The 531141-nt window shown below is 40.3% G+C and overlaps 27 protein-coding genes, 3 long non-coding RNA genes and 4 other non-coding genes across 60 annotated transcripts; 16 read left to right on the top strand and 18 right to left on the bottom strand.

Moving 5' to 3' along the window:
• Positions 1 to 94333: 94333 nt before the first annotated feature.
• On the bottom strand, positions 94334 to 98463 carry foxg1a (forkhead box G1a). The gene has a single exon (XM_028035174.1). It carries the CDS (start codon positions 98373 to 98375, stop codon positions 96804 to 96806), a length of 1572 nt encoding a protein of 523 aa, XP_027890975.1. The 5' UTR covers positions 98376 to 98463; the 3' UTR covers positions 94334 to 96803.
• A 9398-nt stretch (positions 98464 to 107861) lies between these two features.
• Positions 107862 to 112648, top strand: jmjd7 (jumonji domain containing 7). Its single transcript, XM_028036483.1, has 9 exons — positions 107862 to 108036; positions 108662 to 108815; positions 109003 to 109141; positions 109234 to 109348; positions 110303 to 110359; positions 110583 to 110678; positions 111093 to 111169; positions 111301 to 111460; positions 112262 to 112648. The coding sequence occupies exons 1-9, from the start codon at positions 107988 to 107990 to the stop codon at positions 112351 to 112353; spliced, it is 939 nt and encodes a 312-aa protein (XP_027892284.1). The 5' UTR covers positions 107862 to 107987; the 3' UTR covers positions 112354 to 112648.
• Positions 112649 to 113279: 631 nt separating this feature from the next.
• fbxo34 (F-box protein 34) lies at positions 113280 to 122958 on the bottom strand. Of its 3 annotated transcripts, XM_028036482.1 has the most exons (4): positions 122691 to 122958; positions 119811 to 119949; positions 116780 to 116897; positions 113280 to 116278 (listed from the first exon to the last, which is right to left on the bottom strand). In XM_028036482.1, exon 4 carries the CDS (start codon positions 116269 to 116271, stop codon positions 114400 to 114402), a length of 1872 nt encoding a protein of 623 aa, XP_027892283.1. In that variant the 5' UTR covers positions 116272 to 116278; positions 116780 to 116897; positions 119811 to 119949; positions 122691 to 122958; the 3' UTR covers positions 113280 to 114399. The 3 variants fall into 3 exon arrangements, with proteins under 3 accessions (XP_027892283.1, XP_027892281.1, XP_027892282.1); XM_028036480.1 differs by lacking the exon at positions 119811 to 119949 and having other exon boundaries at positions 116780 to 116932; XM_028036481.1 differs by lacking the exon at positions 119811 to 119949.
• An 810-nt stretch (positions 122959 to 123768) lies between these two features.
• On the bottom strand, positions 123769 to 128193 carry lgals3b (lectin, galactoside binding soluble 3b). The gene is made up of 7 exons (XM_028036737.1): positions 128117 to 128193; positions 127049 to 127081; positions 126642 to 126723; positions 125153 to 125394; positions 124981 to 125069; positions 124686 to 124854; positions 123769 to 124587 (listed from the first exon to the last, which is right to left on the bottom strand). The coding sequence occupies exons 2-7, from the start codon at positions 127052 to 127054 to the stop codon at positions 124429 to 124431; spliced, it is 747 nt and encodes a 248-aa protein (XP_027892538.1). The 5' UTR covers positions 127055 to 127081; positions 128117 to 128193; the 3' UTR covers positions 123769 to 124428.
• Positions 128194 to 131862: 3669 nt separating this feature from the next.
• hikeshi (heat shock protein nuclear import factor hikeshi) lies at positions 131863 to 133033 on the bottom strand. Its single transcript, XM_028035176.1, has one exon. The coding sequence runs from the start codon at positions 132729 to 132731 to the stop codon at positions 132138 to 132140; it is 594 nt and encodes a 197-aa protein (XP_027890977.1). The 5' UTR covers positions 132732 to 133033; the 3' UTR covers positions 131863 to 132137.
• Positions 133034 to 137404: 4371 nt separating this feature from the next.
• hectd1 (HECT domain containing 1) lies at positions 137405 to 168078 on the top strand. 4 transcript variants are annotated; one of them, XM_028035744.1, is made up of 44 exons: positions 137406 to 137651; positions 140308 to 140466; positions 140747 to 140896; positions 140992 to 141226; positions 142303 to 142530; positions 142614 to 142895; positions 142982 to 143252; positions 144167 to 144243; positions 144330 to 144428; positions 144520 to 144634; positions 145319 to 145493; positions 145745 to 145883; positions 146815 to 146985; positions 147439 to 147661; positions 147740 to 148003; positions 148402 to 148613; positions 148700 to 148846; positions 149518 to 149612; positions 150027 to 150132; positions 150207 to 150341; positions 150436 to 150575; positions 153054 to 153266; positions 153419 to 153529; positions 153618 to 153784; positions 154655 to 154831; positions 157332 to 158126; positions 159256 to 159477; positions 160747 to 160880; positions 160981 to 161137; positions 161478 to 161548; positions 162036 to 162187; positions 162275 to 162329; positions 162422 to 162650; positions 162888 to 162970; positions 163203 to 163330; positions 163515 to 163716; positions 163807 to 163944; positions 164142 to 164620; positions 164715 to 164873; positions 165684 to 165762; positions 165877 to 165970; positions 166792 to 166942; positions 167045 to 167189; positions 167276 to 168078. In XM_028035744.1, the coding sequence occupies exons 3-44, from the start codon at positions 140757 to 140759 to the stop codon at positions 167411 to 167413; spliced, it is 7533 nt and encodes a 2510-aa protein (XP_027891545.1). In that variant the 5' UTR covers positions 137406 to 137651; positions 140308 to 140466; positions 140747 to 140756; the 3' UTR covers positions 167414 to 168078. The 4 variants fall into 4 exon arrangements, with proteins under 4 accessions (XP_027891546.1, XP_027891545.1, XP_027891543.1 ...); XM_028035742.1 differs by having other exon boundaries at positions 157179 to 158126; XM_028035743.1 differs by lacking the exon at positions 137406 to 137651 and adding an exon at positions 137694 to 137712 and having other exon boundaries at positions 157179 to 158126.
• An 866-nt stretch (positions 168079 to 168944) lies between these two features.
• ap4s1 (adaptor related protein complex 4 subunit sigma 1) lies at positions 168945 to 172083 on the bottom strand. Its single transcript, XM_028035752.1, has 5 exons — positions 171868 to 172083; positions 170251 to 170337; positions 170104 to 170172; positions 170018 to 170029; positions 168945 to 169595 (listed from the first exon to the last, which is right to left on the bottom strand). Exons 1-5 carry the CDS (start codon positions 172003 to 172005, stop codon positions 169467 to 169469), a joined length of 435 nt encoding a protein of 144 aa, XP_027891553.1. The 5' UTR covers positions 172006 to 172083; the 3' UTR covers positions 168945 to 169466.
• Positions 172084 to 173230: 1147 nt separating this feature from the next.
• strn3 (striatin, calmodulin binding protein 3) lies at positions 173231 to 198897 on the top strand. 2 transcript variants are annotated; one of them, XM_028035750.1, is made up of 16 exons: positions 173231 to 173781; positions 184975 to 185078; positions 185694 to 185767; positions 185845 to 185923; positions 186205 to 186366; positions 186479 to 186617; positions 187730 to 187865; positions 189028 to 189167; positions 189267 to 189445; positions 189809 to 189856; positions 191427 to 191548; positions 192433 to 192600; positions 193229 to 193369; positions 193446 to 193553; positions 194456 to 194542; positions 197910 to 198897. In XM_028035750.1, the coding sequence occupies exons 1-16, from the start codon at positions 173524 to 173526 to the stop codon at positions 197981 to 197983; spliced, it is 2019 nt and encodes a 672-aa protein (XP_027891551.1). In that variant the 5' UTR covers positions 173231 to 173523; the 3' UTR covers positions 197984 to 198897. The 2 variants fall into 2 exon arrangements, with proteins under 2 accessions (XP_027891551.1, XP_027891550.1); XM_028035749.1 differs by having other exon boundaries at positions 173232 to 173781; positions 194948 to 198897.
• A 918-nt stretch (positions 198898 to 199815) lies between these two features.
• Positions 199816 to 216458, bottom strand: scfd1 (sec1 family domain containing 1). The gene is made up of 25 exons (XM_028035751.1): positions 216335 to 216458; positions 214321 to 214391; positions 213223 to 213311; positions 212145 to 212235; positions 211680 to 211802; positions 210387 to 210474; positions 209173 to 209262; positions 208332 to 208387; positions 207787 to 207872; positions 206804 to 206903; positions 206443 to 206582; positions 205780 to 205870; positions 205595 to 205668; positions 204854 to 204935; positions 204235 to 204331; positions 204040 to 204110; positions 203427 to 203506; positions 202806 to 202868; positions 202255 to 202330; positions 201738 to 201791; positions 201469 to 201521; positions 201342 to 201375; positions 200903 to 200968; positions 200077 to 200145; positions 199816 to 199983 (listed from the first exon to the last, which is right to left on the bottom strand). The coding sequence occupies exons 1-25, from the start codon at positions 216363 to 216365 to the stop codon at positions 199960 to 199962; spliced, it is 1899 nt and encodes a 632-aa protein (XP_027891552.1). The 5' UTR covers positions 216366 to 216458; the 3' UTR covers positions 199816 to 199959.
• A 1028-nt stretch (positions 216459 to 217486) lies between these two features.
• g2e3 (G2/M-phase specific E3 ubiquitin protein ligase) lies at positions 217487 to 229925 on the bottom strand. 2 transcript variants are annotated; one of them, XM_028035748.1, is made up of 17 exons: positions 229688 to 229925; positions 227847 to 227917; positions 226852 to 226949; positions 225482 to 225583; positions 225198 to 225322; positions 223714 to 223882; positions 222837 to 222943; positions 222156 to 222269; positions 221288 to 221412; positions 221079 to 221172; positions 220815 to 220910; positions 220588 to 220742; positions 220246 to 220430; positions 219984 to 220156; positions 219539 to 219578; positions 219240 to 219411; positions 217487 to 219074 (listed from the first exon to the last, which is right to left on the bottom strand). In XM_028035748.1, the coding sequence occupies exons 2-17, from the start codon at positions 227902 to 227904 to the stop codon at positions 218785 to 218787; spliced, it is 2103 nt and encodes a 700-aa protein (XP_027891549.1). In that variant the 5' UTR covers positions 227905 to 227917; positions 229688 to 229925; the 3' UTR covers positions 217487 to 218784. The 2 variants fall into 2 exon arrangements, with proteins under 2 accessions (XP_027891549.1, XP_027891548.1); XM_028035747.1 differs by having other exon boundaries at positions 220815 to 220985; positions 229688 to 229924.
• Positions 229926 to 231139: 1214 nt separating this feature from the next.
• On the top strand, positions 231140 to 256320 carry ehd4 (EH-domain containing 4). Its single transcript, XM_028035731.1, has 8 exons — positions 231140 to 231642; positions 240254 to 240430; positions 242493 to 242590; positions 251593 to 251759; positions 251846 to 251979; positions 252128 to 252239; positions 253572 to 253736; positions 255397 to 256320. Exons 1-8 carry the CDS (start codon positions 231413 to 231415, stop codon positions 255952 to 255954), a joined length of 1641 nt encoding a protein of 546 aa, XP_027891532.1. The 5' UTR covers positions 231140 to 231412; the 3' UTR covers positions 255955 to 256320.
• Positions 256321 to 258092: 1772 nt separating this feature from the next.
• Positions 258093 to 268679, top strand: slc3a2b (solute carrier family 3 member 2b). The gene is made up of 8 exons (XM_028035730.1): positions 258093 to 258610; positions 259726 to 259916; positions 260553 to 260726; positions 261692 to 261789; positions 265688 to 265839; positions 266379 to 266685; positions 266856 to 266915; positions 267561 to 268679. The coding sequence occupies exons 1-8, from the start codon at positions 258276 to 258278 to the stop codon at positions 267909 to 267911; spliced, it is 1668 nt and encodes a 555-aa protein (XP_027891531.1). The 5' UTR covers positions 258093 to 258275; the 3' UTR covers positions 267912 to 268679.
• Positions 268680 to 269546: 867 nt separating this feature from the next.
• On the top strand, positions 269547 to 277373 carry LOC114155706 (uncharacterized). 2 transcript variants are annotated; one of them, XM_028035733.1, is made up of 8 exons: positions 269549 to 269819; positions 270989 to 271110; positions 272011 to 272149; positions 273228 to 273349; positions 274287 to 274397; positions 274498 to 274604; positions 274694 to 274784; positions 276609 to 277373. In XM_028035733.1, the coding sequence occupies exons 1-8, from the start codon at positions 269723 to 269725 to the stop codon at positions 276720 to 276722; spliced, it is 903 nt and encodes a 300-aa protein (XP_027891534.1). In that variant the 5' UTR covers positions 269549 to 269722; the 3' UTR covers positions 276723 to 277373. The 2 variants fall into 2 exon arrangements, with proteins under 2 accessions (XP_027891535.1, XP_027891534.1); XM_028035734.1 differs by lacking the exon at positions 274498 to 274604 and having other exon boundaries at positions 269547 to 269819.
• A 4242-nt stretch (positions 277374 to 281615) lies between these two features.
• Positions 281616 to 311796, top strand: baz1a (bromodomain adjacent to zinc finger domain, 1A). 2 transcript variants are annotated; one of them, XM_028035348.1, is made up of 30 exons: positions 281616 to 281723; positions 282059 to 282191; positions 283921 to 284199; positions 285082 to 285243; positions 287470 to 287568; positions 288307 to 288394; positions 288479 to 288589; positions 290349 to 290585; positions 290667 to 290762; positions 291517 to 291655; positions 291947 to 292078; positions 292922 to 293242; positions 293628 to 293793; positions 293988 to 294080; positions 294440 to 294519; positions 294713 to 294825; positions 298742 to 298977; positions 299060 to 299289; positions 299822 to 299934; positions 300017 to 300171; positions 300271 to 300416; positions 301228 to 301299; positions 301928 to 302013; positions 302110 to 302274; positions 302366 to 302586; positions 302660 to 302821; positions 302903 to 303081; positions 304653 to 304840; positions 306156 to 306243; positions 309417 to 311796. In XM_028035348.1, exons 2-30 carry the CDS (start codon positions 282079 to 282081, stop codon positions 309590 to 309592), a joined length of 4446 nt encoding a protein of 1481 aa, XP_027891149.1. In that variant the 5' UTR covers positions 281616 to 281723; positions 282059 to 282078; the 3' UTR covers positions 309593 to 311796. The 2 variants fall into 2 exon arrangements, with proteins under 2 accessions (XP_027891149.1, XP_027891150.1); XM_028035349.1 differs by lacking the exon at positions 281616 to 281723 and having other exon boundaries at positions 281730 to 282191.
• A 1398-nt stretch (positions 311797 to 313194) lies between these two features.
• cfl2 (cofilin 2 (muscle)) lies at positions 313195 to 322673 on the top strand. Its single transcript, XM_028035368.1, has 4 exons — positions 313195 to 313359; positions 317016 to 317323; positions 320000 to 320076; positions 321563 to 322673. Exons 1-4 carry the CDS (start codon positions 313357 to 313359, stop codon positions 321673 to 321675), a joined length of 501 nt encoding a protein of 166 aa, XP_027891169.1. The 5' UTR covers positions 313195 to 313356; the 3' UTR covers positions 321676 to 322673.
• Positions 322674 to 327575: 4902 nt separating this feature from the next.
• snx6 (sorting nexin 6) lies at positions 327576 to 337441 on the top strand. Of its 2 annotated transcripts, none has more exons than XM_028035365.1 (14): positions 327576 to 327692; positions 327838 to 327888; positions 330366 to 330470; positions 330568 to 330678; positions 330800 to 330921; positions 331568 to 331691; positions 331853 to 331948; positions 332045 to 332150; positions 332668 to 332743; positions 333626 to 333665; positions 334603 to 334689; positions 334774 to 334933; positions 335480 to 335565; positions 335802 to 337441. In XM_028035365.1, the coding sequence occupies exons 1-14, from the start codon at positions 327687 to 327689 to the stop codon at positions 335853 to 335855; spliced, it is 1224 nt and encodes a 407-aa protein (XP_027891166.1). In that variant the 5' UTR covers positions 327576 to 327686; the 3' UTR covers positions 335856 to 337441. The 2 variants fall into 2 exon arrangements, with proteins under 2 accessions (XP_027891166.1, XP_027891167.1); XM_028035366.1 differs by having other exon boundaries at positions 327641 to 327692; positions 327841 to 327888.
• A 957-nt stretch (positions 337442 to 338398) lies between these two features.
• On the top strand, positions 338399 to 343858 carry psma3 (proteasome 20S subunit alpha 3). The gene is made up of 11 exons (XM_028035367.1): positions 338399 to 338517; positions 339576 to 339658; positions 339775 to 339898; positions 340330 to 340431; positions 340507 to 340580; positions 342069 to 342141; positions 342252 to 342317; positions 342680 to 342726; positions 342857 to 342924; positions 343454 to 343518; positions 343672 to 343858. The coding sequence occupies exons 1-11, from the start codon at positions 338497 to 338499 to the stop codon at positions 343714 to 343716; spliced, it is 768 nt and encodes a 255-aa protein (XP_027891168.1). The 5' UTR covers positions 338399 to 338496; the 3' UTR covers positions 343717 to 343858.
• A 1067-nt stretch (positions 343859 to 344925) lies between these two features.
• Positions 344926 to 370906, bottom strand: arid4a (AT-rich interactive domain 4A). 3 transcript variants are annotated; one of them, XM_028035359.1, is made up of 25 exons: positions 370888 to 370906; positions 369230 to 369280; positions 366042 to 366152; positions 363387 to 363452; positions 360805 to 360895; positions 358874 to 358953; positions 358694 to 358791; positions 357244 to 357376; positions 355969 to 356048; positions 355710 to 355786; positions 355450 to 355631; positions 354341 to 354413; positions 353923 to 354017; positions 353632 to 353729; positions 352862 to 353081; positions 352565 to 352773; positions 351539 to 351700; positions 351324 to 351405; positions 350211 to 350433; positions 350074 to 350136; positions 348613 to 349995; positions 348431 to 348535; positions 347780 to 347935; positions 347449 to 347595; positions 344926 to 346202 (listed from the first exon to the last, which is right to left on the bottom strand). In XM_028035359.1, the coding sequence occupies exons 2-25, from the start codon at positions 369233 to 369235 to the stop codon at positions 346099 to 346101; spliced, it is 4044 nt and encodes a 1347-aa protein (XP_027891160.1). In that variant the 5' UTR covers positions 369236 to 369280; positions 370888 to 370906; the 3' UTR covers positions 344926 to 346098. The 3 variants fall into 3 exon arrangements, with proteins under 3 accessions (XP_027891160.1, XP_027891159.1, XP_027891161.1); XM_028035358.1 differs by lacking the exon at positions 370888 to 370906 and adding an exon at positions 370199 to 370327; XM_028035360.1 differs by lacking the exon at positions 370888 to 370906 and adding an exon at positions 369377 to 369395.
• Positions 356876 to 356962, bottom strand: LOC114156685 (small nucleolar RNA SNORD53/SNORD92). The gene has a single exon (XR_003597996.1). It is a non-coding gene; the product is annotated as a small nucleolar RNA SNORD53/SNORD92 (small nucleolar RNA).
• On the bottom strand, positions 358101 to 358187 carry LOC114156687 (small nucleolar RNA SNORD53/SNORD92). Its single transcript, XR_003597998.1, has one exon. It is a non-coding gene; the product is annotated as a small nucleolar RNA SNORD53/SNORD92 (small nucleolar RNA).
• LOC114156686 (small nucleolar RNA SNORD53/SNORD92) lies at positions 364673 to 364758 on the bottom strand. The gene has a single exon (XR_003597997.1). It is a non-coding gene; the product is annotated as a small nucleolar RNA SNORD53/SNORD92 (small nucleolar RNA).
• A 1087-nt stretch (positions 370907 to 371993) lies between the features above and the next one.
• timm9 (translocase of inner mitochondrial membrane 9 homolog) lies at positions 371994 to 377144 on the bottom strand. Of its 3 annotated transcripts, none has more exons than XM_028035371.1 (4): positions 376899 to 377144; positions 375401 to 375452; positions 374402 to 374497; positions 371994 to 372469 (listed from the first exon to the last, which is right to left on the bottom strand). In XM_028035371.1, exons 2-4 carry the CDS (start codon positions 375437 to 375439, stop codon positions 372335 to 372337), a joined length of 270 nt encoding a protein of 89 aa, XP_027891172.1. In that variant the 5' UTR covers positions 375440 to 375452; positions 376899 to 377144; the 3' UTR covers positions 371994 to 372334. The 3 variants fall into 3 exon arrangements, with proteins under 3 accessions (XP_027891172.1, XP_027891171.1, XP_027891170.1); XM_028035370.1 differs by having other exon boundaries at positions 376909 to 377144; XM_028035369.1 differs by having other exon boundaries at positions 375401 to 375449; positions 376894 to 377142.
• A 144-nt stretch (positions 377145 to 377288) lies between these two features.
• Positions 377289 to 415132, top strand: kiaa0586 (KIAA0586 ortholog). Of its 6 annotated transcripts, none has more exons than XM_028035353.1 (26): positions 377289 to 378301; positions 379045 to 379141; positions 379314 to 379557; positions 380062 to 380132; positions 381057 to 381141; positions 381228 to 381294; positions 381969 to 382095; positions 396233 to 396389; positions 396933 to 397498; positions 398160 to 398232; positions 399040 to 399231; positions 399325 to 399532; positions 399618 to 399779; positions 400969 to 401069; positions 402188 to 402331; positions 403303 to 403446; positions 404156 to 404340; positions 404413 to 404537; positions 405272 to 405459; positions 405537 to 405690; positions 406437 to 406587; positions 406694 to 406941; positions 408449 to 408501; positions 409872 to 409982; positions 410296 to 410440; positions 414835 to 415132. In XM_028035353.1, exons 1-26 carry the CDS (start codon positions 378019 to 378021, stop codon positions 414981 to 414983), a joined length of 4230 nt encoding a protein of 1409 aa, XP_027891154.1. In that variant the 5' UTR covers positions 377289 to 378018; the 3' UTR covers positions 414984 to 415132. The 6 variants fall into 6 exon arrangements, with proteins under 6 accessions (XP_027891154.1, XP_027891155.1, XP_027891153.1 ...); XM_028035354.1 differs by having other exon boundaries at positions 396930 to 397498; positions 408452 to 408501; XM_028035352.1 differs by having other exon boundaries at positions 396930 to 397498.
• Positions 385373 to 390617, top strand: irf2bpl (interferon regulatory factor 2 binding protein-like). Its single transcript, XM_028035364.1, has one exon. It carries the CDS (start codon positions 385734 to 385736, stop codon positions 387753 to 387755), a length of 2022 nt encoding a protein of 673 aa, XP_027891165.1. The 5' UTR covers positions 385373 to 385733; the 3' UTR covers positions 387756 to 390617.
• A 1578-nt stretch (positions 415133 to 416710) lies between the features above and the next one.
• Positions 416711 to 431830, top strand: dact1 (dishevelled-binding antagonist of beta-catenin 1). 2 transcript variants are annotated; one of them, XM_028035363.1, is made up of 5 exons: positions 416712 to 416917; positions 417009 to 417256; positions 422935 to 423061; positions 424496 to 424609; positions 427087 to 431830. In XM_028035363.1, the coding sequence occupies exons 2-5, from the start codon at positions 417101 to 417103 to the stop codon at positions 429138 to 429140; spliced, it is 2451 nt and encodes an 816-aa protein (XP_027891164.1). In that variant the 5' UTR covers positions 416712 to 416917; positions 417009 to 417100; the 3' UTR covers positions 429141 to 431830. The 2 variants fall into 2 exon arrangements, with proteins under 2 accessions (XP_027891163.1, XP_027891164.1); XM_028035362.1 differs by having other exon boundaries at positions 416711 to 417256.
• A 4617-nt stretch (positions 431831 to 436447) lies between these two features.
• dkc1 (dyskeratosis congenita 1, dyskerin) lies at positions 436448 to 443483 on the top strand. Its single transcript, XM_028036031.1, has 15 exons — positions 436448 to 436560; positions 437580 to 437632; positions 437719 to 437805; positions 438161 to 438252; positions 438333 to 438517; positions 438996 to 439060; positions 439187 to 439313; positions 439457 to 439587; positions 439776 to 439919; positions 440470 to 440590; positions 440771 to 440889; positions 441842 to 441945; positions 442173 to 442212; positions 442841 to 442993; positions 443068 to 443483. Exons 1-15 carry the CDS (start codon positions 436545 to 436547, stop codon positions 443125 to 443127), a joined length of 1497 nt encoding a protein of 498 aa, XP_027891832.1. The 5' UTR covers positions 436448 to 436544; the 3' UTR covers positions 443128 to 443483.
• On the top strand, positions 440627 to 440703 carry LOC114156695 (small nucleolar RNA SNORD83). Its single transcript, XR_003598006.1, has one exon. It is a non-coding gene; the product is annotated as a small nucleolar RNA SNORD83 (small nucleolar RNA).
• A 665-nt stretch (positions 443484 to 444148) lies between the features above and the next one.
• LOC114155894 (uncharacterized) lies at positions 444149 to 456243 on the bottom strand. Of its 2 annotated transcripts, XR_003597862.1 has the most exons (5): positions 455551 to 456243; positions 450170 to 450364; positions 448584 to 448794; positions 447698 to 447998; positions 444149 to 445356 (listed from the first exon to the last, which is right to left on the bottom strand). XR_003597862.1 is itself a non-coding variant. In XM_028036032.1 (4 exons), the coding sequence occupies exons 1-4, from the start codon at positions 456203 to 456205 to the stop codon at positions 447764 to 447766; spliced, it is 1296 nt and encodes a 431-aa protein (XP_027891833.1). In that variant the 5' UTR covers positions 456206 to 456243; the 3' UTR covers positions 444150 to 447763. The 2 variants fall into 2 exon arrangements, 1 of the variants encoding a protein (XP_027891833.1); XM_028036032.1 differs by having other exon boundaries at positions 444150 to 447998.
• A 160-nt stretch (positions 456244 to 456403) lies between these two features.
• On the top strand, positions 456404 to 461548 carry cinp (cyclin dependent kinase 2 interacting protein). Of its 2 annotated transcripts, XM_028036034.1 has the most exons (6): positions 456404 to 456495; positions 458289 to 458419; positions 459559 to 459730; positions 460064 to 460208; positions 460406 to 460535; positions 461235 to 461548. In XM_028036034.1, the coding sequence occupies exons 3-6, from the start codon at positions 459579 to 459581 to the stop codon at positions 461435 to 461437; spliced, it is 630 nt and encodes a 209-aa protein (XP_027891835.1). In that variant the 5' UTR covers positions 456404 to 456495; positions 458289 to 458419; positions 459559 to 459578; the 3' UTR covers positions 461438 to 461548. The 2 variants fall into 2 exon arrangements, with proteins under 2 accessions (XP_027891835.1, XP_027891834.1); XM_028036033.1 differs by lacking the exon at positions 458289 to 458419 and having other exon boundaries at positions 456417 to 456495.
• A 3028-nt stretch (positions 461549 to 464576) lies between these two features.
• On the bottom strand, positions 464577 to 477339 carry LOC114155358 (uncharacterized). Of its 3 annotated transcripts, XR_003597723.1 has the most exons (5): positions 477281 to 477339; positions 477024 to 477182; positions 465960 to 466288; positions 465703 to 465861; positions 464577 to 465428 (listed from the first exon to the last, which is right to left on the bottom strand). It is a non-coding gene; the product is annotated as an uncharacterized LOC114155358 (long non-coding RNA). The 3 variants fall into 3 exon arrangements; XR_003597724.1 differs by lacking the exons at positions 477024 to 477182; positions 477281 to 477339 and adding an exon at positions 466754 to 467896; XR_003597725.1 differs by lacking the exons at positions 464577 to 465428; positions 465703 to 465861; positions 465960 to 466288 and adding an exon at positions 475898 to 476749.
• Positions 477340 to 479572: 2233 nt separating this feature from the next.
• Positions 479573 to 483932, bottom strand: LOC114156610 (protein IWS1 homolog). Its single transcript, XM_028037143.1, has 2 exons — positions 483669 to 483932; positions 479573 to 481057 (listed from the first exon to the last, which is right to left on the bottom strand). The coding sequence occupies exons 1-2, from the start codon at positions 483712 to 483714 to the stop codon at positions 479715 to 479717; spliced, it is 1389 nt and encodes a 462-aa protein (XP_027892944.1). The 5' UTR covers positions 483715 to 483932; the 3' UTR covers positions 479573 to 479714.
• A 3645-nt stretch (positions 483933 to 487577) lies between these two features.
• LOC114156613 (uncharacterized) lies at positions 487578 to 502485 on the bottom strand. Of its 2 annotated transcripts, XR_003597975.1 has the most exons (6): positions 501343 to 502485; positions 500549 to 500877; positions 500292 to 500450; positions 488961 to 489289; positions 488704 to 488862; positions 487578 to 488429 (listed from the first exon to the last, which is right to left on the bottom strand). It is a non-coding gene; the product is annotated as an uncharacterized LOC114156613 (long non-coding RNA). The 2 variants fall into 2 exon arrangements; XR_003597976.1 differs by lacking the exons at positions 500292 to 500450; positions 500549 to 500877; positions 501343 to 502485 and adding an exon at positions 489755 to 490918.
• On the bottom strand, positions 491162 to 495499 carry LOC114156612 (protein IWS1 homolog). Its single transcript, XM_028037144.1, has 2 exons — positions 495257 to 495499; positions 491162 to 492646 (listed from the first exon to the last, which is right to left on the bottom strand). Exons 1-2 carry the CDS (start codon positions 495300 to 495302, stop codon positions 491304 to 491306), a joined length of 1389 nt encoding a protein of 462 aa, XP_027892945.1. The 5' UTR covers positions 495303 to 495499; the 3' UTR covers positions 491162 to 491303.
• An 8340-nt stretch (positions 502486 to 510825) lies between the features above and the next one.
• Positions 510826 to 524902, bottom strand: LOC114156614 (uncharacterized). 2 transcript variants are annotated; one of them, XR_003597977.1, is made up of 6 exons: positions 524839 to 524902; positions 524045 to 524373; positions 523788 to 523946; positions 512205 to 512533; positions 511948 to 512106; positions 510826 to 511673 (listed from the first exon to the last, which is right to left on the bottom strand). It is a non-coding gene; the product is annotated as an uncharacterized LOC114156614 (long non-coding RNA). The 2 variants fall into 2 exon arrangements; XR_003597978.1 differs by lacking the exons at positions 510826 to 511673; positions 511948 to 512106; positions 512205 to 512533 and adding an exon at positions 522662 to 523513 and having other exon boundaries at positions 524839 to 524898.
• Between the last annotated feature and the right edge of the window lie 6239 nt (positions 524903 to 531141).

The following is a 531141-nucleotide window of genomic DNA, read 5'->3' as shown; positions in this document are numbered from 1 at the left end:
GAGCCGTCACAGGTTCGAGTCCTGGCTCGATGACCTGCTCACTCAAAACGTTTTCCTGTCAACTCACTGTCAAATAAAGACCCCTAGTGACAACAAAACCAGCCTGAACATGGAAGGTGTTTTGCAGTTTCTTAAGAGGTTTTTCTGATTAGACTATTCATGTATCCACATGGGCTCTTTATAGTCCACACAGCTGGTCATGCCTGCCTGGAGTGTTGACCCTTTGCAACTACGTCACTTAATCACATGAGGCGATAGTGAGGGACAGGAGTATTGAGCAGAGCGACTGAAATTATTTCCCAAGTTGTTTTTGCCAGTTTATTCATGGCTCCTTCTTGTTCAAGTCAAGCTAATTTGTCTGTGGATGTAGCTCACCTGGATGGGCTGCTTAGAGATGGCGTTATTTATAAAAGTTGGAATTAGCTAGCTCAGAAACTAAATCATACCACCTTCCTCCTGATGTATCAATCAAATTGCAGGCTTTGCCTGAATCCACGCCACATTTTTACCCCGATGTCATAAACAATGTTTCCTCTCACTCCAGAGCAGATGTAAAAGCGTACAAAAAACTAAATGCTAACCAGTTTTTCCAGGACAGAAGATGGTGGGGCATTTTCTCCATGGTTACTAATGGCTACATGCACATTCTCTATGATGCAATATTTCATTGCATCTTACTAATCATACTTACTTATAAAGTAATTATGATGCAAGTATGTTAATCTTCTCACCTTGTAAAAAATATTCACTGCAAAGCCAAGTAAACGGAGGGCCCCCTGTCCTTATGCCTGACAGCTGCTGTCAATAAAGACTATTTGTCATGAGTCTGAGGTGTTGTGGGTTTTGATTTGAGGTTTTTTATGGGTTATTTATAGTTATAGTTTTTGCATTATTAGTTCTTTCTGGTAGTTCTGTTTTTATAAGTTATTCCGGTGTTCCTCTTCATGAATTGTTTCTGTAGTGTTTAGTTTATTCTAGTTTAAGTCTTTTCATTATTTTTTCAGTTATTTTACACCTTACCCATCAGGTTCTGTGATATCAATTCATGTCTAGTTTCATAGTCTATTTTTTAGCCCCTAATTATTGTATTTTGTTTGTTTAGTTGTTTTTTTTATTATTATTCCTGCCATATTCTTGTATCATTGTTTTGATTTTCATGTATACAAATATATTTGTATTTATTTTCTTAGCTCATTGTCAGGCCTGTTTCTCTTTTTGGTTCCAGTCCCTCAGTTCAGCTATTATGTCCCAGCAATCAATCCAGTTGGACCCACCTGTGTTTCTCCATCTTAGTTAGACCACTCAGCTGTTTCACCAGCAGTTTAACTTCCTGGCTTTTCTTTCCTCACTGCTAGATTCTCTGTACTGTTTTGCTCAGTTCAGCTCAGTTTCTTGCTCATGTCAAGCCTGGTTAAGTTGCTCCTTTGTTGATCAAATAAATCAACTTTATGTCACACTTCAGCCATTGTCTGTGGTTTGGCTCTTGAAGACCCAATGTTTCCATTTACTTTATATTATGGATTAGAGCGATTTGAAATCATCACACTGTATAATTTAACAGATAAGTCATGCAAATTTATTCCACCAGCAATTGACCATATTCAGTAAATAATCTGATTTGAACTAGTTTCTTTTTCTATTAAGTAATCTACTATTGCATGATGTAAACATCCAGGAATAGGTTTAATTTTTGGGACGATTACTTTTTCTACCAGAGCTCAAAACACATCATCCTGAGAGGAAACTCACCTGAACCCTAAAGCAAATTTCCCTAAATCAGAGTTCAGATTTATTATTATTAATACACATTTACAGGTACTTGCTTGTGAGAAATGCAACAACAAGAAACACAAATCAAATCAACAAAAAAACAAACAACATGATCTATTTCTACCACGTCTATCAAGTCAAATCATATGAATTGAATTGTAAGAGCTTGAAAACCTTTTGTGATCTCGATCTAACTGTCAAAGATTGGGAAAGAAGTAGAAGGAAAAGGAGTATATAGTTTATCCAGTAACCTTGAATCTCATGATGGTCAGTAATCTCACTACATCAATACTGATCCCTCAAAGTGTTTACACAAAACTCAACTGTCCCTTGACCAGGGAACAGAGACTTAGCAGCTTGCTCCAAAGGTAACCCTCCATGCATCGGCACCATGTTGTTTTCTAGCTTGTGAGCTAAAACGTCTTCAGGAAATCTATTTCTGTAAATAATTATTTTATTAAATAAAACAAAACATTTTACATCACATTCCAAATAAGTCATAAGAAAACGTTAACATCTTATAATCTTATCAAGCTGCAAAGGTAAATTAATTTGCCTTTGTCAGAATGGGTTACAAAACAATCCATTATCACTCACATGTTAACTCACTTTCAATAGCCTCCACTTCTTTGTGTAAGAAAACCAATGTGAGCAGAATGAAGGCCACTCACTGTTGGGATGATGGCATTCCCAGCAAGCAAAAAAATCATCTGGATTGCTTGTAGCTAAAACAGCTAATAGCTCCTGCTATGTTTTGCCAAACGGGGAAATCTGTCCTGAATGCCCACCCACCACCCAACGGCTCTCAATGGTGGACATTTTTCTAAAATGTTGCCTTTCCAAGGGGTTGCAGAAAATCTACTCAGCTGCCTTTGACTATGATTCTCTCCTGGCAAGTGACTTCTGGGCATTTGGTTTGATGATTTCATCTGAAAGTACAGACTACATAATCCTTTGCTCAAGCAGCCGCTGAAGAATGACCAGGGTAAAATTCAGTCAAACAAGACAATCAGTCTGCAGTTTGTTGGATTATACAGTATGCTCAGTTGTTTCTGCCATTTCTTCAGGGCTCTAGCAGCAACTGATTGATGTTGAAAGTGGTTGACAACTCTCTGTGATGTATTTACAAGTTTCACCACATCAGACATGATGAATCCAAATGTCTTTGCCATCTGCAGAGTGTCCCACAGGAGAACCCAGATAGTTTGGAAACATTTTACACAGCTCCATGGCTAAGTTACTGTTGCTAGCATTATCATGAATTACATAAAAATATTTATTTCTCATTCACGGCTCTACGGAAGAAAGAATTTATGCTATCTCAACAGCAGTATGCGTAAACAGCCTCCTGGTTCTTTACCTCCCATGAGTTGGTGATGTAGTGAGTGGTTTCTGTAGCATGCAGGTCTGTGGAAGAGGATCTGGAACAGATCTTTTGTTAGTGACATACTCTCAACACAGACCTTACCAGTGATGGCATAGTTACTTTGAAAAAGTAACTTTAATAGGATTACTGATTGCTCCTTGAAAAAGTAACTTAGTTAGATTACTAATTACTTGATTTGGAAAGTAAGTTATGTTAAAAGTAACTTTTCTAGTTACTTTCAGCAGCTGCTAACAACAACACTCCGCCACCTGTGAAAATTATATTGAGCTTTGCCAATACTTAATTGCAAGTTATTTTATAATGGTAACATCAACAATGTGTCTCCACTTATGAGGTTGTACTGAAGGGGAGATTGTTTAATGGTTACGACAGTACCAAAAAAACTTTAGTAATTTGTGCATGTTCTTGTGTGTTCCAGTGTTGTCTGGAAAACTATAAATAAGATTTTAAAGCGTCCAGGTTTTGCGTTACGGCCCTGCGTTTGCTGTCACAGCACACAGCGCTCCTCCTGCAGCTCCACAACTCAGATGGCTGCTGCACAGATTTGTGACACTTATCTTAATATTAATAATTATAATGGCGTTTAGTTGCACAACTTTACGGACACGTTCATTCGTGGCTATTTTCAAGTTTATTGCGCTGTTCATCTCGATGTTTGCAGTTTTTTTGGAGCGCAACGAGAAGTTCGACGTCATTCACAGGTAATATATTAACTTGACATTAACAAAGACCCAGTTGGACGGATCATCCGGGAAATGATGGACAGGGAGAGCCTGATTAAAACTAACTGGAGGTCAGACACATTCTGGGGTTCATGTCTGCTTTTCCCAAGCCCAAAAACCTCAGCCCATGACTCATTAAATCTGCAAGCTACTTTAGAAAGAAAAACAAAAAAAACAGCCGAAAGTTGCTTAGAATAATCGGACTTGGCGAGCGAAACTCAAAATAGTTAGCTACTGGATTTGAAATGGTAACACGTTAGATTACTCGTTACTAAAAAAAGTGGTCCAACGTCAAATCCTCCGACATCACTGGACCCTACAGAGAAATAGGATGGGATAATTTAGCCAAGTTTTATAAATGCAAGTCTCTGACACCTTCTCCACTGGCAGCCGCTAACAGAGACACTGAAATAATAAATACACCAGTAAACTGGTGATGTGTGACTGTTGTTTCTCTGACGCATTTGATGAAGGAGCGAACTGAATGCTAACCAGAGGATTTGAGTTGTTCTGCAGGTACCACTAGCAGATGCCTTTAGAAATGTGCAAAGTGTCATACTATTCTTGTTTAGTTTTTGTAGAACAGAGGATTTTTCATGTGACAGTTTTGATGTCAGAAGATTCATCTTGTCGTAAAATAATTTCACACTGTTGATATATTTCTAGCTGTTCACCAAGCCCCATCCTGCTCCTTGTCTTCCACTCTTTTGAGAGAGGCCATTTGATCGCATGCAATAAGTGACCATTATTAGTCAACATGAAACATAAAAGTCATAGCAGAGTCCTAGAATTGACTCTTTTAGTTGAGTACTTGGTAGGCAGCACAAATAGTGTCACAGGGAGACATGGTGTCCTACAGAAACGTATGGCACTAGAGACAAGGAACAGACCTTCACAACCTGAACTGATCACAACAACCTGCCATCAGCAGGAAGACTGAATCTCTGACAATCTGGGGGTTTTTTGTTTTGGTTGAATTCCTAAAGAAATTCTTTCTGTTCACATCCCTTAAGGAAGGCATACCTATTTAAATGACATTTATGTCTAATTGGGAGGAAAAATAATAATCTCAGCATCATTTCTTCCCTTCTGTTTCTCTCACTAATATTTTTAACTAACACTGACTTTTGCGTTTTATATAAACTCCTTCTTTTCTCACCTTCATCCCACCTTTTTTCCATATTTCTTGAGAGCTTCACTGAAAGCCGTTTTTCATTATAAGGGGCGGGGCTACAAACAGCAACAGAGCACAGCACATGAGAGGTGGAGAGAGAGAGAGACGACGCCCACAGCCATCCCCCTCTACAAGAACTCTTTGAAAAACTTTGAATAATATAAGATAGAACATTTAATTTTTCTTTTGGACAATTTATGAATTGATCCATTCATCCATTATCATATATATATCCTACGATGGACTGGTGATCTGTCCAGGGTGACCCTGCCTAAAGGCATGACCCCCCAGGGATAAGAGTGTGAAGATACATTAATGGATGGATTTATGAATTGAATTGAATTTAAATTTAGCCTCAGTAATGAAAAGAGTCTTTTGCTTAGGCTGCAGGTTTTATTTTGAATCACGTTCACTTAAATTAAGTCCCCTGTCCTGAGCATGAGAAGCACAGGGAACATGTTACTTTAATAGGAGGAAACTTCCAGTGAGAGCCGCTTCAGAACATTTGGGTTTTTGTCATGACCAGCTGGGAAGATGCATGGAAACCCCACTGAAGAGGACACAAACCCAAAGTGACACCATCATTTTCCAGATTTTTTTTTCTTTTATAACGTATTGAATAATGACAGCTTGAAAAATGTCAACATCAGTTTTTAGGGAATTGTTTAGTTTGTTTTATTGCAGTCTCCCAAAACACTGATCTCTAACACTGTTCCTGCCATTGAATAAATATAATATTGCAGCTGCCTTCACACACACACACATGCATACACACACACACCCCTGCACACGCCCACGCACGCAGACTTACACATTTGAATGTGGGCGAGGCATTAATGTGGTTTCAGCCTGGTTAGTATTGATTTCCTGCCCCTTGCTTTAATAAATGTCTTCCTGAATCATTAAAGGAAAAGAATGCATCAGCTGTATTGATCGTGTACAGTTCATCACACAGTGTTCACTATTTAGTCCAGACTTAGGTTTGAGGGTCTATTACAGTGACTGAATCACATAAAGAGAGACGATCAATCACATATGGCAACCTCAAACTGTAAATGTGTTTCTTGACTGTGAGCTATAGATCTATATTTGAATCCCAGTGTGATACCTCTGTGATTCAGCAGTGTTTTAAAGTATTTATACATGCACTTTAGGTAAATATATAAAGCTCTTATAAAAGGTTTGATCAGATGCCTTGCAGGAAGAAGGTAGCTGGGGCCACTCTGTGCACATTTTGCAAAATAACCTGTCCAAGCATAGTTTTTATTATTATTATTATTATTATTATTATTATTATTATTATTATTATTATTATTAATCTACATTTTGTTAAGTTTCACTTGGCTGTTTTGCTCAGCTTGCCTCTGTGTTCACTGCAGTCTTGCCTTGGGTGTTAAAAGAGAGTTGCTCCTCTCTCCTGTCAAAACAAGCTTTCTCAGTGGGGGGATTGCTGCGCAGACACAACCCCATGCTATGGAATATCTCTGATCAGTTGGTATCATAATCTAAATTGGACTGTCTTGTCTTACATTTTGAATCTAAATGAGTGTCATTAAATCCAATCCATCAGTATGATTAATTTGTTTAAATGTAGTGTGTATTTCTCTAAAATTAGAAAACAATGTCATCTCTTTGTCTTGTAAAGGGTCTAATTATGCTGACACTGCCATACTGTACAGCACTGTACTATGCACAATTTTCTGTGCCAGCCACCTGGATAACAGCATCCAACTTTGGTTGAAGCGGACCAGAACACATTGTTCCACCTGTTTGCTGTGTCCGCCACAACAAACGACAGTAATTACAGTGATGGTGAATGGAAGAGTGCCTTGTTAAATATTTAAAACTAATTAGTATTGTTCTCTAAACTTTTGAGGCCTGCACAAAGCAGCTGAAGCTATACTAATGAAAAGAGAGATGTACCATATGCATAGTCGGCTTTTTAAATCTTCACCTGTAGCATTTTATTTATGTTTAAAACCATGGCAGATTTCTCCAAGGAGGTCAAAAAGTTTTCATGAGACAATATCTTTGCTAAATTGTACTTCCGATTCTGGTCACACACTTCTGGTTATATGATTTTTGCTAGAAAACAAAGGTCCAAATGCAAGAGGCAGTATGGAAATGCAATCAGATGCCATCCATGTTGAATTATCAGGCATGTAATAAGTTCAGCCTGGTAAAAGCCCATAGAGTCGGCGGCATAATTCGGCACCGCAGAGTAGGACATCAAACCCGGATTAGGATGAAATCGTGCCGGCCACAGGCTTCGCCGACCCCTGCAGGGATAATGCAGGTCGACGACATCAAAGGCTGGCATCTCAGTTCCAAGAGCCGGATCCCTCCAAACGGATCCACACTGAGAATTCATTCAGTTAAACTGTTATATCACTAATATTTTAATTTGACAAGAACGGGCTTTAAGGTCAAGTTAGAAATTTATGAAGGAAATGTCTTGAGGATAGCGTGATTGTTTTAATGTTCATTTTTGCCTTTTGTTATATTCTTTTTTTGTGACTTACCTATTTTTATTCTTTGTGTTTATCAGGTCTTCAGCTGCGAGTTTATCAGTTCGGCACATCAACGTTTAAAGAAACAATGAAGATGCCTCTACAAGCACTTGGTCACCTTTGACAACAGAGCAAGGTGAGTTGATTATTACGTGAACACACACACAAGCACTTTCAGTCACCCACGCTCTCTGTCACGGATAGTTATTTCTTCAATAATTGTTGCTTAGCAACACATTTACACTCTGTTATTATATTTGCTTGAAATGTTTGCGGTAAACAAAGAGGAAGAGGAGTTCAGAGAAGAGGAAAGACTAAAGGGTTGATGAAGAGGAAAAGTGAGGTGATTGAGTGTAATAACGAGTGAGTGGATGTTAAAAGGTGAGCCTGGGACAAAGTGACCTGCAGCCCAAATCTATCATTATCCATAACAAAGTGCTCACTCGCTGGCCAGCCACACCCTTTCTTGACTTTCAGGACTTGTTCTCCCATAATTCATCCAACCTCCTGACCTGGAAATAGGATTTGCAAACCAGTTTGTGATAATTACTGCTTTGAAATGCCAGCACACCAAAGGGTGACTAAGTGTCGCACTAGGGCAGCGTAGAAGCAAATGAAATGGCTAAACAACATGATAAGCCCTTAGTGTGAAGCAGAAGGTGCTGTTTGTAATCACTGGTTAGCTGTTGACTGGTGAGCTTGTGGTGGTGGCTTAGTGTGTGTCAGGAAACATTGCATTTACCCAATAGCTCTAAAAGGACTGTGTGCAAGGACAGAGCCGGTAATTACTAGTTTGGAATTAGCATTTCACCTGTAAAAGGCTGCTAAAGGTCACACTCTGAAATCAGCAAAGAGACTGCCAGATTATGAGACAATGATGTCCAGAGGCTTTGTTGCTTCTTTCTAGTTGTTGTGTCTCTTAATCTCCAAAAGGAAAGCTCAGCCACAGAGTTTCTGCTGCCTTGTTGTTGCTCCCAATGGTAAGCTAAACACAGACACAGATGACTCTATGATATAGCAGTTAATGATGATAAATGTCATTGAAAGAAACTTTCTTGAACTTGGAACAGAATGCAGCTTGATATTAGATTTTCCTTTGGTTCCACTAGAAGTCTGATTGATTTGACTGATTCAGTATTGTTTTCTGGGCAGGTTGTGTGATTTGTAGTAATGCAGTAATATATTCAGCTAAACTCAAAACTGCTGCCTCAGAGGAAAGGGGATCAATCGAACAAAGACAGTATGATTTGGAAAATTGTATACCGTAATTTATCCAATAGATGATTTGTATGACAGTAATGACATGCTGAAGAAATTGTCCCTTGGCTGGTTCGGATTGCCTCTGCCCCCCTGAAACTATTTGGATGAGGTTGGCAGTAGGGAGGGAGGACTAGACGTTCTGCTCACACTGTGGCCTCTTTGACCACGACTTATATGAGTGGTGTAAAATGGAAAGATGGAACAAACTCACATACATGCACACAATCCATTTAGAAAAAGGTTGATAAGAGTTAATATATCTAAAAAACAACGTCGGCATGCTATGTGTGTTTACTTGTAATACATGTTATTACAAAATATACTTACATCTATACATAGATGCCTGAGGGTACCCCACGTTTGAACAAAAATATCTGACTATTATAATTTTTTTGGTTATTCTCATGACATTTTTTTAACTTGCAAATTACAAAATATTTTTTAACAATTACTGCGTTTTAGAAACTTCCCCACCTCTGTGTTCCTGTGATCTGACTGACCCCGTGCACCACAGAGATTTGGAAATAAACTTGCTTCAGATAGTCATGAGCTTTTTAGTGAAGTCGCTTTTTTATGATTGCAGAGTGTGGCACCTGCTGAAGGGGGCGCTGCAGCAACAAAAAGGGCTTTTCCACCTGAAACAGCAAGAGCTCATTTTTATACGATTTTACCTGTTGAATAGTTGCTGGACAGAAGTAAAAAAAAAAAAAAAAAAAGCTTTTAGAACTGATTCATGAATATACTTTTATCCCATATCAGACATCCTCTTGTTGCCCAGAAAGCCAAAAGTTTTTAGTACACTTCTGTATTCAATGCAGAAAGTCAAGATTTCCAAAACTTGACTTTCTAAAATAATTAGAATTCATGAGCTCTCCTCTTCCAGCACTACCAGCACTACTGGCGTCCCCCATGGGTGTGTGCTGAGCCCCCTCCTCTTCATCCTGTTAACATATGCTTTTCCAAAAAGAATTTGAGCTGTCGTAAGACAGCCTCTTGTGGATGGCAAAACAGGATGCATTATCAATAATAATTCATCTAAATAAAGAGAGCGGGAGCAACATCTGGAACATTGCTGAGGAGACAAAGGAGATGATGGTGGATTTCTGAAGGAGCAAACAGTGTCCATAGTTTCACCACCTTGCCGCCATCTTGAAGGCTTGACACACTGTTTCTGCCCCTCTTCCTTTGTGAGGTTCTCTTGCCTGCTTTCTACAAGAGTGGTTGATATAGTTCTATCCAATTGATGTGTGCTGATGTATTTTGCACATCACTACTTTGCACATTATGTTTTTGCTGCTGAATACTTCAAATATGCATTATGCTGTGCCTTCAGTGTTTACTTTTATATTTTCCTTTCAATGTCTTATGATTTTTTTAGATCTGAATTAACTGTTAAGAGATTAATTTATCATATGTTATTTTTCTTCACACATTGGCAGTTCATTTTGTTTCCATGCAATGAAGCCTTTCAAATCCTTTGAATTGACAATAAATGATGTGTCTGAGAATGCCCATCTTGTGTAAAATCATTAGGTTTGCAGCAATCCCTCCTTCTTAGCAAGCATGTGGTAACAGTGGAAGAGAACACACAGAAGGCTGCTTCAATGTGTCTTTTTTTCCCTTAAAGAAGAAAAATGTCAAAACAACAACATAACGATTCAGGCATTGGGAAAATCAGAGACAGAACACAGCAATAACAAGTGCTGTTATAGATCATACAGAATATGGTGGAGTAGTTTTCTGTTTAAAAAAACAAGCCTTCCAGTGAATAACATCAAAATTAGATTAAATACCTTACCTGTTTTAACATTTGACACACTGTAGTAATAGTATGTAAGTGAACACTTCCTGTGTGTAGAGCATTCATGAACCCAAAGTGTTCTGAAGAACTCTTTGTAGGTTTTGTAGATTTCTCATGGAATCCAACTTAAAACTGAAGTGCCATCTCTTTATCAAACTACATCATGAGCACCAAATTTAAATTTTAAGAGTTCGGCTAAAATGTTTAAGGAAAAATATTTTCTCTGTGTTACAGTTGACTCCCACAAAGTCACGGCTCAGTCCCCCACACCCCCCTGATTTCTCCTTGGGACATAACTCCAATTATTCACAGAAAATTAATCTTCCAAGTTGTATGTGTCTAAAGTTTTGGAAGAAAATGCAGCTTGCGAAGCTGAGATAGATACTGTAAATGTAATGTTACTTTATGCCATTTGCTGCCGTTTGCAAAAGCAGCCAATCCAGGAGCACCACTCATTTTCCTTGCTGCTGATTGGCTATATGTATCCCTGTGAGTGGCAATTAGGACCGTTTAGATGTGTCCTTCTGCCGTTGTTCTGAATGCATGTTGTCAGTGTGTATTTGAGGTTAAAACTATTTAAGCAGACAGCTTTAATTTTTGCTGGCAGTTTTGATCCTTAACACCTGCAAAGACCAGGGAGCCACTGAACAGGCAAAGAGTAAAGTATTAAAATGAACAAATTTAAGATTTAGCTGCATTTGCACAAGTTTGAAAATAAAATATAATTTGTATTTAGAACATGGAACACAATGTTCAAGCTCATCTTAGCCAATTTAGTGATTTTCTCCATGATCACTTTGGAATGACATCTGTTTAATTCCTGCTGTAGTTACATTAAACACCTGGAGGTTTTAAATCTCACAGCATAATGTACTGTAGTGCAGTACATGTGGTACAACAATACACTGCAAAATTTATTTAATTGTCTGAAGACCTTCACATGTAACATTGACATTAATGTGACATCAAGAACAAACACACTTGTGTGTACTGTGAGTGACAGTGTTTCTTCTCCATATTTATTTAATGCAGCTTCATATTTATCTGTGTTCAAGTGTAAATGTTTGTTTTTCATTTTTTTTATGTCTTTCACAGCATGTGAAAGTGAGTCATTTGAGTTGGGGTGCGTGTGCGTGTGTGTGTGCCGGTGGGCGTGGGCGTGTGTGTGTGTATAAAGTGTGAACTCAACAGAGCTTTGACCAGATGGGCTCTGTAGATCAGGTTACCTGTTTCTAGAGCAGCATCTGTCCGCCCTGTCAATCAAACAGCCTGAGCCGGGCCTGGTGGGAGGCAAAGCCAGAGAAAATGGTGACAAATATGAGTCAGACATGAAGGTCAAATGATGGGTTAAAACTTTTTAACAGTAATGCTGTTTGAGCAGAAAAGAGAGGTCAGTGGTAACACTAGCATCCGTTTTCAGTGATAGGCTAAAATGCTGGTGTTTAGGATGAGTGAAACCCCATTTGCTACATGCATGCAGATATTTTAAAATTACATGCAATAATTCCCAAGTAATTCAAATCATCTTCTATAAAACAATGACAACAAAGACCCCTTTACAAATGGTCCTAACATTGATTTCATTTCAGCACACCTTTGTAGGAGTCATAACAAGCTGCCTCAATTTGGTAGAAGGGCCACAAAAATTGTTAACTCTTTTGAATAATATTTCAAAAACATCATATTATTTTACAAAAACCAGTCTACTGAAACTTAAAATATGTATGTTGTTCAACCTCCAATAACTGTGGATGGAAGGAAGTGTAGACCGCTATCAACATGCTGTCCTCTTCAACACGTAGAAAATATGTCACTCGAAAAATAATCCAGTCTGATTTGGTCACTTACTATTGGTGCAAAAACCCATAGAAGGCTGTTATGGTCATCTGACCCTTCTTGTGACTAATGTTCTAGAGGTTGCTGGAGTTGTGGTTTGTGACATGAGGCTTAGGAGCAACTTTGGTGTCCATTGAGTCAAAACAAAACCTTATCCAGTTTGGTTATGAACATGATATCCTATGAAAGGCAGATTGCAGCATTTGTTTTCATCTTCAAGCGGCAGTGAAATATTATTTTAGTTTGGCCAGTCTGTCTGTGAGGCAGAGAGAGAGAGATACAAGGTAAAGCAATAAGAAGTCAATATCCAAAGGCTTCCATTGAATGCCTTAATGTTTCCATTCATCAAAGCCAACAAACAAGTCATTAAAGAAATGTATTGACTGGTCGTTATGTGAGTCAATGCATGCAACTTTCTCAGGTGAGGAACCATTTGTTTGCACCTTTCCTTGTCAGTTAGCTATCTGCAACATAATGAAACAAAAAGGATTAGCCATTGCTTTTTGTAGCATACACTGTGAAAGGTGGAAAGTCAACTGAGAAATTCTTTGTAGAGTCTTGCATCTGAAGCTCCACATGCGTTGCTCCTTGATATTACAGTCTACTGATAAACTCCCCAGATTTTATGATTTGTGTCTCTGGTTCAACTAACAAGATCTGCTCTCCAGACTGTAGTTTTCAACATGTCATTTCTCCTGCTTTGCTTTTTTACCCAACAACAAGCTACTCTGCCTATTGGTTTGCTTAAGCTTTTGAGAAATGCTTTTCGTCTTTGCGCTCCTTTTAATTCTCACATGAAGTTCTCCATGTGGATGTCACTCATCAGCAAGAGATGCAACCTCTCAAGAAAGCCCAAGAATCTGGACACATCCCTTTATTATGCCTGGTTGTGCTTGGCAACTTACAGAAGTCTCCTTACATGCTTCTGAATTTATTTTTCAGTGTTATTGTCCCAATTCAGCACAAATGGGAGGTGGAAGGCTGTATGATTTATCTACCCATTCATTTTCTGCTGCTTGCCTGAGACCATTATGGTCACCACATAAAAGTATGCATTCTCTAATCCCCTGTAAGCCTCTGCCTATAGGGAGACAATTAGCTAAGTTCATTCAGAAAGCATATCTTCACATTAAACCCTTTCAATATGGCTGACCTCCTTATCTAATGCATCTTAACCTGCAGAGAAATCTAACCAACCATTGGGACTAACCTGTTTTCATGTAATCATAATCCAAAATACTTGGTGACTCCATACAATATGCAATATTGATAGGTGATTTTCTGCTACAGGTTGGATAAGTGACTCTGCTGTCCCGATTTGTCTATAAATCTCTTGTTTAGATTTGTCACCCCAATCTGACTCATGTTTAGGACACCAAAATAAACCCCTCTAGCATTCAAGAATGTTTTTCATATCTCTCATGCTTCCCACTTGCAACCCAGAAAAATGTCTCCAATGACTCCCAAGGCAGCTGATCAAACTAAGAAAATCAGGCAGAGCTTTTAGAACACATGTGGAGGATGACACTATCTATCAAAAACTTTCCCTGGTAGCAAGGGTTGCATTAGTGCAATATTTTCCACCTGACAGGTTTTTTTTTTTAAATGTATTTAAAGGCCATCCATATTTTTGACGAATTATAATTCCACTTGTTGCAGACGTTTTTAGCAATACCCTCAGCGATACCCTCAGAGATAACGAAATCAACGAATCAAACAAGTCCCATCTGAATATTATCTCTAACTTGAACACTGAACTACATAAATCTCACTATACCAGAGCTGACAGTCCATTGACTAGTTATGGACAGGATGCTTTGGAGCGCGTCTGGTACACGAGAACATGCTGTGAGATTTCCTCTTTGCCCCTTGTTCAGAGAGTCTTGTCACATTCTGATCACTGCAACTGGAGAAAAGTTCCCTGATTTCAAAACTTCAGCTCAAGTGCCAGTTGTAATTCCAGTCTAAAGTGCAGCAACGGAGCACAGACAGATTCAGTCTCCAGCTCAAGATCAAAACTTGAGACACTTGATTAAGCTCAAAAGGGTGATTGTTTCATTTCATTGCTTATATTTAGTTACTGGTTCTTGCCACTGCTGAAAACACGTGACATGCATTCATCTGCTTGATGTGTGATGGCATGATGTGGATTCACTGTCATTATTATCCTTTTTTTAAAAAAACAACAGGTAGAAATCAAGTTTCAAAACCTTTGACACATAATTGTGACTACATACATATATACGTCCTCTGAATTTGGACACACCCACAGATCTTTGTGCTGTTTTAATAATGGATTCAGGTCAAGCTCTTCTCTGGACCATCTATATTTAAATATATCATATATTTTGCCATCAAATGTCACCAAAGGCTTATTTAGTCATTCCTAAACAGCAACTTTAACAATTTTCAGAAAAATTTTCTGTTGTCCGTTCCTGTGTGAAATCTCCAGGCAACTGCTACACCAGCCACTTTTAAAATGCTGCAATGTAAATAATATCAAACTGCAGTCAGAAAACATCCCAGTGTTATTCTAAATCTTTGTAGAAGCAAAATATAAAACCAAAGATGATACTTTGCAGAAGGTAAGCAACTATTACTGTCATTAGCACAGTTTATTTTTATTTTGTTTTGTTTCTAAGTAGGCGTTTCTTCTCAAGTGTTTTCTGAGTTGTCACTGACCAGAGCAGGGAATTTAATGAAGAGTCACTGAATATGCTGGAAAGTCAAAGGAATGTTCTGATTGACTTCCTATGTTGACCAAAATATATTGTCTGAGTAAAATCGGGTTTCAAAAATGTTGACTTTGCTCTTTCTTCACCACTGTTGTGCCTCCAGCCATGAAGGTCTGGAACTGCAAGAGGCTGATATAACTATTGTCTTACAATGTTCTGCATACCTGTCAAGTCTCCTGTTTTGGGGGGTGCTGTTGTGGTGCACAACCCACATAATGAGGCCTGAGTCCTCAAGGCGACTGTTGCAGGTTGGATTCCCGGCCTGCTGACCTTTGCCGCATGTATTCCCTCTCTCTCTTTACCTACTTTCCTCTCTTATCACTTTCAAATAAAGGCCACTAGAGCCAAAAAAAAACTTTTAAAAAAAAGTCTCCGGTATACTACCATACAGTCCTGGCCTGCTCCTGTATTAGTATTTTCCCATAAATTTCCTCGTATTAGAGTTATTCTGGTCTCTCTCAGCTCATATGGCTAGTCATAGTCAGTGGTCCTCCTCTTCCTCACCCCTTTCAAAATTACTAAAATAGGGTGTGAATAATGTATTATTGTAAATTATTTACTGATTTTAGCTAATTGTGGGCGACTGTGATCTCGCGTTCCAGGGCTCCACTGTACACATTTATGGGAACACGACTAAAGAGTTGCTTAATTGAACTCAGATTGAACTGGATGCCTACATTCTCTTATTTTTTCCTTAAGAAGTCAAACGTTTATTCTACTGCCAGGCCAATTGATTTTATTTTTTACAGGATTTGCAAAGTATTTTTATTTATGGTATTCATAAGCATTTAAGAATGAATACATTTTTTTTTACAATTTATTCAAATTTACTTAAGCAACCTTGGTACCCCTAATACATTGGTAATGTATTGCTAATACTTTGTTTGTAGTAACTGCCTCTGTCACCATTACCAAGGCTTTTATGTTGTTTGAATGACAAGTTTTAAAAAAGTTTTGTAAAGCCTAGCCAGAACATTTTACTCTTTCCATCCCATGAGCTCAATGAAAGGTTCATCTTTAAAAGCCCATCTCATAGTTTTATGAGCTGAGTGCTGCCCCTTACCTCCTTGTGACTCCTATGATTAGAAGCTCACTCATTAAATAGTGTCAGTGAACCCCCACCCTTCCCTGGTACCCCATCTAACCTCAGAACACAGCAACGGTAACCGGGGTGCTTCCACCGATAGTCTCATCAAGGTGTTTCTTTTCTCCAAATATCTGTGTTTCTCCACTATCAACGCAAATATCATTCCCATTTTCAGTCCATTTCAGTCTCCTGCCACCTCTCCCCTTCACATCTCCCCTTCTGCTCTCTCTCCCTCTGCTTCTCTCCGTCTCTCACCCAGCAGCCATCATTATGCAGCTGATTGCTGCATTTAGCCTGGTAATTGAAATAATGAGAGAAGATTACCTTGCTGCTTTTAGTCACCTCGTCTAATCCACCAATCAGCTGTCAGCAGCAGGTGGAGATGGAGTTGTGTTTGTGTGTATATGTGTGCAATGTATAATTTGTGGATATGAATGTTGCCTATAGAAGAACGAGTGTGTGTGTGTGAGTGTTGCAACTGCTGTCAACCACAGGAAATCAGGAAAATCAATACAGCTATTTTCTCTCAACATGACCGACACAAACAACGAGCGGGCCGTGAATGTGTGTGTTGTTTTCTGTCTGATGTCCATGTTTCTCTTGTTGTCATTTGATTTTGCACGCTTATTTGCTGATTCTCACACTTCACTAATCTTTGGTTCATCTTCAACATCAATATGAGCTCAGGTAGCGACCAGGTCTGAAGTCAAGATATTTTGTTTTGTTTTGTTGCTCCAGCGCCGTTAAAACCACTAAAAAACTCATAAAAGTTTTACTGACTTCTCCGATGTGTCAAATTCATTTCAAAAACTTTGTACCTCACTTATTTCCTGTTCTGTTTCACACAATATACTATATTCAATATGTACCAGAATTTTCTTGGTTTAAATAGTTTGTTATTTTTGTACAAAATACTTTTTCTTTATAAATTGTTATGTAATCAGATAATATATAACCTTCTCATCTTTAAGAATGCGTGTCATGCAAGAGGTCAAATGTTTGGAGTGCTTTTACATTAATTCATATGTTTCTTTTTTCCCCCTTTTAATTCATATGCTTTAATCAGGTTTACCCTCCTCTAGTTATATTTTGTGCATCTACAACAAAACATATTTTTTGGGTTGTTCTTTTTCACACGTAAGAAAGCTTGACCATTTTTGCAGAGCACTACAGTTGACCTCTATGGTGAGAATTAATCATTAAAGATCTACTGGAATCAATCTGAGTTGTTATAAAAACCACATGTCGATTCTCAGCGGACCAAGGCAGATGGTCGCTCACTGAGCCTCGTCCTGCTGAAGAAGGAGTCGCTCATTTCTCAGTGGAAAAGTCTAAAAGATGGAATGAAAGTTCATCAGAATCTACATCAGAATCTGTTGTGGCATTTTCACCAGAGAATACTAATCCTAACTTATCTCCATACAAGAATCTGCCTATTGTCGATTCTTGCTGCCTCAAGAGATCTAATTGATCTGATCAGTTAGATCTGTGAGTGTTCCAACCAAAAACTTGGTTTTACAGTACATTTCATTTTTCTGTTAAGTGCTGCAGTGTCTCCACATTTAACAGGGCCTCTGGTATTATGTGAATAACATTCTAACACACTGTGTTATGTTATTCACTCATCAAAAGCATATCTGAAGTGTTGCCTTGATTCTTTCAGGCATGTTTGAGAAATCCTTGAATCTCCCATGGCAACCATACCTGGGTGAACTTAGCGCCGCCTTTGAGGCAGAGCTACTTCTTGGAGCTCCGGTTTCCATGTTTCTGCCTCACGGAGCTGCCCTCGCCCATGACTTCACCACTCAGCTCCTTCAGACTAGCCAGCAGCAATTAGCAAACACCTGGTGGAACTGCGCACCTGCTGGGGTCGTTATACGAGCTACTTCTCAGTGCAACGCTGGTAAAACTGTTGTTAAAGGATTAATAGAGGAGCAAAACCCTGATGAGTTTCAGAAAGAGCAGGATGTTTTTAAAGAGACAGAGACCTAATTTTAAGGTATCAAATTACACAGTAATATTTCTTTTTGTCATATTACATACATATAAAAAAATTTTAACAACTGAGGTAAACATTTTCTATCTCAACTGATTGAGCTATAAAATTGCACTATGTGCCTGAAAACACATAATACTTCCCCTTTAATGACATCATTTCCAAGAGAGTAGAGGCTAAAAGGCTAAAAGGAAAACTCCTGCTTGGCCTGAAAGCTGTCACTTGTGTCTGGATTCTAAACTTCCTGACTGAGAGACCATGCTGAGGACTGGGTCTCCATGAGGCTATGTGTTCAGTCTGCAATCAGGGAAACCTGATTGTTAAATGTTCACATGATACGATGGTAGTGGAACACATCACTAGGAATGCTGAATCAGCGTACAGAGAGAAGTTCAACACTTAATGAACAAAGTATAGATTGTGACATTGTTGAAAGTTATGTGTTGTGAAGAATATTGTTCTTCACAACAATAAATGTACATAGTTGTACATTTATTGTTGTGAAATAAATGTACATTGTGAAGCAATCGTTCTTTGCATTGAAATGGAAATATTTCAGAGAGATACAGTGGATAACAAGGCTTTGCACTGCACTGCACTGCACACTTATATTCTTGTATATAAATATATGTAAATATATTCTTATATTTAAGAATATGATTACATAATTTTGATAATAATAGGTTTTTATCTAAATTGGGCCAGTCTGAAGAATGTAACTCCAGGGCTGGAAATGAATCAAACTCCAGCGCTGGTTAGAAGAATCACTCTGAGGTTTAAGAAAATTCTGTTGTTCAAGGCCATATAAATTTAACAGCTGGAAAAAAATTAATAAGTATTATTGACGGACTGTAATTCCAACAACATAAGGTTTCATGGTCAAATGAAGTTGAACTCTAAAAACAATGATGTTCAGTTTTGAGCTTTATGACAATGAAATACCAAAAACAGATGGGAATCACTGGTCAGTTCATTATTAGCTGCACAGTCTTCACTGTTAGGATCTTTTCTTTAACTTTTGATCTAACAACTATGCGGCATCTTCTGGAATCTGGCTTATACTATGCAACTCTGAGAGAATAAGTAGCTCTGATGGTTTTACAGCAATGAAAGCAATTAATTATCCACTAGATCAACTGTAAAACTTGTCTGACAAAAATACAGTAACCAAGAGAACTTTACAAAAAACTGTTAGCGCTTGCAAGAAGTTTTATATTACAATAAAATATAAGGGCACTTTAAGCTCTCTACTTTCAACAACTAAGGACTAACATATAATAACACTAACTGACCAGACACTTAAAGTTATTATATTCTTTATGTTCAACTCTGTGAACTGTTCCCTCAGCCCAATAGTTACATTTCTTCCATTTTTACCAATACGTTGATTATTATTTGATCCCTTTAAATCAAAGGGATTTGATTTAAAGGGATTAAATCCCTTTAAATCAAATCACACATGTAATTTGTAATTACACATGTAATTTCCAAATCCTACCACGTGTGTGTGCTTACACACACGTGGTAGGATTACACAATGATATTGTGTAATCCTACCATTCTCTCACTGCCTGATGGTCTCAAACAATTTCTATATTTGGTGAGACCATTCCATATTTCCATGTAAAATATAATTGTAGGTTATATAATTAAGCCAGAAAAGTATTAGATTATGGTATAAATTTAAAAAATAAAATTGCAATTTGGAATCAGTTTGTAATAAAGCAAAATATGAAAAAGTGAAGCACTTTCCAGATGCACTATATCTCAACCAGTTTTGTTGATAAGAGACTCAGATTTTGCCGTTATCATTGTTTGCAAAACAGCTGAAGCTCAGTCACATTGGATCAACAACCTATGTGAACATCAGCTCTGAAATCTTTCCACAGATTCTCATTTGAATTCAGGTCTGGATTTTGACTTTGTCCTTCTACAAGTAGTTGTCAGTGTTTACACACTCTATGAAACGTAGCTCCCTCATGCTGTCAGCAGCATTCCTGCCCCTGTTGAAGAAAAGCACACAAAGTCAACATGGATCTAGCCTGGCTATTGCCTCCTGTTGTCGATTAGCATCTCCCTTCACAGACAGTCGGGACTTTCTCCCATCAACAAGGATTGCCTGCCACTGGAAGAATTTTAGTCTGACCAATCAGTGTACACAAAGAGAAGTTGTGAGTTATGACAGTGATTTTCTTTGGTGTTTTAGTTATGTAGTGTGTCTGTAGTTTTCACATTGAAGTGAACGAAGCCATTCTATCCCTGTTGGCCAAACTTCCAAATATTGAATCAACAGTAACAGCCTATCCTCCTCATCTTCGTTACTCCTTGTGATTTCTACATTCTCATCAATTTCAGTGTGCTCTGATTTAAATTGAAAAGGCTTACTGTTACTCATTACTGTTTTGGCTGGACAGAGGTAGATGGACCTAGCATATGTTATTTACCCAGAATGCATTGCGGTGTACGCAACATGTGAAGCAACATTTTATTTAAACTTATAAAAACCGAACAGCCTACAGTATTTTTATTGTACTGTTTTCATATTTAAAATAAGTATTTCTCAAATAAAGTTTTGTTATAATGGATCTCTTTACAGTACAGTCTTCAGTGCTTCATTTTTTTTTACTGTCTGAAGATTTATTCAAAAATATTTGGAAATTAACATTTCCAAATATGGTTCATTCTTTTATTAACTTGAATGAGTAACTTAAATAAAGATGTTTCACAGCCAACTTCACTTATTTTTTACATAAATTATTATTTTTTTATTTGAACATTTTTCATTTCATTTTGTAAACTAAAACTGTGCAGTCAGGAGGACTTTGAGTTGTTTCCTTTCAACCATTGTCTCTGAATTGATTTTTCACTAGGATACATTTGCAGACGATAAAGCACACACTGCTCAACTCCTGTTGTATGTTCTTTTCTTACAAAGCACCTCCTAGTTCTCCATCAAGCAGCCTGAAGGTTTCTTCTTTGTTCAAGCCCTGGCTTGGCCTGCTCCCTCTCCTCCAGCTCCACTCCTCTCCCCTGCCGGGATAAGCTTTTAGCTGCATCCTAGCTGTGGCGGCTAACTGCCACATAGCAGCTGTCTGCAGCTCCTCACTGCTACAGCAAAAAGCCACCACACAACACCATATAATTAAGAGCTCCGGATGAGAGCAGGCAAATGTAAAGCAATTTGCAATGAGGCGAGAGGCAGAGGGTGGGATGGGGTGGTGAGCCAACAGCACCTTCAATCTAATTGGGCCATATCAATTTATTTCGCATTTCAGAAATGTCACGTCTTGACGTGGAGCAAAGTGGATTTGCATATGTGCAGCAGAATGTTTTTACTTCGGGAGCGGTGTGGCGGAAATAAATAAACAGGAATAAATAAGAGGAGAAGAAAGGTTGTTGGAAATGCCAGGGCCTTTTCCATCCTTTCAGGTTGTGGAAAACTCTCCAAAACAACTAGACAACGCAATATCTCTGGCTTTTCCTCAGAAAATGGAAAGAGCATTTTAAAACAGGTGTTGAGATGGAAGATGGGGGGAAAAAAACATTGCAATAGTCATAGCAACAAGGGAAATACAAAACTCATTAGCAATCACTCGGACTAAAAGATAACCAGTCAAATCAATCTGCTCTAACAGCCATTAACGCTAAAACACCTGGATTCACACAGCCAATTGCAACCTAGTTTATAACATGGTTGGCTTGTATGTTTTAATTTTTATCCAGGTAATGGTTTATGAATTCTGCCTAAAACCACATGAATAAATCTTTTTGTGGAGCTGTTTAGAATAGTCATTTAGTGATTAGACATTTTATTTGTTTTTATGGTGTTTTTCAATTTAATTCAGAACTACTATCCATCCATTTTCTTACACCCTTGTCCCTGGTGGGCAACACAGAGATAGACAGGACAAACAACCATGCAACCTGACAGTCATGTTTTTGGACATGACCGTCCAAAAACAGTCATGTCCACAGTCCAAACATGGACTGTCGGAGGAAGTCAGAGTACCCAGAGAGAACTAAAGCATGCACAGAGAGAACATGCAAACTCCATGCAGAAAAGTAAGCCTGCAGCCCCCAGGGGCTGCACATATTTCTGATGTATTATCAGAATATATCAGAAATACTTAATTTAAAATAGAACTTTTAGATAAGGGATGCTGGACTGTATTCAAGATTCTTCAAAGAGTTGCTGTAAATGCTGAAAAGGATCTACTGTAGCTGTTAGCATTACAGAGGCTATGAAGAAGCCTCTGACTGAAGACTCTCTGTTGTTGTATGACAGTTTCATGAAGAGGATGATGATTGCAGAGCAAAAGCAGAATACATTTCATCACCATTGTCACTGAAGTGACTAAAGCTCTAGTCATGAACATGTTCTGAAGCTGCTATAATGGGAGACATAGTACATGAATTTTCATCCCCTGTCAAATTAAGCCAAAAGTATAATGCAGAAATGTTACACACACACGCATGTGCGCACACGCATGCATGCACACACAAGCAAACAAGGTTATAAATGTGCTGGCTTGTGTGAGCAGTCCTCCTCCATGCTGCAGACTCACAGTTACACCAGCTGTTTGCTAAGTCCTGCTGCTGCTAGTCTGGTGGAGTTGAGTTGGGGGGCAGGGTGCAGGGAACTGACTTATGTCATCCTCTGGTGTTGCTCCACTGTGTTTGTTCATGTCAAAACTCTGAGTGGCCATTTACCCAGAAAAGAAACAAATCAAATGATTTGTGTTGTATATTTGCAAAGTCCTAAAGATTCCATCCATTTCTCCATTATTTTTACCTGCTTCACTATGGAGGGTCACAATGGAGCTGGTGCCTATCTCCAGCAATCATGGGGCGAGAGGCAAGACACATCCTAGATAGGGTAACTCAGAGACACACAGGATAGACAACCTAAGGGCAATTTAAACAGACCTTTTAATCCAATAGTAATGCTTTTGGAGGAAGTTGGAGTTCTCTGTGCACCCATGAATGCACAGAGAAAACATGCTGTGGGAATTGTCAACCTAGAGAAAAAGAAATGTCTTTGGCTGAAGAAAGAGTGATTAAGATGAATGAGAAATATGTGGTCAACCTTCTCAAAATTGAACTGGCATTTCAATTTGAAGATCCAGGCTCTGTCCCTGACAGCAAGAGAGCAGTAGTGCTCTCTTGCTGTTTTCCATTCTGAGGTTTTTCCATTCCTCAGAATGGAAAAACAGCTGGCAAAGGATCCAGAGTGGAGATCAGCCTATTCTTCACTAGTGGTTGATTGAAGCTGCAGTGAAACTTTTCAAAGAAGTTCTACAAAATTGGACTGAGATGGTTCATGCATTCAGAAATGTTATGCAGTGTGCAGGACCTTCTTGTTGCAAAGCAACAGTGTTACCATTTAGAGTCCACTGTGATTTGGACTTGACTGTGTTCCGCATGCTAGACTTAAAAAATACCCAATAATAAGTATTATTATAGTCTGTTAGTTGAAACCATCTGAATAAACCTATGTTCAATAAACCCTAAAAACTTTTTTTTTCTTCCACTTTGTACAGATCCAGTGCGAATACGTTGCTAATCAAGGCCCAACTCATTTTGTCATCATGCTATGTCTTTGAAGTGGAGGTAGAAAGCTGAGCCTGGCATTAGCCGTCTTGCTCACCCCGGGGCCTGACACTAATATGTGAATGCTGCTGAAATGAACAATACAGCCTTTACATTCATTACACAGAGCCATCAGTCACTGGTTAAAGTGAATGAGTGAATGTGTCTATATGTGGGAGGAAGGGTTGACATAATGATCACACAAACACACTCATGGACAACTTGATACTTGTGGATACATGCATACATATGTACTTATTGTTCTTGACATCTATGTATGATACAGACACATTCTTTAGCCTAACAGTGTTGTTCTGTATTCAGTATTCATTATGCTGACATGTGATATGTGATAAGGTGTGATTTGTACTTTATCTTATTCATTGATTAATGATCGTATAGAATTATTGTTCCAATAAATTACTTTATAGAAAAATGGAGTGGGATAGAAAATAGTCCATGTCCTCATGGGAGTAATTCAAAATATCCTATAGTTAAGAAATGAATATATTTAAAATGATTGTTTCTGATTAATGAACCAGGCAGTGGTAGGACTGTCGCCCTGTCTGTCTGCACGGAGCTTCAGTGTTGTCCTCTGTGCATGCGGCGTGGGTTACTCCAGCTGCCTCCCACACTCCCTAAAACATGACTATGAGGTCAAATGATTACTCTCAATTTCCATTAGGTGCAAGTGTGCGTGCGTGTGCGGGGTGGGCGTGTGTATGTGTGCATGGATGCTTGTCCTGTGTGTCTCTGTGTTGTCCTGTTGTGGAGAGTACCCCTGTCCATGGTGTATCCCCACTCCTATTTGGACCATGAAAAAGCAGGTTGAGTCCCAGTAACCTGCAGGCGCCTGTGACTGACAAGGAACCACTCTAAGATCATCTTTATGTATAAAACCTCTGCACTGCAGTCATTCAGCTACATGACTTCTAATTAGAGACAGGCAGAGTCACTGAGGTTGTACCTGAAGATTGGTGGCAGGATTTTGCACCCATTATGATCTCCAGGGTAATGAATATGTTGAACTTGCAGAAAAAACAAAAAAGAGAATTTGCAGAAGAGAGAAGCAAATAGGTCTCTTACAATAGGCATCATAGAGTGACACCATTTGTCCCACTGCAACCAGAAGATTCAGATTTTCAATACACTGGAATTAAGTAACTGGTTTCAACTATTAGTTTCAACTAATATTAACTTCAGCTAGATATTATATTGAAACCTTGGCTATGTCAATAAAAACCATAAAATTTAACATAGTCTAAGATCATCTCTGTTTCATTTTCCTTTGCTTGTTTCTTGTTTCTTTGTTGATATTATTTAGATATAAAACATGACAGCTTCCTGACAGTCACCCTGAAATGAATTCTGATTTACACAGCAGGATTTGTTCACTTATTTTATACTGCTGAGGTTTGTTTTACACTAAATTGGATTTCAGTTTTAAAAAATTTTTCTTAATTCCTCAATGTAATGTATGTTCAATGAAACGCTTGAACTTTGTGTGATAACTTTCTGAGAAAAAAAAAGAAAGCATATGAGCAAAGGAACTCACCTGAACATGACACTTGTGCCCATCAACAAGCACATGCTCATCTTTGAAAATTCCAACTCGTGAATGCACCCCCACACACGCACACACATGCAGACACCTGTTTGGATGGATCAGGTTCGGGTCTTCAGAAAGTCGACATGCCGACTCATTCTTTCTCCTCCCTAAAATTTATCCTTCACCTCCTTTGTTGTCTAACTTTTCTCCCCTGTGAAAAGACTTTAGTCCACACAAACATGACAGCGTACACACACCCATACGCGCACCCCTACACACACTCTTTCTGCCTTTTTAGTTGGTGTAAGATGTCACCTGAGTCGCTGTAATTACACAGAAGGTGCTGATAGCATTTCTCTCACCTCTTTTCACAAAAAGGTCTGTGCGTGTTGTGAGGGGGAGAGGCAGGTAGATAATGGGGTTAGTGTTGTTTGGCTGTGAGCTACTCCTTTTGTTGCTCGTCAGTTGACTGAACTTTTTATGCAGGACCACGGGCAGGCAGGGCGGGCGGGGTGGTGGAACTGATGACGGGTCTACATAAGGTAAAACCTTTCAGTAGGTGGAAATATTGTCATACACCAAGAACTTTAAGCTAAACATGAAAACTGTTTTATACAATAAAGTAGGCAAAATAAAACATTCTTGATATTGATATCGATATTTTGTGTTTTTTAATCAACATTATTGGCATGTGTCAGTATGTTTGTCCAGTATGTCAAGTATGTTTAACTTGACCTGAAACTTGTGTGGGTAGAACTGCAACTTTAAAACAGAGGAAGCAAGCTAAACAATTTTTACATTGTTTATTCATTTTCTCTATACATATGGGACTTTTGTACAAACACACACAAATTAAAGTGGATTACAAAAAACTGAAAAATTCACAAAACTCAATATGTACAAAAAAAATTTTGACATACAATAATAATAAGATAAAAAGTTTTAAAAATTAAATCTTCAAACACAGCATAGTGGGACAAAAACTGCATTGTAAACTAAATTATGAGCTAGTGTTGTTTTTAACACTAGCTCTATATTGGACTGTTTATCAGTTTTATTTTCCCTTTGCTGTGGTGCACTGCAGCCGCTGTCATTTTTAAAACCAATAAACATCAAAGACTAGACTATTTGTAAAATCTGTTGATATTCTTAACACTCATCAAATTGTATAAAATATCTCATTAAGTACAGGAGCGGTTTGTTAAATTTTTACAAACTAATTTCAACATCTGCATTTATATAAAATTAAATTATTGACCAGTATAAAAGAAAGACTTGCTTAGTCCTCTCTTGCATCTTGGATGAACTGACACAAATCAAGCAGTTCATAGATTTATATCCAGGGAGAAGAATGAGTATTGTACATATTAAAACATCACCAATTCTCTCAGCCAAATTTTATTGAAATCGGGGTAAGAAACATGGTTGCAATGAACATTTTTATGACAGATTAATGCTCATCTCACATTGGATGAGCAGGAATGGAGCCTGCAGAAGCGTCACTAGCTGCAGCGGCTCATAGGTGATATCCAACCAGTAATGTTTGGAAAAATCCCTTCCATTGATATTACATTTTGAGGTCTTCTTCAGAGGTTTTGTGCCGATTCTTTCAGTGGTTCTTGGTGCAGTGCCACCACAGGCGGGCAGGGGAACAGTTTTGTCAATCAGTTTGGTTCATTTGACTCAGTTGAATGTGAATACGAACCGCACTAGCTGAAAATGTAATAAATGTTGCAGTTCTGGTCCCCAATCGAACCGAGTCCACCAGACTATCAGGTGTGGAATCACCCTGAAATTCATCAGTAAAGTGTCACCCTTCTTTCGGGGGAGCATCCTAAAACGTATATGTCCTCCTGAGTTTCTTTATCAGCCATTTCTCTAACCTGGCTTAATTCAGCCAGGATATCCAGAAAAACAGGAAAGACGCTATAAAGCCTGGATTTGTGAAACAGACCTCTGCTCTATAAAAACCAAATGTATCGTGGAATCGGGCAGAGGAAAGGGAACAACAGGTCATAGACCATCTCTTCTTACAATGTGGAAATATTAAAAAGAGGCTGAGAGCTTGTCACATATTCTCTGCCCAAAACAAAACTGGGTTTATATTCAGATTCACGGGATTCAGCGAACAATTCGACTTCATCTGAGTGGTTGACTGAAATGTATCAGTAAACTGCAATAGCACTCTTCATGCAGATCCCGAAGCTGAGGGTCAAATATATCAATAAAATCTGTATATCTGAAAAACCAACTTTGGTACACTCTTAATACATTTTCTGTGGTCTAAAAGGATTTTTTGAAAATCTTGCATTTGTCAATTTTGAGGGATACAGCTGTGAATAAAAAAAAAATTTCATTTTCTTTTTCTTTTTAGAAATCAGTTTCTTGAGTTAATGAGGAGTTATTACATAGATATGATTAAAACTTGCAGTAAATGAATTACACTGATGTTTAGCAAGTTGAAAAGCTCTAAAAATGCTACGACTAATGATGTATAAGTAAGACTTAGAAGTCTTGTGATTTTCAAAGGATGAGTTATTATTTTATTTATTTATGATTTCACGACAGGTTAAATGAAAAGGTTTTAAAAGGATCGGTCCAGTATCCCTGACAGGGCCCACTTCTTCAGCACAGGTTTTTTATTATGATTGCTTGGAAACTTGCATGGAATCATTACTACAAATCTATACTCATCATTTCATTTTATCATAGCAGGGTGAACAGGTCTGTGGGAAGACGTTCTCATTCCTTCCTCACGTCTCCTTTCCTGTCCTCCCTCATCCTTTTCATCATCTCTTCTTCACTTGTTTTTCATTTCTCAGTCTTTTGCCTCTCCACCTGTGTCAGCTGACCTTTCACCTCTGTCTTCTCGCCCTAAGTGTGTGTGAGTTTTGCTGGCTGACTCTGGCATATTGGTTTCACAGCAGTAATTTTTTTTCACTCCTTCGATGCTGTGATGCACGGTCAGTAGATCTGGGAAAATAACTATTGTTCTTTGACTAAGAAACGCAGCAAATGTTGTGTTTGTGTTTTCACACTTTATCAGCTTTCTCTGTTTGTTTTGGTTGGTGCTGTGTTTTCCTTCCCTTTCAGAACAACAAACAAATGCAGCAAGCATGTTCCACTTTTTTTGTCTATTTTAATAATGTGTTGCCCTCAGTGCAAAGCTTTCTCCCTAGTAAACAAGTGAAAATCAAGTAGGGCCAGTATTATCAGATGTTATTGTTGCCTCATACATAAACTAAACAAACCTGTAAATCATGCTCTAAGAAACATGAACAAGCTGTTGTTCTTTATCTGACTGTCTTCTTTTTCTGCTCTATCTCACGAAGTCTTGTAGGTTAAAGGTTGCAGTGATTTTAGTTATTTTATGGAAACATAATAATTACAACTACTCAACAATAAAATAAGGTAATACAAGACATAACTCAAGTTACACAAAACAAACTCAGAACTAACCTCTGAAATTACAATGACATGTGAAACATACATGAATTTTAATTTGATAATTTAGTTTAACCTTTTCTAACCAGAGAAAATTAGTTGTTGTTTTATTTTTGTCTGTTTTTTGGTTTTTTTTCATTTTTATTGTACCTATTAAATAGAAAGAATAACAATTCTTATGCGTCACATTGAGTATAAGACCAACATTTTTAGACTAAAGAAGGAAAAACCTGTCAGTCAACAGGTGAGGTCGTCAGGATTGGGCTTAGAAACTCAGTGATTCTTAAGTTTAATGTTTCAAAGGTCAAAGACAGATTTCTTGATTAGGTCCATAAAACATCTAGAAGAGAGAAAATCCTGAAAATTACAATTGCTTACATCTTACAAGCAGAAACAGTGTCACCTTCTACAACTGGTAGTTTATGACTCTCAGCTACTCTCACTCCTCTGACTGCAGAATGCGATGAGTGCTTTAACTTTATAAGAAACACAAAATTAAACCTGGCCAACAAAATTACTTTTCATGTCTCAACAAATTAAAGCCACATTATACACAAGAATAAGATAAATGACTACACTTAACCGAACTTTAAGTGCAGCTTAAAGAGTCTGTAACACGAGGAACTATTCAATGCTAAAATGATGTATTAAGACTGAATGTGGAAAAAATAATCCAAGTTTTAATAGCATATCATTGTTTTAATAGGTTAATATTAAGTATTACCTTAAAGACATAGGCTTAACAATATAATGTTTAGATTTATATATTTATTTACATGCATGTATATATGTGTAAATTAGGGCTATTAATGTGTTAATACATTCGAATAATCAGAAAATTTTAATGCGTTAGCATTACTTAATGCAGATTAATTGAACCTATTTTGAGCTAAAAGCCTCTAGTCCATTAGTTCACAGGAGCGCGTTACAGACTCAACATATGGGAAGCAGCAAAAGATGACAGGTTTCCGTGACAACAGCAACAAAAGTTGAACATTTCTTCTGTTGCATCACTAGACTGCGTGTGCACATCTACATGCACAACTTAAAACTTTCATATCTACCAGTTACCATTTGTCAGTTGTTCAGCGGCATGAGGAGAAGCGACTGGCACCTCAGTGCACAAGTTCCATAGGAAATGAATTCAGAGGGACATCTTTGAATTAACATTTAAAACAAAATTACTTCCCATAAATCTTCCGGAGTATAAAAAGTATTTTGTGTGATGGATGAGCACAAAAACAGTTCAATCATATCAGAGCACGCCTATCAAATTCAACTCTGTAGTTCAATTGAACCAAAACGAGACGTTGGTTTGTTGGTGGATCAAAGTTTGACATTTTTGGTTCAAGTCAGAGTTTGATTGATTCACACCTCCTCAAACGAACTGGACTTTCTAAGCAAACGAAATAAAGTTTGATTGAAGCTTCATAGTGGCAACTTCTTGTTGATAGTGGCAACTTCTTGTTGCCACTATGAAGGGCAAAACCAATGCTGGTTTTAAAAACAGCTTGGTTAAGATGGCTTTTCTTGTAATCATTGATGTCATTATTTCAATTCTGTAATATTTAAGGTAGTTAATCATTTCTTTCTTTACTATCCTTGTGTCTGCTGGTCAGTAGACACAACACAGTTTATTAACAGATGATCTTATGCTTTCTGTTGAAGTAATGAAGACATTCCAGCAAAGCTCCATGGCGACCTGCCCACACTCTGTTTCTACAAACTTGGCTGAAACTCAACCCCAGCTTGGTTGTTTACATATTTAATGCCTAAGTATGTGTGTGTTGTTCTTTAGCAGCTACAACAAACCAAGTGCTCCCTTCTTCTCTCTGTCTGTTAACACACTTCCTACCTCTAAATTACCTGGGCCTGGTTGTAAACCTTTCTCTGTCTTCACAACACAAACCCAGAGCTCCCTCCCATGCTTGACACCCTGGACCAGCTTGTTTACATACTTTGTGGCTCTAAGTACATGTGTATGTTTTCACAGCGCTTCCTTTCTTTGACTACAACAAAACAAGCGCTCTTCTCTTGAACATGACAGCTCACTCAAACGTTGGTGGTGCCCTCTGAGGCCGGGGAGGGAGGAAGAGATGATTCATAACGACCTGTCATTCTGTCAACACGCGCACACACACACGCATACACCACAACACACACGCCCGCACGCCCGCACACACACGCAAAGAGAGTCTCAGCCTGAGGGGACAATAATGCTCCTGCTCTTAAGAGTCCAACCTCGATCATCTTACATTCTCTTGCTCTCCCTCTTTTTTGTTTCTCTCCAAGTCATTTGTACTCTCCCTTCTTCCTCCCCTCTCTGCTTCTCCACCATTAACAGCTAAAGTTACTCTTCCTCACTCCACACCTCAGCTCCCACGCCTGGTCCAGGAGGTCCTCCTCCCTCAAAGCAAAAATGTTCTGTTTTCAGAGCGCATTCATAGGTGTTTGTAACTTTGAAAATCTTTGAGGACAACCAAAAAAATGTTTGAATTTCAGAACTGGGTGTGGGGGAGGGTACGACACCTTAAACTGGCATAGATGAAATCAAAATTTCAAAGCAGCAGTGTTTTATGTAATGTCTCTGTGTCAGGTTATTGCAATATTAATATGAAACTGCTTTGACAAAATGAGAAAACATGTTGGTCATCAACGTCCTGTCAACAATAAAATGATGTGGGAACTTTTTACATTGTGCTGTAGGGAGTTCCTACATTTGCATCTTCATGGAAGGTGCAACCAACAAAGATTTGAACCCTTTCAAAACTTGAAATCTTTGCTTTTAAATATCTACACTGACACGCACATGCACACACACGTTTGTATTTCTGTCCATAATAGTACTGTATTGACTTTAATTCCCCTTAGTAACTGCTTTTATACCTAACCCAGACATTTTCTCTCAAAGTGTTAATGGAGTACAGCAGAAATTTATAGAGGTACTCCGTAAACTACCATCAACACTTTAGTCCTCCTTAACAAAGGGAGAGTAAACATGTTACCTCAGGACTTGGAGTTTTTGCTATCTGTTATGTATCAGGCCATCAACACATTCCAAGACATTTCTGACCTTGAAATCTATAAGTTTGTCTACAAGTTCAGCCAACAGAGAAGGGACATACTGGACTTGGAATGCATTACAGACATGGGAAACAACCAGCAGTATTCCCTTCATGTTGGATGCACTTTCACTCCTTTCAACCCCAACACCACACTTTTTTGGTCTGGGGCTGGCATGCAAGACACGGTGGATGTCAGAGCAAAGCTCCAAATATGCATGTCGATGCACGAGTGTGTCAATATGCAGAACAGCCTTTGACACCATGGAACTTGACCCTTAGTCCCCTCCTTAGAGAACTTACCATCATTTCTGAGAAGTTTGTTAAATTGTACTTCAGCAGCCCCCGTGTCTACTGCCTATCCACTTTCAGGCGTCATGTGACTGGCCTTGTCATCACCTGTGGACTGGCCCACAACAGTGCAAAAAACAAATGGGCAATAGAGTACTACTTGCAGATGGATGACATGGCCATGGAGTCCTTGTGCAAGACCTGTTTGTCTTGTTGTATCAACCTGACAGACCATCAGGACTTCTGGCTCTGGTTCTGCTCTGCATCCCCAGAACCAGAACCAAACTGTGTCCAGCTCTGCACTTCTCTTGTCACAGTGGAGGATGGTTATTTAGAGCACAGGCGATTTCCACTAAGCTTCATAGAGTCAAACTTCAGCATTACATATGTCACAGCCAAATGTTAACATTTCAACAGAATCTACAACTCCAGCATTCAATCATTTCTCAATAGCTGAGGGTTCAGACCCTCTGTATGAACCAAAGCTTAGAAAAATGGGATGGTTTCTATCATGCTAGGGTTTGTGTTCATTTCATGTGTTAAAACTTTGTGGTGTCTCGGTGTCTCCATATGTCCTGGTAGGGGAATGTCATCTGTCAACAGCCTGGGAGCACAGAACTGGGTCAAGGGTTAAGATGTTGTGATGATGTTATGTCTTTAGAAACTTCTTATAAGTTAACTGACACATTTGAGTTAATTAGTCACACCTGGAACACGATGATTTCTTGTTTGACACAGTGAAAAAATCAAAACAGGGGACAAAATTGTGGAGCTGCACAAGTCCTGTGTTCAACCTTGGAAACAATTTCCAAAAGATTTATGGTGCCAAATTAATTCTTTCCAACAACTGCATGCCACTATAGATGTAACAGGAATGTCCAACCATTACACCGATCAGGAAAGAGACCAGTTCGTTGGCCCAGAGAACCTGGACATGGACTATGATTCTCAGCAGCCTAAGTGGTTACAAAGTGGCTTAAGGACAACAAAGTCAATGTTTTTCAGTCTTATGGAGAAGTTGTGGGCAGATATGAACACAATTGGAACGATCAGTATGACTAGAACGGTGCTAAATAAATTCAATTCATTTACCATGAGCAAAGTATTAGCTCAAGGGTGCGGGGATGTGTGCAGAGTTATTGCAGTTGTTTTACAATTTACTTTTAACAGATGGGTTTGCCTGTTGTGCTCAAACTGTGTAACACATCATCTGTGGGGAAACACTTTGAAAATGATTTATTATCATCTGTTTACATCACAAAGCCCTGGCATTTTAACAAGGTAGTCTAGATTTATATAATTATTTCTTGTTTTATGTTTGTTTTTTATGTGATGTGATCCTTAACCAAAAAAAATGACACAAGAACGTCTTTATTAAGAATTACAGGTACTGTAAAATGAAATGTCAGCAAAGTTTGAGTAACATGTTTGTCTATATTTACAGAGAGAATAAGAGAAGTTCTTCAGTCTTCAATTCTAAGGAATTTGAATTAGAATACGATGTTTATGAACACATTTTTTAAGAAATTGAGATTTCCTGGTTTCTGCAGAGTCATACCGCTGAAGAATTCACTTCCTCTCTCCTTGATTAGGTTTTGTTCCTATCTTTTTTTCTCCTCCTCACAACAGAACAAAGCAGACAAAACTCACACACACTCACAGAGAAGGCTGAAGCAGCAGGAAAGAAGATATTTACAGAGTGGGGGAAAAAGGGAACGGGGGGGGGCTTTTTGCCTGGAGGTTAAAGGTCAGGGGCCCTTAAACCAACACTTGGCCCTCCAAAGCTCAAAGCAATTACCTCTCATGGGGAGAATGGGCTCAGTTCACCAACAGCTCCAATTAATGGTGCTGGACATGGCTGAAAGAGAGAGGCCACAGACACAATCACAGACACTTATTGAGGGGCCCCGGACCCTTCACTCACTTTCTCACCTAAATAGAGAGAGAAAGAGACAGAAAGAGAGAATACGAAGGAAGAAGAATTAAAAGTGCAAATTAACTCTTTTTTTACGTTTTTTCTCTGTGTTGGGGCAAGTCGTTCTTTCAGTCGGATAATGAGGCTGTCTTTACTTGGCAGATCAACCACATAATACACACATTCATGCCACATGACACACTTGTCTCACCTTTGCTGCACTGGCCACCAGTAATTGGCTGTTGCACATGCAAACGGATGTTGATGGCTGCTTGTTTTAACACAGGATTCTGCTGCTGCTCTGGATGCTTTACTTTGAGGCAGAAAGATAAATATTTACAGAATTATCAGCCATATCTCAACTGCACTGATTTTTGATGCTGCTATATGCAGTTATTGCTGTTCGTTTAAAAAAAAACACCCTCATTAATCTGTTGTCGAACCTCCAGAGAGGTCTTTCCAGAGACCTCTCTGGAGGTCTCTGGAAAGACCTCTGGATTCAGAATGAATCTAAAAAACAGATTCATTCTGATACTTAGTGACTGTAATCAACTGGTCTGGAAAGTAAATGAGCAACCTGGACTTCAGCAGTAATAGTTGTTCTTCTCTCGGTGAGGAATTGAAGGAAAACACCTGTCTCTGGATCGGGTCTCAGTTTGCACTCACCAGCTCTCAGCTCCTCTTGTTGAAATCCTTCTTCTTGAACGTAACCCTCAGTTCCTCAGGCCCACAAGATGTCAACAATGAGGTTCAGTGCAGGATACTCAGTAGGAGGACTACATCTGCATCCTACCTCTGGTCTTTCATCACTTCAGTGTATGAATGCATATGAGACTGTCACAAACACCGTAGAGACATCTGCATGTAAATAAAGGAATACATCTTCAAAACAATGAGGCTTAGGGTCTTTCCATCGTTGTCTGTTAGCCGTCTGGGTTTGGAGCCCTGGAGGAGGAGTCTGCTGCTTGGTCAGAGTCTGGGCTGGCAGTTTGCCTCGCTGCACCCCAGAGTGAAGGAACCCTGTAATGGCTCCAGGAGCTGTTGCCCTTTTGGGATGTTGGCACCGGGGAAAATAGAGGATGTGTGGGGAGTGCGAGCAGGTGTATTGCACCCATTTTAGTGTGTCCTTATATTGTGTGTGTGCATGCGTCATGTGATGGCATGATTGTGTGTGTGTGTGCCTGTTTATCTCTCAGATTATGTCTTAAGCTTCTCCCTCAAGCAGAAGGGGCACCACTCTCTGCCAGTAGTTGGTGCTGCTACACACAGGTGTATTGGTTCTTCTCAGGGCTCACTCCCATTGGTTGCTTGGCACGGCTTGGGCCCATGACTCTGTCTGATCTCTGTTGGGGTTGGTATGCCCTTTGGGTTTTGGGTGTGTGGCTAGATCTGCCAGCGGGACCTGTGGGCTTCCTGCTTGGTGGTGGGTGGCTCTCCTCTGGCTCTCATTCTTGTGAAGTCGTGGCTGTCCACTTTACACATCAGGGTACAATGTTCCCTTCCATTCAATGCAAAAAATGAGTGGACTGTCCCTCCTATAGGACAGCCAGAAGGCTCCTGTGTGCTATATACATAAATTTGACATTGACTTTGGCATTGGCAGAGCCCAATCGCCAGTTCTTACAAACACACACTCACACGTGCATTCATACACTGATTGTGAGTGTATGACTGCGTTAGACAACTTAGGGTTTAGTCTCTAGTCTAGGAGCAAATCAACATGGTACAGGAGAAATCTGAAATTAAACTTTCCCAAGATGACCGTCTACCGCGGTGCCACCATCACCACAACTGATTTTTGGAGGCTTGTCTGTGAGGTAAAACAAGCCAAAAAGACTAAATTCAAAGTCTTTGGCTGGTTTAGTCAAAATCGTTGCTTAAATGTGACTGATGTTCTGTGGTGTAACTTTAATCAGGTCATCCATAAATTCACATAGATCCTCCAGCTTGATGATCTCAAAAATTAGATATGAAAAAATGCTAAATCAAAATCATTCTTAAGGGAGTAAATAGTTTTTCAGAGCAATGGACAGTGGATTTTTTTTAAAACTAATCTTTTTAATTTGCTGTTTATTTTGTGTTTGTAATTAACATGTTAACATTGATTTTGACACTTCACAAAGTGTACAGGCCATTATGATAGAAATAAAAGTCATTGGAAAACATTCCCATTCAGTTTTTTCCCCCAATTTTATTTATGAGTTTTGACATGTAGCTTAACACATCAGACTTAACAGGTTCAAGTTGTATTTACCAAAAATACAAAACAGCCCAATTCAAGTCATCAGTGTGAAACATCAGCTTACAACCAATCTCTGTCCCAAATAGAAATAAGACAAAAAACAAACAAACTAGTTTTAAGGCAGACTTCAGCCAGAGTGTTGCCGCTTGAGGCTGAGCTGCTTTCCAAGTCAATAAAATTCTACGTCATGCCAACAATCAGGTAAAGGTCATTCTCATTCATTTTGATTAAATAAAGTCCACATCCATCACATTCAGTAATTTCCACTATTACAAATATTTCAGAAGTAAACACAGTTAAATTCAACTACTCACTATGCAACTCCACACTGTAAAAGTGTCTTGTTAGCACATTATGTAGTTCTCTAATATTTTACAGTTATTTCTAAATAAGATACAGAAACTTTCAGAAGTTAGGACTTTACATATCAGTGTGTTTTTCCAAGAGGCTTGCAAACCTTTTTTTCACACTTCTCTTTAGATTTTACAACAGCATTTCAGTCATGTTTAGATCTGGACTTTGAGCTGTTTAATAAGTTTACCTCTTTCTTCTTCAGACATTCTCTTTTTATTGTTGCTACAGTTTGAATTCTTGTCTTGTTCCAGCACCTAAATTTTGCCAAATCTTTGCTGCACGTAGCTCCAAAACTATTACAGGTTGCCGATTTCACCATGAGGTTTAAATGGTTAAAAAAGGAAAGAAAAATGTTCACTGAACAAATAAAAACATGAACAAATAAAAATATAAATAGATTTGTATAAAGTGTATACAAATCTATTTAAGATTTGTATACACTTTAGGTTAGATTTTAATGATTGTAAGTGTTATGTAAAACCTTAGAGTAAAGGAGGACATGCCATCATTTTACAGTAACTTTTTATCTGCCTTTCTGGTTAGAATTCTGAATCAGAAACAAAAATTTAATTCTTAATAAAAACAATGTAATTAATTGCCAAATCCAGATTTCTTTATTCTAAAGCTTACTTCATCAGTTAATTCACATCACATTGTCCGGTCTATAGCATATTATGAAATTAAGATGGGTGCAGTGTTGGTCAAATATCTGTGAAACATATCATCTGAAATATTCCAAGGAATCATGATAAATGTCTCCTGTATACCTACAGGATACCTAACATGGAAAGGCCTGTTTGCCAGCAAAATGGTCCTTACACAAAAAATTGAAAATAATTTACATATATTTTCCCTTTACAGTGCATAACAATATAAAAGCTGTTAAAGGTTTTAAGGAAATTTTAGTACAAATAGGAAGAGTGAAGGTCTGACGCTGGTTTAACACGAGCAGTGAGGTGTTTGTGCTCCATATGCCCTGCAGAAGTGCTGCATCACAGCTTCATCTGCATATTCACACTCCTGATATTTTGTTGCAGTGGGGCTGCAGCACACCTGCTGCCTGCATATAGAAAGTTATTTAAAGGTAGATAAACTATCTGTGGTATATGAGGGTTTTAGATATATATTATGTACAGATTTTAGAGCTTGCCTCCATTTCCCTTTCTAGCTGTAGTTTAAATATCAGAAAGATGATGTCAGATCCAGTTTCACCACCTCTTCTGGGGCTGAGTGATGTTTGTTTACAGCCTTCTGTCTGTGAGAGTCCAGGTTTACGTTCTGTCCATTCCCTCCAACAGAAACCCATAGAATCACATCAGGTTTAGTTGAAGACACAAAAATGTTTGGATTTATGGTCAGTAACTCCTTGTTTTGGAGTTCCAGAAAACTTTCACTGGCTCTGGATTTGGTTCATGTGGAGCGAGACTCATGGCATTCACCGTCAGTGATAATCATGCCACAGAACAGTTAACACTGAGATTAGGAAGAGGGGAATGTGATTAACAATCATCCCAGAACCACAATGACATTTCATGATTTAATTAGATTTAATTTGATGCTTGGCTGGAGACACAAAGCCTTCAGTGATACAGAGTAAGTGCAACTAAAGTCTGATGTTCCCAGTGTTTAAAGTATACAAACAGACACACACACACACACACACACACACACACACACACCCCTACACCACTATGTGTTTTTAACCATATCAGGACATTGTATTGACTTCTGTTTATTTTAAACTCCATCTGTGCCTAAACATAAAAAAACTCACATAAATGTTCTAATTCCATCCTTTAAGCTTTAATAACAGTCTTAAACACACTCATCTCACCAGTTTAATAAATGTGAAATATCAGTTTTCTGTTATTTAGATACATTGACTCATATATTCAGAACATGTGAGGGAACACAGTACACTGAAGAAAGAGAACAGGTGATCCAATTTAAATATGTTGCATTAACTGGTCAGCAGTAATCAAATTAGGCTTATCCAAGTAAATTTATTACATTTGCCAACGTCTTTCAGATTTTCATATTCTTTCAAATCAGTTGATAATACTGAATCCTGGGAGGTCATGATAGTTTTGATTGATAATTCAGAATCCGAACTTTGTAAAACAACCAAACGGTACCAGTTTAAATTCCTGAAAAAGGCTCCTAACAATATTATTCTGTATGATGGGTTTAAATATTGTGTTTACAAACCAAAGCATCTATTGGTTCTGTTGTATAATTTTACAGTTACTGTAATATATGACCTGTACACAAAAGTTCATCCAAACGACCTTCCTTATCCAGACAATTCTTTTGGGTAAATTTCAGCCTTGGTAGTCTGGTCAACTATCTTGGTCCTTTTTCCTGCAGTTTAAATCATAAGGAGTTAAACCCAGAATATTGTTGTACTTTAATATTCTGTAATGTAAGAATCAGTGCAAGACCTACAAAAAAAATCACAATAATAAAACATTGTAGCTGGTTGGAAAGGTGAACCAAGATGCACTCCTGTAAGGAGGGAAGCCTAGTGAGCATCTATTTGTTAGGCTTCAGACTCCCACTCAGCCAGTAGTAGCTGTCTCTACATGGGACCACCACCTTATGAGCAGAAAATGTTTCATCAAAGACCACAGATGCTGCTCCTGTCTGTCCTGCAGGGCTGCTGTCTGTCTGCAGTTGCAGGAAGACAGTTTGGGTATCTTGGAAACAGCAGGACTTGCTCTGTCACATGGCTCAGACATGCAACCATGGTAACCTCATTTAGCTTTGATTTAATCTATCACAAAATGTGTCTAATTAGACTCATAACAAAACCAACTGCAGGTATGGAGTTAATATTTTTAGACTCCCTTTAATGTGACAAAACATGTCTGCAACCTGTCACACATGGAGCATTAATGGACTCAACTGAAAATCATGTTTGTTTGTCTTCAGCATGAAAACTTTAACAAATGAAAAAATTCTTTCATGAAACCTGCATAGAAGTTAATTAAATACACTGACCTAAAGTTAGTGACAGCTTCAGTCCTTCACATATTTTTTTAACCATGCTGAGTTTCATGTGTATTTGACACTTTCATTTTTAACGCTGCAGTTTTGTTCTGTTCTTTCTTCTGTATTTGTTATCCAGCCAGATAGATAAAAGAACTATGGAAAATCGGCAGATGGCAAAGTTGTATTTTGTACAACAGTAACCAACCTACTCATTAATGTGTTTACTAGTTTTCTTTCTTTCTAAGTCATTATTCTAATGTGATTTCAGCAGTGTACCAGGTCAAAGTTCCAGCTGAGGCTTTCCGTGCTGCTTGACGCTTTTGTGCTTCACAGTATGTGTGTCAGTTAATCGATCAATCAGTCAGTCTATTGATTGAGTTTATTTGTACAGCACATTTCAGCAACAAGGAACTTCAAAGTACTTTACATGACAAAAACATAAAAACATCATAAACACATTACAGTTAACAATTGTGAAACCAGGAACAGACATTACATTTGTCAAGTATAATCGTTCAATACAGAACAAATATATACATATACTGTATATATCTTTTTGTTGTTGTATTTTATTGAACGTGTCAAGTTACAATTAAAATGACAGCAATGGAAGCAAAGGAGTGGATAGAAGTGTAAACTTATTAAAACCCATCCTCTCACCAGCAACATCACAACATGACCTCGTCCTATTTGTTAGTATTGTATCAGAATACCTTCATTCTACTTTCAAATTCTTGCTTAATACAATACATTCAAGCATATACTAATAATAACTCTAATAATATTAACAACTTAGTAATCATAATAATGTTGACACTAACAATGTTGTGTAACAACAGCAACATAATACATCAAGACAGTTTCTCATATTTAGTGTAAACCATTTTCCTTATACAAACATTTGAATTGTTTAATGTTTGGACTTTGTTTTAATTCCAGTTAAACTGTACCATAGTTTCACTCCACTGACTGAAAAGCAAAAACTCCTTCTTGTGGTTCTGATCTTACAAACTTTGAATTTGTCTTTCCCTCGGAAATGATAAAATCCTTCTTCTTTTGAGAACAATTTTGCAATATTTTCTAGTAACTGCTGACTAACTAAGCTGATCATAATGCAAGGAGAGAATTCATCTGAGATGGAATTGAGAAGTCTGTGGCAACAAATAGTTGCAGAAGGTCACAGTTCAGTTGGAAGTTTCCAACTGTCTTTAGTTGACAAATCTGGCCGTAGTGGCAAAGTGACAATGTGAAAGCCATTATTGAGGGAAAGCTGAAGCTAACAAGTTTCATCTGAAATTTACCACAAGCCATGTAGACGTCACAGCAAGCATGCTAAAGAAGATCCTCTGGTCAGGTGAGAGCAGAAGGATCCTGGAAGAAATACCTGAGGCTATGAGATTCACCTTGCAACTGAACGATGACCATACAAAACACCACCAGAGCTACCATGGAATGTTCTAGATCAGGGGTCTGTAACCCCCCTCTGGACTGCCACTGTCCAAAAACGTTTGGACAGTGGCAGCACTACTCCAACATGCCCAAATCAGACAGTTTTATCATCTCCTTGGCATGTCAGCAGGTTTTGGAAAGGCCTGGTTATTTACAAATGATGTGATTCAGATTTACTGGAGACCCAAGCAGATCCCTGTTTTAGATCAAATCACTTACAGTATATAAGGTAGAATGGCCTAATCAAAATGAAGACTTAAAACCAAATATGAATCTGAGGCGTGATTTGAAACCTGAAGTTCACAAATGGTTTCCATCTAATCTGACAGAGCTGAAGTTAATCTGCAAAAAAGAAAAGGACTAACGAAAGGGACTAAAACTCCTTTAAACTCACCATCCACCAACTTATTGGTGGAAAGAAAGTAAATACTTCAGTCTTTAACGTATTGGCTCAATAGTTCAAAGACTGAAGTACTGAGCCAAGGTGGCTGAGGACAAACACACAACACAGTTTTGAGAGTTTTGCTGTCCTTTCCCAGTCATTTGATTTTTAACAGAGTAACCATGGAAGGGGTAAAGTGAGTGAAAACCTTGGCGGGGCGCTGCAGTGAAAAGCAGTGTCTGTGATTGTGCTTCACTAAAGTTTTATCATGGAGTTCTTCTCACAGTTGCAAGTGCCCCACCTCCCTTCCAGGAAACAGATTGTTCTGAATATTTGGTGATAGACTCTAATCACCAAACATAAATGAGACCCAGTTGTCTGTCTGTAATCACTCCTTTTTAAATATGGTTCTAATTGTTGGTGGTGTATAGTTTGGAGAGCAGTTGACCTGCTGTTGATCCCAGTGAGCCTCGAGTGTTTAGAGTCAAACTTCAGCTCTGTTTGATCTATCAGCCCAAGTGTTTAGTACCAAACCTTCACCAATTTGCCCAGCACACACAACGGATCACACACCAGGGACACAGTGTCTCTGTGTGTTTTGACCATACTCCTTTTCTCCGTTAGCAGCCAATCTGTCAGCTCATTAGAGGAACATACATTAACTTCAGTCTGACCCTCCTCTCTCACTTTTTCCTTCTTGAGAGGTGCTGCTCTGAGTCATGGCTCATGGTTCAAACTCCTTATTTTAGACCAAATAATGTCTCAACCCATTGTCAAACATGGGCAAATAATAAAAATCAAAATCCTCTGAGGAGAGGTAGAAGAGTTGATCAATCTGAATGTGTGTTTAATGTTACATAGGTGGTACACATCTTTGTAACTTTAAATAAAAAATTCCAGATCTTTAATTATCTTGTGTGTATATACAGATAATATACAGCCATGCAAAATTATAGGGCATCCCAATATTTTTTGTTGTGAAGTCATCACACTGTAATGTACATTTTTACATATCGATGTATGATCTTTTCAATAACAATAAGATAAACAATACAATTGATGAAATTTATCATATTTATTAGATTAAAAAAAGACAAGGAACTGAACTCGAGAGGAACTTCAGTGACTGGGACAATAGTGAGGCGAGAGCAAACAGGAGCAACACAAAAAGGACGACTGAAGACAGCATGGAAGGAATTGTGTAGGAGGCCTGAGGTGAGACTGATCAGGAGATTGCAAAGCAGCTTGGAGAGACCAGAGCAGTAGAGCAAAGAGAAAATGACTAAAAGCAACATGCAGGATGTTATCGGAGGGTACACACAAAACCATCACTCCATCTGACCCACATGAGCACAACCTCGTCCCCAACACACAGCATGTGTATGGAGCAAAAAAAAACAGCACACACCTAACACACTCTAATATGCCACACCAACGGGATGCGCATGGCCCACAAAAACAGTGGATCTGATCCACACAAGGTCCAACGCACACAATAGGACACACACACAGTGCTTGCATAGACTAATTTTTAATTACAAGTTACACAAAACAATAAAGACAGGAAGGTAAAGCCTTCCCGTGTGGTCTACAGGAGGAGGAGAACGGAGATCCCCAGGTTCAGGTAGATGCTTCTGATCAGTCTGAGACACGTTGCTTCATTTCTACTCTTTTTGACAAACATTTTTACTTTAACTTAACAATCAGGATGATTTATCTGCCTGGTGTACCTGGGACCTCTGTGTTTGGGGTTATGGTTATTGAAGCATCAGCTTTTGACAGTAAGACTACACACAGCACACTCTAGCCAAGCCGGATTCAATTAAACTTTGAACACTAAATCATCTGTGCTAATATATATCTAGAAATATGGAAATTACCCTCCTGAATAAAATTCTTGATGAGTTTCAGTTTCTTCTTCTCTTTTTTATTGCTTTCATTAAATATTAATCTAACTAAGTACCCCTCTGACTTGAACACTGGTCACTTAAAAATATATATGATGCAATAACAAAGTCAAATTGTTATAAGAAAACTTTACCACAGTGCTGATTAAAAGCTAAGCACCACTCTGAGACTTTTCTACTGTAGCATTTTTACATTTTCAGTTAATAACAATGTGAAACTGATTGGCCAATGCCTACAGTGTACAGCAGCCACCCAGGTGATGTTCAAATTAAATTGGACGGCTGCTGATTTTCACCATGAGCAGAAAGTCTCAAAATGTCATGTGTGCTTTGGCACAGTTAGTCTTTGTCATCAGCTGAATAAAATGTAACTTCTGGTCAGGGCCAGCTCTGATGAGACAAAAAAGCAAAGAATACATAAGGAAAAACATAAAAGGAAACTAATGTCATGGCAGTAATAGTTGCTTTTATATTTTGAATCCATAAAGGTTTAGGGGATAACCAGGTTCACATTTTCTGCTAACACTTAGCATCTAGTGTACAACTGAATTTGGACCAACTCAATTCTTAGTCCAAATTGATCATTTAATTGTGTGACAAAATATAACCTAGATAAATATAGAAAGAAAAACTAATGGGTTTTTATTCCTTGTAAACAAAAAAATTCAACAATACTTGCATTTTACACATTCAAATAAATAGCATTGAGATGCTAACTGTTGCAATGCTCTGATTCTTGTAATTGGATCAAAACCAACAGAAATGACATTTTGTGACGCAATGAAACTGAACAAAGACGTAAACCAACATGGCTAAGTTCATTGAAATGGATGATGCTTTATGCAAATTCAGCAAAGATTTGGATGATTTATTGATAGCTTTTGAGGATGAAGCCAGGCTGAGTGATGAAGAAGAGAAAGTTGATTTGACTGAAGACTGCAGCCCCGTTTATTTGAACTGCATCGTTCAGGACGAGGCTCATAGCTGTCTGAGGTGGAAGAGTCCGACAGTGAAGGGTGAGAGATGAGCACCACTCCCTCCACATAGGTGTGTATTTATTCACAACCTACAAGAATAACATATTTTTTAGGTGTACCTGTAACTACCGCCAGGCTATGACACAGGTTATTGAATGAGAATGTTGTGGTGAAACGCAAAGCAGTGCAACAGAAAAATACTGAGAAAAGCCAAAGATGTGAGAAGTGTTACAGAGCTTGCAGGTCTGTTTGTGTAGACCTGCTCTCAACTCTCCACACTCTGAGCCACAGCTGAGTGGCACTCAGCAGAAGGAAACATGTCGTCTCACTGCTCATATACTGCATATTGCCTATATTGGTCACTACAGGAGCCATAATGAACAGCACACACACAGTAAAGCAAAGCAAGGAGACATGAAGATTGGCTCAACGTGCAAAGCATCTCTTCAATCATCAAATATATTCTTTTGTTTTCTTTTAGAAACTATTGGTACATGTTGATGCTTCACATGAATGTGCTGGGGAAACCTGAGACGAGGGCTGCACCATTACCACACTGTAAAACATCTCAGCTACATTTGGTTGTGTCTACTATTTTCTACTCTTTAAGTCAAATACATTTTGCAAGTTTTAGTTTTTGAACTTAAATGTGTGAGTTTGTGGAAGATAAACTTAGTAAGTTTTGTTAACTTTTTGTTAAATTTGTCAAACCTCCAAGACTTAAATAAAGTAGAGTTTTTAGGTTAGCACTTAAACTGAAAGAAGAAAAAGACAGGAGTGGAAACTATTTCCCAGAGTGCACCGTGCTCAGTGTGTTGCACCGTGAGTGAGATGGAAGTGTGTTACATTGGTCAGACTCTTGTGGCTATTAAAGTAAATGTTTATTTTAGTGCAACTGATAGTTTGTAAAGCTTGAGGATAATGTTTAGTTTGCACTAAATGTTTTTCAGGAGAATTCATTATGATACTCTATAAAATTCCTTCAGAAACTCACATTGGAAATTTGGTTATGCAATTAGAAATAAGAATTGAAATGTTATAGTGAAACTGGCAGTTATTTTAACTTGAAATTGTGAGTAAAAATATTGGAGAAATATGTTTTTTAACTATTTAAGGTGAGGCCAGTTTTTTCTTGCATATTGTGAAATAATTATTTAGTTTAAATTTCAGCATTGAGTTAAAACTCACATTTCAAGATTAATGAACTTATTAACAATGTTTACACAACCTGTCTCTTTTTTGTTAAATTAACTTCATGAACTATAATTTCAGAGTTAAAACCAATTTAAAACCAAAAACAATTTTCTTGTTGACTAAAATTGCATTTTCAAGGCAGCAGGTGTACTTTCAGTTTCAAAATCCTTCAAATGTTTTACAGTGCAGCACCCAATCCACCATCTGGACCAAGTGACATGAAGCCTAGGCGCAAATTCAAACTGGAAGTCTCTCTAGCCTGACCTGCATCATCCAATCGGCACGTCCCGCTCATCACCGCCGACCTATCAACGCTGGACCAAGCCACGTCACAGCCAATCACCGACCAAGGCCCAGTTGATAAGGACCTCCATCCATGGCATCTTCCGCTTTCCAGCTGCGCTCAATCCTCCTCCACCCTTTCTCCACCTCCACTCTCCCCGCTTTCCAGGATGTGTGTCCACCACCAGTGTCGGGCCCCGGGGGATGACATTCCTAACCTACATCGGGAATGCTCATCCAAGATTATTGCAATTCACAGCTCGATGTCCTCAGCCAGGGCCCGAGCGCCAAAGAACTTTTATGTCAATAAACCCTTTTAATCGCTGTCTTTCTCCGTCTCCGTCTCTGTCTTTCTCCGGAGTCTCTCCAGATATATATATATATATATATATATATATATATATATATATGTGCAAAGAGAGAAAGATAGAAAGATAAAGAAAAGTGTTTTTAGATAGCTGTACTTTGATTCCCTAAGCCTTCCAGTCTCATCTGAAAACAGGCTAACTTCACAAACTGAATCTTGCTTTAGTGAAAGTGAATCAAACAGGCTTAGCAAGGGAAAAAAATCCTTCTGTAATCCCTCAGGATTAAACCAGGGATAAACAACCCCCAGGTTATCACAACCATCATTTGTTTTTTGTTTATTCAGTGACATGATATGATAAAAACCCTGCAAAGCCCCAAATGCTCACTTTGACATAGGGCTGTGTAAATGCAAAGTAATGTGGATGTGGTCTTACACAACTCTGTTTTTGAACTAAAGAACCATGTATTAATATGCAAATCAAACCGATATTCTTCTTTCTCTGCCACTGAATGCAAACATAGATCTGAACACACACAAACACTCACACACAAACACTCACACACACACCCCCACACGCACACACACACCTCAAAAATATATGCACTTAACTCACCCTGGAGGTAATTTCAGCAAACCGAGTTAACAGCCTTCAGAACTTAGCGGAGCTGAAGGAGTGACAACTCTTTGACAAAAGCCACACAGGAGACATTTCTCTGCTGCTAATATGTGCTGTCAGCTTGGATTCATCTAAAATGCAACTAATGCATCACCCCTCTGCTACCGTAACCACACACACACACACACACACACACACACACACACACACACACACACACACACACACCCCTAACACCACCTCCTCACTCCAGCCGACTCACAGAAAAAGGAAAATGATATGAATACTTTGACAATAACAATGCTGAAGAAAAAGTGAAAAAAAAAGCCTGCTCTCAGATGATGCTGGCAAATAGCAAAACATATTCAGGCTGACAAAAGGAGCTTCTGTGTGATGGGATGTTCAATCTTCTCAGGTGTCAGTGCCTTCACAGAGAAGGGGAAATTGGTGCCAGACAGAGAGGCATATCCAAACCACAGAAGTGCATTCTAAATAAGAGTCATGTTGTTGAGAGCCCAATGAGAGTGATAGCTGCATGATGATGGTGGTGATGATGATTACAGTACAGCTATTTGGTCATGATGGGGCATCATTTTTGGCCCCATAAAAACAGTTTGGGTGCCAGCTCCACTCTGTGGCGGCGTCACAGAGAGGAGAGCGAAGAAAACAAAAGTAAAGCTTTACCATGGCAGGTTGGAAAGACAACAAGCAAAGTACCTGAGCTTAGCTATTTATTGTTGTCATCTTTGATTGGATTTTGTGTTATTGTGTAGATTGTCCAGAACATTAATATGAAGCTGCTGCTTGATGTCCGTCTGAAAGACCTAAATGCCCCAAAAATAAAAAAGTTAAAAAAAATTTAAAAGGTGGGCTTGATAAAATAATAACACAGAGTACAGTATTGTTAAAGATGATTTCTAACTACAGGAATACTTCTCTGTGTACAAAATTTAAGTTTTTAATAGAATCTGAGAAAACCAGAAAAGAAATTGCTGAATCATGGTAGAGTTGGACAATTTGTGACGTGAAACACTTATAATTAACCAGATATACCTCAGACTTTCATTCTAGATCAGTCCAGTCCACAACGTAGCACTCATAGCAGGAAACACACTAAGTTCTTAATACGACCCAAAGACCAGAGATGTGTGGGGTAGTTAGGTTGGAGTCGCGGTACTGAGGATTTTTTCGCAGCAGAAAGTAAGTGGGTATGAAATCATATTGTCAGACTTTGGCACACTGATTTATTATTGTTTTAATAAAGTTTGCAACATCCATATGTTTATCAGTTTCAACTATGTGATAGGAGGCACAGCGGTAAAGCATGTGACCCGTCAGTCCTCCACACCACAGGTTTGAGTCCCGGCTATTTGACAAACCCCTTTTTTTCAGACCACTCTCAAATAAAAACCATTGGAGCCAAAAAAAACTTTAAAAAACACTCTGTGATTTTGTTTACCACATTTAAAAGTAAGACCCTTCCAGGGTCATGCTTAGCTGTTGTATTGCTATTGAAATTGCTAGAATTACAACTCATATATTAAATTTTATGATATAGATATTACCAAATGCAATATACAATTCTGGAAAAAATAAAGAGTCCACTGCACTGAACCCCATTAAAAAACTTCATGGTTATTCCACGAAACATTTATTTCTGAACTCTTCCTGAGTTAAGACATTAGTGATGTTGTTTCTGACTGAATATGAACTTGTTTTCTTTGCATTATCTGAGGTCTGAAAGCGCTGCATCTTTTTCCTTATTTTGTCTATTTCTCATTTTCTGCAAATAAATGCAAACGTTTTGCTTGGAACTTTAGATACATGTTGTCAGTAGTTTATAGAATAAAAGAACATGTTAGGTTGGGGTTCTTTTTCCTGTTTTATCAAACTGCCATGCTCCTCATAAAACATGTTTTTAAGTTACATGGCATTCCCCAGGAGATCCTTTCCGATCGGGGTCCTCAGTTTATCTCCCAAGTTTGGCGACAATTTTGTTCCGCCCTAAGGGCGAAGGTGTCATTAACCTCTGGTTACCATCCCCAGACTAACGGCCAGACGGAGAGGTTGAATCAGGAGCTGGAGGCCATGCTGCGTTGCCTGACTACATCAAACCCTGGAGACTGGGCTCAATATCTACCTTGGGTGGAATATGCACACAACAGTCACATTTCAGCAGCCACAGGGTTTTCCCCGTTCGAGGTGTCACTTGGCTACCAGCCCCCTCTTATGCCATACGACGAGAAGGACATATCCGTCACGTCAGTACAACATCACATTCGCCGGTGTAAAAAGATCTGGTCTGAAACCATCTCAGCACTTAATAACACTGCCGCGCAGAACAAGAAACAGGCTGACCGGAGAAGAACCTCTGCGCCCACTTACTTGGTCGGTCAGAAGGTCTGGTTGTCTACCCGGGACATACCCCTCAAGTCCATGTCCAAGAAATTGTCTCCCAGGTTCATTGGCCCGTTTGAAATAGTGTCAATCATCAATCCGGCAGCTGTACGCCTTCGCCTTCCTTCCTCCCTACGTGTTCATCCTACTTTCCATGTCTCCCAGATTAAACCGGTCCTGTCCAGTGATCTTTGCCCTCCGGCCGAACCCCCTCCTCCCACCCGTCTTATTGATGGTCACCCGGCATACTCCGTCCGCCGGCTTGTGGCTTCCCGTCGGCGTGGCCGGGGTCACCAGTACCTCGTTGACTGGGAGGGTTACGGTCCAGAGGAACGCTCTTGGGTCCCTAGCTCCTTTATCCTGGACCCCTCCCTTATTAGGGATTTCACCGCCTCTCAGCCCTCCTCCTCTTCTCGTCCGCCAGGTGGCGTCCGTTGAGGGGGGTTACTGTTAGGTTGGGGTTCTTTTTCCTGTTTTATTTTGTTTTCTTTTCCTCTTCTGTCCTGGGTTTTTTCTGGGAAGCTGCGTTTCCTTTAACAGCCATCAGATGTCACCAGTGAGCGGAGCCCCTGGAGAAGTGTGGCGGCCAACCTGTAGACGCACCTGTGTCTAATTTTCGAGAGCTGCGGAGGTGCTTCATAAGGACAGCCTAGCTGACACTCCAGTGCCTGAGTGTTTGCCTTCACTGATTTCCTTGTGATCGCCCTGTGACTCCTGGATGTGGACAAGCGCTCCCCCCTGGATTTCCTTGTGTTCCTCACGACGCCATTGGTATTACCAATCGGTTGCCTTCCTCCGTGCACTTATCTCCCTGGTCCCTCCCCGTGGATCCTCTGTGCCTCGCCACCGGCTGAGCCTGCCAGCGTTTCATGTTCCGGGAGCTAACTGTCGAAGCCCCGCTCGGAAGTCAGCTCACTCTGCTCTCCAGCTGCAAGGCTTACCTGCTCGCTCTCCGACGGTAACTCACTTCTCCAGCCGCCACCATTGACAATACTAACCTCCGCATTCAAGTAAGCGTCCTACGAAAGATTCTCAGAATTATTCCATTTGACCCATCCCGTGTCTCACTCCGCTTTTTCTCATATACAGTCTGACGACCAGTTTCCTCCAGTCCCAGGTTCCAGAACTATTTCCCCTGACCCCTCTTCCTTTCACCAAAATAAATATTATTGTTGTTTCATATCGCTTCTCTTGGTGTGTTCGTGCATGTGGGTAACCCGGCTATCACCCACCATGACAGAACAATGTTCATTTTACTCAAACATGTAGCTATAAAAAGTAAAATCCAAAATGATTTTAAGTAGTCTCTTCATTTTTTCCAGAGCTGTATTTTCCTGTCATTTCACCTTTTTATCATTTTGACTATTTGTAGTTTTAGTTGTTTCATTCTTTTTCTTTTTGAGGGAGGGGTGACATGTGGATCACTGTCACATGACACTCCCTACCATCCATGCATCAGTTCATACTCACCAGACGGTTTTATTACTACTTTTGGAACTAATGGTTAGAAGTAGTTTTCTACATCTATTCATTATCTACAGTGAGAAAATGTGTTTTTGAGAGTGCACAACTAATAATCAACAGAATGCTCTTGGGGTGGTTTGCATTGATCAAAGATGTTTTCCATTTCCATGTGGACTGAAGCAGTTGATTCACAGCTGATGGATAGATGGAGGTGGAAATAGATGAACTGCTTTGTTCAACACAACTAACTTCTCTTCAACCACTATTGTGCTTTGAGTTACAATGGATTGTTTTAAACACTCAATGAGGAAATATCTTAAATAATCATGATTCAAATTTATTAATAGAAATAACGGTGCTTATAATTTCTATTATCACACAGCCCTTGTGTGTAAAAAGCTTCATGGGTTGGGTTTCCATGGCAAGCAGCTCTAGTGAAACCTTAAGATGTTCTAGAGCAGTGGACTCTGCTGAGCTTTGTCCCGGGAAAATGCCACGAGGACACGGAAGTGACTTAAATGAAATCTGTTTCTCAATATTATTGAAAAGAACTGTCATTAAAAATAGTTATTTTCAATAAGAGAGCAGTGATTAAGTATCACAGATAATCAGGAAAGTTTTATTTCACTGTCCTGGAATTTGCCATTTCACAAATAAACAAAACTGAGGTTTACTTTGTTTATTAAAATGCATGTAAATGTTCATCATAACCAAGGACAATATTTTTTATTGTCTACATCTAATTTAGACCCATTGAAGGCTATTGGAAATATATGATAATTTTTCCCATAGAAAAATGTATATTAAAAACTAATTGTATAAGTGGTAGAAATTGGTGTATCTCAGTCTAGTACAACAACACAATTCAGTATTGATTTGTAGTCTTTTTGTCACATTGTAGCTACTAAAAATATGTATTATCCATAATATAGTATATATATATTGTATATATTATACATAAAAACTCCAATGCAAAATCTCATATTTTGCATTGGAAATATGAAATATTGTGTTTGTCGTTAGTCTGACATAGTAACACAAGTCAGCATTGACTCCTCTCCCATTTTATATTATTTGCTGTTATTTCAGCTTTTAATTTTATATTATCTCTGTATTTTCTCTTCATAGAGGTTATTATCTGGTCTGGTGTTGTTTAGTTGTGACAAAGTGAATCCAAGACTATTTTTAATAAAGTTATATAGAGTGGAATGCGAAAGCTGTACTCCACTTGTGAAGGTCTGTTGGACTTCTCCTTGGTATTCATTAGTGACCGTTTCTGATATGGGCGACATGGGCATCCTCCCAGGATGGCATCTCGTGGGGGTGGACAGGAGCTATGCCCCCTCTGCCTGGTCCTCCAATTGTTTCTCCTCCCTGCTGTCAACCACAGGATCTGAACGTCATCGCTGCCTAATGCAAAACACCAGCCACCTAACACAAAGTCCCCCAATTACTTTAACCCCCCAAATCTCCGGTTCTGCTGTTTATGGATGGGGGGGGCTGGTAGCGTGGTTTACCCAGGGCGCCAAACAGGCTAGGACCGCCTCTGGCACTCAGACAACAATTGTTACTGTCCAGCAGCTACACTGCAGATGGACTCAATTAACTTTTTTGTAGAGTTGTGAAGTGGTTCCACTGTATATAAATAAACTGAAATGAACTGAATTGAAAATGCATTGTAAGAGTAATCTTGCACGTGCAAGTAGCCATGGTGTTTCAAGCAGACATCTCTCTTTACATCCAAAGGCTTGTTGTTTGCATGTTTGTGTGTGTACTTGTCTGTCGGGGTGTTTGTGTGTGTGTTTACTGTAACCCTGATGATTATTTGTGTGCAAGTAGGTTTCAATAAATGTTTGCTTAGGTTGTTGCATATGATCGTGATTATGTATGCTTGATATTTTCTCATGTAAATCTGACTTTGATATATCTAATCCATTGAGGACTGGAGACCATTACCATGGAAACCATAGACTGTGATGATGGAGAAGAAAGAGTTGATTGGCATCTCCCTGCCTACCTCTCCTGCTGTTTAATAATCTCCATTTACCGCTGAGACAGATTGATCTGCCAGTTGAAAACAGAGCAGCTGTCTTTCCTCTGTTGCTTTTTACCTTTTTAACCCTTTTCATTTCCCACCCTCTCCTCAGTTTTTCCATCTATTAGTCAATTTTGTTCTTAAATTAAAAATCAACTTTTATTGACATTGCTATTAAACATACAGTATGCATACATTAAATGACTACTTAAACCTCTCTGCATTGGGAAATGGTTCAGTATTCATTTCAGGGAACACAACACCTGGAGTCTCATTTTTGTGGCAGTTTCTACGATCAAGTCTACATTCGTGCACGGGTACAACTTACTTTCTCTGAATAAAACATAGTTTTACTAATTTAGCATGCAGTGGTGAAGCATTCACACATCCACACCAACAGAGCTGCAGCTAGAATGGACTTTTCACTCTCTAACTAGCACTCTTAACCTTACTAGGTTAACAGCTAAGACGGTAATACAGTACATCCACAGTACTGTGGATGTACTGTGGCTTACAGACGAACTAGCTTACATCTGTAAGCTAGTTCTGTACAGTACAGTAACAGCTTACAGACGTTGGTTGCACTAATATGTCACAACACATTGGGCCAAATGAAACCGTGTTTATACTGATAGAAAGTTAGAGCAGCTCTTCATTTATGAATTGTTAATTTTCAGTTCATGCAAAATTTACAATCATTACAAGCATTGAATAAACTCTAGAGTATGGAAACAAAGCGGGAGATATTGTAGTTTTATTCAATTGTTATCACACAGCAGTAAAACACATAATTTAAATCAAATAATTAATTAAATACTAAAAACAAAAAAAAAACATGGATTTTTGATTACTTGAAGGAATTTATTTTGTATGACAAGTTAGAAAGACTGAACCTATACAGCATTGCACTGTTTGTCACACCAACTCTTAAAGCTGCTTTTACAGCTTGAAGCTAATTCACTCATTCACACTCACCCCCACACGCATACACTGACACGCAGAGCTGTAGGCAAGATGGAGAACAGGGCCTTGCCTAGTGACACTTGGCAGAAAAGAAGCAGGAAGTGAACCCACAACCTCCCAGATAACTACTCTTCCATCTGAGCCAAATTTACCCCAAAGGGCTTCATATCTAAGAGTCTTTTCATTAAGCTGACTTTTATTTAGAAGGATCAGAATCTGTTTTGCCTGATTGTCCACCTGCTTTATTTGAGCAGGTGTGAAAATTCATCAAAACTCCAATCCCACTGGAATGTTTGGTTTCCTCACTCAGACTCCAGACTCTCAGTGTTTTCTGTTTTTCAATAGAAAACATTTAGCCAGGTCCACAAACAGCTGGTCTTGATTTGAATCCAAGTTTGAATCCAGGTGCTCCAGAGACAGAGAGGTCTTTAGCTGGACCAGCAGAGTTCATTTATCTACTAGCTTTCTGCTCTGTTAGAAAGCTTGTTTTTGTTTCTGCTTTTATAGCTCTATGATGTCACAGGGGATTTCTTTCCCCTCCCAACGGCTTGGGAGTGCCTGCATGTCACTCCCAAGTTTGAAATACTTGGAAAGATGGAGTTTGCAGTTGCCTTACCAGTTCCTTTGTTCTCTGGTCACGCAGTCAGGAATGTGAAGCTGCACACACTCTTTTGTTTGTTCCCTTGTTTGATTCCCAGTGTTGTCATTTTAATCACTGGAGGTGCAAAGTGTACAATTTCTTTTGTTATGTACTTTGAACATTTATTATTTCATCCTCATTTTACCAGAAACAAACACAACCTGAGCCAGGACAATGCATAAAAAATAGATATAAAGGAACAACAAGGTACAAACATGTAAATCTCAAAATCATAACCTCAGAAAGGCAATATCAATGTGAGATCATTGATTTAAAAAAATGTGTGTCCATTTATTGCTTATGCATATGTTTGTATGTGAACGAAGTTGTGTGCTTTGGAATGTATGCAGTGAATAGTTGAGCTCAAGTGTGATCAGCAAGTCAGATATGCCAACTTCTTTTGACACAGATCAGTATGTTATTAATTGTGGTAAATTTAGTTATTGTGTGAGATTATAAGAGCATTTTGCAGCTTTTTAGCAAAGAAGTATGGGGGTTGGGAGGTGCACCATCCATCCATCCATCCATCCATCCATCCATCCATCCATCCATCATGATGGAAGTGAAGTTCCGGTCTTGAGTTGTGCTACCTTGAGCAGCAGATTTATAAGACGCTGATCAACTCTGTGCTTTATGACTAAAATCTAACAGAACTGGGCTGAGAATCATAATCATCCATTGTTTATTATTAAAGTAAAACCGGCATTAAACTAGACATACTGGATAACATTCATAACCACAGTGGCCCTGAGGGTCCTGAGGGCCACTGAAGGAGGGGACTCCAGTCATTAATGTTATGACTTTAGACTTGACTTTATAATATATTTAGAGACTTGTGACTTAATGTGGACATGAATTTGTTTACTTGAAAATATTTTATATTTTATCAAAAATCTAAAAGAGAATTTTAAAAAAATGGGCACCATTAACTAGTTTCACTCATTCTGTTTAAAGAACTGCAGACTGTTTTTCCACACTGTGTGTTTGAGCTCCATTCAAATGAACCAAATACACCTTGGCATGAGTGTGTTCTAGCATAGTGGTTTGTCTGTGTTGCCCAGGGCACAGGTCAAGAGTTTACCCTGCACAATGCCTGCATGTCACTGTGAGCAAATGTAGATTTTACCCACCTGCAGGTTTATAGTCCATATATCGTAGGGATGACCTGCTGCTTTCAAATGTAATTTTAAAAAATGTGTTTTTGACTTGAGGAGCTTTGCCCAGACGTCAAAATTATAGCTATGGGTTGATTTAAAAATAAGTTACATTTGCTTTGTGGCAAAAATACAGCTGAGAGAAAAATTTATAGGTGTCACAGTTGTGCAATTTATGGATATAATGCAAAAGTAAAGCAAAAGAACATGTGTCCAAAAACAGTAGAAGTACTGGACTGAGTGAGCTTGATGCGCATCATCACACTACATGTAGTCCTTATGTTTACAGTCTGTTGGTGTCACAATGCACTTCCTGATTATTGGCAAGACATTCAGAACTGGAAGTGGATTTATCCTGAGATGTATTCCAAATGAAAACCTAATTATTCAGTAAACAACTTAAAAATGAAAAAATCATGCAGAGAAGAATTAAAATGTTTATAAATAATATGTAATTTGTGTGCAACATTGTGAGTACATGCTGGGTCAATTACTGTGGGCATAGAAAGTGTCAGTGTATACATGTACCTGTCCCCTGGTACACCTCTGTGGCAGCCATGTGTGTTAATCATTGTCAGACTACCATGGAACCAGGTGGTGTTGACTTTAAATCCGAGTCCCGACTGTGCCTGTTCCACCTATTAGCCATGTGTGAGGGGGTGCGTGTGTGCGTGTGTGTACGGGGGTGTGGGGGTGGGGGTGTGCATGCAAGTGTGTTTGGATGGTGGGGAAGGGGTCAGTATCTTGGGATGTGGTTTATGATCCAATTCACCAGAGGAAGGGGTGGCAGTGTTTCCATAAGCCCCATCCCCCAAAACCCCATCACACCTCCACACCCTCAATATCCTCAACACTGTATTAAATCTTGTTACTGTTGTAGGAGAGTGCACCCCCGTGGGCGTGTGTGTGTGTGTGTGTGTGCGGGCGTGTGCGTGTGTGAATTTCAGACCTGGTACATCCCCCAATAAGCTTGTCTTTTCTTGCTCTCTTGTTGTCTGCTCTTTACCAGTAACACCTTTTTGTCACATTGTTTTCCCATGATGCCATGGCAGATAATAGCTACATATGTTTAATCACACACCCATGCTGCATGTGTGTTTAAACAACATTATGCAGTTCATATTTATTTATTTGTTTATTCATTTATTACGCAGATTAAGAGAGAATTAATTCAGGTACATGAATCACAAAAATTCTGAGCAGAAGTTGGAGTTAAATTCACTCAACAGCAAAAAACATGAATGATTGCTTGAGATAGCAACAAATAATGCCTCTAAAGAAACTTCAGAACAGATGAGAAACAAGTTATTGACATCTATCAGTCTCACAAAGCACCTCTAAGGTTTTGGGACTCCAGTAACCCACTGTGAAAGCCATTATCCACAAATGGAAGAAAGAAAACATGAAATAGTGTTTAACCTTCCCAGGAGTGATTGGTGTTTCAAAATTACTTCAAAAGAGCTTTGACAAGTCATACAGAAAGTTAGGATAGAGCCCAGAACCCAGACCAACATCTAAAACCCTGCAGGACACATTAGCTTCTGTAAAGGTCCTTTTTTTATTATTACAAAACATCAGTAAGAAAGTTAAACACAAGGTCTGTGTTTGCGTTCTGTTTGCATGATGTGACCTGCTCTTGCACTGTCTTCCAGCCGTATGAATTTGTTTCCTTTATGACTGTTTGCTTAATAGATCTCTATAAATTTTCCCTAGGTGTGTGTTCATGGTTATTTGTCTTGTGTGTCTCTGTGTTGCCCTGTGATGGACTGGCAACTTGTCCAGGCTGTACCATGCCTCTCGCTCAATGACCCAGGAGATGGGCATCAGCCCCGCTTGTGACCCTGGAAGAATAAACGTGTTAGAAGACGGATGGGTGATGGAATGGATCTCCAGGGTCCCAGGAACATCTACAATTATAGAGCAAGACATTCTAAGATTGCAAGCATTCGCATCAAATAAAAAGGATGAAAAGAAAAAACTCTAATCTGTAAATGAAGAAGAAGGAAATTAACAGAGACTGACAGACTGTCGGAGAGTCTCTACATTCCCAAGATAATAAACACACTCACACAGAGACAAGAGGAAGGAAATTACACATAAAACAGTGATCTAATGTTCACTGTGTGTCTCACACAGATACAGAAAAAGAAAACCCCAGAGATGGCTGTAGCTGAGGGAGTTTGTTGCAGTGTTCTTTGTGTCTGTAAACTGAGTGAGGCTGTTGGGAAAACAGAAAGCTCAGAGCTCAAACTGACACACACAAAATGTACACACAAAGATTTTTCTTCAAATTAAGCTGAAATCCACCCCAGTGCCCACCAAAAGCCCCGGCCTCATGAGGCCAACAGAAACAAATCATCAGAAAAACGTTGCAATGAGATTTTTAAAAAAGCTTTCTGAAGTTTAGATGTAAGCAGAATGAGAAACCATGGGCAAAACTAGAGGAGTCCAACACCCACCACAACTCTGACTTCAGTTCAATTAAACTCACTTCAATTATACAGCAGCAATTTTTAAAAAAAAGCCACCTTAAGGCACGGTTGAAGACAAAATATACTTTGTGTAAAATAGTCACTGATTTTGACTATATGATAAATGATGTGGCGGCAATTTAAAGAATTGACTTGTTTTAGGAAAACTCCTGCAAACCTGGTTCAGCATGAGCTCAGTCAGCCATCTACTGGGACTGACTGAGTATTTGAGAGGACAGAACACAGACATGAAAAAGAAGTCTAGATTGACTTCACCATATGTGCTTCAGTCATAGCTAAACAGCGAAACACTGAGCTGGTAGCACTAGCTACAGTATGAATCAATGAAAGTCCAGAAAGTGTTTCATCTACAGGGAGAGAACATGAAGCTGTGGAAACAATGGTTCGTACTGTAGACCCTCAAAGACGGGAAACACTGACAAACAAAATCTTTAGAGCAGATATAGATGTTTCCAGTACAAAAAACAGAACAGAACATAAAAATAGAAAACAATGCATATATGGTAAGTAGTAGGAGAAAGTTGCTAAGTCACTTCTGTGATCTGTTAAAAAAAGTAAAGTTTTAGACCTGACCTAAAAAAGTAGATGGGGCGTCTGCCTTTTGGACGGATAACTGAAAGGTTTGCTTCTTGTTCTACTTTTAGGAACTCTTGGAACTAACAGGAAAGATGTATTCTAATGGTGCTTTATGAACATACAGAACATTCAAATCTCCAACATAACATGGAGCTTATTGACCTTATGTCACTCTGCCTATCTCCACCATCAACAATTTTGTCTAACACCTTTCAGCTAGTTCAACAATTGTTCTCATTTTAAAACAATCGCGTTATGTAGATAGAACAGTGCTTCAGAGCTTCTTTGCATAGGACTTAAAACATGAAATACTCAGCTCATAATGTTTAAGATTCCCCAGCATTGCTGCATTTTCCTTCTCCCTCTTGTTTTTCTTCTGTATCCATCCACAGAACACATTGTGCTGCCTGTGGTTAACATGTCGAAAACTGTGAATCATGTGTTTGACAGATTATGGGTGAGAAAGATCCCTGCTTCATTGAAAATGTGGGACTTTGGATAAAACTGGAAGGACTTGTTCTAATGGAGCGCCTTGATTTAAGCAAACAGTAAGATGAAAATGTTTTTTCATCAATGATATGATTTCACAGTGAGCAATAATTAACTAGTTGCATCAAATAATGCAGTTTATTTGTTCATATCTATATAAACCTTACTTGTTTAAAAGACCAATTCTGTATTTCTAAACAGCTAAAGTTCGGTAACCAAAGTATATCTATAACCTAAATTTGATTTTCAGAGGGCGTATGATGAAACAAGATGAACTAATTAGTAAGATAAAAATGGGAGTGTCATCACAATATTAACATTATGCTAAATTCATAACCTGCAATCAAATCAGATAACTAAACAAACAAAAAACAAAAAATTACTTAGTGTATTTTTCAGTGTTAAGTTTACAAAGCAATTTATATAAGAGATTTAAATACATTTTAACCAAAACTACTTTCAACTACTTATGTGAAGAATTACTAGTTCAAGGAATATTGCTAACACTTAAAAGCAACCATCATGATCCATAAACTTTTTTTATGCATCAAGAAGTGTGTATCTAAATAGATTAGCATCAGGTATTGCAGTAAAATCCAAAAATAAGATGATACACTTATTTTCTGTGATTTACTTAATGATGTGATTTGCACTCACACTTCATACATTTATTTTATGTATTCTTCTACATAAAAACTCGAACCAACTTAGACTGGAATCAGATAATGAGACCTTAAATTTACACACACTTTTAACTTCAGAGAGAATTTAGAATACCCTCTGACATATCCTGTTCTCTTAAGGTCTTCAAACAGTGACAAAAACAGTGTTAACCCGAGTGGAATGGTGTTTAAATATGCGCCAAGATCTGTTCCTACCTTGTTCGTTTTAATTCTGGTGTGTGCCATGTTGTGAGCGACTTCTTTGGGAACATTTAATTCACTACGAATATAATATAGTCCTGATAAAAGTTTTAAGACCAACTGAAAAATGTCAGGAATTCACATTTTGCATTGTGAGCTCTTAAGAAAGTTCCAAGCAGAGGTTCAAAATGCAAAAAAAAAGAAATGGGAATGAGAGCCCCTCAAAAGAAAATCGAGTAAACAATTTATCACAAACAAGCGTTAAATTGAAAGGGGGCTAAGAATAGACTGATCAGCGCAGCACAGAGCCCATGCAGAACGCTGAGGCTTAAGCATGTCAGAGATTAACTGGTAGCCAGTGAAGACAAGCCAAGACAGGAGGAAGGTGAGCTCCCTGCATATCCCTCTGAGGAACTCCACTAACCTCACAGTCATGTTTTGGACTGTAGGAGGAAGCCGGAGTACCCAGAGAGAACTAAAGCATGCACAGAGAGAACATACAAGCTTTATACAGAAACACAGGCTGGGATTCAAACCCACTAGTAACAGGGCTACCAACTGCACCACCTACATCCCATAAAAAATCACTTCTCTCATTCCTAGCACAAAAACCCATCACCTGCAAAACACTGGAGGTTTTTCTATCTATCAGAATTGTACATTTAACTTTTACATTTTGCCTTTATGTATATATATATATAATATAGCATCTAAAAAAGAGGAAAGCACAAAACTTTTAAATTACATAAATACTCTGATCATATAGCTGTCAAGTTGGCAACATCACACTGGGGCCACAAAAATGCTTCTCTGGGAGCTCCTTTTTATAAACAAAGGGTACGACAGTAAAAATAGTTGTACTTATTTCAGGAAAAATGTCAGCACCATGCATGATGCTGATATGGATACTCATCTGTTTGTTTCAGCTCAACAAAGAAGAAATTAGCAGCATCAGCGGCCTGATTGGCATGGAAAACAAAAGCACACAGTGCAGTCATTTTCTTTATTAGGGTGTTGTTGTCTTGTTGTAATGATACCTACACACAAACGAGGGAGGCTTTCTCACACTCTGACAATGACAGACAACCATTCACACATAATTGTGTTTCTTATATTTCAGAAAAATGTGACCATTTTGGGTCTGAAGATAGCCTTAGAATGACTCAGTATGATCGCTTTATTGTGGATTTTTTTTAATTATTTTTAGCTCGGTTGATCCGTTCATTCTGAAACTTTTAGTTTAGTTCCTCAATCCTAAACAATTCAGAACATATTTTCAAAAATAATAGATCAAATTTGCTTTAGAAAGTATTACTTTTATACATTAAAGTAGCCACCAATTCTCCAGGAATTTTTTTTTTTTTTTATTTGCTTTATTTAACCAGGTAAACCCCATTGATCTCATTTTCAAGAGGGACCTGAGACCTGATTCCCAGAACTGGTTTCCATATTTTTTCTCAAGCTGTCTAAATATTTGTAATAAAGTCGATAATTAGGCCTTCTAAACCACAGGAAAAGAATGAACCACCTGTTAATTGACATCTTTAGCTACGTTCACACTGCAGCCTGAAGTTACCCAAATACAATTTTTTTACCTTATTGTGACCTGAGCCTGATCTTTTAATGACAGTCTGAACAACACGGGTCAGATTTTTTTTTTTTTTTTTTGAATGCGACCCAGGCCTCTTGAATATCTGGTTCTAAATCTGTTACGTATTTAATCTTTTCATATGTGACCTGAGTCTGTACAGCAGGTCTCATTCATCCCACCTGGACTCGACAAACATCACTATTCTGTGTCCTGATAGCCAAGGTGATAGTTGGCATCCATGTTTTCTTCCACTGAGCACTTCTTCTTCTTTATGGCAAAACTCTGAGCACGCTCGCTACATATGACCTTACTGCGCCCTCTACTGTGCATGGGGGACGCTGTCAGGTCGTTTGCAGTTCACACTGGAGGTCACACACAAGTCACATTTGGAAATGTGAACGACCACACAAAAATAATCTGATTTCACAAAACAAATAAGAATTGAGTATTTAAACCTGCAGTGTGAATGTAGCCGTAGTCTGATAGAAATGCATAAGTAAAGTCTATAAAACATGTCTGAGTCGTCATTAACAGAATTACCTTTTAGCAGCAGCAACTTGGAGAAATCAACCTCTGCTTGACCTCATCAGACTCGCATCATTTCAAAGGAATTTTGGCTCTGTTCAACAACAACTCTTCTTTAACATCATCAGATGTTCCCCCTCTGACATTGTGTTAACATAAACCTCCATTCACCAGAGCCAAATGTACAGGTTTTACAGGAGTGATCACACTTGCTGGTGATCAGTTAATGAATGATTAGCAGCACCTGGCTGTGAAGTTCCCTCTAATTCCTGAGGATGTGTCCGACTGGGAACAACTCCTGAAAAAACAGCCCATCTGAGTCTGCTTTGGCTGTGAGACTGTGCAAGATTTGGACCTGATCAGGAGGAAATCCTCAATCACTTGTGTCAATTAGTTTTTCTGACACATCTAAGAGTTTCCAGAGCACCAGGGACACTGCTGCATCAGATCCTAGAGAGATCTCTGGCTGGGCCACTCCAAAATATTATTATTTCCAGGCTAAAGACAATTCCTCCTCCTGTTCATCTATCCATCCACTCATGAGGGAAATCAAAGTAATCGTCTGACCTGACATACTCTCTAAATCATTTTGAGGTCCCAAGTCATGTGGTGGGTTACATCCTTCACATATCATGACCTTTCCCACAAAATCCCCTTTAATGATGAGGAGATGAATCCACCACCAATTCCTTGGTATTGTGTATGTTACAGAGCAGGTTAATGCTTTTACACTAGCAGGCTTCTGCAAACTGGGAATTTCTGGTGGAGCATCCAGTAAGGTGGGTGTCAGGATCCTTTAGAGCCATTTCAATTTGAAGAGTTTTTAAGAAACTTGTCCTCTAAGTTCACTCCATCTTCAAGTACATTTCCTAGAAAGTTGTGCCATGTCTCAATCAATCAATCAATCAATCAATCAATCAATCAAATTTTATTTGTATAGCACATTTCAGCAGCAAGGCATTTCAAAGTGCTTTACATCATATCAAACACAGAAACACAATGCAACATAGAATCAACAATCAAAACACGACATTAATTCAGGTTCCATCAATAAATTTGTAATTGATTATGTTTCAAATACAATCCTAAACAGGTGGGTTTTTAGTCGAGTTTGCATCCATAAAGGTTTATCTGTTACACTCCTACTGTGTTATATGGAACAAAATACCTGTTGCTATTTTTATTCCCACTCACGCTCACAATCACACAGTTTAAAACGATGTAAACAGCATTTTAATGGGCTTCTGGCACAAGGCTCCGTACACCTCTTTCACGGAATTTCGAGCAGGGACTCCGCTGTCCCTCACGGATTTTTGTGCAATTCTATGGTACCTGTTAGTGTCTAGAATTTACAGGGTTTGTGTTACGTGCAGCACTCCAGACCCAGACTCCTCTGCTACCTCCTTCCCTTGTGAATATTTGCTGTTCCTTCATTTAAACCAGACCTCCCTCAGTCTGTGACAGAAGTTCCTAATCAGTAAACTCTGTTCCTGGATCTTTGTCTGGGAGAGTTTCAGCATCTGGGTCTTTTTGTTAGCTCCACGTTACGACTGGCTTTGGAGAAAGAGTCAGCATGAGGAAAGTTTGCTCCATTTCTCACTTTCCACTGTTAGATGTTTACTTTTTGTTTGTTTGTTTGTTTGTTTGATTGATTGATTGATTGATTGATTGATTGATTGATTGATTGATTGATTGATTGATTGATTATTTCTACATCCCATGTCAAAAATTCAAAAGCACCTAAATAAGATGAGGATGTGGGCTTTGACTGAGCCAGGTACTTTCCCTTTCTCAATTTTCAGCTGGTTCTTGGTGGATCTACTGCTGTGTTTTGGGTCATTGTAATGTTGGAGGGTTTAGTTCTGCTTAAGCTTTCTTTGCTTTTTTTGTTTTTGTTTTTTACAAATAGTCTCACATTTTCCTCCAGCAACCTCTGATTGATACGCAGCAAATTCATGGTGTGTTCTATGATGGTGATCTGGTCAGGAGCAAAATTTTTCCTTATCATGACACTTTGAGCTCTATGCATCACAGATGGTGTGATGTTCTTTTCCTGAAACAGTTTAGCTTGATTCATACCAAACTTGTCCTCTGTTTCAGCCTGGTAAAAAAAATTATTAAATAATAATTCCTTTTTTAAATCATCTGCCTAAAGACATAGGCAGATGAAAAAGAAAACCATTTTTTGCAGACAAAGCCTTAGTCTTTGTCTATGTTCTCTCTGGCAAACTTTAGTCTGCCTTCATGCTTTTGTCAGAGAAATCCTCAACTGTTAAATGTGTTTGTTTCATATTGTACATCATAGCATATATGAACAGTCAAAGAACTCCACTGTAGGTCACACAGTTTTAAACAGAACAAGCCTCCTCACTACTCAGTAATGATGTTCTAAACAGCTGTGTTTGATGTGATTGCATGTTTGTCATTCTAGCCATTTTAAGTAGGAATAACTATGGAACTGTCTTAATGTATTTCTAGCAATAAGCAACTTACTTTTTAAAGATAGACTAAGCAAAATTAAAACAGTTTTTCTTCAGTTTCCATTGTTTTTTTATATCAAATTAGTTTTTCAAGATTGTTAGAACTGACATTCAACATGTCCAAACATAACTATTAGAGAACGTTAAGTTAGTCAGATTGATAAACATTTGAATTGTTTTATTTAAAAATTGTTTTGCTTGCTGTCATTTAAAATGGTCCAGCAAAAGTCAGACAATGTTTTACCAATACCAATTTACCATATTTAGAGCTGTATTGTGGTTCTCAAAAAAAGTAATTAAATCAAATTTTAAGAATCAAGCAGTGGGGAAGTGACGTACCAGCACATTAAAACGCATTGAGAGGAAACGTGAAGTCCTCTCCCTGTTGGACTGAGGAGAGGATTGTGTAACAAACCCTGTGATGAAACGTCTACAGTGTTCACGGGCTTCAGTCACCCAACAGAGTTAGTTGAAGCTAATCTTGATATGTTGAACAAGCAAAGCAGCAACAGCAGCAACCTCCCTCCTCACCTTTCCCTCACTCACTCCGATAAATAATAAATGTCCTCAAAGTAGCCTTAGCTTATGAGCCAGTGGAAGCGGGACCCAAGAATGGACTAATTAGTTAAATCTCACATTATCTGATATCTGACACTTGGCTCCACAATGCTACGTTTTATGTCTGGGGTCCACACATATCATATATATATATATATATATATATATATATATATACATATATACATAGTAAGTGAGTATAGTGAAGCTTCGAGGTTCCTGCATTCCACACCAGAAACAAAGACTGAGAGGAAGACTTACAAACTTACAAAGTGGAGAATTTCAGACTCTGGTAGTCATGCATCAACAGCAATGGAGGTGGTAGTGGAAAAGGATCCAGACAGGGTGGTGCAAACAGGTGAGGCTTTGTTTGACGGAGTCTCTGAGGTAGATCTATATCAGGAATCCTGTCCCGCTCTGCCCTGCACTCTCTCTGACGGAGATCAGTTTACGGCCTGGAGACTTGCTGTCGCCTCTCTGCCGGTTGACGGACAGACAGCGAGAAGAAGAGAGGTGCAGAGAAGAGGAAATGAAAAAGACAAAAATAGTAGCATCACAGTCATGAAAGTAAGAAAATAACAGCATTTCAGGTTAGACCAGACAAAATGTTAGAATTGCTGTAAAAGGACTGGGACGATCCATTAGGAGGTGATTGTCATTTTTTGTTATCATTTGGTGTTTCTCAAAGGATCTTTTGCAAATCTTTGCAGTTTTGTAATGCTACATACCACATAAAAGCTGAAATTCCCAGTATTTGGTTTTGTACTTAATATTAATTGTTTAACATATGTATCTGTCTGACTAACACATAAAAAATTAGCAGTGTTTAAGTGTAAGCATTTCAACCTTTAAAAGGTCGCACCAGCATACAGCTGTCTCAATTATCAAGTTGATTCAAAGAGGTTCTTCATGGATTTCTTCTCTTCAGCAGCCAAACATGGAGCATCAATAGTAACAGATATCAACCTTCCAGTCAGGAACGACTTCTTCCACTTCAGCACAGAAGAAGCTGTGAAAAGAAAAGAAAACTCAGAGCTGAGATTAGTTTGGCAACATCTTTTGTTATTTACAGTTACACTTAGGCAGCAGCCCAATGCAGCAGGAGGGAGAGACAGGATCGCTTCCAGTTTCCCAACAAGCTGCACCAAGTTGGTTTTTGCAACATTGTTTTTGAAACTATTTCAAGCTCTGCAAAATAATTTTTTTGAATCTCCATGTAAATTAAGAATGTTATTTTTAGCTCATTTAAATTTAAGGAACGCTTATATGCACATAAATATGTACAGTATATACTGTATTAGTTGGTCAGAGTTTACTTCATATGTTGGCTGTTAGTCAATTTAATGTAAAATATAGTATTTACAAAGACAACAAAAAAGGAACATATTATTCTAAAATGTAAGTTTTTAAAAAAAAACTGTTTGTCCATCTAACAGCTGTGAGAACTGAGGCATGACTATACCATAAATACATTGTAACCCAGTTTAACCTGTGGAAACTTTGTCAATCCTAATGTTGGCCAGTTTGGTCAAACAAGTTTCAGCTGTAAAAACAGGAAGTTTGCAAGAGAAATGATTCGAACCACTGGGCTGGCTCTCCTGTACTGAACTCTGCCTTTCCATTGCAACTGTTTTCTGTTGCACTGAAGCTTCTTTCCTTGCAGAAGTTTTTTATGCATCCAGATCAGATACTTAGTCTGATCTAGTTTCCACAGTTGGAGCAGCTACTCCACTCATCGATCCTCTCAGATGTTTGTTCTACACACTCATACTGTCGTGCTTCAACCCCGTAAGACTACAATATGAAATTTTTATAAAATAGTTTTTTTTACATATCTGTTGAGCTCCTCTGCCTTCTCCTTGCACTAACTAAAACAGAAAGGAGGTGGGCCTTAGTGCTGTCAATCACTCTATGTGTGGTGCTGTTGATTTGCCCTTGCTCTCTCTGCAGCTAACAAAGTCTGTTGTGAATGCTACGTTTGTCAGCATAGCTACCGATAACAGCAGATAAACGTGTTTTTTTCTGAAACTGCCATTAGCACATTCAGCAGTGAGTACATGAGCTTGATTGGCAGCACTAAGACCCTCCTCCTTGCTCTGATTGGTTGTTTTTGTTCGGGAGCGTTGCATTTCTCCAGACGGCAATAGTAGCTCAGAGAGGAGGTGGAGATTGATCTGTTCACAGATTATCTGCCTGACTGCAAACTGTCACAACGTGGAAATAATTTTAACAAATATGTTAAAAAAAAAATTTTTTAAACATATTTATAAAGGTTTCAGGGGTAAAGAACAACCCACATGGAGGCCTTAGTTGTCAACACGGATCTCACAGGTTCAGAGGAGGGATGTTGAGAATGGACAGAGGGAAAAAGAATGAGAGGAGGAGTGGCGAAGTTGAAGCAAACAAAAGAAAAGGAAAAGACTATATTTGTTGAAGTTTAAGTTCAGAGTTTATGTCTTTATATAACTATTGTAGAGTACACAGCTGGACTTAGTGAAGCTGTATCATGTTTAAAACAGCCTGGTGAAACTGTTGTGTAGCTACACTAGAGTGAGATGCTGCTGCATCAGTTCAGCTGACCAAAATCATAATACTCCTCTGGCAATGTGGGATAAGTTGAGCTCTGAGTAATTCCTTACAGAGGAAAAAAAACTATTTATGTAATTATTTACTGATCAATGTTTATGCATTTTTTTAAAACTAAAGTAATCCTTTGATTTAAACTTACAGAATCCAAATACATGCGCAGAAATTGATCATTTCTACAATCATTGTTATGATCCGCCTGCTTCCTGTGTTTCCCGCCATGATTTAAACAGCTTCTCTGCTCACAATCCCTCCTTTACCTGCAGTGAAGACCTGACTATTCGAGCCAAAATATTTGCCACCGACCCATCACTCCCTCTGATGAGCCCACTGTTCTCACCTGTGCCTGGCTGCTGATTGCTGACTCACTCTGGGCCCAAGCGGTCACTCATCATCATGTCTCTTTTGCAGAGTCTGACCCAAAAGCTACGCCATGAAGCATCCATATTTCTGATCACACATTTGTACTTTGTTACTTCTAAACAGTAGCTCCAGCACAACTGGTCATTCTACCAAATAATAAAGTAAATATATGAGAGTTTCATAATGTAGAGGACGTAAAAAATAAAATAACATTTTAAAAATTGCATTTCTCTGTCATTTAGGAACTCTAAATAATGTTGGTAGTTCTATCTCACCAGTTTAATCTTGTTTACTGCTACTGAGGGGAAAAAACATATTTTGTTAAATGAAATGTAATTAAATATCTGGTATTGACTGTATAGTTTCAATCAGTTTCTACATGTGAAGCTCGTTGTTACAAACATTACGGTAAATCTGATTTGTGGCCCTTTTTGGTTTCCTGAGTTTCCATCTTTTTTGGGGTTCTTATCAATTTAGAGTTCACTACATTGTTACTGTATTAAATAACCTTACTCATTGTTATAACAATACCATTGTGTGTTGGCAGGAAAAAGGTTCCAATTAACCAAAAAAAATCTGCCATCTAGAGATAAATGTTTGTATTCTGGACTCAACGGAAACTCATCCTGTATTTTTGCTTGTCTTTAGGTTTGAATAATTGATTTTTATGACTGTTTTATATTCAGTAAAACATTGTAGGTGTTTTATTGCTTTAGAATTTATTGACCTGGGCATAAAGAGTGACAAAGTAAATTACCTGTTGAGTTGACTGCCAATTTAAAGCAGCAGAATCTTGTTCCATTTAAATCACTTAGCAGTCATGCAAACATATTGGCTTCATTCAGGTTGTGAAACTCAAATCCACTCTGAATAGGGCTTGTATGAATAAATGAGAGCTGTATGAACACTCTTTTTACTGCACATGGATGATGGTTAAGTCAATTTTGACAGGCAATTAGAAAAAAAGGCCCACAGAAATATGTTTCAGACAAAGGCAGTTGAAAGCTTAATGGTTGGTAAACCCAGGCTTCCTGTAGGCTGCAGCGAGGTGGGTGGTTCACAGTGTTGAAACACAATTGTCTGCAGTCAGCGACAGACCATGAGTTGGAGTCAGAATTGGACATGCCAGCAGTGCAAGATAAAAACCCAGACAACAGGACTACACTCAGGGAGGGTGCTGGATTTATCGCTTAACAGAACTGCTGTCTTTTTATAGAAATGTTAATTATCAGTACTGGTTATGGTCCTGGTAATTGGTAGCATTTTCTTTTAAATCTTTTGCATGAATTAGCGCTTGCAGAGCATAATGATATTATTTTGTGAATTCTATGTAAGATCGATTCCACAGTTCTTGAAGTAAAAGGCCAGAAGTGTTTTCCTCCTCAACGATTATACAAATTTCAGTCAAACAGCAGAACATAAAAGCTGTAACAATTCCAATGCCAGATTTTTCTTAACCAAAATACAAATATTAAAATTGGTGCTATGTATGTAATGTAAGAAATGTTTGGAGAAAGGAGGCAAATATTGTATATTACAAAAACCTGCCTGACAAAGATTGAAAATATTCCAACTCATGTTAAATGTTGTAAATCATTTATAAAATAAAATATCACAATGCCTTTTTCAAATTGGTTTTTTTGTTGTTTTTTTTAGAATTCTTAATTTAAAGCTATAAGTAACTTTTTTTTTTTAATGTGTCAGTGTTTGACTGACACAATCAGCAGATGCCCAGTTCCACCAGGTGTTTGCTAACTGCTGCTGCCACTAGTCTGAAGGAGCAGAGGGGAGGGAGGACGGGGGTAATGGGCAGTGATTGGTGAGAGTAAATGTTTAGACTCAAATCTAAATGAAAGAATCAGAGCAACACTCCAGGCATGTTTTTGATGAGGGAAAAACGTTACAGCATGATATAAAACTCAAAAAATTAATTTTACATAATTACACAATACCCACCATTAACAGACAAAACCAAAGTAACGCAGAAGTTTAAAATATTTTTATTGGTTTTCGGTCTTCAAGTCTGCTTCCAGCTTCTGATGAATGTGATTCTTTTGCTCTGACATGTTTGACAATTGATTCTGATCCAGAACATGTTTGTGTGTTGTTTTTTTATGTCAGTTTGTTTTTATGCCAGGCTGAGAGCTTACAGCAGTGGAAACAACTTATGGAAGAATTATTGCTAAGTTATCGCCAACCCCACTTAATACTGAAACTGGTGTGGTGGGGAACCTCTCTGGATAGACTGAAGGCCTTTTAGTCAGGATTTTATTGTGGGTGTAGTTTTGCTTCCCTACTGCAAATGGATCAAACTGGACTCTGGCAATTGCATTTTAAAAAGGGATTATTGTAAAATATGTTGACTGAATAGAGCTGGTTCTGAATTCAATCTGTTTATCATGTAAAAATATTTATTTTGTCCTTTGGTGCTCTGTAAATAATCTGATTAAGATAGAAGGGTGGACAATAGTTTATAGTTTTGTTAGGCTCATTATAGACTTATTTTGAAAAACTTTAAATCGTTCAATTTACACACGCTGCAGCTTTTTTCTCATCACTGAGTAAAGAAATGTGAAGCAGTAGGTTATTGGGAGGGTAAAAGTTGTCTTGTGTATCTGCCAACATTTAGCTGATGCCAACAGATCAATAATTGTTCCTGTCTGGCCATGCAGACGCTCCTTCTGGAAACCCACGTCTTCCATCACAACATATTGAGGGCAATAAACTGCCACCAGTCATCCCTCCTCCTCCTCTTCCTCTTCCTCTTCCTCTTCCACTGAGAGGCAGAGGGAGAACAGAGAACAGACAAAGCCTGGCAGGAAGCTGAGGCTTCTTGTCAGAACAAAAGAGTTTTAGTTGGGAATGATCAGACACGATAACTGTTATCAGAAACTTCTTTCACATATTTCTGTCCAAGGAAAACATGGAAAATGCAAAATCTGCAGGAGATACGAGATTGGACCGGATAAAACTGGTGCAAAATTATTTTCTCTGAATTTGCCTTATGATTATTTGGGATAGCTGAAAAAAAATGTTTGTATGGATGATTCAACATGTGTGTTTCTAACTGTAAAGCCATATATGCCCTGTGGTACAAATAAACACAACCACACTACCTGTGGATCATTAATGGATTTCTAACAGAGGCTAGCTCCATGTTCAGTTTTACAGTGTAGATGCGGTGCAGTAATCCCCCCCATCACTGTACTTTAAAGTTTTTTACAGTTACACCTTTCTCTAGGAGACTCTGCATTTTATGATGAAAATATCATCATTGGTCACTTATTAATTTACTGACAGCTTTGCAAACTCCTCACAAGCATATCCCATTCGCCCTGCTTAGCGCCACCTACAGGTCCGGGGGAGTAAAATTAGGATTCTTCTTTGAGTTCCTGTGTGGTTGAAAACATTCCTGGTTATAGTCCCGAGTGGATGTGGGTGTTTTTAAAACCGAACACCCATTTTAGAAAGAAATGTTCCAGTGTGGACTGGGTGTACAGTGTCAGTCTGTATTCACTGGGCTTCATCTGTCTGTCAGAGAAAAAAATGATGGAAAAACTATTGAGTCAAACTGGAGTGAAGAAGTGGAGCAAGGACCAATCAAGATTACCTGAAAACTCATTTCTTTACCTCCTACATCCAGTTTGTTTGTTCTTCTCTAAACTAAGCAAGAGTAAAAATACAGGTTACCAGGTAGCATGAAGAGAAGAGAGAAAACTATACACACACACATACACTCTTGGAGAAAATCTAGAGTTCCCATTTAGATCACTATTCATGGTGAGATTGAGTGGTCACAGAAGTTAACCAGCCTGCAGTCAGGGGACAAAATCCCACTTAATTTTTTAGTGGGGGAGTAAATGGGAACATTTCAGTAAATTATTCTGAAGGAAATGTTCTGTTCCTTTTTTCTGATCCTTTGAAACTTACCTTATATGTTTGTGCCGTCAGCAAATTAAATGATGTTATTCTTTAATATCATTTAACTCCTTCTAGCTTATAAGTTATGGAGCACTTATAACAGGAGCTTCTAATTTATATATCCAGGAACTAGAACAAACTTAGAATCCAGAGAAACTCCTATTAGTTTATAAATCACAAACTACTTATTCTTAAACATGGGGTTATACTTTTTTTTTCTTTTTTCTTTTTTTGCTCTTTCCTTTGGTTTGTTGTTTTGTTGTATTTCCTTCTAATTCATGTAAAGCACTTTGAATTGCCTTGTTACTGAAAATGTGCTATATAAATAAAATGACCTTACCTTATTAAATGTAATAACAGTAGTCGGAGCATTGTTCTGTATTAACCCAGTCTTCCTGTATGCAAGGTTTTCTACATTTAAGCAGTAAATTAAAAAATAGCATTAGGATGAAGGAGGAAACAAATATCTTTATGATTACATCTAGCAGATTGTTATATTAACACCAGGCTCTAGTTTCCACTGCAGTCCATCAAAGTGGCTTTACAAGAAGATGAAGCTCAAAGTTCCAAAACTAAAAGGACTTACCTTCGAGAATAATCCAGCATCGAACCACTCTTATGAAATACATGAATCAAAATAAATCTCCTCATTGCAGTGTCAGCAAACAAAAATTCAATAAAATATTACAACTATGCCACAAAAAATGGCAACTTTGTGGGATGAGAAGCGTAGGAGGGTCAGGATATTTCAATAATCAAGAAATGCATCTTTGTGGAGGATAAAGATAAAGATTTCTCCCAGCCCCATTCAGACCACTGTTTCAGCACACAGGACCAATCAGGATAAGTTTAGCTTAAAATGTATGAGCTTTTAAATGTTTTTTTTTTTTTCTTGATTTTGAAATGAGTTAAAATCTTGAAGCTCATGTAAATTCATCAAATTCTGTGCACTTTAACATGGCAATTTAGGGCAAGGTACTTAAGTGTGTGTATGCGTGTTCATGACTGTGTGTGTGGGGGGCCCGGTAGTACAGTTGAGGACAGAATTATTCACAGCCCAGGCAGATTTACAGTTACAATTATTTTCGTGTAAGTTTTGTTTCTGATCAGAAAGAAACGGGCGTCTCTCTCAAACGATGATGAAGAGCGAGAGCCTTCACCTGCTTCCATGTGTTATACAGAGCTACAACTTTCTTTTCTTGTCAACTTTTAGAAAATCACTGCTGATGTTCACAATTGCAGTAATAAAAGTTGATTTTCAGAGACGCTAGAACACCTTTACTGATAATCCAGTGATTCTGAGCTGGTTTAAGGGATGAAGGAATGTTGCTGTGTGAAGATTTTCTTAGTGAAAACTTCAGTGAACGATTTCCCAACTAAATGTTTAAAAAATCTAATAATGTTTCCATAAAAACCTGTAAAATGATCAATTCGGAAAGCTATACTTGCTCTCAAGAAAAAAATCTGAGTGTATCAAAAAAGGTTCTATAAATTAAGTGTGTTGGCATTTTTATTCATGTGAAAATGTTGTGTGTATTCCAGTGTAAAGCATGTATTGTCTAAAATAAGCCCTGCTTTGTTAAAGTCACACAAACATAGTTAAAGACACCAGGTCGGCCATGCTTATCTATTGAGTTGTGAAACGGGAAGAGAGGCCGGTGAGGCAGATGAAGACAAAACACACACTGAGTCTGAGGTAAAGCTGCTGCTGCTGCGCGCTGACAGATTTATACGGCACCTCATTATATTTTCAGTTTCTTTCTGGGCCGTATTACCCAGCCGGTTTGCTGCTGATCCTCAGTTGACTTTTCTGTTTGAATGGAAGCATTTGACACTAATCTCTTGTTAAAGCCTTTATCACAAGGGCTTTAGCTGTTTAAACCTGACCAGCACCAAACATACCAAACCACACTGTGGCCTTTTGCCTCCATGTTTCTCCCTCACTATGTTTGTCTTTTCTTGCTGTATTAATTTTCTCAGCTTAAGAAGTTTAGTTAAGTAAAAAATATACATATAATATCTAAAAAAAAAAGAGACAGTGTAATATATATATATTGCTTTTTACGTTTTGCAGTATTAATTCTGACTTTTATTAATAAAATTATAACATAAGTAAGGTTGTTACGGAACAAATAGAGTTTCTAAGAAAGAAATTCTAACTGAAAGTATAAGTTCATCTTATACTAACACATATTACTACTGCAGCACAGCTTGAATCCCAAATATAAAGACACACAATGTGTCTGAATAACAAAACAACAGCAGAAGAAAATCAGGGGAAATGTGAAATACTGCACTACAAAATAAATATAGGCAAAGCAGCTGAAAATGGAGGGAACCTGAATGCCTGCGAATGGTAAACATACAACTAGATATACATATTTGTCTGAATAAATCTGACAAAATGCTGTCTGTTTGCTAAATATAAGAAAAATTACAGACTTTTTTTTTAATTACTCAAAGTCAGATGTTTGCATACACTAGGATTGCAGTCCTAAAAGGAAACGCCTCAGACGCAACGATTCCTCATGTGACATGGAGAAAAGCTAAGAAATCAGCCACCATGTCAGGTAGAAGTTTCACATCTTCAAGCAGCTCTGCACCATGAGCTGATGTTCTGCCATCATAAGCAGAACTTCAGTTCTTCTGACTTCAACAGAGGAACTGTTTTATAAAAGTGGACAAATCCACCACAGAACAAAATCAAACAATTTAGTCAAGTTCATGACTTAATGAAATCAGCCAAGAATCCTTAGACAGAAAACATTTTTACTAATTTAAGAAATAAATTGAACTTGACTGCACTGTTTAAAACCTAGAATCAAATTAGGATGTATGAAGTTGATGTTGAGTCTTTTATGACACTAATTTACAAAATACTGGATGTTTTTTTAATACTGGATGATTTTTGTACAAAAAAATCAATGTACAAAATAATTTTTGTGCATTGCCTTGCACTGACTTCAGCTGTAAATTGGCACTAAATAAAAAACAATTGAATTGAGTTGAAGATGCTCACTGAAACTAAGAAGAAAGCATCATTATCTCTGTGAGAGCTAAGAGCTGGACTGATGTGAGGTGGAAAAGAAGAAGTCAATATTCCAAAAGCAAAATAAAAAATGACAGCGTCAAGCTGTGGGGGGAGAGGTTTGATGGAGAGGAGCTGGTGCAAATACATGACAGAAAGAGGAAATGACATCATGGAGGACAGCAGGGTCAATGTTTTTGGAAAATCTGTCACAAAGAGAAGATGTGAAGACAGTACTTAAAAGTTCATTATTTTATAATCAGCTCTCAGATCCTCTCTGGAGGTTATGAGACGTGTCATTGGATATGTTAGAGTCTTCTGTGTTTTCCTTTTTTGATTTTATTTAAACTCTTTATTTGCAGTATTTTATACAGCAAAGCAGAACAAGAGAGCAGAAAGCCTGGAGGAAGAAACCAGTTCAAGTACAGGCTACGCAGATCAGTTACAGGTAAAGCAAAGGTTATCATGCAGAGGAAAGTCAGCATTTCTACAGGCTGGTCTAAAATTTCATATTTTTCAATTATAGTTTGAGTTTTTATTGATTTTTTATATCAGTTTCTTTTTTTTCAGGTTGTCAGTACAGTTGTAAAATTATTTCAGATCAGTTTGAAGCAACTGATTTGGACTGTTTGTGAGAGATCTGAGATATTATGTAAGGATCCACCTAAACACATCCTTATATGAACCAGCAGGTTAAATGTTTCATTCCCCTTTGAATCTTTTATAAAACAGTCATCTAAATGTTGTATATTTAGGTTTTTTCAGAGTATTAGTCGAAGTTCCTTCAAGAAACCTGATCAGGGGAATTTTGTTGCATACAATATTTATGCAAAACATTTTAAATCACATTTCTAAACTTGATTTTATGGCAGATTATTCTTTCTCAAACCCTGACACTTTTATTTCTCATGTTTACAGCTACTTTCCTGGCTTATGTGCAGAATTATTTTTCATGTTAATTAAACATTTTAGTACCAAAGGCCTCAGTCTCATTATGTAAGGCTGTTTGTGTGTGGCCTTAAATTATGAATGCATATAAACTCATAATTTAGTATTGTTGTCGTATTGTTGAGTGGAAACTGTCAGAGAAAAAAAACAATAAGCTGCTTGTGTTTCAGAGACAAACTTAAACTTAAATCAAATTTTTCCTGGAAACGTTTTGTAGAACTGCGACAGACTGGCGACCTGTCCAGGGTGTACCCCGCCTCTCGCCCGGAACGTAGCTGGAGATAGGCACCAGCAACCCTCCCGACCCCATTAGGGACAAGGGTGAACAGAAAATGGATGGATGGATGGACGTTTTGTAGAAATAAACAGAAAACAAATTTAGTTGTTACCTGATGTCAATTTTATTTTTTGAAATTCCTCTTTTTCTTTCTATACAGAGTTTAAAAGTGCAGTTCTCTTCCTGTTTGTGATTACACGAGTTCTTCAAGAGGTTCTTAAAACAACACACCACTAGATAAGAAGCTAAAACCGAATGAATTTATGTTGCAGATCAGTTCATCCCAAGATGAAAATCCGTCTGTATGAATACAAGTCAAAGGTCAGTGTGTCCAGATTTGATACATAAAGGGAACTTTTTCTTTTTATGGCTCATGACTCAGTCTTCATTAAATCCTGGATCAGTTATAAAAAGGTGGCTGGAGGAATAGAAGCAGGTGCTGAATGTGTGTGACCTCTGTTGGCTCTGCATGAGAAGCTGCAGCCACACTGGGAAGGAAAGGAGAAAAGCTTCTGGATTAATACCATGCCTGGTTGCAGTGAGGCATGTGACCTGTCACTGCAATGAGCCCATAAACAGTAAAAACAATAAACCTCTCTCTAAATGCAGAGCAAACATACGTATATACATATGTGTGCTAGTCACTCAGAATGAAACATATGAGAGGAGAGAGAGAGAGAGAGAGAGAGAGAATGTTTGTTCTGTGTATCCTGTGATGTTTCTAAATTAAAGAGGATAGATGGATGGATGGATGGATGGATGGATGGATGGATGGATGGATGGATGGATGGATGAACTGAAAATTAATTAAAATGATTTCATTGAAAAGTAAGTTTGCGCCGCCTTATGAAAAACGTCCGTGTTCTTGGAACTGGTCTGTGCCTGAAGAGCCAGAAGGTTTTTTTGTTGTGCCTGAGAATCCATCCATCCATCCATTTTCTGTTCACCCTTGTCCCTAATGGGGTCGGGAGGGTTGCTGGTGCCCATCTCCAGCTACATTCCGGGCGAGAGGCAGGATACACCCTGGACAGGTCGCCAGTCTGTCGCAGTGTGCCTGAGAATGACAGATTGAATTCAAACTCTGCAACCAAATTTAGCTCTTTAGACATTCTTGGCAAAACAAAAATAAAACAGGTACGCAGAGACGGCGGAGCTGTGTGGAAGTGGAAGGATCTCTAATAAGACGGAAAGCTGTGAAAGGATGGAATGGTGCTGTGAGGAGATAACAAGGAAGTATGAGGGGCCGTTTAGGACAAAATTTACGTTTTGTCTCTCACACACTACCAAAAGGTCTCGCATACTCCAAAAAAATAGCCACGCACACTCCAAAAAATTACGTTTTGTCTCTCACACACTACCAAAAACTCTCGCATACTCCAAAAAAGTAGCCACGCACACTCCAAAAAATTACGTTTTGTCTCTCACACACTACCAAAAGGTCTCGCATACTCCAAAAAAATTACATTTTGTCTCTCACACACTACCAAAAACTCACGCATACTCCAAAAAAGTAGCCACGCACACTCCAAAAAATTACGTTTTGTCTCTCACACACTACCAAAAGGTCTCGCATACTCCAAAAAAATAGCCACGCACACTCCAAAAAATTACGTTTTGTCTCTCACACACTACCAAAAGGTCTCGCATACTCCAAAAAAATAGCCACGCACACTCCAAAAAATTACGTTTTGTCTCTCACACACTACCAAAAACTCACGCATACTCAAAAAAAATAGCCACGCACACTCAAAAATTACTCACGCACATTCAAAAAATACTCAAATTGCGTATACACACACTACTAAAATATCACACACACATTCACAAACGTTAACTTTCTCGCTCACATACACTACTACCAGCTCGCGCACATACACTACTACCAGCTCGCGCACATACACACAAACGTTAACTTTCTCGCTCACATACACTGCTAACAGCTCGCACACACACAGACGTTTATCTCTCACATACACAAGACTAAAGTTGAACACACACACAGTACTAAGACTCGTTTTATGTATGTGTGAGAGCGAGACTTTTTATGAATGTGTGAGAGCGAGACTCTTTTTGAATGTGTGAGAGTTGTCACGGAAGAGGCGGGGCATAATTTTTGGATCAAACTGCGCATGCGTAGATCCTAAACTATAAGTTTCGATTGTTGACTCACTGTATGTTCTATTACTTAGTATATTTGTGCTTTTAAATATATATAGAACGTTTAACTTTCTTGTAGATTAAATGTGCTATAGAAATAAATGAATCTGATTGATTGATTAAAAATAGCAAAATTGCTGTAGTACAATCTGTCCACTGGGTGCCAGTAACTAACTCTAATTCGAAACGAGAGAGAATTGGTCAGGCAGCTGCCATTTTAAACAATTAGAGTTAGCCATGTTCGGTATAGCAAACTCTTTCTTCTTCGGCACTACTTGGCGCCGGTTAATAATTCCTGTAATACTGGCACCCAGTGGACAGATTGTACTACAGCAATTTTGCTATTTTTAATCAATCAATCAGATTCATTTATTTCTATAGCACATTTAATCTACAAGAAAGTTAAACGTTCTATATATATTTAAAAGCACAAATATACTAAGTAATAGAACATACAGTGAGTCAACAATCGAAACTTATAGTTTAGGATCTACGCATGCGCAGTTTGATCCAAAAATTATGCCCCGCCTCTTCCGTGACAACGCTCACACATTCAAAAAGAGTCTCGCTCTCACACATACATAAAACGAGTCTTAGTACTGTGTGTGTGTTCAACTTTAGTCTTGTGTATGTGAGAGATAAACGTCTTTGTGTGTGCGAGCTGTTAGCAGTGTATGTGAGCGAGAAAGTTAACGTTTGTGTGTATGTGCGCGAGCTGGTAGTAGAGTATGTGCGCGAGCTGGTAGTAGTGTATGTGAGCGAGCTGGTAGTAGTGTATGTGCGCGAGCTGGTAGTAGTGTATGTGCGCGAGCTGGTAGTAGTGTATGTGAGCGAGAAAGTTAACGTTTGTGAATGTGTGTGTGACATTTTAGTAGTGTGTGTATACGCAATTTGAGTATTTTTTGAATGTGCGTGAGTAATTTTTGAGTGTGCGTGGCTATTTTTTTTGAGTATGCGTGAGTTTTTGGTAGTGTGTGAGAGACAAAATGTAATTTTTTTGAGTATGCGAGAGTTTTTGGTAGTGTGTGAGAGACAAAACGTAATTTTTTTGAGTATGCGAGAGTTTTTGGTAGTGTGTGAGAGACAAAACGTAATTTTTTTGAGTATGCGTGAGTTTTTGGTAGTGTGTGAGAGACAAAATGTAATTTTTTTGAGTATGCGAGAGTTTTTGGTAGTGTGTGAGAGACAAAATGTAATTTTTTTGAGTATGCGAGAGTTTTTGGTAGTGTGTGAGAGACAAAACGTAATTTTTTGGAGTGTGCGTGGCTACTTTTTTGGAGTATGCGAGACTTTTTGGTAGTGTGTGAGAGACAAAACGTAAATTTTGTCCTAAACGGCCCCTCATAAGGAAGTGCCTGCCATTTATTCATCCCTGTTGATGCTCCATTGACAAAGAGCAGCAGAGCGCGCTGAGATCAACAGGCTTTTTAAAACAACTAAACCAGTGATCACACAAGGTTTGAGCAAATATTATGTCTTGTAATTGGAAGGAATGGAGCACGCAGGGGGAGGGGGAGCCAGAGCCAGGGAGGGGAGGAAGGAAGGAGCGACGGTGGGGGTAAATTGAAACGACAACACTTTGCACTTTGACAATCGGATTTGGAGAGTTTGTTTAACCTGACAGGCCTTTGAGCCGACTGCTTTTGCACACTCATTAAAACAATTATTCACAACCTGTCAAGTGTTTTCTTTTTACGTCACACAAACAAGTAACCAGCACCCCTCTCTTCCTCCTCCCTCCTCCTCCTCCCCACCCAGCAAATCACCATGAACACCAAGTCTGATCTTAACTCTTGGTTCATATTATAACACAATTTCCTGGCTGCCAAAAATAGAACTCCTGGTTTTTTCTGCAGGGTCAAACAGTCATAGATATAAAAACACACCTTTCTGCTTTATGATTAAAAACCATCAGATGGACGTACAGTGTATGATCAGGTACTCCAATGATTTTAATCTAAGGCACAACGTTGGTTCTGCCATGTCATTATTTACTAGGCTAAAATAAAATCGTTAAACTCTTTTTCTGAAAAATCCATTAAAACCCTGAAAAGCCAATACATGCACGTGAAACTCTAAAATCTAGAGATGCTTTCATTTTCCCATTTGCCCAGAAGAGTTCCAATAATACTTCAGTGTTGAATTAGTACAGTCACAAGGTCCAGGAGGGAGTGCTGGTTGCTCCCTGGTTTTAACAATATCCTCCATCATTGCAGTGTCAGCCAGGAGCTCCGCTGAGCTCCTGTATTCAGGTGGAGTGGCAGCTGGACACAGAAAATATTTAGATGTGTAGATGAGACCAAAACCTGCAAAATACTAGGGTAATGATTAAAAGCAATCCTTCCCTAATGTGACATTTGGTGGTGGCAGCATCATGCTGTGGGGATGCTTGTCTTTGGCAGAGACAGAGGCTGGTCAGAGGAGGAGGAGGGATGGAGTGAGCCCTGTTAGGTACAACAGCCTCTTGGTCTATTTAGCAGTTCCCACAACATTGGGACTGAAGAAAGAAGGGCATTACTTTGGTATATAATATGTGCAAAAAGCTATGAATGTTTGGCTTTCAATTCAATTCAGAAATACTTTACTGGTCCCAAAGGGACCATAATTGTTTTTTATATATAATTTATAAAACTGGTATTTTCAATTAAAGAAATTATTTTTATTTAAACAGACACTCTGTTCTGTGGAAACATGTTTTTCCTGTAGAAAACAGCAGAATTGTAGACGGTGTGTCCCAATCCCCTACAACCACAACACTGGCAAAACCCACACAGCACCAAATATCAGTAACTGGCTTTAAATAAAGCCACACAACATTTTATCAAAGTTTTCTCATCATCACATTCCTCTCCCCGGATGATCACCAGGGTGATGTGGACCACAGATTAACACATAAAATGTGACAAGGTGTGAGGCCATCAGACTGCTTGCTGTCAGCAAGTAAATACCATGGTTACCCTCATGTGCATAATTCAGAACTGCCACTGCTAGAAGATTTTGTAAATGGGAGAATCAGGAAGGAAACTGGAGCTTTCCAGTCCTGATGTACTGATGCACTCTATAACCTGCAGGGGACATCGCCTGGCCACCGGCTCCTAACCCCGTTTCCAAACCCCCATACACTTCTAACATGTCCTTGACCTCCAGCTAAAAGTTCTTTGCCCTCTTTTAAATGGGACGCTTCTCTAACTCTGCTCCTTATTCTGTCCAGATCTTCCCCCAGCTGGAATGTACCGTGTTTCAGAGCAAGCCTCATTTCAACCAAGCAAATCTAGATTAGTTTAAAACAGAAAGACAAAAATGAAGCAGTCTACATTCCCACCTCCCCATCATCAATGATCAACAGCCAATCTGACAAGGCTGAAGAAAATAATGGAGGGTTGGACGTGAGCACACACACACACGATCGCAAGCCTGCACACACATACATACACATATGTGTTTCTTTCTATTTTAACAGGGACTTTGCATTGACTTCCATTCTTTTTCATTCATTTCTATGTCTTAACCCATTAAACCACACCTAAACTCTATTGACACATTAGTTCTAAACCCATGACCCAGGCTTTGGATCCCATTAGGAGTAGTTGGTCCTCCCAACACAGTATTTGTTGGAAAAATGGTCCTTACACTGCGTTACATCTTCAATTATTCTGCTAATAATCACATGCAGAAAAGTTTAGCGTGCAATGTTTATTCAGCTTTGTTTAGTCATTGTTCTGTCGCCACAAAAACTTTAGGTACATCTCTACCAGCTTTGTACATCTAGAGGCTGAAACGTTGCAGATTATTTATTGCTAAAGCTCAGCCTCAGTCAGATCTGAGGGAGAGGATCTGTTTTTAAGACTTGGAACAGATTCTCAATCAGATTTAGGTTAAGAATTTAACAGGGCCATTGTACCTTATGAATATCCCTTAGCTGTGTGTTTCAGGTTGTTGTCGTGCTGGAGGGTTAAACCTCCACTGCAGTCTCCAGTCTTCTGCAGCCTCTAACAGGTTTTCTCTCAATACAGTTTTCTTCTCAGCTTCATCCATCTGCCCATCAACTCTGATAAACTTCCGTGTCCCGGTAGGACAGACGTACACCCACAGCTGCAACACCATTATAGGTGTTAGGGTTAGCTGCAACACCATTATAGGTGTAGGGTGTTAGGGTTGGGGTTAAGACAGTTTCTTCTTTTTCTTTTCTTTGCAGTAAGGCTAAAGACTTCCTTTGGGGTCTCATCTGACCAGGTTATCTTCTTCTACAAGTTTGTCTGTGCCACAAACAGGTACAGCAGCATGAAGTTATGTTCCTTGCAGTCTGTCAATAGGAGATAAAATGACAAAACGTAGCTGCAGGGGTTTTATTGCATGGAAGACCCATCTTTGGTTCTGGTTCTGAGAAGGCAAAGAAGACTAGAACCAGAAGATCTGAGTGGTCTGGAAATATGACTATTGTGGTTCTAAGACATTCAGTGATACATAAACTAATAACGACGGAGCTCATTAATTGAATTAAATTCAAAACAGGAGCACTTACCTACTTTTGTCTAGATCTGTTTCATCAGCTTTGATTACCAAATCCAAAGCACATATGTTTACAATAAGGATCAAACGGCATTCTTACGGATCATGCAGAGCATCCTTCTGTAGCATGCCGTTCCGTAGCGGCATGCTACAGAATATTTTTGTAGTTTATCTGGCTGTAAATACAGTGATGGTGAAAACAAAGTACACTCTCTGCCAGTTTTTTATTTTTTATCATAGAAGATATCGTCTTACGAGTTCTAAAATGATTCAAATCTAAACTAAAGAAAAAGACCACATAATGATTTCATAATGTCATCATTTATTAAGCACAGATAAAATGTGGACATTTTTGAAAATCTGACAACATCCCAAGAAAGGTTGGATATATGCAAAGAAATGAAAAACACTGTAACTGTCCTTTTTTCCCCATGACTATGTTACTGTACAGTATCTGAACAGGCTGGACCTGCCAGAGCTATCCGTCATTTCAGGTGTTGCTGCCTCACTAATCAGCACTCAAAGAACCCAAACATTCCTTAAAGCTCCCACCATAAGCAGGGACTTCCAGAGCCACAGTAGCACCGATGTTTCATGAAAATTGTGTCAGAACATTTCACATTTCCACACAGTTCAACCTGTTTTTGAGGCACGAAGCCAGCTGCCATGTAATCTTCCTCCTTAGTTTAACAGGTGTGGCTCTCCTCTAACAAAGTTGATGTTGCATATCGCCACCCGCTACTACTATTGTTAAACATCATGATTACTGAATGTATATTACCAGATTCTTTTTAATTAGGCATCTGGAAGCCTTTGAAAAGTTGTTATTAAAAGACACATGGGCAAAATCGAACAGGAGAGTGTTGAACAAAAACAATAGGAATCATAATAATAGACCTACCTCTTGTTATTTGTGGGTGCTGAGATAAGTGGCTCATTCATATTCATAAATTCCAAAGGGGTCTAAAGACAACAACTACAAATAAAACTGCATTAGCAGGAATTTTATTGGAAGTTAAAGACACCTGATTTTTTTTATTGTTATTAATTCTTCAATAATGTTCATGTTAATTTTATTTGACATCATTCCAACTGACCGGAGATGTTATGTATATTACAGTCTCAATCAGTTGGTGTTCAGGTAAATATTTCATAAACTATGCCTGAGCTTCTACACTTAGCCTAATAAGGACATTGTATTGATTTCCATTGATTGCATGCAGCCTAACTCAGAATTCAGCAACCTTTGGACCTTTGTGCTACCTGCTGTCCAGGTAGCACATCTGAGGCCTATTTAAAAACATAAATACTAGGGTCAAGAAATCTGAACAATATCTTGAGAAACAAAAATAGTCATATTTTGTAGTTACCTAACGTATAAATTTATTTTTATCATTTCAAAAGGAACAAAGAATATATTTCAATTCTAAAGTTTTATTGGGGATCAAAACCGCTTTACAAAAAATGAGCAGAACCATTTTTTTATGGAGAAGAATTTAATAAACATTTCAAAAGCAGGTGTGTGGTCAAAAAAAAAAAACCAATCAAATATCTATCAAATTTTCTTTGAAAACATTCATATTTGAAAGCAATGGGCAGTTCTCTTTCATCTCTGGGCCAAAGTTATTAAGAGCCAGCATACAGATCCCTGGTCTGACCTGAACCCACAGCACCAGTCCGTACCTGATCCTACCCCAGGACCTGAGGCTGACCTACGCTTTAGAAATCTTCTTATCCATCAGCCCCACTTTGGTTTCATATGTTGAATTTGTTTCTGTAACATCTGTAAACTCTATCAGGAAAAAACAAAAGTCTAACATAGACTAATGCAGATCTTGAACTGAAGAAAAACAAGCTGGTTTAATGATTGACTTGGTTCTGCACACTGGGTCGGGTTTTAATCAAACAACAGGTGAACATCACAAATCTCCAACATCAGTGGTCTGGGCCCAGTGTGCGCTCAGGACCGGGTGGCACTCCTTCACAGAAACACACCTAGAAACACGTTAAATGGCCAGTTAGATCCTTCCAATCCGTTAACACAGACTGCTTTGTTGATCACAGACATGAGGTCCAGTCATTGTCAGCATAGCCTCATTGGGATTGATAATGTGTTAGATTAAAAGAGTAGAAAAAGAAAACAACTAGAAATGCAGAAATTTGGTCTGTCTGATTATGTAATTTTTAAATATTAAATTATTGATAATTTGATACTTGAGTAGACTTTTTACCAAATACTTTTTTACTCTTACTTGAGTAAAAATATGTCGACGTAGTGCTGCTCTTACTTGAGAACTATTTCTGGGTGCTCTGCCTACCTCGGTGTGTCTCTGTGTTGCCCTGCAGTCAGTCAGACTGGTGACCCGTCCAGAGAGTACCCAACAGCTAGTACACTGGAGAAAGACCAACCACTGGAGAAAGACACCAGCTAGTATAGACAATGAATGGAAAGATGGCTTCTTCACCTTCATTACAAAAACCGTCCACACCTGCAAATACTGAACAACCAATCAGAACAAAGCTCTGGATTTGTTTTGTTGTTTTTTTTTTTCTTTTCTTTTTTCAAAAGGAATAAATACACAGAGGGAGGGGAAGGTGACTTGCAGAAAGGGAGCAATGAGGAAGCATCAGCAGGCCAGCAGCAGAGGAGAGCCTGCAGGATGTGCTGACAGAGATCCAGCAGGGAGAGGAGAGGCTGGGAGCAGCAGCAGGGTGCCAGTCTGTAACGGGGTGAGGGGGATGGAGGGGGTCATTTTTAGATTCTTACCCTGTTTTGTGGGTTCTTACCCTTTCCTTTTGATCAATCACTGTCCTCCTTGGATGCTGGTTTTGCATGCTTCACCTGATTCATAAACAGACGTCTTAAACAGAGGGGGGCTCTGGGTCACAACATAATTTGAATGGATTACAACAATATATTTTCATAAATATTAATTAAAGCCATGGACTGATACATATCTAAAGCAAACTGTTAGGATCTAATGCAGAAAAGTGGTTTAACAATTTGATTTTTTATTTAGGCAGACTTTCATCAGTATGTCTAAGAGAAAATATTATGAAGTTTGTAGAAAACATATTCTTAAAATGTACATAATTAAATTCATTGTTCATCTAATTGGTCATATTGTGATAAAAACGAAACTAAATACACTGAACTGGTTTGTCACTGAAACGTAGAAAGGTGAGCTTTGTTCAAAAAAAGGCAGACTGTAAACCGTTTCCCTGGCAACTGCCATTAAGACGTGTTGCAAATTAACAACCACCTCTGGATTAAAAAGCTCAGCTTGATAGTGAATTTAACTTTACTATTAGTTCTGTAGCTAAATTAGTTAACACTAGAGCAACACTTCAATTATTGCAACAGAAAACTTCCCAAACACAAAACTGCAAACTTTGGTAACACTGAGATTTAAAAATAATAATAATACATGGAATGTGTCAGCCTAACCATTCTCTGCTGGACCCTGCTCACAACCAATGAGACAAAGATCTGGCAGGACACACGTCTTCTGCTACACTCTGATCCGAATGCTTCAGTAGAATCCGCCCCTGGTCTTCTGCTCATCCAGGGAAACAGTTCCAGTTGGGAAATCAGCTGCTCTCTCCAGCTGGTTCTAGAGGATCCCAAGATGTTCCCAGGCCCAACAGGGAATTCTGGGTCTGCTGCAAAGTCTCCTCCCGGTGGAGGAAAAGCTAATGTTGTTGCGATGTGGCAATTGTTTTGAAAATTACCTTTCAACTTTACTTGACTAGAATTTTAAAGAATTGAATATCTAAAATTGAAAAAATATATTTTGCATATTTCCTAAAACTGTCACTATGCTGTGACTGTATAATAAGAGAGAATCTGTGAAAAAATCAAGCTGCTCTTCTTTTCCCCTGTGACCTTATTGCCATCTGAAGAAATACTCCAGTATTTCAGAAACAACCAATCAGAGTCTTAGTGCTGTCACTCATGCTCATGTACATGCTACAGCTGTGGTAATGATAGAGAAACCACTTACCAAGAAGCTAGGAAAGCTATTTATCGGGCGACATTGGTGGCCATGGTAACTAACCTGAGCATTCACGGCAGGCTCTGCTGTGGAGAACTGGCTGTAGCATAGTACAGATATAGGGGGAGGGTATAAGCAGCACATACACAAGGTTGCTTGACAGCGCTAAGACCCTTCTACTGGCCCTGATTGGTTGTTTCTGACTGAGTGGTGTGTTTCTGCTGATCGCAGTAGAACCACAGAGAGAAGGCAGAGCAGCTACGTTTTTTTTTCTTATCTGTCTGATATTATACTTCAAGGACATAATGACAGTTTTAACAAATATGTGTAAAATAAAAAAGAAACATATTTTTTTATAAAAGTTACATACTGCAGATTTAATTCTACACTCAGTTGTTTTCTACAAATAACGAACAAAGTTTTGATCACATCCTGGATGTTGTTCTGACACATGGCATACAGGAGGTAAACCACCGACACTGTTTTACTTCAACCCTTCTCCAAACAAAGACTTCTTATTCATTGTTATTGAAGTAGATCAGTTCTAGATTTCCTCTCATCATTGTAGTGAGGTACATGATGAATCATTGCTCTATTGAGCCAAAACAAATCACCAGTCTTTTCATTATTGTTCTTCCGTGTATAGAGATGATTGAAACATGCTTAGGAATGGCTGTTAAACCTGTTTTTAAGGAAGTGCCTACAGAGTGGGCTGGCCGTTCACATCAACTACAGCTTTACCTGCCCATCTGCCCTAGAGTTTATCCAACAGAACTTTTTGTTACAGCTATGAAAGCGTATCTCAGAAGAGGCCCAAGATTGAAAGAAATGGATAGAAGGGAATAAATTCTCTAGAAAGTTCTACCAGTCAGAACTGGTAGAACTTGGGTCAGAGGTCATGTCCAGTTGGCAGTGTTTCAGTAAAGACTCAGTAGAGTCTGAAAGGGAAGGTCATGTACCAGGAAAACAGAGAGAGGACTGTTTTTCATTCATTCCTCCCAATCTATTCTACTGTCTAATCGACAGCATCGTACAATCGTACAACATTAATTTCACTGTTGACTGTTTGCACTCATGATAGGTTAACATTCAAACTGTATAAGTACAGAGGTGGATAGAGTACACAGAAACTGTGTTCAACTACTTCAGCACATTTTTACTCAAGTAAAAGACAAAAGTATTGATCCAATAAAATTACTGAGTAACTGATTATAATAAAAAAATTATAACTAATTATAATTTTTAATATTTAAAAATGATGGACAGACTAAAAAGTTGTGCAAATTCTGATATTCTAAAGAATACAATTTTAAAAAGTAATACAAACAAATGACATATTTACAAATTAACTAGTTTTAAGCAGAAGAAAAGCTTTTCCTAATCAATATTTTCCACTAATGAGTACTTATGTAGTCAAGACTTAAAGTGGGTAAAATTATGTATATCTGCAGTCATATTCTATAAAATAGGGTATACATTCAGATGAGGCCTGTCTGTCAGACTAAAATACTTTGAGTCTGACAAAAAAGAAAAAAATAAATTTTAAGCAGGTTATTCCTTTCATTATTCTGTGTAAAAAAAAATTTTTTATTGCTTCTATTTAATAGTCACATTTTAAATGTCATGTTTTAATTACCTGTAAGTATAAAATCATTATAACAGAAATAAAGGCCTTTAAACATCCAACCGTGTCATTAATCTATATAATATGTTTCACTTAAGCTGAAGTTTGCACAAAGTGAGATGTGAATAATGAATTATTTTACATATATGTAATATGCTGGCTTTTCATCAATTGATAATCTGTTAGATCATATTCAGTTACCATCAATCTGTTCAGGGACAGCAGGAAGAAATGAACATTTTTAGCTGTAACCTGGTGGCATATCTACTTTTAAAAGGTAAACAAAATGTGGTACACTGTCTCTGTATACATAAATAAACAGTCAACAGCACTAAATGAACCAACTATGATTGTTTCAATACTTTAAGAATGAAGGAAAATATCCTCTAATGTCCAGACAGTATCTTTGAGACTTTGTGCAAAACAAACTACATCTTTCCATTTGCTTAGTTCTATCTAAGATTTTTTTAAAAACAAAGGTTTCCTATTTAACATGATTCTGTTAACACATCAGCAGGCTGATGGCGTTCTCATCAGAAACTCTCAGATTGAGTTTTAGTTGCAGTTGCTCCAATGAGCAGACTTTGTTCTGCCAGCCATGGCGGCGTTCTGCTGCAGGCTGCTTCATGTTCAAAAGGAAGGTTTCCTCTCCACTGTCACCACATGCTTCGCCAGGTGGGTAATCATAATCAACAATTCTAAAAAATATTTGTTTTTATAATTATGATCAAATGGGATTGTGTATGATTTGCTGTGGATGAGTCTATGTGGTTGCATTGTTCTGGAATGAGCTGAATTGGTTTGGCTGTATGTTTCTATGTGTGTGGATGGGAACAGGAGAAAATCTGTTTTGGGTTTTGTTATAAAAATGACTTTGACTTTTAATGTGAACTTTTGCTTTGAAAACAAGCTCGGTGGATTTGACTCTAATTGAATAGAACTGAATCTGATTGAACGTGAGTTGAGATCGTTTTACCACTTGTTCTGTTTTCCACTCAATCAGTTTCCTCAGCTTTATAAAGACGCATTGTGCAGCAAAACGTGGCGTTTCACGTTAGACTCCTCTTGTGATAATATAATAACATCTTATACTGTTTTTATCCAATATATGTTTAATGTTACAGTAACAGGAAAAAGAATATTTAAAATATTTAACACATATTTTAACACCTTTAATTTAAAAATATCAAATAAAAAATGGTCATGGTGAACTGCACATGGCTGTTTCATGTGTTCATCAGTTTTAGAAAAATAAATATGAATGTGACATGAACAACAGATGAAAGTCAACATTATGCAAATCTTGCATGGATTCAATATAGTTGTAAAATAAAACCTGCTTCACATCCACTGACTTTCCTTTAGTCTCTGTCTTCATCCATTGGTGGAAGGACCAAAATCATTTTTGCACATTAAAATCTGTTTCAGTCAGAATGTTTGGCCCTGAGAAGCTAATGATAAGAACAGATGCTGCATCAGAAAGTAGCCGTGATGCTACAGTAGCAGAAATGTGAAGAGCATCAGGCCACCAACCTCTTCAACCCTCCACTTCATCAACAAGTCCAATACCAGAATAATACTTTCCTCAACTGTCAGTGAGAAAAGAAAGAAATCATGTCTATTTAAGTTTAATAAAAAAAAAAAATCAACTGAATTAAGCTTAAAATTGTCATAAAACTCACATTTACAACAAATGGTCTACAGTCATTCCTGACTTGGAATGCTACAGGTAATAACAGGAACCCTGAACATCACACATTGCTTCTGAAATGTTAGGAATCGGTTCCTATTTTCACCGGCTTGTAATTTAAACATGAAGGAAAGCCAAAAACATCAGTCTGGGGCCAATAAGAACAAAAACTCTGAAAACTGATATTCTATCCCCAGGTGTTTTCACACAACAGCCAAAAATGTCCTGATGAACCTGTAGGTGCAGGTCAGCGGACTGTCACTGTTTTTATTGTAATGTCCTTGTTAGAGAAGAAAAACGCTGAATCAGAGAAGATTTTTAGATTCAGTGAAATGTTGTTGATGAAAACTGTTTAAAAGGAAAATCAGGCCTTCAGAGGAATACTATCTGGTCCGAGAGTATTTCACCTGGAGAAAATGTTTTTCACTGAATTCTAAGAGAAAGGAGATAAATAAAAGGGAAGGGAAAAGATAAGGAAAGAAAGAAGGAGAGAGAAAAAACTAGGAGAGAGGTTGCGTTTCCATTGACCATATAATTGTGCAATTTGACATTTCGAAAATAAATTTGCTTAATGGAAACACGCAACTCTCCTTTATTGATTAAAAAAAGATTTGGCCTGGGATTTTTCTCTTTTTTAAAATTTTTATTTATTTATTGCCATATTGAAAGTAGAACTGCAACAGAAACACTTTTTCCCCCCGCATACACACGAGTCACTTGATCAACAACCGGATGTTGCTACTGGCGGAAAGTACGATGAAGAAGACAGGAAGTAGTTGGAGGGAGATTAATATCACTTATTCAAGTGATATTAATTGCATTTTGGTATTTAATGGAAACACTGCAATTGTGAAATTGTGTTGTTTTGATATTAGTGGAACGTAGACAAAGTTTTACGCACACCTGTAATGGAAACACACAGAGAGAGAGAATAAAGTTAGTCCTCCACCCTACCCCCCCTGTGGTCCTTCTGTTACTCCTTTGTCTTTTGACTGCTGGTCACCCCATTTAACATGGGGCAGATAGCATCAGGCTGACAGAGATTGGGTTGCACGGCAGCTCCATTGTTGGGCTGCTTCTTGCATTACAGTTGGACTCGTTCTGCTCGCAGTCTTCTTCTAGGAAGCGAACAAATTGCTGCTGAAAGTCTGTCTTTGTTGTTGTATCATATCAGACAATCAAACCCTCCGAGCCAAAACATCTGCTGCAGCTGCAGACTTCACAGGTTCACACTTTAGGAATCAACTCCGGAGCCTCCAAGACGGAATTTAACTTCTGCACACCGAGAGCCTGGCCTGAGCTAATAATCAGATTTACAAAATCACTGGATGCTAATGCCGCCGCTCCACTCTGCTCTGCTCTGCTCTGGGTCTTATACTGATTCACACCTGATAGTCCCAGAAAAAATGTCTACAAGGTGCACAGGTCCACTGAACAGATCTGAAAGGTTTAAAAAAAAGAGAGAGAGAGGTTGGATATTTGTGATGGTTCAGGTATCTTTGGGTTTGGACTGGACTCAGTCTGTTAACACGGAAAACTGAGCCCTGCAGTGAGGAGCTCAGATTATAAACCACAGACTGAAGAGAGCAGAATCATTAGACGGTTCCGTTCTCACATCTTACTGGGCTGCCCATGCACCAGGCCAGAACAAGCGACCATCCATAAGTAGATAGATTAATAAATATATAAATTCAGTTGGAGTATTTTGTATTTCTCCTATATGACAGAAATTTGATCTAAAAACAAATCTTTTTTTGTACATATTCTTACAGCGACACAAAATGCACAATTATTTTAATTATCGGTTATTTCAATTTCAGTGTGTGTGTGTTTAATTTATTGCATTTTTTTAAACATATTGTTTTTATTACTATTTTTTTTCTTCCTTTTGTTTTGATGATTATCCAAAAAATATATTTTTTTAGTTTCAGAAACCTAATCGTTAAAACACAGTTTTTAAATCGATGTTTCCATGTTTCCTGGGTTTTTTATATGAAAACAGATCAAGATGATCACAGATCTGCAGCACAGATTTTAGGACTTGCAGTTAAATACTGAGCTGAAGCCATTTAGACAGAATGCTGTTTTGCAGTATAGATCTTTAAAAAGAAAAAAAACTGACAACTGACGCGAAATGTTCATTTTAACTGGGATTTGGGGACTTTAAATATCAAATCACTAACTTAAAGTCTCCAGTAATAAATAACTCACAGGACTTTTCATTCACTCAGCGTTTTGCTTGATTATTATTTTTACAGCTGCAATATTACTAGAAATATTACTTTCTAGTAATATTTCTAGAATATTACTAGAAAGTAATATTCTAGAACCATTCCGATTTTGTTGAAATCAAAAAAATCCTATTAATCATTTATTATTTTTCAAGAAAAGATTTCAGTAAACCTGTTAAGCACTGATTCATCTTCTTCTTCTTTTTGGCTTTTCTGCACGTTTTCAAAATGTTAAAACATCAATTAAAAGCGCGCTCTCTGGAAACCATGACTACGGCAACACCTCAGTGTCATTTCAAATATTCATTTTGCATTTTTCTGTTTTGCCAGAGACTCGGGACACGAGTGCATTGAAACGGTGATCTTTTGGTTTATATGACAGCTAAACATTATACACACACACACACACACACACACACAAAATAAAAATTAAAAACTACTGGAGCTTCTAGGAGAAATTTATTTCTTTTTTTTTTTCAAAATGTATAAAATAAAATTAAATGTTTTATTTCATTCCTTAATTACATAAATAAATAAATGAGATGTCCTATTTAAACTTGATGAGGATTTCTATCAGGAGACGCAGGCCTTTAATAATCTGTTATTAACTCCAACATTACAAACAGGTCAGATTCTGACTAGAAGAAACCTCTAAAATAATCCATTCTTTTAATCAATCTGGTATTTTAGATATAATCCTCTACTGCACTTCTTTATTAACTGACAAAGCAGTAAAAAAAAATCTAACCTCCCTGCTGGAGCACAAACTAACTCCAACTATTCCGTCTGAACAGCTCACAGCTGCAGAGCAGCAAACTTCACCTAAACAGGCCACCTGTCAACGGATTGAGCGCTAAGCTGCAGCAGCGGAGCAAACAGACCCATTTTCAGCTGTAATGGAACCAAATTCAGCTCATCCAGAACCGACCAGAACCTGAAACCAAGCAGCTCAACAACAGTCAGATCAACCTCCAGTCCATGCGCACCGTCCGTGGACAGCGCGCGCTGCCTGCATGGTGACCAAAGCATCTGACCTGCACTGAGCCTCAGCTTCACACAGACTGACCAGATAGTTGCTGCAGACATCATAACTGACCAGTGATGCATTTGCGTCCTTAGGTCACGTGTGTGTGTTTTGCATTATTGCTAACTTTAATTTTATACTAACGCTAGTGAACTACAGAAACATAAAGAAATAAAAAATTATATTAAAACTAACCATTTTTAATTATTTTTAATTACATTACATTATAATAGGACTTTTAAAATATTATTATTATTATTATTATTATTATTATTATTATTATTATTATTATCGCCAATACAACACGTGAAATTTCTTTCATGTACTTATATAATTATTTATTTATTTTAGGCTTTTATTTATTTATTTATTTATTTATTTATTTATCAACAGGTGAATTTGACAGAAAGTGTGTGTTCGAGAGGACAATAAACAGAACCAGAAACTAAACGTAAACACAAACTCTGATCCGCGCAGGAACAGCTCCGGACAGTCAGGGGAATCAAAAGAGAAAATCAATTAAAAATAAAAGAAACAGCTGAGAAAGACACCAGCAAAATCTGAGACAAACATGAAAACGTTCAAAAATGAAATTCCCAGAAATCAAGTCCAAAGCTGCAGCAGCTGCTGCAGCAACAAACCAGGCACTCTGCACATTTACCTTCACATCATGCAAATGGGATGAAAGTGAGAGAAAAATGTTTATAAAAAAATAAGTCTTTTAAAAATATCCAAATATTGGGCTTTAGATCAGCCGCGCAGCGTGTTTGTAAAAACCTTCCGGAGCCGATTAACAAAAACACGCAGGAGAGAAAAATCAGCCAGCAGAGATTCTACTGCAGCAGGACGGATGAAGACTTCCTCACCAAACCAAACAAGTTCCAGCAGCTTTTAAATCAATATAACCATCCAACATTCTGTTTTTTGTTTTTTTGTTGTTTGTTTGTTTGTTTCATTTCGCAGTTAGCATGAGATAAAGAACCACAGCAGAACCCAAACAAAGCCGTGATATGCTTCAGGTCCTCCAGCATGACAGACAAAAAAAAAAAAAGGAAATTTGGCGTCAGGCCACGAGAACACACAAAACTTGTGAATTTAGGAGAACTCCCAATTTTTCTTTTTTTTTTCTTCTTCTTCTTTTTTTTAATGCAGGTTCTAAAGTTCTAACTTTCAACAAAAGCACATTTCAACAGCTCTGCAGAAAGCACTCACCCCGGGATCATATAGCAGCTGCCTTTAAAGTAAACAGTGAATGGAGAACATTACTCTGGGGAGCAAATCTGAAAGAGTCCGAACTTCTCCGGACTGTTTGTGTTCTGCAAAGCAACAACAACAACAACAACAAAAAACCGCAACACCGGAACAAACGCGGCATGCGGCGACACCACGCTCAGATTAATCACTCCGAAAAAAATAATCATCAATCATCTGGAAGTTTTTCACCGCAGCAGAAAAAAACGTCGACAAAGACGTGCAGCTCCGCTGAGATCGGAGCGCAGATACCGAGGCGCGCAAAGCAAAGCGGCGCAGCCTGCAGCGCCTAATATCTCCGCGCTCCAATGGGCAGAATATGACACTCTGAAACAATAAAAGACTCGCAGACACTTCAGCACCAGACCCCAGAGCTCTGCTGCCAGCAGGGGCCCCGAGTCAAGCTCTGCAGCGCAGCCCAAACCCGGAACCCGAAGAAAAGCTCCGGCTGCGCGTCAACGATTCCAACGTCCAACCTGAAACCCCAAAACTGATAGAGATCAATCACTCTGTTGTTTCATATGGAGCAGGAAAGAAGAGACAAAGGGAATTACGTTAGTTATGAATGTAACCTATTCTTTTATTTGTGCTTTTTTTAGGATTAAAACATTTTTTCTTTTTTTTTCTTTTTATAAGCGACAAACACGGTAATAAGAAGAAGACCACAACAGTATCACAACCATGAAAAATTGTTTTAGAGGCGACAATTAAAAGACAGTCATTCCAAATAGGAGCCTATTAGATCAGAAGGCAGAATTTCTTTTGTTAAACAAACGGGATTTTTTTTCTTCTTTTTTTTTACAGCGTTCCTCCTTTTCTAAAACAAAACAAAGTCAAATTACAAAGATGATCTTTTTTTTCTTTTTTCTTTTTACTAATTGTACAAAAACAAGAAGAAAAAAGAATCGTGAACGTCTGTGTTTTGTTTTGCTTTCTTTTTTTAAAACCGGCGATCACGTTTCCATGGCAAAAAAAAAGCTTCACTGCGGAAAATTTTCCACAAAACGAGACATTTACGCACAAAGTCGTAACGCCGAAAAGCGCAATTCTTCAATTGGAAAAATAATGCCCGCTAATTTTATTTTATTTTATTTTACTACAAATGAAATTCCTCCAGCGACGCCAACAGTTGCTGAAATAACCAAAAAAATCTATTTGGAAAAAGAAAAAGAAGTCTAAATAATAATTAAAACAACCTAAAGGACCAAACATCTCGTTTAAAGGGACATTTTCTGCAGTGACGGAGGATTTGAGTCTCTCCTTCATTCCGACCTCAGCAGGCCTCCCAGAATATACAGCACAATACTGACTTCATATGGAACAGATTCTTTGGTCTATAAAAAGCGCGTCAGCAGTTTTTAAAACCAGGTAATGAATGAATGGAGAAGAACGTTCAGAGGCCACTGTGAACATTCAGCTTTAAGAAGAACATTCAGCTTTTAAAAAAATAATAATCATCACTTTTCCCCGCTTTTATTCTAACCAGCATGGCAAATTATTATTATTATTATTATTATTATTATTATTATTATTATTATTATTATTATGAAACAATCTTTAATAAAACAAAACTAATTTAAATACTCATTCTAATATTAAAAAAAAAAAACTTGCCTCCTCCAACAAGACAAGGAAAAAACGTGAGCAAAGCTGCGCTCTCGTCATTCTCTCCGCTTCTTATCTCAGATCACATTGCACGTCACTGACTGACATTATTATACAGAAGACAAACCCCGGACACTTAGAACACACATTATGTACACAGAAATTAAAACTGCAGGAGGAGATGGGGCACAGCAACAACGAGAAGAACATGGAGACGAAGAAACCATAGTAATAATAGTAATAATAATAATAATTATAATAATAATATTTAAAATAAAAAAAATACCTGGAAATGTCAGTGCTGCTTTCTGTGAGTTTCTCAGTGCTGCTCTTTTTTTGTTTTGCAGTCTCTCTTCTTTTTTCTATAATAGGTAGTAGTTTATAATAATTTGTCATTTTTTACATCTTAAATGTTCAGTGTTAAAAACGATCACGTTAGTGTTCCAATCATTTTGAGATTATCACTCCTTCATGGATGGATGGATGAACTGATGAATGGATGGATGAAGTTCAGGGGAGGGGGGGGAGGGGGGAGTTAGTGTATGAGCGGGTTAGAAGTTGACCCCTGGTTCTGATGTGTGAAATAGTCAGACAAACCCCCGGAAAGTCCCGAGGAGAAGGCGGGTAGAGAGCCGGACAAAGCCGGCCTAAGAGCGTCACATGGCAGCGAGGAAGAGGACGGAGCCTGCGGGGAATTGGAAGCCGAAGCCCGGGCAGCCTGCAACGAGCCGCCGCCTCCGGCGCCGGTCTGTGAGCTCATGGTCGGGTGTGGGACATGGGGGAAAAAATAACTCGTCTGTCCGGCCAACAAGTTCACCGAGCACGGGTTTAAAGAATAAGTGGCCCCGGAGCAAGGCACAGAGAGGCCGCAGGGCACTGCCGAGGCCGCCAGGGCCGCCGCCGTCAGGTGGTGCGTCGCGTAGGGGAGGTCCCCACCGACCAGCCGGTCCATGCTGAGCCCGTTGGACGACGGGAACGTTGAGTGGTTGTTGCTCATGTTCTGCGTGAGCATGCTGCTGTAGGACATCGGGTGGCCCGGGTATCCCGACGAGGTCCCGTTGTAGCCGAGGGCACTGGCGGCCCGCGGGTGGTGAAGGGAGAGGAAGGGGGACATCGGCCAGTATAAGGAGCCGGCCCGGTCCATGAAGGTCAGCCCGGAGGTCAGCCGGGCACCGCGCTTGAAAGCCAGCTTGGCCCGTGACGTGGTGGAGCGCCGGCGGAGCTTCCCAGTGGTTCCACCGATGAAGACGTCGTCGCTGCTGGGGTCCAGCATCCAGTAGTTCCCCTTCCCGGGGTCATCGTAGTGCCGAGGCACCTTGACAAAGCACTTATTGAGGCTGAGGTTGTGTCTGATGGAGTTCTGCCAGCCCTGCTTGTTCTCCCGGTAATACGGAAAGTTTTTCATGATGAACTCATAAATGCCGTTGAGAGTTAGCCGCTTCTCCGGACTCTGCCTGATAGCCATCATTATTAGAGCGTTGTAGCTGAAAGGAGGTTTTTCGTACTTGCCACTTTTCTTCTCTCCGTCCTTCTCTCCCTCTTTCCCGTCCTTCTTCTCCTCCTGCTTCTCCTCCGGGCAGCTCTCCGGGTTCAGCGACTCACTTTTCGGGTCCGCTTTGACGTCCGGCTGCGAGGCCGGGAGAGGCGCCTTCTGCTCGGCATCATCCGGACCAACAGCCCGGTGCTGGTTCTGGCTCTGGTTCTGGTGGTGGTGGTGGTGGTGGTGACTGTTGTTGTTGTCGCTTTGCACGGCCTCCGGCACCAAACTGTTTATACTGAACGACGATTTGGGAATCATCTTCACCTCTTTGCGCTCTCCCATGTCCAACATCACCGAGCAGTGAGGGGGGAACCGGCGGCGAGCAGAGGCGGGCGGCGAACACAGCTGGGTTTCAGTCCTCCCGGTCTCCACCAGCGAACCAGGACGGGAAGGAAGGAAGGGGGGATTAGAAAGGAAGAAAGAAAGTATAGCCCAACAAACTATTTCATGTTCGGTTTGGGGAGAAAAGGGGAAACACACACAACACACATGTACACACACATCGATAGGAGACAGATAGCTGCAATTAATTAGGGAGCCGCAGCCACTAAAGCAAGTGAAAAACATTGGTTGGACCTTCCCAGTCCTCAGCCAACCAGGGGAACATTAGTATTAAACATTAAGGCGTCCACTGAGCGCTCAGCCAATCACGAGGCGCGGAGAAACACGCACATCCGCCAATAACTGGCACGCTGCAAAAAATGCCAAGCAGCTCCAGGACTTTGCTCTCGGCTGGAGGAGAATGGATGAAACAACCCGAAAATCTGCTGCATGAAAGTGGTTGTTTGTTTAGCGATGATTATATACGTTTGTTTGTTTATTTATTTATTTTTTTTATTTATTTTTTTTTTTTCTTGTTGCATATTTTCCACACTTGCTTATGAGAAGATGGACATTTTACACCTCCGACAAATAAGCGCAATCGTGTCCCGCTATGAGCCTGAACTTTTCTGACACCTTGAAGAAAAGCGACACTGGCAGGACGATGGGAAACTTTTTGCAGCGCCCCATCAACACTGATCACCCCCCCCCCCCCCCCCCGCCCTGCCTCCACCTAAACCGGAGCTGGAAGTGCGCACCGTGCATGCGTCAACCCAAATCCTCGCCGCTCCTCACATTTACACTCCTTCGATTCAAATATTTGCCCCTTAGGCGTCTGCAAAACTGTTTACATCCCATCTCTGAGGGGAAAATAAACAGAGAGGGAGTCCGGAGGGCACGGACACGGACACGGTCAGGACACGCAGAGGGGGCTGGTGGTGGTGGGGTGGAGAGGGAGTCGCAGCAGACAGAAACACGAAGTGTGTTTCAGAAAAAAAAGAAAGAAAAAAAAACGTGCATCCTGTAAAACGAGCGTGAAATATGCAGCGGGGAGGCGGAAAGAGTTGCATATCAGTCGGCTGTTTCACTCCTACCTTCCTCCTGCTGGAGGACAGTTTCACCAAACAAACAGAAGTGGAGGAGAAACAGGCTCTGCTCATTTAGAAACGGAGATAATGAAGACGCGCCGAGGGTTGTTGAAATTAAACCGACAAAACAGAGGCATGACTATAAAGAGATGTGACACATTCTGTCAGTCTGATTTTTTTTAAAATTATTGTTATTATTATTTATTTTTTATCTTCAAGCGGGATTTGGTTCACGCTTTACAGGCCGGGATCACATTAGCGCGTCATCGCATCACACAGGCCGCAAAGTGAGTCAAACTGCTCCGAAATGTTTCACAATAATTCCACAACAAGCCGAGCGGTTCCTGCCAGGAACCTCACAGCTGGTTCGGAGCATCACCGCGCTCCGTGTCAAAGGGAAGAAATGGGTCAGAGAAGCGGAGCGTTTTAGCGCACAGACACCATGTTCCTGCCATAAGGGCCAGCCTCACTCACAGCTTACCCAAATAGAAACACACCAAGCTCCTCCTCGCGGAACTCTTCTCATCGTCTCTGTTGCAGAACATCATTCAAAGTTTAAAATCTCACAAACAGCAGCTCTGCGGAGCCGCGGAACAGCTGGGCGACGCTGTTAAAGAGGCTGACGGCCATCCAGTGTTTGATTCATCTGAGGTTACTGTCACAAACCCATAGAGGAACACGTCTAAAAGAAAACTGCACAGAGGATTTTGTTTTTAAATAATAGTTTTATTTCGTGCATTTATGAAAACATATCTCAATTTTAACAAGACGGTGAAGCTTCGAAACAGCTTCGAAACAGGCCACCAGTGTGAACCTGAAACACATTGGAATAATATATATATATATATATATATATATATATATATATATATATATATATATATATATATATATATATACTGTATATAAACCTAGAAATGTTTTTTAACATTTGTTTCTTTATTTTGACATTGTCACGTGACATATTTTGTGGTCAGTTCACCGTCTTACCATCTCAATAACTGATGTTTATTGTGTGTTTGTGTGTTTTGTTTTTGTTTTGTTTTGTTTTCTTTTATTTTTTCCTCACAAGGCAAATCATTGGTCTGGTTTATTGCGCTGCTTCAGCGGCTGCGCAGAAGAAACATCATAATTCTTCAATGTTTTTTCTCTCTTTTTTTAATGCATGAAAAGCCACGCGTAAATTTTCTTTGTGAATGTTTGCAATTATTATTATTATTATTATTATTATTATTATTATTATTATTATTATTATTATTGAATATAATTCCGTGGGGGTTTCTGTCCCTTTGTGTTGCTTCCTGGTGGCCGAGGACGGGTCGCTCCGTCTGGATGCTGAGCTGCAGGATCCTGTTGGTCCGCCAGGCTGGATCCTGCAGGAGGCGGAGGAGGGGCTGCATTCACAAACACGGCCAAAAATATTCAAAAAGAACTGTTGTCTGCACCTAATATCAGTTTGGATTGTTTTCTGAATTTTATTCCACATCCTCCTATCTCTACTGCAACAACACTGTGTAATATCTGACAATAAAGATCAAATATTAAGAGAATCTATAACAAGTTCAAGGATTTGAACTAAACAAAACCATGGTTCATTTATTGAGTTTCCCCCTCTGAAGCCTGTGAGCTGGCTGCATGTGGAGGGAACATTTAGACCCCAACGTGTTCAGATGGACAGAGGAGAAGGCAGGACTGATTCACAGTAAAAGGTCCAATCAAATCCAGGAGGGAATAAAAATGCTTGAAATCAAAACCTGTCCATCTCAAACAAACTCTCAATCATTTTTTTTACTGATTCACACAAAAACAAATCTATACCTCATCAGGTTGGTTGGTGGAGTTTGGATCAAAGCAACCTGCCTGATTCATTCAAAGACTCTCCTGGATCTGGATCTGGATTTGGACCTGAATCGGTTCCTTTCTGGTTCTGTTGGTTTAAAGTGACGTTTATTTTTATTTCATTTTCTGTTAAATATAAGATTTTGGATTATCACACTATACCAGACATAATTTACTCTTCATCTTTTCCATATATTTTTAGTTATGTTTACATTTTCAATTCAACAAAAAAATAACAACACAAATTTCCTCAAAAATTTATTTCTTCAAGATATGAAAACTACAGTTTTGTTAAAAACCAAGAGGAGACACACCTACGCGCAATTTTAGATCTATTTGTATATTAAATATGATCTGTTTTTGCCTCATGCTGACAAGAGATTGTGATTAAAAGTTGGGTCGTAGTAAATCATGTTCAACTTTTCAGCCCGATGCAACAAATCTGAATGAAAACAATTTAAATGACATAAACAGGGCATCATCACTGATTAATGCAAAATGTCAGATTTGATCCTTTGACGTTCCTGAAGGAGGTTGCTGACACTCAGAGAGTTCCTTTAAAAAAGATCCCAGGTCCAATTATGTTCATCACAACTACTAATAGAAACTAATATAAAATTCACCTTTGACCTCCAAGGGAATTCTGATCTAAAACAAAGACAAAGCTTAGATTTACTCTCCTCATTAAACCTGTACAGGTGAAGCTCCATGTTTTGGTGGAAGTTGTGCTTGTGATGGATGTGAGGCAGCATGTTTTCACCATCTGCTGTTTTCCCCTGAAACACAGATGTTTGCTTTAGCAGGAACATGTCTGAAGTTTGTGGCTAATTGTCACTGGTCAGCTCAAAACAGGATTTTTCCCCCCACCACTCCTCCAGTTAGAAATGGAGAAGAAAAGCACAAAGTAAAACATCCAACCTGACAAAGCCGAGAGGGATCCCTGTGGTTTCTAAGGAGTCAGTGGACTGAGAGCTTCCTCTGGCTGCTCTTACAGATTGCAGCTGGTTTCCAGCCTGAATGCAGATATTTTGTTGGACTTACAGGTTTAGAAAATCCATATTTAAAAATGTTTTTTCACATTATAATTGAGCCACTTAAACTGCTGAAAGCACTTTTTAAAAATCAGACCTTGAGAATTTTAGAAGAAATTCTAGGATTTTATGTATTTTCTCCATTAGTTGTCACAAACGTTTTCAGGTGGCTTCATGTTAATAATGACAGAGTGAGGGATGTGTTGTGTGCTTTTGTGCGCCTAGTTTTGGACTTGAATCATTTTTGAAACTTATGAAAATCTGATCGGCTACATATAAAAACTCAAAGCTAACATAGGGTGGTTCTTCCTTTTTATGTGTCGATTATATTTCTAGAATTTGATTAAGATTTGAATCCACAATGTCGTGATGCTGCCTTTTACTTTTGACGAGAAGTTCAGAACTTAGATCTTGGAATGACTTCATAGGAGTGTCTTCATATTCCAGCTGCATGCCAGAAAACCGCAGGGAGCAGTCTGTTGTTGTGATGAGCGAGCAGCCCAACTCCAGTTCACTGAACAAGCCGATAAAAACGTGTTTCTGTCTGTATTCATCCAGTAGCAGAACATGTTCAGCACAGAGGCTCTGCTGTAACTCAACTGGTAACCGAGACAAACGAACAGTTCACCACTGCAGCTTTCTCTATCTGCATTTCCATTAACCTTATGATTGCGCAATTTGACAAGGTTTTGGCGCCAGGATGAGGAGGGGGGTTTTTTCTGGCCAAAACTGGCAATGAAAACACTTTTTCCGCATCACACGAGTCACGTAATCAACAACTGGATGTTGCCTCTGGCGGAAATGAAGAAGAAGACAACAGGAAGTAGTGTTGGGAGATTGTGGCTTTTTTAATGACTTATTACGTGAACAAACTTTTTCATGTGTGATTTTAATTGCGCTTCGTATTTAACAGAAACACGGTAATTGTGAAATTATGTATTTTCAGCGTTAGCGGAAAATAGACAAGAGTTTTGCACACAAAGCTACTGTGGCTTTTCACACATAGCAGTCATGTTGGATTACTATTATACAAAGAGCACTGTTCTGAAAACTGCTTAACTAACAGTTTGCAGAGTGTGGTTAATGAACAGGATAGTGTTCAGTCAGGGTGTGTGTGGGGGGGGTGCGTGTGTGTGTGTGTGTGTGTGTGTGTGTGTGTGTGTGTGTGTGTGTGTGTGTGTGTGTGTGTGTGTGTGTGTGTGCGCGTTGGCTGGGACTGGTTCTTATGGCCAGTGGTCAGTGGCTGGTCTCAACATGGTCTCATGTTAATTTAACTCACATGACCTAACAGTAACATCTGCTCACAGGGGCCTTCTGTAGTCCCTTTGACCTTTGACCTGCCCTTTCAAAGAAAATCCAGTAACATTTGAGTCATACCTGAAATATGGTTCACTAAAATATGGAAAAGTTAATAAAGTTGATCTGGATCCTAATAATAATATCAGGAATTATATTAATTATTACAGCACTGTGGCTTCATCGTTTAAGAAACAATAAAACAAATTAACTTAAATAAAATTAAGATAAAAATAATATAAACAAACTTGTTGATTTACTAATACAATAAATATAAATATAAAATATGTACAATACAATAATGATGAGATCTGTCATTTTCAGCAGAATTTTATGAATCAAGGAATTTTTTTTGGAGTTCCTTACTATTTTTACCATCAGGGGAACTGTTTGGTTCTAAGAGGAGTTCAGACCCTTTAGTGTCTGAAGGGGCCGGATGCTGTAAGTTTTCATAAGAGGCCCCCAGGAAATGTTTCTGACTCATATCAACTCTGGGGCTCCTGGGACCTGAAGGACTTTTTTCTTAAATGACACGAGCCTGATTTGCATGAAAATTTCATATAGTTTTTTTGCGTATTATAATTTCGTTTTTTATTATTTTTATTTTTACTTCATTTGTTTTGAGATTTTACTTATTTAAATATATTTATCCATCTTGCAAAAATCCTGTTTAATTTGTGTTTTTTGTGTTGTGACGAAACGGGAGATGATGAACTGGGTATAAACCGAAGCAAAAACATACAGATGTAAATTCATATCAGTTTCACTCTGCAGTTCGTCTTTTTTCTGAGGACAGCAGCAGTGGAGGAACAGCGCTGACCTCTGAATAAACGGACCAACTGTTCAGAGTTTCACCTTCTCAGGTTTTGTCTTCAAAGTTTCTTTTCGATTCTGACATCATATTTTTACAACAAATGAGTTTTTCTTTTACAATATCTGCGCTCAAACTGACGTTCTGTTGTTTTAACAAAATACTTGGTTTTTTGTAGAATTGAAAAAGAAGCATTTTCAAAAATAATTCATTTGCTTAAAGTGGATTTCTCTGAATACATTCGCAACATTTTGGTTTGAGTCACTTTTATTATAATTTCTCAGACGGGTTGCATTTGTGAGGTATATCTGTAATGCCGCAATGTTTATTTCAAAATTAATTTTAATTTTGACAACGTTAAAAAAAATAGAATTAAATTCATCCTGGTGACGTGGACAGGGGGAATGTTTGTGGATTCGTTTTCTGCTTAACTACGAAATAAGCTAAACAAATCAATAAACAAATAAAATCACACAAGAAAACGCAAACGGTTCATGTCTAAAACGGCGTTTTAGCGCACCTGAAAACTTTTTGAACAATAAGCAAAAACTTTCCTTTTAATGGCCAGACGGAACCGCAGATCCAACTGGGATCAGATTCAATCTGTTGTATACAGCCGAGGGGAAGATCGACTGGATTTTGCTTATATTAAATGGCTCAAATGATGTTTTAGCTTAGTTTGAGCTGAAACATCATTTTGAAGCCGAACAAATTTAAAACCTGTAAATCCATAAAGCCTAAACGAAAGCGACGTTTCCGTTCAGTAAATCTGTGGCATCAGCATGAATTTGTATTTATTTGTTTTCCTTTAACAACAGTAATAATAACAATCCATTTTAATTATAAAGATTACTTTATTTCAGTAAAATATAAAGGCACCAAACCCAAACATCTAATGCCGTCAAATTCAGCCGGGGTTTTGTTAACAGTTATTTCTGAGAAGGAAACACAAAAGAGACAAGATTCCCTCCGCAGCAGATTTAGTTGACCTTTTTGAGGAGGTTCGTGCTTTAAGACTTTGATTTTTTTTTAAAACAAAAAAAAAACATTAAAAACCAGACATAAAACGTCTTGAAGGATTCTCCATCATTCGGCTCAGATGGGATCTGAATTGCACTGCAGTATTTCCAAAAAAAAAATTATTTTTATTTTATTTTATTTTTTTAAACTTATTCTAGAAGGTTTCGAAAGTTGTTTGTCTGTTGTTGACCAAATCAATACAAGTAGAAAGATTGAGTGGAAACGGGAGAACTAGCTGCGGTGTTTCTGTTAAAAACAAGCAGGAGAATCATTAGCTTTGTTGGCGCTGCAGGTTTAATGCTCCAATCAATGCCAAGCACTGCAAATAAATGCGTGAACCGCGCTGCCTCCCGGCTGGATGCCGCAGGTTCAAAGCTCGGACGCAGAGCGGGGAGCCGGGAGGGTAATTAATGGATCAACAGCGACACCATGCGGCCATAAAAGAAACAACACAGATCCGCTTCACTTACCTGGATCGCAGCCTCCTCCTGTGGTGATTTAGTTAAAAATCTTTGTGGTAAACACTCTGAGTAAAATAAAATCACGATTTTAACTGAATACAGAGAGACAACGGAAGAGCTTTAGGACAAAATACATGAAAAATATCTAAAGATCTTCCTTCTTGGTTGCAGACAGATATTCAGCTGCAACATGTTCGCTTTAGTTGTTTTCTTCCAAATCTGAATATTCACTGTGTGATTACTTAGGGAGCAAAAATTGAGACGAAAAAAAAATAGAAGCACTGAAATATAAACAAAATCCGCCCTTAGTTCAAATGTCTGCATGTGTATCCTGACCTGTGGGGAGACTGACAGAGTATGGATCACGTTTCTTTTAAAAAAAGTATAGAAATATTCCAAAATTGCTATAACGAAGATGAAAGATATATGCAGTTAGTTACATTTGTGGGAGATTTCTTCTGTTTTTATTTATTGAATTTTTTAAAATCTCCTTTAAATGTTTCAGATCAACAATTCAATTTTAATATTCCATTAAAAATAACCTGAGTACATACAAAAAAGGAGTTTTCAAATTATGATTGTATTTATTATTAGAAAACTCTATCCAAACCAGCCTGGCCCTGTGTGGAAAAGTAACTGTCTCCAGTTTTAACTGCTGAATGAACTTTTTCAGAAAGTTGAGCCAAACTTATGAAATCTAAATTACTCCAAGAACTTGTTGATAATAAATTCTGGAGCTGACAAAAAAAAAAAAAAAAAACAGGTCAACTTCTAAATCTACAGACCTGTTGCCTGAGTTAAGGTCAGAGGTCATAATTTAACAATAAGAAGGAGAAACTGTCCAGATTGGCTTCCAGGAAATCTCCATGGGAAGGTTTCCAGGCCGGAACCACTGCTGACCTGAGAGAACATAACAGCTTGTCTCACATTTACCAAAAAAACATCTTGATGATCTGCAAGATGTTTGGTAAAATATAGACTTGCAAGACAGAAGTGCAATTTTTTGGAAAGTTTGTATCATGTTACATCTTACCTATAAGTAACACAGCATTTCAGGAACAGAACTTCATGATCACAGTCAAACAGCCTGAGGGTCTGGCCTACTCTATGCATCCTCAGGATCTGGACGAGCTGCCATGATTGATGGAATCATGACGGTTGCTCTCTACCAGAAAGTCGTGCAGGAGATTTCCTCGCCTCTAGTTCAGGAAGTTTTAGTCACAGTGATCCAAAGCACAGCAGCACGGCCACATCCAAATGACTCAGAAATGAAATTAAATGAAGTTTTTTAGTGGCCTAGCCAAAGGTACTGATTGAAATCCAGCGTAGCATTACTGTGAAGCTCTCATTTCATTTCTGCAAAAGAGAAGGAGGCCAAAGTTCCTCAGAGGTGATGATAAAGACTCGTTACCATTTATCATAAACTCTTGGTTGTTGCTGGCAAATGTGGTACAACTAGATAATATACTTAAAGGGTTTCTTTTTGCTATAATAAATGAAATCATAAATTATTACCAGCTATGATCCTGAACATTTAAGTGGAACAAAAAAGCAAAAATGCAAGAAATGTGTGAGGGGCAAACACTGACAGCACTGTAAACTGATGCATTTAGTTTAATGAAACTGAAACCTGACATTTAAAGTCTAGAGAGACATAAGGCCTTTCTCCTCTGTGTAACGTCAAATCCTGTTGAACTTTTTTCATTTTAGGTCAGCTAGGACTGCCAAAATTACTCCTAATTTGTAAAAAAAAAAAAAAAAGTGAAATTTATTATTATTATTGTTGTTGTTGTTGTTGTTGTTGTTGTTGTTGTGACCTTGTAACAGCCTTACATGTCAAAAGCTGTAGAAGTTTGCTCACATACAACATGTGTAAAAGAGACCAAATAGCAATTTAGATTGAAAATGGACGACTTTCTGTGGAGTTTGGACAACTGATTCAAAGGACATTTTTGTTAAATTATGCAGAAATAAAAATTGTTTGATGAAATGTGGCTTTGAAAAATGAGCCCCCATATTTTGTCTCTCATAAAAGACTAAATAACACAAATTATCAATGTTATCTTTGTATAAATTTCCAACTGAATTCCACAAGCCCTGCATAAGCTAATAAATGAAGAGAAACGTCTGTTTTGGCTCAGGACCAGTTGATCCTCCTCACAGTTAGAGGGCGTTGTGGGGAAACTAGTCAAACCAGAGAGGGAGCGAGAGAAAGAAAAGAAACATCATGGTGGCTTCCAGCCTGGGCGGAACGTCTCCTCCTGTCTGACCTGGGAGGGTTGGAGAGGGAGAAGGAGAAGAAGAAGCTCCTCATGGAGTCTGTTCAGGAACGGCTGGTTGAGTTTTCACTGGAGGCTCACGGTGAGAAGGATCTCCACTCTGAGTTTACTAACACAGATCAACAGACTGACAGCTCCAACCTTCACTGAAACCATTCATTCATATGCTTTAAAACTAGATGATGGATTTCTGAAAGCTGTAATTATTGTGGAAGGAACGTCAATAAAAAGCAGCACTTCGAGAGCAACTTAAAGACTGTGACAAAGCTGGACTGAATTATTCCAATGTTCTAAAAAAATACAGTTTGATTTGTCGAACCTTCATTTAATTAGTAAACCACAATAATTGATTTAAGCTTCTTCTCCGGACTGCTGTCAGATCCTCCTTCAGTACATCTGGAAGGTTCCGCAGTCTTCCTCTGACAGCTCAGAGAGACTTCAGCTTCCACATACAGCATCACTGGTCCAGCTGTCTGGATTCAGTCTTGCTTAGGGACTTCCTTGTCTCTCCAGAGTATTCCTATTGGTATTTCAACTACACACAATCAACTGGTGGATTGTATATTTTTGATCTTAGGCTAATTGTTTGACGCATTCCTCCTCTTCTCCATGTGTCAATTTCATTGTCATCATGAGTTATGCGGGTGTTGTGATGGTTGCTACCTGCTGTCTGGTCTGTTGTTGACTGACTGCTGATCACCCACCAGATCTTTACCTGAACAAATCTGTGCCACACTTGGAGGGACCACCTGAGCCGCTGCAGTTCTACCGAGACTGGATCGGCCCGAACAAGCCCTGCATCATCCGTAACGCCTTCAGCCATTGGCCAGCTCTGTCCAGGTGGACACCAATATACCTCAGGTGACAAGGACACGTCCGCAATGAACCAAGATGATTTTTGTTTGAAGTCTCCGCAGATTAAGATCCTCCTGTAGCTCAGAAAACACTGAAGGATCCCCTGATAAAAAGGAAGAAGTTAAATCCACTTCTGCTGTGTGAAGTCTCAAATCTTTACTGGATCATTGAACCCAGATCTTGCTGTCCGCAGGGAGAAGATCGGGTCAAAGGTGATCAGCGTGGCAGTGACTCCTAACGGCTACGCTGACGCCGTGGCGGGGGATCGCTTCGTCATGCCTGAGGAACGACAGATGAGCTTTTCTTCTGTGCTGGACATAATAGAAGGAACGGTGAGGCAGCGTAGGGCCCGCTCCGGGGTACTGGACGGCTGCTCACCTGACTGGCTTCTGTTCTGACTCTCTGCTGGACTGAATGTTTCCAGGTGCAGAAAACCGGAGTGTTCTACGTCCAGAAGCAGTGCTCCAACCTGCTGCAGGAGCTACCTGAGCTAGTGGACGACCTGGAGCCTCACGTACCCTGGATGAGCACCGCACTCGGTCAGTTCCATCACCAACCCAAACCAGAAGGGACTCAGAGCAGTTCCACCTCCGCCAGCACACCTCACTGCTGTCTCACACCTCTCCTACATGGCCTGCACCACTGCATAGATACTTCAACACCACTTCAGCCCTTCTAGTGCAATATCACAGTTCCTGTCTCAACACCCCATCATACGATTTCTCTAAATCTAAAAAGACGCAATGCAATTTAAAGCAGACTAAAGATGTTTGGCAAAATCATAACGTCTTGAAACCCATGTGATCTATTGCAATGTTTTTCAAAGTGGGGGCCTCCAGGAGGCGCTGTGGGAGCCTCAGAAAGTTGAATGGAAGATGAGAAGAAAATGTTATCTGGTAATAAAGTCATAAAATGTTGTACGATAACATTTTCCACCACAGAAATAATAGCTGTCTAAAATCAGCAGCATTTATGCTAAAAATAAATAAAAACATTCTAAAAGTTAACATTTCTTTACATATGTTGTAGCATTGTCTGTGGGTTTGTATAGAGGGGCCCCCAGTCTGAGGTCAATGCTCTTTTGGGGCCATGATATGGAAACATTTGGGATCTATGGCAAGAATCCCTCAGTAAAACGGAGCTGTATGTCCATCACATCGGGTCCAGTTCCTGTGTAAGGACGTACACTCACTGTCCATCCAGTCCTGGTAATTCTGTCTAATGAGTCAAAACTACCAGACGTCCTCTGCATCTGCTGACCTCCGTTTACTCATCTTGTCGGACGATCCGACAGCGCCCTGGTTTTGGCTTCCAGGGTCAGTGGTCAGCTAAGCTAGGAGCCATAGCTGGTGTGAATGAGGAGCAAATTACATCCAGATCAGGTCATTCCTTCCGGGTTCTTTTCAGCAGCAGTTGTGTTTTACTCCAGGTGTCTGTGTCATTATTGTTGATGTCTTAAGAGTCATGTTGTTGTCTTTGTTTCCCTCTCTTAGGGAAATCACCGGATGCAGTCAATTTTTGGCTCGGAGAAGCAAATGCTGTCACATCCAGTAAGATTTCAGTTTGATTTTCATGACTGTCCCAAATGTGTTTGATATTTGTGTGAAAAATATACTTCATTCGTGAAGGACAATGTAGAACAGCCACATTTGATGACTTTCTGGGGTGTTTAGTGGGATTTACCAGGACGAGGGCAGAAAACTTGTTGCTCCATCGAGAGTAAAAAACAGATTCTGTGTTTTGCGCTCAGCTGTTCTGTGTTTTGCTTTCCAGTGCACAAAGATCCCTACGAGAATCTGTACTGTGTCATTTCTGGAGAAAAACACTTCATCTTGCTTCCACCCACTGACCGACCCTTCGTCCCTTATGGTAACCACAGTAACCATCTGTTTCTCAATGTCCTTGTTGGTTGTAACTACAACAACCGTTCTCCAAGATCACAGTTTTCAGTAAGAGGTGATCACTACTATTTATCTAATGACCTTCTATTAACCCTAAAGATATTACCCTCTGCAAATACGACACATCTACTGCAGGTACCACAGGTTCCACTGTATATCCTCTCCAGCAGCAATCATTTGCTGGAAACATCTGGTCTAGTTAAAGGTTAACCACCAGAGTCAGAAAGAAAAACCTTCACATCATTTTTAGGTCTTGTTGCGGCTGACCCCTGCTCAGGACTGATCACAGGAAACAGTCATGTAATCTTGTTGTGGTAACTGTCCACCTGATATAACCACAGTCCTGATCTCTTGCAGTAACCACGGTAACCATCTCTGTCAGGTCTGTACCAGTCAGCTGTTTACCAAGAGCAGGACGGCGGTGAGTTTAAGGTCATCGATAACGTGGACTCACACAAGGTGCGTTTAGGTCCTCATCTCCTGAAGGCCATCAGTGCCTCTGCTGACCCCCCCTCCACCTGCCCCCTCCACTCACTCACCCCCTCCATTCACCCCTTCTACCTGCCCCCTCCACTCCCTCTCTGCTTCAGGTTGCCTGGATCCCTCTGGACCCTCTGGACCCGGACCTGGAGCGCTTCCCGCAGTACCGGTTAGCCCGGCCTCTTTGCTGCACAGTGAAAGCCGGAGAGATGCTGTACCTGCCATCTCTGTGGTTCCACCACGTCCGGCAGTCCCACGGCTGCATCGCCGGTACAGACCCTGAATGCATCACGCTCCACCCGCAGAAAGCATAGTGTGTCACACATTACAGCAGGGCTGAAATAATTTGCCAGTTTAATCTGGATTAATCGATTAGTGAAGTAATTGTCAAATCGAACTATTTGACAATAGAGTTTAATTATTAAACTATATTATAGTTTAGTATAATTCCTGTGTAGGAACCTTGAATATGGTTAACCAGCTGTTACTCCTCACTGACAACGTTCAACCATTTTTTCCGATTACTTTTCACCAAATCTCTGACCGCAGCCGCCAGCTGGAGTTTATCGTTACAACTTTGTCGGAGGTTCAGCGCTTCCAATGTTTACTTCAGGACAAAAAACACCGATTGGTCAGTTCCTGACAAATCCACTGGATTGACAGACGGGTGCCATCATGTTAGTTATGGTACATCTGCTGTAAGCGGAAGGTTTTGTAAAATGGTGTGGATTCAAGCCTGGACGGCTAATTCAGCCATTTTTCTAACTCCATTTGGGGAAAAAAGAGCTCTGTTATCTCCCTGCTCTGGAATTCCAACTAAATTGTAATTCCCTGCCACTAAATTTCTTACACTTAGTGGGAATTACAAAGTGTATAGAAGTGGTAAAAGGAATTAGGGAAAAGAACTGATTTATATATGGAATTTTCAGCCCACCTAAATCCACCATATTGCCTCTCACAGCAGCTGAAAAAAGATTTCCTCTGACAACAGACATGTTGGCTGTTAAGTAATGAAACTAACACGTTATCCCAATAGGAATCTCACTGTTTTCCTTCTGGTCTCCGTTGCAGTGAATTTTTGGTATGACATGGAGTACGACATCAAGTACAACTACTTCCAGCTTCTGGAATCGCTGTCTGAAGTAGCGAACGGTTCCTCGTGACACGGTGGCTGCTGTGAACAGAGGAGACTCAGTCCACAGAAAGCAGTTTGGGAACTATGGAAAATGGAGCTTATGAATTGCAAAACGTAGTGGAACAGCGCCTCCTGGTGTAGTTTGCTGTTCGTGTCAAACTAAAGATTAAAAATGTTATTTATTCAATGAACGCACCTTAGGACATGAAATGACTGTCAACTCATCCTGTTTTCTGATGTGTCCATAAAGCTGTGTGTGCTGCTGCTGTTTTAAAGTGTCGTGTTCTCTGTGTGTTTTTGACTAAACCTGTCTTTGTCTCTGCTGCTCCCTGTTTAATCCTTTTCAGGTTATATTCACCAATCTGTGTGGAACTGCAGGGAAATCGCTAAGATTTTGCTGCATCAATTTTTTTTCCATTTGCAAAGATGTTGGATACCACCACCATTTTCAGAAACTGGTGGTTTTGACAGTACAACTCCCAGTCCCTGACCGTGGCATTTGCTGCTCTCCTGAGCGTTGCGCTAAGACAGCAGGAGGGTTGCTATGGATGTTGATCTATTGTAATAAATCTTCTCTGATTAAGGTTTAGGTCATGTCAGAATTTTAAAAAATCTTTGATTGGGTTCACATTTTTGCAAAAAATAAGATTTCCCTTGACCTTTGTTCATCCACCAAAAACAGCTTGAGAGAAATCTGGCATAAAATGAAACTCTTCCCTTCTTTTGTTTGATTCAGAATCTCTCTTCTCTAGAGAATACAGGCATGTGCTGATAATGCCGTTGTCTTTCTTCATTGGCAAACATTGCTGATGCATAATCCAACTGTGGAGAGAGCCGTCAGTCTTCCCCAGGCTACAGCACATTTTAAACTATGACTTTAAATCCAATCATGGCTCCACAGTCATTCTGAGAGCAGAAAACCCTCGGCTGGAAGTGAAATGATGTTAAAGTATCTAACAAGAAAAGAGCAGAAAGCATTTTATTAAAGCAAAACATCTTTACAGCAAAAATTTTAGAGCCAGCAGGCATAACCCAGCAAACAAAAACAAAGTTCATGTTCATATCTTATAAATTTTTAAAATAATCTTTATTGTCAAGTTTTCCATATTGCATCGTCTCAGAGACTCAAGGCCACAATTCTCCACATCCTACCAAGGAATACAATGATTATCTGTCAGCTAGTGGAAGCACTCACACAAATCAAACACACACAAATCCTATGCAAAACAGACCAGATGTGTTTGAGTGTGTGGGCGTGTGTGTGTAACAACTTACTACCTTCCCAGTTTCTGAGTCTCTCCTGAATGTCTCTGTGATAATAGCAGATCGTTCTCCCACAAAATGTGCCATCTGACTGGTTCCACAACACCAGACCGTACTGGTGTTAGCAGCCTGACTGGTCAGATGACCAAAGATCCACTTTGGCAGCAGAGTGATGTTCTGTTCTAACTCTGGAACTTGGAAGAGTTCCAGAGGAATCCTCCTCTTCCAAAAAGGAGATCAATAAGAAACGCACGCACGCACACAAAAAACTCTGTCTGAAAACTGAAAATGTTGAGGTGTCAGATTGAACAGTAGGGGGCGCCACACTGCATGCAGCAACACAAACATTTTTTTCCAAAACAAATCTGACCATTAGCGGCTTTAAATCCTCATGTTTCTTATTAAGACTTTTTTGTTTCCTCTGTGGAAACACAACGCTAACACTTCAACCTGCTGCGCCGAGTTTTACTCCCAAATTAAAACCTGCTGGTTTGCTTCAAGCTGAACACAATCCCTAATTTATCCAGAGCTTTGCTGGAACAAACAGATGGTAATATGAAGGAAAACATGAAGGACTGTTGGATGTTAGTGATCCAGCCTGAACACACTCAGCAGGCTGCTGCAGCAGGATGAGCCCAGCCTGGGGGGTTGAACATGCTTCAGTCATGACAAAACAAATTTGATGCTGGAAACCATTTTTAGTAAAAGGGGTTACACATGACAAGGCATCAGCTGATAATAACTGGGACTGAGGCAGCCCCTCTGCTTTTCATACAGCTCTACACACACACACATACACACATAAAATAATTCAGCTTTCATAGTGATAGTTCCTCCTATAAATTGGCACATTGATGCTGTGAAATGCGGGCACCCAGCGGTTGTCATGGAGACCCACGTTACAGCCCAGAGCATCCCTCTGGGCGCTGTGGCAACACATCCAGTAGCCCGGCCCGTACGGCAGAGCCTGGCAGTACGGCTTGTGGTGCCAGCGGCACAGAGACACGTCTCCAGGGCGGTAGCGCTTTTTGCACTGTTTGCAGGGGTCGTCACGGTAACGGGGGTCAGACACCCAGAGCGAGTCGGCGGGCCGTACGCTGTAGTTCTCGATGACAAACTTTAAGTAGCTGCAGGTGCACTTGAGAGCTGCGAGGCTCTGGGTGGGCAGCAGCAGCAGCAGGTTGACCAGCAGGTGGTGCGGCAGCAGCAGCAGGTACGACTGGGGGGCCAGCAGCTGCTGCAGCCTCTGGCGCACCCGCAGGAAGTCCTGCGACACCGAAGCGCTCCGGCCGAGAGGCACCGCGGCAGAGCAAGGAGGACAACCCATGGTCTTGTGGGCCTTGTTCTTCTCTGACCTCTGGGGGGCGCTGACCGGAGGGAGAGCAGGCTCCAGGTAAAAGGTCGTTCTGTAATGGGGGGTGCAGAGCGTTGGCCCCGTCTCATCAGCAGACAGGAACAGGAGGCCGGGCAGCGGCTCCTGTTCTGAACTCTGAAGGCCCGCCGTCTCCCCGGAAACCTCCTTAGGCGGTGCAGCAGGGGTGGGGGGCAGCACCCAGGCAGGGGACTCCACCCGGACAGTGGGTACCACATGTACAGGCGGCTCCACCCGGTCTGCTGTCAGAGTTTCAGGTGGTCCTGATGAGGGTTGTGGCTGGGGTTGTGTCCAGCAGGAGCTGTAGCTCTTCTGTCCAGCAGCCAGCAGGACACGCCCCACTGTCCTCTTCAGGCTGTTGCTCCTGGACAGACTCGTCTCGCTGCTCCTCAGACACTTGGACTCCAGCTTGGCCACCATCTCTGACACCCTGATAATGTCTGGCTCGTCGCCCTCCTTGATCTCGGGCCGGGGGTTTCTGGAAAGGGTGATGGTGGTGGAGCTCCTCTGGAGGCTTAACAGAGGTTTTAGGTTTGGCTGCAACTCACTCGCTCTCTGCTCAAGGAACGCCACCATCTCCACTACAGAGATCTTCTGCTCCTCCTCCGCTGGTGTTGGTCCCTGGGCTGGCTCCGGTGCCTCCCCACACTGCCCACCAGGACCCTCTGAGCACCTCGGCTCTGGTTCAGTCAGGATGTGGCTCCTCTGGTCCAGCTGATGGTTCTGGTTGCTCAAGCACCTGCGGCGCCTCTTGGCAGAGCGATTTTCTTCCCAACTACCCTTGGCCTTCACGGCGCGGAGCGGCCCCAGCGGAGTGTTGCTGTTGGTGCATGCCTTCGCTGCTGGATCGCCGTGGCTCAAGCAGAGAGCTGAGCTGCAATCGCCGCCGTCTGCCCCATCTGTCCGTGTTGCCTCTGAAGCAAATATTGCAATCTTTTCCCGCACGTGTCCAGGTTTGATGACTGTCCACACGTTTGGCGCCACATCAGCGTCCTCCGTGGTGCTGCGGCACGGTCCGAGGGGAGTGCTGCATCTGCTGTCGGTCCGACAGGAGAGCTGCTGCCCGGTGGTGCTGCGCGGCGCCTTCAGATGTAGTGATGGGCCGCCGGTGCTGTAGCAGAGTGTGTTGGTGGAGATGAAGCTTAATGGAATACGGCTGGTGCTGATGTTGCTCTGGTTACTGGACATCTTCATCATCAGCGTCTCCTGCTGGCTACCAAAATAAGCGCTCCTCTGAGATGACGTCTGCACACGGACTGCATCCAAATGCACCTCCGAGCATAGGAACTTTGGGTAGGACCTTAGATGCATGGCTGGCCTAGGGGAGGAGGAGAAAGTTATTTAGCTACAAAAATGATCAATCTTTATAAAGGAAAAACTTCAAATGTGCTACAGCTTTTGGATAACTTTTAAAGAATGTTGTGAACCAATCTGCTTCTCTGTGGTTCTCACATTAAATGTTGGGAAGAGTGAAGGGATGCTCCAAGCAGAGATAACATGTTCTGTAGTGTGGGTGTTTTGTTTTTTAAAATCAAGCGGACGGCTAAGGTGCTAAACATCACAATCAGCCAGCCTTCAAGAAGTCATTGGGATTCCAATCCATTGTAGCCCTCGTATCCACCGAGAGGATACAAGGGCTGAAGCAATTAAAGATCTCATAACGGAAACGACGGTGTTAGAGAGAACTACACAACCAGCTGTTTTCTGCTCATTAGGAAACAAGTGGTCAAACCGCTACTTTAAAGTCATTATAAATGTACACAAAATAATTATACCAAACAGTTTCAATATACCTATAGAATATAGTAACTATGATTACCTTGACAGCACATTTTGATTTCCCAGTGGTATCGGAGGCGAGATCCAGGTTGATGTGAAAGCATCTCTGGTTCTAAAGCTTCATATCTTGCGTGTCGCTTCTTCTCCAACAGCACTAACTTCAGGAAAGCAGACTGAACATGAGCGACCGCCTCTGCATAGAACATAGAAGTACAAAAACAAAACCTATAAATACGAGTTAAAATGTTGCAAGATGATAGATGAGTCATCCTAACATGATGTAATCCAGCAACAACAAACTGACTCGTAATGTAATCTCTTTAATAATAATAATAATGTCATATCAGTGAGTGTTTGAGTAGAAGACAACTGGAATATTTCTCTTGTCTATGGGTGTCAAACTCCAGTTCTCGAGAGCCACTCCAGGACTGGAGTTTGGTGTCCCCAGGTGTTTCTCCAACTGCCACATTAGAGCGACATGCAGCACAGTCCAGTTACCGCTCAAGTTTTAGAACGTTCCACAGTCAGAGCCACTACAGCGTTCTACCATTTAATATGAGGCCATTGAAACTTCCAGAAAGGGCTGAATTTTTTCTTGCTGTGCAATGCATAGTTGTTTGGGCACTGCAGACCAGAGGTTATCTTTAAAACAAATATTCATAATGAATATGTATGAGCTCATCCTTGGGATTAATTAACATTTCATAAATTTCAAATATTCCAGGTTAAACTAGAATTTTGAGTCATCTTAAAATTATTTATTTGTAAAATTGTATTCTTTACATTTTAATTCGGTCTCATAAATGCAATTGTTTAATTTCAATTTTTGCCAAGAGAAATGTTATTTTTGACAAGGAGGAACAATACTGTTTATTAAAATCTAATCAGAGGCAGGTGTATATTTCACTCCCTAAAGGGCAGACCACTATTCTCCAAACATACCCATCATGTCCAGGCGGTATTGATCCATATTTTGATTCAGTCTTCTACCACTGGCTATTTAAAAAAACAACATTACTGAATGTTTTTGCTGAAACAGACTTAAGCTTAATCGCATTATTTGTGACCAAAGTAGAATTTAACCATTGATTTTTAGAAATATCTTCAGCCAAATTAGTGCCCAATTGGTCTGTTCCGATTTCCTTCATTTTGAGTAATCAGCCAATACTTACTGATTGTTTTCACAGATCTTATCCAACTCCACAAAATTCTGAAATTTACCTACTGTACTGTTTAGCTCTGCTGTGAGAAACTGCTGCCCACCAGGTCACGTGTGTCGACTTTTCATTTATACGCAGCAAAAACAAGTTTGTATTGATTCACAGGTATTCTTTTATATTTTTCAGTTAAATAAAGTTGGTTGATTGAAGGTGTATTGTGACCTTAACACTTGTCAATGACAGTTAAAAGAAAAAAAAAAAAAGTCAGTATCGATCTAAACCAGCAGGTCAGGCTTCTTAAAGATCTGTGATTGACCAGAAAAGTGCAGTCGGTGCACCCCTAGTGGTGTTATATCGGAATATGCTCCACGTGTCACATACCCACAGGTCTGAGGAATACAACAAATATATTGACTGGATCATGCTTTGTGCCATGTGAGATGCCTACAATGACAATATTGTGACAACCCCTGATGAAATTTCCATAGCAACCACTGCCAATGTGCATTTTCACTCAAAGCTCAGTTTTTCATAGTGCTATTGAAGGCATCACCCAGCACCTCCTCCCCCCATGTGGAAATTTCCAAAGTGTACAGACTGTTTACAGGTGAGGCAAGACACTGTTGAATATGTAAGGAAACCTTTCATAGTTACAAAGTTTTCCATCTCAGAGATGTTGGACTAGTAGTGGACAGACAGACCACTTGATTATGAAGGAACATGTTTAACGCTGAGGCAACACTAGGCAGAGGACTTTTAGTGCAAAGTGAGGCCAGATGATAGATTTTGGGGCTTCATCATCAAAATTGCTCAGAGTTACTGGATGTCACAACGTTAGCTTACAAACTTGAGTTGCTTTAATTTAGAGTATGTATCAAAGTTAACTTTTACACATCGCAGAATTTATTTTAAACCTAAAACGTTTTTCTTTCTGTAAGAAAACACTGTTATATAGTGCTGTTCTAAAAGCTCCTTTGTGAACAGAGTGTTAGTCTGTGATACAGGAATCACTGATTATCTCTGGCTTCTGATAGTGGTGACAACATGTCAAGACATTTCAGGTAATCCACATGTAACGTGTCCAAAGACATGGTCAGTCTGGCACAATAGTTTACTTTTTATAATAATTGTGTTGTAGTTTTCTTTGTTTTGTAAGTATTGACAAGATTTGTCTTAACCAGGTCATTTTTTACCTTGTTTGTATAACCTTGGTTTTTAGCTAGACAAATTACTCATTATCTGTGTTTCCATAACAAAAGTTGTGCACGCAACTTTGATAATATTTTGCTAATGTCAAAAAAAAAGAATTTTGTAATTGCGGTGTTTCCATTAAACAAGAAACGATTAAGAACACATGTGAATTTGTTCACGCGATAAATCATTCAGAAACAACATAGGATAAATAGCCCTTTGGCTAATTCTGCCGCATTTACAAAAATGTCAATTAATGAGCATTGTCCCTGCAAAATAAATTACATTTAAATGAAACCTGAAAGAAGAGAGATTCCCCAGCAGAAATGATTGTATTGGAGCCATTTGCTCTTAAGATCCATTGGCAGTTGGCATTTACTCACAAAGCCACAGTTGATTGAAGACCTCTGCTGTCTATGCAACTGCAGCAACACTGTGCTCTTCACAAACATGCCTCAGCAACCAGGCTAATAGCCTATACACTAGAGAAGGCAAATATTAGCCTAATTTATCAGCCAGGAAGTTTAAAATTCATCAGTGCATTGCTTAACATGTCTGATCATTTACACATAAGGAGATGATAACGTGAGAAGAGTTACAACAGGTTCACGGGTTTTGGGCTACAATCTCAAATTAATTGCCTGTTCACCTTTGACCTGTCCTGACCCATGTTACCTCGACACTGATGACGACTGAAAATTGATCACAGAACATGTTTACCAGGCACGTTTGATGCTGTTTTCCTGGTGGAGAGATGGGGGAGGGAGGGAGACAGACCAAAGGCTCCTTAACCCACCACAGTAGAAGCTTCTATTTCCTACTTTATCACTGACAGTCAAAGAAGGTCAGAAATCTCCTTCTGGACGGCATGAAACGCTCCAAAGTAGTTAGAAACAATTCCTACATATAAAAAAATAACTAAACAATGGTACAAAGTGACCAAAACTACTGAAAATGGTGAAGAGGTAAAATTATCAGTAGAAGTTACAAACAGAACCTCCAATACAGCTTATGTTTAGAAAAGCATCATAGAAGCTGGTTAACATTTTCAAACAGAGCTGGGCTATTAAAAAAAAAACAACTTTTTTTATATTTCAGTGATAATATCATATGTAAAAAATATCTAGTCCCATTATTTGCCATTTGTTAGACTAGTCTAGCATTCCTTGTTCATGTGTGTTATTTTATACTGACATTATGGTCAAAATGCCATAAAAAAGGTCTAAAAAAGTATGTAGCTCTGAAACTATTGGCTATTCTACTGATTATTCAAATAGCTCTCTGAGCTATCTGAAGAAACTCACTGAGCCGACCAAACATAACCAATCCGAGCCAGGAGGAGGGGCTTAGAGCTCTCAATCAACTCCTTAAACAGGCTGCTAATTGTGTGTGGAGGGTGAGCAGTGCACACACATGCATGATTGACAGCGATAAGACCCTCCTCCTGGCTTTGATTGGTTGTTTCTAATTGGGAGAACTGGTTGAAGGCAAAGGAGCTTTATTTCTTTTCCACAGATAATCTGTCTCATATTATACTGTCTCAACCAAGTGAGTTTCAACACATAAGCAAAAAAATATATATATTTTTTTTTTTAAAGTTACATGCAGCAGCTTTAAGCCTTTATAATACAATATAATATAGATTTTAAATTCACAAATACTTCATTTCCTTTAAAAAACAAACAAAAAAACAACAACAACAAAAAACAAGAACGTAAACATAGTCGTAGCCTAAAAAGGCTTGATCATTTAGAGCTATCAACATATTCAGGTGTCAGAAGTTCAGACCTTTCTGCTCAACTTAGCATTAATACAGGGTGAGGCTGATCTGATTATTTAATGTATTAACCAGTTAATATCTGAATAGCAACAGGTGTTTAATAAGCCCCCCCCACCTCCTTTAGAGAATTAAACGTAAAGCTATGCCACTTGAGGATTTCTGGGTATAATACATTTATAGATCTTACATGCAAACTGTATATGTTTTTGCACAGCTTTGGCTTCATTATTGCTCTGAATCTGTTCTTTTTTTTGAGTCTTTATACTCCAGTTAACTGTTAATTCCTAAATTTGTTCAACAGTAAATTGTTTCAGACACACAAAAAAAGCCTATTTTGTGCCATTATTTTTTTTCCAAAATGCAACTAAATTTAATACTTTGTGTTCTTTGATGGACACCAACAATAAATATGCAAGTGTGCTCATTTTCTAAAAAAGAAATTAGCTCATAAAACCAAGTTTAGCAACACAATCGTAGCATCCATATGGGATACACACATTTGAAATCTGAAAGCCTTACTACACACTGTTCAGATATAATGTAACAACAGAGAACAATGGGTCATAATCTTTACACCAACCAAAAACAGCCACACCTACAGGTATCCATCTTCACATTTCAGATTCTCAGGTTTGGGCAACATCTGCAATATATTGATTTACATGTTTGCCATCAATAGTTCATTGCTTTAAAGAAACTTTAAAGTGGTCAATTAAAAAAAAAAAAAAATTACTCAATCTGGGTTTTAAACAGTTTGTCACAAGTAACTTCATTTCATTAAAGAATGGACCAGTGGCATGTGTAGATTGCGAGAGACCTTCTGGTGGGTGAGATCAGCTAATAACAAAGATGAACATCAGAAGAATGTCTTCTGATGTCTTCTGGCTTGGTGGTGAAGGCACCACCAAGCCAGAAGGCACCACCAAGGGGAGCAGGCTTGGTGGTGCCTGCGATATGAGGCTCTACTTTCTGCAGTCACCCAGCTGTGGTCCACTGGTTGGTTTAATCTGCAGGATTTATTCCTAAACTTGTAACAAATCATATTCGACTCCACATAATACAGCAATGATGCAATCAGATTGTTAATCAACTGTACGGGGCTAATCATTTCTGAGCACAACAGGGAGCTCTGCATTACATAGAACCTAATATTATGCACCATGACATCATTTATATATTTAGTCCATTTTTTTTTGCTGACGTCTATATCTGAAAATCTAAATGCTTTTCTGACAGCATCTTCATAACCAGCTGCATCTTCATAGCCAGCTGTTTAGCTGTACCGACCCTGTTTAGCTTTAGCTACTTTACATAGTAAAGGAACCTGGAAGTATCCGTAGTTTTGGTTTTTTTTCTCCCCCGTTTCTCCAACCTTGTGAATTCTAAAAACAAAACCCTGTGTACGAATCCTGCTAAGAAGTCACTGATTGTGGAGACAGAACAGAGTCTGATAAACAACTGCTGTGTCTGCAGTACGAAGAAAACAACCGAGACCGTGCTGGGCCTGTTCATCACCTCCACCCCGCTTGTGCCACTTTCCTTGGGGTTCAGAATGTTAACGGCTGTATTCCACAGCGGATTCACACACAGCCAACGAGGAGGCGGAGGCACGGTTAGCAAACAACCGCTTAAACTGGTCAAGTTAGTTAGCTGCGACTAGTTGAAACCATTGCAACCGCAGCAAACTGGTTAGCTGTAATGCTAGCTAGCGCAGAGCAGCGAAGCAGGAAAACAGAGCATTTAATAATACAAGAGCTCGATAAAACCTTCAATGTTTTCACATATATTGATACAATTTCAAGACGAAGCGGCTCACTTACCTGAAGAAAGCAGTTTCTCCGTCTTTGCTACAGGAAATAAAAACAAAAACCTAGGCTAGTAGCTGGAACAGCAGCTAAACTCCACTGTTTTCCAGTTTGTTTCTGTTTTTGTACCGACCCGAAGCTGCGGTCAGTTAATTTAGCTGCTTGTTTAAGTTTTTTACTTCCCAAAGCAGCTTGGCTAATAAAAAGCTCGCCCTTCGTGGCTTTATAGCAGCTCTATCGTAAACGACCAAAATACGTAAACTTGCAACTCTGCGTCATTACGTCACAACTTAAAAGGGAAGTGTAAGGTAAAAATGAAATAAGTGAAATATTGGTCTGTTACCTCTGACATTCAGTTACAACCATTTTGTGGTGTGAAAAGAGATTATTGGATACAAGTCTGACCCTAACCCGCTTAAAAGGCATCAAAATCTAGCAGAATTTGGTGCATTTCAGAGAATCATCAGGCTTCAAACCTGATGGCTTTATGTCATTTCATTTCGGAGCAATCATAAATGTAATCAAAAGTAATTTGACAACTAATTGAGCCTCCCTTTTTGTCTTAATTCTCTTCTTCTTCTACACGATCTTAATTTTTATTTTAAAAAAAGTAATCTGGATCCAAAATCTTAACTAGAGGTTCTTTGTAGTAAGTCAACACTTTTATATACTTCCACAGTTGAATGTTGTTCATGGTCGAGGGGTTTTTCATCTCAATTCTGAACTTACTACTTCCACAACCTCACCTTGGATAAATCAATTCAGCTCAAAAATATTTTACTAATTCCAAAGAGAAATGAAACATTGTAACTCATATTAGACCATCTAGTTGTTATAGATGGTAATGGCTCGTGGCATAAAGGATCTACTGTAGCAGTTCTGAAGGAGCCTCTGATTCAAGACACTCTGTGCTATTTGCAGAAAACTGGAGATTTTACAAAGGAATTTGTGGCACTGCCATACGACACTTTTTCAAATCAACTTGACCTACAACTTAATTTCCACAACCCTTCTAAAAAATATTTTCTTTTCAATCTCTTGGTGTGAAATTAAAACTAGTATTTTTCACCTAAAAAGTAGAAATTAAACGTTGAACCAGGTAAACCATTCCATTTTATTGAGGAAAAACACATTTGCACCTTTCAAAATGTGTATCATTCATAACAGAAATGTGAAACGATGCATATGTGACATTGAGTCAAAACAGGGCTGTATTGACTGTATCGAGTCAATACAGCCATTTATTTTATTAAGTATGAGTCAACTTACTTTTAAAAACTTAAATCTATTGTCGATGTCTGTCGATTGACAATAGATTGAACTTTTATAAATCATCTAGAAAAAAGAGAACAGAATAATCTGCTGTGATTACCACTGAATCCCCGGCAATGATTGTCTATGGCTCAAATCTCTTGGGATTATTATTAGACTTTTTAAAAATGTTCTGTAGAAAAAACAATCATCTTCACTGTAGATCAGCTGATAATCTGGAGGTCCACCATAGACAACCTTTGCTGTGTTTTAAAAAGATCTGGTAGATCTTAGATCTATGATTCTTAGCTGTGCTAAAATTGGTTTTCATGTATTTGTGACTGTTTTCTGTAGGTTAAGAGAAATTTTGTTCTTTTAAGATTCTTTTTAGATTTCCAACAGATCCACAGTATATCTCAAATAGATTTGCAGTTGACCTCCAAAGGTCTTTTGTTTGTTTGTTTGTTTTTTATAGTACATCTCCGGTAATGTCAAAGACTTCTCAATGCAATTTCTCAACACGAACATCTGAAAGGGTGAGGTCATAGTAGATGCCAAGTGTGTTGATGGAGCTCAGGTTGGTTAGCCGATGTCTGAATTCAAGAACGTGGGAATTGTTAACAGCCACCTTGAACTCTGTGGTGGTGCACAATATCTTCAGCTGCAAAAAGAAATGATAACATGTTAGTGAACTGGACTCTGAAAATGCAGCAGATTCACAGACACCTTTATTCCCCAAGATGGTAGAAGATGTCTGACCTCAAACGGCTGACCCTGGACAAAGGGAAACTGCTTCATATCCCTCTCCTCTTTCCCCCACTTCTCGCCAACAAGTGAGTTCCTGACAATAACCTTTTTTCCGGATTCATTGAAGCGAGGATTAAAGTGAAAGGCAATATCATTGCCTGCAGACAAGTTCACCGTGATCCTGATTGGCAACAAGGACACAAAAGCAGAGTGATTTTTTTTTTGCGGTTAAGCATCCTATATTTCACACTAATACGACTGTCAGTAGAGAAATATGTTTGATTAAACCCCCAGTGTTGCTTCTGACCTGCCAGCATTGGGTTTTATGGTTCCCTTGATGGTGATCAGTAGTTTATCATACATTCCCCCTGGCAGTTTCTCTTCATAGGGAACAGCCTGTCGAAAAGTAAATGAATTAACACATCTCTCTGTCTGTCCATATTTCTTGATGCGTTTCTCATTTTCTTTGGTTTTCTTACAAGATTCTTTTGAGGTGCGGCCGGCGTAGGTGCTCCAGGTCCATATGAACCAGGTGTAGTGGGTTGACTTGGGTTCCCTCCTGGCCACATACTATTGCCTCCGGATTGGCCTCCAGGCCAGGTGGGGTTGGCAGCAGGTTGACCCCCAGGCCACATCGGGTTGGCAGCAGGTTGACCCCCAGGCCAGGTGGGGTTGGCAGCAGGTTGACCCCCGGGCCAGGTGGGGTTGGTTGCTGGCTGACCTGAGTCAAAATTCCATTATTCATTTTTAATGATCAATTCACCTTTTTATATAAAGCTATATTTGATGGCAAAATGCATCTCAAGAAAATTACAAAAGAAAAATCTATGTCGTTCTTAATATGGATACACATTCTTGGATTTTTATGTTTTGACTATGGACCTCAGACACCATATTAAAAATATATTTCAAATAATCTTTTCTTGTCAAACAGCAAAATATTGCCAGAAATGAAGACTGAAGTAGGTGAGAAACTAATCTATAATAGACCCAGAGGCTCCCTCTCCTCATGGGTGAAGCACCAGTGGCATCTGTGAGTTTTCTACCACAGAGTTGCAGGATTTTAATGGAGGACTCCAGTGGCATTCTGGGACCTTGTCGAAACTAACAAATGGCTTTGTCTAGCAGACATAGAGGACAGGAGGTAGAGTTTATTATTAAAGAGTTTATTGTCAGGTTCAAAATATTGCTTTTGAACCTGAAAGGTGTCACTCTGTCAACGTATCTAAGGTCTGGCATCCATCATCTACCAACAGAGCTCCCATCCGAGAGAGACAGTGTCTGGTGATGTCATGACTGGCAATGAGGTCAAAGACTGCCTTCAAATAGAGGCCAGCCAGAAAGCTTGTGTGGCCAGCCTACATGTACCAGTACCTCCAGATTCCGTGAACATAGAGTAAAAGCAGATAAAGGCAGCAGCAATCTGGATGAAATCTTCAATATTTTGGAAGGGTTGAGGTATCAGCAACACTTTGGCAAAGAAAGTTACTTCTTAACTTGATGAGAGGCAACCAGTATGAACAGTGTTGATGTTTAGTGGGCCTTGAGAAAGGTGAACATAAGGGAAGCTAATTACCTAAACACTATTTAAGTGAGTACCAAGAGAAGGTCCACACCGTATGGCTCCACATCTTTAAAATCTCCTCAAAACATTGGCTTTCCCAACATTTTTAGAACTTTCCTGTAGCGATTACTCATATTATTTACTGTACATATCGACACTCGCTGAATAAAACCATTCAGCATTTGGAGGGATTGGCCAAGATTGTACCAAAAATTTGGGACAAGCGGAGACCAGAGATAGATCTGTAAACTATTTCTCTTCAAGGATCTGGCATGTCCAGATTAGCCAAAAGACAAAGTGTTGACATAGTGTTACAACCAGCGGTCACTCAGTACAGTGGGTGAAATTCACTGAATACAGAGGAGCCTACATTAAACAACAAAAGAATAGTTGACTGCTTCTACCTGGCCAGGTGGGGTTGGCAGGCCAAGGACCTCCTGATTGGTTGTTGCCCCCAGGGGGCCAGTCACCAAGAGCATCTGAAAGCTGTAAAGAGAGAGAAAGAAAAGATACCTCTGAACTCAAGGTCATCACACATTTATGAAGCTAAGTAGAGTTGGGAAGATATCTAGTAATATTTAAAGGTAGTAAAATATTGCCATATGTACAGTATATGCTTGATGTAATCCAGCATTAAATATATCTCTTCATTGAACAACAAAAGCAACATTTTATTTCAATGTTCTTTTTATTTTAGACATGAAAAGTAAATATGATTTTAAAGTTGCGGTTTACTTCCATGTTGGATTTGTTGCGTTTCAATCAAATTCACATGGAAAGAAAACAATGCTAATAAGTAAATCAGACTTACATCCATTGTGCTCTTCTGTGAACTGAAGCCCAACTGGAATCAGCAAATGAACAACAGGTGAGAAAAAAAAAATTCTATTTCCTATTAATTTGGAAATAGTTTTTGCAAATGAATATGAATGCAAAATGTAGAAGTGAGGATGTTTGAACAGGTTTAGCTCAAATCAGTTTAAATTGTGTTTTTTAGTTTATTAATATCCTTAAACTCTAACATGTGTCATGTCAGGGAAAGCCACAGATTGCGTCACATCTTCTCTCTGATGTAATCCCTCACCCCAAGTGTTTCTGGGAAATGTGGTGGCAGTGGGCAGATTTGTCTATGATCAATAATCCATTATTGAAGCTTGATAATGTTTGATAAAGTTTCACATTTGTAATTTCATTTAAAATGTTGTTCTCTTCAACTTCTGGCCAATGCCAATATCCTCACATAGATCCACAGAAGTGGAAGCTACTGTTTGTGTGAATTCTTGCTTTGGTTCTTTTCAGCCCCTCCCAACAAACTAATGTTGATTTTTTTTTTTCACTTCTAAAAAGACGTAAGGCAATAAACATTCTGCAAACTCAATTTCAGCCATGTTTGTTTTATATACTTTATGTACATATGTGTCTCCAGTAATCAATATGCCATAGCACTAAAACTCACATTTCATTCAGCAGCTAATGGTTGGCTTTCTCAGTAAATTCCTTTCCTGGCCACACTCTGTGCATCTGGGTGTGGTTGCAGCCCACTTCCCTGTATACTTGCATGTCTATCTGTGTACACATGGTTACTGTGTAATACCTGACTTATTTCAGTACTCACTGAGTTTTATTCAACACCAGACTTCTTTCAAATCCATAGTATCAGCTCCTAGAAACTCAAATGAAAGTGTTTCCTGTTTCTGTGTTTTCCTTGACAGTAAAGAGTAAAATTACCTCAGATCATCTCGATGAAACTAATTCACAAGTTTAATAATGTCGATCTCTGAGTCAGTTCAAATCTGCGCAGGGAAGTTTTACCAGAACTGGTTGCTTTTTTTTTTGGAAAGAGTCAATCATGAGTATAAGAAACGGAAAAGAGACGTACCTGTTTGCTGGAGAACGGCTCACTGTCAGGCTGTAGAACATGAGAGTGTTTTTATGTGCAGAGCCACGCCCTGTTTTCCTGCTTCGACCTGTTCCTGTAACTAAATCATAACAGTCATTTGTTTGCACTACAGCTAACAAAAACCTAAAGAATATTTGATTTGTGCTTCACCTTCATCTCTGCGATACAAGTTTTTTTTGTCCATAAAAGGAAAAGGGGTTCAGATGAATTTTAGTAATATACTACTAGTAACTTATATTTCATTAAGTTGAGATAATGAGAAGGATTAAATAATTCTTCACGTCTTCCTACTTCTTTTCAAACAGAAAAGTAGTAGTAAAAAAAGTATTTTGTTCTTGGTTATGTATGCACATGTTTTTCTGTGTCCTGCTGATTGCTTGTTCTCATGTTTTTGTAAAACCTTTTGGGGGCGAAATAAATACAAATAAATACAAATTTTAGGACAAACGAACCACAAACCTCACAACATAAGTTGGAACCTGGTCATTCTTTTCTTGGGTGTGTTGCTCAGTGTTGCTGTGCAAACTTTTGTTCTATTGTGGACTTTTGTTTGAAGGGTCAGGCTTTGTTCTGTCTGGAAATGCGTTGCCATGTGAACCAAAGAGCATTCTAAGATTCCGACCCACCCTCAACACTTCTCACAACTCATATCGTTTCCTCTGCAGAAATTCTCAGAAGTGATCCTAGAGCTATTTGCTGGCAGCCAGTTTCAGCCGTGCCCTTGGCATCTGTAACTGAACTATTTTAGAGTGAGAGCTCAGATGTTTCTGGTTGGCGTTCTATAAAACTGCCGTTTCATGCCTTCCCCTTTATGTCTCGCGTCAAGTCAGATTAAATACATGAAAGTAAGAAGCCGAGTCCAAAGCAAAAATGTGCAAGTCTGGAGTCCTAAACTCTGTATTTAAATAAAGTTGGAATTTCAGTCCAGTGTAAAAAAAAAAAATTAAACAAGTGGATTTACATGTCAGAACAAGGAAGCGGAAATGAAGAACTAAATCTTCAAAATGTCTGTGCTTATAGAGCAGATTCGCCTGTTTTTCCTTTTTATTGAACCTTGTTGTTATAAGGAGAACCATAGTTGTTATAGTTATGTTATGTGAGAAAATCATATTTTGCTTCTATGACTTAATCTGCCCAGACTGATACATTCCTTTGAAATATTGTGTTCTACAATAACAAAAGCTATTAGTTTGCAACAATTACTTTTATATTGTATGTTAAAGTTTAAAGGCTCAGTAATATTTAAAATCAACATTTTTGAGCTTTACATCATATTCTAACGTTATTCCCTCATCAAAACTTGCCATGATTCTTTCATGCATGGTTGAGGGATCCTTTGATCCTATTGAGCTAGGTCCAACCAGCAAAAAGGCTTGTTGGACCTAGCTCCGCCTTCGAGGGGCAGCTCCTCCCTGGAGCTGCAGCTTCCAAGCTTCTGCCGCACAGAGCAGCCGTCTCAGCACAACAGAGTTCATGTTCTGTTCCGGCCATCACTAACCCAAAACAGAGTCTCAGGCATAATTTGAGGGTGGAGTTGAAAAGGCCTGTGTGAGACACGTGGCAAACAAACCCCTATGTTTGCCACATTCTGTCAGAGAGAATTTGCCTGCAGTCCAGTGTTAGGTAATCATAGGTTTACTTTGGCTGTGAACTTAAAAAACAAGCCAAGGCAATTTTTAACCAAGTAATAATTTAGAACAATATTAGTAAGCCAGTTATTTCCTGATTACCAGGAAAAAACATTCCCATAGTTTTCACTCTTGGCTATTGTTTATGAATACCTGCCCAATAAGGCTTAGATATTAAATAACAATAGATTAAAGATTAATTCCAATCTTAGTGTTCTCAAACAGCATAGCTCTCCACTTATGGAATAAACACAAACATATCTCCAAAATGTAAACGCTTATTAACAAAAATAATTCAACCTTCCAGTAAAAATATTTGAATCAACAAACTCACTAAGCCAGTAACACTCAACTAAGCTAAGTAAATAAATGAAAGAATAGTGAAAGCGAATAACCTACCAAAAAGAACATAAAAGTAAAATATACAAATAAAAAATAGAACAAATAACCAGTAACAATGACAGAATGATAGAATGTCACAGTTAGTATGGACTGTGAATATTGTTTTGTGAAGTTTGGAAATGAGACCAAATTAGTTTTCAGCCAATTAAGTTGCACCAATATGTTTTCGCCTGGTATGATGTCATATCTGCCGTCTCATACCTTGTAATATCTGGTCTCATGTGATTTGTTATGTATTACGTTGTTTCCTTTTTTTACATTTCTGATTTTAATTAGTTTTTCAGTCACTTGATGCACCCATGAGGCTGCTTTGTATTTCTTTAACAGACCAAACTCTAACATATTGATGCACTTTATTATTTTTTACTGATTTGGAGGGTTTGTGAAGTCTGAACAGCTTTGTTAAACTCTCTCACTGTGTTGCAGGGTGATCCCTTGGTGCAAAACGGGGAAAACAAACACACCCTGTCAGTAAGGAATCCATCTGGTTTAGAGCCAAACTCTGTGACTCATCCTGAGCCTCAGCCAGACTGGGTGTGTTCCCTCTAAAGGCTTATGCATCATTTCAATTCAAATTGTATAATAATACTACTAATAATAATAAAATCGAAACAGAATTGTTTTGGTAGCACTTTATTTGACAGAGTGTGCATAAGACTGACATGACACTGTCATAAACATGACATAACACCTGTCATGAACATGAAGGAGTCTTTATGAATGTTTATGGCTGTTGTCATGAAGTGTCATTCGGTAAATAATGACACTTTTTAATGCAAAGTTGGCACTTTTAATGGACTTTCAATGCAACTTTTAGAGCAAGTTGCATTGAAACACTTCATGACAACAGCCATAAACATTCATAAAGACTCCTTCATGTTCATGACAGGTGTTATGTCATGTTTATGACAGTGTAATGACAGTCTTATGCACGCCTCATCAAATAGTTACCATTTTTTTTATATGCAAACCCATGTAAAAAGCACATACAATTAGTGTGATCGGTGTGAGTGTCACATTCAATACAGTTTTATCTTACATTTCTGCCAAAGCTGCTTCGTCAACCAACATTACTGGTTCTTCCTCTTCCTCTCTGTCTGATGAAGTTTCACATGGTTTTGTTTTGTTTTGCTTGTGTTCCCAGTATTTTCTGCTTACATGGCCCTGGAGCCTCATTCCATAGCTACAGTATGCTGCAAAAAAAAAAAAGCTCTGACCTATGAGTTCCACGACCTCCATGAAGGTCGTGGAGCTCACTGGAGTCGTCAAGGTGTTCTCCGGTGCCTGGCAACAGATGCATTTGGAAATGATTGCAAAACTTAAAGGACTGTCAGACATCACCACAGGCTGCCTGGGGCTTTACGTTCTGAATCCAGCTACAGACCACTTGTGAGTCTGAACTAATTTTTTAAATATTTAAATGGACTGTTATCCATGTTGCTTGTGCACATCTTCTAGCACACTTTATCCTTCCACTTAACTTTCTGTTAAGCTGCTTGGACTCTGAACATCCAGTTTTCTTTAGCAATATCCTTTTGTGGCTTAAACAGTGACAGTCTACTAGACAACTGACAAAGTCAGTAAATATATATATATATATATATATCCCCATTGTTGTCAGCTATAACATTACTTTAGCTATGAGGAGGTCAGTAATGGCAGATTTCCCTCTCATAGGATGAATTGAATACATAGTAAGTTTTAGGGCAGGTCGGGTTTTATTTAGGAACCAACTTGTGTTGGTCAATCAGTGGAGTGAATGTGAACAAGTTAATGATGACAGGATGAAAGGTGTTCAGACAGAGTCAGGTACTCCAAGTTTTCTCTGGCTTTCTGTCCACAGACTGAGACAGTCACAGAGAGCCTGACTTGTCCACTGTGGGACACGAAGCGTGTCCGGTCTGACGGCAGAAGAGTGTTCCCAGATAGGCACTGTGGCTTAGCGTTGCACCGGGTTCTGGTTTGTTAGTTCAGCTTTTCCAGAAGTTCGGGTTCTGCGCCATCCTCCTCTGGAAGTTCTCATACCATTTAAGAATGCAGCTGGAGGGGATGAAGGTCTCCGAGGGGTTCGGCGTCATCTGCGCCTGGGACAGAGCGAACGAAGAGGCGAAGTTGTAGAGGCTGTCCAGCATTTTCTGGGTGAACTGCATGAACGTGTCCACAGTGGACACCGCGGCGCTGGACACTGGGATCTGCTGAGCCAGCTGGTCCAGAGCTTCAACTGACACCCCGACCTGAGCCACGGATGGCGACACGGAGGCCATCAGGCCGAAAGGGTGCGCCCCACCCTCCCCAGCCTTCAGACCGGAGATCTTGAAGATCGCGCTGGGCTTGTCGTTGGTGATGAAGCCGAGCAACTGCCACACAGGAGCGCCGCTGCCCGGGTCCGGGAAGGAGAAGTACACGGCTCCTCCCATTCCTGCGGGGAAAGGCACGGTCCCCAGCATGAACACTACCATGTGGTTCACATTCTCAAAATCCGCTAAATTAAAGACGAATTTATCAGAGGCGACCTGGACCGCGTCAGTCTGGACCAACCTACCGGCCACCAAACAGCCGAACATTTCTGCGGACAGCTGCCAACCCGGTTAGCTTAGCCTAGCCAGTTGCTACTGAATACAAACAGAACGCGAGAAACTTCTTCTTCTTCTTCCACACTCATCAGACAGAAGAGATAAGGCGCCGAAAAATTGCTGCCCCCTTCTGTCTAAATATACAAATTCCAATTAAAACTCCTTTCTGGGATGCAAAAATGATGAGCTATTTTTTCAAAAATAATTTCTATATTTCGCATAAAATTGCGACGACGTATTAGGCCCGCTGTAGATAGAAGAAGGAGGAGTACATTTCGATGAAAAACACTGAGATTAATCTGAGAGATTAAAGGAAATTTCAGAAAAGGAATTTTGAAAAGTTAAAATTTTGTTATGAGAAAAACCTCAGAAATTTTTAGATTAATATCAGAAATGTTCTAGAAAAGCTTAGAGATTTCTGAGTTTGAAATTTCCAAAAAAGTGCTAGAAAAAAACTCAGAGATTAATCTGAGTTTTGTGTAGAAAATTTCTATTTTTTTTCTAGTAAATTTCCGACATTTCAAACTCAGAAATCTGAGCTTTTTCTAGAAAATTTCTGATTTTTTTTTTTTTTTCTATAAATGTACTCTTTTTTTATAACTATAATGGTCCTAATACACCGCTGTAAAATGCAACTAAAAATAAACATATTCAACTTCTACGCACCACAAATCTGGAACAAACTTCCAGAAAACTGTAAAATTGCTGAAACACTGAGGTCCTTTAAACCTAGACTAAAAACCCACCTGTTTAGAGTTGCTTTTGAAGCATAATCAATTAAGAACTTAACAATGGCACTTGACTTAATGTAATGTTTTGATGGCACTTTGAAATGCCTTGTTGCTGAAATATGCTATACAAATAAAATTTGATTGATTGATTTTTAATGCATAAAAAATAAAGATGCAAACAGTGACATGTTAATGTTGAGTAATTATGATCAAATTTGCATAAACAACTCATATGTTACAGAAATCTAAGGTTTCACATTTATTAAGTCTATTTCTTTGAATGCAAAATCAATCTACTCAAGTAAAAGAAGACATATTGCTCAAAAGAAAAAGAGTACAGTTCAGTAAAACTACTCGTATAAGTAATTTCCCCCCCCAGAAAGTTACTCAAGTAAACGTAACCAGTACAATCCACCTTTTTTTTTTACTTTATTTTTATTTATTTTTAACAACACATGTTCATAGTTACATTCTTCTGTCCCTTACTGACATTTATCATCTGCATTATAACTTAGCAACAGGAGATGAGACAGTAGGTGTTCTTAACAAATGTAATAATGATTACAGAACAACAGAACGGAATCAACAGACAGATAACAGCAAAATAAAATAAATACAAAACATAGGATTAAATCCCCCCTGAGTTAAGGTGGTCCACACATTCTTAAGCACCATGGTATTTTAGACCGACCCAAGAGAAAACACAAGTGCAAAAGGGCAATCCTGTAATTGTGTCACTGAAATAATAACGGCATGAAGCTCCACCTTATATTAACAACTGTTTTTTGAAGCCTTTAGGAATATGTGATTTCTTCCATCAAATGAATGTCCCAAACTTTTTGTATCCATGTGTTATATGTAGGAGGTCCTGGCTTCAGTCATCTCATAGTTATGCATTTCAATGCTGCTGTGAGCAAGATTCTTAGAAGATATCTATCATCCTTCCTGTCCATTCCATCGGGTATTACTCCCAAAATTGCCACCAAGGGGGTTTTTGGAACATTTCTTCTGAAAATTACCTTGAGAGCTTCAAAAATGTCCTCCCAGAATACACTTAGTTTAGGACAAGCCCAAAAGATATGCGTATGATTTGCATTCTGCATCCCGCAGTTTCTCCAGCATGGACTGGGTTGTGTTGGGTCCATTTTACTGGTTATTGCTGGCGTTCTGAAAAACCGGACTATTACTTTCCATTTGAATTCTCTCCATATATTAGAATTTGTTGTTAATTGTGCTTCAGTACATATTTCTTCCTATGTGTCCCCTGCTATTGACTCCTGCAATTCAGTCTCCCATTTATGCTTTATGTTTGTGGAATCATTCACATTTATGGACAGAAACAGGTCATATATTTTACTAATTACTTTATCATTTCCCTTTCCCCTTTGTATGTCCATTAGGGAATTTTCTATAGGTGTAGATTCAAGAAGTTTAGTCCAATTGTTGTGTGTCGTCACAAAGGTTCTAAGTTGTAAGTATCTATAGAAGTCTGTCTTAGGGAGGCCAAATTCACTTTTTATCTGCTCAAAGGTTTTGAAATTTCCCTTATTAATTAATTGGTGGATATGAGATAGTCCATAATTAGACCAGCTTTTGAACTCAGAATCTAAATTGTTCGGTGTAAATGTCTTCATATATCCTATATTTGATAAAAGTGAAATCTATTTTGATAATTTAAAAGCCGATTATATTTTGTTCCAAACTTTGAGGGTGTTTTTTGTCCAGATTGTCATTTCCTTTCCAGGAGCATCTAAGAAAGGTAATGTTTGTAGTGGTATTGAGCACCTGCTTTCCTCTATTTCCAGCCAACGAGTATCTGCACTATTCTCTAGCCATATGAATAAGGGTTTAAGTTGTGCAGCCCAGTATTAATATTTGAAGTTTGGGAGTTTGAGGCCCCCCTTGGGTTTAGGTAACTGCAGGGTTTCCAATCTGATTCTAGGTCGCTTTTTTTGCCAAATGAATCCAGTTATCATTTGATCTAAAGTGTCAAAGGTAGATTTGGGAATCTCCACCGGTAACATCTGGAATAGATAGAAACGTTCATACGGATACTTTCAACACGACCTATCAGAGAGATAGGGAGTGTATCCCAATGCTCCAGGTCATTTTTAATGACTCGTAGAAGTTTGCTATAGTTTGCCTCATAGAGGTCACATAGAAGTGGAGGTATTTGAATACCCAGATATTTGATACCGTTCTTGGGCCACTTAAAGCCACTCTGTACTTTTATGAAGTCTGAAATTGTGCCATTTACATCCATAGCTTCCGTCTTTTCTATGTTGATTTTGTAGCCTGAGTAAAATCCATATTGAGAGATGAGCTCTTTCAGGTGGGGGATTGTTGATTTAGGTTCCGTCAAATACAATAATACATCATCAGCATATAATGAAATTTTGTGTACTTCCTTGTTAATTTCTATCCCTTTAATATTAGCATCATCTCTAATGATTTGGGTTAACAGTTCAACACTAATGGCGAACAGTAGGGGTGAGAGCGGGCACCCCTGTCTGCACCCCCGTTCTAATGAAAATCTAGCAGACCCAAAGCCATTAACTTTAACTGCTGCCTGTGGAGAGGAGTAAAGTGTTTGCACCCAGTCAACAAAATGTGGGCCAAATCCAAAACGTTTCAAAGTATGAATTAAGTATTTCCAGGACACTCTGTCAAACGCCTTTTGGGCATCTAAGGATATGATTACTGATTCAATCTTTCTTTTTGAACGCTTGTTAGGTTTAGTAAGCGCCTTAGATTATCAGCATAGTACCTGTCTACAATAAATCCTGTCTGATCAGGATGTATGATTTGGGTGTTGAATTTGTTAAGTCGTCTTGCTAGGATTGCTGAGTGTGCGTGAATCTGTATTCAACAGTGATATAGGTCTACAGGACTGGCAGTTTGTAGGATCCTTGCCCTCTTTGTGGATTACTACTATAGTGGCTTCTGTTCAAGATGGTGCCATATCTTGGCACTTATCACCATGGTGATATGCTTTTAATAGCAGGGGGAGCAGAAGATCTATAAAAGTTTTATAAAAGTCGTTTGTAAATCCATCTGGGCCTGGACTATTGTTGTTCTTAAGTGATTTAATTAGTACAATCCACATTTGAACATAGATAACAACAGTATCAGCAGTCTATTCTTGTTAACAAGCTTAAAGTGACTTCTTGGCATTAGCTAGTCATCATTTAGCTAACATTACCAGCATCTAAAAACATTACTTAATTCTCTTGGTTAGCTTGGGGGAAGAAAACGTCTTTGCCTTTGCTGGTTTACTGCCATGATTCTAACACATACCAGCGTGCCGCAAGTTTACTTCGCTGCCGCACAGGTAAAACACACCGGCGCGAGCATCTTAGCGCTCATGTTGAGTTTAAAGGCGGCTCGGAAAAACATGTTACGACATGTTAACAATGGATTAAGCAGTAGTAACGACTGAAAAAAGTGAGGGAGGCAGAGGCCCCCCAATGCCCGCCCATGCCGCAGGGCCTGCTTAAAAAGTGGATATTCTCATCAGAAACGAGCAACAGAAAAAAGATTATTGTATTAAAATACAAATCCAACTATTAAACTACAAATCCAACTATGTTTTGTCTTTTTGTGATCTAAAGCATATGGTTTAAATTTCGTCGTTTCGTGTTTTAAAATCAGCAGGAAACAGTTTACCTTCTGCGATAAAGGCATGAGATGGCTGCAGGGTGGCTGTCTCTAAGCGTCAATGTATTGTCCCACTCGGAAAAAAACGGCAAGCTTTCCATTTGCCAAAACATGCCACATCGATGCCCGTGTTAACAATATAACTTAAGATACAGTGGCCAAGGTAATAACTTTAGTATAATTGATTTGACATTTAAAAATCGGTATTTCCGAGCTCTGCCGTGGCACTGAACGCTGAAATGTGATATTTCCGAGCTCTACCGTGACACTGAACGCCACAGACTTAACTCGGCTCTTGCGTTCAGTCGGGTCAGCTAAGCGCACCCTGTCACTCTGTTTTGTGACCCGCTGGGTAGAGATGGGAGCTTCTTAATTTCACCCCTGACATCGGTGATTATAACGGATCCGAACGTCATTATCTGTGTGGAATAGGTTGATATTCACAAAGCTGGGTGTCGCTTCTTTTGACGAAGAAAAACTTCGCCCCGAAGCTGATAAGGAGCTTGGGCCCGTGTCGCTTATGGTGAGTGCCCGCTGCTGCGGTGCGGCCTCAGAGCTCTCCTGGAACTCGAGACCCGCGGCTTGTAAGTGGAATGTTAGGCCGTGGGGTGTTGCTGACCTATTTGAGTGGACAGTGATGACATAATTTAATGGCGAGAAACTCACATATGCTTACGTCTGTGTGTGACCAATAATTATCGTGATTGATGTTGGACAGGTGTAATATTGAAAGCCGTAATTGACATACCGTGATCCAAATTAGCAACGTTGTGCTACTCTGAATGCTAACCGGATAACACTGGCTAACATGTAACTGTACTGAAAGCTCTGGAGTTAGTTTACGAAATGTCTTTGGTAGCCCTGTTTATTTCAGTAATGTATCAAATGGGATTTGTTAATTAATTTATGTGTAACGCTAACGTTTGGATATGTCCTAAAAAATAATCAGGGTAATTATGCTCCGTTAGCTTTGTCAAATATGGCTGCGCCTCCCTGTTAAATGCGCATAAAGTGACTGTGTTCGTCTTTTTAACACTTGATGAGTTCAAAGTCACTCACGAAATCCTAGATGAAGCTACGTAATGTACACAAAAAGTATTTTTAGGTGAATTGGTTGTCAAACACTTAAGTTTCTCTGGCTTGATACTCACTACTCTCAGTAGCTGTGTGTCTTAGTGCTAGCAGTGTAGTGCTTCATTTGAGCAGAAATAACAATACAGTTGGGAAGATCACGCTGTCGGGTGACTGACAGCGTGATCTAATCTTTTTCAATTTACAGTGATGATAGCTAAAATCAACTTTCATCTTTGTATTCAGTTAGATAATTGATCTTATTTATATGGTAACTAAGCTAATATCAAGACAAATGTCTTCAGTTTTCTCTCCAGGTGCCCATGTGCAATGCAGTTAAGTTCAGCCACAATTGGATATATTTAATGATGGATTGCAGTAGATCACATAATACCAACTAGTAAACAGTTGTCTCCGTAAAGAAACCAGCAGATCGCATCAAGTCGTGGCTTAATGCAATCACAAGTAAGGACAGGAAGACTGGAGAGCAGCAGGTCAAAGCCTCCAGCAGAGTGAGGAGCCACCTGATTGGTGAAATACAGACATACACAGAGGGGCTGGGTTTGCCATTCTTTTGGTGAAAATAAACAATAGAGAGAAAGTATAGATTTAATAGCAATATCTACAGTGAGCACTCTAAGAGTCAGTGGAGTAGGCATAACAGACTGTGAAAAGTTTGATTAATTTGTCCTCTATGTGCAAATTAATCAGAACTACTGAGATGGTTCAGGAAAAGCAACGCAACTGCAACTATGAGCTTTGTTAAAAAGGAAAGTTTGAATCTTAGTCTCAGGGCTAGGCATAGGTTTAAAGAGGAGTGGCAAAAGCAAATGAGGTGGATTAGCAGAGCTTGACAACAACCGATGGTGTCATCTAGGACATGTGGAGTATTATATCTGCTGCCTGGACATTTAAGCTATGTTTGTGCATCATGGCAGTGATAAAATTGTTATACAGTTAACAGTCTTCAGTCAGAGGCCTCTTCACATTTATTGCAAGACTGATTGCTACCAGAGAAACGTCCAGAACTTAGCTGCATTGCACCACACTTGAAGATGCATAGATGATATGAGTTACGACATTTCATCGATATTTGGGATAAATAAAGCATTACTGAATTGAAAATTTAACAAGGTGTCTGACACACAACAAGCTAACGGAACAAAATGCTCTCATTTTCTGTTACGTTTAGAGTGGATGCTAATGAAGAGAAGCTAAAATCAGAGAAATGTGGTCTCAAGTTTTGTTTTGTTTTTTTTGTTTGTTTTTTTAATCAAACCTCCTGCTGTAACTTTGGATTTACTGATGTTGTTTTGGTGCTTTCAGTTTGCCTTGAAGCTGAACTCAGATCTCTGAATAATCACACTGTCAAGTTGAGCAAGCTCTAGTTGCAAATTAAAAACACACTCATTGTCACAAGCGAAGGGGAAGCACTCTGCAGCTTTTGCAACATGGTAGCCATATTGAAGTGGGACCTCTGGTTGTCCAGGGCCCTCTGACTTGGAACTTTCCAGATTTCCCATGCAAGGTGAGGTTCTGGTAGAGTTGACCAGCCTGGAACTAGGAAATTCTGACTGGGAATATTATTTGGCCAGTCACACAAATAAACATTTTTTAAATCCTCCTACCATTTCACATTGCCCAGTCAGCACATTTGATCACTAAAGCCATTGTTTATATACTCCCTAGTTACTGGTTCCTAGCTGGCTTCTCTTCCTGGCATGGCCTAATGTGTCCAATCACTGGAGAAACAAACTGTTGCATTCTACTTAGTCGATTTCTGCACTTTTTTGCTGGGGTTGTGAAGAAACACATAATATAAGCGGATAGTGTTGTTTAAAGTAAAAAGATGTTCTTTAAATTAGGGATGCATGGTATATTGGTATCAGTCCGATTAATAAAGAACTGGACAGATATTAACAACTCATGTGTGAGAAGGGAAAGGAAATGTAAACATCGATTCTCTACCCATATTTTCATATTGGTGCATTTCTTCTTTCAATTAATAAATTACAAATATGTTAGCATAAACATGCTTGAAATCTGAAGAAAAGCGTTTAAAAAAATTATGTTCACCAACCCTCTTAACTTCTTCCGGCTGTTTGCAGGGATCCTGTTCCATAAAGCTCATTTAGACAAAGGAAGCACCTAAACACACATGTTCCAGTCTCCTTCCATTCAGTTGATTGAATGAGTAACAAGCAGCCTCACATCTGAGAGCTGTGATTGGGCACTGAGCCGGACAGGGCAGCCAACAGGGGAGTCAGGTGAGACCTTCGATTTGTTTTTTTTAAATATATTTATTTTTTATTTTATCTGGAAGATAATGGTTGAAGAAACTAACATCAAAATGAATTTGATTTCTCGAAAACATCTATTTCTAGTTTAAGGACACTTCTATGGCTAAAAAAAAGAACTCCATTCATTTAGAGTTCTGCATTAAGACATTTTGATGATTTCTGTTTTAAAGACAAACATTATACCACCACAAAAATGACCCGACCTACTTTTTCATATGGAGGAGATTGTGTATTGCTTTTTCTTCAGGCTAGCCATCATGGCGGATGTGGACCCAGACACCTTGCTGGAGTGGCTGCAGATGGGTCAGGGCGATGAGCGGGACATGCAGCTCATCGCCCTGGAACAGCTGTGCATGCTGCTGCTGATGTCGGACAACGTGGACCGCTGCTTCGAGACGTAAGGCCTCGTCGTCAAAACCCAGACATTTGCATTCCACCCGCTGTGTGCGAGCTGGTGGCTCAGAGCGTCCCCTCTGCCTCTCCGTCTACCAGATGTCCTCCTCGGACGTTCCTACCAGCACTCTGTAAGATCTTCCTGGACGAGAGCGCGCCAGACAACGTGCTGGAGGTGACGGCCCGCGCCATCACCTACTACCTGGACGTGTCGGCAGAGTGTACCCGAAGGATCGTGGGCGTGGACGGAGCCATCAAGGCTCTATGTAACCGCCTGGTGGTGGTCGAACTCAACAACAGGACCAGCAGAGACCTGGCGGAGCAGTGTGTGAAGGTAGAACGCCACAGAGATGCTTTTTAGTAGGGCTGGGCGACAATAGACGTGATCAATATCAGTCTGATAGAATATTCAATATATAGAATATTTACTGAACTCTGACCCAAAACTGAACAGCATTCTGGGAGACATGGACAGAGAAAAGGTTTTAGCTGCTTAACTTCTTATGGCTAGCTAAGCAAGGCTGGTGGCATCAACTAACTTACTCATTCTTTGGTTACCTAGCAACAACGTGTTGGGTACATTGCGTTGCCTTATTTTTAGGCAGTTTCACAACTGTCTAAAATTAAAAACCAACGATGTGGAGAGAAAACTTGATATGCCTCCAGTGTGGCAGTATTTCAGATATTTGAAATGAAAAATGAATCATTATTTATCGATATCGACTGATATGAAACACTTACACTGTAATAAGTTTTTCAGCCTACTTTTAAGATTAGCGATTAGCTAGTGTACTGGAGTGATGAATTTTGAGGACATGTTTTCAAAAGTGACTGTTTGTTCAATAGTCAGACTACACTTCAACATTTCTTGTCAAAGTGCACCCCAGTTGTAGTCAGTAAGATTTCATCTGGGGAAGCGAGTCTACTCAGAATGCACATCCTTAAAAAGTTTTAAGTTCACATATTTAAAATTTGGGTCTTAAAATGTCTTGCATGAAAAAAAAGCCCAGTACATTTCACAAGCAGAGTTTCAACCTCTATGTTTAACCCACATGGTGCAAAAATGCAATTAAAACATTTCTGGAAACCTTTACAGAGATGCAGAAGTGCAGCAAAAACTTTAATGCCACCTAGATCTGTTCCACTAAGGTTACATCAAACACTAGTCGGTTAATACAAGTTCCATTTTACAACAGGACCAGCATAGTGCTAATGGGTGTTTTAAGCCTGAGGAAGCGGTGCCCTCCTCTGTGGATTGTATCCCACTCTGGGTGGAATCATGGAAAACATTTAAGTTAAAAAATGCCTAAGTGAGGGTTTCCATTCTTCAGTTGTGAGAAGTCAGCTGTGAGTTGTTTCCTGACAAACTGTTTGACGTCCATGTCTTTGAACCCATGTGCCTGTGTGCAGGTGTTGGAGTTGATCTGTACCAGAGAGTCTGGCGCTGTCTTTGAGGCCGGCGGTCTGAACTGTGTTCTCAGCTTCATCAGAGACAGCGGTCACCTGGTCCACAAGGACACCCTCCACTCCGCCATGGCCGTGGTGTCCCGCCTGTGCAGCAAGATGGAGCCTCAAGACTCCTCTCTGGAGACTTGCGTTGAGTCCTTATCCAGCCTCCTCAAACACGAGGACCACCAGGTCACTTCACGGCAGGCGGTTGCTAATGAAACCTCTAGGCAAGGTTTTGGGTGGTATAATCTTGAACTTGGTGTTTCCTGCAGGTTTCAGATGGCGCTCTGCGCTGCTTCGCCTCGCTGGCGGATCGGTTCACTCGAAGAGGAGTGGACCCGGCTCCTTTAGCTAAACACGGCTTGACAGAGGAGCTGCTGTCCCGTATGGCGGCCGCAGGTGGCACCGTGTCGGGCTCTTCCTCATCCTGTAAACCGGGTCGGCCTTCCACAGGCGCGACCCCCTCCGCCGCCGACTCCAAACTTAGCAACCAGGTGTCGACCATTGTCAGCCTGCTGTCCACACTGTGTAGAGGCTCTCCGCTGGTCACACATGTAGGTCCACACCATTTCTCTCATGCTTGTATAGAGGAGGAGAACAAGTTTGTGTGTGTGCATGCTAATCTCCAACCCGTGTTCAGGACTTGCTGCGGTCGGCTCTGCCTGACTCAATGGAGTCTGCACTGGGAGGAGATGAGAGGTGTGTGCTCGATACCATGCGGCTGGTGGATCTCCTGCTGGTGCTCCTGTTTGAGGGACGGAAGGCGTTGCCAAAGTCCACAGCAGGATCAGCGGGCCGGATACCTGGACTGCGACGTCTGGACAGCTCTGGAGAGCGATCCCACCGACAGCTCATCGACTGTATCCGCAGCAAGGACACCGACGCTCTGATCGATGCCATCGATACGGGAGGTGAGCCTGCTCTCATGTTGCATAAACTGTTCATTATCCAGGTTGGTTACCAGGCTACTAACCACTAACATTCTGGCATTAAAGGTGCACTATTTAACTGTTGTAAAAATGTTTTTTTCCCGTATTTGTTAAACCTGCCACTATGTTGTTACAGTATAACATGAGACAACTAATCTGTGAAAAGACTGAGCTCCTCCACCTCCTGCTAGTGCTTCTACTGCCATCTGCAGAGATACACCTCTTAGTCAGAAATAACCAATCAGAGCCAGGAGGAGGGCCTCAGCAGTGTCAATCAAGTTTGTAGACGCACTGCCATTCTGCTGTAGTTGTGGAAATAGTGGAGAAGCAACTTAACTGAGGGATAAACTGTTACAGGAAAACAGTTTATCCCTCATCTTTGATGGTCATGCTAACTAGCCTTAGCGTTCCTGGCAGGCTCTGTTGTGGTGAACCAGCGCAAAACAGATCAAGGGGGAGGGAACGAGCAGCAGGTACACGAGGTTGATTGACAGCACTAAAGCCCTCCTCCTGTCTGATTGGTTGTGTCTGGCTGAGTGTATTTCTACAGATGGCAGTAGGACCACAGGGAGAAGGCAGAGGAGCTTGTTTTATTTTTTTAAAAATATTTTCTATTTTTCTTAAATGTGCAAAATGTGTTTCTTATGTACAGTTTTGGTATAATTAGTGGTCTGTTTTCTTTCAGCAAATGGCCTTTTTTAGAGCTTTTCTTTAAATAATTGAACTAGATTAGTTGACAGTTATTTCAACAATTGACTAAATATAGAAATGTCAGAGAATATAGAAGTGTAAAGCCTACAAAAAAGGGCTTTACCTTTTTTTTTTTTAAAGACCCGTGAACTTGGTTCTGCAGCCAAGTTTGACCAGTTATAATGAAATGATGTGCTCTCTCTCAGCTTTTGAGGTCAACTTCATGGACGATGTTGGACAGACGTTGCTCAACTGGGCTTCAGCTTTCGGCACACAGGAAATGGTAAAGAAACACAAATACAAGCTAAGGGTTTCCATCAGACCTGGTTTTTGCAAACATGCTGAGCAGCTCTGTGCTTGTCGTTCCAGGTGGAGTTTTTATGTGAGAGGGGTGCAGACGTCAACAGAGGTCAAAGGTCATCCTCGTTACACTATGCTGCGTGCTTCGGACGGCCACAGGTAGCCAAGGTAAACGGAGTCACAGTGAAAAGAAACCATGTCAGTGACACTGTAGCGTTTAGGTTTGTCGGCATGATCCTGTGGGTTTGTTTCATGTCAGACTTTGCTGCGTCACGGAGCCAACCCTGACCTGAGGGATGAGGATGGAAAGACTCCCCTGGACAAAGCCAGAGAGAGGGGACATAGTGAAGTGGTGGCTATACTGCAGTCACCTGGTAAGTTCAACCCATAAACCAGCTTCTAGATGAAATATCGATAGCTGTGCTCAGCAGCAGCGTCTGCTTCTTCACCTTTAAAGGGACAGTGTTACGTACAATTGACCCTTCTGAGATGTTCATAATGCTACAATGTAATTTCCTCATCAAAAACATACCTGGAGTGTTGCCTTGATTCTTTCATGGATGTTTGAGAAATCCTTCAATCTCCATGGCAACCATTCAGCTGTGCAAAACACCTGGGTGGACCTAGCTCCGCCTTTGAGGTGCAGCTCCTCCTCAAAGCTGCAGTTTCCAAGTTTCTGCCTCACTGAGCAGTTGCTAATGGTAATTAGCAGCTCTGCTGAGCTACTTCTCAGAGCATCACTGGTAAAGCATTGTTAAAGGATTAATAGAGGAGCAATGTTGTGACCACTTCCTGAAGGCGAAGTTTCTTAAAGAGACAGAGACTCAATTTAAAATCTGTTTTCTTTTAAGTCATATTTGATATATACGACATTTTTATAACGACTCGAGATAACACAAAGATTTCATTGTGCTGTAAAATGGCACAATGTGCCTGGAAACTACAAAATACTGCCCCTTGAAAAACTATAATATGTGTATGATTGAAGTAGATAATTTTCTGAGAAATATAATCCAGATTGGGACGTGTTAGCTGACTCTTAGATGTTTCTCTTCCAGGGGATTGGATGTGTCCGATGAACAAGGCTGATGACAAGAGGAAGAAGGATGCAAGTAAGGAGGAAGAGGAGAGCACTGAACCCAAAGGAGACCCAGAAATGGCTCCCTACTACCTTAAGAGACTTCTGCCTGTTTTTGCACAAACCTTTCAGCAAACCATGCTGCCTTCTATTAGGTAAACTCATCCACACTTCCACTGTCCATCCACTGATTCTTGTAACCTTAAGTTAAAAAACTAAACATAATTCTGGTAGTTGTTGCTGACCATGCAAAATTAAAGTAAACCTCAACTTGCATCAGAACGAAAGTGGCTTGTAACTGTATTTTTCACAATCAAACTCATGTGAAAGAGCTTCCATCTGGTCAAAATAAATAAAATTATATATATATATATATATATATATATAATTTTTTTTGTGGTTTTAGGAAAGCAAGTCTGGCTCTGATCCGAAAGATGGTTCACTACAGCAGTGAAGTTCTGCTGAGGGAGGTGTGTGAGAGCGAGACGGGACACAACCTGCCCACAGTCCTGGTGGAGATCACTGCCACTGTCCTTGACCAGGAGGTAAGCTACAGGAGAGCAGGGATTACAGGGGATCAGCCCTCTTAAACAGCAGACACTCACCTTAAGCTGCTGAACTCAGGCTGCAAAAAACAGAGCAGCAAATGAATAAAATATCAACTTTCTGTCTGATAAATCTGATTGTTTCTCTGAATGATGCACAGACCAAACAAAGTTAATCTAAGCTGTAGAGCTGCTCCATTATTTATAAATATTTATATCATCCATTTATTATGGAACAGTAATCTATGTATCCCACATGAAGCATGGTGCACTATATTGACCATAAGCAATGTAGTGTCCTTTAACCAACTAGAATGGAAATTAATGTTAATGTATTACAAGCCTTTTTCTGAGAAGGAACTCTAAGCTGCAGACTGTTAAAGTGGCTTTTAGTAGTTGTCTTTGTGAGTTAAATTCCTAATATTCTTATGCCATCTAATGCTACATATTGATTATTAATGAGGTCAGTGTTTAGGCTAACATTCCCTGGGATTTCTCTTCACTCATGGAAGTCTTGTGGCTTTGATTTTTTTTTCATACATATTTTAAAAATCCTTGACTCTTGAAAAATGAGCACTTAGTATTGCAAACAAACACCCAGTCAAGATTTGATGTAACCAGGAATTAAAGCAATAAATGTGTTTACATATTAAGACGCATTAAAAAAAACGGCCAAGAAGACTGCAGTCTGTTCATCTGTTAGGAAGTTTATATTTGATGGGTTCACTTATTTCACTGTCCCTTAATATTAATTGGACATTGTCTGATATCGACACATGTATTTATGCTTGATAAAATGGGAGAACAGGTTGGGGTTTTTTCTATACCTTTATGTAAAATATGTAGCGTGCATAACTCCCAGACTTGTGAAATGCAATCTCATTAGATGCTCATGTAATGTTCCTGAACTGACCTGTTTGGTGTTTGTCAGGACGACGACGACGGCCACCTCCTGGCTCTGCAGATCATCAGGGATCTTGTGGATAAAGGTGGAGATGTTTTTCTCGACCAACTTGCTCGACTGGGGGTCATCAACAAGGTGTCAACTCTGGCTGGACCTGCATCTGATGATGAGAATGAAGACGAAGCGAAGCCTGAGAAGGTAGACCCAGAAACCAATGCTGCCATCCAGTTAAAACATCACTCCCACCCCCTTTGTTTATTTTTGAAATAATTGCTCCTTGACTGCTTTGCAAATGTCAATGTCTTGAGATCTGGTTAATAATATGTCAGCTGGTGGGTTTCCTGCAGGAAACCTGCTAATCCCGGTGGCAGGGGCACTAGTACGTTGTTTTTTTGTGTGTTAAAACCTATTTCTTTTTTTCTGAAATTGGTGTGTTTCCAAGCAAATTTATTTTCGAAACAGCAAATTGCACAATTATATGGTCTGTAGAAACGCAGCTGTTACTGGTGTATCAAAAACCTCTTTAAAATAAACAAAACGCTTAGCCTGGTGGGGGGCAAGCAAAGCCTGGAGGCCTGCCAGGCTTACGATATACTGGGGGAAGCCCTGTACACGTTTCGAATTAGTAAACTGTATGGGATTTCCCTGCAGGAGGACGAGGTTCAGGAAGACGCTAAGGAAGTCCAGCAGGGGAAGCCGTACCACTGGAGGGACTGGTCAATCATTCGAGGCAGAGACTGTCTCTACATATGGTCGGATGCTGCTGCCCTGGAGCTCTCTAATGGTTCCAATGGCTGGTTCCGATTCATCTTGGACGGGAAACTTGCCACCATGTACTCTAGTGGGAGTCCAGAGGGGGGTTCTGACAGCTCAGGTACGTTGGATCTGCTTTTATGCCACTCAGCAGCTCAATTTGTGCTTTTTGTAATCGCTCTCCTCCCTCATCCTGCAGAGTCTCGTAGCGAGTTCCTGGAGAAGCTGCAGCGGGCGAGGAGCCAGGTGAAACCCGTAACAGCCAGCCAGCCCATCCTGTCCGTCGTCGGCCCCACCAAGTTGACAGTAGGGAACTGGTCCCTGACCTGCCTCAAAGATGGAGAGATCGCCATCCATAACTCTGATGGACAGCAGGCCACCATTCTGAAGGAGGACCTACCGGGCTTCGTGTTTGAGTCCAACAGAGGAACCAAACACTCATTCACTGCAGAGACGTCACTGGGTGGGTCTTTGTCTGCGATTCAAAATGTCAACAAATCTCAATGTTCAGAAGTAGCAGCTTTATTGATGACAAAATCTCCCAACCCCGCCCCGAACTCTCAACAAATTGATCCAAACAATTTGAATGTAAAGCAGCTCACCATTGAGTCTGGTAACTCCACATCTAGTTAGCTTCCAGTTCGCTTCAGTCATGCACAGCCATTACTTTTCTATTAGCGCCCCCAGGTGGCTGGATGAATGAACTGGTTGGTGAAGTCAACATGTTGGTGAAAACAACATGTCAGCAGTTGTTTTCTTCATGTGGCGCCCCCTCCAAAGAGGTCTGGCGCCCCCCAGAGGGTGCACGCCCCTCACTGTGAGAAGCCCTGCTATAGCTGAATGTTGTTGCATTGTGTGCAGGCTCAGAGTTTGTTACTGGCTGGACGGGAAAGCGGGGCAGGAAGCTCAAGTCCAAACTGGAGAAGACAAAGCAGAAGGTGAAGAGCATGGCCAGGGAGCTGTACGACGACCACTTCAAAGCTGTGGAGAGCATGCCCAGAGGGGTGGTGGTCACTCTGAGGAACATCGCCACGCAGCTGGAGTCGGCGTGGGAGCTGCACATTAACAGACAGGTAGACGAACTCTGCAACACACCTGTTGCCCACAGAGCACATCGCAGACATAAAGAGTGATCTGTGTGTGATGTTTGCTGTTGTAGTGTCTTGAAGGGGAGAACACGTGGAGGGACTTGATGAAAACTGCTTTAGAGAACCTGATTGTGGTCCTGAAGGATGAAAACACCATTTCTCCATATGAAATGTGTAGCAGTGGCCTCGTCCAGGCTCTGTTCACTGTCCTCAGTAATGTGAGTATTTAATGAAAGCAGCGACTTTCACTCTAAAAACTGACACATGCTAACAGGACTGCTTCTGGTTAGCTGAAGGCTACAAGTTCTAAAGAGATGGAAGCTACACCAGGAGGGCATGGGGAGTAAACTCTAAATCAATTTCAAATCTCTTTTTCAAGGTTTGAAACGCCTGTTAGCATAGGCTTCTGTTGCCTTTGATTACTCATAAAAGACACTCGAAATTCTTTTTTTGGATCAAAAACAGCCCGTTGAAAAAATATGGTACAACTGAACTGCAGCTCAATCAGGTACAGGGAAGAGGAAACGGTAGACGTCCGCGCTATAATTTAACAGATAATTTAATTTCTGTTAAATTATCAATTTTGATTAATTACAGACCCTGCAATTAACTCCATTAAAAATTTGAACCACCCTGCCCCCTTGCTTCACTATCACATGACCAAATTTCTCCCCCTCCTGAAACAACAAGGGCAACAAGTTGTAAATATCAGTGATTAATATCGGCCAGGTTATACCAATGGGAATGTCCAAAAAGTAAAAAAATGACTAATAGCGGCCAATGTAAATGTTAACACATGCGTCGCTAGTTTTCTGCTTAAAGTTCAGTAGCTGTGTATTCTTCAGGAAGCACCGTGACTTGAAGCTGTTTTCTGTTTGGATTCCTGCAGAGTGCAGAACCGGACATGAAACATGATTGTAAGCCTTTAATGGAGAGAATCAATGTGTTTAAGGCGGCTTTCAGCGAGAACGAGGATAACGAAAGGTAAGTGGATTAAAACTTTTGATTACTTTTTATTTCTAATGTGGTTGGAGAGCCCCATGTTGGTTTGTGTTTTAGAAAGGCAAAGCTTCTGATGAATTACCATATTTTTCGGTCTATAAGCCTCTACTTTGTTCCCACACTTTGAACCATGCGGCTTATAGCCCAGTGCGGCTTTTCTGTTCAGCTTATAGTATGGTGCGCTCTATAGTCCAGAAAATACGGTATACTGCTTAAGTGGAGTGGACTTTGCAACATACACATGGACATGGAAATATGAACAATGATCCTGATTGATATTGGGTCAGGAAATTTATTTCTAATAAGGCTAACTAATATATTCAATATAATATTAATGGCATGTACTTCTCATATTATCTGGTAATAAATCCCAGCTTTGTGTGTGTGTGTGTTCAGCCGACCAGCTGTTGCCTTAATCAGAAAGCTGATAGCTGTGCTGGAGTCCATTGAGCGTCTACCTCTGTACCTGTATGAATCTCCAGGGTCCTCTTACAACCTGCAGGTGAGTTGGTGCTTGTTGTTGTCATGACGCCCTGTTGTTTTCCACAGCTGCTCAGAATGTGATTTATGTGTCAGATCTTGACGAGGCGGTTGAGGTTCCGTCTGGAACGCGCGCCGGGTGAGACGGCTCTGATCGACCGCACGGGTCGCATGCTGAAGATGGAGCCGCTCGCCACCGTGGAGTCTCTGGAGCAATACCTCCTAAAGATGGTGAAGCCTCAAGCAACATGCTACATCACCGAGCCAATCAGAGCTGGTGATGGCTAACCTCCCACCGGCCTTTTGTTCTGCCTTCATGGTCCAGGTGGCGAAGCAGTGGTACGACTTTGAGCGCTCCTCATTCGTCTTCGTCAGGAAGCTGAGGGAAGGCCAGACCTTCACTTTCAGACATCAGCATGACTTTGATGAGAATGGCATCATCTACTGGGTCGGAACCAACGCAAAGTAAGAGCAGACAGTGCTAAAAGTGGTTTGTCCTGGCTTTTGTGCAAAAAAACTGCCTCCCATCTTCCTAGGAAAGACATTGAATTTGAGTGTATCCATAAAAACATTGAACAGCTTCTTGCAGCTATCAGTTACTGTGTAGCCTTCTGTCTTTTTAGGCTGCAGTACTCTCAGGTTCCATGGTTAGGGTGTGATCAATTACTGGGTCATCTGAAAAGTATGGAATTTCAAAATAAAAATCTATGCACACCGATATTGCCACCACAATATCAATGTATGCCATATCAAAGCTGCAAAGAAATGCTTAGATGCAATATTTTGCTGACTATAATATTTCAGACATCTTAAATACCTTCATTTAGTCAGGAAGTCTCACTGGTGTCAGAAATCTAGTGTACAGCAAAGAGCTGGCAAATGATCACGTGTGTCGCCCTGTCGCTCTGCTTCCAGGAAGCCGTTAAGAAATGTTAAGGAAATAAATAAGCCTTACCTAAGGTGAAACACTGAGTCAATCAAGAACGAATGAAAATGCATTTTGATTATTATTTTATTAAGAGATTAAGCAAAGAATATAGCAGTGACTCCCCTGGCTAGTCCAAGGAAGTGAAGAAAAGATGAATGAAGTTAAAAACGATGAAGGTACATCGCTTTTAATATCCACCAACCCTCTTACAGAGATGGGAGTAAAAGGGAGTATCCCACCAGTTTCAGTTTACTTCACAACTCTGGTATTTGCACCTGCAGACTGTGACCCTGGATGGTTCTAATCCAGGGTGGGGCAAATCCATTTCAGAAATACCCGTTATTATGCGTTTCCAGCGAGCTGCCTCCAAAGTGAAGGGTCCTTTATGGATACAACTGATTGATAGAAATAAAACAAAGTTTTGACATAGCAGAAACGAAGGCATTACTTGTTGATGGAGGTGAACCGATTGCAGTTTTCTTGCTAATCACTGATCTTTAAAGAAGTCTGGCATGGTGATTTTGGTTTTGGACAAGAGGGGGGGGGGTCTGAAAAGTCACTAAATATCTCAGCAAAGTCACTAAGTTGGCAACAATGGGGTGACTGTTAACTGTGAACTGAAAGTACTGTATTTCACTGAGTAGTTCACTCAGCAGAACTTTCTAAATAAAAACCGACTGTTGTCTGTGGATGGTTAATGATGGCTGACCAACTGAATCATTGTGAATGCTGTGCTTTTTGCACTATCGGGAATTTAAACAGTTTCAACTTTTAGATGTGTCCTTGAAACTGTCTCACCAGCTTGCAGTCCAGCTCTACAGTAGCTCTGCTAATGAGCTAATATTGGAGCCAGCTGTGCTGAAGCAGGAGACCAGGAATGCACTTTGAGACCACCGATTTAAAATGAAACGCTGAGTCATGGTTCCTTAAAATACACTGCCTGGGCAAAAAAAAAAGTCGCCACCTGGATTTAACTAAACAAATAGGAACAAGCCTCCTATTGGATAAGTACTGCATAGGCGATTATCTTTCAGCTGGCAACAAGTTATTTAACCCCAGCTGATGCAATGAGTAACTCCTCATTCCTTAACAACCATGGCAAAAGACACATCCTGTGGTCGTGGAAAAGACGTTAGTCTGTTTAAGAAGGGTCAAACCACTGGCATGCATCAAGCAGAGAAAACATCTAAGGAGATTGCAGAAACTACTAGAATTGGGTTAAGAACTGTCCAACGCATCATTAAAAACTGAAAGGATGGTGAGGAACCATCGTCTTCCAGGAAGAAATGTGGTCGGAAAAAAATCCCGAATGATCGTGATTGGCGATTACTTAAACGTTTGGTCAAATCAAATCGAAGAAAACAACAGCAGAACTCAGGAGTATGTTTAATTGTGAACGCAAAAGCATTTCCACACGCACAATGCAAAGGGAACTCAAGGGGTTGGGATTGAACAGCTGTGTAGCTGTAAGAAAACCTCTAATCAGTAAGGCTAACCAGAAAAAAAGGCTTCAATTTGCTAGGGAGCATAAAGATTGGACTGTGGAGGAATGGAAGAGGGTCATGTGGTCTGATGAGTCCAGATTTACCCTGTTCCAGAGTGATGGGCGCATCAGGGTAAGAAGAGAGGCAGGTGAAGTGATGCACCCATCATGCCTAGTGCCTACTGTACAAGCCTTGTGGGGGCAGTGCTATGATCTGGGGTTGCTGCAGTTGGTCAGGTCTAGGTTCAGCAACATTGTGTGCCCAAAGAATGAGGTCAGCTGACTACCTGAATATACTGAATGACCAGGTTATTCCATCAATGGATTTTGTCTTCCAAAATGGAACGGGCATATTCCAAGATGACAATGCCAGGATTCATCGGGCTCACATTGTGAAAGAGTGGTTCAGGGAGCATGAGACATCTTTTTCACACATGGATTGGCCACCACAGAGTCCAGACCTTAACCTTGGTGAGCATGCTAGATGTTAGACGGGACATTAAGCTTACGATCGCCAATCTTTTCCCGTCAGGACGGCGTATGAATGGGTGAACCCTGCCGCTTACGGCCTGGTAGTGGTGACGTCCTCAGAGGGCCGTAACCTTCCTTACGGCCGGCTGGAGGACATCCTGAGTCGGGACAGCTCTGCTCTCAACTGCCACACTAACGACGACAAGAACGCCTGGTTTGCTATTGACCTGGGCCTGTGGGTCATTCCATCGGCGTACACTCTGAGGCACGCCAGGTAAGGAACCCCCTACAGCCTGCAGCCAGGCTCTGCAGCCAAACACATTGATACAAATATAGAAATACAGAATTTCTGTATGAAAGGTGCATTGTTTCCTAAAAAACAAAGTCATTATTTTAAACAGGTTTGTGTTTTCCTTCTTCCCTCAGGGGTTATGGGCGCTCGGCGCTGCGAAACTGGGTCTTTCAGGTCTCAAAAGATGGTCAGAACTGGTCCACTTTATACACACACATAGACGACGGCAGCCTCAACGAACCAGGGTACGCCCTTCCCTTAAACTCCTCCGTTTGCAGTCAGAAGGCAGCCGCGCCTCTTGGTGAATACTAACGCTAGTCTGTGTCTCCACAGGTCAACGGCCACCTGGCCTCTGGACCCGTCCAAAGACGAGAAGCAGGGTTGGAGGCACATAAGGATCAAACAAATGGGGAAGAATGCCAGTGGTCAGACACACTACTTGTCTCTGTCTGGGCTGGAGCTGTATGGCACAGTCACAGCGATCTGTGAGGACCAGCTAGGTGAGCCCCTCTGCTGAAGCTCAGAGTAGCAGCAGTTTATTTTTGAGTTCGTATACTCCAGTTAACAATTAATTACTAAATTAGTGGACGATAATTTCAATAATCAGTTTATAATTTATTACGATAAATCTGATTAATCGTTCCCTGTACTCACCTTATTAGTTTAAAACTTCCAGCAACAGTTTATTGGGGAGAGGCTGGGTGTTTATTACTGCGGCCTTGCTGTTAAAGGAAAAGCAACAAGTTGGGCAATATGTTTGTACTGATTTTCTTTGAATAATTCATTTTTCAAGTAGTTATTATACAAACACATTGTAACATGACGTCACTCGCACCAGATGTTTTAGCTATCAAGTTATCAACATAACATGCTAAATATTAAATGTATATGTGGTTTACAAAAGAAAAAGGGACGCAGTGTTTTTTTGCTACTAATTATCAACACTACAACTAGATAACAAGGTCCAAGGGTATCAAGTTTCAGAGCCATAGCTGCTGGATGGACGTCTTCTTGCCCTCCAGCGTTGTGCTCATGCGCGAAATTTTGGGATGTAAACAATAACATGCTATGCTCCTATAGAGGTACCAAATATTTGGACTGCAGTCCCGACTCGTTTCTCCAATCATCAATGCTTCAGTTAGATGCTGTAAGACGGCCCACACTATGATGCTCCTCCTTGTAAACTCCACTTACTGAGAAACAAGGCAAATTATAGTCATGACAAAAGTGGGCCCTGCTTTATACCAGAGTTAGCATTAGCATGTAGCATTACTCTAAATACTGTAGCTATTGGCTCCATTTACAACATTTTTTTTTTACCTAAGTGTTTCCTCTAAGCAGTGTGTCCCTCTGTCCTTGTCCCAATGCAGGTAAAGCTGTGAAGGAGGCAGAGGCAAACCTCCGTCGCCAGCGCAGAATTTTCCGCTCTCAGGTAATGAAGTACATCGTCCCAGGAGCGCGGGTCGTTCGTGGTATCGACTGGAAGTGGCGGGAGCAGGATGGAAATCCGCCAGGAGAGGGCACTGTCACGGGAGAGGCTCACAATGGTGAGTTGGTGTCCTTTTGACCGAAAGCTAGCTGACATGCTCTCATTTCCAAGCCCTCTGTCTAGACCGCCATTTTTTGTCTGAAAGGTTGTTGAGGAGTGACGATGTGCCATCAGTCGTATCTGTTCCTGAGGAGTGAATGTGGGCAGATGTTTATCTCAGTAAACACATGAACTTGTTTCCTTTCCTGTACTGGTTTCCTTCCAGCTTTCTCCTCAAACATCCTGTTTCCAGTCTACCTCCAGACTGGTTTATTCCTCTTTAATCAACCAGCTGGAGAGAAATCATTCTGAAAACATTTTCTCCTCATTCCCTACTTGCATTTACCTTCAACAAGTCTGATGTCAGAGATTGGCTTGTCTTTTATTTTCTCTGCTATTGCCTAATGTTGACAGATATTCACTAGTCTCTCTCTCTTTTTTAATTTTTTTTACAGTTATTAGAAGTTAGGGTGGAGCAGGATCCTTTGTTTTCTCAGGTCAGCAGAAACAGCAGCAGTCTGCAATCATTTCCCAAAGTGTTGCATAGAGAATTTGTTACTTCTGAGACTCTTACTGTATTTAGGAACAGATGGATTGATTTTAAAGTCAACTAGATCTTAGAACAGCTCAGAACACATTTGGCCACATTGTAAGACATGAAACTGGTACTATTGTTGTTGTTACTGCAGAACCTCTGATCTCAACATATACTGGGATGATGAGAACTTCACTTGCCTCTGTGTGCTCTTCCATTTGTTCCACATCTCATATTTTTACTACCATAAATGGGATCATTACTGTTTGATTGTATTTTCTCTCTTTTTACTGTAATGATTTATTGTATAGTTTTCCCCTGCTTTTATTTTCTGTTTTTTTGTACCTGTCACATTGTTTTCTAGTCACTCCACTAGTGATAGAAGCCTTCTTTTATAATCCGCAACAAAATGTTTTTTCAGGGCAGACTATTTCTACTCCCATACAACAGAAATGAAACACTTTCAGAATAAAAACAAAACTGCTTTAGAGATACTTTTTGTCTCAGAGTAGAAAATATATTAAAGTAGGATGTAATAGAGCTAACTATTATTTTAGAAATACATTTTTCTGACAATTAGATAAAAAATTGGCACGTTGTGCAGATTTTTCATTGGAGCACTAAAGGCTTTTTTATACAGTGTTACAAATATATAAAAAGATGGAAACACTAATTTTCTTTTTAAATAAGTAAGTAAACATGTAATTGCCTAACATGTAATATCTGTATTCCTTTTGTGAGCATTTGATTATTTTAGCAAAGGATTCATATACAGCTAAAAAAAAACTATGATACAGTATAATAACTTGATAGCAAAAGGTGCGTACTCTGAGATTTTAAAAATATTTTTTCACAGAATTTGAACCACTTGAAGCTATAACATTTGCTATATTTATATAGGAAAAAGATGCAGTAATAAGTGCATTCCGACTAATAATCTATTCCCTGGTCCTAAAAAGACTGTTTGGATGTTTCTGTTGGCCTACATCTATTAAGTCAGATAAATGTGACTCATAAATACAAATACAGCCTGCTGTTTCTTTAGCAGCAAGTTCTGACTCTCTGACTCATTTCTGTTTGAACTTATTTAACAAAACCTGCCTTTAAAATGTAGCAGGAAGGCCTGTCGGGATAAGCAATTAATTAAGTTAAATATTTTTATTTTAATGAGCAATAAAATTAATCACTCAATTAATTGCTTGATGATAAATTGTCCCAGAAGTTATTGCGATAAACGATAATGATATTTTAAATATCCAAAATAAATAAACAAACACAACAAATATAATCGATATTGAAGTCTTTGTAAATAAAATTGTCCTTCAAAAAAAAGGGCTAGTTGAGACCAAAGCACCAGAGTGAAGACTTTTGTCGTCCAGTTTTAGGTAGGAAGAGAGAAAAACAATACATCATGGAAATGGCAATTATTGAGGTCATTTTAATGGATCATACATTAATTGATGGATTGCTTATTGTGACAGGCCTGGTGGCAGGTTTTCTATGAACAGAGGCAGCAGTTCTATCTGCGTCCAGGAAGGCTCTGCCCATCATGCTGCCTCAACCAGTCATGTATCAAATCAGTAACTAGCTGGAAGTCTGACCAAATCACTCCTCTAATAAATAAACGTAGCCCTGAATGTTCCTGCAGGATGTTGTTGTTTGACATGTGCATCTAGGTTGGAAGTAATATTCTGTCACTGTGTGGAGCTGTTAGGACTGTAAGCTGCTTGTCCGCTGTCTGCCTTCCTCTGCCGCTCTCGCCCTGTTTCCCTCTCTGCCGCCTCTCTGACATCCATCTGTCCGTCTCCCTCCTATCTCTCTGTCCATCCAGGGTGGATTGATGTAACCTGGGATGCTAGCGGATGCTCTAACTCTTACCGTATGGGCGCTGAAGGGAAGTTTGACCTCAAGCTTGCTCCAGGGTATGACCCTGAGTCGGCTGCCACAGCGCCAACACCCAAACCTGTCTCATCCACTGTTTCAGGTCCCGCCTCATCCACGGTGGGACCCTCTGTGACACCAACAGCTGTTGGCGGAACCACCACGTTGGCGTCGTTGTCCTCAACCTCGTCGTCTTCTCAGCAGCCCTCCTGGAGCAGCCTGGTGAAAAATAACTGTCCCGACAAAAGCGGGGCCAGCTCCTCCAGCAGGAAGGGCAGCAGCAGCTCCGTCTGCAGCGTGGCCTCGTCCTCTGACATCAGCCTCAGCTCCTCCGGCGGCGGGGCCCTGCAGCTGGAGAGGAGAGCGGAGGGCCTGCTGCTGGACCAAGGCGCGGGGCCCGCAGGGGTCACCGACAGCCACCAACAGGAGCCCATCGTGGTTTTGTCCTCCGCTGCAGAGGCCGGATGCGGGTCGGGGTCCAGCTCCGGCACGCTCACCGCCGACACGTCCGTGACCGGAGACGAGCACCACTCGCCCACCGCGGCCGCAGCCGGCACCGACCCGGCCACGGCCATCTCCATGGGTCTGGTGAGCGTTAGCTCCCCCGACGTCAGTTCTGTGTCCGAGTCGTCCAGCAAAGACACGCACTCTCAGAGGCCGCTGTGCTCCGCTGCCAACACGCGCCTGTCGGTCAGCTCCCTGCTGGCCGCCGGGGCCCCAATGAGTTCCAGCGCCAGCGTCCCCAATCTGTCGTCGCGGGAGGCCAGCCTCATGGAGTCCTTCGTCCGCCGCGCGCCCAACATGTCCCGCACCAACGCCACCAACAACATGAATCTGAGCCGCAGCAGCAGCGACAACAACACAAACACCCTGGGCCGCAACGTCATGAGCGCCGCAAGTGAGTTCCGCACTGCTAGCATGCTAATGCTACAGGAATGAGGCGACAAACATAGTACTCAATAGGGCTGCACCATGTTACGAAGTCTTTCAGTGTCAATAAGATTGGTAAATATTTCTCTGATCATATCAAGAGCAATATGTGCTTATCTTCTTCTTTTCACGGTTTCTCAATTTAATTTCAATACAGTTTATTTCCATACCGCCACTTCGCAATAAATGTAATCTCAAAGCACTTTACAAATTCTATTCTGTAGGATGAGCTTTAGCTGCTCAATCTCTGGGCAAGGTGGGTGGCATCAATTAGCTAACTCACCTTTTGGCTACCTAGCAACAATCTGGTCAGTAACTTGTAACAACAAGTTGTGCTACCTAGCAACAACTTGTTGAGTACCTAGGGCAGTGCCTCATATTGAGTGAAAACTGTGGATAAAAGAGGAAATGTCACCTCACCTGTGTGGCAATATTTCAGATTTTTAAAACAAAAACTAATCAGTAATTACCAATATTGACTAATATTAAATGCTTATATCATTACATGTTTATCAGCCATATTGTCCAGTGACATTATCAGAGAAACTCATGTTTCTCCTAACATTATGCAGCCATACACATGATTACCATTCATTTCCCTTCCTCCACCTCCTGCAGCTCAGACTCAACACCAGCTGGACAAAAACTGTTGCCACTGTGCAAATGAATGCTGATAGATTTGATCCGGTGTGACAGTGTGACGTAACAAAGCAGGAAACCCGGAACATGTCTGCTTTTCCCACACCAAAACTATTTTAAAACAAAACTCCCATAAGACCTGGAGCCTGTGGTTGTTTAGGTGTGAGGAAAGGGAAATGTTGCTGTAGTTAAAATGTTTCTCCAGGCACTATGCCGAGCTCTGAACACTTGTGCTCCATATTAGGCTGTTTGACGTGTCCAAGGGGGACATTCTAGACAAAAAACAAACCATAATGGTTGAGTTATTTAGAGAAGAGCATGAGTTCCCTTCCTTCAGGCGTCCTGTGTGCGTGTGTGCATGTGTGTGTGTGCTGGCAGCTGACTGCAGCATAACCAACCTGTGTACTGCTGTGTCTTCGGTTTCAGACTAACTGCAACTTGTTTTTGTTTGTTTGCAGCTTCTCCTCTCATGGGCGCTCAGAGCTTTCCTAACCTCACCACCACTGGCACCACCTCCACAGTTACCATGTCAACTTCCATAGTAACCAGCGGCAATAACGTAGCCACAGCCACAACGGGGCTTTCAGTTGGCCAGTTGCTAAGTAACACTCTGACAACAAGCCTGACGTCCACATCCAGTGAGAGTGACACAGGACAGGAGGCTGAGTTTTCCCTCTATGGTCAGTGCCCCCTCCCACCACGCACACGCACGCACACAGAACATCATGTAACAGCATGTTTGACCTGTTACAGCTGCTTGGCTGCCTAACTTAACTCAGCAACGTTCCAACTACTGTAGAGATCCACCGATCCAATATTAATATCTGTATCGATTCTGATATTTAAAAAAGATCTAGATGTGGTATTGGATATAATGTGCCCAATTCATACGGGCAGATCTATTCAGTCTAATTCTATGCTTTTTGCGCTTGGTGACGTCATTATTTATTTTACATTATATTCAAACTCCTATATAATTGCACTTTTTGAACCATTTGAAAGAATGTTTTAGTTTATTTTTACATGCTTGACCAAAATAGTCAACCTATTGTTTTTATCAGTTTTAGCTTATTTATTATTTATTTTCCATTGGCTGTTCTCCTTCTATTACTCTGACTGAACAAATTCAAGTTGTTTTTCCATGTTTGACCAAGCTAGTGGAGCTATTAGTGTATTTCAGTGTGCTGTACTGGTGCAGAGTTGGCAAATAAATTTGTAATTCAGTACATTTATGTCTGTTAAAAAAAATGTTTTAAGCCACCTATTTTTGTGTATTGGTGTTGCCCTATGCTAAACCTCAGATATTGATATCGGAAATTAAAAGAAGTGGATCGGTGCATTTCTAGTTCCAACTGTTCTCATCATTTTAGAAACAAGCCTGTCGTATTTTAGTGAGTGGTCTTAAGACCTGAATTCCTGGGTTAACATGGAAGGTTGAACTGGTCTAAGACAGTTCATGTTTGTTCACCGTATGGAGTTAAATTCTAACACAAGGTTTGCTCAAATCTACAAACTAACTACAAGCTAAACGCTGCAGAGCAGCAGGAAGCGCCATCAGAGGGAATGTGATGCTGCATGTTTGGTATTCCCTGCAAGGAACTTTTGTTGTGGTTTGGGGTAGAGATGTAGACGTGAAGGTCACATGATCATATGCGATGTGAATGAAGCCATGTTACACGTGCAACAAGACCAGATCCAATGTGCTGGAGCAGTCGGCGCTCTCTGGGTGCTCTGCGTGGTTTGAAGTTCTGTGCACCTGGAGTCACCCATGTTCTGCAAGGAGCCAAACCCAAGATGCATTCTCAGAACAGGTTGGAGTTTTTAGCGCTGCTTGGTGTTTAGCAGCTGGCTGACCTTTGGCCCAGGCGGAGCCGTCATCAGGATCAGGGAGGGTCTTCAGTCCGTTCTCCAGCTGGAATCATGTCAGCTGTGTTTCTGTCAACCTGCAGACTTCCTGGACAGTTGCCGTGCCAACACGCTGCTGGCAGAGCTAGACGATGAGGAGGACCTCCCTGAGCCCGACGATGATGACGACGAAAACGAAGATGACAATCAGGAGGACCAGGAGTATGAGGAGGTCCTGGTATGTAAAAGAAGTTTTGTTTATGGTGTCGTTAGGTCTGACTATGTCCTGTAGTAGTTTTGTTTTTGCTGCTGCTGTGTTGATGTATATTCTGTTGTAGGAGGAGGAAGAGTATGAGACGAAAGGAGGACGCAGGAGAACGTGGGACGATGATTTTGTCCTCAAAAGGCAGTTTTCTGCTTTGGTCCCTGCGTTTGACCCCCGACCTGGAAGAACTAATGTCCAACAGACCACCGACCTGGAGATCCCCTCTCCTGGTACGCTGCTGCAGACACCTACTGTAGCAAATATAAAGCTAGCTAGAATTTTTCATCTAAACTAACTTTAACTTTAGTAAATATTTTTTAAAAATGAATTGCAAATAAGTAAAATTATCATAACTGTTTGGTAATCATATTGAAATGAGTCAAAGTAAAATGAAGAATTTAAAAAGCAGCACTGGTTCCATCAACTATATACAGTACAAGCAGACATAAATGTTGGAACATGTGATACATTTATTCTTTTGGGTCCTGTATCTCCGTGTAAGACCATGTCAGTCTGTGTTGAATGCAGTGAAATGAATAATTGACTGGAACTGGTTCTGTTTTGGTGCAGGAACGCCTCGGTCCGAGGCCCGGGAGGAGGTGGAGTGTGCTCCTTCTCCTCACCTCGCTCTGACTCTAAAGGTTCGTCAATGAAGACGAGTAACCAGCCACATTTACTCACATTTACTGGAGTAACATTTTGGAAAGAAAATTTACTTTGGAAAATTTACTTTTCCAAAAGTGAAAAAACATTTTCACTTTTTCCATGAGCTGACTCATGAGCTGACTGATTCTAATACAAAAGTATTGTGTTGTACTTTTACTTTTGCAATTATGAAGTATCATTACTCTGGAGTAAAATTCTCTTCCCACCTCTCCAGGACGTCCAGTGTTTCTGTTAGCTTCCTATAGTTGAGGTGGGACTCCATTAAAAATGTTAATATCGTTAATTACAGGATCTGTAATCAATTACTCAAATTTTATTTGAAAACCATGTATTGACAATATAAGCAACATTTTTAATTAACACCTATTTTTGGGACATCTTAAATCGATTCTGAATTGTAGTAAATGTGAATTGGGATTCTTAAATATATATGTGTGTGTGTGTGTGTGTGTGTGTGTCCAGGTTCCCGGTCTTGGTACAACTAGAGAGGTTGAGCTTCCTCTGTCCAGCTACAAGTTGACCATCTTCTACTACGTGCAGCGGCTTCTGCAGCTCTCCTGCAACGGCTCTGTGAAGACGGATAAGCTGCGGCGCATCTGGGAGCCCACCTACACGTAAGAGAGGAGACCCCCAGAACCTGACCACAGCTCAATTCACGTGTTCACACTTTACATTTCACTCTTTGCTGTGTTCCCCTGCAGGATAATGTACCGGGAGCTGAAAGACTCTGATAAAGAGAAGGACAGTGGGAAGATGGCAAGTCCGACTCTTTCTTTTACGCTTTGGACAGAATTGGAACCGTAAACGAGGAAGGTAATGGTGACCCTCTGGTCTGTTTCTATCTGCAGGAGTTCTTGGACCAGAGCACCGGGGTCGGGGGTCGCTGCGGGGTGCTCAGTCCGAGCTCACTGTCAGTCAGTCAGAGCAGTGAGATCCTGGGCTGGGTCAGGGAGGCAGCGCAGGCCAAGGCCGGCTGCAGCCAGAACGCATGCGGCATGGAGGACGTCCTGCAGCTGCTGCGCATCCTCTACATCATCGGGAGCGACTCGGTCTCCAACGCGCGCACGCTGCAGGAAGGTACGACGGTTTCACACTCACACCTCCCTGCTGGATGGGTTATTTCATCCTTTATCACAGTTTTGCATTTCAATCATGTGAAATGAGCTGACTGATTCTAAACTATGGAGGATTTTTATAAATACAGCAAAAAGCTGTATTTATAAAATACAGCTTTTCATTGTTGGGACAGGAATATTCTGCATGTGCATTTGCACATTCCTCATATGTTTTGGTTTTTTTTGCCTGTATTTCCAGATGTTGAGGAGCTGCAGTTCAACGCATCACCAGAGGAGTTCACCAGCAAGAAGATCACCACCAAGATCCTCCAGCAGATTGAGGTCAGCTTCTCTTCTAGGATTATTAATGAAAATGTACTAAATGTTTGTGAGATTAACTTGTAATTTTAATGTTCATTTGTCCCCCTTTTATGTTTATATTTCTATAGAACATTAATGTGGTATTAACCATTCTGTATCTGTCATAATGCTGCTCAGGGCTTGAGCTAGACCTCCTGTAGCAAACTACAAGTGAAGCTAAGCTAACTGAATGCTATCGATGTTTTGTTGCTAGGAGCCTCTGGCTGTGGCCAGCGGAGCGCTACCTGACTGGTGTGAACAACTCACGTCCAAATGTCCCTTCCTCATCCCCTTTGAGACCAGACAGCTGTACTTCACCTGCACCGCTTTTGGAGCGTCCAGGTGAGTCTGACAGGCGCCATAGCAACTACCAGGAGAGCCACCAGCGATCTGGGGCAACAGGACCAGATCTACTCGCCCTGAAACTAATGCCTAGAGTTGAAAAACATTGCAGGCAGTTCCATCCAGTGTGACTGGGTTCTGTCCTCTCCGTGTCCTGACCTCTGACCCCTGTGCTCCCACACAGGGCCATCGTGTGGCTCCAGAACCGGCGCGAGGCGACCATGGAGCGATCGCGGCCGTCCACCACAGTGCGGCGGGACGACCCTGGAGAGTTCAGGGTTGGCCGGCTCAAACACGAGAGGGTCAAAGTTCCCAGAGGAGATGCCATGATGGAGTGGGCGGAGTCAGTCATGCAGATTCACGCCGACAGGAAGTCCGTGCTGGAGGTGAGAGAGGAAGTGAACACGTGTTGGAAGCTCTGTCTCATCTGCTGTAACTACCTTCTGTAGCTGAATTGTGTGTGTGTGTGTGTTCAGGTGGAGTTCCAGGGTGAAGAGGGAACCGGTCTGGGTCCCACCCTGGAGTTCTACGCTCTGGTGGCTGCAGAGTTCCAGAGAACGTCTCTGGGTATCTGGCTGTGTGACGACGATTTCCCTGACGACGAGTCCCGACAGGTCAGTCACCTAGCAACCACTGACCCATGAACTCATGAGAAACTGCTAAGAGGATGTGAAGTAGAGCAGGTTTATGATGAGTATTTACCCAGTGAACTGGAACCAGGACAATGCTGTGTTGTGATTGATTTGCATCAGTTTGACCTCCATCTCCATAGCGACACTGCTGACCCTGTGTGTTCTTCTGTCCCCTGTAGGTGGACCTGGGCGGTGGTCTGAAGCCTCCCGGTTTCTACGTGCAGCGGTCCTGCGGCCTGTTCCCCGCTCCGTTCCCGCAGGACAGCGAGGAGCTGGAGCGCATCACCAAGCTCTTCCACTTCCTGGGAATTTTCCTGGCCAAGTGCATCCAGGACAACCGGCTGGTGGACCTGCCCGTGTCCCAGCCCTTCTTCAAGCTGCTCTGCATGGGCGACATCAAGTCCAACATGAGCAAGCTGCTGTACCAGTCGCGCGGCTCGCCGCCGGGCCACGGCCCCGAGCGCGCCCACCTGCAGGCGCTGCTGTCCGAGGTGCAGTCGGAGGCGTCCACTGAGGAGAGCCAAGAGACGTACTCGGTGGGCAGCTTCGACGAGGACTCCAAGTCCGAGTTCATCATGGACCCTCCCAAACGGAAGCCCCCTGCCTGGTACCATGGCATCCTGACCTGGGATGACTTCCAGCTGGTCAACCCACACAGGTCAGCAGGTCATTGGGTTCAGAGTTTCCTTCTTTAGTTTGATTGTGAAAACATTTAGTCATTTAGAAAATGATCTCCCCCACTCCTCTTCTAGAGCAACCTTCCTAAAAGAGGTGAAAGAGCTGGCTGTGAAGAGGAGACAGATCCTGAGCAGCAAGAGTCTGTCTGAAGACGAGAAGAACACCAGACTGCAGGACCTGATGCTGAGGAACCCCATGGGCTCCGGACCCCCACTCAGCATCGAGGACCTCGGGTAAAATCCTCTGAGACTCAGCTTGACCTGCTGCTGAGAAGAGCTGAGTCGGCTCTTCTGTTTGGGGGCGTGACATAGTCAGGGTTTTACCCAGTATACCTGCTGAACCCCGGAGTCAGTACAGGCTTAATAGAAAACGGGGGGGGGGGCGTCATAATGCTGTTTAAGGCTCCATGAAATCTTGGAGCCTTAATGACTTAAAACAGATAATAATTAACCGTGTGCTTAACTAAATATTCTCAAGATGCAAAATTGAAGCATTCCTTGTATTAAGTTTTTGTAGTCTGATAATATCTGCAGCTTGCTGCAGTATTTTGATTTGCTGGTTATTTATTTATTTATGTGAATGCAACATTTTCCAGGAATACTGTGAATGAAGAAGACATTTTCATAAACTTCAAGTTGCAGCAGCCAGCCAGGCGCTGCCAGAAAACGCATTGTGTGTGTGAGACTTAAACCCACACGCCACACCTTCCGCTCTGTTCTCACTGCGCTCAACAGGAACCTTTGAAAACACAACTATATATTAAATCATATTTGTGGCTCATGTTGAGCAAGCAGCACAAACATTTGGTTTTTAAACTTGACGCCTACCTCAGTGCAGGATAATCCCAAGAAACATGATCTCTCACAGATCATTTGTATAAATGCTGGAGTATTAAAAAGAAAAAAGGCGCAGCCTCAGTAGTCTGTAAAAGTTTCATAAAACTGTATTAAAATGAAGATACTGTATAGAAATAATAAGTACAGTGTTTTTGTACCTGCTGCTGTTTTAAATGTAACCTGATGAAGTGACATTTCTGTTTTCAGGTTAAACTTTCAATTCTGTCCATCATCAAAGGTTCATGGCTTCTCTGCAGTAGACCTGAAACCAAACGGAGATGACGAGGTAATGGCACACATCCACCCAGCTGCTGCTCCGGTCACAGGATGGACTGTGTGTGTGTGTGTGTGTGTCCCACTAAACCTGCTTTTCTCTCTGTGTGTGATTGTGTGGGGACAGATGGTGACTGTGGAGAATGCAGAGGAGTATGTGGAGCTGATGTTTGATTTCTGTATGCACACTGGCATCCAGAAACAGATGGAGGCCTTCAAAGGTGAACACACACATCACAACTACAAAAAGCTGGAGCTCACTTACAGCTCAGGCACCATTCAAAGTAATGGAATTATTATTATTTTCATTCCAAGCACTCGCCAAAACCTGCATAGTACCCAAAATCACAGATCAACAGTTTCTCTGGGACACCAAACTGTTGACATGTTTATTATTATAAGTAGGGCTAAAACAATTAATTGGATTAATAGTGATGAATTGATTAACTGATTTAGTCAGTGATTAATTCTTAACTGGAGCATTCCAACTCAAAAGGCCATTTGTTAAAAGAACAACACAGAGCAGTTAGTAAGACAAAACTGGACAAAAAAAAATCTGATTTAAAAAAAAAAAGGCTCATTCTGCACATTTTTATTTATTTATTTTATTTTATTTGACGCTTTTTTATACAATATTAGAAATACATTGAGGTGCAAATGTACAATTAATTCAAATCATAGATAAATTTAAGTAAGAAAATAAACATTTTATTACCTGAAAGTCAATAACAGCCTGTAGTGAATGATTGATCATTTGTAGTAAAGGATGAATCTGCAGCTAAGAAATACAATTAATAATTGGAGAGCAAAAGGTGTTTCATAGTTTTTGTTTTCTTACAGTATTTGAGTCAGGTGAAGCTAAAACTAAGGAGTTCTTGGTAGAACAGATTTAAAAAGGTTTTTGTCGTTTCTGCTCTTAAGTGCAAAATGTATAGATATTTTCATAGTATTTTTAGAGTCTGGGTTTCTAAATGAGTTGATAATTTGAATAATGGATGGATGTGACTGACTGCTGTGGGCTCACCCTGTCTGCTCTCCTCAGAGGGATTTAATCAGGTGTTCCCCATGGAGAAGCTGAGCTCCTTTAGCCATAAGGAAGTGCAGATGGTTCTCTGTGGTAACCAGTCTCCTTCCTGGAATGCTGATGACATCATCAACTACACCGAACCAAAGCTTGGTTACACCAGAGACAGGTATGGGAGCAGACACACACACACACACACTCACTCACACAGGGTTGATGTTTGAGGCTAAAAGCTGATCCTAACTGTTACATTGTGTCTGCTCCTCTTCAGTCCTGGCTTTCAGCGCTTTGTCAGGGTTTTATGTGGAATGTCATCTGATGAGAGGAAAGCCTTCCTGCAGTTCACCACCGGCTGCTCCACGCTGCCCCCTGGTGGCCTGGCCAACCTTCACCCACGCCTCACCGTAGTCAGAAAGGTAGGTTCAGAGCTTCTTCAGGCATCTTTAAAAGTCTGACTGTGAGCTGATTGGCTGCTGTTCCCCTCTTGCCCCGCCCCCTCCAGGTGGATGCAACAGACTCCAGCTATCCATCAGTAAACACTTGTGTTCACTACCTGAAGCTCCCAGAGTATTCATCTGAAGACATCATGAGGGAGCGTTTGTTAGCTGCCACTATGGAAAAGGGCTTTCACCTGAACTGACCTCCGAGCGTCGCCACGGTTACACTGAGCATGCACCCAAACCATCTGTCCGTGTTGCCAGAACATCCAGCCGCATGAGTGACAGACACACAGAGACTCGCTGCGCAGGATTCTGACTGAACATCTCCAACCCACACGTTTCACGCTTCCCTCCTGACAACCACGTCATCATCCAGGGCCAAGGCTGCAGGCTGGTGTGTGTGAGAGTGTGTGTGTGTGTGTGTGTGTGTGTTCGCGTTCACACATAGGTCCCCTCCTCTCGTCCGTTCAGTTCAGTGCCTGGTTCCACTTAGTTTTCATTTCCTTCATTAGAGGTTCAGGCTCATTTCTCGTTTTCATCTTTTTAGTTTTTCTTCCTTTCCATTCAGCTTGCGTGTGTGTGTGTGTGCGTGTGTGTGAGAGCATCAGTTTGGTTTGTTTCAGACCTGATGAAAAGGTCAGAGTTCAGTTTTTGGTGTTTCCTCTCTGATTAAGCTAAAGAGAAAAAAAACACTGATTGTGTTTGATGCACATTTAAAAAACTCTGCTCCCTGTATTTTCTTTGTATATTGTAAACATTTATTTAACTGAAGTACTGAAGTTGCAGTTTCAGGTAAACAAATATTTTCAAATGTGTATGCTCCAAAAGATAATCAATAAATTGTTTGCAAAGTATGAAGTAAAGATTTAGTTGTGTTGTTTGTAGATTTTTTTTTCCTTTTAGAAATCTTATCTTAGAAACATTAAATCCCATAAATAGTTTTTATTTATGCAGTAAAACAACTAATTAGAGAAGCAGCCAAGAGGTTCATGGTAACTCTGGAGGAGCTGCAGAGATCCACAGGTACTCTCCACAGATGTGACAATTTTATGGAAGAGCATCAAATGGAAAACTGTTCAAACAGCTGTGAGAACTCCATCTGCCAGATTCCCATCGTTCATTTCAGGGACGGGTAAAATTTAGAAGCTGCTCTGCTCTAGATCTGAAGAGCTGTGAGTGGCACGAAAATGCTTTAAAGGGGCAGTATTTATTTTCAAGGCACATGGTGCCATTATAAAACACAATCAAGTAACTGTCTAAATACAAATAAAATCACTTAAAAGAAATTTGACTCCTTGAAATTGGGCCTCTGTCTCTGTTTACAGAGGCTGAAACTCCGCCTTCAGGAAGTGGTCACAGCATGGCTCCTCCATTGACTCTTTAACAATGTGTTTACCAGTGTTGCACTGAGAGGTAGCTCTATTTTTTAATGCTTTATCTTATTTATCCACTATTGATGTTTGGCACTTTGTTTCAGCTGCGGCTGATGTTAGAGCGTTTATAAATAAAGTTGATGAGCTCAGCAGTTCCACCAGGTGTTTGCTAATTGCTGCTGGCTAGTCTGAAGGAGCTGAGTGGGATCAAATGAACAATTAGAAGCTCTGCAGAGATCGGGAGATCTGCAGATGTGCTGGAGCAGAAACGTTTCTTTAACAAACCCCCAGGGATTGAACTAGGAATCCCTGGATCTAGAGTTATTGTGCACAAAAAGAGAACGCTCAAACAATGAAATAACAAAATGAGGTTTCACCATGTATTATCAGCTGACTGAACCACAAACATTATTACTTCACCTTATACACAGTTGCAACCTGTCAGCAGTATTCTGTACTGTTAAGCGTTGCTGTGAGATGCACACACTGGTACATTAGCGCCTCATGGAGACTTGGCAGCAGTTTGCTCTACAAACACTAGGGGTGCACCGATTGCAGTTTTCTGGCCAATCGCTGATCTTTAAAATGCCTGACCTGCCGATTCTGAGTTTTTTAAAATATGGTGGCTAAGTTGGCAACAGTGGAGTGACTGTTGTCAACTGCGCAGATGCAGATGTGACCTGGTGACCCGGTGGGCGGTCTGTCTGTCAGGCGTGTCTGACCTTTGCAGAGGAAGATAAGATCAGTTTCTCATGTGAGTTTTGGTTGATCACCCAACATTAAGGAAACCAGGACCGATTTACCGGCGCACCCCTAACAAACACCAGTCCAATATTCCCCAGAGTGCTCCAATAGTCTGTGACATCATTTCCTGCTTGCTTCACCCATCCGCCATTTTGTCGATGGCGGTGAGTGGAGCGAGAATGCGGCTCTTGTTTGTTTCCACGATGTGGCCGTTCTGGATCATCTCGTCCAGGATGATGTGAACGGACTCCAGATTAAACATGATCTGATCACATCTCAAGGTCAAGGAGAAACCAGCAGGCAGCAGACAAGATGGTGTAACTGAAACATGGCCAAGCTCCATTTTTTCACTGTCTGTCTCATATTATTATGCTGTCATGACAAATGAGAGCTTCAACAAATATGTAAAAAAAAAATGTTTTTATAAAAGTCTTAAACTGCAGCTTTGATGAATAAAATCATCTTTGAAATCTAAATTTTTATCTTTTTATATATTATTTTGATGCAACAAAGAAGGCAAGAGCAGAAAAAGACTAATGCAGAAAATGCTTTTTCACAGCACAGTTTATACATTCCTGGCAGTTTTTTTCTGACAGTAAACATACATAATTAATTTCAAAACTATTGTGGAGCTACAAATAGAACCTAATGAGCTCAGACCTGGAAACCTGCCATCATAAAGGATACATCCAGTTCACTCTGTGGACAGATAAATACAGACAGTTAGAGATATCCTGCAGCCATCCGAACATTTTCAGCACTGATGAACTCACCACACGGCTGAAGTATTTATCTAAAACCTCCACAAAGTTCTGGATCAGCTCGTAGATGGATAACTCATTCTGCGGGGAGGATTCCATGAAGCACGAATTAGACAAGCAGGACATCAATCTGAGTGTTTTCAGATTCTGCAGCTTTACCTCACTGTCTGTCACCCCCACCACAACATACAGCGCCGCATACTGGCGGTACACCAGCTTAAAGTCTTTGTACTCCACAAACGAACACTGGAAAGAGGCAGACATACTGTAAGCACATCCTGCGCACAATGGATACAAGATGTTTACATCCACCCATCATGTTCGCTCTGAGATTTTATTGATGTAATTGCAGAATCCTTCCACACAGGGTAGAAAGATTCTGCATCAATCAGCTTCTAAAAACAATAATTCAGTGTGAATCAACAGGGTTAAAACTATCCATGCAGGTTCAAGTATAGAAATACATCCTCAGTAATATTTCGATATTTTTTTGTTTGTTTTTGGTAAGTCTCCTGTGGAACATTTAAGTGAAGTATTGTCCAGCCAGGTCACCCCTGATTGGTTAAAAATGGAGAGTTGATTTTGTTTAGAGTGAGTACAACTACAAATGTTGAAAATATACAAGATGTTTGATGATTTCACAGAAAAATTTGAACAAATTTGAAAAATGTACTACTCAAGTTTAGCTCAATTATGACGTCTCTTTAAAAAGAGACCTTGGTTAATATGTACTGAATGCAGTCCAAATACTTCAGATTCTTCCAGCTGAATTATTTTCTGATAACGTCTCATTTTCATTTTCAAGTTCTTATTCAATTCAAAACTACTTTTTTTTATTCCAAAGAGAAATTTTATTTTGCTGCAACTCATTTCATCCAAGTATGTTCAAAGAGTCACTGTGGTTGGTGATGCTGTGGTCAGAAAGGATCTCCTGTAGCAGTCAGTCTTCCAGTGGCTCTGACTAAAGAGACTGTTGCTGTCTCATGCCAGCAAGCTCTGCTAATCCATCTCATTTGCTTTTACTACTACTCCTTAAATCTCAGCACAATTGTTTCTCACATTAGATTAAGTTGTAATGTAATGTCTAGTTTTAAATTAAAATACAGCTGATGCTACTCCAGCATTTCTGATCAGATCTTCTTTCCTAATATTTCCACCGTTTGACAGGATTCTGTATATATTACAGATGTGTAATATATACAAGGCAAACATTTCAGTATTTCATAGTGCATGTTTGAAGGAAAAATCTACCGTACTTTCATTATGGCACTTGAAAACATCAAATTTGAAGCAAAAGTTTCTTTTGTCAGGGTTTTATGTGAAAGGTTTGTTCTTTCCTAAAGTCTGTAGAAATCTTTCATCATAGATCACACCAGATATATTAAGTTTAAAAGACTAATCCGGCAATTACGGCTTCTGGAAATATCTAAGATTCATTCCATCCAGTATAAATAGTTAATGTAAATGCTTGGAAGGACGTAGACTGTGTATTTAAATATATACCGTTATATTCTATTAACAAAATTCTGCCCCCACAAACATGGCGGCAGCGTCGCCCTACAAAGCTGCTAGCTGTGCTGCATTCGTATTTAATGGCTGCAATTACAAGATTTCCAGCTGTATAACCGCCACATATTTCTGTCGATAGTTTCAGCATTCGGTCAGAAAACTCTCCAGACCTCAGCAGGCAGCCAGTCAAGCAGGCAGCCAGTCAAGCAGGCAGCCAGTCAAGCAGGCAGGCAGGCAGGCAGACAGCTAGCCAGCCAGGTAGTTTACCTGATGCTTCCCGCGGCTCAGGCAGCAGCGGACAGCCACCGCTTCCAGCGCTGCTCTCTTGCTCAGCTCCACTGGCTCATAGTATTTGGACAGTCTGGTCTGACCCTGCTGGTTCACCATTAGCACAAACATAATCATCCTGTCACCTTCCACAGACCAGCCTCATCCTAAGACAGTTCACCAGTTTTCCTTCTTCAAACATAAACAATGACAATGCAGCTGAGAGGTACAGTACTGCCACCTAGTGGATTGGAGTTAAGGACAAAGTCAGTAAATAGGTGGAAATGTTTTTAATAAAATTAGAGCGAGCAAGCTCCCTCTGGAGAATTAGCACAAAGAGGTAAGACATATGTATATTTGGTATATTTCTTTCTCTTTTTTTTTTTACAATGATAATACAATATATAAGAAAGCTAGTTAATTTGTTCCTTAAATGGTGTCATACTTTTGAAGATTATCCATGGAAAGGCAGTGTTGTCAATCAAGTTTATTTATATAGCACGTTTCAGCAATGAGGCAGTTCAAAGTGAAGAAGCCCTGGACTGAAGGCACTGGTTGTGTGTTATGTTGTTGAAGTGTAATCTTCTGCTGCCATCTGTTGCTATAACAACATCAGATCTAGGAACTTGAAAAAACTAAGTATATATTCCTTTATTTAACTAGGTAAAACCCCGTTGAGATCTAGATCTCATTTTCAAGAGGGACCTGGGCAAAAAAATTGCAATTATAAGTAACCTGATAAAGAAGGTATGTTGTGTTCTGATTCTGTTCTGTGGGACCTCTGCAGATGATGGTGCAAAGAAGGATTCTTCCTTAAATAAGGAATATTAAGAAACACCTTGAGGATCCTCTTCATCAGACAGCAACAGTGTCTTCAGTCAGAGGCTTCTTCAGCTTCACTGTAGCACAGACAGCTATGGAAGATCCTTCCTGCCTCTACAAAAACTCTGAGAAAATCTGGAAAATATGAGTATCAACATTTAATTTCCTATTGGGATTCATGGAATATGTACATTTGATACAGAAAAGCAGACTTTACATGAAATAAATATTTTTATTACAGCGTTCATATGTATTTACAGCATTTTTGGATACACGTATGTATTTATTCACTATTGTGTGAAATAGTGGATAACTACTTCTGTACTAAATATTTCCATAATCAAAATTGGGAAAAAGATGAAGGTGGTGAAATTTATATTTGTATATTGTATATTTATATTAAGTTAGATCAACTGCCAGTCTTTAGCATTCATTCGAGGAAAACCAAAATTAATATGCTCACAGAAATGAAGATGTTTCTTAACTTATTGAGGCATGTTCAGGTGTGCATTCCATACCAGCTAGGGGCAGTGTGGAACCTATTCGCTGGTTGCCCAAAGCCAGGAAAAATGTCAAAGACGAAGACGAGAATCCCGGTGGATGTACCGTCATGCAGCGCGCTAGGTTGTTCCAGAGAACAGAGATGGCGGCCGGTTAGAGCTACACGTAAACACAGCATTTCCATTAAGCCGGACTCCCCGAAACGCTGAGGGGCAGCCAGCCTCACGCACCGCCGCGGTGACACCGCAGCAGTCACACGGGAGGTCCCCGGCGGACTCTTCGTTCAACCTGAGCAAATTTACAAACCCTACTTCCAAACAAAAACATTAAAACATGGACGAACACCCTGGAGGAGGTGCAGGAGGAGGAGCGGCCGCCCCGCGACAGCCGCCTTCACCGCAGCAGCACCAGCAGGGCAGCAGCAGCGGCGGACCCCCCATCGGAGCAGTCATGGTCCCGCAGCAGAACGAAGACTTGCCCCGGCCACATCAGCAGTACACTATTCCCGGGATCTTGCACTACATCCAACACGAGTGGGCCCGGTTCGAGATCGAGAGGGCACACTGGGAAGTGGAGAGGGCCGAACTCCAGGTTAGCGTCGTAGCTCCTTCCAGGCTAAACTCAGGCTATCCGCTCAGCTCCGAGTGGTCCCTCTTTCACCCTGTGGTGAGGTGGTGATAGGAGGGGACGTTTAAGAAGCGCTCAGCCCGTCATGGAGGTGTGAAAGTCGGCTGGCAAACTAGAAAAAACACCAGCAGATTGACAGGAGCTAAGAATTAGCAACACATCCCCACCATGGATCAGTCTAGCTAATTGTAGCATCGCCTCAGTGAAGTGTTATTGTCCCGGTGAAGCTGCCTGTCTGTTCTTTAGTTGAGCTGAGACAAGCTGACGGTTGAATCTGGTGAACGAGGCCTGATACTGGTCCCAGCTCATCTGGTCAGTCAGAACAGCTGGCGGTGGTGGTCATGTTGAAACATCTCTAGGGCTGATAGGGGACAGGAAGTTTTCACTTCATAGCTACAGGGATTATTAGAGTAATCAGATCAAGGACCTGCTACCAGGACTAAACGGTAAGGAGAGGCAGTCATCTTACTGCTACAGGGGAAAATGGTCATAAGAGAGATTAATTCTGACAACAATGAACTGATAGAGGATGGCTTAAACCTGTAGTCTTATGAGAGGGATCATTCAGAGTTCCCTTTATTTGAATATGTCTGTCTTCTGTTGACTCCATGAGAGCATCAATAACTGCAACATTTATGATTCAGTTGTTAAATCATAGCGTCTGTAATCAGAACTGTGACGATAATAATAATAAGAAGAAGAATGGAGGAAGTGGGTTGCAGTCTAAGAAAGAAATTCAAATGATTGAGTTTCTTTCAATCATTTGATTGGATGCAGTTATCGCAGCTACGCTGCTTCATGTTGCTGTTGTAGTGAAGTAGCTGATTTGAAAAGGATTTTCTTGTTAGAGCTGTGTTTGTATTTTTTATGAGGCCGTCTGCAGGAACAGCCTCATCAGCCAACAAAATTATGACACTTTTCTCATCGTAACAATCCCCCAAATTATTGTAATAAAAGTTTAGGTCTTTTTCTACATAAATCAGTGTAGTGTAATTCAACTGTTATGTCTCCACATAACAAAGTGTCAGTTATCATTCAGTAGCCGGTTAGAAAGATTTCAGTCAAATTATACTCCATCTTGTTTATGTTTCATCTGAGCTGAGTGGTGACAGCCGCAGCCTAACTCTGAAAGCTAGTAGTTTATGGTTTCACCTTGCAGCATTTCATAATATTAACATTAATATCGGAGGGATATTAGAAGTCTGTTTTTTGTGTCTCACATTTCAGGGATCTCCTTTATCACTTTGATGTCAGTTCTTTCCCCAGATCTCTGTGATCATTCCTATCACAGCCAGGCTGAACTTTGTGGTGTAAAATAAAGCGGTGGTGAATGGAAGCAGTTGAAAATCACACTTCCACGCTGTGATAGTTTTGAGATTAAATTGCCTGAGAGTAGAGAGCATCTGTGCTGCTACTGACATTATCAATCCTTCTGAAAGAAACATTTCTTTCACACTCTTCATGGAAGGCGTTCCATGAGTGTTTTTTAAATTTATAAAAAAAAAATGTATTCATTCATATCCCTTTTTTGAGATCAGACACTGATGTAAGGCGAAAAGGCCTGGCTCATAATCTCCTTTATTCCCAATGCTGTTCAGTTGGGTTGAGTTCAGGTCTCTGTATAGAACAACCAGGCTTCTCCTCCATCCATCCAGCTGATCAGCTGGATGGATGAAAAAGGCCACACGTTGCTCCGGTAGCATTTGCCAGAGTTTGCAGAACACCTTTGACAAATGGCTTTATATTTTATATTCAAACCATCTGACAAATTCTGACTTAGTTTTTTGTCTTTCATCTCCTTGGAAAAATCAGTTTTATCACATTATTGTGACTAGTCGAGGTGACGCGTAAAAAGTCACTTAGAGCAAAGAATCCATCAGTTGGCTACTTGGAGCAATCACTAGTTGGAACAGGAACGTTTCAAACCACAACTGCTGCCCGACGTTGGAAGCTCCTCTGCTGAACAATAAAAAGGAATTAAAGGGCTGAGAGCAAAAAGTTAAAATCAGATTTAAAACTGCAGTATGTATCTTTTGTTAAAACAAAAAGTTTTTTTTTTTTTTTTTTTACATATTTGTTGAAACTGTCACCATGTTAAGATAGTATGTTATGAGTCAGATAATCTGATAAAAGATTGATCTCCACCTCCTCTCTGAGCTACTATTGCCATCTGAAGAAATGCACCGCTCCAACCAAAAGCAACCAATCAGAGCCAGGAGGAGGGTCTTGGCACTGTCAATCAATCTCATGTACTTACTGCCAAATGTGCAAATGGTGGAGCAAGAACTTACTGTTACAGGAAAACTGTTTATCTGCCGTCATTGGTGGCCATGCTAACTACTTTGCTATCAGGAAGAAGTTGCACCACTGCAGAGAGGGAGGTGGGGACAGGGGAATGGGCAGTGCCACACCAAGAGTGTTTGACAGCGCTATGGCCCTCCTCCTGCCTCTGATTGGTTGTTTTTAGTTAGCGCTGAGAAGGTGGAGGGGTGCCATTAAAAAAATTCACAGAATGTGTCTCGTACCATACTGTCACGACATAGTTACAGTTTCAATTATCTAAATAATAATTTAAAACAAATTGTACAAGTTACATACTGCCGCTTTAACATCCACTCTGAACCAAACTTTACTTGCAGTCAGGCAAGTCCTGTTCTCCTGCCAAACCCAGACCAGCTCCTTGGATTGGCAGACAGAGATCCGTGATTTGTCACTGACATGGTGATATGGGGTGGACCGCTGCATCAGATGTTCTGCATTGCACTTGGTGATGTAATCCTTGGATTGAGCTGTTGGGTCATGAATCTCTCCATGCACTCTTCTGGAGATAATCTGAAGGCCACATCAAGTGTAGATTTCCAGCGTCTGCCTGTACAGAAAGTTTCCAGTTTATTTTTACAGAACATTTGAGCGACGAGGCAGTGCAAAATTCTTTACATCCTAAAACACCATACAGTCACTAATGAGTTTATTGCTCATTATAAAATGAGCAATAAACATGACATTTAGTCAACTATGTTGATTAATGTTCCGTTTTCTTCTAATTAAAGGCACCTCTAAGCAGATGGGCTTTTATCCTTGATTTAAAGGAACTCAGTGTTTCAGCTGTTGTGGAGATTTTGGACTTTGGTTCCAGAGGATTGTGTGCCTCATCCATGGCCCACCACCTGATGGCTGAGTTGTTGTTCCCACTCACTCCTTCTGTGTTTTAATACCACAAACAGCTGACTGTGGAGAATTTTAGGTGTGAGGAAATGTAATGGCTGGACTTGTTGCACATGTGGCTTCCTTTCACGGCAGCTTCCGGTTTGTGTGCCGAGCAGACTGCTGCAAGCAAATGTGGCCATAGATATGACTGGAACAGCTGGATATAATGGCTGGGAGACTTCTGGCAAATTGAGAGTATTTTTAAAGCAGCATCTAATGTTTCATAGCAGGAGCTCACATCGCTTCCATTTACATCGTTAATGAAGATGACCACTGGAGAAAAGCAAAGAACCTCATTCAACAGGAAATGTGTGCATCAGGTCGGCTTGCGAAGGGGCAGAACTTTTACAGAAACCTTTATTTGGAAGTCAATTTGATGAATTTTGGAAATCTTTCAAAGTGGGAACTTTCATCAGGATTTATGGCATTTTCTGTCATTTCTAGGGCTTAATTAAATTGGGAATCACTTAAATAAAGTTTGTCATATCCAAACGTGAATGTTTTGTTGCAGACATACGTCCATCTGACATTTGTGACAATAAAACTTTGTTTACTTTATTCCACAGATGAATCTGTGGCGTCTCTGATCTTGTGCTCTTGCCTCATAAATGGGGTCTCAGTTCCACAATTCTGGAAGTCCATGGATGTGACTGAGGAACGCTCGGTGCTCCTGCAGTGAGCAGGTTGCTTTGCAGGCTCCAGTCAACGTGTCAAGTAGCATCCAGCCAAGAGTATTTCAGCTTCTCAAGCTGCATTTTCTTATGAATATTTTAGTTACAAAAATATCAGTGAATAAATTGTAGTTGCGCTCCACAAAAAAATCTGCAAATATTTAACTGTGAATAGGATCCACTGTACCACCAACCGTCACTAGTGGAAAACCCTCACAACCGCATAGAGCCATGCTGAGGAGCTGCTAGTGGAAAAGAGCCATTAGTGTCTCCATGTTTTGGGAGAAGGGGCAGGGTCTGTGTGAAAGGAGGCTGTAATTAAACAGCTTGGCCTACTGGGCCCTGTGCTGACAGCCTGATCCCAGCTGAAAGCTAAAAGTAGACCAGCCCCAAATAACCGCAATACACACAACTTACAAACTAACTTATGCGTTCAGTCATGGGAAAAGAAGGTATCCCTCTGTCATCGCTAGGGTTAAAGTTTATGAGTAATCTCAGCAACATTGATTTAAATATAACCTCTAGGACAAAACCAGATTTCACCATGTCACACTTTAATCTCACTGTACATGAGTAAAGTGACAATAAATTAATTGATTCACTCATTTAACAGAATTAAAACTTACCTTTCAAAAGGGTTCAAAGATTTAACTTTCAGTGAAAAATGAAGAATCATTTCATACCCTTTAACAGTCCAGTTTTACACCACATTAAAACCAGTTTCTTTGGGCATGCTGTGGTGGCGTAGTGGTTGGCACGACCCACGTTTGGAGGCCTTGAGTCCTTGACTCGGCCGTCGTGGGATCGATTCCCGGACCTGACAACATTTGCTGCATGTCTTTCCCCTTTCCTGTCAGCCTACTTTCATATAAGGGACACTAGAGTCCACAAAAGACCCTCTGGAGGGGAGAAAAACAAACAACAAACAGTTTCTTTCATAGTAGTTAAGTATTCATATGAATTATTGGAATAACTAATTATAGAAACACTCAATTCCCACATATAATTTCGTATAAATGTTATCTGAAAACATTCTAATACACCATTTCTATTTTAACACAAATTAAAGGTACTCCTTAATCCCAAATGGGAAATGAAATGTTGCTGTAATATCAATTCAAGCAGGTCTGAAGAAGCCTTGAACAGGCACTCTGCTGTCAGACTCATGAAGAGGACGCTCAGGATTGTCCATAATTTCAGAAGAAGAATCCTTTTTCGCATTATCATCTCCAGAGTTTACACAGTCCAGAACCAGGCCAGAATCAGAGCTAAACCAGAACCAGACCAGCCTTTATCAGGCTATTGAGTTTTTTTTATGTCCCTGGCTCTGAGGCTGCTGCGGGGTTTCCCCCTGTGTATTATGAGCCTGGCGGGGCACCAGGCTTTACTTGCCCCACACCAGGCTAAGTGTCACTTGTTTATTTTAAATATGGTTATTGATGCACCAGTAACGGTGACAGTAAAGACGGATTAAGCCAGGTTTATAGTTGACTGGCTGTGAGGATGCGCTCCAATTGTGTCGTCACTGTACCTGCCAGTTGGTGTCTCAGGCTGTTATTCCCAAATTATGATGCCTGATCATGTACCTTTGAATTTTTGTAACTTTTAAAGTTTTTAAGACAAAACATGGTGGGCTGCTGATGGACTGCCCTTGTACCCCTACCACTCAGAGTAGCAGATTTTCTAGGGGAAACCCTGTGCTGCCCCAGCAGATGATGTCTGAAGAGATGACACTCAACAACAGACTTCTAGATGCAAACCTTGAAGGATCTTAGTTTCCACAAGAAGTCCAGTCTGCTCTGCCCTTTCTTATAGACGCTTCACTGTTGAGTTGGCAAATACCTGTTCAGACTGTCCAGATGAATACTGGGGTATTTTTACAGCTCAACCACCTTCACTTCTTTTCCCGTAATGCAAATATGTTTGACTTTTGGGAATCTACAATTATGTTGTTTTTTTTGTTCACATTTAAGATGAGATGATTTTATCCAAACCATAGTACAAAGTGGTCCACCAGCTCTCTGTACTCAGACTCTTGTCCGTCTCTGATTCACCCAACACTGCAGACATGTCTGAGTATTTCTGTAGATGACAGGAGTCAGACTTGTGGTGGAAGTCCGAAGTGTACAGAGTGAAAAGGAAATGGTGAGAGTACAGTGCCCTGTGGTGCTCCTGTCGGCTCTCTTTGACATAGACGCCTGACGAAAATTGCGTCATCTTGTTCTCAGAGAGGCATCCACCCCCACTTCTCAACACCAGATCAGGTCGAACTATTTCAAAAAGAGTTCTGTGTGAAGAGTTGTGCAATTGGTCAGACGTTTGCCATGTTTTATGCATAAATGCTCTCGCATAGGAATACATTCATGTCTGCCTTCATTAACAGTGTCCAAAGTTTCTACCAACTTGCAGGTTGCAAAAATATTTTTTACTTAAAAGAAAAATTCTAATTTAATTTAGCTCTTGTTTTGTTTGCCCAGCAAACAAAGTAGTCTGGGTTTGTAGAAAATGATTGTACAATCTGTAAATGATTGTAAGATCTGAAAACTTGCCTTATTTCAAGAAACAGTGTCTTAAATATTTTGGAGGGGAGATTGTTATTTTCTAGGTGTATAAATTTATCTTTGGTCTATTCCCAGCAGCAGTAACATGATATGGACACTCTGTCTTTTAGAAGGCTGGCTGTATTTAGCGTTATGAGGTGAGGATCGTTTAATGAAAGGGCATACCCAAGTCGTCTGTAGCGTAAAAGTTTCTGAGTGTTTGTGTTTGTTTACTATGAAATTAGAAGGAAATCGGAAGATAAGTTTAATTTAAAAAATATATACTTATTGTTATTCAAACCACTTTTCATTGTAGTAAAACTGAACAGTTTTTGTCACACCTTGCAAAACACCTTTGCCTTGAAAGGGGTTTTTGAAAAGTATGTTTGAAACCTTCTTAAAGGTCATTTTCTAAAGGAATATTTAAGCAGACAAATCAGCCTTATCAGAATGCATATTCCAATTTATTGAATATGATTGTATTCCATCCTTAAACTATGGACATAAGCTGCATATTCCTATGTCCATAAATGATCTGCAGACCACCGTTATGATCAAAACCAGCATTTGGTGACATACATACATACATTTCAAACTCAGTAAGTTGAAAAATACTCAATACCATATTTCATATTGCTGCAGCAGTTTTTGAAACATCAATATGACGATAGTTTAACTTCCGTAACTAGGACAAACCCAAAAAGTATGAGGGAATTTAGCCCTTATTTTGAGAAAATATAGAATGTATAAATGTCGCATCCATTTTTTGCAAATCAGTAGACAAGATGAACATTCAGAGTCACATAAAGACAGTTACAGATTCGGCCTTCTACCACCTGAAGAACATTTCCAGTATTAAAGGACTAATGTCTCAGCCAGATCTAGAGAAACTCATCCATGTGTTTGTCTTTAGTCACATCGATTACTGCAACAGTATCTTCACACATTAACCACATTAACTAATCTATCCTCCAGCTGATCCAGAACACTGCTGCTGGTGTTCTGACTGAAACCAGGAAGATGGAGAACGTCACCCAGTTCTAAAGTCCTTCCACTAAAAGAATAGACCTTAAAATACTGATGTGAGTTTATAAATCACTGAACAGTTTAGCAGCACAATACATTAAATATCTGCTGTTGTTGTATCAACCTTCCAGAACCTCTCAGGTATTTTGGTTCTGTTTCTGCTCTGCATCCAGAGCCAATCGTGGAGAAGCAGCATTCAGCTTCTATGCACCACAAATCTGGAATTAACTTCCAGAAAACTGAAAAACAGCCAAAACACTGAGTTTCTTTAAATCTGGACTAAAATCCATTTATTTAGAACTACATTTTGACTAATATAACTGGAACATGGATTTATTTGAATCTTTATTCCAACATTTTATGATGATGAATTTTGATGACATTTGACAAAATGTAGTGTTTCTCTATCATGTAAAGCAGCTACAATTACCTTACAGCTGAAATGTGCTGTACAAGGAACCTTACCTATATCAACTTTGAGCAAATGATTAACTTTAAATATATATATATATTTAAATTGATTGTATTGTGATATTGATTATTTTGATAAACCTACGACATCCCACAGGTTAGTGTGATCCTAACCTGTGGCCTAACCTCTTTGGCCCCTACTCTTCCCCTATGGGCCACCGTAGCTGTGTGGCATCTTCACTCAGATACCAGACGCTGGTCAGTAATCCTCCGCTCGTCCTGCTCCACCTCTGTGGTTTCACATCGAGCCCAGCAGACGTTGCCTCAGTCTTGAAAACTTGTGAAAGGACTGAAGTGTGTATTTGAGTGTTTTCATGATGGCGTTGTTCAGAGAAATGGCCCTGGTGACTCATGTCCTTACATAGCCTGCTCTGATTTGTCAGCCTGGTAAATCTGGGACAGATGGCTCACTACATGTACAGACTACTTCGTCATGGTTGTGCTGTGAGGGTGCTTCACCCGTCTAAACACAGGGCACTGGTCAGGTTTTAATCTTGGAGGGTGCCAGAGAGCAGCACAGCGTCATTCCCTTAAAGCTGAGCTAGACCCAGAAGTGAAACCTGACCCAGGGCTGAAAAATGGACCAGAATGGAAACTGAGGTACTGTGTTTATTCAGTGGTGGAAAATGTTGAACTAACTTCTACAGAGTGCTGCACTGGAGCGGCTGGCATGACTGCATAGTGTGAGCAGAAATATGAGGCTCCAAGTCATTATTACATTGTGCTGTCATCACACAGTGGTCCCCACCACTGCACACACCTACACACACACGCAGATTAACTTGCTCTTTCATCCGCTGTGGTAATGCTAGCTCACCTTTGCAGGGCAACAGCAAAATGACATCTTTGTGAATTATTCATTTCAGTATCAGTGCTATATCAGCTTCTTCTTCTTCAAAAGCAAACAGCTGCCATGTTCTTCCCAGAATTCTGTGCAGGGGTCCGGTTTCAGGATCCATGCTCTTATTGAGACAACAAGCTGGAGCCTCAAGTTGTTTTTTGTTAATATTTCTGTGGAAACGTTTCTCTCTCCCTTGAATCAACAAGAGAAACTCTAGAGTTAATTGGAGTGGATGAAGTTTGTGTGTTCAGTTGCAGATTTCTGTTGAAAAGCAAACTGGGTAAACGCATTGAATCCAGATTTCCTTCAAATCAAGTCCCAACTTGTGCTGAAAGATTCGTGCATTACTACTTTACTTCACTTTGTCCACGTTGATTCATTGATGGTTTCTTTTTAATATAAAATGTCAGATTTTTCTTTAACATGATGTTAATTCCAGTAACACACTCAAGATAGGTAGACAAGTAAAAAGAAGCAAAATATCCTGTTAGAAACATAACTGTCTCTGTAATATGAACATTTGAGCAGATGTTATCTGATATTGCTGTTATGGTCGATAACCGATATTTACTGAGATTATTTATATTTTATTATGCTTTTAAAAAAAAACACTACACCAATGGTTTCACCTCTGCTTCAGTTAGACTTCCCACAATGCTTTACTGCATCACTGTTAAAATTAAATATCAACCGTTACCGATGTCAGTGGATCCCTCTATGGCTGTGGGTCCTTGAGGGCCGGTGTCCTGCATGTTTTAGCTCTTTCTGGTTTAACACACCTGGATCAAATGATGGCTCATTTTAAGGCCTAAGAAGAACATCAACATGATCACTGCTCTATGGCAGTGGTCTCAGCTGCTCTGTTAAACAGGGTGTGAAATTGGAGCAAATGACAGGAAGCTGAACACATTGTTCTGTTTTATCATAAAACATGCTGGATGTTTAAAAGGTTTGGAACCTTCTAGAAATCTGGTTTAAATGTTAACATTCTCTTCAGAACACACAGACGACTAAAGGAGAGAAGCTAAAGACAGCTGCTCTCTCTCACACTGTGTAACATCAGCTGTTTGAGCTGCTTATGTTTAAGGAATAGGGTGATGACATCACATCCCTCAACAACCGGTTGGTTACTCAGCCTCTCCATTCTGCCATTATGTGGTTCCAACAAATAGTTACATTAGCATTCTGCTTTCCAAGCTTCCAGCAGCTCCTTGAACTAGCTGAAGGCTCCTGCAGCTATGGAGGGCCAAAAGGGCCAAAATTAAATATATAAATTGTTAATCATTAATTAAATGTACCCTGAACAAAATTAGTTGATAGACATTTTATTAGATATTAAAATGCAAAATTATAAAAGCCGGTGCAGATAATTAATTGAATGCAGATTATTTCATGCTTCTTGTTCCTGCAATACATTTTTGCACAATGCTATATATTTTTTTTTCTTCCATTTTTTTCTGCGAAGAGTTTTTGCGGCGCTAGTGGCTCATATTTTTGCGACAGTAGGCAGACAGGAAGGAGGGTGAGGAGGGAAGACATGCGGCAAAGGTCGTCGGGACCGGAAGTCGAACCCGTGACGTCCGCGTCGAGGAATAAGGCCTCCAAACGTGGGGTGTGCTAACCCGCTGCGCCACCACAGCACGCCCCACACTGCTATAGAGCTGAGGGGCGGAGCTAACACTGATCTGTTGAACTCATCTAGTTTAGCCTGATTCTTTTAAATCTATTTTGTAGAACTGTCACAAATCAAATAAATGTTTCACAAATCACAAACTAGGTTGCAAATATTTTGCTATTTCTGTCGAATAATCTAGTGCAGGTTGAAGCAACTAAATGTCATATTTCTAGAGCTGGAGTATTAATAATAGCCTTGGTTTAACTTTTCAAAGAATCAGGCTAAACTAGCGGAGTTCAATAGGTCATTATTAGCCCCGCCCTCTCATTTCTGAATTAACTCTTTATTTGACTAATTTATTTCATGGTGATGCTTAAGGAACAATAACCATTAAATAATTAAATACACATTGATTTATCTGCCTTGGCTGTTATAAAGTTGCATTTGTATAATTAATAACTTACAACTTGTCTAGTAAATAAATAAATAATTTAAACATTTAATTAAACATTTATTTATTTCATGATTCATTTAATTTGTGATTTAATATGTATTTATTTATTTATTTAGTTTTATACCTTTTGGCACTCCATAGGCATCTCACTCTCATTTCCTATTGGGATACTCCATTTCTTGGTTAGACGAAAATATTTAGAAACCTACATCTGCCTGGGCTGTGGCTAGTTTTAGCTTAGCTGTGGGGTGTGTGTCTATCTGTGTTCGTGGATGTGTGTGGACAGAGTGTTTTGAACTCTGTGTTTGTGTTGTGTGTGTGTTTCTCTCCAGGCCAGGATAGCGTTCCTGCAGGGGGAGAGGAAGGGCCAGGAGAACCTGAAGAACGACCTGGTTAGGAGAATCAAAATGTTAGAATACGCTTTAAAGCAGGAAAGGTAAGAAACGGGTCTTAATGTTCTGTTTACTTTCCCCCGATGCCAGTCTTACTATTTATTACTCATATCGCCTCTAAGATTTAGTATGTTTTTGATTCTTTCTTCACTGATTGGCTTCGACAGACAGCAACTGAATTCATTTCTGAATCCGTGTAGAATAATTACATTAATGTCAGCCTCTGTGCCTACCGATCAGTCAGCCCTGATTTCCTTCATTTTGGGGGATTGACCGATACTGGCATAAGAAACTGTAGTTATCCATCGATCTTATCTTCATCCACAAACGTCTGAAGATCAGCCGCTGTCACTTTGCTCCGCAGTGAGAGAAACTGCTTCAGATCACTCAGCCTTCCTGGTGTTGTCACTATTTGTAGAGAAACCGTTGGTTCTGTGATTAGATCCTGATGAAACAGTGATGTTAGCTCTTCCTCACAGGGCCAGGCTGCTTCGGGCAGCTTTTTACTCACAAATGAAATGATAATCTGACATTATTATGTTATATTTCCTCAGGTTATGTGATGTCAAAATGTGTTTGATGAAAATATGGGAGTAATCATTGTGTGTGACACTAACATGACAAATTAATTAAGGTTATTCTTTGTTTCTCCTTCTCAGAGCAAAATACCACAAGTTAAAATATGGAACAGAGTTAAACCAAGGAGACATGAAGATGCCAATCTTTGAGTCAGGTACGTGTTGCAGGAAGATCAGCTCCAGCTGTGAACCTGATGAGAAGGCTCAGCTTGTCTCTCTTCTCTCCTTGAAGACACCAAAGAGTCGGAGGTCTCTGCTGTCCCTGCCAACAGTCAGCTAATGTGGAAACAAGGCCGGCAGCTCCTCAGACAGTAAGACCTGTCCTTCAATGAAGAACCAAAGACCATAAGGGGATTTGTAGAGAAACTATATGACAACATGCTCACCACAATGAGTCAATGAACTGAAATTGAATTTGCCTTTTGTATTTCCGATATTGTGTAGGAAGTGCTTTAGTTCCTAAATTAAAAATGTGTACAATGTGCCAGTTTTTTATCCGATTAATCACCAGAATCATTGATTACTAAATTAGTCATTAGTTGCGACACTAGTTCAGCTCAGTATCCACTGGGATGTCATGTGTTGCATTCAGGTACCTTCAAGAAGTGGGATACACAGACACCATTTTGGATGTTCGCACTCAGAGGGTTCGCTCTCTGCTCGGCCTGTCGGGTTCTGAGCAGAACGGATCGATGGAGAATAAGAACTTGCAGCACCTGATCAATGGAACGGAGCGCTGCAAAGATCCCAAGAGGTACACACACACATCTCAACCAGGATGGATGGCACCAACCATCCATCCTCACCTCACCTAACCGTTACCTGGTACACAGAGCATGAGGGGTTAAAGTGTTTGCTCTGTGCAGGATTCCAAATGACAATCTGGAGACGTTCAACTTCCTGGAAAACGCAGAGGACAGCGATGAGGAGGAGGACGAGGAAGGAGACCTGATGGATGACATGAGCTCTGACAAACAACACAGACCTAAGAAACACAAGCCTAACGTAAGGCAGCTGAACTTCCTCCTGTTGGGTTTTTATGACAAATCATTTCTCCTGGATGTGGTTCCTATGATGGTCGACAGCGATACCAGCTGCAACGCACCAGCGGCTAAACACACTGACAGAAAAAACAAATGCAAAGAAAAACACTGTAATCACAGAAAATAAAAGCAAAATTCTACAATCATCAAAACAAATGCAAATGAAAAATGCTGCCACCATAAACAAAATGCTGCAACCACAGGAAAAAAGAGCAAGGAGGAAAACGCTGCACATAGTAAAAACAATTTCTAGTATGAAATGCTGCAAATTCCACTGCAAAGCTCCACACCACTAGAGGGAGTCGAACAAATAATCCTTTCGGACCACACCATAGACACATATTTAAGGTAAATAAGGGACGTCATGATATGGCATTTCAAGTACAACTTCATATCTCTTTGAAACAATAATATTTTTTACAATATTATTCTAGGATATTTATGGGGATAACTTTACCAACTCCAGACTCTACAGTGGCATATTAGGTCATTAAGAAAAAGAAAGAATTTCAACGTTTTTTCTAGAAACTGAGAATTCTCTCAAAATTTTAGTTTTCCTAGCAAATTTTTGACTCTTCAAACTCTGAAGTTTTCTTGTTCGAGACAATTTCTGAGTTTTAAGGCATAAATTTATTCTACCACGTTCTTCTCTATCTTCAATGGCCCTAATGCGCCGTTGTAAGACTCCCCCTGGTGGTCTGGAGTGTTTCTGTGTTGTGAAACAGCTTTCATATTTGTCTGGGTTTTTTTTGTTGTTTTTTTTTTTATCTTGTATTTACTTTTTCTGTGTTTGCAGCATTTTTAATTGTATTTGTTGTGTTAAGTATAGCTCTTTGCTTCTATTTTATGAGATTGCAACATTTTTATCAGCAGCATTTTTCCATTGATTTTGTGTTTTGGAGCTTGCGGCGAGTTTTGCCTTCTATGTTTTTTTCTAGAAAATTTCTGAGATTAATCTCAATTTTAGAGATTTTTAGCAGAAATGTACTCGGGTTTTTTTTTCCTATCTCCCCTGGCCATTGTATTTTCCTGACCCTGCCTCCTTCCTTTCTTTCTCTGCCTTGCATGGTGCAGATAGAGAACGAGGGCCTGGCATCAGAGGACGACGCAGACACAGAGGAAGCCCTGAAGGAGTTTGACTTCTTGGTGACAGCAGAGGACGGAGAGGGAGCCGGAGAAGCTCGCAGCTCTGGAGACGGGACAGAGTGGGGTGAGACCTGTAGGAAACTCTCAGCTGATTAACAGTTTAGATGCCCAAATCAAGTAATCTTGTAAAGAATCTAGAAACACTGTTCTTCAGACCTTCGTGTATTATTGGCTCCAGTGATTGAAGGCTGATCCTGTAGTTTCTCTTAGAGCTGCTATCTAGAGCTGATGGGCTGTTTGTTTCTGCTCAGTCAACTCAGACCTGTCTTCCCCTCCACAATGAGCTTCATTCCTGTAAACTAGATATTCTTTCCTGTCACAGTCACTGTTAATCGGCTTCTCTGTAGCAGTTCTGCACAATTGATGCCTAAAAGCATAAATTGTCTAATTTCATCTGTCAGAAACGGCTTAGTTTGCACCGTGAGGCTCCGAGTTGTCAGACTCGACTCTGAAGGACTTCCTGCTAATCAGTAAAGCTCCACAGCTATGCTAGATTTCATCTGTTTGACTGGAGCTCAGAGGAGCATACAGAGCAGACCGCCGAGCCTTCAGACAGCTTTTCTACAATACGAGTCGCACTACTTTTATAGTTTGGCTGATAAACATATGTGCATGTTTTATTTTTTTTAGTTTAAAAAAAATTAAAGTTCATTGTTTTCCTTCCACTTCATAACAATGCTCTACTTGCTGCTGCATAAACAACAATATGAACATCATTTGTGATTTTGACGTGAAAATCATATCAGAATCTAGAGAGGCGTGAAAACTTCTCTCTCTCTTTCCTGATTGCCTGGTTCAAATGAATCTGATAGAAAACAAATATGTATTCATATGCTTATGATGATTTATGTCAATTTATTGTAGAAGAAGATTAGGGTCACTGGAAAAATAAGAATTCTGACTTTAATCTTCCGAGATTAGTCAGAATTCTTTTTTTCAGTGGACTAGTCTTCATCCGTACTTTATGTATGGGCCTTGAAGGCAGTTCAAGTGTCTCATTAGTCCATTTCCCAATGTTGGTACATACAATTTGCTGCTGAACATTGTTTTGCACATTAAACCTGGTAATGAATATGTAGTTCTGTAATGGGTTCCTTTTATCTGCAGCAGAAGTTTTATTTGGTCCATATCTGTCTGAAGATGCTGAATGTTTCAGACACTCCCTGTGATCCTAGAAGGACGCGGCTTTAGTTTCAACTCTTGTTGAATTGTTTTTCTCTTTGCAGCGGAACCACTACCGTTCCCCTCCGGCGGGGGGAAGTCCTTCCTGCTGGGAGGGCCGGACGACGTGCTGGAAAGCGTGTTGGGTTTGGGGGACCTGGCAGACCTCACCGTCACCAACGACGAGACGGACTTTGGCTATGATGTAAGAAAAATAGTTCAAGTTGTGCTGGGAGAGAAAACGTAATGGACAAAATCCCACCATCCCTCTGCGTCCCTCTGCATCCCTGTGTGTCCCCACCAGCTGTCGTCCAGTAAAGAGTCTGCGTTCAGGAAGACGTGGAACCCTAAGTACACATTGCGCAGCCACTTCGATGGCGTCCGGGCGCTGGCATTCCACCCCGTGGAGCCCTGCCTGGTCACCGTGTCTGAAGACCACACCTTGAAGCTGTGGAACCTCACAAAGACCGTCCCAGCCAAAAAGTATGCTGACTCAGCACAACACTTCGGCCCTACCGTCGTCCATAGTTACGTCAAATACACTCTTTCTTTAACACAACTTAGTACAGGAGAATCATAAAGTTCATTCATTTCAGTCATTTAATCTAAACTCACACAGTGATAATGTTTTGATCATTTTGACGTTTTCCTTTTAACTTTCCATTCATATTGGATGCAGCCAGCACTTTGTGAACAAACTGCGTCTCTATTCAGTTTCAGTTTTAGCAAACATGTAAAAACCATATTTTTAAATAAAAGTAGTGCAGCTTTAAAAGCTCATTTAAGAAAAGGAGAGCCGCAGCCATGATGACCTGAACACCAACCTGGATCTTCTCTCTGTTTCAGAAGTGCCTCTTTTGATGTGGAGCCCATCTACACATTCAGGGGTCACATGTAAGTATCCTCACTCCTATACAGACACACACACAGTCGTGTTTTTGTGACTTGTGGGGACGTTACTTTGACTTCCATTCATTTTCTACAACCTAACCCAGGGGTGGGCAATCCTGGTCCTCGAGGGCCGGTGTCCTGCAACTCTTGCAAGTCTCCCTGGTCCAACACACTTGAATCCAGCAGCTGAATCACCTCCCAAGTGCAGTCAGGTTCTCCAGAGTCCTGCTAATGACCTCATTATTTGACTCAGGTGTGTTGAAGTGGAGATGCATCTAAAAGTTGCAGGAGTCCGGCCCTCGAGGCCTGGAGTTGCCCACCCCTGACCTAACCCTTACCCTCACCCTTACCATCACATACCTAACCTTAACCTGAAAACAGCAATTCCCCTCATGGGGACCCAGAAGATGTCTCCTGAAAAGGACAATGTATACAAAAATAGGTAACCACAAAGATATAAAAATCTGGTACACACACACACACACACGTTTTGTCAGAAAGGTTTTTCAGAGGCTTAGATGAAGAATCTCTGCTTTATGAACCCTGGTCCTCATAAACGGTGTGTTTAGTGTCTGAAGGTAGAATTATTCATTTTCTACACCATTGAAGTGTTGACAAGCCAGCCTTTCTAAATTCTTCCACTTCACTCAAAAGCTCCAGCTGAATAAAATAAAGTTGATCCACAGTCTGGAGAAGCGTAAGGAGTTGGTTTTCAAGGTGTGGGTTAGGATGGAGAAAGAAAGCTGAAGTCTAGAACATCATGTTTGTGACTTTATTCCAGGTCCAGTCGTCAGCATCCATCCAGTCAGATCTCGGTAGGAATATCTGCAATAAGTTCACAGAGAACTTTTTTTATTCCTCCTTCAGTATTGACCCTAAAATAAACAAATAATAATTTTGCTTATTTCAAGTCCCAGAGCATGATGCTCAGTTTTTTTTACTGAAGAAACTGTGTTGCGTCAGTGATGGTGTCCATCTATGTTAAATATTTTGTCTTGGAAACATTTGTTTTGTCAGATCATAAGTCGCTCTCTGAGATTCGGGATGGTTTCGGCCAGATACTGAGATTTTCTTTCAGCCCTGCACAGTTCTGGAAACAGATGGCCACATGTAGATCACGGGCATTGTTTGGAAATATTCCTGTTGTTTCTTAAGTTTATATTTATGGAACTTATAACAACTTAAAGGTGAAAAAAATATTCTTGTATATTACAGAAACCTGGGATTTTAATAAAAGTTTGTTCTGTATTTTCACTGTAGGTTCTATCATGTTTATGTGAAATTTTTTCCATCTTATTGTTTGTTTTTAATCAGATATTTGTCCAACAATTTTACGTTCTGTTTATGATTATTTTTAAAATAAAATTGTATTAGAAAGTTTTTAAAGTGTGAGAGAACAAACCTTCAATAGGTTAAAGTTTTGAACTTCATCAAAATAGCAGCATAGATCTGTTGAAGAGATTCAACCAGAATCCAGCCTGGTTGTTGAAAGATCACCATAACTTACTGTTATTAATAGAGAGTTTATTTCCTGAAAGAATATTTTAATTTATTTCCGTCTTTTCCTTTCCAGCGGCCCGGTTCTGTCCTTGGCCATGACCTCCAGCGGTGAGCAGTGTTTCAGTGGAGGCATCGACTCCACCATCCAGTGGTGGAACATCCCCAGCTCTAACGTCGACCCATATGACACCTACGGTACTGACGTGATCCACTGGATCACTGCTGATCAGCTCCCTGTTCTCTGGTCTTTAACATTTAAATCAGAAACTTTGTGGATTTCTGCAGAATGTTGAGTGAAAAGTTTGACTTTTAGCAGCACAGTTGGCCATCTTGGAAAACAGTTCTTATTGTTTTGATCTTCTTCAAGCTGAGTCTTTAGATGAACTAAACACAACAGCTAACCAGCTAACGATTACTTCAGGTGATCAATTATTCTGATAAAATCAGATAAAAAAGTTGCTACATTCTGGAGATTTTTTTATTTAGCCACTTAAGTCTTTTGTACAATATTAGAATTATATCAAAATGTGGTGATACATAATTAAACTCCTATTTTAAATAAGAATTATTTTACTGGCTAAAATATAATAACACCATTCCTTTAGTGAACTCTTGATCATTTGTATCAAAGGATGAATCAGCAGCTAATTGATTGATTACTAATTGGACAGCGAAAGGTAGGATATTTATTTTTACAGGATTTGAATTAGGTAAAGCTAAAGCTGATTACGAAAATAGTTGACGATTATTTCAATAATCAATTCATCACAATTGATCCATTTAATCGTTTCAGCCTGAATTCAACATGAATGGTCGATGAAGGTTCAGCAGGACCAATCTGCAGCTCTGTGTGAAGTCATCAGAAAACTGTTTATAAAAGCCTCCCAATTTAAATCTGCAGCTTTTTTACATTGTTTTCTACAGACACATTGATTCATTGGTTCTTGGATCCACTCTATTCTTTATTTAGTGGAATCAATGAAGAAACTGTTCAGATGGTGCCTTACACTGAAATCAGAAGTTAAGCTGTAGCAAAGCAAAAAAATCCCTCCTATAGTTTCCTGTTGTGCTGCTGGCAGATTGCAGCGTCCTGGCGGGGTCGCTGCTGGGTCACGCCGACGCCGTGTGGGGATTGGCTTACAGCGGCATCAAGAACCGCCTCCTGTCCTGTTCCGCTGACGGAACCGTCAAGCTGTGGAACACTGTGGAGAAAGACCCGTGCATCAGCACTTTCAACACAAACCATGGTGAGAGGCAGATTACACTAAGGATGCACCGATCCACTTCTGATACAGATATCTGAGATTTTGTATCGGCCAATACCGATCCGATACAGAAAAACAGCTCAACTGACTTTAAATGTTTCTTTTTTTAAACACAGACATATGTGTTCTGCATTACAAATTAATTTGCTAACTCTGCACCAGAACAGATAAATACACCAACAGCTTCACTAGCTGGTCAAACATGACAAATCTACTTTAATTTGTTCAGTCAGTACAGTTAGGAATAGAACAGCCAATGGGAAAGTAACAAAGAAACTGAAACTGATAAAAAACAATAGGTTGACTATTTTGGCCATACATGTAAAAATAAACTGAAACAAACCAGAAAGAGCAATTATGAATTCTAAATATAAGTAAAATAAATAATAAATCATGACATCACTCAGAGCACAAAGCATAGAATTTGAGTGAGTAGATCTGCCTTTATGGATTGGAAACATTGCCACAATACCCGATCTAGATTTTTTTCTCGATCAGGACCAATACAGATATTGATATTGGATCGGTACATCTGTAGATTATACCAGATTAATTATGAGTTCAGCAGAACGGAGCAGGAAGTAACTGAGCAGAACTTCCCTCTCTGCAGAGCACGGAATCCCCACAGCTGTAGACTTCAACGGTTGTGACCCCGCCCACATGGTGGCATCCTTTAACAACGGAGACGTGGCGATATACGACCTGGAAACGTCCCAGACTGCGCTGGTGCTGAAGGGTCAAGGAGACAGCAGTAAGGTTCACTCTGGTCACTGACATTCATCTCCATAACCTGTCACCTCTGACCTTTCCTCTCCCGCCCCGCTCAGCCGTCCCGGGTTTGAATCACATCAATAAAGTGGTGAGTCACCCCACGCTGCCCGTCACCATCACAGCTCACGAGGATCGCCACATCAAGTTCTTCGATAACAAGTCAGGTCAGTCTGCTGACCGCCGGGTTCCACCTGGAGCAACACAAACAGAGGGGATTTTATTGATTTATTATAATTTTTTATCTCTTTCTTTATTGTCTCTTAATATACTGATTGTTCTATTATTATGACTTTTAACAATATTATTGCTCTCGTCTTTTGTCAATTTATAAAGTGGAACGTATACAGCTGCAGGAGAGAGGAACAGAATGTCACCATTTGTTGTTAAAAAAAACCCTGAAAATTCCACACAGTCTGTAAACGCACCATGACTCACTGTCACATGACCAGCCTCTTTCTCTTCCTCCGTTAGAAAGAAATGGCAGCAAGATGGAAATAAACATCAGCCCAGTTTTGTTTGACTGATATAGAATGTTAAAGAATGACTGATATCATTACCAGTGACATCAGTCACTAATATAGATAAATCTTACATTCCTACTCCTAATATAAAGAATATAACAGATTTAATAAACTCAACAGGACTTCAAATTTAAAATGAAATTAATACCAACTAGACAGAACATGTAATGTCTACTATAGATCCTTCTTGTGTGCAGGAAGGATGTCCTGCAGCAGCCTGTGTCGCATTGTATCTAAAGAGGCTTCTGACAGAAGACACTGTTGTTTAATAATTCTCTCATAAAGAGGACGCTCTCGGTTTTTCATAGTTTTTTTTATTATTATTATTAAATGTTGAAGAGATGTGATCTGCTCCAGCCCTCAGGCTAGCTGCTGGTAGCAGGAAGGCTAAAAAAAAAAAAAACTACAGAAAGGAATGAACTTTCAAATTGTGATTAATGTGTCTCTAGAATAAATAGGTTTTACTAAAACTTGTGAGGTGGATTGCTATAATGTTGCATAGATGAATTTTCAGCCCCATCTGAAGGAGTTTGTCCTCCATGCAGGTAAAATGATCCACGCCATGGTGGCCCATCTGGACGCAGTGACCAGTCTGGCCGTGGATCCTAACGGGATCTACTTGATCTCTGGCAGTAAGTCTCCTAACGTCTCATAAAGCTCAGAGCAGTTCCAGGTGTCAGACTGTTTATAACAGTGTCTTTTTAAAAAGGTTGGGCCTAGCAGGGTTGTGAAGCTGTTGGTGTGTTAAATGTGCTGAACTGCTGCAGAATTAACAAATGAACATGTAATTGTGTAAATTAATGTCTGTTTAAAAAAAAGAAACATTTTAAGTTGATTCAGCAGTTTTTCTGTATTGGATCGGGATCGACCGATACTAAACTTAGGGGTACCGGTAGTGACGGACGCTTCAGCTTCAGCTGAACGTCCGTAGCTTCAGCTGAAGTAACTGGAACCATGTGGAACCATGAAGTAACTGGAACCATGCAGAGTGAAGCAGCGGTTCGGTCGACCAACATGTCTCCTCTTCTCCTCCGCAGGTCACGACTGCTCCCTGCGGCTCTGGAACCTGGACAGTAAAACGTGCGTGCAGGAGATCACGGCTCACCGTAAGAAGAGCGAAGAGGCCATCTACGACGTGACCTTTCACCCGTCCAAAGCCTACATCGCCTCTGCCGGAGCCGACGCCCTGGCCAGAGTCTACGTATAGAGGAGAGGAGCAGCACAGCGCCGCGCCGCGGGCTCTGAGTCAGACGTAGCCAGGTTTGAGGTCTGTTCACATCCATCTGAAAGCAGCAGCAGACTGAGACGCCCACACACATGCAGCCGCCCCGCGCCGCCGCCTTCGCCCACTGAATGGAGCACGTCTGACCTGGCCAGTCAGTTCCCTCTCTAAGGCGGTGTCCAGCAGGCTGACCGTGGCCGGCCCGGCCTCCTCGTCATGTTGAACTCTAGTGCAATCTCCACATGCAGACGTAGGAACGTTAAAGGAAAAATCCCCCCAAATGCAGCCGATGAGTGGAGCTGCTCCTCTCTGCTGGCAGATTCCGTCCATCCCATCAACTCTTTGGCTCAGTCTCCATCACTGTCACCTCCTTATTTGTGCCATGGTCAAACATTGCATCATGGGATTTTTAGTTTTAAACCATCCACTCACAGGAAGGCAGCCGGTAAATTAGTTAAAATGTCTAACAGTGATTTGTGTTTTCATCATCTTTACTGTTATCAAGTTCAAAGGATGAATTCTTTACATTTTACTGTTACAGTAGCTAGACGTCTGCAGTCAAAATGACATTTTTGGTCCTTTAAGTTTTCCGTAGCGACAAAGTTTCACTTGGAAGAATTAAGTCTGAAATGATTAACTTTATCACGGCTTTCATGTTATTTCTGAGTGAAGGATGAAGTTCTGACTGCTTTCCAGACTCATTCAGCTTTACAGTGCAGTTACGTTTACTGAAGAATCCATCTTCACATAAAGTCAGGGCTCATCAAGCTGTCTGCTTAGAAAATAGAGAAATGACGAGGAAACGTGTCTGATCAGACCAATGCCAGGGACAGATGTGGTTTAGTGATGCAGCAAGAATTAAACTGTTACTTCTGATTTGATCAGTTTTTCACAACTTGGTATGTAGAAACTCAGTGTTTCGTCCTAAACGGTTCTGTCCTCTTAACAGAACCTTCTGCTGATTATTCATTCAGCCTGAAGAACCAAAAACTCTGACAGCAGGGATCGTGTGGGGAGACGGATCTGAAGTTTTGAAATGGGCTTCTGTGGAGAGTAGGGACCAATAATATATTTACCAATATTTATATATATATATATATATATATATATATATATATATATATATATTTCCTATGTGTTTCAATCCAGTGTAAAAGCAGCTACACAGTCACTGTGACTGCTGCTCTAACTAAAGTCCCCACAGTCCTGCACTGCTTCACTGTCACGTGACTGAATGTGGCCAACCGCGTTCTCCTGAAACACAAACAGCAACTAGACAGCAGTAAACATCGGCTATTAATCAGTCCAGTTTTATCGGACAGATACCGATATGATAAAACGTGGCTAACATCGGCTGATACCGATACCGATATATCGTGCATCCCTAGTGGGGATTTCCTAACCAGTAACCATTCTACCAGTCCATCTGACTGGTTGGATCTTTACATAACTGTGCTCACAGGCTCTAATCAGTGACAAGCCAGAAATCTAATTCTGGTTTTCAACAAAGTGAAATGTTAATCCCAATCAAACTGTGTGTAAAAACGAAATCCTTCATCTTCAGACACACTGCTGCAGAATTCAGTCAGCCAACACTGAAATGTCAGCTGACTGACAGTGACTCGTATTACTGAGTCACTGCTGCAGCAGACTCAGTAATATGAATTAACATCATGTAACACTTAACAGTTTTTGATTAAGCTAATCAACTGACACATTTTTGACCAAAATCATTTACCTTCAGCCCCTAGTCGGGCTATTTAAAAAATAAAGAACAAGATGGCGGCATCACAGGAAAAGTAAAGACACGTCCTGATTCTACATCAGGATTTCTATACTGTTTATTCTGCAGTTTATGAAGCAACATAAACTGCAGAACAAGAGAGATACTGAACGTTCCCCACTGCAGGGAAGATATTGACTACTCTCAACATAACCCCAATTCAAAAAGCAGATGTTTGTTTTCTGCTTCACCTGTTATTGACATCTTTATGAAACACTTTAAGTTCATGTGCTGCTTCCTGTTTGTATGAGGCCACTAGGAAAGCTCAGGCTGGAACTGACAGGTTGAGTTGCTGCTGCCCCTAGTGGTGTGGAGGTTCAGTTTAAAGAAGTTATTTTTGAGAGAAAAAAATACTAAAAATCCTTTTTTTGTCTTTTGTCTGTAATCCGTAACATAACATTTGCCTTCACAGTGGTAAGCATTAAAAGTGCATCAGCAGTGTGTAAAGGAGCCAGCAGGGGGTGCTAACATCTATCAGGACACTAAAGAAGCAGAAGCGCTAAATGATCTGAACTAATAGAGCCAGTTTGTTTAATGTTCATATCTAAAATTTTGGGTAATTATTTTTCCTTTAACTTTCTGAAGCTCAGCCTGAGAATCACTGAACCTGACAGACAAACAGGGGATTTTTCCTTTAAACCTACGGAGACAAAGTCTGGACTGAAGTGAACATCTGATGTTTGATCTCTGGTTTCTCTCCTTTTTTTAAAAAAAAAAAAAGAAAAAGAAAAATATTTAAATGTGCTGATGTTGCCAGGAAAACATTTTAGCAGTTGTACAGTTTTGAAGAAATTTAAATTAAGAAATGGAAAAAAAACCCAACATGAGTGAGTTTGTGTGTTGGAAAAACCTGCCGAGCGATCATGGTTGGTGAAAAATCTGACGAGGGTGGAGCTGCTCGGAACGCCGAGCGCAGCCCCGCGTCTAAAGCTGAGTATTTTTGTTTGTGTGAAAGAGACAAAAAAAAATCTAGTTTTTATAATCCTTTTTATAGAAATATTGTTACTGGAGCGGAGGAGCTGTCCTGTCGGCCATGCCAACGCTCACAGATTAACCGTCGCTCGGTGACTAACTTCACTGCCACAGATTAAAGAGCAGAAGTCACACGGATGAAAGGAGAACGGTTCAGATGAAACACACTGGATGGATGGTTTAATAAGAACCTAAATGTTATTGAAATCAGGTATGTAAAGAACAGACACAGGTCAGCACCATGTTATACTGTTAGACAGCAGCTGCTCTCACACCGGTGTTATGACACCTCTGGTCCCGATGGGAAGAATTACAGGCCGATTACAGCAGCAGAGCCAGAAATAATCTGTTCTTGTAGTTCAGAAAGGGAAATCAGATAAAATGAGTGTCAAGTCAAAGCTTTAGAAACTGGCCACTAAATCCAGATTCTCCCTCTGAAGCTGGAAAAATAACAGTACAAAAATCTATCAGCCTGACCTAAAATACCTGATCTGATTATTTAAATGACATTTCTTCTGACTTTTTACATCAAAAATGTCTGAAATATGGATCCAAACTGTAAACTCAATGTCTAAATCAGGGGTGTCCAACGAGTGGCCCGGGGGCCATTTGTGGCCCTTGGACTGATTTTTGTATGGACTCAGAGCTTCTTTTTGGTTTGTTTTTAAATCAGGAGAAAATTGTAAACATCATTTTCTTACAATGGAAAATGTAAAGTGCAAAATAAAATATTCATTTTTACAACCAAGCTTGTATAATAAGCAGAACCACATTTATCCAGAAACTTTTACTTCATGCTGAACCCAAATCATCTTTATTTATGAAACTTGGTTAAATATTGACAAGTGTTTTGAAAGGGACACAAATCCTGTTCCCATTACAGAGAATCAATTGTTCGATAAATTTGTCCAAAGCCCAAAGAATTGGAACGCTGGTTTCATAATATAGCAAACGTGTAAATCCTTTAAGTTTTGGATCTATGGTGAAGAACATCTTTTTTCTTGGGGGGGGATCTGACCACTTTATTTGTTGGATTGTAGTATTTATTTATTTTGTATGTCTTGGCCTGTGATTACGTTTGAGAGAAGGTTTGGACGCCCCTGGTCTGAACCACTGAGTTTTTATTTCTGGTGTCGCTGATCCAACTGAAGTTGTTTTCCAGTGACGAGACCTTTAGTGACCCGCTCAGCCTGAACCCAGCTGTTCTTCGGGGCCGACCGACTCCTCATCCTCACGTCACCTCTGTCAGTGTTTGGCTCCTGTGTGTGTTTCTGCAGATGTTACTGACCTCGCACACACAGACACACACATCTAGAGTGTGTTTTTAGCAGAAAGCAGCCCATTGGAGCTCCTAGAAAAAGTGGTCTTTGAGTAGCCACCTTTTAGAATGTGACTTCATTGTTGTGCTTTGTTCTGATGCACAGTTTTAGTTTGACGTTTTGTTTGTTTGAAGAGTTCCTAACCTGAGTGGCTTCTGGTTGATCACAAGTCCAAATAAATGCTTTTGTTTTAAATAAGACTAAGATCAACTTTTTAACTCTGTGTGTCTGAAGCATGGTTAATAAAATACTTTTTGTAGTCTTCCCATGAAAACAAGAAAAATGCAGTTTAGATTTTTTTTTTTTATATAAACTGAACCGTTTTTCAGAACTGTACCACAGAGCAGAATACAGCAGTTGTTAATGTATATAAAATGTCTATTATGAGTAATAAATGTTGTACCTGTACAGTTTGCTGCTTCACTTCTTGTGTGGAGACTATTACTGCGCTCCAGCAGAACGCTAAGAAAAGCTCCAGAAGTTTCCATTTTGCTGTTCTGGTTTCTTTGTAACGATTAAAAAACGTTTTTGGTTTTTATCTTTTTCCACACTAAAAGCCGGCGTCCGGTTTGCTGCTGCTGGTTTACTCTAATGACTTGGAAGCAGCAGTGACTTCAGACTGTTCAGGTTTATTAGGAATGAGTGGATGGAGCAGATTTACAAAGACAGAAATATTTAGTCCATTTACAGAAGAGAGCTGATATAAAACAGGTTAGCTAGGGGACAGGAGGATCGGTTTTATTGGTGCACAGGTCACTTCTGTCCAAGTTGAGAGAGCTGAGAAAAAGAAGAAAGAGGCAGTCAGTAGGGGGCAACAACACACACACACTAGTCATGCAGCAGGTGAACAGTAGAGGTGTGTGTGCTGACCTGCTTCATGAACTGAGCTGCGTTGAAAAGCTCACTGCAGCCGTAAACCACCTTCCTCCCCGGTTTCGACTGAAAAATAAGAAAAGACCAAGAGGATTTTTATGTGGTTAGAAAGCAAAACATCAAGACAGGAAACGAATCCACAGAGTTTCCTGAACATTTCTAGTACAGCTGGTAAAATGTAACAGAAGATGGAGCCTCTTGATCTTCAGGTTGATGTTTGGACCCGGCTCTTACTCTCTGGGAATTCCGGCCCAGTCATTGTTTATGGTTTTGGTAAGACGACTATTTTTTTTACCTTACAGAACTACCTGACATACAGAGCTGTGAAAAAAGATTTGCTCCCCTAGGAGTTACAGCGCAGCAGGTAACTGTATGAACAAGAACATAACGTGGCACAGATGTTCCTAGGGAATCATTCAAATTTTTTTAAAAAACTTTAGCCACTGAAAGATGGCAGACATTTTCCACGGTGGTGTTGAATCATACACAACTGGAGCTACAGAAACCACGTTTAGATTTTTCCAGATGGTCACCGTTGTCATGGAAAATATGTTTTTGCACTGAAATTGCCAATTATACATTTGGTGTCAAATCATAGCCACATATTTTGAATGACAGAAATCATATTTATATTTTTGGTTATGCGTTTCCTTGTTCTGGTGGAAATTTTTCAAAATGGCTTTAATGGAGAATGTTTAAACTACAAATCAGCTAACTGTAGATGGCTACAATTAGCTGATTGTGTAGATAGCTAACCAAAACGTTAGCTTCATGAAACACTAATTTGTTAAACAAGAATCTTAGCTCTGCTAACGCGGCTAACCTTAGCGTAGTCCACCAGGTTCTGGTACTCGATGTAGTTTCCTCCTCCAACCACAAACACGATGGCCTGAAACACACAAGATCTCAGTGAGGCACAGAGGAAAGCAACACACATCCAACACATGATCACATCCACACATACAGCACAACACCAAACAGGTTATGTTTAAATAAAAAATATAAAACAGCATCAGAGGGTGGTGGTGGCTTGCTGACCAGCTGAATCCAAAGTTTACAGGAAAACAGGATCAAGTTACAGATAATCAATAATTCTGATTTGTACTGGTTTTCTGTCATATGCTATTAATTTTAAAATAACATTGATGGAGATGATTTACCATCTAACTGACCCTTTACACTAAATCTAACTTTCTGAGTATGAATCCATCTTGTTCTGGGAATGAAAAGGAATCCATCATTGTACCAGACACTAAACGTACCTCCTGAAATGGATTTTTGTTCCTGGGAATGGAGCTGAAAAAGAAGTGAGTGAAATGATGAGACAGTCGGCACAGCGCCCGTCTGTTTCTGCTCATCTGTTAAGGGAGTTGCTGATTCTTGTCCTACCTCTCGCTACCCCGCAGCATCTTGGGGTCAAAGTAGCGATAATCATCAGTTTCCTGAAAGAAAGAAAAAACATCATAAACAGAGATGACAATGATGAAAATGCTGTAGATGCACACAACCTACATTTTGAACTAGGGATGAACAATGTATCGGCCAGGATCAGGATCAGTTATCTATTAACATATTGGTATCAGTCCGAAAAATAAAACTGGGCCAAAATGAACAACCAATATTTATTTTTCATCTTCAGCAAAGCAACAAAAACTCACAGGATGAGATTTCATTTCCATCAGGTTGTCCACGATCCGAGTGACTGGAAGGTTCTGAAAATAACACAAGTTGTTTAAGTTTCAGTAAAACGATTTTTTGTACACATTTACAAATAACATGATTGGATTTGATGAATTCAAAGTTGAAATGTTTATGTTACAAATAAAACAAGTAAAATAAAAAAACCAAAAGATAACAAAATTTCAGTAAATCCCTAAACATGAGAAACATCAGACTGAATTCAGAAGCTGCTACATTGCAAAGCCAGGTTGCGTTCTGTCTGTTTGCTGGTTCCCAACCTAAGAAAAGTGAACATTTTCCCTGTTGTGTGTTAAACAGGACAATAAAATAACCTGACATATTGTCCAGGTCCAGGTAAAGCACATTTGTTCATGTCTAAACTCGACTGTTTAAAAATAAGAGATGAAGACTGATCTAAATAAGTCTTAGTGACTTCCTGCCGTCTGATGACAGTTTTCTTGCTGGTCTTTAAGTAACTAAACACATTTGACTCACATGCTGTTTGAGCACCAGGTTCTTCACTCCCTCCATGACAAACTGAGAGCCAGTATTCATGACTCTGGAGAACAGCCTGGAGCAGCAGAGGAGGACAGCGTTAAGCTAACGTACTTCCTCTAACCAGCTTCAATCAGGCAGCTACAACATCAAATACATGAAGACTTTAAGTTTTCCTCAAGAAAAGGACTCAAATGGAAAAACAACAGCTGTGTTACAGACAATCTTCAGAAAGTTTTTCTTCTTAAAGTCAGTGGTTACGGCTTATATTCATGGGAGCTCAATAGTCCGGGTATTACGGTATAATCTCTTAAGCCTTCTTTTGTGAAATATAGTAAAATAAAGGTGAAAGGTCGTGCTGTGACTGAAAACTTTTTATCAAGTAATTGCAGAATCTGTAATTAATCATATTTTAATCAAAAACTACATACCAACAAAAATAAGTACCATTGGAAATCTAATGTCCAAAGTAAAATCCTTATCAGTGCACATAAAACAGGCTGGCTTAACAAAACACTGTCAGAATGAGCAGCAGAGTGAAGGCAGGTTACCCCATCGGTTTGACTCCACTGTTGCCGTAGTTTGCTGGGCCGGAAGCCATTTTGGTAAAAGCCCTGAGGAGAAACCCGAAAACACAAAGTGAGCAACCAACTTTACTTTTAATGTTCCACCAGTGGAACAAAGAAACACAAAGAACATTTTTACAAATTTGTCACTAAATTCAGGAGATGCTGATTGAAAAGTCCTTCATACTAAAAGAGAACAGAAAAATGCCAGAGCTGCAGGGTTGAAATAACAACACTCCTGGTGTCAGCGCTCTTGAAGAATATTTTCTTAAACGAGTTTCATAGAATATGAAGGTTGTGTGCTGCAGTGGGAGAGATGATGACGGAGTCCTGGGTCTGGGTTTTTGTGCAGTGCGAACATTTTGTGGCCAGAATAACTTTGTTTGCGTCGTCTCAACGCATTTCTCTGCCCTTGAGAACCAACTTGTAATTTACAAACCAATATTTAAACCATAACCACAAACAGCCAATCTGTGATCAAACTGCCTGGAGGATTTATCTTCATTAAACTCATTTATTTTTCCCTTTGTACAGTGACTTCATGTCAACTCAATCAGTATTCAACAGTCTGTTAAAGTAACAGATGGAGAGAAGCTAAGTACTTACTTCCATTGTTTGATGTAGTTTAGAGGTGAAAGGTCACAGTCTGCGTTCAACAAAGCCTTCCTATACTGTTCCAAATCAGTCTACACAACCACACACAGAGCAAAGTTACTAACATACATGAACATTAGGATTTCTCACAGCTTTAGAACCTTACGACAGAATTGAAAGGTCTTAGCGCTGTCAGTCACCCTCATGAAGGAGAACAACTTCCTGTTCCAGGAAAACCATTTTTCCGCCACCGCTGGTGGCCATGGTAACTGGCTTCAGCATTCAGGACAGGTTATGGTTAACTAGCTGTAACATAACAGAGAGCATTGGGGAGGGTCTGAGCAGTCCCATGAGGATGATTGACAGCACTAAGACCCGCCTCCTGGCTGTGATTGGTTGTTTTTGACTGTATTTCTGCAGACGGCAGCAGAACCATAGGGAAAAGGCAGAGGAGCTTCATTTGTTCACCGATTCCCTGTCTCATATTATACTGTCACAACACAGTGACAGTTTTAACAAATATGTAAAAAAAAAACAAAAAACAGATATTTTATAAAAGTTCCATAGTGCAGCTTTAATGCTAAGTGTGTGACCAAAGGCCAGTGTGTTGGGCGGAGTGTGTTACCTCTGAAGGAACCTGCTGAGCTGTGATGTAGTAGATGAGGAAGAGTCTCATTTTATCCTCTGGAGTCCCCGCTGTCCAACAGAAACATTCACACACATTCTCAGTACATTATGAACACACAACATGTACAAACATTTTGAGGTGACCGTGTGGGTGTGTGTGTGTGTGTGTGTGCGTGTGTGTGTGTGTGTATACCGTCTGGGTCACCGATGACGTCCAGCAGTGACTTGTCTATGGTTGATTTGCTCATCAGCTTCTCTTCATACTCAAAGTAAACATCCAATTTACGACTCTGCTGACAAAAACAGAATGAAGTCAGTATGAAGGAACAGATCTCACACCTCAACTCACTGAAGTACCGACACCACCAGCAGTCTGACCCACTGGTTGTTAATATTTTAGAGAATATGCCTGTGTTTACAGCAATGACCAGGCACATTTTCTGATGAAGCAAAAAGAAGACATAGGAGCTTGTTTTAAGTCAATAATTCTATAATATTGATTAAAAAATGCTAGCAGATTTTTCGCCTATCACATGGAAAAAAATCTGTTTTTATAAGCTAAATATTCAGCCAGTGGATCAAGTACTTTTTATCTACTGTCAAGAATTATTTACTTAAAACAAGCTTACAGAAAAGATACTTGCACATTAGTTTTGTCTCGTTTCAAATGTACTAAGATATTTGACCTAAAAACTAGATTAAAAAATACTTTGTAAGATTTTGGTGTTTTTGCAAAAAAAACGTTCGAAATTTTAGGTCCCAAAACCAGGTAATGTGTTGGTATGTTCAGGTTTCAAACGGCCCTGCGGTACCTTAATGTGGTCGAGGACGGCAGTGGCAACGTTTGTGTGAAGATCAATCAGTCTTTTCTTCTCCAGGAGCTCAGGCAGAGAGCTGGAGGCAACAGGACAATGGAACAATACATTAATGCTAAAAATGACATTGAATTTCTCACAAGGGACATTTTTCTAAAGACGTTTTGCATTAGAAAGACAAAGACGTACTGAACGTCTTCCAGACCGATTTAAAAATACAGACTATGAGTTGTCGGCAGACATCAAACAGTGGGGGGAAAGAAAAGGAAGAAAAAGGCTGCTGAAATCCAGAATACACATTTCCATGATTCTTTCTGTGATATAACCTCAGTCACATTGCTCCAGGTGATTCTGCGATTGCAGAAAATAAGAAGAAAAAAAAGTCAACAGATTCCTGCGTTTCTTTGCTCTAATTTTTACTTCAAAGTGAGGGGGAAAAAATGAAAAACTTCTTGCAAATATTTCTGAAGTAGCACCACAAAATGAGTGGTTTTATTGCAAAAGAAATAAAAACAAAAATAAATCACAAAACAATCAGGAAATCCAGGACGGTCTGGATTAGACTTAGATAACAACATAACATTTTTCAGAGTTACAGATGTACTAAATTTAACTTCTTGTTTCTCATTCTATGATGTTTCTATTAAAGCATCAGCCACTAAGCAAAGTGACATGAATCTAGACGGAGATTAAAGGATAGTTTAAAGCATCGCTCTCCTACTCTCTGTTTCTTCTCACCTGACGGCTGAGGTGAGCTTGGCTGTGTTGTCTGACAACATGCTGATGGCTCCTTCATCCTCGCCATCCAGACCCTGGAGAAGCAACACATCTGTTGTTAGTAAACCTCAATCAGTGTCAGACCGTGAACAATTTCAATAAAGAGTAGTTTTCAGGTGTTGCGTGTGTGTTTGTGTGAAGCTGACCATAATGCTTTTCAGCCGTTTGACCTCGTCTTCCTGGGCTCTGTATGCATCAAGCTCTTCCTGGACTGACTCCGCCACCTCTGGGAATGGACTGTTAGAAAAACAGCAACATGGCAACAGACAGACAACATGTGTTTTTTTAATAAAAAAAAAAAAAAGATATAGAAACCAAACAGAGTGTCAGAAACCTCAGTAATTAAAGGGGCAGAATCTCCAGGCAGGCGGTGCCATTTTAAAGCACAATGAAGCAACTGTGTTAACTTCAGTTGTTAAAAAAATTCTATATATATCAAAAATTATATATATGTTATTTTTGATATATATATATTGTACACTGTTACGTTGTAATCTTGTAACAACATTTTTAATCAGCATTGCACTGAGAGGTAGCTTCTATAACTCAGCAGATGAGCAGTTCTACCAGATGTTTGCTAATTGCTGCTGGCTAGTCTGAAGGAGGAGGGCTGTCCCTTTAATGACCTCAGATATACAGAAAAAAAATCACTTATTAACTTCAGGACAGAACAGAATCATCTAGCTCTCATCTAGACATTAAGGTACAAGCTAAGTGAAGATTAAAGTCAAACTGTTCTAAACTTGAGTTAGAAAATGGCAGTTAAAGCTCCTGGTGATGTTTGTGAAACATGTAGCTTAGGAACTGACCTGCCCTTGTGCTTCTGCCAGAACGTATCAGCAGCAGTGAGGTCATACGTCTTCTTGGTCTTTTTCTTTGGTCTGGCACCAGCCTGTGATGGATCGGTCCCCGCCCCCTCCTCCATCATCACCCTATTCAGATGGAAGTCCTGATGGACACAGAAAACGGGTCATGTTTTGTCTGCATGTCTACCAAGAGCTGAGACCCTCTAAAAGATTTTAGTATAAAACGGTCCTGCATAAAAATAAAAAAAATACAAAGAAATCACTGATTAACTGATCTATCTGTAAATGTAATTTTTAATGCAGTTTCTTCTGCATTACAAGTACACTGTAACATGAAATAGTTTACTCAGACAGGCTAACTCACCAGGACATCATGGATCAGGGCCTGATAGGTCCAGGTGTGGTGAAGGGGCGTGGCCATGTCCATGTTGCGGTCTGCTAGAACCAGAAGGGGTCTCTGGAAACTGGTAAGGACAAAATCGATCATGGGTTATGGAGATCACAGAGCAACATGTCTGACCTGTTACAGAACATCACATCATCTCTTTCTAGTAAACATCTTTTGTATTTTCAAGTTTCAGATTCAAACGACCAAAGTTTTTTTCAGCAATTTGTATTTTTTGCTCAAATATTTATTCATTAGCTCTACGCTGTTGTTAAAATCAACCTAGTGCTGGGCAATAAATACATGTTTCTGTTTTTGAGAATTACATTTTTGGAAAATCAGATTTTTTTCCACCAATGTTCTCTGAGTTTCCATAATTCAGAGTGATGTCAGGCCACACAGCAACTACCATCTATTTTGGCAAGTGTGTTTTACAGCTCATATTTATTTCAACTATACATTCAGGTCAGCACACAGAATGAAATATTTAAATAATAGCAAGTTTTTGAAGATATTGTCTGTAATTTTTTAAGGGAAAAGTTTGAGGGAATTAAAAAAAAAAAATTAAAATCAGAAATTAAATTTGGGATAGTAAGTTAGTTCTGTCTCTCTTCTTTCCTCATAGTTCAGGGAGCATTTATTAACACTTTACAAGCCCTCCATCACGTTCAGCCCTAAATATCCATCTATTAAGTTATACTTCCCAAGCTAAATGTGCTAGTGGTTGCTAATAATTATGTTACACAGAGTGAGTGACAGATGAAAGCTGGTTCTGTTGATATTTACACTGTGGCACAAATCAGCTACAACAACAGTGACGATACTGAAATGTAAAATGCTAAACTTTAATATGAAGTTAAAAATTCACATTAGCTGCATTGTCATTAATTTGAGCAACTCGACGATTGTAATGATTAATTAAAATCTAGTTTAATATAAAAAACATTCTACTGTTCACTGACCTGAACTGTCCGACAGTCATACTGTCTCCGGTAAACAGACTATTTCTGGCGTCCCGCAGGTTCTCACGGAGCTTTTTATCCAGCTTCTGTACACACAACACAATATACAGAAAAAACATTGATCTGTTGGAAATCCTTACTAAACAAAATCCTGTTGACCCTTTGAAAATGGAGAACTTAACTGCAGACAAAGATAAGAGCATAAAATACAAATGAAAACAAAGAGGAAGAGATTCACTGCAAATGCTTCATTCCAGAATATTCTAAGCTTCCTGGTCTGTTGAAACACATTTAGAGAGAAAGAAAAAAAGACAGAAACACAAAATAATCTCTCTTTAACCCATCTATTCATATTGAAAGGGTTGAGAATATTTTTGGTTTAACTGATAAATTCATATGATTAAAAAAAATAAATTAGGCATATTGGAGCATATCAGGAATGTAATTGGAAATGCTTAACTTTCTCCCTTCACAACACTTAAAAAACTTCCTCCAAAAGTGTCAGAGGTAAGAGTCCAGGTTTCCCGCTTTATCTGACAACTTACCACAGCCACCATCTCTGCAGCATTTCCCCTGGGGCATCGGATGATTGGCACTGCACCTGAATCACAGTGTCACACACTGATTAAGTGTCAGAAACTTCATAAAGTTAGTTATTTTTTACCCTGCATCTAAACAGGAAAATGCTTCGGTAAAGGTGAACATAACATCTAACCATTATGCAACACGGAGGAACCTCAGCTTCCATGTTAGATCTCAAAGGGAAAAGAACATTTACAGCAAAACGGGAAACTGATTTGAGAGATCCCTGATAACTACAGCGCAAACAATTTAACAATATATAATTAGTTTTATTAGTAGTACTTAAAAATAAGTAAACAAATCTTTGAAAAACAGCAAACGTTCACATGTTCCAATATAAATGAAACAACAGGGCACTTTGGTCCAGTCGTACAAAAGTGAGGCCGAGAGCTTATCCAGCCATCATGTCTACTGCCAAACAGGTGTGAAAATCAGCCACTATCCGTACGAAATGCTGTGAGAGAAACTGACTGAAAGACCAACCAGGTCATGTCTGTACAGATGATAATAGTCACCTATCTATTGCCAACTTTGCAACTTTGAAAAAAGTCAGTATCAGCCAAAATCAGATTTGGAAGATCACGCTTTTTAAAGATCTTTGATCGGCCAAAAAAAAAAAAAAAAAAAAAACTGCAATCAGTGCAATCCTTATATTTTCTTTCAATTTGCAAAATTAAACGTATATGCAATTTGATGACATGGTTTCAATTTCTTACATCTCCTTTTCAAAATAAACTGCAGTTGCAGGTGATCAGTGTGCATTGTGTGAGTGATTCTTCTTTAACAGTATGTAAAGGTACTCACCCAGAGTAACAAAGAAACAAAAGAGGCTGTCTACGATGGTGTCCATTATGGCCTCCATGTCTGTGTCTTGGATGTCTGCTCTGTTGATGGCTGCACAAGTAAGAAATGAAGACAGTTTACATTAACTAAGCCAGAACTGTAACTCAGTTGTGTATGTTTTTTAGAACGTTGTTCAGGAATAATGGAGCAGCTATGAGAAGTTTGAAAGATCAACATTTCCTTTAAAGAACACACATCAACACAATGGTTGTTTATGACCTCAGCTGAATGGTGTTTAAATAACACCTCACTTTTCATTCCAACAGAGCCCTAATGCATGAAGTTGAGGTTAAATAATTACACAAAATAAAACACTCATATGACTGAGTGACGGTTGCTGTCTACAGTTACATCCCTGGACCGGAGTGTTGGAAAACATTTAAGACTCATCACATCTGTTCAGGTTTTTATCAGGCCCTCCATCATGAAGAATGCGATGTTGTTATCCCTTGACTATACATTGACTCTCTAGGTGGAGACCTCACCAAGACGAACATTCAGTTCAGCTTTGAAGCAACAGCATTGATTGAAAAGATATCAGAATTTACCAATTTTCTCCTGACTGGTTTTGATTGGCGAACACCATAAAAGACTGTTTTTCTCATTAAATAAATGCATCAAAAATAAGAATCCCATTGTTTGTTTGTTTTTATTTTCTGTTTTTTGCTTAAAAACACCTCAAAATTTACAAGTAAAGTACTTGGACTTTGCTTTTGAGCTTGAATAAAAATCAGACAGTGGTTAGGGGCAGATGCTTTGATGTAGAAATGGGAAAAATCTTGAAATTCCTTCCTTTTCTATTGGATAGAAAACGACTAAGTCAATGAAATAATCTGCAGCACATGTTTTTCTCTATTATGTGTTTCATTCTTTGAGGAAAAAAAAACAGAAGTGGTAAAAACAAGAATTTGCAAGTCATAGCTCCAAGAAAACTGGAAATTGTAGGGATGAGTGATCAAAGTCTGGTCAATCCAGTACAACTTAGAAACCCCAACTTCTACAGACAGCTTCCAGCCATACTTCCAGTTATAGTGCTGAAAAATCCATGCTATCCCAGAGGAAAAAACTATTTCAGAGCTATGACTGGAAGCAGGTTACAAGTGAGAAAAGTGGAGTGTCATTACTGAGGTCACAAAGACAAATAACAAGAAAAGATGTATATTAATATATATTACCATGATAAGAGATTAGCTCTTTGTTTTGGTGGCAGAGGATGAACATGTCATCTTCCAGGGTGATGAAGTTCAGGTACTGATCAAAAACCTGCAAAATAAACACTATTCATATCAATCCACTGAAAATATAGGAAAACCTGTAACATGGCTTAATTCTCATGTCATCTGCAACTTGTGGAAAACTGGAGTCTAGATATGTACACTTTGTATTTTCTTTTCAAAACTAGTGGGTGTAGTCAGATGCGCACTGGAAATTAAAAAATAAACATCAGAAGGAAACCTCTGGAAGAATGTTTTCTGGCTGTCTTCTCTGTGTTTATTTGCATACAGCAGTTAGTGAGATCTGGATCCATGTGATCCCTCAATACTGATGCGATGCCAGGGCTGAACTGGACCGATGTAATACCAAGCTCATTACATCCTCATAGTAATGATTGGTAGCTTATATGTTTGTAACCAGCGATGCACCAATTCACTTTCTTCACTTCAGATATCGATACCAACATCTGATAGAAAGAAATCTTAGTTGAATTGACTTAGAACTTTCATTTGTTCAGTCAGTGCAATTAGGAGTAGAACAGCCAATGTAAAATAAATAATAAAGAAACTAACAAAAACAAACGGTTGGCTTCCTTGGTCAAACATGTAAAAAAAAAAACTGCAACAAACCTTTCAAATAATTCAGAACGTGCAATTAGGAAATCTAAATAGAATATTAAAAATAATAATAAAGCATGATCTTGGTAAGAGCACAAAGTGTAGAATTCGACTGAGTAGATCTGCCCTTATGGATTGGGAACATTGTCACTGTTACCCCATCAACCACTCTGACATTGCAATGTCTGGATGGTGGATGTTGTCAATAAACCCTCAGGTACCAAATGCAGGCCTGCCACTGGGATTATATTAAATAACTCAAAGTTTTTTAGAAGAACTCGGACTGACTGTTGTGGTGGTTAAACAACCCTACATTTTTTCATTGTCAATCCAAAACTTGTAATATAGTTAATACAGGTTATTACCATCCTGTATTCATATCATACCATCTGATGATATGAACATATTTGTATCTGATTCTCCTGTGTTTAAACATAACATATTCAGCTAACACATGGCTAACATCAAACAGTAAATCAAAGGAAAGGACAAGACAGGACATCTGCTTGCTAAGTTCCACAATGTCCTTCAAAAATCTGTTCACTTTTATTAAGATGTTCACTGTCTACAACATTTTCAGCAGAAACAAACTGAACTCTAACAAAGCCTAAAAATGGCTGATCTAAGCACAGTTACCTTGGTGACTTGGCAGACTGCATTAGCAGCCAGAGCAGCACTGGCAATGTCCTCCAGTTTACTCCGACTGATGGCAGAGATGAAGTTCAGGAAGTACGACTCATACAGTTGGCTCCTCAGATCCTACACACACACACACACACAGAGTTATACACAAAATGACACTATGTCACACACTGTTATTTAGCCATTAAATCCAATGTGGTTCAGAAATTGAGAATATATACTCAACAAAATTCTAAACGTAAAACTATTTTTCAGCTGTTTTGTCCCCACTGGGCATGAACTGAACTCAAAGATCTTCTATGTACACAAAAGACCTCTTTCTCTCAAATATAGTTCCCAAATATGTCCCAGAACCAGTCAGCATCTGGCCTGACGAAGCCTGACACATCGCCTTCACTTAGAGTTAATCATCAAGCTGAGTCATGTTTCAAGGCACCAGACAGATAAATGTGGGAGCACCTGACAGATCCTGTCGATGTTCTCCTCTGTGGGCATTAGGAAGTAGATGGCAGGAACGTCGGGAATAGGATCTCTGTCCGAGTGAAGAAGCCTACACATACAAAAATACGGTGTAGCAGAACACTGTTTACATAAATACTACAAAAAACATAACTTTGTATTACTGCTCAATATATTTTAACCAGCAGATTGGGACCTCTTGTCCCTTTCTAGTCCAAACACCAATTTTCATTTTTGCCTTTTAACAAACCTAAAAGCATTAAAAATATTTTTCTATTTAAGACATCTAATTTCAATGGTACAATTTCAAGACATAACAGTTGCCAGGATATTATTTTCCTGAAACAAATTGAGAAGCTGTGTGTGGAGAATGAAGTTAACCCTTTCTAATTTATATAAGAGGGCATCAGCTGCAGTTGATCCAAGTCTTTGACTAATTATTAGCAAAAAAAAACAAAACAATGGATAGTTGAAAATTTGAATTAACCAAATTACTCCTAAAAGGACTAATCCTATTAAATAAGATAAATCGAATATTGAAATAATCTAATTTACTAATCTATTAATCATTAACTGGAGCATACAGACTCAAAAAAGGCCATATGCTAAAAGAACAACACAACGAGAGCAGCAATTAAACACAAATTATTTATTCAGGAAAGATTTTAATACTCTATAGCTTTATAACGTTTTATTACAAATTACAAACTTTTACGTTTTTTCTCCTTGTTTTTTTTTTTGTTTGTTTGTTTTTTTAGTGATATTGCCAAAACCTGGCTGACTGTTTCGTACAGGTCTACATAAACCAATAAGACTGACTGAAATACCTTGAGCAGGTGGAACCTGGCTTTAAAACCCTCATCACTGCAGCTTTATTAGCAGCCATGTTGCCTCATGCAAATTAATCATCTCTAAAGCCCTCTCCCTCAAGCCTCGCAGTGATGAAGAAGAATCAGACAAAAATTTTATATAACTGTAGGCAGAAATATTTTAGAGTTGTTAGCATCCATATAGAGGCAAGTCAGTACTGTAGAAGGTACAAGTCCAAATAATAAAAATACAACAGTATGTTTCTTACAGATGAAGGGTGATGCCCATGTCTCGCAGCTCTTTGACCGACAGCAGTGGAGAGATGATATCTTGACCAAATCTGTCGTATATTAACACCTGCAAAAAATCAGACATGTAGACATGAGACGACCTGTGTTGTGTTTCTCCTTTGTTCTGCTGCTTGGGAGCCTAAAATGTGGTGGTGGCTTGATGGTAACAGTGTCCTTTTGTTTGTAGAAAACAATTGTACGGTACGACTGCGGCTAAGGGTTTGAAACTGACGTCCATCTTGTTTTTTTAAAACTCTACTGCCTACAGAAGTTTAACATAGATTTCTCATCTATGAAAGGCTTTTATTCTGAAAAAAATCCACATTTATACCATGGGATACTGCATATGAGCTCGGGGGTTACATTTAGATTGATGACGATCCATTCTGCTTATCAGTGCTCAACTTTGATACAATTTTTCGCTTTGTTTCTTTTCTCTTCTCACTTTTTGTCACCTGAACACAGATGCTCTGTGGGACAGGGTTGTTCTTCACCATTTTGATCCTAGATCATTGGACAAAGTTAGTTTGGAGGGTTTGCTCATGTCCCTTCAAACTGAAAAAGCATAACACTGTTTCTAGACAAAACATGTCCTTAACCTAAATGACTGAGATGCTTCCATCTGAAGCCGATCTTATCCACCGCTCTTATCTTCCTTGCCAAAGGTCTAAATATCAGTCACTGTCTTCTTCTGCTCTGCTGTGAGAGACGTTTGACTGACAGACAGGCCCCCTAGGTCATGTCTGCACATTTGCAGTAAACAATAGTCACCCCACTGTTGCCAACTCAGCAACTTTCTTGCTGTATTTAACATTTCAGACAAAAAAATCAGCATCAGCCAAAATCGGAATCGGCAGATCAGGCTTTTTAAAGGCTGGTGTTCGGCCAGAAAACTGCACTCAGGGCCCCCCTAGAAGGATTGTATCATTATTTATTTAGGAACAGATTCATTTGGCCTCTGTGTTCATACAATCCCTTAATGTGTGCGTGAATGATCCCACCCTACTAACTTTTTGTCTGTGACTTTAATTGACCCAGCAAAGGAGAAATGAGTTGCCCAGTGACCAAAGTGTTACCTTCCATACTGGCTCAGCTGCTGCGTTCTTCAGAGGAGGAGTGTTGAAGTTCAACATTCGCTTTAAGGCAACTGCAGAAACACAAAGACACCATTTACTCTCTCAACAAGTGCTCAGATGAGCATATTCTCATCATAAATATCTTGAACTGAAAAGATACATAAATAAGAAGCTGTTCTTGGTAAATAAAGTACATAGAGGACAGGTTTTGGTTTTTAGAGAAATCTTTGGGACATATGGAACGTTACATTTCTTTTATGTAATTGCCATGGGACTGGCAATTCTCTAATCTTATTCCTACAGAAATTCCAAAGAGGAACCAAAAACAGCAGCACTTTGGTGTCTTTTTAAAAAACTAGAAAAAGTAACAATTCAAAATTTAAGAACGGATTTAAATAGCCGAAATGTTCCAGAACCACAATTAGCACCACTTTGTACAAATCCCAGGTAAGGTTGGAAGTAATTTTTTTATTTAACCAAAATCTTTCTTTTGAATGGCAGTATTGATGTTTTGGAGCGGTCCAACCAGAGTGAGAGCATCCGTCTGACTTTAGCTCCCTGTGAAGGGATCAAAAGATTAGGGTGATGAGAATGAGGCCTTCCAACCCAGAGATAAATCATCAAAATACCAGAAAAAATATGCAAAAAGCTATTCTGGAATTACAATAAAGGTTTGATTAATGTAAAGACTTTTTCATAGTTCATAGGCAGTTTTCATAGTTCTAACAAGCCATTTTAAAATCTATAAAAATGTATGTTAAAAATCTTGGTTGAATAGAAATAACTAAATCTGATAGAGGTATGGATAGTTTTGGGATTAGCTGAAAATATTATTTGGTAGAAAGTCAAGAAACAAAAATGTAGTTTGTACATCCCTGACAAACAAATAATTGCTAAGGTTTAAAACACACATCCTGTGTGTCTGGATGTTGGGAAGACACTCAGACACACAGGATGTGACTGGTGTAGAGCTGTCAGATCTGGGTCATCAAGTACAGTGTATGGTTCCTCACTCCATGATGCTGGGGTAAAGCTGGCAGGCCTCTCCACTACACTGGTACTGATGGCCCACAGTGACATCCAGAACCACATTCTGATACAACCAGCCGCCCTCTATGGGACCTGAACCCTTTATTATGTTTGTTCTAAGCAAACTGAATCATCTCTACCCCACCAGCAGCCTAGTGAGGGGAAATAAGCATAATGAACTAAATTGTGCACAGTAAGTGATCTTCTCTCTCATCTTTTGTTTTAAATAAAATGTTTTACATTTGCAACCAAAAAAAGTTTTTAGAATTTACTTTTTAGTCATTTTGAATTGCTTTGGCTGCTATGATAGCTGTATATATATTTGGGTGTCAGATCTAAAAATGTTCCATATGAATTAAATGTGATATATTCCTGCTAAAATGTTTGGACATTTTATGTCCCCTTTAAAATTATGGGTAGTGGTGATGACTGTCGGACCACAAGTAAATATCAGAATTAAACCTATACTTTTACATCCCACGACTTAAAGAAATATAATTTATAATTATATATAATATATCCCTAAATTATATTATCCCTAAATATAATTTAGGGATTCTCGGCAACAATATGCACGGATGTATTTCATTGTAGATCCAGGAGTTTCACGTAAAGACTTGTGTTTGAAATACATGAAGCCTTCAGCGTTAGCAGCAGGCTAGGACCATCTAGTTCTTCCGCCTGAAATCATTCACCGCAAACAGCTGACACACTGCCACTGCTAGTGACACTTTCGTTATTAGGAATTTAATGTAAGAGGCAGATAAGTTAAGGCAGTTTCTCCCGTGAAGCCGCTGCCACGGGAAGGGACTCCGCCGGCGGCTAGCTTGTGAAGCAGGCGGGCTGTGAGCCGGTTAGGAGGCTGACACGCAAACAGAGGTCCAGGTTCTGACCCGGGCCTTTCACAGCAGCCTGCCAGTAATGTGGCAGCCCTCCTGGCGCACAGCAGTTCCTACCAGAAGAAAAAATATATACTTTCGCTTACCTGTTTGCTTTTCTCGGACTGATGTCGCCATGTTTTATGTTGATAGTGATGACGAAACCATTGACGTGGCAGCAGCCCGGACCGACGTAGTCCTCCTTTAGAGATTAGTGGATTGCGAAGAGGTATCACTCTGGTTCTTTTCCTGGAAACTTCATTGTGTTTGGCTGATTCATCACTCGCTCTACACTGGTACGTGTTATAATTTGCATCGCAGTAAATTAGAATGTCATTGAAATGTCAAATTATTTCCCCAATTTAATTTAAATATTGCAACTCAAATATCACGTAGCAACATATTAATATTGTTAAAGTGCTTATTTTTCTCAAATTGAACGCATAATTTGCATTAGATTTAAAGGCTGTTCAGTTTCTCACAAAAAAAACATCAAATCAATAAAGTTTATTTCCGCTACTTTCATTAACCAATATTATACTACTTTTATGGTCCCATGTATCTGACTGTACTGTATTATAACTAAACTGCACTCTGTCATTTCCTTTGACTATTGACTATACTGAATTGGAATGTACTAAATCAAATTAATTGAATCAAATAAACATGAATTATATCATATATGACTCAATATGAAGTTCCCTAACAAAGTACATTGTGTATTTGTTATATAAATACTTAGCAAAATTTTATTTTAGTATAAGAAGGCTAGGTTTAATTCCAACTTCCTCCTGTCTCATGACAATGTGCCCCTGAGCAAGGCACTGTACTCCAAATTTCCTACTAATTTGATTATTAGTTTGTTCACGTTTGTGAGTATAAAAGGGTGAATGTAACCATGTTGTCCATTTATATTTCAATCCTTTATTTCCTGTAATTTTGATGAAAGTTTTTTTTAAAGATCTACTTGTAGATGGTGCATCTTAAGATGTGGCATTTAATTAGAATTGGTAGAGACAGTTTCATTACTACCTTTCCTCATGGCTGAGGGAGAAAGCATTTTCTCACAACATACCTACATTTTTGTAATTTTATGTTTGTTACTGATAAATATTTTTGTCAGGTAATTGTTGAAAAAAATGGCACTTGATGTCACTAAAAGTTTACTCAAAGATGATGAATTCTTTCATTTTTAGCTCCAATTCTCATCTTTTTCAGAGTTCAAACATCCTCCCAAAAATCAGAGAAACAGAATAAAACGCAGAGCAAGAATTCGATTTTAAGAAAAGCAGAAAAACAAACACTAGGAAACTAGCACCTAATTTTAAAGCATATATAAAGTAAGCACTGTACAAATCATAAGAGATGCACATGAAAAAAGTGTTGCAATTTTTTTTTTTTTTAAACTAACAGAATTAAAATCTGTAATATGAAATGAAATAAAATTGTGGAAGCACAAAAATCCAAAAACAGATGGTGGGAGATGGTGATAAAACCAAAGGAAAATCCAGTCTTCAGTTTTGGTCAGTGTTGCTGCTCAGGCAGTACAACTGAAACAGTAAAGCCAGTAATAAAAGTTTAAACAGTTAATTAATGCCATGAAAACACCTTATTCTGAGCAAATCTTAAGTTTGAGGGAACATCATTATGTAAAAACAGTTCCAACTAAGAAATGTTTTTCAATAGATCCCTAGATGTTTGTGAAGTTTTTTTTTTTACAGTATCTCTTTTTAAATCCATCAAGTTTTTTCCCCCCACAGATAATCATTTAAAAACAGCTTCCTGACAGTCATGCTAGAGTTATGGATGTCATATTCTACTCTAATTTTGACAAAAATAAAAACAAAACTAAAGCTGTTTTTCAGATGAGGGTTGTCTGTTGACAGAAAACGGTTTTCCAGTTGGAGCCAATAACTGGTCCCATAACACATTAACAAGACTTTGAATGAGTTTGCACTATTACTTCTGTATACACTAGTTTAACCTGAAACCGGAGAGCTTTCGGAGTGTCAAACAGGATTAAGAGACATAGTTCCATGTTTTGACTTGAGATGCATAATAAATTAAAAATAGCATTCATAGCAATATCAGTGAGTACAATCTTGCAATCCCAAAAGGTTGCTTGGATACTGCGTTTGGCAGGCTACTTTTTTTTTTTTTAACCACCCTATGTGGTGCAGATCTTAGTGAGAAGGTTAATCACAACTGATACTGTCATCACAATATTTAAAATAATTATGGCAATGTCATGTTTTCTTGATGTTGAAAGAAAGTTGAACTGACAGAAGATGGAGGAGAAACATGGCCATAAACCACTCCTACTCATAGATTTCAAACCTCATCAAATTGAGTTAAAGGTGATCAAATCTGAAAGGAATTTCTTTGCTTTGAACCAAAATACGATCAACATGCTAAAGATTATATGCAGTGTCTCTGGGACACTGAGGGGGGAAAAAAATGACCAACTTTAGAAAATAATATAGTATATTTATCTGTGAAAAGTCCACTCCACAGACGCTGTCATGAAAAGCAGATTGTCTCGTCGCCTCGCCCACATCTAAGAGCCTGAAGGGAACAGGTGCACATGATGGCTGATGGCCTGCTCCATGGAGCTTTTAAAGACCTTGTAGGTGGAAGTAACAGGCAGGAGGAGGTGGTTGGTCGCTGGTTTGCTTTGAGGGAAAAGCCAGTCATCCCAGCATTCCACTGAGTTCTCCGTCTGCTCCTCCGGCTTGACATGGTGGAGGAAAGAAATGGTGGGAGGTGGGCGGAGGCCCACTGCTGGAAGCTCCTCAGCTCCAGTGACAAAGCAAAGGATGTCCTGAAGGGAGATGGAGCTCCTTCCAACTGAGGACATGGACACCATGATTTAAAGGCTTTTTTTTACTGAAATAATCTACAAAGATTAACTATATCTGTCCAGATTTAATCTGGAAATATTTTTATTTAAGCTTGTTTTGAATCTAGAGTATTGATATTGATTCAGGAAGCAAAGTTAGATGAACATCCTACCCTCACACTCCAGCAGGAGGTGTCTCCAGAAGGAGACAATTGGCGTCTCTAGGTTCTGCATCTCCTGCTGCTCGGAGAAGTTTATGGCGAAGAGCCGGCCGAGTATCTCGGCCGTCATCGCTTCTCTAGCATCACAGTAAACACCGAAGAAGACGGATGGGAAGAGCTGAACCTGGATCAGATCAAACAGAAGTTCAGATTTTCGCAGTCTAACTCCTGATTGTGACATCTTTGTTAAATGCAGGTGCTGTTTAACATAAGAATTTGTACTACTGTAATGAAAGTCAGCCTTAAGTCACCTGATCAAATACACCCAGTGTGCGCAGGCCGTCTCGTAACCTGCAGAGGAAAAAAACTGTAAAGTTATTACAGGAAGTTTGAATTTTTGCAGGGCAATTTTGTTTACAGAGACTTCATAATCCATTTTATTTATTTATTTTATGTAGTTTTTAATTTTCTTTTTATTTGTCATTGTTGGTTGCTGTGTTTTATTTTGGATATTTAAAATATCTTCAGGTTCCAACATGAACTGTTTTGTACAAAATTTAAATTTATTAGTCGTTGAGAGAACAAACTGGTATTTTTATGCCATTATCAATACTTTACTTGAAAATGGTCTCAAAACAATAATACTATTGTTTATCGCAATATTTACAAAAAACATTTGCCTAAAAATATTTGTTGTTGTGACAAGCGTACTCATGACTGTTCATCTTCACTTCCATCTCAGTGTATTTTGCTCACCTCTGCAGAGGCAGCTGCATCCTGGTGATCATGGTGAAGCTGACCAGATCTTCCACCAGAGCCTCTCTCTCATCCAGACTGGTGACCGGTCTGTTACAGCCTGCCACCTCCAGGAACTCCCAGTTCGCTTTCATCACTTTCTTCAGCTCATATAGAGACTTGGCGGCTGCAATCTAGATGGACACACACTAGGTGGTCAGCCTTCCCTTCTGGGGCCTCTGTGAGGGATGCCTCAGAGCGGCGGACTCGGCCCTGCCCTCACCTGGTGGACTTGCTGGGTGAAGTGTGTTTCAGGGGTCATGTGGTTCAAACTGAGGGGGCAGTTGGCTGGGTAGTTAAACAGACATTGGTAGAGCCCGTGGGAGAAAAAGCCAATAGGTGGACCACCGTGGACCAGACAGAGAGCCAACAGGGAGCCTATGTCAAAGTACAGATCCTCACGCAGAGCTAAATAAAACACACACACACACACCACACACACACACTTTTCATTTACGGCTGTCACTTGTTTCCACAGTCCACAAAAGCAAGAGAAAGACACCCAGGAGGCTGTCAGCTTTAGTCATCTTGCATGACACATTCCAGATAAAGTCCATCTGCTCACCCTGGGTGTCCAGCGCCAGGTTTTTGGATCCGATTGGGCCCTCAAACACCACGGAGTTCTGGATCTGCTGCATCAGGAGATTCAGGAAATACTTCCTGGTTGCGTCTCCAGCGCAGTGAGTACTGGGCAGGGTCAGGTGCTGCTCACCTTTGAACCTGGAGACAAAGAGCTGGCGGATGAAGAGAAGAAACGGCAGAACACATCTGAGGTTAAGAACGAATGTTTACCTGACAGACAGTGAGTGTGTGGGGTCAAAGTCGGTCCTTCTGACCAGGTCCAGGCCAGCCAATAGAGCCTGGTCTCTATGGACCTCCACCTGGGCGCTGACAGGACAAGAGTGAGGAAGTAAAGACCTTAGGAGCTCCTTGGGTGACTCAGGTCTTACACGAGTACACGGTCTTAAGAAAAACAAAAGAGAGGGAGAGAGAAATGAAGAATAAAAACAATAATGAATCGTGGAGGCGGAGCTTTGGAGTGTTTCATGTGTGTACCTTTTACAGTCAAGGGGAGATGGCATGGGGGTCAGATGGCGCTTGGACAGTAAGCTTCTCTTCTGGCCGCTCTGAGGTGATGCAACCAGAGATGCTGGAGAGACAAAAACACGAGGTTTAAAACTGCTGCAGCAGGAATGTTCTATCATTAACCATAGCAGAGGAGAAGACATGCAGATGTATGCAGACATAAATCACAGAGAACCAACCTTTCCCATCCGTTGCATTTATGCAGTCGATGCAGGCCCAGTCTGTGGTGTCCAGCTTTAGATTTGAACATTTCCTGTGGGTTCCTCTGGATCCACAAAGGCAGCACCGGATCACCTCGAACCACCTGGAAACACACCGGACACTGAAGCTGCAGAGTGTCTGTCAGCATTTCTGATCTCCTTCTGAGATCAGTCCCCTTCACCAGTTAACACTGCTCAGTCGTCTCCGCTGAAATTAAGTCTAAGTGCTCAGCTTGCACAGTAAAAATATTGATGGCATGTTTTTGCAATATTTCGAGATGCACATTGAACTCAACTGGTAACAGGACTAATCTAAATAAAGCTGTAGAAATTAACTTTCATAAACAATGTGTGGTTTTCTTTTTACATATTTGCTAAAACTGTCACCATGTTATGACGGTATAATACTGACATCTGTGAAAAAAATGAGCTCCTCCTCCCTAAGGTCGTACTGTCATCTGCAGAAATAAACCACTTGGTCGGAAACAACAAATGAGAGGCAGGAGGATGGTCCTAGCGCTGTTAATCATTCTCCTGTACACGCTGCAGTTACGCCAATCACAGAGAACCAACTTACTGTCGCAGGAAAACTGTTTATCTGCCGTCATAGGTGGTCATGCTAACTAGCATACACAAGAGTGATTGACAGTGCCAAGACCCTCTTCTTGGCTCTGATTGGTTGTTTCTGAACAGAAACGGTGTAATTCTACAGAAATACACCGTTCCTGTTTCAGTCCCAAGGATACCAGGACACTGGTGATTTTATTTTTATATAATTAGGGAATATACATTTTCATTTTCAGTGTCAATGTTTTTATGTTTGCAGCTCAAGCACAACATGATGTACCCCTTCTTAGAGTACGTGCGTCCCTCGTTGCAGACGCAGGTAACGGAGTCGCAGTGATTGTAAACCTCCAGAAGCTCAGAGTATGCATTTGCCTCCAGCTCCCAAGATGCATCTCTGCACAGAACAAAAAAAGGACGAAGAGATCATAAAAAAATAAAATAAAATAGAAAATTAATATTAAACACTCTTGAAATATTTAGTGCAAGAAGAAATTCTATGTACATTCTTACTCTGAACAGTTTCATAACCTGCCGTTTAAAGGCTGGATAGATTAGTGAATGCAGTAATTGCAGTTACAAAGGATTGCTTAGACTCAATATTTTGTAGGTTTCTATATTCTGTGTCATGCACACATGCAGCTGACCAACAAGATAAACTGTCCTCTGTGCTCAGAGCTCATCTACATTTTCAGTGTCTTAGATCTTTAAACTAACAGAGGGTAATGGAGAAATTATGAAACGATAAAGAATAATAAAGAAGCAGAAAACATGTGCTTTAATCATAACTGACATTGTTATTGCAATTTAAAGCATTAGTATTGCCATGAATTTTTATTTTATTTTTTAAAAAGTCAATTAAATAATGTACATATTTTCAGAACAAAAAGTGTAAAATACTGTAATTTTTAAGCTATAAAACAGGTTCATGTTACTGCAGATATAATCTAGTTAATTGTGTCACCTTTCTGGGATGTATATCCCCATTCTGACCATCTCCTGCTGGAAGTTCTCCTTGTTGTTACAGAGAGTACATCTGAAGAAGAAGAGTCCTGCGCTGTGGGCCTGATGCTACACAGAAAAACAATCAGAAAACCGTTTGGTTCCTGCAGGAATTAATTTAGCAGTGGTCTAAAATGTCTCAAGTGGAATTAGGAAGGTAGAAAACAGAAGAGGAGTAACATTAAGGTGGCATGTACAACACAATAAAACAAATGAAAGATAATCTAACTGAGTGCCACTAATTTTAAAGAAACAGTCCCAACCTACCTGTTTCCTTTATTTAAATGTTCTGATATTTAGAGTTTTCAGCTTTTTTTTGCAGGATGCTCATATGCAACAGCTTTTTAACTTCAGATGTTTACTTTATAACAAAGGAGCAGGTGAAGCTGTAAACGAGTCAATAAATCACAGTCAATCTAATCAGCAAGCAAGAGGAGCAGATGTGGCTATGGTGTTAGCCATAGTTTCGTCTAAAGAAAGGTGAACATCATCATCACTTTGCATCAGAATGCTGATGCTGGGTTTACATAAACAGAAAGAACAGCTTTCTGAACTTAAAGGTTAGAATTTCGAGCTGATGAGAAGAATAGAGCATCAGGATGTCCAGCAGGCCAGAGGACTGTCTTCTCCTGAGTATTGTGCTACAAAACCTTTCAGAAAAAAAAGAAAGGAAAAAATCCGCCTAATTCAGAATCGGCAGGTCAGGCTTTTTAAAAAGCCAGAAAACTGCAATCACTACCCTCCTATTAATTAGGTCACATTTCCAATTAAAAGCCTTTCAAATGTATGTTTACTCTAAAATGCTAAAGCGACTGTCAGACCGTTGGGCCGTATATTACCTGCACACAGTCTCTGTGGAACCAGCTGGCGTGGCAGGATGGACACTTGAGGACAGAGTAGGACAAGACAGGCTCAATAGAGTCTAAACATATTGAGCAGGACTGAGGAAGACTGAAGTCTGAGTCTACGCAGAGAGACTGGGTTGGACTGTGATCCTGACAGTAAGACCTGCAGATGAAAACACACGTTCAGGTAAATATTATTAGTCTTTCACATTGCAAGCAAGCGTTTTCTTAACAGATTAAATTTTGAATTCAGCTGTTTGTTCCATTTAAGTTCCATGTGTTTCCTGTTCAACACCTGAGCTTTCCAACCCTGAAAAATCTAATTTAATCTGGATTATTTTTCATCACTCCTAATTGACCAAATCTGACTAAATGTGAGTTTGCTTAAAAGGCATTTTAACCCTAATATTTTATGCAAGAATTCATATGTATATTGTTTGCACAATCTTTATGCACATTACTGCAGCAGTTTATAAATAAGTTACATTCATGTTGAATTATTCCCCGCTTCCTGGTCATTGGCAAAAGTCTTCTCACACTTGCAAATCAGGAGTGATCTTACACACATACATTAATCATGAGCGTCATTAGTTGCATCATGGGACACCCTTTAATATCTGGACAATTAGGGAGAGAAATCAATTAAAATCAGAAATTTGATTTGAATAGAAAAAAATTGGAGATTTTATTTTTAAGCCAAATTGCCCAGTCGTGCTTACTGGTGATGTGTCATTCCACACTGAAAATGTATCCAAAGACCAGAGAACTGCCAAAACAAGTCAGAAAGACCTTCAGATTTCAGCAAGTCAAATTAAAGACTTTTTAAGATCTTTTTAATGCCACTTTGAAATAAATTTAAGACCAAAAAAAAAAAAACTACCTATAAATAGAGGGGATGATTGGGGAATTCTGCTGGCATATATGAGTTGGTGATACATTTGCACTAACTCATGATGAATCTCAAAGAAGCTAGCTAGCTAGCAAGGATATATTAGCAGCTAGTTACTAGCTGCCTCGAGTCACAATAAAGATGTCTGTGTGTGACTCAAACTATCGTCCGATAGAAAAGTCCAGTGAGATGAAAAAATAAGCTACATACTAAACTACATCTTGCCACGAGTAAATTTTAGACCTGAGATTAATGTATTTGAGGCAAACTTTATTTTTTTTAAATGAATAGAAGATCATTTTAAGGCCTTAATTTTCACTGCTGAATAAGATGTCATTTAAAGCATGGAATCTGGACAAATCAGCTATAATATTAGTTTTATAGAACTAATTAAACTATTCTTGTTAGACTTGTTTACTACAGTATAACAACAAATGTAATGTGCAGAGTGGGGGGTCATTTTGATTGCAACGTTAAGTGTTGCAATCAAACAGGAGGTCAGCGGAGGTCACTCTTCTTAAGTGGTGAGTTGGATGGATAGTTGAGTGTTCGTCTCTACATCTGAATGGTGTTTGGTGTGGCCACTTACGGAAATATTTTGTTGTACTGTGTGATGAACATCAGCTTCCTCCCACAGGGGAAGTGCACCACCCTCCTGCAGCTACTGACGTTGCAGCCAATACATGCGCCCTTCTTCTTACAACCATAGCATGTCTGGAGCACATGAAAGACACACAAATTAAAGGGTTTCTCTGTCAAAGTCAATTTTAAATGTTAAATAACCAATTTTTCAACTGTCTCGGATTTAATCTCGTGACTTTTTAGAATCTTTCAGACAAAACAACTGATGTGTCAACCCTATTTAGCACTCACCATTCGAGCTGCCCTCCTGACCTCCTGTTTGATGTCATCCACCAGGAAACCAAACACACCCTCGTTCTCTTCTCCTCGCTGGTAAACTCCACTAGACGTCAGCTACAGAAGACAAGAGAAAACTCTTTGACAACAGGAAAAAATGAACCGATATTACAGATATTGCATTTTACTGATACAGCCTGGCAGGCCGCAATCTCAAGAATCCACTCTTCTTCAATTTGCATTAGACATAGCCTGCTACAGTTTAAGGTGCTGCACAGATTATACTTGTCCCCTAATAAATAATCTACAATATATCCTGGCGCAGACTCATCTTGTGTTAGGTGTGGGCACAGCCCTGCTGACCTCAGTCATATGTTCTGGCTTTGCCCCAGGCTCCTCCCCTTTTGGGAGTCATTCTTTAGGACAATTACATTTATATGTAAGAGGAATATTGATCGAAGTGCTCTAACTGCCTTATTTGGGGTTGTCCCTCTGACTACACCAATAACAACGCAGCAGGCCAATGCCACAGCATTTGTTACACTACTTTCCAGACGCCTAATATTATTCAATTGGAAGAGAGCTGCTCCTCCGTCTCATAAGGAATGGATGGAAGATGTTATGATCCATCTGAGGCTTGAGCATCTGAAACATACAGTCAACGACTCAATTCAACAATACAATGTCACCTGGCGGCCATTTCTTTTGTATTTTGAGACAGAGTCCTCCTGAGTATACAGCCCTGCCCTTCCCCTCCTTCCTTCTTACTAAATATGTGATGTCAGCACCTGTTGCCAATTTGTTTTTGTTTGTTTCATTGTTGTTCTGACATGTTTAAAACAAATAAAAAGATTTGAATAATAATTACAGATATTGTAAATATTATACATTTCACTAGGCTTTGACACCTTGAAAAAGCCGACCCCACAGCTGACTTCACTAATGTTGGAGCCGATATATTGAAGAGAAGAATAAAATGCTTGTCTGTAATAAATAAACAGCAGATGAATCTGCAGAAGACAGACAAGCCACAGATGCTGCTGCTCTGATTGGGCAACTGGGATTTCATCCCATAGACATTTGAAACCAGAAGTTTACATTCACCGAATAAAAAAAAGAAACAAATTGCTTTCCTCACAAAACATGGTGTGAGGTGCAAGGTCTTATTTCTGAAATGAAATAAGACCAAACTTATCTTGTTTTAGGTCAGTTAGAATTACCATCTAATTTCTACTAGCTGAAAGCCACAATATTGATAAAAAGAATGTCAAATAGTAACTTATTGATTTATCTACAATCAGTAAGTACAGGTGTATATAAACTTGTGGTTTCTGCTGTATCTGTGAACATTGAATCATGTACATATAAAGTTGATGAAAACTCACCAAACAGAAGTAATGCACAGAGAAATTGTGCTCTTCGAGTTTGACCTTTTCCCCAAATAAGGCCGGGTCATCATCACTGCATTTGCACAGAGCACAGCCTAGAAACACACAAAATTATCATTCAAAATCTACATACTCAAATTCAAATCACAAATTCACACAACATATTTCCAGTTTTGATCCGTTTCCAGTTAATACTAAACATTGAACACAGTCTAGAATCTCTCATTAACTTAGACAAAAGTTACAACAAAACAAACCACAATTAAAATTTCAAACATTTTTTGTATGACATCTATTCAGAAAGTATTTTCCCGCTGGAAAACTAAAGTTATGTGTTTCCCAGGTGGCAGGTGGCCACTATAAAGGCCAGAAAGATGTTTTAATGCTCTGTCACGTTTATGCAAATAAGCTGTAGCCATCTCATTGATTACCATGTTTACACTCACATTATGCACATGAAGAAAGCTGCAGACAGATACACAATTTTACAACCGTACATCTTTGACCAAACGTTTCCGTCATACTTTGCCTCAGCCTTCCTCTCCGCCATGGGCAATGTGGACCTGAAGTTTTATCACAATATTTCTAATCTAAAACTTACATTAAGAATTATTTATTACTACTTTTTTGGTAACTGTATGGCTGTGATTGTGTGTCACAGCAATTACAGCCCCACAAACACAAATATTGCTCTTGAAAAGCATTCCCATTTGTAATCTGCTTCTTTAGGACGCCAGTCACATAAAGAGGTGTATTGATATTTATATCTTTAGTGAAAATACAGTGGAGGAAATAGCAAAACAAACAATCCCGACAATATGGAGAGTTTTGGGAAAATTTTGAGATCATTAATTGGAATGATAAGACATTTCTCACAATAAATGACAAATTTTCTGTTCCTACACCTGCAGTTTTACATGGAAACACTGATTTATACACAGCTAATTCAGTGTTAGTGGAAACAGTGGTTTTCATGATTATACATCACATACATTCTTCCCCTTTGCTGGACTTCTCAGTGTCCCTTAACCTTCTTAACTTCTTCCTCATGATGGTATCCAACCTGTGGGGACATGATAGACACTGATGACATTTAGTGAACAATTACCACACTATACAATGACCATACAATAGATGGCGCTGATAGGTTGCTGATATTCTAAAAACAAAATGAAAATGGATAGCAGGGCTACTCGTGAGCAGCAGTGACTGTGAACAAAACTCAAACTCTTTGCATCTTGATTGCTTTATATAATAATAGACTCACCAAGCAGTTTCTCAAATCAGGCAAAAACATGAGCAACTCAACTACATTTTTTTTTACCCCTCCAGGGGGTCTTTTGTGGGCTGTAGTGTCCCTTATATGATAGTAGGCTGACAGGAAAGGAGGGAAGACATGCGGCAAATGTCGTCGGGTCCGGGAGTCGAACCCGCGACGGTCGAGGACTCAAGGCCTCCAAATGTGGGTCGCGCTACGCCACCACGGCAGCCCCAACTCAACTAAATTTAATAAATACAAGTTTCTTTGAAATTATTTGTGCAAAATGAAGCAGCAGAACAATCATAAACATTTCCAGATCCATAAAGCTTTAGTTTCTAGAACAACTTCCTATTACCACGTGATCAAGTAAAGAGTTAACTGGAGTTAACCACAAAGATATTAGAAGAGCAGTAGGATGGAAATTATTGATGCTTTTCATCTAGTAACATGTTCCAAATTTGATATACCTTAATAACTATAATTGTATTGTGACTAATGTGTAGCAAATCTACAATATGTATAACAGAACTTCTTATTTTGTTGCACATAAATTGTCTTATTAATAATATACTGATATAAACTGAGACACTGTTACAGAGATCCACTGATGAGGCTTTTTATGACCCAATCCGACCTGTGCTGCAAGTTCTTTAAATGAACAGTGGTTCAGCAGAAAATAAAGGAATTCCAAGATTATCCCCATTGTTACGGCCCTGGGCCTTATGGGCTGGGTTGCAGGTGTCATGTTGTCTGTCTTTGTGCTCCTCCCCTTTACAGGTGCTGCTGATTTTATTCATTTGGAGCACAGAGCATTTAAACCTGGCTGTCTCCACCTTCTGGGTCGCCTTCAGCGTCCACTCTGCCTTGATGCTTGTGGTGTTTTGTTGCCAGGCCTCAGCTCCCCTCCTTTTGCACATTTGAGTTTGTCTTTGCACTTCAACAATTCCATATGCACTCATACACCACATCCAAGCATTTGCATTACACCACTGATACTGACATCCTCAATCCATTGCTGTTTGTGTTAATAAACATTCCTTTTTATGCACTTTAATCTCTGCATGGTCTCCCGTTATTGTTATGACCTTGAGCCAGTCGTAACACCCATTCATACATTACTTTATATAGTCATTTTTTCAGTGATTAAATCAACCAACACTGGTGGGGGAAGGGAGGAGTGTAGCTGCTACCAGGGGTGGGCAACTCCAGGCCTCGAGGGCCGGTCTCCTGCAAATTTTAGATGTGTCTCTACTTCAACACACCTGAGTCAAATAATGAGGTCATTAGCAGGACTCTGGAGAACCTGACTGTTCTTAGGAGGTGATTCAGCTGTTGGATTCAAGTGTGTTGGATCAGGGAGACATCTAAGAGTTGCAGGACACCGGCCCTCGAGGACCAGGATTGCCCACCCCTGTGCTAAACAAAAGTGTAGCACCATAAAATACTACCTTAAAGCCGCGATATAAACCTAGCTAAAATTAAAACAAAATCTCCAGCTATATTTTGTCAAATCAAACGTAAAGACCTGCACATTAAACATATTTTCTCAAATGTAAAAGTTTTCTCGCTCACCTTTGTCGACCTACTTGAAATAGTGAAGAGCCGAACCCTCCGCTACACTGAAAATGAAGAAATGTTCTTGCTTTAGCCTACCTTACCCCCAGATGAATATTTTTTTTATTCTGCATTCATATTTGACTCTTGTTTTGTAAGTTCGTTTTTCTCGCTAGTCTGTTTACTCTTAACGATGCCCTCTTTTAAATTTCCCTCTTTCAAAACAAGGGAAACCCATTTCCGTTTCCGAAAATTTCTGTCCGACTGAAAACATTCTGCTCCCCCTGGCGTCAGGAGCGAGCACAGCAGCCAGAAGACTGAGTCATGCTATTCTGAAATTTGCTACTCATATCAAAATATTGGAGTTCTTCGTTGCTGACTTCAGAAGGTTCGCAAAAATAAAAGTTGCATTGAAATAGCAAACTAACTTTCAAAAGTATCATTTTATTTTTGCTAGATTTAAATCAATATTTCTGAAAAGACTCCATGTGAATTTAATAGCTAAAAAACTGTAAGTGTTTAAGAAAATTCGTGAAATTCAAACAAATCGTTAAGTGAATTTTATTCAGATTTATTAATTAGTTAATGTATTGTTCTTTATTATATGTCAAATTTTGGACACAACATTGTTCATTTATATTTTGTTATTCAAATGAAAAAACATGTAATTATTGGTTGAAACTCATCTGCACAATCAGTTTGCAATTCAAGGACTCCAAGTGAAAAATCTTATGTACAAATTAATTGTTAATGTTTTAGTACCACATTCACCGGATTAATAAGTGAAGTTGGTTAAAGATTTATTTTTTCTGGTCCGCTTGGATTGGCTGACCAGCTCCTGTTGACTGGACCAGCTGCAGTTCATGAGGATATCGGGTCTTTACAGTTGTGGCTTCAGAACTGTTGCCATTACATTTTAGACAGGTCGTTTGTTTAGTTTGGTTTTGTTTTCAACGTGTTTTGTAAGTCAAATTGTTTTGGATTATTATTTTTATTATTGTTGTTTTCTCTGTGTGTGGATGTGCTCTTGCAGTGATTGCTTTAAAAGGAGTAAAATAACTGTTGTTTTGCATATCTGCAGAAAACCTTGACAAGAATACAACTACAAGCGCATATTTCTCTGTGACTTTGAATTTGCCCAAATAAGTAGATTGTGAGCTCAGTTGGTCAGTTGGTAGAGCGCGCGCACTATTTGCCTCGTGCTGACGCACTTGTCATGAGTTCCATTCGGGCCATTTGCTCCATGTCTTCCTCTTCTCTTTCCTCCCTGTTTCCTGTCCAGTTACTGTTGAATGAAGGTCACCGGTGCCTGAAAGCACAGGTGCATTGTTTCTGCCTTCATATTATCTTCATGTGACTGAACCTACTATTCCTACAAGAATAAATTAGTTAGATTTGTCAGAGTATTTTTTATAGTGTAATATTGGCTAGTAAAATTGAAGGACTTTCTCCGAGGTAACCGCTGCGAACATCTCCTCTCCTCTTTCCCTCCTCCCCGCCCAGGGGAAACAGCAGCGTCACCGGGTGAAGGGCGGCGCCCACAGGTACCCGCATTATCAGCTCGGTCCACAACACAAACAGCTGCAGACAGACGCAGCTCTGTGTCCAGAAGTCAAGGAGACTCCCAGGAGCTAAACCAGCCTTTTCTCGCGCTGTGGACCGAGCAGGGAGGGACGCGGAAACATCCGGAACGTTTGGAAACCCCGAAAAAGGGAAGTTGGATCGTTTGTATTTGAGAGAAGAATGTTCAGCTGGGTGAAACAGGAGCAAGGTGGCCGCAACAAGGAAGGAGAGATGTACCAGACGGTCACGGAGGGACTCCAAACGCTCTACACCAAGAAGCTGCTGCCGCTGGAGGAGACCTACCTCTTCCATGACTTCCACTCTCCGGCCCTTGAGGGGGCCGACTTCCAGAGTAAGCCCATGGTGCTGCTGGTGGGTCAGTACTCCACCGGGAAGACCACCTTCATCAGGTACTGACCGCTCTGTCAGCGGCCGAACCGCCGGGGGGGAGGGAGGGGGCTGCCTGTTTCATGTGCTCAAATTAACTTTGTTTGTTATTGTACTATACAAGTAACTTTGTGCCAAAAGTATTACATATTTCTACTTAAATCTATTCTAATGAAAAATGCTGTACATTTGAACAACATAAGTCAATGAAAGAATGACATTCTCAGATACTATTTTTTAGTAAGAACACCAAAGTTGTGAAAATTTATTTTTGCTCAAAAATAGGATTTAAAAAAAATCCGAGATTGTCTTCATGCAACATTTGGCTGGGAAATCTGTTTTATTGGAATCTGATCAGAAAAGGTTCAGCTTCAGCTGCCAGTGTTCTGATAGCCTAAACCTGAACTAGTTCTAAAACCCTGATCACTCAGGAAGAGTAGAACAGATGAATGAGTGTAAAGTCTTTGTTTACATGAGTCTGCAAGTTGTTCCACGAGGCAAAACTTCAACAGGATGTTATGGGATTTAGTTTAAAAGTGTAACAAGCTTTTCACATTTTTTGTCTGTAGTGTAAACTGCCTGAAAAGTTCTGTATATTTTGCTTCATTATAATCTACTCAATCCAATGTATTCATCCATTTCGTACACCAAACTCTTCAGGGTGGAAATATGGCGCATTTTTGCTATGTCTGTTATTTCTAAAAGGACCTATAGGTGCCTGGGGTTATGAGGTCACCCTGCCTCTGGTTCGCCCCTGTCTGTCTAGTGAGGAAGTCACAGGGTTGCATCAGCTGACCTGTTTAGGGGCAAGTTGGATTCCTAGGTCAAAGGATTGGTGTAGGGACGTGTGGTTTTGTGCAGGCAGGCAGTCAGGGGATTTTAAAGTGTAAACAAGACTCAGGAATCAGTTCTAAAAGAAGAATGTTCTGGGAAATCTTGGTCTCGCGTGTGATTTATGTTTGGCCTGATAATGGGACCTCAAAATGGCTTATCTTCATAGAATTATGACTTGAAAATATTTTGTATAAATGTTACAGATTTATACAAAACAAAAAAGTCTGAAACCTTTACAGTGGTCAGAGGTATACAGTATAGCTAGATAAAACCTGTTTAGAGCTGCAAATGTTTTAAAACTATTTTTTTGAGAAAAAAAAAGATTTATTTTTTTTAAACTTGCTGTAGAAAATTTATTGTAAAGGAAGCACCATTTTGGTTTTATTTTTAGGTTTTAGAACAAATAAAAAATTGATAACATTTGCAAATACAGGATGGACATTAAAATGAATACATTTTATTTCATAGGGTGTTATTTGGGGGGCACAAAGTGTCCAATTTAATAAGAAGAAAAATAGATTCAAAAATAAAAGTAGTACTTTTAGTGTCACCTAGTCAAATGCAACATTTCTAAGGTAAAACTGAGACTTGTTATGATATTAACTTCCACTCTAACTTTTTACAGTCTGGGTTTATCTTGCACTGAGGCCTTTTCATCAGAAGGCTGCAAGTTTCACAGATGAAGAACTACGGAAGGAAATATGCATTGTTACATTTATTCTTTATGGTTCATCATATCTCCCAAATATCCAACCAGCTTTGGTTTCTTTTCCTTTGTGATCGTGTGTCTCTGCTCAGATTCTTGGTTTGAGCTGTTGTGCTATTTTGAAAAATTTGTGAGGATATAAAAGTAGCAGCAGGTTGTAGCCAGGTCTGCCAGAAGCAGATCTGTCTTCTGTTTTGTCTTAAATATAAGTCATTTTATCTGGCGTTTGGCATATCACTGCAGGAACTTGCATACTGGGAGCTGAGTGAACAAGGTGTAGCATCAGCACTGCAAACTGCTAAAACTGGTTACTCTGTGTGATTATGTCTTCCAGACAGTAGGTGTTGCTGATGAGAAAATCTACATGAAGAAAAACGTTTGCCAAACAGATTTTTAGTACATAAATGTAACTACTGATGCACAATGTATCGCGATCAGCTGATGTTGGTAATTTTTTAACATCCCTCCATCGGTCCGATAAGTAAAACTGTACCGATATTAAAAACCGACACTGATTTCTATCTTGTCATTTGTGTTTCTGGAGCAGGACGAGGTTGGTCATGAGACAGTGGTAGAGAAGCAGCGCAGGATTGTGGGTGATTAACTGAAGGAGAGAAGCGATGCAGATAATTTTTTTTATTATATCCTAATAAATAAAACCCTGGAAAAAATGGGGGCAGTTACTTTTGACCACAAGTATAATTTCCAGTGAAGGAGAGTACTCTAGGTATTTGTGTTATTTGTCCTCACAGTATGTTTTAATGAGACGGGTGTATGAAGACCTTGAAGTGTGTGTCTTCCTGGATGAGAAAGTTGCCCAGCAGCTGTAGAATTTGCTTACAGCCTCTGGGGAAAAACTCCACGACTGTGACACTCCATACACAGTCTGTCATAGACAGACATCATAACACAAGGTATAGATAACCTGTCAGTAACCTCTCTAATACACCTTCTGAATGACTGGTGTTGCTTTAGCGCAGCGCTTCTCAATTCCGGTCCTCAGGCCCTCCCTGCCCTGCATGTTTTAGGTGTTTCCCTGCTGCCACACACCTGGATTGAATCTATGGGTGATTAACAAGCTTCTGCAGCACTTGATGCCTGTGGAAGAGGTAATGCAATCATTTGGATCAGCTGTTCTGAAATAGAGGCACATCTAAAACATGCAGAGCAGGGCAGCCTGAGGACTGGAATTGAGAAACACTGCTAGCCTTACCTTCTTTGAAATCCATTCAGTTCCGTTTTATTTATATATATATATATATATATATATATATAATCTGCCGTAGTTTCCTTGTCAAATCAGTAGCTAAACAAGCACTACTCGGTATTCTGTTACTCATCTTTGAAGTGTCATGTTGATGTAACCGTCATTCAGGGTTGGAGGTCAGAGGAAATGAGAGGATGAGGTGGTAAAAGGAGAGCTGTAATAATAAGCAGTCTGCATAGGCTCCTTGTTTTATTGTCCCATTTCCTGTTCACTGGAAACATTTCAAAACACACATTTCTCCTACTTTACACACACACACACACACAGGGTTCATGAGGACATTGTCACTGAGACCATAGAGCAGGGGTGCCCAGAGTGGGTCCTCGAGGGCCGGCATCCTGCAGGTTTTAGTTCTCTCCCTGGTTTAACTCACCTGGATCAAATGGTGGCTCATTAGAAGGCCTAAGAAGAACATTGACATGCTGAAAAGGTTGTTGGTACCACCAGGGAGAGAACTACAAGGTCCAGGATGCCGGCCCTCGAAGACCCACTTTGGGCAGCCCTGCCATAGAGCATCTTAACTGCTGTTACTTTTGAACTAAAGTCCAACTGGATGATTTTTGTTGATTGTCTGACATTATTTCAACAAACATTAGTTTGGTTTGACATTATGAAAAAAACATGTTGACTATGTGATTCAAATTTAACAGTAAAGCAAAGCCCATATTAAAAAATCCATATGGCCTTATAAAGGATCGTTTAAAAAATAGACTAATTTAATTGCCTGGTTGAGGGATTTGCATGTTTTTTCTTTTCTTTGGGCAGAAAAGAAAAGAAAAACCATTTTTTTCTTTTCTTTCTAAACAAGAAAGAAAAACTGATGATCTATTCTAAACAGATAGATCAATGTAAACAATCATCTGATTGTTTAGATGATATAAAGATATCATCTAAACACATGGAACATTTGTTCCATGTGTTTAGATGATATGTTTATATTTGCAATACTGATGTTCATGTTAGGAGCTCAAGAGTTAAAAAAATTATTAATTTTGGTTTCCATTGACAATTTTCTAATGGTGCGCTGTTTGATGCTTTAGGGCACCTTACTTTACTGTATTCATGCCCTTCTCAATAATCAATAGAAAAGTCTTTTTTTGCATTACAGGAACCAGGAGCCCTTGTTGTTATTGATGAGCAGCTTTTTCCATATGTCTAGTTTTTCTTCATCCATATTTTGGAATGAGCTCCAAGTCTTTATGCTTGGACTGCCTCTTTGCCGTCACCCTTCATCTTCTTTAGTGCCTTCCACAAACTTTCTGTCCGATTCAAGTTGAGACTGTCTGGGCCTTTCAGAAACATCAGTATTTTGTCATTTGTGAGTTCTCTACTGGTTTGGGTCAACAGTGTTCTGAAATGTTCAATAAGATCAAGGTTATCTGCAGACGGCCTGATTTCAATGCTGTTGAAAATGTTGATGTGGTTTTATTGTTTAAACTAATGCTATTTACGTTAATATCTTTTGAAAAAAGATTTGAGGAATGTGCAATCTACTTGTAGTATTTCTGCATACTAGGTCTCTTAAAGCTGCAGTAGGTACATTTTACAAAATTATCATCATGTCCTGACAGTACAGTATGAGACAGGTAATCTGGGAAAAAAAAATCAACCTCCTGTGTGCTGCTCAGTGTGTCTGACTGACACAACCAATCGGTGTATTTCTGCAGTTAGTACTGGGAGCACTGGGAGATTATTTTCACAGATTATCTGTCTCATATTATACTGTCATAATGATAATTTTAACAAATATTTTAAAAACATATATCTTGACATTAGTAGTTTGAAGTTTGTGATTACAGTACAAAGTATGTTTAGGTGTCGCATTAAAATCACTGTTTTATTTCTGTGTATTCCCTGTGGAGTGCTGTCATTCCGTTACTCTTCACTCATGACTCTTTTTTTTTTTATAGTCGTCATACATCAAATATCAGACAATATGGGGTTTTTTTAAACATTTGGACAATAATCAGATATATATGCCTCCTTTGTTTTGTCTCCATTGAAACAAAGTTAAAGCTAACTTGTTGCTCTCTATAATTCCTCCACCATGTCCCGTCACCACATCATACAGAACCAGGGCGTTTTCCACAGCTCCAGTCACATTTGTTCCAATAGTTTTAAGTTGGTAGTGGTGGCTGCAAAGTGCTGAACAAGTGCAGGTGTTGGTGACTGACAGTCTGACTGCGTAGGCTGGCAAAAGCCACAATATTTGGTAGACAACCTACAGTTGCGAGCTAAGGGGAGAGCAAGGCATGCTGTGACTAGCAGTGTGAGGTGTGTGTGTGTGTGAGGCTGCATGACTCTGCAGCTGGGAACACTACGTCAGCTTCGGTCAGGCCCAGGTTAAAGCAATTCTGAATTGATTGCTGGAGCATATTTTACTGATTGTAATGTCTGTGCAATCAATGAAACTGTAACTTTAGCTCTCAGAGCTAAAAGTTATTCAACTGTAATTTTTTTTTAATAAGAAGATGGATGGTTTATTAAACCCAGGAAAGCAACGTTGAAAGAGAAGAGGCATTATATGGAGGTTGATGGAAACTTGTATTTGTACTCTGCAGGCACATGGTGTGCATTTCCAGTTCATCATGCAAATATCATGCCTGCAGGGTGTGTGTATGTGTTTCTGAACATTCACCTGTTGAGTACAAAAATTCAAAGTTTTGACAGCAAACAGTGGAGGGTCAGCTGAGCTGGTGTGTGTTCCTGTTCTTTTGCTCTCTGTGTTCTCAGGATCGGTGGTCTTACAGGGGACCGAGGCCCCAGGGAGGTGCAATGCTGCAGAATTTGAAATGCTGCATATTGGAGTTGGGGTCTGTGTTAGGGTATATTCAATGAGAGGAAACTAATACATTATCTTTGTAAGAGTATCTGTGCAGCGTTAAAGACTCTGAGGCAACACCCTGTCCTGAGGAATGCTTTGAATCACTGCAACATCTTGCCAGAAAAGTGCAGAGTCAACGTATTCTTCTTCACCTCCTTCTCCTTTTCTCCTTCTTCTTCCTCCTGATTCTGAACACACTACACAATTGTTGCTTTACATCGCATTGTAATGACTTATCAACTAATTACATCACCAAACTTGTTCATTTAGAGACCCTGACGTCCATGAATTCAGCATTAGTCGTCTTACTGCTGGTATTTCCATAGAGATGCGCCAATTTCAGTTTTAAGGTCGATCACTGGCCTTTAAAAAGCCTGACCTGCTGATTCCAGTTTATCCGATACCATTTTTCTTTTTTATGAAAATTCATTAAGTTGGCAACAGTGACATAACCAGTTGGACGTGTCTGTCAGTCAGCACCCTGTCACAGCACAGCAAAAGGAGGCAGTGGCTTATTTTCAGAATTTTGCAAAGGCAGATAAAATTGGTGGATAAGATTAGTTTCGGCCTATCTCCCAAAATTAAGGAAATCACGGCTGATTTATTAGTGCAGCCCTATATATACGGTATATATATATTTTTTTCTCCCCTCCAGGGGGTCTTTTTGTGGGCTCTAGTGTCCCTTATATAAAAGGCTGACAGGAGAGGGGGGAAGACATGTGGCAAATATCGCCGGGTCCGGGAATCGAACCCGCGACTGCCGCGTCAAGGACTCAAGGCCTCCAAACGTGGGTCGTTCTATCCCCTACGCCACCACAGCACACCCACAGTCCTATATTTTAAACCATCACCTTTATATTATTTGTAGTTTTTACTCCCAAAATGAAAAGGCTCCCTCACTTCCTGTTTAGACAAAAATGTAACATTTGACCTTGAAATAGACAAATTTTAAATAAACTTGTTGGAAATGGGTAAAAGAAGATGCCTGAAGTGTCTAAATGGCGTAATCCGGTTAAACTTGCCTCAACAAAAGCCAAAGTGAGTAAGTCAGGAACTAAATCCAGCTGAAAGTCTGTGGATAAACTTAATTAGTTGTTCAGGTCCTCTCCTCCAGTCTGACTGACCTTCATCTGTTGTGGAAAGAAGAAAGTGCAAAATTAAAGTTTCTAAATGTTCAAGTCTGGTAAAGACTTTTAGCTGTAGCTGCTGCTTTAAGAAGATCTATAAAGTATCCACTCAAAGAGGCTAAACAAAAATGCATGCCGCACTTCTCAGATGTTTATCAGAAAAAAATGAAAACCACATACAATTTTCCTTCCATTTTAGTTATTAACTACTTAGTGTTGGAAGATTTTGAAAAAGCTCTAGATGTGTGAATGCCAGGCTCCATACTGCTGTGCCACCTCTTCGTAAATAATGTTGCTACCATTGCTGAATGCATGCAGTTCAGTGAATATCGTTTCTTCCATTTGAATATAAAAGTAGTATTAGGAATCATTGATCACTTAGATTTTCTTCATCTGAACTCTCCGCTATCCTCTTTGATCTTCAGGCTGTCATGAATGGCAGGAAGAGAGAGGGCAGACTCTCAGCAGCCGTTGTTGCTTCCTGTCACACTTTCCTTTCAGAAGAAAAACTGTGTAAGAGGGTGATGGGTTAATGATGAGTGGAAGGGAAAACGTTTTTTGACATTTGCAAACACAGCTTTTATTTGGATGTTTAGTAACATGACTGCTGACTTCTAGTTATCTTTCAGTCTACAGCTGCTACAAGCTGTTATTCAGCTAAAACATTGTTGTTTGTAATTAGTCCATTTAAGCATTATATGGCTTAAAAGTGTATAAATCTAATAGTTTCTGATACAGCTGTTTGGAAAACCTACTCCGTTTTGTCTTAACTAATTCATTGGTGAATGCAACTTTTCCAGAATCCTGTTTTCCTTACAGTCAAATACATCATGGCCAACTGCTTCCCTAACCAAGGTTAACTTAAAAAAATTCTATAAGATCAATTTAACTGAGGAAACATGCAAATAATGGCAGCAGCTCATATTTGGTGGTCTGGGTTTTTTTCCAACAATGAATATTAAAGTGAAGGTTTATTATAATGTCATTTGGAGTACACAATTTATTGGTGCCGATTTCCTTAATTTTGAGAAAATCAGCCACTGTCCTCTCTTGCTCTGCCTTTAGAGAAACCAGGTCATGTCTGCATGTTAACAGTCACTCCACTGTTGCCAACTCAGCAGCTTTCTTTCTATATTTAGTGACATTTCAGACAAAAAATATTGGTATTGGCCAAAAGCAGAGGTTCAGAGGCAGATTAGATTTTTTAAAGATCGTTAATCAGCGATGGGCCAAAAAACTGAAAACAAAAAACAGTTTTTTGGCTGAACAGAAAACTGATGACCCTGTTTTTCTTTTAATGACGCAACAAGTTTTTTTTTTATGTTTTGGATCTTTAAGAATTTATAGATTTAATTAAAAATGTGTTTATTATAGAGCAAGTAAAACTTTTAAAAAATCCCAATAAACTAACTGTTGCACTTTTATTTTAGTGAATGTTGTGGTCCATGTATATTATAAATTTGTCAGTTAAAAAGTTTGAAGCCCACTGCCATACCATGATCAAATTTAGTTTCTACTGTAAAGAGCAACCAGGCTTTGGTGAGCCTGACTCAGGGAAGTGACTTCCTGTGTATTGTGACCTCACAACACCTGCCAGTGTCAGCTAGTTATTAAAAAAATTGATGTAATCCACAACTGAAATAGGCAGGTCAAGTTTCTTTTAAAGATTGATAGTCAGTGATCGGCCAGGAAACTGCAATCGGTTTTAAACTTCAAACACTTGAGGAAAGGGCTCTCAGTTTTGAAACGGTGACTTTTAAAAATTTCAAATCCATTTGTTGCATTATTTGAACACAGATGTAGTTATCCTTTGTTTTCTGTCAGTTTCAAGTGTTTCAAGTCTAAAATAACTTAATAATCCACATTTGTTTCCCAGATATCTCTTGGAGCAGGATTTTCCTGGGATGCGCATTGGTCCAGAACCAACCACTGATGGCTTTATTGCGGTAATGCATGGGGAAACTGAAGGAGTTGTCCCTGGCAACGCTCTGGTGGTGGACCCGAAGAAACCCTTCAGGAAACTCAATGCATTTGGAAATTCCTTCCTCAACAGGTAAAGAAACACTCAGATTATATTCACTAAAAGCTGCTGGAACAACAGTTTGGAAAGAAAGTCTGTCAGAATATGACTAAGTTCAACTACTAATAGAACTCTGATCATATCTATTCACATATAGCATTTTAGAGAGGAAATCAAACTAGCATTGAGTGTTTTTGTAGCTGCTATTTTCAGTCCACAGGCTTCCAGTCTGCCAAATATTTCCTGCTAGGTGTTTAATACCTAAAGCGCTAAAAATAAAATCTGTTCTGAGATTCAGGGAAAATGACTGTGGAACTCACCCAGAGTAAAGTCAGTTCATCAGACATCCATAACTGCAGCTTTAGTGAGTTACATCAGTACTTACTAGTTATGTTGTGGTTAACGAGAATAAAGGTTTAACTTTATGACACATTGCATTAGGCTGAAAGGTGACCTCTACCTCCTTTCCACATAAATAGCCCTTACTCCACTCCCAATCCTGTCACTGCTGAACTCATAGCATTTTCATCATGGGAAGTGACCCCCTGCTCATCCTGGACAGACATGCACTGAAAGCTGTCAAATCGAAGACACACCAGCGTTTGTACCGACATTTTAAATTTAGCTCAATCCTTATTCTGGTTCAGCCACATTTCCTGTGTCCAGTGAGGAAGTGGAAGGACACTTGACCTCTTGGCAGTGTGTGTTGATGAATACCTGAATCACCCCTTATTTTAGGAATTCCTTCGTGTCCTGATGTGACACAGAACCCCTCCACAATAATTAACCGTTTCCCGAGGGGAAGTGTTTTTGCGTCACCACGTACCGGCTGCATAGGTTTGTTTTTTCCCCGCTGCCAGTCTTAGGCTCCAGCCCTGCAAAATAATTTATTATGGCCTGCTGTTAAGTTTATCTCTTCAGGAAGCTGTGAATGCAATCTTAGGTGATCTGTCAGACCCACCAGTGAAAAGAATATGGAAAAAGCAAACACAGTTAAGAGCTTCAAAGAAGAAGCTCTTAACAGAATTAACAGAAACAGAATTAACAGAATTAAAAAGGAGAGGTTTGGTGGTACATTTTAATGGGACAAACCGCAATAAAATACTAACAATTCCTCTTTTGGGAGAACATGGTAAATGGCCTGCATTTGTATAGCACTATCAAGTCAGAGGACTCCAAAGCACTGGCACAAACCCCTACATTCACCACACACACACTCACACACTGATGGTGATAGGCTGTGTTGCAGCCACAGTTTACACTCAGTTGGCACCACTGGACCTTCTCCAACAAGGGTTAAAAGCTACCTCAATGTTTTGGATGGACATTATGTCAACTAGATCTTTACTCAACATATTGTTGTTACAGTCTTTTGTTTTGGCAGCAGTGGACAGTTTACTTCAGGACTTGGCTACAGTGAGGATGCTTATTCTCTAGATTTGGCACTTACCAAACTTTACTGTGGTTTCTGTTAATTCTGCCCTAAAAAACACAAACAGGAAAAGTTTTCTTTCCCAGTTACAAAAATAACACTTGTTGAAACTCATAGGACTTAATGAGTTGTGATTCAAATCGATGAAGTTTACAAACTAATACAGTTTTGCTAACTGTTCACATGAAAATAGGCAATTGTGGGTATTTAAAAATTGTCAGCGTATCTTACTGTTTATGCAATATACAGTGGACAAGCAATAAACTCTAGGAGTGGAGTTTCATGTGGGACCATAATGCCACTTGTGAAAAAAAAAATCCCATAATTAGGATGCTGAACTGTTCCAGCAGCCTTTAGGTCATTTAGACTGGAGGTTTTAGTGTTGTCCTTCAGCTGTTTGTGATGACGGTGCAGATTTATGCAAAGAGCTACAACCTTCTCTATTAGCTTGTACTCAAAGAAGTTGAACTGTTGATTAGAAAATCATTGTAAGACTCATTCCTGTTTTAACTGGTAGCATCGTCACATTTTTAGCCCTAGTCAACAAGAAAATTAATAAGATAGATAATTAAAAGTCAAACTACTAAAACAATCACAAATTTTTAAATTAACCAGTGAATAAAATGAACTTAAACCTTTCCCCTTTGTGTGTGTGTTTGACAGGTTTATCTGCTCTCAGATGCCCAACCAGGTTCTTCAGAGCATCAGCATCATCGACACGCCTGGTATTCTGTCTGGAGAGAAACAGCGAATCAGCAGAGGTGTGTAGTTTCTCTTTATGCAGGGGTGTGTATGTGTGTGTGCTTGTATCTTCCACATGTAGAGGACCACCTTCACAGTATTTACCAACAAAAGGAGGACAGTGAGGACATTTTCCCGGTCTTTCTGTTTTTTTCAGGTTGACTGCGCTCTTTTGGTTAAATGTAGACGTATGGTGGGAAGTTTTGATTAAGGTTAATGTTAGAAATAGACTAGTTATGGTTAGAGTTAGGAAAAGATGCCTGGGTTAAGCCTAAATGCAGATACTTGGATGTGTGTATGAGTGTGTGTCACTATGCAAGCTGCTGTGAGTGAGCTGGGGTGCTGATTTTGCAATAGGAATTATCAACAAATTTGAATAGTTACTTCCATGAGCAAAACAGTCCCATAACATGTTGCTCTCACTCCCATACTTCCCAGTTGGGATGTTCCAGTTTACCCTGCCAGTGGCCAAGCACAGCAGTTTTAGTTTCAGACCACAGGACTCAGACTTGTGGAGGTCAGCCATTCTGTTCATGATGTGATTTGATTTTCTCATGATGTCACACAAGGAAGCAATGTGTTTATGACGCCTTCAGTTAACTCAAATGTTCTGAATTAACCTGAAACTTACAAACCCATGGCATCACTACGTGGGCTTTGCCAGTTTATTTAAGCGCATAATAACCTTAGTGCATATTAACTCTTGGCTTTACAAAGGAATTTAGTAAATAGAAATCATTTTTTTGTCATTTTTCTTTTCTCCCCCCAAAAAAAACGTCTCGTTAAACCAGACTTAACCAGAAAAGTTAAGTCCGGGCCGTGGACCGGTACCGGTCCACGGCCCGGTGGTTGGGGACCACTGATTTAGAACATCTGCTCTTTTGCTTCTAGTAGGCATTTCCCCGAATGAGTGCAAGAAGAAGATTTCTTGTATTCACTTTTTTACATCCTGTTTTATCTCACCATCTGTTTCCTGTGATGAATCAATACTGCTGATCTCAAACCACAGAGGTTAGAAATGCAGATCTGAAACCAAAGGACACCAGGCCAGGATTCGATTCTCAGGAAGGATTCCCTCATGCTGTTAGCAACTGTCATGTCTACATGCTGTAGCAGTTTAATATTTACATTCTTTAATTTTTTTGTTTTGTTTTGTTGGGGGTTTTTTTTTACCTTGAGCCAAAATAGGACAGCTTGTGGAAAATAAATTCAATTATTATTCCTTTTAGGGCTCTTTTTTTCTTTTTTTAATTGCTAAGCTGAGTTACTGCTGTTGAAATCTTAGAAAATGTATATATGAGAACTATGACATAATCCCCAGAGAAGATGAGAGATTCTGAGGACATATGAATTTTAATCATAACTCAATAAGTGAATTCACATTCAATAAAGTGCAGCTTTACCTCGTGTTGAAATTCAAGAATGTTGCTGTTTTCATATCATTGGGCTCAAATAATACATGTTTTGGAAATGTCTATTTAATGTTTGACTGGTAATTTATCTCTCAGAGGGACAAATATTATGCTTAGCATTTATTACCATCATGATTACCAGTAAACGGAGGACCCAGCCCAGCCCATATTTGTGATGATGACAAATATTCATCAGGTGTGTCCAAACGTTTGGTCTGTACTGTATTTGTAATACTGTATAAAACAAGCTTTAGTGGTTAAGTAAAAAATCTGCAGAACGTGCCAATTACTTTATCCAATTAATCATCAGAATGATCAATACCTAAAATAATTGCTAGTTGCAGCCCTAGTAGTGAGAAACAGTTTCATGTATACAGGTAATTTTGATTAATTAAACTTCAATTTAATTTTTTTTTTTTTTTATGACACCGTCAAAAAATGTTGTAGCAGCTGCTGATTTCATCAGTTTAAACTGCAAAACAACTGTATCGTTTCATTTTTACTTACCTACATGTCTTGAATCACATTTGTGAGACACCAAATCTTGCCAGGCTCCAAAATCGGGGCTTGTGATGACAATAAGAAGATGATCAAACCCAGCAGCCGCAGTGCCAGCTGCAGCAACAGGTGTGTCCAGTGTCAATATTTGTAGCTCCTGTATTGACGTTCAGTAACTGCTGCTTTGCACGGTTGTTCTGGTTCATTTGACTTGCTAATGAACAGAAATTGAATCCAGTCATCTGTCTGTGGTTTTGCATCCCAGATGCTAATGTGGTTTCTGTTGGGAGCCTCCAGGACTCGACTTAATGTTATTTATGAGAATCTGTATATAGACTCAGCTATGAAGTTAGAAATGGCTTTATGATCTTGCGCACATGTACTAGCTACTTGCAAATCAAATAATTTAATTGCTCATCTCTGGTCTGCATGTGGACATTATTTACGTCCAAATCCTATCCGTGAGTAACTCAGTGAGTGTAGATGTAAAACGCAGCCGGTGCTGAAATACCTATCACTGTCCCTGTTGGGTTTTCAGAGCGGATCACGTCAGCACTGTGGATAGCTTCTGGGTCTGTTGTTCCAGCTGGTTCAACAGGTTGAGTTGAACTGGCAAAAGTCTATCAGTCTTACAGTATAATAAATATATTCCTACTTCCTGAACTTTGTCACGTGGTGCTACTTTGTTGCAGTCTGATATTACATATTGCAATGATGGTAGTCTCTTGAGATTTTAAGTTACAAACTTAACATTTTAATGTTTAATTAAATTTAATCAACAGTTTAATTTGAAGTGAAAAGATGTATGGTTTAAAAAAATGTTTGCTAGGAAAATCTGAAAAGTGTGGCATTCTGCTCCCTTTACTAGAATATGCCAAAATAAAGTAAAGTTTCTCCTCATCATAAAATGGAATCTACAAGCATAATTTAAAGGGACAGTATTGTGTTACTTTTTTGAGCAAACCAGAACATCCTCTTCACAATAACAGTCTCTTCGCTCTAATTCTGACTGCAGCAGATCTTTACTTCCTATTGCCGTCACAATTTGTATTGATTCTAAGAAAGGCTCAGAGTCCAGTCCTAGTGTCTGTAGCGTCACTTGGACATTGTTAACAGACACTTTCCATGCAGTCTGACTGAGCATGAGCTGTTTTACCAAGAACAGGCAAAAAAAATTCCATCTATAAATATGCAAATCTGAGATGCCACAAGAAATCTGCATCTCTCATTGCAATAATTAGTGACCTAAGCATTGTCTCAAAGGAGCTGTACATAAATTCACACCACACTTTGTAGTTTTGTTGTAAAATATTGAAAACAATGTAATTTTCTTCCACTTTACAATTATCCTCTGCTTTGTCTTGGTCTATAACAAAAAAGCCAAATGTTGTGAATGACAGTTTTTGTTTATGGCTTGACTACATGAAAGGTCCAAGAGGTATGAATACTTCATGTTTATAGACAGTGCAGCATATTACTTCCCACAGACAGTTCAGATTATAAAACACAAATCTCCTGCAGATATTAGAAGTGGTAGTGATGAAATATGGGTTATTTGCAACTTTTCTCTGAGTGGTGCATTTAATGAAATATTATCAGATATTAAAAAAAGAAACACTTGACAGAAGCTGATGTGTTTTTGCTGTCGTTTTGGTTTTCGCTCCAGGACCATCTTCTGTTTCTGGTTGCTGAACTCTGTTGCCCCTGCATTGAGTCAGCCTGGGCGAATGACAGCATCAAGCTAAAGGCCCCGGCTTGCTGGGCGAAGGACAGAACATGGAGGGCGGGACGAGGAGGGGGAGGGACGGAGAGCTGTAGGAAGTTTGGGCTCTCCCTCCATCTGGAAATATTTAGAGCTTTCAGCTGATGTAAAATTCCTCCTGGAGACGTTTGACAAGCCAGCTGCTATGCAGTACCAATGCAAACTAATTCAACATTACTGACAGATATGATTCCACCACCCAGAGGTTAAGATATCACTGAGGTCAATGTTGTTTTTCAGTGTTTTGTCAAGGGTCTTGTTGGATTTTTAAAATATATATATATGTAAAGCAACTGTGCTAGACTTGAGAATTTTTTCATGCTCATTTTACATTTCAATGGAGCCACAGTAGAAGTAGGAGATTTTGCCTCCCGTTCCATCCAAGCTGTAGAGATAAACCAGAGTAATAGTAAAAGTGTGCTTTTTAGCATATTTTTGCTTGATCCTTTTTTCAATGACTGGAAGGAGTAGCAGGAACTTACTGGATGTTACCTTGTTCAGTTTTTTTCCTTGTTCAATTGTTTTCTGTTATTTTGTTCAATTTATCCAGTTTGTAGTGTTGCATTTAAAATTTTGAGACTATTGCTTACAAATATTTCATCAAAGAGGATGAATGCATAAATATGGATCAGGAAAATGTTTAACAAATTTATCCTTTACATAAGGGTGCCAAAAAAAAGCCATTGTTGAAATAAAGCCTTATATCGGGGGTCTCAAACTCCTGGCTGGAAGTGACCCGTGTGCTCCTCACCTTCAGTCCTAGACTTCATGTCAAAAATATAATGCAATATGGCCCTTAAGCCAGATACAAAAATATATCTATTTAAAATTATATATGCAATTGTACTACAAGAGCAGTTTTTGATGAGCTCCAGGAGAGGTCAGATTTGAAGGAAATACAATTATTAAATTTAATTATTAAAATTAAAACGATTATTAAAATTACTATGAATTTGACTCAAAAGACACTCCTTGATGTATATTTTTGTTTTAGCATTAAGTAAATATGAGCAGAAAGCACAAATATGATGAGGAACTGGCTCGGCAGCAAAGAGTTATTTATAATGAAAACTGTGTGCACCAACAGACAAAAAAAATTCATATCTTTTCATACTGTATGTCTCTGACTGTTCTTATTTTGGATAATTATGAAGTAAATAATCAAAGTGATGTCACATGTTTGGCCAGAAAAAAAGTACCAGATTGTTTCAGCTTAGTAACAGGCATCAATTAGTTAATATTTGTACATGATTTGCAATTTTCTGTTATTTATTAAATAATTTGAAATTAAAACATGGAAAATTACAGTATGTGTATATATATACAGTATTTGTACTGAATGTCCCTCTGAACACACCATCCTCATGGTGAAACTAATAACCTGCTGTTGATCCAGTCTGACTAAGCTTGAGCTTTTTTTTTTCAAGGTCCAATGGGCAAAAGCTTCCGTTGGTAGATGTTCTAAGACACACCCCAGAAGATCTGCTGCTGGACGTGCAGTGAAACGTGATTCAATGAAGTATTGCCTCAGGAAAGCTTAATACAAAGATCAGGCGGTAACAGTTTTGCAAGAGCCTTGGCAGTCCATGATAACTTAGCAGTGGGAACGAGGTCATTACTCTGGGTGTGTGTGCAGGTGAATTCCTGGTTCATTGTCAGCAATCAGTAACAAGACGCTTTGGATCTGAATCTGTGGGACTTACTGCTGGTTTGGGAGGTTATTGCATCTCATCAGCACTTGATGTGCTGAAATAGATTTGATATTACTGTTCTATTGTGATTAATGGATTCCACTGGGCTGGGTTTTAATAACTGGATATAAATGAGACTATAAAGGGGCCCAAAAGGTTTTAGCTGGTGACTAGGAATGTCTTTCCTCTTATGCAGCACAGATGCTTCCAGTCCTTTGAGATTTTCTGTATGGTAATTTTCTGCTCAGGATCCTGTAATGGAAACAGTATCTGAGCAGGCAGAGCTGTGCAAAACGCTGAGTGTGTTACGTCCACGTTGTTTGTAGTGTAACCATGAATTGTGTATTCTGTCCCACTCAGTGTTAGTTTTGCTGTGAGGGATTTAAAGCTGCGTGGAAAATTCCAGTTGCATGTTGGGCTGCGGCTCGTCTGCAGGGTGGGGCCTCGGTTTGCCCACTGGGCTCTGCTCCAAATCCTCACACAACATCTCCTGCCACTCTGTCATCATCAGACGGAGTCGCACTCCGTTAACAACCGGGCAAGGTTTCAACCGTGGAACTCCTTATTTTAGATTTTTCCACAATTACTGTTAATTTCGAGATGTCTGAGACTTTTTTTTAATGTTGTATATTTGAAGATAATTTTAATAATGCGCACTACTAGTAATAAAATGAGTGTTTTCTTTTTGAAAAATTATTTCTAAAATCTACAATGTCCTTTTTTGATAAAATGTAATTTTGGATAACTGGAGCAGGAACTCACCAAGCAATCAGTGAATCAGTGAATCACTTCTCCAATCAGTTTTGGAGAAGTGATTTGTCTCCTAAACAAAAACTACATTATGAGTTATAAATGATTCTATACACTATTCTTCTTATATTTGCTTCTTTTACATGCAAATGACACACAGTCTACAGGAAGGTCTGTTGTTTCAATAGATATGTTTGTCTCTTTAGTATAATAATCTTTTTTGGAGTATGCTATTTACAAATTACATAAGTAACATCCTAAGTAAAAATAAATTTTTCCAACATGTTTATTTAGTATTTCTGAGTACATAGTGCTATAAATGACACCATCAAGTAACCTTAAGTACCTTCAGTTATTTTTAAAATGCCGTCAAATATGACTTAAAATAAATTTAACCTTTAAAAGAAATATAAATAAGTAAACTAAATAATTTGTTCAAAGGCCTGTCATAACACATTTTGTTGGACGATAAATTGTTCCAAAAGTTATTGTGATCAACGATAATATTGTTTTGAGACCATTTTCACGTTAATATAACGGTAAACGCATAATAATGCCAGAACACGTTCTCAAAGATCATCAAACTTTAAATTCTAATGAACATTTAGCACTGGAATTTGAAGATATTTTAAATTTCCAAAATAAACAAAACAACAAAATCTAAAATGGAAACTGAAGTCTTTGAATAACAAGATTCTCCTTGAAAAAGGGGGCTAGTTGAGACCAAAGCATCAGGCTGCAGACTTTGGTCGTCCAGGTTTTGGTAGAAAGAGAAAATGATTGAGTTCGTTTTAATTTATCATGTGACAGGTTTACTCGATGGACAAAGTAATTCAAAGATATAACCGAGGTGTTTAAACAGGGAACAGCAGCCAGGAGTAAACTGTTCCGGTGGTGCTTGCTGTTTACACTCAGGAATTTCAGTCCAGACTGGAGGAGCAGGAACTCACCAAGCAAACAATGAGAGTTCTCTCAAGAGATGGAGCTGATCATTAGCTGATACTGACCGTACAAACCGGTCAGCCGACCTGACCTGCTGGTTCCCTGAGCTCTTCCCCTTCAGGGACCGGTGTCCAACCTTTCACTGACTGACTATAAAAGTTCTAGAAGTCAGTAGCATCAGTGTGTTATTTGGGAGCAGGGCGGTTTGTTGCTGGCCTCCTTCCTGCTCTTGATGCCTAAAGTGGTGAAATCCGTGAGTGGAACATATTTCAGAACTCTCCACTGTTTCATCTCAATGTTGTGCTCTAAATATGTGAAAGCACTGCAGGGGAAGTAGTATTGTTAGGGTGAAGGCGTTTCCCTTTTCAGAGGAAGTGGAACATATAAAGTAATCAGTCACCCTGTTCTAGAAGCAGAGGCTAACTAGACCTCATATCAGAGGAATTTCCTTGGTTTTTAGACCTGCTGGAGTTTTGCTTCCTCTCTGCGTTGCTGTTGTGTGATTGCTGTCAGCTGAAATGTGTCTCAGAGGTGCAGGAAGTGTCCTTGCTGATGACAGTAGTTATTGTTCGGCATCATGTCCCCTGGGCTGGTCCTGAGCCAACACCTGAAGCCTCTGGTGTAACCTGAGCCCTGACGGAGGAGGCGGATGGGGATGTCGTTCTGTTGCCAGTGGCAACACCCTCACTTATTCATGAGAACCTCCAGCATGGGAATATTCCTCCAATCTCAACAGGGATGTATAAATCAACCCCATTAATTAGACAAAATTTATCTTGGAAAGAACTGGATAAATCTGTATTTATACTCCCAGCAGAGATCCAGAGTGACTGTAACAGTAAAGGACAGTAGAGGTACTTCATGTACTTGTAGACATTTGAAAATAGTTTGAGTTATTCCCTGTAACCAATCTTTAACTTAAAATATAAAAGTTAGACTCAAAATTCTCTTAAAACCTGCAATTCTAGACCCATTTGGTGTCCAGTTGGGAGTATTTCCAGCCGGAGCACGATCACCTAGGAGCTATTGCTGTAAATTTCCGTTTTATGTTGAAAATCTTTGTATGGATTGAGTCTCCAGGTCTGAGCTCACTGTTATCGAAGCGGCCACACCCTCACTGCCACAGCTCACTTTACACACATACTCTCGCACAATTAAAAGGCACAAAAGTTCAACAAGTGTGCCCTCACAGCTTGTACGTCACCTCTAAAACTGTGTGTTCTGCCAGAGAATAGCTGCAGCAGATGTGTGTGCTGAGCCTGAAAGGCTGCCGTGTCTCCCAGGCCAATAAGTCAACAGCTTTCTGCTATCTTGGACAGTTTTTGGATAAGCTTTTGTTTGCTGGTCTGCAGTGGAGTGTGGACTCTTTTTCTTCGTGTTTGACAAATTTTTAAAAACGAGCCGTTGCTGTGGTAGCTCAGTAAGTATGCCTTATAGACACTTCTATACAACAGAGCTCCCAGACGGCTCTTATATCTGCAGTATGTAACTATTACTTAATATGTTTTTTAAAACATTTATCACCATGTCATGACAGTATGAGACAGATTATCTGTAAAATGATCAACCTCCTCCACTTTCTCTCTGAGCTACTATTGCTGTCTAAAGACAACCAATCAGAACTAGGAGGAGGAGCTTAGAGCTGTTAATCACTCTTGTTAACGTGCTGCTCATATGATAATGGCAGAGAAACAACTCACCATCCGAGGAAGCAAGGCACACAAAGAAGTGATTGACAGCACTAAAACCCGCCTCCTGGCTCTGATTGGTTGTTAGCACTGGGAGAATGCTGAGGAACTCTATACTTTTCCATTTTTATTATCTGTCTCATACTATTTTGTCATAACATGCTGACAGTTTCAACAAATATGTAAAAAGATATTTTTATATATATAAAAGTTACACACTGCAGCTTTAAATGAACTTTTCTAATAACTCTCTTTCTCTCCTCTTCCTCTCGCCTTCAGGTTATGACTTTGCAGAGGTTCTGCGCTGGTTTGGGGAGCGGGTGGACAGAATCATCCTGCTGTTCGATGCCCACAAGCTGGATATTTCTGACGAGTTCTCTGAAGCCATAAAAGCCTTTAAGGGACAAGACGACAAGATCCGGGTGGTCCTCAACAAGGCCGACCAGGTGGGACGGACAGAGGGATTCTAGAGACCGGAGTTCATGTGTTCATTTAGTCATGCTGAACACCTGCCTTTCCCCTCTGTGTTTAGGTGGACACCCAGCAGCTGATGCGGGTGTACGGCGCCCTCATGTGGTCACTGGGGAAGGTGATTAACACCCCAGAGGTGGTGAGAGTGTATCTGGGTTCCTTCTGGGCCAAACCACTGCAGAACACAGAAAACAGGTCTCACTCAAAAATCCATTCATTCGCTCATTCAAACCTGGGTAGAGCTGATGGCTTTCCCACGCATTTATTTATGTTTGGACAGTATATATGTTGTTGTTTTTCCCGTAAAATGTCACCTCATTCATTCATTTCTGCTCGTCTTCAGGCGTCTGTTCGAGGCAGAGTCTCAGGATCTCTTTCGGGACATTCAGAGTCTTCCAAGGAATGCTGCTCTCCGTAAACTCAACGACCTCATTAAGAGAGCGAGGCTGGCCAAGGTGACAAAAGAATCTGCATGTTCTGATGCTTTGAGAATCATGGGAGTACTAAGAAATGTTGCTCAGAATCCAAGACAAAGAGAAAATCTTGCACTTTTAGTGTTTTAAAAAAACCCATAGCTGGCTGTAAAAACATAAATGGTTGTGGTGGGTGGGGTTAAGCCAATGCATTAGTATTTAGTTTTTTAACTGTTTTTTTTTTATTTCCAAGAGAATAGTGTTATACATGCACATAAATTTTGCAAATGTTACATTAAGACATTTAAATATTTTCTCAATAGAATGTCTGAAAGCATTGTAAAAGTTAATGATAAAGTATGAAGAAGTCAGAATTTTGTGTAAAATGAGCCACATTTGAAATTCAGACTGGAGTAAATTTCTGATGAAAAACCGACGCATGGCGTAGAGACCATCTACTTACATATACTGCATGAAGAGATAGAATAATTTTTTTCTGACTGTTTGAAATGAAATTAGACTAAACCTTTCTTGTTTTAGTTCTGCTGGGATTAACAAAGTTATTTCTATTTCCTAAATACCAGTTAAATTCTTTTTGTATTATGTTCTTTAACATTCAGGAGCGTGCGCACCTTTAGGCAACTAGAGTAACCCCAGATGACGATGTGATGGTGTTGTTAGCTTCTCATAATTTAATCTGCAACATTGGAGTTGAGTGCAGGTAGGCACACCTGTGGATGGAGGAACAGCTCAAACACACCGCTTTCTTGTGTGGCATCATGGATAAAATGTAAGAATCAGCTAAGATCTCAGGAAGAGAACTCTGGATCTCAACAAGTCTGGTTCGTCCTTGGAAAGATTATTATGTGAAAATATGGAAGCAATATTTCAAGACATCAGCCGGGAAGTTGAAGTGGGTCTTCCAAGTGGACAATGAGCCTAAGTGTGTGACCTGAATAAAATTACAAGAAAGTTGATGTTTTGACAGGAAAGTCAGTATTTTGGTGTGGTCATCACAAAGTCTTGTTTTCAGACTCCTAGAAAATGTGTGAGCAGAGCTGACAAGGTGTGTGAGCAAAGTAGCCTGCAGATCCAACCCAGTTCTGTCAGGAAGAATGGATATGGGGCTTGCTATATCTTGGGCTTATACCAAATATAAGGAAACGTTTTTCAACATTCCTAAATTTAAAGAAAGGAAAACAAATGAGGCCACTCTTTTTTTTTCATCTTTCAGCAAATAGAAATCACTTTGGTAACCCTAATTAACCTAAATTAGAACAGTAGTCTAATTTTACAGTTATGTTTGTTGCAATGTGTGTAAGTATCTGAATTCACCAACAACACCCTCTAAAATCTCCTGGTCATGTCCCTTAGGTGCATGCTTACATCATCAGCTACCTGAAGAAGGAGATGCCTTCTCTTTTTGGGCGTGAAAAGAAGAAGGAAGAGCTGATCATGAGGCTACCAGAGATCTACGTCACCCTGCAGAGAGAGCATCACATCAGCCCTGGAGACTTTCCCAACGTCACCAAGATGCAGGTAGAAGCAGAAGTCCTTCTCCATTTAAAACCAACCAATATGCACATGAATCGTGGCTGATTCAAACACTGTTCATCACACGGCAGGCTGCTCTTCTACAATACAGGCCCTACATCTGGTTAGTAAGGAAATAAAAACAAACTAGATCCTGACAGTTCACTGCTGCTAAGTCAGTTTGTCTAACTGTTGATGAAAACTGTTGAGATGTTGTTATTCCATAATGACAAGAAAAATTGAGAAGCCTGAAGCTTCATTTTGAAGTATAACTGTGTGTGTGTGTGTGTGTGTGTGTGTGTGTGTGTGTGATCAATGCTAAAGATGTTTTTGACACTTAGGACAGAATGAACTCGGCTGCAGCTGGTCTCTGATTCCTGTAGGGAGACACTGATAGTGGGTGTGTGATTTCCCAAGTTGTACTTAAATAGTTGGCTGTTGGTGGATGTTTGAGAGTTTTCTGTCCCCTGTTTTCTGTCCCTCGGGACAACAACAGACACAACTATGGTCTGTAGCTTTTTGAAATGCTCTTCCTCTTTATAAATCTTCCTTCCTTCATTTTGAAAGCCTTCTTGAAGCCTGCGGTCCTGAACATACAACACTGACACACAGGTTTTGGTTTTGCACAGTGATCAGAAGGGATGCTGTGTCCAGCTGCAAACAGCTGGCAGTGTGATGTTCAGCTCTATTACTGTGATACAAAACAAAACTCTCCTTAATGTTGCAAATCCACACAGATGTCAGGTTAAAAACCTTACAGCCAAACACTTTTTTTGTTTTCCTTAAATTTTACATTACAGATGCAGATAACGTCGAATACTCACACAGTCAAACTGCTAATCACAATTTTCACTGCTTTCAAACTTGCCCAACACTAAAACATATATTTGAGATTGTCAAGTGGATAGACATTTATTTTCATGCTCTTATTTTGAAGTGGGTGAAGACTGTTTATACAGCAGTTCTGTTTCCTGTCTTCATGTTCATCTTTAATATTAACTTTATTTCAAACAAGAATTATACAGGAACAAAGAAACATGAACAGTACAGAACAGGATAGGAACATAAATGCATTATACGTAGGCATTACAGAACATGTAAATTATCAGGTCAAAATTAAATTGTTACTCAAGGGTTGTAGCCTTTCAAGGGCAGATATAATTTGAATTAAAGTTAGCACTTTATCATTATCTATCCATCCATTTTCTTACACCCTTGTCCTTATTGGGGTCGAGAGGTGCTGGTGTCTATCTCCAGCTAATGTTCCAGGCGAGAGGCGGGGTCACCCTGGACAGGTCGCCAGTCTGTCACAGGGCAACACAGAAACTGACAGGACAAACAACCATGCACACACACACTCACACCTAAGGAGAACATGCTAACTCCGTGCAGAAAGACCCCGGGCTGGGAATCAAACCCAGGACCTTCTTGCTGCAAGGCAACAGTGGTACCAAATGCGCCACTGTGCAGCCGCTTTATCATTAGTTTTTGTTAAATATCATGTTGATGTAGCGCTTAAGGGTTAGCGCAACTAACTTTTTAGTTAGCAGTCCCGCTGGGATCAATACATTATTCAAGCCATAGAATGTTATAGGCGGATGTAAACATGTCTTGCATACAATGACAAATTAGTTCTGTTGACCTTGTGCCTCTTACTCTCCTGCAGGACATGCTGCAGCACTACGATTTCAGTAAATTTCCGTCTCTGAAAATAAAACTGATTGAATCAGTGGATAAGATGCTGGCCACCAAGATTGCAGTTCTGATGGCAATGATCCGAGAGGAGGAGTCCAAGCTGCCTCCGGCCATGGTGTCCGGTGGGGCGTTTGAGGGCTCTGAGGACGGGCCTTTCGGTCGGGGTTATGGTGAGGGTATTTGTGCCGGCGCAGATGCGGACGACTGGATCGTCAGCCGTGACAAACATCGCTACGATGAGATTTTCTACACACTGATGCCCGTCAATGGTAAGATCACCGGCGTCAACGCGAAGAAGGAGATGATGAATTCCCGGCTACCCAACACTGTGCTAGGAAAGATCTGGAAACTGGCTGACTGCAATCAGGATGGCATGCTTGACGATGAGGAGTTTGCTCTCGCTCAGCATCTCATTCAGATCAAGCTGGAGGGATATGAGCTGCCCAACGAGCTGCCCAATCACCTGGTCCCTCCGGCCCATCGTAAGAACCCCACCGCAGATGCACTGTACAACCACACAGAGGACTAGAGAGCTCACAACGTGCCAAACAAGCCACCAAAGAGAGAGACTGTGATGGAAGAAGGTCCTAATGTGGAGAAACCACAACAGAACAACATCAGACTATCAAATAACTTTTAATGTTAGAGTTTGAACATTTCAGCTCAAAGACTCCTGAAAGGAAAAATCTGGTTTCAACTGTAAACTGAGAGCTTTGTTGTAAAAACCAAAATGTTCTCCTTAACTTCTCTAACCTACTTCTTGCCATAACTATTTTGGATTTCTGTCTTCTGTTTGTGATGTATTACAACTTCAGTTTATTTCCACTTGCAGTATGTTGATGTGAAAAACTGGGATTTTTTTCTGACAAATTAAAGAACTGTTTTAATATTGTAAGGAGTTGTACACAACATGTTTTTATTCAAACTTATACCTCCTGGTGTTTACTTTGAGTGCTTTATCAATATTTTTTAGGATATTTCTTTTTGTTTCTTAATTGCATTTTAGAAATATACCAAAGATGAAGTAGACTGATACTAAAATAGTTTTAATTTTTTACATTTTCTACCAAAATACAAATTACAAGCATGGTGATACTTAAAAGAAACTTTCTTGTAGAAAACCCCAAATCAATACCTGGATGGACCAGATTTTTGTATATTTCAGTTTTTTTATATATATAAATATGTCATGGGACTTTTTTTGTCAATAAGATTTTATTTATAAAGAATCTTTGTCATCTCTACTGAGATGGCAGTCACAGCAGAGGTATGACTCTGTTACACTCTGTTAGTCTGTAAAAAAAAAAAAAAAAAGAAAGAAACTTGGAATTATTGTTGTTCTCCAATATAAAACAATAACATCTAACAATTATTTTTCAAATATTTGTAGAAAGTGTCCAGGGTCATTTTTGTTCTACCACATTAGTGGAATGCCATTTTTTGTTCCCAATTTCCATTTGATTTCTCTGAATAAGCAGAAATCCTCTGGCAAAATACCATCTTTTTTTCGAGTGTGAACCCTGTCACTTCCCAATGCAATGAAGTAGAAACACCGTCAACCACAGGGTTTATGTGGAAGTCGAGCTTAGGTTCCATCCCTTTGCCTTGACCACATGTGAAACAAGTGATAATAATAATAGAACAGAATCTTTACTGATATAAAATTGTCTGAGGCTGTAAAATCATCTACAGCTAACTCAAAGTGTTTTAATAATCGTCGGACGAAAAGTTCAGAAGATGAAGAGAATGAAGCCAGACGTCTGGATCTACATCATGGGTTTTTCTGATTGACTCTAATGCATCAAAATAAGCTTCAGATGAGATGGAATGTTCCACATCTACATGGTTATCACACCACCAACCCACCCTGTGTGTACTGTCACAGAGTCATGGTCATGGAAGATGGTATTTGTTTAGTCATGTGACAGTGATAAGGATGCAGCAAAGGATTATGGGGCGTTAAACTGATGAAGTCACCAGTATGGTTGTTGCTTTTTAAAAGGTTGTTGAAAAGGTTGTGAAATATATACTTTTATATACTTATATAACTGATACTTACCAATATATTGTTAAATATCAGTTATTAGCCATAACAGCAATATTAATATTGGATAAGGTTATCAGGCCAAATTATCAGTCCTCTAGGCACTAATGCCACAGCAGCTAAGTTTCACACCGGATTCCCTTACTGACTCTACGGTAGGGGGAAAGGCTCAAACCAAGTCTGCAGCCAACCGCCTCTACCAACCAATGTGACTGCTGAAAGTGTCATTCAGGGAATTCATTCTTCCTTCACCCTTAAACATCTTGCCATGTCTGCATAATATACAAACAAACAAACAATTTGTAAACAAATTTGTTTGTTTGTTTGTTTGTTTACATTAAATTTACAGTAAACAAGTTAAGTTTGTTAGCTTACAGGGGTTAGGGTTAGCAGTGGCAGCAGGAAACAAATCCAACAATTTTTTTTACAACTGTAAAAAATTGTATATAGTTTTTTGATGTGTAATAGCCTTTCTTTTTCTTTTCAATGTTATTTGGCATATATAGATATATAGGTGGTATTCTTAGGGGTCCCCCAGCAGCCACTTAACTCGCATATGCTTTGGGCCGCCTCTGCTAGAAGGAAATCTATCTTTTCAGATCGTCAGCTATTGAGTGGAGCTGAGTGTTTCCTACTGCACTTGAAGGCAGCAGATAGAGCAAGCCTGGCAGACGCTGGCTGATTTTTACAAGCTCACCAGCAGACATACCGTTAACAGCAAACCTCATTCTTAAAAATAAAAAAATAAATTATATTAAATTTTTTTAAAAAGCTCGGGGACAGACTGACAGTGAGGTGGAGTCGGGATGAACACGGAGGAGACTAATGTGGAGATGAAGGATGCTCAGAGCATCAGCGCGGAGCAGAAGGGCGGCCCGGACGCGGCTCCGGACGCGGCTCGGGCCGCTGTGGATGCTGACGCTACCGAGGCTGATGTGAGCGAGGCCGACCTGGACCAGGAGGAGCAGGAGAAGCAGCCGATGACCGCCGATGGAGACCGGCCCCCGGAGGCTCCTCCTGAGGGCAGGGAGGAGGTGGACGCGGAGAAAAATGGCTCCGTGAAACTGAAGATCCTGGATGAGGAGGAGACGTTCACCGGCCTGAACAAGGAGGAGCTGCTGCGGGTGGCGGGGACTCCTGGGTGAGGAGACGCTGTTCACACAGACACACTGTCCTGTTTGTAGGAGCAGGGGAACCGCTTTCGAATGGGGTTAGATGCTGGTAATTATCCTTTGACAACTTGTGGAATATAAAATGGATTTATTTTTTAATGTGAGATATCACTTAAACTAGAGATCTATTATTCAGAAAATATCCTGCAGTATTGATCTATTTCTAGGTTGCTGTACAGGACCACACTGTGTTTTGTCATGTTGCAGCTTCAGTTTTTATGCTGATCATTTTCAAAGATTCAGTCCAGCTAAAAACGGGGTTAGAGCCACAAATATCACATGACCTCAAGAACAAAAGACACAGTGTAATTTTTGGATTATTTATTGTTTAATTGATTAACTACAGGAAATCTGTTGTAATTATTAAAAAGCTACTATTTTATTCCTGTTTTCATGTTTTAGTACAAAGGAAAACATTTTTAAAAAGAAGATGGCTATGTTTTTGTATATGATATGTTGATATTTTCACCCAGGCTAACAAGAAAAATAGATCTAAATAAAAACGACTGATACTTTTAGTGTCATTCTGTTGTGAACATGAAATGAAATTATTCCATGAAAAAAACTGCATTTGTTATATCTGGTTGTATTTTAAAACATTTTTTAAATCATTTTTAGTCAAATTCTTTTAAGAGTCCTTTTGGAAGGTCCAAAGACCCACTTGTGCCTCCAGAGCCACATGTTGCAGACCTCTGTGCTATAGGGGCAGATTGATGCATTCATAGAGCTTGGTTAGCTTAGCAGCAAAACAGTTTTGTTCAAAATGACCAGCTATAATCACCTCAGGGTAATAATCACATCATCAACACAGCTGAAGCTAGTAAATTTATTAGTACACGAAGATGTGAACAAAGTTGCTGAAATACTCCAAGCATCATTTTATTAAAGTGACGTTTAATAAGATGACGGTGCAATAGAATGGTGTTATTGGAGCATCATGTCACCAAACATCAGGCATCAAGCAGTGTGAGATGAGCTGGTAGCGTCTTACTTCTGTAGACTCAATAGTGATCATTTAAACTGGAAGGTTTTGGAGGTTTCTGGTCGTTAAGGGTCCTCTGAATACGTTTCGTTCTTTCCCTAGTTGGGTAAGAACCCGCTGGGCGCTCCTGCTGGTGTTCTGGCTCGGCTGGTTGGGGATGTTGGTGGGAGCTGTCCTCATCCTGCTGCAGGCTCCTCGCTGCAGAGAGCTGCCAGCCACCAGCTGGTGGAACGAAGGCCCACTGTACCAGATCGGAAACATCCACGCCTTCACCGACACACACAACCTGAAGGGTGAGCTGCTCTCTGTCCGTCCACCCATCTGCACACACACACCCCCACGCGCACACGCCTACCCCCACACATACATACACACACACGCTGTGTTGCAGAGCTGATGAAAGTGAAAGGCACAGTGCTAAACAGAACGTGTTAGTGACATCTGGACAGAGCTACAAATGTAGAGGTGTGTTGAACTACAGCAAATCATCAGAAGTTTTGTAGATCTTAGAAAAAAAGTGAGTAGATTTCTGCCAAAAAAAACAAAAAAAGCCCCAGAAATTTTTAGATTGAACTCAGAAATTTTCTAGAATAAAAATCTGGGAAATTTCTGAGTTCATAAAGTCAAAATGTTTTTGACTCCTAAAGCTCAGAAAATTCCCCGTCAATTCTAGAAAATTTCTGAGATTAATCTAAAATTTAATGAATTTTTTTTGCCAGGAATGTCCTCCTTTGATTTTATATCTACAATGGCCCTAATATGCCATCATGTGATGCAAATCAGATGAATAATTTCATAGGTTTTTTTTCCCTGCTCCATGTGAGAGCTACCAAAACATTCTGCTTGCTCCTGTTTCTCAGTTTTGTTGATAGTTGATCTTTAAAAGGATGAACAATTAAAGAATCCTCCCTGACTTTCAATCCTGGAAGGTGTGGAGCAGAAGATGACCAGTTTGTCCCAGCTGAAGGTGAAAGGTTTGGTGATCGGACCGATTCACGTTGCTCCACCTGATGAAGCCATGAGCTTGAGGTTTGAGGAAGTTTCGCCTGAAGCCGGAAACCTGGAGCAGTTTAAAGGTGTCATCCAGGCGGCTCGCCGAAAAGGTGAGCAAACACTGGAAAATGTTTTTTCAGAGCCATACTTTGACTACGAAGCCCAGGAATGCACAATATATCAGATTATATTATGCATCGTAACATATCGGTATCGGGCCAGTAAGTTAAACTGGGCTGATAAGGACTGATATTTATGTTCATGTTCATCTTGTTGCCATTTGTGTTTCAGGAGGGGAGCAGGTTGGTCAGGTGGTATCTGTTCAGTCATGTGATAGTGATGCAGCAAAGGATTGTGGGATGCTTAACTGAAGGAGAGAAGCAGAGTGGGCGGTGGTCACTTTTACATGATATCAGAAGTGTAGCGAAACATATATAATTGATATATCTGTAAACACTGGTTAACAGCCATAAAGCAGAATTAATACTGGATATTGATATTGGTCCAAATCGGTGCATCCTTAATAAAGACATTCACAAGGTCCAGCTTTTCTTTGGCTCATCTGTTTATTATGTACTCAAAATCTCAAATGTAGACTTTAAACATTCACAAAGAAATGTTGTATTTAGCTAAGCAAAAATACTTGGTAAACCCTGAGAAAGTATCACTAAATAAATCTTCAAAGAATTCTTGCTGGCCGTGCTGTGGTGGCGTAGTGGTTAGCGTGACCTGTATTTGGAGGCCTTGAGTCCTCGACGCGGCCGTCGCTGGTTCGACTCCCGGACCTGAGGACATTTGCCGCATGTCTTCCTCCCTCTCCTTCCCTGTCAGCCTACTGTCATATAAGGGACACTAGAGCCCACAAAAGACCCCCTGGAGGGGTAAAAAAAAAAAAAAAGAATTCTTGCTCTCATTTTTGTGGCATTTAGCCCATTAAAACTCCTCTCAGTAACACTAACTGATCTAAAACAGAAAATGTTTGGCCTGATTTAATGTCAGACTGGGAGGAAGAAATGATGTGACTTTTATTCACAATATGTAAATATCTTCTTTCTTTTTCTTTCCTCTTTCATAGGTATTTCTGTGGTTTTGGATTTGACTCCAAACTACCAGGGTTCATCTGGACCCTGGTTCTCCAGAAGCAGCGTAACAAACGTAGCAGAGAGACTGAAGGTAATAATGACCGACTTCTTCTGAGCTGGAAACCGACATGAGCTAAATGTACGGGAAGTCATCAACATGAGGCAGAAGTGAGCTTAGACAATCCACCAAAATATTGATGTGCCACATCCATCCATCCATCCATCTTCTTCCGCTTATCCGAGGTCGGGTCGCGGGGGTAGCAGCTTCAGAAGGGAGGCCCAGACTTCCCTCTCCCCAGCCACTTCTTCCAGCTCCTCCGGGGGAATCCCGAGGCGTTCCCAGGCCAGCCGAGAGACATAGTCCCTCCAGCGTGTCCTGGGTCTTCCCCGGGGCCTCCTCCCGGTGGGACGTGCCCGGAACACCTCACCAGGGAGGCGTCCAGGAGGCATCCTGACCAGATGCCCAAGCCACCTCAACTGGCTCCTCTCGATGTGAAGGAGCAGCGGCTCTACTCTGAGTCCCTCCCGGATGACTGAGCTTCTCACCCTATCTCTAAGGGAGAGCCCAGCCACCCTACGGAGAAAACCCATTTCGGCCGCTTGTATCCGCGATCTCGTTCTTTCGGTCATGACCCAAAGCTCATGACCATAGATGAGGGTGGGAACGTAGATCGACCGGTAAATCAAGAGCTTCGCTTTTTGGCTCAGCTCTCTCTTCACCACGACGGACCGGTACAGCGCCCGCTTGACAGCAGACGCTGCGCCAATCCGCCTGTTGATCTCCCGCTCCCTTCTTCCCCCATTCGTGAACAAGATCCCGAGATACTTAAACTCCTCCACTTGGGGCAGGACACCCCCCCTGACCCGGAGAAGGCACTCTACCCTTTTCCGGCTCAAGACCATGGCCTCGGATTTGGAGGCACTGATCCCCATCCCGGCCGCTTCACACTCGGCTGCGAACCGATCCAGCGAGAGCTGCAGATCACGATCTGATGAAGCCAAAAGGACCACATCGTCTGCGAAAAGCAGAGATGAGATCCTGAGGCCACCAAATCGGATCCCCTCAACACCTTGGCTGCGCCTAGAAATTCTGTCCATGAAAGTGATGAACAGAATCGGTGACAAAGGGCAGCCCTGGCGGAGTCCAACTCTCACCGGAAACGAGCCCGACTTACTGCCGGCAATGCGGACCAGACTCTGACACCGGTCATACAGGGACCTGACAGCCCGTATCAAAGGGCCCGGTACCCCATACTCCCGGAGAACCCCCCACAGGGCTCCCCGAGGGACACGGTCGAACGCCTTCTCCAAGTCCACAAAACACATGTAGACTGGTTGGGCGAACTCCCATGCACCCTCCAGGACCCTGCTGAGGGTGTAGAGCTGGTCCAGTGTTCCACGACCAGGACGAAAACCACACTGCTCTTCCTGAATCCGAGGTTCGACTATCCGACGGACCCTCCTCTCCAGGACCCCTGAATAGACCTTGCCAGGGAGGCTTAAGAGTGTGACCCCTCTATAATTGGAGCACACCCTCCGGTCCCCCTTTTTGAACAGGGGGACCACCACCCCAGTCTGCCAATCCAGGGGAACTGCCCCCGATGTCCATGCGATATTGCAGAGTCGCGTCAACCAACACAACCCTACAACATCCAGAGCCTTAAGGAACTCCGGGCGGATCTCATCCACCCCCGGGGCCTTGCCACCGAGGAGCTTTTTAACCACCTCGGCGACCTCGCCCCCAGAGATTGGAGAGCCCAACCCAGAGTCCCCAGGCTCCGCTTCCTCAGTGGAAGGCATGTTGGTGGGATTGAGGAGGTCTTCGAAGTACTCTGCCCACCGGCCCACAACGTCCCGAGTAGAGGTCAGCAGCACACCATCCCCACTATAAACAGTGTTGGTGCTGCACCGCTTCCCCCCCCTGAGACGCCGGATGGTGGACTAGAATCGCCTCGAAGCCGTGCGGAAGTCTTTCTCCATGGCCTCTCCAAACTCCTCCAACACCCGAGTTTTTGCCTCAGCAACCGCCCGAGCCGCATGCCGCTTCGCCCGCCGGTACCCATCAGCTGCTTCCGGAGTCCCACAGGCCAAAAAGGCTCGATAGGACTCCTTCTTCAGCCTGACGGCATCCCTCACCGAAGGTGTCCACCAACGGGTTCGAGGGTTGCCGCCGCGACAGGCACCGACAACCTTGCGGCCACAGCTCCGATCGGCCGCCTCGACAATGGAGGCACGGAACACGGTCCACTCAGACTCCATGTCCCCCACCTCCCCCGGGACGTGTTCGAAGTTTTGCCGGAGATGGGAGTTAAAGCTCCGTCTCACAGGGGATTCCGCCAGACGTTCCCAGCAGACCCTCACAACACGTTTGGGCCTGCCAGGTCTGACCGGCTTTCGCCCCCGCCACCGGAGCCAACTCACCACCAGGTAGTGGTCAGTGGACAGCTCCGCACCTCTCTTCACCCGAGTGTCCAAGACATACGGCCGCAGATCCGATGAAACGATGACAAAGTCGATCATCAAACTGCTGCCTAGGGTGTCCTGGTGCCAAGTGCACATATGGACACCCTTATGCTTGAACATGGTGTTCGTTATGGACAATCCATGGCGAGCACAGAAGTCCAGCAACAGAACACCACTCGAGTTCAGGTCGGGTGGGCCGTTCCTCCCAACCACGCCCCTCCAGGTCTCACTGTCGTTGCCCACGTGAGCGTTGAAGTCCCCCAGCAGAACAAGGGAGTCCCCAGGAGGAGCACTCTCCAGTACCCCCTCTAAGGACTCCAAAAAGGGTGGGTAATCTGAACTGTCGTTCGGCCCGTAAGCACAAACGACAGTCAGAACCCGTCCCCCCACCCGTAGGCGGAGGGATCCTACCCTCTCGTTCACCGGGGTAAACCCCAACGTACAGGCGCCGAGATGGGGAGCAACAAGTATGCCCACTCCTGCCTGACGTCTCTCTCCCTGGGCAACTCCAGAGTGGAAGTATGTCCAGCCCCTCTCAAGGAGACTGGTTCCAGAACCAGAGCCATGCGTCGAGGTGAGACCGACTATTTCTAGCCGGAACCTCTCGACCTCACGCACTAGCTCCGGCTCCTTCCCCACCAGAGAGGTGACATTCCACGTCCCAAGAGCCAGTTTCTGCAACCGAGGATCGGACCGCCAGGGTCCCCTCCCTTGGCCGCCACCCATCACACAGTGCACCCGACCCCTTTGGCCCCTCCCACGGGTGGTGGGCCCATGGGAGGGGGGGCCCATGTTTCCTCTTCGGGCTGAGCCCGGCCGGGCTCCATGGGTAAAAGCCCGGCCACCAGACGCTCGCCATCGTGCCCCCCCTCCAGGCCTGGCTCCAGAGTGGGGCCCCGGTGACCCGCGTCCGGGCGAGGGAACACCAAGTCCAAGGTTTTCCTTCATCATTGGGGTCTTCGGGCTGCACTTTGTCTGGTCCCTCACCTAGGACCTGTCTGCCTTGGGTGACCCTACCAGGGGCATGAAGCCCCAGACAGCATAGCTCCTAGGATCATTGGGGCACTCAAACCCCTCCACCACGATAAGGTGGCAGCCCATGGAGGAGCAGCATGTGCCACAGCTGCTTGTAAATATAGAAACACATTATACATATGAAATGGACTTAAACTTTTTACTGGTCCCTGTAAGAAATGACAAGTTTTAAGTTTTACTTAGCTTGAACTTTGTCATATTTAGTCAAGGTACAGCCAGAGGTTACAGTATATTTTATAATCGCAATGTTTACAAAGGGAAATTTGTGGTAAAATCACTCTGTGACAGAAGTCAAGAGATATGAATAATATATCTATTTTTTATAGGTCTCTAAATATGGGCTGCAGGATCAAAATGAAAGTTAAATTGTACATTTAAGTCACTCAGTGTCACCTACAGATTTTTTTAGGTTCAGCATAGAGAATTGTGAAGAGAAACTTGAAGTGTTTAATAAGATGAACAATGAGTGACACGTGTCCCTGCGGTTCCAGTCTGCCCTGGTGTTCTGGCTGAACGAAGGAGTGGACGGAGTCCAGCTGTCTGGAGTGGAGCAGCTGGCCAGCACGGTCCCAGCTCTCTGGGACGACATCCGGGCCATCGTCCAGAACGGGACAGACCAGGATCTGAGAGGCGGGTCAGAAAGGTGCGGGGTTCATCTGTAACCTCTGACCTCTGATAGCAACAGGCTTTTTCTTTTTGTTCCAAAAGCCAAACACCTTCTTCACATGATGGTTCCTGCTTCCCAGATCACATGTTAAAGAGAGGATCAAAAATGTCACACATTAAGCTCTGCTTTTATTATCAGTAAATGTACATTTTAACACATTTTGATTCAATTATTTCAATAGGAAAAAATCCAACAAGAACAGGAATGACTTCGTCTTTAAAGAATACTCTGTCCCCTTTCTGCTGCCCCTTCTAACTTTGCTTTTTCAAACTGAAATATTTTATAAGGCAAAAAATTAAAACTCCTTAAAGCTTTAGAGAATGATGGATGTGTCTTTTCCTTGTTCTTGTCTTTGTCTTGATGAACTTTTTTTATTATCTTAGCTTATCTAAATGTTTCTAAAAATGAACATTTTTAAAAACTGGCTTGATGTCTGGGTTTTGAAAATACCTCTGGTAGCAGAAATGAGCAGCTTCCTGTGAGTTGTGGATTTAATCCGTGTCTGCGTTTTTCAGACTCCTGCTCGGCGTCACAGAAAGCTCCTCTGCTGACGGTGTGTCTGCTCTTCTGTCCTCCACTGGAGTGGACCTCCTCATATCCAAAGTTCTGACCACAGGCGGCCCGGAGCCCGCCCGCACCATCCAGAGGCTCTACTCCAACCACACGCAGACCAAGCTGGCCTGGAATCTTGGGGGGCGAGACGATGGTCACCTGGCCTCATTAGTTCCCCCAGCTCATGTCAAACTGTACCAGCTGCTGCTGCTGACGCTGCCTGGGACGCCTGTCTTCAGCTACGGAGACGAGATCGGCCTGATGGACGGGGTGAGAGCCGCTCAGCTGACAAACAGACCTGCTCTGAGATCTTGCTCAACAGGAAATAAATCCTGAAGTTCTTTTAGTAAAATTTGCGTCTCTGATTCGTTTCTGACTAGTTTTGAATTAGACACTGTTCAACTGTTTGTTTTTTTCTAATATTTTCATGTTTGCATTAGGAAACCAAGTTTCCCACGATGCTTTGGGACTATGAAGAGGAACTGAATGGAACTCTGCAGGTAATCTGTCAGCAGGTTCTAATGCTCACATGCGTCACAGTGTTTATATAACTATGTAGTTTTACTCTTATCCCTTTAGGGTGACTTTAGCGTCTGTCTAGGAACTGCAGGTGAAAAACTCTGGGACATACTGTACCTGTAATAAAACTAAAAAATACACACACATCAGTGTAGTCACTCAAATCATCTGGGAATTTGTTGCTGATAAATTTCATGCATCTTTTGTAGTTTTAAACTTAACTTACCGAAGGCTTGTTTGTGATTAAGGAAGGTTGCGGCACAATTTTTCATAGATTATAGGGAATATCCAGCAAACACATCCAGGGATGTCACTAGCTTTTGAGGACAAGGGGGCCATAGCCCCCCAAAAAAGGCACAGGATTTGAGAAAACATGACAGGCGAGTACACTTCTCAAACAGCAGTAAATGCAGAAAAATTGCTTTTACACTTTAAAAATATTCTATTCATATTCTGGACACAGTAAATTGAATTTGCTGATAGTTTTTCTTTATTTTTGTAGAAAAAAAATCAACAAAACCCCTTAAATTATTTAGGGGGCCTTGTGAATATTTTAGGCCCCTAAAATGGCCCTCTGGTTACGATCTAAATCCTGACGTCTCCTCTCTGTGTTTCTCTGTCTCCAGGAGGATCAGACTGACAGGCTGTCCCTCCGCAACTTCTTCCGTTCTGTGAGCGAGCTGCGGGCCAAACAGCGCTCCCTCCTTCACGGGGACTTCCTCCTCCTCTCCAACTCCTCCTCGTCTCTGGCGTACCTGCGGGTCTGGGATCAGAACGATCGCTACCTGGCTGCCTTCAACTGGGGGCCGGAGGAGGAGGCGGTGCTGCAGATGAACGAAGCAGCGTTGCCTCGGCATGCTGCGGTCGCCCTCAGCACCAACAGCAGCGCCCTCCCTGAAGGCAGCAGCGTGGACCTGATGGAGCTGCGGCTCGGCCCGGGGCAGGCCGCACTCATCAAGCTTCCTCACGCCGGATAGAGGAAAACGTTTAGTATTTGCATTTCCTTTATGTCCGCATGTATTGTGTCAACCTGCAGATGATGTTGCTGGAGAGCGGAGCACCGAATCAGAGCAGTTATTGTTGTGACACATTGTGACTTCTGTTGTCTGCAGGGATTCCCAAACCTTTCCATGCCACGGCACCCCAGACTGCATCAGGTTCTGGGCAGGGGCCCCCTTTGAAAAACTCGCCAAATATATACAGGAACAGCAACTTTTAGAATGATTCTCTCACTTATATTCTATATTCTCAATTGTTCAATTAGCATAAATGCCGCCTCACACCTCTTGATCTTATAGTTGGCCATCCTACAGTTACTTGAGGAGTAAAGCAAATTTTTTGAGTTAAAAAAACCCAACAATGTTAGATCATGGTTTCTCCAGAGGAGGAGACACTTTGGGGCTAAAGGTTTTGCTACTAAAAAGATCTGTGAACGTTGGCTCAGCTGTAAACAGAAGCTGCTCTCATTTTTATGCGCCTTGTTCAAAACAATCAGCCTTACATCAGAAGTGAGTGGCTAACACAAGGCTGGGCAGGAAACATGGAAATCCCTCCAGCTGTGTTCTGTTACTGAAACTGATAAACTAACCAATAAGATTCATTCTCTTCTTCTTTGGTCTTGTTTTACCAGGAGTGTAAGAGGTGAACGTGACTCTCGTCTGTATCTGTAACACACTGTGCACTTATGTATTGCATTCTGTGAAAAATAATAAATTAAAAACATACACTGTTTCCAAGCAAGCAAAGACATTTCTGATGCCTAGTATTCATAATTAGGAAAATAGATTTTATCCAGAAAGCACAGCATCTTCAACATATAAAGGTGTGAAATAAAAATTGCATGTACCACTTTAGCAGCAGTAACTAGATGTTTTGTTACGAATTTCTCACAATTTTATGGCTAAATGTTCACTCATTATTCTTTACACTAAACTTCAGTTTTAAGTTTCATCCGATTTAAGTTGCTGCTAAGTAAAGTCCATATCAGTTGGGATCCGAAAAAATATTTGGGGGAATAAATTATATATCATCTGTAATAAAAAAAAAAAACAAACAAAAAAAAACAAACATAAAACATGAGTCAGCATTTGTTTGTCAACTGTAAGAAATGAGCTCATTAGATTTCTATCCAGAAAAGTCATAGTAGAGGCTGGAAGATAAACACAATCCACTTTTGTTTTCTTCTGTCTGTCCACAGTACATTTGGTGATGTGTAGTTGGAACATTGCTTAAAAACATCAGTTTTCATTTGTGACATCACAGAATTCAAGATAGAAAAAACAGAAGAGCTGCAACAAAACACAAAGTATCTCCAGTGTCATTTTTTATTGCTACCATGATTTTGTTTCTCAACATTTGATAATTTATCATCTTACCCCATCTAAAAAAGGGTGAGTTTAATGAACGTTTTACAATGTCCATCTGTTATATAAAATAACTGTGTCACACTTATGATGTAGTTTTATCGGTTATGAACAAAACAACTGAATGATTATATGGAATATTCCATAATGATTCTGTATTTTTGTCCTGTAAGTGTAAATGCTCCAACGCTCATCAATCCTGCAGTAATTATATTTTTCCACAAGGTGTCAGTAAGTCACTTCTACCGATACAGTTTGGAGCGGTGAAGAAGAGAAAAAACGGGAAGGAGGAGAAATAATAGTAGTGATGATGATAAAGTAAGTTCCCCCGGTTCCCCTCCAAAGTTCTAGCACGTGTTTTTCGGACCGGGACCCGGAGAGAGGCGGGATACTCGGCCTGTTCTCGAAGCTTCTACTGGGTCATCATGAACGCCGATGAGGCCAGGCTGAAGCTGCGGGAGCTGCTGGGCCAGGTGAATCCCTCTGAGCTCCCAAAGTTACTGGACTGGATGAAAAACTCAGGTGAACACCTGCACGCATGTCCTCCCTGCCTCCCTCCCTCCTTCTCGCGATACTTCATTCTGGCCAGTCTGACTTTGAGGTTAAGCGTGGTTCTGACTACAGGAGTCATCTGTGACTAGTGACGAGCACACTACAAGTCTCAGTTCAGTACTTTAGAACACTGCGCACAGTCTTTACAGAAATATTACGTTTCCACAACTTCATGTATTTGATGGGCCTAGTCAAAGTCTAGATTTAATTTAAGTTAAAAAAAAAATCTTTGGCAAGATTTGACTTGACATTCATAGATGCTCTTCATCCAATCTAAAATATATAAAAATATACATTGTTTTCAAATATGTGCTATTTTGTTTTAGTCTGTCAGATAAAATACATTATCGTTTGTTGTTGTTATGTGACAGAAAGTGACACAGTTTAATGAAAATGTTTTGCAAGTAGTAGAAGTTCTGAGAGGATTTGGCATGTAAGGTTTAGATCAGGACAGTTTGCTGCTGAAACCATGGCGATGAAAGCAGGTGCTGGTCCAGCTGTGGGGCTGGTTCCAAGTCCTGCTGGAAAATGAAATCAGGACCTCCATACAACCTGTCAGCACAAGGAAGCATAAAGTATTCTAAAACTAATACTCTGAGGCCACTGTCTGTTTTTAAAATGGTCTTTTTTTCAGCAAAAGTTTTTGTTTCATGTTCCTAGACATGTTTTAATCTCTTATTTATTTATTGGTTTCATTTTATCCATTGTAATAACTTTTTTAATTTTCTTTGTATTTTTTAGACCTTTGTAGCCCTTTGAAATCTCAAGATAAAAAGGGCATTTTAATAACATCTATTGTATTATTACTAAATACAATCTGCCACATTTTAGGAGCAGGAATCGGTGCTGACTTAGCAAATGAATTTGTAATTCAGTACATTTATGCCTTGGTTTTTCTGGGTTTTTTTTTTAAAGAAACATTTTAAGTCAGCTCAGCACTGTCTTCTGTACTTCACCTTCGCTGTCATTCGTAGGTAGAAACAGCCATCTTAGCTCATCATTTATCTGACACAGTTATCCAGGTTTCTGGTAGAGGCTCTGATGTTGTTTCCTAAAGAACCAAAATCTCGGTAATGTGTGAGTCCCTAATGTCTCTGTGTGTGGGGTGTGTGGGTGTGTGTGTGTGTGTCCTTCTGTAGATGAGCTGGATCAGCTGCTGCTTGACAACAACAAGGTGATCCTGCAGAGCATTGCAGAAGACTTGAGAGCCAGACTGCCGGTCGATGCCATGCTGCCGTCTGAGACTGCTGCACAACACAAGGTTCCTCCACGGTTTCATCTGCTGCCATCTCACAGCGTCTCATTACTGAGCCACAGTTGTCTGTTTCTGATGTGGATAAACAACCACAATAATCCTGAAAAGGGTGCAGTCTGCATACAGACTTTAACATGACCGTGCTCGCATTCATCTACACGGACTTAAATGGTGCTTGCATGAATGAATGAGGCGTTTTCATTGGCCTGTCTGACCCTGTCTGGCTCAGGGTGTCATTGTGGTGTGATGTGATTACATGACGTCATGTTCTCCAGTAATCTGCACACAAATGATGTAGAGAAGACACAGTCTTAGCGTGGCAGTATTATGTAAAATCAACTTTTTTGAGCTTCACATTATGTTGCAATGTTATCCTCTCATCAAAAACTTACCGGCAGTGTTGCTTTGACTCTTTTATTCACTTCTTGAGAAATTCTTTAATCTCCATAGTAACTATTGAGCTGTGCAAAACACCTGGGTGGACCTAGCCCCGCCTTTGATGTGCAGCTCCTCCTCAGAACTGCAGTTTCTAAGCCCTAAGGTGTCAAACTCCAGTCCTGAAGTGTCGCTGTCTTGCAGTTTTTAGATGTGCCACAGGTACAACACAGTGGAATGAAATGACTTAATGACCTCCTCCTTGTGTAGATCAGTTCTCCAGAGCCTTAATGACCTAATTATTCTGTTCAGGTGTGGTGCAGCAGAGGCACATCTAAAAGTTTCAGGATTTTGGCCCTTGAGGACTGGAGTTTGAGACCCCTGCCATCGAGCTTCTGCCTCACAGAGCAGCCTTCCCCCATGACTCCCCAGCTCAGCTCCTCAAGACTATCCAGCAGCAATTAGCAAACACCTGGTGGAACTGCACATCAGCTGAGCTCATTGCACTACTGATGTCGTTATGTCTTGTAGATGCAGCAGCGGCAGCGGCCCACGGTTCATGTGGACAGCTTCCTGTACAGTGAGGACCAGGTGGACGCTCTGTGTGAGGAGGGGGCCATGAGCAGGAACTACTGTCTCAGCTGTGGATCCTTCAGGACCGCCCCCCTCGGTAGGAACGTGGCTCTGCCTTCTGCCTCCACACGATGATGGAGCAGCGTGTACTCCAATGCGATTGACAGCTCTAAGACCATCCTCCTGGTTCTGATTGGTTGTCTCTGACCATGTGGTGTATTTCTGCAGATGACCAAGGAGTTTTTTTGGTTTTTTTATTATGACATGGTCACAGTTTTAATAATTACATGAAAAACATGTTGCTTATAAAAGTTACCTGCTGCAGTTCTTATTTTGTTCTGATGTTATTTTCTGAATGTTGTGTCTCTGATCCCTGCTAGACCATCCAACTCTTTTGCTGTCCAACAGATGGTCATCCCAACTCGAACCAAATGACTGTGATGGCCTGCCTGCTCATAGATCCTTATGGATTAACACAGCCATGTTTCTTTACAGTAGACCAGAACCAAATCATAAAAAATGACTTTAAATTATTGTTAATCAAAGCAAAAACCAAACATCTTTGCTTTCCATTCTTAAAGTCAGTTATTAAACTGAAACAGTAGGTAAAGATGAAGAGGTGGAAAAAGAGGCACAGCTAGTTATTCCTTCTATTTGAAACAATAAATGAATTGATCCAACTGATTCATTTATCACAATGAATCGTCCCAGAATTCATTATGATAAATGATAACATTGCTGCTTTGAGACCATTTTCAAGTAACATGATGGTAATGTCAGAATAATACAAGAACACATTCTCAAAGATTAATAAACTTTAAATTCTCATAAACATTTGACACTGGAACTGGAAGACATTTTAAATATCCAAAATAAACAAAACAACAAATAAAATGAATCATGAAGTTTCTCTAAATGAAATCGTCCTTTTAAAAAAGGAGCTAGTTGAGACCAAAGCACCAGACTGAAGACTTTTATCATCCTTGGTAGAGAGAGAGAGAACAGAGAAAAACAATAAATTATACAAATTGAAATTATTGAGTTCATCTTAATTTATCATAGTTGATTTGTTGGTTATTGTGACAGGCCCACACAGACCGAGTGTCATAAGTAGTGTACTTATGAACTTGCATGTAAACCTGGATGTTTCCTCCTGTTCTCTTCTTCTCCTGCAGATTTCATCTCGCACTCGTTCTCAGTGTCAGAACTTCAGTTCCTGTTCCAGAACGTTCTTCCGGACCTCAGTGGTCGGACTGTGGTGGATGTTGGTTCCCGACTGGGAGCAGTTCTTTATGGGGTCAGAGTTTGTCTTAACCTTTGTGAAACCCCTGCAGATCCAGAAACGTGTCAATGCCCGTGATGGTTGTCATAGAAACCTTGTTTCAGATGGTGCAAGGTGAAGTATGATCGAAATGATCAGAACATGTTGCTCAGTCATGTGGTGGGACTGTTCTTCCCTAAAATTAATCAGCATGCCTCTGTAAGTGAATATTTACTGTATAAGGTTCTTAGTGGATGTTTTGATGAGTTCAGGGACATGTCTGTGTGTCAAGGTTTTTGATTTCAGGGGAGGAATTTCAATGTATGTTTGGTGTAAATTAGTTAGCATATCATACAGGCTACTACTTATATCTTGTTTTAGTCTAAAACAAAAGGTCATAATGTCCAAAACAAGGTCAGCTGAGTTAAATCATGTTTAGTAGATGTTGTGTGTAGATCAGTTTGTTTGTTTTCAGTGAATATCAGCAAATCAAGAAATACATTTAAAAGATACGGACCATTATTGACAGTACAGCCAGTTACCCAAACTACAAGCAGATACAGGCGTTCTGATAATAAGGACTGGAATAAAAACACACAAGAAACAGAGACAAGCTTACTGCCAGTGTTATTAACGTAACATTCACCCTGTTGGCACATTACAGGTTCTTCGTCACTCTGACTGTTATCGATCCAACACCTTTCAACACAAACTAATCTAATTTATATACAGAAATATGTTATGCATAGATAGCATTTTTCTAACAGAAGAGAACATAGTGACTTGATTGTGCTTTAAAATAAGTGGCTGGAAAACACACAACACTGCCCCTTTAATGTTAAACCCTTTTCTTTCAAATCTTGAAATGTTTCAACTCTGTTTTAGATACATGCTATTGAAATCATTGGGAGAGACTTGAAAACCATGTTAATCATTGTTGTATCATATTGTGATGAACATATCATGTGTTCAGGGTTATGTGTACAGTTCAGCCTCTCGCCTCATTGGACTGGAGCTCAGTGAGGACTTTGTCAGGCTGCAGAACGACATGCTCCACAAATACGGCCTGTCTGATCGAGTTCAGGTTCGTGTCTCTGATCGTCCCTCATCCCTTCTCACACACACACTCTCACACACCTTTAATAACCCCCCCCCCCCCCCCCCCCCACCCCCCACCCGCCCAGGTTCTCCATGCAAACGTCTGCACTCAGGAGGTTCTGCTGCAGGGCGCGGATGTTCTGGTCATGAACAATGTTTTTGAGTACTTCATGGAGCCCACCAAACAAATTGGGTAGTTCCTCTAAGACTGTGCAGGAAATATTGAGAAAACACCAACTGTGACTTGCGTGCTCTAAAGGAATGTTTGCTCTGTGTGTTCAGAGCCTGGAAGTTCATCATGCAGGCCTTCAGGAGGAGAGGAGCCCTGCTGGTTACTGTTCCCAGTTTGCAAGAGAGTCTGGATGCTCTGCAGGTACCTGGAAAACACCAGATCATTTCAACACAGAAAAGAGAACTAGTTTCGTTTTGCGCAGCCTGGAGCCACACCAGGTTGTTTGTCTTTCAAATGTTTCTGATTCCTGTGAACAGACTTAATTTTATTGTGTTTAGACATTCTTATACCCAACACATAGGCCTGTTATGGTAATACATTTTACCAGGGGAGAAATTGTCCCAGAAATTATTGCAATAAAGATAATATTGTTGCTCCAGACTGAAGACTTTATCATCAAGGTTTTGGTAGAAAAAGAGAGAGAAAAGAGAAAACAATAAATCATGCTAGTGGGAAATATTGAGCTTATTCTAATTTATCATGTGATTAATTGATTTATTGCTTATTGCGACAGGTTTAACAACCTGTGGAAACCCTTTATGATCCTGATCACTATTTCTAAGTGCTGATTCGTTGCCTGTTGCTAAGCAAATTTCTAAACACCAGCTAGTGACATTAACTATGTTTTCCTGACTATAAGTTGTTACTGTTCACACGCTTTGAAAGCTGCCATTCGGCTAATGTACGGCTTTTTAGCAACGGGTTTGGAGTGGCTGGATTCTGTGTGAGGACAGCAGGACTGATGTGACATTATGAGCAACAGCGAAGGAAACTGAGGAAATGTGTGTGAAGCTGTTCAACTCTGACACTGACGAAGACAACTTTAGTGGTTTAAGTGTGCAGAAGGAAGATGAAGATAGCAATCAGTGACTTTTCCTGGTAGACTGTTTTCTTAAAGCAGCCGTTTGCAGGCTGCTTTAAAAGGGAAATGTTTGGGAAAAAAGCATTTAGTGTATGTATTTCATTAAAAGTTTCAATTATCTTTCTGTGTAAATATGTCATGTTCCTACATGGACACCCGCACCTTTTGACAAGTGCAACACTCAATATGTAAACTCTTTTTCTTTTCAAAGTTGGTGGGTGTGGCTTATATGCAGCTGTGCTCAAAAGTTTGGAAATTACGGTACTAGCCGAGTGTTTGAAAAGTTTTGGGTCAGTTTGTCCATTTTCCTGCTTCCTTTACACACCTGGAGCTCTTTCTGTACTCATGTTTTTAACCAACTCATATAGCTTTATTTTAGGGAACCACAATATATCAGCACTAGCATCGGTATCAGGTGATATTTGTCATTTTTTAGCATATCAAATCAGTCTGATAAATAAACCTGGATTGATATTGACAACCGATATTTCCATCTTGTTGCTATTTGTTTCTGGACGGGAGAGAAGGAGGTTGGTCCTGTGGTGTTAGTTTGGTCATGTGACAGTAGCTGCATTTCCGTTACAAATGTGGGCACAACCATGTCAATTTTCTGATAATGTCAAAAAAAACAACATATTTTTGCAATTCTGGGTTCCCATTAAATAAGAAGCTCGATTAAAATCACATCTGGATAAGTTTGTCCATGCAATAAGTCATTTAAAAACTAATTTCTTCTTCATGGTTTGCAGCAGTGGTAGCATCAGGTTGTTAATCATGTGACTGATATGAGGGGAAAAATTCTTTCCATTTCAGTTTTGCTAAATAAACCCAAACTTTTTATTGTAAAACTATATAGTTTTTTTTTTTTTTATCGCCATGTTTCCATTAAGTACATTTATTTTTTAAATGCTAAATTGTGCAATTATATGGTCAATGGAAGTGCAGCTAGTGATAGTGATGCAGCATTATGGGGAGTTTAACTTAAGCAGTGGTGCAGTAAGCAGTGTAATGAAATTGGAATATGTATCGCATGTTATTATCTATTGATTTCTGTTTATTGCAACCTATCTCCATCCATATATATCACGGTTCACATCCTTCAGGTGCCACTACCACCAGGCTGGGTGGAGGAGCTTCCTGTAGACTACAACGTCTACCTGGGCCGAGATGCAGACCCTGAGGAGCTCAGACAGATTCATCTGTACCGGGTCGTCTGATGCTGGCAGCTCCACCAGGATGAGGTCATATGACTGCGGACAAAATCCGCCCTACTGAGTCATGTGACTGCAAACGGAGCTCCTTGGAACAGAACGGAACGTATGACTACAAACAGATCCAGCTGGACAAGGTCATGTGACTGGAGACAAAGTGCCAGTGGATCAGGTGACTGCAGAATGAAGCGGCTGTTCTCAATCATCCAAGCACATTTCTCCACCTGTCAGGAGGTGGTGCAGCTCTGTGATCCAGGTGGTTCCACATCTTACTGGAAGTGGTTTGAAAAGGTGGGAAATTATGCTGGACTGCATCTGCTTTACCAAAAGTCTTCATTTGTACTCAGAGTTTACAAGATCAACTTAAGTCAGAATGTGAACTTCACAAGTCAGAGGTTCTTTACCTCCTCAAGCACTAAACTTCAACATGGCTTCCAAACTACCATGGGTCCAAATCTTGCAGAACCAGAGGCATAGAATAGATTATTGCACATTGGTGTTAATAATAAATCAAACTGTTAATTATGCTTCACTTGTATATTTACTTTACAGCTTGCATAAACCATCATTGAGAATAATATTTTTATGTTATTGTTATCTTTCCAAGTTTCTGTTTGGTAAAATCTGATACATTTCAAAATACAAAAGATACCAGCATTGTCTAGTGTTTGTTTACTTAATCTTATAGACAGGGGTTGATTTTTGTTTCCCTAATTATATTTTTTGTGTTTTAAGTTGTGTATTATGACATGTTGCATGACATGTTAGGTCCTGGGTCCTTTAACAGTCTTATCCTGGGGAATCTCACTGAAGGTGTGCACAAACAGGAGACTTTAAAAATCAAACTCAACTAGGCTTGATGTTAAGAAAACTACAGAACATATCAGAAACCAGGCTAGGACCTAAATTTGATCACCCACATTGTCTGTTACTAAATCCTTATAGTGAACTGTTCACAAAGTGATTTCAGGACCAGAACTGAACAGAGGCAACATAGAGTTCCTTGTACTCTAAGTTTTAAAGAGGCAGTATTGTTTATTTTCCAAGTACATAGTATTATTTTATAGCACAATCAAGTACTATTTCATAAATTAGATAGCAGTTGTTGTAGAAATTTGGTGCACATCAAAAATAATCTAAAAAAAGTTTGACTTTGCAATTTACCGCCTTTAAATTGGCTTCTGTGTCTTTAAGATACTATGGCTTTTTATGGAACTCCATCTTCAGCATTCACTACTTCACTGAGAAGTAGTTCCTATGATGAGGTCAGCAGATGCGCAGTTCCACCAGGTGTTTGCTAATTGCTGCTGCCGCTAGTCTGGAGGAGCTGAGCGGCAGAGGGCTGCTCTGTGAGATGAAGCTCGGCTGGGGACTGCAACTCAAAGAAGGAGCTTTGTGAAAATAGGCGAAGCTTTGTGAGAGCAAGTGTTTGGGTTCCCCCGAATGGTTGCCATGGGAAATTTAAGCATTTCTCAAACATGCATAAAAGAATCAATGTGAATAACATGACAACATGATATAAAGCAAAAAAGTCTTTTTTACATTTTTTAAAATTATTTATTTATTCTTCATCCTCCCAGACCTGCCTGCTGTGTTTTCTAACTTTCTGTAACAAACTTCTGAGTCCAGAAACAGAACAGCTGCATTTACACACAGCTGAACTTTATTCAAACACAGGCGATTAGCTCTGGCTTTTTATTAGAGGCATAAAACTAAAGGGGATTGAATACACACTTCAGTTCTCAGTGTTTTTTAGACTTGTTTTATTTTGCTTCCAAGTAATAATTTTTCTCCATCAAATGAAGTCCTAATAAAATTTATTTAGGTTGTAATTAGATAAAAACTCAGAGTTCAAAGGGTATAAATACTTTTTCACAGCATTTTGTGTAAGTGTAGTGTTTATCCATCATTGCTTCTACCATAGAAACAGTCAGAAAAGCCACCTACAGACGGAGAGAGAGGAAAAGAGATGGGGCATTGAAGAAAGTCGAATGACCTTTGTAACTTTTCATAAAAAATTTGAATACATCAGACCTCAGATTAAGATGGTATGTGTTAGCTGCATCAGGCAAGCTTGACATTTGTGCAGCTTCTTGATGCATGTCACAGAATGGCTATACCTTAAAACTAAATGTAAAGAGTGGGACCAACCATCCAGCATGAGTAATATATATTTTCCATGTTATGGAAAATACATATTATTATTTTTCAGCACTATTGGAGCACTGTATCATAACATTCAAGTGAGAGAGTGCTTGAAAGGTTGGAACGTTTCATTTTGAAGCAGCGAGCAGAAAACTACCCAGATCTTAAATCCACTCAGAAGCTGTTGTGTGTCTCAAAAAGCAGCTGGAGAAACATAAGACAACAAATAAGACAACAGGTTACCATGGGGATTTGGGCATCTGACAATATCCAGCATTCATTGTCCTCTGTTTATCTGAGATTGGCTTGAGGAGATCCAGGAGGAAAACCCAGACATCCAGTGAGTTCTGGATCTTCACCTGGCGTCTCTTCACTGCTGAAACTTGTATCACATCTTTACCAACTGCTTAGAAAATTCCAGAAACCAAATGTCACCAGTGACATTTACAATTTATATATTTTTTTTAGTTTCAATTTTTTTTTCAGGCTTCCTGTGAGTTTGCTTAATGATAACACTGAAAAGAATAGGCATTCATCAGAGAAATCCTCAATGCAGCTGCCTGATGCATCTCAATTTCAAGATGTTTGCTTTGATTCTGATTTTATGCTGAGTTATGATCAGCATAGGCCCACCTTTTTGTGATTGACTAGAACCCCCTGCTGACCAGAAGTTCTCACTGGGGGTCCCCAAAAGAACTTACACCGTGTTCCAAGTTATTATGCAAATTGGATTTAAGTGTCATAAAGATAAACATTTTTGTTGTGCTATTAAATTTATAGGTGGTATTGTGTGTCAGGGCTCTTTGAATCACTATAATTAATTTCAGAAAGCTGGGTTCATTAGTTTGTCTGGTGAGCTCAATTAAAGGAAATCTACTTAAGAAGGATGTTCCACATTATTAAACAGGCCACAGGTTTCAGGCAATATGGGAAAGAGAAAGAATCTCTGCTGATGAAAATCATCAGATAGTGTAGTGCCATAAGACAAGATATGAAAACATCAGATATTTAACGAAAACTGAAGCGTTGTCGTACTGTGAAGACATTTGTGGCTGATTCAGCATAAAGATGGGTTTGTACAGATAAACCCATGGAAGGTTTAACAGGAAGGTTTCTGTTAGACAAATTCATCGGATTAAGAGAGCAGCTGTTATAAAATGCCCTTACAAAGCATCCATCCATCCATCCATCCATTTTCTGTTCACCCTTGTCCCTAATGGGGTCGGGAGGGTTGCTGGTGCCTATCTCCAGCTACGTTCCAGGCGGGAGGTGGGGTACACCCTGGACAGGTCGCCAGTCTGTCGCAGGGCAACACAAAGACATACAGGACAAACAACCATTCACACACAAACACACACCTAGGGAGAATTTAGATAGACCAATTAACCTAACAGTCATGTTTTTGGACTGTGGGAGGAAGCCGGAGTACCCGGAGAGAACCCACGCATGCACAGGGAGAACATGCAAACTCCATGCAGAAAGACCCCGGCCGGGAATCGAACCCAGGACCTTCTTGCTGCAAGGCAACAGTGCTACCAACTGCGCCACTGTGCAGCCCCTTACAAAGCAGCAAACAATTATTTAAAGCTGCTGGTGCCTCTGGAAGAATGACCATTTGCAGTTCTTTATAATCCATAAAATGTTTAGAAAATCTGCTGTGCATAATAATTTGGAACTGTGCATTTTTGAGTTTTTTATTTTTGAAAAAAATACTGTTCTCATGGGGAGCTTTGTTCAGTAAAATTTGATTTATACTGTAATACTTCATGACTTGAAAATTATACTGACCATCATTTGTATTGACCATTTAGGAAAATCTGAGAAAATATCACTTGCATAATAATTTGGGACACGGTGTAGGGAGAGAGAGAAGACACAGTGTAGGTTGACAAATGTAGTAGTTATTCTTAATAAGTTATGCTAATGGGGTCACAATTAAATTTTTATTTAATGTTTTCAAGGTCCACATTTCACACAAAGTGAAGAGTCCTTTTCTAAAATGGCTTCTCATTCTGGAAATACTTGAAGAAAGTTATCAAATGTCATCTTTACCCACTTCAAATTATCTGAACAAGCTAAGGAAAAATCCGAAAGGTCAAAAATATTTGAATTGCCTATAAAATTGCTTAAAAGAAAGGAAATTAGGGACTTTCCTGTCTTATTTCATTCTGTTTAAGCTCAACTTCGTAGTTGAGAATTGTTTTATATTATTACTATTTAAAATCTTTACTTGAAGTACTATTTGTTTGATAAATAATGCAATGTGACCAAAAAATTATGTTCCATTTTGATTTAAAGAAAGCTTACAGGAAAATTGCAAAACAAATAGCTTTAAATGCAAAATGGAAAAATTTACAACAGTGGACAAATAATGGTCAGTGGTGGGTGATGGGCTAAATGGAAGTGTGCCCCAAAATTCCATTCTGCTTATGGCTTCATTTAACTTTGAGTAGGCCCTCTCGATCATTACATCTTAGGCGGGATTCAGTTTCTTTCTTTCTTTATTTTTCCTCCATCTCTCAGTTACTTTGTCACGATGACTGAATTTGAACCTAACTAAAGGAGATAACCTGTCAATAAAAGTGTGCAAATATTTTTTGGGTGTGTAAATTTTTGACAAAGGTGTTTTAATATGTTTAAAAGATCTTCCGAACACGTTATTCTTAAAAAAGAATAACGCGAGGTCACTGACATATTAATTTCTCTTACACTCAAGAAACAAACGTAGGCGAAGTAATGAAATTTCCCAGCTGGCCGTGAAGTGGATGAAAACTTCGTCAACAAGCCGCCAGTGAGACGGCTTAGCCCGGAGTTCCTCCTCATTTCGGACCGCTTGTTATCGCTTCATCGTTTCACAACTTGGTAAAGACCGGCCGTTTTTATCGGTTTCTTTTTGTTTAGCGTACCGAGTGTCGGAGGACTGAAGTTGTGAGCTTTGAGCTGAATTGGCTCTGAGTTTAGCGTGTCGGCTGGGAGATAATGAAGAGGAGCACTTCCATGCGGGCTGGATTATCGGCGCGTGTAACAAAAGACCCGCTCACCTCCTCCTCCTCACTCCTGCTGTTCTGTCGAGCTCCTGCCCCGTTCTGACCGGGGCTCTGCTTCAGCTTTGGGCTTTTAGTTGAGGCGTTTCACTTGGGTTTTCGTGTTTTATTCGGTGAAGACGAGTGACCCGGTTTCGCTCCTCTTTCTTTCAGAGTGGAAGCGGAGCGAAGAGATGCCGCTACTCCACAGAAAGCCTTTTACCCGACAGAAACCTCCGGCTGATCTTCGACCGGACGAAGAAGTGTTTCTCTGTAAAATCACTCATGAAATCTTCAGGACCTATGAGTAAGTAGCTGCCTCAACTCTAAAAAAAAAAACGCTTGAAGTTAGTTTGGGATGTTCTATCATTGAGAAAAACTTCCACACAAAACATAAAAGTTAACTTTATTGTAAATTAAAATAAAACAATATATATAGGTTATTTTCTTTACCAAGGTGCGAGAGCCCCAAGGATAGTAGGAAGCAGGTTAAAGCGGGTAGTAAAAGGTCAGTAGGAGCGGGACAGGTGTACGGTTGGCTAGCTAAAGTGACTGTTAGCTTGGTAGCTACCAGAGCTTAGCTTTGAGAGTTTAGCCCATCTAAACAGTCCACTCATTCACATCTTCTAGGAGGGTTATTATACAAACAAAAACCTATAAATACGAAAAATTTGACTCATGTGGAGACCCGTTAACTTCTGAAGTCAGAAGTTGGATGTAGGAATGACATAAAACCTGATTTAGTCATGAAATTCGGGAACTAGTAAGATTTCCTAATAATTGTGATCAGGCTAACCACCTCTATCATTAAACATAATCACATCGCCTAATATGTTTTGTTCTATCAGACATTGTCGCTAATTTTCAGTCGATTAGGCTATATGGTACAGTTTGTGGAAACGATTTAATGAGGATCAACTTTGTTAAAAGTGCAAATAAACAGTTTTTAACTGTTACTGTCACAAAACAGCCATATTGGATGTTGGGTAAAGTCCTTGTGAGAAACCTACAACTTTCCTGCTGACAGGTTTGATTCTCAGGGACCTTTCTGTTAATTTCTCCAGTTACAATCTTAAAAGCTTCAACTTCTGAATTAAAATCCAGTGCATAATCAGTTTGCATCATTAAGTAAACATGCTGAGGATCTAATTTTTTTAAATTTTTGTTTTGCTCTTACATGGTACCATAAGAAACTGAAACTTGTGTGGTAATGGTGTCTAAAATGCCTGAAAAAAAATGGTGGTTGGGAAAGTCAATTATTCACTGAAGTGCCACAGATTATAAAACATTTGAAAACCACTGTTTTATATAATTCCCTAAAATAATTATGACATATTACACAATTACAAGTCATATTCATCTTCAAAATGTGCATTGCGAAATTGACATGTTAAATGTATGGTTATTGACAGCTTCCGTAAATATCAAGTGACAAAACTATACATGGAGACTAAAGTAAAGGGCAGCTTAACCAGTGGGCCAATGGTTTATTTCTGCAAGCTCAAGTTTTTCATTGTTTCTTGGAATAAGTATAAAAATTACCTACAGAAAGGCTCAAATTTGATCCTTTGATTGTTTTTTTTATTTTTATTTTTTTTTAAGTCATTCAGCATCCAAATTGATATGCAGGCTTCAACTGTTTCAAAGAACCAATATTTACATACATGTTGTTGGTATTAATGGAGAAAAAAATAATCCCAACGACAGGAGTTTTTTTTTTTCCTATTAGATCTCAGATGATATAAAAGAGAAAAGATCAAGATGGGCAACACTCTGCAAGCTGTTGTAGAGTGTTGCCTGCAAAACTATGTTTTACAGTAGCTATTTTTATAGTTATTTTCTAAGTTATTTTTAACAATTTAGGTTTGTGTTGCCCATCCTTTGACTTAATCGTTGGCTCACCAAGGTTCTGAACATTTCTCTGAGTCAAAATTCCCATTAGCCTGTGTGCTATTTGTATGCAAAAATTGCAACATGCTGCATGAAGTTTGTGTGAAGATGTGAATTCTCTGTTTTTCTGTCCCTTCCTCCCACAGTGAGTTCTTTGAGAGGACCATCCTTTGCAACAGTCTGGTGTGGAGCTGTGCTCTGACGGGCCGAGCCGGCCTCACCTACCTGGAGGCCGTGGAGAGCGAGCGGCGAGCAAAGCAGAGCCTGGAGAGCTTCCCTCAGGCCCTGGTGGTGCCAATGCTCCACCTGGCTGCTCTGAGCCGCCACTGCAGGCTGTCGGAGCTCTGTGAGGACGTCTACGGCTTCGTTAAAGATCGTTTCTTCCCAGGAGAGATAGTGGATGTGAGCGGACGCAACGGAACTAGGTAGGCACCAGTAACCTAGTTTTAATGTTCATCTTCAGGCTCCGGGAGTCACCATCAAGGACATCTATAGCTACGTTTCCATTGAACATAAAACTGTGCAAATTGGTTTTATGAAAATGAATTTGCTTAATGGAAACATGAAACATGCCAATAAAAAAAAAAGACCTCATGTTTCTTGATGAGTTTTGGCACTAGGGTGAGACGGTTTTTCAGCCGTACAGAAACCAGTGGAGAACAAGCAGCCTCCAGCGCTCAGAATTGGTGCATTTCACAAAATGTCAATATAAACTCTTTTTTTTGACATCATGTGATCAAAACCCGGATGTTACTTCTGGTGAAAATCACAAAGAAAATGACAGGAAGTGGTATTATTATTAGCACTCCATGTTTTTTAATGAGTTGACCCATGAACAATCTTATTCACGTGTGACTTTAATTTAATTTCTTATTTAATGGAAACACTGCAATTGTGATTTTTTTTTTATTTATGTTTTTTTACTTTAGTGGAATTTCAAAAAAATGTTGTGCACATTTGTTATGGAAAGCTTTCGATCGTTAGAGGCAATGTTCTTCTCTACTTTTGGTTTGGGTTGCAGTTCTGAACACTCTTCCTGTTAGTCCTGCTCACATAGCCTTAGCTTACAGCTGCCTGCTGTCCTGTAGGAGAAGCTAATTATCGAAGAGTTTCAGTAGTGATATTTCATGTCAGGTTATCAGTCTTCATGCTTAATAGCTATGTCCCATCACCTTACATATGAAATTTTTCAGTGTTCAGTTTATGCCTGACTTGTTGACTTTTAGTAACATTTCAAAAGAGTCCGTAGGTGAGTCCTATTGGACTATTCTCAGCTTTCCCAAGTGTAAATACTGTGTGTATTTCAGGCGTGTGTGCGAGATCGTGCAGGTGCTGTCACTTTATGCTTGTGCTAACGGAGCGCCACTCACTAACCGGCAAAGCAAGGCAGCAGACAGCGACACCATTGTGATTAGTGACAGCGACGATGAGAGCGACGTCTTCCAAAGCCCCACAGCACATCTCAACGGGTTAGTAGATCACAAACCACTCTGGAACACAATTCCTTAAATTGTTTGATGAATGCAAAAATTGAGCTGGGGTTATTGGAGTTATAGATAGGCAGGACAGGGTTAGTGGATTTGATCCAGATCTGCAGTAGAACCATGTAGCCGACGGCAGATTCAGGCTCCTTCCAGTTAAAACAGGAGGTTGGCTTTGTTTTCAGTGCAGCAAGAGCTTTGTGTATGATGTGCTTCCTGTGTCGCTCTTCTGGTGTTATTTCTGTTGCTTAGTAGATCTGTGGAGATTTCCTGTTTCTAGCATGTAAAAAAAAATCCCACATTTGTGTACTTATGCCAATTAGTTCAATTCAGTTTATTTAGAATAGAATTACTTTATTCATCCCAGCAGGGAAATTATTTTGCAGTTACAGCAGCATAGAGACAAGACACACAACAACCACCACTGAGTAGCAATTGTAGACAAAATAAAAATAAAATATAACATGCTGTCAATATAAGAAGCAACTTAGAGCAGTCCTTGCAAAGATTCAAAAAAATGCAGATACAGTATATAATGAAAATTAAGAACAAATGTCATCTCGAGGCAATTTATAAACAATTAATTATACATACAGATTCTAGTTATCAAACAGTGTAAGAAGTTTAGTTCATTATTTTAATTAGTTTGAAAAGTTTCTATCTAAGTAAACCCAGTAGATTGCATCCAGTCATTGACCTGCAGCATTCACTCCACCTGGACCAGCAGGGGGCAACAGCAGACAACCACTGGCATGGAGTTGTTGATTTTACGGTAGTCCCTCATACTGAGCATGCATGTAGTGACAGTGGAGAGGATAAACTCCTATTTAACAGGAAGAAACCTACAATTAACCAGAACCTGGGTCAGTATAAGCAGCCATCTACCACGACTGACTGGAGGTTTGAGAAGACAGAGCAGAGACACAAAAAAAACTTTTTACTAACCTTCTGTGTTAGTAAAAAGTTAATAGCAGGAGAGGGAGAACGATTAGGTGATTGCATCATTATGTCACACTATGGCCTCCTCCAGGAACTACTCACAGCCAAACAGAACGCCAGGCCAGAGAAACACTTGGAGAAAACATAAAGGGAGTGAAATTAGATAGATGCCTAGAACAGATAAATGTGTGGATGTGCCAAAACATTCTCCAGCTGAAAATAAACACAACTGAAGTTATTATCTTTGGACCTAAAGAGGAACCATCTAGAGTCACAGCTTCATTTATTACAATTAAAAACCAGCAATCAGGCTCGAGTAATGATGAACTCTGACCTGAACCTTCAGAGTCACATAAAGACAGTTACAAAGTCAGCCTTCTGTCATCTGCAGAAGGTGGACTAATGTCTCAGCGAGATCTAGATAAGCTCATCCATGAGTTTATCGTTAGTCGCATTGATTAGTGCAACAGTGTCTTTACAGGTCTGCCTAACAAATCAATCAAACAGCTGCAGCTGATCCAGAACGCTGCTGCTTGCATTCTCACTAAAACCAGAAAGATAGAGCACATCACACCAGTTCTAAAGTCCTTACACTGGCTCCCTGCAGCTCAGAGAATAGACTTTAAAATACTGTTAGTTTATAAATCACTGAACGGCTTAGCACCAGAAAACATTAAAGATCTGCAGTGGTAGTATCAACCTTCCAGACCTCTCAGATCTTCTGATTCTGGACTGGTTTGCATCTCCAGAACCAGAACCAAATGAGGAGAAGCAGCATTCAGCTTCTACGCACCATAAATCTGGAACAAACTTCCAGAAAACTGCAAAACTGCTGAAACACTGAGGTCCTTTAAACCTAGACTAAAAACCCACCTGTTTAGAGTTGCTTTTGAAGCATAATCAATTAAGAACTTAACAATGGCACTTGACTTAATGTAATGTTTTGATTGTTGATTCTATGTTGCATGACTTTGTGTTTTTGTTATGTAAAGCACTTTGAAATGCCTTGTTGCTGAAATGTGCTATACAAATAAAATTTGATTGATTGAAATGAATCTGAGGGGTATTCTTTTAAAATGGATAAATGGAAACATATATTTACTGACAGGACATTTAAAGAACTGCGTACAATAAAAATAAACAAAGATATCCAGGCGAAGATTTTTAATTTAGGACATAGAAGGTCAAATAATATAGAATGGCATTGGACCAAGGCAGGTTGTGTAGACACACTAAACTTCCCTTCCTCATAAACTGTTTGTTTTTGTGTTTTAGTGGAAAGAAGCCCTTGAGTCCATCAGCGTTTAATTACAGAGTGAGGATTGTCAAGGATGAAAGCGGCGAACCTTTCACGGTCAAAGCCAGTCAAATCAGGTAAGAGTCTAATCTCATAATTTGTTTTTGGATTCTAATTGAAGATGCTTACTCTGAGAATTCCAAAAGGGACACATTTCCAAATCCAGCCTGTTCCATAACAAAGGATCGAACATGATGTACACCAATCAGCCTTCTACCTCATGAATGTCTCCACATGCCGGAGAAAAGGCAGTTCCCTTTTAAGTAGCTGAGTTTTATTTGACCTGTTTATTTTACTTAAAGGTTATCTTGGACTTCTTGAAGTAAAGTTCTGTAAAATTAGAATTAGCTTCAAGCAATTAGTTTTTAGATAACTTTAGCAACTGATACGACTCAAACTGAATATGTTTATTAGTGAGTCATAATGTTATGACGGTGGACAGCAAGAATCTCTTTGGATGCCGTTTTGTTCAGCTGAATAGCGTCCACGTTTCTGTTCGGAGTTACCATGGTTTAGCTGGTTAACCTGAAGGAGCAGCGTTTGCTGGAATAATTTTCAAACTGATCTCTGGGAGGTTTTTTCGCACAAATCTTAAACATCATCATTACTTCTGAGCAGTGGTGGTTAACTGCCTCACTTGCATGCAGTACAGCTCTACAGAGATGTGCTAATGAGCTGAAATTGGATATTGGAAGCAGACAGAAGGTTGCAGGAGACTCTGGAGGACTGGAGTTTGTTATTATCTTTGGACCTAAAAAGGAAGCATCTAGAGTCACAGCTAAACTAGCTGTTACTCAGTTTGTTGTTTTTCTCAGTCGAAAGAAAACGATCCTATCCAGAGAGAGACTGAAACTCCTCTTCAAGCAGCATTGTGAGCCTCAGAGGGGATGCATTGTTCTAAAGGTAGGAGCTCCATTAGTGTTACCTGCTCTGCAGGAAATGACTGTAGATCCTGTTAACTCACAGCGGTGTCCGTTTGTTTTTTAGCCTTCTACAGTGAAGAAGTACAGACTGTCTGAACAGACCTTCTCTCAGTTCTTCCCTGATGATCCCCCCATTTTTCCCTTCAGCCTCCACTCTAATGGCTCCCCTGGACAGGTATGTGGGCCACGCAGGATGATGAGAGGCAATGCTAATTTCTAATAATAATAAGACCTCAAAGAAATCTGGAACTCTTATTGGCAAGGCAAAGCTGAATATTATGTCTATCTTTTCTTGTTGATCAATTTTTTTAATATAATTTAGCAGTTATTACTGCTTGATAAAACACTAGCTCTTTTTCAGACATTGTTTCTGTGTTCATGCTGAACATGAGGTTATCAAGTCTTGGTTTAATCTTCCCTGTTCGGAGCTTGCATCAACATGCCCTGACTTACTCAGATATTAGTAGACGGCTTTAGCGGTTTACATCTGATGTTAAAATCTGGGTCAGATGATCACATCTGTTTTCTTGCTCTACAGGCAAATAATGTCAGTGTGCTGTCATCAAGAACTTCAGAACGTTGGCTAGTGTTTCTATAAAATCATAAATGCATTTAATTACCAGAACTATATTAGGCGCACAATACTATGGCTGGGATTTAGTCTCGTCAAATGTTTTGGTGGCTAACATTAAGGATAGTAATGAGATCTAAGAGAAGTCTTCATGATATGTGATTTCTTAAATCTCAGGATTATATGCAATAAAAGACCAACACACAGGCCTATTTAATAAAATAGAATGTTATGAAAAGTCTATTTGTCAGGAACTTTACCAGTAAGTGAAACACGTTGCATACATATATATATTAATTACACACCAACTGGTGTTACTCAGTTTCTGTTAAAGGGTTAGTATTATCTAAATTCAACTTTTTTGAGCGTTGCATAATGGTATAATGTTATTCCCTCATCAAAAACATACCTGGAGTGTCGCATTGATTCTGTCATGTATGTTTGAGAAATCATTTAATCTCCATGGCACCATTCAGCTATGCAAAACGCCTGGTGGACCTATCACTGCCTTCGAGTTTCTAAACACCCTGAGAAACCCCGCCCCGTGACTCCCCCACTCAGCTCCTTCAGACTAGCCCGCAGAAATTAGCAAACACTTGCTGAGTTCATTATGAGCTACTTCCCAGTGCACCGCTTGTAAAACTGTCGTTAAGGGCTAATAGAGCCATGTTGTAACGACTTCCTGAAGGAGGAGTTTCAGAAAGAGCAGGAGTTTTTAAAGAGACAGAGGCCCAATTTCAGGTTGTTAAATTACAAAGTCTAATATATTTGAAGTCATATTTGGAATAGTGTTTTTATAATAACTGGAGGTAGCATAATTACTTGATTTTTCTCCAGCCTCATAATATTGAGCTGAAGTTCAATATTATGAGCTTCAGATCATAATATTGCCCCTTTAATTAGAATTTTCTGCTTGCAGCTAATGAAAATATGACATTTAAAATTAGAATATTACATCAGACCAATAAAAAAAACATGGTAACATAAAAAAATATGCTGAATACCTGCTGAAAGTTTATTTTGAATAGGTAAATTTAATCTGTCAAATGAGCTCCTTCAGAAAGCAAAAACTAATTTATTGAAGACTGCATGCAGTTCATAGTTATGACCAGCAGACGATAATGAACTCTTCTGCTCACATAACCAAAGGTCTGAGTAAGTGGGCTATAACTGTTTAACACCTGTTCAGAGTTTTGGCGAGAACTTTCCAAAGTCCAAAACAAAAAGCTTTAGGTTATCTAAACATTGTTAGTCATCAGAAAAAAAGCTGTTAGAGGATATTTTGTCATTCATTCAGTCCGAAATATTAAGGTGGAATATTTCCAGTCTATTTAAGGCCTTATTGAGTGAACTTGCTTTCCAGGCGTCGTCAATAAATGTGCTGGAGGAGAAGCTGATGCTGCTGCAGAGGCGGGAAGAGATGGCTGCTGCAGGCTATGAGAAGGCCCGGCTGAAGAGGGAGAAGGAGGAGGCGCAGGAGGCCAGAAGGAGGGAGCGAGAGGGCAAGGACAGGCTGAGAGAGGAGCAGAGACAAAGGTTTGAGGAGGAGAAGCAGAGGAAGAGGGAAGAGAGGGAGCGCAGGAAACTGGAGAAAGACAGAGTGAGTAACTGGAAACATCAAAGTCACCTTTCCAGTTTGGGAGGAAAACTTTGATCCCCAATTTTACCAACTGATTGACAGGAACGAGAGAAGCTGAAGGAAGAGAAGAAGAAATATGCTCAGCGACTGAAGCTGTGGAACAAACCCAGAGAGGACATGGAGTGTGAAGACTTAAAGGTCAGTGAATGCAGCAGCGTCAGAGTGGAGGTTAGGCCAACAGATATTAGCCAACATGCTCATTGAACTACTTTTAAATGTAGAAATATCAGCCAACCAAAGACAAAAAACAACAACCAGATGTATGGTTGTTCTTCACTTCACTTTAAGAAAAATGTAATTTAAATATTAATACTTTATCATTTCTAGCACAGAAGGAAAATAATTAATTAGTAGGCAGATCGTTGCTGAATGTTGATCAGCTCTGATGATACAAAATATGTTAAAAGCATTCCTCTGTTTTTTCAATGAGAGTATAAATAGATACCAATGAATTTAAAACTGTGTGGAGTTTAGGGATACAAATGGTACTAGTTTATGTAACTGATGTTCTAAGGAAACGTATTAAAAATTGGAATGTTTTTAAATAGAAGTGAATGCTGTGCCATGCAGTCACAGTTTTAAAAAATGAGTAAAAGATAGTTCATATCATCACTTTTACTATCACGATAGTACCACAAAATATCATAATGAAACTTCAAGTCCATATCATTCACTCATAGTTCAGTTTTACCAAACATGTTTTCAGAGTCACTTTTTATAATCTCTCTTTCTGAGTCTAACACATTCATCTAGGCAGTTGAACATAATAAAAACTAAGAATAAAATTGTAACCCAAACCCTCACCTCTGAGTAAGGGACATGCAAGTTGAAGAAAGGCTTAATTTCCGGAATTCCCTTTATACAAATGTAGAATATCTGTTTGTTCTAACAGGAGTTACCCAGCCCAATGCCGGTGAGAACCCGTCTTCCTTCCAAGCTTTTTGGAGAAGCTCTGATGGTGCTGGAGTTCCTGCGAGCTTTTGGTGAGGCCTTTGACCTGAAAGATGAGTTCCCTGAGGGAATTACTCTGGGTGAGTATTCGTAAGTATTGCTCTGGAAATGTTTATGAATTCAAACCTACACATGCAGGTTGTTCCATTTTGGAATGATGTTTTTTTGATCTCACAATCATCTTTTTAAATTTGTTCATGTGTAAAAACCTTAAAGGGTGCACTTTCTTTTCACTATTGCCTGTCTATTGAGTCGCGTTTTGCATTAATAACAAAAATAATTTCTTTCATGAAATGGAGTTTTGATCCAAGCTGTAAGTGTTTATTTCCAGATAAAGTGGTCTGTCTAAGCAGATTTTTGTCTTCCCACAGAGGTTCTGGAGGAGGCTCTGGTCGGCACTGACCCAGAAGGTCCTTTGTGTGAGCTGCTTTTCTTCTTCCTGACGGCCATCTTTCAAGCTCTGGATGAGGAGCAGGAGGAGGTGGCCAAAGATCAGGCTGAGGGTGGGACACACACTGACCAGTCCACCATGACTCCTACATTAGTACCGGTTCTTGATGCCATCCTTTCTTGTGTTTTGTTTTAAATTAAAGGGGTCCTGTTATGCAAAATTCATAATAGGTCTCCTTTGCATGTTTCTGTGTTTTCATTTGGATCTCTATTGCTTTAAAAAAATAACAACAAATGCTTTAACCAATCACCAAGCTGGTTTTTGGCAATAATTAAATGTTTAATTTATAATTTATGTCTGGAAAGAAAGCACTTTACGAAATTTTCACAATGTAACATCACAATGTCTGGAATGCCCTGCCGCTCACCTGGCAACCCCAGCAAAGTCCAGCCCGTCACTTAGCAACCTGAACTGAGCTTTGGCCCATTTGGTCAGCTGGTATTCCACTGTGTTCACAAGTGTTTTGTTGTACATTTACCATCCTGGAACAACTTGCTGCATTCTTGTTGGTTGTGCAGGAGGTTCCACTACTGCTTTTCAAAGATGTACGGTTGTATAATTTTGCAGCCGTTTTTTCATGTGAATGTTAGCTTTGATATGGGAGCGTGGCCAACAGCAGCTTATTAGGCCCGAGCAGCAAAGCGCTGCGAAGGCCTATTTTGAATTGAAATTGATGGAAGCCCTAAAACAGCTCATTCTGAAAGGAGCTCAACATAGTCAGAACTAAGCAGACTGACATGTCACTCTCAGAATGATTTTGTATAAAAAAATGTGATGATCATCTTTTGTAGCCTATTGACCTTTACTTTAATAGGTCATAAAGCTGTCAAATCTTTGACCCCCTGTGGATGGATGCTGCCAGTACACCTGATGCTTCTCTGCTTCCTCCCTGCAGACCTGTGGGAGGCTTTGGATGACGACTCTGATCCCACTCAGTCGGCTCTGACTGCTGTCGCCTCATTGGCTGCAGCCTGGCCTCAGCTGCATCAGGGCTCAGGGCTCAAACAGCTGGACCTGGACAGCTGCACGCTCTCCGAAATCCTGCGCCTCTACATCCTAGCCTCTGGCGCTGATTGTAACCATAGCAACGCAAAGTTCCGTTACCAGAAACAAGGTGGTTTCACTGTCATGGATGACCCATGTGTGGAGCTGCGATTGTCTGACCCAGCGCTGCTGAAGAGGTTGTCCTGCACTCCAGTGTATGACCTCACACCAGGTCAGTAACTCGGCAGGAAGTCTTTAGGCAGAATAGATGAGGCAATTTCACAGGGAGCAAGATCAGTAAAGACGAAACTGACGAAACACAGACAGACCGAAAGAAAAGTCTTTACCTCTGAAAATCTGACGCTTGTTGCAAATTATCACTGATGCTAACGAGGAGTTGTTCCTCTGTCCTCTATGTTTATATGTGTCAATATTAAACACGCCTTAAATCAGTTTTTATTAATGGCAGCTATTAATTCCTTATAAACTAGTCATCCCTTTATGTTCCTTGCAGTAATCAGTCCACCCTTCAGTTTATAGAGATAATTCAAATATAATTCAAAGTGAATTTTTTTTTTTTTAAATCAAAGAAAAATGGATTATATTTTTGTTTGCAGCGGAAAAACTGAAGATCCTTCTTGCTCTGGTGGGGAAGCTGTTGACTCTGGCTTCCAGCAGAGATCTGATAGAGGACTGTGTGGATGAACAAAAGGCAGCCAGACAAGAGCTGAGAGAGATCAGAGCAGAACAACACCGCCGAAAGAGGGAGGAGATCGCTCTAAGGTAGGGAACACACACGCTGGTTGTAAGTATCAGTTGATCTCTGCCCTCTGCTTTGAAACACTAATGTCCTAAATCAAGATGCTTCACTCTGGGTTTAATGTTTTAAAAAAAAGGGGTACATTAATGTTTTGTGTTTTTTTTACTGATCATGTTTTAAGTTTCCCATCTGATGTGCTTGGCATTTTTGTTTTTAGGGCTCGTGTTCGAAAAGAGGAAAAGCTGAGGGAGCAGGAGCTGAGACTGAGGGAGAAAAAGGAGCGACTGAAGGAAAGACTGCAAGCTAATGGGTATGGAAGGAAGTCTTCACTCAGAATGAGGAAGCTGCATTGCTTCTCTACACAATTCTCACAGAGCTGCTTCATGTCCTGTTGTTGGATAAGCATTCCCTTCTCTTTGTGTGTTTATTTTGTGTCTGCTTCTATGGAATTGTTTTTAAAACTAGATGTGTTTACAGAATACAGCATGTCACCTTTTTCTTCTCCTGGTGATTATATTAAAGTAAACACTGAAAACTGATTCTGGGAATGACACTCAATGCTTTCAGCTGGCTGGGAATTGAATCACTCCTGGAGAAGGGCTTGTAGCATTAAAGCTCTCAACAGTGAATGTGAGTGGTATTCTGAAGTCCTGTTTCCTCTGTCCTCAGTGAGACGGCTGCTGAGGCTGAAGGAGAACAGCGCGATAAGAACGCTAAAGAAAATGGTCTGTCCAGCACCCTGAAAACAGGTAACATCTGATCCCCAGCAGGGCACTTTGAGTCAACATACTGCACTTATTGGTAGAGGTTTTCAGCTCAAGCAAACAGGACAATAATTATTATAACAATTATTATAATTATTGACCTAGAGCTGAAAAGACATCATTTGATTTGCCCCAAGATAAAATGTGTGTTCATTTAGTTTGTCCTGTTGTTCTCCAGGTAAAGCGGGCCAAGATGAAGACGGGCAACAGCAGCAAATGCATTCTGATTCCAAACCCTGCGGCCTTTCCTCCAACCTGAGCCCAGAGGAGCTGGAGAAAGAGCAGGAAAAGGTCACATGGTCTATTTTTTTTTTTTCTTTTTAAGGAGAAATGACAAGCATGATGATGGCTTCTGCTAGCTGCGTGTCCATTTACCTTAAAACTTAGCCAAGTGGGCGTTATAAAAACCATCCATCCATCCATCCATCCATCCATCTTCTTCCGCTTATCCGAGGTCGGGTCGCGGGGGTAGCAGCTTCAGAAGGGAGGCCCAGACTTCCCTCTCCCCAGCCACTTCTTCCAGCTCCTCCGGGGGAATCCCGAGGCGTTCCCAGGCCAGCCGAGAGACATAGTCCCTCCAGCGTGTCCTGGGTCTTCCCCGGGGCCTCCTCCCGGTGGGACGTGCCCGGAACACCTCACCAGGGAGGCGTCCAGGAGGCATCCTGACCAGATGCCCAAGCCACCTCAACTGGCTCCTCTCGATGTGAAGGAGCAGCGGCTCTACTCTGAGTCCCTCCCGGATGACTGAGCTTCTCACCCTATCTCTAAGGGAGAGCCCAGCCACCTTACGGAGAAAACCCATTTCGGCCGCTTGTATCCGCGATCTCGTTCTTTCGGTCATGACCCAAAGCTCATGACCATAGATGAGGGTGGGAACGTAGATCGACCGGTAAATCGAGAGCTTCGCTTTTTGGCTCAGCTCTCTCTTCACCACGACGGACCGGTACAGCGCCCGCTTGACAGCAGACGCTGCGCCAATCCGCCTGTCGATCTCCCGCTCCCTTCTTCCCCCATTCGTGAACAAGATCCCGAGATACTTAAACTCCTCCACTTGGGGCAGGACACCCCCCCTGACCCGGAGAAGGCACTCTACCCTTTTCCGGCTCAAGACCATGGCCTCGGATTTGGAGGCACTGATCCCCATCCCGGCCGCTTCACACTCGGCTGCGAACCGATCCAGCGAGAGCTGCAGATCACGATCTGATGAAGCCAAAAGGACCACATCGTCTGCGAAAAGCAGAGATGAGATCCTGAGGCCACCAAATCGGATCCCCTCAACACCTTGGCTGCGCCTAGAAATTCTGTCCATGAAAGTGATGAACAGAATCGGTGACAAAGGGCAGCCCTGGCGGAGTCCAACTCTCACCGGAAACGAGCCCGACTTACTGCCGGCAATGCGGACCAGACTCTGACACCGGTCATACAGGGACCTGACAGCCCGTATCAAAGGGCCCGGTACCCCATACTCCCGGAGAACCCCCCACAGGGCTCCCCGAGGGACACGGTCGAACGCCTTCTCCAAGTCCACAAAACACATGTAGACTGGTTGGGCGAACTCCCATGCACCCTCCAGGACCCTGCTGAGGGTGTAGAGCTGGTCCAGTGTTCCACGACCAGGACGAAAACCACACTGCTCTTCCTGAATCCGAGGTTCGACTATCCGACGGACCCTCCTCTCCAGGACCCCTGAATAGACCTTGCCAGGGAGGCTTAAGAGTGTGACCCCTCTATAATTGGAGCACACCCTCCGGTCCCCCTTTTTGAACAGGGGGACCACCACCCCAGTCTGCCAATCCAGGGGAACTGCCCCCGATGTCCATGCGATATTGCAGAGTCGCGTCAACCAACACAACCCTACAACATCCAGAGCCTTAAGGAACTCCGGGCGGATCTCATCCACCCCCGGGGCCTTGCCACCGCGGAGCTTTTTAACCACCTCGGCGACCTCGCCCCCAGAGATTGGAGAGCCCAACCCAGAGTCCCCAGGCTCCGCTTCCTCAGTGGAAGGCATGTTGGTGGGATTGAGGAGATCTTCGAAGTACTCTGCCCACCGGCCCACAACGTCCCGAGTAGAGGTCAGCAGCACACCATCCCCACTATAAACAGTGTTGGTGCTGCACCGCTTCCCCCCCCTGAGACGCCGGATGGTGGACCAGAATCGCCTCGAAGCCGTGCGGAAGTCTTTCTCCATGGCCTCTCCAAACTCCTCCCACACCCGAGTTTTTGCCTCAGCAACCGCCCGAGCCGCATGCCGCTTCGCCCGCCGGTACCCATCAGCTGCTTCCGGAGTCCCACAGGCCAAAAAGGCTCGATAGGACTCCTTCTTCAGCCTGACGGCATCCCTCACCGAAGGTGTCCACCAACGGGTTCGAGGGTTGCCGCCGCGACAGGCACCGACAACCTTGCGGCCACAGCTCCGATCGGCCGCCTCGACAATGGAGGCACGGAACACGGTCCACTCAGACTCCATGTCCCCCACCTCCCCCAGGACGTGTTCGAAGTTTTGTCGGAGATGGGAGTTAAAGCTCCGTCTCACAGGGGATTCCGCCAGACGTTCCCAGCAGACCCTCACAACACGTTTGGGCCTGCCAGGTCTGACCGGCTTTCGCCCCCGCCACCGGAGCCAACTCACCACCAGGTAGTGGTCAGTGGACAGCTTCGCACCTCTCTTCACCCGAGTGTCCAAGACATACGGCCGCAGATCCGATGAAACGATGACAAAGTCGATCATCGAACTGCTGCCTAGGGTGTCCTGGTGCCAAGTGCACATATGGACACCCTTATGCTTGAACATGGTGTTCGTTATGGACAATCCATGGCGAGCACAGAAGTCCAGCAACAGAACACCGCTCGAGTTCAGGTCGGGTGGGCCGTTCCTCCCAACCACGCCCCTCCAGGTCTCACTGTCGTTGCCCATGTGAGCGTTGAAGTCCCCCAGCAGAACAAGGGAGTCCCCAGGAGGAGCACTCTCCAGTACCCCCTCTAAGGACTCCAAAAAGGGTGGGTAATCTGAACTGTCGTTCGGCCCGTAAGCACAAACGACAGTCAGAACCCGTCCCCCCACCCGTAGGCGGAGGGATCCTACCCTCTCGTTCACCGGGGTAAACCCCAACGTACAGGTGCCGAGATGGGGAGCAACAAGTATGCCCACTCCTGCCCGACGTCTCTCTCCCTGGGCAACTCCAGAGTGGAAGTATGTCCAGCCCCTCTCAAGGAGACTGGTTCCAGAACCAGAGCCATGCGTCGAGGTGAGACCGACTATTTCTAGCCGGAACCTCTCGACCTCACGCACTAGCTCCGGCTCCTTCCCCACCAGAGAGGTGACATTCCACGTCCCAAGAGCCAGTTTCTGCAACCGAGGATCGGACCGCCAGGGTCCCCTCCCTTGGCCGCCACCCATCACACAGTGCACCCGACCCCTTTGGCCCCTCCCACGGGTGGTGGGCCCATGGGAGGGGGGGCCCATGTTTCCTCTTCGGGCTGAGCCCGGCCGGGCTCCATGGGTAAAAGCCCAGCCACCAGACGCTCGCCATCGTGCCCCCCCTCCAGGCCTGGCTCCAGAGTGGGGCCCCGGTGACCCGCGTTCGGGCGAGGGAACACCAAGTCCAAGGTTTTCCTTCATCATTGGGGTCTTCGGGCTGCACTTTGTCTGGTCCCTCACCTAGGACCTGTCTGCCTTGGGTGACCCTACCAGGGGCATGAAGCCCCAGACAGCATAGCTCCTAGGATCATTGGGGCACTCAAACCCCTCCACCACGATAAGGTGGCAGCCCATGGAGCGTTATAAAAACAAATACACTTATTGGAAACATGGCAATTTTGAGAGAACTTGTGCTTCTTGATAAAATGTTTTTCGATAGGTTGGGGGGATTTTTTTCCCTACTGCATCTAAATTAGTGCATTTTGCAAAACTGCAATGGAGACACTTTTCACATCACGAGTCATGTGATCAACAACGGCTGTTACTGGCAGAAAAGACGACAGGAAGTGGTAGGAGAAGCAAGGCGCAGAATGTTTTTAATGACTTATTGCCTCTTAATGAACTAATCATACGCGAATAAGTTTCACATGAACTAAATTTCTAAATTAATTGCAAAATTTACTTCTCTTGACATTATTTGAATATCAACAAAGTTTTACGCACACATGTAATGGAAAGTCTTCTAGTGTGTATGTTGTGCTTATGAGGTCTGTGTCTTCCTGGCAGGTTCAAGAGTTGCTGCAGCGAATCCAGAAGGCGGCCGCCTGCACCTGCCTGCTTCCTCTGGGTAAAGACCGGCTGTTCCGCAGGTACTGGCTCATCCCCTCAGCCTGCGCTCTGTTTGTGGAAGAGGACTTCTTTGGCCTGACGGAGGACATGCTGCTGCCATGCCCCAAACCTTCTGAAGACGCTGCAGCTAATATGGAGGACACAAAAGCTGAGACTGAACAACCTGGAGAGAAGTGGGTGTTCATCAAAGATCTCTGAGAGCTTAAAGCTTAAAGAGCGTCCTAATTGTGATTTTCTGCTTTCATAACCCGACAGTGCTGGTTCCAGTCTCAGTGCGCATGGAGTACCGGTGAACCGTCCCAACCAGTGGTACTTCTACAGTTCCATAGAGGAGGTGGATCAGCTGATCGAGGCTCTAAACCCTCGAGGTCACAGAGAGAGTGGCCTGCGGGAGGCGCTGCTGCAGGACAGAGACAAGCTCCAGCTGCTGCTGCAGAGCTGTGACCAGAGCAAATACAGGCTCCTCACCACGCAGCCAGGCAACAGTGAGTCGACCTTTCTGTCCACATATGATGAGACTAGCTATATAAATCAGCACTGTTATCTCTAGGGAAGCACTGATCCACTTTTTCACTACCAATACCAATATCTGAGGTGTAGCATTGGCCGATACCGGTCCGATACAGAAAAACAGTGCTGAATTGACTTAGGCAAGACAAATGTATTGCTTAGGCAAGACAAATGTTATAAATGTAACACAGACATAAATGTACTGAATTATAAATTCATTGCCAACTCTGCATCAGTACAGCTCACTGAAACACACCGTCAGTTTCACCAGCTGGTAAAACATGTAAAAGCAACTTTCAGACAAAAACAATAGGTTGACTATTTTGGTCAAACATGTAAAAATAAACTTTAGCAAGCCATGAAGTGCAATTAGGAATTCTAGATATAATGTACAATGAATAATAAAACATGATGTCGCTCAAAGCTCAAAGCATAGAATTAGACTGAATAGATCTGCCCTATGGATTTGGAACGTTGTCACTGATAACCAATCTACAATTTTTGAAGCGGAGCGCTCACCCTGCTCTGCATCAGCTGAGTCCCGGATGGAGGTCAGGTTAAGAGACCTGCTGCTGGACCTGGAGGACCGCATCCACCAGGGGTCCCTGGGAACCCTGAAAGTAGGCTCAGCTGCTTACAATGACAAATGACCCGTAGCCTCTAAGAGATGACATGTTCAGCTTTCATTTTGGTGTTGCTAAGGTGATGGACAGACATGTTTGGCGCTCTGCGCTGGAAGAGGGAAACTACGAGCTTCTTGCGTCTGAGGGCAAAGAAAACTGCGTGATAAACGGACAGGTGGAGCCCATGGAGGTGGACTCTGGCCACATAAAAACCAGAGACAGAGGCAGTGACAGGTAGTCTATGTACTCAGCATGGCTTGCTGCACACTTATGTGATGGAAGGACCTCAGTTTTTCCTGATGGGGTGTGTGTGTGTGTGTGTGTGTATGTCAGGCTGCAGGAGCTGAAGTCCGAAGCCACTGGGAGGACCAGCGGCAGTGAGACTCCTCAGGTGATCAGCAGCTCGGTTCGAGTTCTGGCTCAGGCCCTTGGTCATATTGAGCAAGGGATCGAGAGACGCTTCCTCAAACCTCCACTGGGTGAGTCTGCCAACCTTGTTCGGTGGTAATATGCTGACTTCTGCAGTTTCAAACACACAGAGCAGCCCTCCCACACATCTCTGCAACTCAACTCCTTCACACTAGTCAGCAGCAATTGGCAAACATCTGGTGGCACTGGTTATCAGCTGAGCACATTATAGGAGCTACTTATCAGAGTAATGCTGGTAAAAACGTTCTGCATGCTTGTTATTTATTTATTTATATTTAGTCATATTGAACTATGTTATCACTCTTAGGTATAAGAGTGTATGTATATATTTTATAAACTTTGTCTCATATGGTTATATTTGTATTATTGATATTTAATACCTCAGTAGCTTGGTAGCGAATAGGCAATTTTCCCTTGGGGATCAATAAAGTCTATTCTATTCTAAAGGGTTAGTAGAGGAGCCATGTTGTGTTGACTTCCTGGAGGTGGAGTTTCAGAAAGAGCAGGAGTTTAAGGCAACAGAGGCTCTATTTCAAGGCATTAAATTACAATGTCAAATTTCCTTTCAAGTTGTGTAATCGAAGGTAACATAGTTACTTGAATATGCTATAAAACGGCACTATGTGCCTGGAAAACACATGTGAACTGACCAAATATTGCGGTGAGTTTTCTCTCTGTTAAAAACTGATGATACAGCAAAATCCTTCAGGTTATGTGGATTGTCTTTTCAGTCACTGTTTTCACTGATCCAGTTTGAATCGTTTCAATCATTTGCATTTCTCTCTGCATCTCTAACTGTAACAAACTCTGTGTGGTCGTCTGAGTTTTGCTTTCACTGTTTGTTATTGACACACTTTCCAGGTGACGAAGACTCAAAAAAGGACCAGAAAGTTAAGAAGAACAAGAAGAAAGATGAAGACCAAGCATCTGACGGTAGGACTCATTAAAAGGGATATTTTAAACAGAAATGACGGGGTTCTGTAAAGTATGTTTCTATTTACTCAGTACTTGGTTGGGGCTCCTTTTGCATGAATTACTGCATCAATGGCGCGTGGGATTTACATGCTCTTACAGCTGCCCTCAGGTTGTCTGCCTTGTTGGGTCTGGTGCATCTCATCTTCCTCTTGCCAACAGCCCACAGATTTTCTATGGGGTTAAAGGTCAGAGACTTTGCTTGCCCATCCGGACCACAAACACCAGTCATTGAAGCAGCTTCCAAAGCATCATAGACTGTGGAAACTTCTCTCTGGATTCTAAACCGCATTAACTGTCCTCCTCAAATCACTTCCATGTTAGTCCATGAGGACATGGACTAACCTTAAAACTAGTCCATGTCTAGTGTTAAGGACTATACATCAGTATCATCATAACAGTTAGAGTTTTAAAGCAACATGGATTTTGTCCCTCTCTTCTCTTCCTCCAGACTCTAGCACCTTGATTTCCAATTAAAATGCAAACTTTACCTTCATGGAAAGAGAACTCTAGACAACTCAACAGAGGTCTGTTTCTTTACAGCTACTTTCAAGTAAGATGCTACTACTACCTCTTGTTTCTTTGCTAGATGGCAGCAGTGACGGCGGTCGGGTCGGTAGGACGGTGCTGGACCGATGGAGGGAGTCGCTACAGGCCTGTTCAAGCTCATCTCAGGTGACTTTCTCTAACTCAACGTCACCGTTGCCAACGTCTAGACATCCAAACTGGTTGTGTGAACACATTGCTGTACTTTGTGTTGAATCCATTCAGGTGTTTGTTCACCTGTCCAGTCTGGAGCGAAGCGTCCTCTGGTCCCGCTCGGTCCTCAACGCCCGCTGTCGCGTCTGCAGACGCAAAGGAGACGCAGACAGCATGCTGCTGTGTGACGGCTGTGACCGAGGACACCACACCCACTGTCTGAGGCCCCGCCTCAAGGCAAGCCACCGTCATCCATGACTGACGTAGCTGTTCTTCCACCAAACATATTTATTAAGTAATGAGGGAAAATGATCCAACTTTCCTTCAGCATGTTCCAGAGGGCAGCTGGTTCTGTCCAGACTGCCGACCCAAACAGAGATCCAGCCGCCTTCCGTCCAGACAGCGCTCCTCCATAGACGAGGACGAGGAGGAAGAGGATGAAGAGAACGGGGAAGAAGATGACTCTGAAGAGGAAGAAGAGTCGGAAGAGGAGGAAGATGATGAGGAGGAGGAAGATGAAGAGGAGGAGGAGGAGGTGGTAGCTGTGAGGTGAGCATGGAACAGTTCACGTTTGTTCAGTTTTTAGAGTAGTCAACCCAAAGTAACACTTTCCACTCTGCAGTGCCAAAAAGAGCCAGGCTGCACCTCCCAAAGGCAAACCACAACAAACCATGCCCAAAACACAACAAACCACACCCAAAGGTCAAACCGCCACGCCCAAAGGTCAACAAGCTCCGCCCAAGAGCAGCACTACTTCATCAGGGAAAAACTCTTCAGCCTCCAAGTGTGTATTGGTTTTTTTTTGTAAAAATGCCTACTCTTGTTTACAGTTGTTTTTCGCTCAGTAACATCTGTCCCCAAACAGAACCTCAGGGAAGAAAGCTTCTGCATCCTCGTCCAAAGCAAACACGACACCGAGCGATAGAGCGCCGTCTCGCTCAGGACAGCGAGCTAGCACCCGCCTGAGTAACGAGATTCCTGCCCCAAAGAGCAACGTGAAAACCTCACCTGGTCAGAGGGAGGTCAGCAAGAAGCCCTCAGCAGGTAGAGCAACAGATGACCTCAGCACATGTAAACACCAGCAGCCATAAGGCATCTAACCAGGAAAGTTAAAAAACTGCTTTTTTGAGCTTTGCATCATGTTATGTTTTTCCCTCATCAAAAACATACCAGGAGTGTTCCCTTGCTTGTTATTTTTTTTTTTTTTCATGCATGTTTGAGAAATCCTTGAATCTCCCACGGCAACCATTCAGCTGTGCAAAACGTCTGGGTGGACCTAGCTCCACCTTTGAGGCGCAGCTTCTCAGAGCTGCAGTTTCCCAGCTTCCGCCTCACAGAGCAACCCTCCCTCTCTCCCCCCCTCCCTCCCTCCAGCACTCAGCTCCTTCAGACTAGCCCGCTGCGATTAGCAAACACCTGCTGGAACTGCACATTCCACCAGCTGAGTTCATTATAGGAGCTACTTCTCAAAGCAGTGCTGGTAAAAACGTTGATAAAGGGTTAATAGAAGAGCCATGTTGTGATGACTTTCTGAAGACGGATTTCAGAAGGAGGCATTAAATTTAAAGTCCAATTTCATTTAAGTCATATTTGATATAAATAACGTTTTTATGATACCTGAAGGTAACATGGTTACCTGATTGTGCTATAAAATGGCAATGTGTGCCTGTAAAATACATAGCGCTGCCCCTTTTCAGGACTAAAACTGTCAAACTATGAAGTCGTACTATAGCTTTGTTTACTCTGTGGACCAGAGCAGTGCTGTGCTCCCCAAAAAATAATGGACAGATCAACTGTGTTGTAAAGCTCTTCCAATTTTAGAAGTTTTATGTTTTTAGTTGTAGATGCATGTTAGTTTTCTTATTTTAAAAAAGTATTGAATTATTTATTTGTATATTTAATTCATTTCTATTATTGTATGGAATATGCTCAAGTGGTTAAATAAAAAAATTTGCAGATTGTGCCAATTATTTTCTGTCAGAATAATTTCTTCCCAAATAATTGTTAGTAGCAGTCCTAAAAATGACCTGCAGCATTTGTTTGTACTGACCTAGTATTGAGACTGAAGTATATTTTTGTCTGACACATAAAGTAGGTGAATTAGTTTTATGTTTAGACGTAGAATTTATTCACAAGTATGTTTTATGGTATTTTTAGTGCTTAATCTAGTCAGAGCGCTCAGTCTGCAGAGGATGTTGTGGTTATTTGTTTGCCACTTCCTTCCTATCTGTCTGCAGCTTTCAAATCTTTTCAACGAAAGTCTGGAATTAAATTTCTTTCCTGATTTAGCATCTGATGAAGTAATTTAAGTTTGTTATGAGAACTGGACAGTAACCCTGGACGTTCCACAGCAATGTCTGTCACTTAGAAACCCATTTCTGAGCTGTGACTAAGGACCCAAGTACACACACACACACAGAGGTTTCTAATACTGAGACTTTTGCTAGCATGTGCCTACATTTCCGCTTAAACCAACAATGGGCTCCAAGGTCAAACTGTGTTCTTGAGATTTCCTGTTACAAAACGACAAGCAGCCTCCATGTCACTGCAACGCATGATCATATGATCCATGCAGCTAATCCTTCTGAAATGTTGTGTCCCGTTTCCTCCCACAGAAGCTACACCTCCCAAACCATCAAAAACCGTCCTCCCAGTTCTCCCAACAACGTCTTTGTCCTCCAGCCGACGCTCCTCTGGGAGGAATCAAGGTGTCCACGAGCTGTCAGCCTGTGAGCAGCTGACTGTGGAGCTGGTCAGGCATGAAGACAGCTGGCCTTTCATGAAGCTGGTGTCCAAGACTCAGGTATACAAACCTTCACTATGGAGGATTTTTAGCTGGCTGGGTATGGAGGCAGATAATGAGGCATTCAGCCACAGATGTATCCCCACAACCTCCCACCAACTCCTGAGTAGGATGGAGTTATGTTCTGGGATTGCAGGGCGCCATAAGAGGCAAACCATAGTTAAAATGATTCTTCATTTACTCCTGAACAAATATGAAGTCCTGATTGGTGCTGAGCAGCACTATTGTAGTTCAGTTCTGAAACCCAGACATCAGGCTTCTCTGAGTGTTTCTCACTAGCCTTAGCATTCATGACGGTCTATGCTATGTGTAGCGCAGCAGAGAGAAAAGTGGATTGAGCAGTGCCACATAGAGGAGTGATTGACAGCACTAAGACCCTCCTCCTGGCTCTGATTGGTTGTTTCTAGATAGCCCTGGAAAAAGGAGTAGATTTTTTTCAAATTATCTGTCTCATACTGTCATGACATAGTGACAGGTTCAAACAATGTTTTTTAATAGTTGTTCCATGCTGCAGCTTTAAGTAAAGTGGCATCCTTTCAAAATGTTATTACTCATTACTCATAAGCATTCTAAATTATTTCTGACATCTTTGATATATTTTTCCCATTTATTCCAATGTTTGAAAGATAAGTATCTTTAAATTGACAGTGAAGGCTACTTTTTCCATTTTGTAAATATCTATTTGTACCTGAGCTTATTCTTGTGCAGTTAGTTCTCTCTGTACCATCCAGTTCTTTGTATTTTTTCCAGTTGCTATAAGTGTATCCCAAAGCTATCCATCTATTGACTGCGTAATGAATAAATTAATGGATGAATGAATATATTTTATTAATCCCCAGGGAGGAAATTGACATTTCAGTACAGCACAGTTGGAGAGAAAACTGTGGATTAAACAAACATAGGACATGGGTAGACAGGTGTCTGAAGCTGCAACCTTGGGAGGCGCTGCGCTTTCGTTAGACGAGAAAAACATTAAGGTAGACTAGGGGAAAAAATCATCCCTGCAAAAAAACCCTCTGGACATGAAAATCAACATATTCATGACATAAAAACACAGGCTTTTGCAGTCCACAAACAGTTTTTGAAATTTGTCAGAATACAGATGTGAAAGATATAGTTAATTTCATTGTTTATATCAACCCATTATTTTTTGGAGAATATGTCATTCCCAAAAAATACAACAGTGATTGGCATTCTGACACCACAATTTCTCCAGCATTTGCTATTTCCTAGTGAGAAGTGAGAACTTTGATGTGGAGTGATAAAATAACAGCTGTAGTGGTTCCAAGTTTCCTCCATGTTTGTGTGATTCCAGGTTCCTGACTACTATGATATCATTACGAAGCCCATCGCTCTGAGCACCATCAGAGAGAAGGTCAACAACTGTGAATATCAGACAGCAGGTGAGAAACAAAACTATGGGCCATTAGACCTTGAATCTTCTTGGCTTGCAGTCAGTTCAGAAATAGTTTTGGTTTATGATTAAGAACCAAAGTGTTGTCACTGCTGTACACAATGACATAATGCTATTTGTCTCACTCAGACAGACCAAAGGTTATCCCTTCTAAACTTTACCAGCCAATAGAAATGGACGCAGCTGAGCACAGACTCATCTAATGGCAGTTTTCCATTCTATGTTAATATATGGTTTCACTTTGTATGGGGATCATGTCCTTATTTTTCCACTGCTTCTCAAAGTAGGTGGGACCAGCTGCTGATCACAGCACATGTGAAGTTGTGTTAACCTCAGACTACAGACAGTTTAAGTACCTTTATTAAGTTCCATCTAAACTATTTAGCAAGGTATGAATGTATTCAGAGCGTATCAGAAGGACTAAGTTTGCTTTTTTGACTTGATATGTAAGGCTGGACAATAAATCAATAACAATATATATCATGGTAGACACCTGATTAATATTGATAGATAATACGTCTGGTAGAATATTCAGTATATAGAATAATCACTGAACTTCAATCCAGAACCGCAAAGCATTCTGGGGGATGTAGGCAGAAGAAAGGCTTTAGCTACTCAACCTCTCACAGCGAGCTAAACAAGGATTGTTGCAGTTATTCAACAACCTGTGGAATAACTTGCAGCAGTTTCAGGTTTCACCACCGTGCCTCACAAATGCTTAAGGATAAAAAGCAACGGTGTGGAGAGAAAACTGTGGATAAAACAGGAAAGGTCGCGCCACGAGTATTTCAAATATTTAAAACAATAATCTAATCAACAATTATCAATATCAATAATTATGGACACGAACTCACGTGAAATGCTTATATTGTGATAATATTTTCTGCCATATTGTCCAGCCCTGTTATGTACAGTGCTGTATTTATCCCAAATGTACTTTAATTGTTCCAGATTATCAACCAGATGTTGGTATCAGAGAAAGGTAACTTGAGTACAAAAATCAGTTTTCAAATGATGATTCAGTTTAATAAAGGAAAATAAAAATCTGATCAGTGGAGAACCTAAATACGACTACTGACCCTTTGATGGCACCAGCTAGAGCTAGTTATGTATGAATGATGCAGAGGAGCTCAGTGAGCTATAATGTGAAGATTTTCTAAACGTTTGTGCACAAGATTTTTCTACTGTATTCTGTGGGTCAAGAATGTTCAGTTAGTTTGAAACATTTATACACCAAAACAAACATGTGAGTCTAGCACTAGTGGGAGAATTGACTCATGGTATTTTGCCAAAGACAAAAAAGAAGTCCTCCAACTGCTAAATAAAATATGACTTCACTCCATTTTTGTTTACGTTTTGTGAAGAAGGAAGTTGCGCTCTTTGTCTTCTTCGGAGGTTTTCATGTTGTTTCTTTAAGTGGTTCGCCCACAGGCGAGGTGGGGGAAGGTTTTCCAAAGGGTTTGACACAGTGCAGTGTGAACCACACCATGTGAAAATGTAACAAATGTTGCAATTTTGATCCCCATGAGGTGGGCAAACTGTCAGCGTGTTTTCAACACCAAGAAGGTAGTTAGGTTGCTCTACACTGAACTTAATAACTTCATCTCAAATGATGTCAAGCTAAAGGTAAACATCATTGGTACTGAGAAAACTCTGCTCCAAACAGCTGTCTGTAGCATTCAGTCACCTCCATGGGAGTCTAACAGGAGACATGAGACCACTTACTGGGTGTGTGTAGAGGCCAACATTTACACATTCAAATAAATGTAAATCAGTCTTACACATGAGGCCCTGCTGGCTGTATGGTCAGAAATCAGTTGGAGATGCTGGTAATTGTTAAACAGACTCTGTGACTACTAATATTTAACTTGAAAAATCAGACATTTATTAATGCTGTCCAGCATTGTCATGAATCACACATGCTATTTCTGTTTAGAACATTCCTAAATGTGGTAAACTAGGGGTGGGCGATATAGATTTAAAGTCTTATCACAATGTTTCGTAGTACTATTGTAATAATGATAAAAGTGACAATAAGAACTATTTCTTACCTATGTTTTATATAGCCACCCCTACTGTAAAAACAGAAACACTCAGAGAAAGTGTACTCACTATGACAGAGTGAAGTGTTAAAACAAACCTAATTATAAATTAGGTTTTCTCTGGGTACTCTGGCTTCCTTCCACTGCCCAAAACAATTGGCTGATTAATTTAGCTCTTTGTGTCACCCTTCGCTGACCATGGAATGTGATGATAGATAAAACAGTAATTCCCCTTTCTTACTTGGTTTCAACAATTTCCCTGCTGAGTAGAGGAAAAGCTAAAGACTGAAGCCGCTTTCATGGTTTCCTTCACTCTCTGCTGTACTAACAGTGAAACGGACTCTTAGCATCATGCTACCACCACTGTGCTTGACAATAACAGAGCACTCGTATCAAAACGTCAACTTTCTCCCTGTCATGATCAAACAGCCCAGTCTTTGTCTCTTGTTTTTCTGAGACGTTTCTCCATTAGGCGCTGTTGTCTGTGGGTGTAGGTCCAAATTTCAGACGTGTCTGAAGGTTCCACTTTTGGTGTGAACACTTCTCTTTTCCTGTCATTGAAGTGTTCAGATGAGGAAATATTGGATTTTCCAAACACATTCAGTCATGTTTTGGAAAGGATAGAACTGACATTAAGGTTCTGGATTGGCCTTGAACTCATCCCTGTTGAACAAATGACTTTTTACTTAAGTATATTGAACAGATTAATTATTATTTGTTTTAAAAATGATTGAAAAACATTATAAAATCCCCAAATTAATGTTGTTGATGCCAGTGATGAGTGGATGCTTTTTAATGATCGGTGATCGGTCAGAAAACTGCAATCAGTTCACCCCTACATTCAATGCTGCCGCCATGTTTTGTTATGATACTCATGAGATGTCACAAAGCATGAAGGATAAGGAAAAGACATATCATATTAAAAGGTCAATTTAAGGGTTTTATAAATTAATGTTGGGGCCATTTGAAGAAAAATCAATTCAAACTGATTGTTAATAAATCCAGCCGTAGTGTTTATTATCCCTAGATCTGCATTTGTTATTAAAGTGAACAAAGGTAAATTCTGAGTGTGAATGCGTTCTGATGATTATCAAGCCTTTTTCCCTCTGGGTTTCTGCAGGCGACTACATCTCCGACGTGGAGTTGATGTTCTCCAACTGCCTTCAGTACAATCCTCGCCACACTAACGAGGCGAAGGCCGGCATGCGCCTGCAGCAGTTTTTCCACTCGGCGCTCAACCGTCTGGGCCTCAGAGAGCGATGCTCCGCTCCACCTGCCAAACGTTCCCGACAGTGACCTCGCCACCGTACGTCCTGCTGCTGGCTCCGGGGCCCCACACGTACAGACCGACTCTCACAAAGTATTGCTGTTGTTTCCAGATTATTCCTTGGTGACCTTTGACCCTAATCAGCTGGCGGATGCAGCCAAGAGTTGAAATAAATGAAAGAGGGCATTCAAAACGGTGCAAATTTAAAAGTTGATGAGCAGATATTCCACAAAGGTGGAGTTATCTCAGAGTTTATCCTCGGTTACGTTGGCCTGATGTGTTACTTCTGTTACGTCTGCTGTGAGACGACAACGTAGTAGAAAAGCTGTGGGCTCCTTCCTGAGGCAGTTGGGTCTATGGGGAATTTCTCTGACCATATCAGCAAACGTGTTGAACACACAGACTTGGTGCTGTAGGACAGTAGAGCCAGTAGAGTCCCTGCTAATTCCCCACCTTTTGAAAAGCAAAAACCACTGAGGAACATTTGCACTGACCGGTAAGACTCGGACGAGGTTTCTTATGTTTTGCTCAGGGACAGAATCTTTGTTATAAATGAAAACGTGTTTGTATCAAGCAGCAGATTTTCACTCTTGTTATGCCACTGGTGCTCAGCGTTCAAATATATGGAAGTCTGGTGCTGCCAAAATCAAAATGATCAAATGTACATAGGTGTGAACTGGCTTAATTGGGTATGAGAGATGGCATTGTTTGCATTGAAACAATTCTTTCATACTTCAATAAATAGTCACTGTTAAACTAAAAACTAGTGGACATTCTTACAACCACAAAAAAAAAGGAATTGTAGAAATATTTAGTAAAAAATCTGACAGTATTTTTTTTCTGTCATTTGTGTTCCTCTCTCCCAGCATACAGAACCATGATCATATATTATCATGGTTTCCTCGATGCTCTGAGGTCAGCTATTGAAAACCACTATATATATAAATATACAGAGCCAGTTTGCAGTGTAAAAAAAAAAAAAAAAAGAGTAGTTTTTTTTCATACTTTGATCAAAGTTTTTATTTTTTATTTTGGCAGCAATGTAGCATTTTCAAGTGTACATAAAGAAAATTAAAATGAAAGCCATACATTATGGAAAGATGTCTGTTAAAATGCCTTAAAGATCAGATCCTAAATCTTTTTCTTTTGCAAATAAAAAAAAAATTAGTAATAAATTAATAAATGTGATACATTTTAAAGACATTGCGTTTGTAAAACATTTTGATTTGGCTGTTAGACTAACAGTTTTTTTTATGGGGCATTAACATGCAGATCCTTCTAAACATTCAGACTTTAAAGTTTTTTTTCCCCATCTGACATTTAAAAAGTGAATTATACTAGACATTTAAAAATAGTTATGTCAACCATAAGCAACAACTGATTTTTAAAGTGAGGAAACCACAATTCACTTTTTAAGGTTAGGAGAGGAGTGTCTGAATGTGAGGAAAACACCTGTCCTCCTGGAAAGGTTGGACATGGATTTAGTTCCTGGCAGCTGACCCCGCCTCTCAGGGATTGGTGTTCTGTTATTGGCTCAGAGTTTCACATGGAACTGGGATGTTTAGCAGTCTGAAGTATACAACTATAAGATATGAGTGGAAGCCCATGCCACTCTGCAGTCCCAATCTGTTTGCAGTAATGGCTGCTGCTTTAAAACAAAATGAAAGACTTAAGGTTGAGAGAGGAGAGGAACACCAAGCTGACCTTACAGGCAGAAAATAAAATCTGGAAGAAGAGCGGTTCTGCTGATGACTTTAGTTTTTGCAGATATATAGGTCTCAAAAACATGTCTGTTGATTTCCATCTTCACACATTTTAATTGTGTTGTTCACATTCCTTTTTAAAATTTGAGTGTAAAGTTGGGCGTCTCTTCCTGAGAGAGAAGGCAATTTCGTTCTAAAATTGTGAATTGTTCCTTTAAGACCTCCAGTTGCTGCAGTGGGCTTGTAGTTTTAGTCATTTGTTGTTTTTTTTGTTGTTTGTTTTACTACTGCACCATTTCCTGTCTTTGATGTTCTGCTACATTTACATTCCCACTCCCTGATGCTGATGGTGGTGTGTCAGCTGTGGACACTACACTGGAGCTACTGCAGCCATCTCTCACTGCTCTGTATCTGTATTTATTTAGTTGAAGCATTCATTTCACTGTCTTTATTTATGACTGCTAGTTGCCCTCAACTTCTGATGTTGTTCTGATGTAAAAAAATAAAGTGAGTTTTTACTGAGACTGCTACTCCTGAACCCTCAATGTTTATAAGTCTTTTTGTTGAGCAGTATTATATATTTTCCATATGCGCAGTGCTGTTTTGTAGCATAACCAAGTAAATGTTACATTCAGTTTAAAAATGCTATATATATATATATATCAAATATGACTTAGATGAAATCCAATGCAAAAAATGCATGCATCTTAAGGAAAGATTATGTAGAGATATTGAAGCGGTATCAGAATTCCTAAGACGGGACGTTGTAGCTTGGACATAAATTGGCCTTTTAAGCAGATAAGAAAACAAAGTTAATGTTTTTGGAGTGACCATCACAAAACCCAGATCTGTTTCATGGAAAATTTGTGTGCAGTCCTCAATGGTGTGTTTTTGAAGAATTGTAAAAAAAAAATGTATGGAAAACCAAACTATTGCCTTGATATTGGTTTCTTAAAAAAACCCTAAAAACTCTTCACCTCTTGGCATAGTAATAACTTAGAAATAATATTGAGCGGTTGGTTTACTGTATGGTTTTGTTGGATTTAAATCATTTTAGACCCTAGGTGTTCTTTCTTATTGCCATGTGTTCCAGTAGACAGGAGATTCCTACAGAAGGATATCCTTTAAGAAGAAGAATTACTTTATTCATCCCAGCAGGGAAATTATTTAAATTAATTACTTTAACGAGCTGTTGAATTATTTACTAAAAGTATCACAATATAATACTATTTGCAAAAAGATTTTAAACAGAACTCTACAATTTAATCCATTGGTTTTATTTATGCCACAAAGGCAATCATTTTTCCCACTGTTTAAACTTGAATGAAATCTGATGGCCATATGCTTAGCTGCATATGTATTACGCAACACCTCAATTTTTTTTTTTATTGGTGTTAAAAAATTCTACATGCATCTAGAAACTGGGAGCACATTTTTTGTCTTGCAGTTTTTATGAACTTTCTAATTAAAAAATCGGAATTGGTCAAATTTAGAAGTAGCAGGTGGGACCTAAACACCTGAAATTAGTATCGGCCAAAAAAAAACCTGATCAGTGATTTTTTATTTATTTATTTTTTTGTTCAGATGAATAGCTGAGGGGACTGAGTTGTTCTTTTCTGTTTAAAACTGACAAAAAGTCTGGTGACTCCCAACACTTGTTAATCAACCGGAACAGCTTTGGAATATGTTTCAAGGTTATAACTTTTCAAACATCGGTTTATTTTCATACTGATAACCACACGGTGTACGTTTATACAAAATGCCTTTTGAGTTGATTTCTAATTTAAGAGGCAAAGGTTCCAAATGACCAGCCTAGCAGACTGAATTCCATACATTTGGAAGTAAATGTGTATGTATATCCAACAAGACCGCAATTTAACCAGTTTCTCCATAAGAGGAAGTTTCCATTAAAAAAAAAGAAAAGAAGTAGGAATAAAGTCCAAGAAGAAAGGAGCTGACCAGTTGTAGCCCCGCCTCTCTCTCCCTGCTCCTTCCTCCTCCTCCGGTCAGTCGGCTACTTTCCCTGCTACCTTTCACCCCGAGAAACCTCAGTCTGATTCCGACGCAGTGCGGACAAATCCCGGAATAAAATGGTAAGTACTATTTGGAGATTTTCCGCCTGATGTACAAAGGCGTGTGAAATGGGTCCAGTCGCCGCATCAATCCTGCGGGTCTCCCGCAGACGGTGGAGCGAGTCGGTGGGTAGCGTGTTGTTAGCTAGCATGGCTGCCGCCGCTCTTAGTCCGCAAAATTCTGCCTCTATTCGGGTGTCTACGTCGCCAAGAAACGGTTCTGGCACCAAGACTCTTCCTTCTGTTCTTAATGGAATTACATACTTTTCATATTAATTCAAAGATATGGCGTCGAAGCCGGTACCCATTGTAACAACCTGGGCCGGCCCTGCCCCGTGGCCGTGGCGTGGAGCTTCGGGCGGCCATCTTATCTGCTGTGGTGCTGCTCGGCCGACCAACCCGCACCCTGCTGTCCCGGGCTGATCCAGGCCCGCCGAACCGATCGAACCGTGGCTGTGAGGCCGACTCTCTGCCAGGCTGAGTCACACAGTGACGGTGCAGACCGTGTGGAGGCCTGGGAGAGTTCCACTCCTCTAAGGAACAGAACATTTAATCAAAGAGAGTAATTTAATGGACACAGAAACGATTGGAATTAATTTATGGTTAATTCCTTTACAAGTTGTCAGTTAATCTGTTCATTTTAAAGTTGGTTTCAGTTAGTTACACTATGTGAGGAGGAGGAGGAGGGTGGGGCATTTTAATCACAAGGCTTATTGTTGTAAAGTATTTTAATCTAATCCAGCTAATCTAGTTTTTCTGACACACCTTTTATTTTCTTGAAGACATAATGAGACATGAAACGACTGAATCATCTGTTAAAAGCTGTAATTCAGAGACTTAGTTGTAAAGCATACATTGATATTTAGGTGGTTTACTTAAAAGCGGGAGGTTTAGGTGATTTGGAAACACAGTAGTGATAACTTTATTATTGAAGTTTCACATAAGAGTTGAATGAAGGCGTTGATTCAAGTCTGTTCGGTTCTAGAAAACCTCTGCCTGTCTTCTTATCTTGTCCAGTTAATCGCTCTGACCTAAGTTAGCCACACCTTCAAACGTAAATGGTTATTTGTCAGGAATCAATTTTATCAGATTAAAAGTCTCACCTTAAAAGGTATAACTCTCCTATGACCATAAATGTCTTCAAACTACAGGTGCACCATGATTTCCCATCACGATTTGTAAAGTTGTGACCTGTGATTTACTTATTATAAAACTATAACACAATTCTTTTTCACTTATTCACATGTTGACGTGTTGAACCGTCTTGAAAAGGCATATTTAAAAATACGCTGATTTCTCTGGAACAGTCGTGGGTTACTGAACAGTCTCTCTTCCTCAGCAGTTATTGAACAGAGGTATCAATACAAATGAACCCAGATAAAAAAAAAAAGAATTGCAGCAAATTTAAATGACTCCTTCACAAGACAGGAGAATAGCTCAGAATGTTCTCCTTTGCACAAAACATCACAAGATGTTAAATTTGATTTAGTATTTAAAAAAATAGAATTGTCAACAAAACAAAAATCAGTGCATGCTGTAAGTCCTCTTGGTTAAAATTGCCAAAGATTATTACAGAGACTTGGCAAACAGCTGTTCTGCTGCAGTAAAGGATGTCATCGTATTTGCAAAGGTAGATGAACATGACTAAAAAAAAGAAGCTGTCTGCTGATTTGTGATGGAAGTTGAACTGTTTGGTGAAAACTGCTCAAAAAGCTGAACTGAAGCACAACTGTTAAACGAGCTAAGCTGTGCTCAGACACGTTACGTATGGTTGACTGTCAAACCATCTACCAAAAAAATCTGAGCTATCAATGGGGTCCTGAACTGAACCTTATCCAGAACACCTGGAATAGGATATATGCTGCAATTAGCAAAAATACTGTTAGATGACATGGTGCTGGTTAGCCAACATGCTAGTTGGCTAACATTAATTTATTCAACTTAGCATAGCAATTAAAAGATATGTCAAAATAAACCAGTGTAATGTTAAGCATTTAAATGGCCATGTTGGCTAACTCTAGCATGTTGGTTAATCTTAGCTTGCACCATCTGCTGTGCTAAGAGCCATTTAGGAAGAATTAGCTGAAATACTGCCACTAGCAGGTTGGCAAATGTTAGCTTCTTACCAGCTTAGTAGCTATAAATGAGTTAAGACGCTAATATTAGCTTGTTAAGGCTATCTTGTTGAGCAGTATTGATTTATTTCTACTAGTATGGATACTGCTACTCTGGTTACATGCAACAAGTTGGTGAAATGTTAATGTCAGTTAAAATGCTAATTTTGGCTAACATTGAACTCAATTTAGAAACTAAATTGCTGAAATTAACCTAAAAGCTAAAACAAACTTGGTGGTTAATTTTTCTTTTGCTTTTAGTATGCTAATAACACCATTGTATGTTGTTCCAACTAAAATGTTACTGTAAGTCAAGATGCTATGATGGGGTGTTGCTACCATTCTAGCCAAAATTAACATTTTCTAAAATTTAAAAGAAAAAAATCAAATGAACTAATAGGGTTGTACTTAATATTTAGATAGGATTAATAAATTTGTTATTCAAAATGCTGATTTGCGCAACAATCCAATCTGACCCGTTTCCACCTCGACTTATTGTCCTTCTTTGTACAGCAATGCAGCAAACACACACTCAGCCCCTCTCTTCCTGTCAATGACTCACCTGAACATTCATGGCTGAGAATAAAACGGTGATCTGGAAGTTTCTTTTAAGGAACTTTTAAGCTAGCAACACACGGCACCATTTTTTAAAAACCTTTATTGCACAATCTTGCCTTTAGCATGCAGTAGTTACACAGCCAGTCCACCCAGACCAGAAATCTAGATGAAACAGATTGTTGTTTTTTTTGTTTGTTTGTTTGTTTGTTTTAGTTCGTTCGTTCATTCATTCATTCATTCATTTATGAAAGGTTTGTTTGAGAAAATGCATATTGAGAAAATCCATTGGCCTTGTTGTGTAATTATGCTGATGGATGAGAATAAGAGTATTTTATTGAAAACAGTTTTTTCTCCTGTTGCCCAAGTCTGGTTATTAATGCCTTATTGCTTGGCAACCAAAACAACCACTATATATACTGTATATACATATATATATGCCCAATTATTATTAATCGGTTAATCCAGAGCAAGATCAGCTCTACACTGTATTGATGCTAAGTCCTGTTCACATGTAGATGAATGATTTTCTTTTGGGTATTTTTTTCCTTTCCTACAAATGATCAAGTGTTCACTAAAGGAATGCTGATATTGCATTTTAGGCAATAAAGAAGGAATTTAATTATTTATTTGCACATTTTATTGTATTACTAATATTGTGTAAAAAGACTTCAGTGGTTAAATTAAAAAAATGTCTAGGATGTGCCATTATTTTTCATCTGATTAATCAATAGAGTAATTACTTCCTAAAAATAATGGTTAGCTCCAGACTTCAGCCTCTTGGTGCTTCTGTAATTCTCTGGGACTTGGTGTTTGGTTTCTGTCTGCACCACACTAGATATAATGTGAGAGAACTAAAGACTCATCAGATGATTTAGGACTTCAGAGCTAAGTGTTGCTGTAAAATGCCGACTGTTTAAACAGGGAAAAAACAGTGCTGACCACAGCAGAGCCATGAACGTCTCGGTACGATCCCTGAATGCCTCCCCCTCCCGTCTCCCCCTGCAGGCATCAGGTGTGACAGTAAACGATGAAGTCATCAGGGTTTTCAATGACATGAAGGTGAGGAAGTCTTCAACTCAGGAAGAGGTGAGGAAGAGGAAGAAGGCCGTGCTGTTCTGTCTGAGCGAGGACAGGAAGAAGATCATTGTGGAAGAGGGGAAGCAGATCCTGGTGGGAGACATCGGCGAAACCGTGGAAGACCCCTACGGCTGCTTCGTCAAGCTCCTCCCCCCCAATGACTGTAGATACGCGCTGTATGACGCCACCTACGAAACCAGGGAGTCCAAGAAGGAGGACCTGGTCTTCATCTTCTGGTACGGTACTGGTGGCGTGGTGATGGGGGAACATGATATGTTTTAAACAGGGTTATTAATTCCCAGGCTGAACTTTTAACTGACTGAAATCATGTTCTTTTGTTTTATTTTTTTCTTATTGAGCCTTTTGAGAAAACTTACTATCAATTCTTTAGAAACAGTACACCGGAGTATTCCTGCCTGTCACTATAACATTTTGCTGGACAATAAATTGTGTCAGAAGTTATTGCGATAAACGATAATATTGTTGTTTTGGAACAATTTTCAAGTGATGCAAAGAGAATGGCATAATGATGAAAGAACACACTCTTAAACATCAATAAACTTTAAATGCGAAAGAACATCTAACACTGGAACTGGAAGACATTCTAAATAGCCAAAATAAACAAAATAGACATAACAAATAAATGAATTATGAAAGAAATGCCTGTAAACCAAATTGTTTGGTTGAGGCCACAGCACCAGACTGCAGACCTTTATTATCTTCAGAAAATTGTTTCTCTTTAGTAGAAAAAATCCTGCAAATGGAAATTGTCCAGCTTGTTTTCATTTCTTGATTTCTTGATTGTTGCGATAGGCTTACGTAATAATTTTTCATTGTTTGAGATCACGGTTGGGTCATGCCGCTTGTTTACTCGCACGCTGGAAGAAAACGCCAATCAAAGCGAAGTGACAGGCAGCAGGTTAACCCGGCGTCCATGTTTCCACTCCTCACAGCCCTGCGGCGCGTTAAGAGGAACGTAATCCTCAGCCTGGTTGGGATTACATTCTGTGCCATCGGTTCAGAGGAAAGCCACACCTGCTCTGCATGGCTGCTGTTCTGATTGGCTCACAGGAACGACCACCAGAGACTCACCTGGAGCAAATCCTCTTTTTCTGGAAGATTTGTTCTCATTGCTCAGTTCTGCTGTGTTAGCTGCAGGTTTACTGATGCTAATATTCATAGAATGCTCTGTGAATAGCTTTCTATGAATACTAGACACATTTCATGTCTAGTATAAAATGTGTGCTGCAAGTTTAGCAGCAGCAGAGACGCCTCCATTCAGAAGCAGTTATTGCACAGCTGTGGATAATAATTCAGACATTATTTTTGTTTCAGGGATTATTTGATAGTCGCTGGCAGCAGAACATGATCTCACAGTGATGTCTTTAAATGGCCTGTTTTTAGAGCACTACATTAACAAATCCTTTTTTTTTTTCTGCTGGCTCTGTCAGGCTGCTTTCAGACTTGCTTTGACTTTTTTTCGGCTCGCCTAATTCACGTCAACTTTTAGATTTCTCTCGGAGCAGCAATACATTTTTAGCATTTTTCGGACGTTGGTTCAGCCTTTGTCTCGGTCTAAAATTATACTGTGCTGCTTTCAGTTTTCTGCCCCATGTTGTATTTTAGGTTTCCAGCTGTGACAAGCTATGACATTGTGTCAAGCACAATGTCATAATTACTTACCTAAATTCCTCACCGATGCCAAAATTAAAGACTGAATCTGTCGATTAAAACCGTAAAAATAAAAACATGTCAGCTCTACAGATGTGTTCTGTCTGGAAGCCATTCCGGTACTCAAAGTTGTAGCAGCTCAGTGTTATGAAGTGTGATGTATTCATTCTAACACATTGAACCCTTGTTTTTTCACTGCTCCTCTGACTGAGCCGCTGCATCCTGACTCCGCTCTGTAGCTTTTTTTCTTCTAAAGCCCGCGGTGCAGGTGTGTTTTTCCGAGAGAAGAACATAGTTATCAGTAGTTGTTGTTGCTCTTTTTTCTTCTGGGCAAAAAGATTCTTATAAACCGACATGCCACCATCGATTATGTTAAATTTGGCAAGCTGTTTTACGTACGTGTACATATTAAACCGCAACATTATTGACACACAGGTAGAGAAGCAGAGAGACTGTTTAGCCAATCAGAATGCAGAACTCAATGCACGATGCAAATCCGTGAAGCAGCGTGAAAGGTGAACCACGATATAGCGAGGGTTCACTCTATATCTAATAAAAATTAAGCACAATATGGCATAAAATAATTTAACTTACCGTTAGGATTCTCAGACTGCACATTAAATATATTGGTTGGAAATGTAATAATTATTAAATTTACTAAGGTTGCCGTGGTGCGTCAGACCAGCTTTCTTTCAGTTTGAGTCTAATGATATTTAAGTGAAACTGATCTTATCTAACTCTGCAAAGGTCTGTAAATCTGTGGATGTACGAAATATCGGCACCAATATCTGTATTTTTAACGCATCTGTTTCAGTCCGATCAGTAAAACTGGACCCATATTAACATCCAATCATTTTTTTGTCTCCCATCTTGTTGGTCGTCTGATGGCTGGTCATGTTCCAGTGATGCATTGTGGGGAGCTTAACTGAAGTAGTGAAGTCAGTGGTGTGGTCATGCTGTGTTGAAATATATATATATAAAAAAATTGGTTTTGGCCAGAATCAATAGGTCGGAGTTTTCACAGATCGGCGATTGGCCTGAAAACTGCAATCAGTACAGCCCTAAAAATGACTAACTGGTAATAAATACACTGCGAAAAAAACCTCTGCATTCATGTTTCTATGTGTAATCATTGAACTGATATAAAGCGCTGTAACAGTTGACTCATTAGGGTAAATTAAATAAAAAGTATTAGCAGCCTTGAGCTTTTAATTATTATTTGAACTTCTTTTCCTCCTCAGGGCCCCAGAGAGCGCTCCGCTGAAGAGCAAGATGATCTACGCCAGCTCTAAAGATGCCATCAAAAAGAAGTTTACAGGTGAGGACTTGGTTACAGAGTTCCTGCAGCAACATGAATGATCTCCAGATTAGATGTTATTGTAATTTTAGGCTGTAGAAAGTATTAAAAACATTCTGTCCCTTTAGCCGGCCAGTTGTACTGTTTGTGAATTACATCCAATCTTTCTGAACTTGATAATAAGGCCATCAAACGCATTGTGTTATCAGTAACACAGGACTTTTCTGACCCACTACAGCAGTGGTTCCCCTCCCCCGGATTACAATAAAATCCCCCCCAAAAAAGAAAATCAACTGGGCACACGCATCGTTCAACCAGACATAAACCTAGACACATATTTTGTTTTCAAACTCCACTGAAGTTTATTTCACACTTCAGGTTGAAACAAAACGCACTACAAACCACCTTTACAGTGAAACACTTTTATGTAACTTTTTTTTTTTTTTTCATCCACTAGCGGAACAAGTCAGCGTCGGGCCGGGGGGCGGGGCTAGTGACCGGGCCCTTTATACCCAAATAAAAAAGCTCATAATAATTTAACTTTACAACACATACAACAACTATGCAACAGTGGAGCTTACAAGTTTGTCCACCACAGACAGCGACTATGTCATTCTGAAATCCATCTGACATGAAGTACAACAAACCAAGAGACCAACAGAAACATCAGGCTACTGGTCACTAAAGATGAAACGACACAAATTCAAATCAGTTCAGAACCGCGGATGGAGATCGGATCATTTTGACACTTTATCAATTTCAGCTCAGAACCTGGAGCAGCTAGCAACTGCAGAAGCTACGTTTATTGTTGACTCGTTGAACCGAGCACGCAGCAGCGCGCGTTGAAGCGGGTAAGCAGAGGCACGCTGCGCAGCACCTCGTGCACCTCTGGATGTTTGTAACTCGGCGCAGATCACACGCACCGCCGTTCTCACAAACTGGACAATCTGGAAGATTCTCTTCCAGGCGGCTCAAATGTAAACCTTAACTATAAACACCATACTGCTGCCTTGGCTCAAAAACGCGCTCAACCCGAACTGTTGAAAGCGACCATAACTCAGCTTTCATCCCTGACATCACTGCTGTACCACCGACAGAGAGAAATAGGGATGTAAGCTCGGCGGCTGGGCTGATACAGTCTACAGTTAACTTACACTTTGTGAATAATGTCAGAGTTGCTACCTGTTACTAGCCAGTCAGCTCAGTGACAGAAGAGCTATAAACACTCAGCTTATGACAAACTCCCTTCATCTCAGGGTGAAGTGTTCTTGTTTTCTTAATGGCTTTGTTGAAGCAGAGGATTGATCTAGACGGCTTCCTGTTAGTTCTGTGGTGGCGTTGTTCTTGTCTGGGTTTTAGGCTCATTCATGACTGTTTGGTTAGAAAAGGAGTTTCCATGATTGGTCAGACCTGCCCAGCTTTTGTGTGTGCGTTGGTTTGGCGTGAGTCAGTGAATGCTCGGGCGTGTTCGTCCACAGCTGCGTTGACTCTGGGAACGTCTTCTCAGGTATCAAGCACGAGTGGCAGGTGAACGGCCTGGACGACATTCAGGACCGCCGGACGCTGGCCGAGAAGCTGGGCGGTAACGTGGTGGTGTCTCTGGAGGGCAAGCCGCTGTGATGCGGCAGCGGCAAGCCGAGCGGAGTCAAGCCAACCGCCGTGCCATCAGGACCGAAACAACCAACCCCACCTGAACACCGTCACTTCACCCAGAAGCTTGCTGTCTGTATCCATGTCCTGAAGGTGTTAGCGTCTTTAGGCTTCTTTGTTTCTATTTTATTTTATTTTTTGTCTTGGTTCTTATTGCTTTCTTTTTTCTTTTTCTTTTTTTGTTTCCTAAACATGGAGATCTCATTAACATAATGATATGCAAACACCTCCCAGTTTGTCATGTGACCTTTGCTTACATGGCGGAAATAAAACAACACTACCAAACCCCACCAAGGTTCTCTCTCTCTTTCTCTCTCTCCCTCCATCCCTCTCTTTCTCCCCCTCCCTCACACACAGCCAGAGTTTTGCCAAAAAAGTTGATATGAAGGAAGCAGCCACTGTTGTGTGACGAGAGCGCCACAAAGCACTGCCTCCTGCTGTACACGGGTTGCACTCATGAAGCTTTTTACATGAATATTTATTATTGTAATCTTTTGTGTCCTCTCCATTTCATTCAACCGGGCTGACACGTCGTGTTAGACTATGCATAAGATTATTGTCCAGCACTTTTCATTTGAACACTACAGGTTGAGACTGAAGTTCCTGGTGTTAAATTCTGTTTTGGTTTTTTTGTTGTTTTGTTTGTTTTTTTTTTTGTTTCCAAGTGAAGATTTGTTTACCTCAGTTCTCATTCTTGTATGACTGACCATCATTAGCTGTTTGCTTGTCGCCTTATTTCAGTTTGAATGTAACCGTCACACCAGAGTCGGAGTGCACTTTTGTTTTGTAAAGAAAGCACTACGGGAAGCAGGTTTTAGCCCACTCCCCACCCTCTACCTTCCCCAACAGTGAGAGATGACTCCCCCCACAACAACATCATCATCATCATCATCAGGAGCCTTAAAGTGAAACATTGTTTCTGAGATCACAGGAAGCCACTTTGCAATAAAAGCCTGTGGCAGACAAAATGTCTCCTGGTATTTTTTTTTTTCTATCAATCACAAATTACATTTCTGAAAATATTTTTTGTACTTTAAATCTTTGAGGTTACTCCCAGCTTCAACAAACTGACTATTTTATAGAGGACGCGATCCGTATACCTGATGCGGTGGTGACAGGTTCGAATTCCGCCCTGATGAACTTTACTGCATGTCTTCCCTCTAACTCAACCCACTTTCCTGTCTGACCACTCTCAAATAAAGGCCGCTAGAATCGATAAAACCTTTTAAAAAAAATGTATGAGTTAATAATGACAATAACTTGGTGTCTAAACAGTGAATATAGTTGCTTAAGAATCATGGCCTTTACTGTTGTTTAAACCTGGGTTCTTTGCATACACTGAACCTTTAAAACCTTGCACCACTTCCATAATTCCTTGAGATTCCATAGCAACTAAAACATTAACAAGAACTTGCCTCCGGATACTTGTGACATTTTTATGGAGTGAGTGACGTTATCATAAAGTGTTTTAATTGATGATGTCATAGAGGTTCAAAGAGGTTGTATTTGAGAGACTAGAATTCTGTCTTGCTGTACTTCTCAACTTTGTTGAAAGTAGACTGCTTGCAGGGAGTGAGACGAAATACAGTGATTTTATTTTACAAACATTTCAAATTGAGCATCTAGGCAACATGGCTTTTGCTCAATCCGTTGTTGGTGCCCTATCTACTAAAAAGATCTGCAAAAAGGATGATTTGCTTGCAGTTAGCTCTGAGGACAAGAATGTTAACTCTGAAGCCTCTACTAATGCTTTGGTAATGCAGCCTTCAGATAACTGTGGTCCCAAAAACCAAACGAACCTGGAAATGGAAACTTTCTCAGAGGATGAGGAGGTCACTTTTGACGAACTCAGTGTTCCTGGTCTCAAGATGAGCGCAGGGGTGCAGGCTAGCTTAGTGGTTGAGCGAGAAACCACAAAAACAGAAAATATGTTGACAAGTTTCGAAGAAATTCTTGATGATTTTACTAACTATTTAGCTCAAGAGGATTTACTTCAGTACCTCACTGAGAGTGAGGATGAACAATTCAGTGATGAATCCTATCCAGACTCTCTTCTAGATTTGATGAGCTCACTGGATGATCTTAGTGTCTGTTCTGTGGATGAATTACAAAATGACACAGATTGTCTCTACACAGCAGAAGACAATGGAAGTCCAACAAATTCTCTTCTTGATCCAACCATGTACTTTTGCAGGTTTTCCAACAACTTCAATAACTGTTGGATAAACACCACATTGCAGAGTATTTCAAACCTGAGTATTACCAGAAGGTTCATGGCTCAGAGTCCTGAAGAGATTTTTGGAGCTTTGTCAGGAGCTCCACTGTGTGCCAGCCTTTTCCTCACAGCCATGCACCAGCCGGGAAAATATTTTTCCCCAGAAGAAATGATCCAAGTTCTGTTGGAAGTAACTGAAATTATAGATTCAGAATACTTGATACAACACAACGACCTAACAAACTTTTTATTAACTATTTTAAACTGGCTTAACCCATGTGGCATTAACACACATTGTGTGGTGTACGCAGTTGCTGCTTGTGAAGGATGTCAGAAGACTTATCAGGACACCTGGGAGCTCGGTCCCATTGTTCGTCTGCCAGTTGCTCTACCATATGACAGTACCACTTCTCTTCTTAACCGTTGGGCTTCTGAGACCTATGCAAAATGTTGTGACGTCTGCTACTCCAGCTTAAAGAGAAAATACTTCCTCAACCACACTGATGTGATAGCCCTGTATCTGAAACGGCTAGACAGCCAGGGGGATCTAAGACTTCCTGTGATTCCTAGTCCGACTATTGACATTCCTGTAAATACTGGAACACTGTTGTACCGTCTGTCCTCGGTTATTTGCCACCAATCTACAAGTTGTCTGCTTGACCACTTTTACACATATCTGATGTGTGGAGAACTGGTGTATAAGGCTGAGGATGACCAGATAACAATTTCAGATGTAGATTGTACACCTGACATTTACCATAACGGGTTTATCTACATCTATGAGAAGTACACAGAAGGACATGATGAATTTTGTGTTGGGCTTAAGGTGACCACACCAACAATGACAGAACTTGGAAAGGACCTAAAAGCTTTGACCTATCCCAACTCTCAAATAGATGAAACCGTCACAAAGAACAAAATAAGTGCCTGTTTTGAAGAGGAAGAAATAAACATGGAAACTGCAGCAAATATTACAAGTCCTGGAGTGCTGAATGAGACGTATTGTTGCACCAATAACATTAGTGCTAAGGACAGAAGTACAATGGAGGATAAAAAGGGCACTATAGGTGATAAAAACAACAGAAAACATAATGGATATTAATAGTTCTGGAGATAAAAGTCTTGCGGTCCACCCAGATCTTGTTCAGAATGAAATTGTCAATGAGGTTGAAATTGACAGCGAGGATGAACAAATCAGCCATGAATCCTATAAGGACCATTGTAATGATCACACTGGATGATCTTAGTGTCTGTTCTGTGGATGAATTACAAGATGACGCTGATTATTTCTACAATAAATTAATAAATAAAAAAATAAAAAAGCTAACAAATAAAGGTTATTGGGGCCCCGTCTGAGTCTCAGCTGGGGCCTTACTGAGTTTGCATGTTCTCCTGTGCATGCGTGGGTTCTCTCCGGGTACTCCGGCTTCCTCCCGCAGTTCAAAAGCACGACTGTTATGTTAATTTGCCATTCTTTATTGCCCCTGGGTGTGAACCTGTTCATGTTTTATTTTGTTTCATTAATTTCTTAAAAATTTCTTAATTTCTTAAAAAGTTTATTTCTCAAAACAAAAAAAAACAGTTTCAAAGTAGGCGGCTTCTTTTCCTGGAAATAAGAGAAAAACTAATATAAAAGAACAACAACACGCACATTGTTATTAATTAAATAGCAAAAACAACCCTGTTCGAACTGATGAAAAAAGGGATTTTGTCAGGGTTTGATTTGTTGATGCTAGTTTTATTATTATTCTGGGTTCCTTACTCTCTGATTGAATCAGCCTTGTTTCCGTTTTGCCTTAGTTCTGTTATTCTTAGTGATTCTAGTTTATTATTCTTTGTTTCTAGTTGTTCATTGTTACGTTTAGATTTATTCTCTTAGTTCCCTTATTTGCTCTCTCTCTCCCCTCACACCTGCTGACCAGTTAACTGACCAGCCCAGGTCTATTGCTCCAGTTTTACCCTCACAGTATTTAAACACATCTCCTGCTCTCAAAGTTCCTCCTTTTGAATCACATTACATCCCCGGATCACCCTGTTGTTGTTTTGTTTGTTTGTTTGTCTTCTTCAAATCCGGCAGCATTTGTGTCAATCGACTAGACTATGTTTGTGCAGCAAAATGTGTTTGTGCTGCTTCGGCTTTGAAGATATTAATGAAAGTTTAAAAGTCAAAAGGTCAACCAGCCCCCGCTCACTTTTACAAAATCAAAATGACCTTTAAACTTTCATTAATATCTTCAAAGCCGAAGCAGCACAAACAAAATTTTTTGCTGCACAAATGTAGTCGAGGTGATTGACACCAATTTTGTCTGATTTCAAGAAGGTGGTGGTGGGGGGGAGAGGGGGATTGACATTTCGTTACCTCTGATAACATTTCTTAATATCTCTAAAATGATAACGGCACAAATGAAACGTTTTGCTGCACAAATGTTTGACACCAATTTTGTCTGATTAGAAGAAAGCTTGGGGGCCAACTTCACTCAGGTCCCTGAGTTCCCTGTGATTTTTGTAAGTTTTTGTTCATAGTTTTTTATTAAACTTTTATCTGCTTGCTGCCTCTGTCTATCTGCATTTGGATCCACTTTAAAACCAATAAACCATGATAGATCATTTTAATTTACTGCTAAAAAACGTCTTATATTGCAAAATAAGAAAGAGAAGCAAAAAATGTAGCTAAGCTAAAACAAAACAAAAATAACACAACAACAAAACCTTTCATGAACATTAAAAACAACTGATAAATGGGGTTTGCATTTCCTTTTTAGTGATATAAATAAAAACAGGTGTTAAAATTAAATGAACAAACACATAAAGTAAAATGTGAAAATAAAGAAAAGAGTCCAGTGTAGTCTTTTTGGTATTCGTAGTACACAGTGTGTTTTTGTTGATATGGTAGAAGAAATAAGAAAATAAATAAATAAACAATTTTATAACAACACATCACTGTATGTTTGCAACACTCCTGACTCTGGATCCCTCAGACTCACCAGTACATCATCAGCATAGAGGAATATGTTTTGTTTCTTCTGAGCTCCTTATTGTTATGGTTTGTAAACATGGCCCCTGTCTTGCAGCTTGAACAAATGACTCAATAAACAACGATGGGCTGATCTGGACAGACCTGGCAACATCCATCGCAAATGTATGGCCCCCAAAGGCCTATGAAGGAACTCTTCAAAAACCACAATTTTAACAAAATCCCTAACAGCAGTGTGAAAAGTAGTATTATGTAATTCGGGACAAGGTGCTTTTTTCTCTCTCTCTTTTTTTTTGGAGCTACCTTTTTTGGTTAGAGTGAGATTTATCTAGGCAGAATGAAAAAATGGGAGGGAAAAAATAAGTCCCTCTCCAAGAGCAAGTTTATCCAGCTTCTATGTTTTTTTTATACTAATACTGTATGTGAGAAATAAGAGCCACGAAAGTTGGGAACCCAATAAAGAGAGGAAAAAAATACGTAAGCCTGTATTATGTGTAAATATTTTGAATGATCGACAACAAAGGTGGTTATTACGAAATAGTTTAAGAAAACAGATGGCAGCTCCTTCATGAAGTCACAATTTCCACACTTCTTCAACAATCCCTGTCTTTAGTCTTAAAATAATTAAATTAAAAATTATACCGTTTTTAGTGTCATAGTGTTTCGGAGTTCACTGTTCCTCTTTTTTTAAAAATTACCGACCCCTATGTTTCCGAACGTTTCCATAATTTTTTTTTCTTCTCACGAGATTTGGCAACTGTGTCCACTTCCTGTCACCAGCCGTTCGCAGCCATGATGGTGGGTTTTTTCTTTTCCTCGCCCTCTTTCTTGTTTTTGTGTAGTTTTTTCAGCGTGGTGGTGGCCCGCACCGTGATATACACTTGCAGTAATTCCTTTCAGCTCGAGCTGCGGTTAAAATAACTGTGTGTTTGTGTCTCTGCAGCAGGAAGGGCTGGACGACGGACCCGACTTCCTCTCCGAAGAGGACCGGGGAGTGAGTGCCCTCCTTCTGCCTGTCTGTCTTTATACCAATGAATCTGTTCGCCTGCCCAACTATATGTTCCAGTATGCTCTTTGATAGAGTTATTGTTCTTGTTCCATTCAGCTTAACCACTGAATTTTAATTAATACATTTTAGGCTTGTTAGCCGTCCAGGCTAATATTAGCTTCATGCTAACTGGTTTACCGTCTGTCAGTTGTGGTCAGACTGGTTACCACTGCCGAGAGTCAAAATAAAGACAGTGGCTGATGGGCCTCTAGCTTTACATGCTAACACAGCTACAGAGATGGCTAACAGTTCGCTGGAGTTTTCAGTTCTTTTATTTTGAACTGACATTATCGGTTTGTGCTGTCCTGTTCACAATCAGGCTGTCACATGACTTGACACACCTCTTTGTGTTTCTTCTGTTTGTTTTTTTTTTTTACTTAAAAGAAGACCCTAATATGTTATCACTGGTTTACTTTTAAACATCATTGTCCAACACAGTGGAAAATGTGCACCAGTCACATTACCTACTGTGGGAACGGATTCATTTTCTAGTGAAGTAGATCTACAGACGTGGGGTTTGGCCGCTATCTTAACTTTCAGAAGTTCCAAATGTTTCAACTTCTGACCCACAAAATAAAAATGTAAGAGGCTCTTGGCCCTGACCCTTAGTTGAGACTGCAAGCATTTTGAGTCATTTAAAAAGTGATATCTTGATTACACAATCAGCATCGAGTCAAAAATAACAACAAACTTGAATAAATAAAAATAACATATTGCTTAATATGTTATCTTTGGCAATAAACTTTATTTAGAAGTTAAATAGGGACCATGTACAGCTCAGATATAAATGTCACCATACTGTTCCAGATTTTTAGCAGAAGCTGATTTGCATATTTAGTCTCTTGAAAGGTCCCAAAATGGATATACAATACAGTAATAAAGTAAACAGAAGATATAACACTACAAGTAACTTGTAGTAGTATAACTGTACTAGAGTAATTAATATTCCAGAATTTACATTAAAACACGTGAAAAGAATGCTTAATTTCCAACAGTATAGTAATTATTATAACTAAAAAATGTAACAATATATATGTTAAATTAACGTGAGTTAATTGAGGTGTAATAGTCATTTTATTTGATTAGAAAGTCCTGCTGTTTGCTGAAGAGTTTATTTTCACCACTAAAATAATTATTTGCTCAGACACTCTTATCTGTTTAAGCAACGCACTTAAATGCTGAAACTGAGATAAAAGCTCTTGACAGTTTTTGAAACAAATTAGGTTTTTTTTGCATAGTTTTATGTTTTTGTAGCATCATAAACATAATTTTGACAGCCCTAGTAGGTGGATGAAGACATTATTATTTGGTTGATTTAAGAGAATCTACACGTCTCTAGGTAAATTAAACACACTTTTATCCAAACAAAGCTTTAAAAATACTATCCAATGGCAATAAAACAAAAATAATCCATAATATTTTTGTATGATCAACTTTATCTACAAGAATTCTCAAAACTGTTATCTCCAGTAATTGATAAAATAGCTGTTTTTGATGGGCTGGCCCAGCCAGTCGTAATCACCAGCCAACTGATTGGAGGACTAACAGCTGCTGTTACTAGTAACTCTGTTATGTGGAGTCAAAACACACATGCAGTTAAACTGAACAGATTACCTGAAGTCTAAATTTGCTAGAAGAGAGATTTAATGTAATCTCCTAGTGTCGAGATTGTGAATGTTCATTTTTTCTTTATTCCAACTTTAAAACAGACTTTTACTGACATGTTACTGGATGTCTTTCATTCTGTCTCAGCGTTTTGAGCAGTTTAGAATAGATGGAGTCAGATGTAGTTGCTATGAGATCTAACAAGAAAAAATGAAAAACAATGTCACTGAACATTTTTTGAAAAAATGTTCAATGTCACATTGAACGTCATCTAACCCTAACCCATTTTTTTTTAAGGGAATTTTTATTTAGAGACTTTAGAGACTAGTTTGTAAGTAGTGTGTATTTGTGTTTTGGTGTCATGTTCTACTTTGGATATTTAACTTGTCTTCCAGATCCAGTGTGACGTTTTCTTTACAAAATTAAAGTTTATTGGTCTTTGACAGGGGGGACTTGAATTATTGTGCCATTGTCAATACATTACTTCGAAATGGTCACAAAATAACAATATTATCATTTATCGTAATAACTTATGGAACAATTTATCGTCCAGAAAAATGTTATATCGGGAACAGGCCTAGACTTGATGAAATATCTAATACTGTTTTTTTTTTTAGTTTATCTTCACCAAAAAGTGTTTGCAATTAGTTTTTTCATATTTTAATCAAGAAACATCAGCAGTAAAAGATGGCATGTGGGTTGTAGCCACAAACTCCCAGTTTGATGCAGGTGGATCGCAGGGCTCCATGACTCTCAGCCTTCATGTTGATCTCTGACAGTGGTGGCTTATGGGATGTATGCTTTGTGTCGTCCTGCAGCCGCGAGCAGTAAACGTGGATCTGGAGATGGACGCCACGCTACAGGTGGACATTTCTGACGCGCTCAGTGAGAGGGACAAGGTGAAGTTTACCGTCCACACCAAGGTGAGACGCACATCAGTTTATTCTCTCACCCTCACTCCCCTGCAGTGGATGCTTGGTTGTGTCAGGATGTTAAGTCATGCGCTCCATGTTTCCACAGAGTACGCTCCCCAATTTCAAACAGAACGAGTTCTCTGTGGTCCGACAACATGAAGAGTTCATCTGGCTACACGACTCATTTGTTGAAAATGAAGACTATGCAGGATACATCGTAAGAACCACACACATTCAAATGGAGGCGCTGACTTTGTTCAAAAAGTGTTTGAACATCCAGTTTAACTGATTGTAGCAAATAGAGCTATTTATCAGTGTCAGTGTCTTGGGTTTGGCAGATCCCTCCAGCCCCTCCCAGACCCGACTTTGATGCATCCAGAGAGAAGCTGCAGAAACTGGGGGAAGGAGAAGGATCCATGACCAAGGAGGAGTTCACCAAGATGAAGCAAGAGCTGGAGGCGTAAGTCACACACCTTCTCTGCAGTCGTACGCATTAAAGGGGCAGTGTTATGTAAAATCAACTATTCTGAACTTGACATAATGTTATAATGTTATTCCCCCATAAAAACATATCTGGAGTGTCGCCTTTATTCTTTCATGCATGTTTGAGAAATTATGCATATTTTCTCATGCATGATTACATTCAGCTAAACGCCTCCGACCTGCAGTTTCCAAGCTTCTGAGCTTCCGCCCCACAGAGCAGCCTTAACCCTTGAATCCCTCACTCAGCTCCTTCAGACTAGCCAGCAGCAATTGGCAAACACCTGGTGGAACTGTGTATCTGCTAAAGTTTATATGAGGTACTTCTCAGGACAACGCTGGTTTAAACATTGTTAAAGGGTTAATAAAGCAGCCATGTGCGATGACCTCCTGAAGGTGGAGTTTCAGAAAGAGCAGGAGCTTCTTAAAGAGACAGAGACCCAATTTCAAGGTGTTAAACATCAAAATCAAATGTCTTTTAAGTTGTATTTGATATATACAGCATTTTTATAACAATGGAATATAACATAGTGGCTTGATTGTGATTATGAAATGGCACAATGTGCCTGGAAAATACATAACACTGCCCTTTAAAGAGTGAACCTGACTGGTGTGTTTTCATCCAGAGAGTACTTGGCTATCTTTAAGAAGACCGTTGCCATGCATGAGGTCTTCCTCTGTCGTGTGGCTGCTCATCCCATCCTCAGGAAGGACCTCAATTTCCACGTCTTCTTGGAGTACAACCAGGATGTGAGTGTCAGGCACAGCTTGAATACTGTGAATAATCTGAGTCTTAATAGATACTAATATTTCAGAGTTGATTCATAAGCAGTAATGGGACAAGTCAGGAACAGCTGAGGAAATCCATGGCTATGCAGTGTGTGTGATCACCACCATGTTGTCCCCGACAGCTGAGTGTACGAGGAAAGAACAAGAAGGAGAAACTGGAGGATTTCTTTAAGAACGTTGTGAAGTCGGCTGATGGTGTTCTAGTGGCTGGAGTCAAGGTAAAACCAGGAGTAGAGCTCAGTCCTTCTAGTTGCCTTTCATGCTCTCATGTTTGGCTTTTTATCGAAGCGTGTCGTCTCCTGCTTGTCTTTCAGGACGTGGATGATTTCTTTGAGCATGAAAAGACGTTTCTACTAGAATATCACAACAGAGTCAAAGACGCTTCGGCTAAATGTGACAGAATGATCCGCTCACATAAAAGTAAGCTCGAGCCATGCTAAACCATTTAGTCATTTAGAAGTTTTCTAGATGAATGCTTCATGTTTTCATATTACTCTTTTGACCTCATCTTGGTTCTGCTGAAATGTGTTTTTCCACCAGTTCTTGTTTGTCCCTAGCCTTGAAAACATTGAGCTAAACTAAAACTGAGGTGGTTATTTTATGGCATCTAATTAAAAGGAATATTGATATAAATATTATTTGTGTAGTTAAATTGTCCAGGCACTAACAACCTTTAGAAATATGCAGAATAAAACTGAAGGAGGATCAAAAAGTAAATGACTGTGACGTTTATAACGGCTAGGAGCTAGTACCAGCTACAATTAAACTATAAGCTCCATGGTGGAAACACCCACCTAAAAAACCCCCAAAAACACCTATTTGTGTTTTCTTGATGATGTTTTCCTGGCAGAGACAGCAGGTTGAAATACTGTCATTGTTTTCCTCTCGGTCGGTTTGTGCTGTGATCGCTGTCTGATGAGTATCTCTGCCTGTTTAGATGCTGCTGACGACATGAACAGAATCGCCTCCTCTCTGTACACATTAGGAACACAGGACTCCACAGACCTCTGCAAGTATGGACAAATCTATTTCAGGGCTCAAACAATTAAGCGGAATAATCCTGATTAATCGATTGTTGAAATAATCGTCAACAGATTTAGTAATTGATTAATCAAAAATGGCTATATGGTGGAAAACCCCCCCCAACATATTTAGAGCAGTAATTAAGTCAAAACTTTACAAAACATGTACCAGTATACATTTTGCATTGAAGATAAAAACACCTCTGTCTGTAAATGTGTTTTAGTCAAAACTCCTGAGGTGGCGTGGTTTTGACTCCACCTGCTTCAGATTTACTACAGGAATGCTGCGTTAGTGCATTTCAGGCAATAAAATGTTTTTCTTATCTAAAAGAAGGAATTTTGCATCTTTTAATGTATTTCTAATATTGTATAAAAAAGACTTAAGTGGATAAATGTGTCGACTGTGCCAAAGGTTTTATCTGATTGTCAGAATAATCCATAGATTGATTGCTAAAATAGTTTAGTTGCAGCCCTAAACTACTAATGAAAAAAGGATCCAAAAACTTAGCTTAATTATGTTTTCAAGCTTTGTGTTCAGTTTACATTATGCAAAAGAAATATAACACTTTGAAAATGTTTTTAAATGTTTTTGATGACACGCCTTCTTGCAGTTCAACATAACTCCTACTGCACAGGCGTTTGTTCAGTTATGTTTTATTCCTTTAACTTGAGCTGCTTTAATGAAATCACAAACATCCATACCCAGTTGATTTTTCAACATTTTCTGTTGCTAGAGAAAAATGTGTGCATTTGGATGGAAGATGAATTTTCTAATTCCACAATGGAATCACATCTTGATGTACCTTCACATTTATATTCTGGGGGCGTCAGAATGTAACCAGCATAATGTCCCTCTGTTTTTCTTTCCTTAAGGTTTTTCCTGAAGGTATCAGAGCTATTTGAGAAAACTAGAGTAAGTGTGTCTTCATCTCCTCTCATTTGTGATCCTGATTAGATGAGGCTACTTGTAGTCCTGATTACAGTTGACAAGAAGCTCAGTTTGATAAAGGTTTAGTTGGAGGTGATTCGTTCTGAGGCCATACAGGCTGGGTGTCATCAGCATGGCAGTGGTATGTAGCAATAGGCCTGTCACAATAAACAATAAATCAATTAATCGCATGCTAAACTAAAGCAAACTCAATCATTTTCATTTGCTTGATTCATCGTTTTTCTCTTTTCTCTCTCTTTTCACCAAAACTGGTCTTCATTCTGGTGCTTTGGTTTCAATTATCCCTTTTTTGAAAGACAATTTTGTCTACAGAGAATTCAGAATTCATTTTATTTGTTGTTTCTGTTGTTTTGTTTCTTTATTTTGGATATTTAAAATGTCTTCCAGGTCCAATGTTTAAATGTTCATCAAAATTTAAAGTTTATTGATCTTTGAGACTCTGAGATTCTTGCATTATTCTTCCATTGTTACTATGGTATTAGTTGAAAGTTGTCTCAAAACAACAACGTTATTGTTTATCGTAAACAAGCTCTGGGACAATTTATCGAATGGTAAAATGTGTTATTGTGACAGGCCTATGTAGCAATGGATTTTTGTAGCTTTACTCCTGTGAAACATTTGAATCCATTTAAGCCCTACTTATCTAAGATCATTACGCAACACTCGCCTCATGTATGTGTGTGTTTTTGAGGTGACAAGCAAATAACAAAGAAATTTACTTTTATAACTCAGATGTAGAATAATAGTAAAGTTAGTCTCTGAAACATTACTAGGAAGGAAGTTTTCAATGCCACTTAGAACTCCAAGAATAATTAAACCCAGAATATGCCATAAGCTGGACCTTTACCTGAAAGTCTTTTTCCTGAAACTGACTGTTTCTATTTTGGTTTTTGTCTTAAAGAAAATTGAGGCTCGAGTTGCAGCAGATGAAGACCTGAAGCTGGCTGACCTGCTCAAATATTACCTGAGGGAGTCACAGGCTGCTAAGGTCTGAACACATACTGACAGACGAGTCACCAATAATGAGCTAGCTGAGTAAAAATATTGACTTTTCATGTGCCGCCCTGGACAGGACCTGCTGTACCGGAGGAGCCGGGGTCTGGTGGACTATGAGAACGCTAATAAAGCTCTGGATAAAGCACGAGCTAAAAACAGAGATGTTTTACAGGCAGAGACAAACCAGCAGCTTTGCTGCCACAAGTTTGAGAAGATCTCTGAGTCTGCCAAGCAAGGTCAGTCACTGCTGTAGTGGGAGATGTTGAAGCCTCTAACTAAACTGCTCCCCCAAAACCCTGTTATTGGTATGCTGATTTTATGACAGTTGTTATAAAACATTATGATAGAACATGCCAACATATCTGCAGCAGGAGAACCATTTATGCTACTTTCACACTGCAGCCTGAAGTGACCCAAATTTGATTTTATTTATTATTTTTACCTTAATGCAACCTGTATCTGACCTTTTCATGACCTCTGAACAACATGCTCATATTGTAAAATTGTGACATCCATTATATATATATATATATATATATATATTTATTCTTGTTGCAGAACTGTATAAAGTGTAAAAAAAAATTTGTGTTCAACAAAGTTTTGCTTTTTTAAATTAAAAACTAAAGACTGTGAGCACACATTAAATCAGAAATGTACTGAGTTTAGAAGCAACATAATGATGTCAGTTGTAAAGGTTAATGAAACTGATTAAAACACACCTGAATATTTTGAACTAGTCCTTTTGTTCGAAAGCCTAACGATGCGTCTCCTTCTGAACGTAGAGCTGATAGATTTCAAGACGAGAAGAGTGGCAGCGTTCAGGAAGAACCTGGTGGAGCTGGCAGAACTAGAGCTCAAACATGCCAAGGTACCGATGTCACTCTGGGGTCAGCTTCCAGCAGAGAGTGGGGAGGAGAGCCCATGGGTCAGAGTTAGGGTCATTATTGGCCTGGATTTGGGTTCCCTAAGGGAAAAAATCCTGATGTTTTGTGGAGTAAAGTTTTATGGTTAAATGAGACAGATATTTCTATTTCCTTCCTTTGTCACTGCCACAACAGACTGAATTGTGTTTTTCATGGACTACTTGTCTGCTTGTGTCTCTAGGGTAACCTGCAGCTACTGCAGAGCTGTGTGGGTGTCCTGAAAGGTAACACTTAACCGTCCCATCCTGCCTGCAGCCAGCTGGACACGCCCAATGTTAGGACGGAGCCTGTAAGAATGGACAAAACACTGAGACATGCGGACCAGGCAGACAGCTGGGGGTCAAAAATGACACGAAGTCTGTTTTCTTCATCAGTAACCAAACACAGTCTTCATCACTCTACTCACAATCCCTAAAGCCACCCATGCTTGTCCTTCTGGTTCATCATCAGAACCTCAGCACCGGCACTGGTCCTCTTGGCCGAATGCAAGCAACACTTTTAGCGTGCTTTCATTCTAGTCTATCAGTTTAGATATTTACTTGATTTCTCCTGAACATTCATCATTTGAAAGTCTTTATTATCACCCAGAGAAAAAAATCTGGTGGGCCGTCTGGGCTCTGCAGTCTGGATGTAGTTCAGCTCTCAGCTGTAGGTGGACATTTATTAGTAGTTGTGCTGAGTTTAAGCACCGCTCTAAGAACTCTTTTAAATACTCTACATGAAATAAATTCACCATATAATCTACAGATAAATGCAATGAGATGACAAATATGATTTGCTGATGTGTTCCATAATTATCCACACTATAAAGCAACCTGATGCAGTATATAAAGTTACATGAACGCCACTGGAAGGTTGATAGTGAAAGCAGCATGTTGGTCTGTACTAAATGCCTCCAGTTTGTCAAATAACCATCGACTCATTAACCCAACAGTGTGTGAAGATGGCACATGGAAGTATTTTGTTCTTAAGTGAATCAAAACAATAATTGATAAGAAAACATATCAACTAATACAGCAAACATCATCATTGGGACACAAATCTTAACTATATTTAGTTTCTCACTCTACTTCCACTTCTGCCAGATTTTTCTCCCTACTGACAACACATATGTTAGCTGATAAATGTGTGTGTCACGCCGGGATGGTTTGTCCATTTACTAAATTATTGGGAAGCAAATCAGCAAAAAGACAAAACTACTTCAATCCTGAAACGTTTCTGTTTTGCATTATTTGACAGACAAGAAGTTTGCTTGTTACCCGTCATGTCACCGTCCACATCTTCCTCCTCTGTTGTTTTGGTGACGGTCGTATGTCTGGATCTGTTTTAACGTGTGTTACTGCTGGTGTGTGCAGGTGGAAGTCGGCTCTTGGTTCCTGTTCTAGTTTAAGTGTCATTTAAAAAGAAAAAAAATCTACAAAAATTTACTTGTACTTGTTTGTATTAACCAATGAATGCTAATCGTCTGTTGCTTCGGTTTGTTTTCCATTCCAGTCGATGTTGGAGCTTCAGTCTTTTTGCCTTAATGTCAGTCGTTCAGTTTAACTTTATTTTTCAAAAAGAGAGAGAAAACTACACAAGAATTGTTTTCTTTTTTTTTCAACTTTACTGTATATGAATGTTTTTTCACTCTTATGTGACCAAAGCTTCCATTGCTGATTAAAAACGAACAATTAAAAATGGAGGTGTGATGAAATAGAAAAGATTTAATTGAATGATTTTGAAATACACATTATTTTAATTGTTTAATCTTCAGCAGGTCTGTAATCCACCCTGGTCATCCTGAGATACAATAAAACTTTATGGACACTTTTCTTACAAGTGCTGGGTTTATATGATTTTCTAAAGACACATAATACCCGACTGTTTGGTAGCGAAATCTTCCAGTCTTAGTTTGTGATGTATGTATACAAATGTGTATTTCCTTCCCCCCCCAGGTAGTTTGCCAACCTAGATTGTGATATGAATGCTGTTTTTAAACATTATGGCTTCAATATTTTTTTTTTCTGAAGTAATAGATAAACTGATCAGAAAGAGGCTAATTTATCACAAAGAGCTTTTTTAGTTTGAATTCAACGGATTAAACCGTTTTAACTACTGAAAAAAAGTGACAGAATTCCCAGATATGGGAAGTGCGGAAGCCCCTACTGTATCAAAGCGACATAGGAATAACAGAGAGTTGGCCACTTTAAGGTAAAAACATCAAACAGCTTCCAGTCCAGGCGGGCACGGCTGACTCTGGGCGGGCACGGCTGACTCTGGGCGGGCACGGCTGACTCTGGGCGGGCACGGCTGACTCTGGGCGGGCACGGCTGACTCTGGGCGGGCACGGCTGACTCTGGGCGGGCACGGCTGACTCTGGGCGGGCACGGCTGACTCTGGGCGGGCATGGCCGTTGGATGTGCCTTATGTCGGTGCCTTGTGTTATCCTCCCTCACGTACGTGTGCAGCCGACATTGCATAGCAACAACAGATGGAGGAAATCACAGCTGAGCATGCTGCAGTTCAAAGAAGTTTTCTTGATCATGAAGAACTCCATGAGAGGCTCAGTTGCAGTGAAGAAGGCCAAAACATCTCCTGAGTGTTCAAAAAGAACACTCCTCCTGTAGAGGGCGCTGCAGAATTGTGCTGCCACCACCAGCATCAAGTGACGGGAGAATAGAAACGTGCATAGTCAAACTACGGTAAAAATATAAAAACAGAAAAAACAACAAGTACACTCAATATTTGCATCAAATATGCTGACATCGGGCGCTTTCTTTTTTTTAATCGGGCGCTTTTATTGTGAAGGGCCAACACCGGAAGAGCAAAGCTTTTCTCCGGAAAAGCGGGCTGAGTGGTGGAGAGGTTTGCTGAAGTCATAGTTCTTGTCAAAAATGAGCTCCATTGGAACCGGGGTGAGTGTTTACAGTCTGTGATACTCTGTGGTTTTGTTGTTACGTAAATGTGACATTCTCTTTGTTGGCAGGTTTCTGACTATTTTTATATTTGACTTTTAAAAAGCATTTGTCTGATAGCAACATGTAGCTTGTCGTCTGCCATCTTAGCCTGCTGAGTCACAGGCAGGCCTATTAGCACAGCGAAGTGAAAGTAAAATTCCTCTTTGTTTCATTATATATATGTATTTTTTTACTGCTTGTTGAAACACAAATACTGAGCGTAATTATGGATCTCATTAAATGAGTTTACTTTAAATCTTCTGATATTGAGATGTAGCTTTACTAATGCTAACAGCTAGCTGCGCTGTCAGCCAGACTCTGTTTCAGAAATCTGCTTTAACTTGGCGGTTGTGTCAAGTTAAAGTTAAATATCAATCACTAAAGAGCACACTCTAACATGTTAACTCACTGTTCAAACATTTTTGCTTCAATCGGGGTTTCACTTATTACCCCAACGATTTTACCCCTCACTGGGGTAAAATCCAGTATATGTTGTCTGTCTTTTAATGGATTTTTATATTCACTCATTTGTGTTTGATTTTAGAAAAATGGTCATCAGCAAATACAACTGAATCAGTAATGTTATTTAAAGGTTACCCAAAACTTTAACATCTGAACATGAATTGAAAGTTTGAACGAACACACACACACAAACACACACAGACACACACACTGCCATAATGAAAGATTCAGATGCACCTCAAAATACCACTGAAATTACAGTTTGCTTTCATTCAAATCAAAAAATAAAATTTATATATTGAAATATCAAAACTGATCTTCAAAGGTCTTCAGTTTGTCTAATTGTCATTTTGCCTTTTTTTCTTTGTCTACTTTGGTTCATGTTATTTTTCTGTACAGTTGCAGTTTAGAGAAAAAAAAGAAATTACTCGTCCTTCACAGAAGTTGATATTTCTTATTGTTGCCCTCTAATAGACACTAATGTAAACTCGTGTGTGTGTGTGTGTGTGTGTGTGTGCGTGCGTGCGTGCGTGTGTGTGTGGGGGGGGCTGCAGTACGACCTTTCGGCCTCCACCTTCTCTCCAGATGGCCGAGTGTTTCAGGTGGAGTACGCCATGAAGGCTGTAGAGAACAGCAGGTCAGTTTTCTCATCTGTCCTGATTGACCCAGGAATAACTCATCCATGTTGATTCTGGTTCTAGTTTGAGTTCTGCTGCTTTCTGTTGGTGAACTCTGAATGTGTTTTCTCTGCAGCACGGCCATCGGGATCCGGTGTAAAGACGGGATTGTGTTTGGGGTGGAGAAGTTGGTTCTGTCCAAACTGTATGAGGAGGGCTCCAATAAACGCATCTTCAACATTGACAGACACGTCGGCATGGTAACGTAGACAAAGCCCTAATCCTTCAGATCAAATGATACACTGGAGAGGATAAATACAAGTTAGTGGGATTCTTCTGACTGTGTGATGGGATCAAGTGTTGCTTCTGTGACTGATGGAGGTGAAATCAGAGGATACAGTCAGGATCAATAAAAAACTTTGGATAATTTATAACAAATAAAATCAACAAAAATCGTTGATTTTTTTAGCCATCTGCCTTAAGAAGTCTTGTCATTGTAAAGCAGCAGCAGTAGCTAATCTTTCTGTCCCATAATATATATATATATATATATATATATATGTGTATTTTTTTTTTAAAACAATGTGATGGATACGGCTTTAGTTTGGGACTGGATCAGACTGGATCCCGTTGTGTAATGAACCAGCCTGGCTCTATAAGGTAGAGGTGTTGTTCTGCCTTGCTCCTCCAGGCGGTGGCCGGCCTGCTGGCTGACGCTCGCTCCCTGGCTGAGGTAGCCAGAGAAGAAGCTTCCAACTTTAGATCCAACTACGGGCACGACATTCCTCTGAAGGTAGCCTCTCTGCAGAGTGAAGCATGACGTCTCCATGTCTCAGGCTCAGTTTAAGAACATGCCGTGTCGTTGCAGCACCTGTCGGACAGAGTGGCCATGTACGTCCACGCTTACACGCTGTACAGCGCCGTGAGGCCGTTCGGCTGCAGGTGAGCCAGCGATGGCAGCCAATGCTGTTTCTGTCCACACTGTGAAAATACTGACTGCTGCTGTCTGCTTCACTTCTCCTTTTTCCTCTACGTCTGAGCCCAACAGTTAGGCCTGTCACAATAACAAGTTTTGCTGAGCGATTGTCTCAAAAAATGATTGTGATAAATGATAAAATTGTTTGAACACCATTTTAAGCTGATGGTAATGATATAATAATGCAGGCAACATCCTGGCTTTATTGGTCTTTATTTTCAAAAGAACACTTAACACTGGAACTGGTAAACAAGTAAACAAAACAACCCGAAAAATAAATAAAATGAATAAAAACTAAACAACATGAAACCAAGGTGGAAATAAAAACAAAATTCAACCAAAAGAGTACAGATTATGAAGTCTGTATACTATATTGCCCTTTAATAACCATTAGATTTAGATAGAGAAGATGGGCATATCCAACTACCTGATTCAATAGTTCACTCCTCCCTTATAAGGAAATGATGAAGGAAGCGGTCAGAGCACCGGAGCAGTCAGAGCACTGGAGTGGTCAGAGCACTGGAGTGGTCAGAGCACCGGAGTGGTCAGAGCACCGGAGTGGTCAGAGCACTGGAGTGGTCAGAGCACTGGAGTTGAGCCTTTTTTCATCCAGTGTCATCAGTAGGAAGAGAAAAAGGCAGGAAGAAACAATAAAGCTGACAAATTAAAATGAGGTTGATAATTATCATTTATCATGCGATTAATAGATTTATTGTTTATTGCGACAGGCCTACCAACAATTAGCAGGTTTACCCCACAACCTGCTCTCCACTGACTGGTTAATATCAGACCTGAGTGGATTCTGCTGCAGCAACAAGCCCAAGTTTGAGATATTTGTTAAAACCATCGCTGTCCTGACTGTGATATGAGACAGATGACCTGTGAAAAGGTCGTCGTCTCCTCCACCTTCTCTCTGAGCTGCTGTTTCAGTCTGAAGAAATCTCCACTCCTGATCAGAAACAACTAATCAGAGCCAGGAGGAGGGACTTAGCGCTGTCAATCATCCTCATGTATTCGCTGGTCAACGTGCAAATGATGGAGAAACAATTTACTGTTACAGGAACACCATCTATCTGCTGTAGCCATGCTAACTAGATTAGCATTCATGCTGTGCTAGTTGCAGTGAAGAAGAGAGCAAGAGGAGGATACAAAGAGGATGATTGACAGACCCGATTGATTGATTGATTGATTGATGATTGGCACTGAGAGAAGGTTCTTTTTCTTTTTTCCCAGATTCTCTCTTATATCATTCTGACAACATGGTGACAGTGTGAACAAATGTGCAGCTTTAAGATGCACAACTTTCAGTCAAATTTGTAATGTTGGGTTGTGATGATGAGAGGAAACGATGATCTCCTTGGATACGGCCCAGCTTCTGGTCGTTGTGTGTTTTGAGCAGGATGGTGATTGTTTGCTGCGGTCAGCGGCTCTCTAACAGCTCTGTTCCGTTTCAGTTTCATCCTGGGCTCATACGACAAAGACGACGGGGCGCAGCTCTACATGGTCGACCCGTCAGGCATCTCATACGTGAGTCTGTCAGAGCTACAGCAGGGAGGGAGCGCAGCTGATAGCACGACTAACCATGCGGTGTGTGTGTGTGTGTGTGTGTGTGTGTGTGTGTGTGTGTGTTCGTTCAGGGTTACTGGGGATGTGCCATTGGAAAAGCAAAACAAGCTGCCAAGACAGAGATTGAGAAGCTGCAGGTGAGACGCCTCTACAGCAGACAGACAGAAACTGAAGCTGTTTAACATAATTAGGAAATTTAATGCTATTTAAAAAAAGGAGTTGAATTATGTTTTATATATTTTCATGTATTTCCAATACTGTGTGAAATAAGCCTAAATGTTTGGCAGAATGTGCCAAATTAATGGGTAGAATAATTGTGGGCTACATGTGATCCAGCTCTGGTTTCTACTGCATGTCTAGAAGTGAACCTGAAGGATGAACTGCTGGTCAGTTTGTAGGACAGTCCAGGACCATCTTCTGACCAAACATCAGTGCTTTGTCACATCACACAGAAAGAAGAGCTACATGTTCACAGCGTTTTGTTTTTATCACCCATCAGATGAAAGAAATGACGTGCAGAGAACTGGTTAAAGAAGTCGCCAAAATGTGAGTAAAAGCCAGACGAGGTTGTCAGGAATCGTCCTGGTTCGAGTTTTTAGCTGGAGATGGATTTTCCACGTCCAGTCCAGACAAATGGTTCCCAGTTCAACTGTTTGTTTGTTTTTTCATTCACCAGAATCTACATCGTACATGACGAGGTGAAGGATAAAGCGTTTGAGCTGGAGCTCAGCTGGGTGGGAGACGGTAAGAGCCAATCACATTCAAGCTGCTCTGGGTTCAGTCGGTGAACGCTTCAGAAAAACTGTTTGGAATTGAATGACAACCAGAAGTTTAGGAGTTGGTGATGGTCCTAACATTTTATTTTATTTAAGCACTTTTTTTTTATTGAAAGAAAAACATTTTTAAAGGACATATCTATCAATGTGAGAAAAAATGTTTACAATGCAACAGAAATGTTTTTATTTTACAAAATCTTTGAGCTGATACAAACTGTCTGTACAGTCAGTTTATTGTAGTGTTATTGTTTACTACATTGTGATGAGTGTGTGAAGCTGTGTGTGAGACAGACAGGGAAAAAAAGCGAAGAAAAGTGTTCAGGTCAGACTGGGATACTGAGAATTGACCAGTAAAAACCTGATTGGTGCGTCTGGGGGAGAAAAATGCTTGTTCCATTAAACCCCTTCAACACATGAGCCTGAATTAATGTGCACATCATGTTCAGTATACATGGTTACCATAGTAACACAGCTGATTCTTTTTTTTTTTCCTTCAGTGACAAATGGACGACATGAGTTGGTTCCCAAAGATGTCAAAGAGGAAGCAGAGAAATATGCAAAGGTGAGGCTTTATGAGACAGAATGTTCTGAATTCTATAATTCATGTGAAACGGCGGGACCCCCTGCCTCCATGTTGGGGGTCCGGTCTGTCCTCCAGGTGGTTTGTGGGAAACGTTGCTGCAGATGCTCAACATGGACATGTTTTCTGTTTCAGGATTCTCTAGAGGAGGAGGATGACTCTGATGAAGACAACATGTAAATCAGCACCGGCGCTCTTCCTCTTCATCACATCCTGCTACTCACTCATCTGAGCTATTTTTATATTGTTTGACTTTTCATGTCTGGTTTTTGCATTCTTCTTGATTTTGAGCTTAAATAAATAAAACTAAACTTGTTTCTGATGGGGTTGTAGAAAGTGAAATCAGCAATAAGAACAGGAACATCACACACATGCCTCAGCAGAGGAACTGCACTGCTCTCATTTTGTTGTTTTAAACCAAAGGTAAATCATCATGTAAACTTTTAAAATGTTCTGTTCAGTTTGACATAAAGCAGCTGGTGAAATTTAAGCAACTTCCAAGTGACTGTCCAGGTTTCACACAGAGAGGGTCTGATGGATGGGAGCCTGAGCTGAACACATTCATCAGGTTCAGATCAGGAACAAGCTCATCATCATCATCATCATCATCCTCTTCTGTCCACAGCCAAACACACATCCCACCTTCCTCTAACCTACAGCTGTCAAACCTCAGATGTTCTAGTTTCAATGGATTCTTCTGCTTCTACAAGTTTGTCTTCAACCAAATTAGGAGCTGCTGCTGCTTTTACTTTTCTGGATCTAGAAGTGAAGAGGCAGCTGGACAGACTGAACCAGAACAAGGCTGCAGGTCCAGATGGTGTCAGTCCCAGAGTCCTGAAGGGATCTGTGAGATTCTCTAACATCTCTTCAACCTTAGCCTGACCCAAGAGTAGGTTCCAGGTACCTGAGGTACTGCAACCAGACATCTTGGCTGGTTCCAGTACCAAATAAAACTCAGCCATCAGTTATTAATGACTCCAGGGGCCACCTGAATAAGTAGACAAGCTCATATCAGGGCCCCCTGCAGTTTGCTTATCGCCGTGGAGATGGAGTTGAAGATGCCATCATACACCTTCAACAAACCCACTGCCATCTGAACAAGGCAGGCAGCTCTGTGAGGATCATGTTCATTTAACACCATTCAGTCTGATCTGCTTTGTCAGACACAGGTGGAGGCCTCAACAATCACCTGGATCTATGACCACCTCACACACAAACCAGTTTGTGAAGGAATCAAAGTTAACAGGAGAAAGCAGTGAGTGATCAGTGAGTGAGATCTGAATCAAGCAGAGGACTGGAAGGCAGTGGAAACATGGCGTCCACGACGCCGTTTTCACACGTCACATCATGAAGTATCTGGAAAATGAGACGATGCAGCAGCACAAGAGACCTGGTTAAAAACTTTATTAGAAACAGAGAGCGCTGCTTTTTGCACACACACACACTTGTAGCATGGCTTGTGTGCGTTTCTGTATTTACATTTTTGCTCTCAAATCTCCGCCAGCAAAACACATAAGAACCAAAAACAAAAAGACAACCAAGGAGTAAACAATAACTACAGTACAAACAGTCTCTTAGAAAATATTAGAAATTATTCTTTTGGGGTGTGTAAAATGTAGTTCTCAAATACAGGTGTGGTTTTATTCGTTTCTTGAACATTGTATGTACAAAACAAGCAATTGTTGAGGAGCTGCTAGCAGCCGTCTGTCTGAGCCTGATGCAGAACCGAACAGGAGAGGAGCGGGTCAGTGCCAAGCTGGGGTCCAGAATCAGGAAGATTCCTAACTTCTCATTTTATGCATTCTAGGTGCTTATGGTCACATTTCATTTACACCGTTTGAAATTTTGTGAACTGATGTTGGGTCAGTTATGAGATTTCATTTCAAGAAATATAATTGTACCTCAGAAATGCATAAAAGGCTTTTTAAAAGAAATACATAAGAGTTTCAACTTAAATTATGACTTGGTAAGAAATGTTGTCCAAAATTTATCTAAATAAAAAGAGGGGGAAAAAAACCCTGAATATAAGAAATTCTGTCCACAAAGCCAATAAATACAAAAAGAGCTTCAGAATATTGCATTTAATTTACATAAGAACTAAAAGATCTAATACTTTTTCTCACCGTCTTATTAAAATAAAAACTTTGATTGGATAGAAGATAAAACTGAAACTGGAAGCCCGTCTTCTTCCTCATCTACATTTCTCAGTTAAGGTTAAAAATGGCGGCCAGCCGTCGGTTCTTCACTGACCGCTGACCCTGAAAACAAAGAGGACAGGAGAGATGGTTCTGGAACCAGGACAAGTATTGGCACACTGCAGGGGAGGGAGGGGAACAGGAAGAGTTCTGCACCAGTGCAGCAAAAGGCCGGCTCCTCAAACAAAGTCAGCCGTCAGGTGAAGTGGGTGGGGCCTCCTTGTGCGGCCCCTCCTCCACAGCTGGGAAGAAGGGCGGCGTCCCACGTCACAGCGACATGCCGTCCTCTCTCTGCAGTGTCCTCACAACTGACTTAAGTGAGGAAAGTCTGTGGGGTGAAGGGTCAGGGGTGGGAGTGGGCGTGTCATCACCTGCACTCCACCGCCACGGTGTTCTGAGCGGGCGAGGCTGAGGACGGACTCATGCCTGTGTCTGAGGACCCTGAGGAGGTGGACGCCGTCGTGTGGGACACTGAGGACAAAAGACAGCACAGTCAGTCTCCGTTTGCTGAACCAGGAACACAAGTTATTGATTAATGACTTCATATAAAGTTGATTGATCTCATCGATCCACTAGCGGTTAATTGATAGGCGGCCATTTTCTTAAAAACTGGAGTTTTCTCTTGCTTCAAGTATTTCAAGTAGATCAAAGGGGTACAGTTTTCATAATATGCTTAGTTTTAAAAGAAACATTAAATTTGAACATTTTGTGTGAGCTGTATTCAATATTGAACAAACAGAAATATCTGGTTTTCTCACATTATTAAACACTGACATATTTATAAAATATAACAAAACAGGAACCTAAAAGATTGCTGAATAGTCTAAAATTAAGTTTTATTAAATATGTAAAAACCTCAACTCCCCATGAACAGAGATATGCTGTGTATATAAAGGAGAGCAGACGATGGTCCACTCTGTCAAAGAAATGGACAGGAAGTGATGTGGCTCTCTGTGGTCAGCTCAGTGTAGCAACAGCATTAAGAGACATGTTGTGTTTCCTGTTGTTGCAGGTGTTTATTGTTGATCTATGAGGATTATTAAAACTTTGCTTTATGAAGTGTATTAACTCACAACAGCTCTCAGAATCAACTGTGCTTATTCCCCATGTTACAATTGTTCTCTGAAACTAGAAAAGTTTGGATTTTTGAAGCTAAACTCTTTAGGGGGGAAAAATGTAAAAAAAAAAATTTTAGATTAATCTCAAACTTTCTGAGTTTTTTTTTTTTCAGCAAATTTTCAACTTTTCAAATTCAGAAATTTTCTTCATTGACTTTTTGGCAAAAATTCACTCCTGTCTTATTTTTCAGCCCACAGTGGCCCTGACACAGTGAGCCGTCACATCCCTTGCCTTTGTAGCACATCAGTAACCTGTGAATAAGAAGCTGCCTCTGCCCCGTCATGCAGCTCGGCTGAATGAGTGATGTTTAGGTGAAACTTAAGGAGCTTGTTGAATGTTTATATTCATAAACAGAAACATAAAGTACGTTTTGCATCCCACATTGGACTCCATTTGGATCGTTTCACACTCTCGTTCTGGTATGGCACCGCTGTCTGTATGCTAAGATCCTTAATCTAATCTAATTGGAACTAATTTTTATCTAATGAACCATTAGTCAACAATTAACAGTTTGCATCCGTAGTGTGAACTGATAACATATTGATCAGGACAGAAACAGAGTGGAATCTCGTTCAGGATACTGCTGTGCTGCTCCCACCTTCTCTCTCCTTCTTTTTTAGTCTCTTCCTGCGTCTGTCGATGGAGGCCACCTCAGACTTGAGGCTCATGTAGTACTTCCTGATCTCCTGCAGCTTCTCCTGCAGGAAGGAGATCCTCTCTGTGCTCGACATGCTGTCCAGCTCGTCTGAGGAACAGGAGACAAAAATCAGCAACTTGATACACAAACAGTTCATATAACTGGGGCTGAGGAGATCACTGACTGTTTATCAGGTCATACAGGCTATCAACAAAACCTGATTGCTGTGTGAAAGCAGCTGATGTCTCCAACCACAGCTAACTGTAATGAAACTGTGTGTGTGTGTATTTACCAAGCTGCAGGGTCCACTTGTAGGAGCGCTGGGGGGAGGGGGAGCTGTGTTTGTCTTTACTGTGAGCAGACGGAGACGACAGACCAGGACAACGAGATTTCTGGGATTTAGACAAGGACGAGAGACGAGACTGGTCCTCACTGTCACTGCTGTGTCCTGGGGAGAGGAGGGGACATTAGCTTCCAACATGAGAGACGGAGAGAAGCAAAGACACACCAAGAGTCAGAAGAACTGAACTGGTTAATGTTTAGTTCAATCAATCTGAACAGATGCTGGCAACTGCTGTTACACACACACCCACACACACAGTGTGATGTGGACTCTGCTTCTAAAACATTGGGCTCAACACACAGAGTGAGGAGCAACAGTTTTCCTCTGTTCTTGGTGAACTAACACAGGAGGTGAAAGCAGCAAAAGCAACTAAAGTTGAACATTATTCAACTGTCTGTTGTGTTGCTAGCATAGATATAAACATAGACATAGATATGCCAGCAGCATATCTATGTCTATGTTTATGAGCTCAAATTTCACATGCACAAATGTTGCTGGTTGTTTGGCTGGATGAGGACAAGCGACAGTCGCCTCATCACACAAGTTCCATAGGAAATGAATGGAGCCAGAGATGAAGGTGAGATCATGGCATCACGCTACCTGCTCCGTTCTTGTCGGCCTTGGCCGGGGTCAGGGTCCGTTTCTGGTTCCGTTTGTGTTTCTTGGCAGTTGGGCTGGAATTTACTTCATTCACCCTCTTTTGACCTGAGGGATCAAAGGTCACAAATGAAACACAGAGGCTCCACTGAGGACTCAGCGGTGCTGAGGTGTTGCAGTCTTACCTCTGTCCTTGGGTTCCTGCATGAACAGCAGGGAGGAGGATGAGGAGGTGCTGCCCTCGAAGCCAGGGCTGGAGTCGCCCCCCTGCTCACCCCGGACGGGCCCCCGCTCCTCCTCAGTCTCATTCAGCTCCTTCGCAGGGTGGAGCGTCTCTGGACAGGTGAGGGGAGTGGCAGTCATCAAGAAGGGCCTGACCTGAGGCTGGGCAGGGTGGACGGCGAGGGGCAGAGTGGGAGGAGCCTGTTTCTGCATCATGAGGAGGGGCACTGAAGAGAGGGGGGGCTTGTCCTTCTCATCTGGGTCGTCCAGGTCGACCTCATGGCACACCAGAGCTTCAGGGCCCATCTGAGGCTCTAGCTCTTCGACTTGGGGGGGCTCTGTCGGGGTGCCTGGGGGCTCTGAGGCAGGGACGACTGTCCCAGCATGCACCTCTGTGTCCTGATGAGGCGTCAGCTTCTCCTCGGCCACAGAGCTCAGCTTGTCCTCTGCGTTCTCTGGTGCCCACTCCGGCTGCTGGGCAGCAGGAGGGGCAGGCAGGTGGTCCTGCCTGCTGCCAGTGCAGAGCTTCTTCTCTGCTGTTCTCTGGTCGGCTGCCTTGCGTTTCAGCGTGCTGCCCCTCTCTTTAGGCTCCGCCTCCTCCTCCTCCTCCTCCTCCTCTTCCTCGGTGGCGGAGTCTGTGTCGGAGTTAATAGAGGGGGGTTTGGGCAGGAGGTGCTGGGAGGGCAGGCAGTGCAGGACCACCATGGGCTCCTCCTGTCTCTTCAGAGTGGACAGCAGCGTGGCCTGCAGGGGCGAGGGGGCCGGGGCGGGGCCAGCATTGCAGTGAGGGATTATGGGAGGAGTCTCAGAATCCCTGAGGCTGACCCTGCGACCTTTGCCCCTGGGGGTCAGCAGGGGTGTGACGCGGCTCTCGTCCTCTGCTGTGGATGGGGGGGACGAAGGCGGGGCTGACATCCTGCTGAGGGGCGTGTCCAGAACCACTTCATGTCCAGGTAACGTTCTCGTCCCGGGACACAGCTTAATCTCCTTCTCCAGGTGAACCGCTGACTCCTGGGGCTCCTCCGCAGGCTCTGCCCCCTGCTGCTTCTCTGATTGGTTCAGAGGCTCCTCTGCTTTCTCCTGAGGCATGCTTGGACATGGGGAGGTAGGGACATCCATCAGCACAGCTCCTGAGGACGGCATGTTGCCGTCGGCAGCAGCAGCCTCAGCCACAGACTGCTCCCTCGCCTCCTCCTCTTCCTCCTCTTCCTCTTCCTCCGGCATGGCTGGTTCCTCATCTGGCTCACAAGCTGGAGGTTCCGATCTCCCTCGCCACGGCGACGCTTTGTCAGTTTTCTCGAGGGTGTCGTCTGCGTCGCTGTCATCAGAGGAGTTCCCGGAATCCTCTGTAGGGTCAGACAGCAGTGGTTTTAGCAGGGTGGGCCGACTCTGCAGCAGGAAGCGGAGAGTGGCGGTCTTCTTACCGTTAGACGGCGGGTCGGACTCATACAGGCCAGAGGTCCTCCTGGTTCTCCTGCGAGGCGTGTCTGCACAAAGAACAACACCATTCAGCACACAACCTAGCAAAGCTTCAGAGTGTAGGATGATCCCGGCCTCCTACCGTTCCCATTGGCCAGGCTGGGCGTGGCGTCGGGTCGAGAGCTCTTCCCATTGGCCTGGCCCTCGCTGCTGGGGGTTTTGGACACACTGCGTCCTGCCGGGCCGCTGGGAGTGAGCCTGGTCTGAGGGCGGCCACGCTTCAAGCCTGTTGGCTTCAGAGGCGTTATGGAAGCTGGCTTCTCGTCATCCTTTTCTCCCTTCTCTGGGTCTTCCTTGTCTTTGTTCTGTCAGAAGAAAATTTGAGGAAGAGAGTTCATTCGGGCACGGAGTTTAGACCCTGAGAGCAAAAATCAGGGAAACTACACCAACTACGAAGCACACACACTCAATCCTAAGGGCAACTTAAGTTGACCTGATGTGTGAGCTCAAAGTCTCTCCATGAAGAGACCTCAGGCTGGGATTTGAACCCAAAACCTTTTGCTTAAGTGGGAAGTACCATGTATTTTCCAGGCATATAGCACTATTTCACAGCACACAGCAATCAAGTCACTATATTAATTTCAATTCTCTATATATCAAATATGACTTGAAAGAAATTAGATTTTTTAATTTAACCCTTTGAAATTGGGCCTCTGTCTAAACACTTCTGCTCTTTCTGGAACTCCACCTTCATAAACTCATCACAACATTGCTCAGTGCAATGTTTTTACCAGCATTGTGCTGAAAAGTAGTTTGTATGATGAGCTCAGCAGATGCTCAGTTCCACCAGGTGTTTGCTCATTGCTGCTAGCTAGTCTGGAGGGGCTGAGTGGGGGAGGGGCTGCTCTGTAATGCAAAAGTCCAGAAACTTGGAAACTGCAGCTCTGAGGACTAGATGTGTCTCGAAGGTGGAGCTAGGTCCACTCCGGTGTTTGCAATGGTTGCCATGGAGATTAAAGGATTTCTCAAACATGCATGACAAAATCAAGGTGACACTCCAAGTATGTTTTTGATGAGGGAAAAACATGATATGATGTCAAATTCATAAAAGTTGACTTTACATAAGGCCCCTTTAAAAACAAAGCTAATATTGTTTTTTATTGTTAACCAGTTATGAGCTACTAATAATGTGCTGATAAACCACAAGGTGGCAGTAAAGCATACAGTGAGCAAAGAGGTGCATCATTAGTCCTACCTTGACTTTTTTTCTCTGTCTCTTCTTGGTTCCTTTCTCTGCAGGCCAGATGATGCGGTCAGCCTTCACCCATTCATCATACCTGTGGATCACACACACACGTTCAGTGTTTTTAATCAGTTTTGTGCCCACCTGACACTAATTTCACACACTTCTAAAAGCAGAACCAGACCTGTTCTCACAGAGGCTGATATAACAGAGATGGTGACACTGACCTAACGTTCCAGCCGTAGTAGTGAACCAGGTAGAACTGTTCTCCGTTGTCTATGTCTGTCTTCTTGATGTGGGCCTCATAGATCTTCTGGGTTTTTCCTCTGCCGTACTTCACCCTGACCTTGGTTCCTGCCAAAGAGTCTCCATCCTCTTCATCTTCACTTCTAAACAAAAAGACAAACAAACAGCACAAGGCATATCAGTTCTAACACATTTAGCATCGTTATCTTAATCATATTCGTAAACAGTACGTTTAATTTCTCTAAGCTAACTCTCACTTTGAATAATCCACCCTTTTCTAGAGTAAAAATCTGGATTTTATTTCTGATCAATCTGCTCATGATAAGCACACCTACTGGCAAACTCATTTGCATAAATATTCCCTGGTGTTTGTTTTGGAAATGGAGATTACAATGATGTTCTTGTAATCTCCACAGGGAAACACAATGGTTTCCTTATTTTCAATTTAACTCAATTCAAAAATACTTTATTGATCCTTTATTAATGAAGTTGTAAGTCATTAATTCAAAGTCTTCAAGGAGTTGTTGTAGATAGTGATGGCAGCCAAGGTCTCTTGTTGTGCTCTGTATTGACCTAAAACAATTATTTTGGGGGCTGGACGATATGGCTGAAAAACGTAAGCGTTTCATATTAGTCGATTATTGGTCTGTTTTTTGTTTTAAATACTGCCAAACTGGTGACAAGAACTTTTCTATTTCATCCACGGTTTACACGTCATATTGTTTTTTATTGTTAAGCAGTTATGGGGCACAATGGTGAAACCTGAAACTGCTGTAAGTTACTCAACAAGTTGTTGCTAAGTAACCAAAGAGTGAGTTAGTTAGTTGATGCCACCAACCTTTTTCTATATCATGGTATTTTACTTGATTATATTATTATTATTATTATTATTTCTGGGCTGTTTGTCTAGCAAAGTGTCTTCAGATGACATTGTTGTGACTTACAGGGTTAAACTGAATGTTGTCATGAATAAAATTAAATAATTAAAACAAGAAAGGAAATCTTACCCATGTCGTCTTCTCTCCTCCTCCCCTTCTTCCTCCTCGTCATCGTCGTCCTCTTCCTCCTCGTCGGAGCCTTTCTCAGAGTCGTCCAGTCGTCTGTTGCTGCGCCTCCTCACCTCCCTCTGCTGCTCCTCACTGTTCTCTGGCCCTCCCCGTCCAGGGTTCTCTGGCTTGGGGGGCAGTTTGCCCCGACTGCCCACACCTCTTCTCCCCTACAGTCAGACCAATCAGATGTCTGCTTTCAGATTCAGATGATTTGTTTTTCAAACTTCCTGATGTAAAAAGAGGAGAAGTTCTTACCCTGGGTGACGAATGTCTCTCCTTCACCTCCTTTTCGCTCTCACTCTCCGAGTCGGCCTCCTCCCTCTTGTCATCAGCAGACTCTGACTTGATGGGTGTTGTGAAGGCCTCCTTAAGCTCAACTTTAACTTTCTTGTGATTGGGAGGGGGGTTGTTGTGGTGGATGGTTCTGAAGGTGATGCCGGCAGAACAGCAGTACTCCTCAAACCCAGACAGATACCTGACGGCACACATCACAAATACATGCTCATCCAGGCTGCAGCCAGCCATCTCTTCACAATAAGTACAACACATCCAAACTTATGAAGCCTGGAAACATTCAGCTTTGGTCAAACTGATCAAAGACAGATAGAAGAACCGCCATACATCCTTACTACATCCTTAAAAACAATGTCCAAAATTAAAGAGCTCTTGGATATTTCCAATTACAGATTAAGAATACTAAAAACACAGTGTATTTTTTATTGTTTTTTTAGAATTACTTAACTAAAAACTTTTACTGGAAACATTTTCTAAAACATTATAAAATAGCTCAACTGTCAATTGATTCATAAAGTACAAGAAAATTTTTCATTTTCAATAAAGGTAATAGATGAGCTGTCGCTTTGCACAGCTTTTTATAGCTTTTGTGTGCATGTGAGCGATGGGATCTTGGTCATAATCAGAGACGCATTTGTTGTGTCAGGCTGGTAGAAAATTCTTTTTCTGCTTTGTCTGTAAAGCTACACTTGCGCTAAGCCGCATCGCAGCCTGATCATGGCACTTCTTACTTTTTGTAGGCTGTCTTGACATTGTAGGATGCAGCTGAGTTGAGAACAGGGATCCCCAGATCCATGTAGACCTGCTTCCACACTGTGCCAGACTCGATCTGAAACGGGCAGAAAAGCGGAGCATCAGCCAGCTGCTCTGGGACTCCTGAATCTGGACAATACTGATGGGTTCTGTCAGACAGCCAAGAGGATCATCAGGACTTCAGTCCAACATGCGAAACTTCTCTCAGGATCATCACTCACACGGCCCGGCACTATAATTAGTCTGCAGCTCTACAGTGACCTCCTCACCTTGCGACAGCCTCCCAAGTGGTAGACCAGTCTGAAGAGCTTGAAGAGGTTCAGGTCTTTGTAGCCCAGCACTGGGGGCTTGTTGATGGAAGTGCCTGACAGAGAACATGGATCAGACGTCACTCCTTTCATTCATCAGGAAACAATCTAGTTAAAACCAAGTCAGGTTGGAAGTGTCAATGAAATGCAAATTACATCCGTGAGTTAAGAGTCGAAATGTTTGTTTCAATCAAACCATGTTTATCACAAGGACAAATAAATCGGTAATTTCCACAGAAAAATATAAGAGTTAATTCCTACTGACCCTCAGTTAAAATGCCAGAGAAGCCACTAATGCATGACATTATTACTGTTTTCTTTACTTACTTAGGAGCTTTTATGTCTTTTTTAAATGAAACCACAGATGTTCAAGTCTTACCTCTGTCATCCATGAATTTGTAGAGCTGCTGGAGGAAGTTCTCCTTCTCCTCAGGGTCTGCCTCCTCCTCCGGCTAAACACACAGAGGATGAGAGAGAGCCAGCTCATTAGACAGACTTTCACCTGGTTGTTAACTGCTAGCTGGGATGTAACTACAATCAATAACTACATACACCTGTAATGGCTTGTATGGGTGCTTCGATTTCCTTAGTCTTTGGGGAAACTAACCTTATGTACTGACACAAAGACCTGAGTCTGAGAGAGAGAGAGCTCTGCCATGAGAGTGAGACTGACTGAGGATGACCCACCAGGTTACAACTACTCTCACCAACTGTTGCCAACGTAGCAACTTTGTTGCTATTTTTTGCAACTTTTGAGACAAAAAAGAAGAACAAAATCAGTATCTGCCCAACTGTGAAGCATCAGGTTATACAAAGAAAAAAAAAGATTTATCAGCAAAAAATGTATGGAAGATGTCATTTATTTATAAAAAAGTTCATTAATATGAAATTCACACCAGATGTCAGTAAAAAGCAGTCATCACAAACAAAAAAGTATAAAGTAGAATAAGCATCTATCGTATTGTTAATCATTTATAGTGAAAAATTATTTATCACAATGAGAAACTGGATTTATTACGACAATAATAAATTCTCAGTAATAATGTCTGAAAAGCTCCCAAAACTAAAAATATTGTCAGGGTTATTACTTTTAATATTTCCTCCACTTTCTTATGCAACTGGTTTCCAAAAGCAGTCTATTCTACTGATAGAATTACAAGTCCACATTGGAAACCTCTAGATGTATTGAAAAAATGAAAAAAGGAAGCTGCAAAACAATCCATAGAGAGGCAAGAAGTGAATTAAGTGCAAATCACTACCAGCTGCTTTAGTCTTTAATGAAGGCCTAGAAAAAAACAAATTTCTATGGTGAAGCATCTTAGAATGGACTTAAAATGAAAATCTCTCCAGATCCTCACAATCTCCTTCTTTTACACACTAATTACATTCATTATGTTCTGTCTTCTCTATAGGATTACAGCAGAACCATGCTCTGTTGCTTATTTGTTTCCAAAGAATCATGTAAAAAAAATAAAAAAAGACACTTGCCTCTTCCTTGATGTGTTTCTTTCTCTTTTCATCCTCATTCTCTTCTTCCTCCTCCTCTGCCTCACTCTCCTTGTCATCTTTGTCATCTTCACTGGAGGAAGAGTCTAGAATCTGACTCATGTCCATCTTCCACGCTTCTGGAACCTCTCTGCTCCTCAGAAACATCTGGGCTCCTTCAATACCTGCAGGTCATGGAGACAAAGCAAAGCGTGAGGCAGATGTGGAAAAAGTGAGAACAGCAGGAAGGAAGGGCGTTTCACCTCTCCTGTTGGAAAAATCCGGCTTAGTAATGCTGATGGTGTTGACCAGGTGAGCATGTCTCCTCCCCACCGTGTAGCTGCATCATTAAGGCAAAAGAGAGAAATTTTCTATCCAAGTCATGCTGATCGATCACATTAAAGTACATTGACTTTTTTGTGGCTTTAATGACACGTTAGAAGAAATTAAATAAATCAGTATGACTGCTTAAGTGATGAGGAGCAGATTTCTGTATACAAAGATAATAAAAAGTAAACTCACAATTTGCCATCACAGAAGGACCTGACCAGACATTGATCCTTCTTCACCAGCAGCTCATCACTGCAGCTGGGAGACACCACCTGCAGAAGCAACACAGCTTAACCTCTGCTAGTCAGCTGCAGATTTTACACATGGAGCAGGAATTAGAGATCCACCGAGCTGATATTAATATTTGTATCGGTTCTGATGTTGGAAGAAAAAAAAAATGCACGAATCGGGTATTGTGACAATGTGCTCAATCCATAAGGGCAGATCTACTCAGTCTAATTCTATGCTTTGTGATCTGAGTGACATGCTCTTTTATTTTATGTTTAGTAATAATTCCTAAATGCACTTTCTGAACTATTTGAAAAAAGGTTTGTCAGAGTTTATTTTTACATGTTTAAAATGACAAGTTGACTACTTTGGTTAGTCAGTTTCTGTATTATTCATGTTAGTTGTTTTTACATGTTTGACTAAGCTTGTATTGGTGTATTTTAGTGTGCTGTACATGTGCAGAGTTAGCAAATAAACCTGCTATTTGTGTCTGTGTTTAAAAAAGAAAAGTCAGTTCTGCATTATTTTTCTGTATCGGATCATATTGGCTGGTACTAAACCTCGCATTTCGGTATCAAAAGAGAAAAAAGTGGATCGTGCATCCCTAGCAAGAACCAGAAATATAACAAAAACTAAACTAGTTAGGTGAAGAAGGTCTTCAAATAACCACTGTAGTCTAATTGACAGACTGCAGTGGTTTTATTCAATCAGTCAAGCTGCAGCCCAATTTTATTTTGTCCTCTTCTGTTGGAACACAGCAGTGAGAAGACGTTTACCCAGGTTTGGTGCTTTATTAAAACAAAAATGTGGCGCTATGAAGCATTTTCTCAGAGTGGACATTTTTAATATCATCACTGTAACTGGCAGCAGATTGGTCAGACAGCCAAGAGAAATTGTGACATCACATGATATCATCAGCACATAAAGCGAAACCATTTCTCAAGTATCATCACTCCTTCCCCAGGTCCAGTCACAGTGAGCAGCTGTAGTTGTTTTCTAACATGAAAAGTAACGAGTGCTTTTATAAATCTGCGAGAAAGGTCAATATTAAACAGCTGACTGTCTTTCTTTGTGGATTGACAAACAGCTCAGAGCTCATTCTCCTGATCCTTTGCAGTGAGACACAGCAACATATTCTAGAAGATGTTGCGAGGACCAATCACCTTCTTAAGACTGTATTCCAAATATTAAACACGTTGTTAGACATCAGAAATCAGAAAACTGTTTTCATGTATTTACCAGAGCCATGAACCAATCAGTGGACTCCTCTGTGTTCTCTATGCTGCAGATCTGGCCCAGCAGCCCATCAGTCAGTCTCTTCTTGTCGTCCTCCTCTTCTTCGCTCGATGAAGTCTCGTTCTCCTCATCAGCTCTGAAATACATAAGAGTAAGTTGAACCTCAGGGTTAGCTGACAGGAAGTGAACTAAAGACTAAATGTCTCAAAAGAGAAATTCAACTCTAACACAGAAATTAAACAATCTGAAAACTTACTTTAGTTACATTTTATTTCATTTCTGATATTTAATTTCTCTTTGGGATCAATAAAGCATTTTGGAATTTCAAGTCCTGAAAGGTACTCCTGTTGTATGAGTGCTGAACTATATGACCATCTCAGAAACAAATAAGATCACAGGAAAAGATCCTTTTTTTTTCTGTCGCTCATTTCAAACAGTGAAACTTGGATTATAAAGATTCACAGCTTTAAAATACTTCCAAGTTTTATTTCTTGTCATTTTAGTGATTATGGCTTACAAATTATGAACACACAAAATTTTTAACATGACATTAGAAAAATGACTGAATTTGGCATTGGTTATCTGTCAGCTATAATATTGAACCTTTTCACATCTAAAACCTGCAGCTGACCAGCCGTTCTCTGGACACACCTGGTATCCCGCATTTGTACTGAACTGAATGAAACTGACAGACCGCAGTGGTTTTATTCAATCAGTCAAGCTGCAGCCCAATTTTATTTTGTTGGAACACAGAAGTGAGAAGACGTTTATCCAGGTTTGGTGCTTTATTAAAACAAAAATGTGGCGCTATGAAGCCTTTTCTCAAAGTGAGAAATATCATCACTGTAACTGGCAGCAGATTGGTCAGACAGCCAAGAGAAATTGTGACATCACATGACATCATCAGCACATAAAGCGAAACCATTTCTCAAGTATCATCACTCCTTCCCCAGGTCCAGTCACAGTGAGCAGCTGTAGTCATTTTCTTTTTTTAAAGGTTTTGTAGGCTCTAGTGGCCTTTTTTTGAAAGTAGTTCGACAGAAAACGGGGTAAAGAGAGAGGGGGGAAGACGTCGCAAATGTCGCCAGGCCAGGAATCAAACCTGTGACCACCGCCACGAGGACTAAGGCCTCAGTACGTGGGTCGTGTTCTGCCCCAGCGCCACCACAGCACCCGCTGTTGTCGTTTTCTAACATGAAAAGTGAGTGCTTTTACAAATCTGCGAGAAACCTCAATATTAAGCAGCTGACTGACTTTCTTTGTGCTTTTGTAGAGTTAAACATCACAAATGTATGTTGACAAACAGCTCAGAACTCATTCTGCTGACCCTTTTCAAAAGAAACTTGGAAAGATGAACAGCAGCTACCAACATGTCTCTGACCTCGCTGTGGCTGTTGTCACCTCGCCCTGCTTGTGTGCGGCTGCTCAAAGCAAACCAAGAGCAAAAACTCACACAGCCTGGGACGAGCGTCTACCGCCTCTGTTTGACTTTTTCCCGATGACCGGGGTGCCGAAATGCTCTGGGTTAGTCAGCGGCAGCTGGTCCAACGTCTGCGTGGGAGAAATTTAGAACATCTCAATCGTTCTGAACTTTTTCTTTTAGGAAGTGACAGTCATCCGTCAGAAAACTCACCTCGCTCTCTGCAAAATGCCTCTCTCCCTTCAGACACAGGGATGATCGACGCAGAGTTTTTTCATCGCCGTCATCAAAGACTGAAAGAGACAGAGCAGTCAACACATCATCAGAAGCCATCTACTGAAGGATGAGATCTAGAGTAATGGCCAGGAGCAGGGATCTGCTCCATGGGATCTTCAGATCCCCACAGAGAGGAGGAATCTGCGTTTTCTCACAGTGGATCATTTATCACTAAGGAACAATAAAGATACCAAAGCTATATTGATATTCTAGGGAGAAATAGTTTTTCCACTGCTTTGCCTCTTTTCCATCTCTGATCAGGCTGTCTGTAAATCTGTGCATCATTACCCTCAGCACCTGCAGTGAAGACTGTTTACTTCTGAGAGGAGGGCGGTTCTTCTGAGTGAGCTATAAATACTGTGACTAACGACACGTGCTGGTTCTGAAGTCCAGGCAGACAGGTACATCAAGCTCTTAACAGAGCTGTGCAGATGAAAAGATGTCTGCAAACCTCAGAAACATAAAGCAGCGCTGGAGAGGAGACCGAGACTCAATTGGACAGAAAGCTTCTGAGACTGATTGCTGCTGAGGGTGGGTCTTTTTTCACACACAGCCCGTCCATGTCGGCTTCATCTGTGTTTAATGAGCAGTACGTTTGTGGATTCTGTGGTGTCTTTGTCCAGTTCAGGTTAGACTTGGACCATTTTAGAATCTAGCAAAGAACAGATGACTTTTAGCTAGTGCTAAGGCCCTAAGAAGACCACTTTAGAGGAACATGGTTGTTCTATTACTGCAACACAAACTTGATTTACAGATGATTATGCTTTGTTGAATAGGGTAGGGTGGCTCTATGGGCTGCACAAAATAAGATCACCACATTTTTTGCACAAAATCATTTTTAGGTAATGAGATTTACATCTTCTTAGTCTTGACTATTTTGAGCTCCTTTCAGAAACCTCAAATCCAAGTAAGTTGCTGCTGGCCATGCCCCCCTGTCAACATTGATGCTCACACATAAATGGCTGCAAACAGACACGCAATTATATAGTCGTATATCTTTAAAAAGCAGAAGTGGAGCCTCCTGCACAACCATCAAGAATGCTGCAAGTGGTTTCTGGGTTTTACGTGAACCACAAACAGCAGTGCATACAGCCCTAAAACCAGCTGACCAAACATGCTCTGCTTAGGTTGCTAGGGAACAGGCTGTGTTTTACTGGGTTTGTTAGGTAATGGGCTGGGCTTTGCTGGGATTACTAGGTGAGGGGCAGTGCCTGCTGATTTGTGTCATTACTCCAAAGGTTTTTGAAATGGCTCGTCTCCCAGACGCCAAAAACCGTCTGAGTGTGTTTATAGAAGCAGTAGAAACAAAACAAACAAACAAATAAATAATTAAATGTAAGAAATCTGAATTTATCACAATACATCCATTTATGGTCTAACACTTTCACTTGCTGCTCCAGTAGTTTCTCCCTAGAGCTGCAGCTTTAGACATCCGATTGGTGATTTGGATCAAAGAAGATATTGTGCGTTGTGTTTCATCGTTGTATCTGGCAGTGGATTGGTCTGACAGCCAAGAGAAAATGTGACATCACATGATGATGTCATCAGCTCAAACAGCGAAACCATTTCTCAGCATCATCACTCCTCACACACAGCCAGGTCCAGATGTTCTGCAGCTGCTCCGTTAGTCAGAAAATAATGTCTCATTGCTAGGGAATCACCGATAAGCCGCCTCACATTTCCTCAACTCTGAGGCTGATACTTTCAGCCTGCAGGTGCACGGTTAACAGTCACCCCTCTTACTATGTTTTTATGTGTATTAGCAGTAATTTGTTGGAATAAACTGTTAAATTTAAGCAGCTCGTCTGTCCACCCCTCAGACCAGCATGCTGACAGCAGTCCTCTGTAGATAATTTGTCAACACTCACCAACAGTGTAGAGGCTGGCATCCGTCAGCTTACTGATGACGGCCTCACTGCTCAGACCCTCACTGGTCTTCACCTCCACAGTGGAGCCCACCTGAAGGACACACAGCAGATCATTTTATTTAACCTGAACAGCAGACTCATCTACAAGGTTCAAAGTTCTTTTTTATTGCGATTTTATATGGAAGACCAACAGAGTTGTGTATAATGATGAAGAGGAAAAAAGTGAATGCGTCACACTTCTCAGATTCTCGTGTATAAAACCGTGTATCATGTTCCTCCTTTACATTTATCTGTTAGTCTATTACAGGGGTCGGCAACCCAAAATGTTGAAAGAGCCATATTGGACCAAAAAAACAAAAAACAAATCTGTCTGGAGCCGCAAACAAGTAAAAGCCTTATATAAGGCTAATAATGTAGGCAACATAGGCTTTACGTGTTTATATTAGGTATTTTAGCTTATTATCAAAACGACTAAATGCATACATTCATGAGCATTCATGATTAAATGTTTATTTTCCCTGCTGTGCGTCCTGGAAGGAATGACGCACCACGTGACTACTCTGTTGTACAATAGTGCTTTAAGTTCACCTCCCGTTACAATATGAATGTATTATGTTTCGTTGCATTGATAAAATTAAGTAAATGCAATAAAGAAATCAGATTTTTTATGTCATTTTTATTATGAAGATTCGACAGGGAAAGATATCTTTCCTTTTGAACCTCGGAAAATCTTCTCCCAAATGCAGTTTGCATAACAATAATCCCTCCTTGGAAATAATCACCGTAAAGTGTGTGATCAAAAAACAACAAAACGGAACGTGCATAACGTGCCCCTTATCTGGGGCAAACGGAGAGCAATAAAACGCAACCTGCAGTTACACAAATAAAACAGCAGCCTTTGTGAAGGTAAAGTATATAAAATTAAATTAATACAGTTTAAGTTTGATTCCTGTGCAAATGCCAAGGAAGTCAGTGCAATGGTAAAACAAAGCAGCATCCTCTTCTCTTCTCTTTTGACACACAACCAACGCAGCCATCCTTGGACTTGAGCAACAAAACACAATAATATCGCTAAGTGTCATTTTAAGTATACGTATACTGACAAAAATCGCTAATCAATTTATAAAAACAACCACTTTGTTACTAAATATATTTGCCTATGGCAGGATTGTGTTCTTACGTGTTTAATGTGACTTCTGTTTACGGACATCACTGGACAGCTTCTCAACATCGAGCTTGAAGATGCAACTTTAATCTTGGCAGCTAATGCAGCGCCTTCCCTGGAAATGTCTTTCCACATTACCATATTTTTCAGACTATATGCCGCTACTTTTCCCCCACGCTTTGTACCATACGGCTTGTAGTCTGATGCGGCTTATACATGTACGTTTCCTGTTTTGTTTTGTTTTTTTGTGCGGCTTATAGTAAGGTGAGTTCTATAGTCCTGAAAGCACGGTTTGTTATTTGACAAACGTTCAGGTAATCCTTCCGCATTGGCAATAAATGTAAATGATTCGGTCCAAGAATTGTAGAATCTCTTCTCGGCTATTTTCCCCTTTGCTATCCATGGCCCACCACACACCCGTCGGTTTGTTTACAACAGCCACCTGCCTCGCACCCCGCCCAGCTGAAAGAAACGGGTCACAGGCTATGATGCAAATCTTTGTTGATGGAAATGTTGAAATTTTATATTCATTCTAGACATTTTTATAGCATTGGAAAACATTGAGAATGTTTGTCCTCCTACAAAAACCATATTAAAACAAAAAATATATATTTAACACCCACATCTTTTTCAATTTTCAAACATTTTTGTAAAAGCTCCAGGGAGCCACTAGGGCAGCGCTAAAGAGCCACGACCCCCGGTCTATTACAAAGGTGTGGGCGATATGGACTTGAACTCTTATAAGAATATTTTGTAGTAGTATTCTAAGAACAATAAAAATTATGATGAAAAACTATTTATTACATACTTTTTAGGTAACTCTATGGCTGTGACTGCATGACAACAATTACAGTCGCACAAACAAATACCAATTGTGAAAAATATTTCCATTTACAATATGATTCTTCAGCAAGCTACTTGCTCAAATGAGTCAGATTTATATCACTAAACTGCACACAATAACAGCATCATATTTCTGAATTTACTGATATTTGTTGATGCTCTCATAGAACGTGAATAGTAAAAATAACATTTCCAATAATGCTGTCAGTTTACTTTCTTATTTACCATCAAGAACTCAAATTTATCAGGATGATAAATCAAAATTCTTATAATTAAAAAAAAAAACAATACGATAAAAAAAAAAAACCCTACTATCACATGATACCAGAAAACATTGAAGTTTTCTTCAATTTTCTGCCTTTCATGGTAGGAAAGTGTGAGCATTAAAAAGGCTCACATGGTAGGAACACTTTTGTGTGGCTGAAGGAAATCAACACGGCCATTTTTATCTTTGCATGATCAGAAAATAATGTTCATGTGATGTATGCAGCTTTGATTCTTTAAATAGCTTCTGTGTGAAAGTCTGATGCAGACAGAAAATAAAACCTCTGTCTGATGCATTAAAGCAGCTTACCCTCAGAGGACCTTTGACCTGGTCGTCCTGCACTACCTGGGACGTGCTTTCACCTTTCAGAGTCACCTGGGGACAGAGATGAACGGAGGACAGGAGGTCAACATATTCCGCTCTCCTTCACTTAGACAAGAAATAGAAAGTGATCAAAGTTCACTGGAAAACATTTTTGAACTGAAAAATGAAAAGCTGAGAAGAAGTCATGCGTTTCTTTTATTATTTCATTTTAGTGAAGAAACATGTGAGATTGTTTAACTTTTCCCTGCAGATGATTAACATCTTCTATGACAAAGAAATCAAGACAAGTGAGTCTCTGCCTGCTTTCAGTCTAAATGTCGTCCCCGAGTCCAGGATGCCTGATCATTGCTGCATTTTCCACAAAAGGTTTTCATACAGGTTTAGAGCTGGTGTCCAACTCGGAACCAGTTGAATATTGGACAAAATTGGAATAGTCTCAATACAGAAAGTTTCTGTGACATTCACTTTGAGGAGAGACGTTCAAATTAATTATATTTACTGCCTGTTCTTTATCAATAAAGATTTATCTTCTAATCCCAAACACACCAGCCACAGCCCCTAAAATATGAAGTTAGAAAACAGAAAACAGTTCAAACTCATTAGAGGGATACTAAAAATACTTGAAATGGTCTATTTGTTGACCTGCAGCGAACTGTTTTTCAACTTGTAAATGAACATGAATTAAATATTAACCAAAGGGTTTTTCCAACCTTCCTGTCTAAACACTGACCAAATGCACTACAAACTGTTAGAAATACAAGTAATACTACAAAATGATTAGCATATTTGCCATGTGGCTCATTACTATGTTGATAATATTCGTTTGAAAGCATTTGGAAACAAATCCTCGTCCCTGTATCTTTCAGTTGAGTCGATCTATGGTGGCTTTCTAATTTGGGAGAATTCAACCAGCTGAACCAGCTAAGAACTGGTTTTAACCACACCAGCAGCTGTGACTGGACTGTAACTACAGAGCTATGAGAAGGTAAACATTTGACCCAAACCAATCTATCATAGTCTTTCGGTTTAGATCTAGTTTGCTATATCACAGCCTGATCATTTCATGTTTTGAATTGCTGACAGATAAAAACACTCACTCATTCTTTTATTACAACACAAACTGAATTTATGGTCTAACATTTTCACTTTGGTCCTGCTCCAGCAGTTTCTCCCTAGAGCTGCAGCTTTAGACATCCGATTGGTGACTCTAATCAAAGAAGATATTGTGAAGATATTGTGCGTTGTGTTTTGTCACTGTATCTGGCAGCGGATTGGTCAGACAGCCAAGAGAAAATGTGACATCACATGATGTCATCAGCTCAAAAAGCGAAACCATTTCTCAGCATCATCACTCCTCACACACAGCCAGGTCCAGATGTTCTGCAGCTGTTCTGATAGTGAGAAAATAAGGACTTATACAAAATTTAAACTCAACAATATGATATTTCTATTTAACTATTCTACATTTCCAGGCCAAATTTTCTAGATTATTTTCCATCATTTTCTATTGATTTGATAAGCAGTTGAGTGGAAAACATTTGCCAGTTTGGGTTTTATTAACCAAAGCTGACTTACAATTATGCTGAATAAAAATAAAAGAATTATTTCACCAATGCTTGGTGAAGAATCTTGGGTCTGATCTGAAACCAAAAAACGCAAACTGTCATTTTTTAGCGAGTAAGTGTTTTATCTGTTAGAAATTCAGAAACCCAAATGATCAACTAGTTGGGACACAAAAAAAAAAAAAATCACCGTTTATGGCACCGAACCAAAGACAAACCTCAATAACTTTGTATTTCAATACATTTTTATGTTTATATTTTTACTGAAGGATATAAGATATAAACAGTTGGGAAACTGTTTTCTATTCTAGATTGCAATGTTTCCATATATATGCAGACTTGGAAAATTATGAAATCACTTTCCAGAGTTTTCAAGAGTGAGTAAAAACTTTGTTAAATAGTTTTGCACATAAACTACCAAAAATGTACGGATTATTCACAACTACAACGAAATATTTAAAAATTGTATTTGATTTTGAAAGCAGAATTATTTCAACAACTGTGCAGTACATTTCTTTAAATCCAAGTAAGCTTTTGTTAATACCTGCACAGTATTTTCTTAAGTTTTAAATCTGCCCTTACTGGATAGCATGTTATTTTTAGTTCTATTTTAATATTTCTATGTAAATCTACTTGCTTAAACTTGCCTGCTGTCGCTTAGCTAGACCTGAATTTCCCCACTGAGAGACAATAGAGATTATTTCTATTTTATTCAGTGAAAGAATAATTAGAAAATAAAAATCAAATGGAAAGAAACAGATTTCATACAGCTGCTCCCACCGACATCTGAAGATGAAACTAAGAAACCCACGAATGATAAAGGAAGGGGTTTACTTTTCTACATATTTCATAAATATGAGAGTGTTTCACTGCAAAACATCTTGAGGGAAAAGAAACAGAAAGGAATAAAGTTGTGAGTCCAGACATGAGGGAGGTTTGGTGTGAAGTTCAGAGTCCTGTGATGGATCACACACAGCTCAGAGCAGAGCATGGCGCTCTAGAAGCTCTGCTGGCTCCTGAGAAGGTGGATGCCAGGTGGTGATGTGGTGGTGTGTGATCCTGCAGTTCCAGCTCTTACCTTGACCTTGACCATGCGTTTAACAGTCTTGATTTTGGCTTCGCAGAAGGCTCCTCTGTACTTGGCACTGACATCTGTCCCCACTGTCAGGTAGGCAGGCTCATCTGCTGCCTGAAACACACAGGCTAATTAGCATACACGCTAATGTGTTAAGTATGTAGTGCAGCAGTTCCTGTGACGACTCAGTGGTTTTGCAGCTATACTCTATTAATAGTGATGCTGTATTGACATCAACCTTTTAATATACAAAGTCATGTTACTGCTTTTAACCCACACCCATCCACAATTAATTTAATTATTGTTTTTTAAGTAACTATTTCACATAAACTAAGCTGCACCATAGATCACCATCCTCATTGCAACACCAATGTAAACAGTATCACAACTGCAATAGACGGTGTGTTTGCATTATTTGGTAAGATTATATTTTCAAGCACCATGTATGCAAATTCTGGATACTATACATATCTGGTCTGTTTCTAGGCCTGTCATAACACATTTTTCTGGACCATAAATTGTCCCAGGAGTTACTACAATAAACAATAATATTGTAATATTACGGTAATGGCATAATAATACAAGAACACATTCTCAAAGATCGATAAACTTTCAATTCTAATGAACATTTAACAGTGAAACTGGGAAATATTTTAAATATGCAAGGCAAATAAAAACAACAAATAAAATGACTCATGAAGTTTCTGTAAATAAAACTGTCCCTCAGAAAATGAGCCAGTTGAGAGCAAAGCACCAGACTGAAGACTTTAATGGTCTAGGTTTTGGTAGAATGAGAGAAAAACGATAAATCATGAAAATAGAAAATATTGAGTTTGTTTTAATTTATTATGTAATCAATTGCTTAATTACTTATTATGAGAGCCCTAACTATTGCATGCACTTTCACTGCCTTTGATAACCATAGTTCAAACAAACCTTTCACTACTAAGTGGCTCGAGCTCACTAAAACCAGTGAGGACATTGTTTTTATTTTTGTTTCGTTTTTAAAAGAGGCGAGAAAAATTTTGCTCAACTATAAACATACTTGTTATTACAAGATAAGATTAATCCATTCCAAGATAGAGCTTGAATTATTTTCTATCAGTTCGTTTTACATAAAAGTGAAAAACAATAAAGTCAAAAATCTCTTTCTAACCTTGCAAACAGCTTAACATTCTTGGAGATGTGAAGTGTGTGTGTTTACAGCAGTTTTCACAGCAGCTGGTGCCAACCTATTTTCACTGTGGTTTAAATGTGCTCTGTGGTTCTGGTTCTATTGCTCTGCTGGTTAAAAGTAGAGCTGCACAATGTACCAAATAGCAATTGACATTGCAATATCAATGTGTGCAAAATCACAATTGCAAAGGACTGCTTAGATGCAGTTATGGGTATGTTTGGTCAGTTGGATGGACTCTTAACTGGCCATGATCCCAACATCTGATGTGTATGTAAAATAAGATGCTAAAAGTCACAGTGGGGCTGGAACATGGTGTAATTATAATATAGTTATGGTACCGAAATCAGATGCAGAGATTCAATAGAAGATATAGTTGATATTAGTATATTTTGTTACTAATAAATACTTTTTTTTACTACTGTCTATGCTTAATTTTCCTGAGTCGTCAGTCTGATACTTAAAATGCAAGTTCATATCACTTACTGCACTCCAAACAGTCTTTTGTGATATGAATATTGCACACACTCATCCTGCACTGGCGACATATTTTGTAATCTGTATAAAAATCTTTATAAAATATCAGGAACATATTGTTAGAGGAAACATAGACTTGTTAAATCAATAAAATATACATGGCCTATTATTAAACATCTCTCCACTAACGAGCCATGATGAGACAAAAATAAAAAGGTGAGAAAACTGAAGCAGTGCGACTCGCTGGGGGAGGGCCTGATGGAAAAAGTCTGACAGCAAAACCTTTTCTGTCGTCTATCAGGACTAGTTTCTCTGTAGTGATAAGAGCAACTTTAGCAAAGTCTGAAAAAGGGTTCTGTCTGTCTATTGTAACATAATTATACTTTTTGGGTCCTACTTGTCGCATGAAGAGCTGAATTACACTACTTGCTAATAAATGCATCGTCACTAGAAGAATCTGTCACATTTTGACACAATGTGCCGAGTTAGAATGCATTCATTTGATCCCAGATATGTCAGGTCTGCTTGAAAAGGATACCTTTTAAATACTTTTGATCACTTCTTTATGTTTTTTTGAAACCTATGTGACTTATTTTCTCTCACAACATCTGGAAGAAGCAGCAGAGTTGGCGTTCAGTCCAGGTAAAGTTGTTGCATTTTGGATGAAGAAGCTTCAACTATTATCTGTATTATGGGAATAATGAAAGTTTCAGATGTGTGAAACCATGTCAGTTGGGTGTGGGGATGTAAGACAGATGTGACCAAGTCCGACTGCAAATCCTGCAATCTGAAGTTACAAATGTTGTAACTTCTTCCTTTGCCAGGAGAATGAACTTGTTTTAAGGTATGTATTTGGTCTTAATTTTACTTAATATGCCCCCCAGCATGGTGTAAACCACAGGTGTCAAACTCCAGTCCTAAAGGACTGCTGTCCTGCAGTTTTTAGATGTGCCACAGGTACAAAACACTGGAATGAAATGGCTTAATTACCGCCTCCTTGTGTAGATCAGTTCTCCAGAGCCTTAATGACCTAATTATTCTATTCAGGTGTGGTGCAGCAGAGGCACATCTAAAAGTTGCAGGACACCGGCGCTTGAGGACTGGAGTTTGACGCCCCTGGTGTAAACAATGTAAACCCTTAGATCTGATGTCAGTTTATTATGTCTGTAACTGGTTAAACCTGACTCAGAGGATTCTTACACAAACAACTGAATTTTTATCAGAATGAAAGACTTATCCATAGCCATCTTTCTGTTTTGGGTTTATTCAGCAGTAAAGAGGAGACTCGCCTGTAAAGATGGAAATAAGTCATAACTTTCACCACTGAATGTTGGTAAGAACATCTGAAGGATGTAGTGCTGAAAACAGACAAGACCTTCACTGTGACTGTCAATCATAAAAATCTGATCGAGGACTGGAGTGTGTGAGCTGGATAAACACCGGTGTGCAGGCCAGTAGCTGGTTCCAGCAGGATCTCTCATCGGAATGGGAACATGGAGCTAAGACTGACAAGAGTTCATGGCGCAGGGCGAGCACTCACCTTCATCTCTCCGGCTAGTCCAGGGGTTCCAGCTCGAAGGATTTCGGGTCACTGGAAGACAGAACAACGAGATGATTAAAGCTGGCGCTGCCATGGAAAATACTCTGTCTCGAAAGAACATTTTAAGCTAACCAACTAGCCACGCACTTGTGTTAGCTCTGGCATTCTTTGCCTTCTCAAAACTGCCCCCGCCCCCACTTCACCCGGATCACTTCCCAAAACTTATCCAGAAACGTTTACTTCAACCCATCGTGTAGAGACGATCCGAGTGGGCTGCTGGGCTCCGTGGACGGCTCGGTGAGGGCGCAGGGTGACTGCAGCGCGGCCATTGAGAAGGCTTTTCACTTCCCGCTTCGCTCCCAGCGCCTCTGAGTCACGTCGCCATCACAGCTCGCCATGTCAGTTAGCTCGGCTATCTTTACCATGTCCGTCTCTATCAAAGCCACCTAGTGAACTGTTGCCGGGTGGAAAAGTCCCGCTAAAGAGCCGAATCCCAACCCAAACAAAGTCCCAGCAGCAGGAGAGCCGAGCGGGCTTCGCCCCCCCTCCCGTCCGCCTGCGCTGAGCGACATTTTAGCTAGCTGGCTATCAGGCGATTCAACTAGCCAGTTTGTCATCACTGCGATTTAAACTGGCTCCGAAGAAGGGCAACCCCGACACGAGAGCATACGGGACTCCGTTTGGTTTCTAAACGCACACCAAGTTTTACACCGGTGAACAGATAAGCTATGACAACGGCCAGAACGAAAACTGCTGGGAAGTTATTTATTTAATAAGCTGCTCTTCCACAAAGGCACAGGAGCTTCACATTGCTTCACTGCCATTCACTTCACAGCCAGCCCCGTTCTGTAACAGGCAGCCGACCTCTCTACTGACATAAACTCGCTCCTCCGAAGACCTTCAATGAATTAATTTAGCGTTCGAAGTAAACTGTTATTCACGTTTACAGCATAAAGGTTTATTACTTACATTATCATACGCCGTTGCTTCCTCTCTAGCTCCGGCTGCAAAAGCGATACACGAACAACAAGCTGTTGAGCCCCGAGCTCTGTTTCCCGAGATGTGATTGGCTGCAGTGACAGCCGTAGTCACAATTAAGAGATATAATTGGTGGAACATTTCTCCCATTTCCATAGGACGTACCCCATGTGCGACCCCTATTGGTGGATACGAATGCGGCGCCACAAGGGAAATGACGACAACTGCTGGAGGACTGTCCAATCACAGGAGGGGTTAAATGAAAACGCAAAATAATACAGAATAGAAGAGCGCTAATTGGTCAAATACTTTTCATTCCAGCACTTGCGGGTTATTATTGGCGGCGCGGTCTTCCTTGTTTGTACCAACATCGTATGAAGCCCATCCCATCTACGTGCTAGAGATCTGCGCACTATACTTCATACTAAGATAATCGGTATTAGCTAGTTTTTCACAAGGCTTATGTCTGAACTTAGGTAGTTCACTTCATTAAAGACACACATGAGTCTATAGCGACACTCTCCAAACATATTTAGAAATTTCTTCAGACGACCTTTAAAGACCGTCTGATCCTGACGTCGCGTCAGTGACCCGCTGGATAGAGGCTGCTAGCATTAGGGGTATACACCGCTTTAACGAGCCCATCGGGTTTTAGTCTGGATGTTGCCTATGAATGGTACCTGGAGTCAGTCAGCATGGTAGAATCACCGTGAAGAACGGCGGTTAGCCGTCGGTATCTGAGCCCTGTGATTGGTGGCGAGACAGGCGCCGTGGCGCTCAGAGCGGAACTTTGACGTCATACGACATCGTAACAGTATCAGCCAAGGGGGGCACGTTGACTCCATGTGAATGTTGATCCTGGTCCTGAACAAAGGTCCTGGTGTCATTTTCACTAAGGAGCTGAAGACATTTAGGAGTGACGTGTTATTTTAAAACGCGCGTTTGGCGGCCAGGACATTTTAAAACGGCAATAAACAAGTTCTTCACACTTTCTGTTGGTCAAACATTGTTATTTGGACAGCGGATGTTCTCCACACAATTTCAGCCTGAACCTATTGAGTTCAACAATGGTTTTACCCCAATACAGTGAAGATATTCTGTGTTTGATGTACCAAACACAGAATTCTAATTTGTACATGTGTACAAATTAGAATCACAGTGATCTGACAAAAAGTCATCTCCAGCAGGTGAAGAGAATTTGAAAGAAAATAAGTGGGGGAAAAAAACTTGTGATGTAGGCTTTCATAGATGGTTATTTGGGACCCATCTGATGTTTTTTTTTTAAAAGTGAACATATTTAAATAATTTAATATTCACATATTACACATTTAATACACAGAATGTAATTCAAAGCACTTGTTTTAAAATTTGTTGATTCTAGCTTACTGCTAATGAAATCCCAAACTCAGTTTCTCAAATTAGATTACATGCTGACTGGGGAAACTTCACGCTGGACCTCTAGCAGCATATCTTTACCATTTTTGGCCAGTTGAACGAACTGTGGCTTCACTTAATGCCCACACACACTGAACTTAGTGACTGGGATGCAGCAGCTCCTCCAGAGTGGTGGGAACAGGAAGTAACGATAAAGAAATGCAAGTGTTCCTTGTGTCATGACACTCTCCTCAACCATGTTTTAGAATCCTTACTTCAGAAATATGGAAAATATGAGATTCTACAAGGAAGGAAATAGGAATTGAGTGACATAGACCCAGAAAATAATGAAATCAAATAGTCTAGTAGAAACCCGGTTAAAGTTATACATTTCATAAACAGACCAAACCTGTAAAATCTTGGACTTTATTGTTTTCAGACAAACATCAAAACATCCAGTCTCAAGCTATAAACCCCACATATGCACATTAAAGGATAAAAGCTCCGTTTCAGTAAACAAGATGTAGAATCTTATAGCCAGCTTTCAAATCATGTTCTGGGGTTTTACTCTGGTCCTGCTGAGCTTCAGAAACTGATGGTTCAGGCTCCACTGGGAGCTTTGCCTCAGTTTCACCCTCACCCTCATCATCATCATCATCATCATCAGAAGTGTCTTCAGTTTTTCTTGTGATGATGGAGGTTCTGCTGGACCAGGATCAGTTTGACCTTGCTGCCCTTCAGTCTGAGAGCAGCTCAGCGAGGCTGTCCCAGCAGTCCTGCCTTAGCAGCCAGAGCTTCGTTCTGCTGAATGTGATACTCCTGGAAGCGCATGGAGATCCGCTGAGTCATCTTTAGGTACTTCTGCAGGCAGGACTCAGAGCAGCTGGACTGGAAGACAAAAAGGAAACAAATTAGAGAAGACAGGAAGTTACCTGGGGCTGGGGATGAACAGTTCAAATATTTTTCTGAATTGCTTTGGTAATCTCACAAACTGTCCTCCCTGAGAAAGCTAAGATCCTTCAAAGTTTGCAGCAAGATGAAGGATCTTGCTGCAAGGTTTGCGGCCTGTTGCTGGGAGTGTCATCTCTTCTGCCGTCACCTGTTGGCACAGCAGCCTCAGAGCCAGGGAGCTAAAAAGGCTCAACAACCTGATCAAGAAGGCTGGTTCTGTTCTGGTTCTGTTCTGGGGCTGACTGAACCTCTGGAGGTGATGACGCAAAGAAGGATTCTATGTAAAATCAAGAAAATTATGGACAACCCTGACCATCCTCTTTATGAGACTGTCTTACAAAAACAGAGCATCTTCCGTCAGAAGTTTCTTCAAAGTCACTGTAACACAGACTGCTACAAGAGATCTTTTCTGCCAACAGCCATTACCATGTACTAAATCTCTTTGAAGAATTAGAATTAATATGAGTTATAACAACATTTAATTTCCTCTGGGATCAATAAAGGATTTTTAATTTGAATGAAGCCTTTAAGAGGCAACTCTTAAAGGGATAGTGTTATGTATTTTCCAGGCACATAGTCCCATTTTATAGCATAACAAAGTAACTATGTTACCTTTAGTTTAATTTTTTTTAAATGATACGCATTGAAATTGGGTCTCTGTCTCTTTAAAATCTCCTGCTCTTTCTGAAACTCCACCTTCAGGAAGTCATCACAACATGGCTCCTCTATTAACCCTTTAATGACGTTTTTAACAATGTTGCACTGAGAAGTAACTCATATAATAAATTCAGCTGATTTGGAGTTCCAACAGGTGTTTGCTAATTGCTGCTGGCTAGTCTGAAGGAGCTGAGTGGGGAAGGCTGCTCTGTGAGGCAGAAACTCAGAAAATGGAGTTCTGAGCAGGAGCTGCGTCTTGGTTCAACCTAAAGCGTTTCGTACCGCTGAATGGTTGCCACGAGAGATAAAAAGCTTCCTCAAAGATGAATAACAGAATCAAGGTAACACTCCATGTACATTTTTAATGTCATGCTCAAAAAAGTCCATTTTATATTATATCCTTTACTGCCCCTTTAATTATTATAAATTAAATGTGAGATTTCAATATTGATATGACTAGTGACCCCCATAATTCTTAAAAAGTACTTACTGAAATGAATGACAGAAGTATTTTTCATCTCTTTTGTTTTTTAGGATAATAAATGGATGTGATAATGGTTACTATAACAACGCATGCCATGAAGTGGTGGTGATTGGGACAACCGGAGGTAAGAGGTAAGGAAAGTTTCTTTTTACAGAATGTTTGAGCAACAAGCAAGTAAGAAATATTACATTTGCGTGAATATCATCAGCCCATTAATCATTATAAAATATTTGAATAAAGACTCAAATTAATGTTCCAGTCATTACAAGGGCAACTCTAAGTTTGTTTGATGTGATTTGAAGGAGCTCAGTGTTTCAGCTGTTTTGCAGTTTTATGGAAGTTTGCTCCAGATTAGTGGAGCATAAAGACAATGAACGCCGTTTCTCAATGTTTGGCAGAACCAGACTAGAAACTCATATTATAATCTGAGCTAGCAGGAGCATGTAGGCATTGAATAACAGGGGCCCAGCAGTGAACCCTGGGGTACTCTGTGTGTGATTAGGCAAGTCTCAAACCAGTCAAGTCCTGGACCAGACAGAGTAGATAAACTAATATTTAACCATTAGCAATGTCCACGAAGAGTGACATAAAATATGGAGATATTTTGACCCCCATATCTGCTCCTCCTAAAGCTGACACAAAAAAAGGTTTAATACATGTCTGCTAATGTTTGCAAAAAAAAGTCAAGTAAAAAATGTCAGCTTTTTTTGTTTGGTTTTTTTTTTTACCTCCTCAGGCTTCACATCTCTGGTGGTGAAATCTTTGACACAGTCCATGAAGCAGTTCTCCGTTACTTTGTTGTAAGTCCCCAAAAACTCTTTGAACTGCAAGTTAAGCAGAAAATACGCTCGTCAGAAGCAAACCATTATTTTCCCAACTTTTACCTCATGCTGAGAAGGGCTAAGTGGCTGTATAAAAAGGAAAGACACTGAACATTTGAGTGATTTTTCTCCAAACGTTCTCTTAGTGGGAAGAGTTGCTCTTCAGCTGTACGAGTTGAAGATTTGGTTCTTTTGTGGAAAAAGGGGCGGGAGGTGTGACAGGCTAAGAACTTTCCTTCGGTTTCTTTTTTCTAAAAATACATTTCGTTCTATTCTAACTTCTAAGAGTAATTTCAAAACCCGGCATGTCAATCCTCTAACTGGAGCAGGAAAGATTAGGGGTGCACTGATTGCTGTTTTCTGGCTAACCGCAGATATTTTTAAAGGCCTGACCCGCCCATTCAGATTTTGACCAATACCTATTTTTTTTGTCTGAAAAGTTGCTAGGTATACCAAGAAAGTCAATAAGATGGCAACAGTGTGGCGACTATTAACTGAGCACGTGCAGACATGATCTGGTGAGCAGGTCTGACTTTCAGTCCTCAAAAGCAATCAATTGCTGATTTCCAGTCATTTTCAGAGTTGGGTAAGATCAGTGGATAGGATAATGTCAGTATCAGCACCCAAAATGAAAGAAATCAGGGCCGATCAATCAGTGCACCCAAAATTTTTAGTGAAGGACTGAAGGTCATCATACAGTCAGACTCACAGAGCAGTTCACATCTAGTTGAACTGTCTGCAGAACAAGACCCAACTAATAACACCTTATTTTGCTAAACTGGAAACTTGGAGTTAAAGAGTACAAGTGGAAAACAACAGGACTGTAGTCCTGTATGATTACATTACTTATAGATGTAATAACATTGTTTTTCTATTCTATGGTGAGGTGGTACTATTGTAACTTACCTGTTTGATCTGGTCAGACTCAGTCACCTGGACGGCCATAGTTCACAGTCTGAAGAAAAAACGTGACAGTCACACACCAGCCTTATTCTATAATTATCCTGTACATTCACACACAGTAGCTCCACTGCTGTCAGGAGGAAATGCTGTAAATATCCTCATTTTACACGAGCATCAGCTTTCTGACGTATAATATTCTGATCACTTTCATACAGATTATGTCTTCACACATTTCACATTATTTCTTCTCTTTAAAATGTCCAGTGAATAATACATTGGTTTCTATGAACTGCTCAGCATCAACCTAATCCCAGTGAGCAGTTTTAGGTCAAATCTAGGGATCTGTTTGCAGTTTTCTGTCTGATTACTGTTTGATTTTTAAAAAGCCTGACCTGCTGATTCCAATTTTGGCTGATTTTGTCAGGAAAAAAAAGTAATATCAATAAAAAAAATCACTAAACTTAGTGGGCAACAGTGGGGTGATTTTTCTTAACTGTAACCGTGCAGATGAGAGCTGGTCTAATCAGTGTCTGAATGGTTCAAACACATCTAGACTAATTGGTAAGCCAGTCACAATGAGCAATTAATCAATTAATCACATGATAAATTTAATTGAGATTGAAAATTTCAGTTCTTATGACTAATATTTTTTCAAGGGCAATTTTGTTTGCAGAGCCTTCATAATGTATTTTATTTATGGTTTAGTTTGTAAATAGTGCTCATGTTTGTTTCATTTCTTGTTTTTGGTTGCATTTTGGTTATTCAAATGTCTTCCATTTCTAGTTGAAATGTTCTTTACAAAATTAAAGTTTATTGGTCTCTTGAGAGGGTGAACTTGCACCATTATGCCATTATCAATACATTACTTCAAAATGGTCTCAAAACAGCAATATTATCGTTTATTGCAATAACTTCTGGGGCAATGAATCGTCCCAGAAGTTGCAAAATTTGTTGTCAAACTGGTATATATTCGATCTAACACTGAATGTCTTTCTGCTGTGTTGTTGCGGCTCTAAACATAGACATATATTGGTCAAGACTGTCAAGCATAAATAAATAGAGCAGAAAAGGCTGGGCTCAAACTTAGAACGTCTTTATGAATAACGCAGTGTCTTTACTAGGTGAGCTATAGTCATACATCATTTACACAAACACCTAGTTCTCCTAATGAAATACGCCACTTCGGCCATTTTAAGTGGTAATAAAAGTGAGAGTGCTATAATTATATTTCTCCCCAGGAATTGCATTTTTTAACAATTTTACCAACATTTTAAATATAGTTCTTCTGAGCTGGTTTTTCAGTATTAAAATCAATATGCAAAATATGGTAGAAAAGTACAGGTTTCCTAATTTCTTCAAAACTGTACATAAAAAAATTCTAATATTACATAAATAATACTAGATTTGTTTTCCACTTGGGTATTTTTTTTCATGATATTTTCTATTCTCTATTCTTCCGCGGGGATACATTCTCGGTTTGCTGCGATGACTGTTACCTGTGTGTGTGTGTGTGTGTGTCCGTGCTGGGCCCACGCTGGTAATGGGGACGACTCTCCGTGTGTGATGCAGAACCTTTGAAGGGCGAAAAGACAAACACGGCCGCAGATTCTCTACAAAGCTTTAAACACATTCATTCCAACGAAAACACACTGTTGCTCCAGAGGAAGGCCTCACACTCACTGAACTACAACAAGGTTACAACTCTGACAGCAAGCACACCATGAGAAAACCTCTGTCTTCTTGTGTTTTACCGTGGATGGCAAATCAACTATGAGCGCATTATCGCCACCTATTGAAAGGGAGGGTGAACAAGAAATAGCAGCAAACAAAAAAGCTTAACCAGGGAACATTAATGTTTAAAACTAAAAAGAAAAAAGGAACCAACTAAAATCAATAAATGAGTCTAAAACGTATGTTTATGAGTGGACAGATTCTTTTTGATAATAAAGAATTGTATTTCTACACAGAAGCAACTAATGTAGAGTAGTTTTTCGACATCACTTGCCATAACTTTGATTTTTAAATTATGACAGTGAAACAGATCAATTCTTGAGGTAAAGCTGTTGTTTAAAGTGAAGGAGAGGGACATCTAAATATCATAAAAACATAATATATTTAAAGGAAAGAAACTATATCAGCAGTAAGGAAAATATGATCGGATAAAGTGCCAGGTACAGAAACGGAGTTGATTAAATCGGCTTGATGACATGATGTTGCTCTTCCAGTAGGTGGCAGTATAGACAGAAAGGGAGCCTAGAGAAGAAGGAAGCAATAACAGCGTCCATTAGGGGCAGTGTAGCACCTGGTAGTTTGCAGACTGCTACATACTCAGTAGACAAAGAAGAGGTGGGGTGAAAAAAGCGGAAGTTAAAAGTAGAGTTTCCCTAACAGCGAGGGATGCATCGCCTCCTAACTTTGTTTGATTATTTTACACTTCAGCTGTTTTAGTAGGCGCTCTTCGCGTTCTGTTCCTGTGCAGTTAGCTTCCATTCTCTGGTTTGTTTCCGTCCAGCTCCTTCTCCAAGCAGAAAGTCCACAAGCGGGAAATTTGAAATGTGTTCGCAGAGACTTGCTAAACTAAACTATCCCATCAAAGCTTCAATACATTAGCTGCTGCCTGCATGTTGTCTCCGGCTCCCTCTGACTCAACCGCTTTCAGTCCGGGTCAGTCGTCGTGCAGTTCGGACACCGGGGAGGTTTTAATCCGTTCCACTCGCATTGTTCTCCCGGAGCGCAGGCTGGAAGCCAGTGAGATACCCCAATCCGTTCAAATAACAGTCCAGAAGCTGGGGGAGCCTGTGCGCGTCCAGTCCCATCGGGCCAAGGAAACGCAGAGGCCGCGGAATCCCGGACACAAACCGGAGGCTGTTGACCCAGCTCGGGTAGCAAAGGATTCCCAAACCGGTAAGAAATAATAATAATAATAAAAACAAACAAAAACTGGGGGCCAGTGTGGCTCTGTCCCGAAAATGTTGTAAACGAGTTCGTCAAAGTTTTATTTGCTAAAATGAAACTAAGGATCTGTACTCTCCGAACCTTCCAAACCGCTCACCATGGCAACGTGAGATGTAAACGCAACTGTAAGAGTTCCGAGGTCGGATTGTGACACTTCTCACTTGATCCGCCTTCGGCCTACAATGCATTAAATTCCACTTTTACGACATGCAACTGAGCTTGTTGTTACTGAATCGAGTTACATTCAATAACACTGAGATTCAGGCAAGAAACAAACACTCTGATAGGGCCACAACTAACGATTATTTTAGTTATGGGTTCACCTATTGATTATTCTAACGATGAATCGGATTAAAAAATGGGCAGATTGCAGAATTTTCGTGTAAGCCTGATTTAAACTATATATATTAATAAAATGCAAATGACCAAATGATTTAAATAATCTTTTAAATAAGAATATAATTCCTAAAATGAAAAAAAAAATCTTTTTTGGGGATTAAGAAAATTAATAATTGAATAGCAAAAGGTGCCTAATAAATTGGTTTTTTCCAGAAATTTGAACCAGGTGAAGCCATGCACTACACACATTTTATAATGGACGTGGTTTCCAAAGATCTTTGAGATGTTGTAAAGATGCTGATCAAACTACCACAGGAAGTGTCTCTGAGATAATGGTGACATGTTTTTTCCAGGACCCCTGGCTCCGTCATCCTCCTCGTGTCAGGAGCTTCAGACATCATGCTTCAAGGCTGGGGGGCGAGGAGTGGTGCTGGGAGCGCTGAGACAACGGTAAGAAGATCCACCAGAACTTCAATTTATATTCTGAGCTCTGTCAGCAAAAACCTTTAAGTTTTGAACTCGGGTGTCTTGGAAATCACACTTGCTTTATGAGTATCTTACCTTACATGCATTGCAGTGACAGCCCAATATCATAGTTTGGTCATTTTTATTGTTAATATAGATCTGTCCCTCTGCCCAGTTGCCACAGCAACCACCACAAGAGGGAAGTCAGCGTCCAGCTACTGCGGCCAAGGTCGACTCAGAACACATCAAACGGTTGGAACAGCCCTGATCAGAGCGCTGACGATGCAGCGAGCATGTCTGGTTTTCAGACCCAGGCGTCATCTGGTCGCCTGGGAGACATCAGCAAAACTGCAGCAGCTGCTGCAGCCGCAGCTGTGGCTGCAACCGCTCCTCTCATCAAGGTAGTTGGCTGGGCTGGAAAACACAAATCTGTGATGCCACCGTTGATTACTGACTTTGGATCACCCCAGATCTTTCCTCCTTTTCTTTTTCTTGTTGGTCTTTAAGGTCTCTGTCAGGTGTATGCATTAAATATGGCCAAAGTGCATCCAACTGGCCAATTATATTATTATATTAGTGAGCAGAATTTGACTGCATGATGACTGAAAATTACTACCAAAAATGACACCCAAGAAATCGATACATAAGATTTTACACATATTGTAACTGGAGGGGATTAAAGGTGCTTAGGGGCGATTGATTTTGGGGGATCAGCTGTCGACTGGTACATGACAAGCTGATTTTATCCACTGATCTTATCTACCTTTACAAAGCTTTTTAAATTATAATTCACTGTGTCTTTTTATTGTTTGTTTATATTACTTGGATTTTTCAGAATTGTTACAATTGCTTTTAATATCAAATTTTTCAGCTGTCTGAGCTGGTTCTTGTGTTTCTGTGTTCAGGCCCAGTCAGACATTGAAGCTCGAATGTCTCAGTTGTCTGAAGGCATCCAGAAGCTGCTGCACACAGACAGGTACACACACGCTTTGTAGCCATTTTTGCTTTTGCAGGACCTTGTAATAAAGAACTGACACTCGTTCTACAGCCACAAATTCTAATGCATTTGGAATTTTACATGATATACCAACACAAAGTATTGAATAATGGTGAAGTAGAAGGACAATGCATGGTTTTAATGGTAGATATCTACTCCAACCAATTTAGGTTTAGGTCAGTGTAGGTAGACGTCCATGTCTTTATTTTATTTGGAGGCATCAGAGAAAAAGGGGGTTGAATAGATTTGCACATCAGGCTTTGAATGGAAAACTTGAAAAATGATGCATGGCTTTCCTTCGATTTCACAATAATTACCTAGTTTGTGTTGGTCTATCACATAAAATCTCAGAAATTTTCTAGAAATACTTGGAAATTTCTGAGTTTCAAAAGTCAAAAATTTTCAATTTTTAAAACTCAATTTCAAGGCATTAAATCAATTTCTAAGATTTTTGGCAGAAATGTACTATTTTTTCTTCTATCTACAATGGCCCTAATGAGCTGATGTAGAACCCTGATGTACATTCTGCAGCTTGCAGAGAAAAACAAAAATCACAAAGGTTGAAACAATTTTTCTGAACATGTAGTAACTGTGTTTTGCCTGTAGATGGCTGTAAAGTAGCTTAACACAGAAATTACATTTTTTGTTGTAGCCTGAAAAAATGAGGAAGTGTTACTATTATTATTATTACCACATGTTTTGAAATATGTGTTTGAATAACTGATTGAACAGGAAAAAAGTAATAAATCCCAAAAATATTCAGCAGTGGATTGTGGTCTGGTGGATCATACCTGACGGATTGTTCTCTGTGATTGGATTGTGAACAAGCTGCTGTGTTTTCGTCGTATCTGAAGCAAACTGCCTGTGACAGCTGTGTGGCCTGACTGTGTGTTCTGATATAAGGGAGGATGACGGCCGGAGACGGAGTCTGAGTCAACACACACTGCATCGCCTGGAGACGCTGCAGAGCCAGCAGCTGCAGCTGCAGGTAAACTGCTTCACCTGCTCAGATGCTGCTGCTGCATCCTCCCTCTGCCTTTCCACTGGTTATTGGTTCCCCTCTTGTCCAATCAGAGCCAGCTGCTGGAGTCAGCCATCAAGATAGTGACGGGTCAGGATTCCATCGCCTCAGACTCCAAAGGTCAGTCTGCTGTCACCAGGTGGCTGAATGACCACACACTATCACACCCAAACACCTCGACCCAAACGGATTTGTTAACTGCAGCTTGGTTTATTTCAGTTTTTGATTTCAATGATGAGAATAAGAAAAGGTGAATGGAAATGGGTAAAACTTAAACTGACAGATTTATGTCACTTTGAGGTGTCAGTTAAATAAAATATTCTTTTTTGGAATGTTAACAGTCAGTTATCAGGTTTAGAGGTCCAGCTTGTTCCCATAACAAATGAATTCTAATTTTTTGTATTTAATCAGGTTATCTTTGTCTGATATTAAATTCTAATCTGAAATATTTTAAGTCTGACAAAAAAGAAAAAGCAAAGGAAATCTGTAAGGAGCAAAAAATGGATTGAAAGTGACTTCAGACGGCCTGGTGTTCTGATGATGTGACCAGACTGACATGAAGTCAGCTCATCGTTTTGTTCCATGTCAAAATACAGTAAATGGTTTTCTATTGGACAATCTACCAGTTCTCTCAACAGCATGTGAATTTGACTAACAGTCCTTTGTTTGCTGAATATGCACACATTACTACATTGCTGTCCGTTTTGTCGCAAAATTGACAGAATCCTGAATCCGGATCCTGAATTCAAAATGACAGGATGCCTTCAGAATTTCCAATCATTGTCTTCCACCAGCCAAAGTCAAAGACCAGAAGCCAAGCTCGTCAGGAACCGGAGGGCCTGCTATTGCCCCTGCTGTCATACCAACGGATGCAGTTGCCATGGAAACATGCCACTGTGACTCCAGGCCAGAGCAATCCAGGTAAAATTGGACACGCTTACAGAGGGTATCTCATCACTTCTGTTTTGTTCAATTTGTTCAGCTTAGCTTTGTGTGTAAGGCATCAGCAGCTTCACTGTAAAAAGGCAGTTTGCTGCAGTTGGAAAGCAGCCAGATTCAGTGAACGCCCCTATGTTTATATATTTATATATTTATTATCAAAGAAACATTTTGCACCGTGAATAAACGGCTCTCAGAGCCAGTGTTGGCTCGGTGCTGTGGTGGCTGGCACCTGACAGCTCTGATGTTTTGTTAGTTTATGGTGTCTCTGTTTTCTTTGTGGGTTTGCTTTATGCGCCTCAAATGTCCCAAACACCCATGTCAGGTTCATTGTTTATTCTGATTCTATGTCTGTAACCTCCCCCAAAAATTATTACTTTAGAAGTTTGAATTCTGGTTTTTCATTGTTTGTTCAATGAGAGCATCGATACCTATAAATATACATTTTAACATATAATTGTATGCAGTTATTGTCTGCTGATTGACAACACAGGGGCTCTAATTAATGTAAATGATGTCATCTATATAATAATCCATATGTTTTATTTTTAGAATTGTGCTTATGGGGCTTTCGCTGAATGTAATGATAGATATATTACCAAATACTTTGTAAAGATATTATAGGTTTCTTTTGTCTATTTTATTGTTGTGACAATAAACATCACAAATATTCTATTATTGTATTGTCCATAACACCAGAAAATACAAGTTAAGGGATTTTAATGAAACACAAATAGGAATATTTGCGTTCTACAGACTTCATTCTTACAGCTGTCCTCAATCCAAACATGTCAGCAGTTTCTCCAGCAAATGGAAGAAGACACTATTTTTGTGTTAGACACATGAAGCAAAACTCCATTATTAAATGAAAAGGTGCATATTCAGGTGAAGCATTAATAGTTATGCATAGATGTAAACCTGTGCATGTCGGGCTTTGTGTTTGACCAAGAAAGGATGTAGATTTAGGGGAGAGAATCTGCATTCAAAGCACCTGAATTTCTTAACTGAGCCCATCTCTGCTCGTATGGGTGTGTTTGTGTGTGTGTTAGGTGATTTGCATATTTATGCATAGAGAGTGAGAGTTGGGGCGAACAAGGCTGCAGCTCATGATGTTCAGCAGATTCCTCCCCCTTTCTTTGTGGCCAGCAGACAGGTTTCTAGGGTAACACAGGGTACCCATCAGAGGGATGCCTGCAGGTGTGTGCGTGGGTGTGTGTGTGAGAGAGAAAAGAGCTGGCAGAGAGAAAACACTACCTTGCTGAAGGTGTGATGTCCTCAGATTGCATCAGCATAACATTAGATCACAATCTGGTATGTTGACAAAAAAAAACAACATTTTCCTTAATACAGTGATTAAAAAAAAATAGCTTCCTTATATTTTTTATGTCTTCCTGTGGTAATAAAATTTTTTCAGGTGTTTTATTGATTGTAGGAAACCTGCCACACGGGGCGCTGCAACTCTAGGGGGTGGGGTCAAAGCATTTTAGTTGCAGTGCCACAAGACAATCACTAAACTAAACACATGGTATCTACAATCTAAATCCTTCTTGCTCCAGGCATGGCGTCGAATGGGACACGTTGTATAGCTTCAAAGCAACGGCTTTGTATCACAAAGAACAAAGCAGAGTTTCCTCCAGGGTTGTAAAACTCAGCTTGGAACAACTAACACCTCCATCTCTCAGGGAGGCCTGCTATGAATATCTGTCACCTCCCTCTTCCAAGGAGGGATTAGGAAGAAATCAGAATTAATGAACACACAGAAACATTATCTAAATGTAACTACAAGGCTACATAATACAACAAATATTTGATAATACTAATAATACAATTTACCCAACATTATGTAATGTTTTTCAGCAGGTATACTGATTTCCAAATGGATGCACAATGATTTGGGCAGAGGTGGCAGTCAGCCAGTTTCCCATCGATCTGAGTGATCGATGAGCCAAAACCTGTTACATCTGAATCCTGTCTGAGGTCGGGAACTCATGCTGCGAGGCAAAAACAGGAGGGATTTTGGAATTTTTCTTTCTTTTTTTTTTTTTGTTGGATCTAAAACTACTAACTCTAACAAAGACATAGTTTATCTTACATGTTGAAACAAAATCTAAACTGGGAAGTAAAACTCAGCAGACGAAAATTCTAATTGTGTGAGCTAAATGTGATAAAAGTATTATTGGTGCAGTGATCGATCGGCCGGCTGATCAACCAATCCCGATTTTTGATAATCAGCCGATACTTAAACCTCCACAGAGGTCTGAAAATCCAACACTGTCTCCTTTTGCATGACAGAGACTGACAGACAGACTGACAGACAGACCATGAGGTCACCTCTGCATGTGAGCTGTTAACAACAGTCACCCTGCTGAAAACTCAGCACTTTGTTGCTGTTTTGAGACTTTTCAGACCCCAATCGCAATCATTTTTTAAAAGCAACTTCTGAAAGATCTAATGACTCATTTCTGGCAACTTTGGCAACAGTGTCAGTTAGAAAAGAAAAAAATCTACGGACAAAATCGGAATCAACAGGTCAGGCTTTTTACAAATCAGTGATCAGTCAGAAAACTGCAATCAGTGCACCCCTAAAAATGAAGTCAGTAACTCCAGTCACAATCTGCATCACATCAGGCAGAGATATCAGAGCATCAGTGGACAGGCAGCAAGTTTTGGCTGTTAATATAGTTATTTGTAGAAGAACCAAAGTGTGAAAATAGGGAGGAAAAGAACGCTGGTGATTTTTGAGGTAAAAGATGACATAAACTAGGGTTCTGTCTCAGCAGCAGTTGTACAATTTACTACAGTGAATTTAAGACTTTGTCTATCAGGTTGGTAATCACACAGTGTGGATCCTGCTTAGGATTACAAAGACAACTAGAAAGTGGAACTGGCTAGGAAAAGCCTGATCGGAGTGTTTCTACATGCAGGGTTTTGTGTGTTTGCAGTTCTGCAGATGAAGTGCAGTAAAACTGCCTAGCAACACCGACACATCTGCAGCATCCCTGTTCTAACCACCATCAACTTTAGAGTGCTCATAGTTTCAAAACCTTAATTGTTTTTAACATGGATGCTGAGCTGATTGGCTGATATAGTTGTTTTAGAAGGTGGCTACTTTATATTCAGCTAATATTTAAATATTACAACGTCTGATCTCTTCTGCTCAACAAACATTTTGTTGCTAGATATTGGACCTTTTTTCCTACATTGCAGTTTTTTTTTGTTGTTTTTTTTTAAATGCAAGCCCAGCTTTGCTTTTTCTCTCGCCATCATCTTTGTTTTGTCGCCATCCCACAAACTGCAGCTGCTTCTTCCTGACAGTGATGAGAGCGAAAGGACAAGCAGTATTCTCCTGCTTGCCAAGAGGAATCCCTTAGTTTTCCAGGTGGCATGGCTGGGAGGTTGCAGAGGGGCGGGGTGTTGCAAACCAAATTCCTAAGCCTCCCTGAGAGGATGCGGGAGGAAACGCATAACACCCCCACCTTCTCTGCTGCAACATCACAAGGGAGGAACAATAACACGCCGCAGTCTGTCCTCCTCATTCATTCTTTTTAGGCTTTTGCGGAGCAGCGGAGGGTGTAAGCAGCTCAGAGGAGGAGGCAGGGAGGGAGACCGACAGAGGGAAGATGTCCTCCCCGCAGGTCTCCTCATCCCGCAGACAGTCGTGCTATTTATGCGATCTGCCCCGCATGCCCTGGGCCATGATTTGGGACTTCACCGAGCCAGTGTGTCGGGGCTGCGTCAACTACGAGGGCGCGGACCGGATCGAGTTCGTCATCGAGACGGCCCGCCATCTGAAGCGGGCTCAGGGCTTCCAGGACAGCCGGTCCTCTGCAAGCGGACTGCCCGCGCAGCAGCAGTCCGCTGCCGCGAAGAGCCAGGCGGTTTTACTGAGTGGGAAGGAACCTCTGGGGCAGCTGAACCACTATCAGGCAGATGGACAAGGGAAGTCTCAGCAGCCCAGTTTGGACCGATACGCACAGGTAGCGGACAGCCGGGCTCGGTTTGACTACTCGGTGCACAGCTGCAGCAGCAGGCCGCCTAATGGATTCGGAGGGCTGAACGGCTTTAAAACAGATGACGGACCACCTGAGCTGAACCGGCAGAGTCCAAACTCCCGGAGCAAAAGCAACGGTGGGCTGGTGTCAGCACCAGCCCAGATGACCGTACCGCCGAACCTCATGCCTCAGACCGGAATGAACGGACCGACTTCGCATAGCTTGGCGGGCAGACCCCCTACCAGCTCCATGGTGGTCGTCTCTCTGCCCGGCCAGGTGGGACACTCCGAGCTGGGTGGAAAGCGACCCGCCTCCGTGTCGAGCACAGACCAGGAGCGGGAAATGAAGGAGAAGCAGCGGAACGCCGAGGCTCTGACTGAGCTAAGCGAGAGCCTGCGGAACCGACAAGAAGATTGGGCAAGCAAGCCGAAACCTGTGCGGGAAACGCTTGTCCTCCTCTCCGGGTCCACACCGTTTGATGTCCGCTTCAAGAAGGACCACGGTCTGGTCGGAAGGGTGTTCGCTTTCGACGCTGTGTCCAAAACCGGGATGGACTATGAGCTTAAAATATTTATTGAGTACCCATGCGGCTCCGGGAACGTGTTCTCCAGCGCCTCGGGGGTCGCCAAGCAAATGTATCAGGACTGCATGAAGGACTTCGGCAGAGGCCTGTCTTCTGGGTTTAAGTATCTGGAGTACGAAAAGAAACACGGGTCCGGGGACTGGCGCCTTCTCGGAGACTTATTACCGGAGTCTTTGCGGTTTTTTAAAGAGGCAGTGGGGGAGGATATGCTGCCGCAGCCTTACATCGACGGCAGCTGCCCGCTGCTGCCAACATCACTGGTTCTTCCAGGTCGAGCTTCGGCTTCTGGCAGTGGGAGTAGCGCCACCAGGGCCGGGGCGAGGAAGAGAAAAGCCTCCCCGGAGCCGGACTCTGCTGAGGGCAGCCTGAAGTTGACGGATGAGCAGCAAAGGCAGCAGTGGATCAACAGCCAGGCTGAAGCTCTCAAACTCTCGATGGCTGCGGGCTCGTTTGCTGGGCCTCCACCCCCGCTGACCCCGGGGCACCCCGGTGTCTCCTCCGGCCGCACCACACCTCCAGATGCCGCGGCACCTCAGAACAGGCAGTCCCCGATGGCTGCGCTTTTGTCAGTGGCAGACACGCTGGGGAACGCGTACTCTCCCAACAAAGACAGAGACTCTGTTCACTCCACCACTTCCTCGTCTAGACACAATAGCAGCAGCCCAGTATCTCCCCCCTCCGTGTCCGGCCAGAGGCGCCTCTCCTCACGGACCGGAGACACCGGGCTGTCCGCAGCGTCGCAGTCCGCCGGTGCCATGGACCAGCTCCCGTCTCAGAGCGTGCCCGATTCACCGATGGCCAACAGCGGACCTTTGTGCTGCACTATCTGCCACGAACGCTTAGAGGACACCCATTTTGTCCAATGTCCCTCCGTCCCTAGCCACAAGTTTTGCTTCCCGTGCTCCAGAGAGAGCATCAAGGCCCAGGGGGCGTCTGGGGAGGTGTACTGCCCCAGCGGGGACAAATGTCCCTTGTTGGGCTCCAACGTGCCCTGGGCTTTTATGCAGGGGGAAATCGCAACCATCCTGGCTGGAGATGTGAAGGTTAAGAAGGAGAGGGACCCGTGAAGAGATTGAAGAGAACCCTTAATGTCAACCTAACTGAGAGAGAGAAAAAAGTAACATATCATGACCACATAGTGGTTCTGCTGCTGAGCCTCAAAACCCCCCCTTTTCTACATGATTAGAGGAAAATGTATAAAAAAATAAAATTAATAATAATAAAATCAGTTTGCTCCTAATTTTTAGATCAATGCATTTTAGTTGCCTAATGAAGCTGCTTCTCTGACAGTTTCATTAGATGGCACAAAATTTACTTTTGCTATCATGATTAAAATAACTTTGTAGGTTGTCTTGTTGTTTGAATGAAATCTGTGCGTCAATGTGTTTTTTATGTCGCATTTTGTTTGACCAAATCTGTTGAAACAAAAAAATATTCATCGGGTTTTTTCAAACTTAAACAATTACTTTTTGCTTTCTTTAAGAAAGCACCTAAACAGTTGATAAAATACTATGTACCAATGAATGAAGTTGTAATAATTCTTTTACCATGTCATATTTGCAGGATATCTGTTTATTGGTGCTTTACCTTCCAACACTTTAGATATATACAACAGATTTCCTGTTTAAAATGTGGTGTTAGTACTAATATTGCAGTGAAGGACCTATTAACGCTTCCTCCACTACTTTGTATACATGTTATTAAGTATATAAAGAGTGCTTGGATGTTTAGACTACAGTATAAAAATAAAGGTAGAGTTTGGTAGTGAAGACAGTTTCCTGTTTCATATCAGTATTTCTCTCCAGTTGGTTCTGCTGTTATCCTGCAGTATTTTAATGGATCAGAAAAGCTCTAATGTTCTTGTCTGGTCTTGAAAAAGGTAGCGCTGCTCCAAGCTTACTGGGTGGTGATGTGTTGATGTCTGACTGTCTCTGCTGGAGCCCTAACAAAATTTAAAGATGGTTGGTATTTAACGGTGTAGTTCTACTGCAGGGGATACTTTCTTGGAACCAGAGTAGTTGTGTGGGGGAATTATTCCCTCCTGCGTTTCCACAGCATTTATCAAAGCAAAAACAAATGACCAGAGTAGAAAATGACTCCAGAAAAGAGCCTGGTTAAGAAGTAACAGTTTTGAGTGCAGCGCTGTGAGGGAAGACTGCTGAGTATTTTGCACTGGTTACCTCCTACTTTTTTTTTTTTTTTCTAACATTAGCTGAAAAATATCCTAAATCATCTTCCTTCATTTACTGCCAATCTGTGGTAAAAGAGGAAGTATTTTCTTTGTTCTGAAGAATATTTTAGGGTTCTGAGTGGTTTATGTTCTGTTGCACAAACCACCGCAACACCTTAGCATCAGTGACAGATTTTTAAAGAAACCATTTGTTGCTGCTGTGTGTCTGTGGTTCATGCTCCTACGAGATATTACTAGAACCCCGGGACTTCGTCCCAGTCATGGCTGCTCATCTCCTTCCCTTACCTCTGAAGAAATGGAACACCAATGTCTGCATTGGTGAAGTACTTTTGAGGTTTCCGTGGAGGTTTTTGTGACTCTACATAAAGTATAAAGCATAGTTACTGTAAAAAAAAAAAGTTTATAGTTTTATTGCTAAAATCATCTGTTTTAAATCCCTGTTAGAGGATTCATTCTCCCACTCTATGAAGAGCAAGAGTTGGGCTGACACCCCTACAGTAGGAGGAGCTATGTGTGCAGTGGGAGGGGCTACTGCTGTCAATAACCTTGTTTTGGACTTTATAGTAAAAAGATAGTTCCAGATTTTATAGTGAGATGCACCTTAAAATCCTTAAAGCTCATTTTAAAGATTTTTCTTTATTAATTTTACTAGTTGCAATTTTATTGTGAAATAATTAAGGAAAAGATTTTTAATTTATATTATTTAAGGGTTAAAACAGGTGCAATTAAAGCAAAATCTAAATCACTGCAGTCTGTCCGTGGTATTAATATAAAAAAGGAAGTTGAGAGAATATTTGACATTTTTTCTGCTGAATTTCTAAAGTGAGTTAATTAATTTTAAACTGTACATTATTTATATTGTCTATTCACCAGATTTTGAACTTAAAAATCAGAAATGTATTAGTGTCATAACAAGTATTGTCATACGTTATGAATTCGAGTGGAAAACTAATATTGATGTTGATGAGTTTCAAAATTTATGACATAAAGACCCGGGTCATTTTTAAAGACTGCATGTGTAAATAATTTAACAAATGTAAGTTTGTCTTGAACCTTTATCCAAATCCGCTGTTTAAAGGAAGAATCTTTCACTAAGAAAATATTAAAAGGGGTTATCACAGATTCATAATTTAATTAAAAAATAAATGTGTACATCGAAATACCGTCTTTATAGATAAATGAAGAGTTTGGATAGGTTACAAATGACCAGTTTTGGGTGGATTTATCTGTACGGTACAGTCAGTCTTCCTTTTCCTTAGCTGACACATGTGAATGAAATCGTCCAGGACTCCTCTCCACCCCCAGAGCTGAGGTTGTAGCAGAGGCACAGTTAAACATAAATGTTCCACACGCTAATGTCTCATAAAAACTCATCTAACAAAGTAAAAAAAAAAAAAAAAAAAGAAGAAAATGGTTGTGTTTTATGGGGAAGTGTTATCAGTGATGTTTATGGAGAGCTAGACAGACTTCATCACATCATAAGGGGCTGTCTATAAGCTTAATGATTTCATTCAACTTTTTATTCTGACTGTTTAGTCATTTTAGTATGTTTTCAGTTGGTCTTAAAACAGTTTTGTACATTTGGGAATCTGTCCTGTATTACGGACTGTGTCTTTTTGTTATGCTCTATTCTGTCGTGATGCATACATATGATGAAACTAACACATTTGATATTGTAATGTGCCTTGGGGCTGAGTGAGTTCTAATAAATTCCATTGGAGTAAAGTTTTCATTGAAATGCATCTTTTCCATTTGATGTTCTATCATTCAGAGTCTGAAGAGCCTCTGAGCTTTAAACAGTTTTTGTCTTTCAACCTGCCACTCATTGGAAACACTCTAAGGTTTTCACTGAGGCGGTACACACAACAGGTTTTTATTGACCAGTTTAGTTACAAGTAGCATTATACATTTTTCTGCGCTTTCTTTTTAATTTCCCTTTGGGTTTAATGTATTTTTGAATTGAAATAAATTGAATTTCTTGCACAGTGACAAAAGGAATTCTGATAAGATTCAATATGTTAAAATACTGAAGGACCAATTTCACAAATGGGTGTTATCCATTGAATCATTTTATTCTTTCACCACACTGTTTCTTCTATAGCCACATAAATACAAAGCCCTCTCTGAACTGTTGGTTACTCAACTGGGTCACCAATCAAGCTGAGACTTTCCCACACACAAGAGCTTTTAAAAATCAAGGGACCAAAGGAGGTGGGGAGCAGAACTCAACTCTATTGAGTTCCACATTATGGCTGAAATTTTTGTCAGACACCTCCATATTATCTCTTTTTTTTGTCACATGAATTTGTATTAACATTTACAGTGAATACCAACATGTAAAAATATACCGCAGATATTTTACAGAGTATTGTGACCTCTGTAAACACAAATTCTACAATAGGAAACATAAAGAAGAGAGGTGAACAGGTATTCAGACAAAATAATAGTAAGAAGGAAACTGAACATCTTGATTGAAAGTATTTAGAACAGTTCTTGGATGCTGAAGTCCAGTTCTGGCTTTGCATACTCACTTTTGCAAGTCTGTGTTAATGGCAGGAAATGCTGTGCATTATGTAACACAATGACCTCCCAACAGGTTTTAAGACAAAAACCTGTTGGTGGAAATAACTTCCTCTCAGTTATTTCCACTGACAAGCAGTCCCTGCTGTATCCCACCGCTGAGCTGGGAAGCCAGCTAATCCTTGACTGATATGGAGCTGTTCCTACCTTAGTTGGTTTTGAAATGGTGGAACAGCAATGGGTTGACTTGAAACCTCCTAAGAAAACACACAGATATGATGAGAAGGAATCAAAAGTGCTATGAAATGGTATTTATCCCCTGTCTGATTTCTGTTGGTTTTTGCTTTTCTTGTCACACTTTGATGTTCCTGACGAAAAAGGAAATACTATCAAGCAAAGATAACTTCCGTAAATATAAACTTAAAATTTTCAGATTATGACTTTAACATTTCCAGAGTACAGAGCCCAAGTACACATCCTACTGCTGGAGAAACACAGTTTTTAAGAGTACATGTTTTTTTGTTCGTTTTTTTTCTTGAAGAGACATAATCATGTAGAACGGTCACTGTTATAGAACAATCATTAGTATAAAAAATAGTTTAAAGCTGCAGAAAAGCTATGCAACAGTCTGTTATTCATCTGTACTTCTACATTCATCAATAATTATCTTGCTTGTTATAAAGATATTTAAGGTAATGAAAAAAAAATTTTTTTTACAGCAGGACTCTGCTGTACACTGAAGCATCCGTACAAATAAATCTCTGGAAGGGTTCTTCCCAGGAATATTAAAACATTTCGCACACGACTCGGTGCATGCGCATTAGCATGCAGGCTATGAGCTGAAGCACTGAGCCAAGGGCACCTTAACTATCAGTTGCTACACACAGTTCAGGTGAATTGTTGCTCAGAAAGAAAGATCCGCAATGCAGCTGGAAGCGGCACAGCCAGGCCTGCCGCTGTTATTCTGACAGGATAGATAGCTGCTGTACTGTACTCCAGTATCATTGATCCTGTTGCATTTTAGTGAAGAATTGAGGCTCCAGGCTCCTCTGGTCTGTGGCGGTGATGCAGCAAGGCATTTCAACACGTAATATCAAAACCTGGCTTCAGTTCAGCTGTCATGTGATTGGTTGGTGAGGTGCCTAATGTGATGGTTTTCAGTTTGCTGGCTCAGCGATTCTGTCACACAAAGTCTCCAAGCTGCACTCTTTCTTCCTGTCTGGACTTAGATTGAGCCTCTGTGAGACCTGCTCACTTCCTGTCAGCTGAACATGTTCTTCTCTCTGAGCCGTCGATCTGTGGTGGAGATGGTTGGACTGATGAGCAAAGTCAGAGTAAATGCAGACGCACGATTGTTATGTATTCAGGCAGCCTTTAAAATGCGGAAAGTACTATTATAAATTCAAAAATATTTTACTGATCCCAGAGGGAAATTAAATATTGTTGTAATTCATGTTAATTCAAAATTCTTCAAAGAGTTATTGGCTGATTTCTGGTGCATATTAATTCCATACCTATAAACAGGAGAGAAAGACAGGATAGTGTCTTAACATATGACTTTGAATGGCACATTCAAGTTCATTGACTGTTGATGGAAAACGGTATTGTTGATATTACCGTGGAGACGGAGAGCTTTAGCATACAGTTCTTCTTACTATAATCTGCCTCCTTTCCTGACTGTACATCCCTGCAGTTTTCACCCCTCCTCCTCTGTTGCTGTGGAGGTAGATGTGGTTGCCATGGTTACAACTTCCTGACTGCAAACGTAATTTATTCAGGAATGTGCAGCGGAAACGGGGAGGCAGAGAATGCATTGTGTATAATCTGAGCTGAGCTGATTTATTACAGTAAAAACAGCGATGAATAAAACGTGTTTCTGGCAGTCGACGGTGTCAGTGAAGCTACTCAGCCAGCCGCTGATTCTTCCCCACAGACTCCTCTTTTTAAAATTTCTTTTTCTAAGCGGCAACATCATTTACCAAGCATCCCCCCTCACCCTTACACACACACACACACACACACACACACACGTCTTCACCTAGAGACTCAGCTGTGTCCCCTCCCCCTCGTGATGTGATCACATTCCTCTGAATGTTTATAACTGACGAATGAAGCATTTCTGAGTCTGACCTTTTGTCCTTGATCAGCATGGCTCTCACCAACATACATGAAGTTTACCTGCTTTGCTCTCTGTTTTAACCTCCTCTGTAAACACATAGATTACACATTTCAAACCCATTCACCACTGAATGTCACCCAAAAAAACAAAGCAAAACAAAAAAAACACCGTGCAGCACAAACACTCCCAAATCGTGGCCAAAAACCAGAAATAAGCTGTTTATTTTGAATTTGCGCTTTCAACGCTAGGGAAGAAATTTGAAATATTACGGTTTGTACTGTGCATCATTACCAGGTTCTAAGTAGATCTTCAAAATGGAAGAAGAAGAAACAGGAGCTAGAGACAAAACGTAACGAGCAATTTGTTAAAGACATTTATTCTCAAATGAGGATGAAATTGCAGGTTATGAGGCTCCATCACTGCCAAGGTTAGATGCTGTAGGTCAACTATTTTGCATTTCTTAAAATGTTCTTAGAGTTATGAGACTAAAATAGTCACGTGGTACATTTTTTAAAAAAAGGAATTTTTGCTGAGCTAGAGGATCAAATGGGATTTCTGTAAAGATGCAGACTCATCTAAATGAAAGCTGTTACTGAAACCACCTGCAGCCCAATGGTCATGTGATGCTCATGAGAGAAGGGCTTGAAGAACAGAAAACATCTCGTGGAACCAGGTATCCTACCACACTACAAACTGGACTTTAGACTTTTCAATAACAAGGAATTCCAACTGGAGAGCTTTTTGCTCCTGAACGATGGAGCAGGTATCGAACCGCAGCAGGTTATGTTGAGATGTTATAACGGGCATCTCAGTGAGCTACAGTCCTAGTCTGATGACTTGAACCTCAATCAGGAAAACATTGCAAATCACAAGGCCTGTCTGACAAAGGACTTGTTTCAGTTTCCTTCATGCAGAGATCTTCACTGTGGTGCAACCAACCTGGTGTTGCTGGAAGACTCTCATCTTAACAAGGTTTTGAAGTGATTAACAAGAACTAAGATGTAATCTAATAGTCAATAACACATTAGAACTAACATAGTTAAATATTATGATGCCCAAGGAAAAAGGAAAGCTGAGTTTATTTGTTTGACACAATCACTCTAAGTGATTTTGTTATAATTTTTTTTTTATCAAAACCTTTTTGTTATTGTATTGTTTTAGACTGAAAAGAAGCGGGAACTTTCTGGAATGTTAGACTGTCCTGGCAATAATTTCATATTTGGATTTAATAATTCTATTGAGCAGGGTTTCCTTTGTCATACATCTTCTTCAGGATGGACAAAGCCTGAAATCTTCTGCAGGATTTGTCACCTGAAGAGGCAAACTGTTAAACATTCTTCTTCTGGCTTTAATATTTTTGCCCCATGTCAGGAGATTATACTACACATATTAATCCTTTTGTTTGCTGCATGATCTTGCCAAAGCACTTCCTTGTGAACCTTCTTCAGATCAGTCTTAGGAAGGTTAATGCAAACCAGGTCAGAGGGGGCAGCTCAGACGGGGGAGCATGAGACGGTAAATAAACGGCTTTCCCTTTGTGAACAGCGCCTGCTGTCCTCCACCAGTTGTGTTGCTTAGCAACAGCAGAGGCAGACCGTCTTCAACAGCTGTTTGGGATCATTCTGAGCAGCTTTATGACAGAGCAGGAGGTCGGAGCGGCAGCCATTTTATCCCCACTCATTTTACAGCTGCAGGCAGAGAACTGTTCACATCTGCATTCACACAATGGATTCTCAGACTCTAACCTTTAAATACCTAACACTGTTTGTGTTTACCCCGAATCTGCAGTGAGACATAGCTGACAGAAGGTTGTGTTTGGTTAGAAGCTTTTGTCTGATGTTCCTCTCCGTCTCGTGAAATGGAAAACTCAACCCAAGTCACCCAACTGTAGTTTGAGTTTTGTGTGAAATGCTGTAGATGTTGAAGGTGTCATGTGTCAGACCAGGGGCTGAGACTAAAGTCAAAACCTTTTTGGCACAACCAACAGGCTCTGCTGTCATTATGACATCTGTCTGATTTTACTCAGAAACCCAGCATAACCCTGACTCTACAGCCAAGTGGTAACTTCAAAAATCCCAGAGACATTGTTTTGGACTGCAAGAAGTATAGTTGATACAAACCTGAGTATCATATCTTTCAAGCAATTCTTCAAACATTAAAATTTGGCATCAGTAATTTAGATAAAGGAAGTAACTTTAAACAATGTCCCCAAAAAAATACATGTATTTTTTCCCCCATCTTTCTTTCCATTACCACAATATCAGTGGAGATGGTAAAGGGTGCTCAAGTACAACCTACTGGCCAAAAGCAGTGGGTAAGATAAATGTTGTACATGTCAATGTTGTTCTAAATGCTGGAGCCATAATCTGGAAGTGGAAAGAACATATATTATTAAGTTTTGCACTTAATATTTTGATGGTGGCGTGTTGAACCCAACTGGAAATGAATCTGGCCTTTTTGCCTTGTTACGTTCTTTGGGATGAATATTTAAATCAATTTTCTAATGGATTTGTGAAGCGTCTTTAAGAAAACTGTTTTTGCCTTTAATCGGCACTGTAGTTTATAGATTCAGTTCAAATGTACAGTCACTTGTCTGTATGTGATATAGTATCTATCTAGATGAATAGATACTATATAAACATCAACATCTTAAAGCAATATAGAATGGGTGTGTGCAACAGGTTCTTTTATTTCTGTTTTTACCTTTGCTTCAGGAGCAACCTGTATCTCCAGCAGCGTCCAGCTGATCCTGTGGCTGAAAGCGTTCATCTTCAGTCTTTAGCAAATGACACTCAGGAAGCGGTAAGGAGAGCCAGTGATATGCTAAAGCAGATGGAGTGTCTGAAGACAGAGATAAAGATGCTGCTGACTGTGAGTAGTCAATATAACTCCACTTGCAAGATTGTAGTAGAAACAGGTAGAAAGGTAACAGTGCTACTTTGTCAGCTTATGTAATATAATCTGTAAAATTACTTTGAGAATTAATGAAATGTTTTATTTAGCTGATTTTAGAAGGCTCACTTCAGAGCAGTGGTCGTTGAGGGCCAGAGTCATGTAAATTTTAGATGTTTCTTGTGCAACACGCTTGAATTTTGATTATTGATTCTATATTGCATTGTGTTTCTGTGTTTGTAATGATGTAAAGCACTTTGAAATGTCTTGCTGCTGAAATGTGCTATACAAATAAAATTTGATTGATTGAATTAAATGGTAAAAGTGTCTCACTGCCATGCAGTCCAGCTCTACAGAGCTCTGCTAATGAGCTAATACTGGAGCCAGGTGTGCTGAAGCAGAGAGGCATCTAAACGTTACAGGAGACCGGCCCCTTGATAACTGGAGTTTGAGACCACTAGTTCAGGCTAAGAGATATTTTTCCACTGTTAAGTGTATGAACCATTTTCGTTCATTCAGCAGCAAGAAGATTCCCCAGGCTGCCTCCAGACCCAACAAAGCCAACCTGAGTCCCAACAGAGCAGATCCAAGCCAAAGGAAGTCCAGGTTGAGTTCCATGAAAACCAGCTCTACCAGTCAAACTCTGATCAACACCAGACCCGGCCAAGCAGTCTTCAACCAACCGACCCTCAAAACACTCACCCCCCTTTTCAGGCTTCCCTTGTCCCACACAGACAGTCACAGGAGAACCCGGGTCCACAACTGCAGTCCCAACGTAATCAGCCCCCTTCTCAGAACCTGATGCCCATTACCACATCGCCCCAAGCTGGGCCCTTATTAACTCACCACAGCCTTGCCCAAGAATTCCAGGGTCCATCTAGCCAGAGTCCTCAAGCCCATTCCCATCAGTCCCAGTTTTCACTGCTCCATAGGAGACCTGGTGGCTCCTCTACGCTGGAGGAGGCGGGCCAGGTTCTCCGTCAGGCTCGGAGACGGAAGAAAGTTCTGGAGAACAACCTGGACGCTCTGCTGAAGGCCAAGAACGGAGAAATCCTACACTGCCAACTGGAAGCCTTGGCTGCTAACAGGTGATGAATGTTTACATAGCTAATGCTAATAGTAGCTTGGTGGTAAGTGTGAGCAAACACACATTCCCACTGGTGAAACCTGGAGGAGGGGCTGGTCACTGGTGCCTGTCTTCAGGTGTCAGTGGACCAGTTACTGTCCATGCCAGGGCAACACAGGAGACTAAACAAACAACCCCATTCTAAGGGCAATTCAGAGAAACTAATTAAGCTAAAATGCATGTTTTCACACTGTGGGGAAAAAAACCAAAGTACCTGTAGAGAACCCACACATGCATGGGGAGAACATCCGCTCCCGCTGGATACAAACCCAAGACCTTCTTCACCACGCTGCCTCATCATGATGATGTGTTGAGGTTTGAGTTTGATGCTGTTGACCTGCCAAGAGGAGACTCTACATAGAGCTAGAATGATATACTCAGTAGAAGTGTAAAAGGCAAGATCAGAACGAGTTATTAGCAGGTTATATGTAGACATATTGAAAATAAAAAACACTTATTTTCTCATTGAAATTGCAGTAAAAAAACAATAGTTCAAAATGTAAAAGTAACCATATTTTTTCCAGCTGTTTTATCAGTTATTTCATGGCCATCACTGTGATCTGTCAGAGACTGAAACCTTTGAAGGATGAACTGGGGAGTAAAGCCACTTTTGTCACCTGCAGAGACCTAACTGAAGAGGTGCGGATAAAGAAGACAGTGGATGCCTGGATCAACGCTTTAACCAGAGACGTCCAGGTAAACGTTCAGAAATCCAGGATCAGTCCTGATCTGCATAATTTGCATCTATCTTGTGTTTCTTTTTTCTCTTTAGTTTGCAGAGCCTCAAGACTTGCATTTTTTCACATTCTTGCATTGTGCAATCACATGCTGCAGTGCACTGCACTGAGAGTTTGTGACAAAACAATACAAATGATGCATGCCTGTGACGTGAATAGAAAGCTACCATTTTTGTTTCAGGGTATTAGATTCACTGAATCCCAATGCATGCCACACTTTCACAAAAGTGTGGCATGCACCTTTTTGAAAGTTAACGTTTTCCTTCTGCTTCACAGTTATGCATTACTTTGTGTTAGTCAAACATTACATCTAGGTCTGTCATGATGACATATTTTGCTGGGCGATAAATTGTCCCAGATGTTTTTGCGATAAACGACAATATCATTATGTTGAGACCATTTTCAAGTAATATAATGGTAATGACAAAACAATGCAAGAACACATTCTCAAAGATGAATAAACTTTAAATTCTAATAAAAAATTTTACATCGGACCCAGAAGACATTTTAAATATACAGAATAAATAAACAAAACAACAGAAACAACAAGTCAAATGAATTATGAAGTTTGCGTAAACAAAATTGCCCTTCAAAAAAATTGAAGACTTTTGTCATCTAGTGGAAAGAGAGAGAGAAGAAAAAAAGGCTAAATCACAAAAATTGTTGATCTTGTTTTAATTTGTCATGCGATTAACTACTTTATTGCTTATTGCGACAGGCCTATTAAGATCCTGATGAGGTTTTCTAAGCTGTCTTGTTTCTTCAGACTCAGGGTCATCCTCCCCCTCCTCCCGGTGCCATGCCTCCTCTAGATGCCAGTCATTGCAGAGCAGCAAATGCAACAAAGCCACAGCAGAGGGCTGCAGGCAGGGGCAAGCCAGTGAGCATGCCCAGAGGAACGAGTAATCAGCCAGTGATGGGAAGAGGAGGCAGAGGCCAGACTGCTGGACACAGAATGGTCATTCCTGATTCTGCTGGCAGTGCTGCAGGTTCTTTTGGTCAGTGAAGTCCAGGTGATAACTTTATCATTGGTTTGTGTGTGTGACTGCAGGAGGCAGAGCCTGCTGGAGTCTCAGGTAACCTGATGGGCAGCCAGCAAAACGACATGGATGGAGAGCTTTATCTGACTCGTCTGTACGGCAGACTCCCTCACGAAGGTCTCAGGCGAACCCTGAAGAAGAGCCCATACCCTCGTTTTAGCTCTCCTGTGTCTCCTCTCGGCAAGAAACAGCACCCTCGACTGGTGGAAAGCATCAGAGGTCAGGAGATACATCCAGTCACTTATGTTCATCTGTGGAGGCTGTTCCTTTTCCTGATTGGCTTGTGGTCTGTGTCTCCTGTCAGGTGTAAGGCTGAAGTCCTGTAAGACTCAGACCAGTTTCGCTCCGGTCCTCAGTTTGTCAGCGGGACAAGCTTCCCAACACTCCCATTTATCCTTACACCACTCTGCTCGACCTGTGGTGAACAGTGCAGAGCGCTCCACTGCTGCCAGGGCAATCCCACTGCGTCAGTAAACCACTGGGCATCTACACTCTGAGCACAGATACTATTATTGATGCTGCTGTCAATCCATCCAGCCAGCTGAGTTTTGTATTTACAACCTGACTTTACTTTAAATTTATGCAGTAAACTCATATTTAGTTTTTATCAAAGGATTAACTCTGGCAGAATGGTCATAAAAACTGTGTAGGAACCCAGTTTTTTTTTTTTTTTTTCCAAGTGCAACAACACTTGTGTGACTTTGTGCCTGGCTCTTAAATGTAAGCCACTCCAGAATTTTCTTTCAGAAATCTTCTGTCCTCAGTAGCAGTGATGCTAGGGAATTATGCATTGGAGATTGTTTTTGGTCATATTTTTGAAATTGTATTTTTGAGATGGAGAAAATGTGGATCGCGCTCATCTGTTCTCTCCTTTGGCAGGAATTTCTAGTGCATTAGTCTCATGGTCTGATAGTGGCTTGGTTGCGACAGACTAGTCTTAAGAACACATAGATGCTACAACACAAGCAGGTACCTCACTAGGTCTGTCCTACTAAGAAGGAAAGACTGGCGGGTGTGTTTTAAAAGATTCCAGTGCACTGAGGTTGAAACCTTTAAGTGGTTAAAATTACTTCTCAAAAGGAATTTATTTTAAGATGAATTGTTATTAGCGTGGTCCTAGCAAGTTCTTTTTTCCCTAGCACTCTGGACCTTTCCGTCATGTCTTATGGTGTGTGGCAAATAGCTTTAAACAAACACAAAAGCTGTGTCTCATTACACTTAAATTTAAGTGTAATGAGTTATACTTTAAATTTATTACTCATTTAAAGTGGAGTTATCCTGTTGCTCTGCTGTCTTTGACAGGTTGTAAAATAAATCTAACCTGAAGGCTACCAAGAACGCACAACCTAACCCATTATTTACAAATAAAAGATGAATTCACAATCCTCAGGTTGTAGTTGCCGTACGCTCAGTAGTTTCTCTTTCTCACATTGTTGTTGCTTCAGTTCATTGGGGGTTTGAAGACATTTAATTTGCATGAAAAATGTACTTTGGCTTGAGTTATTTGGGACATCCAGCCAGTTCAAGAGGTGTGAAATTTGATATCTCTTTTTTTAAATAAAAGAATTATTTATGTTTCACAATAAGCTTCATTGAAAGAAATAATGAAAGTAGTATAGATCTGAAAATGACATCATGCATGTTTGCTTTTGCAGGTCTTCCCAGGTGTGAGCGTGTTCAGGACAGAGCATCAGTACTTCCTGTTCCTCTGTCAGGGAGCAAGGCCAACGTGAACGATGGAGCCAACAACCACCAGGTCAACTGCATCATAATTCTGCTCATACAGCTCAAGTTGTATGCAACATAACATTCATCCAAACACTTCAGTGCAACCTGAATGAAATATTTGTTGAAGATTCCAAGTCATTTTTCATATTCGCAAGTAAAATTTTAAATATAAACTGACTGAATGTTGCCCAAGAACAGAAATTCTCACTCTGCCATTATTTCCACTCACTAAATGTCAGTTGTTGTTTTGTTCTTTTTTTAGGTGTGGTTATTACATTTTCAAATAATTCATATAATGGACACAAAATAAAATATTTAAGGGTACTTAGGCCATTTGGCCATCTCTAGACTGAATAGGAGTGTTGTCTACTTGGACTACCTTCGGCCCTTCTAGTGTTAAACATAAGAAAACAGAAGAAAACCCATGAAGGTGACAACCAGACACATAGCATGAGTCCAAAATGGACGTCTGTCTGAGAGAATGGAACATCACACAGAGGAAGCAGATACTGTCTGGAGATAAGAAGTAGAAAAAGTCATCTTCTTCTGCAGAGGAAGAGGACAGAGCGTTTTGGAGCAGCTCAGCCTCTCCCCACTTGAATCTGATTGAGAATTTGTGAAGGCAGCTGAAGATTAAGGGATGGGAGATTCTAGCCCACTGTTTTACAGAAATGTTTTAATTCAGCAACATTGGAGGGGCTTTGACTAGGAACATCCTTCTTTAGGTGATACTATGGGATCTGAACTGGATTTAACTCCAGACTTTGGCGAGGTCAAAGTGTTTTTGTGTCTCAGGATGCAGACCAGTCCAGGTCTTCCACATGAAACCCACTCATTCCTCGATGAACAGGAAGAAATGTGGTTTATTGCTTCTGGGCAGTGTTGGAAATTTCTCAAGTTTTTTTTATTATTATTTTTTACATAAAGCTTGGAACTCTGAAGGTGTTTTTGAAAATGCTCGATTATTTGTGTTGTTCTGTTTTCAGTGTTTGTTCTGGGTTTATTAATCAGTTGATTCACAACAAATAATTGCTCAATAACTAAATTTGCTTAATCTTGTTTGAGAAATACTTTAACTTCATTATTTTTTCTTATGTTGAAAAAATGCATGTCTGAGTGCTCACTCTGGTGATTTGATGTTGACAGAAGCAGCAGGTGGTTCCAGAAAAGCCTCCATCTTCTCCATCACGCGTCACTGAGATCAAAGCAGCAGAGCCTCTAAAAGATGACGAGGATGAAGAAAACAGCTTCCCGGGAAATAACTTTCTCTCTGTCACTGATGTCCACGAGGTAACCCCTGACATATTTAGTGACTTAGCAGCGCCTCCATTTTTTTTAATTTTGAGTGTCCTGTCAGGCAGTGTGGCACTCAGGATTGTTGTCTGAGTGTTGAGGTGAGGCCCGACAGATTTACCTTCCCAAGAGTGGAGCATAACAGAGACGCCGGCCCCATCCACAGAGGGCCCCCTGGGCCCCACAAGCCCCAATATGGGTTCCTCCACAGAGCCAACCCCAACCAGCACACAAACACTGAACATGAGCTACCAAGCACAGAATCTCCCATCCACAGGGGGGCGCAGGAGAGCTCCAACCCCCAAAATGCCAATGAGAGCACACCAAGGGAGATCTAAAAAGGCTCAACAACCTGATAAAAAAGGCTGGTTGGTTCTGTTCTGGTTCTGTTCTGAGGGTGACTGTTTTAACTTCTGGAGGTGATGATGCAGAGAAGGATTCTTGATAAGATTAAGAACAACCCTGACCATTCTCTTCACAAGACTGTTTTACAAAACGAGTGTCTTCAGTCAGAGGCTTCTTCGGATTTGCTGTTATACAGACCTTTACGGGAGATCTTTCCTGCCAACCATCATCACTATCGACTATAACTCCTTAAAAAATTAAATTAATATGATTTACAGCAACATTTAGTTTTCTGCGGGGTCAATAAAGTATTTTCGAATTGAAGTGAATTGGCAGCCACAATCCAAAAATCTGAACGATCCTGGGAGAACCGGAGCGCTGCCCCCGACCCCAACCCCAACAGCAAACAGAGAACGGTGGTGTGAAAAGGCCCCACGGCCGCAGTCAAATATGACGTTGATGTTATGTAATGTATTAAAAAAGGGGGGCGTGGGGCGCTGGCCAACACAGAATAACTTTTTTTAAAAATCCTGCTTGAGAAACACTTTAATTTGACTATTTCTAGATAATTTCTTGTGGAAAAAAATGTCTGAGTGCTCACTCTGGTGATTTGATGTTGACAGAAGCAGCAGGTGGTTCCAGAAAAGCCTCCATCTTCTCCATCACGCATCATTGAGATCAAAGCAGCAGAGCCTCTAAAAGATGACGAGGATGAAGAAAACAGCTTCCCGGGAAATAACTTTCTCTCTGTCACTGATGTCCACCAGGTAAACGCCCTCTCTTCCTGACTTATTTAGTGAATCAGCAGCGCCTCCTGCTGGACACAGATAGATTAGCACACAGCAGCATACTGCGTTTACCTTGTTAAAAGATCAGGTCGGCCTGTTTGAGGTGATTTTGTTATGTTTCATAAACTCTTGTGATCATAGTATACACTACTGCAGTGAACCACCAACATCAGTTTGGTGGGAATACATTAATTCACCATGGCAACGGTTTCTTCAGTATTATAAAGGAAGCTCCCAACTACAAAACAAAATGTTCTTCTGACTTACTTTTTTTTTTTTACCCCTCCAGGGGGTCTTTTTGTGGGCTCTAGTGTCCCTTATATGATAATAGGCTGACAGGAAACGGGGAAGGAGAGGGGGGAAGACATGCGGCAAATATCGTCGGGTCCGGGAGTCGAACGCGCGATGGCCGCGTCAAGGACTGAAAGCCTCCAAATACGGGTCGCGCTAACCCCTACGCCACCACAGCACGCCCCTGACTCACATTTTTTAAATATTTCTGTGCTGACGTACATATTATTGGCTTTCTGAGACATTCTGGAAAATCACTGTGGAGAAAGTTTCTTTGCTGATCATCAGGGTGAAGGTTGTAAAACTCTGGATATCTGCTGCCACATCAGAGCAACTTCTGTTCCCTTCAGTCGCAGTGAGAAAGCTTTCCCTCTGCTCTGCCCCGATGACTCTCCAGGAGGAGAACAGTGATGTGGGTGAGGAGGTGGTGGTCCTGGAGGGAGGCCCCCCCCCGGCTCCAGTGCGGTACCACAGCCCGGCCTTCCCGCCTGAAGCCCCCTCCTCTCGCCGTGCTGAGATTGTGACCCCTGTTGCGGGCCGTGGCCGGACGCAGGATATCCTGGAGAACCGGCTGGTGGAGTGGTGAGGCTGGGTCTGGACTTCACTCATGCTGCTGCTGCTGTGTCTGACTCTGCTGCTGCTGGTTCTGTTCAGGGTGGAGCAGCAGCTGATGTCCAGGATGATAGCTGATATGTATCGCCCTGCCCCACCTGACCCTGCCCAGAATGACTCCACTGACCAATCAGAGCTTGAGGAGCAGAGTTTCACCTCAGATATTGGTAACACTAAAAGTGTATGTAATAATGTAGTAACATTATTGACCTTCAGAATGTAATAAAACATAATTAAAACTACATTATGTACAAAAAATTCTTGAACGCATTTTGTAATACTTTCTACGGCATTATGTAGTAACACTTTTAGATTTTGCACCGATTATTACATAATAATGTGGCGCATTATGTAATGTTCTGATCCCAGTTACCTGACTGATTCCGACATCTAACTGTAATGAACATTTGGGACACATGAGGCACACCTGCTCTAAAGCCAGTCTTCATTAAGGAAGCGCCCCCTGCTGTTCAGCATTCATATTGACTCTGTGTAGCACTAATTGCTGGTAGGGTCATGTCTTTGCCGTCATAATGATAAATAGATTGTTATTCATAGATCATTTTTCATAGATCATGGTATCCATTTTCTCTTAAGTACTGAATAACCTGTTGATCTGATTAAAATATTTTAAAAAGTACACTGGTATTCTCTGAAAAAGCTACCTACACATTTTATAATAATATGCATAAAATATCATTTTATCATTACGCACTGCAGCAGAAAGTATAACAAAATGCGTTCAAGGATTTTATGACATTTTGCATCAATTATTACATAGTTTTACATTTTGTTTTATTACATTTTGAAGGTTGATGTTATTACATAATGCGGGTTTCATGGAGAGTTTCTGTCCTAACTTGTGATGAACGTCTTGTCTCCACCCGCCGTGTGTTTGCAGTGGAAGCAGCAGGAGGTGGAGGTCTGCAGCTCTTTGTAGACGCCAACGTCTCGGTGGATTCGGCCTTGATCAGGCAGCTGGTGAACGAGGTTCTGACTGAAACCGTGGCCCAGATGCTGTCCCAGACCAGTGCAGTGGCTACGGCTCCAGAACCACGACCGGAAGCACCGGAGTCAGAAGATAAGGAGGTACTAAGAACTCCTCAGCTCCCTGAAATGATGTGAGCTGTTGTTTCACCTCCTAATGTTCCACATTTCTGCACCAGGACAAAGTGACTCCACTGGTCCCGACACCAGTCCCATCACCTCCACCCAGCAGGCCCCAGCTCAGCAGAGACTCCACCCCAGCAGCCACTCCTCTTCCATCTAAACCATCCAGCCCAGTTCCTCAGGACTCTCCTCAGCCAGTCACAGCTCCAGGTCTACCACCAGCAAACTTTAACAGTAGTACTGATCTTATGCTTTAAGTGTGAAAGGGCCAAAAGTTTGTAGTTGGCAAAAGTTAAGAAGTATAAAAACAGATGCATAAAAGCATTACACTTTTATGTTTGTGATGTTTGGAGAGAAAATGTTAAATTTTTCTAGCATCACAGCCAGATTAATGACTTGGCATGTTGATGACCTGTAATGGTTGTTGTGGCGACTTGGTGACGACAGCGGGAGAAAGACTCTGTAGAGGACAGCCATCGCTTTTCTAAAGGCAACTTGGCTACAAATAAATGTATCTCAACCCCTCTTAGTTGATTGTTGGATCTTCTAGATCTTTAGAATTTTTTAAAAACATTTTTACCGTCTCTTCATTTGGGGGTGACACAGGTTTTTACATTTCATAGGAGTGTGTTTTTAATAAAATCTTCAACTATAATCTGATTTCAGCCCAAATTACATTGATCAAATTTTTAAAACCTGATTCCAGGCTAGTCTGATTATGGTTATTGTACAGTCTAGGTTTATAATCTTAATGCTCTAAAGGCTTTTGTGAAAGCTGATCACACATTTGGTGTAATTTCTTTTAGATCTCCTTGTTACCCATTCCAGCCTGATCAAACCATGATGACAGCCTTCTTATCTCTGTATAATCTGATATACATGTAACATCATTCTGGTCAGGATAATACTTGATTACAATCATGCATTAATGTACTTTCCTCTGCCTGTGACCTCAGAACCTGTAGCTACGCCGGCTGCCACACCAGAACCCCGACTGCCCGACATAAGCTCCTCTGCTGCTCATCAAGCCCCGCCCCCAGCCTCACAGGGGAACCCACAACTTTCACTGGACGAGCTGGAAGAGCTGGAGTCACAGGAACACCCTCTGTACGTGCACCCCTACACACACACACACACACACACACACACACGTCAGGATGGAAGTGTTTGAGATTGTGTGGCTCTTCAAACACCATCCTCTCTCCTCCATCAGGCCGCTGTCTGTAGCAGAGGAGGAGCCGGCGGTCAGCAGCCCCGCTCCTGTTCAGTCCCAGCCTCCTCGGGCAGAACCCAGTCCTGCTCCTCCTCCCAGTCATCTGGAAACCAGTAGCTCCAGCAGCAGCAGCAGCAGCAGCAGCAGCAGCAGCAGCAGCGCTGTAACTGCAGAGACCGAAGCTGCACTCAAACACATCTCAGAGGGAGAGTTACTCATCAGCGTCAACCAGCTGGCCCCTCTGACAGGTGCGAGCAGCATCTAGGGATGCACCGACTGCAGTTTTTTGACTGATTATGGATCTTTAAAAAGCCTGGCCTGCTGATTCCCATTTTGTCTGATACCATTTTTTGTCTGAGTGTCACTAAATATAGCAAGAAAGTGGATGAGTTGGCAACAGTGGAGTCATCATTGTTAACTATAGACATGCAGACATGACCTAATAGGTGGGTCCGTCAGTCAAACCTCTATCACAGCAGAGCAGAAAAAGACAGTGGCTGATATTTAGACCTCTGCTGAGGTAGATAAGATCAGGAGAAAAAATCTGCTTCACATGTTACTATCAGCTGGTCTCTGATCTGCCAAAATGAAGGAAATCTGCACAGATAAATCAGTGCAACCCTACCAGCAACATCACGTTACGTTTTCTGTTACTTACGTCCAGGACCTCACCTCCTAAACCAGCTGCGTCTTTCCTTTATGAGAAAAATGGTTTGCATTTTTTTTCTAGCCATAAATAAGCTTCAGGCTCAGGCTGGATATTTGAGGACTGATGAATAAAAGTTAGAATTAAAATGCTGAAAGCTGTTGGGACACATTAATTCTGCGTGTCCCAGAATTCATGTGACATTTATGTCCAGGGTGAGAGGATGGACATAAATGCCATTGTTTTTTGTTTGTAAAAACAAAAAATTAACCAAATCGAGGGATTTTTATTTAGGAAAGAAAAATCACAAACAAATTTTCCTTTTAGATCTGAAGCGTTGCCTAACAAGTAAACTTGTCAGAATGACTTTATCATACTTATAGATAATTGGGAATAAATGTAATGAAATAAACAATAATCATCAATTTATTGATTGATTGATTGATTGTTGTATTTTTTCAGTGACAGATCTTTGTGTCTCAGCAGAGCCCTGCTCCAGATCTTTTTAATTTCCTGAGGAAAAAATTGAAGCAGACTGATATTCCAGCTTCTTTCCTGGCCACAAAAATGCATAGCTATAAAATTGATGATAAATGCAAAAATCATTAGCAAAAATCTGTTCCTTTGTTGAGACAATTGTGTCTAAAATTGAAGTGTTCTGCTCTGCACATCCTGTGCAGTGATGAGCTGCTGCTCTGCTCCTCTACCTGACAGCTTCACGCCGCCACTGATGGTGGAAACATGCTGAGTCATCATGTTGGTCTGACTGCACCAAGTTTCTGTTTCCTTCCAGAATGGTTCCTGTTTGACAAAGATTTTGTTTTGTTCTATTCTTTGTGTTCTGATTGTTTATGCTTTTGCTTTTGGCAGAAGATTTTACTTAAACCTCAGAAACAGAGCGCAGAAAGAGATTAAAGGGAAGTGTGACTAATTTTTTTGTATTCTTTTGTTAATATTGTTTTTAAATCACAGATTAGAAGGTGGCTCGGTAATATTTTCTATGGTTTTTGTTGTTTGATTCATAAATCCAGTATGGTGAAATTAGTTCTGATCCTTTTCCTGTAGCTGTGGTTCTTTGTTGCTGTAATTTTGATCTGTTTATGTTTCAGAAGAGGAGGAAGTCTGTAGCTTCTCCAGCTCGCTGCATGAGGTGGAAGACATGGTGAGTAGACGATGCCTGGACTGTGGGATCACTTCCTCCTCTGAATTCTCATTGATCAATCAATCAATCAATCAATCAATCAATCAATCAATCAATCATAGCACGTTTCAGCAACAAGGCAGTTCAAAAAGCTTTGCATCATAAAAACGCAAAAAGACACACCACACAGTCAACAATTGAGAAAACCAGTAACAAACATTACATTTCATTGAGTATCATCATCAAAATCATCAATACACATCAAACAATATGTTGTGCTTTTTACCTCTAGCCGCCATGAGCTGTTGTGGTTTTGGTATCAGCAGTAAGACAATAACATAAAGAGTTTTTTTATAATCTGCACATTTTTTAAAATCAAAATTGCCCCTAAAAGGCTATTGTTTTATGTTTAGAACAACAAATACTCAACCGATCCGATCAGTCCCGTCCTCCAGCCATTAGTAGAACATTATTTAGCAGCAGTAGCTCTCAGCAGTCACTTTCTGCCTGACTTTCTCAGTCTCTTACATTTTTGTTGAGGAATTTTGGCCCAGTCTCCTTTCCAACGTTGCTTCAGCTTCTTGAGATTTGCAGACTTGGTTCTGCACAACTCACAAGATTTGATTCTTTCCTTTTTCAATTATTCTCTTGCTTATTTACTGCTGTTTCTGGGTCACTGTTCTGTCCATGGCTCAAATCTTTACATTTGACCCTAGAGTTCATGGTCAGGTCAATAATGTCTCCAATGTGCCTGTTTGTGCTGATATGCATCAAACATCATAATATCCACCATTTGTTGTGAGCGTTAGCATCTCCATCTCTACAAACATAAATCATGTATGGACAGAGAGGTTTGTAAAAAAACAGGAAGATAGAGAACATCACCCAGTTCTAAATCCCTTCCACTGAGAGAATAGACTTTAAAATATTGTTGTTAGTTTATAAATCACTGAACAGTTTAGCACCACAATACATTAAAGATCTAATGTTGTTGCATCAGCCTTCCAGACATGTCAGGTCTTCTGGTTCTGGTTCTGCTCTGCATCCAGAACCAAACATGGAGAAGCAGCATTCAGCTTCTATGCACCACAAATCTGGAACAAACTTCAAGAAAACTGCAAAAGAGCCAAAACACTGAGTTCTTTGAAATCCAGACTAAAAACCCACCTTAGAGTTTAGAGTTGCTTTTGAAACATGATAATTGAACATTGACCAAAATATTTGACGTGTATTGATGATTTTGATGATGGCACTTAACAAAATGGAAAGTTTGTTCCGGTTTTCTCATTTGAACTGACTGATCTTATTTAAAGTCTTTTACTTTTCCTAAGCTGTTTGGATCAACGTCATTAAGAGCCTGTTTGTTTTGTCCCTCTGTGTCCGTCCTGCAGGCCTTTGACTCGTCCACTGTAGAACCGGTTGGAGGTCGTAGCATTCTGCTGAGTCTGTTGACCAAGATGGATCAGGGAGTCACTCACAGAGGACAGAGGCCACAGCCTGAGGTTTGCTGACCAGTTGCACTTTAAAACCAGGGTCAAGCACATTTGAAAACATGAGCTTACAGACTAACAGTCTGTTTAAAGAAATCTTGAGGACTTCATTGTTAGCCCTAAAAATCTAATTCCACCCTAGTGGCAAACCTAATGAAACTCCTGAAGTTTTTCATGTACCATTGCAAAGATTATTACTTTTACTTTCAGTTGATGGACAGCTCAGTATTTCAGTGATTATGCTACATTTTATTACTGAGAACAGGAGGTAAGTGAAGGGTGTTAAACATTCACGCTCTGTAACCTTTGACCTGTGGTGTTTTAGGGCTCCTGGGGGAGGGAGGAGATGGAGGACGAGGTGAGTGTGGGGGAGGTGAGAGACTGCGGGCCGGCAAAATCTCAGAACCAGACCAGAGACCCGACGGGACTGGATCAGAGCTCAGCCTGCGGACAGATCAGCCAGCCTGCAGGTCAGAACGTCTGTACAGTATGTCTGGGCTGGTGAGGTCGTAGTTGTTACAAAATGCATAATGTTATTTTGCTGAGTGGGATCATAGAGCTCCTTATGAGTGAGACTGTTACCTTCAGCCTGGAGAAACAGGACGGACTTGTGTTTTGTCGTCTAACTTTTACAAAGTGGAAAAAGCATTAGACAACAATCTGGGTTTTTAAAACACTGGTAGAATTCTAGTAATATGAAGAAATAATTAAAAACAAAGAAAAGATCTTTTACATTTTTCTGTAAATTAAAAAAAAAAGCAACCTCTGACAAGGTATAAATTAGGACACCCTAAAATGTTGTCCTAGTTTAAATTAATGAGATTTGATGGACAGAGATGGTGAGGTGCTGATTACTGGGAAAGAGACTGGTAGCAGTCCGCTCTACTGGCACTACATCCAATGAAACACCTGAGCCAGAGTTTAGCATCTTTTCAATCCATATGTAACTTTATTAATATCCACTTTGAAGAGATTTCTTTGCTATGCGGTTGGTGCTCAACACAACCGATTCGTCTGTAGCCTGAAACAGAGTTCTGAGCTTTAATGTTACATGAAGTAAAGGTTAGAAGCTAACACCAATTACTGTTCTGTGTTACAGGTCTAATGTTGTGTAGGGGGAAAGTGTAACATTAGCGTTTATCTATTTCTGAAAACTTTGCAGATCAGCATTTTCTGCAAACTAGCTGTGTAGAAAACACATTTTTATTGTGTTTTTGCTTCATTTTCAGTCTCTGGTTTCCATGGAAGCATGTCTGATCTCACACCTACCAGCTCAGCGCTTCTGCCATTTTCTACCAGCATTATTCTTTAGGCAGTCAGTCAGCTTGATGTGTGTGTGTGTGTGGGGGGGTTTCTTTGCAGAAGCTTCGATAGGTTACTGTATCCCTGTATGTTTGTATTTTATGATGATAATCACAGAGTCCTGTTGCATAGCAACAGTTTCTGCTGGACTAAATACTAAAACCTATAAGAACCAGGTAAAAGACAGATAGTTTTTCCTTTGGCTTTCTAACATGTTCTTCATAAAATTGAGTCCAACTACTGCAGGGCTTTACTGTTGCTATGTTGCCATGGAGACTCTGAGAGTAAGCAGAAGAAAACTCAAACAAACGAATGAATAGATTTTTCCTTTATTGAGCTGCTGTCTGTGAACTCCGCAGTGTCGTCTCTCCAGCGTTTGGTCCAGCTCTGCCATCAGGTGTCGTTTTTAAAGACGTGGATGTTACCTGTGCAGATGTGTGTGTTTCTGCCCCTGTGGCTGTGCAGGCCAGCGCTGAAGCACACTGAGCCCTGTGTTCCAGAGGCCTTAGCTTTACTCTCTGCACACTCTATCCTTTCACTGCCCAACTCGGTTTCCGTTCTGCTTATGAAGCCTGTGAAAGGCCCGTCTTCATTTCCCTGGTTCCCGCTGCTGCTGCCAGCCCAGAACACGCGTTCCCTCCCTCCACACACTCAGAGCCCACCCAGCTCGGCCTTCAGAGTCCTGATCCCGTACAGCAGTTTGTTAACAACTTCCTGGTAAAGTCTTCTCCAAAATTCCCTGGCAGGATTGTTTTAATTCAGCAAGCATGGACTTTCTGACATGATCGGCCTGTTTGAAGTCCTTTCACAGATTTGAGTCCAGACTTTAAAGCTGTAGTATATAACTTTTATATATGTAAAACATACTTAAGTTTACTTGTATAGCACATTTCAGCAACAAGGCAGTTAAAAAAAACATCATAAACATACAATCAACAGTTGAGAAAAGCTGTAACAGACATTACATTTTGTCAAGTGCCATCATTGAAATCATCAGTGCACATCAAATATGTTGGTTAATATTCCATTTATTATGGTTGAAAAGCAGCTCTAACCAGGAGGGGTTTTAACCTGGTCTTAAAGGCACTCAGTGTTTCAGCTATTTTTCAGTTTTCTGGAAATTTGTTCTGCTGCTTTTCCATGTTTGGTTCTACTTCTGGATGGAGACCAGAACCAGAAGACCTGAGAGGTTCTGGAAGGTTGATGCAACAACAGCAGATCTTTAAGCCGTTCAGTGATTTATAAACTAACATCAGTTAGTTTATAAATCTAACTGATGTTAGTTTTATAACATCAGTTTACAGTCTATTCTCTCAGTGAAGGACTTTAGAACTGTACTAATGTGCTCGATCTTCCTGGTTTCAGTCAGAACACCAGCAGCAGCTTTCTGGATCAGCTGCAGCTGGAAGATTGATCTGTTAGGTTAATGTGTGAAGACACTGTTGCAGTAATCGATGCAACTAAAGATAAACACTCTGGATCTTGCTGAGACATTAGTCCTTTAATTCTATCCTATAAAAATGTTCTTCAGTTGACAGAAGGCCGACTTTGTAACTGTCTTCATGTGACTCTGAAGGTTCAGGTTCATCACTACAACCAGATTTCAGACCTGATCACTAGTTTCTAGATGTAATAACCGAAGCTCTGACTCTAGATCAGTCCAAAGATAATAACTTCAGTTTGTTTCTGTTCAGCTGGAGAAGGTTTTGGCACATCCATACATTTATCTGTTCTAAGCATCTGTTCAGTGCTTAGGTTGGTTCAGAGTCACCTGGTGACATTGTAATGTGGAGCTGTATGTCATCTGCATGGTTACATATAGATATTAAATAAGAGGAGTCTCAGGATTGGCCCTCGGTGTACAACATATATCACCTCTGTCTGCGTCATCGAGAAGTTTCGTATTGAAACAAAGAAATCCCTGTTCTTTATGTAGGACTCATAACCAACTGAGTACTGGACCGGAGAGTCCGACCCAACTCTCCAGTCATTCCAGTAATATGTCGTGGTCAACATTGTTAAATGCTGTGCTGAGGTCCAACAGAACCAGCACTGTGGTTCTTCCACAGTCTGTATTTATGTGGATGTCATTGAACAGTTTGACGAGGGCTCTGTGGTGAGCACGGAAACTGGACCGAAAGACGTCAAAGCGGTTGGTCATCGTTAAAAAACTATGTAACTGTTGAAAGAAGATGGCAACAGTAGCACTGGGAGGAGGTGTAAGCGCTCCATCTTTTCACAGATTTTCTGTCTCATTACACAGTCTGGAGATGGGGATGTTTTAACAAATATGTAAAAAATAAAAATGGATAAACAGTTTTAAAAAGCTTTATAAAACACCCTGTTTAGTTTCTTTGGGTCATTCAGCGGTGGACCTGCTGCTGCAGTCCCCCAGTGAGCTTACGCTTAAAGACCTAACCTCTGGTCAGACATTTATCTTCAGACTTTCTAGAGAGCAGAATTTACGGCTCCATCAATAAAGTAGCAAAGCAGCCCCAGACCATCTCACTACACTGTTAGACAGTGTGATGTTCTTTTTCTAAAATTCTAAAATACCTGGCCATTGACTCCTTAAGCATTTCCGCTTGATTCTCATGTCTCCTCAGTGCTCCGTCTGGGATTTCTCCCATTGAGCTGAATTTCTCGGATTATGTTGATTTTCTACTATGGTCTGCCTGTAATTTGGCAATGGCAGCGGATGAAGAGAACGACACCATTCAGTCCATGTTGGCCATGCTTCCACAGTATTGATGACTTAAAGTCAGGTCATTGCCAGCAGAAAAGACACTGGGCTCGAGACTTTCTGTCTTTGCAGTGTGGGGTGGTTTCACACTGCAGACAGTGTTTACTGTTTGTGTTTAAAATGTTAGCGAATTTGGCCAGTCACTAACATTTCCAATCGATTCAAACTTCAACAGAGGCTTCCAGAAAGCCCAGACGCTTTGCAGGAAGTTAGAGAGTAGAACAAGGGGTTGCTTGTTGCCAGGATACTGTTTTATATCAGATGTAACCAAACAACACCTTCCAAACAGTTCCACATCCCCAGTCTCTCTTTCATGTTGACTCCTGATAAACTCTGAGCTTAACTGAGGCAGTATGGTCATTAACAGTCACCAAAGACTAGATTATTTTTAACCCAGAAGTTACAATCTGTTGATTTTAAGTGCATGTAAAATATCTTCTAGTGTTAAGCACTAAAACAGGAAATCAAATAGCAGTTCTAATGTGTAAAAAAAATTAAGTGGTGAGTAAATAACAAAAGAAATGTTAGAGACCTACATTGTTCTATTTAGTTTAAATGTTTCTAAAAGACTTGAAGAAAAACTGTAGGTTAGCCCTAAAATGCTTAATGGAACCAACTTTTATTTGCACGTATACAATACAAAAATAAATGTGTTTAGTGTCAAAACATAAAAATGTTAAGATATCCATAAGCCATTATGTTAATTACTTAACAAAATGGCTTTAAGACGAGTGGGTTTGTCTAGACTCTAGAACAACCCTGACCTTCCAGTCAAATTGCTCATTTTATAGTCAATAAAGATAATTATTTTTTTCTTAGATGTTGGACATCTGGACAAACAAAATCCACAGGGAGGAGCCAGGAAGACAGGTGTTCATCTGGCCACCTGTAGAGCCCAGGATAGAAATGAGGAGACCGGCCGGTCAGTGGATGTGGACACAGACTCCTCCACCAGTGACGTCTTCTGATCAGATACTCATGATTTCCTTGTCTTAACTCCGTGGAATCATTCCCTGCAGCCTTTAACTTTTGTAAATTTGAGTGATTGACTGTTTGATTGTTTTAAATGTTGTGGTGTTCTTTCAGATTAAAAGTTACATATTTGACTTTTAATACACATTTTGTTGTCTTTCACTTATTTTAAAAAGTAGTCAGGAAGTAAGAATCGGATTTAGTTTACAGTAACTTCTGCATTTGGTCTGGAAGTGAGTGGATTGTCCCAGAGAGAAGATCTCAGCTTTATACACAGCTTGTGTCAAAGGAGTCATTTTAAAAGCTGATGCATGTTGACAAAATGTGTCACCAACATGGTGATGATGCTGATTTTTCATGGCTACACAAAATCTTTAAAGGAGAAAAAAAACATACAACAGAACCATGTTCACAATAAACAGACTAGTGTTTGATCAGGAAGCTGATGAGCAGGAAGTGGATGATGTTGGGCGTTATGTGACACAGAGAGACCTCATCCTGATTAGGCCAAGGAGAAAACCTTTAATCCAAGAAAACACAGGAAGAGAAGAGCTATTGATCAGACAGTTGATTGGTTCCCTGAGGTCCTGTGTGCCTGTGCAGAGATCGATGTTCCCACAAACCAGGATTAAACATAATGAAGCAGAGCAGGATGAACTTGATCTCAGGCCTACAGAGCTCTGCACATGTTCAGCAAAACAAAGAGGAAGCTCACGTACGCAAGTCGGAAAGCAAACAAGTCTTAGAAGCTGGAAGTTCAAGTTATACGCTGAGATCCCTGAAGCTGTAGGAAGACCAGGCTTTCTGTCACAGCTCACTAACAGCTACTTAACTTCACTTAGCTGCAGATCAACGTCCGAGTTGCTTTTCCCACCAAATGTTGTGGTAGGAAAATAATTACTGCACCGTTGCTATTTCAAAAGAAGGAAAACTATTTTGAACTATTCCACATTTAGGTTACAGCACATTATACTTTGCTTGTTAAAGTGAGAATTTGTTTAAATGTAGCTCTTTTAAACTTAATGTGCACTTTAATGATGTCAGTCACTGTGTCCCCTTTCATTGTTGGGAGCCATGGGTTGGTGTTGGAGACCTGTACTGAATTTCTTCTGCTCAACTATCCAAACTTTATCATTTCCTCCTGTACTTGTAGTACACCACTATTAATTATCCATGTTTCCCGTTTCTGTCCTATTCAGATATATAGAAGGCAAACCCTGCCAAAACTGGAAACAGATATGTCTGATATTGCATCAAAATAAGAACTTTCCCAGGTTATTTGATTACATGGTGTAAAATAAATGATCATTTGACAGCAGTGAATTTTTCATTATATTTTCAAAGTTGTTAACTTCCATTTTTGTTTCATTTATTTTCTTTCTAATTTTTCATATTCTGTAATTACAATGTAAAATTTGATTTACTGTCACATTGTTTCATTTAGTTTTCTTTCTAATTGTTTTGTTTTTCTGTATTTATCTGGTAATTTTGAAAATTTATTCAGATTTCCTCATTTCCTCGTGTTCTCTTTTACTTTCCCTTCTGTGTAAGACATAGAGGGAAGACAATTTAAATAAAAAAGGAAGCAAAGGCAGAATTCACTTTTATTTAGGTAAATATACACCATTCTGTTTAATTTTGATGTTCTTGAGAGCAAAACTGATTCATTAGCTGGTGACATCAATTGTGTGGGCGTATCAGTCTGAGGAGGCGGGGCTTAGGGTGGTCCACCAGACGTCGGGCGTCAGACTGTGCAGAGCTGCTGGAGGACCCTCTGCGTGGAGGATGCGATGCTTCCTCCCGTAGTTTCCCCGGTTCCTCCCACCCACGGTCCACGGGCATGAAGGGATCTACTTGATCCCGCGTTCCTGTTAAATCACCAGCTGGTTCGGGATCTGCTCGGGTTTATGCATCGGGTCTTTCCAGCTCGGTGAGTGTCAGTGGGTGCATATTCCCCACACACCACCGATGCTGCAGGGAGCAGACGGAGCTACAGTCGCTGGACATGCCGTTGTTTGCAGCCTCTAGGCGGGAGGGAGACGGCCGCTGCGGCCGGCACAGAGCGCCGTCAGACGGGGAGCGGCTGCGCTCCGTGCGGGAGCGGCTGGAGCTCATGGTGTCGGTGCTGGGAGAGCTGGAGTACCTGCGGCACCGGCAGCAGCTGCTGGTCCTGAGCGCCCTGAAGGAGGAGGTGAAGGAGGTGAAGGAGGCGCGGAGCGATGCTCAGCTGAGCTGCGAGGAGAACATCCTGGTGCTGCGGAAACAGCTGGTAGGTCCCCACGGTCCGCACCGCAGAGAGGCTCCGTTAACCAGCAGGCACGGCTCAGAAGGACAAAGATCATTAATCGCTTTGTGCCTTTTAACTTTACCTGTATGCAGTTTTCATTCCCGGTGTCTCAAGGCTTCAGATTTTATTAAAGCATTCTGAACTGACATTTTTCTTTGTCTTTTAGTAAGAGTTTGAATTTGTTATGCTTATTCTTTGTTTGTTTTACATTTCTCCAAACTGAAGATTATTTTTGCTTTTATTTCCCAAAGGTTAAGTCTTCCTCTGGTTAATAGGTTTGATAAATATTTGCTAAGGTTAGGAAACTCTGCATGCTAGAGCAGCAGATCAGTGTTTAAATGAAGTGGTGCTGCTGACGGAGGTCAGGTGAGGAGCTCCAACCATCTGAGCGGAGCCTGAGCTGCTGCTCCTCCACATCCACCAGGTTTCATAAAGCACATTGCACAGCCAGGATAATCCAGGACAGACTCAGAACTGTCAGTCCTCTAATCAAACCAGGAATCTCGTGACCCAACACCAAACTTTGAGTAGAAGCTTCTTAATTCTGTCTTTGTTTTCAGCAAATCTCAGTTACTGTGTTACATCACAAAGATAATCCCTCCCCCAAGTCTGTAAGGACAGGGAGGCTGTTCATAAAGTGGCAGCTGGTAAACAAAATGTCTGAATGTCTGTCCTTGCAAACAGAACTGATTGACTATCAACAAATTAATCTCTTAAAGGGCAGCATCATGTAAAATTTACTTTTTTGAGCTTTACATCATGTTACAATGTTATCCAAAAACATACCTGGAGTGTTGATTTGATTCTTTGAGAAATCCTTTAATTTCCATGCTAACCACTCAGCTGTGTAAAACGCCTGGGTGGACCTAGCTTCACCTTCGGAGCTGCAGTTTCCAAGCTTCCACCTCACAGAGCAGCCCTTCCCTGTGACTCCTCCACTCAGCTCCTTCAGACTAGCTAGCAGCAATTAGCAAACATCTGGTGGAACTACTCATCATTGCAGGAGCTGCTTCTCAGTGCGACGCTGGTAAAAATGTTGTTAAAGGGTTAATAGAGTAGCCATATTGCATGATTTCCTGAAGGCGGAGTTTCAGAAAAAGCATGAGCTTCTTAAAGAGACACATTCCCAATTTCAAGGAGTTGAATAATGAAGTAAAATTTCTTTTAAGCTGTATTTGGTATGTGTAATATTTTTTCTAACAAATGAAGTTAACATAGTTACTTGATTGTCCTGTAAAATGATATTATGTGGCTGGAAAATACATAAACCTGACCTTTGACAATTATGAAATGAACATTCCTATGGGTGAGCGTGACAGACTCACCTCACAGTAGTTTTGTTACGATGTTATTTCATGGTATATTTGATAATAGCGTTATACACAGGATCCATCTCAAGCTGGCAGAGATCGTCATGAGCTGTAACATTTCTCGTGGTGTGAAAGGCCCAGAGTCTGGGATGGACCGACTGGACAAGTTTGTTACCGGGAAGACTGTCGACTGTCCCAAATGTCCCCCCTCTGTAAAATGATCAACTTAAAATAGTTTGGAAATGTCCCACACAGCCATCCATTAGTTGTAGCAGTCATTGGGTGAGAACAAACACATCCTGGTCAGGTTGCTAAGTTAACACAACAGCATGACCACACTGCACTGTTAGAGCAGAGAGCCAGAGAGAGACGTCACCAAATACGATCCGCTAACGGTTTACAACTTTATCTTGTCTACTTTGTAGTTCTCGGACTGGCCTCTGCCGTTCTGCTGTACACGTTGTTTCTGCCATCAGGGTCTGAGTTCATTCCACTCGGTTTGTCTTACTGGGCGCGTCAGCTGTGTGTTTCTCTACAGCAGCTGTTTGTTGTTTTTAGGATTGAATGTCTGAATCTAAGACGTTGTCAGAGAGTGTCTGGTATCTCATCAGCTCGTTTCTGATTTGTGGAGTCTTCCCTGCCTTCCTTCGCTCTCCACTGGAATCTGGAGCTGATTAAGGTTGTTAAAAAGCATGAAGAGTTTGTTGCTTTTGTTGCCTGTTTTGTATAGTTTGTGTGTATTGGGATGAAGGGTGTAGAACACACAATAGTAGAAGTCTGTGGATCATATTGTATGACTTGATCAGTTAACTTTCCCTTTACTATACTGCTGATTTAGTCATATTTTTATGAGCGTTATGTCTTTACCATAAACTGTCCAGGTGCTGCTACTCACTTCCAGATCCACAGTCTTTTCTGCCAGCTGTTAGATGCTGTAGCCATCACTGCTCCCAACAAACTAAGTCAGTGTTTACATTCTGCATTTCACAGTTTTACTCATTTCAATGACCTTTCTGCTGGTAATGGCACATTTCTGCTTGTACAATTTTATTTTCATTTATTGAAAACAGACTGTTTAATGCACAAATACACAAATTCTCATTTTGGGCATTTAAAAAAAGATCCTATTTAATCACACATTCCTTTGGATCAGAGTATGCTATTTTTAGATACTTATATCTTTGTCTTCCTTGATGTTCTGTCACCTACACCTGAATTTCCCCAATGTGGGACGGTGAAGGGTATTTCTATTCTATTCTATTCTATTCTATTCTATTCTATTCTATTCTAACAGCTCCCTTCCTCTGAACAGACCATTCCCTCAACAATCCTGAACTAGTCCTTTAAGTTTGAGTAAAGATAACAGCAGCCTTTCACACCAGCATATATCCTATTAACACAAAAAACTTCAAAAAACTCTTGTCAGAAAATTAGAATGTGTCTTTCTGTTGTTTTTTCATTCTAACTGGGCACTAAACAAATCAGGGCACAGTTACTCCTGTAACTTTTTCAGTAGAGCAGAGTCGTCTTCTCTGACATGTATCGGTGCATCTGCTCTCGGTGAGCTCTGTAGGTAAGGCGTTGTTGTTGTTGTTGTTGCTGGAGGAGTCACGGGTTCAGCAGCAGCAGGATCACGCAGACTGGTTGCCATTTTCTTTCCCAATTACAAAGTGTGTCCCTCGTGATGCCTGCAGTGTGTCCTGTTGTCAGAGCACAGCTAGTTCAATTCAGCATGGAGGAAACTACATTCATATTGTTTTCATTTTCAAAACAGATATTAGATATTCATATTTTCCACTGTGTTTTTTTAACATGTCAATGTTAGAATCAGCACATCACTACTGATAAACTGGTGGAAAAAGCACAGCGCCTTGCAGTATTGGTACCTCTTGAATTTTTGTGCATATTGGCAGTAAACCACAAACTTTAACATATTTATTTGGATCTACATGTCACAGATCAACATAGAGAAGCACAGAATTATTGGGTGGAAGGCAATGATCAATTTTGTTTCCAAATAAAAATCTGAAAAGTGCGGTGTGCACGTTTATTCAGTCCTTCTGAGTCAATCCACTGCCTTTCTCTCCAGTCATCGCTGAAACATCCAGCTTTAAACGCCTACATAATTCTTTGCGAAACAGTTCAAGCGTGGTCAGATTGGATGGAGAGCGTCCAAAAACAGAAATGTTCACCTCATGCCACAGATCCACTAATTAGACGTAGAACTGGAACATTTCAACAAATGATTATGCTTTGATCTGAACCAGCTCTGACTGCATGCTGAGGGTGAACCTCCTGACCAGTTTCAAGTTTCTGTTAACGCTCCTCCTGTCAGGTTCTGTGGGTGGACAGCCTTTCCTGCTGCTCTCCTTGTCCAGATGACGGATTGATCAAAGCTCTGAAATGTTCAAACCTAGGAATGTTGCTCTAGATCTAACTCTGCTTTAAACTTCTTCAGGACTTTCTCCCTCGTCCGCTGCTGGGTTTCTTAGTCTCCATGACGCTGCTTGTTTTCTAACAAACCTCTGAGGCCAGAAACAGAACAGCTGCATCGAGATTTAGATTAAATTACCCACAAATAAAGTCTAACTACTAATTAGGAGATCTTGTAAGGTGATCACTTGCTCTAGATTTTATTTGTATCAGAGTAAATCGGGCTGAGAATAAAAATGCACACCACAATTGAGATTTTTTTTGTTATTAGCAACTCTTACATGACAACAATCCCTTTTCTTTCTATATCACAGTTCAGCAATGCTTTCTGCAGATAACGTTTTGAAATCTGAGTTTAGGATTAACCTGAATTTCGAGCTCTGCGTTCCACTCAGTGTGAGTTGCTGTCTAGTGTGTGTTCCACAGAAGCAGCAGTCTGTTCATTTTTCATTCAGTCCTCAGTGGACTGAAGCAGGTTCACACAGGATATTGAATCAGATGCTGTGGTAGTGGGTGGAGCCTGAGACTCGTGCTTCAGTGTTGGTTTGGCTGAGTGCTGACTCTCACCAACATAATGCATTCACAGCCTGAACCTTTAGCTGAGAACCTCAGAGCAGCTCAAGTTCCTACGTACTGTCGCGCACCAATAATCCCTCAGATTTGAGGTCGTTTCCATAGAGACCTGCTGCTATTAATGATGGTGGGTCGGTGATCAACCAGCAGCTGTGTGCTTCAGTTTCTCTGCAGCAGCTCAGTTGTAGGAATTTGGCACATGACCTGCAAGCAGAGCTGCATAGCCCACATGTTTTCCATCCCACAGCGGCGGGGCGGGGCCACTCCAGACGGTGTGTGTGTGTGTGTGTGTGTGTGTGTGTGTGTGTGTGTGTGTGTGTGTGTGTGTGTGTGTCCGTCCACCAGCCTCACTGCACAATGTAGGGCAGATTTAGCAGGACGTTATCGTCAGGCTTTGTCTTTACATTTTTGCCAGAATGAGCCACTCGAAAATGCAACAGAGTCGATAAAAATAAAAGAACAACGTTGACTTTGCAGCTGAGTTAGCGAGACATTCACATGTGCAGTTTGTTAAGTGTGTATCTGTAGTCTAACATATCTGCCTTTATCTGGGTCCACATAGAGAGACATTAAACCCGTTAAAGTCCAACATGTGTCCAACATTGTAAGCCATGTTCAACTATGGAATGTAAAGAAACGTTACAACTCAAACAGTACAAAGTACAATAATGTTGTTTTATACAGATTCTCACCTTTTATCTCCTGTTTTTACAAATTTACAAATGTTTCTTGCACAGATCGGGTCGTTTTGCACAGAAATCAGTAGACATGTACCTGCAAAGATTTTTCTACGGAGAAAACATAAAATAACAGACTTTTATGTTTTTCATGGTTCACACTCTGTAGAGCTGCAAATTCATTGTACATTTACTGTAAGTGTTGGTAGAAAGCTGGATCTTCTTAGATTCAGGATTTATTTCCTCTTTCTTTTTTGGAAAGGAAACTACTTTTCAGAAACATAACTCACCATCCATCTTCCATGCCTCTCTTTTCTTTGGGTAGGTGTGTGTGTTGCTCAGTCCATCACAAAGACACACAGGACAGACAGACATGCACTTAAGGTCAATTTAGACATATTTAAATCTGATTTATTTCAATTTTGATTAGATTATGTTTCTTAGAATATCTGCTTGTTAGAAAGTCAAAGACAAAGAGAAATACGAGTCAGTGTTCAATGTAAAATCAACTTCCATCTGTGTGTTTAGCCACCTTAGGTTTGTTTGTTTGTTGTTGTTTATTTTTTACCCTTTTTCTAGATTTTAGACATGGAAATGATCAAAATATTCTCCATCAAACCTGGTTTCATGCTGAGATGACGGAGCCTGAACTGTGTTTGTGTCTCAGAGCTGTCTGAGGAGGGACGCTGGAGTCATCAGCGAGTTACATGAGCTGGACCAGCAGATCAACGAGCTGCAACTGGAACCGGAGCCGTCACATGACCAACTGGAGACTGACAGCCGGCCCAGCTCAGGTGGAACCCCACAGAACCTTCAACACTTTTGTCATCATGCAATACACATAGGCCCGTCACAATAACGATAAATTGTCCCAGAACTTATTACGATAAACGATAATATGGTTGTTTTGAGACAACTTTCAACTAATACGATGGTAACAACGGAAAAGTAATGCAAGAATCTCAGAGTCTCAAAGATCAATAAACTTTAAATTTTGATGAACATGTAAACATTGGAACTAGAAGACATTTTAAATATTCAAATTAAGTAAACTAAACAATAGAAACAACAAATAAAATGAATTCTGAATTCTCTGTAGACAAAATTGTCTTTCAAAAAAGGGATAATTGAAACCAAAGCACCAGAATGAAGACCAGTTTTGGTGAAAAGAGAGAGAAAAGAGAAAAACGATGAATCAAGCAAATGAGTTTGCTTTAGTTTATCATGCAATTAATTGATTTATTGTTTATTATGACATGCCTAAATACAAAACCATTTGGATTTCAGTAATGAGCCGGACAAAAACCCAGATGGATTCATTGTTTCACTGCATTTTGAAAACAAAATATTTCCAATAAGACAACTCTGATGGTAATGATATGTTCAAGAATTATGAAGACAGAGAAATATTTTTGCAAATCTGATTTTGAAATTCTGAATCATTTCTGTTAATTTTTGGAGGGGAAAATAAAATCTAATTCTGAGATTAAATGTATATTAATATCAGATAATGACTGATAAAGTCAGAGAAGGAAAAAAAAGAGATTTATACATGTTTGTGAGGTTTTTACTTAATTTTAACAGAGAGATCCAGATAAATTCAACTCAATCCAGGTGTTTTAGGAAAAGACACATGAAGTTATTCTCATACACAAAAGTAAATATGTAGAACTACCAGGGCCGGATTTAGAAAGATGTGGGCCCCGGATTCTGCAGCCAGTTTTGGTGCCCTATTCCTAAACACAAAATAATTTTACTAATGCAAATCATGGTACATTTATAAGCAGATCTGAATGAATATGTCCCCTGTACGGTGACTCCATTTTGATCCTAAAACGATACAATACAATTTCACATACTCAACTAGTGTTTTTTTTTTTTAAAGTCCAAAAATATTAGCACAGTTTACCCATGCTAATTTTACTTATATAGTCCAATATCTGCAAAAAGTACAGGAAAAAGAATCTTTGGGGCCCCCAAAGACACAGGGACCCGGCTTCTGCCCTTGTAAGGCCTTTTTAACCTCTGGACCAGAATACAATTGTATCTCAGTCTTGAATGTAGACTTTAACCAGCAGAAGCTGATAGTGAAGGTTGAAGTTAGACCTTCAACTGATGAAATATTAGAATATCTATCTTCACCACATGACTGGTGATGACAGGGTCAGTGCAGTGTCCTCCTGTCAGTTCAGAGCAGATTATGACCTTTGACCTGTTCTCTCCACTAGGGTTCTATGAACTGAGTGACGGGGCCTCTGGCTCACTCTCCAACTCGTCTCACTCGGTCTTTAGCGAGTGCTTCTGTTCGACCGCCGACGCTGAAGGATACTTCCTGTCTACAGGTACTTTGACTCAGTTTGAACAGGAAGTCGTCACGCAGTCAGCAAAATGTTTTCCATCAGCGTTAACATCATACCTGAGTGTGGTTAGGGCCACTCTCTCCACCCCAACCACACACACTAACAGGAAGAGGAGAGCTGTGTGTGAAATCCCTATAAAATTCTCGGAAGCTTGTGACAGAATATCAAATTTCGAACCTTCCAGCCTCCCTGCTGATCAGTGAGTGTCAACCTCCTTCAGCCTCTCAGACTGTACATGGAAATCAAGCTTCAGATGATGTGTCTTTATAACATGGTGTAGGAGGAGTTGCTCTCAGCTAGAACTCTAACCGTGGAATGACACCTGTTGTTTAGACAGCTGTCCCTTTAAGAGACTTTAAACGGGGTTCTGCTGTCAGGCCAGTTGCCGTGGGGGCAGTGGCCCCACGGCAACTTAACTTTGTTAAGTTTTCGGTTTGAAATTAAAAGCACAGGTTAGATTTTCTTAAAGCAGTGTTCTGGTGAATAGCAGTAGAAACTGGACAGAGAAGTAAGCAGCTGGTGTGAGAGAAGCTAAAAATAAAGCTAACATCTGCTGCGTTCTCTGATCTTATCTCTAATGTCAAAGCGTCTTCCATGTTCTTACTGCCAACATATTTGCAGCACATTACGCTCTTATTTATGAAGAAGAATCTCTGTGGGATATTTAATGGGCTTGACAATGAATCAATAGAATAGAAATATTCTTTATTGTCCCTTAGCGGGGAAAATCCAGGTGTAACAGCAGCAAAGTAACGACATCAATGGTGTAGGGTCACACCAAGATAAAAGCATTAAAAATATATTTTAATAAACCATACTCTGATCCTAAGGACTATGCAGTTGCATAGGATCAGTTTTTTCATTTACATTTGGAACGATTTTGAAAAACTAACCATATACTGTATTGCAAGGATGAAATTACAATATAACATACTGTGCAATTATCAAAAACAGCATAGTCCAATCCAAAGAAATGTGCAACTGAGTAGAATTTTTTTTAAATGTACAAAATGTGGATATATGTTTATGAATTTAAAAACAGATTTACACTATCACCACCTTCTTAAAATAAAGTCTTTTTTTCTTCTTTTTTTGTGCAAAAAGTCATTTTGGCAGAAAAATCACCACCTGTTTCTTTCCAAAATATGTTTCAGACAAAAATCAACACTTGGCAAGAAAATAATAATATATATAAATAAATAATGAAAGGAAAGGGATGCTGCATGAAAATAAAACAGAGATGAGACAATTCTAGCAGAAATGTTCTGTGAAATGAGTAAACCACTTCAAGTACCCGGATAAATGTAAATACTTATTGAGTTTGTTGGGAGCAGCGATGGTTCTAGAGTCTCACAGCTGACAGCTTTATGCTGTTAGGATGCAGCAGTCTGTCACTGACTGCTCACAAATAAATATATAGAAGACTGAAATGCCTGAACACATGTAGAATTATTAGTGTTGCCACAACCGCTTTGTGCAGAATGTATAAAGTCAGGCAGAGAAATATTTTTATATGAAAAGTTGTAATGTTACAGAGAACAACCTGTAGTGGGGGATGGGGGAGGGGAGTTAACACTGCAAATACAGTTTTTAAAGTCCAGGAAAGTAAGTATGAAGCAAATGATTATATCAGAAGTGTTCGCAAGTCCCTTTCCTCTCCCTCTCCCCCACCTCTCTCTCCCCCTATCCACCTCCATAACCTCCGAAGTCCAAGTTGGGTCACTGAAAAAAACATTCTGTCAGTAAAAGCATCTAGTCTGCGTTGTTGTTGGTTAGGAATATTAAGCCTAATTGAACATTTGACCAATTAGAGTTAACATTTTATCAACAGTTTCTTTTCATATTTTAATATTCGTTACAGCATGCAAGAAACTGTTATAAGACCGTTTAGATTGTTTTGACAACTGCTAAAACATATTTACTGAGTTAGAAATGGAAATATGCATTTAAGACAGATAGAAAGATCAATATCAATTAATGTCACATTTTTGAATCATTCAATAATATTGAATTTATCTGAGAACAGCATGTACATCAGTAATGAGCGAAGTACTTTCAGACATAAACTCTGACATGCATGAAGAGAATGGAGTGCACACACAGGGTTAATATTCCCAGCACTCTGTCTCCACTGAAAGGAATTTTCCACTTACTAATGCCTGAGTGTTCAATCTGCAGCCTAACCAAACAGAGTCAAACCTCACTCAGCCTCACTCAGCAGACCATTAGACCCTACTTCCTGCAAGCTGTTGGCACTCAGCAGATCAGCAGCATGAAATAAACTCGCAATAAGTTAGACTGTCTGTGTTTGACACTGTGTTCAATAGTTCTCGGCCGTTGAACGTGTTGACGTTCACCAAGATACATGCCATGCTGTGACGGTGAATAACTTGCAGCTGTGTTTGATTCTGCCTTCTTTGTGTTCTGAACGAATAAACTGAAATTCTTTCTGTTTTCAGAGGAGCTGGCCAGCTGTTTGGAGTATGACGTGCTGGTTGGAGGATTTTATGACGACTCGGGTTCCTCTGGCGTTGTCCGCCGCTCACTCTCAGCTCCTCACCAGGCTTCTCTGGAGGCTACGTCACTGGCTCCCACCGACTCCCCATCTAAAAATCTCTGCAATTTTTTCCCCAGAAATGCGAGCGACATTTACAACTACCGAAGCCCGTCGCACGCTGCGGCCATCCAAGGCTCTGCACTTCTGCAGGTTTCTGGTGACGGAGGTCAGTGCAGAGATGAAGCTGGTGGTGAATGTCTCAAAACAGAAACCTTCCCCATACTCGGTTCTGTTTCAGGGTCTCTTAGACCTCAAGGCTCCACTTTCCAAACTCATTCCAGTAAACACCTAGAGAAGTACATCTTTGGTCTGCTGCAGCGGAGGGCCCAGCCCATTAGGGCCAACAGACCCAGGACCAACATCAGCACGGACCCCCTAAAGAGCGTCGTCCGTCAGCCCAGTCTCTGTTTGAGACAAGTATCTGGTCCCTGTTCTGGTGCTGGAACTCTGCAGAAAGGGTCTGAAATAAAATCTGTGTTCCCTACTGGAGAAACCTCAGCAGAAGTCATTACCATCTCATCTTCTCCGAGGCAAAGCTCTTTAGAAAGCAAAAATGAAGAGAAGGGCACTCAGTGTGTTTCCCCTGATGATACAGTCATCATAAAAATCAACAAAGGTGACTCAAACTCCAACCTGCAGAACAATTGTTCTGTCACCAGTCGGGTCAAGAACACCAGGACAAAGAGAACCATTAGCAAGACAGGCAAAGGGTCACTTTCGCTCTCTGGTGCTTCTGTCCCAACTCTTCTCACAGATAACAAAGTTCAGAGAAGTCCAAAATGTAACTCATCAGACAAAGAGACGAGTCAGCCATGTTGCCCTGTTGACCAAGAGCAGATCGTCAAAGCAGTTCTAACAGCTAAAACACAGACTGGTGCTTCCAAGAAGCTCTCCAAGGCTCTACAAAGCTGCCCATCAGAGGAGAACAAGTCAGAGCTGGTCCACTCCAGTGCAGAACCTTTTGCTCAGAATCATGAGGAAGACATAAGAGTAGTAAGAAGAAGTCATGTGGGGAATGGCAACCTGGCCAAGCAGCATAACGGTAAACACCGCAAAGGCAACAACAGGAATGTTAAGATTACCAAAGTGAAGAGCACCAATAGAACATCCACCATGTTGGCTTCTGAGCGTAAGGAGGTGCCTTCAGAGAAAAAAGATAAGTTCTGCCTTAACCCTAACAGGGTTCTTCAAATAGACGATGAAAGCTCCAACCATGTCAAGGTCTCCAACAAAGGAACTTCATCAGGCTTGAAAAACATCTCTGCATCCACTCTGTTAGCTGGACTCCCAGACAAGCAAGCAAGGTCAACACAAATCTGCGTGAGATCAGGAGTATTAAAGCAGCATCACCATGGAACCTACCATTCCCATCTTCCCCATGGTCGCGAACAGGTCATCGTTGTGGCCAAGCCAAAGTACAAGTGGAATGATTACCGGCCCCTGCGTGCCATCAAGGAAGTACCATGCAACGGTGGGAACAAACACGGCCAGTGGCGGCAGAGAAAGAAGGTAGTCAGAAACTCTGCAGCCAAAACATACCCCACCTCTGGGGGGCAGTGTAGCCCGTACTCCAATGTTGCAGGGAGTGACTCAGAGTATTCGGCCGAGTGTGTCTCACTCTTTCACTCCACCATTGTGGACACCAGCGAAGACGACAAGTCCAACTACACCACAAACTGCTTTGGGGACAGCGAGTCTAGTGAGGAGGAATATGTGGAGGAGAACACCACCACCACGGACACTGAGGAGAGCGGAGGAGGAGGCCCTGGAGGGGGTGTGGGGGGTGGGACAGTCAGGCACAGGGGGCAGCTGAGGACGGCTCGGGTCACAGTAGGGAAACTGGAAATGGACCCAGCTCAGACTAAGACCTTTGTTAAGATTAAGGCATCTTACAACCTGAAGAGGAAGATACTCAGATTCAGGTCGGGTTCACTCAAACTCATGACCACAGTGTGACCGGACCAGAACCAGACCTGCTGGTTGTCTTACCCAGTTACTTCTGTTGCACGTAAAACAAATCAAGTGGTAGAAAAATAAAGGTAAGACAGGAGCTGGAAGGTACACAACATGCAAAGCTACAGAAAGCATCAATTTAACACCTGACATTTCTATCATCTCAGTCCTCTTCAGACTAATGGAAGAATCCAAACCATCTTTGTAGAAGTTTTCTCCTGAAATGAACAACAATTCTGATGAAACTTGCTTTCTAAACTTCTTCTTTTGTCGTTATAAAAAACGCAACTGGCAAACATTTAAACATATTAAATCTGGGTTTCTAAATTTACAATATGACATGGTTGAGATTTTGACAAATGGTACTAAAATGTCCTCCGGAAGTCCAGAGACTAAAGAAGCCTTATTAGAAATGCAGGTCAGCTAAACCGAACCCAGTTGAAACCATGTATTTACACTAACGGATCACAACATTCTGAAATGTTCCCACTAAGCTCAACAGTGCAACATTTCAACATTTGGCATAATTCTGACAAAACAAACATGGAAATGAAACAAAACACGAATGAATAAATCACCATGTACCTCACATTGTTCTTTCACAGTTCTTTCAATGTTACCATTCAACTCGAAATGCGATTTAAGGAAGTTTTTTCAACATACCCATCAAAATTTCATGAATATGTTTATTAGTTCCTGTTTGTTTATACTGTTATAAAAAGCATAACTGAGAGAAAACCTGTAAGCCACTTTGTAACTAATTTGGCCGGATGCTTAGGGTTATTGTCCATCTGGAAAACCCATTTGTGCCTTCTTTATCCAAGTGGTCACTACGGCCACACGCACTGGTTTTAGTTTCATCAGACCACAGCACATCTCCAAAAATGAAGCTCTTTATCTCAGAGTTTATTTGCAAGCTGTAATCTCATTTTCACATTACTTTTGGACTAATGGCTCCTTTCTCCCTGAGTGGCCTGTCTGTGTCGGTACAGAACTTGTTTCAGTGTGGATGATGACACTCAGCATCGTGTCCAGCTTCAGCAGCTTCACAAGGTTCAGTTTTTCTTCTGGGGTTGATTTGTGCATCTTACATGCAAAACCTTTCACCTCTTTGACACAGGAGCGGGTGATGGTTGGACATTCTCATGCTGTTTATTCTCACACATGATTGTTTGAGCAGATGAACGTGGAACAGTCACTTCATTTTCTCGGTGCAGGTCGGATAACTGCAGATGTTTTCTGTATATGTGTGTGTGTGTGTGTGTGTGTGTACAGGAAGCTGGCGTAATGCAACTATTATCCTGAACGTATAAAGGGAGGCCATTTTGGCTTCAGGGGATGTGAGCGCTATTCAATTTCTTGTGTTTTTATTTTGTTTTGTTTTTTCCGTCTTGAAGCTTGGTGGTAAAATATGAAACGTTCTGCCGTGTTCAGTGTTACAAATTCATCATCAACATTCTTGGGCTTTTTAAAAGCAACGCAGCTTGGGAGTAAAGGAATTTCTTAAAGGTTTGTTTCGAAGCCATTTTACTTGCTAAAACTTGTTGCTTTCTGCTTGTACATTAGCTGCATTTGGCTCGAGGCCTGAGGTTCAGTTTTGTAAAAGCAATGTGTTTTTTTATATCCCACACTTTGAAGTAAGCCATCAGTGGACAGGACATGCTGTTAACATGCTCGATCATAGCCATGTTTTGTATTCTTTATTTACTGAGCGTTTCTGTTTGGCTCACATTTCTGTAATTGTATTTTTTGCAGCTGTCTGCTGTTTTAACATATTTTTAAAGCTATTTATGCCTAATATATTTGCTGTACAAAAAAACTCATTGTTGACTCAAAGCCAGATGGACATCTGTTCCAGCTTTGTTTTAACTGCAGCTGAAATTGAAAATGATAAATGATGTGAATGCCTCGGGAAAGTGTCCACTTCCTGTGATGACTGAACTCAGTTCTTTTATTCGTAAGGCAACAACTGTCTTTGCCTTTAGTATGTTTATAGTTTTGGACATGGGTTGTGAAATGGCAATACATAAATAAACCAAACTGAATCAAACTACCACCTTGGCAGTGGGATGAGGGTTAAACCAGCCTGAGCCATAAGCAAACTAAGCTCCTGGGTAGGGCCCCTAATTCATCAGAGAGCCTTAAAAAATGCTTAGTTTTCCCAGAGATCAGATCTACGAAATTCTTATTAGTTTATTCAGAATAAGTATGTAATTAAATTTGACCTAATATTTCAGAATAGATAAAAGCTTCAAAATTGCCTAAAATCGGCAATTTTGCAGGTGCAAAAAATATAGTTTGATGGAAGAGGGCCCCCAAATAAAATGTAGTTTCAGGCCTCATACAACTTTGGACCGGCCCTGAACTGGATTTAGCCTCATCATCAGGGTCTACATGCCTTCTTTAAAAAGAAATTAAAAGCCAGGATTGCTCTTACTAACGTCACAAGCTGCCTTTCTGTTTCAAGTTTTCTTTGCTGATATTTTTTCTGGTGTTGAAGTTATTTGTATTTCAATGTCGCGCCAGGAAAGAAATCTTCAGTCAGTAGCTGATTGTAGGAATGTTTCTGGACCAACTTCATGCATCACAGCTGGAGAAATGAACGACTGTTACCAATATATGTGTGTATTTAATGTACATGTACGCCAATAATGGTGCTTGACCCTTTATTAAATGTGGATTTCACAATTGTGTGTGTGTATGTGTGTATGTGTGGCACTCTTTCTGATGTCTTTTGAGTTCAGCTGAGACCAGTATATACTGAGGTACAGTAGATCCTCTTTCACTGCACCTTAATAATAACCTAGCAACGGTTCCCTATACTTTTTGATGAAATCTGATTTTATACGATGATTTCAGTGTCTCATACTCCAGTTGCAGGAAATACTGAGGCTTTTTAATACTTTCTGTCTGGCTGCATTTTCCAAGAGATGACTGATACCTATAATTACAGAGACCACAATTCATGAGACAGATGTTCATACAGTTCAGTAAGAGTTCAGCTCATCCCACTTCACCACAGAGCACATTTTGTTTGGAAAGAAGAGGTGGATAAAAGGCTGTGGGAACAAAATGAATCTGTTTGCTTCCATGGAACATTGCTGACAGAGACACAGCCACCATAAACATGTATACATACATACATATAGATAGATACAGTATATATAATAAATTATTTCATTTTAGGTGTTGAGATGCAGTTAGTCAGTGTGGGGTGCAGCGCTGCTCGGCACCTCATCACCATTATGTCACAGTCAGCACAGCAGTGCTGCCCCAGGCCGGTCAGTCCTAGATCTAAGTGCCGATGGCAGCTATGTATCGTACTAGAGTTCCAAAAACAAAAGTTCTGCAACTCCCCCCATGAAACTGATAAATGCTACCACAGACATTCATTTGTCCATGTTGTCTTCTTTCCACCGGTATCTTCAGCTTTTGTCTTCAGTGACTTTTCTTTCAGTGACTTATCAATTAATATTTTTAAACACAATCCTTTGGTAAGCTTTGAGTTCATGCAAAGGCAAGTAAACTGTCATTTATACCTTTAGTACCTTGTGGTCCACAGACCACCAGGATCTCTGCTATTTTGCCGTTGTGTTTTGCCTTCCTGTGTTTTATCTTTAGTTTTTACCTTTTGTCTTTGCCTTATTAATTTAATTCTTCAATTTCTCTAATTTTTTTTCAGTTCATCAAACCGGTTTGACTTCGGCTGCTTACTGTTTCTCCTAGCAGCAAAACTGTTTCTCAAGCCCAACTATGATCAGACAAGAACAAACTTACACTTTTTGGTCTACATGCAAAACACTACTTGTGGCCAAACCCAGACACTGCAGATCAATCTGGAAATGAAAAGAAAATGGCATTGAGACATGGTGGTAGCAGCATCATGCTATGGGAATGCATCTCTTCAGCAGGGAAGGAAGAGGAAGGAGAAAACTAAAGACCTGAAACTGAGGTGGAGGTTTCCCTTCTAACAGGACAACTCCAAACCTACAGCCAGAGTAACAATGGAATGGTTTAGACAGAGAGTAGTTATGAGTTAGAATGGCCTAGTCAAAGTCCAAATCTAAATCCAAATGAGAATTTGTGACAGGATATGAAAAGAGATGTTTATATTTGCTCTCCATCCAGTCTGACTTTGGTAAAGACTGGAAATCTTTTAGAGACAAACCCAATAAAACCTTCAGCTGTAAATAAAGCAGAAAGTGGATGTACACCGCATTTACCCAGGTGGCTGAATGCAACCTCACATATTCCTAATCTTTCTTTGTAAAATATAAAATGTAATACTTTTCCGTCACAATTAAGCCCCAGTTTGCAGTAATCTATCACACACAATCCAACTGAAATCTGGTCGGCAAATGAAAAAACTGTGAAAAAACTCAATGGGTGTCAATACTTTTGCAAAGCGCCAGAAAACTTTACCTCTACAAAAGCTTGATCAGCAAGAGGTGAGGCTGATACCAAATAAGGAGCCGAGTACAAGACTGCAGCATGCTGCTTTCGTTCTGCCTCCTACATGCTTTAACATGACATCATCCTTCCACCAAACACCAAGAAATAAAATCCATCTGACGTGATGGATCCACTCCACAGATCTGAGGAGCCTCTGCAAAACTAGTTCAGATCAGACAAAACACAGAATAGATCCATTTTCTCTCTCTTTTTTTTGATTGTTGCCAAATGAATTGGGAATAAATGGAAATAAGGCGATGACTGTCTGTGTTATTTAAACACTTTATTTAAAAGTTAAAGAATTACAAAGAGCCCAGTGAACACTGAGACAACTGCTGGCCTGCTGTGTTCTTTCTTCTTTCTTCTTTTTTTTTCTGTGCAGTTGAAGAAAGGAAAAACGGAATCTGCAAGCACACACACACACGCGCACACACCCACACACCCCTCCCCCCACACACACAGGCTGTCAGCTTGGGGATACAGGGAATAAATCATAGTTGTGTTACAGGAAACACTGAAAATCCTTGAGAGTGCCCTTCAACACTTCACATAAACACCAACCCATGCACACACACACACACACACACACACACACACAGACACTCTGCAGCACTTCCTTTATCTCCTTCAGCACCTTCAGACCCACATTCCCCACTTTGCTGGTGTTAACGGGTCAGACCAGAATCACTCTCTAGACGTCTCCTCCTTTCATCAGGAAGAGTTTTTATGTTTTAGACAGAAATAAAACAGAATCAGTTTAAGCAACTCCATGTTTATGTGCACGTAATTCAATAGGATGTTTCCTGTTCCATAGCTTATAGTGAGTTATGTCTAGAATCAAAATGGCCGATTGATTTCCTGTATAAAATCACCTCCTGCTGTCATCCCAACCTGCAGCATGTCTTCTAGTTTACTTCACTTATCCTCTTATTGCACTAAATAAGTCAGGCGGTGTGTTTTAGAGAGAAAACAAAAAATGTAATGTCATTTGATGTGACTATGATTCATGCCTGAATGGGCTGACAATAACTGAAGTCTTTGTGTTTTCTGAAAGTCTTTAGCAAAGAGAATTTTTGATTTTTGAAAAAAAAATGAAGCTACAAGAATTTCCACACCACTCCAACTCTCTTTGTAACCATAGTTACTGTGTCTCTCACTGCCGCCTACACAATGCACAAAGGATACAACACTGGAGGATTGCTGCTGACCTGACCGCTGCAAGCAACATTTATTGATATAAATTACAGAGCAACATCATCGTTCACATGTTGTGGTTTCTGTCTGACTGCAGGAACTCAGGGCTGATGTCCCTGCAGCTGTTTACCATCAGTCTCCTCTTTTGTGTCACAAAGTTGAGTGTTTTTCTATGTACAGTAACATTTTGTGTTAATCTATCAATCAATCAACCAGTCGAGTTTGTTTGTATAGCGCATTTCAAAGCAGTTCAAAGTGCTCTACATCATGACAACATAAAAACATCATGAACGCACCACAATTTCACAATTTTCAACAATTGTGAAATCAGGAACAGACCTTACATTTTGTCAAGTGTCTTTGTTAAAATCATCAACACACATCAAATGTTTTGGTTAATATTTCATTTATTATGGTTCAAAAGCAGCTCTAAACCGGAGGGGATTTAGCCTTGATTTAAAGGAACTCAGTGTTTCGGCTGTTTTGCAGTTTTCTGGGAGTTTGTTCCAGATTTGTGGTGTATAGAAGTTGAATGCTGCTTCTCTGTGTTTGGTTCTAGTTTTGGATGGTGAGCAGAACCAGAACCAGAAGACATGAGAGGTTCTGGAAGGTTGATACAACAACAGCAGATCTTTAAGCTGTTCAGTGATTTATAAAATAACATCAAAATTTTAAAGTCTATTCTCTCAGTAAAGGACTACAGAACTGGGTGGTGTAGAACTCAGTGATGTTCTCTATCTTCCTAGTTTTAGTTAGAACAGCAGAGTTCTGGATCGGCTGATTGATTTTTTAGGCAGACCTATGAAGACACTATTGCAGTAGCAAACTGTGAAAATGTTATTATAGATAAACGCATGAGTTTCTCTAGATGTTGATGCTGTTCTATACTGATTAGGCTAAAGGCATTTCAAACTTTCAAAGAGCCAAAAGTCATTGTGCAACAAACAAAAAGGAAATCATTTAAACAGGGGTTCAATCAAATGAGACAGTGTGTGTATGTGTGTGAGCGTGTGTGTGAGCCGTGATGCTGCAGTCCATGCCTTGTGAATCTGCCCCAAATGTGAATTAATTTTGCCTTATAATCATCTTAAGGCCGCAGTTATCTCTGTTGCTTGTGTCTTTTGTTTTATACATTTTCCCTCCACTCAACTTTCCATTCATAAGCTTCTATGAGAACCTTCTCATAGAAGCTGCCTTCTATGAGAAGGCAGTTTCTTTTGCAATGACCTTTTGTGGCTTACACTTTGTTATGGCAATTAACAATCAAAGAGACCAACATCAACTGTTGATCCGTTTCAGCCAGTAAATATTTTCTGGAAAGATATAAATTTACTACCTAATTTGGAAAGCAGACTTACTTCTTTTGAAATATTTCAACACGATCAATTATTATTGTATCCATATTTCCTTAAAGGAATGAATGATTATTCTATTTCACATATTAAAAATCCTTTTTACGTGGTCTTATGTAATATTCAAATTTCTGGAAAACAATCATCAGCTTTACGCCATATTTATCAAAATGAACCAAAACAAGAGCTTATGTAATACATGACCTCATTTTTTGAACAAAATGACTGAAATAGTGAAGCGTTATTTCGTTTTGTTGAAGCACATCCGGATATTGGTTGTGCTGAATCGTTGTTTGCCTGCAGGGGGCAGTAGTGTATCCGGGAGTACCTCTGCTGCTCGCGGGTCGCAGAAGAAGAAGCAGCTGCTCTCTGCTCCTCGCTCGGTGAACGTTCATTCTTTCCGGAGAAGATGGCGGACCTAGAAGGTGAGTGTGCAACACATTCTGTGAGGCAGGGTCAGTTTTTACTTCTTCTCCCGGTCAAATAACGATGTTTTAACGCCTTCTCTTAGCGCGGGGTTTTATTGCCAGGCAGGCGTCTCTCTGTGTAGTTCAGCTGCTTTTATTGTAGCGAGGAAAGCGGGTTTGGGAATTTGGTCAGAGGTGCAGCTTAGATTAACTGGTGTTTTTGCAGCCATTCTGCAAAACAAATCTAATCCAAATCTCGGTATTTAGATCAGCGTTCTGCGATGAAATAGCGCGGCGTCTTTTATTAGTCGTGATTTGGGCGCGCGAGCTGCTAATGCGTGGAACAGGAAACACGTGGCGAGTCATTTTGATCAAGCAGGCTCTAAACTGTAAAAACCAATTATATGAAATTGATTGCATTGCTATTTTGAAAGTGACAGTGTTGTTTTACTGTAGTTTGGTCTGTTGTGGTTGTTGACCTGTAAAATACAAACTAGATCAGCGCCGCTGTGTTTCTGTGGAAACGATGTTTCAGAAGTAGCAACTCTTTCAGAGTGGGGTTGCATGTTCAGTGGCCTGTTAGCTGGGAGCGTTAGCTACCACGTGTTGCAAGCACGTGGAGACACCACTTAGAATCCACGAAGAAGAAGCTGAAGTTAGCGTTGATAGCAGGATTTCCGTGGCGTCCTCAAAGCTTTCAATTTAAAGCAATAACAACTATATATAAACCTTGACATTTATAATGCGCTTCCTCTGGACACCAGTCATATGAAGAAGTATCACTTGTATCACTAAACTGCTCACAGTAACTGCATTAAATTTATTAATACACTTATTGACTAAAAAATGAAATAAATAAATGTCAATTATAACAATACGAGCATTTTTTAAAATGTTTTTAAATATACATTTTTAAATGTTACTAATTGAAATTTATCAGGTCTTATTGAATGTGAATAAACGGGAAACTTGGCTGATGACTTCTTTTCAGTATTTTTTTTTAAACCAGTTTTTTTTTTTTTTTTTTTTTTTTTCAGCTTCAGCAAAGAAAAAGAAGAAGTCGAAGAAAGTTTTGGAAGAATCCGTTGGGGTTTGTAGAAAAACTTGACTTGAAGCTTCAGGTTTTCAGAGCCCCCTCCCCTGACTGTTTCTGAACAGTCTGCCTGTGTTTCCTAGGAGATCCAACAGAGTGGAGACTTCTTCATCCAGCCAGAGTCCATCGCTCCCTCCCTGGACACGTCACAGTGGCCCCTCCTACTGAAGGTCAGGCCCCAGGTGTTCCTGCCCTGATCGGGGGATTTTAGTTTTTATTTGATGTTTCAGAGCCATGTGAGATGATGAAGCGGTTTATCCATTCTCTGAGTGCCGCCGCCCCGTTCAAGTTGCTGCCCTTGCTTCCGTTCTGGGGCGGGGGCCGCTCCATGGGGGGGCTGGAGTTTTCCCGGCGTTCTGCCGGGTTACAACCAGCAACCTCACGGGGTGTGACTGGACGGGGCCGCGGCCAGGACGACTTCCTGTTCTGATCACATTTAAATTATGTATTCATAAAGCAAGTTATTCAGCTGTATGTGATTATTTTTTTTAAACAATTTAAAGACATTTCCTGTTTTTCCTCCAGAATTTCCACAAGTTGAATATCCGAACAGCTCATTACACGCCCATCCCGTGCGGCAGCAACCCTCTGAAGAGGAACATCACAGACTATGTCAAGTACGGTAACGTCACCCTGAGCTTTCTGGGCCGGTTCTGTCCCAGACCCGGTTCTGACGGCGATGCGTCCGCTCCACCAGGTCGGGCTTCATCAACCTGGACAAACCGGCCAACCCGTCGTCTCACGAGGTGGTGGCGTGGATCCGGAGGATCCTGCGGGTGGAGAAGACCGGTCACAGCGGAACCCTTGACCCCAAGGTCACTGGCTGCCTGATCGTCTGCATAGACCGAGCCACGCGATTGGTCAAGTCCCAGCAGAGTGCCGGTGGGTTCCCTTCATCTGCTGCCTATGATTACTGTTAGTCTGCATGAGCCACGTCAAACAACCGCATCATCAGGACAGAGTATGGCTTAGAATTAAAATCCCCCATTTTTTCCATACTTAATCTCATTTTAACAAATTTCTTTTCTCACTTTATTTTCTCAAGGTAATTACAAATGACAGAAAATATTTCCAAAAACTGCCTTTTATGTCAGTCATTCTTTGTATTTGACTTGAATTCAAAGGCCGATGCTGCGTGTGACACAGGTGCTGTGTCACACGCTTGCCAAACAAGATGGCCGCCCCCGGTGGCATTGTCTGAACTACGGAAACCAGATTTTCCAAAAAAAAAAAAAAAAATCTTGAAAAGCAGAAAAACAGAAGATGTGATTAATCAGTAAAACAGACGTACTGCTCAGTGAGACAATGTTTCCATTTGAAACATGGTGAAGGTCATGACCTGCTCTCTGCTCTACTCCAGGTAAGGAGTATGTGGGAATCGTCCGGCTGCACAACGCAATTGAGAGTGAGCACGTTCTGGCCCGGGTGAGCCTCCACTTTGATCAGACTGTGCTGGACTTATGGACTTAATTAGTTTGAATGCAAATATAACATAGTTTCATATGACACAGTTAGAGAAGATGTTGATCGCTGCTGACTGGTCGTCCACAGGCCCTGGAGACGCTGACCGGAGCGTTGTTCCAGCGTCCGCCGCTGATCGCTGCAGTGAAACGTCAGCTGAGAGTCCGGACCATCTATGAGAGCAAGCTGGTAGAGTACGACCCAGAGAGGAGGCTGGGTGAGGAGCTGCTTCTTACTCCAGTTCATTCCAACTTGTCCAGATGAAGCCTAGAGCCGTCCTGAGTCAGAACCAGGCGGACTGCTGTGGCAGCCGTCTTCACACATCTGCCTCCATTTAAATCTGTCTGTCCTTCCCAACAGGCATCTTCTGGGTCAGCTGCGAGGCCGGGACCTACATCCGGACCCTGTGCGTCCACCTGGGGCTGGTGCTGGGCGTCGGGGGGCAGATGCAGGAGCTGCGGCGGGTCCGCTCCGGAGTCATGGGAGAGAAGGTGAGGAGGAGTTCTGGTTCCAGCCAGAGGTCCAAAGCGTTGAGTCCAGCTCTGCTGTTCAGTGCCGAGTTGTTAATTAGCCTTTGGAAGAAGGAAGAGCAGCGGAGACACGGCGGCCGGAGCGTCCCGACCGCCGAGGCTCAGAGCTGCCAACAACGCTCATGTCCAGTGTGGCTGTATGCTTGCAGGACAACCTGGTGACAATGCACGATGTTCTAGATGCCCAGTGGCAGTTCGACCACAACAAGGACGAGACGTACCTGAGGAGAGTCATCTTCCCTCTGGAGAAGCTGCTGGTGTCGCACAAGCGGCTGGTGATGAAGGACAGCGCGGTGAGTCTTCCTCCCTGGAAACAGGCTCAACTTCCTGTTCACGTTTGTTTGTTAGCCCATTAGCCGTTACCATGACAATCTCTACTCTTCCTGGCATCCACAACATAAAAAAACATTAGTTACAAAAACGGTTCCACACACAATATAACATTAGTAACGTAGCATGTTGATTCATAAATGACGTTTAGAACACCAGGGTGTTATAAACTCGGAAAATGAGTAATAAAGCATGACATTGTTCAGAGTTCAAAGCATAGAATTAGACTAAATAGTTCAGCACCCATTGAACAAGAACATTCACTGATGCCCCATCTGGAATTTGTTTTCAGTGTCAGGACTGATACAGATGTTAATATCCAATCAGTGTCTGTTTAAAACAGGTCTGGTATTAAAATAGTGTAAAGTTTGACTGAATAAAAGTTGGTTGTGTAAAACATTTAGTGTCTTGGATACTATTTCTATAAAAAAATCAAAGTGCAGTGTGAACCTCCTCCTGCTGGTTTTTGGATCAGTTCTGTGGTTGTGACCTCTGACCCCTCTCCGTCTGCAGGTCAACGCCATCTGCTACGGCGCCAAGATCATGCTGCCCGGCGTGCTCCGCTACGAAGACGGCATCGAGGTCAACCAGGATATCGTTGTTATAACAACCAAGGGCGAGGCCATCTGCACAGGTGAGAGCGGGTTGGTCAGTGGGTTGTCATGCCGACGCCACATGATGATGCGAGTAGATGCAGCAGCTTCCGGGCCGTGATGACCTGCTATCTATCACCCTTACCTGATGGCTCCTCAGTTAACCTGCCGTCTGGTCAGACTGACCGGTAACCAGACTGAAGCCTTTCCTCTCCCTGCAGCCGTGGCTCTAATGACCACAGCGGTGATCTCCACCTGTGACCACGGCGTTGTAGCCAAGATAAAGAGGGTGATCATGGAGCGGGACACGTACCCCAGGAAGTGGGGCCTGGGGCCCAAGGTACGGAGGAAGAGCCTTCAGTTGTCTAATGGTGTTTTTCTAAGTGATGGCCGCCAGGTGGCGCTAGAGAGGCCTCAGAAAGGTGGAGGGAAAAACGAAATGAAACATTAATTTATAAATAAAATAAAGTTAAATCTGTTTTTCAATTATCGTTAAATATAGGTTAAAGTAACTTATTGAAATGTTTACTTTTGTCTTTCCGGAAGTGTTCAAAATATTTTTATTATTGTGATTTAAGTGATAAGAACTATTTACGACTATTTCCCACAAACACAAATGATGCTCTTGAAAAACATTCTCATTTGTGACGAGTTTCTTTAGGACACCAGTCACTTACAGGAGAGATATTTATATCACTAAACTGCATTTAATCATATTTTCAAATGTATTTCATTATGTAATGATATTCATTGAATACTGGAAAAAATACTGAAAATATATCCAAAAATATCCTAAAAACCACAAATATTAAACATTAATTGAAATTTCTTGCTACCACAATAATAAATTCATCTCAGATGATGATGTGATAAATTTCCACCCCTAGTGGAGATTAAATGGAATTTGATGTGATGTAAATTGCTACATATTTTCCAATCAAAAGTTTTTTAGGTAATGCCATAAACATCATATTCCTGTTTTTTTTTTTTTTTTTTTAAATCCACCACAGACAATATGGGGCAGCATTTATACTTAATTATTGAATAGTTAATAAAAGCTCAAAGCACTGGTGTGTTTGTGTGTGTGGACCAGGTTTTTATACCCTTGTAGGTACAAATCTGCTGTTTTTGTGTTTAGGTCTAAGGTGTGACTTGTGTTTTGGTTAAGGTTAAGGTCAGGGTTAGGCTTTAGAAAATAATTGGAAATCAATGTGAAGTCCCTATAAGACACGAAAACACACCTGTGTGTGTGTGTGTGTGTGTAACCTCTGGTCTGATGCTGTGTGAACCAGGCGAGCCAGAAGAAGATGATGATTCAGAAGGGCCTCCTGGATAAACATGGTAAACCCAACGGCAGCACGCCTCAGGACTGGAAGGACCAGTATGTTGACTACAGGTACCCTGCACTCACTGCTGGCCCCTGCTGGTGGCCCCCCTCACTGCAGAGAGTTATCCCTCTCTGAGCTGCCGTGCTCTCTGAGGGAGTCGCTCTGCTACATGAACTCTCTGCCCGGAGCCTCGGCCCCTGGCCAGCAGCAGCTGAGGGCCCCGCTCCCCAGAGAACAGTCTCAACCGTTTCAGGCCCTGAGGCAGTTTAACATCAATATGTGTTTTTCTCTGCAGCGCCTCCGGTGTGGCGGCCTCAGGCGACGCCTCTGCTAAGGTGAGATCACATTATCACTTTAGAACGATGGTCTTTAGGTGTGTTGTCATAACAAGCTGCCTGTCCAGCAGCAAGATAATACGGCAAGCTAATTTATCATTTAATCAACATTTCCTTCACTACCATTTACATTATCAAACCCTTCATTGTTAGTTCTAGATGGAAGGCGTGTATTTGTGGATAAATGCTCACACATACATTACGAACGACATGGCAAAATGTTAGCTTCTGGTAAAAGTTTAAAACTTCAACAGGAAGTAATCATCTCTCACAGCTGGGAGTCCAGACCCGGAAGCAAAGTGTAGAACTGTGGAACTGTGGATTTTAGGCTGGAGATTTAAAAAAAAAATTGTTTTTTTTTTTTTTTGTTTGTTTTTTTGAGGCTGAACAGAAAATAATCCGTTGTTCCCATGAAAGAATAATTTAATGACTTTTATTCAAATTGGAATGGCAATTTATTTATTTTGGATTCAGAAAAATTGTTTACTTTTCAAATTGATTAATGAATATTTAGTTTAAAGATCGTCTCGTGATATTAAATATCTTGTCATGTTTGAGGCAGGATACTGTCTGTACACAGTAAATTTTTCCCGAAGTTTGATCAGCTGTGATTGTGACGTTCTTGCAGAGGAAGAGAGAGTCAGCGGAGAGCGACGGTGAGCCGGCCCAGCCCAGCACGCCGTCTGCTGAGGACATAAAGAAAGAGAAGAAGAAAAAGAAAAAGGAGAAAAGAGCAAAACTAGAGGAGGCGGAAAAGACAGAGGAGGAGCCCGACACGCCGGTGAGTTGAAGTGGATCTCCTCAGTCTGTGGATATGACCTTTTACCAGAACTGAGTGAAGTGTGTGTGATCCAGGTCGCCGAGAAACCCAAGAAGAAGAAGAAGAAACAGAAGGAGAGCGAGCCGGCGGAGTGAACGGTGCCTCGTTCTTCCAGCCAGCCAGCTGGAAGTGAATCTCAGCACAATGTGCTGCAGCAGCTGTACTGTTGGACATGATGACGGTGTTAACTATGGACATGAATGGAGACCTGTCTCAGTACCAGAACAGTCCAATGGTCTGGTTCGGTTCAGTCCTGTTCCAGCAGCTGTACTGGTTTTCTCTCTGCCTTCCGTCCTCAGACAGGACAGACCATCATGTAGTCGACATGGAAACGGAAACGCCCTGCTCTGTTCATGGAGGTGAAAGAACACATTTGCTCGTGAAATCTATCAATTTATTTCAATCTGTAAATATTTAACTTTTTTATTTTGAAATAAAAATGTATTCTGTATTTGTCCTCGCTGGTTTTTCAGAGAATGTGTCAAACTGGTGATGTTTGCTCTTTAATCTGGACTCCTGAAGGAGCTGCTTCTGATTTAACTAGATCAATTTAGTATGGAAATGCTCAATATTTGAATTTTCAACTTTTAACTCGCATCATTCTATATAAACAGATCAGAGCAGAAATAACAAGTCATGAATTAAACTCCAGGCAAAATGAAATAGCCAAAAATGAGCATAAAACAATTTGTGCTTAAAATCAGGGTTGAACTGATAACTGCCAACACATCACTGGAGAAATGAATAAATACATTTTTATGGATTTGGTAGTGTAGAAAAACGACAGATTCAACACAACTGCATTCTTTAATTTTTTTGTTAGAGGTTGTCCTGGAGAGGAATAACAGTAAACACTTTTAACTAGTGGAGGGGACAAAAAAATAGGACAACCTGCATTTCTGCAATATACTTTGACAGGCGAGTATTTAAAAATGACTACACTGAAAAATGCTAGTAATTCATGGAATCACTGATGATACTTCAGTTATTTAAAAATATTTCAGTAAAGGAACAATTAAAATGGTCAATGAGTTTTTAAAGTGGAGGATTTTGTGTCAGGCCATCAGAAAGATGGTTGGAGTTTGAGAAAGGATTTAAAGATTCCACACTGAAATCAGCCGTTCCTCTGTTTATTGTCCCACTGGTGGAATTTTGTTGCAACAGCAGCAAAGTGAGTAGATTCACACAGACATAAACAGAATGAAGTCTAATAAGCTGTACAGTAAATGCAAAAACAGTACTGTGCAGTTAAAGGGACAGTATTTATATTCCAACCATATTGGGCCATTTTATGACAGTTACCTTCAGCTGTAATAAAAATGTATATGGAATATGACAAATTAGACTTTGTAATTTAATGCCTTGAAATAGGGCCTCTGTCTCTTTAAAATCCTGTTTGTTCTGAAACTTCCTTCAGGAAGTCGTCACAACATGGCTGCTATTAACCATTAACAAGATGTTTGCTAGTTGCTAGTTGTTTGCTAGTCTTCAGAAGCAGAGTCAGGGCTATAATGAGGCAGCTTGAAAACCTCCAACCAGGCGTCTTCCACAGCTCAATGGTTGCCATGGAGATTGAAGGATTACTCCAACATTCATGAAAGATTCAAAGCAACACTCCAGATGTTTTTGATGTGGGAATAACAACATGATGTAAAGCTAAAAAAAAGTCCATTTAACATAATACTTCCCCTTTAAGAAACCAGGTGTTTATTTTGTCAGGACCAACCAAGGACAATTAAAGAAAAAAACAAAACAAGGAGAGGCTAGAGTCATTAAAAAGTCCACATTTATTGAAGGCTCCTTCATTGGGAAGATTTAAATAGAGGTATGAGGTCCAACAAGAGTCAACATGTGAGTCATACTTAGAAATAATAACCAGAACCACGCAGGAGAAATATTTACAAAATATAGTTTTTCTTTTTACAAGATTTAGATAGATAAAAACATAAAGTACTTTACTGATAACAAAAACAAACATATTTTCCAGAAAGATCTCGTTATTGTCTAGAAAAAATAATTTGAGTCTTCCCAGTGATTTTTTTCCCCCAAATAAAAATAAATCAAAGAACAGACCAGTTGTTAGAAAGGCTGTGATACTGAAACATCTACCAACCCTGGGTCCTCCAGCAGAACCTTAGATCCCAGCCACCCACCTGTGGCAGGTCAAATGACTTGAAAAGTAAATATGTATTTAGATATTTTTTCAAAGTACATGAAATGCTACTGTTCCATTCTAAATAGGGTAACTTAACTGAAACCAGTTACACTTTCAAAATAAAATACCCAACAATGGTGGTTATTCCTGGGAAGGGTTTCAGCAGGAGCTGAAAAAAAGAGAAAAAAACAAACCAAGTAGGTGAGTACAGATGTATCAGCTCCGATTTCCTTCATTTAGGGAGACCAGTTGATGTGTGAGAAACTGATCTGATCTTCCTCTGAAAACCAGCCTGTCTCCTGTTGATCTGCTGTGACAGACGGCCGGCCCAGCAGCTCCACCTGTGGATGGTTAACAACCACTGCGGATCACTAAGCCACTTCTCAGACAAAACTATCGGCAGGCCAGGCCCTTTAAATATCAGTGATCAGCCAAAAACTGCAACCAGTGCAATCAAACTTCAACACAAACATAAAGCACATAAAGGTTCTTCATTAAAAACATAAAAAAGTGCAAAAGAAAACTTCAGGCACTAGCAGGTTTATTTAGCACATTGTATAAAACAGACATCTTCTAGAGAGCTGTTTGTTTTTAGTGTTTGATGATGTATTAAGAGGTAAACGTAGAAAAAAATGAGCTAGACGAACTCTGTCAGGTATCTTCCTCTGAATGTGGTCCAGGTTTTCTGGCTACATGCAGAAGATGAGCGATCTGGAAAAAACAATCTGCCAGGATCACCTGAGGTCTGCAGGACTCCACTGTCAGCGCCCCGTCATCCGACAGCGAGCACCAAGCTGCACGACGCTCATGAGACTGTGGGTTGTGGGTCTGATTCCAACTGGCCAAGGCACTTAATGCACAGTTGGTGTATAAATTCATTCCATTTAAAATTAAATCTGGATACATGAATCCAACATGTAAAAAATTGATAGTGAGGCATAAAACAATGAATTCCAATCAGAAGTGCAGACATTCACTGAGCAAAAGGAAGAACCAACCTCAGCACCGCTCAGCTGCCTCACTAAGTCTCTGCCACCTTTCAGATTTCTTCTGCTTTTGCATTTTCGTCACATTTTAATATCAAAGATAAGCAAGTGAATACAGGAAGCAGCTTGGATGTGATGATTACATTTATCAAGGGAGCCAAAACCATCCAGACCCAGCGGGCCCTGTTAGCACCACCAGGCCTGATAACTAGTTGTCCTTCACTTACTACCAACAGCTGCCATCTAGTGTTTGTGATAACTGGTAATCACATCCAGTTATGGCTGTGGATGAATTACGACCCACTCTGCTTTGCAGGAATTGGTTTAATTCAGCCATTTTAGAGGCTTTTCAACAACAAGGGAGAGACTGGACAGAAATGACATGTTGGAGAGTTTCAAGGTTAAAGCTGTCACTGCAGAGCAACATCTTCCCTTTAGTGTTCTTAAAGGGGCAGTGTTGTGAACAATCAACTTTTTAGAGCTTTACATCATATTATAATGTTATTTGTGTATTTTTGACAAAACCTTGAATCTCCCATAGCAACCACTTGCAGGATGGGGGAAGGGGGACTAAATGCTTAAATGAGCATCACCCATTTCCACTCAACTCCTCCAGACTAGCAGCAGCAATTAGCAAACACCTGCTGGAGCTGGGGTCTGTTGAGCTCATCATAGTTACTACTACTTAGTGCATTGCTGTTAAAATGGCTGTAAAAGGCTTAACAGAAAATGTGCTGAAGGTCAAGGGTCGGATTGGACGAGTAGGAGCTTCTTAAAGAGACAGAGGCCCAATTTCAAGGTGTTCAACTGGGAAGTCAGATTTCTTTCGAGACATATTTGATATATGCAGCATTTTTACAACAACTGAAGGCAACACAGTTACTACACAATGGCACCATGTGGCAGGAAAATGTCTAATTTTGCCCCTTTAAGTTTAAACAGATTGGGGGTAAACAGCAGGGCAGTGATCTGAGTCGTACCAGCAAGTCCATCTCTGAATAAATAAAAAAAATGAAGGTTTAGGAGTGGCCTACTCAAAGTCTGGACTTGGATCCAATTAAAATTCTGTGGCATGACCTTAAACAAGCTGTTCATGTTCTCGAGTGTCTAGTAGCAGCTTCAGTTACTTTTTCACATAAGATCAGGTTTTTTTCTTAATAAATGAAACCATGATTTGAAAACAGCTCCATCTCTAACAGGCACCGGGAGAGGCAGGCTACACCCTGGACAGGTCACCAGAGGTCATCTTTGTTTCATGATGAAATTCATTTGATGACGTGAGCATTTCAAATGTGACAAAAAAGCAAGAACCGAAGGAAATCCTTTTTCACAGCACACTAATAAACCGAATGTCTTTCACAAAGTAAAGAAGAATCTCGGTGGTTGGGCAACAACTTCAAACCCACTCAGAACTGAGACTGGACAGTACCGGAGAAGACCACAGGGGGCAGAGCCACAATATACCCTGAAAACCTGCCACCTCATAGCCAATCAGAATCCCAAGAATGAGAAGTAGGACTGCACCTGGCCCTGTTTGGTTCCACTGGACAGTCAGAGCGTTTTGGTGGAGATGTTGGTCCTGGTCTCCAGTCAGACGCAGCCACAGGGGAGCAGGTCTATGTGTGTATTGGTGAGAACTCTGACTTTGTGATTGGTCAGTTTCTGCAGGTCAGAGATCAGCTGCAGCAGACGAGGACTTGGCTTATAGATGACCCAGCTCGGATCTTTAGGATCTGGCCTGTAAAAGGAATCCAGAACTTCCAGAGTGTTGAGATGCTGGAGCTGATGGAGACCCAGGAAGTCTTCATCCGACACGTGATGATGTCTGAGGAAAGGAAAGGAGAGACCGCAGGTTACTACGGGAACCAAAGAGCTTTGTAGCTGCATTTCCATTAACCCTAAAATTACACAAATTAAAATTACAAGAATAAATTTGCTTAATGGAAACATGCCAATTAAAAAAAAAAAACTCGATAAAAAGTTATTACTTTTAGGATGAGGTGGTTTCTGGACATATAGAAACAGATATATTTTGCAAAACTGCAAAGGAAACATTATTTTTGCATCACAGGAGTCACGTGATCAACTGACGTGATTACTACTGGCGGATCCCAAGTAGGCGGGGCTTGTTGCTCCAATGCCGACACCTCCCCTGATTGGCTGATAAATGATGGCCGTTGAATTATGAATATATCTCATGTTTTTTTTTTATCCCTCTGTCGCTGCCATGATTTATAATTACTTATTGCGAGAACAGGCTTATTCACATGTGATTTTAATTTTATATATGGTTTGATAGAAACAGCAATTGCAAAATTGTGTTTTTTCAAAGTCAGCAGACTATCGACAAAGATTTGCACACATTTGACATGGACAAGCAGCTGGTGAGGCTGGTGTTTGAGTGACCCACCTGATGGCCAGCGTCCTCAGGCCAGGGAACAGCTGTGGGAGGAGCCTGACTAGTTTGGAGGAGGAGCTCCATGGCTCCAGGTGCAGGTGCCTCAGGTTGGGAACTCTGAAGGAGACGACCTGCAGGTCCTCAGGCTGAAGGTCCACACACAGAGTCAGGCTGCGGAGGGAGGATGGGAGGAAGTCAGCATACACCACCAGGGGGTGCCCTCCTGTTTACAGATAATCAGAGGAGTCACGTTCAGTATGACGGCATTGATTAGGACTGCAGCTGCTGGGTTTGTTGCATAAAGTGTAGCTTGTTGGAGTTTAACTCATCTGTGTTGCATGAGATCTATAAACTGATTTTAAACTAGTCTCAAACCTGAACATCCAAAATGGCTGCTCTGCACTATATGTAAAACATTATCACATATTACTATACATTCCAATTAATGATGTTTACAAAATAAAAAACAACGTTTTGTTGGAATTGTTTTTTTGTTGTTTTTTTTTACCATTTTCTCTACTTGCTCAATGAGAGAATCTAAAAATATCATTAAATTAGAAAATATGATTAAATGAAATTACAGTGAGCAGTTTAATGAAACAAATCCCATTTCTTTAAGTGGATGTTTCCTAAGGAGCTCATTACAAATAGGAATGTTTTTCAAGAGCAGCATTTGTGTTTATTGGCTGTGATTGCTGTGTTATGCAGTCACAGTTATCTAAAACAGAAGTAATGCATACAGTAGTTCTTATCGTCATTTTTATTGCTATCACAATAGTACCTTTGAAACCTTTATCCATGTTGCCCACCTGTAAGTTGGGCGTAATGTTATTTTTTGTTCCCAGTAAAAAATTATTTTCACATAAAAATAATCTTTTATTTCACATACATAAAGTAAAGGCAAGAGGGACAAAAAATATTGTTTTTTTTTTATTATTCTTTGCAAAAGAAAACTGGAGTTTGCATGCTGCCCTCCTGTGTTGGACTTTGTAGAAGAACCTTTCAATGCCACCATCGCTTATGTCTCTTCCAGTCGTGTGCAGCGAAAGGCGGACATTTTATTATAAATCGGAATCTGGATCCTTTATTGTCATTGTGCAAGAAAGCACAGCAAAAAAATATATAAAAAAATAGTTCAAGCTCTATCGGTTTGGATGGAAGCAATCTGAAAACTTCCATTCTAGTCACAGATTCTCAATTGGATTTAGGTCTGTACTTTAACTGGACCATTTTTTTCACATGGATCTACTGTGATCTAAAGTCGTGGAGAGCTACCCTGCTGCAGCCACCACTCTGCCAAGTGATTGGTTGCTCCAATGGGGTGCCAACTCAAAAGCAGAGCACGCCTCCAGAACAAGCAGTACCCCTCCAAAACAGTTGGTGGCAGCAGTGATATATGATTAGACAACATTTATTTTGAAATATAGACACATATTTATTTGCAGCAGTTCAAAAACAATTTCTTATTACTTCCTCTACCTCTTTATTACTTGCTTAATATTTGACCAAAGTCTCCAGTGATAATAACTTGTAGACCCGATATTGGTCATTTTTAACAGGTTCTGTAGCACTGCACCTGTTTACCCAGCGATAGTTACCGTGCACACTCAGGCTGCAGAGCTGTTGCAGTGATGACAGCCATGTCTGCAGGTGACAGGTGGGTCCAGGTACAGAGTAAAGGTGGAAGACGGACAGGCTGCGGAGATTGGACAAAGGTTGCAGAACTTCCGGCGTGACTGCAGCATCGTAATTCAGCAGCTGCAGCTCAGACAGCTGCAGGGAGGCACCAGCAGCTGCAGGGGGAACACCAGTCAGTTAGGAGGCTGACATCTTATTCAGAATGCTTATACTGTTTCTTGTGTCATTAAAACTGGAGTATGTCGTGCTAATATTGCCATCTGAAGAAATGCACCGCTAATGTTCAAAAATAACCAATCAGAGCCAGGAGGAGGGGCTTAGCGGTGTCTGTCAACATCATGTACTCGCTGCTCTCCCAGTTGGGACTGGGAGCACTGGGAGAAGGCAGAGGAGCTTGATAATCTGTCTTATACTAAAATGTCACAACATAATGGTCATTCTAACAAATATGTAAAAAAACATATTTCATGTCAAATACTGCAGCTTTAAGTGAAGATACAGTAAAGGAAGAATCCAGAAATAGAAAAGCTGCACCCAGGAAGGCAACCGGATCAAGTGTTGGGATCCAGGAAAACAGACTTGGGGGGGGTAGGGGCATTATTTGTCATTATAACAGAAGTTTGAACTCCTGCCATGTTTCACAGGCACAAAAACAGTCTGACAAGTTAGCTTCAAACGACTCAGAGTTTTCTTCAGCTAAAAGTGCCTCCAAACAAGGCTGATTCTTTCAGACGCATGGAAACTGTCTCTGTGACGTTCCCAGTTTAGGACTTCCAGGAATGCTAGCTAGGACCGAGCTGCTGACTTTTCCAAAAAAGGGAGTTCAGAGCGGACAGAGGGATCTGTTAGATAATGGTAGCTCTGAACATCCCATTAGACCAAAGCAGGACAACTATAATGAACCGCGTCTGAAAACAGCAGTGTAGCCATGGTGACGTGGATTTACAACATGAAAAATAGTCGCCTCTAACAGGTTCCTTCATTTTGGCTTTTTGTCTCTTAAAACATTCAAACCATTCCAATATTGTAAATGCAAATCTGAGTAAAAGCACATTTATTAAAAAGATAATATCATTTATGACATAAACCTGCAAAAAAAGTATCCTCTTAGTATAGAACTACATTTTCTTTTATAAAATAGAGTAGCAACACTCGGGGCTAATTACTGTAAAGCATGGAACAGTCAGGTACGTACATAACTCATGTCTGGCAACATGATGTTGGGCTGTCACCATAATAAAAATTGCAGGATAATAAATTTTCCCAGACATTATTGTGACTAATGATAATATTGTTGTTTCAAGTAATATGATGGTAATGGCATAATAATGCAAGAGCACATTCTCAACGTTCAATAAAACTTCAATTATAATGAACATTTAACACCGGAAATGAAAGACATTTGAAATATTCAAAATAAATAAACAAAACAACAGAAAGAATAAATTAAATAAAATCTCTAAATAAAATTGTCCTTCAATATACGGCGAGCTTAGACCAAAGAACCAGACTGAAGACTTTTATCATCCAGAGAGTCAAGAAAAGAGATAGAAAATAATCATGCAAATGGAAATGATCAACCTCGTTTTAATTTAGCATGTGATTAATTGATTTATTGCTTATTGCGATGGGCCTATGCCCATATTTAAAGAACATTTAAAAATAAATTAATCAACATCTTTCTGTGTTAAATTGGTTTCAAAGTCAAATTTTGGGAAGGTTACTGGATTTCATTTAGCTGCAGGTGGGCGTGTCATGTCAGTTATACAGTTTGATGTTGTTTTTTTTATCAATTCTATTTTGAAATAATAAATTAATTGTACCTTGAAGTGCTTATTTATTAATTTGTCTCATGTTTTATAGTTTCAGATAAACTGAGTCCTGTTCCCTTATTTTGAGTTGAGCTGAGTTTATGTTAGTCAGCCTGTCGTCCAGAGGGCCTGCAGAGCGTCTTGTAAGGACGGACCAATTTTTATTTTGTTTTTTTTTGTTTTGTCTTTTGCTGCCCTCTCTGTGAAGCATGGGAGTGGAAGCATTCTGCAAATGGGGACAGGAGGACTGCATCATATTGAGAAGAGGATGGACGGATGGGAAAACCGTATCCCCAGGTTCTGGGCAACAACCTCCTTCCCTCAGAGAGAGCATTGAAGACAGGTCATGACTGGGTCTGACCCCAAACACGCAGCCCGGCTCTGCAGGGAGCATTGAATGGTCCTGGAGTGGACCAGCCAGTCTCCAGGCCTGAACCCAATGGAAAATCTTTGGAGGGAGCTGAAAGTCTGTTGCCCAGCAACAGTTCTGTGTGGAGGAGTGGACCGGATCCCTGCTGCAGCACAAACTTGGTTCAGAACTACAGGAAACATTTGACCTCTGGAGCTGTAAACAGGATTCTGGACTAAATACTAAGTTCTGTTTTTCTCTCTAATCAAACACTTTTATACACCAAAAAATATTTTTATATTAACTTGATTGACAGACTAGGTCTTTTTTTTGTTCTGTTCTCATCAGTAGGTCTTCTTCCCCTCAGATGTAGAAAATGCAGCTAGACATTTTGACAGCAGTTGGTCAGTTCTCATTAATATTCTAAGTTCTCATGGCCTTGTGAGAAAATGTCAATTTCAGTCTTAAGTAAAGGTGTGTGATATTTTGGTATTGATCTGATACCAATACACGGTCAGTTTCACCAATATTAATACTTATTTTTAAGGATGATATTTCATTAAACTTCTGACCTTCAGGCATTATTATGGTTTTTACTTTAAAGTTTATAGATGTCTACGAAACACTTTGATAATATATTTGCATGATAAACAAAAGCAATAGAAAAACAAAACAAACTATCTTTCTAAATAAACAAAGTGCAAAAAGTTATCATTTTTACAGAAGAGTTGGTAAACTGCAACAGAAAATAAAATTACATTTCAAGAGGGAATCTGAAACTAAAGAATGGAGCTTATCAATCTGATACCGATACCGACTTAGCAATATTAGGGGAGAGCGGGGTATTGTGAGACACCCCTTATATCTAGGCAATGGAACAAAATTATGGTCATGTGACCAATTTATTTACAAGCCCCTCCCATTCTCCCCTTGCCAGGAAAGTGAAGTTGATGCGGTTGCTGTGGTAAGTATGTTTTTTTCATAAAAATGTGTTTTTTGCACGTGAAAGTAAATTTTCTAGCTATAAACGTAATTAACTATTGTGTCAAAGCAAATTAATTCAGGTAGAAAAATTTATATCATGCATGTTGATGAACTTCCAACATATACAACCATGTGATTGATGCTAGTTCAAGATTAGCCTGACTTGCTAGAGATGTTGTTTTTTATAAAATGATGGCTGTGGGGTTAAATGAGACAAATGCCGTGGGGTAATGTGATACACTGTCTTACTTTACCCCATCATGAAGTACAATTTAAGTTTAGTCTTAAACATATTTAGTGTAATATTACATTACATCTGTTTAATTTTTATGTCATAACCATTGTAGAAAAGCCATCATGCCAAGAAAGTACACCAGGAAAACAACCTGGGGACAAACACCCCTCGCAGAATTGGAGAATGCAGCTGCTGAGGTCAGGCAAGGAAAGAAGTCTTTAAGAAAAGCTGGAAGGGACAGAAATATTGACAAGACAACCCTACAAAGATTCATAAAGAAAAAAGAGAAAGGGCAAGTAAAATCAGTAGCCCGGAGTGCAGTAGCTGAGGCAAAGAGAATATTCACAGATGAGATGGAGGAGGAGCTTGCTAAACACTTGAAACAACTAGCTGACCAGTTCCACGGCCTTCCTCCAGTTAAGTGCCGTGAACTGGCATTTGAATACGCAAAGAGAAACAATATCCCTGTTCCAACCAATTGGACAGAGAAACAATGTGCAGGTATGCTAGGGTGTGCAAGTGATCACAAGCTAAAAAATAATGCTAAATAATAATCTTATAATAATAAATTATCTACTCTCTAGGAATAGAGTGGTTTCGGAGGTTTCTTGCATGTTGCCATCTGTCTGTCCAAACTCCAGAGGCAACATCCCTGGGAAGGGCTACAGCCTTCAATAAAACTACAGTAGGGGAGTTCTTCGACAATCTGGCTGTAGTGATGGACAGGTGACACTTTTTTAGTTGCAAATGTTTTAAGTTAGCTTTACCCGTAAGATTTGTTTTGAATTCTGATAAGGTTTTTTTTTTGCCTCTCCTCTTTCACAGGCACACATTCCCTCCACACATGATTTACAATGTAGATTAAACCGGCGTCTTTACAGTTCAAAAGCCACGACAGGTAAGCAACACATGATATACAAGAGAGCACCATACTGATATTGAGTGGATTGTGATAATAACAGTGAACCTGTGAGCTGGAAAAATGAATGGAATGAAATTAAATACAATGTACTTTTAGACCAATAGTAACCTACTGATTGTACATTTGTCCCTGATTCTAGACTTTCTATCTTGATTCAGGTTGTGACAGAGAAAGGAAAAAAGCAAGTTGGTTCTATCACATCATCTGAGAGGGGAGAACTAGTGACTGTGGTGTGTGCAGTGAATGCTGCTGGGAATGCCATACCTCCTATGTTTGTCTTCCCCAGAGTTAGGTTTAAGGATGACTTCCTGATAGGAGCACCTCCAGGAGCCAAAGGTGCCTCCACCAGAACAGGATGGATGAATGAAGACAAGTTCCGATTATGGGTCCATGTTCTGAGACCCAGACTGTGCATTAGCTGGTTCTGCTTGTACTTTGCTCTTGACACCCAGATACTAGCTAAAGGTCCTGTGCTATGATTCTCACACTGTGAATGTTAATTAAAACATTTTGAAGTATATTATGTTGTATTTGATTTACATTTTAATACTTTGGGTTACTTTCAAGTGCTAACTATAATTAACCAATCTCCATAACACTGATCCTAGTCTGACATTTTTTTGTTTTTGAAGGTTAGGTTGTCAGTCGGGATTCAAATTGTTACAACATGTGTTATGGTAGTATTAAAGTGGAAAACGTAAGTGTATCAGCTTACCCCCAAATGGTTCAATTTACCCCATTGATTTTTCTGGTCTGTCTAACTTTACCCCTGATCTGGGGTAAAGTGAGACACAGGACCACTTTTTTTAAAGCAATCATATTTTCATTGTCCTTTGTCTTGACGATATTCTGATAACTTCCATAGCTAGGAAACATCCCAAATTAATAGGAAATGTTTACATTTTACTGATACATCATTTTACCTTGCCTATAGGGAAACAAATGTAAAAAATGGCTCACAATACCCCGCTCTCCCCTACCAATATTTTGGATTGCTGTCCACCTCCAGACTTAAGGTATAAGTTTCCCCTTTTGTTTACCTGGGCCAGTGGCCGGGCAGAAGAAGTCCTGAGACAGCCTTTTGTAGTTTATCATGGTCCAGGACAGGGAGTTGAGGTTAACCAGCGGAGAGAGGACACCTCTGAGCGTCGGGATCTTCAGACAGCCATCATGGTGCAGGACCAGAGACCTGAGGCGAGTCAGCTGGGAGAGGCTGGCCAGCACCTGGGAGGGGGGACAGGCCAGCTGGACATTACACAGGCTGAGCTGGGTCAGCTGCTGACCCAGAGGAAGGAGGAACTCCAGGTTCACCAGCGGCTCTGAAAAGGCTGTGAGAGTCAGGCTGTGTACGTGGCGGAACCGCTTCAGCTCCTGGACGTCGTTTCCCCTCCAGCTGTCCAGCCGCAGGGCCTGGAGCAGAGGCAGCCAGACAGAGAGCAGCTTCAGGTCCCTCTTCCTCCCTCCCCGCAGGGCGACGCTGTCCAGCTGCCTCCGAGCGAGGCTCCGCCAGAAGGCGCGGTTGTACCGGGACAGGTCCTTCAGCACCACGCTAAAGCCCCGCCACAGAGGCCGACATTCATCCAGCAGCTGCTTAAAGTGAGAACAAGTGCAGCGCATACTCAGCTTGTCCTTCCAGGACAGAAAGCTGAACACCTGCAGCCATAGTTCGTTGGGAAGCTGGAGAGCCGTCGTCATTGTCAGAGCCAACGGAGAAAGCAGGCGGAACTGGCGGCCCTGTGGCGAGCGGACACGAGTCTGGACAATTACTCGCTCGTACTCTGGATTCTTGTTGTTTTTTTTCGTCACCTACGAGCTGAAGTTCGCTTCTCCGAGGATGTTCGGACTTTCTCCCAACTTCCTGCTTGCGTCATTGAGTTGCGAATCTGCGTAAACCAGAAGACGTCACTCCGCTGAGGTTTGCGGAAGGTTTATAATGTCTGAAGTGGGACAGAACTGGTACAACATTTCAAAAGACACGACATATAGTAGCATGCATTATGAATTTATTATTATTATTATTATTATTATTATTATTATTATTATTATTATTTTGTACCTTTGAAACAATGTTTTACTCCGGGTTGTCCGTTCTGCTGGAACAACCATTCGGTGAATATTAATAGAAAATTTGTCTGCGCTTATACGGGGTTCCACTTGTGCCAAAGTTGATGAGGTTATCTTAACAATATTACATCGAATTTCTCCACTAGATTCTGTGAAATACAAATAAAATGAAGCCGATGAATCAGATGTCTACTGACAACTAAAAATGATCATTGGAAAAAAATTACGAAATGGGATTGTTGTTGTTGTTGTTGTTAATTTGTTGATATTTCTGCTGTTTACCTGGTAAAGACTGAAGTTGAAAGTGCAGAAATATTGAAAATAAAGTTGCTATATCGAGATCAAAGTGTTCAAAGTCCACAGTTATAGACCTGCTACGTGACAACCATAGTTTTGTGTAACTTTATATTGTAATTAGGAGTTACTATCAAGGAGTTCTTTCAGCCTGGCAGGCAGCACTGATCCTGTCCAGACTACTAACCTGTTGGAGAACACAGCAGCTTCAGCAGTCCACCCTTCCTTCCCTTAAAGATACCAATACATTTTTATTCTCAATATTTGACCTTTAACCATGTTACATGCAGTGGTGGCTGCATGTGGGATTCCCCCGGTTCGGGTTGCTGCTGAGCTCCAGCAGGTTGAGCAGGCCCAGCTGGTTTCACTCTGTCTCTTGATGAGCAGAGTATAAAACTAGCTGGGAAACTGACTTTCGGTGCCTCTTGGCCAATTGGGCAGCATGTGTGCTGCAGCTTGGTGGTGCTGTAAATGAGGATTTTGGTCTACTAGAAACCCTGGTTTTCATTGTTATTCTCCCTTTTCTTTTCTTGTAGGTTTTCATTTTCATCTTTGAGTCTTCTCTGGATCCCCCTTAAAGAATAAACCCTTTAATTTTACCCTCCTGGTTTTTGTCTCTTAATTTTTCCTGGCTTATCTATTGTTACAGCCCTCCCCCCACCCCACCCTCTCCTGCCCCCCTCCAAAACCACTAGACTGCCTTGGGGATGTAACAAACCACAAAACAGAATTTTGATTTATTCTTGCAATTTTCTTTTTACTTTAACCTAGTTATTTCAATGTTATTTGGTAATGGGGGTGGGGGGGCACAAAAAAGAAGGAACTGAACATGTTTGTTATGTTTTGTGGTATACAAGTTGTTTTGCAGAGGAAGGACATGCTGCTTTTTCAGTTAAGGACAATGACCCAAATCACATGGCCACGATCTCAAAGGCTTCAGAACGCCTCTGTGACACCAGAGTCCAGACTTGAACCTGACTGAATGTATCAGGAGATCTCAGAAAATGGCTGACAAATGTCTTCCATCCAGCCTGATGGAGCAGGAGAAGAACTGCAGGGAAGAGCAGGCCAAGCTGCCTAAAGATAGGCGAGCTGGGCTGGTATCATGTTCAGACAAATATGGGGCTGCCTTGATTCCAAATGTGGATCAACAGAAATGTTAAGCAAGGCTGTAGATACTTACATAAATGTAACTTCTTGGTTTTCGGTTTTAATATATTTTCAAAATAATCAAAATTTCACATTGTCACGATGGGATGTTTGTGTGTAGAAGGACAGACATTAATTTAATACAGTTTGAAATGAGGTTAATAACATAACAAAATGTGTAAAAAGTTCAGCGCTGTGAACACTTTCTGAACGCAGTGCAAATCTATCTATCTATCTATCTATCTATCTATCTGTCTGTGTGTATTTCTAGATGCACTGTATGTATAGCGGTCGCTGATCGCTAGAGGCGCTCACGGTCCATCTGAGACAAAACAAAACGAAGAAGCAGTAGAAGAAGAGCAAACTATGGCAAGCAGGTGACTAACGGACTGACGTGTTAATGTAAGTAACATATTTCTCCTTCAAATAGAAAGTGGTAGATTATCTGCAGACATTTACAGACTGCGGTCGTCTGGGCAGCAGTTTATGGACTGCTGTGTTAGAAAACTGGATTATAATACAGGGTAACATCCGATTTTATACTTACAAAATGTTTTCTGATCCGATTCTTAAATAAAATAGAATGGCAGTAACTAACTGTCAACAAATATAACACAAATTTCAGACCATAGTCAAAAGTTAGCTACACACTGGGCCCTAGTTGTAGCGTCACGTCAATGCGTTCGCCATATTGGGAAGGGAGACGTCGGTTAGTGAAACCAAGGAGTTACATTTTTAACGGGATTAAAGAGATTTAGAGCTCACAATTAGCCATTAAACAGTTTATAATGATGAAGAAAAGTATTTTTTCATTGTCAGTCACGTAAAAGCTTGTTATAGTCCGCTTGTCCATGTTTGGTTCTGTTTCTGAGGACGCAGAGCAGAACCAGAAGACCTGAGAGGTCTGCAGCAGGTCTGAAGCTTAATGTATTTTTGCTGCTAGGCAATTCAGTGATTTATAAACTAACAGTATTTTAAAGTCTATTCTCTGAGCTCCAGTGACTAAATATAAACACATGAATGAGTTTCTCTAGATCTTTCTGAGACATCAGTCTTTTAAATGTTCTTTGGGTGATAGAAGGCCGACTTTGTAATTGTCTTCACGTGGCTCTGAAGGTTCAGGTCTGAGTCTATCACTACACCCAGATTTCAGGCCTGAGCATTACTGTGTAGTTGTAACAACTGAAGCTGCTTGCTGACTCTAGATCGTTTCTTTTTTTAGTCCAAAAATGTAATAACTGTGTTTATGTTCAGGTAGAGAAAATGATGGCACCTCCACACACTGATTTGCTCAGTTCACATCTAAATAATGTTTTCCTTCTGCTGGGAATCCTCTATAGACTTCATCAAGATTTTCTGACAGTGGATAGAACTCTAACCTGCCATGCTGAAAGATTTCTACAATTCTATCAATCTAATATGATCTAATATACTGTGTGATCTTCATCTTGGCTTGTTTTTATGCGTAAGAATAGGTAAGTATGGACGGTTTCTTTCCACGGAGACAATTTGTGTTAATATGTGTGTGAATGCGTTCCCAGGCGTCCCGGCTGATGTTCCAATGTCTTCGTCCAACACAAAGTTCTCTGCGGTCACAGGAAGTGCTCGGAAGATCAAAGACAATGCGGCCGACTGGCACAACCTGATGCTGAAGTGGGACAAACTGAACAACGACGGATTCCAGTGTGCAACAAACATCGTCAACATGAGGAAGTGAGTGTGCTCAGTTCATTACCTTCCTGTAGTTTGATGCTTTCTTAATAAACGTACAGTAATTAGATTTTTAATAATGTACTAAATACTAATCACAGCACATTTGATGGCTGTAAGATGTGCTGCTTTAGCCCTGTGGATCTAATTAATTTACATCTCACCTGTACCACCATAGTAAAAACAAAATGAGATATTTTTGCTCCAATCTACTCTGAACAATCTCAGCTGCTCACAGTGAGATTGCCTTCCAGCCCATAGTTGACCCAGAAACTGTTCAATATAAAATGTAATCACCATTTGACTGCTATTTTTCTATTTTATTTTCTTCCCCAGTTCTCAGAGAGACCAGCAGCCTCTGGATGACTTCCCTCCAGCTCCAGCATGTCAGACGTTTCCTTCAGCTGTGCAGCAGCAGGCGGCTGGAGCAGCAGAGCTGCAGGATGAATGCTCCAGGCTGCAGGCTGTCGTTGACCGAATGGTGAGGCTTCGTTTAGCTTCAGCCGAGCATACGAGTCAACTCGGATCAAAGGAATGAAGACTCGGGTCGTTAAGACTTCTTGTCATTATCAGGAGCAGCGAGTTAATGTTGAGGCCGACGTTAACGTGGCCATATCGTTGACATGTGATGCTAGATCCAACACAGGTTTGTCTTTAAAGGGATTTTCATTTGTTCAGGTTGTCATAGTGGCAAAGATGGAGCATCTGATGAGTGTGCAGCGAGGAATCCAGGATCTGGAGGAGTTTCAGTTTGGACCTGAAGGAAGAACATTACCTCTCTGCCACAGCTGGAAGACCCAAGAGTTTGGTTAGTCCACCTGAAGCCAGCACACCCAATGTTTACCTGGATCCCCGGGCTTTCACTCTGAACTCTGACTAAACTCTGATGTGGTTTGTTTGTGCGGTTCAGTGATGAGTCAAGGAAGGAAGGAAAAGAAGGAAGTGAAGTTGGAAACTAGGAAGGAAGCAAGCAAGCATGGAAGGAAGGAAGGAAGAATTGAGGAAAGATATAAATTAAGGGCACAAGGAAGGAAGGATGGACTTATAGAAAATAAGGATGGATAGACAATAGGAAGTAGAGTAGAAAGGGCACATGATAGGAGGACCGCAGCATTTTGACAACAGGATATGAATATTTTTCTATTCTATCCAGATCTAGAAAAAACTGAAATCAAATTCCATAGTTTTTCAGGCTGTTTAAGAACCATGATTTATTTTTGTTTTGCTTTGAAAAAACAGTGGAAGGAATCATTGTGGTTTATTTATGTTTCATTCTTTATACATTCTGAGGTTTTTGAACTCTAGATTTGATTAGATATTTAAGGTGCTGTTCTGTGCAGTTTTATCCTTCAGCAGATGCAAGAACTTTGTGAAGGGTGCTGATGTGTGACAGCACTCAAACCTGCGGAATAGGTACCATGTTGAAATGTGACCAAATAAAACCCCTCCATGGTCCTCTCCTTCGAGCCTCCGTGGATTTATGAACTCGTGTACCTGTGTGTTCCAGAGGAGTCTTCTCGGGTTCTGTTGGCTGCCTTCAGTCAGGAGCTGAAGCTGAAGCAGGTGATTCTGCAGGAACTGGCCCACACCGCCGTCGCTGACCTGCACATGGTCTACCTGTCCTGCTGGCTTCACCAGCCGTTCATCCCCGCCCAGACCCGGTTAGCCCTGGAGGCACTGCTGCTGGAGACCGGCCATCGATCGCTGTGATCATCGCTGCACTCGGCGTATAGAGCCGGTTCGCTAGAACTCCTGAAACCTGTTTGTTTTTGTTAATATGTAAATGAAACTGGTGCAATAAAGGTTTAGCTTTGTATTTTAGACTTTGTTTCATTTTTTTTGTTTTTTTCCTGATTCAATTAACTAGTTAGAACATTGTACAGTAGGATTTTGGCTAAATCTATCAAAGATAGTCTTTAGGCTGATCCATTCATTATTTTGATTAGTTGGGTTTATTAGATTTTTTTTCTTCACATCATTAAGAAAATCCAACCAATAGCATCACTTTGCTGTAGTTCCTCATACTGATCATGACTGAGGCGACAGTGGAATGAAATGGATTCTCGCTCTGGGAGAAGGAAAGAAGCAAGCCAGCCTCCTTCAGTAGAGCTCTGGTTACAGACCTTTACTGAAATGATCTGACAGGCTGCAACCATCTTCATCCCCCGTTCTTTTTTCCCCCATCCCATCCCGTCCTTCATCGTGTAAACCTTCTGTCACTCATGCAGCTATCCTCCTCTTCCAGAATATCCTCGTCTCCATCCTCTCTCCCCATGGCAACGCTCTGCTCTGGAACTTGCTTGAACACTGCCTGTGGCTGTGCAGGATTAACTCTAAATTTATATTGTTCAGCTTCAGTAATTTCATGCATCCCGGCACCGCACTCAAATTCTTCTTGGCTACACCTAGCTTCTTCATACTGTAGCTCATTTCTTGAAAGCATCTCCTCACCTTCTCTATCAACACATATAAAGTGAACCTGATCTGCAGAGCTTTTTTTCTTCAGAGTTAAACCAAACTGCTGCTTTCCCATATGTTCATGGTATGGATCACAAACGTTATCCCTTTTCAGTAATTGCTACCCTGCATGTCATGCCTGCATTTCCAAATGCTCTTTGGAAAAGTCAAGAGTCGTTTGTTTGAATCAATTGGATTATTTGTGCAATTTTTTTTGACCACTAAATATGCCACGGTCTATTAGTGGTATTCTGATGAAGTGGAAGTGACTGGGAAGGACAGAAATTCAGCCGTGAAGTGGTAAACCAAGTAAAACCATAGGGTGGGGTCAGCAGTTGACCCCTTTCTGTGGGGGTCATCTACCACCAAACCACTAAACATATAAAAACTTAGTGGACGTTTATGCTAAAACCCCAAACACAAAAAAATATAGTAAGCTAATGTTAAGCATAAAAAAGCAGACGCTAACACTAAACACAAATAAATTGTAAAAATATTGTAAGATAACGATATGTACAAAAAAGTAGAACCGAACACTAGACCTCTAAGCTCATTAAAAGTATCAGAAACTAACACTAAACACAAAAAGCTAATGCTAACCACTAAAGACGACCGTCTCTCCAGTCTGGTCTCGCAGACTGCAAAGTCCTCAAGTTCAGTTTTGGACTCTTATTTTGCTACAACTCTAAAGTTTTAGAAATACAGTCACCATAGTCAAAAGCAGATGACATAACATATATAGTTAATCCAAATTATGAAACTGGGTAACATTTTGTGGCACTAATTGGTTTAAAAGGATCACGCTGAAAAATGTCCGTCATCCTGAAATTCAAGTGGTTTTTGGGAAATATGAAAAACTTACGACCTGAAAGGGAAAGATACAAACTGTTATGTTTATTCATATTTGAACGATTTTTACAGTAATATGCTGCACTATGTAAACTAAGCATGGAAGGTCACTCAAGTTAGTGTGTGTGTGTGTGTGGGTGTGTGTGTGGATGCAAGTTCTCCCAGTGCTCTCTACAAACAACCAATCAGACGCATGAGGAGGGTTTTAGCGCTGTCAATCACAATCTTTAGCCGTCAGTAGTCGGTCAGGGAGGAGGAGGAGATTCATCTTTTCACAGATTATCTGTCTCATAACAAACTGTCATGACAAGAAAGCAAGGCAGTTGCATGCCTTTAAAATTGTGCCGCTTTTTATGGGTCAAATAGACTCAACAAATTGTAACAGCAGGGGGGCCAAATTTAATTTTTTGTCATGGGGCCCAAGTTTCGTGGTGGCGCCCTGCTCCATAGATAGATATCAATCTATCTATACAGACAGAGAGATGTTTGTATCTTGTTCTTGGTGTATAAATATCTGGTTTCAACTGTCCCTCTTTTTTTTTTTAGGTGGCCATGTTTTAAGTTTTTTGTCTTCTGTGGTCAAAATCTAGGGACAGTTCAAATGTTCTGCTTTTCATGTGGGAAAAATGTTCGGTTCTTGGCACAAGGTGAAGACATCAGTAAATAGTCTTGAAGTTCTCTTGGTTCAACCAGCCATAGATGGAAATACCAGCTAGTTATCAGTAAATATATTCTGATTCTGATTTTTGAATATTTTAAAATTAACATACTTTACTGTACATTACTTTTGAGTACACTATTTATATTCTACTTTTAATAACTCCACAGTACTTGCGTTGAATTTTTGCCTTTACAGCATTTTACTCTGTTTTTACATATTTTATCTTCTATCTTCATGTGAACCGAACTGCTTTAATTGTTAGTTTAGCTCCTGAATTTCTCCATTGTTGGACAGTAAAAGAATTTCTATTCTGCTCTATTTTGTTTTACAGGGTCGGTGCTGGACTCGCTCTCAGAAGAGGATCTGATTAAGATGTACTTTCATGACGGCTACAGTCATGCAGAAGTTTTGGATTTCTTATCAACAGTTCACAATGTTCAAATGAGACTTTGCTCTTTAAAGAGCAAATTTAAAAAGTTATCAATTTTATGGAAACCAATGATGTCATTCTAGAGAGTTTGTGTCTTTTCTGCTGAAATTTTTCTTCATTTACTATAACTTTGGTTTGTTGTTAGTCCCAGTTCTGGATGATCTGAAGCAGAGACACGTCTTTAGTGGCAGTCATGAACAGACACGGTTTGTGTTCATGGGTTTGCTGCAATGTGACACTGATGAAAGCAAGAAAAGATGGACTACAAATACCATCAGTCCTGCTAAACAGTCTCACTGTTCATCTGTTAAACCGGATGTCATGTACCACCTACCTAACAAGATTTTTGTTGTTGTTTTTCTCATTTATTTAATTAATATCTGGTTAATTTGTTGCCTGTTTGGCAGCTTTCGAAAATAATATGTCATAAAAAAAAATTAAAAAAAATCAGCCATGTGTTAATAATATGTCACTTTTTATTGGAACAGTTTCTGATGACATAAACATTTTCATTTCTAATATTTATATGTAAATACAATTAAACATTACAACAGTTTTCAACAATAGTCGTAGCAGTTGGTAGTGACAGTTGAATGAAGAAATATAAATATATAACTAAACTATGTGTCCTGTTTTGATGCATATTTTACTCCTGGGTTTGGCAGAACAGACTGTAGGTTCCCAGACTCCCAGGAGGAATTGGGACAGTTTATGACCGAGTCAATCAGCAGTCAATGTGGCCATGACCGTCTTTAGGGACAGTTTGAGGACCTCCAGAGACAGTGGCCTAGTGCATCCACTAACTTGGGAATCCTATGTGGAAAACTACACAAGACTAGAAAACATGGTGGACTTGGAAATAAATGAGTCTAAAATTTAAAGGTTGTCAAACAACCACAATGCAGCAGAGTCAGAACTTTGACAGAGCAGGTTTCACAAGTTAACATCTGCCTTCACAGGCCAACATCCACATTTATGTTTTGTGATTCTGTATTTGAACTTAATAAAGTCCAAAGAGTTTTGTAATTCAAAGTTCATGTCTTCTTTGAAACTGATCGTATGTCTTGGGCTTTGGTATCTTGTCAGAGTTTGAACAGGAAAGCGAGGTTTGGTCTGTCTCAAGGAGAATCCTAGCAGTCTGGTTTCTTCTTGTCGTCTGGTGCTGCCCTTTTCGCTGAGCTGAACTTCAAAGATTTCCTCTCACATTTCTGATGTCAGCTTTTCCGCACACAAAGGGCCTGAACACAGAAGCATGAAGCTCCAAAGCATAAATGAAATCCAGGGTTGAAAGGCCATCCTTGAATCTAGAAAACATTTAGTACAAACATCACTTACTGATGCTAAAAAGAGCATGTTATCAAATGGATGTGTTTTACAGTCATACATAAACATTAATATCTCTAATCTTGTTTTTTGTTTAGCACAGCAAATATTGCAAAGCACTTGAATCAGGTTCTTACTTATTTGTCTGCTGGCTACTGTCGATTCTTACCCTACATTCACTTGTTTTAACTGCAACAAAATAGTAACTAAATTAACATAGTTGAAAAAATCTTGGTTTGTTATTGAAGGACCTACTTCACATGGTCTCTGTCTCTTTATGTTGTGTCCTGTCCTCAGCCGTCCCCCTGTTCCATCAGGAAACATTTTTATTGATTTCCAGCAGGATTTTCTGCGTCTCCTCAGTCCTCTGTGTCTTCTCTCTCCTCATTAGTCAAAAGTTGTTGTCTTGTCTCGCTGATGTTGGAGAATCAACACATAATCAGACACACATTCAGTCTAAATAACAGATGATTGAAGGAGACTTTCTGATCAAGTCATCATCATGTCCTCACCTTTTCCACAATCTCTTCCAACCAGTAGATCAGCAGGTGGAGCAGGTCTTCTGTTTTATTTGTTGGTCAACTCAAGTCATGTGACATGAGTTGACAGAGAAATGAAATAAAGAGAAAAGACAACAGAGTTAAAGAGGAAAATAATCATGGACAGCAGACAGAACCAGTTTGTAACTTTCAGCTCAACTCTATGCAGCTCCATCTGAAATGTTTAGTTATGTTTTGTAGATAGAAATGTTCTTACTTTTTTCGTCAACTGGGTTCTCTTATCTTCCTCCACCTGACAGACGGTGTTGAAGGTGGAGGATTCCAGGCTCAGGAGATCCAACCTGGGATGATCAGAACATCAGAGATTTGAGAAGTTTGGATCTTGGATCAGAGACTAGTATCTGTAGTTTTTAAAGTCTATTCTCTTTTTGTGATCTTTCTGTGTTGCAACACATGAATATGGCCATAGAAACTATTTGTTTTATGAGATTAATAGTTTATTTTCCTTCCCTCTGACCCTGTTCTCTAGTTTCCCTCTGCATAAAAGCTCTTAATTAAATCCCTCAATCACAAATTCTGTCTATCTTCTCCTCTGTCTTCTAATTTCTTATTTGATGCTTTAATTAAGTCTCTAATACAAAATATTATCAGGAAAACTTTCCTTACTTAATGTAAATTTGAACTCTATATGGAGGAACACTTTCTACTAATAGTGAATTTCTTTCTATGTTTATTTAGTAAAGCTGATGGTCCCAGTGCCAGCAGGAGGCCAGCAGTATTACGTGTTGTGGAATGCAAAAACTTACAAACAGGAACCAGGAGGACAGGAACCACATGGACAACCACGAAAGAATCCAGCGATGAGCAGCTAAAACCTGGAAGATTAAAACTGGGAGACTGGATTAATGAAGGTACAGGTGAGAACAATTTACTATATTAGAGCGCACCGTGTGGGGAAGCACCGCTATTACACCCTGAAACTTGGCATTTATTTCTGTCTTTTTCTTTTATCCTTAAAGATTTTAATTTGTACTCCGCGGGGTTGTTTTAATTCCTCTACATTTTAATTTGTCCACCGTGACATCATATTAGTCCTAAAAGATTTAAATTTCTCACTACTTGAGAAGCGTTGTCTCCATCCTTAGAGAAATGAATTTGTCCAGAAAAGCGTTGTCTCTTCTCAGTCTTAAGAGATTTTAGGTTTGACACCCAGCAGCATTACTTACTTTTAAAATTATCGCCTGAGTTTAAATGTCTTGCTCATTTTAACATGTGGCCTTGAGGGTTTTGGAATCCAGCCGCCAAATGATTGATCCGTGGATCAACAGTTCATATCCGGGATCCAAAGGTCCTGCCTATTTCTCTCTTCCTCTTTCATCTATGAACATTTAAATTAACTCCCGTTGTTACTGTTATTTCATACGTAAAACGCTTCACTCCCTGTGGATTTTATAATGTCCAGACCAGAATGATTATAACTTTAAAACCGCTGTTTCAATCCGTTTACACCAGAGCTCAACCGATTATATTGTATTGCATATTATATTGAATTTATTATGTCTTAAAAATTAGAACTGTCAGAAATATTGTTTAAATTTTAGAGTTTCATTTGCAGCAGTGTTGTCTCAATTGTATTGATTCCAGTGTCCGGAGCTGCGTTGTCTTAATTGTTGTTGGTTTGATTTTTGCCCAGCAAGATTGGTTTAGATTTAGTATTAATCCTGTGGCGTTGTCTTATTCCTTTTAGCATTTGTCTTTTACGCACCATCCATGTCCGACTCCTTTTAGTGTTTTTTGTTCAGCAGTAAGGTCTTGTTCCTCAGAAATTTAAATTAGCATCCGCCAGCATTTAGTCATACATTCATCAACAGCAAAAAAGTCAGCATTGCCTGTCCAGCTAGAATCCTTAACATCTAAAATGAAACATCTAGCAGCGGGATAAAGAAAAGCCCCGGCGCAAGGCGCTACCTAAGGCATCCTCGGTCCTGCTAGAATCCTTAACATCTAAAATGAAACATCTAGCAGCGGGATAAAGAAAAGCCCCGGTGCAAGGCGCTACCTAAGGCATCCTCGGTCCTGCTAGAAAGCCATTGGCTTTAACAAAAACAACAGAGAAATTACGTTATCCTAATGGGACTTCTCCGGTAGGTCTTCAGTTTTTCAAGAACCCAATCTAATCAGAGTCATCACTTGACAAGTCGTAGTGAGGTCTAAAATACACTTGTCTGGAACTCTCTCTTCCTCTAATTCTGTCAGATCCAATTCCAGATGTTGAAGGCATTGGTTCCTCTTCTTTTTCCATTTGAGACTTCATACAGACACATATGCAAGGGAATGTCAAACTTGGAACTTTGCAATATGTTGATGGGGAAGTACTAATGGCAGGAGAAGACACAATGGGATCCTCACACACTGTCCTTGGTGGACAGTTGAGGACAGGGGATGACAAAACAGAATCTTCACTGATTGGGGGACTGATGGCATAGATTGACATAATGGGACCTTCACATGGCAATCTTGGTGAGGGACTGAAGACAGGGGAGGACAGAATGGGATCCTCACATGCACTCTTAGGTGAAAGACTGATGGGTGAAAAAATGGGATCCACCCAGAATGGCATGGGCGAGGGACTGGAGACAGGGGAGGACTGAAAAGAATCCTCACACAATGTATTTGTGGAGGGACTGAGAACAGGTTCCTCTTCATCATCGCTGTTCCTGGACCTCTTGGCAGGGATCTCCTCTTCAGTACCACTGTCCCTGGTCCTCTTGGAGGGGAGCTCATCTCTAGGCTGCTGCTCCCTGGTGCTTTTAGCAGAGGGCTCCTCTTCAGCGTCACTGTCCCTGGTCCTCTTGGCAGGGGGCTCCTCTTCAGAGTCACTGTCCTTTGTCCTCTTTCTGCTTATGCCGGTCGCAGATGTCACACGAGTCACATCCCCTACCAAACCTACCTGATGACGTTGCGAGATACCAAAAGGTCTGCAGTCATCTGGACTCAAAACAGGCTCTTCAAGTGAGGTCAATTGAAAAATGCCCTCTTGAAGCTTCTGAGCCATCTCGAGCTCAGCGTAAGGACGGTCTACTGTTGGACTGCAGCTGGTAGTACTGATATTACCGTAACTGCTAGTCCAGTCACTACCTACCTCATCTTCACTGAAGACGGTAATAGAGCTACGACTGGAGCTGCTAATACAGCTACCACTGAAACTGCTAGCCCAGTCATCTTGACTGGAGCTACCACTGGAGCTGGTACTACAGTCAACAGACTGCGGAGGTGAACTACACCTCGACTCCTCTGCATGATCTCCAGAAACCATGTTGTCTGACATGATTTCTTGGAAAACATTTGACCACACCTTACCAAGATCCTTACCATCGTCTGGATGTTCCTTCAACGTTGGGGATCCGTCTGCTGGAAGACCTACACTATGAGCTGTGAAGGAAAACAAGAAAAAACCATTGTTCAGCATCAAGACCTTCACAAAAATCCAAAGCAATGTTTAAAGAGAACACTGAAATACCAAAATACACTAACCCAGGTTTGAGAATGTCTAAATATAAATTAAAGAAGTATGTGCTGTGTTGAGGACTTTTTAATAGCTAATAAAATACCTTTAATCTTACATTGTACCATTAGTGTGAATAAAATAAAACACTGCAACAAGTTACTCAGTTTACCCTCCTATAACTCTCACAAATCTTTGATGCTGCTGAACAGGTAAGTTTTATCTTAACAGACAAAACAAGAAACATGAGTCATTCATTACTATTAAACTTAAATTACTGCTTACATAACTTTAACACTATAAAAGAATTGAAAAATAATTAATGTTTCCATTAGAATTTTTAAATGACTAAAATGTTAACTGTAGTTAATTAAATTAAAATCCTCTGAGCTCCACAAATTTTCAGAATCACATCAACAGCTACTCTGACACCCCGTCAGTAAATCCTACAGTATGAATAAATACCTATATACCCCTACATATAGCCAACAGCAGAAATGTACATCTGTAAAAATCAGAGTCTAAAGACTGGGGATCTACTGTAAATAAACAGGCCAACATTCAAGTAACTTCTGAAAATGATACATCACTAAAATGCAATGGAACAAAACACTGTTTTCTGATCTTGAGTAATTACAATAAATAATTTAGTTACTTTGTGAAATCAATAGGCACACATTGATTGTTCTTTAGAGATTTTTTCTAAGAATAAAGTTGTCTGTTGTCATTTAATCAATGTATCCATGGAGACTACATATACTACATTTTCGAAAAGCTGGTTCCAAAACTTATTTTTTTTAAAAACAACTACAGTCAGCATTACTGACATTTTCCAAAATTTCAAACAACTAGCATATAAATCACAAAACAAATTCAATTAACTCACAAATATGTTGCATCCCAAAAATGCAAATTATACCTTCCTAAGTTTTTGTCTTTCTTAACTTTTTATTGAAGTCATTTTATATAATTTCCCCAATGTATCCATGGAAACTAAATATGGTTGGGCATTTTTCAAAAAAATGGACAAAGAACCATCCAGCTTGCCAAGAATTAGACACCAAAGTCATAAAAGCTAATTTTCACAAAGAAATCATTATTTTGTATTTGAAAATCAGCTTTGATTGATGATCACTACGACACAGACACACACGTGCGCGCGCACACACACACACACACACACACATATAATGCTTATTACTGGGGCGACAGTGGTAGGAGTTTGCCCTGCAATGGCCTGCCTTTGTCGTTGTGTCCTTGGTCAAGACTCTTCTCCCACTTTCCTGCTGGTGTTGGTCAGAAGGGCCAATGGTTTGATATAACAGCTGTGGCTACAATCCATTAGCTTATCATCATCAGTGTGTGAACATGTGCATGAATGGAAATTAGTGATTTTATGTAAAGCCTCTTTGAGTGTTCTAATAAACCTCTACAAGTCTGATGTCATTGCCATGGAAACCAAACATGTTTTGTCAGGGTATTTAAAAAAAACCAGTTAAGAATAAGCTAGTTTTCCCGTTTTGTTTTGTTGTTTTTTTTTTCCAAACCAGTATACCAATTTTTCTCAAACACTAGTGCTAACATCCCAGACATTTATCCACAAATTTCAATAAGCTAACACATAAGTCACTAAACTATTTAAATTAACTCACATATTTGTTTCATCCCACAAAAGCAAAAAAGACCTATTAAAGCTATATATTTCAAAGAAGTCAACAAAATTTCGAAGTATTGGACCACAAAGTCTTCAAACCTGATACTGTTAGATTAAATTTGACCGTTTTAGCTTTTTCTAATCAATTCACCATGTTAGCATTCCTGGCGATGCTAAAAACCCCAGATCAACATGTCCTTATCTTGAAAAAATAATAAAACTAAACAATTAAATCATAGTTTGTCATAGGGAAAATACATTTTTAAAAATGTTTTTTAAAGTAATATTAAATATTTAATGCGTATCCATGGATACCGAGTGTGTATCACGGTATTTTTCAAAAAATAACGGTCAAAAACAAACTAATTTTCCAAACAAAACAAAAAAAAAAACAGGCTACATGTTTCTTTCTTCAAATAATAAAACTAAATTAAATTACAGGCTATCAAAGGGGAAAATACATGTTGTTAAATGTTTTTTTAAAGTAACATTAAATAGCTAATGTATTTTATTTAGCGTTTCCATGGAAACTGAATGTTTATCAGAGTATTTTTCAAAAAATAACGGTCACGAACCAACAAATTTTTTCAAGAATTTGACAGTAATTCAACTAATTTGACTATAATTAACTAAAATACATATGTTTCTTAAATCACTACACCAGTTTAACATTCCTGGCATTTCCTGGAAATTCAGTCAAGAAAAAAACTCCTTAGTTGAGAAAGATCTATGCTAGCAAGAATGCTACTTGTCTTTTTTTATACAGCAGGCAATATTTCTTTTAAAAAAACGCACACAAACACAAAATAAACTAAACAATTCATTATTATTTTAGCAATAACTTGTTTTTGTTTAATAAAAATAATAGAAGAATGATATGAACCTTCCAGCTGATCCCCCTGCGGGTCCTTCTCCTGGCCAGGATCCATCTTTCGTGGGTTTTGGGATTCTTCAGCAAGTGCGTAATTCACCAAGCGCTTCTTCAGCAAGTTTTGCAAAGTAGACTTCTCCACAGGTTCAAACCTTCCGAGGCGTTAGGCTCCTTCAGGCGTCTCCTTCAAAAGTCCCGTAGCAAAAGGAAAGAATTCAGAAGGTCGGCGTCATTTATAGGGTTTCCGACGCTAACGTCGTTTCCATGACTTTCATTGACGAAGGCTCAATGACGAATGCACGCGCTGGTGCATTCGCGCAAATTGCACGTGCTTGCATCCATCTCCTGTTGCTGTTAGTTAATAATAAAGTTTAAAAAATGGCTGTGATAATTATTTTGTAATCAACTGCATTAGAATAATATTGTCTGAACAATAGGGCCCCAACTGCACAATGCTGCAGAGGCAACAAACAAAAAAACAAACAAACATAGTTTTAGCATGTATATTATTAAAAACAAAATCTAATCATGTATTTTTTATAAGTTATGGAAAGACTCAAACTTAAACGGTGATTTTGTTGTAGGCCAAGTTGTCTTACAACATGTCAGGGACATGAATAATGTTCAATGGATTTTAACATTTTGATCACAAGATGAACAGGGTATTTCTGAAGCGTATATAAATGTTGCTGCACAGTGCAGTCAGAGTTGTTTATGTCCAGCGGATGTCCAGGAGGTGGCAGCTCGCAGCCCACAGCTTCAAAGCTGTGCCATCATCTTCACCTGCCCTTCAGCTGTCTGCTCTAGCACAGTTCCTGGAAAAAGAGGAAGATTGAGGTAAAGATATTTAAAAAGGTGAATTATTAACTTTGCTGGCTACAGTGTTTTGGTTTTGTTGGTTTGTTTTTGTATGTTTGTCTTCATACTTGGTCTTTTATAAAATGTTTGTGTTTTTATCCACTTCATCTCACACAGTTCTGTTTCACCAGTTTTACTATATTATATAAGACACAGCATTATTTAATTTGTCTCACTGGTTTGTAGAATCCACCGGTCAGCATCTTATTCTCTGGTGTAAAGAAGCAGTAGATAGAGGTGGACGCTCCCTCTGCTGGGGTTTGGATCAAGAAACTCAAGATCTTAGCTATGTTACTTAATTGCATTAGAAAATGGCACCATGTGCCTGGAAAATACTCAACGCTGCATCTTTAAACAACAAAGCAACCATCTTCATCCCCCGTTCTTTTTTTCCCCATCCCATCCCGTCCTTCATCGTGTAAACCTTCTGTCACTCATGCAGCTATCCTCCTCTTCCAGAATATCCTCGTCTCCATCCTCTCTCCCCATGGCAACGCTCTGCTCTGGAACTTGCTTGAACACTGCCTGTGGCTGTGCAGGATTAACTCTAAATTTATATTGTTCAGCTTCAGTAATTTCATGCATCCCGGCACCGCACTCAAATTCTTCTTGGCTACACCTAGCTTCTTCATACTGTAGCTCATTTCTTGAAAGCATCTCCTCACCTTCTCTATCAACACATATAAAGTGAACCTGATCTGCAGAGCTTTTTTTCTTCAGAGTTAAACCAAACTGCTGCTTTCCCATATGTTCATGGTATGGATCACAAACGTTATCCCTTTTCAGTAATTGCTACCCTGCATGTCATGCCTGCATTTCCAAATGCTCTTTGGAAAAGTCAAGAGTCGTTTGTTTGAATCAATTGGATTATTTGTGCAATTTTTTTTGACCACTAAATATGCCACGGTCTATTAGTGGTATTCTGATGAAGTGGAAGTGACTGGGAAGGACAGAAATTCAGCCGTGAAGTGGTAAACCAAGTAAAACCATAGGGTGGGGTCAGCAGTTGACCCCTTTCTGTGGGGGTCATCTACCACCAAACCACTAAACATATAAAAACTTAGTGGACGTTTATGCTAAAACCCCAAACACAAAAAAATATAGTAAGCTAATGTTAAGCATAAAAAAGCAGACGCTAACACTAAACACAAATAAATTGTAAAAATATTGTAAGATAACGATATGTACAAAAAAGTAGAACCGAACACTAGACCTCTAAGCTCATTAAAAGTATCAGAAACTAACACTAAACACAAAAAGCTAATGCTAACCACTAAAGACGACCGTCTCTCCAGTCTGGTCTCGCAGACTGCAAAGTCCTCAAGTTCAGTTTTGGACTCTTATTTTGCTACAACTCTAAAGTTTTAGAAATACAGTCACCATAGTCAAAAGCAGATGACATAACATATATAGTTAATCCAAATTATGAAACTGGGTAACATTTTGTGGCACTAATTGGTTTAAAAGGATCACGCTGAAAAATGTCCGTCATCCTGAAATTCAAGTGGTTTTTGGGAAATATGAAAAACTTACGACCTGAAAGGGAAAGATACAAACTGTTATGTTTATTCATATTTGAACGATTTTTACAGTAATATGCTGCACTATGTAAACTAAGCATGGAAGGTCACTCAAGTTAGTGTGTGTGTGTGTGTGGGTGTGTGTGTGGATGCAAGTTCTCCCAGTGCTCTCTACAAACAACCAATCAGACGCATGAGGAGGGTTTTAGCGCTGTCAATCACAATCTTTAGCCGTCAGTAGTCGGTCAGGGAGGAGGAGGAGATTCATCTTTTCACAGATTATCTGTCTCATAACAAACTGTCATGACAAGAAAGCAAGGCAGTTGCATGCCTTTAAAATTGTGCCGCTTTTTATGGGTCAAATAGACTCAACAAATTGTAACAGCAGGGGGGCCAAATTTAATTTTTTGTCATGGGGCCCAAGTTTCGTGGTGGCGCCCTGCTCCATAGATAGATATCAATCTATCTATACAGACAGAGAGATGTTTGTATCTTGTTCTTGGTGTATAAATATCTGGTTTCAACTGTCCCTCTTTTTTTTTTTAGGTGGCCATGTTTTAAGTTTTTTGTCTTCTGTGGTCAAAATCTAGGGACAGTTCAAATGTTCTGCTTTTCATGTGGGAAAAATGTTCGGTTCTTGGCACAAGGTGAAGACATCAGTAAATAGTCTTGAAGTTCTCTTGGTTCAACCAGCCATAGATGGAAATACCAGCTAGTTATCAGTAAATATATTCTGATTCTGATTTTTGAATATTTTAAAATTAACATACTTTACTGTACATTACTTTTGAGTACACTATTTATATTCTACTTTTAATAACTCCACAGTACTTGCGTTGAATTTTTGCCTTTACAGCATTTTACTCTGTTTTTACATATTTTATCTTCTATCTTCATGTGAACCGAACTGCTTTAATTGTTAGTTTAGCTCCTGAATTTCTCCATTGTTGGACAGTAAAAGAATTTCTATTCTGCTCTATTTTGTTTTACAGGGTCGGTGCTGGACTCGCTCTCAGAAGAGGATCTGATTAAGATGTACTTTCATGACGGCTACAGTCATGCAGAAGTTTTGGATTTCTTATCAACAGTTCACAATGTTCAAATGAGACTTTGCTCTTTAAAGAGCAAATTTAAAAAGTTATCAATTTTATGGAAACCAATGATGTCATTCTAGAGAGTTTGTGTCTTTTCTGCTGAAATTTTTCTTCATTTACTATAACTTTGGTTTGTTGTTAGTCCCAGTTCTGGATGATCTGAAGCAGAGACACGTCTTTAGTGGCAGTCATGAACAGACATGGTTTGTGTTCATGGGTTTGCTGCAATGTGACACTGATGAAAGCAAGAAAAGATGGACTACAAATACCATCAGTCCTGCTAAACAGTCTCACTGTTCATCTGTTAAACCGGATGTCATGTACCACCTACCTAACAAGATTTTTGTTGTTGTTTTTCTCATTTATTTAATTAATATCTGGTTAATTTGTTGCCTGTTTGGCAGCTTTCGAAAATAATATGTCATAAAAAAAATAAAAAAAAATCAGCCATGTGTTAATAATATGTCACTTTTTATTGGAACAGTTTCTGATGACATAAACATTTTCATTTCTAATATTTATATGTAAATACAATTAAACATTACAACAGTTTTCAACAATAGTCGTAGCAGTTGGTAGTGACAGTTGAATGAAGAAATATAAATATATAACTAAACTATGTGTCCTGTTTTGATGCATATTTTACTCCTGGGTTTGGCAGAACAGACTGTAGGTTCCCAGACTCCCAGGAGGAATTGGGACAGTTTATGACCGAGTCAATCAGCAGTCAATGTGGCCATGACCGTCTTTAGGGACAGTTTGAGGACCTCCAGAGACAGTGGCCTAGTGCATCCACTAACTTGGGAATCCTATGTGGAAAACTACACAAGACTAGAAAACATGGTGGACTTGGAAATAAATGAGTCTAAAATTTAAAGGTTGTCAAACAACCACAATGCAGCAGAGTCAGAACTTTGACAGAGCAGGTTTCACAAGTTAACATCTGCCTTCACAGGCCAACATCCACATTTATGTTTTGTGATTCTGTATTTGAACTTAATAAAGTCCAAAGAGTTTTGTAATTCAAAGTTCATGTCTTCTTTGAAACTGATCGTATGTCTTGGGCTTTGGTATCTTGTCAGAGTTTGAACAGGAAAGCGAGGTTTGGTCTGTCTCAAGGAGAATCCTAGCAGTCTGGTTTCTTCTTGTCGTCTGGTGCTGCCCTTTTCGCTGAGCTGAACTTCAAAGATTTCCTCTCACATTTCTGATGTCAGCTTTTCCGCACACAAAGGGCCTGAACACAGAAGCATGAAGCTCCAAAGCATAAATGAAATCCAGGGTTGAAAGGCCATCCTTGAATCTAGAAAACATTTAGTACAAACATCACTTACTGATGCTAAAAAGAGCATGTTATCAAATGGATGTGTTTTACAGTCATACATAAACATTAATATCTCTAATCTTGTTTTTTGTTTAGCACAGCAAATATTGCAAAGCACTTGAATCAGGTTCTTACTTATTTGTCTGCTGGCTACTGTCGATTCTTACCCTACATTCACTTGTTTTAACTGCAACAAAATAGTAACTAAATTAACATAGTTGAAAAAATCTTGGTTTGTTATTGAAGGACCTACTTCACATGGTCTCTGTCTCTTTATGTTGTGTCCTGTCCTCAGCCGTCCCCCTGTTCCATCAGGAAACATTTTTATTGATTTCCAGCAGGATTTTCTGCGTCTCCTCAGTCCTCTGTGTCTTCTCTCTCCTCATTAGTCAAAAGTTGTTGTCTTGTCTCGCTGATGTTGGAGAATCAACACATAATCAGACACACATTCAGTCTAAATAACAGATGATTGAAGGAGACTTTCTGATCAAGTCATCATCATGTCCTCACCTTTTCCACAATCTCTTCCAACCAGTAGATCAGCAGGTGGAGCAGGTCTTCTGTTTTATTTGTTGGTCAACTCAAGTCATGTGACAGGAGTTGACAGAGAAATGAAATAAAGAGAAAAGACAACAGAGTTAAAGAGGAAAATAATCATGGACAGCAGACAGAACCAGTTTGTAACTTTCAGCTCAACTCTATGCAGCTCCATCTGAAATGTTTAGTTATGTTTTGTAGATAGAAATGTTCTTACTTTTTTCGTCAACTGGGTTCTCTTATCTTCCTCCACCTGACAGACGGTGTTGAAGGTGGAGGATTCCAGGCTCAGGAGATCCAACCTGGGATGATCAGAACATCAGAGATTTGAGAAGTTTGGATCTTGGATCAGAGACTAGTATCTGTAGTTTTTAAAGTCTATTCTCTTTTTGTGATCTTTCTGTGTTGCAACACATGAATATGGCCATAGAAACTATTTGTTTTATGAGATTAATAGTTTATTTTCCTTCCCTCTGACCCTGTTCTCTAGTTTCCCTCTGCATAAAAGCTCTTAATTAAATCCCTCAATCACAAATTCTGTCTATCTTCTCCTCTGTCTTCTAATTTCTTATTTGATGCTTTAATTAAGTCTCTAATACAAAATATTATCAGGAAAACTTTCCTTACTTAATGTAAATTTGAACTCTATATGGAGGAACACTTTCTACTAATAGTGAATTTCTTTCTATGTTTATTTAGTAAAGCTGATGGTCCCAGTGCCAGCAGGAGGCCAGCAGTATTACGTGTTGTGGAATGCAAAAACTTACAAACAGGAACCAGGAGGACAGGAACCACATGGACAACCACGAAAGAATCCAGCGATGAGCAGCTAAAACCTGGAAGATTAAAACTGGGAGACTGGATTAATGAAGGTACAGGTGAGAACAATTTACTATATTAGAGCGCACCGTGTGGGGAAGCACCGCTATTACACCCTGAAACTTGGCATTTATTTCTGTCTTTTTCTTTTATCCTTAAAGATTTTAATTTGTACTCCGCGGGGTTGTTTTAATTCCTCTACATTTTAATTTGTCCACCGTGACATCATATTAGTCCTAAAAGATTTAAATTTCTCACTACTTGAGAAGCGTTGTCTCCATCCTTAGAGAAATGAATTTGTCCAGAAAAGCGTTGTCTCTTCTCAGTCTTAAGAGATTTTAGGTTTGACACCCAGCAGCATTACTTACTTTTAAAATTATCGCCTGAGTTTAAATGTCTTGCTCATTTTAACATGTGGCCTTGAGGGTTTTGGAATCCAGCCGCCAAATGATTGATCCGTGGATCAACAGTTCATATCCGGGATCCAAAGGTCCTGCCTATTTCTCTCTTCCTCTTTCATCTATGAACATTTAAATTAACTCCCGTTGTTACTGTTATTTCATACGTAAAACGCTTCACTCCCTGTGGATTTTATAATGTCCAGACCAGAATGATTATAACTTTAAAACCGCTGTTTCAATCCGTTTACACCAGAGCTCAACCGATTATATTGTATTGCATATTATATTGAATTTATTATGTCTTAAAAATTAGAACTGTCAGAAATATTGTTTAAATTTTAGAGTTTCATTTGCAGCAGTGTTGTCTCAATTGTATTGATTCCAGTGTCCGGAGCTGCGTTGTCTTAATTGTTGTTGGTTTGATTTTTGCCCAGCAAGATTGGTTTAGATTTAGTATTAATCCTGTGGCGTTGTCTTATTCCTTTTAGCATTTGTCTTTTACGCACCATCCATGTCCGACTCCTTTTAGTGTTTTTTGTTCAGCAGTAAGGTCTTGTTCCTCAGAAATTTAAATTAGCATCCGCCAGCATTTAGTCATACATTCATCAACAGCAAAAAAGTCAGCATTGCCTGTCCAGCTAGAATCCTTAACATCTAAAATGAAACATCTAGCAGCGGGATAAAGAAAAGCCCCGGCGCAAGACGCTACCTAAGGCATCCTCGGTCCTGCTAGAATCCTTAACATCTAAAATGAAACATCTAGCAGCGGGATAAAGAAAAGCCCCGGCGCAAGGCGCTACCTAAGGCATCCTCGGTCCTGCTAGAATCCTTAACATCTAAAATGAAACATCTAGCAGCGGGATAAAGAAAAGCCCCGGCGCAAGGCGCTACCTAAGGCATCCTCGGTCCTGCTAGAATCCTTAACATCTAAAATGAAACATCTAGCAGCGGGATAAAGAAAAGCCCCGGCGCAAGGCGCTACCTAAGGCATCCTCGGTCCTGCTAGAATCCTTAACATCTAAAATGAAACATCTAGCAGCGGGATAAAGAAAAGCCCCGGTGCAAGGCGCTACCTAAGGCATCCTCGGTCCTGCTAGAAAGCCATTGGCTTTAACAAAAACAACAGAGAAATTACGTTATCCTAATGGGACTTCTCCGGTAGGTCTTCAGTTTTTCAAGAACCCAATCTAATCAGAGTCATCACTTGACAAGTCGTAGTGAGGTCTAAAATACACTTGTCTGGAACTCTCTCTTCCTCTAATTCTGTCAGATCCAATTCCAGATGTTGAAGGCATTGGTTCCTCTTCTTTTTCCATTTGAGACTTCATACAGACACATATGCAAGGGAATGTCAAACTTGGAACTTTGCAATATGTTGATGGGGAAGTACTAATGGCAGGAGAAGACACAATGGGATCCTCACACACTGTCCTTGGTGGACAGTTGAGGACAGGGGATGACAAAACAGAATCTTCACTGATTGGGGGACTGATGGCATAGATTGACATAATGGGACCTTCACATGGCAATCTTGGTGAGGGACTGAAGACAGGGGAGGACAGAATGGGATCCTCACATGCACTCTTAGGTGAAAGACTGATGGGTGAAAAAATGGGATCCACCCAGAATGGCATGGGCGAGGGACTGGAGACAGGGGAGGACTGAAAAGAATCCTCACACAATGTATTTGTGGAGGGACTGAGAACAGGTTCCTCTTCATCATCGCTGTTCCTGGACCTCTTGGCAGGGATCTCCTCTTCAGTACCACTGTCCCTGGTCCTCTTGGAGGGGAGCTCATCTCTAGGCTGCTGCTCCCTGGTGCTTTTAGCAGAGGGCTCCTCTTCAGCGTCACTGTCCCTGGTCCTCTTGGCAGGGGGCTCCTCTTCAGAGTCACTGTCCCTGGTCCTCTTGGCAGGGGGCTCCTCTTCAGCGTCACTGTCCCTGGTCCTCTTGGCAGGGGGCTCCTCTTCAGAGTCACTGTCCTTTGTCCTCTTTCTGCTTATGCCGGTCGCAGATGTCACACGAGTCACATCCCCTACCAAACCTACCTGATGACGTTGCGAGATACCAAAAGGTCTGCAGTCATCTGGACTCAAAACAGGCTCTTCAAGTGAGGTCAATTGAAAAATGCCCTCTTGAAGCTTCTGAGCCATCTCGAGCTCAGCGTAAGGACGGTCTACTGTTGGACTGCAGCTGGTAGTACTGATATTACCGTAACTGCTAGTCCAGTCACTACCTACCTCATCTTCACTGAAGACGGTAATAGAGCTACGACTGGAGCTGCTAATACAGCTACCACTGAAACTGCTAGCCCAGTCATCTTGACTGGAGCTACCACTGGAGCTGGTACTACAGTCAACAGACTGCGGAGGTGAACTACACCTCGACTCCTCTGCATGATCTCCAGAAACCATGTTGTCTGACATGATTTCTTGGAAAACATTTGACCACACCTTACCAAGATCCTTACCATCGTCTGGATGTTCCTTCAACGTTGGGGATCCGTCTGCTGGAAGACCTACACTATGAGCTGTGAAGGAAAACAAGAAAAAACCATCGTTCAGCATCAAGACCTTCACAAAAATCCAAAGCAATGTTTAAAGAGAACACTGAAATACCAAAATACACTAACCCAGGTTTGAGAATGTCTAAATATAAATTAAAGAAGTATGTGCTGTGTTGAGGACTTTTTAATAGCTAATAAAATACCTTTAATCTTACATTGTACCATTAGTGTGAATAAAATAAAACACTGCAACAAGTTACTCAGTTTACCCTCCTATAACTCTCACAAATCTTTGATGCTGCTGAACAGGTAAGTTTTATCTTAACAGACAAAACAAGAAACATGAGTCATTCATTACTATTAAACTTAAATTACTGCTTACATAACTTTAACACTATAAAAGAATTGAAAAATAATTAATGTTTCCATTAGAATTTTTAAATGACTAAAATGTTAACTGTAGTTAATTAAATTAAAATCCTCTGAGCTCCACAAATTTTCAGAATCACATCAACAGCTACTCTGACACCCCGTCAGTAAATCCTACAGTATGAATAAATACCTATATACCCCTACATATAGCCAACAGCAGAAATGTACATCTGTAAAAATCAGAGTCTAAAGACTGGGGATCTACTGTAAATAAACAGGCCAACATTCAAGTAACTTCTGAAAATGATACATCACTAAAATGCAATGGAACAAAACACTGTTTTCTGATCTTGAGTAATTACAATAAATAATTTAGTTACTTTGTGAAATCAATAGGCACACATTGATTGTTCTTTAGAGATTTTTTCTAAGAATAAAGTTGTCTGTTGTCATTTAATCAATGTATCCATGGAGACTACATATACTACATTTTCGAAAAGCTGGTTCCAAAACTTATTTTTTTTAAAAACAACTACAGTCAGCATTACTGACATTTTCCAAAATTTCAAACAACTAGCATATAAATCACAAAACAAATTCAATTAACTCACAAATATGTTGCATCCCAAAAATGCAAATTATACCTTCCTAAGTTTTTGTCTTTCTTAACTTTTTATTGAAGTCATTTTATATAATTTCCCCAATGTATCCATGGAAACTAAATATGGTTGGGCATTTTTCAAAAAAATGGACAAAGAACCATCCAGCTTGCCAAGAATTAGACACCAAAGTCATAAAAGCTAATTTTCACAAAGAAATCATTATTTTGTATTTGAAAATCAGCTTTGATTGATGATCACTACGACACAGACACACACGTGCGCGCGCACACACACACACACACACACACATATAATGCTTATTACTGGGGCGACAGTGGTAGGAGTTTGCCCTGCAATGGCCTGCCTTTGTCGTTGTGTCCTTGGTCAAGACTCTTCTCCCACTTTCCTGCTGGTGTTGGTCAGAAGGGCCAATGGTTTGATATAACAGCTGTGGCTACAATCCATTAGCTTATCATCATCAGTGTGTGAACATGTGCATGAATGGAAATTAGTGATTTTATGTAAAGCCTCTTTGAGTGTTCTAATAAACCTCTACAAGTCTGATGTCATTGCCATGGAAACCAAACATGTTTTGTCAGGGTATTTAAAAAAAACCAGTTAAGAATAAGCTAGTTTTCCCGTTTTGTTTTGTTGTTTTTTTTTTCCAAACCAGTATACCAATTTTTCTCAAACACTAGTGCTAACATCCCAGACATTTATCCACAAATTTCAATAAGCTAACACATAAGTCACTAAACTATTTAAATTAACTCACATATTTGTTTCATCCCACAAAAGCAAAAAAGACCTATTAAAGCTATATATTTCAAAGAAGTCAACAAAATTTCGAAGTATTGGACCACAAAGTCTTCAAACCTGATACTGTTAGATTAAATTTGACCGTTTTAGCTTTTTCTAATCAATTCACCATGTTAGCATTCCTGGCGATGCTAAAAACCCCAGATCAACATGTCCTTATCTTGAAAAAATAATAAAACTAAACAATTAAATCATAGTTTGTCATAGGGAAAATACATTTTTAAAAATGTTTTTTAAAGTAATATTAAATATTTAATGCGTATCCATGGATACCGAGTGTGTATCACGGTATTTTTCAAAAAATAACGGTCAAAAACAAACTAATTTTCCAAACAAAACAAAAAAAAAAAACAGGCTACATGTTTCTTTCTTCAAATAATAAAACTAAATTAAATTACAGGCTATCAAAGGGGAAAATACATGTTGTTAAATGTTTTTTTAAAGTAACATTAAATAGCTAATGTATTTTATTTAGCGTTTCCATGGAAACTGAATGTTTATCAGAGTATTTTTCAAAAAATAACGGTCACGAACCAACAAATTTTTTCAAGAATTTGACAGTAATTCAACTAATTTGACTATAATTAACTAAAATACATATGTTTCTTAAATCACTACACCAGTTTAACATTCCTGGCATTTCCTGGAAATTCAGTCAAGAAAAAAACTCCTTAGTTGAGAAAGATCTATGCTAGCAAGAATGCTACTTGTCTTTTTTTATACAGCAGGCAATATTTCTTTTAAAAAAACGCACACAAACACAAAATAAACTAAACAATTCATTATTATTTTAGCAATAACTTGTTTTTGTTTAATAAAAATAATAGAAGAATGATATGAACCTTCCAGCTGATCCCCCTGCGGGTCCTTCTCCTGGCCAGGATCCATCTTTCGTGGGTTTTGGGATTCTTCAGCAAGTGCGTAATTCACCAAGCGCTTCTTCAGCAAGTTTTGCAAAGTAGACTTCTCCACAGGTTCAAACCTTCCGAGGCGTTAGGCTCCTTCAGGCGTCTCCTTCAAAAGTCCCGTAGCAAAAGGAAAGAATTCAGAAGGTCGGCGTCATTTATAGGGTTTCCGACGCTAACGTCGTTTCCATGACTTTCATTGACGAAGGCTCAATGACGAATGCACGCGCTGGTGCATTCGCGCAAATTGCACGTGCTTGCATCCATCTCCTGTTGCTGTTAGTTAATAATAAAGTTTAAAAAATGGCTGTGATAATTATTTTGTAATCAACTGCATTAGAATAATATTGTCTGAACAATAGGGCCCCAACTGCACAATGCTGCAGAGGCAACAAACAAAAAAACAAACAAACATAGTTTTAGCATGTATATTATTAAAAACAAAATCTAATCATGTATTTTTTATAAGTTATGGAAAGACTCAAACTTAAACGGTGATTTTGTTGTAGGCCAAGTTGTCTTACAACATGTCAGGGACATGAATAATGTTCAATGGATTTTAACATTTTGATCACAAGATGAACAGGGTATTTCTGAAGCGTATATAAATGTTGCTGCACAGTGCAGTCAGAGTTGTTTATGTCCAGCGGATGTCCAGGAGGTGGCAGCTCGCAGCCCACAGCTTCAAAGCTGTGCCATCATCTTCACCTGCCCTTCAGCTGTCTGCTCTAGCACAGTTCCTGGAAAAAGAGGAAGATTGAGGTAAAGATATTTAAAAAGGTGAATTATTAACTTTGCTGGCTACAGTGTTTTGGTTTTGTTGGTTTGTTTTTGTATGTTTGTCTTCATACTTGGTCTTTTATAAAATGTTTGTGTTTTTATCCACTTCATCTCACACAGTTCTGTTTCACCAGTTTTACTATATTATATAAGACACAGCATTATTTAATTTGTCTCACTGGTTTGTAGAATCCACCGGTCAGCATCTTATTCTCTGGTGTAAAGAAGCAGTAGATAGAGGTGGACGCTCCCTCTGCTGGGGTTTGGATCAAGAAACTCAAGATCTTAGCTATGTTACTTAATTGCATTAGAAAATGGCACCATGTGCCTGGAAAATACTCAACGCTGCATCTTTAAACAACAAAGCAACCATCTTCATCCCCCGTTCTTTTTTTCCCCATCCCATCCCGTCCTTCATCGTGTAAACCTTCTGTCACTCATGCAGCTATCCTCCTCTTCCAGAATATCCTCGTCTCCATCCTCTCTCCCCATGGCAACGCTCTGCTCTGGAACTTGCTTGAACACTGCCTGTGGCTGTGCAGGATTAACTCTAAATTTATATTGTTCAGCTTCAGTAATTTCATGCATCCCGGCACCGCACTCAAATTCTTCTTGGCTACACCTAGCTTCTTCATACTGTAGCTCATTTCTTGAAAGCATCTCCTCACCTTCTCTATCAACACATATAAAGTGAACCTGATCTGCAGAGCTTTTTTTCTTCAGAGTTAAACCAAACTGCTGCTTTCCCATATGTTCATGGTATGGATCACAAACGTTATCCCTTTTCAGTAATTGCTACCCTGCATGTCATGCCTGCATTTCCAAATGCTCTTTGGAAAAGTCAAGAGTCGTTTGTTTGAATCAATTGGATTATTTGTGCAATTTTTTTTGACCACTAAATATGCCACGGTCTATTAGTGGTATTCTGATGAAGTGGAAGTGACTGGGAAGGACAGAAATTCAGCCGTGAAGTGGTAAACCAAGTAAAACCATAGGGTGGGGTCAGCAGTTGACCCCTTTCTGTGGGGGTCATCTACCACCAAACCACTAAACATATAAAAACTTAGTGGACGTTTATGCTAAAACCCCAAACACAAAAAAATATAGTAAGCTAATGTTAAGCATAAAAAAGCAGACGCTAACACTAAACACAAATAAATTGTAAAAATATTGTAAGATAACGATATGTACAAAAAAGTAGAACCGAACACTAGACCTCTAAGCTCATTAAAAGTATCAGAAACTAACACTAAACACAAAAAGCTAATGCTAACCACTAAAGACGACCGTCTCTCCAGTCTGGTCTCGCAGACTGCAAAGTCCTCAAGTTCAGTTTTGGACTCTTATTTTGCTACAACTCTAAAGTTTTAGAAATACAGTCACCATAGTCAAAAGCAGATGACATAACATATATAGTTAATCCAAATTATGAAACTGGGTAACATTTTGTGGCACTAATTGGTTTAAAAGGATCACGCTGAAAAATGTCCGTCATCCTGAAATTCAAGTGGTTTTTGGGAAATATGAAAAACTTACGACCTGAAAGGGAAAGATACAAACTGTTATGTTTATTCATATTTGAACGATTTTTACAGTAATATGCTGCACTATGTAAACTAAGCATGGAAGGTCACTCAAGTTAGTGTGTGTGTGTGTGTGGGTGTGTGTGTGGATGCAAGTTCTCCCAGTGCTCTCTACAAACAACCAATCAGACGCATGAGGAGGGTTTTAGCGCTGTCAATCACAATCTTTAGCCGTCAGTAGTCGGTCAGGGAGGAGGAGGAGATTCATCTTTTCACAGATTATCTGTCTCATAACAAACTGTCATGACAAGAAAGCAAGGCAGTTGCATGCCTTTAAAATTGTGCCGCTTTTTATGGGTCAAATAGACTCAACAAATTGTAACAGCAGGGGGGCCAAATTTAATTTTTTGTCATGGGGCCCAAGTTTCGTGGTGGCGCCCTGCTCCATAGATAGATATCAATCTATCTATACAGACAGAGAGATGTTTGTATCTTGTTCTTGGTGTATAAATATCTGGTTTCAACTGTCCCTCTTTTTTTTTTTAGGTGGCCATGTTTTAAGTTTTTTGTCTTCTGTGGTCAAAATCTAGGGACAGTTCAAATGTTCTGCTTTTCATGTGGGAAAAATGTTCGGTTCTTGGCACAAGGTGAAGACATCAGTAAATAGTCTTGAAGTTCTCTTGGTTCAACCAGCCATAGATGGAAATACCAGCTAGTTATCAGTAAATATATTCTGATTCTGATTTTTGAATATTTTAAAATTAACATACTTTACTGTACATTACTTTTGAGTACACTATTTATATTCTACTTTTAATAACTCCACAGTACTTGCGTTGAATTTTTGCCTTTACAGCATTTTACTCTGTTTTTACATATTTTATCTTCTATCTTCATGTGAACCGAACTGCTTTAATTGTTAGTTTAGCTCCTGAATTTCTCCATTGTTGGACAGTAAAAGAATTTCTATTCTGCTCTATTTTGTTTTACAGGGTCGGTGCTGGACTCGCTCTCAGAAGAGGATCTGATTAAGATGTACTTTCATGACGGCTACAGTCATGCAGAAGTTTTGGATTTCTTATCAACAGTTCACAATGTTCAAATGAGACTTTGCTCTTTAAAGAGCAAATTTAAAAAGTTATCAATTTTATGGAAACCAATGATGTCATTCTAGAGAGTTTGTGTCTTTTCTGCTGAAATTTTTCTTCATTTACTATAACTTTGGTTTGTTGTTAGTCCCAGTTCTGGATGATCTGAAGCAGAGACACGTCTTTAGTGGCAGTCATGAACAGACACGGTTTGTGTTCATGGGTTTGCTGCAATGTGACACTGATGAAAGCAAGAAAAGATGGACTACAAATACCATCAGTCCTGCTAAACAGTCTCACTGTTCATCTGTTAAACCGGATGTCATGTACCACCTACCTAACAAGATTTTTGTTGTTGTTTTTCTCATTTATTTAATTAATATCTGGTTAATTTGTTGCCTGTTTGGCAGCTTTCGAAAATAATATGTCATAAAAAAAAATAAAAAAAAATCAGCCATGTGTTAATAATATGTCACTTTTTATTGGAACAGTTTCTGATGACATAAACATTTTCATTTCTAATATTTATATGTAAATACAATTAAACATTACAACAGTTTTCAACAATAGTCGTAGCAGTTGGTAGTGACAGTTGAATGAAGAAATATAAATATATAACTAAACTATGTGTCCTGTTTTGATGCATATTTTACTCCTGGGTTTGGCAGAACAGACTGTAGGTTCCCAGACTCCCAGGAGGAATTGGGACAGTTTATGACCGAGTCAATCAGCAGTCAATGTGGCCATGACCGTCTTTAGGGACAGTTTGAGGACCTCCAGAGACAGTGGCCTAGTGCATCCACTAACTTGGGAATCCTATGTGGAAAACTACACAAGACTAGAAAACATGGTGGACTTGGAAATAAATGAGTCTAAAATTTAAAGGTTGTCAAACAACCACAATGCAGCAGAGTCAGAACTTTGACAGAGCAGGTTTCACAAGTTAACATCTGCCTTCACAGGCCAACATCCACATTTATGTTTTGTGATTCTGTATTTGAACTTAATAAAGTCCAAAGAGTTTTGTAATTCAAAGTTCATGTCTTCTTTGAAACTGATCGTATGTCTTGGGCTTTGGTATCTTGTCAGAGTTTGAACAGGAAAGCGAGGTTTGGTCTGTCTCAAGGAGAATCCTAGCAGTCTGGTTTCTTCTTGTCGTCTGGTGCTGCCCTTTTCGCTGAGCTGAACTTCAAAGATTTCCTCTCACATTTCTGATGTCAGCTTTTCCGCACACAAAGGGCCTGAACACAGAAGCATGAAGCTCCAAAGCATAAATGAAATCCAGGGTTGAAAGGCCATCCTTGAATCTAGAAAACATTTAGTACAAACATCACTTACTGATGCTAAAAAGAGCATGTTATCAAATGGATGTGTTTTACAGTCATACATAAACATTAATATCTCTAATCTTGTTTTTTGTTTAGCACAGCAAATATTGCAAAGCACTTGAATCAGGTTCTTACTTATTTGTCTGCTGGCTACTGTCGATTCTTACCCTACATTCACTTGTTTTAACTGCAACAAAATAGTAACTAAATTAACATAGTTGAAAAAATCTTGGTTTGTTATTGAAGGACCTACTTCACATGGTCTCTGTCTCTTTATGTTGTGTCCTGTCCTCAGCCGTCCCCCTGTTCCATCAGGAAACATTTTTATTGATTTCCAGCAGGATTTTCTGCGTCTCCTCAGTCCTCTGTGTCTTCTCTCTCCTCATTAGTCAAAAGTTGTTGTCTTGTCTCGCTGATGTTGGAGAATCAACACATAATCAGACACACATTCAGTCTAAATAACAGATGATTGAAGGAGACTTTCTGATCAAGTCATCATCATGTCCTCACCTTTTCCACAATCTCTTCCAACCAGTAGATCAGCAGGTGGAGCAGGTCTTCTGTTTTATTTGTTGGTCAACTCAAGTCATGTGACATGAGTTGACAGAGAAATGAAATAAAGAGAAAAGACAACAGAGTTAAAGAGGAAAATAATCATGGACAGCAGACAGAACCAGTTTGTAACTTTCAGCTCAACTCTATGCAGCTCCATCTGAAATGTTTAGTTATGTTTTGTAGATAGAAATGTTCTTACTTTTTTCGTCAACTGGGTTCTCTTATCTTCCTCCACCTGACAGACGGTGTTGAAGGTGGAGGATTCCAGGCTCAGGAGATCCAACCTGGGATGATCAGAACATCAGAGATTTGAGAAGTTTGGATCTTGGATCAGAGACTAGTATCTGTAGTTTTTAAAGTCTATTCTCTTTTTGTGATCTTTCTGTGTTGCAACACATGAATATGGCCATAGAAACTATTTGTTTTATGAGATTAATAGTTTATTTTCCTTCCCTCTGACCCTGTTCTCTAGTTTCCCTCTGCATAAAAGCTCTTAATTAAATCCCTCAATCACAAATTCTGTCTATCTTCTCCTCTGTCTTCTAATTTCTTATTTGATGCTTTAATTAAGTCTCTAATACAAAATATTATCAGGAAAACTTTCCTTACTTAATGTAAATTTGAACTCTATATGGAGGAACACTTTCTACTAATAGTGAATTTCTTTCTATGTTTATTTAGTAAAGCTGATGGTCCCAGTGCCAGCAGGAGGCCAGCAGTATTACGTGTTGTGGAATGCAAAAACTTACAAACAGGAACCAGGAGGACAGGAACCACATGGACAACCACGAAAGAATCCAGCGATGAGCAGCTAAAACCTGGAAGATTAAAACTGGGAGACTGGATTAATGAAGGTACAGGTGAGAACAATTTACTATATTAGAGCGCACCGTGTGGGGAAGCACCGCTATTACACCCTGAAACTTGGCATTTATTTCTGTCTTTTTCTTTTATCCTTAAAGATTTTAATTTGTACTCCGCGGGGTTGTTTTAATTCCTCTACATTTTAATTTGTCCACCGTGACATCATATTAGTCCTAAAAGATTTAAATTTCTCACTACTTGAGAAGCGTTGTCTCCATCCTTAGAGAAATGAATTTGTCCAGAAAAGCGTTGTCTCTTCTCAGTCTTAAGAGATTTTAGGTTTGACACCCAGCAGCATTACTTACTTTTAAAATTATCGCCTGAGTTTAAATGTCTTGCTCATTTTAACATGTGGCCTTGAGGGTTTTGGAATCCAGCCGCCAAATGATTGATCCGTGGATCAACAGTTCATATCCGGGATCCAAAGGTCCTGCCTATTTCTCTCTTCCTCTTTCATCTATGAACATTTAAATTAACTCCCGTTGTTACTGTTATTTCATACGTAAAACGCTTCACTCCCTGTGGATTTTATAATGTCCAGACCAGAATGATTATAACTTTAAAACCGCTGTTTCAATCCGTTTACACCAGAGCTCAACCGATTATATTGTATTGCATATTATATTGAATTTATTATGTCTTAAAAATTAGAACTGTCAGAAATATTGTTTAAATTTTAGAGTTTCATTTGCAGCAGTGTTGTCTCAATTGTATTGATTCCAGTGTCCGGAGCTGCGTTGTCTTAATTGTTGTTGGTTTGATTTTTGCCCAGCAAGATTGGTTTAGATTTAGTATTAATCCTGTGGCGTTGTCTTATTCCTTTTAGCATTTGTCTTTTACGCACCATCCATGTCCGACTCCTTTTAGTGTTTTTTGTTCAGCAGTAAGGTCTTGTTCCTCAGAAATTTAAATTAGCATCCGCCAGCATTTAGTCATACATTCATCAACAGCAAAAAAGTCAGCATTGCCTGTCCAGCTAGAATCCTTAACATCTAAAATGAAACATCTAGCAGCGGGATAAAGAAAAGCCCCGGCGCAAGACGCTACCTAAGGCATCCTCGGTCCTGCTAGAATCCTTAACCTCTAAAATGAAACATCTAGCAGCGGGATAAAGAAAAGCCCCGGCGCAAGGCGCTACCTAAGGCATCCTCGGTCCTGCTAGAATCCTTAACATCTAAAATGAAACATCTAGCAGCGGGATAAAGAAAAGCCCCGGTGCAAGGCGCTACCTAAGGCATCCTCGGTCCTGCTAGAATCCTTAACATCTAAAATGAAACATCTAGCAGCGGGATAAAGAAAAGCCCCGGTGCAAGGCGCTACCTAAGGCATCCTCGGTCCTGCTAGAAAGCCATTGGCTTTAACAAAAACAACAGAGAAATTACGTTATCCTAATGGGACTTCTCCGGTAGGTCTTCAGTTTTTCAAGAACCCAATCTAATCAGAGTCATCACTTGACAAGTCGTAGTGAGGTCTAAAATACACTTGTCTGGAACTCTCTCTTCCTCTAATTCTGTCAGATCCAATTCCAGATGTTGAAGGCATTGGTTCCTCTTCTTTTTCCATTTGAGACTTCATACAGACACATATGCAAGGGAATGTCAAACTTGGAACTTTGCAATATGTTGATGGGGAAGTACTAATGGCAGGAGAAGACACAATGGGATCCTCACACACTGTCCTTGGTGGACAGTTGAGGACAGGGGATGACAAAACAGAATCTTCACTGATTGGGGGACTGATGGCATAGATTGACATAATGGGACCTTCACATGGCAATCTTGGTGAGGGACTGAAGACAGGGGAGGACAGAATGGGATCCTCACATGCACTCTTAGGTGAAAGACTGATGGGTGAAAAAATGGGATCCACCCAGAATGGCATGGGCGAGGGACTGGAGACAGGGGAGGACTGAAAAGAATCCTCACACAATGTATTTGTGGAGGGACTGAGAACAGGTTCCTCTTCATCATCGCTGTTCCTGGACCTCTTGGCAGGGATCTCCTCTTCAGTACCACTGTCCCTGGTCCTCTTGGAGGGGAGCTCATCTCTAGGCTGCTGCTCCCTGGTGCTTTTAGCAGAGGGCTCCTCTTCAGCGTCACTGTCCCTGGTCCTCTTGGCAGGGGGCTCCTCTTCAGAGTCACTGTCCCTGGTCCTCTTGGCAGGGGGCTCCTCTTCAGCGTCACTGTCCCTGGTCCTCTTGGCAGGGGGCTCCTCTTCAGAGTCACTGTCCTTTGTCCTCTTTCTGCTTATGCCGGTCGCAGATGTCACACGAGTCACATCCCCTACCAAACCTACCTGATGACGTTGCGAGATACCAAAAGGTCTGCAGTCATCTGGACTCAAAACAGGCTCTTCAAGTGAGGTCAATTGAAAAATGCCCTCTTGAAGCTTCTGAGCCATCTCGAGCTCAGCGTAAGGACGGTCTACTGTTGGACTGCAGCTGGTAGTACTGATATTACCGTAACTGCTAGTCCAGTCACTACCTACCTCATCTTCACTGAAGACGGTAATAGAGCTACGACTGGAGCTGCTAATACAGCTACCACTGAAACTGCTAGCCCAGTCATCTTGACTGGAGCTACCACTGGAGCTGGTACTACAGTCAACAGACTGCGGAGGTGAACTACACCTCGACTCCTCTGCATGATCTCCAGAAACCATGTTGTCTGACATGATTTCTTGGAAAACATTTGACCACACCTTACCAAGATCCTTACCATCGTCTGGATGTTCCTTCAACGTTGGGGATCCGTCTGCTGGAAGACCTACACTATGAGCTGTGAAGGAAAACAAGAAAAAACCATCGTTCAGCATCAAGACCTTCACAAAAATCCAAAGCAATGTTTAAAGAGAACACTGAAATACCAAAATACACTAACCCAGGTTTGAGAATGTCTAAATATAAATTAAAGAAGTATGTGCTGTGTTGAGGACTTTTTAATAGCTAATAAAATACCTTTAATCTTACATTGTACCATTAGTGTGAATAAAATAAAACACTGCAACAAGTTACTCAGTTTACCCTCCTATAACTCTCACAAATCTTTGATGCTGCTGAACAGGTAAGTTTTATCTTAACAGACAAAACAAGAAACATGAGTCATTCATTACTATTAAACTTAAATTACTGCTTACATAACTTTAACACTATAAAAGAATTGAAAAATAATTAATGTTTCCATTAGAATTTTTAAATGACTAAAATGTTAACTGTAGTTAATTAAATTAAAATCCTCTGAGCTCCACAAATTTTCAGAATCACATCAACAGCTACTCTGACACCCCGTCAGTAAATCCTACAGTATGAATAAATACCTATATACCCCTACATATAGCCAACAGCAGAAATGTACATCTGTAAAAATCAGAGTCTAAAGACTGGGGATCTACTGTAAATAAACAGGCCAACATTCAAGTAACTTCTGAAAATGATACATCACTAAAATGCAATGGAACAAAACACTGTTTTCTGATCTTGAGTAATTACAATAAATAATTTAGTTACTTTGTGAAATCAATAGGCACACATTGATTGTTCTTTAGAGATTTTTTCTAAGAATAAAGTTGTCTGTTGTCATTTAATCAATGTATCCATGGAGACTACATATACTACATTTTCGAAAAGCTGGTTCCAAAACTTATTTTTTTTAAAAACAACTACAGTCAGCATTACTGACATTTTCCAAAATTTCAAACAACTAGCATATAAATCACAAAACAAATTCAATTAACTCACAAATATGTTGCATCCCAAAAATGCAAATTATACCTTCCTAAGTTTTTGTCTTTCTTAACTTTTTATTGAAGTCATTTTATATAATTTCCCCAATGTATCCATGGAAACTAAATATGGTTGGGCATTTTTCAAAAAAATGGACAAAGAACCATCCAGCTTGCCAAGAATTAGACACCAAAGTCATAAAAGCTAATTTTCACAAAGAAATCATTATTTTGTATTTGAAAATCAGCTTTGATTGATGATCACTACGACACAGACACACACGTGCGCGCGCACACACACACACACACACACACATATAATGCTTATTACTGGGGCGACAGTGGTAGGAGTTTGCCCTGCAATGGCCTGCCTTTGTCGTTGTGTCCTTGGTCAAGACTCTTCTCCCACTTTCCTGCTGGTGTTGGTCAGAAGGGCCAATGGTTTGATATAACAGCTGTGGCTACAATCCATTAGCTTATCATCATCAGTGTGTGAACATGTGCATGAATGGAAATTAGTGATTTTATGTAAAGCCTCTTTGAGTGTTCTAATAAACCTCTACAAGTCTGATGTCATTGCCATGGAAACCAAACATGTTTTGTCAGGGTATTTAAAAAAAACCAGTTAAGAATAAGCTAGTTTTCCCGTTTTGTTTTGTTGTTTTTTTTTTCCAAACCAGTATACCAATTTTTCTCAAACACTAGTGCTAACATCCCAGACATTTATCCACAAATTTCAATAAGCTAACACATAAGTCACTAAACTATTTAAATTAACTCACATATTTGTTTCATCCCACAAAAGCAAAAAAGACCTATTAAAGCTATATATTTCAAAGAAGTCAACAAAATTTCGAAGTATTGGACCACAAAGTCTTCAAACCTGATACTGTTAGATTAAATTTGACCGTTTTAGCTTTTTCTAATCAATTCACCATGTTAGCATTCCTGGCGATGCTAAAAACCCCAGATCAACATGTCCTTATCTTGAAAAAATAATAAAACTAAACAATTAAATCATAGTTTGTCATAGGGAAAATACATTTTTAAAAATGTTTTTTAAAGTAATATTAAATATTTAATGCGTATCCATGGATACCGAGTGTGTATCACGGTATTTTTCAAAAAATAACGGTCAAAAACAAACTAATTTTCCAAACAAAACAAAAAAAAAAACAGGCTACATGTTTCTTTCTTCAAATAATAAAACTAAATTAAATTACAGGCTATCAAAGGGGAAAATACATGTTGTTAAATGTTTTTTTAAAGTAACATTAAATAGCTAATGTATTTTATTTAGCGTTTCCATGGAAACTGAATGTTTATCAGAGTATTTTTCAAAAAATAACGGTCACGAACCAACAAATTTTTTCAAGAATTTGACAGTAATTCAACTAATTTGACTATAATTAACTAAAATACATATGTTTCTTAAATCACTACACCAGTTTAACATTCCTGACATTTCCTGGAAATTCAGTCAAGAAAAAAACTCCTTAGTTGAGAAAGATCTATGCTAGCAAGAATGCTACTTGTCTTTTTTTATACAGCAGGCAATATTTCTTTTAAAAAAACGCACACAAACACAAAATAAACTAAACAATTCATTATTATTTTAGCAATAACTTGTTTTTGTTTAATAAAAATAATAGAAGAATGATATGAACCTTCCAGCTGATCCCCCTGCGGGTCCTTCTCCTGGCCAGGATCCATCTTTCGTGGGTTTTGGGATTCTTCAGCAAGTGCGTAATTCACCAAGCGCTTCTTCAGCAAGTTTTGCAAAGTAGACTTCTCCACAGGTTCAAACCTTCCGAGGCGTTAGGCTCCTTCAGGCGTCTCCTTCAAAAGTCCCGTAGCAAAAGGAAAGAATTCAGAAGGTCGGCGTCATTTATAGGGTTTCCGACGCTAACGTCGTTTCCATGACTTTCATTGAAGAAGGCTCAATGACGAATGCACGCGCTGGTGCATTCGCGCAAATTGCACGTGCTTGCATCCATCTCCTGTTGCTGTTAGTTAATAATAAAGTTTAAAAAATGGCTGTGATAATTATTTTGTAATCAACTGCATTAGAATAATATTGTCTGAACAATAGGGCCCCAACTGCACAATGCTGCAGAGGCAACAAACAAAAAAACAAACAAACATAGTTTTAGCATGTATATTATTAAAAACAAAATCTAATCATGTATTTTTTATAAGTTATGGAAAGACTCAAACTTAAACGGTGATTTTGTTGTAGGCCAAGTTGTCTTACAACATGTCAGGGACATGAATAATGTTCAATGGATTTTAACATTTTGATCACAAGATGAACAGGGTATTTCTGAAGCGTATATAAATGTTGCTGCACAGTGCAGTCAGAGTTGTTTATGTCCAGCGGATGTCCAGGAGGTGGCAGCTCGCAGCCCACAGCTTCAAAGCTGTGCCATCATCTTCACCTGCCCTTCAGCTGTCTGCTCTAGCACAGTTCCTGGAAAAAGAGGAAGATTGAGGTAAAGATATTTAAAAAGGTGAATTATTAACTTTGCTGGCTACAGTGTTTTGGTTTTGTTGGTTTGTTTTTGTATGTTTGTCTTCATACTTGGTCTTTTATAAAATGTTTGTGTTTTTATCCACTTCATCTCACACAGTTCTGTTTCACCAGTTTTACTATATTATATAAAACACAGCATTATTTAATTTGTCTCACTGGTTTGTAGAATCCACCGGTCAGCATCTTATTCTCTGGTGTAAAGAAGCAGTAGATAGAGGTGGACGCTCCCTCTGCTGGGGTTTGGATCAAGAAACTCAAGATCTTAGCTATGTTACTTAATTGCATTAGAAAATGGCACCATGTGCCTGGAAAATACTCAACGCTGCATCTTTAAACAACAAAGCAACCATCTTCATCCCCCGTTCTTTTTTTCCCCATCCCATCCCGTCCTTCATCGTGTAAACCTTCTGTCACTCATGCAGCTATCCTCCTCTTCCAGAATATCCTCGTCTCCATCCTCTCTCCCCATGGCAACGCTCTGCTCTGGAACTTGCTTGAACACTGCCTGTGGCTGTGCAGGATTAACTCTAAATTTATATTGTTCAGCTTCAGTAATTTCATGCATCCCGGCACCGCACTCAAATTCTTCTTGGCTACACCTAGCTTCTTCATACTGTAGCTCATTTCTTGAAAGCATCTCCTCACCTTCTCTATCAACACATATAAAGTGAACCTGATCTGCAGAGCTTTTTTTCTTCAGAGTTAAACCAAACTGCTGCTTTCCCATATGTTCATGGTATGGATCACAAACGTTATCCCTTTTCAGTAATTGCTACCCTGCATGTCATGCCTGCATTTCCAAATGCTCTTTGGAAAAGTCAAGAGTCGTTTGTTTGAATCAATTGGATTATTTGTGCAATTTTTTTTGACCACTAAATATGCCACGGTCTATTAGTGGTATTCTGATGAAGTGGAAGTGACTGGGAAGGACAGAAATTCAGCCGTGAAGTGGTAAACCAAGTAAAACCATAGGGTGGGGTCAGCAGTTGACCCCTTTCTGTGGGGGTCATCTACCACCAAACCACTAAACATATAAAAACTTAGTGGACGTTTATGCTAAAACCCCAAACACAAAAAAATATAGTAAGCTAATGTTAAGCATAAAAAAGCAGACGCTAACACTAAACACAAATAAATTGTAAAAATATTGTAAGATAACGATATGTACAAAAAAGTAGAACCGAACACTAGACCTCTAAGCTCATTAAAAGTATCAGAAACTAACACTAAACACAAAAAGCTAATGCTAACCACTAAAGACGACCGTCTCTCCAGTCTGGTCTCGCAGACTGCAAAGTCCTCAAGTTCAGTTTTGGACTCTTATTTTGCTACAACTCTAAAGTTTTAGAAATACAGTCACCATAGTCAAAAGCAGATGACATAACATATATAGTTAATCCAAATTATGAAACTGGGTAACATTTTGTGGCACTAATTGGTTTAAAAGGATCACGCTGAAAAATGTCCGTCATCCTGAAATTCAAGTGGTTTTTGGGAAATATGAAAAACTTACGACCTGAAAGGGAAAGATACAAACTGTTATGTTTATTCATATTTGAACGATTTTTACAGTAATATGCTGCACTATGTAAACTAAGCATGGAAGGTCACTCAAGTTAGTGTGTGTGTGTGTGTGGGTGTGTGTGTGGATGCAAGTTCTCCCAGTGCTCTCTACAAACAACCAATCAGACGCATGAGGAGGGTTTTAGCGCTGTCAATCACAATCTTTAGCCGTCAGTAGTCGGTCAGGGAGGAGGAGGAGATTCATCTTTTCACAGATTATCTGTCTCATAACAAACTGTCATGACAAGAAAGCAAGGCAGTTGCATGCCTTTAAAATTGTGCCGCTTTTTATGGGTCAAATAGACTCAACAAATTGTAACAGCAGGGGGGCCAAATTTAATTTTTTGTCATGGGGCCCAAGTTTCGTGGTGGCGCCCTGCTCCATAGATAGATATCAATCTATCTATACAGACAGAGAGATGTTTGTATCTTGTTCTTGGTGTATAAATATCTGGTTTCAACTGTCCCTCTTTTTTTTTTTAGGTGGCCATGTTTTAAGTTTTTTGTCTTCTGTGGTCAAAATCTAGGGACAGTTCAAATGTTCTGCTTTTCATGTGGGAAAAATGTTCGGTTCTTGGCACAAGGTGAAGACATCAGTAAATAGTCTTGAAGTTCTCTTGGTTCAACCAGCCATAGATGGAAATACCAGCTAGTTATCAGTAAATATATTCTGATTCTGATTTTTGAATATTTTAAAATTAACATACTTTACTGTACATTACTTTTGAGTACACTATTTATATTCTACTTTTAATAACTCCACAGTACTTGCGTTGAATTTTTGCCTTTACAGCATTTTACTCTGTTTTTACATATTTTATCTTCTATCTTCATGTGAACCGAACTGCTTTAATTGTTAGTTTAGCTCCTGAATTTCTCCATTGTTGGACAGTAAAAGAATTTCTATTCTGCTCTATTTTGTTTTACAGGGTCGGTGCTGGACTCGCTCTCAGAAGAGGATCTGATTAAGATGTACTTTCATGACGGCTACAGTCATGCAGAAGTTTTGGATTTCTTATCAACAGTTCACAATGTTCAAATGAGACTTTGCTCTTTAAAGAGCAAATTTAAAAAGTTATCAATTTTATGGAAACCAATGATGTCATTCTAGAGAGTTTGTGTCTTTTCTGCTGAAATTTTTCTTCATTTACTATAACTTTGGTTTGTTGTTAGTCCCAGTTCTGGATGATCTGAAGCAGAGACACGTCTTTAGTGGCAGTCATGAACAGACACGGTTTGTGTTCATGGGTTTGCTGCAATGTGACACTGATGAAAGCAAGAAAAGATGGACTACAAATACCATCAGTCCTGCTAAACAGTCTCACTGTTCATCTGTTAAACCGGATGTCATGTACCACCTACCTAACAAGATTTTTGTTGTTGTTTTTCTCATTTATTTAATTAATATCTGGTTAATTTGTTGCCTGTTTGGCAGCTTTCGAAAATAATATGTCATAAAAAAAAATTTAAAAAAATCAGCCATGTGTTAATAATATGTCACTTTTTATTGGAACAGTTTCTGATGACATAAACATTTTCATTTCTAATATTTATATGTAAATACAATTAAACATTACAACAGTTTTCAACAATAGTCGTAGCAGTTGGTAGTGACAGTTGAATGAAGAAATATAAATATATAACTAAACTATGTGTCCTGTTTTGATGCATATTTTACTCCTGGGTTTGGCAGAACAGACTGTAGGTTCCCAGACTCCCAGGAGGAATTGGGACAGTTTATGACCGAGTCAATCAGCAGTCAATGTGGCCATGACCGTCTTTAGGGACAGTTTGAGGACCTCCAGAGACAGTGGCCTAGTGCATCCACTAACTTGGGAATCCTATGTGGAAAACTACACAAGACTAGAAAACATGGTGGACTTGGAAATAAATGAGTCTAAAATTTAAAGGTTGTCAAACAACCACAATGCAGCAGAGTCAGAACTTTGACAGAGCAGGTTTCACAAGTTAACATCTGCCTTCACAGGCCAACATCCACATTTATGTTTTGTGATTCTGTATTTGAACTTAATAAAGTCCAAAGAGTTTTGTAATTCAAAGTTCATGTCTTCTTTGAAACTGATCGTATGTCTTGGGCTTTGGTATCTTGTCAGAGTTTGAACAGGAAAGCGAGGTTTGGTCTGTCTCAAGGAGAATCCTAGCAGTCTGGTTTCTTCTTGTCGTCTGGTGCTGCCCTTTTCGCTGAGCTGAACTTCAAAGATTTCCTCTCACATTTCTGATGTCAGCTTTTCCGCACACAAAGGGCCTGAACACAGAAGCATGAAGCTCCAAAGCATAAATGAAATCCAGGGTTGAAAGGCCATCCTTGAATCTAGAAAACATTTAGTACAAACATCACTTACTGATGCTAAAAAGAGCATGTTATCAAATGGATGTGTTTTACAGTCATACATAAACATTAATATCTCTAATCTTGTTTTTTGTTTAGCACAGCAAATATTGCAAAGCACTTGAATCAGGTTCTTACTTATTTGTCTGCTGGCTACTGTCGATTCTTACCCTACATTCACTTGTTTTAACTGCAACAAAATAGTAACTAAATTAACATAGTTGAAAAAATCTTGGTTTGTTATTGAAGGACCTACTTCACATGGTCTCTGTCTCTTTATGTTGTGTCCTGTCCTCAGCCGTCCCCCTGTTCCATCAGGAAACATTTTTATTGATTTCCAGCAGGATTTTCTGCGTCTCCTCAGTCCTCTGTGTCTTCTCTCTCCTCATTAGTCAAAAGTTGTTGTCTTGTCTCGCTGATGTTGGAGAATCAACACATAATCAGACACACATTCAGTCTAAATAACAGATGATTGAAGGAGACTTTCTGATCAAGTCATCATCATGTCCTCACCTTTTCCACAATCTCTTCCAACCAGTAGATCAGCAGGTGGAGCAGGTCTTCTGTTTTATTTGTTGGTCAACTCAAGTCATGTGACATGAGTTGACAGAGAAATGAAATAAAGAGAAAAGACAACAGAGTTAAAGAGGAAAATAATCATGGACAGCAGACAGAACCAGTTTGTAACTTTCAGCTCAACTCTATGCAGCTCCATCTGAAATGTTTAGTTATGTTTTGTAGATAGAAATGTTCTTACTTTTTTCGTCAACTGGGTTCTCTTATCTTCCTCCACCTGACAGACGGTGTTGAAGGTGGAGGATTCCAGGCTCAGGAGATCCAACCTGGGATGATCAGAACATCAGAGATTTGAGAAGTTTGGATCTTGGATCAGAGACTAGTATCTGTAGTTTTTAAAGTCTATTCTCTTTTTGTGATCTTTCTGTGTTGCAACACATGAATATGGCCATAGAAACTATTTGTTTTATGAGATTAATAGTTTATTTTCCTTCCCTCTGACCCTGTTCTCTAGTTTCCCTCTGCATAAAAGCTCTTAATTAAATCCCTCAATCACAAATTCTGTCTATCTTCTCCTCTGTCTTCTAATTTCTTATTTGATGCTTTAATTAAGTCTCTAATACAAAATATTATCAGGAAAACTTTCCTTACTTAATGTAAATTTGAACTCTATATGGAGGAACACTTTCTACTAATAGTGAATTTCTTTCTATGTTTATTTAGTAAAGCTGATGGTCCCAGTGCCAGCAGGAGGCCAGCAGTATTACGTGTTGTGGAATGCAAAAACTTACAAACAGGAACCAGGAGGACAGGAACCACATGGACAACCACGAAAGAATCCAGCGATGAGCAGCTAAAACCTGGAAGATTAAAACTGGGAGACTGGATTAATGAAGGTACAGGTGAGAACAATTTACTATATTAGAGCGCACCGTGTGGGGAAGCACCGCTATTACACCCTGAAACTTGGCATTTATTTCTGTCTTTTTCTTTTATCCTTAAAGATTTTAATTTGTACTCCGCGGGGTTGTTTTAATTCCTCTACATTTTAATTTGTCCACCGTGACATCATATTAGTCCTAAAAGATTTAAATTTCTCACTACTTGAGAAGCGTTGTCTCCATCCTTAGAGAAATGAATTTGTCCAGAAAAGCGTTGTCTCTTCTCAGTCTTAAGAGATTTTAGGTTTGACACCCAGCAGCATTACTTACTTTTAAAATTATCGCCTGAGTTTAAATGTCTTGCTCATTTTAACATGTGGCCTTGAGGGTTTTGGAATCCAGCCGCCAAATGATTGATCCGTGGATCAACAGTTCATATCCGGGATCCAAAGGTCCTGCCTATTTCTCTCTTCCTCTTTCATCTATGAACATTTAAATTAACTCCCGTTGTTACTGTTATTTCATACGTAAAACGCTTCACTCCCTGTGGATTTTATAATGTCCAGACCAGAATGATTATAACTTTAAAACCGCTGTTTCAATCCGTTTACACCAGAGCTCAACCGATTATATTGTATTGCATATTATATTGAATTTATTATGTCTTAAAAATTAGAACTGTCAGAAATATTGTTTAAATTTTAGAGTTTCATTTGCAGCAGTGTTGTCTCAATTGTATTGATTCCAGTGTCCGGAGCTGCGTTGTCTTAATTGTTGTTGGTTTGATTTTTGCCCAGCAAGATTGGTTTAGATTTAGTATTAATCCTGTGGCGTTGTCTTATTCCTTTTAGCATTTGTCTTTTACGCACCATCCATGTCCGACTCCTTTTAGTGTTTTTTGTTCAGCAGTAAGGTCTTGTTCCTCAGAAATTTAAATTAGCATCCGCCAGCATTTAGTCATACATTCATCAACAGCAAAAAAGTCAGCATTGCCTGTCCAGCTAGAATCCTTAACATCTAAAATGAAACATCTAGCAGCGGGATAAAGAAAAGCCCCGGCGCAAGGCGCTACCTAAGGCATCCTCGGTCCTGCTAGAATCCTTAACATCTAAAATGAAACATCTAGCAGCGGGATAAAGAAAAGCCCCGGTGCAAGGCGCTACCTAAGGCATCCTCGGTCCTGCTAGAAAGCCATTGGCTTTAACAAAAACAACAGAGAAATTACGTTATCCTAATGGGACTTCTCCGGTAGGTCTTCAGTTTTTCAAGAACCCAATCTAATCAGAGTCATCACTTGACAAGTCGTAGTGAGGTCTAAAATACACTTGTCTGGAACTCTCTCTTCCTCTAATTCTGTCAGATCCAATTCCAGATGTTGAAGGCATTGGTTCCTCTTCTTTTTCCATTTGAGACTTCATACAGACACATATGCAAGGGAATGTCAAACTTGGAACTTTGCAATATGTTGATGGGGAAGTACTAATGGCAGGAGAAGACACAATGGGATCCTCACACACTGTCCTTGGTGGACAGTTGAGGACAGGGGATGACAAAACAGAATCTTCACTGATTGGGGGACTGATGGCATAGATTGACATAATGGGACCTTCACATGGCAATCTTGGTGAGGGACTGAAGACAGGGGAGGACAGAATGGGATCCTCACATGCACTCTTAGGTGAAAGACTGATGGGTGAAAAAATGGGATCCACCCAGAATGGCATGGGCGAGGGACTGGAGACAGGGGAGGACTGAAAAGAATCCTCACACAATGTATTTGTGGAGGGACTGAGAACAGGTTCCTCTTCATCATCGCTGTTCCTGGACCTCTTGGCAGGGATCTCCTCTTCAGTACCACTGTCCCTGGTCCTCTTGGAGGGGAGCTCATCTCTAGGCTGCTGCTCCCTGGTGCTTTTAGCAGAGGGCTCCTCTTCAGCGTCACTGTCCCTGGTCCTCTTGGCAGTGGGCTCCTCTTCAGAGTCACTGTCCCTGGTCCTCTTGGCAGGGGGCTCCTCTTCAGCGTCACTGTCCCTGGTCCTCTTGGCAGGGGGCTCCTCTTCAGCGTCACTGTCCCTGGTCCTCTTGGCAGGGGGCTCCTCTTCAGAGTCACTGTCCCTGGTCCTCTTGGCAGGGGACTCCTCTTCAGCGTCACTGTCCCTGGTCCTCTTGGCAGGGGGCTCCTCTTCAGTGTCACTGTCCCTGGTCCTCTTGGCAGGGGGCTCCTTTTCATCAAAACTGTCCCTGGTCCTCTTGGCAGGGGGCTCCTCTTCAGAGTCACTGTCCCTGGTCCTCTTGGCAGGGGGCTCCTCTTCAGAGTCACTGTCCTTTGTCCTCTTTCTGCTTATGCCGGTCGCAGATGTCACACGAGTCACATCCCCTACCAAACCTACCTGATGACGTTGCGAGATACCAAAAGGTCTGCAGTCATCTGGACTCAAAACAGGCTCTTCAAGTGAGGTCAATTGAAAAATGCCCTCTTGAAGCTTCTGAGCCATCTCGAGCTCAGCGTAAGGACGGTCTACTGTTGGACTGCAGCTGGTAGTACTGATATTACCGTAACTGCTAGTCCAGTCACTACCTACCTCATCTTCACTGAAGACGGTAATAGAGCTACGACTGGAGCTGCTAATACAGCTACCACTGAAACTGCTAGCCCAGTCATCTTGACTGGAGCTACCACTGGAGCTGGTACTACAGTCAACAGACTGCGGAGGTGAACTACACCTCGACTCCTCTGCATGATCTCCAGAAACCATGTTGTCTGACATGATTTCTTGGAAAACATTTGACCACACCTTACCAAGATCCTTACCATCGTCTGGATGTTCCTTCAACGTTGGGGATCCGTCTGCTGGAAGACCTACACTATGAGCTGTGAAGGAAAACAAGAAAAAACCATCGTTCAGCATCAAGACCTTCACAAAAATCCAAAGCAATGTTTAAAGAGAACACTGAAATACCAAAATACACTAACCCAGGTTTGAGAATGTCTAAATATAAATTAAAGAAGTATGTGCTGTGTTGAGGACTTTTTAATAGCTAATAAAATACCTTTAATCTTACATTGTACCATTAGTGTGAATAAAATAAAACACTGCAACAAGTTACTCAGTTTACCCTCCTATAACTCTCACAAATCTTTGATGCTGCTGAACAGGTAAGTTTTATCTTAACAGACAAAACAAGAAACATGAGTCATTCATTACTATTAAACTTAAATTACTGCTTACATAACTTTAACACTATAAAAGAATTGAAAAATAATTAATGTTTCCATTAGAATTTTTAAATGACTAAAATGTTAACTGTAGTTAATTAAATTAAAATCCTCTGAGCTCCACAAATTTTCAGAATCACATCAACAGCTACTCTGACACCCCGTCAGTAAATCCTACAGTATGAATAAATACCTATATACCCCTACATATAGCCAACAGCAGAAATGTACATCTGTAAAAATCAGAGTCTAAAGACTGGGGATCTACTGTAAATAAACAGGCCAACATTCAAGTAACTTCTGAAAATGATACATCACTAAAATGCAATGGAACAAAACACTGTTTTCTGATCTTGAGTAATTACAATAAATAATTTAGTTACTTTGTGAAATCAATAGGCACACATTGATTGTTCTTTAGAGATTTTTTCTAAGAATAAAGTTGTCTGTTGTCATTTAATCAATGTATCCATGGAGACTACATATACTACATTTTCGAAAAGCTGGTTCCAAAACTTATTTTTTTTAAAAACAACTACAGTCAGCATTACTGACATTTTCCAAAATTTCAAACAACTAGCATATAAATCACAAAACAAATTCAATTAACTCACAAATATGTTGCATCCCAAAAATGCAAATTATACCTTCCTAAGTTTTTGTCTTTCTTAACTTTTTATTGAAGTCATTTTATATAATTTCCCCAATGTATCCATGGAAACTAAATATGGTTGGGCATTTTTCAAAAAAATGGACAAAGAACCATCCAGCTTGCCAAGAATTAGACACCAAAGTCATAAAAGCTAATTTTCACAAAGAAATCATTATTTTGTATTTGAAAATCAGCTTTGATTGATGATCACTACGACACAGACACACACGTGCGCGCGCACACACACACACACACACACATATAATGCTTATTACTGGGGCGACAGTGGTAGGAGTTTGCCCTGCAATGGCCTGCCTTTGTCGTTGTGTCCTTGGTCAAGACTCTTCTCCCACTTTCCTGCTGGTGTTGGTCAGAAGGGCCAATGGTTTGATATAACAGCTGTGGCTACAATCCATTAGCTTATCATCATCAGTGTGTGAACATGTGCATGAATGGAAATTAGTGATTTTATGTAAAGCCTCTTTGAGTGTTCTAATAAACCTCTACAAGTCTGATGTCATTGCCATGGAAACCAAACATGTTTTGTCAGGGTATTTAAAAAAAACCAGTTAAGAATAAGCTAGTTTTCCCGTTTTGTTTTGTTGTTTTTTTTTTCCAAACCAGTATACCAATTTTTCTCAAACACTAGTGCTAACATCCCAGACATTTATCCACAAATTTCAATAAGCTAACACATAAGTCACTAAACTATTTAAATTAACTCACATATTTGTTTCATCCCACAAAAGCAAAAAAGACCTATTAAAGCTATATATTTCAAAGAAGTCAACAAAATTTCGAAGTATTGGACCACAAAGTCTTCAAACCTGATACTGTTAGATTAAATTTGACCGTTTTAGCTTTTTCTAATCAATTCACCATGTTAGCATTCCTGGCGATGCTAAAAACCCCAGATCAACATGTCCTTATCTTGAAAAAATAATAAAACTAAACAATTAAATCATAGTTTGTCATAGGGAAAATACATTTTTAAAAATGTTTTTTAAAGTAATATTAAATATTTAATGCGTATCCATGGATACCGAGTGTGTATCACGGTATTTTTCAAAAAATAACGGTCAAAAACAAACTAATTTTCCAAACAAAACAAAAAAAAAAACAGGCTACATGTTTCTTTCTTCAAATAATAAAACTAAATTAAATTACAGGCTATCAAAGGGGAAAATACATGTTGTTAAATGTTTTTTTAAAGTAACATTAAATAGCTAATGTATTTTATTTAGCGTTTCCATGGAAACTGAATGTTTATCAGAGTATTTTTCAAAAAATAACGGTCACGAACCAACAAATTTTTTCAAGAATTTGACAGTAATTCAACTAATTTGACTATAATTAACTAAAATACATATGTTTCTTAAATCACTACACCAGTTTAACATTCCTGGCATTTCCTGGAAATTCAGTCAAGAAAAAAACTCCTTAGTTGAGAAAGATCTATGCTAGCAAGAATGCTACTTGTCTTTTTTTATACAGCAGGCAATATTTCTTTTAAAAAAACGCACACAAACACAAAATAAACTAAACAATTCATTATTATTTTAGCAATAACTTGTTTTTGTTTAATAAAAATAATAGAAGAATGATATGAACCTTCCAGCTGATCCCCCTGCGGGTCCTTCTCCTGGCCAGGATCCATCTTTCGTGGGTTTTGGGATTCTTCAGCAAGTGCGTAATTCACCAAGCGCTTCTTCAGCAAGTTTTGCAAAGTAGACTTCTCCACAGGTTCAAACCTTCCGAGGCGTTAGGCTCCTTCAGGCGTCTCCTTCAAAAGTCCCGTAGCAAAAGGAAAGAATTCAGAAGGTCGGCGTCATTTATAGGGTTTCCGACGCTAACGTCGTTTCCATGACTTTCATTGACGAAGGCTCAATGACGAATGCACGCGCTGGTGCATTCGCGCAAATTGCACGTGCTTGCATCCATCTCCTGTTGCTGTTAGTTAATAATAAAGTTTAAAAAATGGCTGTGATAATTATTTTGTAATCAACTGCATTAGAATAATATTGTCTGAACAATAGGGCCCCAACTGCACAATGCTGCAGAGGCAACAAACAAAAAAACAAACAAACATAGTTTTAGCATGTATATTATTAAAAACAAAATCTAATCATGTATTTTTTATAAGTTATGGAAAGACTCAAACTTAAACGGTGATTTTGTTGTAGGCCAAGTTGTCTTACAACATGTCAGGGACATGAATAATGTTCAATGGATTTTAACATTTTGATCACAAGATGAACAGGGTATTTCTGAAGCGTATATAAATGTTGCTGCACAGTGCAGTCAGAGTTGTTTATGTCCAGCGGATGTCCAGGAGGTGGCAGCTCGCAGCCCACAGCTTCAAAGCTGTGCCATCATCTTCACCTGCCCTTCAGCTGTCTGCTCTAGCACAGTTCCTGGAAAAAGAGGAAGATTGAGGTAAAGATATTTAAAAAGGTGAATTATTAACTTTGCTGGCTACAGTGTTTTGGTTTTGTTGGTTTGTTTTTGTATGTTTGTCTTCATACTTGGTCTTTTATAAAATGTTTGTGTTTTTATCCACTTCATCTCACACAGTTCTGTTTCACCAGTTTTACTATATTATATAAGACACAGCATTATTTAATTTGTCTCACTGGTTTGTAGAATCCACCGGTCAGCATCTTATTCTCTGGTGTAAAGAAGCAGTAGATAGAGGTGGACGCTCCCTCTGCTGGGGTTTGGATCAAGAAACTCAAGATCTTAGCTATGTTACTTAATTGCATTAGAAAATGGCACCATGTGCCTGGAAAATACTCAACGCTGCATCTTTAAACAACAAAGCAACCATCTTCATCCCCCGTTCTTTTTTTCCCCATCCCATCCCGTCCTTCATCGTGTAAACCTTCTGTCACTCATGCAGCTATCCTCCTCTTCCAGAATATCCTCGTCTCCATCCTCTCTCCCCATGGCAACGCTCTGCTCTGGAACTTGCTTGAACACTGCCTGTGGCTGTGCAGGATTAACTCTAAATTTATATTGTTCAGCTTCAGTAATTTCATGCATCCCGGCACCGCACTCAAATTCTTCTTGGCTACACCTAGCTTCTTCATACTGTAGCTCATTTCTTGAAAGCATCTCCTCACCTTCTCTATCAACACATATAAAGTGAACCTGATCTGCAGAGCTTTTTTTCTTCAGAGTTAAACCAAACTGCTGCTTTCCCATATGTTCATGGTATGGATCACAAACGTTATCCCTTTTCAGTAATTGCTACCCTGCATGTCATGCCTGCATTTCCAAATGCTCTTTGGAAAAGTCAAGAGTCGTTTGTTTGAATCAATTGGATTATTTGTGCAATTTTTTTTGACCACTAAATATGCCACGGTCTATTAGTGGTATTCTGATGAAGTGGAAGTGACTGGGAAGGACAGAAATTCAGCCGTGAAGTGGTAAACCAAGTAAAACCATAGGGTGGGGTCAGCAGTTGACCCCTTTCTGTGGGGGTCATCTACCACCAAACCACTAAACATATAAAAACTTAGTGGACGTTTATGCTAAAACCCCAAACACAAAAAAATATAGTAAGCTAATGTTAAGCATAAAAAAGCAGACGCTAACACTAAACACAAATAAATTGTAAAAATATTGTAAGATAACGATATGTACAAAAAAGTAGAACCGAACACTAGACCTCTAAGCTCATTAAAAGTATCAGAAACTAACACTAAACACAAAAAGCTAATGCTAACCACTAAAGACGACCGTCTCTCCAGTCTGGTCTCGCAGACTGCAAAGTCCTCAAGTTCAGTTTTGGACTCTTATTTTGCTACAACTCTAAAGTTTTAGAAATACAGTCACCATAGTCAAAAGCAGATGACATAACATATATAGTTAATCCAAATTATGAAACTGGGTAACATTTTGTGGCACTAATTGGTTTAAAAGGATCACGCTGAAAAATGTCCGTCATCCTGAAATTCAAGTGGTTTTTGGGAAATATGAAAAACTTACGACCTGAAAGGGAAAGATACAAACTGTTATGTTTATTCATATTTGAACGATTTTTACAGTAATATGCTGCACTATGTAAACTAAGCATGGAAGGTCACTCAAGTTAGTGTGTGTGTGTGTGTGGGTGTGTGTGTGGATGCAAGTTCTCCCAGTGCTCTCTACAAACAACCAATCAGACGCATGAGGAGGGTTTTAGCGCTGTCAATCACAATCTTTAGCCGTCAGTAGTCGGTCAGGGAGGAGGAGGAGATTCATCTTTTCACAGATTATCTGTCTCATAACAAACTGTCATGACAAGAAAGCAAGGCAGTTGCATGCCTTTAAAATTGTGCCGCTTTTTATGGGTCAAATAGACTCAACAAATTGTAACAGCAGGGGGGCCAAATTTAATTTTTTGTCATGGGGCCCAAGTTTCGTGGTGGCGCCCTGCTCCATAGATAGATATCAATCTATCTATACAGACAGAGAGATGTTTGTATCTTGTTCTTGGTGTATAAATATCTGGTTTCAACTGTCCCTCTTTTTTTTTTTAGGTGGCCATGTTTTAAGTTTTTTGTCTTCTGTGGTCAAAATCTAGGGACAGTTCAAATGTTCTGCTTTTCATGTGGGAAAAATGTTCGGTTCTTGGCACAAGGTGAAGACATCAGTAAATAGTCTTGAAGTTCTCTTGGTTCAACCAGCCATAGATGGAAATACCAGCTAGTTATCAGTAAATATATTCTGATTCTGATTTTTGAATATTTTAAAATTAACATACTTTACTGTACATTACTTTTGAGTACACTATTTATATTCTACTTTTAATAACTCCACAGTACTTGCGTTGAATTTTTGCCTTTACAGCATTTTACTCTGTTTTTACATATTTTATCTTCTATCTTCATGTGAACCGAACTGCTTTAATTGTTAGTTTAGCTCCTGAATTTCTCCATTGTTGGACAGTAAAAGAATTTCTATTCTGCTCTATTTTGTTTTACAGGGTCGGTGCTGGACTCGCTCTCAGAAGAGGATCTGATTAAGATGTACTTTCATGACGGCTACAGTCATGCAGAAGTTTTGGATTTCTTATCAACAGTTCACAATGTTCAAATGAGACTTTGCTCTTTAAAGAGCAAATTTAAAAAGTTATCAATTTTATGGAAACCAATGATGTCATTCTAGAGAGTTTGTGTCTTTTCTGCTGAAATTTTTCTTCATTTACTATAACTTTGGTTTGTTGTTAGTCCCAGTTCTGGATGATCTGAAGCAGAGACACGTCTTTAGTGGCAGTCATGAACAGACACGGTTTGTGTTCATGGGTTTGCTGCAATGTGACACTGATGAAAGCAAGAAAAGATGGACTACAAATACCATCAGTCCTGCTAAACAGTCTCACTGTTCATCTGTTAAACCGGATGTCATGTACCACCTACCTAACAAGATTTTTGTTGTTGTTTTTCTCATTTATTTAATTAATATCTGGTTAATTTGTTGCCTGTTTGGCAGCTTTCGAAAATAATATGTCATAAAAAAAAATTAAAAAAAATCAGCCATGTGTTAATAATATGTCACTTTTTATTGGAACAGTTTCTGATGACATAAACATTTTCATTTCTAATATTTATATGTAAATACAATTAAACATTACAACAGTTTTCAACAATAGTCGTAGCAGTTGGTAGTGACAGTTGAATGAAGAAATATAAATATATAACTAAACTATGTGTCCTGTTTTGATGCATATTTTACTCCTGGGTTTGGCAGAACAGACTGTAGGTTCCCAGACTCCCAGGAGGAATTGGGACAGTTTATGACCGAGTCAATCAGCAGTCAATGTGGCCATGACCGTCTTTAGGGACAGTTTGAGGACCTCCAGAGACAGTGGCCTAGTGCATCCACTAACTTGGGAATCCTATGTGGAAAACTACACAAGACTAGAAAACATGGTGGACTTGGAAATAAATGAGTCTAAAATTTAAAGGTTGTCAAACAACCACAATGCAGCAGAGTCAGAACTTTGACAGAGCAGGTTTCACAAGTTAACATCTGCCTTCACAGGCCAACATCCACATTTATGTTTTGTGATTCTGTATTTGAACTTAATAAAGTCCAAAGAGTTTTGTAATTCAAAGTTCATGTCTTCTTTGAAACTGATCGTATGTCTTGGGCTTTGGTATCTTGTCAGAGTTTGAACAGGAAAGCGAGGTTTGGTCTGTCTCAAGGAGAATCCTAGCAGTCTGGTTTCTTCTTGTCGTCTGGTGCTGCCCTTTTCGCTGAGCTGAACTTCAAAGATTTCCTCTCACATTTCTGATGTCAGCTTTTCCGCACACAAAGGGCCTGAACACAGAAGCATGAAGCTCCAAAGCATAAATGAAATCCAGGGTTGAAAGGCCATCCTTGAATCTAGAAAACATTTAGTACAAACATCACTTACTGATGCTAAAAAGAGCATGTTATCAAATGGATGTGTTTTACAGTCATACATAAACATTAATATCTCTAATCTTGTTTTTTGTTTAGCACAGCAAATATTGCAAAGCACTTGAATCAGGTTCTTACTTATTTGTCTGCTGGCTACTGTCGATTCTTACCCTACATTCACTTGTTTTAACTGCAACAAAATAGTAACTAAATTAACATAGTTGAAAAAATCTTGGTTTGTTATTGAAGGACCTACTTCACATGGTCTCTGTCTCTTTATGTTGTGTCCTGTCCTCAGCCGTCCCCCTGTTCCATCAGGAAACATTTTTATTGATTTCCAGCAGGATTTTCTGCGTCTCCTCAGTCCTCTGTGTCTTCTCTCTCCTCATTAGTCAAAAGTTGTTGTCTTGTCTCGCTGATGTTGGAGAATCAACACATAATCAGACACACATTCAGTCTAAATAACAGATGATTGAAGGAGACTTTCTGATCAAGTCATCATCATGTCCTCACCTTTTCCACAATCTCTTCCAACCAGTAGATCAGCAGGTGGAGCAGGTCTTCTGTTTTATTTGTTGGTCAACTCAAGTCATGTGACATGAGTTGACAGAGAAATGAAATAAAGAGAAAAGACAACAGAGTTAAAGAGGAAAATAATCATGGACAGCAGACAGAACCAGTTTGTAACTTTCAGCTCAACTCTATGCAGCTCCATCTGAAATGTTTAGTTATGTTTTGTAGATAGAAATGTTCTTACTTTTTTCGTCAACTGGGTTCTCTTATCTTCCTCCACCTGACAGACGGTGTTGAAGGTGGAGGATTCCAGGCTCAGGAGATCCAACCTGGGATGATCAGAACATCAGAGATTTGAGAAGTTTGGATCTTGGATCAGAGACTAGTATCTGTAGTTTTTAAAGTCTATTCTCTTTTTGTGATCTTTCTGTGTTGCAACACATGAATATGGCCATAGAAACTATTTGTTTTATGAGATTAATAGTTTATTTTCCTTCCCTCTGACCCTGTTCTCTAGTTTCCCTCTGCATAAAAGCTCTTAATTAAATCCCTCAATCACAAATTCTGTCTATCTTCTCCTCTGTCTTCTAATTTCTTATTTGATGCTTTAATTAAGTCTCTAATACAAAATATTATCAGGAAAACTTTCCTTACTTAATGTAAATTTGAACTCTATATGGAGGAACACTTTCTACTAATAGTGAATTTCTTTCTATGTTTATTTAGTAAAGCTGATGGTCCCAGTGCCAGCAGGAGGCCAGCAGTATTACGTGTTGTGGAATGCAAAAACTTACAAACAGGAACCAGGAGGACAGGAACCACATGGACAACCACGAAAGAATCCAGCGATGAGCAGCTAAAACCTGGAAGATTAAAACTGGGAGACTGGATTAATGAAGGTACAGGTGAGAACAATTTACTATATTAGAGCGCACCGTGTGGGGAAGCACCGCTATTACACCCTGAAACTTGGCATTTATTTCTGTCTTTTTCTTTTATCCTTAAAGATTTTAATTTGTACTCCGCGGGGTTGTTTTAATTCCTCTACATTTTAATTTGTCCACCGTGACATCATATTAGTCCTAAAAGATTTAAATTTCTCACTACTTGAGAAGCGTTGTCTCCATCCTTAGAGAAATGAATTTGTCCAGAAAAGCGTTGTCTCTTCTCAGTCTTAAGAGATTTTAGGTTTGACACCCAGCAGCATTACTTACTTTTAAAATTATCGCCTGAGTTTAAATGTCTTGCTCATTTTAACATGTGGCCTTGAGGGTTTTGGAATCCAGCCGCCAAATGATTGATCCGTGGATCAACAGTTCATATCCGGGATCCAAAGGTCCTGCCTATTTCTCTCTTCCTCTTTCATCTATGAACATTTAAATTAACTCCCGTTGTTACTGTTATTTCATACGTAAAACGCTTCACTCCCTGTGGATTTTATAATGTCCAGACCAGAATGATTATAACTTTAAAACCGCTGTTTCAATCCGTTTACACCAGAGCTCAACCGATTATATTGTATTGCATATTATATTGAATTTATTATGTCTTAAAAATTAGAACTGTCAGAAATATTGTTTAAATTTTAGAGTTTCATTTGCAGCAGTGTTGTCTCAATTGTATTGATTCCAGTGTCCGGAGCTGCGTTGTCTTAATTGTTGTTGGTTTGATTTTTGCCCAGCAAGATTGGTTTAGATTTAGTATTAATCCTGTGGCGTTGTCTTATTCCTTTTAGCATTTGTCTTTTACGCACCATCCATGTCCGACTCCTTTTAGTGTTTTTTGTTCAGCAGTAAGGTCTTGTTCCTCAGAAATTTAAATTAGCATCCGCCAGCATTTAGTCATACATTCATCAACAGCAAAAATGTCAGCATTGCCTGTCCAGCTAGAATCCTTAACATCTAAAATGAAACATCTAGCAGCGGGATAAAGAAAAGCCCCGGCGCAAGACGCTACCTAAGGCATCCTCGGTCCTGCTAGAATCCTTAACCTCTAAAATGAAACATCTAGCAGCGGGATAAAGAAAAGCCCCGGCGCAAGGCGCTACCTAAGGCATCCTCGGTCCTGCTAGAATCCTTAACATCTAAAATGAAACATCTAGCAGCGGGATAAAGAAAAGCCCCGGCGCAAGGCGCTACCTAAGGCATCCTCGGTCCTGCTAGAATCCTTAACATCTAAAATGAAACATCTAGCAGCGGGATAAAGAAAAGCCCCGGTGCAAGGCGCTACCTAAGGCATCCTCGGTCCTGCTAGAAAGCCATTGGCTTTAACAAAAACAACAGAGAAATTACGTTATCCTAATGGGACTTCTCCGGTAGGTCTTCAGTTTTTCAAGAACCCAATCTAATCAGAGTCATCACTTGACAAGTCGTAGTGAGGTCTAAAATACACTTGTCTGGAACTCTCTCTTCCTCTAATTCTGTCAGATCCAATTCCAGATGTTGAAGGCATTGGTTCCTCTTCTTTTTCCATTTGAGACTTCATACAGACACATATGCAAGGGAATGTCAAACTTGGAACTTTGCAATATGTTGATGGGGAAGTACTAATGGCAGGAGAAGACACAATGGGATCCTCACACACTGTCCTTGGTGGACAGTTGAGGACAGGGGATGACAAAACAGAATCTTCACTGATTGGGGGACTGATGGCATAGATTGACATAATGGGACCTTCACATGGCAATCTTGGTGAGGGACTGAAGACAGGGGAGGACAGAATGGGATCCTCACATGCACTCTTAGGTGAAAGACTGATGGGTGAAAAAATGGGATCCACCCAGAATGGCATGGGCGAGGGACTGGAGACAGGGGAGGACTGAAAAGAATCCTCACACAATGTATTTGTGGAGGGACTGAGAACAGGTTCCTCTTCATCATCGCTGTTCCTGGACCTCTTGGCAGGGATCTCCTCTTCAGTACCACTGTCCCTGGTCCTCTTGGAGGGGAGCTCATCTCTAGGCTGCTGCTCCCTGGTGCTTTTAGCAGAGGGCTCCTCTTCAGCGTCACTGTCCCTGGTCCTCTTGGCAGTGGGCTCCTCTTCAGAGTCACTGTCCCTGGTCCTCTTGGCAGGGGGCTCCTCTTCAGCGTCACTGTCCCTGGTCCTCTTGGCAGGGGGCTCCTCTTCAGCGTCACTGTCCCTGGTCCTCTTGGCAGGGGGCTCCTCTTCAGAGTCACTGTCCCTGGTCCTCTTGGCAGGGGACTCCTCTTCAGCGTCACTGTCCCTGGTCCTCTTGGCAGGGGGCTCCTCTTCAGTGTCACTGTCCCTGGTCCTCTTGGCAGGGGGCTCCTTTTCATCAAAACTGTCCCTGGTCCTCTTGGCAGGGGGCTCCTCTTCAGAGTCACTGTCCCTGGTCCTCTTGGCAGGGGGCTCCTCTTCAGAGTCACTGTCCTTTGTCCTCTTTCTGCTTATGCCGGTCGCAGATGTCACACGAGTCACATCCCCTACCAAACCTACCTGATGACGTTGCGAGATACCAAAAGGTCTGCAGTCATCTGGACTCAAAACAGGCTCTTCAAGTGAGGTCAATTGAAAAATGCCCTCTTGAAGCTTCTGAGCCATCTCGAGCTCAGCGTAAGGACGGTCTACTGTTGGACTGCAGCTGGTAGTACTGATATTACCGTAACTGCTAGTCCAGTCACTACCTACCTCATCTTCACTGAAGACGGTAATAGAGCTACGACTGGAGCTGCTAATACAGCTACCACTGAAACTGCTAGCCCAGTCATCTTGACTGGAGCTACCACTGGAGCTGGTACTACAGTCAACAGACTGCGGAGGTGAACTACACCTCGACTCCTCTGCATGATCTCCAGAAACCATGTTGTCTGACATGATTTCTTGGAAAACATTTGACCACACCTTACCAAGATCCTTACCATCGTCTGGATGTTCCTTCAATGTTGGGGATCCGTCTGCTGGAAGACCTACACTATGAGCTGTGAAGGAAAACAAGAAAAAACCATCGTTCAGCATCAAGACCTTCACAAAAATCCAAAGCAATGTTTAAAGAGAACACTGAAATACCAAAATACACTAACCCAGGTTTGAGAATGTCTAAATATAAATTAAAGAAGTATGTGCTGTGTTGAGGACTTTTTAATAGCTAATAAAATACCTTTAATCTTACATTGTACCATTAGTGTGAATAAAATAAAACACTGCAACAAGTTACTCAGTTTACCCTCCTATAACTCTCACAAATCTTTGATGCTGCTGAACAGGTAAGTTTTATCTTAACAGACAAAACAAGAAACATGAGTCATTCATTACTATTAAACTTAAATTACTGCTTACATAACTTTAACACTATAAAAGAATTGAAAAATAATTAATGTTTCCATTAGAATTTTTAAATGACTAAAATGTTAACTGTAGTTAATTAAATTAAAATCCTCTGAGCTCCACAAATTTTCAGAATCACATCAACAGCTACTCTGACACCCCGTCAGTAAATCCTACAGTATGAATAAATACCTATATACCCCTACATATAGCCAACAGCAGAAATGTACATCTGTAAAAATCAGAGTCTAAAGACTGGGGATCTACTGTAAATAAACAGGCCAACATTCAAGTAACTTCTGAAAATGATACATCACTAAAATGCAATGGAACAAAACACTGTTTTCTGATCTTGAGTAATTACAATAAATAATTTAGTTACTTTGTGAAATCAATAGGCACACATTGATTGTTCTTTAGAGATTTTTTCTAAGAATAAAGTTGTCTGTTGTCATTTAATCAATGTATCCATGGAGACTACATATACTACATTTTCGAAAAGCTGGTTCCAAAACTTATTTTTTTTAAAAACAACTACAGTCAGCATTACTGACATTTTCCAAAATTTCAAACAACTAGCATATAAATCACAAAACAAATTCAATTAACTCACAAATATGTTGCATCCCAAAAATGCAAATTATACCTTCCTAAGTTTTTGTCTTTCTTAACTTTTTATTGAAGTCATTTTATATAATTTCCCCAATGTATCCATGGAAACTAAATATGGTTGGGCATTTTTCAAAAAAATGGACAAAGAACCATCCAGCTTGCCAAGAATTAGACACCAAAGTCATAAAAGCTAATTTTCACAAAGAAATCATTATTTTGTATTTGAAAATCAGCTTTGATTGATGATCACTACGACACAGACACACACGTGCGCGCGCACACACACACACACACACACACATATAATGCTTATTACTGGGGCGACAGTGGTAGGAGTTTGCCCTGCAATGGCCTGCCTTTGTCGTTGTGTCCTTGGTCAAGACTCTTCTCCCACTTTCCTGCTGGTGTTGGTCAGAAGGGCCAATGGTTTGATATAACAGCTGTGGCTACAATCCATTAGCTTATCATCATCAGTGTGTGAACATGTGCATGAATGGAAATTAGTGATTTTATGTAAAGCCTCTTTGAGTGTTCTAATAAACCTCTACAAGTCTGATGTCATTGCCATGGAAACCAAACATGTTTTGTCAGGGTATTTAAAAAAAACCAGTTAAGAATAAGCTAGTTTTCCCGTTTTGTTTTGTTGTTTTTTTTTTCCAAACCAGTATACCAATTTTTCTCAAACACTAGTGCTAACATCCCAGACATTTATCCACAAATTTCAATAAGCTAACACATAAGTCACTAAACTATTTAAATTAACTCACATATTTGTTTCATCCCACAAAAGCAAAAAAGACCTATTAAAGCTATATATTTCAAAGAAGTCAACAAAATTTCGAAGTATTGGACCACAAAGTCTTCAAACCTGATACTGTTAGATTAAATTTGACCGTTTTAGCTTTTTCTAATCAATTCACCATGTTAGCATTCCTGGCGATGCTAAAAACCCCAGATCAACATGTCCTTATCTTGAAAAAATAATAAAACTAAACAATTAAATCATAGTTTGTCATAGGGAAAATACATTTTTAAAAATGTTTTTTAAAGTAATATTAAATATTTAATGCGTATCCATGGATACCGAGTGTGTATCACGGTATTTTTCAAAAAATAACGGTCAAAAACAAACTAATTTTCCAAACAAAACAAAAAAAAAAACAGGCTACATGTTTCTTTCTTCAAATAATAAAACTAAATTAAATTACAGGCTATCAAAGGGGAAAATACATGTTGTTAAATGTTTTTTTAAAGTAACATTAAATAGCTAATGTATTTTATTTAGCGTTTCCATGGAAACTGAATGTTTATCAGAGTATTTTTCAAAAAATAACGGTCACGAACCAACAAATTTTTTCAAGAATTTGACAGTAATTCAACTAATTTGACTATAATTAACTAAAATACATATGTTTCTTAAATCACTACACCAGTTTAACATTCCTGGCATTTCCTGGAAATTCAGTCAAGAAAAAAACTCCTTAGTTGAGAAAGATCTATGCTAGCAAGAATGCTACTTGTCTTTTTTTATACAGCAGGCAATATTTCTTTTAAAAAAACGCACACAAACACAAAATAAACTAAACAATTCATTATTATTTTAGCAATAACTTGTTTTTGTTTAATAAAAATAATAGAAGAATGATATGAACCTTCCAGCTGATCCCCCTGCGGGTCCTTCTCCTGGCCAGGATCCATCTTTCGTGGGTTTTGGGATTCTTCAGCAAGTGCGTAATTCACCAAGCGCTTCTTCAGCAAGTTTTGCAAAGTAGACTTCTCCACAGGTTCAAACCTTCCGAGGCGTTAGGCTCCTTCAGGCGTCTCCTTCAAAAGTCCCGTAGCAAAAGGAAAGAATTCAGAAGGTCGGCGTCATTTATAGGGTTTCCGACGCTAACGTCGTTTCCATGACTTTCATTGACGAAGGCTCAATGACGAATGCACGCGCTGGTGCATTCGCGCAAATTGCACGTGCTTGCATCCATCTCCTGTTGCTGTTAGTTAATAATAAAGTTTAAAAAATGGCTGTGATAATTATTTTGTAATCAACTGCATTAGAATAATATTGTCTGAACAATAGGGCCCCAACTGCACAATGCTGCAGAGGCAACAAACAAAAAAACAAACAAACATAGTTTTAGCATGTATATTATTAAAAACAAAATCTAATCATGTATTTTTTATAAGTTATGGAAAGACTCAAACTTAAACGGTGATTTTGTTGTAGGCCAAGTTGTCTTACAACATGTCAGGGACATGAATAATGTTCAATGGATTTTAACATTTTGATCACAAGATGAACAGGGTATTTCTGAAGCGTATATAAATGTTGCTGCACAGTGCAGTCAGAGTTGTTTATGTCCAGCGGATGTCCAGGAGGTGGCAGCTCGCAGCCCACAGCTTCAAAGCTGTGCCATCATCTTCACCTGCCCTTCAGCTGTCTGCTCTAGCACAGTTCCTGGAAAAAGAGGAAGATTGAGGTAAAGATATTTAAAAAGGTGAATTATTAACTTTGCTGGCTACAGTGTTTTGGTTTTGTTGGTTTGTTTTTGTATGTTTGTCTTCATACTTGGTCTTTTATAAAATGTTTGTGTTTTTATCCACTTCATCTCACACAGTTCTGTTTCACCAGTTTTACTATATTATATAAGACACAGCATTATTTAATTTGTCTCACTGGTTTGTAGAATCCACCGGTCAGCATCTTATTCTCTGGTGTAAAGAAGCAGTAGATAGAGGTGGACGCTCCCTCTGCTGGGGTTTGGATCAAGAAACTCAAGATCTTAGCTATGTTACTTAATTGCATTAGAAAATGGCACCATGTGCCTGGAAAATACTCAACGCTGCATCTTTAAACAACAAAGCAACCATCTTCATCCCCCGTTCTTTTTTTCCCCATCCCATCCCGTCCTTCATCGTGTAAACCTTCTGTCACTCATGCAGCTATCCTCCTCTTCCAGAATATCCTCGTCTCCATCCTCTCTCCCCATGGCAACGCTCTGCTCTGGAACTTGCTTGAACACTGCCTGTGGCTGTGCAGGATTAACTCTAAATTTATATTGTTCAGCTTCAGTAATTTCATGCATCCCGGCACCGCACTCAAATTCTTCTTGGCTACACCTAGCTTCTTCATACTGTAGCTCATTTCTTGAAAGCATCTCCTCACCTTCTCTATCAACACATATAAAGTGAACCTGATCTGCAGAGCTTTTTTTCTTCAGAGTTAAACCAAACTGCTGCTTTCCCATATGTTCATGGTATGGATCACAAACGTTATCCCTTTTCAGTAATTGCTACCCTGCATGTCATGCCTGCATTTCCAAATGCTCTTTGGAAAAGTCAAGAGTCGTTTGTTTGAATCAATTGGATTATTTGTGCAATTTTTTTTGACCACTAAATATGCCACGGTCTATTAGTGGTATTCTGATGAAGTGGAAGTGACTGGGAAGGACAGAAATTCAGCCGTGAAGTGGTAAACCAAGTAAAACCATAGGGTGGGGTCAGCAGTTGACCCCTTTCTGTGGGGGTCATCTACCACCAAACCACTAAACATATAAAAACTTAGTGGACGTTTATGCTAAAACCCCAAACACAAAAAAATATAGTAAGCTAATGTTAAGCATAAAAAAGCAGACGCTAACACTAAACACAAATAAATTGTAAAAATATTGTAAGATAACGATATGTACAAAAAAGTAGAACCGAACACTAGACCTCTAAGCTCATTAAAAGTATCAGAAACTAACACTAAACACAAAAAGCTAATGCTAACCACTAAAGACGACCGTCTCTCCAGTCTGGTCTCGCAGACTGCAAAGTCCTCAAGTTCAGTTTTGGACTCTTATTTTGCTACAACTCTAAAGTTTTAGAAATACAGTCACCATAGTCAAAAGCAGATGACATAACATATATAGTTAATCCAAATTATGAAACTGGGTAACATTTTGTGGCACTAATTGGTTTAAAAGGATCACGCTGAAAAATGTCCGTCATCCTGAAATTCAAGTGGTTTTTGGGAAATATGAAAAACTTACGACCTGAAAGGGAAAGATACAAACTGTTATGTTTATTCATATTTGAACGATTTTTACAGTAATATGCTGCACTATGTAAACTAAGCATGGAAGGTCACTCAAGTTAGTGTGTGTGTGTGTGTGGGTGTGTGTGTGGATGCAAGTTCTCCCAGTGCTCTCTACAAACAACCAATCAGACGCATGAGGAGGGTTTTAGCGCTGTCAATCACAATCTTTAGCCGTCAGTAGTCGGTCAGGGAGGAGGAGGAGATTCATCTTTTCACAGATTATCTGTCTCATAACAAACTGTCATGACAAGAAAGCAAGGCAGTTGCATGCCTTTAAAATTGTGCCGCTTTTTATGGGTCAAATAGACTCAACAAATTGTAACAGCAGGGGGGCCAAATTTAATTTTTTGTCATGGGGCCCAAGTTTCGTGGTGGCGCCCTGCTCCATAGATAGATATCAATCTATCTATACAGACAGAGAGATGTTTGTATCTTGTTCTTGGTGTATAAATATCTGGTTTCAACTGTCCCTCTTTTTTTTTTTAGGTGGCCATGTTTTAAGTTTTTTGTCTTCTGTGGTCAAAATCTAGGGACAGTTCAAATGTTCTGCTTTTCATGTGGGAAAAATGTTCGGTTCTTGGCACAAGGTGAAGACATCAGTAAATAGTCTTGAAGTTCTCTTGGTTCAACCAGCCATAGATGGAAATACCAGCTAGTTATCAGTAAATATATTCTGATTCTGATTTTTGAATATTTTAAAATTAACATACTTTACTGTACATTACTTTTGAGTACACTATTTATATTCTACTTTTAATAACTCCACAGTACTTGCGTTGAATTTTTGCCTTTACAGCATTTTACTCTGTTTTTACATATTTTATCTTCTATCTTCATGTGAACCGAACTGCTTTAATTGTTAGTTTAGCTCCTGAATTTCTCCATTGTTGGACAGTAAAAGAATTTCTATTCTGCTCTATTTTGTTTTACAGGGTCGGTGCTGGACTCGCTCTCAGAAGAGGATCTGATTAAGATGTACTTTCATGACGGCTACAGTCATGCAGAAGTTTTGGATTTCTTATCAACAGTTCACAATGTTCAAATGAGACTTTGCTCTTTAAAGAGCAAATTTAAAAAGTTATCAATTTTATGGAAACCAATGATGTCATTCTAGAGAGTTTGTGTCTTTTCTGCTGAAATTTTTCTTCATTTACTATAACTTTGGTTTGTTGTTAGTCCCAGTTCTGGATGATCTGAAGCAGAGACACGTCTTTAGTGGCAGTCATGAACAGACACGGTTTGTGTTCATGGGTTTGCTGCAATGTGACACTGATGAAAGCAAGAAAAGATGGACTACAAATACCATCAGTCCTGCTAAACAGTCTCACTGTTCATCTGTTAAACCGGATGTCATGTACCACCTACCTAACAAGATTTTTGTTGTTGTTTTTCTCATTTATTTAATTAATATCTGGTTAATTTGTTGCCTGTTTGGCAGCTTTCGAAAATAATATGTCATAAAAAAAAATAAAAAAAAATCAGCCATGTGTTAATAATATGTCACTTTTTATTGGAACAGTTTCTGATGACATAAACATTTTCATTTCTAATATTTATATGTAAATACAATTAAACATTACAACAGTTTTCAACAATAGTCGTAGCAGTTGGTAGTGACAGTTGAATGAAGAAATATAAATATATAACTAAACTATGTGTCCTGTTTTGATGCATATTTTACTCCTGGGTTTGGCAGAACAGACTGTAGGTTCCCAGACTCCCAGGAGGAATTGGGACAGTTTATGACCGAGTCAATCAGCAGTCAATGTGGCCATGACCGTCTTTAGGGACAGTTTGAGGACCTCCAGAGACAGTGGCCTAGTGCATCCACTAACTTGGGAATCCTATGTGGAAAACTACACAAGACTAGAAAACATGGTGGACTTGGAAATAAATGAGTCTAAAATTTAAAGGTTGTCAAACAACCACAATGCAGCAGAGTCAGAACTTTGACAGAGCAGGTTTCACAAGTTAACATCTGCCTTCACAGGCCAACATCCACATTTATGTTTTGTGATTCTGTATTTGAACTTAATAAAGTCCAAAGAGTTTTGTAATTCAAAGTTCATGTCTTCTTTGAAACTGATCGTATGTCTTGGGCTTTGGTATCTTGTCAGAGTTTGAACAGGAAAGCGAGGTTTGGTCTGTCTCAAGGAGAATCCTAGCAGTCTGGTTTCTTCTTGTCGTCTGGTGCTGCCCTTTTCGCTGAGCTGAACTTCAAAGATTTCCTCTCACATTTCTGATGTCAGCTTTTCCGCACACAAAGGGCCTGAACACAGAAGCATGAAGCTCCAAAGCATAAATGAAATCCAGGGTTGAAAGGCCATCCTTGAATCTAGAAAACATTTAGTACAAACATCACTTACTGATGCTAAAAAGAGCATGTTATCAAATGGATGTGTTTTACAGTCATACATAAACATTAATATCTCTAATCTTGTTTTTTGTTTAGCACAGCAAATATTGCAAAGCACTTGAATCAGGTTCTTACTTATTTGTCTGCTGGCTACTGTCGATTCTTACCCTACATTCACTTGTTTTAACTGCAACAAAATAGTAACTAAATTAACATAGTTGAAAAAATCTTGGTTTGTTATTGAAGGACCTACTTCACATGGTCTCTGTCTCTTTATGTTGTGTCCTGTCCTCAGCCGTCCCCCTGTTCCATCAGGAAACATTTTTATTGATTTCCAGCAGGATTTTCTGCGTCTCCTCAGTCCTCTGTGTCTTCTCTCTCCTCATTAGTCAAAAGTTGTTGTCTTGTCTCGCTGATGTTGGAGAATCAACACATAATCAGACACACATTCAGTCTAAATAACAGATGATTGAAGGAGACTTTCTGATCAAGTCATCATCATGTCCTCACCTTTTCCACAATCTCTTCCAACCAGTAGATCAGCAGGTGGAGCAGGTCTTCTGTTTTATTTGTTGGTCAACTCAAGTCATGTGACATGAGTTGACAGAGAAATGAAATAAAGAGAAAAGACAACAGAGTTAAAGAGGAAAATAATCATGGACAGCAGACAGAACCAGTTTGTAACTTTCAGCTCAACTCTATGCAGCTCCATCTGAAATGTTTAGTTATGTTTTGTAGATAGAAATGTTCTTACTTTTTTCGTCAACTGGGTTCTCTTATCTTCCTCCACCTGACAGACGGTGTTGAAGGTGGAGGATTCCAGGCTCAGGAGATCCAACCTGGGATGATCAGAACATCAGAGATTTGAGAAGTTTGGATCTTGGATCAGAGACTAGTATCTGTAGTTTTTAAAGTCTATTCTCTTTTTGTGATCTTTCTGTGTTGCAACACATGAATATGGCCATAGAAACTATTTGTTTTATGAGATTAATAGTTTATTTTCCTTCCCTCTGACCCTGTTCTCTAGTTTCCCTCTGCATAAAAGCTCTTAATTAAATCCCTCAATCACAAATTCTGTCTATCTTCTCCTCTGTCTTCTAATTTCTTATTTGATGCTTTAATTAAGTCTCTAATACAAAATATTATCAGGAAAACTTTCCTTACTTAATGTAAATTTGAACTCTATATGGAGGAACACTTTCTACTAATAGTGAATTTCTTTCTATGTTTATTTAGTAAAGCTGATGGTCCCAGTGCCAGCAGGAGGCCAGCAGTATTACGTGTTGTGGAATGCAAAAACTTACAAACAGGAACCAGGAGGACAGGAACCACATGGACAACCACGAAAGAATCCAGCGATGAGCAGCTAAAACCTGGACGATTAAAACTGGGAGACTGGATTAATGAAGGTACAGGTGAGAACAATTTACTATATTAGAGCGCACCGTGTGGGGAAGCACCGCTATTACACCCTGAAACTTGGCATTTATTTCTGTCTTTTTCTTTTATCCTTAAAGATTTTAATTTGTACTCCGCGGGGTTGTTTTAATTCCTCTACATTTTAATTTGTCCACCGTGACATCATATTAGTCCTAAAAGATTTAAATTTCTCACTACTTGAGAAGCGTTGTCTCCATCCTTAGAGAAATGAATTTGTCCAGAAAAGCGTTGTCTCTTCTCAGTCTTAAGAGATTTTAGGTTTGACACCCAGCAGCATTACTTACTTTTAAAATTATCGCCTGAGTTTAAATGTCTTGCTTATTTTAACATGTGGCCTTGAGGGTTTTGGAATCCAGCCGCCAAATGATTGATCCGTGGATCAACAGTTCATATCCGGGATCCAAAGGTCCTGCCTATTTCTCTCTTCCTCTTTCATCTATGAACATTTAAATTAACTCCCGTTGTTACTGTTATTTCATACGTAAAACGCTTCACTCCCTGTGGATTTTATAATGTCCAGACCAGAATGATTATAACTTTAAAACCGCTGTTTCAATCCGTTTACACCAGAGCTCAACCGATTATATTGTATTGCATATTATATTGAATTTATTATGTCTTAAAAATTAGAACTGTCAGAAATATTGTTTAAATTTTAGAGTTTCATTTGCAGCAGTGTTGTCTCAATTGTATTGATTCCAGTGTCCGGAGCTGCGTTGTCTTAATTGTTGTTGGTTTGATTTTTGCCCAGCAAGATTGGTTTAGATTTAGTATTAATCCTGTGGCGTTGTCTTATTCCTTTTAGCATTTGTCTTTTACGCACCATCCATGTCCGACTCCTTTTAGTGTTTTTTGTTCAGCAGTAAGGTCTTGTTCCTCAGAAATTTAAATTAGCATCCGCCAGCATTTAGTCATACATTCATCAACAGCAAAAAAGTCAGCATTGCCTGTCCAGCTAGAATCCTTAACATCTAAAATGAAACATCTAGCAGCGGGATAAAGAAAAGCCCCGGCGCAAGACGCTACCTAAGGCATCCTCGGTCCTGCTAGAATCCTTAACCTCTAAAATGAAACATCTAGCAGCGGGATAAAGAAAAGCCCCGGCGCAAGACGCTACCTAAGGCATCCTCGGTCCTGCTAGAATCCTTAACATCTAAAATGAAACATCTAGCAGCGGGATAAAGAAAAGCCCCGGCGCAAGGCGCTACCTAAGGCATCCTCGGTCCTGCTAGAATCCTTAACATCTAAAATGAAACATCTAGCAGCGGGATAAAGAAAAGCCCCGGTGCAAGGCGCTACCTAAGGCATCCTCGGTCCTGCTAGAAAGCCATTGGCTTTAACAAAAACAACAGAGAAATTACGTTATCCTAATGGGACTTCTCCGGTAGGTCTTCAGTTTTTCAAGAACCCAATCTAATCAGAGTCATCACTTGACAAGTCGTAGTGAGGTCTAAAATACACTTGTCTGGAACTCTCTCTTCCTCTAATTCTGTCAGATCCAATTCCAGATGTTGAAGGCATTGGTTCCTCTTCTTTTTCCATTTGAGACTTCATACAGACACATATGCAAGGGAATGTCAAACTTGGAACTTTGCAATATGTTGATGGGGAAGTACTAATGGCAGGAGAAGACACAATGGGATCCTCACACACTGTCCTTGGTGGACAGTTGAGGACAGGGGATGACAAAACAGAATCTTCACTGATTGGGGGACTGATGGCATAGATTGACATAATGGGACCTTCACATGGCAATCTTGGTGAGGGACTGAAGACAGGGGAGGACAGAATGGGATCCTCACATGCACTCTTAGGTGAAAGACTGATGGGTGAAAAAATGGGATCCACCCAGAATGGCATGGGCGAGGGACTGGAGACAGGGGAGGACTGAAAAGAATCCTCACACAATGTATTTGTGGAGGGACTGAGAACAGGTTCCTCTTCATCATCGCTGTTCCTGGACCTCTTGGCAGGGATCTCCTCTTCAGTACCACTGTCCCTGGTCCTCTTGGAGGGGAGCTCATCTCTAGGCTGCTGCTCCCTGGTGCTTTTAGCAGAGGGCTCCTCTTCAGCGTCACTGTCCCTGGTCCTCTTGGCAGGGGGCTCCTCTTCAGAGTCACTGTCCCTGGTCCTCTTGGCAGGGGGCTCCTCTTCAGAGTCACTGTCCCTGGTCCTCTTGGCAGGGGGCTCCTCTTCAGAGTCACTGTCCCTGGTCCTCTTGGCAGGGGGCTCCTCTTCATCAAAACTGTCCCTGGTCCTCTTGGCAGGGGGCTCCTCTTCAGCGTCACTGTCCCTGGTCCTCTTGGCAGGGGGCTCCTCTTCAGAGTCACTGTCCCTGGTCCTCTTGGCAGGGGGCTCCTCTTCAGCGTCACTGTCCCTGGTCCTCTTGGCAGGGGGCTCCTCTTCATCAAAACTGTCCCTGGTCCTCTTGGCAGGGGGCTCCTCTTCAGCATCACTGTCCCTGGTCCTCTTGGCAGGGGGCTCCTCTTCAGAGTCACTGTCCTTTGTCCTCTTTCTGCTTATGCCGGTCGCAGATGTCACACGAGTCACATCCCCTACCAAACCTACCTGATGACGTTGCGAGATACCAAAAGGTCTGCAGTCATCTGGACTCAAAACAGGCTCTTCAAGTGAGGTCAATTGAAAAATGCCCTCTTGAAGCTTCTGAGCCATCTCGAGCTCAGCGTAAGGACGGTCTACTGTTGGACTGCAGCTGGTAGTACTGATATTACCGTAACTGCTAGTCCAGTCACTACCTACCTCATCTTCACTGAAGATGGTAATAGAGCTACGACTGGAGCTGCTAATACAGCTACCACTGAAACTGCTAGCCCAGTCATCTTGACTGGAGCTACCACTGGAGCTGGTACTACAGTCAACAGACTGCGGAGGTGAACTACACCTCGACTCCTCTGCATGATCTCCAGAAACCATGTTGTCTGACATGATTTCTTGGAAAACATTTGACCACACCTTACCAAGATCCTTACCATCGTCTGGATGTTCCTTCAATGTTGGGGATCCGTCTGCTGGAAGACCTACACTATGAGCTGTGAAGGAAAACAAGAAAAAACCATCGTTCAGCATCAAGACCTTCACAAAAATCCAAAGCAATGTTTAAAGAGAACACTGAAATACCAAAATACACTAACCCAGGTTTGAGAATGTCTAAATATAAATTAAAGAAGTATGTGCTGTGTTGAGGACTTTTTAATAGCTAATAAAATACCTTTAATCTTACATTGTACCATTAGTGTGAATAAAATAAAACACTGCAACAAGTTACTCAGTTTACCCTCCTATAACTCTCACAAATCTTTGATGCTGCTGAACAGGTAAGTTTTATCTTAACAGACAAAACAAGAAACATGAGTCATTCATTACTATTAAACTTAAATTACTGCTTACATAACTTTAACACTATAAAAGAATTGAAAAATAATTAATGTTTCCATTAGAATTTTTAAATGACTAAAATGTTAACTGTAGTTAATTAAATTAAAATCCTCTGAGCTCCACAAATTTTCAGAATCACATCAACAGCTACTCTGACACCCCGTCAGTAAATCCTACAGTATGAATAAATACCTATATACCCCTACATATAGCCAACAGCAGAAATGTACATCTGTAAAAATCAGAGTCTAAAGACTGGGGATCTACTGTAAATAAACAGGCCAACATTCAAGTAACTTCTGAAAATGATACATCACTAAAATGCAATGGAACAAAACACTGTTTTCTGATCTTGAGTAATTACAATAAATAATTTAGTTACTTTGTGAAATCAATAGGCACACATTGATTGTTCTTTAGAGATTTTTTCTAAGAATAAAGTTGTCTGTTGTCATTTAATCAATGTATCCATGGAGACTACATATACTACATTTTCGAAAAGCTGGTTCCAAAACTTATTTTTTTTAAAAACAACTACAGTCAGCATTACTGACATTTTCCAAAATTTCAAACAACTAGCATATAAATCACAAAACAAATTCAATTAACTCACAAATATGTTGCATCCCAAAAATGCAAATTATACCTTCCTAAGTTTTTGTCTTTCTTAACTTTTTATTGAAGTCATTTTATATAATTTCCCCAATGTATCCATGGAAACTAAATATGGTTGGGCATTTTTCAAAAAAATGGACAAAGAACCATCCAGCTTGCCAAGAATTAGACACCAAAGTCATAAAAGCTAATTTTCACAAAGAAATCATTATTTTGTATTTGAAAATCAGCTTTGATTGATGATCACTACGACACAGACACACACGTGCGCGCGCACACACACACACACACACACATATAATGCTTATTACTGGGGCGACAGTGGTAGGAGTTTGCCCTGCAATGGCCTGCCTTTGTCGTTGTGTCCTTGGTCAAGACTCTTCTCCCACTTTCCTGCTGGTGTTGGTCAGAAGGGCCAATGGTTTGATATAACAGCTGTGGCTACAATCCATTAGCTTATCATCATCAGTGTGTGAACATGTGCATGAATGGAAATTAGTGATTTTATGTAAAGCCTCTTTGAGTGTTCTAATAAACCTCTACAAGTCTGATGTCATTGCCATGGAAACCAAACATGTTTTGTCAGGGTATTTAAAAAAAACCAGTTAAGAATAAGCTAGTTTTCCCGTTTTGTTTTGTTGTTTTTTTTTTCCAAACCAGTATACCAATTTTTCTCAAACACTAGTGCTAACATCCCAGACATTTATCCACAAATTTCAATAAGCTAACACATAAGTCACTAAACTATTTAAATTAACTCACATATTTGTTTCATCCCACAAAAGCAAAAAAGACCTATTAAAGCTATATATTTCAAAGAAGTCAACAAAATTTCGAAGTATTGGACCACAAAGTCTTCAAACCTGATACTGTTAGATTAAATTTGACCGTTTTAGCTTTTTCTAATCAATTCACCATGTTAGCATTCCTGGCGATGCTAAAAACCCCAGATCAACATGTCCTTATCTTGAAAAAATAATAAAACTAAACAATTAAATCATAGTTTGTCATAGGGAAAATACATTTTTAAAAATGTTTTTTAAAGTAATATTAAATATTTAATGCGTATCCATGGATACCGAGTGTGTATCACGGTATTTTTCAAAAAATAACGGTCAAAAACAAACTAATTTTCCAAACAAAACAAAAAAAAAAAACAGGCTACATGTTTCTTTCTTCAAATAATAAAACTAAATTAAATTACAGGCTATCAAAGGGGAAAATACATGTTGTTAAATGTTTTTTTAAAGTAACATTAAATAGCTAATGTATTTTATTTAGCGTTTCCATGGAAACTGAATGTTTATCAGAGTATTTTTCAAAAAATAACGGTCACGAACCAACAAATTTTTTCAAGAATTTGACAGTAATTCAACTAATTTGACTATAATTAACTAAAATACATATGTTTCTTAAATCACTACACCAGTTTAACATTCCTGGCATTTCCTGGAAATTCAGTCAAGAAAAAAACTCCTTAGTTGAGAAAGATCTATGCTAGCAAGAATGCTACTTGTCTTTTTTTATACAGCAGGCAATATTTCTTTTAAAAAAACGCACACAAACACAAAATAAACTAAACAATTCATTATTATTTTAGCAATAACTTGTTTTTGTTTAATAAAAATAATAGAAGAATGATATGAACCTTCCAGCTGATCCCCCTGCGGGTCCTTCTCCTGGCCAGGATCCATCTTTCGTGGGTTTTGGGATTCTTCAGCAAGTGCGTAATTCACCAAGCGCTTCTTCAGCAAGTTTTGCAAAGTAGACTTCTCCACAGGTTCAAACCTTCCGAGGCGTTAGGCTCCTTCAGGCGTCTCCTTCAAAAGTCCCGTAGCAAAAGGAAAGAATTCAGAAGGTCGGCGTCATTTATAGGGTTTCCGACGCTAACGTCGTTTCCATGACTTTCATTGACGAAGGCTCAATGACGAATGCACGCGCTGGTGCATTCGCGCAAATTGCACGTGCTTGCATCCATCTCCTGTTGCTGTTAGTTAATAATAAAGTTTAAAAAATGGCTGTGATAATTATTTTGTAATCAACTGCATTAGAATAATATTGTCTGAACAATAGGGCCCCAACTGCACAATGCTGCAGAGGCAACAAACAAAAAAACAAACAAACATAGTTTTAGCATGTATATTATTAAAAACAAA

Source organism: Xiphophorus couchianus, chromosome 13 (genome assembly GCF_001444195.1).
Source record: "Xiphophorus couchianus chromosome 13, X_couchianus-1.0, whole genome shotgun sequence".
Lineage (NCBI taxonomy): Eukaryota > Metazoa > Chordata > Actinopteri > Cyprinodontiformes > Poeciliidae > Xiphophorus > Xiphophorus couchianus.
This window is presented reverse-complemented; position numbering and strand designations above follow the sequence as displayed.

What these genes read in the sequence shown, in the direction of transcription:
- foxg1a (XM_028035174.1), bottom strand. Translation starts at nt 98,375, where the DNA reads ATGTTTTTCACTTGCTTTAGTGGCTGCGGCTCCCTAATTAATTGCAGC.
- jmjd7 (XM_028036483.1), top strand. Translation starts at nt 107,988, where the DNA reads ATGGAGTCTGTTCAGGAACGGCTGGTTGAGTTTTCACTGGAGGCTCAC. An exon ending in AGCAAATGCTGTCACATCCA is followed by an intron (nt 110,360 to 110,582) that starts GTAAGATTTCAG and finishes TTTGCTTTCCAG; the next exon opens with TGCACAAAGATCCCTACGAG. An exon ending in ATAACGTGGACTCACACAAG is followed by an intron (nt 111,170 to 111,300) that starts GTGCGTTTAGGT and finishes TCTCTGCTTCAG; the next exon opens with GTTGCCTGGATCCCTCTGGA.
- fbxo34 (XM_028036482.1), bottom strand. Translation starts at nt 116,271, where the DNA reads ATGCATCTAAGGTCCTACCCAAAGTTCCTATGCTCGGAGGTGCATTTG.
- lgals3b (XM_028036737.1), bottom strand. An exon ending in ATAAAACCCAATGCTGGCAG is followed by an intron (nt 124,855 to 124,980) that starts GTCAGAAGCAAC and finishes GTTGCCAATCAG; the next exon opens with GATCACGGTGAACTTGTCTG. An exon ending in TCCAGGGTCAGCCGTTTGAG is followed by an intron (nt 124,588 to 124,685) that starts GTCAGACATCTT and finishes TTCTTTTTGCAG; the next exon opens with CTGAAGATATTGTGCACCAC.
- hikeshi (XM_028035176.1), bottom strand. Translation starts at nt 132,731, where the DNA reads ATGTTCGGCTGTTTGGTGGCCGGTAGGTTGGTCCAGACTGACGCGGTC.
- hectd1 (XM_028035742.1), top strand. Translation starts at nt 140,757, where the DNA reads ATGGCGGATGTGGACCCAGACACCTTGCTGGAGTGGCTGCAGATGGGT. An exon ending in CGATGCCATCGATACGGGAG is followed by an intron (nt 143,253 to 144,166) that starts GTGAGCCTGCTC and finishes GCTCTCTCTCAG; the next exon opens with CTTTTGAGGTCAACTTCATG. An exon ending in CTTTCGGCACACAGGAAATG is followed by an intron (nt 144,244 to 144,329) that starts GTAAAGAAACAC and finishes TTGTCGTTCCAG; the next exon opens with GTGGAGTTTTTATGTGAGAG.
- ap4s1 (XM_028035752.1), bottom strand. Translation starts at nt 172,005, where the DNA reads ATGATTATGTTTGTGCTAATGGTGAACCAGCAGGGTCAGACCAGACTG. An exon ending in TGAGCCGCGGGAAGCATCAG is followed by an intron (nt 170,338 to 171,867) that starts GTAAACTACCTG and finishes GCCTCTTTCCAG; the next exon opens with TGTTCGTTTGTGGAGTACAA. An exon ending in TGGGGGTGACAGACAGTGAG is followed by an intron (nt 170,173 to 170,250) that starts GTAAAGCTGCAG and finishes TCCTCCCCGCAG; the next exon opens with AATGAGTTATCCATCTACGA.
- strn3 (XM_028035749.1), top strand. Translation starts at nt 173,524, where the DNA reads ATGGACGAACACCCTGGAGGAGGTGCAGGAGGAGGAGCGGCCGCCCCG. An exon ending in TGGAGAGGGCCGAACTCCAG is followed by an intron (nt 173,782 to 184,974) that starts GTTAGCGTCGTA and finishes GTTTCTCTCCAG; the next exon opens with GCCAGGATAGCGTTCCTGCA. An exon ending in CGACCCATATGACACCTACG is followed by an intron (nt 191,549 to 192,432) that starts GTACTGACGTGA and finishes TGCTGCTGGCAG; the next exon opens with ATTGCAGCGTCCTGGCGGGG.
- scfd1 (XM_028035751.1), bottom strand. Translation starts at nt 216,365, where the DNA reads ATGGCGACATCAGTCCGAGAAAAGCAAACAG. An exon ending in AGAGCTAATCTCTTATCATG is followed by an intron (nt 209,263 to 210,386) that starts GTAATATATATT and finishes TTACTTGTGCAG; the next exon opens with CCATCAACAGAGCAGACATC. An exon ending in CTCAGCAGGTTCCTTCAGAG is followed by an intron (nt 203,507 to 204,039) that starts GTAACACACTCC and finishes GTGGTTGTGTAG; the next exon opens with ACTGATTTGGAACAGTATAG.
- g2e3 (XM_028035747.1), bottom strand. Translation starts at nt 227,904, where the DNA reads ATGAGGAAGAAGTTAAGAAGGTTAAGGGACACTGAGAAGTCCAGCAAA. An exon ending in CCTGGCGCTGGACACCCAGG is followed by an intron (nt 220,431 to 220,587) that starts GTGAGCAGATGG and finishes TGTTTTATTTAG; the next exon opens with CTCTGCGTGAGGATCTGTAC. An exon ending in CACTGGGTGTATTTGATCAG is followed by an intron (nt 219,412 to 219,538) that starts GTGACTTAAGGC and finishes GATCTGATCCAG; the next exon opens with GTTCAGCTCTTCCCATCCGT.
- ehd4 (XM_028035731.1), top strand. Translation starts at nt 231,413, where the DNA reads ATGTTCAGCTGGGTGAAACAGGAGCAAGGTGGCCGCAACAAGGAAGGA. An exon ending in CTGCAGAACACAGAAAACAG is followed by an intron (nt 251,980 to 252,127) that starts GTCTCACTCAAA and finishes GCTCGTCTTCAG; the next exon opens with GCGTCTGTTCGAGGCAGAGT. An exon ending in CCAACGTCACCAAGATGCAG is followed by an intron (nt 253,737 to 255,396) that starts GTAGAAGCAGAA and finishes ACTCTCCTGCAG; the next exon opens with GACATGCTGCAGCACTACGA.
- slc3a2b (XM_028035730.1), top strand. Translation starts at nt 258,276, where the DNA reads ATGAACACGGAGGAGACTAATGTGGAGATGAAGGATGCTCAGAGCATC. An exon ending in ACGTAGCAGAGAGACTGAAG is followed by an intron (nt 261,790 to 265,687) that starts GTAATAATGACC and finishes CTGCGGTTCCAG; the next exon opens with TCTGCCCTGGTGTTCTGGCT. An exon ending in CTGAGAGGCGGGTCAGAAAG is followed by an intron (nt 265,840 to 266,378) that starts GTGCGGGGTTCA and finishes TGCGTTTTTCAG; the next exon opens with ACTCCTGCTCGGCGTCACAG.
- LOC114155706 (XM_028035733.1), top strand. Translation starts at nt 269,723, where the DNA reads ATGAACGCCGATGAGGCCAGGCTGAAGCTGCGGGAGCTGCTGGGCCAG. An exon ending in GGACTGGATGAAAAACTCAG is followed by an intron (nt 269,820 to 270,988) that starts GTGAACACCTGC and finishes GTCCTTCTGTAG; the next exon opens with ATGAGCTGGATCAGCTGCTG. An exon ending in TGGGAGCAGTTCTTTATGGG is followed by an intron (nt 273,350 to 274,286) that starts GTCAGAGTTTGT and finishes TCATGTGTTCAG; the next exon opens with GGTTATGTGTACAGTTCAGC.
- baz1a (XM_028035348.1), top strand. Translation starts at nt 282,079, where the DNA reads ATGCCGCTACTCCACAGAAAGCCTTTTACCCGACAGAAACCTCCGGCT. An exon ending in CCCACAGCACATCTCAACGG is followed by an intron (nt 285,244 to 287,469) that starts GTTAGTAGATCA and finishes TTTGTGTTTTAG; the next exon opens with TGGAAAGAAGCCCTTGAGTC. An exon ending in GTCTGAGGCCCCGCCTCAAG is followed by an intron (nt 302,275 to 302,365) that starts GCAAGCCACCGT and finishes ACTTTCCTTCAG; the next exon opens with CATGTTCCAGAGGGCAGCTG.
- cfl2 (XM_028035368.1), top strand. An exon ending in GACCTGGTCTTCATCTTCTG is followed by an intron (nt 317,324 to 319,999) that starts GTACGGTACTGG and finishes TTTCCTCCTCAG; the next exon opens with GGCCCCAGAGAGCGCTCCGC. An exon ending in CATCAAAAAGAAGTTTACAG is followed by an intron (nt 320,077 to 321,562) that starts GTGAGGACTTGG and finishes ACGTCTTCTCAG; the next exon opens with GTATCAAGCACGAGTGGCAG.
- snx6 (XM_028035365.1), top strand. An exon ending in AAGACTATGCAGGATACATC is followed by an intron (nt 330,679 to 330,799) that starts GTAAGAACCACA and finishes TGGGTTTGGCAG; the next exon opens with ATCCCTCCAGCCCCTCCCAG. An exon ending in ATGAAGCAAGAGCTGGAGGC is followed by an intron (nt 330,922 to 331,567) that starts GTAAGTCACACA and finishes GTTTTCATCCAG; the next exon opens with AGAGTACTTGGCTATCTTTA.
- psma3 (XM_028035367.1), top strand. Translation starts at nt 338,497, where the DNA reads ATGAGCTCCATTGGAACCGGG. An exon ending in TGAGCTCCATTGGAACCGGG is followed by an intron (nt 338,518 to 339,575) that starts GTGAGTGTTTAC and finishes GGGGGGCTGCAG; the next exon opens with TACGACCTTTCGGCCTCCAC. An exon ending in AAGCAGAGAAATATGCAAAG is followed by an intron (nt 343,519 to 343,671) that starts GTGAGGCTTTAT and finishes TTTCTGTTTCAG; the next exon opens with GATTCTCTAGAGGAGGAGGA.
- arid4a (XM_028035359.1), bottom strand. An exon ending in AACGCATGGTCAAGGTCAAG is followed by an intron (nt 363,453 to 366,041) that starts GTAAGAGCTGGA and finishes CTCTGTCCCCAG; the next exon opens with GTGACTCTGAAAGGTGAAAG. An exon ending in CAAATTCATGGATGACAGAG is followed by an intron (nt 354,018 to 354,340) that starts GTAAGACTTGAA and finishes GTTCTCTGTCAG; the next exon opens with GCACTTCCATCAACAAGCCC.
- timm9 (XM_028035371.1), bottom strand. Translation starts at nt 375,439, where the DNA reads ATGGCCGTCCAGGTGACTGAGTCTGACCAGATCAAACAG. An exon ending in AGTCTGACCAGATCAAACAG is followed by an intron (nt 374,498 to 375,400) that starts GTAAGTTACAAT and finishes CTTAACTTGCAG; the next exon opens with TTCAAAGAGTTTTTGGGGAC. An exon ending in GAGATGTGAAGCCTGAGGAG is followed by an intron (nt 372,470 to 374,401) that starts GTAAAAAAAAAA and finishes TTTGTCTTCCAG; the next exon opens with TCCAGCTGCTCTGAGTCCTG.
- kiaa0586 (XM_028035352.1), top strand. Translation starts at nt 378,019, where the DNA reads ATGTTGTCTCCGGCTCCCTCTGACTCAACCGCTTTCAGTCCGGGTCAG. An exon ending in ATGGAGCCAACAACCACCAG is followed by an intron (nt 401,070 to 402,187) that starts GTCAACTGCATC and finishes TGATGTTGACAG; the next exon opens with AAGCAGCAGGTGGTTCCAGA. An exon ending in TGCATGAGGTGGAAGACATG is followed by an intron (nt 408,502 to 409,871) that starts GTGAGTAGACGA and finishes TCCGTCCTGCAG; the next exon opens with GCCTTTGACTCGTCCACTGT.
- irf2bpl (XM_028035364.1), top strand. Translation starts at nt 385,734, where the DNA reads ATGTCCTCCCCGCAGGTCTCCTCATCCCGCAGACAGTCGTGCTATTTA.
- dact1 (XM_028035362.1), top strand. Translation starts at nt 416,993, where the DNA reads ATGCCGTTGTTTGCAGCCTCTAGGCGGGAGGGAGACGGCCGCTGCGGC. An exon ending in TGGTGCTGCGGAAACAGCTG is followed by an intron (nt 417,257 to 422,934) that starts GTAGGTCCCCAC and finishes TTTGTGTCTCAG; the next exon opens with AGCTGTCTGAGGAGGGACGC. An exon ending in TGACAGCCGGCCCAGCTCAG is followed by an intron (nt 423,062 to 424,495) that starts GTGGAACCCCAC and finishes TCTCTCCACTAG; the next exon opens with GGTTCTATGAACTGAGTGAC.
- dkc1 (XM_028036031.1), top strand. An exon ending in CCGGAGTCATGGGAGAGAAG is followed by an intron (nt 439,588 to 439,775) that starts GTGAGGAGGAGT and finishes GTATGCTTGCAG; the next exon opens with GACAACCTGGTGACAATGCA. An exon ending in AGGAGGAGCCCGACACGCCG is followed by an intron (nt 442,994 to 443,067) that starts GTGAGTTGAAGT and finishes TGTGTGATCCAG; the next exon opens with GTCGCCGAGAAACCCAAGAA.
- LOC114155894 (XM_028036032.1), bottom strand. Translation starts at nt 456,205, where the DNA reads ATGACGACGGCTCTCCAGCTTCCCAACGAACTATGGCTGCAGGTGTTC. An exon ending in CTGCCCGGCCACTGGCCCAG is followed by an intron (nt 450,365 to 455,550) that starts GTAAACAAAAGG and finishes TTCCCCCTGCAG; the next exon opens with CTGCTGGTGCCTCCCTGCAG. An exon ending in CTGCAGCCTGAGTGTGCACG is followed by an intron (nt 448,795 to 450,169) that starts GTAACTATCGCT and finishes ATCTGTAAACAG; the next exon opens with GAGGGCACCCCCTGGTGGTG.
- cinp (XM_028036033.1), top strand. Translation starts at nt 456,444, where the DNA reads ATGTCTGAAGTGGGACAGAACTGGTACAACATTTCAAAAGACACGACA. An exon ending in AGGCTGTCGTTGACCGAATG is followed by an intron (nt 460,209 to 460,405) that starts GTGAGGCTTCGT and finishes TCATTTGTTCAG; the next exon opens with GTTGTCATAGTGGCAAAGAT. An exon ending in CTGGAAGACCCAAGAGTTTG is followed by an intron (nt 460,536 to 461,234) that starts GTTAGTCCACCT and finishes TGTGTGTTCCAG; the next exon opens with AGGAGTCTTCTCGGGTTCTG.
- LOC114156610 (XM_028037143.1), bottom strand. Translation starts at nt 483,714, where the DNA reads ATGGATCCTGGCCAGGAGAAGGACCCGCAGGGGGATCAGCTGGAAG. An exon ending in GCAGGGGGATCAGCTGGAAG is followed by an intron (nt 481,058 to 483,668) that starts GTTCATATCATT and finishes TTTCCTTCACAG; the next exon opens with CTCATAGTGTAGGTCTTCCA.
- LOC114156612 (XM_028037144.1), bottom strand. Translation starts at nt 495,302, where the DNA reads ATGGATCCTGGCCAGGAGAAGGACCCGCAGGGGGATCAGCTGGAAG. An exon ending in GCAGGGGGATCAGCTGGAAG is followed by an intron (nt 492,647 to 495,256) that starts GTTCATATCATT and finishes TTTCCTTCACAG; the next exon opens with CTCATAGTGTAGGTCTTCCA.